At 43.7% G+C, this 430933-nt stretch overlaps 3 protein-coding genes and 2 long non-coding RNA genes across 38 annotated transcripts; 2 read left to right on the top strand and 3 right to left on the bottom strand.

Moving 5' to 3' along the window:
* Positions 1-13985: 13985 nt before the first annotated feature.
* Positions 13986-17445, bottom strand: LOC120096326 (uncharacterized). 2 transcript variants are annotated; one of them, XR_005492675.2, is made up of 3 exons: positions 16906-17375; positions 16321-16656; positions 13986-14644 (listed from the first exon to the last, which is right to left on the bottom strand). It is a non-coding gene; the product is annotated as an uncharacterized LOC120096326 (long non-coding RNA). The 2 variants fall into 2 exon arrangements; XR_010057110.1 differs by having other exon boundaries at positions 16321-17445.
* A 35236-nt stretch (positions 17446-52681) lies between these two features.
* LOC102553289 (uncharacterized) lies at positions 52682-55643 on the bottom strand. Its single transcript, XR_359162.3, has 3 exons — positions 55022-55643; positions 54458-54522; positions 52682-53677 (listed from the first exon to the last, which is right to left on the bottom strand). It is a non-coding gene; the product is annotated as an uncharacterized LOC102553289 (long non-coding RNA).
* A 16737-nt stretch (positions 55644-72380) lies between these two features.
* On the top strand, positions 72381-101349 carry Psen2 (presenilin 2). Of its 12 annotated transcripts, XM_063272631.1 has the most exons (14): positions 75688-75705; positions 79010-79113; positions 83796-83885; positions 84218-84318; positions 85907-86050; positions 87844-88058; positions 89796-89937; positions 92553-92620; positions 93191-93411; positions 94698-94796; positions 98278-98361; positions 98692-98793; positions 99331-99449; positions 100610-101349. In XM_063272631.1, the coding sequence occupies exons 5-14, from the start codon at positions 85910-85912 to the stop codon at positions 100763-100765; spliced, it is 1347 nt and encodes a 448-aa protein (XP_063128701.1). In that variant the 5' UTR covers positions 75688-75705; positions 79010-79113; positions 83796-83885; positions 84218-84318; positions 85907-85909; the 3' UTR covers positions 100766-101349. The 12 variants fall into 12 exon arrangements, with proteins under 12 accessions (XP_063128702.1, XP_063128704.1, XP_006250470.1 ...); XM_006250410.5 differs by lacking the exon at positions 79010-79113 and having other exon boundaries at positions 75678-75705; positions 98695-98793; XM_006250405.5 differs by lacking the exon at positions 79010-79113 and having other exon boundaries at positions 75681-75705.
* A 33915-nt stretch (positions 101350-135264) lies between these two features.
* Positions 135265-164120, top strand: Coq8a (coenzyme Q8A). Of its 2 annotated transcripts, none has more exons than XM_006250387.2 (15): positions 135265-135420; positions 148204-148389; positions 151283-151696; positions 151946-152012; positions 156061-156135; positions 158777-158899; positions 160447-160532; positions 160669-160809; positions 161160-161241; positions 161351-161444; positions 161613-161754; positions 161958-162065; positions 162203-162268; positions 162462-162548; positions 163321-164120. In XM_006250387.2, the coding sequence occupies exons 2-15, from the start codon at positions 148213-148215 to the stop codon at positions 163606-163608; spliced, it is 1950 nt and encodes a 649-aa protein (XP_006250449.1). In that variant the 5' UTR covers positions 135265-135420; positions 148204-148212; the 3' UTR covers positions 163609-164120. The 2 variants fall into 2 exon arrangements, with proteins under 2 accessions (XP_006250449.1, NP_001013203.1); NM_001013185.1 differs by lacking the exon at positions 135265-135420 and adding an exon at positions 137422-137448 and having other exon boundaries at positions 163321-164112.
* A 998-nt stretch (positions 164121-165118) lies between these two features.
* On the bottom strand, positions 165119-385441 carry Cdc42bpa (CDC42 binding protein kinase alpha). Of its 21 annotated transcripts, XM_063271958.1 has the most exons (41): positions 384136-384161; positions 340061-340152; positions 309950-310105; positions 303842-303925; positions 299822-299917; positions 292319-292467; positions 274761-274854; positions 271213-271413; positions 269035-269283; positions 266834-266913; positions 264070-264236; positions 261840-261962; positions 250569-250702; positions 241032-241274; positions 240710-240820; positions 229159-229406; positions 224029-224134; positions 221095-221219; positions 218719-218824; positions 218215-218363; positions 215804-215895; positions 212524-212600; positions 211488-211535; positions 207292-207330; positions 200013-200117; positions 196516-196599; positions 194496-194601; positions 193223-193359; positions 192526-192665; positions 191520-191601; positions 189592-189808; positions 188976-189038; positions 186701-187294; positions 184615-184712; positions 180431-180515; positions 179397-179520; positions 178381-178498; positions 174641-174826; positions 170874-170991; positions 169048-169205; positions 165126-168701 (listed from the first exon to the last, which is right to left on the bottom strand). In XM_063271958.1, the coding sequence occupies exons 4-41, from the start codon at positions 303881-303883 to the stop codon at positions 168570-168572; spliced, it is 5226 nt and encodes a 1741-aa protein (XP_063128028.1). In that variant the 5' UTR covers positions 303884-303925; positions 309950-310105; positions 340061-340152; positions 384136-384161; the 3' UTR covers positions 165126-168569. The 21 variants fall into 21 exon arrangements, with proteins under 21 accessions (NP_446109.2, XP_063128028.1, XP_038946163.1 ...); XM_039090235.2 differs by lacking the exon at positions 309950-310105 and having other exon boundaries at positions 384136-385441; XM_063271956.1 differs by lacking the exons at positions 174641-174826; positions 309950-310105 and having other exon boundaries at positions 384136-384659.
* Between the last annotated feature and the right edge of the window lie 45492 nt (positions 385442-430933).

Below are 430933 nucleotides of genomic sequence, written 5' to 3'. Positions count from 1 at the left end.
TGAGTATTTGTGCTAAACAAAGCTGCTAGTAAGGGGTTTTTTTAGCATTGAAAGAGAGGGGTGATATTCCGCATAAACAGCGTGTGTACTTGTACACTACAATAGGCAACGTTTACAAAGTATATTGCATATCCTGCAGGGCATTTCCTTGCACAGTTGCAGATTTTAATGCATCGGGGTAGAATTTTGGAAGACTGGTTGAGCTGTGAGCTGCTGAGGGGTGTGTGGAGTGACTGCTAGACGTGTGGAGGAGCTTCGCGTTAAGAATTTATTTATAAATGCACACAGAAACTGTGCCGTTCGAATATTTTTGCACTCGATTCTCAAAGTTATTTTAAGAAAAAGCATAGTCTTGGGGCTGAGGCCCAATCGATGTCTTAAACCACTTGCTCTGTCTCCTGTGAATTTACTCTCCTGCATTTTCAAGCGTTCTACTCCACCCTCAAATAAACGGGGGTGTGTGTGGGGGGGAACCAGGCAACACCAGAGGGCGGGGAACACTTCCTGCCCCCAAACATACACACTCAAGCTTCATCCGGCACTGCAACTGTGTTTTGCATAATTCCCTAAATCTTAAACTCTAGCGTTTAGTGGAAACAGGGAAACACAGCTGTGAGGCTTAGGAGATTTAAGAATCCAAAGCTCGAATCCGCCCATATATCCTGATTAGCCAAAATTCAGCCTGTAGCAAGCAGAAGGCTTACTTGTTTATGTAACAATACCGTTGAAGTGAGTAAAGAAACCTGCTGCTTGGTCAGGAAAAGACTCAAGCAAATCTGAAACCTAGAGCTCTTCCAGCCAAGAATTCCTGGAATCAGACAAGTCCTTTCTGTTTTTGTTTTTGTTTTTTGTTTTTGTTTTTTGTTTTGTTTTGTTTTTAAAACATGCCCTGAAAGGCTTGAACCTGACTTCCCTCTCACCCTTGATGGGGCTTCAGAAAGATACCAGGTGTTTGTTCTAGTGTAATCCTGAGACAAAGAAGCTACCTCTATCTAGATTCTCTCCTTTGGTCCCTAGTGGCAAGAAGAGAAGTTATCCAACCCAGAAGACTCCAAAGTCTAATCTGAGATGTGCTTGCCCTAGGAGATGATGCCAAGGGCGGTGACCAATGCCTCAGTAGAAGCAACTGAAGAGCACAGCAAAGCACACCCAGAACCCAGAACTCTACCTTGCCAGCCCCTGAGAAGCCATTCCTGTTTGAATTCATCTCTCATAGGTGATTCAATCGGCCTCCCCTAGCTGAGGAAATGAAGGCTTCTGGAAAGTGCCCTTAGCCTCCGAGTAATTCTTGACCAACCAGCAGCTGTCAGGTAGAAGGTGTAGATGGGACTCCTGGCTTGGATGCAAGGGAGACTAGATGATAATCCCAGCCCTGACACTGAGAGGGTTTGCTGGGAAAAGGTCCCCAAAGCAGAAGTCAGCCCGGTAGGCTTTAGGTCCTACCACAGAGGGAGAGAGAGAGAGAGAGAGAGAGAGAGAGAGAGAGAGAGAGAGAGAGAGAGAGAGAGAGAGGGAGAGGGAGAGAGAGAGAGAGAGAGAGAGAGAGAGAGGGAGAGAGAGAGAGAGAGAGAGAGAGAGAGAGAGAGAGAGAGAGAGAGAGACTGCATATTGTCAACCTTATAACAGCACGGTCAGGTAGGCATTGTTTGGTTTGTTTTTTTTTTTTCCCGGAGCTGGGGACCAAACCCAGGGCCTTGAGCTTGCTAGGCAAGCGCTCTACCACTGAGCTAAATCCCCAACCCCTACTCTGGTTCTTCATAACTAGTTACTCCCTAACTTTTCTGGGACCCCCATTTGCTTGTTTTTGGGATGGGATTTTACCGATCAATGCTATAAAATTAATATGTAAAAAGAGCGAGGGTGTAAAATCTTTAGCTAACATCCTTTAACAATGAAGGACTGGGCAGATGTGCCCTACAGTAAGGAGGTTAGGTGTCTCTGCTTACCAATCTTTTGGTTTTTCTTTTTTCTTTTTTCTTTTTTCTTTTTTTCGGAGCTGGGGACCGAACCCAGGGCCTTCCGCTTGCAAGCGCTCCTACACTGAGCTAAATCCCCAACCCCTCTTTTTTGTCTTTTAAAGATTTATTTATTAATATATAGATACACTGTAGCTGTCTTCAGACACACCAGAAGAGGGCATCAGATCTCATTACAGATGGTTGTGAGCCACCATGTGGTGGCTGGGAATTGAACTTGGGACCTCAAGAAGAGCAGTCAGTGCTCTTAACCACTGGGCCATCTCTCCAGCCCGTTTACCACTCTTGTGGTACTCCATATTGTACTTGAAAAGCTGAATGAGGCAGCACATGCCTATAATCCCAACACTCCCATTTCAAACGCATTGCAAATGCAAAGCCAGTTGGACACTCTTGATGTCCTGGTTAGTGTTGTCACACCAGAAAAAGAAATAAAAGACATTTAGGGTGAAAGAAATAAAACTAATTTTTCTTTAAATACACTAAGCATGTCAGCAGGAAAAAAAAAATCCAGTGGGATTTATAAAAAGCTACCGGAAATACAAGTAAATTTAGACAATGTATATCTCTATTGTTGCTAAGCAAGAGCCAGGGCCTGGTTAGTTGAAACAACAGAGATTTATTTTCTCATAGTTCTTGAGGGCGGAAGTGTGAGATTAAGGTAACAGCAGGGTTAGCTTAGAGGTGAAGCCTCTCTGCCTGGCTTACAGATGACTTTCTCCTTCCTGAATCTTCACAAGATCTTCCTCTGTGCATGCCAATTCAACGCCTTCCTCTTCTTCTAAGGATCCCCGTCTTAACGGATTAGAACACACCATACCTAGTGTCTTAGTTAGGTTTTACTGCTGTGGACAGACACCATGGCCAAGGCAACTCTTATAAGAACAACATTTAATTGGGGCTGGCTTACAGGTTCCGAGGTTCAGTCCATTATCATCAGGCGGGAGCATGGCAGTGTACAGGCAGGCATGGTGCAGGAGGAGCTGAGAGTTCTACATCTTCATCTGAAGGCTGCTAGGAGAAGACTTATCTTCCAGGTGGCTAGGAGGAGGGTCTCAAAGCCCACACTCAGTGACACACCTACTCCAACAAGGCCACACCTATTAGTGCCTCTGCCCAGGCCAAACATATTCAAACCACCACACCCATTTTAACCTTAACTGCCGTTTGAAAGATCCACCTTTCTGTTGTAATCTCATTCTGAGGCACTGAAATGAGGACTTGACCATGTGATCACGCCACAGCGGGAAGGCTCAGAGACATAAGAGCAATAAATGATGCTGCATACGCCTCTCAGACCTTTAAAACATGTAAAATAATAGTACCTTTGTGTGGGCCGGAGAGGTGGCTCAGAGATTTAAGAGCACTGACTGCTCTTCCAGAGGTCCTGAGTTCAATTCCCAGCAACCACATGGTGGCTCACAACCATCTGTAATGAGGTCTGGTACCCTCTTCTGGCCTGCAGGCGTCCATGCAGGCAGAAAGCTGTATGACATATACATAATAAATATTAAATAGTACCTTTGTAATAATGGCGAAGACTGTCAAATACATAGAGGAAAACACGAAGAAACATGTATATGATCTGGAGGGAAAAAACGCAGAACAGTGCTGAGAAAAAAAATAAAACCTGAAAAATTGGAGAGAACATGTCTATAGATTAGAGGACTCAATCTTCTTTTTGTTAAAAGATTTATTTATTTTAAGTATGTGTATACACCATCGCTGTCTTCAGACACACCAGAAGGGGGCATCAGATCCCATTACAAATTGTTGCAAGCCACTGCTAGGTTGCTGGGATTTGAACTCAGGACCTTTGGAAGAGCAGTCAGTGCTCAGCATTTAGCTAAGCTATCTCCCCAGCCCAACTCAATATCCCTGATGTCAGTTCATCTCAAATTTACTAACAGATACAGTGTAAGCACAGTATCCCAGTAGTTTGTTCTGTTTTACTTTGTTTCATAAGCGTCACAGGGAAACACCAGAATTTAGAAGAGACAGACCGCTTTGACAAAGAAGAAACTAGAAAAACTGACATCACCTGCTGTCAAGAGTTACTTTAAAACTCGGGGATGGAGCGGTAGCTCAGCGGTTAGGAGCACTGGCTGCTCTTCCGGAGGATCTGGGTTCGACTACCGGCACCCACAGGGTGGTTCACAACCACCTTTGACTCTAGTTCCACGGAATCCAAAACCCCTCTGGCCTCCACAGGCACTGTGCATGTGTGAATACACACACATTTAGGCAAAACGCCCATACATGTATAATAAAGTAGAAAAAAAATCTTTAAATATAAAAACATGAAACTTCCGTGAGAGCACGTAGAAGGCTAGCTCAGCTGGTGAAGTGTCTAGCAGGCACAAACTGGGTTTGAACTCTAGAGTCACATAAACTAGGGATGGTGGCTTGTGGCTGTAATGCACTGCACTGTAGCAGGATCAGAGATTCAAGCTCACATTCTACTACATAGCAAGTTCAAGGCTAGCCTCTTATACTTGAGAGCTTGTCTCGAAAAGCAGAAAAATCTCTGAGATTTTGGGTAAACAAATCTCTCTCTCTCTCTCTGGTGTGTGTGTGTGTGTGTGTGTGTGTGTGTGTGTGTGTGTGTGTGTGTGCCTATGTGTGGTATGTAGATGTCCTATGGATGGATGGATAGATGTACACATGTGCATTTGGAGGTCAAGGGTCAATACAGATCTTTCTTTCTTCCTTATTTTTTTCAGACAAGGTCTCTCATGACCCTGGTTTGGCTAGACTGGTTGGTCAGTGAGTTTCATGATTCACCTCCTTCCATGTCCCGCCCCGCCTCCAGTACTAGAATTAAAAGTTCAAGTCAGCACTCCTGGCTCAGTACACGAGTGCCGGGGATCTGAACCCAGGCTGTGTGCTTGAGCGGCAAGCACTTTGCCGCTGAAAACACACAGAAGTGGGCATGTGGTACATAGTTATAGTCTCGGCTAGCAGAAGGCAGAGGCTGAAGGATCTCAAGTTCAAGTCCGGCCCGGGCTATATGTCAAGTCACTGTCATAAACAAAAGAAAGAAAGAACATGCACATAAAAGAACAATAACTTCTAAGAGTTACTGAAAACAAGAAAAGGGTCTGGGGAATGCGAGTCAGTGCAGGAGGACTTGCTTGGCAGGCGAAAGGCTCTGGGCTCACTCTCCAGGACTGGTAAAAAATAAAAAATAGATAGATTAAAAAAAACCAAATACATATGCAAAAATATGCATAGCAGCTTTATTTGAATTGAGAAAAAATGTACTATCTAGATGGCAGTGAATGGGTATGTGCTGGGTGATGCCGCTTGGCCACTGCTCTTGGGGGAGAAGAGAGGACTCTTGGCCATCGCAGAATTCAGAAAGCTTTAAATATCTAAGCTGGCCGGAAGAAATCAGGCGAGGAGGAGAATGCCGCGGCAGAAGAGGCCGGGACTGAAGGAGAAGTAACTAGCCAGCAAGGAGATGAATTCAGGTTAGAGTAGAGGAGGATCACCCGGAAGGTCTAGGAAAGAGACAACCACTCAGGTAGCTGAACTCAGTCTGGAATGAAGATACCGAGAAGAGGTCGCTAACTACATAGAAGACACAGAATGGGTTAAATACGTTATGAGCTGGTTGGGGGATGAGCCAAAGCTTGCGGCCTCAGCATTATGAATAATTAGTCTCAGAGTCATCATTCCAGAAGCTTGGGCTAGGAAGGGAAAACAGAATTTTTTTTTTTTTTAACACCCACCTGTCTAGGGTGGTACCGCCCACAGTGGGCTGGGCCCTCCTACCTCCATTAGCAATCAAGAAAATACCTCCCATACATGCCCACAGGCCAATCTGATAGAGGAAAGTTATTTTTCCTTCTCAGTGTGCCAAGTTGACAACCGAGATTAGCCATCGTGAATATTACGTCATTTATTGATATTTTCACTGTTTTTTCGTGGGCTAACACCATGTCAGTATTTCACTTCAAACGCAAGTCTGTTACTTGTGACACCGTTGAGATCCCTATCTTTGTCCTCTACCAGGGCTTTTCCAAGGCTAGGACCCTAGTTTAATTACCTCTCCACACTTAGACTTTTGCTCCACACTGAATAGGTCTATACATGCTTGTTAAATTGAGAAACAAAACCTAATCGGGCCATCAGCGGCTATGCAGAACAACCAAGGAACCAGCACACCGGGGAAGGAGCTGGCTCGCCAGCGGCAGAGAGCAGGAAGAATGTTTCACCACCACGGCACAGCCAGGGCAAAGGTCTCATCTGCCTTTCCCCTGCTCCACAACCCTTGCTTTCTGAAACCTCATGGGCCCAAGCCATGACTGAGGCCAAGTTTTGTCCCTAAGGGAGATTACCCCAGGAACTCCCAGGCCTGGGCCAGAAGCAGCAGAGCAGTTTTGCTTTGTCCTTTCTCTCAGTCCTGTCCCCAGGATTCTTATTTGGTTCACTTTCCCCCTTGATCTGGGGATGACGGCAAGAAAGCATTTGTTTGGGTGGGGCCACTGTTGAGTGCGAACCGTGTGTCGGAACCTGGGTCAGTACAGAGAATACAGTCTCTGCCCTCCGGTCTAATGGGGGCACAAGCACATCCAGAACATACCAGGCCCACTTTTCAGCCAGTGCTGAGCAGGTAGAAGTGGGCAGAGCTTCCACAGAGGCTACCACAGGCGCTTCTTGCTGGTCTAGCTTGTGTATCCCTGGCAAGAAACCAGAAGTCAGCTTTAGGTCTGTCCAAATGGCAGACCTAAATCGTGTTATAATCCTGCTTCCGAGCATTCTCATGAGGAGCTATGAAACAGTGTGTGTTAAACACTCCAAACATTACGCTTCCTTGAAGAGTAGGACCTTCAACCTTCTAGCCCCAAGTTCTAAAAAAAAAAAGATCTGAGAGTTAATGCTAGTATAAAGCCTGTCTCGTGCACAGCAAGCACCCGGTGGGAGGCTGCTTCTAGAATGAGTTTCTTAGGCTCTCGAGGACTCCTATTCTTAGGCTGGAACCGTTTTACCTCCAGATGGACAGTATTGGTTGAAGGAGATGAACTGTGAGCCTGTCTAGCATTGCTCTCTGTTCTCACGTCTGGGACTCCAAAATATAGCAATCCCTGGACAGTTATACACACATAACTACAGCAGAGATGCCAGTAGGCAACCTACAAGCTCTGCCAAGAGAACATGTGGGCCAGGTTCCCTGCCTGGAGATGCCCGTACTACTGCACCATTCTGCCCATGGTTGACTAGACCATGGTGAACAAAGTTGCCATCCCCAGACTGGCTGGGACCCCGGCACGAAAACACAAGTACAGCTGGGTTTTTCTAATGGAACCTCAGAATCCTTGCCATAGAGACCCAGTGAGGAACACTTGAGGCCCATGGATCCCGAGTAAGAGCTCTAGGGGAGAGGCCAAGAATGAACAAAGGCTATATGGAGAGACAGGAGAATGTGGAACCAATGTGCTGAGTGGAAAGAAACTGCCTGGTTTAAACCATGGCAAGAGAAAGAAAGTCACTCCCATGAGCTGGTAGCATCCCAGATACTGGACCTGTGAGACCTCACATAGTCCTGTGTCTATCCTTGGGTGCTGGCTGTAAACAGCTCTGTTCCACCCAACCCAAGGGTCCACTTTGGCCTCATGAGAGCACACAAACACACACACACACACACACACACACACACACACACACACACACACACGCACACATGCACTAACAGAAAAACATTCATTTAAACACATGCTCATGCACACATAGACATGCTGCCCTTTGCCACTGTGACAGGTGACAGAGTATGAGAGAGAGGAGAGGAGAGGAGAGGAGAGGAGAGGAGAGGAGAGGAGAGAGAGAGAGAGAGAGAGAGAGAGAGAGAGAGAGAGAGAGAACAGCAAACCTTATGCTTCCAGGTTGCTATGAGGAAGAGAGAATTCACTTCCCCTGCCCTGCCCCCATTCCTAGTGCGAAGCCTTTCTGAGCACACCCTACAGCATAATAGTTCATTCTTTATTCATCCGTGTACTCAACATTTATTACATGCACTCCCTGGCATTCTGCACCTCTCTTTGTCTCCTCCATGTTGATACCTAGTGTCATATGCATCTGCAATACCTAGGGTAGAGAAGGCACTTAAGTACTCACCGAAGGGCCAATGTCTGCCCTTCCTACTAATGGGTTTCCTAGGAGCTCCTCTTTCGGTGGGTATTTTAGGGTTATATTAGTCAGCTTTCCTTCATTGTGACTAAATACCTAAATTAGTCAACTTATAAAAACAGTGGTTTGTTATGGTTCGGAGTTTCTGTCCATGGTCTCTTGGTCCTGTGGCTCTGAACCTGACATGGTGCAGTTCATCGTGACATTGTTCATCCAGGGTAGTCAGGGAGCAAAGGATTAAGGAAGTAGGGTCCTACCAACTTCCGACTAGGCCCCTCCTCCTAAAGGTTCCACTGTGTCCAAGTAACAGCCAGCTAGTAACCAAGTGTGATGGTTATTTTGACTGTGGACTTGACACCAGGTATAATCACCTAGAAGGGACCCTGTCTTAGTTAGGGTTTTAATGCTGTGAACAGACACCATGACCAAGGCTTACAGGTTCAGAGATTCAGTCCATTATCATCAAGGCAGGAGCATGGCAACATCCAGGCAGGCATGGTGCAGGAGGAGCTGAGAGTTCTACATCTTCATCTGAAGTCCGCTAGCAGAGTACTGGCTTCCAGGAAGCTAGGATGAGGGTCTTAAAGCCCACGCCCACCAAGACACACCTACTCCAACAGAGCTACACCTCCTAATGGTGCCACTCCCTAGGCCAAGCATATACAAACCACCACAGATCCTCAAGGGGGATCTGTGGTGCCAGAAAGAGAAGCTCAAGGTTACTGGAAATATCTGTGCAGTGAAACCCAAGGTAATTATAGGAATCCTCCATTTCCATGTGCGGATATTGATACAGTTATCTCATTTCCCACTGACTTTCTCAAACATCTGAGCACCAGATCACATAGGTGGGTTGATTTGTTCCAAGTCAAGCACAGAGATCCAAAACCTGGGGCAACCATTCTTTGAGGGAAGGATAATAAACATTATCACCTCTTCCCTGTCTGGAAACAGCTGGACTAGAAGAGATGGACGGAAACAACTGAAGCCCCACTTTGTAGATCTCAGTGTGAATTTACACATTCAAATACCCCTGCTGAAAGATGCCATCAGGACTACACTTTAGTGTAGGGTGTGCCGCTGATGCTAAGGTCCTGTTCTCCAGTTGGTTCTTGATCCATCAATAAAGATGCTAATAGCCAATGAGCTGGGCAGGATAGATGGGACTTCTGGGTTCCCTCAGGCAAGTCAGCAGATTCAGGAGAGAGAGGAGGATTTGGATTTGGGCCTTGCTTTGGAGGAGGAAAAGGTGACCAGGTGTATGAGATCTGTGGAGTAGCCACATCCAGGAGATTAGGAACACATCTAAAGTTGAGGGCAGGTTTAGGGTGCTGAGCTGAGATTAGACATGCCCAGCAATTGAGCCATAAGGCAGGTTGAAAATTAAGTTAATATGCGTGTCTGATCTGCAGATCTGAGGGAACCTGGGCGGGATTGGTAGCAAGGTCCACCTGGAGCTTAACAAGGTGTAACAAAAACTACTCCCAACACTTTAGGCCTAGGCAGATAGCTCAGTTCATTAAGTGCTCACTTCACAGGCATTTGGGGGTGTGCATTTGATCCCCAGAACTCATGTTAAAAAAATAAAAATAAAAAACAAAAAGCAGAAACCATGGTTTTCATTTGTAATCCCAGCACTGGCAAGGCAGCAACAGGTGAGTCTCCGGGTCTGGTTGTCCAGCCAGGGCAACAGGAGCAAGCCATGAGAAGCAAGCCAGTGAGCAGTACTCCTCCATGACCTCTGCACCCACTCCTGCCTCCAGGTTCCTGCCCTATTTGAGTTCCTGTCCTGCCTTCCTTCAGTGATGACCAATGCTGTGGAAGTGTAAGCCAAAGAACCCCTTTCCTTAATGGTGTTTCATCACAGCAATAGTTCCCCTGACTAAGACACCCTGTCATTGACAGAAATCTTAAATGATGGTGGTGTGAGGTGCAGACTTAGCACCCTTCTCTGCATAGCTGTACTTGTGTGACATCTGGGGACCCTGGAGGACAAAAATAAATGTGTGGTACCCATGAAGTTTCTGTGGAGCATTTCCCTCGGGGTTTTGATACGGCAGGCCTGGTTTTGGAAGGGGCTTCAGCAGGAAGTCCAGGAAGAGGAAAGGAAAGCAGGACCTATCATTTCTGGGGTTGGTTCTTTTTGTTTCTGGAGGCGGGCTTTCATGTAGTCCAGGGTGGCAGAGAATCTTCAACTCCCCAGTCTCCTGCTTCTACCTCCCAAGTGTTGGGGTTAGGGGTGGATGCTGCCTGTCCAGGTCCTTTGAGGTTTTTTGGAATGGGAAAGGAAGGTTGTTTCCACCCCAAGTCTTTAAGGACAGAGGTTTGAAATATGTCACCTTGCAACATTCTAACACAATACAGAAGCTACCCCTGGCAGGAAGAGGAAGTTCCTTCTGCCTCCATTTCTCCTTCCCCTCACAGTGAGGTGAAAGCAGAGATTATATCTCTATTGCTTGCAAACTGTTCTCGGGCAATGCTTCAGGTGCTCGTAGCCACTTCCACCAACACAGCCTATGCCCAGTTTATGAGCATCTTGTTTTTAACTCTGGGCGTTATCAATACTGCTCACTTATCCATCAGACCATTCCTGAGTTTTCCAGGCAGAAGAAAAAAGGAAAGAAAAGAAAAGAAAAGGCAATGAAAAGGGGTGGCATTCATCTTCAGAGAACTCACGCACTCAGAAGGGAGCTGAGCTTAAAAGGGATTGCCATTTAGCCTGGTGCATGATCTCAGAGCTAAGTACCAGGGAGTCGCCAGTGTGGGCACATCAGGCCAGGGTTCTCCTGGGCCTTAAAAGATGAAAAGAATTTGGCAGGTGAGAGAAGAAGTCCGATAGCAAGGGCACATTGTGTGCAAGGCTATTTACACAGAGAGGCAGGGACTTGGGTGAGGCTGGAGTACAGGATGAGAGGGGCTCAGAACGTGGGTAGAAAGCATAGAGTGACATTCTTGGACCTGTGGGGAAGTTTATTGGTAGTTATGTGTTCTAGGTTGCTTTTGTTGCTATGGTAAACACCTCAACCAAAGTCAACTGGTTCTGCCCTCTATATAGATTTTCTCCTCCTCTTCTTCCTCTTCTTCCTCTCCCTCCTCTTTCTCTTCCTCCTCCTCCTCCTCCTCTTCTCCCCTCTTTCTGCTTCTCCTCCTTCCACAGGATCTCACTCACTATGTACCCCTGACTGGCCCAGAACTCACAGAAATCCATCTGCCTTTGCCTTTCTCGTGCTGAGATTAGTTGCTTTACTTATTACCTACGCAAATCTCCCTTTATCATGATCTCCAGGCCCCCCAGCAGAAGAGAAGATCTTGGGTTGTCGTTTAAGGTATCTATTTTGCGCCTGGCTTAATGGTACAGGCCTAGACACCCCGCCCCCCAGAACTTGGGGGGAGGATGCAGGACTGTGAGCAGAAGTCTAGTTTGTAGTATCAGACCTGTCTCAAAATGGACAAAAAGGGCAAAATAAATGAACCTTAACTGTGTCTGTTTTGTGCACTAGGGTGTGGTAAGCTAAAACAGGTAGGAGAAGGGCAGGGAGGAGGGGCCGGGGAGGAGCTTCTCCCAGGATGGTCTTCACCCTGCTGAAAGGCCTCATGCTCCTGGAAGAACTCAGAAGATGGAGCCTGACGCTCCTGTTCTTCCTCACCTGGTTCAGAGACCAGCCTCGTCAGCTATTACAGGGCCCCAGGGAAAGCATCCTGAGATGCAGCTTCAGAACAGCACTCCCTCCAGCAGCCCTGGGGCCAGAGACTCTGCTTGAAGCTTCCCATCCAAACCCTCTCACCCCAGGGTGACATGACAACCAGCCCACATCATGTGGAGAATGGAAACCCATCTGGAGGCTGTCTGAATGCCTACATGCCGATGTCAGAAATAAACATCTCTTCCACAGGAAGCAGCCCTGTAAGCAGCAGACCATGAGTGGACCACTCGAGGCATGACAGGTGGTAAGAGGGGAGGAAGGCTGGGCCACCATTTCTCCAGAGACCCCACTGCGTGGCCCCATCCTGTGGATGTACAGAAGAGACCAGGGCAGAGCCCTCGTTTAGACAAAAATCAGAAAGCCATGGTTCTCACTAAGGGGGAGAGGCAGGAAGGTAAAGACCAGCCTTGGCTGCATTGCAAACTCAAGGACATCCTGGGCTACAGGAGACCTTGTCTCAGCAAGAAGGGAAGAGGTGAGAGAGTAAGGAAAAGAGAGCTACCAAGCAGAGTGCTATTTAAACTAACACTCCATACTAAAGCCAAGATAAGAAAAAAAATAAATAATTCCAGTATTTTTTAATTGAATATTTTTTATTTACATTTCAAATGTTATCCCCTTTCCCGGTTTCCCGTCCATAACCTCCCTATTCCATTTCACCTCCCCCTTCTTCTATGAGGTGCTCCCCCACCCATCCACCCACTCCCTCCTGCCTTCCCGCTCTGACATTCCCTACACTGGGAGGGGCAGGGAGTCTAGCTGTGGCAGGACCAAGGGCTTCTCCTCCCTTTGGTGCCCAACAAGGCCATCCTCTACTGCATATGCAGCGGGAGCCATGGGTCTGTCCATGTGTACTCTTTAGATGGTAACTTAGTCCCTGGGAGCTCTGGTTGGTTGGTATTGTCCATTCTTAAGGATTTGATTTGCAACTCAATTCTTAATCCCAAGTCTTTGCCATTAAGTAGTAATAATCTCAAGGTTAGTTATTTAAATGTGTAGAAAGTGCCAGATGCTATTCTCAACACTCTATATCCTGGACATGTATTGAGCATTTCATTATAATGTTAATCCAAGAATTAGACAATATTTTCATCGCCATTTTATAGACCATGAGACTGCAGGATGGGAAGGTTAAATAAGGTAGACTATGGTGATTTACAGGCCCCAGGGTGCATGCCAGGGGCAAGCAAAGAGTTTGCCTAGAGCGCCCGAGGATGTGGGTTCTGCCCTCAGCACAGCAAAACATATATACATAAATAAATTAATAAGTGAGAAGTGAAATGAAGTTCGGCCTGTTCTTAAAAATGGAATAATCATTAAATAATCATCTGAACCCTCACCATAAAAGGACATTGGAAGAGATGATTGCTGAAGCCATTGAGCCATAAATGTCTGTGCACTGTGAATCCTTCATTGCTAGCAAAGAGAAGTTTGATTCTTTTGTTTAAAAAAGGAGTGCCCTCTTTCATATATACAGGGCCAAATTCCTCTAACAGGGATAAAAATGTCAGCAGAATGCTATAATTCAATGAACAGATGCTAACAGTACCCAAATGATCCCACTACCCACTCATTCACCTACCTACCCTCCTATCTGTCCATCTACCCAACACCCACCCACCCATCTACACACCAACCTCCTATCTGTCCACCTACCCAACACCTACCCATTTAAACACCACCCTCCTATTTGTCCACATAACCATTCACCCATCCTCTTATCTGTTCATTCATGCAAGGAATTAAGTTCCTACTGTGGCTGAATTACTCTCAAGGTAAGTTAAAAATGTTACAAGAGACCAATGCCCTTGATCTTGGCCTGAGTAGTTGGGTATCCCAGGTTTCAGATCCTGTCAGCCACGACGTGGCTGCTGTATAATTTGTATTTTAAAGTAGCAAAGCCTTTTCCACTTCTCTGAGATTTAATTCCGAACCTCCGAGTGGTTTCATAACTAGAACACAAGGTTCGCCAACTCCTTATCCCACCTTTAAAGGAAAAGTATTCTCAAGGGCACCCTAGTGTTAACAAACCCGTTTTTATCATAAGGTTACTTAAATGAATACAAACAGAATTGTAAATAAACTGTAGTATGAGAAAGAAATCTTCTGCAAGCACAAAACCAAAATAAATTATAAAATAAGACACCCCCCAACGCCTCTCATTCCCACAGACAAATAGCCTTTAAACTCCTTTTATTGGCAAGTAGTCAAAAAGACATTTTTGTGCCATTACTCAGCATGCCCATGGTTCTCCTATCAAACCTCTGTGGAGATAGACATGAAGCAGGTTCGCTGTACAGAAATGGAAGTTTGGGGCTGAGAGTGTAGCTCAGTGGTAGAGCTCCAATCTAGTATACATGGGCTCCATCTCTAGCACTGTAGGAAGTGAGGGAGGGGGAAGGGATGGAGGGAGGGAGGGAGGGAGGGAGGGAAGGAGGGAGGGAAGGAGGGAGGGAAGAAATCTGAAATGATTGCTGGTGGTACTATTCAGGGAGGTTCTGGAAGCTTTTGGAGGTAGGGTCTAGCTGGTGGAAGTGGGTCACCGAAGGTTATACTTGGTCCGGATTTCTCTCGCTTTCTGATCCTGGTTTGTCTTAACACGAATAGGTTCTCTGCCACAACTGAAACCATGAGCCAAAATAAGCCTTTCCTCTTTGAAGTTCTTTCTGCCAGATGTCATCTCCAGCAAGGCTAGAGCACCTGCGTGGTGAGCGTGATGCCCTCTGATGGTGCCTTTCTTTCCTTTCCAGTCTGTTTCATTTCTTTCCCAAAGGCTGCTCCAATTCTCCAGTTCTCAGCCTGTAGGTCATGACCCCTTTGAGGGTCAAATGGTCACTTAAGACCATCAGAAAACAAGGATGTTTGCATTAGGATTCATATTGGTAGCAAAATTACAGTAACAAAAAATAATCTTATAGTTGGGGGGGGGGAGGGCACCACATGAGGAACTGTGTTAAAGGGTCGCGGCATTTGGAAGGTTGAAAACCACTGAGGTTGATTTCACCACCTTCTAGCCTCAGCCTGAGAAACACCACGCACCGGAAACAGACACTTGGCCCTTGTAGTCTACAGTCCTAACAGAGGTAAATACTCAGGTTTATTGAGAAGAAAGGAAGAGATTATTGGGTAACGTTATTCCATTGTTTTAAAACTGATGGGAACAGTTAGACTCAGAGAGACGGACTGACACACCGCTAAGAGGACTTGTTTGAACTCAGTGGGCCTGGAATTAAAGCCTGTGTTCACTCCTCAGCTGTTGTGGGTAGACCTCACAGGAAGTAGGACCCAAGTACATCACTTAAAAACAAGGACTTCTGAGAAAACAAAGCGAGAAGAGGCAGAGAAAACAACAGAAGGGCGTGAAGACAGAGTGTCAGCCGGAGACAAGTCAGAGGCAAGGGCTATCTGATCTGTGAATTCCACTACCTGTCTGACCTATTGCTTGTGTCTCTTGTTGCAGATGCCAAGCTGGCTAGCCAATGAGCTTCCAGGGATTCTCCTGTCTCCGCCTCTCACCCTCCTGTGGGAGCACTGGGATTACAGACCCATGCAGTGACACACCCAACTTCTCAGGGGCTCTTAGGTACAGCAAGCACTTTCCCTGCTAACCCCTCCCAGCCTCATGCACTCTCTGAGTATTAATAACCCTAGGCTTCTGGTAGCAGGGAGGAGAGAGAATTACCTCCAGGGGGAAGTTGTTCTCATTTAAGCCAGGACCACTTTCCTGAAGAGGGTTGGGTACAAAGCATTAGCAACCACTATCATAGCCACTGGGAGATGAGGTCACCAGCCTTACAAAGGGATCTCGGGTAGGACATAAGGAGACTACACAAATTCACGTGCCAGTGTGGATATACATATTTACTCAGTGATAAAATGAAAACAATAATACGGACCTCAGGGATCATTGGGAAGGGTGAACGAGATGGTGGCAGTGAGTGAGACTGTACCCTGGGCACATTGTAAGCAAATAATTTAAAAAGATGATTAGCTATAGTGAAATTAGTGTTTAGCAATAGGCGGCCATTCGCGCCATTAATGATTATAATTGCATGTTTGTAACAACTGGCAATGGGCCTTACTTTGAAATCTCTGCTAATTAAGTGAATGGACCTGCACGTCCACTTAGCTGCTAAAAGTCCTTGAGGCCTACTCTACCACATCAGCTTGATTTCCCCATTATTCAACCCAGAGACTGTGGCCACCACAGCAGCCCCTGAGACTGAACTCAGAGATTCAGAATGAAATCATCACTCCAGCCCTCAAACAAGCCCAAGAGTGTTGGGGGAAGGGCAGGATGGGAGCTTCTGGGCTGCTTCCCCTGGCTGGGGATCTCTCTTCCAGCCCAGACAGCTGACTAGATTGATTTCCAGGTCACCGTCAGTGCTGAAGTCATTGTTTCCAGGCTCTGAGTCATCGCCCAAGGTAGAGCTTCCCCCAGACCTTCTGTCAGACTGGAGCGTGTCTGCGCCCTACCCCGCTTTGCCCCACAAGTTTGGGCATGAACGTACCTTGGTCCTGCTGGGCTTTTGAACCTCACATGACTCATGGTGTGTGCACTTGAGTGGATACAAAGTGAAGCCAACCGTGCCTGTGGCTAAAGGCAGCCGCTGTGGCATTCTAAAGGACAGTTGTACGCAGACGCACTTGGTGGAAGAATAGAGAGGCTGGGATGCAGAAGTCGGGCCGGTGACATATGTGATGTGTGCCTTCTGCACTGCCTTTCTTGTTCCTAGGAACATTTTCTGTAGCTTGGAGTCCCACAGAGTCTGATCTCTCCCCAGCTTTAAATGCAGGGGTTTTGTTCATTCCGGTGGTTTTTGTTTCTTTAGCATTCCCCGCTTCGTCTAAAAAGAAATCAGAAATAGCCATTGTGGGGGAAAAGGGTAAAAATGGGGGAAGTGAATAACTTGGCTGATTTTGGCCAAAGTGGAGGCTCCAGGGCAACAAGCTAAATTTGGTCAACAATGCGAAGGTTCTGCCTCCCTACAGGAACTGTGCGTGCTATCCAAACTGGAGGACTGACTCCTGACACAGCTCCAGAGTCACTGCAGACAGAGCCCCAGTGCTCTGCCCTCCCGCCTTCCCTGTCTTACCTTCTCGGGAAACCAAGGGACAAAAAGGAGACTAAGAGGAAGAGAGTTTTGAACAAGTACGCGTGGGAGAAGTTGCCCAAACACATGACCAAACTGAAAAGATAAAGCAGAGCAAATGTGAAGACCCAGTGTGAGGAGAAAGGGGGCAGAGGGGGGGGGGTTTGGGTGAAAGCAGCGTGCCCCTGTGAGGGAATCAGAACTCAGGCAGTGTTGGGATGGAAATCACGCTCAGTCCGGACAAACCGCACCAGGCCAACACGGTTCCACGTGGAGGAGCTTTCTTGGGATGGCGAGGAGCTTTCTTGGGATGGCGGAGACAAGGTGAGGGGGCGGGGCGGGGGGAGGGAGGGAGAAAAGAAAGAAAAAGAGGAAGGGGGCAGGAAAGGTCTGCCTTTCATTTGAAATGTGACAATAACTGCTCCCAAGTGAAGGTGGGAGCTGCACCAAAGGTATGCTGGGAAGGTATGACCATTGCCATGGCAACAGATGAGCAGGTAACCAGGTGACAGTCACTGCTGGAGGTGGAAAGTAGTTCCTGATACCAACAAGCAGAACACCTCTCCCACTCTCCTCAGCGCACAGCTCAGTGAGAACATGGGCCCATCAAGTAGACAGAAAACCCAACTGTGGACACTGTAACAGTTTGAAAGCACGACATCTCCTACCTGCTCCCGTGTTTAGATACTTGGTGCCCGGCTGGCACTCGTGTTTTGGGAGGCCATGGGACCTAGATGGAGGACCGAGTCCCGAAGAGATGGGCTCTGGGGTTGTAGTGGGCATCTTTTCCTTCCTGGGCTCTGTTTTCTAGTCTATAGAGCCACAAGCCACATTCCAAGTTCCCTCTGCCACAGACCCAGTTGGGACAGCTGCCATACTGTTTTCTGGTCACGATAAATTGTATCCCCTAAACCATGAACCAAAGGAGCCCTTCCTCTCTTACCTTGCATCCTCTGGTGCTTTGTGACAGTCATTTTTAAAAGTAACCCATGCTGGCAGCAAAATAACAGAAACAAAAGGGAAAATGATTTTGGATTTAAGATACTTAAATAGGACTTAAGATAGATTAAATATATAGAGTTAAAAAATTAAAGTACAAATTAGAAGCGAGAAGAAATAATATCATTGAAATCTGAGCTACAAACTTTGGGGAAAGTCTACAGTGATAATCAGTACTATAGACAAAAAAGGCATGGAAAGGAGGATAGGAAAGGGTGGTTAACACAAGGGTGACAATGGCCCTGCAGTAGGGGAGCCCAGCACAAGGAATAAAAGCTGCACTCGGAAGTGTGTGTAATCAGGGATATGGTGGCTCAGCCAACAACCTGAGTTTGGTCTGGTGGGAAGTTGTCCTTTGACCTCCTCATGATCACAAGAATCTTTAAGGTCTGGAGAGATAGCTCAGTGGTTAAGAGGACTGCGGTTCCCTGCATGCATTTCAGGTGGCTTACAGCCATCTCAATTCCCACAAACAAGACAAAAGGAAAATACTTGGCATCCCCTTGTCAAGCTGGTTACCCATACACCCTACAACTCTACCAATTACACACACACACACACACACACACACACCACACACACACCACATACACAACACACACCACACACACACCACACAACACACAACATACACACCACACACACACCATACACTACACATACCATACACACAACACACACACAACACACACCACACACACACCACATACACACCACACAACACACAACACACAACATACACACCACACACACAACACACACACACACACACACACACACACACACACACAAACGGGGGTGGTGGTGCTGGTTCATGAAATTCATCCAATGGAGTCCTTGATCACACTGCTCAGAGAATTTTACATTGATTTTTATAGAGAATTGTTATTTTAAAGGGAAAGAGTAGAATTATCACAGCATAAATGATATGAATTTGCTCCAATGCGACAATAGTTGTCTGGTGAAAACCAGGTGACAGAATTTTACACCAGTCCAAATCTGAACAATGGATAACTAAATGCAACTTCAAAATGAATGAAATAGGTTACAACTAATTTTCTAAGAACTGATTTCGTCCCAAGGATGTGACCCTTAAGATCAGGGAAAGACGGGCCTGTCTAGGGAAGGGAGGGAGATATGCCGGGTAGATAAGAACAGTTGGTGTTCATTTCAAATGCTTGTGATGGTTACTCTCTCAATTTGACCGTGGGGTTAGAGTCACCATGGAAACACACTTATGGGTATGTCTTTGAGGGTATTTCTAGAGTGGAAGGAAAAAAAAAACAAAAAAAACCCGACTTACCCTGGATATAGGCCAAACTACCTCAACTCCTGGGGACCAAGACAGAATGTAAAAGAGAAAGCAAGTGGAGAGCCAGCATCCTTCTTTCGGCTTGCTGGTTGTGGATACAATGTAACAAGCCACCTGCAGCTCCTGCTGCCAGGATTTCCCCACCATGATTAGCATATCCCCAAACTGTGAGCTAAAATAGATCATGACTTCAGTTCTTTTGTCATATATATACATTTATATTTCATATATATAATATATTATATATTATATATTATATATTATATATTATATATACATATATAATATATTATATATTATTATATATATTATTATATATATGAAAGAGATAATGAAAAAGCAACCAATACTTGAGAGCCAGTATTTATCAGAAATTATTTTGTACTAGATACCTCCCAATTATCTATATAAACTAGTTTCCTTCTTTTTTTTTTTTTTTTAAGTAGCTTAGGCTAGCCTCAAACTCACTGTGCAGCCTAGGTTAGTCTTGAACTCTTAATCTTCCTGCCTCTACCTCCTCCCTGGCCCTGGTGTTATAAACACACATCACTGGGCCAGCTAAACTACTTTATTCTTTGGTCACTAGTGTCCTCGCTACAGTTTGGATCTGGAATGCCCTACAAAGACCTGTGTCCTCAAGGCTTGGCCCAGTCTGTGGCACAAGTTGAGCCTATGAAGAGGCGGGGCTTAGTGGGAGGCCTTTGGGAACCTGCCCCAGGAGACTGTGGGAACCTTTTCCCTTTCTCTCACTCCCTGACCATGAAGTGCTCATTTTTGCTTCACAACGACCCTCTGCCATTGGTATCTGACTCTCCCACAGAAGTCTAGGAGGCATGGTGTGCTGGATCTCTGAAGGCCAAGCTGTAAGCCAAAGAAAGCCTTCTCCCCTTATAAATTGAGGACTTGAAGTGTTTGGTACAGTTACAGACAGCTAACACAGCCTTCCATTTAAACCTCTATGGGCTGAGTTCATGAAAATAAGCCTCGGTTTAAAGCAGCCAGCAGCAGAACTCTATCGTAGGGCCTTTTCCTTGTCAAAGGGAGCTATTGTCTTGCATGTACCTCCCTAGAGGTGGCAAGTCTGACCATATGACAAGGATGGGATGACCTCCACCAAAGAGGCTGAATCTGTGCCAATGACGCAGCCGGAGGCAGGGAGCACCCCTGCTAGGCACTCCCTGTCACCCCCTCCCATAACATCATAAAAATGTCTGGGTTTCCCAAGGCCAGCAAACAAAGGGACGGCTGCCTTTCAGAATAAGCCGTCCTCGACTGGATGTCTTCCAAGACACACAGAAGGAATCCCTCTGGCAGATGAATCAATTCACAGAGCTGCAGAGCAAGAGGGACCTGAAATAATCACCTGAAATGGCCTTTGTTTCCAAGATGAGGAAACGGGGAGGCCTTAGAGGTGAGAGGAACGGAGCAAGGTCACGGCTGATGCAGACCTGGATCCCGGCTCCGGTCAGGATAACTTCCGGCTCCAGCTTCTAAAGGTGGGAGTACCGAAGTCCAGCCTCAAAGTTTGTCTTTAGCTTCTTCATTAGAAGTCTTCGTTGGACTCAGTCAGAGGTAAGAGCTTTGAAATGGACATGTGCTCCTCTGTTTTCCAGAACATTTCATGCTCAGAATTGTCATGACACCCGGATCTGGATGGGTTCCCCTTACAGAAGTTCCTTGTCCTTCCCCCAGAGTGGGTAGTAAGGCATTCTGAGAGTGAGTTTTCTCAGGAACAAATGACTTGACATTATCAGCCTTGTGACCCCGCTCAACTATTGGCCAGCAATTAGCCCTATTGTTGGGGTGTTTCTAACTGAGCAAATGCTGTTATGTTTTTCTGTGATACAGGGCTAGACCTGGGCAGACTATCAGAATATCTGCTGAGCTGGGATACACAGTCTTAGCATCCTGTCTTCTACCCTTATCGAAGCAGACCTGTAGTGATGTGTGCAGCCCCTATGGTGGGCACGAATGAAGCTATGCGTTAAGCAGTGATAAGGCATGTCCCATTTGATGAGTCGCATCTGAGATACCTGCACACGGGAGGCCTAGGCTGAGGATCACAAACTTGAGGCCAGCTGGAACTGTACCCGAGGAGTTCTGTCTCAACCCTACCCCCACCCAGAAGGAATCAGTCAGGCTATTGTTAAATAGCCCATGTTTTATTCTCTGTCCTGAGAAATCTCTCTGTGACTACAGAAAACTTCAATCCGTGTAAGAGGGTGACTTTGAGCCAACAAATTATCAAAATCATGAATTTTACTCTTAGGGGTACAACTGGTCTTCTTTTGACGGACAGCAATGTCTAAATCAGTAACAGTAGAGGTGTGTAGAAGAGATCTTTATTTTAAATTTCATTTCACTTCTTTCTTTCTTTCTTTCTTTCTTCCTTTCTTTCCTTCTTTCTTTCTTTCTTTTCTTCTTTCTTTCTTTCTTCCTTCCTTTCTTCCTTTCTTCCTTTCTTCCTTCCTTTCTTTCTCTTTTTCTTTCTTTCTCTTCTTCCTTCTTTCTTTTCTTCTTTCTTTCTTTCTTCCTTCCTTTCTTCCTTTCTTTCTTCCTTTCTTTCTCTTTTTCTTTCTTTCTCTTCTTCTTTCTTTCTTTCTTTCTTTCTTTCTTTCTTTCTTTCTTTCTTTCTTTCTTTCTTTCTTTCCCTACTTACTTCTTTACCAGTGCCGGTGATGGTCAGAGAGCAGCTTACAGCAGTCCAGCCTCCTATTCCAACCTGTGGATACTGGGAATTGAATTCAGATCATCAGCCTGGCGCCTTAACCTGCTGGCTCATGAAAAGATTTTAGAATTGTGAGGAAGTGAGTACGTTTGAACTGCTTCAAACATGGTACAACCCACATGGGTTGGGTTTGTTTTGTTTTTTTGTTGCATTTGAGGCCAAATCTTGCTGTGTCACCCTGAGTGGCCCTGAACTCACTATGTAGGCCAGGCTGACCTTGAACTCACAGAGATCCTCTTGCCTCTGCCTCCACAGTGTTTACAGGAGGATGCAGAGGTGATGTGTAAATATTATGCAGTTATGTATAAGGGCTTAAGCACCTGTGGATTTTGGTGCCCCTGCTGAGGACAGGGATCCTAGAGTCACTTCCCTACGGATACTGAGGAACAGAAACTCTGCCTGGGCTGTCATTTGTGGCAGCCTGTAGCTCACCAAGCCTAGGTTCTATTTAGAACTAACCAGGCCTGTTGTGGTTCGAATGAGAAATGTCCTTGTTGGGTGATGCTATGGAACCTTTTACAGCCTTGCTGGAGAAAGTCCGTCTCTGGGGTGGGCTTTGAGGGTTTACAGTGTCACCCTGCTTCCTATTCGCTCCCTCTGCTCCCTTTGTCCATTTGAAATGTGAACTCTGAGCTTCCTATTTCTGCCATTTTGGACTCTAATCCGCCAGACCTTTCAGCCCCCCAAAACTTTCTTTTCTGATGTTGTTTTTGACCATGATATTTTATCATAGAAACAGAAAAAAGTAACTAACATAAGGCCCAGTCCTCACCACTCACATCATAACCTGACTCCACTGCCTCAGAAACTCCCGTAGGACAGACATTTGATTCCTGTCTTTCCCAAAGTTCTGCATTTGTGTGGGACTTTTATTGTGGTCGACTTTTCCTGAGAAGTTTGTTTATCGTTTCCAAGAAAGGATGGCAGAGAAAGAAGTTAAGCTCAGTGGGTAATGTGCTTGCTGTGAAAGTCTTGAGTTTGAATTCCCAAAGCTCTTGTAAAGAAGGATGATATAGCCCAGGCCTGCTTAACTACAGGGCTTGTTAATAACATAGATTTGAGGAGAAAGACCACTGACCCAGCTCATGGCCAAATGAATTGAAGCAGTTTTTTAAATGTGTATTGTAGGCTGTCTCTCTCTAAAGGCAGGAAGCTGTGGATGTGAGGTTTCTTTCTCTAACAAATAGTTTCTGTTTCCTACAACTTAGTACTTAGTACACATGCACATAGATTTCAGCTCCTACAAAAGTGTTGGGGGTGGAGGGGACTAATTAGGTCATTAGAGATCAGATAGAGACAGTAAAAATGGAAACAATGTATCTCGGTGTGTTTTGGCTTGAACCTTCAATGTATTTAAATTTCATTCAGGGTTCAGGCATTTAAAACACTAAACAGTTGCTGGGCATGGGGGCACCCGCCTTTAATCCTGCACAGTCAGGAAGTAGAAGCAAGCAGATCTCTGCGAGTTGAAGGCCAACCTGGTCTACAAATTGAGCTTCGGGACAGCCTGAACTACATAGAAAGACCCCTGTCTCAAAACAAAGCAGAAATAAACCTGGACAGAGCCTGGGACATCAGCTGCAGAAAGAGGGTGTGGGACCTGCCACCCTTGCCATGCATGCTGAGAAATCACACATGCTGAGGGGTTCCTTCCCTGCTCCCCCCCGGGTCTGGAGAGGATGTGGACGCTACACAGGGATCTATTCCTCCTGCTCGACACACTGATTCCAGTCCACGGTTATCACACTGGAGGCCCTCTACAGAGGGATTTTAAGTCACAGCACAGAGTGAAATGGAGTCACATGACCTCACAATATCTATAACAGGTGGGAGGCGGTTCTGGTCGGACAGGCTGCTCCTGGTCATCGAGACTCCCTGAGAGGTGAGAGTGATATCTTCAGGGAAGATGCAGCCCCGAGGGTAGAAAACACACACCCAGAAGGCAGATCGATGCTTAAAAGCTGTGGATTCTTTCTCTAACAAGTTGGTTCCTAAAACTCAGAGTATAATATAACCCACGTGGATAGAGATTTTTACTCCCTAAAAAGGCAATGGGATAGGGAGATAATTAGGTCACTAGAGGTCAGATAGTAAAATTAAAAAAAAAATGTATCTTGATGTGTTGTGGTTTGGATCTTCCCACAGGTGGCCAGCCTGTATGTTTGGGGAGTTGGTGAAACCCAGTGGGTTGGGGGGGTGTGCCCTTGAAGGAGCATGTGGGACTCCTGCCTTCCTCTTTCTTTCACTTCTTGGCTGCCATAAGGTTAGTAGTCTAGTCTCCTAACAGAAACTCCTGTCAAGACCGAAGTTAACAGGGCCAAGTGTTTGCAGATCTCTGAAACCAGGGGCCATAAGGAACCTTTCCTACCTTAAGTGTTTTGTGACAGCCGACCGGCACACTAGACACTACTAAAACATGGCTGCCATAGAAGACATCTAGGGGGTGGGACAGAGATACTCATATAAGAATTTCTTTAAACATGGCGGTGACAAGCACAGGCTAACACATGGTATTGGTGGTGGCTCAGTGGGGTACTGACGTAGCCTAGACCACTTTCAGAAGTGGGAAGGACTTCTGGCAGAGGCCAGTCTTCCCTGGAAAGTATGGCTTTGTTAGGGGGAAAATGCTGTGGGTGTGTATGTGTGATGGAGTTAGGGCCCAGCCTCAGTTAATGAAGGCACGTGTTCCAGCTGCCTCACATTCCTTCAGGCATACCTTTGCCTGTTAGTTCCCTATGCCCCCCAACAAATTCCACACACTGATCAGCTTAAACAAGGCAAATGTCTCTGAAAGTTCCGTCTCTGTGCTTAGAGCCAGTTTACTGAGGCTTCCTTACAGGGCCTGGGAGGAGACAACACACTTTCTGACCTCAGTCAACTTCCAGGAGCCATGGGGGACCCTTGACCTGTGGCCTCTTCTGTTCTCTTCAGAGCATGGGGCTCCTCCCTTTTCCATGCACCACATCACCTTCTTCTCTGATCCAGAAGCTGGTCCTTTTTATAAAACCTGGATTGTATCTGGCCCAAGTAAATAATCTGGGACCATCTGGTGTGTCTCAAGCCCTTAGGCATGTCTGCAAAGCCATTCCTGATGTTACTGCAGTTGGATTTTGTCTGTCTCTTCAAAGATCTCTTGTTGAGGGCTTTGTGTTTAGCCTGTGGCATTCCGGGGAAGTAGTGGAAATTTTAACCCAGTGAGAAGTTAGGCCACTTCAGGGCATGCCCCTGAAGGTACCTGAACCTTATAGCCAAAGACAGTTGTCCTTAGTTGCCTGGTGTTTTTGTTGTTGTTGTTTTGATTTTTTTCTTCTTTCCTTTTTCAAAGCTTAAAGAGTGTTTTTAGTATAAAATGGCACTCTTTACTTCTTTCTCTTTGGCTATCATGAGGTGAACAGAATACCCATCATGACCAAAAGTCCCAGGATTTTGCTGTGATAGTCTGACTCACCATAGGCACAAAGCGAGACCAGAAAGTGGACTAAAACCCTTGAAACCATGACCCTAAATAAATCCTTCTTCCTCTAAATTGATCTCAGGTATTTTTTTTACAGTAATTAAAAGCTGACAAATGGTCCCTAATATCTCTCAACATCAATAGACTCAATTCCCCAATAAAAAGACATAGACTAACAGACTGGATATGTAAACAGGACCTAGCATTTTGTTGCATACAAGAAACACACCTCAGTGACAAAGACAGACACCACCTCAGAGTAAAAGGCCAGAAAACAACTTTCCAAGCAAATAGTCCCAAGAAACAAGCTGGAGGAGCCATTCTAATATCAAATAAAATTGACTTTCAACCACAAGTTATCAAAAAAGATAGGGCAGGACACTTCATACTGGTCAAAGGAAAAATCCATCAAGATGAACTCTCAATTCTGAACATCTATGCTCCAAATGCAAGGGCATCAACATTCATAAAAGAAACTTTACTAAAGCTCAAAGCAAACAAAGCAACTCACACAATAATAGTGAGAGACTTCAACACCCCACTGTCATCAATGGACAGATCATCAAAACAGAAACTAAGCAGAGACACAGTGAAACTAACAGAAGTTATGAACCAAATGGATTTGACAGATATCTATAGAACATTTCATCCTAAAACAAAAGAACATACCTTCTTCTCAGCACCTTATGGTACCTTCTCCAAAATTGACCATATATACAATCAGTCACAAAACAGGTCTCAGCAGATACAAGGTGACAGAAATAATCCCATGCATCCTATCAGATCACCATGGATCTTCACTAACAACAAAGATGGCAGAAAGCCCACATACACACGGAAGCTGAACAACTCTGTACACAATGATAACCTGGTCAAGGAAGAAATAAAGAAAGAAATTAAAGACTTTTTAGAATTTAATGAAAATGAAGTCACAACATACCCAAACTTATGGGACACAATGAAAGCTGTACTAAGGGGAAAAGTCATAGCTCTGAGTGCCTGCAGAAAGAAACTGGAGAGAGCACACACTAGCAGCTTGACAGAACATCTAAAAGACGCAAATACACCCAAGAGGAGTAGATGGCAGGAAATAACCAAACTCAGGGCTGAAATCAACCAAATAGAAACAGAAAGAATTGTACAAATAATCAACAAAACCAGAAGCCGGTTCTTTGAGAAAATCAACAAGATAGATAAACCTTTAGCCAGACTAACCAGAGGGCACAGAGAGTATATCCAAATTAACAAAATCAGAAATGAAAAGGGAGACATAACAACAGAATCTGAGGAAATAAAAAAAAAATCATCAGATCCTACTACAGCAGCCTATATTCAACAAAACTGGAAAATCTGGATGAAATGGACAATTTTCTAGACAGATATCAGGTGCCAAAGTTAAGTCAGGATCAGATAAAACATCTAAATAGTCCCATATCTCATAAAGAAATAGAAGCAGTCTTTCAAAGTCTCCCAACCAAAAAAAAAAGCCCAGAACCCGATGGGTTTAGTGCTCAATTCTATCAGACCTTCATAGAAGACCTAATATCAATACTCTTCAAACTATTCCACAAAATAGAAACAGAAGGAACACTACCCAATTTGTTCTAGGAAGCCAAAATTACACTTATACCTAAACCACACAAAGACCCAACAAAGAGACTTAAGACCAATTTCCCTTATGAAAACTCATGTCAAAATATTCAATAAAATTCTCACAAATGAATCCAAGAGCACATCAAAAGGATTATTCATAATGATCAAGTAGGCTTCATCCCAGAGATGCAGGGATGGTTCAATGTACAGAAATCCAACAACGTAATCCACTATATAAACAAACTCAAAGAAAAAACCCACATGTTTATTTCATTAGATGCTGAGAAGCATTTGACAAAATATAACACCGCTTCATGTTAAAAGTCTTAGAAAGATCAGGAATTCAAGGCCCATACCTAAACATAGTAAGAGACATATACAGCAAACCAGTAGCCCACATCAAACTAAATAGAGAGAAACTTGAAGCAATCCCACTAAAATCAGGGACTAGACAAGGCTGCCCACTCTCTCCCTACTTATTCAATATAGTTCTTGAAGTCTTAGCCACAGCAATCAGACAACAAAAAGAGGTCAAAGGGATACAAATTGGAAAAGAAGAAGTCAAAATATCACTATTTGCAAATGATATGATAGTATACTTAAGTGACCCCAAAAATTCTACCAGAGAACTACTAAGCCTGATAAACAACTTCAGCAAAGTGGCTGGGTATAAATTAACTCAAACAAATCAGTAGCCTTCCTCTACTCAAAGGATAAACAGGCTGAGAAAGAAATTAGGGAAATGACACCCTTCACAATATTCACAAATAATATAAAATACCTTGGGATGACTCTTACCAAGCAAGTGAAAGATCTGTGTGAGAAGAACTTCAAGTTTCTGAAGAAAGAAATCAAAGAAGATCTCAGAAAACGGAAAGATCTCCCATGCTCATGGATTGGCAGGATTAATATAGTAAAAATGTCCCTCTTACTGAAAGCATTCTACAGGTGCAATGCAATCCCCATCAAAATTCCAACTCAATTCTTCCCAAACTTTGAAAGAGCAATTTGCAAATTCATTTGGAATAATAAAAAACTCAGGATACCAAAAACTATTCTCAACAATAAAAGAACTTCTGGGGGAGTCACCCTCCTTGACCTCGAGCTGTATTACAGAGCAATAGCAATTAAAAAAAACTATGTGGTATTGGTACAGAGACAGGCAGGTAGATCAATGGAATAGAATTGAAGACCCAGAAATGAACCCACACACCTATGGTCACTTGATCTTTGACAAAGGAGCTAAAAGCAACCAGTGGAAAAAAGATAGCATTTTCAACAAATGGTGCTGGTTCAACTGGTGGTCAGCATGTAGAAGAATGCAAATTGATCCATTCTTATCACCTTGTACAAAGCTCAAGTCCAAGTGGATCAAGGACTGCCACATCGAACCAGATACACTGAAACTAATAGAAGAAAAAGTGGGTAAGAGCTCGAACACATGGACACAGGGAAAATTTTCCTGAACAGAACATCAGTGGCTTATGCCCTAAGATCAAGAATAGACAAATGGGACCTCATAAAATTGCAAAGCTTCTGTAAGGCAAAGGACACTGTCATTAGGACAAAATGGCAGCCAACAGATTGGGGAAAGATCTTTCCCAATCCTACATCTGATAGAGGGCTAATATCTAATATATACAAAGAACTCAAGAAGTTAGAATCAAATAACCCTATTAAAAAATGGGCTACAGGGGTTGGGGATTTAGCTCAGTGGTAGAGCGCTTGCCTAGAAAGCGCAAGGCCCTGGGTTCGGTCCTCAGCTCCGGAAAAAAAAAAAAAAAGGGCTACAAAGGTAAACAAAGAATTCTCAACTGAGGAATTTCGAATGGCCTAGAAGCACCTAAAGAAATGTTCAACATCCTTAGTCATCAGGGAAATGCAAATCAAAACAACTCTGAGATTCCACCTCACACCAGTGAGAATGGCTAAGATCAAAAACTCAGGGGACAACAGATGCTGGCAAGGATGTGGAGAAAGAGGAACACTCCTCCATTGTTGGTGGGATAACAAGCTGATACAACCACTTGGGAAATCAGTCTGGAGGTTCCTCAGAAAATTGGACATTGCACTTCCTGAGGACCCAGCTCTACCACTCCTGGGCATATACCCAAAAAATGCTCCAACATATAACAAGGACACATGCCCACTATGTTCTTAGCAGCCTTATTTATAATAGCTGGAAGCTGGAAAGAACCCAGATGTCCTTCAACAGAGGAATGGTACAGAAAATGTGGTACATCTACACAATGGAGTACTGTTCAGCTATTAAAAACAGTGACTTCGTGAAATTCTTAGTCAAATGGATAGAACTAGGAAATGTCATTCTGAGTGAGGTAAGCCAATCACAAAATGACACACATGATATGCACTCACTGATTAGCCCAAAAGCTCGGATTACCCAAGATACAATTCACAAACCACATGAAGCTCAAGAAGGAGGAAGAACAAAGTGTGGATGCTTCAGACCTCTTAGAAGGGTGAACAAAAATACTCACAGGAGGAAATATGGAGACAAAGTATAGAGCAGAGAATGAAGGAAAGGCCATTCAGAAACTGCACCACCCTATGAGCATCCTCTTATAGAAGCAATGGGGCAGATAGTGTGTTTCTGGAGGGGAAAATGGGAAAGAGAATAACACTTAAAATGTAAATTAAAAATCCATTTAAAAAGAAAATGTTAAAAAAAGAAAGAAAGAAAGCTGACAAACACAGCCAGGCTCTGAGGCTAAGGACATGGATACCTTTGAGGCCATAGTCTTCTGCCAACCAGACTGTGAGTCCAGCTCTTTTTGAGAGTGATCCCAACTCCACTCTGCCTTCCTAAGCACAGCCCAGACACCTTGGCTATTGGTCCTGGACTTCTAGTCTGGAAGCCCGTTGAGCTCACTGACCAACACATACACAGCCCTCAGGAGCCTTGGAGGGATGCAGCTGTCTCCCATCTCTAGTAGACAGAGCGCCAGCAATTAGCAAGTTTCTCCTTCCCTGGTTCATCCTGTGTAGGTCAGAGATCTCCAGGGGATTGCTGTACGCATGGGCTCAGTAGAGAAGCAGGCAGACCTTCAGGGAAATAGCACAGACATATTAGCAAGAGTTGGTCCCCATAACTACACAGGCTAGGAAGCCCTAGGACCTGCAGTGAAGCAGGCGGAGGCCTGGAAGACCAGAGGGGTAAACTCCATCAAATTATAAAACCAGGTTATGAGGCCTGCACCTAGTCTAAGTCCACGGGCTTGAAGACAGGTGAATGGCAGATTCTCTCCCTCCCTTCCCTTTGGGAAGCATTTGTCTAGAAGAAATGGGCTTCATGAACGGCTTGATCAGAACTCCAGGCCTATTGCCCATGGTTTTCTGAGTCCTGCCTTCCTCAGTTACATCCTGAGAGAGGCAAGTTGGCCACTAACTATATTTCAGGTTCAAATCTACAAACTACAGAGGCCCGACCAAAGTGGGGTGTGCTGCCTGTATTCCTCCAGCGAGATTCCCGAGATCAAACTGGGAATGGTCAGAGGAAGTCACCCATCTGCCTTCACTCATGGTTTGTCTGAGGTACCAGATAATTATTCTTTTTAAAAAGTTATAGTTAGAGTAGAGCTCGCAAGTGGTACCAGTCTCGTGGACGCCCGTGGGTCAGTGACTGTGCCCAAGATTCTAGAATAAAAATTTGAGCATTGTTAGGAAATATGCAGAGGAGGGAAGAGTGAATGAACCCTCAGCACATGTAAGCAACAGAAAAGCAAAGCTGTTAGGTATGTGTGGTGTGGGGAAGAAAACTATGGAGTAAGCAGTTAATAGATCGCCTCATTTAACTAGCACCATCTAGTCATATTGATTCTCACCCAAATTTCCTCCGTGCTCCCCCATCGACTAACAGTGCTCAGAGCACAGGGCTCTCCAGAGGCTGAAATTTCTCATTTGCATCAGTGACAGGGTACTCTCTCATCTGTGAGTCAGACTAACAGTCATTGACCTATCGAATACTGGGTGTTCTCAAAGAGTGGGAAATCAGATTACAAAGCGGTACGACAGACTCCAACCTGTGGTGATGCTGCCCTGTAAGTGTGACCCTGAGGGATCACTTGCTGGCTAACCAGCCAGCCAGCTTCCCCCAAAGGTCCCTTCTCTGCACTGCTGTTCCACTGGCCACCCTCTTCCTCTGTGTATTTCATCTGGCTTTGCAAGTGAGAAAGTAAGGACAGTGATGCCCTGCGGTACACAAAGAGCCGGTGTTCAGCCCATCTTACTGTGACTACAAAGACCGCCATGGGCCTCTCTCTACACTAACGACGCATACCTGGATAAACTCACAGTCCCCAGGAGCCCCTTCTTATCAACAGAAGTGCCATTAATGAGTGTCTGTGCTTAGGCACACGGGGACAGGCGCAGGGTAGCATCAATGCCCTTCACTTTGTCCTCTGATTCTTGTGTCCCCTGGTTCCCAGCCTCTGGGTGTCCATATCTCCTTCATGTGTCCAGTACAATAGGGGAGCTATGAATCAGCAGAGACATGTCCTTTTACAACACCAAATAAGGGACTGAGCCCTAAAACCATCCATAAACCCAACAAGGTTTTATTAATTCAAACAAAGTGTAATCTGTAGTCGGAGGGTGTCTAGGGCCACATCAGCCTGCATGACTCTCAAAGGAAAAGGAAGGGAAAGCAAGACTGCCCACCTCTGTTTATAGGGAACAATTGTTCTCCGGGTCCAAACCACATGTCCATAATAGGAAAGAAGAAGGCAGCCCTATCAGGGAGTTTTTATTCTTAGGGCCGGAAAAGAGCAAAGGCTGCTTCTCTGGCCTGCAGTGTGTCAGCCTTGAACTTCCCATTCCCCCTCCTCTCCTTAGCCCCGCCCCCGCCCCCAGCTCCTGTGCTTTGGTCTTGGCTTGCACAAAAATGTATTTCCCATCTTGACACCGTTGTGATAAGCCGCCACCTTCCAGTGGATGAGATGAACAGGAAACCACAGGGTGTGCAGTCAAAATCCTCGCTGGGCCGCCTTCGTGGCACTTGAAGGGACGCCGTGAAGGGGCTCTGATCTCTAGGGCTGGTCTTTAGAGTCACTAGAACCGTAGGCATGACAGAGAGATGTGGCTGTGTCACTTCTGAGGGTGAAGAAAGTAAGAAGGAAGTCCTCTTGTTCTCCCGGAGCAGGGACAGCGGAGACACTCAGGTCTTGGTGGCCATTGTTTGGGAGATGATTTGCTGCTGTTTTCACTGCAAATCGAGTGCACAGCAGGGAGCCTTTGCCCAGGATTTGGGTGTGAGCGTTCTTGTTACATTCTCCTTACTAAAGCTTCTCCGTGGAGTACAAGGCTGTGCGCTGCCTGCTTCCCCAGTCAAATACTCCCTGACTACCCCATGGCCACCATGGCCAGGAAAGCCACCATGGCCAGGAAAGCAGGCCACGGGATCCAAGGTGAAGAAATGTGAATGTGTAGAGTAGGCAGTGGACTGAGAGCAAAAACAGTGAAAGCACCCTAGTCCCGGCGGACCAGGCTTGTTCCTGTGGACACAGACTTGCAGCCGTTTGCCACCCGTCTGTCTTTCGTCCATGACTGTGTAAAAGAGGCAGGGCTGGATTGGTAGACTGTGTGGGGTGTGCTTTCAGACTCTTCCCTTCTCCTGCACAGAACATGCGACTCCTTACCACCGACATTCGGGACTATTCTGAGACATGGGTTTGTCTCCTGTCCTAATTGTCTACCTAGTTTGTTTTCCCTCCTGAGGATTGGACCCAAGATATGATACATGCAAGGAAGGGCTCTACCATGAGCTACAGACCAGCTGATTGTCTTATACGTGGCTGGAAAGCAAAGGTAATCATTCTGTTTTGGGAAGAGGGCTTTACCATGTAGTCCTGACTGATCCGGAACTCACTATGTAGACCAGGCTGACCTTGAACTTGTGGGTGATCTTCCTGCCTCCTATAGGTGACAGCCTTGTGCCTGACTCTGAGGAGTGTAATTATGACCGGCCTTTCCTAGTTATAACATTTATAATGTAGGGGCACTTGAAGGCATTACCTATTCTCTAGTGTAGCCTAATAGTGTGAGTTCAGATGAACCATTGCCTTTAGCCATGAGATGTTGTCAATAAATGTCCAGAGCATTACATATTGCCTTTACAGAGAGATCTCACTAAAAGTGTAGGGCTCAACCCAAACACTCACCAGGCTTAGCTGGAGAAACAAATTGCATTACACATATTTGGTATATACACTCCACAGAGTCAGGCAAAGGCTGTCGCCTATAGGAGGCAGGAAGATCACCCACAAGTTCAAAGTCAGCCTGGTCTACATAGTGAGTTCCAGATATATTTGGTAAATATTGACATATTTAGTCATCTTTGTCCATCAAATATCCGAGAAAACAATGTAAAGAGAAGGAAGGTTTATCTGGGCTCTGTTTTAGCCACACTGTTCTATTGCTGTGAAGAGACACCATGACCAAGGCAGCTCTTATGGAAAAAAGCATTTAATTAGGGGCCTGCTTACAATTTTTAGAATATCAGTCCATGATCATCACAGTTGGAAGCAGACAGGCATGGGACTGAAACAGTAGCTGAGAGCTTTATACCCTGATCCACAGGCGGGGGAGGGGAGCTCTGGGTGGTGCCGACAAGGGCCTTTAAAACCTCAAAGTTAACTCCCAGTGACATACCTCCCCCAACAAGGCCACACCTCCACCAACAAGGCCACACCTCTCCCAACAAGGCCACACCTCTCCCAACAAGGCCACAGCTCCCCCCAATAGGGCCACTCCTCCCCCCAGTAAGGCCACACCTCCACCAATAAGGCCACACCTCCACCAACAAGGCCACAGCTCCCCCCAATAAGACCACAACTCCCCCTAATAAGGCCATACCTCCCCCCCCATAAGGCCATACCTCCCCCCCCCAATAAGGCCACACCTCCTCTGACAAGACCACACCTCCCTCAACAAGGTTACACCTTCCCCAACAAGGCCACACCTCCCCCGACAAGGCCACACCTCTCAATTCTTTGCAAACAGTTTCACTAACTAGAGAACAAATGCTAAAGCACATGAGCCTGTGGATGCCATTCTCGGTCAAACCACCACAGGCTCTGAACTGTAGAAGTCAGTCTATGGCAGCCGCCACCATCATGCCTAGGTCTGTGTAAGACAGAGCATCATGGTAGACAAGTACTCTAACCTAGAACTTCTCACCTCAAGATGAACAAAGAGGACAGGGCCATGCAAGTTAATAATTCGTCAAAGACCTGGTGACCCACACTCCTACTGTCCATAGTTGCAGCGCCTACCAACCGTCTATCCAAATTCTGAATCTGTCAGTGGAGGAGACCATTGATTAGCTCTGTAGATCCCGTGTCATAGAGATCTCCTCAGATCTTCACACAGTGGAATATATGTTAGTGTTAAAATGGAAGACCCGACGTGTGCTATACCATGAAATGGTCTTGAGAGCACACCATATAAAAGAATCCTGCAAGGCTACCTCTTGTTCGAGTCCATTCATGTGGTAATATTTAGAGTAGATAAACCCAGACAGGCATAACTCAGATGGGTGGGTGTCAGAGGCTGCAGGCACAGGGAATTAAGACGCACAAGGTTTAATGAGGACTGGCTGTTGCTGTGCTGTGGTGGATAAATTCAGGAACTAGGTATAGCCAATCATCTTACAACATCATGAGCTACCAAACATCACTGAGTCACTTACTCCAAAACGGTCAGTTTGGGCAGTGTACGTGGATCAGGGGGGAAGGCTTGCTTGCCAACATACAAGGCCCTGGGTTTGATCCTCAACTCCACAAAATGAAATAAAATGATTAATTGTATGTTATGTGAATTTCATCCTTTTTTTTTTCTTTAAAATAGAGTTGGGATGGAAAATATGGCTCACTGCATAAAGGTGTTTGGTTTGCTCACACACACACACACACACACACACACACACACACAGAGAGAGAGAGAGAGAGAGAGAGAGAGAGAGAGAGAGAGAGCCTCCTACTGATAAGAAAAGCTACTCAGGAGACATTAAATATATTTTTTTTTCTTTTCCGGTTTTTTGAGACAAGGTTTCATGGTATAGCCCTTGCTGTCCTGGAACTTGTTTTGTAGACTAGGCTAGCCTCAAACTCACAGAGATCTGCCTGCCTCTACCTCTCTAGTACTGGGATTAAAGGCATGTGCCACCATGCTTGGCTTTAAACACAGGTTTTCAAGATTCAAACATAGCGGTTGTTTGTGTCACTCTGGGACACACACTGATATGTCCAGGACTTTGGATGTTGGCGTTAGTAATGAAAGATCAGCTTCCTTTGTAAATGTTTGCCTGGTATTTTAAAACCACTCCACAATAAATGTGATTTTCATCTGATTTTATTTTTGGTGGTGGAACCCAAGGCCTCATGCATGCACAGCACATATTCTATCCCCAGGCCCTTTAGGTAAAGCTATTTATTTATTTTGTGGTTTTGAGACAAAATCTCATTATGTATGTCTGGTAGCCAGGAACTCACTATGTAAACCAGGCAGGCCCTGAAGTTTTGACAAATCTTTGATACTCCTAAATGCTGGCTTTTAAAAAATGTAAGACCCAAGCTGGGCAGTGGTAGTTGGTGCATGCCTTTAATCCCAGCACTCAGGAGGCAGAGGAAGGCAGATCTCTGAGTTCAAAGCCAGCCTAGTCTACAATGCGAGTTCCAGGACTTCCAGGGTTATATCGAGAGACTGTTTTGAGAAACAAAACAAACAAAAACTTAAAAAAAAAAAAGTGAGACTCTATACTTGGCTTCATATGTAATTCTATCTGTCTGTCTGTCTGTCTGTCTGTCTGTCTGTCTGTCTGTCCTGACTATATAACAAGAACACTGGAGACTAACTGTGATGGAGTCAAGCAGTTTAAAGTCTTATTAAGTTGGGCATCAGCCTAGAGAGAAAATAAAAACCACCAAACGGGCAATTTGGTGCAAAATTGTTATTGTTATATTTCTAATTGCATTTCTCTGCCCCGAATTCCTCATCTGCTGAGTTGTTCAGGGTGACACAGTCTTCCTGCTATTGTCCCTCTCCAGACTCCCTAGGTTATTGGTTCATGACGTAAAGTCTTGTCTAATGTCTGTCCTAGGGCCTGAGATTCCCTTCTTTCCTGACACTGGGACCAGTCTCAGAGTTGACTACCTGTGACTGCTTAGTTCTATGAAGAACCCGGAAACTGATCCAGCTGCCTCCTGGGAAGTCCGGGGCCTAGCACCTCCTGCTACCTGTGACTCTCTGATGAACTCTAAGTGCACCTCAGACTGAAAATGGACCACAATGATTTATGCATCATAGGGCCTACCCGAAGAAAACCACAAACTGACTCTGTAGCCAAGGATGACCCTAACTTTGTAATCCTCCTGTCTCTGCTTTCCGAATGCTGGGACTACAGATACATACCCCCATACTCAGTTTTATGTGGTGCTGGGACTCAAACCTAGGGATCCCTTAATTCTAGGAAAGCACTCGACCAACCGAGCTATGATTCAGTCTCCTTTATGTAACCTTGAAGAAATGTGAGGTGAGGGTAGCTTGCTTGGGTAAGGACACTGAAGAGAAATACTATCCACCCAGGGGAACTCGAATAGCCATTAGCCATCCTTTCTGGGACTCTAGTAAATGTCTGGTAAAGAGAGGGTGGCCCTGTCCTCATGATATACCTATCCTGGGACACATGTAGCATTATCGGCTGTCACAAAGCCGTCTGGACCATGAGGGCAGGGTGGCTCTATGCCACCTGGAAGAATCGGAGAATTTTACTGAGGACATCATCCAAGCTCCCATGGGTTCCAGCCAGTGTCTCCCTGATGCTCCATCACTTTTATTGGATCTCAGACCTCCTGCTGATGACATTGTTTGGATGCCACTTACCTTTTTACGCGTATGTCACCTCAGTGAAGAGCTGAATCTTGCCCAAGGACAACAGTTGCTGTAGCCAGCCATGGCCGTGGCATCTTTTATTTTTATTATTTCTTTTTCACTTTTTTTAAAAGTTCACTTTATATCCCAACTTCCCCTCCCCCTTCCACAGTCCCTTTCCCGATTCCCCCTTCTCAGAGTGGAGGCCCTCCTGGGTATCTCCCCATCCTGGCATATCAAGTCTTTGCAGGGATAGGTGCTTCTGCTCCCACAGAGACTGGACAAGACAGCAGAGTTAGGGGAATGGATTCCACAGACAGGCAACAGCTTTAGGGACAGCCACTGCTCCCATTGGTTGGGGCCCCACATGAAGACTAAGCTGAACATCTGCTACAAATGTGAAAAGGGGAGGGGGCCTAGGTCCAGCCCATGTATGCTCTTTGGTTGGTGGTTCAGTCTCTGAGACCTCCCAAGGATTCAGGTTAGTTGATTCTGTTCGTCTTCTTATGCAGTTCCTCTCCCCTTCGGGGCCTTCAATCCTTCCCCCAAATCTTTCACAAGTGTCCCTAAGCTCCATTCACTGTTTGGTTGTGGCTATTTGCATCTGTCTGAGTCAGCTGCTGGGTGGAGCCTCTCAGAGGACAGCCATGCTAGGCTCCTGTCTGCAAACTTAATAGAGTATCCTTAACAGTGTCTGGGATTGGTGCTTGCCCATAGGATGGGTCTCTGGTTGGGCCAATTATTGGTTGGCCATCCCCTCAGTTTCTACTCTAATACCTGTTCCTGCATTTTTTGTAGAAAGGATAAATTTTGGGTTGAAAGTTTTGTGGATGGGTTGGTGTCTCAATCACTCCACTGGAGTTCCTGCCTGGCTACAGGAGGTGGCCTCTTCAAATTCCATATCTCCACTGCTGTGAGATTCAGTTAAGGTTAACCCCATTGATTCTTGGGAGACTCTCCTATCCCAGGTCTCTGGCATGTATTTCAGATGACCCCACCCCAGCCAGCTACAGATTCTATTCATTCTCATGGTGATCTGACCATCTCCCCTCTGTCTCCCCGTACCTGATCCGGACCCACCCCCCATTCCAGAACCTCCTCATACCCTCTCCCATCCAGTTCCCTCCCTCTGCCAGCTTCCTACAACTGTTTTATTTCCCTGTTGAAGTGAGATCCAAACATCCTTCCTTGGGTCTTCCTTCTTGTATAGTGTCTTTGAGTCTGTGGAGTGTAGAGACAGGGTCTCACTGTGTAGCTCTGGCTGTCCTGGAACTATGTAGACCAGGCTGGCCTCAGACTTAAGAGTTCTGCCTGCTGCTGCTTCCCAAGTGCTGGGATCGAAGTGTACACCCCTGAAACCAGCTAGCATGATACCTTAAAAGGTAATATTATTTTAGGTTACAAACCTATGGTGGTTTGAATGAGAATGGTCTCCATAGGCTCATATCTTTAAATAGTTGCCACTAGTTGGTAGAACTGTTTGAGAAGGATTAGGAGGTGTGGCCTTAATCCAGGCATATCACAGTACCTTGAGGTTTCAAAAGATTCCTGTGATTCCTAGTGCTCTCTCTCCCTGGGAACCATGGATCAAGATGTGAGCTCTCAGCTGCTTCTTCTAGCCACCATCACAGACTCTAACCCTTTGAAACCATAAGCCACAGTGAAGGTTTCTTCTCTTTGTGGTCTTGGTCATGGTGTTTTATCACAGCAACAGAAAAGCAGCTAAGACAAAACCACCTCCCCCAAAACAGTAAAAAAAAAAAATACAACAAAAACCAAAACAAAACAATCAAAAACAAAAACAAAAATAACCTCGGTTTAAGTGAATCAACATGACAGAAGTATTCAGTTACCTGAATGGCCAATAGAATTAAAGAGTCCAATCTTCATAATCCCCCCCACCCTCTTTTTTCAGTTTAAAATGACATAAAATCATCTACTGTTTGAAATGTATAAATGGTATTGGTGCACATGAAGTATGCCTTTAAAATTCAAGATAAGTAAATAAAACGGGGGAAGGTGCTGTTAGCCAGGAGTGTTGGCACACACCTATAATCCCAGCACTGGATTGCTGAAGCAGAAAAATTGTGAGTTTGAAGCCAACCTGGGCTTTATAACAATACTGTTCGGAAATGTGTAACAGAAACACTGTCAGAGACTGTGATTACTGAGTCCATCAATACAATGATGGGTGTCGGGTAGTCTTCACTACTTCATTTAGAAATGTTTTAAAGTGCATCCTTGACACTCGTGGGAATTAGGAGCTGTGGTCACACAACAGTATAGCCACACACGTTCTGTGTGTTTGAGGAAGGACAAAGGGACACACACACACACACTCTCTCTCTCTCTCTGAAACTTGCAAAGAACTTAAGTTCATGTGTAGTATCTAAATATATACCATATAACTTATTTCCATCTAGATAGTAGGTTCAAGACCCCGCACTGAAAAACCCATTTTCTGGATTGGGATGAGGTTTTCCTAGAGAACAAAGGGTGAGTTCAGAAGACACTTTCAATGACACCATATTCTTCCTTCCTTCCTTCCTTCCTTCCTTCCTTCCTTCCTTCCTTCCTTCCTTCCTTCCTTCCTTCCATCCATTTGTTTTGGTTTTTTTGAGACAGAGTATGATGGTTTGTATATGCTTGGCTCAGGGAGTGGCACTGTTGGGAGGTGTGGCCTTGTTGGAGTAGGTGTGGCCTTGTTGGAGTAGGCGTGGCCTTCTGGGTGTTGGCTTTAATATTTTTGTCCTAGCTGCCTGGGAGCCAGTATTCTCCTAGCAGCCTTCAGATGAAGATTTAGAACTCTCAGCTCCTCCTGCACCATGCCTGCCTGGACACTGCCATGCTCCTGCTTGATGATAATGGACTGAATATCTGAACCTGTAAGCCAGACCCAATTTAAATGTTGTCCTTATAGGAGTTGCCTTGGTTATGTTGTCTGTTCATAGCAGTAAAACCCATACAGGGTTTCTATATGGGACCCTGGCTGTCCTGGAACTCACCCTGTAGACCAGGCTGGCCTTGATTTCAGACATCTGCCTGCCTCTGCCTCCAGTGCTGGATTTAAGACATGCTCCACCATGCCTAGCTAATTAACACTGTTTTCAACTGGTCTTCAGAAAGGCTTGCTATGTTAAGCCTAACAGCAAGGAATGGAGAAACCCAGAGAAGCAGAAGCCACAGCAAGCAGCAAGGGCATTCCCTCCTCTGCATAGGAAGCCTGGAAGTGATCAGCTCAGGGCTTGTGCAGCACCCAGCAGGCCAGAAACCACAGCACTATCTTGTTATGCTGTCTTTTGTGCTTTCCATTTCTAAGGCCCCAGACCTGCCAAAGCTCCAGCCACCGTGTTTGAAGTCCAGACAAACACAGAGAGAACCCACTTCTCTGTAAGGCCTCTCTGAGGAAACAGTCATTTCTATATACCGACATGTGTCAAAGGGGCCTTGGGAACTCTGATCTCCATTTTGGCACCAAGGTCCCCAGTTTCCTTTTCTCAGAGTAAAGTTATGAAATGAATAACGTGTATGAGATTGTGAAGCAACCAGATTGCACCAAAGTATGGCTCTGCTTGTGTTGGCAAAGGCTTTAAGGACTATATACACAAAGCTGAGAATTCCCTGGAGTGTCTAGAAGCAGGAGACTTATCAGCCTTGACATAGGAAAACCTCTCAGGGGCTGGGGAGATGCCTCAGTCAGTAAAGTACGTGCCACACTAGCTCAAAGTCCTGAGTCTGGCTTGCTAGCACACACATAAAAAGCTGGGCGGGGGAAACTAAGGAGCAGTTTGGTCATCTCTAGCTAAATCAGTGAACTCTACAAAAGACTCTGCCTTTGAGGAAGACACCCAGTGTTTGGCCTCTATATGCCCATCCATACACACACACACACAGACACACACACACAGAGAGAGAGAGAGAGAGAGACTTTAGAATGGTTCTATTCACTCAATAAGCAGTTACTGATTGCCTTGTTTAACCTCCATGCTGTAGGTTATGACAGATACAGGAAGAGATGTGACCCCACTCCTCGGACAGTTCTTGGTTTGTCTGATAAAGCAGAGCCTTAATGCACTTGTCGCTTAAAATAGAGGCTGTCCGGCTTATGAAGGTGAGAAGCTGTCATGGCACATGATCACGCGATGGCCCCCACATGTGCTAAGGCTGGATCATCATCATGGCACTGCCCAGAGGTGGCAGAGTCTTTAAGAGGTGATCCAGTGGGAGGAAATTGGACCACTGGGAAAAGGACCCACCGTGGAGTTATTAGGGTATCTGCCCACTAACATTAGACAGTTCTTTTTGGATACAAATATGTATTTGTAAAAACCTACAATATACTTTTTAATATGAAAGGTTCTAACACTAACAGGCCACCAGAAGATAATCGGTTCCCTCTGCGTATGCTTCAGTGCACATGTGATTGGCTACCATAGGCACCAAACCAACAGGACCGACTGACCGTGAGCTGAGAGGCCCTAAACTATGATGTCAAAAAAAAACCTTTCTTCTTTCTAATTTGAGGATCTCTGGCATTCTGTTACAGCATCGCAACGCTAACTGACCGCAATCACAGAGGCAAGGTTTAATATGCCAAAGTTGGAAGGAATTCAGAATAAGAGTGAGAAAAGAAAGAGGGAAGATAAAGGTGGGGAGAAGAGGAGGGAGATAAGATTTACTCTGAAAGAAATTGGTGAGGAAGGTGGGAGAGTCCTGGGTATGCAGAGAGCAGGAGCTTCCCAAGGGGCTGGAAAGAAAGCGGCTGCTGAGGAGAGGTTATGGGTTTAAGCTCTGGAAAGAAAAGGAATGAACAAAAAAGCCAAAAAATGTCTCTGTGTACCGAGGCTCGTGGATGACGGCATTTAATATGAACTTGAAGGATAAACTTTAAACATCGGGTGGTTCTTGTCCCTGAAGAAAGAGTCAGAGCGGCCACTGAAGGGGCTCCATGCTATCAGTCCCATTTTGTTTCTTCTAAAACAAGGCGAGCAGGCGAGACTTTGGAGCCCTGGCTCCCTGGGAGGACGCCTGCCTGGTCTGTGATCCAGACACTCGGGGATGCAGATAGGATAGAAACCCAAGGTCATCCTCGGCTACAGAGGGAGCTTCAGGCTAGCCTGGGGTACATGACACTCTGAAAAAAAGGAAAAGAAAGAAAAAAGAGGAAAATGCTGTGTGCAAATACGACCAAAATGTGTACCACCAAGAAAAGGCCTTGTTCTCGCCCCTTTTCTCTATTTTTTTAACTTAAAAATTGCGTCATCTCCTTAACACTTCTGACATGCATTTCCCTACTTTCTAGATCCTACTTTTAACTCTAAGATCAGTTCTAGCCGCATATAGGCTAAACTTTTCCATTACATTTATTTATTTCTGTGCATGTGCACTTGTGGGGGTCAGAGGATAATTGGGGGTTGGAGAGCTGCTTCTTGTCTTCTATCACATGGGTTCCAGGGATTGAACTCAGGTCCTCAGGTCATCAGATTTGGTGGCAATCAACTTTGAGCCATCGTACTGGGCCATAAACTCTATCATTTAGTCTGAAGAAGGCTGACCCTATCTGAGCTCCCTGAAGCATGACCCGATTCTGCTTCCTAATTCCCTGGGTCCGTGCTGTATTCTCTCTGTTCTACACCCAGATGAGGTCTAGAATCCTGTCAGGACCCACTTGTACCCACCTCTTCCTAAAGTTATCCACTCATTTTGTCCCCTCCCCCATGGGGGGGACTCCTATAATAGTATATGCTTTTTTCATTCATTGACTTTTAACTAAAAGGTTTTTTGAGATGAAGCTTTGCTATGTTGTTCGGGAACTTGCAGCAATCCCCCTGCCTCTGCCTCCTGAGTACTTAGTGTGTGCCACCACATCTGGCTCTAATGCCTCACTTTAGCACATACTGTTTGACTTTGACATCTACTCGCCTTTGCCACAGAAGTCCATTGTGCAAAGGGAGAGTGAAAGGGGATTGGGGGAGGAGACAAAGGAGGAGGGACAGAGAGGGAGTGACTACACAGGGGGGCCCACCCTTTTCTCCATGGTCTGTCCTCAGCAACCCACTACCCCATTATCCTTGAGGGTACCACCTTCTGTACTCAGGAGCTCATCACACACCCACTGTCTGTGGTTGTCCAAACATTAGAACCCGTGTCTGTGTCTATGTATGTGCACGTGTGTGGGCACTGGTGAAAGCCACACGATCACATCGGATTCCCTACAGCCAGAGTTACAAGCATCTGCGAATCATTTGATGTGGTACTGGGAACCCAGTTCTGGTCCTCTGCAAGAGTGGTAAGAACTCTTAACTGTCATCTCTGTGGACCCAGGTAACAGCTGAAAACAAACGAAAACAAAGATTAAAAAAAAAACAAACCGTGGGAGCTAAAGAGACACCTCAGTCAGTAAGTGTTTGCAAGGATGTAAGGTAGACCCCCAGAATGCAGTTTTTACAGAGCCAAGTGTGAAGACACACATTTATGACCCCAACTTTCGGGAGGTAAGAGATGAGAGGATTCCTGGGGATCACCATCCAGCCAGCTTGGCCAGTTAAAGGCCACAGAGAGATCCTGTTTTTGCTTTGCTTTTTAAAAGTGGACAGTGCCTGAGAAATGACACCAGAAATTATCCTGTGACAACTCTACAAGCACATACACACAGACACACACACACACACACACACACACACACACACAGATACACACACATGAACACAGACTCACACAGATACACACACAGGTACACACATGAACACAGACACACACACAGAAACACACAGAAACACACAGACACACACAGAAACACACACACAGACACACACACAAATACACACACACGAACAAGACACACACACACAGACACACACATACACAGACACACACACACAGACACACAGACACACACACACAGACACACACACATACAGACACACACATACACAGACACACACACACATACTTGTGGACATGTACCTGTACACACTTGTGTACACACTCTGTTGTAGACTACTGTCCTTCCTCTGAGCACAGCAGCCATCATTATCATTTTCATCAGAGTAATTGTGCCTACTTGCAAGCAACCATCAAGACCAAACCTGTCAATGTTCCCTCATAGAAGGAAGGGGAGGGCGTTGTCTATAGAGCCTTACCTGAGGTTCCAACCACTGCTTCCTGTGCCTCCTTCCCAAATGCATGTAATTCTCCTAACTCCATATGCTCTCATGGTCTCAGAAGTCACTAGAGTATATAGAATGAGGAAGGTTAACTGACAGTGGGGTGAGGGGGGAGGGGGTACTCTATCCTTGCAGCTATGCAGAAGCAGTCATTCACTCTGGGGTAGAACTTTCTTGTAATGTGACTGCTTTGAGTCACCAACACTCCTGTCTATAAGCCCCTTCCCCATGCTCTGGACATAAGCCCAGTAAACTCACTGTCCCCAGCTAGAGTCTGGTGAATCCCACTTTGTTCTGTCACTGGAACCCTATCTGGGGTGACCAGGCACCTTTCCTCATCTCCTCAGGAAAGCTTACACAGTACACAGAAGAATCCTGACTTGGTCTATGTGATTGAGGGCAGGTTTGAGGGCTTTTGTTTAAATTGCGATACACAGTATAAGCTGTCAGCTCTCAGGGCAAAGGGCTTTGTGCACTTAGTAGGTATGCAACAAGGGTTCAGTAAGCACCGCTGCAGCCTGACTACCCACCCAGCTGATAGTTCTAAGGCACATTGAAGCCACAGTCAAACCCAGTGGCTGCTGGTCCAACCTTCTTGAAGGGTATCAGCCCTGGAAAAGATTTGGCTCAGAATGGTTTTCAAAGTTTGTCTTGAGGTAAAGTCAAGGCTTTAGCAGCCTGACTGTTCTTCCACCTCTGCTGCTGGTGCCATCCTTACAGGAATTGAATGGGAACAGTCATCACGGGCACACGAATTTGAATACTAAGTTCCCAGTTGGTGAAACTGTTTGGGAAGGATTAGAAGGTGTGGCCTTGTTGGAGGAGATATGTCACCAGGGGTAAACTTTGTGATTTCAAAAGTCTAGCCCAGTCCCAATTAGTTTTCTCTGCCTCGTGCTTTTGAAACAAGATATGAACTCTTATATCTGCCATGGCTCCTCACCATGGTGGTCTCGGACTAAAACCCTCTGAGCGTGTAAGTGCTCAATACATTCTTCCTTCTCTAAGTTGCCTTAGTCATGATGTCTTACTATAGCAAGGGAAAGGTAACTAAGTCATGAATCTTATAAAATTGAGTTTTCTTGCTGTCAATTAAAAAGAGAGAGGGAGGGTGCTCCGCTATCTTCATGTCCGCGTGTGTATGTATGCACACACACACACACACACACGCACACACACACACACACACACACACACACACACACACACACTCACACACGAATGTAGGCGCCTTCTGAGATTCAGAAGATCCCTCAGGCATCAGATGTTGAAGTTGGAGTCACAGGTGGCTGGGAACCCAGCTCCCTCGTCTAGCACAAACAGCTCTTAACCACCAAACCATCTCTTCAGCCCCTACCTTGAATTCTTAACACATTGTTGAATAAGGGGTCTCGGGGAATTTTCACTGAGCACTGGTCCCTGCAAAGGTTGCCAGCCGAAATATGCACAATGGAGTTCCTGGAATTAAATTCCCAGGAAGGGCCCAACACAAGCGCCAAGATCTAGAGTCTGTGGAGTGAGGACGTAGAGGAACACATCTGTATGTCTCTAATCGGAGGTGGCCCGTGAGGATGTCACCAGGCTTGGAAAGTACCTTGAAAACTCCAAAGTTCATGGCTATCAGAGGTTCTTTCTTTGTTTCTTTTTCTCTTTCTGTGGTAACTGGGTCACGTTTTAGAAAGTTTTTTTGCAACATTCATTGAGTAAATGTGAATCTCCTACTAACAAAGCAAATCAAGGAGACAGCTACAGAGCAGGCTCGCTCTAGGAGGAGGGGAGTGACTCTTGCCTGAGCCGATGTGTGAACCCCCGTTTACCAAATGTGTAGCACATTTTAGATACTACGTTGACCACCTTTTGTATCTTACCTCATTTAGCTTTTCAGTGTCTTATCCAGGTCAACACTGGTTGACTCCATCTAGAACTGTGGAAGGTCAAGCTGGTGCGGGGTCTGGGAGCAAAGTCAGACACCTGCTGGCAACATAGGGCGCTCCTTCCCACCTGTAGTCGGCCAGACCCAGTTCTTTCCTGGAACCACAGGGCTGAGCTCGGCAGTATTCTCAGAGAGCCCTTGCCCTCATGGCCAGTCCTGCCTAAGAGTAATCACATGATGGGCATTGGCCTCCATTCCAGTTTGAATTTCCTGCTGAGAGAAGCTCCTATTGCTCACGCTCCCCACTCCATCGAGGGATCTGTGCCCCAGCCCAGAACATCCTTGAAGGGTTCCCAGGGAACTCTGGGGTAAGGGATGGGGAGGGGTGTCTCTTCCTCATTGTCAACTGTAGCTACTTAATTTCTATCTAGCTCAGCGGCCCAGGCCTTGACCACTCCACAGGACAGCTGCTGCGATTGCCTGAGAAAATACGTTTTCTGGCGAAATCTTGCTTCCTTCTGTTTTATGTATAATATTTCCCCAAAAGGAAAGGAAAAAAAAAAAGCGAAAGAAAGAGTTGGGATAGCTCGTCCCATTATTCTCCTGTTGCTTTAACTTTCCACCTGAGAACCATCAGTCATTAGGGAACAGTTTGCTTTACAGCCCCTCAGGTGGGTTCCATATCCAGAGAAGGAGGCTGGACAGGGAACCTTGGGCACCCCTGTGAAGGGGCTGGAAGAGGCGGGGCGGGGAGATTATCTGCCAGCTACCAGGGTTGCTCAGGAGAGAGTTGAGCACACAGAAGACTGGTGAACGAGGCCTGCTGCTGCTTCGCGTTCTTCTCTTCCCACCTCAGCATGTGGAGTGGGCAGCAGTAACCTTTCCACAGTCTTTAAGACAGTCTTCATATGGAGCGAGGAGAAGATGGAAATCTGACAGCAAATGGTAGGAACTCGCAGGGATCCCCAATTCTTTAAGATATAGAGAAAACTCAATGTAAACCATTTCTGTGCTAGCTGCTCCCCACGGGGCCATGCACCCCCTCTCCACTTACACAAACCAGGAGCCCAGTCAGGAGGTGGCCCCACCCACGAGATAACCACGCCCCCCACGCATGCCCAGAGGCCCCTCTTCCAGATGATGCCAGATACCGTTGAGTTGACAATTAATGTTCTCACACACCCTTCCAATACTGAAGCAACTTGAGGGGCCTCACTGCCCACTTAGAGTGCCTCCCCATGTCCCTTGCTCTAACTCCTAGGGGCCAAGCATACCAGGCTCTTAGACCGACTCGTGGGAGTAGGCGTCTTCCTGGGCAGTTGGTTGACCAGAGTTGGCCTGGCCTGGTTTGACTGCTCCACACTGTAATACCAGATTTATTCGTCCCAAGTGACTATTGATGTCTGCTACCTTAATCATTTCTCACTCTACCTTTTAGTGTGTGTGTGTGTGTGTGTGTGTGTGTACACGCGCGTGCATGTGTATGTACATACGATGCATGAAATGAATGTGGAGATCAGAACAATTTGAAGAGGTTAGTTCTCTCTTTCTACCATATGGGGCCTCGGAGATCGAGCCCAGATCATCAGGCGTGGCAGCAAGCTCCTTTACCCACGAGCTATCTTATCACCCCCTTTTTGTGTCCTAACTGGCTCAGAAGATTTCAATCTGAACATCACCTAGCACTTTGTCCCCTAAACATAACCTCTATTAAAACTAAGTTGGACTGTATGTGTCCTATATTTTGGTCTACCCTTGAGAACCTTACTGCTGCTATGTCCATTTCCAAATTAACGATCATAAATTTGAAGATGTCTTGTGCTCGCACGCACATACACACACACACACACACACACACACACACACACACACAGAGAGAGAGAGAGAGAGAGAGAGAGAGAGAGAGAGAGAGAGAGAGAGAAAGAAATGTAGTTTTTAAAGTGTAAAGTGCTAAGGTGTGGCTCAGGGCTTGCCTGGCATGATTGAAGCCCTGGGTTCCGTCTCCAGTATCACAATAAACAAATGACAATTAAATAAAAATGCATATATTTTTATATTATATATTATCCATATATTATATGGAAATAAATGGGATGAGCCCTAGGCTCAGCTCCTGGCAATGGCTAAATAAATGCCGGTATGTTCCTTTCCTTACTTCACCCACGACTGTGACAAAGTCCTGAAGAATCAGGATCCCATGCTGCCTTAGGGCATCTTATTTGAGGGCTCCCTTTGGCTTTTCAGCAGGGACCTCAGCACGGTGGTGGTTGTCCCCTTGGAGAAGACCCAGCAGGCAACCGGGGGACCTGACATAGCAGGAGTGGATAACAGGAAGCCCTGCTTCCTCCTGTGTCTGAAAATAAGTCAGGCCCATGCGTGGGCATGTTCCTGAGAGAAACACTCCAGGAGCCTGGGGGACAAATGGGATCCACCTGTCTAGGTGAAAGGTTCCCCCGCTGGGATGTCCTTTTGTTCAGTGCCTTGGGAAAGGGCGCATTGTGAACTGTGAGGGATGTGGTCACTTCAAAACACTTCCAAAAGGGCTTCTCCCAGCTGGCTGACCACTGATTTGCCTGGACATCAGCTGCTTCCTCCTGCCTCCCAGGGAAGCACTGTTGCCCTTTCTGCAAACTTCCTGGTGCTCAGGTGACTCACAGCTCCCACAGAGCTTAGCTTTTCAGGATGGTCCTCCCCAGGAGGACTAGCCTCTGCCCTTAACTGTAGTCCCACCTCAGGCCTTCACGCTGCTCCTAGGTGTAGGGAATGAGAGTTTCCTGTGAGCAGAGCTGACGGCTGATTGGTGCTCTTCCTGAACAAATCAGGGAAACCCACGCTGGCTCTTCAGATAAAGCAGGTGAGGAAGCTCCCGGCAGCAGGCAGGAGAGAGGCCCAGACAGCATCTGGAGCCCAGACAGCATGCTGGGAAGAGTCCCAGTCTGATTGGTTCCAGAAACAGGAGCCATTATGGGATTTTATGGGAACCCAAACACAGGAAGAGCTCCAGAGCACAGCCTCAAAGAACACCAAAGAACACAAATATAGCCTCTCTCTCTCTCTCTCTCTCTCTCTCTCTCTCTCTCTCACTCACTCTCTCTCCCCCTCCCTCCCTCCCTCCTCCTTGCTTCTTTACTGATAGAGAACCTTCGCCATCTCCTTTAGTCTCTCCCACCAGATTGTTCTTCCTATACTCCTCCCCCCTTCCCTCCTCCTCCTCCCCTCCCCTCCCCCTTCCCTTCTTCCCCTCCCCTCCCTTCCTTTCTTCTCTTGCTTCTTTTATTCCTGGCACTGAGATACCCCCTGGGGACTGTTCTTTTTAACTTAAAAAAAAAAAACGAGTTTACAATTATGTTGCGTGTGGGGGAGGAGGTGGGTTCTGCTTATATGTGTGTCTGTGCACCGTGTGTATACCTGTTGCCCTCGGGGGGCCAGGCAAGGGAACATAGATGCCTACTTATGAGCCGCCATGTGGGTATTGGGAATCAAACCTTCAATCTTTGGTCAAACATGTGTCCCCTGGAAGAGCAGCCAGTGCTGTTGACCACTGAGCCATCTCTCCAGCCCTCTTTTTTCTTTTTTTTTTAAAGACAGAATCTCATTGCACAGAGCTGCTGCTCAGGCTGGCCTTGAATTCATGATCCTCCCGCCTCAGCCTCTCAAGTAACTGGGATCTAAGCCCCGTGCCACACAAGTTTTGCTTTTTCTCTTTCTTTTCCTGCCATATAACTCTGTCCTGGAACTCCTTCTGTAGACCAGGCTGGTCCCGAATTCACAGAGATCTACCTGCCTCTCCCTCCCATATGCGCGGAGGCATGCACCACCACTGCCTTACCCTTTCTCTCTCGTAAGCCCATGTAAGTCTCTTGACAACACTCATGTAGCTAGATCCCCATCAATGGGGTCATGACCCTGACAGTGATGGACTTCTAAGAGGACTCCACGAGTTGCCCTGGGGGGGGGGTGTTTGAGTAAGGTGAGGACAGGACCTAGGAAGATAACACACCAAGTAGTTTAGAATTCTTAAATTCTCAGTGATCAGCGATGGCTCAGTGGTCAATAGCACTGGCTGCTCTTCCAGAGGACACATGTTTGACCAAAGGATGAAGGTTTGATTCCCAGTACCCACATGGTGGCTCATAAGGGGCTGGCATACGGACTGACCTGAGACTCGCTTAGAATTTTGGGTCAAGTGTCCAGTCTTGACATCATGCCCGGCAGATGGCTGCAGATGTGTGGCCATGTGGAGTGTGAGGGCTGTTAGCAACTGACAGAGGCAGGGAGGAATCACAAGATGGAGTCCTGCTAGCACCGCCCTAGCCCTGGAACAGTCAAGGACTGCTCACCATGGCTTTGTGTGCACAGAGACAAGGGTGGCGGCGCTGCTGGCGCCCAGGAATGCAACTTTATCCTGGACCAGGTCCAGGGAGGCACCCTAGTGTTGTTTTGCTTGGACACAGCAGCCTCTCTGGGGGAGTCGCAGAAGAAGCGTGAAATGATTCTGGGATTTCTGATTTTCTGTGGTTATAGTGAAGTGTTGCCCTCTGGAGTTGCCTCTCTACCCCCGGCCTCATTGTCAGATCTTTTCCGAAGGGCCTTGGCGAGAGCAGTCCCAAGGGGTCCTGAGGCTGTGCTAACAAAGGCAGTTGGGGAGGTGGCTGGGTCTGCTCCTGCTTACACAAATGGAAAATCTAGAAGGTCATTTGACTCCACAAAATACCCCTCTGTGAAGACTGCTGATCTCCAGTTAACCGCCCCAGAAGACTGCCTGCATTCCAAGCCGGCTTTAGCATACTCACAGAAATTGCTTGGTAACAAGACAGCTGCCACTGTGCCCTTGCTGAACACCCCTCATTTGAATAACTCCTGGAGCAGCTGAACTGGGCCGGGATATGACCTTGAGGCACTTGGCTTGTGATTTCAGGTGCTTTTTTTTTTTTTTTGGTTCTTTTTTTTCCGGAGCTGGGGACCGAACCCAGGGCCTTGCGCTTCCTAGGCAAGCGCTCTACCGCTGAGCTAAATCCCCAACCCCTCAGGTGCTTTTAAGAGAAAAAAACATACTGAGCAGAGGTTAGGGGAAATGCCGAACTGGACAAGGTCAGGGGAATCCTCTTCCTCTCCGCTGCCTTGCGTTCTACTGGGGCATCGCAGGCTCACTGTGGGCTGTCAAAAAGAGGCCAGCATGGCCACAAAGATCGTCCCTTTGTGGATCCCACATCTTAAGGTAAAACGAGGACTTCTCCCTCCTCACCTTGCCAGGGCTTCTCAGAGATTTGAATCAGTGCCAAGGGCCACCATCCTTCCTTCCTCAGAGGACTAAGCTTGACCTGTCCCCTCAGCCAGGCCAGAATCCTGTAAAAGACTGGAGACAGGATCCTCTTTCAGCCTTCAGCTCCCATTAGGATGGATCTGGCCACTCTACTGGGGCTAGGGATAGAACAGTCTAGAACCTAGAAAGTTACTTGAGGCAAAAGTCACAGTAGGTGATGGACCACATGGCATGTGACTGGAGCAGACAATTCTATGTTTCTACTTCCCTACCCTGTCCCTTGTCTTGTTTTTAAACTTTTATTTCATTGTTTGTTTGCGATGAGACAAGTTCTCACTCTGTTACTCAACTGTGTTGCAACTCACTTATGTAGACCAGGTTGGCCCCAAGGTCATAGAGTTCCACCTGCCTCTGCCTCCCAAGTACTGGAATTAAAGGTGTGTACCACCATACCTGTCCACTATTACTATTTCCTCCCCCCCTCCTCCTCCTCTTCCTCCTCTTCCTCCTCCTCCTCCTCCTCCTCTTCCTCCTCTTCCTCCTCCCCTGCCTCCTCCCCCCTCCTCCTCCTCCTCCTCTTCCTCCTCTTTCTCCTCCTCTTTTCCTCTTCCTCCTCCTCTTCCTCCTCTTCCTCCTCCTCTTCCTCCTCTTCCTCCTCCTCTTCCTCCTCTTCCTCCTCCTCTTCCTCCTCTTCCTCCTCCTCTTCCTCCTCTTCCTCCTCTTCCTCCTCTTCCTCCTCTTCCTCCTCCTCCTCCTCTTCTTCCTCCTCCTCCTCCTCCTCCTCCTCCTCTTCTTCTTCTTCTTCTTCTTCTTCTTCTTCTTCTTCTTCTTCTTCTTCTTCTTCTTCAAATTTCACTATTAGTGTGCCCTCAGTAAATACTCAGTCACACAGTATGTTTTCCCAATGCTTGAAATTTCAAAGTTAAAAAAAAAATAGGTCAAAGATGGTAAGAGCTTATGACACATGCCAAATTACCCCCAAAGTATTTATATCATTTTATAATGCCATCTTCAGTGTAGAAGAGTACCAGTTTCACCTGGCTCTCAATATTTACTGTTATTATTATCGCATGATCACCATTTCCTTAGTTTTATTATTATTACAGTGTTAAGGATCAAGCCCAGTGTCATCTGCATGGAGAAGTGTGTGGATCCCTCCTTTTTTGTTAAACATGTTGGGGTGTTGTGGGTTTGGTCTATTGCTTATGTTCTGCTAATTGGGTCCCCAAATTACACGAGAATCTGCACATCTACACGTGAGAAGCTGAAGGTCCCTACTCCCAGCTGGTTCTAACTGGTAAATAAAGTTGCTGGCTAATGGCTGGGCAGGGAGACAGGGTCAGGACTTTAGATTTCCCAGGCAGGGAACCACGGAGAGAAGAGGTTCTATCTATGCTAAGGAAGGAATAGGATGCAAAGCTTCAGAAGACAGAGGACCAGCCATGTAAGAATCAGGGAAATGGGGCAACCTCAGGGACCACTCCCCCAACTAGGTTTGGGGTAGCAAAGATGAAATATAACTGTTAGTTGTAATTCTGGAATATCAGAGGGGAGAGTGTGTTAGCTATGGGGAGGTTTGGAAGTGCCCAACCATTAAGCTATTTAGGGCATATTAAAAATAAGTCTGTGAGTGTGTGCATGCATGTGTGTGTGTGTGTGTGTGTGTGTGTGTGTGTGTGTGTGTGTGTATGTATATGTGTGTGTATATGTGTGTGTTTTTCATTCGTGAATCCAAAACTTTTGGGCAGGTGTAGAGGAGACAAGCACATACTCGCCGGGTTGTTTAGAGCAAATTAACAATTACCATTACATTGGGGTTTTTATTTTGCTTTGTTCCTTTGGTTTTTCAAGACGGGGGTTTTCTCTGTGTAACCTTGGCATCCTGGACCAGGCTGGCCTTGAACTCAGTGATTCTCCTGCCCCTGCCTCCCCAGTGCTGAGCATAAATGTATGCACCATCGCCACTAAGCATACTACCTCTCTCTTAACCTAAGTTTGTAAACAGGAGAGAGGAGAGGCACGGAGGGTAAGAGCTGGGTTTGGGGAACCCATGGTTTGAGGGAGCATGAGGGCTCTACCATTTCCTGTATAATCTGGCAAGTTTCCTAAAATCACCATGCTTTTAAAGAAGAGGACTGAGGGGTAGCCCAGTAGGAGACTGCTTGCCTAGCATCTTCAAGGCTGTAGATTAAATCAAACCCTCTGTGTGTGGTGGTAGGGGGGAAAGGGGGGAGAGAAAGAGACAGAGAGACAGAAAAAGAGAGAGAAAACAGTACCATCTTCACATTGAAAGATGCTTTAGATAGTATGAATACAGTGTTTAAAGACACTTCCAGGGCCTAGAGAGATGGCTCAGTGGATAAGACCCCTTGCAGATTTTCCAGAAGACCAGAGTTCAGTTCTCAGCACTTACACTGGGCTGCTTACAGCCATCTCTAACTCCAGCTCCAAGTGATGCAGCGCCCTCTCCTGGCTTATTCAGGTTCCTGCACACATGTGCATCTGCACACACAGAAACAGATACATACATTTTATTTTATTTTATTTTATTTTATCTTATTTTATTTTATTTCCTTTTTAAGGAGCAAGCTCAATAACGTCAGACACATTCAATGCTTCCTTGATATTTTCCCCTGTGGTTTCTGGGCTTAGAAGCTACTCACCTCTGTTTGCCAATCCCTTAACTAGTATTATAGTCTGGTTTAGTTTTAGAGTACACTTGTCTTTTAGTCAGATTGTCACTTACATTGGCCTACTGAATGGGTGTTGGCAGCATCAATCAATCAATCTGCCATTTATTAAGTTTTCTAGGTCACACATTCAATTCTTATACATAAAAGGATGGGTTTCTGGTTTCCAAGTGCCTTACAGCCTGTTTGATTGAGCAAGGCAGACCCTTGCCCACTCCTGCTGGGTCGCAGGAGTCCTTGTCCACAGATCGAGAAATGTGATGTGCCTTCGACATGTGTGTGTTTGTCCTGAGCCCAAACGCCTTGCCTACGTTAGTGCCTTGAGCCCTTGAGTTCCCCGAGACACCAGAGCGTCCTGCTATAATGTCAACTAAGAGGTGTCTATATCTTGTGACTGTAAGAGGTCAAAGGAAAACTTCACCTTCAGAATGACCTAAAAAAAATCCCTAGTCAACAAAAGCTGCGTTGCTACATGCCCTGGAGATGACCATGCTTTCCCTAGGGAGTCATCAGAAGCTATCCCCACCAACTAAGTCAGCAAGACATCTGCGGGCCAGGCCCCGTCGGTGACGATTCACATGCCCACACTGACCTTAAGATTCATACAAGTCCCCAAAGGCAGATGCCTTTCGCCTAAAGGCCCTCCAGCTCAGTGACCTGCAGGAAGAGAGAAGACAAGACGTCTGTGAGAGCAAAATAAACATGAGCGTGTTTTGTTATTAGTGCCTCCTTTATCCCCACCCAACGTGAGGTGGCGCGAATGATATGTGAGTAACAATTTGAGAGTAATTTTTGAATCTGTCTGAAGATCTGTTTGAAGGCATATCATTTCTCGGCCAGCAAAAGGACTACGCGTGGAGAAGCTCTGTAGCTACGACGCTGGACTACACCCCACCCCCTTGTGTTTTGGTTTTAAAATCCTTGATTAGTGGCTTGGTTTAGTACATAATAGTTGCTAGTGTTGTCGAAGAGCACCGTCTGTTTGCCATTTGACCCTTATTTTTAGATCTGGAATCTGTAAGAATAAAAGCAAGGGGTGGTAGGGTTCCCGGTACAGTTAGTCAGCTATCCTAGCGGCAGCAGAAGAGCAGCCGAGACCTCAGGAGTGGGGGAGAACCCGCAGCTCCCTCACCCCGCCTAGGGAGGGGTGACTCACCTGGAGGCTCCGCCCAGGCAGGAAAACCCTCCACGCTTGCGCATTTCAGCAAGTCGGCATTTCGTCAGCCCTGCACCTGCTGGAATCTCCTGCCTGGCATGGACTCTGTACAGTCACCTGGTGTCCCCAGCACAGGACACCCTGAGGCCTTTTTCCTACTCAGTCTGATGCCAGAGGGTGTGGCCAGCTTTAGTTACAGAGGGAAGAACAAAAGTCACTTCACCTCTCCTGCGCTCTGAGCCTCAAACTGCTGGCACAGCTCTGAGCCTCTCAAAATGCTGGCACACTGCGGAGGGACGTTGCATAAGCTCAGGGCCAACCCTTTTGGGTTTACCATTTTAGAAATGAGCACTCGGGCTCTTCGATTCCGATCTGGGTTGTTCTGTACTTACTGCTGGCCCACCCTTACCCTTCTTTGTCTTTGCTGCATATCTGTAGCCTTTCTAACAGAAAGACCGCAGGGGTCACCACGTCCCTGCCTGCCTCTTTGGGAGGTGACGCTGGGGAAATCCACACCAGTGTCATAGGGGAAAATGACAACCCGAGCTACTGAAAACATTCAACGTTTAAGCTCTCTGACCAGGCGCGGCATCCTGGACCAGAACTTGGAGATTCTCCCCCCCCCCCCCGCGGCCCCCCCACCTCCTCTCTCTTAGGGGTTAGACGACCAGTAGATACAAAGTTGTACCCAAGTGCCCTTGCCACCCCAAATTAGAGTGTCCAAATTAGAAACCGTCTCTGGCCGCAGCAGACCGCCTGTGTTTATCAGGAAATGCTGGAGTCCTGGTTTCTACCATCTGGCTATTCAAACATTTCTAACCAGGATTTACATGTGCCCATGAGGAGGCTTCCTCCATTCAAATGAGAGGATCTTTATTTTTCCACAACCCAGAGATTTAGTTGAAAATGACCAGGTAAGAAAATTCAAAGAAATTGAAAACTTCTAGGAGGGAAGGGCACAGCAGCACACTTCTTTGGGTGCTCCAAGCTTGCTTTTCCCTATGGAAACATGTTAGCTGCAGACCAATGAACTCATCTCCAAATTCTGTCTGCTGCGGCCCTTTTCTGTCTGCAGAATGGGTGTGAAAAGAGCCAGAATCCTCAACGTGGCTGCGCCTGGTACATATCTTGGCACCCATTGCAGGGTTCTTAAATCTAACAGACCTGCGGGGTATCCAAAGGGCTCAGGCAGATGTCCCTTGTGAGTCAAGGGAACAGGACGGTTCTGAACTGCCGACTCTGACAAAAACAAAATAATTGATCCCACTAGTGAGAATCTGCAAAGAGATAAGCACCGTGTGTCTTAAATTGAGTAACGGACAGCTTGCTGTCTTGGTTCCTATTCAAATCATCCTGTAGTCAGGCATGGTTGTACAGTTCTATAATTCCAGCCCTCAGAGGTGGAGGCAGGGAGATCAGAAATCCCAGGTAACCTCTACTACATAGCATGTTCGAGGCCAGCAACGTTCAGGCTACAGGAGAGCCTTTCTCGATCAAACAAAATGTGTTGCTTGTGGACTTTGCAGTGTTTCAAGTGGAAGCATGTAGAACCCCATCTTTATTGTTGCAGTAAATTCTCATTAAAATTGAAGTCACGGGGGCTGGAGAGGTGGCTCAGTGGTTAAGAGCACTGACTGCTCTTCCAGAGGTCCTGAGTTCAATTCCCAACAACCGCATGGTGGCTCACAGCCATCTGTAATGGGATCTGATGCCCTCTTCTGGTGTGTCTGGAGACAGTAATAGTGTATTCATTCATATTCATAAAAACAAATCTAAAAAGAAATTAAATGACTAGAGAGTCATTAAAGAAGGGCAGAATGAAGACTGTACTTGCCTGGAACTGAGGGTCGATGGAGGAGTTGATAGCCAAGAGGGAAAAGAGGGTTGGGGGAAGGGGGGGTCAAGGGGAGGGAAGAGAAGGGGAGGGGAGGGGACTCATGAGAAGTATGAGAAACACACTATCTTGAGCTCAATGGTGTTTACACAGGCATATATATACTTGATGGAAATCATTGAACTGTATACTTAAAAGTGCACTTTATCGTGTGTGAACTCTACTGCGATAGGAATGTTTAGAAAAGTCTAAGCTTGAAATATGGTTAGATAAAGCCCATATCAGGGGCATACTATATTTACAAACAATAGCAAATTCCTTCGGGGAGGGAAAGGAAGCCCAGAACTGAAAGGGATGTTTTGTTAGTTCCAAAGCAGGACATGAGCAAACGTGACCGTGTCTGCCTGCTGCGGTTGTATTCAGCAGCTCGCTATGGTTTTCAGAAGGCCGAGTAGGTAATTTTGGTACTTTATAGATTATTGGAGAGCAACTACATCCTGTTTCCTGGAATGCAGGAAGGGCTGAGGTCACCTCATAGCACACACAAACAACACAAGGTCACTCAGGAGAGGGCATCTTGGACGAAACCAGTCTTGGAGGAAACCAAATGGTGATTGGTTCAAACTGTCCGTTGCTAGCTTTGGGAGTTCAAATCCCATGAAACAAGTCATCCGTGCCTCCTAGCTACTTTCCTAACAAAACACCTAACCAAATCAGCTTAGGGAAAGGCTTATCTGGGCTCCCGATTTGAAGGGAGCCAGGGCAGCCAGGGGAGGCGGGTAAGGCATCCAACTTGCAGCCACACTCAGGAGCCAGAGTTGACTGTTGGCTCAGCTCCCCTTTCTGTTTTGTCCAGGACCCCAGTTCATGGAATGGTGTCCCCCACATTTAGGGTAAGTCTTCCCATTTCAGTCAACCTAACTGGGAAAAATCCCTCCTAGCTGTACCCAGAGGTTTATCTCCAATATCCTTTCAGGCTTCCAACTGATACTCACCATCATGTTGAATAAAGTTCACATGATATTACATTGTCAAGACATATTGTCCCGATATCCCCATAGTGTGTCATTTCTAGGCATGAAGGTAAACAAAGGAAGAGAGACAGGTGAGCCGATGGTGAAGTACCCAGTACACAGGCCTGAGGACTTGAGTCTGGATTCCCAGCATCCAGTAACAGCTAAGCATGCAGCATGCAGCGTGCAGCTATGGCCCTAGCACTGAGGGCTGGGCAGAGACCACAGATCCCAGCAGGTTCCCAGGTATTCAATGACCAGTCTGTGTTGTTAAAATGATGGGCTCCAGGTTCCGTGAAAGAATGTTCCAGAAAATAACACAGAGACCAGTTGAGGCAGGCACCAGTATTGACCTCTGACCTCCGTTCATGCCTCACAAGGGAAACAAGTAAGTTGGTACACATATATACAACACACAACAACAACAACACTAATCATAATATACAACTTCAGAAAGTAGCTATCTTCTTATTCCTAACCCTTACATCCATCCATTCAACAACAATAACAATCTGATTGTTAGGGTGGACCGCCTGAGGTAAGGTAGTAGTGGATACGTTATCTCTATCTGTCTGATGAGAGTCTAGCTTTGGGGAAGAGAAGAAACAATGTTTCAATTATTCTTGCATTCTACAGAGGCTGACAACGAAGTCTCTGTGTTATGAAAGCAATGTTGTCACTCCCCAAACAAGAAGGGACAGAGCTAGACCTCCACCAATGATCTTAAGGCAGGAGGGACAAGGGAAGTCACTCAGGAAACCCTTAGCCCTCTGTGCTACTTTGTGTCCCAGGCCCTCGATCCAGAGCTGTGTTAAGGGCTCTCTTTTAAACGAGCACATACTCTGGAACATAGCATTAAGCAAAAACGAGGCTTTGGCTAGAACTTGCTGCGTCCCATCAGCTATGATTTCAGTTTATTACCACAGTATCAGCATCAGAACTGTACTTGAACTTTTTTTAAAGATCTATTTATTTATTTTATGGATGTGAGTACACTGTTGCTGTCTTCATGAATACCAGAAGAGGACATTGAATCCCATTACAGATGATTGTGAGCCACCATGTAGGAATTGAACTCAGGACCTTTGGAAGAGCAACCAGTGCTCTCAACTGCTGAGCTACCTCTCCAGCCCTGTACTTGAACTTTTAACTGGTAAGATCAGGCCCACGGTGAATGCTCTGGGACTAAACTTCCTCATGAGGTACATAAAGGCCACACATTGAGGAAGGGAGAATGGGCTGCCAGAAGCCTATCTTCTAGCTTTTGCCTTAGCAGCTCACTGTGACCACTGAGCCTCCCATATCATTCCCTCATTGGTGACGATCCTTCTCCTCCGACTGAGAGAACACAACCACTGGCAGAACCTTGGGAATGTATTTATTAATTCAGTGTGTGCGCGCACGCGTGTGTGTGTGTGTGTGTGTGTGTGTGTAATCAGACCATGACACATGTGTGGAAATCAAAAGACAACTTACAGGAGTCGGTTCTCTCCTTCACCTCTGTATGACTCAGGGATTGAATTAAGGTCATCAGACTTGGCATCAAGAAACTTTTCCCACTGAGCCATCTCCCTAGCCCTCTGGAGACTTTTAGACTGTGCTGTTTTAACCTTAAGACTTAAGTAATGGGACAGTTTCCATGGCAGAGTGCTGGCCTACAATGCATACGACCATGGGTTCTGTCCTAGAAAGTACCCCAAGCCATCTGTCTCAGTCACCGTTCCATTACTGTTAAGAGACACCATGACCAAAGCAACTCTTAGCAAAGAAAACATTTCATTGCTTTCTTATGGTTTGCTTACAGGTTACAAACTTACAAACTGCTTGCTGACAATTTCAAAGGCGTAGTCCTATCCATGGCCAGGAGTGTGATAGGAGGCCAGCTTGTTGCTGGAGAAGCAGGGGACAGCTAGGTTTAGGTTTTGATCTGTTGCTGTATAGTGTAACTCAAAATTCTTTATCCCAAGGTCCAGTTGCCTCAAGGTGAGTGAATTCTCACAACTATGTCAGCTTTTGTTGTGCAAACCTTGCTCCTTAGTTTAAAATTCTTGATTATAAAGATGCCTACAGGGGTTGGGGATTTAGCTCAGTGGTAGAGCACTTGCCTAGCAAGTGCAAGGCCCTGGGTTCGGTCCCCAGTTCAAAAAAAAAAAAAAAAAAAAAGATGCCTACAGACTCTAGTTGGGCAGAAGAGAGGTAGGCAGAGCTTTGGTTCCTGGTCTGAGGCAGGGACCAGGGTGGGGGGCAAAGAAAGAAGGCACCATGGGGTAGGTGAGTCATGAGCACAGAGCCATGAGGGCCAGCCTGTTGGAGTAGGAAAGGCCCAGGCAGAACATGACAAGTGATATCTCTGGGTTATTGACAGGGAAGTAGACAAAATAGCGTGGAGGGTTGATAGTTGCCCAGCTCTAGTGCTTTAAGGCTTACTGTAAATATGAAGGTTTTGTCTTTTATTTGGGAGCTAAATGATCTAAGATGGGGGAAAATAAACAAAATAATATTTACCACAACAGAGCTACACACACCCTGATTCATAGGCGTTTTGCAGAGAGAGAAAGAGCCTGGGTTAGGTGTAGGCTTTGAAACCTCCAAGCTTGCTCTCAGCAACATACTCCCTCTAACAAGGCCACGCCTCCTAATCCTTCTGAAATAGTGCCACTCCCTGCAAATATCGGAGCCTACACGGGCATTTAGACCACCGTGGCATCTAAAGGTAAAATATAAGCAATGAAGGGGAAAGTCTGCCGCCCAGTGGAAGGCAGAGAAAGCTTCCTGCCAATAGCAGCCACCAAATGAAGCCATGTACAAGACTGTGACACTTTGTTGCAAGCTGTAAGGACACTCACCCGTGGCACTTTGTTGCAAGCTGTAAGGACACTCACCCGTGGCATCCCCTGGAGAGTGTGGAAGCGCTTGTTAAAGAGGAAGACTGGATTTTGCAGTAGTGACAGGTCTTAGCAACTGCACCCCTCCCCCACCCCCACCTTTTAATTCCCTCTGTGCTGTTGAATTTTCTGGCTGGTCCTCTTGGCTCAGTCTCAAGAGCCTCTTTCAACGAGAAGGCACTGGCTAAGCACCTCCTTTACACAGTCATCCCCACAATACTTCTGGTTCCTGAAGTGATGTTATAAACTGTCCAATGACTCAGAAATCCCAGGAACAGGTCCTGACGGAGTGCAGAGGGGATGGATGACTTCACCTGAAGCTGACCCAGGGACGGAGGAGGCACATCTGTCATCACCTTGGCAGTATTCTGAGCCTCGAAGGAGATCCAGGAAGTGATGTGTGTGGAGGCCTGGCTCACATCAGGCCCATCATTCCCTCAGCTTGGCCCAGGCTCCCGAGGGAGGGGGAAAGAGAGAAAAATCAAGAGACCAAGCCGCTCATCCCCAACCGGAAACAGGAACCTGTTATCCCTGGGGAAAGCGGGTTCTGAATGATAACTCCCATCACCTTTCTCACCTGTATCCAAGGAGACAACCACCTTTGATCCCCTCAGACAGTCCTTCCTGAAGCCAACCTGCAAACTCCATGGTCACCTATAACTCAGCTACCATCTGAACCTGTCTCCTCCTCTGTGGCTCTTAAGGCAGACTGAAGTCGGCTGCTCTGCAACGGCTGTGATACTCTGCAGCTGTAGCTGGAAACTCATCTGTGCTTGGATCTCACTGAACAACCCTGTCTGGCTGCAAAGGAAGCAGGCTTCACCTTCCAGTGCTAGACAGACCAGACCCATGCCATGAGGCGATGGATACATACGAGCAGGAGAATTACAGTCTGAGGCTTGGTTGCAAACAGATTAAGCGAGAAAGAATCTTGACCAGTGGTTCTCAATCTGTGGGTCGCAACCCCATCGGGGTCACCCAAGACTACCCTGCATATCAGATATTTACATTACTACTCAAAACAGTAGCAAAATGGCAGTTATGAAGTAGCAACAAATATTACCCTTGGGGGTCAGCACAACATGAGGAGCTGTATTAAAGGGTTGTGGCATTGGGAAAGTTGAGAACCACCACTCTTGACAGAATCATGAGGAAGGCCAGAAAATCAGGCTTGGAGTCGGGACAGTACAAGATGGTACCCAAGCCTTGCCTGTGTTCTACAAAGGACAGGTGCTGCTGATACCTGGATGCTGAGGTCCGTTACCACTTTCAATATGGCTGCCCTGGAGAATCCAAGGGTTGTTCCGCTGAGCCACGAGAAGCTACTCTGTGCATGAGTTTGCTCACACGGGGACCTCTCATGGGTAGAATAATTCGCCTGTGATCTACCTGTGAAACATCTGGCCTGGCAGTCTCAAAAAACAGGAAAAAGTAGTTATACAGTCGTGAATTTGCTTATTTTATGCTGTCTCCTCATTTAGCCACCATGGCCTAAAAACAGGCAGGTCCCTTATGCAGAAAGGCGGGATTGTTGCACATACCCTATGCACACGCCCCTAAATACTTCAGGTTACTTCTAGACAACTTCTAACGTGATGTAAATCCTATGTCCACAATCACTACACTGCATTGCTTAAGGGGAATGACAAGGAAAAAGTCTACCCACTTGAGTATAGATGACATTTTTGTTTCATGTGTTTTGGTTTATGATTGAATCTGCAGCCAGGGAATCCACAGGTAGAGTGAGTGTTCTCTCTCTCTTTGTCTCTGTATATGTATGTGTGTGTATGTGCTTATGCGTATATGTATGTATATATGTATGTGTTTGTATGTATATGTGTATGTATTTATGTATGCGTGTGAATGTGTATGTGTGTTTGTGTATGTGTATATGTGTGTGTATAAGTATGCATGTACATATGTGTCTCTGTATGTGTATGTATATGTATGTGTCTGTGTGTATGTATATGTATGTGTATGTAAATGTGTATGAATGTGTGTATGCATGTTTGTATATGTGTGTCTGTGTGTGTCTATGTATATGTGCATATATGTGTATATGTATGTTCATATATGTCTCTATGTATATATGTATGTGTATGAATGTCTGTGTATGTTTGTATATGTGTATATGTGTGTCTGTCTGTGTGAGTCTGTGTATATATGTGTATGTGTGTATGTATGTTTGCATATATGTATATGTATGTGTGTAAATGTATGTGAATGTATATATATATATGTGTATGTGCATAAATGTGCTGTCTTGTGAAGAGGTGAGACTGCTAGATGGTGCTGCTATTTTCTTGTCACTTCTGTAGTAACTGACCCCAGTTTCAGTGATCTGAGACAACGTACACCCATTCTCTTGTAGTTCTAAGGTCTAATTTTTGGAATCAGTCTCGCTGGGTTTCAGTGAAGTTGCTCACAGGCTGGCATCCATTCTAGAGGAGAACCTGTCCCCTTACCTTCTCAGCCACTAGACACTACCTGTCTCACAAGGACACCCTTCCCAGGACCATCTTATTATCCAGAGAACATTAACGTAACCACACCTGTGCAGTCTCTTTTACACACCAGGTGACAAAGTCCTGTGTCCCAGGGATCTATATGTGGGTATATTTGGGACCGCTGTTCAACTGCAGCACGGTTCAGAGGGCTGGCTGCACCAAGGCCTCTGTCCTGGTGAACCGACCACAGTCAGACTCCCACCTCTGTGGGTTGCCTCGGTGCTCTTTATATGTCTTAGCTGGGGAACAGAGGTATGCAGTGGTAGATCTGCCCAATCTGGGCACACAGTTTGCATTCATATTAATTGATTTGTGTTATCATAGCACCAGCTTATCTGGGTTACTGCAATATGCCTCCATCCTTTTGCCAATATCCCAAACGAAGAGAAGTTGGTTCAACACCACCAGATGCCATTGAACAAACTAGAAAGCTGTACTAGTCAGAGTTTTGTCAACCGGACACAAGTTACAATAATCCAGGAAGAGGTAACCTCAATTGAGAAAATGCCTCCAGCAGATTGGCTGGTGGGTAAGCCTTTAGGAATAGTTTCTTGATTCACGATTGATGTGGGCGCCCCAGACCTTTCTGGGTAGTGCTGCCCCTGGGTAGATGATCTTGGGTTGTATAAACCAGAGCTGACCAAGTCATGAGGAGCAAGCCAGTAAGCAGCACTCCTCCATAGCCTCTGCCTCCTGCCTCCGGTTTCCTGTCACGGCTTCCCTTCACACATGGTGGCATGTGACCTGAGATTTGTAGGATGAAATAAACCTTTTCCTCCCCAAAATCTAATGGTGATGTTCCATCACCCTAACTAGGGCAAGCCCTAGTAGAAGCCCTAACTAGGGCAAGGACCTAGCAATCTGTTTATTTCTTTTCCCAACGGCCCTGCTTCTTTAAGAGGGAGTTTTTGGTGTCTGAACCCCTGTGTGACTATGGGCACCAGTGCTGGGAGGCGGTGAGTCCTTACTGGAAAGCAAGGAGTAAGTGAGAAGGGATATCGGAAGGTGCCCCATCTCTGGGACTCAGAACTACACAAGAGAATGAAGACTCTGTCAGCTCACTACCATATTAAAACCGAAATGGCTCCAGAGGACAAGGTCTGATGGAAACTTTCTCGGCTTGTGGTTTGTCTGTTACCTGAAGAGCAGATAGAATGTTCAGGGGCAGGCAGATTGTGGGGCCACACCCTGGACCTCATAAGAAGGGGGAGCTATTTCTTTGGGGGTGGTGTTCTTTAACTCTTAGGAGGGTCACAGGATCCAAATATGTGAGGCAGGTTACACTGGAGAGACAGGAAAAGGGGTGCACAGGGCCTCCCACACAGAGCTTGGCTTTCCAGAAAGTACCACAGAGAGTGCAACTAGACAACAGCACACTCTTCACTTAGTCTGAAATGGTGTTTTGATTTTGAAGACTCAAAAATGTAAGGAAAGGCTGTATATTTCCTTCCCCTGTCCCAGCTCTTGATGGTGGTGACCTGCAAGGTGACCTCTCAGTCCCTTAGCGGGGCCTCCTACACCCACAAGGACCCTGATTTCCTGGGGATGTCATCCCAGATCCTTGGGGGAGAAATGTTCCCTTCGTTGTTTCAAACTGGATCGCCCATTTGAATGGTCAAGGCCTAAAGAGAGCCGCAACAGCAGCAAGCTCAACTAAACAGGAAAGGGGCGCCTCCCAGTGTTTCTGTAGAGATTGAACCAAAGGGTGCTGGCGCCCTCTAGCGGCAAAGAAGCTGCTTCCTGTCTGCCCAAGGACAAACAGGTTGTGCCTCTCCCAAGGCGGTCCTGGACCGCCACCCGCTTCCAGGATTAGGAGAAAAATGTATGCTGCTCGGGCCTCATGAACTTTGGTGGTTTTAGGATTCGTCGCTACTGTGTGAGGTAATGTGTGTGTTTTCACAAGAATCGCCTTCCAGCATCGCAGACTCGGGCCCCTGCATTATTTGTCAGAGAGGTAAAGACCTCTAGAGCTCCATTCATAATCGTGTAACATATGACCTGTAGACCTACTGTGAGGACCATATGACCGAAGTTCTCAAGGCTATTCTCTGGGGGCTCACACAGTTTTAGGACAGCTCTTCGGGGAAACTAAAGAACAGATCCCTCACAAGCCAAGGAATTTGTGTGAATCACCCACACACTCCCGGTGCAGAGCTCATACACCCGCTGGCTAAACTGTCCTCTGGGCTGAGGATGCCTACCCCGTTAGCTTAAGTCAGAGAGAAACCGTGCATACACAGTGGGGAGGGAATTGCAGAAAAGAATGGCCAAGGACCTGTTTAACATTTGAAAGGGACACCCGGGTCTTAGTTAAAGCTTAAGGAGCAAAGACAACACCTCATATTCACTAAGATGGCTTTTGGGGTAAAAATTGAAAGCTGCTGCCTGTTGAGGAAGCCAATATGGCTACTCCTGAAGCTGTAAGGCGCAGCTATTCCATTTCCCAGGATGTAACTGCCAAAGTTGAGAGCTCGCTCTCAAATATCAGCTCATGCACCCTCACAGCAGTGTTGATTACAATGTATAAGACATGGCGACTCAACTGTCCACCAGTGGGTGAGCAGGATAGTGTAGCCGCACAATTGGAAGACTATTCAGCTTAAAAAGAAAAAAGAAAAAAGAAAGTTCCAATCCATGCTGCATGTAGCAACCCTGAACACAGTATGCTAATGAAATGAACCAGACACAAGCAGGCTCATCACTAAAAATCATGTAGAGAGTGGTATGGTGGTTGCCAAGGTCTGGAGGAAAAGGGGGGAAGCGGGGCTTCAAATAGTTCCTTGCCCAGTTTTTGTTTTTCAGAATTTTGATTACCCCAAAGTCAATTATAGCTCCCCCCTCACACATCGAAACATATACAGAGAGAGAGAGAGAGAGAGAGAGAGAGAGAGAGAGAATGCCAGTAATAAGTTTATATGTTTAGATGATTCTCCATTCTGAGAAACATGACAAAATCTTCCACTGTCCTACCCTGTGCAGCTGAGACATTTCCTTTTTCACCAGTATATACTAATACACGGTGCTGAGACGGTTTGCATATGTTTGGCCCAGGGAGTGGCACTATTAGAGGGTGTGGCCCTGTTGGAGTAGGTGTGTCACTGTGGGTGTGGGCTTCCAGAACCTCATCCTAGCTTCCTGGAAACCAGTATTTGGCTAGCAGCCTTTAGATGAAGATGTAGAACTCTCAGCTCCTCCTGCACCATGCCTGCCTGGATGCCGCCATGCTCCCACCTTGATGATAATGGACTGACCTGTAAGCCAGCCCCATTTAAATGAGAGTTTAATTCATCACATCCTTATAAGAGTTGCCTTGGACATGGTGTCTGTTCACAGCGGCAAAACCCTAAGACAGCAGCCTTCTCAGCTCTATCGGCCCAGTGCTGCAGTGCTTGTGTTCCGGGATGTTTATTTTTCTTGCCAATGACCTCAAATGTTAATGATAGAAAGAAGGCACCAGCGTGCAAACAGGCAAAGACGAATTAGCTCTGATCCCATGAGCCAATGCTGTACAGCACATGGGAAGAGAAAGAGGTGTGCACATGGTTCAATACTGTTTATGGTTCATGGAAAGCCACATGATACTGTATCACCCGTGGTGCAATTGAACCTGTGTTCTCTGAAAGAGCAGTGAGTGCTTGTAACTATTCAGCCATTTCTCCACCTCAGGGGCAGGGAACTCAAGGAATTCTCTGTACTCTATGCTCAATTATTCTGTGACCCTGAAAGTGTCCTAAAATCTTTAACCTTTCAAAAAAGTTCTAGAAGAGGATAGAGGCAATTGTGTCACTCCATGAATGCTCTTACAGTCATGGTGACTGCCTAAGAATGGGTAAACGGTGATAAATCTTATTTCCTGTGCATTTTACTACAGTTAAACAGATAGAATAGTCAGGTGTGGTGGTGCATCCCTGAAATCTAAGCAAGTGGGAAGTGGGAGAAGGAGGAGGAGGAGGAAAAAGAGGAGAAAGAGGAGGAGAAGAGGGAGGGAGGGAGGGAGGCAATAAAGCCAATGAAGTACAGAAAGAATGAATGCTGGTTAGAGTGGAGTCATAAATAAACAGGAGAAAAATGAGTCAGAATTGAATAGTAATTTAGGGACCAGATACAAATGCACATTCAGAAATGCCATAAATGAAGTTACAGGAATAGTTCTTTTAATATATATTAAAGTGGTTTATGTTAACAAAATAAAACATTTGAATTTTTAAAAAAAGCGCAACTGAGAGAATGATTTTCAAGCAAAGTCAGAAACCATGAGCAGGCACGGGTGAGGAAAATCAGAGGCTGGCAAACACTCTTTAGCTCTGGCAGGAACATCCTGGTACCCTGGAGGGGCAAGTCAGGGATGGAGGGATGTGTGTAAAATGTAAGGAACTCAGCCCGAGACCCAGGAGGATCTGTTACTGTTTGTTCTGCCTGCCTACCTGTCCGTCTGTCTGTCTGCCTGCCTGTCTCTCTGCCTGTGTATCGTCTATTTATCAATCTATCATTCATCCATCTAATCTACATTAAAATATTTTTATTTATTCTTTGATAATTGTATACATGTATACAATGTATTTTGACCAGGCCTGCTCCCCCTGCCCCACACCACCCTTACTCCTGCCACCCCCTCACCTAACAGCATCCCCCTCCCAACTTCATTTTCTCTTCTTTTTCTTTTCTAATTCTTGTCTCTCAGCTCTTGTTCTTAGCCCTCGGAGGTGGGGAGATGGGACCTTTTTACGTTTTGGGAGGTTCTTGTTTAAGTGACTTGGTCCAATCTTTGTTAAAAGCGGGTCTTAAAAAGAAGTAGTGTAGGAACGGCTCTAGACGACTCAGGAGGAGCCTGATGAAAGTTAGGCTAAGCAAAGAACCCTTGCCAATACCAACCAACCCATACACACTCACACCTCTGCTGGCAAAATGTCCCAAGAATCTGCAGCTCGTTCTCTTTAATGTTCTCACAGGTGACACATCTTTGTCTTTTCTGAGGCAGACTGGGGTTTTGGCCAGAAGTTACTCAGAACCAACTATTAGGAAGTAGGAAAATGAAACTGATTTCCCCTCGTTGGGGTTACCCGTTGAATCAGACAGCAATTTTAACAGAAGGAATCCAAAAGGGCACTGGGCACCGCCCACCCCGGGCACCGCCCCCTGCCCGTCCCCCAGTGATTAAACAGAGAATATAATAGGTTGATTGTTTTGTGAGTTTTATCTCACATTCTCAGCATTCACACATCCCCGGTAATTCTGAAACCGGTTTGTGTGAGACGTTACCTTGTGCCAGAAACAGCTTTTTAGCCTGAGGATAAGCGTGGGTACCAAAAGCCTATATATCACTTAGATAACCCTTCTAAGAGGGCAACTTCTGCTGCATAGACTTCCAACTAGACCCAGGCCTTTATTTTTGGTGCCCACTAAAGCCACTCTCTCATCATTTCCCCCACTGCTCCTATAATCCAGGGACAGTATTTCACAGGCATCACAAGAGGGCCTGCTTTCCCGTAAAAGCACTCTCCTATTCTTCCGTCTGCCGTCTGCCTTGCCTTCTTTCAAGCGTCTCGAGGTCTACACTTTGTTTTAATAATGAATTGTAAGATGAACCACTTTCAAGCTGTATCCATCACAATGAGGTCACATAGAGAAAGAAGTGACAGTGCAGGAAGAGACAAGTGATTTTCGTGGACTGATGGACACCCTCCCAAGGGTTATACTGTCAGCCTAGGCTGAGCAAGCAGGCACCCGGGAGGAACTCAAAGAAAAAAATAAGACTTTTTTTGTATGTCATTGAGAGCAAGCATTTTCCTCTCCAAGAGCATTCTGGATGGATTAAAGAAAAACGTAGGGGGTTGGGGATTTAGCTCAGTGGTAGAGAGCTTGCCTAGCAAGCACAAGGCCCTGGGTTTGGTTCCCAGCTCCGAGAAAAATAAAAAATAAAAAGAAAAAAAGAAAAGAAAGAAAAACATAGAAACACACACACACACACACACACACACACACGCACATGCACACACAATGTTAATGAAATAACATTTCCTAGATTCCTAGCTTGACAAAAACTCTTTCACCTTAGACGGCATGGGTGAGAGAAACAGGAGATAAATAAAAAGAAAAAATGAAGACTTAAAATTTTTATTGGTCAAGTTTAAGATACCACATATTTACAGTGGGAAATAAAAAAAGAAGGAAGACCCCCCTAACCCAGTAATGTCATACCACAATCCTGTCTGTGTTCTGGGTATCCCTTGCAGTCAGTCTCTATAGGGATCGCTGTGGTAATGTCTTTCACGTAGATTATGTTCAATGTGAAATGTCACATAAATGGGATTGTCCTATTCTGCTTAGTTATTGGTGCCAAGGCCTTGTTTCTACATCTCTTTTATATTAGAGTCTTAGGTCACAGAGTACCCTGCCAATGACTAGAAGAGACACACATGGAAATGAAGCTTCTATACCTGTAGGTACATGTGCTTGGAGGCTATACATGGTCAAGCGGGAGAGGGTGGAGAAGGGAGGGGAGGAGTGGAGAAAAGAAAAAACAGGAGAGGGGAGGTGAAGTGAGGGGAGAAGTTGACTCCCATAGGACAAAGACTTTGAAGAAGGTGTTCAAAATATCAATAAACAGGTACCTCATAAGGACGATCAAGGGAAAAGGTTTGAGCTTCATTTTTTGTTTATATGTGTGTGCACACAAGGCCATGGGATTATTCGTATTTTTTTCTAAGTACTTTATATCGTCAACATTTACATTTAGATTTATGGGATGAGGAACAAGATTCCTTTTGCTTATATATTTATCCAATCATTTCAGCACCATTTGTCAAGACTTCCTTGGGGCCGAAGAGATGGCTTAACAGTTAAGAGCAATGGCTACTTTTTCCGGGAACCTGGGTTCAATTCTCAGCACCAAAACTGCAGCTCACAATTGTCGGTAACTCCACTTCCGGGGGGGGGGGGAGTGTCTGACGCCCTCTGCTGGCCTCCACAGGCACTTCATGCACGTGGTAAAATGCAGGCAAAATACTAATGCACAAAAAGTGAAATCAAATTAATTTTTTTAAAAAAGACTTCCTGGGGTTGGGGATTTAGCTCAGTGGTAGAGCGCTTGCCTAGGAAGCACAAGGCCCTGGGTTCGGTCCCCAGCTCCGGAAAAAAAAAAAAAAGACTTCCTTTTATCTATCAAATATTCTCAGCCTCTTAGGCAAAAAGCAACTGGCTATCTCTCTACAATTTCTCTATTCTCTTACTTGCCTTTTGTAGGATGATGTCATTATACAGGTGAAGGCAGGCACCCGGGAGGAACTCAAAGAAAAACTGAACAAAGGATAGAACAAAGCCTGTCATTGACGAGAAGGAAGGATGGGCGGGAGAAAAGTTTTAGAGAGGAGAAGGAGACTGGAGCGGAGAGAGAGGAGCAACTGAGAGAATATGGAGGCGGATGTTAGATTCCTCTCTGCACATTTACAGGTTGTTATGAATATTCTTAAGGGATGGATGTGTACAGGGCTTTGTATGTCTAGGTAGGCAATTGTATCTTATCAATAGGATCAGAGGTTATTGTGTGTTCTTTCATGTGGAGATTTAAGTTTAAGAGAGCATGTGGCGGCTAGAGATACTAGGCTGTCATGGAATTAGGATGTGTATGTCTGGCATGGTGGCAACCTGGCTTGGGAACTAGATGGGTAGAGAGATTGTTGCCAGGCTCAGAGAGCAGCCATCGGCAGTGTGATATGGGATGGAGCAAAGCGGGTGAGAGGCTTTGCTGACTGAGATGAGGATATCTAACAGATATCATGGGGCACCAAGGTGCCGGACTTAGTGAGGGATAAAAGACAGCATTTTTTTTTTTATAATTTTACAGCAACAGCCTTTAGCCCAATTATCTACTGCCCCTGATTACCACAGCTTTGCAGATGTCTAGCAACCAGGCTGTGAGTCTCCCAACTATTGCAAAACAATTTTGGCCATTGAGATGCTATATGTTTCTGTTAAAATTTTCTTTTTCTTTCCTTTTCTTTCTTTTTTTTTTTTTTTTTTTTTTTTTTGAGATAGGGTCTCGCTATACAACCCTAGCTGGCCTGAAACAAGCTTGCTAAACCAGGCTGGTCTCCATCCCACAGATTTCCTGGCTCCTTAAGACTTAAGGTATGTACCACACCTAGAGCCTGTTCAACATTTATAACTGACTTGTCATTTTCCACCAAAAAATTTAATTGGGATGATAATGGATTTATAGATAAAGGATTGACATTTTTCAATATGTTTATGCATGGTGTTTTTTAAATTAAGATCTATGTCCGTGTGTGTGTGTGTGTGTGTGTGTGTGTGTATGTAGAGAGAGACAGAGAAACAGAGAGACAGAGAGACAGACAGAGACAGAGACAGAGACAGAGACAGAGAGAGACACACAGAGAGACTGTTTTTCATCAAATCCTAAGAGGACTGCTATGCTTCTTAACCTGTGTCTTTTTCGATTTCCTTCCTTAATGCGAGGTTTTGCTTCACACGTGCAGAAGCTTTCTGGTTTGGTCCATGTACCAATAAATAGTACAGCTGCATCTTCCTGAAGAATTCTCTCTCTCACCATTCTCCTCTTTGTAACGTAGTGATTCGCGTTGGGGCAGCCACGGATTTGAGAGAGAATTATTAGCCTATTTGAGGGGTCTTCCCTCTGCAGCTGGCTTCGTTTTAACCCTGGCTCTTGTAGTGTTCCAGACGCTCTGGCAGCCTCCAGCTACTTCTGTGGACCCCGGAGCCAACAGAGCTGTGACCAGTGTTACCTTCTCACCCATGAGCTGCCGCAGACAGTCTGTATTCCCTGAGGAGAGCTGTAAAGGAGACCTCAATTCCCTTCCTTTGGAGTCAGACACTCTCCTGTTCCTTCCTGGTTCGGGTCGTTATAGGTTGCTTGAAAGTGATAGGTTTTTGCGATATTTTGTCCAGGGTCGATTGATGTTGTCTGTGGGAGAATAAATGTAAACTCCTCTGCCACTGCTGAGACTGTAAACTCCCTTAGTTATAGGAAGGGCTTTATCTAGACTCAAAACTACGTTAAAAATGAAACTATCTGTTTGGAGAATGGGGAAGAGAGAGTGAAAGGCAGAGTGGTTTATAACACAGTTGCACCAACCCTATAGATCTGAGAGTTGCAGGATATGGCAGTGGTGGGGGAGGAGCACTTATCGATGGAATTCGTCCAGCGTCGAGTTTCTGGCTTGGAATTGCTGGTGGTAAGCACTCCTGGGGGTCTATGGGTTTGTGCCCAAAGATTGGTCATACAGCTCTCAGTGTGTGCTCCTTGCTGTGTGAGGGAACCTGCACTCATTAGCTACCTCCTGTCTTCCTTCGAGCTGGAGAATAGAGGTCTAACTCGGGAAGGCAGAACTGGGTGCCATGCTGACGTGATGTCACAGCTCTGTTACCTGCACACTGGCAAGGTCCCGGTTGTGTATAAGCGAGGAGTTTCAGTTTCCTTTCTGTTGTTTCGAGCAAACACTCTGAAGATGAGTGGAGAGGAGAGGGTCTGTTTGCCTTACAGGCATCTAGGGAAGTCAGGGCAGGAAACAAAGGGGTAACTCTCGCAGCAGAAGCTATGGAAGGAGGCTACTTATGAGTTGGGGCATTGAGCCCCACCATCTAGGTGCTGAAGATAGGGTTAGTCAATTAGGCCTATGGCATGAAGCCTCCAGGAAAACCTAATCTGCCTTCAGAAGCCCTAAGCTAGAGTCTGGGTAGGACACATCACTGTGTATGAGAAGCCTTTTAGTCCCTAACACTAGGAGTAAGTAAAAAATCCATGAATTGCATAATCCAGAGAGCTTCCAGGCTGGCAAATGTTTGCTTGTGTCAGGGGCATGGTGCAGGGACAAAGAGGTTCATGGGCTCAGGACCACGGCAGGCCTACTGCTCATCCTTACCTGGCTGCTCAGCTCTATCCTATGGAATCTATAGGTCATATCTTCTCTGCATTAAGCCAGGAGGTAATGTAGTGGTCACCCTGTATTCAATCCCTAGGAGGCCAGAGGAACCCCCCAATTGAACCCAAAAGGTGAAATTATCAAAGACTAGAAATTGTCTCTGAAGGAGGGATAAGTTTCAGGGGACCAAGTTCTTAGTTTGTGAGATCTGCCCTCACTTCAGGTAGCTAATGTCAGAACTGAATTCAAGTGTACACTATCACAATTGCTGGTGTCTAGAAGGCCAGATAATTGGTTGTTAGTGTGAAACCCACACCCAACAAACATTTGGTGTCAAAGTGTTCTGAGTAGAAGTGAGGCCTAGTGAGAGAAAGTCTAGTCACTGAAGACCTTGAGGGAGACATTGGAATATCAGCCACTTCCTCTCTCTTTGCAGCTAGGCCACCGTGAGTGGAGCAGGTTTCTTCTATCCCACATCTTGGCCATTGATAGTCTGTATCACTATAGGCTCAAGGGCAAGTGACCATGGACTCAAACTTCTGATATCATGAATCTAAAACAACTGTCCTCCTTCAAAGTTCATCATCCCAGGCCTTTTCTCTCAGCCCCAGGAAGCTGGTTAGCACACGTGGAAAGTTTGTAAATCCAAACAGTTTGAGAATGGCCAGTTTAGATGATTGAAATGGTAAGAATGGACTCCTCAACAGAACTCAAGTCCTCTCCAGACAGTAAGCCTGCTACAGTCTTGATCTTGGGCTGCCCAGCCTCCAGAACAAATTTTATTGTTATGCTACCTGCCTATGGTGGTTTGTTATAACAGCCTGAACAAACTGAGACAGTGGCTTGTGTGTGTTAGTTGTGAGTCCTGTTCAATAAAGAAGCCCCCATTGCAGTACAACTGGGCTTTCTCAAGTGTGGTGAGCATCCCCGAGGTCCAGAACTTCTGGCTACAACTTGTATGTGGCCGCTGGTGCTCTCATTGATATGAGTCACCTGTGTTGGACAGAATAGAAAGAGATGGTGCCCCTACAGGGGGAGGGCCAGTAGACTTTGAGGAGAGCTGTGATCTGTCATTTCAATGTCGAACAGGATAAATGGAACCACACCACCTCAAACGGAGAAGAAAGGTAGAGGCGGGAAACAATTACCATTTGTTGAGCACCCGTGCTGCCTCTGCCCTGTCATTTCTCTCTAATTCGCTATGCTCCTCTGAAGGTTCTCACACTGTCCTTTCACAGATGAGGAAACCAAGGCCCAGAAAGAGTAAGGAACTGAAATAGACAGGCAGAAGAGGAAGATTTCAGACCTCCGTCCCATGGGTTAAGAAAAAATGTCAAGCTATTGAACTAAGTCTACAGAGACAGAGTAGGTTGGTGGCTAACAGGGTCAGGGAGAGGGGTAGGAAATGAACTTTTCAATTGTACAGTTGCCTTTTATTTCTTGAGCAATGGACTGTTTTACAACCATACAAGCCAGATCTGCACACACTGAATTCACTAACTGTCTTATATTAAAATGTCTACTTTTTTTTTTTTACAGGGGTGGTGGTACTGAAGACAGGGTCTCTCTATAGCTACTCTGTAAACCAGTCTGATCTTGAACTCAGAGATCTGCCTGTTTCTGCCTCCCCAGTGCTAGGATTAAAGGTAAGCACTACCACTGACTGCCCAGCCACATTTTTTTTTTAAAGGCAAGTTTTAATGTGCCCCAGGCTGGCCTCAAACTTGCTATGTAGCTAAGGATGATCTTGGATTTCTAGTGACAGGATTATGTACCCATGCATACACCAGAATTGAGTATTGAACTCAGGGCTTCCTGCATGCGAGGCAAGCCCTCTGTTGAACTACATTCCCAGCCCTACAGTGACAATTTTATGTTATATGAATTTCACCGTAATTAAAGGAGAAATAAAGCTACTGAGATAATGACAACTATGGCAAATTGTTGACAATTTCAACTCACTCCACAGACTCCAGATCCTGCAATCACAACACCTTCCCGCCCCCGCCCCAGGCAAATTCCTAGGTCTCAATGCAATTTTATCCCGGTTCATATTTACCCAGAGCTCCCCATGTCGCCGAAGCACTCTAAAAAAAATCAATCAGGAGAATGCTCACTGTGTTAGCTTACTTTAGACTCCATTTTAAAGTGCATGAAACCCGAGGGAGGGGCAGCAGAGGCTCCTGAAAACACAAAGCAAATACCCACCCCTTGTCCCCATGGCGCTACCGGGTCCCTAAGAAAAGACACTACCCGACTTCAAATTTCAATGTCAATATGACGTTGCGATCTTCAGGGCAAGACACGGAGAAGGCCTGGACCTAATGCACTCAGTGTTTTTCTGTAAACCGGCGAAGGCGCAAGTGCACTGGGGAACCTGGCACCGCCCAAGGGACGGAACAGGGGCGGAGCCATAGAAGTGGGTGGGTCCCTACCGGGGCGTGTCCGAGGCGCGGACGAACCGGGGCAGTGGGCGGGGCCGGCGCTAGCCTGGGAGAGGCGCTCCGTCCGCGGCGTAAACTCTATCCCGCGCCGCGGCGGAGCAGGTGAGCCGAGGGCGGGGGCTGGGTGTGTGCGGCCCGGGACCTGTCGCTGATCGCGGGTTGCGGGCCGCATGGAGAGCTCGGATGCAGCGAGGCCCTTCGTGCGCAAGCCCCTGACCGCTGCTTCCGTTGCCCTCTTGGGGCACCAGGGTCTGGGCTTCAGGTTGCGGCCCCTGCGTCGATCTCGGCCTCTGGCCGGCGGAGGGGCGAGGAGAACGTGCCGGGGAGGCGGCAGTGCGTCCGGCCCAGAACTGGGGCTTCGAAGGAGCTTAGGGAGCAGCTCTGGGCCTCTGACCGCGTCTGAGTGCCCTCGCGTCCCTTCCTGCCTCCAGAGCCCCAGGCGCGGAGTGAGGCATTAAAGGGCCAGTGCACGTGGGACTCACAGCTGTATTCACCAGGCATTTTGGTCCCTGCTACCCAGGACCTGATCTGGTCTACCTGGGCTCTGCTATAGATGACGAGGGAGTGAGGATTTCCTGTGTGAGGAGCGGGGCGCCCGACAGGGCCTGAGGCTGGTGTTCTGTTACCAGCGGTGTTTGGTGTTTTGTAAATCTCTTGAGGCAGTAGGGAGACGCCCAGAATCAGGCCTTTAAAGCTGAAAGCAAGAGTTAGTTGCCACTAAATTACACTGATGAAGAAACTGCGCCCAGGACTGAGGATGTAGCTGTATGGTAGAGTGTTTGCCAAGCATGCATTCGGCCTGCCAGGGGAGGGAAAGGAGGGTGAGGAGAACAACTCTCAGAACTAAAAAGTGCGGTTGCCCAAGGTCTCCTGTGTAAGATACTGTGGAGCCAGGCTTAGAACTTGCTGCCTGGGCCTCTGTTTCTGCTATCCAGACCTAAGTCCTTTGCCAGTTTGATAAAATGTCCTAGCACCCCTGCTTAGGTATCTGCCTTTAAAGATATAAACGGTTTTGAAATGACAGCATCCATTTACAGCGCCTCTAAATCAGAACAGATGCGGACCAATTTAACTCAGAACGGATAGCCGTCCCCAGAAGAGTCTCTTGGAGACAGAGAGACTCCATCATCCAGGATAGGTGCACCTGATGTTTAAATAGTCGCTCTGCGGACACCTGAACCTCACAGGCCTTCAGCCAAGACTTTTGCAGTAATTAAGGCTCTGTGTAAGTTGCTTCAGGTGTGTAAGCTTCAAGTTTCCCTTGAGGTGTGTGTGGATGGCTCTGTGGGAGCCTGAGAAACAGTACAGATCCTGTGTTTTCCGTTGGTGAAGGGGCCAACGTCCTGACTTCAGCCTAGCAGTGATCCTCCAAGTGCATTCCTTAGCCCCTGGGACAGCGGCTAGAATGGGGTTGGCAGGGATAGAGCGAAGGGTGGCAGAGGTACAGGATGGGAAGAAAGCTGGTAGAGAATGGGTGTGGGGAAGGAGTTGGAGATTTAGTTCAGTGGTAGAGTACTTGCCTAGCAAGCACAAGGCTCTGGGTTCGGTCCTCAGCTCCGGGGGTTGGGGGATAACAAAAAAAAAAAGGGTGTGGGTGAGTGGAGGTGCAGACTGAGCTTGCCAGGTTTGGAGAAACTACTGTCTCCTACTATGTTGACATGCCCCGTGCCTACACCCAAAATATAGGTTGTGCATCCATTCATATGTGGAAATTAATATTTCTGGTATCTGAGGAGGTGAAACAGACTCAGATGAGGAATGCTACTGCCACTGTGTCAGCCTGAGGCAGCGTCTAGGCGTACCCTGTCCAGTGGCCCTTCTGTGGCTGCTCCTGCTTCTACTGCACAGTTTGCCACGTAAGAGTCTCTCGCCAGACTTGGCCTCTCTGTGTTGTTGGTGATAATAGCCATGTGACATGCCCATGTGTTAGGAGTTGGACGTTCGTGATAAAAAGCCATTTTGTCCAATGGTTATCACAGTTACCTTAAAACCATAGTAATGTGGCCAGAGAGACGGCTCAGCAGTTAAGAGCACTGGCTTCACTTCCAGAGGACCCACGTTCAACATGGAGGCCCACAGCCATCTGTAACTCCAATTCTAGGAGAACCTCTTTCTTTTTTTAACCTCTGTGAATACCAGGCACAAATGTACTGTACAGACATATCTGTGCTAAGCAGACAGACATACAGACAAAATACCTGTACACATAAGATACGATTTAATTTTTAAAGAGAACTTAAGTAATGTGATAGCTCGTGTCTATGATCCCAGTGCATAATCACGGAAGCAAGAGAACTGCTGTGAATTCGAGACAAGCATGGGCTGTGTAGTGAGTTTCAGGCCAATTTGAGCCCCATAGTGAGACACTATCTCAAAAAACCAGTCAGCCAACCATACAACAACAACTGTTAAGTCACTGAACAGAGCTAAAGGAACACTGAGACAGTTACTATGACTCCTTTAAAGTTAGGAACCTGGGTTCTGGGGTGCGGGGTCAGGGATGGGGGCCCAGCTGTGTGGCCCTACAGTCTGTCAGCACACGGTTTGGACACTGCTACATGTATTGTCTGTACCTTTGGAGTTGTACACTGGCTTGTTCTGTCATCTCTTACCTGTGTCCAAACTGCTATCCAGAACATCTCTGTGAGGTCTTCGGTAAGGACTTCCTGAGAGCCTGGGAGAGAAATTGTTTCGCAGTTTGAGACAGGGTTTTGCTGTGTAGCCCTGGGTGGTTTGGTACTCTGTATGTAGCCAAGGGAGGCCTTAAATTAATGGCCATTTTCCTGCCTCAGCTTCCCTCCCCCACTGCTTTTGATTCTAGAAAAGTGCCATTTTTCCAGCTTAACAGCACCCCACCCCTTCCCCCCAAGAAAAAAATCATACTGCAAGACAGGTAGATCTCTGAGTTAAGGCCAACCCCAAGTCCCTGTGATGCGAGTGCTTGAAGGCAGAGAGGCTGGAAGATCTGGAGTTTAATGTCATCCTGGCTCTAATAGAGCCTTTCTCTCATTAGAAAACCAAACCAAACCAAACCAAACCGAAGCAAAACAAACAAACAAACAAAAGGACCAAAACTAAGTCATCCTGGCTACAGTAAGAAAAAAAAAAGAAAACTAAAGTGAGAGAGAGAGAAGTAACCATTAACACTCTGTGTGTGTGGTGTGTTTGTGTGTATGTGTGGTGTATGTGGGGGGGGTGTATGTGTGTATATGTATGTGTGTGTGGGTGTATGTGCATGTGGTGTGTGGGTGTGTGTGCATGTGGTGTGTGTGTGGTGTGTGGGTGTGTGTGGGTGTGTGTGTTGTGTGTGTTTGTGAGTGTGTGTGTAGTGTGTGTGGTGTGTACAGTGTGTGGTCTGTGTAGGTCACATGGATCTTTCTAACAAAAACCTCTGGCTGTATTTTAGCTGTTTCTTTAAGGTTGAGCCTCTGATCAGCTGGGACCCAGCAGAAGGCAAAGGTTTCTGTTGATGTCTTCTCACCTGCCCTGGGCTGTGACCGCCCGGGAGAGGTGCGTAGTCCACATGCAGTCTCTCCTCCCTGGGATTAGGGATGGTAACACTACTACCTGAAGAGTTTGGAGAAAGAAAAAAATGCCATGTCAATCCTCAGGAAAGATAAGGCCTCCTCAGGGAGACAGCTCTCACCGTGGCCTCTCCCTTGATGGAGAGAACAGGCGGTTTGTTTTGTTCATCTTTGCAGATGAAGGGAATGTGGATGCTGACCGCCTTCCTAGTGCACCTCAGCCAGAAAGTCCCACATGGTTTTTAAAATCAAGTAATACATACTTATTCTAAAAACATGTCTTTAGAAGACATCCTTTCCCCATCAGCCGGGGAATAACTGCTTTGGGCATTTCAGGGGCTGGGGCTGGGGGTTGGTAGCGGGTCTGGTCACTAGAGATGTGAAGCTGTTACCACCCTCACCTTCTGGGCCTGAGTCGAGAAGTTTTGTTGTGCCACAGACCCAAAGCTGGTGGGCCCTGGACCAGGTTATGAGGATGAAGCAAACTGTAAATGGAAAGTGTATTTCAGATGTTTTAGGAACAGAAAGCTACCTGAAACGTCTTGAAAAACCAGATTTGGTAGGTGTGACAAGTCATTGAAAATGTCTTTATTTTTTTTTTTACCAGCCCCATAACAGAACCCTTTTCCACTTGTCTTTTGAACTGAACCAGAAAATCAGTACCTTCTTCCCTCATTGCTAAGAGCTGGCGGGTCCACCCCTGAGCCTCACAGACCTTCAGGGAGTGAGTGGGTCTGGAGATGGGAGGGTGTAAGACAGGCTTTATTGAGGGGTTTGAGCCGGCACGATCTGGGAGTGGGCCGGGGCCATTTCTAGATGCATCCTGCTCCACAGTAAAGGTGCATAACATCTAAATGCATGAGAACATTCTCTTTTTTTTTTTTTTTTTCGGAGCTGGGGACCGAACCCAGGGCCTTGCGCTTCCTAGGTAAGCGCTCTACCACTGAGCTAAATCCCCAGCCCAACATGAGAACATTCTCGAGGAGCCAGGGGTGTGGGTATGGGGGTGAATGGTTACCTGGCCTCTGCAGGAACCTGGCAGGCCTGACTGGATGGGAGATGACATTGTTCTGTGGGCAGTTTAGAGACCTGTAAACTGGTCCTTATCTGACTCTCGCTCCATCCTGCAACCCTGGACTGAGGTTTCCTGAACTATGAAATGGGGAACCAACTAATGGCTCTTAAGGTATTCAATCTAGCTTTGACATCATCCATGGACGTGACTGTTCCTTTGACAAAATGTCCCCATTGTCAGGCTGAGGCTGGATGGAAACAGGATCTCCCTGGGGCCCGGCCTTTGTACCAGTTCCTGAGTCTGGTGGCTTAGCAGTTCCCTAGCTTCCAAAGAAGGGCACCTGTTGGCTTTGTTAATCCCCTCTCAGTGTCCCCTCCTGTCTCCATTGAGGGGAATAGATGGGGATTTATTGAATAGCCACTGTGACTAGAGGCCTCACACCTGTTTTCCCAACCTTACAAGGTAGCCCATTCTTCTGACCTTTGAGGAGGAAATAGCTCCTGGCACCGTGCATGGCTAGAAGCTACCCAGGAAGTGTAGTTCATGTCGCACTAATCTATGCGACCACTGGCTGCTGTGTCTCATTTAAAGAAAAAAATATTCTGCACCCATCGGTGGTGGTGCACTCCTTTAATCCCAGCACTTGAAAGACAGAGGCAGGCAGATCTCTTGAGTTCGAGGCCAACCTGCCTGGTCTACAGAGCAAATTCCAGGACAGCCAGAGAGACCTGTCTAAAAACAAAGGAAAAAATTCTAGTTTTTACTTGAGGGTGGGGTGGTTTGCTAGGGGCACTCTCCCTATCTCTCCCCCTTAACTACCCATCTCCCAGGCTACTTCATGACATGAGAAAAGTTGCCCCAACCCAGGTACTTCAAGAGAGAAATAGGTAATGGAGTTTAATCCAGACCATAAGCCACCTGATGGTCTGGGGTCTGGGGTCTGGCTCTCTAACTCCAGCCCTGCCTGGGGTCTCCCCAAATCCAGTAGAACCATTCAGCAAGTGCCAGGTAGACCAGCCCAATACTTGGTCAGGCGCTAAGGGTTAGAATCTGTAAGGGTCTGGAATCTGTGAGATGTCGCAGGGCGTTGCCTGATTGAGGGAAGCCCTTCCCCAGTGTAGAGGAACACCGGGACTTTCCAGGGGTAGTGGAAATTCTGGGAAGTAGCCATGTGACCACAGAAGGTGACCTTTTGAAAGATAAGGACATTGTTCTGTTGGCCCTTTGGAAAAGTATCAGGGAGTCCTAACCTCTCTATAGACAGACATGTTTGTGGCCCAGAGTTGCCAGTTCACTTTTAGAATATTGTTTTCCAAGGGGTGCTAGAATATTCTGTGGCGTTCCAAAGTCTCTTTCCTGCCAGGGTCACTGATTTTAAACGTTAGGGCAATCCTTTGCCTCTCTCCACTGTAGAAAAGCAGGTTTGAGAAAATTGGGTCACCTGGTTTCTTTGATAATTGCGGGAGCCGGTCAGGGAACTTCTTAGTTCAGCCAATCAAAGTAGGCAGAGGGTAGGTACTTAATCCCAGAGCCACAGTGCCGGCGCGGCAGGGCTTCCTGAACTGGCTGTCGTCCTCTGCACTCCGTCCACACTTCCCTGTCAGCCCCTCTGTGCTTCCTGTGGACCCCGGGGATGTGCAGCTCGGCTAATGTCAGCAATGGCCAGGCTCCGTGCCCATCACCGCCTGTGCTGAGTCAGGCTCCCCCGGACCTGTGGGCATCGCTCTGATGAGGATCCACGCTGTTGTTTTTCTGTGCTCATTCGCATGTGATTTTCCCCTCTAAGGATTTTACTGCTCTCAGGCTAAAGAGCAGACACCAAGGCATTGCAGACCGGCCCGTAGGGAGTCTAAAGGGAGTGGAAGAAGCACCCGTTCCCCCACTCCCCACCCCCAGGGATCTGGAGATCAAGTCACTGGCTTCCTGTATTCTCATTTGTCACCCCACCACTCCCCCACCTTCACCCCCTGCCCCCGCCCCGGTCAGGCAGGCGATTCTTCAGGTAGAGGAAACCCTGTGTGTTGATGCCTAGTGTGTCCTTTTACAAACCAGTGGCTTGTTAGGTACTGTGGCATGGGCCTTTAATCCCAGCACTCTGGAGGCAGAAGCCAGAATCCCAGGTGAGCTTGGTTTACCCATCCAGTTCCAGACTAACCAGGCTTACTTAGTGAAACCTTATGTCAAAAGAAAAAACAAAAACAAAAACAAAAAAAAACAAAAGTAGGTTGAAGATACAATTCGTATTGATTATTAAAAGCGAGGGTGGTGGTGAGGAAGCTGGAGATGTAACTCCATAAAGCACTTGTCTAGCATGCATATTGGTTATTAAAGACGGGGAGTGTGGGGTGTGGACCTGGAGATGTAACTTGCCTAGCATGCGGGCCCTGGGTTGTACCCCTAGCGCAACGTGAACTGGATGTAGTGGTTCATGCCTGTGATCCAAGCACTTGAGAGGTGGAGGCAGAAGGGTCAGAAGTTCAGAGCCATCCTTAGCCAGATAGTGAGGTAGAAGTCAGTCAGGGATACACGAAGCCCTGTGTGAAAATAAATAAAATCGAGAAATGCAGAAAAATACGAGGCCAAGAATCACCCATAATCTACCCAGAAAGCAATGACCTTTAATATTTTGTAATAGTTTTACCAGCCGTGTGTGTGTGTGTGTGTGTGTGTGTGTGTGTATACACACGCATGCGCACGCGCAGTTCAGACGTTTCTAAGAATATTGCCGTTCTGTTCAATTTAACATCACTTAATTGTTACTCAGTATTCTTTTTTTTTTTCTTTCCGGAGCTGGGGACCGAACCCAGGGCCTTGCGCTTCCTAGGCAAACACTCTACCACTGAGCTAAATCCCCAACCCCTGTTACTCAGTATTCTTAATCCCCCTCCCTCCCCGCAGGCTCAGCCCTCTCGCTCGCTAGCTCGCTCGCTCCACCCACCCGCTCCACCCACCCTGGAGCTGAGGACTGAACCCAGGGCCTTGTGCTTGCCAGGCAAGCGCGCTGCCACTGAGCTAAATCCCCAGCCCTACTAAGTATTCTTCCAAGTAAGACTTTGGTGCTCCTGCAGTAGTCCTCATCGGATAGTTGGATAGCCCGAAGTGGTGCTGAATACCAGATCCTGTGTGAACTGTGTTCTGTTTTGGTTTAGTTCCTGAACATACATATTTATGATAGTTGAATTCATAAATTTGGCACAGCAAAAGATTAATAGCAACAACCCAGCAATAACAGCAGTACACTGTAGGGAAGCTATCTAAAACGTACGGATTGATTACTCTGGAATTTTCCACTTCACATTCTTGACCACTGATAACTATAACCACAGGAAGCAGAATTGCAGATAAGCGGGGCGAGGGGGATTGAGTTCCTGTACTGGAGAAGAGAGGCAGAAATTTCAGTCGTTTTTACTTTCTATGATAACAGATGACTACAGCACATATTTTTGTATGGATGTTTTTTCTTAGATAAAATTCCTAGATGTAGCATTTCCGGATCTAAAAGGTCCAACTCTTTGCATAGCTTTGGGGTTCTGTACAGACATTTTATCTCCATACACCCTTCCGTCCCCTGCATCATATGCCCAGTTCTTCCAGCCCTCTTTCTCCATAGGCGACTTTGCTAGTCTGAGAAGCTCTCACCCCTCTCTTCCCAGTTGCTGTCTGACCAGGTCCTGTGTCCTGGAGTAAGGGCTGCACGGTTTACACCTTCATCCCTACGGTCACAAGAGTGGGAGGCGCACTGGGTAAGGGGCTCCCTTGTCTTCCTGAGTCAGACCCAAGCCAGGGAGGCCAAGGGTGCATGTGTAGGGATGCCGTCTCCAAATGCGTGTCCCGGACACTGGGCTAGAGGAGTGCTTAGGGAGCCACACTTCCGATTTACAGCTGTGATAGTTAACGTGGACTTGGCAGAATCTACAGTGGCCTAGGAGAGGAGCCTCTGGGAATTGTCTGGATTTTGCTAACTGGGGTGTGAAGACAAGCTCATTGTGGGTGGCGCTGTCCCCTCGACTGTGTGTGTGGAGGACAGACCTGAGCAGCAGCATCGGTTCCTCACCCTCTGCCCCCCTAACCGTAGGTGAGATGTGACTGACAGCTGCGTCAAGCTCCTCCCACCGTGAGGCGCCTGTCTGATGAGCTGAGAGCCAGAATAAACTCTGGAACGGTGTTGTCGCTGAGGTAATAGCCTACCCAGTGCGGTGTTAAAGAAACCAGCAGCAGAATACCCAGGCTTAAGGACAGCCTTGATGTGGGGCCGTGGGTGACAGCCAAGGCCTCAGGCATGCCAGGCTGTGCCACCGAGGCACAACCCTGATCTAGATATCTGTGAGAGGAGAATTCACTGTTGCTGGAAGGGGTAGTGAAGAGACCTCAGGTCCGGTGGGTATATGTTTAAGATATGACAGAACAGAACAGGGGGCCTTACAGTCTTGAAGACTCCTGCCTGGCTAAGATTTCCCCATCTCTCATGGCAAGTTGTCCTTTGAAGCTGCGTCCCCTGAAACTGTGTTCTCAGGTGTGGACTCTTCTTCCAAAGCCTAGGCTCCAGGGCACAGAGCTACTTCTGAGAACTAGCAGCTAAGGCCAAGTATTAGGGCAGTAGACCCACCATCTAGGACCTGCCATGCTGTGTGTAACCTCCATAAAAGGGCGTTTCTCTTCTCTCCTCCTAGGAGATACCTGGGCTAATTAAGCTCCTTTCCCCTTGGTCAGACACTCAGGCCCTTCCCTGATCCCACCATCATACTGAGGCAAGATGGTGTTAGATATCCATCCTGTTCATAGCACGTGAATAGTTACATCTTTTCAGAACGTTCTGTCTCCGTCCATCTCAGCTCATACACCTTTCTGGCCCACTCCCTGCCCTTCTCAGTCCTCAAGACCCAAGATACTGAGCTCTAAGGAGCCCCTCCACATTACTTCCTCTGAACTTGGAGGGTGCATGGTCCTCACCACCTTGTGCCTGTCGTCTTCTGCAGCTGTTTTCCCACTCCTAATGTCTGGTAGACCCCAAGAAGCAGCATCTGGGGGCTCTGGGCTCTGTGAGGACAGGGTGCCTTTATAGTAGGTCCAGTCAGGGAGGTAAACAAAGGCAGGCACTGTACCATCTCTGTAACGGCAGACTGAGGGAAGTCCTTATAAGAGTTATCCAGGCCGGAGCCAGGAAGGCTGTCTTCAGAGTGGCAGCCACAGGCCCTGCCTTGGTGAAGGGACCCTAATCACTTGAAGATCACATGAATTCTAAGAGTGACTAATCGGGGGACAAGCTTTCCACAAAGAACAGGCCTCAGGGTGTCTCCCCCATCAGGACACTTCCTCTTGACCACTGTCCTTCCCCTCACAGTCACCAGCTTCAAGTTCCTTCATCCTCTGGTGACATGTCATTTGTTAGATTGGATGATGCTTTTTGTTCTTACTGGACAAGAGGGCTTCTTATTCAAGGCTATGACTCCAGAGCCAAGCACGGAAGATTTCGCACAGATGTGTATTGATTGAACAAACATGCTGACAGTGCAGAGTGACCCTGACTTTCCTAACTGGACGTCTTGCTCCATATGATAGGAGTTCCGTTCAAGCCAGCCTCAACCAAGGCTGCCTCGACCTCTTGCTGGCTTCTAGGACTCCTGTTCTGAGCGGCTGTTTGACGTGTACGTAGGAAGCTTGTTATAGGCAAGACCTATGCCTGGTGTTCAAGCCACCGTGCCATCAACCAGCACCCACACTGCCTTTGCCTTTCAGGAACAGGGTCCCTGTGCTTCTTTTCCAGACCATGCTCACATTCATGGCCTCTGATAGCGAGGAAGAGGTGTGCGATGAGCGGACGTCCTTGATGTCAGCCGAGAGCCCTACATCACGTTCCTGCCAGGACAGCAGGCCAGGCCCAGAGGATGGAGAGAACACTGCCCAGTGGGTAGGTCCCTCACAGTGGGTAGGTCCCCCAGCAATTGTGGGTCTTAAAACAGGGCCATGGGGTTCCTGTCTTTTTTATTTTTAATTATGTTTATTAATGTATATAACCTCTGTGGAGGTATATGCATATAAGCTGAGGTACCCATGGAGGTCAGAAAGGGGTGTCCTAGCCCCTGGAGCTGGAGTAATGAGCACTTGTGAGCTTACTGACAGGGATGTTAGCAGCTGAACTCAAGTCTTTTCACTAAGCCCCCTCCTGTGTCTTACGGGTTGCTGAAGTTGGATCTGAGATGTCTCCCCAAGACCTTTGTGCTGAAAGTTTGGTCCCTAGTGTGTCATGATTGAGAAGTCGTAGACTCTTTAAGGAATGGAACCTTGTGGAGAGCAGCAAGTCACTGGACTCCTTCCTCCTAGCCTAGTCTGTATCCTGACTGTGAGGTGAGCAGCTTGCACCTCTCCATGTTTTCTTCCGCAGTATGGTTACCACAAGCTCAGAGCAACAGGGCTAATCCATCCCAGACTGAGCCCTCTAGGCCATTTTGTCCATAAGTTGAATTATCTTGTTAAACATACATACATACATACATACATACATACATACATACATACATACACACACACACACACACACACATGTATATGGACAGAGAGAGAGAGAGAGAGAGAGAGAGAGAGAGAGAGAGAGAGAGAGAGAGAGAGAGAAAGCTGACTCCCGTGGTCTGGCCAGAGCGCTATCATCTGGCTACAATGTATCTGCGTCTTCTATGTGTAAGGGCTTTGTCTAGACCACACGATCACAGTGTGCAGCGCAGGCCGGCTGGGCATATCTCCCTTGCCTCCTACCCCTCACCTGCCTTTCAGATGCAGGCTGCTGTTCCCAGGTACTGTGATTCTGGGACGCACCAATGACACAGAAACATTGAGATAACAGGAGGAAGGGCTACCCTCAGGGAAGGGTTCAGGTAGGTAGCCAGATGGGTAACCACCTGCTGGGTTGGCCTGAGTCTGGCCTGACTTCAGTACTGGGAGACATAGCTGCACCGTGACCCATAGATATAGCTGCACTGTGACTTGTGCTGCCGCAGCCTCAGGTCAGAAGATGGGTAGAGTCACTTAGTCAGCTTGGCCATCTCCCTCTTGGTCAGGCATATCACATCTGAGCTTTTGTGGACCTGATTCTATTCATCGAAAAGCCTTTCTATGCCCGGAAGGCATTTCTCCTCAACCTTGCTGCCTGAGCCCTTTCTCCTCCTCTTCAGCATAGCCTCCCAGCCTCGGTGGGTTCACAGTTCAAGGTCATTAACAGCCTGTTTCCAGGAGTTTCTTGTCTTATCTATTAGATTTCTTTTCTCCTTGGTGTCAAGTGAGCAGCTAGGTCGGAGCTCCCCTTGTGGAAAGCTGGTACTGAAGCAGCCATGAGTTTCGATGCTCAAAGAAGTGCTGGGTCTCCTAGTTAGTCAAGCAAAATGTTTGATCTGTTTCCCCATCTCTTCCCTAGCCTGTCTCCTCCTGGACCACTAAGGCCATGTCAGTTAGTAGCCTTCCTGTCCTTGGGAAGAGCAAGGGTCTTTGATGTGCCCTTCTGTGGCTATGCAGGCTAGCGCTAACCTTCTCCACCGCTGTCCTCCTAAGCTTGTTTTTATATCCCGAGACCTTAATCAGAGCTCACACTCTAGACTGCTCTCACATCTAGAAAGCCACATTTGCCTTCCTGGGTCTACCTCCAAAAGCCCCTGCAGGATGTCAGCAGCTCACCATAGGAGCCTCTGCGGCCCTCACTGTGTTTTCCCACAGAGGAGCCAGGAGAACGAGGACGACTGTGAGGAGGACCCGGACCACTATGCCTGCAGTGGGGTTCCTGGGCGACCATCGGGCCTGGAGGAGGAGCTGACCCTCAAGTATGGGGCGAAGCACGTGATCATGCTGTTCGTGCCTGTCACGCTGTGCATGATTGTGGTGGTGGCCACCATCAAGTCCGTGCGTTTCTACACGGAGAAGAACGGGCAGCTGTGAGTTGGGGGCCCAGCTGGCATCGGGAGGTTGGGGTCTGTTCTACTGTGCTATAGCTCTGCAGAGCAATGGCAGGGACTCTGGCCTATACCCGGCCACACTCGCTGCCTTCAGTCTGGATGTATGTCTGACCTGTTTTCATTTCTGCCTCTATTTCTATGTTTCATGGGTTCAATTGTGGGGGGTACCTGGAGAATGAGCCGGCTAACACACATGAAGTGTCACACAGTACTCACCAAAGGCTAAGTGGGATCTGACCAGAGGCCAGCTCTGGTACCGTAGCCCTGAACTCCGTGTACCTGGTCCTGGCCCACTGTGTCTATGACTTCAGGCGAGTCCCGTCCTGTCTGGGTCTCTGCTCCCTTAGGTATGAGATGACAGGGTTGAACCCAGTGACGTCTTAGCACATTTCTAGCAGATGATGAGGACTCATTAGGCCCTTTTATTACTTTAATAAATATAATACAGAGAACTGTGAGATTCCCTAACCCCAGCACTCTCCCCTCTCTCCCCTCATGGACTCCTCATTGCCAAGCACATTTTTTTTTTTTTTTGGTTCTTTTTTTCGGAGCTGGGGACCGAACCCAGGGCCTTGCGCTTCCTAGGTAAGCGCTCTACCACTGAGCTAAATCCCCAGCCCCTGCCAAGCACATTTGAATCCCTTTTTACTTTTTAGGAAAGTGGAGGCAGGAAAGTTCCCACCCCTAAGAAGCTTGTAGCCTGTGGGAGACTCAAGAAACAAGAGATGGATGTGCAGGTATAGCTCCTGGCATTCAAGCTAGGAAGAACAAGGTGCCTATGAATTACTTCCAGAGTTGGGCCAGTACCTGTACCTGCAGTTGTAGGAGAAGAGGGTGCGGGAGTCTTAGGCTGCAAAACGTCAATGGAGGGTATTGTTGGGGTTCCCTGGAGGAACGGGACCAATGAATGTGTATTATGAGAAAGGATATATTAGATTGGCTTATACAATAAAGGCTAGGTAGTCTGACAATGGCTATCTGTATGCTGAAGAGGTTCTCAATCATAGAGTAGATGTGCTCACTGGCAAGGAGTGACAAAGGCAGGCAGGCAAAGAGCACTGCTTCCCTCTAACTTCTTTCTACCTAGGCTGACAATGGAAGGAGTTGTGCACCCAGGGTGGGTTACTCCTTCCTAGAAATGCCCTCACAGATCCACCCTAAGGCCTGCTTAGTTGATTCCAGATCCACTCACATTGACAATCAGAAGTAATCATCACATGGAGAAGCAGGCAGCCAGTCTCATCGGTAGGAGCCAGAGCTGAGGGCCTGGAGGTAGGAGTCAAGTGGAGGAGCGAGGTCTCAATGAGGTGCTGCAGTCTGTCATTTCTGCCATGATGGTTCAGAGCACTGCGAGTCACTGACCAAGAGGCAGAAGCCACTCACACAGATAGTGATGGCCCCATCAGGGCCCAGCCAGTGCAAGGGCTCTAATGGAGCAGTGTGGCGTTTCTAGGAGCTCCATGGTCAGCCTGGAGGGGCTCACTGCCTCGGTAGGGTGTGGTGTGTGTGTGTGTGTGTGTGTGTGTGTGTGTGTGTGTGTGTGTGTGTGAGAGAGAGTGTGTGTGTGTGTGTGTGTGTGTGTGTGAGAGAGAGAGAGAGAGTGTGTGTGTGTGTGTGTATGTGTGTGTGTGTGTGTGTGTGTGTGCATGTGTGTGTTGCTGAGCTGTGAGTGTCCCAGGGCAGCAGGTACTGAGTCTCTTCTGGTGACTTCTTCAGCATCTACACGCCCTTCACCGAGGACACACCCTCTGTGGGCCAGCGGCTCCTCAACTCCGTGCTGAACACTCTGATCATGATCAGCGTCATTGTGGTCATGACTATCTTCCTAGTGGTACTCTACAAATATCGCTGTTACAAGGTGAGGCCTGTGACCCTCCACCCCTCCACCTTCGCCCTGACCGTCCGCTCCCTGGCTCTGCGGGGTCGATGACCTAATGCTGACTTCTAACCCATATGCCCCGCCCCCACTGCCTTCTGTGTCCCTCGTCGCGGTGTCTCTGACACACTTTCCTGCTCTGAAGTTCATCCTGCTTCTTCTGAAGTTCTAGACTCCCTCACCCCCCAAGACTTTCTCCCAAGCCTTAACCTTCCCTCTCCCGTTAGATGCGAGCTCGCGTGCCGTGTCACGGTCTTCTGGCCCTGAGAAGCCTGTGGGTTGGATTCTCCTCTAGATCTTGAGTCGTCCCATGGAGCACTGAAAGAGTCACATCCATGTGACCCTAGTTATAGACAACATCGTCCCCCAAGGTGTTGTGCCTCCCGCACCTCAAGCTCCCCAAATAGGGATAGAAGGTCTGACCTTGTTAGAGCTCGTCAAATGCTGCACCGCTGAGCCGTACCCTGGATTGGAAGGGGGGGGGGGGCGTGTGGCTGCCCTGGTCAAGAGTCAGCTCTCTTTTATCATGTGGGTTCCAGGGATCAAACTCAGGTCAGGCTTGGCAGTGAGCACCCTTAACACTCTGTGCCATCTCTCCAGCCCACTCTCTATAACTTTCTGTAATTAGAGGCCTTGCTAAGTTAGGCAGGCAACCCTCCTGCCTCAGCTTCACTAGCTAAACAGACCTGTATTACTAGACCTAACCCTGCCATCAACTTTTAGACACTGGTTTTAGGTGGCAGGCTTTGAAACATTGAAGACCGCTAGGACGTGGAGCTAGGCGTGACCTGTTCAGAGCTGCTGCCACAGGCCAAGCGTGGTCATAGAGCAAGAGAAGAAGAGGAGGCTATGGTTTGGGGAGGAAGTTAGCCATTGGCTCAGCTGGCTCCAATGGGGTTGAACCCTGAAAAGGAGTAACAGGAAATGCTCCTGAACTGAAGCTTAACTCATCAGTAGAGTCTGTTTGTGCAAACGAGTCAAGGCTCCCATGTGTACTTCAGAGAGAGGAAGGGAAGGGTGCCGGGGGAGACACTTGCTTGTACTTACAGAGAACAACATGGGGAGTGACTCTTCTGTGGCCAGTCCCACAGAAGTAGCTTGACCATCCATTCAGTTAGGCTCCCTGGGGAGTTCCGAGATGACCTTGTTGGGACAAAGAAGTCATAGTTGGGATAAAGAGGGCGAGGAGGTTCTAGAGGCCACTCCTTCCCTTCCTTCTAAGGTGTCCAGCCCAGCTGTGGCCCTTCCTCCTGGTAGATTCTGCTGGAGACCCAGTGGGCTGAGCTGGTGACCTAGGAAAGTCCTTAGAAGTGAAGTGGGGGCTGGGAGGAAGTGGTGCCGTCTTACTCTTTTTTTTTTTTTTTTTTTTTTTTTTTTTTGGTTCTTTTTTTTCCGGAGCTGGGGACTGAACCCAGGGCCTTGCGCTTCCTAGGTAAGCGCTCTACCACTAAGCTAAATCCCCAGCCCCCGTCTTACTCTTGATGCTTGAGTCTTGTCCTTGACCTCCATGCTCAGCTGGGGAAGGAGAGACAGCTCTCCTGAGGACCTGCTTGGAGTGCCTTAGTGGAACGGGATTTCCTTTCTGTCGAGCCCCTCAGGAGGCTCGCCGTGGACACTCGTCTAACGGCAGCCAGTGAGCTCCCTGACTTCTGTCCTACCTAACTTCTGTCTGTCTCTGGGGTGTCTTCCTATGGCAGCTGTGCCAGCTCCCTTCAGAGGTAGGGCAGAGTCTGTACGTCCAGACTGCCAGCCTGTTCACACAGTAAAAGTGTAGAAGTGGGCTTCCACAGGCTGTGGGTCAGGCAGGACTCTCGCCTCCTCCAGACACTTGGAGGTGAGGAGGGAGAACTCTCTGAGGGGCTGCCTTCCCTGTCTAACTGAGAAGGATGTCTAGGCTCCAGTCTATGCAGATACTGTGTGCTTGCCATACAGACTTAGCAGTAGGACCCGTGCTTCTGGCAGCCCTAACAAGCCAGGTTTGGCCTCTTGTCATCCATAAGCCAATTAAAAAAAAACTCAAATTAATAGTAAAATCGCGAAAAAAGAGAGATTTATTCAATGTGGTCACATTGGAAAGTGGGACAAAGAGATCCAATGACTTCCCCCCAAATCTATGACACCCCTGCTCCCAGCTCCTAACACGAGGGTAGGGATTAAATAGAAGGTAAGAGTTGTAACTCAGCGGTCCTGGCCAAGGCATGGTGCTGCCCTCCCTTGCCTGGGCTTCCCTTTTACCCCAACACGCTGTCAGACGGTTATGAAATTCCTTCTCTGGAGACCAGTTCCTCTGCCTGGTACCAGGCTTTGTGTTTTCCTTTTGGAAGTGTGAAATTCCTAGGGAAATTCTAATTCCTCAGGATCCATCATTTGGTTTTCCGAGATGGAATTTCTCTGGGTGGCCCTGCTTGTCCTGGAGCTCACTCTGCCAGCCAGGCTGGCCTCGAACTCAGAGATCCAAGTGCTGGGATCAAAGGTGTGCAGCACCGCATCATTTCAGTCCTTTGGTGGTCAAAGGGAGGGACAGATGGACGGATGTATGTGGTTGAGTGTCTTCATCCTGCTGGGGTTACAGTGGCCCTCCTGTTTCTGTTGTCCAGTTCATCCATGGCTGGCTGATCATGTCCTCCCTGATGCTCCTCTTCTTGTTCACCTACATCTACCTCGGGTGAGTGCTGGCCACCGAGCTCCTGTGACTGAGAAGGACAGGGGAAGTTTCCTCAAGAGTCCACTGGAGGCTCTGGCCTCCAGGCTTCGAGAGTGGAGTAGGCTCTGCACTCGGTCACAGGCTTTTTCCCGACCCCTGGTTTAAAATAAGCCAAGGGAGTTGAGATGGTGGAGCCTTCTCAGAACACTGAGCAGGTGGAAACCCCTCCAGGTTGCGTTCTCCTTGGGGAGGGTGTGTGTGGATAAGCCGGGATACTTCCTAATTTAGCTGCCCCTTTGCCCTTTGATTTTGGACATCAGCCTAAAGGCTCAAAGAGAAACACTTTTTAAAGGACCCCATCTTTGCACAGAGCTTTCCAAGTGGGTCCAACACACGGTCATGTGACCCACTCCCTGCCATGGTCCAGACAATACTGGGTCGTGGGGTTTATGGACTTGGAAGACGGGAATGTTGTAAATTAAACCTAGATTGGGGATTAATGGGTGAGGATTAGGGGGTGTCAAACAACTTAGGGTGTGGCACCCCCCGACCCCCAAGTGTCCTATACCCTGTTCCACTTTGGGCCCACAGGGAAGTGTTCAAGACCTACAATGTGGCCATGGACTACCCCACACTGTTCCTGGCTGTCTGGAACTTCGGGGCAGTGGGCATGGTGTGCATCCACTGGAAGGGTCCCCTGGTGCTCCAGCAGGCTTACCTCATTGTGATCAGCGCACTCATGGCCCTGGTGTTCATCAAGTACCTGCCGGAGTGGTCCGCTTGGGTCATCTTGGGCGCCATCTCTGTGTACGGTAGGTGGCTTGGGCCTGGTGGGAACTGGGGTGGATCTGGCTCATTGATGGAATGGTGTCGCAAGTATTCTTGAGTGGCCGTGACCAAAGCAATGGACAGAAGCAATGTAAGAGAAGAAAGATTTATTTGGGCTCCCAGTGTTTGAGGGTGTCAGTCCATCATAGGAGAGAAGGCAGGGGGATGGCTCAGTAAGAGCAAGTGACAGGCATCTTGCAATGGACCAGGAAGCAGGAAGTTTACCAGAGCTAGGGACAGGGCTAACTTTCAAAAGGCCGCCCCTAGTGATCTGCATCCCTTAGCTAGCCCCTACCTCCTAATGATCCCAAAGCCCCCTAAAATAGTGTCACCAGCTAGGGATTAAGCATTCAAAACATGAGTGTCTTAGTTAGGGTTTTATTGCTGTGAACAGGTACCATGACCAAAGCAACTCTTATAAGGACAACATTTAATTGGGGCTGACTTACAGGTACAGAGGTTCAGTCCATTATCACAAGGTGGGAACATGGCAGTGTCCAGGCAGGCGTGGTGCAGGAGGAGCTGAGAGTTCTACATCTTCATCTGAAGGCTGCTAGGAGAAGGCTTCCAGGCAGCAAGGATGAGGGTCTTAAAGCCCACATCCACAGTGACACACCTTCTTCAACAAGGCCACACCTCCTAATGGTGCCACTCCCTGGGCCAAACATATCCAAGCCATCACATTCAAATTATAACAAGTAGGACGGCAGGCAGGACGGCTTTCCCCTCCTGTCCTAAGGAAGAAGGCCTTCCCACAGGGTCTCCCTCTGTGACACTCGAAGCACAGACCCCAAGTGACCACTCCCACTGCCCCACAACTGCACACACGCTAATCAAGCGCGGTCTGCACACTGAGCCACTGAGTCCTCAGGCCTGGCCTGAGTGCGTTGTGGAGCAGTCTGTTGCCTCCTTCACTGCTGGCTGCTGTTGAAGTAGCATCAGTGCCTTGGCCAGGGCTGCAACTCCCATTTTAAGGATGAGAAATCTGAGACTTCAGGAAGTAAGACTCCCAAGCCTGTCTTCTGGGTCTCAGCACCTCGCTCTCCCAACTCCGCAGCTACCGGCTTCGGCTCCAGCCAGTGCAAACTGGACTGGTGGGCTTGAGACCCTAGTCCAGCAGCAAGGTGACCCGGAGCTCACTTAGGTTCCGGGTGATGGTGGAGCGGGAGTGGGGGAGGTGGTGGGGGGCGGGGGGGAGGGGTGGGAAGGGTGGGGGGGTGGTGCCTCTCTGCACTGCTTGGAAATAACAAGAATGTCTCTGTTTTCCCAGATCTCGTGGCTGTGCTGTGCCCCAAAGGGCCACTGAGGATGCTGGTGGAAACTGCCCAGGAAAGAAACGAGCCCATATTTCCTGCCCTCATATACTCATGTGAGTGGCCCCATGCCTCTGCCAGACAGTGGGGGTCAGCAGGGGGCCTTTCGTGGAGGCATGGTAGCTGGCCATGGTTTTGAGATTTGACAGGTTCTAGATTCTGTCTCAACCGAAGACGAAGACGAGGGCCAAATCATAATGATGAGGGTCGCCACCTGCAGGAGGGCTCCCTGCTCCTGGAGACCACAGTGGGCTGGATCTCACTCAGGAAGAAGGTTGGGAAATCAGAAGGCGGGAAACTAGAAGGGGATAGACAGCCCTTTGGCCATATTCTGACTGCCATCTGGCACCCTGCACTGGGTAAAGGCCACATCCCCTGGACTTTGGAGGCTTGTAGCTGCCATTCAGCCCTGCAGGCTTTGGAGGACAGGGGCCCCACTTCTCTCTAGGGTTCATGGACAGTGGCTTGGTAGTGGAAGTTAGTCTTCTCTAAAGAGAAGGCACAGGGATTGCCTCTGGCCTCGGGGTCGTGTCAGAGGGATGTGGGTTGGCACATGGTTTTTTTTTTTTTTTTTTTTTTTTTGGTTCTTTTTTTCGGAGCTGGGGATCGAACCCAGGGACTTGCACTTCCTAGGCAAGCACTCTACCACTGAGCTAAATCCCCAACCCCTGGCACATGTATTTTAACAGATGTCCCTACTTTCTGGTAGGCCCTGTGTGTGACATAGAGGTCTCTCAGGAGGCAAAGTTATGTGAGTTCACCAATGGAGTTCACTCCCTGTAGTAGCAGTGGCCGCTGTGATTCTGGGGTTCTGGTGCCTCAGGTATCCAGGAAGCCATCTTCAGAGCTGGGCAATCCCAGGAAATGAGGAAGTGAGCTTAGAATGGAGAATTGCCAGCAGTGTGCCTCTTGGCTTGAAAGCACATCCCAGAGATGTTCTAAGGATGAGAGACAGATGATTCTGGTCAGTCTGAGTGCCTGAGGCCAGGCGTTTCCTTATGTGCAAAGGAAGTTTGCATCCATGGAGAATTTATTCTTGGGTGAAGGTAAACTAAGGAAGGCAGGTTCATTATAGAAGGTAGAGGTACTCTATTGAAGACTCTGGGAGGGAGAGAGGCCAAGGACTTCAGGGCCACAGGGGAGGCTGTTTTGTAAAAGATGGCCAGGCAGCTCTCATTCAGAGTTCACACTGGACCAGAAACCTGACTTTATGTAGTAGTTAGCACTAGGTAGAAATCTGGAGGCCAGCACTTGAGGTAAGGGGGCAGGATGCAGCAGGTACAAAGACCCTGAGGTAGGCTTGGGTGGGGCTGTGTGTGCTCAGGGGGCACCCAGAGTCCGTGTGGCTAGAGCAGACAGGAGGAAAGATGGAGAGGAGAAGATCTGGACAGTGTGAGCCCTGCAGAGCCCACTATGACACATTGGCCCATCTTCCTGAAGGAAAGGTAAGCCCCTGAAAGATTTGGGACAGTAGCACAATCCAGAGCCAGTTCAGAGGCTGAGAAACCACCCGTGAAGGAGGGAACCAGTGGAGACTGTGAGGTGAAGTGAATTCTGGGGCATTTTGCAAGCAAGACTTGTGGGGTTGTAAGAGCCAAGGTTAATAGCAGTACTTTATATCTGAGCAACAGGGGAGACCCATTGCCACACTGGGTGGCTGCACTGGGGGGCCAGGGTGGCGGTGGCGAGGAGGTATTAAGCTTGGGCTTCAGATTGTGTGGTGTGGAAATCTCCCTGGGGAACTGGAAACACGGAGTAATAAACACTGAAGAGAGTCTAATTGGAGAGAGAAACAGTTCAGTGAGTTCCATGTGACCCAGCAGGTTCCATTGTGCTCATGTACCCTAGAGGATCAAAGCAGGCAGGACACAAAACAAGCATTTGCACATCGTGTCTGTGTTAGTTTCATTCATAGGAGTTCAAAGCTACAAGTGTCAGCAGATGACCAAAATGTGGTAATTCTGTACAATGGAATATTTTTCCCTTACAAAAGAGGAAAATTCTGACCCACGTGATATGGATGAACCTTGAGGACCCTGGGACAAGTGAATCGAGCTGTCTACAAAAGGACAGACATGGTGCGATTAAGGAGGCATCAAGAGGAGGGAAAGTCACAGGCATAAAATAGAGTGGGTGCTTGATACCGTGGCTGAGGTAGGGAGGGACTGTTTAGTGAGCGTGAGTTTCAGTCTTGTAAGCTGGGATTTGTTCATAGATCTGAATACACAGGGTGCTGCTGAACAGCAGGCATGGCATTTAAAAATGTTTATGTTGGGTGTGCATACGTGTCTGTATGAACACACATACACCTCGTGTACACAGAGGCCAGAAGGAAGATATCAGAGCTAGAATCAGTGCCACTAGCTTTATAAAGGGAGCTGGAGTGTGATCCGCTTCTCGTGTTTGAGCAGCAAGTGCTCTCAACCACTGAACCAGCTCTTCAGTCGAGGGACTGAATTTTTTTTAAAAAATTGCTTTTAAAAAGATTTGCCTTGGGGCTGGGGATTTAGCTCAGTGGTAGAGCGCTTACATAGGAAGCGCAAGGCCCTGGGTTCGGTCCCCAGCTCCGAAAAAAAGAACCAAAAAAAAAAAAAAAAAAAAAAAAAAAAAAAGATTTGCCTTTATGTGTCTGAGTGTTTGGTTTAGTCAGCTGTGTGTCACACACATGCAGTACCCATGGAGGCCACAAGGGGGCATTAGATTCCGTGGAATTGAAGTTACAGACACTTGTGAGCTGCCATGTGGGTGCTGGGAAGTGAATCCAGACTCTCTCCGACTGTTTTTAACCACTGAGCCCTCTCTCCAGCCCCTCACGGTTACAGGTCTAGCTACAGTGGCGTGAATCACGACAGATAGGCTTTTAGTTTTCTTCTGCATTTTGACAGTCTCGACTGAAGGAGGACAGCTGGAACTGTAACCAAGGCAGCCATACCAAGTTCAGAAAAATCTCCTGAGAGAGTTTTGCAAGCAACAGTAGTAGCTGTGGGATCGGGCCCTAAAGGAAGGGGAGGAGGAGTTCAACCAGTCAGTGTGAAATTCGGAGACCAGTTTGTCTCCCGGAACATGGAGGCACCAAAGTAGTTCTAGACAACAAAGATTATTTCTTACTTAGAGACGGTGACATTCCTGGACAGTATGCGGACTGAAATCACTGTTGAAATGGCGCCCCAAGAAGCTGCCTATTCCACTGACATCCTGACCTATTTCATCTTGTTAACAATTTCCACGCCTCCCTTTTCATGATAAACTGAAACCTAAAAAAAAGGACAATTTTTTTTTTTAAAGACAGAGTTCACCAAGTTGTTCACTAATCATTATTATTGCCAGTGTTGCTTAAAAGCATTGTAAAAAAGGCAAAGGTGAAATGTCAGTCCCCACCCAGCCAGTTCCGACCTCCCAGCCAACGTGAACACAGCCCTGCAGGATAGAGGGGCTGTGCAGGCTTTCTGGGGACACAGCCTGGCTCCACTTCCGCCAGGTCAGGGGCAGCTACTCAGAGTTCCGCCTGAGGCACGTGTCCCTTTGCTCTTTCTGTAGCTGCCATGGTGTGGACGGTAGGCATGGCGAAGCTGGACCCCTCCTCTCAGGGAGCACTGCAGCTCCCTTACGATCCAGAGATGGGTGAGTATAGGGGTCACAGCCACACTTTGGGAGCGCCTTGTCTGCACCCTGCTTGACTGGTCCCTCTGTGTATTAAGGTTCAGAATGGCGGAGTCACACTGCCCCATGGCCAGACTCTGACACCTGTCTCAGGGAGTGAGTGAGGGTTGGATTGTACATCCTGTGCCTCAGTTTCTCCCTCAGTTTTGCCAGATGTTGTTGGCGGGTGGTGTGCTGGGGAGCCTTGATGTGGGAAGGGACTGGTGAATCTTCTGGGTCTTTGTACCTTCTGACCAGCCTTTGTCTCTCCCTGCCACTCTTCGTGGTGGTCCTTTGTTCCTGGACGCTCAGAAGAAGACTCCTATGACAGTTTTGGGGAACCCTCATACCCTGAAGCCTTCGAAGCTCCCCAGCCTGGCTACCCAGGGGAAGAGCCGGAGGAGGAGGAGGAAAGTAAGGTGCCCAAGTCCACGAGGCGGCAGGGCGGGGCCTCCACACGTCTTCTGTTGCTGGGTTACATGTGCTCTGGAGGGTGGCAGCATGAAGCTTATTTAAGAATACCTCTAGTCGGGGCTGGGGATTTAGCTCAGTGGTAGAGCGCTTACCTAGGAAGCGCAAGGCCCTGGGTTTGGTCCCCAGCTCCGAAAAAAAAGAACCAAAAAAAAAAAAAAAAAAAAAAAGAATACCTCTAGTCAGCTCTCATGCTAACCCGCACAGTAGCCTGCAGCCCCAGTGGTCAGCAACTGTCCCTTTCTCTCCCAACCAAGTGGCTCACTGAAGTACCAGGCTTGGCTGCCAGTCACTCAGTCCTTGGTCCCTCTTGTCCCCAGTCTGCAGTACTGAATACTGCTACCGAGGGATGCTTTCATCCCGACCCTCAGGCTTGGTCACTTGGCTGATGTCCTGACCCTTCAATTCCTTTTGCCTGCTTCCTGCTGAGGTTTCCTATCAGTTGGATTAGACAGAGGCCACGTTCTTTTCTCCCCACAGGGGGTGTAAAGCTTGGTCTGGGAGACTTCATCTTCTACAGCGTTCTGGTGGGCAAGGCAGCAGCCACAGGCAACGGAGACTGGAGCACGACGCTGGCCTGCTTTATCGCCATCCTCATTGTGAGTGGGTTGAGTGGCAGAGGGTAGCACCTCTTCTGGGGCACTCATGGGGCATTTATAGTTGCTGCCTTCCCTCTCAGGACAAAGGCAGTGAAGGGAGGGGTGTCCAGCCCAGAGTATGGTCACCAAGGTATGCTCCCTCCTGAGAGAGAGCACCCAGGATGGGACGCGGGAGGCTTGGATCTCACTGACCACATATATCTTAGGCTAGGACCTGGGCAAAGCCTTAGGGCCTTGCCCCGTGGTTCCTCAGACTGTGGATTGTCTGAGACTTATGGGCAATGGAATAGCCTAAGGCCTTGACCCACAGGAGCAGGGAGGGGTGGAAGGGTCTCTCCTCTTCCATCGATGCATATTCTCTGTGCCACCAGGACCCCAGGGAATGCTGACTCCTGGGTGCTCCAAATCCCAGCAGTACTGTAGTCCTGAAGCCCTGATGGCTGGCACTCAAACTGGGGACAGGGGCACACTCTGCAATGTTATCTTAGAGGATGCTTCCTTTTCAGATGTTAGAGGAGTCCCTGAGAAGGCTATAGCACCTTGTGCTGCCCTTGAGTGGGAGCCTAGTGCTTTCTCCAGTGTTCAGAGAGCATGTTTCTGCCCACGTGTGTGTCAGGGATGGGATAACAGACATGGGGTTCCTCCCCTTCCATGTCTGGCTTGGGACCTGTTGTCTCAAGGGCAGGACAGGCACTTTGGTGATTTATCCTCACCTTGGACACCAAGGGTGGAGGTAGGAATGGCCACCACCATCCTTACTTCCTAAGGGATGGATGGATTATCCAACATCTGTGGTTTCCTTGGTGACCACTGCCGAGACCCTCAGAGGATCTCATTTTAGCTCATCCGTGTCTCTTGTAAATGCAAAAACAAAACAAAACAAAAAACCTCCTGTCCCTGGAGAGAGGCTCCTACCATCTATTTGACCACTGTCCCTAGATGGGGAAGCTCCATGACCTATCCAGGGCTCTGTCCGCCCGTAGCCAGCATACAGGTGTCCTGACTAAGGGGTGTGTGGGAGAGAATCCTGCCCCGTGCATCCTGAGGGCTGTTGCATATCTGTAAGAGACGATGTCTGTCTGTGGCAGTGCTGGCTAGTCTTAGGATCATACCACCCACAAGATCGGGTCACTGAGTTTCCTCACCATGATGTTCTGCAGGGCTTGTGTCTCACCCTCCTGCTGCTCGCCGTGTTCAAGAAGGCCCTGCCCGCCCTCCCCATCTCCATCACCTTCGGGCTCATCTTTTACTTCTCCACAGACAACCTGGTGCGTCCTTTCATGGACACGTTGGCCTCCCACCAGCTCTACATCTGACAGAAGAGCTGCGGCTCTGAGAGCTGTAGGACGCTTCGCCGAATGCAGGTGTATAGTTTTACACTCTAGTGCCATATATTTTTTTTTAAAAAAACCTTTCTTTCCTTACAAAAGAAAAAAAAAGAATAAAAAAGTGTTGTGTTTACTTCGTGACGAGGAAGCAGAAGCCGCCCTTCTGTGCTAGCTGTCTTGTCACCAGACTGAGGCTTGCCCGTCAGAGCATCTGTGGCACCCGCAGGTGGGATGCTGGGCCAACAAGCCTATCTTCAGGGATGAGGTCACGTGTGTGGATCAGGTTGGAGAGGACGCAGGCCCCATCCAGGTCTGTAATCAATCCTTCAGGGCTGAGCAGGAGGAACATGTGCGTCAGTGGGGACCAGGAGGCACGGTCAGGAAGGACGCTAAGCACCAACACCCTGACCAGAGGACAAAAGCCAGTTTGTCGTCATGAATGCCCCCAGTGCTTTGTTTGTGATGTCTGTTACCTTTAGTATCTTAGAAGCTGAGTCCTGTTCTTATTTCTGCAGTGGACTGCTGGGAAGTGGCTTAATGACAATACCAATACATAGATGTCCCTGCTGGAATGCTGGTGTTTGGTCCTTTTGTTCTCGCCACTGTGTACTGGGGGGGCGGGGAGAAGGGCGGGGGCGGGGCTCAACCCATCATGAAAGAGGGCCGCTTCACTGCCCTGCCTCTCTTCTCTGCATGCAGTTCTTTTAACTAGAAAGTTCCGTAGCAGCGCGTTGGAACCCCACAGTTCCTTGGCCTTCGAAGGTTGTATGTGGTGTCAGAAACACTGCAAGGAAGTTGCTAAAAAGCTGAGTGATTGCTTTGACAGATGTCTGTCCTTAGTAGAAGCCAGCAAGCCAAGGGGCCAGAGGACCACCTGGGTTCAAAGTTGCTTCCAGTTCCTACAGTGGTGAAAGGCAAAGCCGCCTCCTTCCCTCTGCCTCAGCCTGCACCGGTTGCTGAGTCCCAGAAGTGCCTCTGGGTGAGGACTGAGGTCACAGAAGCTGTTGCCTTCCTGGGGCTGCATAGAAAACCCAGGTGTGTGTGCTAGCCCCACCCCTGTGTTCCAGAAGTAACACCGTGGGCTGCTGGGTACCAAGCAAGGGTTGAGCATTGAGCTCTTTGTGTGTGTGTGTGTGTGTGTGTGTGTGTGTGTGTGTGTGTGTTCCAGAAGTAACACCGTGGGCTGCTGGGTACCAAGCAAGGGTTGAGCATTGAGCTCTGTGTGTGTGTGTGTGTGTGTGTGTGTGTGTGTGTGTGTGTGTGTGTGTGTGTGTTCCAGAAGTAACACCGTGGGCTGCTGGGTACCAAGCAAGGGTTGAGCATTGAGCTCTTTGTGTGTGTGTGTGTGTGTGTGTGTGTGTGTGTGTGTGTGTGTGTGTGTTCTCCAGCAGGGATGGCACGCTGGGGACACCATGTTGGAAGATGGTGACTGATACAGAGCAGTGCCTGGGAGACCAGGGAGCAGCTAAGGATGCCGGGATAATCCCCTGTGGTGAAAGCTCTGAGGCTGGAGGAGGAAACAGAAAAGCCCATTACAATTGTCAACTACGGAAATGTTTCTCTTCCACAGAGCAGCTCTAGGGTGAGAAGTTTAAGGAGAAGGTTGGTCAATGTTTTGATCTTAGCAGCTTGAGATGTTTATGAAAGGGCTAGTGAGGGGGATGCCCGGGATAGAGGCCACATTCAGAGCCGAAAGTGGAAATAGACGGGTGCCCCGCCCCACCATGTAAACAAGCTGACGCGGGAGAGGGGGCGGGGTTGGGGGAGAAGGTGATCCGTGGTTGGTCCCTGAGGGACCCGTGATTCCTGGCATAAGACTGAGTGTTAAGATTGGGAAAACAGACATCTGTGAGGGAAGTAACGTGGATGAGTCATGGGAGAAAAAGGAAAGATCCTAGAGTAGATAAAAAAAACCTGAAGTCCTTACTTCAGGCACGTGAGCAGAAGGACCCAGCACACAAGTGGAAAAGACAAGACCAAAAAAAAAAAAAAAAAGCCTAAACAAAAAAGAAAACAACGAGAAACCTCAAACAACAACAAAACAACAAAACCCAATAAACCAAAAACCCCAGGTGTTAGCGTTCTGTCTAAGCTCCACCCCCCCACAGTTACCTGGCAACAGCCAGGTACACCTGACACTATAAAAGGGGCTGCTTGTCCCCTCCTCTCTCTCTTGCTCTTCCCCTCTTCCCCTCCTCTCCCCGTGTTCATGGCTGGCCTCTACCCCCCCTCCTCCTCCTCCTTCCTCTCTCTCTCTCTCTCTCTCTCTCTCTCTCTCTCTCTCTCTCTCTCTCTCTCCCTCTCTCTCTCTCTCTCCCCCCCTCTCTCTCTCCCTCTCTCCCTCTCTCCCTCTCTCCCTCTCTCCCTCTCTCTGCCCTGCTACCCTCTTAACTCCCCTCCCCATGCCCTGAATAAACTCTATTCTATACTATACTGTCATGTGGCTGGTTCCTCACTGGGAAGGGACACCTCAGCATGGACCCACTGAGGCACCCCCTTCCCCAGACCTCCATAGAACATATCACCCCTCTCTTTATCTTTTAAAAACACAACACCAGGAGCTCAAGATCGATCTGAGCATCCCGGAAAGGAATCAGTGAGCAGATCTGCAAAACCCTCCCCACTCCAATGGAGCCAGTCAGCTAATAGCTTCTGTATTTGTCTCAGAAACAAGTGATTTTTTTATGATATCAATACTATTGCCTTTGTATTCATTCTCGGGTCAATCTGTTCCTTTTTTAAAAAATTCTTTGACAATTTCATGTGTAATATACTTTGGTTATATTCTCCCTCATTATCCCCCTCCCCCAAGGACCCTTCTTCTCACCAAGAAGTCTTTTGCTCTCCTGACTTTTCTTGCTCTTTGTGGCCCATTACATTCAGGGCTGCCTGCACAAGTGTGAGCGAGGGGTTATTTATCCGAGCAAGGACAGGTTATGACCCCCAGCAATCATGAGCTCCTCAGGGAAGGGTGGGCCATTGCGGAGCCCTCCCCATCCATGGTGGACTGTTCACAGGCGTAAGGCCAGTTGGTACAAAGCCGGTTTTATTTCAGATGTTGGCATGGTTTTTTGTTTTTTGTTTTCTTTATAGAAATGATATCATTCTGTAGGGTGTGTGTGTGCACGCATGTGCCACAGCACAAACCTGGAGTGACAGTTCTGGAGTTTTGGTTTCTTTTAAAAATAGAGAAGTACTGTAAGAGCATGCTTCCCTTTTAATCCCAGGTGTGGGGTGTGGGGTGTGGGGTGTGGGGTGTGGGGTGTGGGGTGTGGGGTGTGGGGCTGCCTCCGAGTGTCCACAGCAGCTGACTCCGAGTTGCCTCAGGCTCCGGCAGAGGCAGCTGCCGATAGTTTCTGCAATTGTGTGATGTTTAGAATTCTGGGAACTTTTCAGAGGGTGTATGAATGCTAGGGCCCAGAGAGGCAGGGTTGGTCATGCAGGGGGCTTGGATACGGTTTGTTAGTAGCTGTACTCCAAGAAGAAACAAGAGGAAAGAAAGTACATTCAGGGACCTCTATCTCTTTCTCCCCTCTATCCTTCCTTCTCTCCTATCTAGTGATAAGGGGTAAAACGGGGGCAGGGGTTGAGGGGTTAGGTAAAGGGTGGGAAAAAGAAGAACCCACAAAGTAGTGGAGACCAGCTACACACATCTGGAAGTTGGAGACAGTCTGCAGGATTTCTTCTTTCAGCCCCAGGGACTGAACATTAGGCTTTGTGGCAACAGTCTTCACTGAGTCACTGCTCCTGTCGCTGCCTGTATTTTCTTGTCCATCTTGAAGCCTGTCTTTAAATGTGGTACAAACATCTTGCAAACATCCTACCCTCCCTGAGGTGGCTTGGCTGTGCCAAATTAGTTTGAGAATGTGTTGCTTAATGTAGCTTTTGCCTTGGAATCTTATGAAATCTTTCTACATCTTCAAGGTTTTTCTAAAAGCTAATGTTTTTATTTTGACAATAAGATTTTTAGCTCTTCTGGGATTTTTGGGATCGTATTTAGGTGGGAGGTAACTGGGGTTTTTTTGGATCTCTTTCCAGTTGTCCAGTGTATTGTAGAAGTCTCCTAACATATACCAAGTTTCCATAAGCAGGTATTGGGCTCCTGGATTCTCTGCTCTCTGTCCCATGACTTCAGCTCTCCCAGAGGTGAAGAGTCAGCTCCTGAGAGTGGCTGCCCCCAGGAACTGGAGTCAGATGAAGGGCAGTCTAGAATGGTACCCAGTCTCCTCAGAAGACACAAAGCTTCTCAGTTGCGTGGTGCGGAAGCCCACGTGTCCACCGTGTGAGAGGGTGACCTGGAGACCCACACAGTGATAACATGACTCAAGGCTCAGCCCTCTCTCCTCTGTGTTCCCACTCCCCACCATGGATGGGAGGATGTCGGGGTACTGCAAGTTCACCCCCTCAGCTGTCACCCCGTCCAGCGCAGCCACCCTTCTTCTCTGCCTTCTAATCATTGTTCCCTCACAAAAGAAAGGGCCTTTTCCAGACGCCCTTACTGTCATAGGCACCCATGTAACAACCTTTCCTGCCTTGAAGCCATCCTTACGGATAAGACCCAAAGCCCTAAAAATTCATTTCCGTTTTCATTTAGGAGTCAGCCCTCCCTACTCTGCTTGAGCATTTTCTACTTTTACTCTAAATGTGTTTTTGGAGGGTTCTGGTTCATTTTGGTCAATGAAAACTGTCGTTAGAAACTCCCAGGCAAATTCCCTTTCTTTGATCCTCATTGGTCAAAATTGCATCATATCCCATTCCTGAAGCAACCACTGTTGATGGGCATGAACTGTCATGGCTGGCCTAAGAGCAACTCACAGGGGAGGGTGGGTGTCAGCGTACAAATCAGAGCTCAGTTATTGAGGAAGAAATGGTAGAAAGGAGATGGCTAACTGTTTGCTCCAGTAACTTTCTTAATTTTTCTGTAACTTAAGTTCCATGTTGTCTATTGAGGAAAAATAGACTCTCCACTAATTCCTGGTAAACTCAGTTTTGTGGATTGTTCTTTTCTCTGTCCTCATCGTCCACGTAACAGCATGGGGGGTGGGATCTAATGGGTACATGTGGGATTCATGTATTTCTACTGTGTATGTGTGGTATGTGTATGTGTATGGTGTGGTATGCATGTATGTGTGTAATGTAGTGTGTACATGTGTGTGGTAGGTATCTGTGTGTGTGGTGTGGTAGCATGTGCTGTGGTATGTATGTATGTGTATGGTGGTGTTATGGTATGTACATGGTGTGTAGTGTGTTGTGTTTGTGTGGTGGGAGTATATATGGTGTGCATATATGGTGTATGTATGTGTTTCTGTGTGGTGTGGTGTGTGTGTATGTGTATGTGGTATGGTATTTATGTGTGTGGTTTGGTATGTGGCATGGTGTTGTGTATGTGTGTGTGTTTGGTATGTGTACATGTATGTGGTGTATGAGTGGTATGTATGGTGTATGTGTGGTTTATGTGTGTGTACGTGTAATGGTAGTGTATGTGTATGTATGTGTGATGTGTGTGGTTTGTGTATGTATGTATGTGTATGTGTGTGGTGAGTGTGTATGTGTATGGTGTGTGTGGTATGTGTGTGTGTGTGGTGTATGTGTATGTAAGTGTGATGGTGGTATGTGTGTGGTTTATGTGTGTGTAGGTATGATGATGGTGTGTATGTGTACATGTGTGCATATATGTGGTGTGTGTATGTGTGTGTGGTCTGTGTGTGTATGTGTGATGGTGGTGTGTGTGCATGTATGTGTTTGCGTATGGTGTGTATATGTGTATGGTGTGTGTGATGTGTATATGTCTGTATGTGTGTGTGATATATGTGTGTGTGTATGGTATGTGTGGTGTGTATATGTGTGTATGTGTGGTATGTGTGTGTGTGTGAGATGATGGTATGTGTGTGTGTATGTATGTATGTATGTATGTGTGTGTGGTATGTGTGTGTATAGTGTATGTAGGTGTTTGTGTAGTGTGTGTAGTTTATGTGTGTGTGTATGTGTGATGGTGGCTTGTGTATGGTGTATGTGCATGTGTGGTGTGTGTATGTGTGGTATGTGTGATGTGTGTGGTGTGTGTGGTATGTGTGTGGTGTATGTGATGTGTGTGTGTATGTGTGTGTTGTGGTGTGTGTGGTGTGGGGGGGTATGTGTGTGAGTATGTGTGTGTATGTGTGTGTGGTGTGTGGTGTGTGTGTGGGGGGGTATGTGTGGTGTGTGTGTGTGTATGTGGTATGTGTGTGGTGTGGTGTGTGTGTGTTTGTGTGTATGTGTGTGGTGTGGTGTGTGTGTGTGTGTGTGTGTGTGTGTGTGTGTGTGTGTTTAAAACACACACACTGAGTCCTCTTCCCCAGTGTTTGGTATACAGCTCAGCTGATCTGGTCACATTTGTGGTGTTGTGAAACAAAACTCTGAAACTTTCCCATCTTGCAAAACTGAACCTCTGTACTCATTAAACACCACCCCCCACACACACACACATTCATGCTGCCCCGACTCCTGGGCTCCCAGGGAACCTATAGCCTCTGTTTGACCACTCTTCTCCTTCCTACGAGCTGATTCGTGCAATGTTGGCTGCTTTGTGTCTGCTTGTTTCAGTTAGTATGGTGTCTCAGGGGTCAGTCTGTGTTGCAGAAAGTAAAGAGCTTCCTTTGTAAAAGGCTGAGTAATGTTCCACTGTGCGTGGGCATACGTGTCGGCATACACGTGTTCTTTATTTAGCTCCCTGTGGGGGACATTTGGGCTGCATCTCCCTCTTAGGTGTTGTGACTTGTGTTTTGTTTTATATTTTCTCTGTTCTTTACTGTAGGGGGGGGGGGCTGCACACACCACAGAGCGTGTATGGCAATCACAGGACAACCACGGAAGTCAGTTTTTCTCTTCCACCATGTGTGTCCCAACTGGCTCCTTAGCCCACTGAGCCACACGGCCAGGGTGAACCATTGTGTAGTGAACACAGGTACACATAGATCTGTTTGAGGTGCCCCCATCCTCAGCTATGGAATTGGTGCTCATACAATATTCCAACTTCTGACTCCGTGAGGGGTCATTTCTCATTCTGACTAACTCACTTCACGGCCTCTTCTGCATTCCTGTGGTTTCTGATGTCTCTGCCTCCTGGCCAACGCTTGTAGCTGGTTTGGTTGACAGTGGCCATCCTGATGCATATGAGATACCTCATGGTCACTTTGATTGTTTTAGACTTGAGCATCTTTTGACGTGCTTTTAGGTCACTTGTGTCTTCTTTAGAGAAACATCTACTCAAGTCCCCTTCCCCATTTCTCCCCCAGCAGAGGATAAGACTTCTTATTTAGGGCCTGTGACTCTGACTAGTCATATTCTAATCACCTTGATGTTTTGCTGGGATGCACAGACAGTTCAGTGTCACATAGTTCAGGGGACAGAGGCACACGTGCAATGACCTCGGAAACAGTGCTACTCCCTGGGTCTTGAGGTGGTAGAGCCATGTAAGAGGGGAGAGGACTAGAGAACCCAGCCTCCATCATGGAGGAAGGAGGTACAGACTGTGATATGGCAGGTGCCCCATGGACCAGTGCCTTCAGATGACACTAAAGTGGGGCTTTACAGGGTGGCATAATGATGGTGAGCTGGCATCTAAGATGGTGTCAGTGGCCTTTGGGTCAGCCAGAGGTCTCAGAGTAAAGTTCTGTAGCACAGTGATCGGGATAAAGGCCGCTCAGCCTGGGCCAGTTCTATCTTTCCCTTACTGATGAGAAGGCCATGACATGGCCGCCCTGATGCAGAGAGTGCCAGGTCAAACTTGTCTGGGCTGTGAGGCTGTACGATCGGTGCAGTCCGAAGTGTTGTTAACCTCCAGAGGTTCCTGATGTCGATTTACTTCCTCTGGAACAATTTTGCTGTGAATCCTTGGGAGAGGTCAGCAAGAGGAGGCAAAGCGTTGCAGACCTAGTTCTGGGCAGCTCAGAATCCTGACATTTTCAGCACAGCTTTCCTTCTAGTCAGGAAAGTTCTGGTGCGTGTCCCTGAGAACTTTTGGGGGAAAAAATGGAGCAGATCATGTTGCCTCAAGCAGAGCTTGTGGTAAAAAAAAAGCTCACGAAGAGAGAGCTCTGCTTCTTAATTTCTCTGCCAGCCGCAGCCTTTTGGAAAGTGCCTCTCCATGCTCCCATTCCCCACATCTCAGGGCCACGGGGAGCCCTGGATCTCTGTGTTGTTTGGGGGATGACAAGAACCACAAGTGATGTCTCAGCGGTCAAGGATGCTTGCTGATGTCCAGAGCTCGGTTCCCAGCGCCCATGGTCAGCCTGCTGCCTGCAACTCCATTCCCAGGGACCTGAGACCTACTCCTGACCTCTGTGGGCACCTGCACACACACACACACACACACACACACACACACACACACACACACACACACACACACACCACACCCCAGAGGATACATCTACAAGGCCAAGCAGGGTGTCTTTTGCTGATCACATCCCTACAAACACAGTGGCTTCAGAGCAAAATGCAAAGTGAGTGCAGAGGCAGGGGCTTTTGATAGCTGGTTTTCTTTTTTTTTTTTTTTTTTTTTTTTGTTCTTTTTTTCGGAGCTGGGGACCGAACCCAGGGCCTTGCACTTCCTAGGTAAGCGCTCTACCACTGAGCTAAATCCCCAGCCCCGATAGCTTGTTTTCTTAGCACTGGAAAGCTCTGTGTTTGTGTGTGTGTGTGTGTGTGTGTGTGTGTGTGTGTGTGTGTGTGTGTTTCTTTTTTTTCTTTTTTTTTTTTTCTTTTTTTCGGAGCTGGGGACCGAACCCAGGGCCTTGCTAAGGCCTTGCTTTTGCTAGGCAAGCGCTCTACCACTGAGCTAAATCCCCAACCCCGTGTGTGTGTTTCTTTAAATTGATATTTCAATGTGGAGGCAGGTCACTGGAGAGCCCTATTATACCATTTTGCTGTGGCCCCTCTTTCCTGGGCTCCTTTTTAAAAAAAATATTTTTAAAATTAATTGTATATAAGTACACTGTCGCTGTCTTCAGACACACCAGAAGAGGGCATCAGATCCCATTACAGATGGTTGCGAGCCACCATGTGGTTGCTGGGAATTGATTCATGCAATCAGTGATCTTAACTGTTGAGCCCTTTTTTGACGAAAGAGTTTGTTGACGAGCTATTGAAGTTCTTTATGTGTGTGAGATATCGGTCCCTTTAGACACACACATGTTACAAATATTTTCTCCCATTCTGTAGACTGACATTTTGCCTGTGACCTGTCTCCTCCGACAGAAGTACCTGATGAAATTTGATGAGCTCATGTCTGTCTACTTTTCTTTTGTTTCCTGGGATTTTAGTTTTTACCTCCAGGAAATGACGGCCTAATCTAATGTCATGAAGCTCTTCTGTTCTGTTTTTGTCTGTGGGTTTTAAGGTTTGGGATCTTATAGTTGGACCTTTAATCTATTTAGAGTTAATTTTTTTATGTGGAGTAACGTTTAGGTCCCACTGCATTCTTTAGCGAATGAGAAATCTGGCTTTCTTACCACACCATGTGTTGAAGAAGCCGCCTTTCTTCATTGGGTGGATGTGGCTCTCTTAACGGAGGTTAATCATTGTGCTGGTTTGTCCTGTCAACTTGACACAAGCTAGAGTCAGTCATCTGAAAGGAGAAACCCTTAATCGAGAAAATGCCTTCATAAGATCCTGCTGTAAGGCATTTCCGTAATTAGCAATTAGTGGGGGAGGGCCCAGCCCATTGTGGGTGGGGCCGCCCCTAGGCTGGTAGTCCTGGCTTCTATAAGAAAGCAGGTTAAGCAAGCCAGTAAGCAGCACCCCTCCATGGTCTCTGCTCCTGCCTCCAGGTTCCTGTCCTGCTTGAGTTCCTGTCCTAGCTTCCTTTGGATGATGAACAGTGCTATGGAAGTGTGAGCCAAATAAACCTTTCCCTCGCAAGTTGCTTTGGTCCTGGTGCTTCATCACAGCAATAGTGACCCCAGCAGGACAAGGAGTGAACTGAATTTCTGTGTAGGCCAATTTGGCTGGTGGTATTTTTTTTTTTTTTAACACTATTAAGTCATACCATCCATGACCACAGGAAGCCTTTTCGTTTATTTATGCCTTCTTTAATGTCTCCTGGCAATCTTCTGGGGTTTTCAGCACGCAAGTGATTCCCCTCGTTGGGTAGGTTTATTCCTAAGTATTTTGTCTTCCCAACTGTGCTGGTTTCTTGAGATCCTTCCCAGATTGTTCATTGTCTGTCTACGTTAGTGGTGACTAAGATCACCTCTGGTCTCAGGATCCACACCATGTCCCTTTTATCTGACTGCAGGATCTTCCTGTGCATGCAGGGAGGGTTCTTCTTGCTGGGCCCATGGGAGTCTCACGGGACTTCTCCTGTGGCCATTTCTGTTCTTGAGTCTCTGCTGGATGGCTGACAAGGACCTCTGTAGCTTGTAATCCCCAGGGTCCCAGGCAGGACAGGCAGGTCCCATCTATTGCCTGAGACTCTATTGGCCTATTAGATAGAAGCCCAGGAAGGGAGGAGAGAGCTATGGATCCAAAGTCCTTGAGACCTGGAACCTGTACCTCACTCTGCCAGGTCCTGCTCCCCCAGCACCAGCCTGCAGAGTTAAACCCATGTCCCTGATGGGGAAATACTGTGTCAACATGTATCTTACCTAGTTCTTCTCTTTTTGATAGAGGGATGGTGAGGGGGAGTTGGATAGGCAGAGAGCTGGGACAGGGGGTCATACCACTCTGGCTGACCTCAAATTTATAGCCCAGGATGACTTTAATCTCCAGACCGACCTGCCCCCACCTCCTAAATGCTGGGATTCTATGTGTGTGCCACCATGCTGGCTCTTACCCAGTTCCCCAGTTCTTTCTGCCCCACATCTAAAGTCCATTAGAGAAAAACAACCAGGAGGCTTCCCCTTGGAGTCAGGCCACCTGGAGTATGGCCCACCCGCTGTGTGGGTGAGCTGAGAGAAAGGGAGGTTAGGACATGATAGTTCTTCTTTCCCCAGATCTAAGTGAGCTCTGCTCCTCAGAGGTCTAGGCTGCCTCCCTTGCCTGCGTCCCTCCCCTCAGGCTTATTACTCTGCCCTGTCAGAGAAAACCAGAGTCCAATCAATGCCAAGTTTAAACTCGGCAGCCGTGGCTTTCAAAGTGTGGTTCTAGGGGTCTGGGAGGCAAGACGATGTCCTAATAATATTATATAACATTGGATTCTCCTTTTCCCTCTCCCACCAGTATGCACAGGTTTCCCAGAAGTCATGTGATGCAGGATATCATGAAGGGCTGAATGCTGATGAGAATAGAACTGCCTTCTATAAGTCCATTCTGTTCTGTAAAACAATTATATTGGACCAGCAAGATGGCACAGTGTATGAAGGTGCTTGGTGCCAAGCCTGGTGACCCAAGTTCAATCCCTGAATCCCTGATAATGGGAACAGAAAACTGATTCATATAAACCACCCTCTGACCTTTACACATGTGCCATGGCATGTATATGCACCTGCACATGTGCATATGCACACAATAAATAAATGTTAAAAAGAATGGTAGAAAAACCCCAGAAGAGGTTGGAGAGATGGCTCACTGGTTAGGGGCACTGCTCTTCCAGAGGGCTCAGGTTTGATTCTGAGCATGTACGCAATGACTCGCAGTCATCAATCACTCCAGTTCTAAGGGGTCTAACTCTCTTCTTCAGTCTCTTTAGGTACAAGGCATGTGCATGGTGCACAGACATATGTGCAGGGGACATGCATAAAAGTAGGGAGAAAGGAAAAATGCATGCTGCTCTCTCAGAGGAACTGGGTTTGGTTCCAGTACACAGGGCAGCTCACAAGCACCAGTAACCCCGGCTTCTGGAGAGCTGATGCTACCTTCCGGACTTCTCTGGCACTTAGATACCTGTGGTGCATACATAACAAAGTAATAAAAAGTGAATCTTTAAAAAATTGCAAAATTGTAACTAAATGCCATTCTTTTCATTCAAGTTTTTTTTCAAAACTATTTTGATAAAATCATTGTTTATGTTAATGTGGTGCTTACTAGTTTAAAGGATTCGGTATATAACTTTTCAAAATTCTGACTTGCAGTTTCTACTAGGATAGAATTAACCCACAAAATGGGTTTTAGAGTCCTTAAGAGCATCTACCTGTGTGAGAGATCCTGAGACCATTATGTTTCTGGAGGACACACACACCCTAAGAGGCTGCTGTGCTCTGGTGACTTGGAAGCCATGCTATTCTTCACTCCTCTGTGTCCTCTGTTCTGACTTTACAACAGCACGCCACAGGAGGGCAGCAGATCCCACTGTGAGCCCCAAAGTTCTTCACCCCAGGAGATTCACTAAGTCAGTCTGCAGCCTCCAACCTCTTCCAGGAGCTGGCCCAGTCCTGGACAAAGTCATGATCTAGGTCCTAGTTCCTTAGGGGATTTAGCTCTGTTTTCCCACCCATATCCTTGGAGAGAGCATCAGGATGTTGTCTAGACCCAGGCAGATGCCTAATTACTTTGCTGGGGATATTTGGTGAATCCACATTAGCTCCATGGGACACAGCGGCTCATAGAGGCCCTTTGCAATCTCAGTTTAACCTGTATTGGTTCTTGTGGGAATGGTCTGAAGAGCACCCTGAACCACCCAGTGTTTAACAGCACACAGTTATGCTGGCTTAGTATGTTCTCCATCTCCGTGAGTAATCCCGTGTAGCTTAGATCAACAACTTTAGAGGAGGGAAGGTGTATTTGGGATCGTGGTTTCATAGGCTCTGAAGGTCCATGGCTGCTGGCTTTGTTGCTCTGAGGCCTGAGACAACACAGTGCATCATGGGAGGAATTGGTACTGAAAGGAGAAGCCATTCAACTCATGGCTGTCAGGAAGCAGAGAGGAGGGGTAAGGCATCTATCCTTCCAAGACATGCTTCCAGGGACCTAATGCCCTTCCTCCAGGAACCTCCTAAGGGTCTGATATCTCCACAGGCTGGAAGCCATGTCTCTAACACACAGGTGCTGGGAAGTGGGGAGGGGAGAGGGAGTATGGCCATCTACCCACCTTTCATACCCCAGCTTGGGCGAGCATAGAGGACACAGGTGAAATTTTACCCATAACCAGGGCCTCATGTTGGCATCATAGCAAGTCACAGGGACTCTAGGAATGGAAAGCAAGGCTTTGAGGCTACTTAGTGCAGTCCCTTAGCTTTCCCTTAGAGACTTCTCCAAACTGCCTTAAAGTAACCTAACGTGATCAAACGTAGGCCAGTAGAAGTAAAGTCACAAGGTAAAGGCCCAGGTCCCACACTGCCCGTTCTCTGGTCCCTGCTTTTTCCATTACTGTAACTCCAGCCCTGATATATTTCTCCCTCCCCTGTAGGTATTCACTGCCAGGTTTAGTCACCCCAATGATACATAAATGCCAGGAGTCCTTCTTACCATAGGTCCAGTGACTAAAAAAAAAATCTAGGTTTCAAAGGTCGGGGCCAGGGTTTGGTCCTGCTTTTGCTGTGTGTGAACGTCACAGTCAAGGTGCTGAACTTAGACTCTCAGTCTCCATTTCCTCCACTGCCAGAGGCAATAATAATAATAACAACAACAATAATAATATCATAAATTTGTGAGAATCGCATGGCATAAAGCAGCCACACAGTTTAAGTCTGTGCTTGGATGGGTACCAAGTATTTGACAGGCTGCGTGTGGGCATTGCTGCATTTGAAATGTGCTTCTGTTTTGTTTTTGTCTTTTGTTTTTTTGGGTTTTTTTTTGGTTCTTTTTTTCGGAGCTGGGGACCGAACCCAGGGCCTTGCGCTTCCTAGGCAAGCGCTCTACCACTGAGCTAAATCCCCAGCCCCGTGCTTCTGTTTTAAGACAGGATTTCATGTACCCTAGGCTGGCCTTGAACTTACCACATAGCTGAAGATGACTGAATTTTTTTATCCTTTTGCCTTCCCTGGCCAAGTGCTGGGGCTACAGGTGCCTGCCCTCACACCGATTTTTATATAGTGCTGAGGGACTGAACCAGGGTGTTGTGCACGCCAGGCAAGCATTTTGCTAACTGAGCTACATCTCCAATTGTACTCTTAGCCATTTTAAAGCGTGTACTGTTTTTAAGTACCACCCCTACATTGTATACTAGCTCTCTCTTGGACTGATTCCTCCGGTGGGGTTTTGGATCCCCCACCCCATCTCATCCCAGGCCCTGCTAACAACCCTCTGCTTTTCTAGATTCAACCTTCTTAGATTCCACACATAGGCAAGATCATCTGGTATTTGTCTTTCTGTGCCTGCCTCACTTAACTCCATGCCTTCCAGGTTCAGCTATGTTACAGCAGATTACACGATCCCTTGTTGTTAAGGCCACTCTTCAGGGCATTGTTAGATGTATGCTTTCTCCATCTGTCCATCCATGGTGGCACACAGGTTGTGGTCATTTCTCAGCTATTGGGAACAGGCCGTAATATGTCCGAGAGAGTGGCTTCAGTACACTGATCCGTTTTCTTTAACTATATGCTTAGCATGGGATTTTTAATGTTTCCCTTTTTTTATTGATGGTATTTCATAAACACTTCATATTTTTGCATATGTGTGTGTGTGACACTTATGTGTGAGCACGGGCACATGCCATGGTGTGTACATGGAGATCAGAGGACAATCTTGATAGTAGGCCCTCGCCTTCCACATGATGTGAGACACGTTCATAGTTGTTTGTGTGCGTATGCTAGGCTAGCCAGCCCATGAGCTAGCCCAGGTATTATCCTGTCTCTACCTCCCATCACACCACAGGAGCATAGGGTGACAGAAATGTGCTGTGCTCAGCTTTATGTGGGTTCTGGGATTTGAACTCAGGTCCTCATACTTGCATGGCAAATACTTTCACCCACTGAGTCCTTTCTCAGCCCATCATAAATATTCCCTTAGGTCGTTAAACATTCTCTGGGATAACTTTGAAGGCTGCATTATAGTTTACTATCTTGACAATTAATAATTTTTGCAACCATTCATTTAGTACTATACTTTTAACATTTTTGCCATTATAAATAAATACACAATCAACTTCTTTTTATGCAGAATAACCGTATATTGGCAGGGGGGAATCCCTGCAGATACTACAGCTGGCAGAGGAGCTGCTTGTGAGAGGAAGACGCAAAGCCAGTTCAGCAGGACTTAGCTAGGCAGATTGTTTCAAACATCTAGAGTCTGACACAAGGCGGTTTATTTTAGCCATATTTAAGAACAGCACGATTTGGGAAAAATTTTTCCTTGGGACAATTAACTCGGTCCCATGTCCACAACAAAGCTTAGGCATATTTACACTGAAATTCCTTACAAAGGACATGTGGCTTCTTCCATAAAAAGACAATGCTGTAGATAAAAATCTAGAGCTCTTTTAAGGGGCTCACCTATGACCATTGGGAACACAGATGTTCATATTATAATTCACGACACCAAATTTACAGTTATGAAATAGCATCAAAACCAACATGAGGAAGTATGTTGACAGCATTAGGAGAGTCACAGCATTAGGAGATTCACAGCATTAGGAGAGTCACAGCATTAGGAGAGTCGAGAACCTCTGGTCTAGAGAGAATGACTGAGGCAAATGTCAGATCCTGGGAGAGTCAGGCTCTGCCCTAAGATAATACAGAAGTCACGTAGGCTGCTGTAAGGTACAAGTGACAGCTCATAAGGATGATTTTTACTGACTAAGAAGCAATGCTCAAGATCTAGCCGGAGAGCATCTGCAATCAACAAGCCGAGTAGTCAGGGAAGTGAGGGTCAAGCCTGGCCCTAAGGTAGCAACAGATCATCAGGTTGTTCCTAGCGTTCTGGGTGGAAACAGGCAAACATCTCTTCCCTTTGAAGGGATGAGCCTGTGTGTTTAACTTCCCCGATTTCCCCAATGCTCGCCTGTGTGCACAACGATCTGTATCCTCTACAGTGTTTTAACTGATCTGCTTACGATACACTTCCCAAGAATACGGACGTCGTTGAAAAGGAGGAAATGGACCTGTTCTAGGTGGCTCTTAGCAGTCAGCTTCCACCCTTCTGTGTATTCTAGTCAATGAATTTGATCATCTCTTTAGCTGACCACATGCTAATGTCTAGTTCACCTGTGCATACACTTTAGATTCAGATCTTGTAGTCTTTTTGACAAGCAAGACGACAGTGTGGGCCTCTTCGGCCTTCCCACACCAAGGCTTCTGCTCACCAAGGTTTCCTAAAGATAAAATTTAACTTCCTATGGCTCCACTCAGCACCCTTGGATACCTAGTACAAAAGACGGAGGTCTTCTGGAACAACAAAGTGCTTTCTTACAGTCTCTTCAGAACCCAGACTGCCCCCTAACTCTCATCCCTGGTTATTGTTTCCTTCTCCTCATTAAGGAAAACTGAAGGGGTCTGCAGGAGCCTGTCAGCTACTGCACAAATCAGTGTGTTTTCCCATTGTCTGGATACACAGAGTTGGCCCTTCCCGACCTGGTGTGGCTATGTAATTGTGTTTCAGCTGATGAAGCAATGGCCCGTGAGGTAGACACTGCTACTAGGTTTGGCCATGAACCCTGTGTGGAGTAGAGATGTCCGTGTTACCCTTGGAAGTTGCAAGGTGAAGATGCCAGGGCCTTTGTCAGTTCGAACACCCTACTGAACCCTCAACTCATAGCTGCCGATTTGGTGGGATTCTTCCCCTCATCCCTAGAATGGTGATGTGTAGAGGCAAAGAGCTGGTTAAGAGACAGATCCTAGTGGCAAGTAACCAGGTCATTGATGGCCCTGTCATCAGAAACGATTAGTACTCATCTTAAGGAATGCATCAGTCCTCCCAAGAGTGAGTGGCTATAAAAGGACCCCTGCCTGCTCCTGCATCCATTGACTTCCTCTTTTGCACTGTCATTGTGATGCCATTCACCATGAGGTCATCACTGGAGACTCAATTAATAGGCCCTTCAGTCTTGGACTCTTAGACTCAGAGACTGTGAGTTGATAAATGTCCCTCCTTTATGAAATGTGTCTTTGGACCTTTCCTTATAGGAACAAAAAGGACCAGGATGCCACTTGCTTTTGTGTTTGATTATAGAACTATTTTTCTCCAATTCCAAAGAGGGATAATTCGTCATTCACAACCTCACTTGGTTCTGGGTGAGCCATATTTCCTTTTGTCTTGACTCACAGGACTAGCTGTGCATCCTGCTTCTCCAGTTATCCTGAACTTCTCCTTCCCTCCCAATTCTTGGTGCAGAGCTGGAACCTTCCAGGATCCCAAGCGTCGTGACCTTCCCTCGCTTCTGTCTTCCCAACGCATGGCCTAGCCATGAGAACTGAACCCATGGAACTGCTTCTCTCTGCTGTTTCTGGTTTTCTGAGATGTGGGATTATCATTTGGGAATAATTTAGTAGAAAACACAGGTAGAGAATATGGTTGAATATGAATAGTTGAGTTTGGGAGAATAACTGGGTCTGCAGAATGTAGTGAGAAGACTGTGTGTGGAGATATTTAAGAGGGAATGGGTACTGAGGAGTGCCAGGAAGATGAGAGCGAGCAAAGCTACTTCTTGATGGGGATCAGCTTGCAAAACATCTTTACAGGAAGGCATAAGGAACTTGGAGGCATCTGATATGCAACCGAGAATTGTTGTCTAGATCCCTGTGCTCCTTTGAAGGGGCCAGCACAGCCCTGGATAGGGGCAGGATTTGCTTCACTAGGGGCTCATATGCCAGTTCAGCAGATGTGGGGCCCAGAGCCAGGGCCAGTGATGATGGAAGGCTGTTCCCGACTTTTGCCTTGGGCTGCCTCCAGGAACTGGCCGGCCTTTGGAGGACTTTAGACTTCTGCTGGGGGTAGGCCAGAGGTTTGAACCCATTTTATTTAGAAGGCTCCAGTTGGCATACGATGATTAACACACATCCACTGGTAAAAGAATACTGCAGAACTCATCAAATAAAGCTAGGAGTGGAGTCAACAGGCCTTGAAAAGAAACTTCTGAGGTCAAAAGAGTCACACAGTGTACCTCAGAGTGCAGTATGAACACTGGGCTGAGTTCTGTTCCCAGCTTCTCTGCCTCTGGGGCTTTTGCCTGGGATGAGGGAACAGCTGCTCTGGTGGAGGCTGGGTGGTTCCTCACCCATTGTCCTCTGGCACCAGGCGCTCAGGAGCAGCCCCACCCTGTAGCTTCTTCAGGGCCCTATGGCTACATCAATGACTGGTTCTGTCAGGGCTCTGAGCTCAGAGAACAGTATGTAGGAGACAGATTTTGCTCAGTAAGGGGAAACATGTGAGGCATGAGTTCATTAAGAATGTCTTCAGTTGTCATAAAGATGTCATAAAAGACACATCAGATGCTGTGTTAATACAAAAGGCCTGTTGTTTATCTAGTAGCAGAAGGGTTTCTTCATTCCCAACAAAGATTTAAACTCCAAACCAGAATAGAATAACCAATCAAAAATAGGGTAACGATGGAGCAGTCATGATGGGGTCATGTTGGCATGCCTAGGCTAATTCCCTTCCAGATACGGATTTGTGTTGCTATGCTGGCGAGGGCAGGAGGTTTCCTGAGTACAAAGCACCAACATGCCAACTCTGAGATAAAAAGTCGTAAATAGACCTTGAGCCTGTCCCAGAGCCAGGCTCAGTGTCCTTGGGCTGGTCATACTTATAAGCCAGGTCCCAGGTGGGGGTAGGATGAACAACTGCTGTGGAAATTTCCATGAGCTGTCTGTCCATCAACTCCGGGGAAGCTCTGGTGTTCCACAGGCATGGGGAGGACACGACTTATGAAAGAGGCACAAGACATGGTCCCATCCCAGTTCATAAGGAGCAAGGCCCCTGGAGAGAGGACTTGGGGATGCTTGCCAAGAAAGCAAGGGACAAGCAGGTTGCAAAACCTTAGACCACGGCTGTCAATAAGGTCAAGGCATGGAGCCATCGCAGAAGTCACCGTCACCTTCTGTGGATCAGAACCCTGTTTCTCCTCCCACGGGATGGAAACACAAACTGAGTACTAGGCTAAAAGCTGATCTTCTTTAAATATCAATAAAGGTGTCACAATACACATGTTTTTCAGAGGAAAAAAAATTCCCGTGTATTGGAACCTTACATACTTTTTAAGAACTCAGTTTAAGGGATAGAGAGATGGCTCAGTGGTTAAGGGTGCTTGCTGCTCTCCCAGAGGATCCATATTAGAGAGTCTACAACTATTTTAACTATGGATCTGTGGGACATTACCTACCATAGGTCACCTCACATATCCATATTCTTCGTTTCTTTCAGTCACACCACACACACACGCACACGCACACGCACACGCACACACACACACACAGACACATACACACACACACACACACTCGCACACACACAAAAGTAGAATAAAAATTTTAAAAACAGAATTCAGATTAAAATTACAGAAACATTCAGATACCTAAATCAACAACATTTTTGAAGGATGGGGGTTTACAATATGCTCAGTGCTCGAGTGCTTATCTAGCATGTATAAGACCCTGGGTTTGATCCCCAGAACTGAAGAATTACCTGGATCCCTCCATTCCATATCTTGTCAAATGCTTTAAAACAATAGTTTTCAACCTGCAGGTCATACGACTCCTCTAAGGGGCCAAAGACCCTTTCACGGGGGTTGAATATCAGATTTCCTGCATATGAGATATTTATATTATGCTTCATAACAGTAGCAAAATTATAGTAATGAAGTAGCAATGAAATGATTTTATGGCTGGGGGCCGCTATAACATGAGGGTTAGCTGTGTTGTATTGAAGGAGCACAACATTAGGAAAGTCGAGAACCTCTGCTTTAAAGTGTGCGATCTTGTAAAATCAGAGGCAGTAACCCTTTTAGGGACCAGGGATGCTTTCTCTCTATAAAATTGAGGCTCTGTGAGTTTTAAGTATGGCCCCTAAGGGTTCAGACATTGAGAGTTCAACCCCATTGTGGCAGCACTGGGAGATGGTGGGACTTTGAGGAGGGGGAGCCTGGTGGGAAACCCTTAGTTCACTGGGGAAGCTGCCTCTAGGAAGGACTAATGTAGCTTCCATGGGCCACTGAGATTTCTTGACAGTGGGTTGTCATGAACCAGGACACTGTCTCTCTAGCTTCTTGTTTGGACATTGCACCAGACCTTGGGCTTAAATTATATAGTTTCCAACATATTAGTTAGTACACCTCTGCTTAGTCCAACCACGAGTAGGATTTGTGAATTCACATGGCTGAAAAGTTAAGTAGTTTGGTTAGGCTTCATATGCATTCTAACTAGAGCTCCATCTCCATCTCGTTCCGCATTTTCCCTCCTCTTTGCTGGGCCTGACGCCTCTTCAGTCTTACTAACTGATAGCTGCAAGTTAACTCCAACAGCAACCAGAGCTACAGTTAGCTACTCCGAGGAGAGACAAGCTCCAGCCTCCATTGAATAGAAATCTTGAGTGTTGCTCTAATGGGATCAATTGTGGTAGGGCCTGCTACGTGCTGATGGGTTGAGGTTAAACACCTGTCATCTCAGCAAGAGTTTGGAATTTTCTTCCACTCCAGGAGGTGACCACTCAAGCTGATCACGGCTACAAACAGAGTAAAGAGGTTAGATATTCCCAACATAGGCTGCACCTTGGTAACAATTAAAGTGGTAGTTTCTAGCCACAAGGCACCGTGGGGAACATTAAGATGTGCAGTTCATAATCTTCTAGATCCAAAAAGATGTGAAAAGGAGGCCATGAAATGCTGCAGCAAAATACCACGAAACCAGACCACCTTTGTCTCTGGTTAAGGAATTCTAAGCCAATAACACTGGTGTTAGGTCCTAGAGAATGAGTGGATCTCATTGTCAGTGAGCAGGGAGGATGTGTTGGGGTTGAGAAGCAAGTTGGCACCCCCTGTTACTGGGAGCACTTGCTAAGGCAACGGATGCGGCCCGAAGGGTTACCCTAGCAACCAAGAGGACCCAAGTCAAGGTGCCAGGTGATAGAGATGTCTTTTTCTTTGCCTGACCAATAGGAAGCACAGAACTTCCGCTCATGCCTCGTGTAGTCTAGGGTAGGAGTTGAGCTGTTGATTGGAGGGGGAGGCACTGGTCTCTCCAGTCTGGTGACTGATGTGAGTGTTTGGAGGGCGGTATGGCTCTTGAGGGAGGACTCGTGAGGGAGGACTCTTGAGGGAGGACTATTCTACTCCTGTCACTTAAAACTTGGTCAATAGTGTTGCTTACTGCTGGTCTAGGGTTATGAGCTCAGCTCAGCACTCTAGGTAGGTTCTCGACAACTCAGTCAGCAGTCCTCCTGGAAGCAGTACCCCTGCCCTCTCTTTTTGGGGCTCCTCAACCCAACAATGAGGCAGCTTGTTCTCCCCTCTGTAGATGCGCTTCATGCACTCTTGCTTGCCCAACATTCACAGGTGGGGGACTGAGGCGGGGGAAGGAGCTGAGATGCTTTATTATGACCAGTGCTCCCGTCTGACACGCCTGACTCATTGCTGTAAGGAAAGAGAAGATCTAGAGCAGAGGAACAGTTCTCTGCCCGGGCTTGTAAGGTTATGCCTCTTAGTCGGGGTCACTGACCTCACCTGAGGGAGCTGGGTAAGCCTGTGCTTCTCTATCCTACGGTCATGTTGAATGTTAGCCTCTCCGTCATTAGCAAAACACAGTGCCCCTGGTCAGTTCTCAGATATAAGCTGAAATCTCCTGGGTATCTGATGAGACCGTGCCTTGAAGTTATTTCTTGCCCACAGAGGGCTCTAATCATGTGGCCCAAACCTGGAAATGTCTATAAAACTTGTATTATTTTCATTAATTTAGAAAAAACAAAATACCTTGTACACAGTACCCAGTGACTTTGTGAAGGAGAACAAAGCGGATATGTATTCGGTGATTAGGGCACCTCCCCCAATGAGAGGAATCAAAGGCATGAGGCTGAATCATAGGTTCCCTTCAAGACAGTCACTACTTCCTAATTCATGTCAGAATCATCTATTTTCCCCTAAATGAAATCAATACAGAATAATTCCCTGAGGCAAAGTAGGGGAAAGGGCTGGAAAGAGGCATGGAAAGGGCTGTTTACAAAGACAAACTTCTCCTTTCTCTCCTCTTCCTTCTTCTCTTCCTCTTCCTCCTCATCTTCTACACACACACACACACACACACACACACACACACACACACAGACACACACACAGACACAGACACACACACACATAAATGATCTCAGCGGTGGAGTGTTGTCTTGCATGCACAAGTGCACAAGGCCATGGGTTCCATGACCAATAGCGTACACACACACACACACACACACACACACACACACACACACACCCTCAGATGAGAAGATGTGCTCAGACCTCTCCACCAGGTAGAACCTGCTTTCTTTTTCCTCCTCAGGTCTCTTAAGACTCTGTCTGCTGTCCCAGGAGCCTGCCCACCTCACCATGCCACCCCTCATGGTAGAACCTTCTCCTTTCTTCTCCCTGGGCCTTCCAAGACCCCACCCACCTTCACCAGAATGTCTGCAGACTGTGCTGTCCAGAGACCACCCCTAACAAATGCTCCTCTCATCTTTATTCAGAGAAATATTTCTTTCCATTGAACATCAATGAATGCTGAGACTTATGGCTATACAAGGTGCTGAGAGTGAATGGTGGTGAGCGCTTAGCCCAAATCAAGACATGTATGCCTTCTGTTCGAATGCTCAGGGAACACTGTGGAAAGAGGGTCAGGAAGAATCCAAGAGCTGGCAGATAAAGACCAGGGCTGGAAAAAGCTCTGGGAAAGACATAGCCACTGAACTCACAAACTCATAGCATGCATGCTCAAACTGAACCTGCATGAGTGTCTGGTCAGGAGTCAGGCATGCGGGAAAGAGGGACTCAGGGGACCCAACTCCTCCCTGCTGAACTAGATGCCCCAGATAGACACAGAGAAAAAGGGAGTCATCACCTTTTGCTGTGTACCTACTGGCCATTAGATAGTTCCATTTGTCACACAGAAGACCTCAGTTATATTAAATGGGCCACAAGTCATGGCCAAACCCAAAAGTCGTGAATTTGAGAGGGACAGGCAGGGAAAAGGTGGAGTTGATACAAATGGGAGGGAGGTAGCATAGGGTGGAGAAACGATCAGAAAACATTTGATGCATGTATGAAACTGTCAAAGAATAAAAAGCATTTCAATTTCATGTTCAACAAACAAGGATGAAGAATTTATATGAATATTATAAAAAAATAACTTACTTGCTACATGTAATTATCATCTTGGGGTCATACTGGTGAATAAGCTCACCCTTTCTAGTTCTTTCTGAACTCTGGTTCAACTGGCTGGTTCAACTCAGCTGTTCTGGCTTAAATTCCTCTCCGAGCTGATTGATTCTACCAGTGAGATGCTGGCTTCTCTCAGCTTCTCACTAAATCGCTCTGCTTGGCTTCAAACTAACTCTGACAATCTGTTCTAATCTCCTGGCTCCTTCTTATTCTTATTCTTATTCTCTGGCGTCTGCTGCTTCTGCTGGCCTGCATCGAACTGTACGAACTCACAAACAAACTCAACTCCATTGTATGGCACTCACTGCACTGACTTCCAACGGTGTATTCTCTTAACCACACCTTCTTTCCTCTGCTGTTCTGTTGAGAGCTGGGCATAGCCTACCTCTGATGCACCCTGTCAAATCTTTCTCTGATTCTTCACTTCGTCTGCTCCTCACTTAGACATCACTTTCAAACACAACTGCTTTCTTCTACAGACTAACTTTAATCTTAAAGGTGTGTCTGTTTTCCAGCCAGAGGGGTTAAAGGCATGTACTAAGAGCATGTTTGGATGGCGGCCAGATCACACAGACCTCGAAGGTCTTCGGAATGTGATCTCGTGCCAGAACAGCCATGTTGGTGGCTTAAAATTCCTCTACAGACTATCGTTTTAAAAGTAATTGAAGCTTGTGATCCTGAGTCTACTGGGAAATTACTATATTAATTCTAGAAAAGCTAAACATGCCAGTCTCTCACCTTGTGTCCTTTCACTAATGAGTCAGTAAAACTCAAAGTTACTAAGAAAGCAAGAGAAAATAATGGAAGACCAACTTACTTTGACTAAGAGGTTGGTTACATACTTCATTTGTAAGAATTTGGTTGATGTGGTGACTCCACAATTAATCCCAGGACTTGGGAGGCAGAGGCAGGTTGATATTTGTAAGTCTGAGCCAGCTAGGGGCCACATAGTTGACTTTGTCATATATCTATATCTACATCTATATCTAGATCTATATCTATATCTATCTATCTATTTATCTATCTGAATGATCTGTCCATTTTGCTACATATACATTATATCTTAATTTAAATGTGGAATGACTAAGCCAACAATGATGGCATCCTTGGCTAACGTTCATGAGAAGCAGTGTGCTGGAAAGAAATGAACCCGGTAGAAGAGAGCAGTGGCCTCTAGGAGACGCAAGCTCCAAGCACAGGCGGAGCAGATGCAGAGAGAAGCAGCCTTTTGTAGGTGCTGGGCTGAGCCCGGCTGTTTCCAGCTGGGGGAAGCAGAGTGGGAGCCTCCTGTATGACATGTTTAGCCAGTCGTAATTGTGCAGTCAGCTAATTACAGTGATTAGGCTTGCTGCAGCTCAACGGGGTTGGGAATTCCTCAGTTGTTCTTTTAGACCTGGGTTGGATGTGGGAAAATCTTGTGACTTCAGATCTTGGCCTGCAATAGTTTGCCTGCAGCACACGATGGCTCTGAGTCCCACCCCCAGCAGCACAGAATACACGTGTGAAATTTTATTATTTTATTTTAAATAGCTCATGGGCCCCAGATAAGCTCTGTTTGCCTTACATTTTCATCTCTAAGAGTTAGGGGTTTGGAGAATAAACCTGAGTCAGTGAACCATGAATCTGCAGACCCCTGAGGACAGCAGGAACACAGTGAGCCCTGCCCTGTGCACTACCAATCCATCCGGCTTAGATCCAAGAGAGTGACAGTTTGAAAATAGGGATACATACTTGAGAGTGCAGCACTGTTTATGAAATCAAAGAACAGAAACCATCTGCAGGACAAGGAGACTGGGGCTGAGAGATGGCTCAGTGGTTAAGAGCACAGGCTGTTCTTCCACAGGACCCGGGTTCAATTCTTAGTACCCACGTGGTGGCTCATTAACTGTCTGTAATTCCACTTTCAGGGTATCAGACACCCTCACAAAACACCAATGGACATAAAAACTCATAAGCCATTTTAAAAAGACAAGGAAAAGAAGTAAAAATCCAGCATTAAGAAAAAAAGAGTAGGGGCTGGGGATTTAGCTCAGTGGTAGAGCGCTTGCCTAGGAAGCGCAAGGTCCTGGGTTCGGTCCCCAGCTCTGAAAAAAAGAACCAAAAAAAAAAAAAAAAAGAAAGAAAAAAAGAAAAAAAGAGTAGTTCATCCCTATAATATAACCCTGAGGGAAAGTGAAGATGCTCTATACACTGACTTGGAGAGCATTGAAAACAACTTCTTCTTCTTCTCTTCCTCTTCCTCCTCCTCCTCTTCCTCCTTTTCCTCCTTCTCCTCCTCCTCCTCCTCTTCCTCCTCCTCCTTGGTGGTTTTGCCATGGAAGCCAGAAGATGGCACTGACATTGGATCCCCAGACAAGGGCACTGCCTTTTCAGAAGTTGGCACTGGATTCCCAAAGGTGGCAGTGAATTCCCAAAGGTGACAGTGGATTCCCAAAGGCGACAGTGGATCCCCAGATGACACTGCATTCCCAGAAGACAACACTAGATCCTCAGGGGGTGGCATTGGATCCCCAGAAGATGGCACTGGATCTCCTGGAGCTAGAGTTATAGGCAGTTGTGAGCCGCCTGACATGGGTGCTGAGAACCAAACTTGGGTGCTCATAACTATGGAACCATCTCTCCAGACCCTTAGTTTTTAAAAGAGCGTGTGTGTGTGTGTGTGTGTGTGTGTGTGTGTGTGTGTGTGTGTGCGCGCGCGCGCGTACCTGTACCTGTGGAAGCATGGATTCCTTCCAGAGCTCACCACTGAGTCAACTCTCCAGGTCCTAAAGCTACTATTTAAAACAATTATTTTATGCCCGTATGACTTTTTTGAGACAGGGTTTCACTGTGAAGCCCCGGCTGTCCTGGAGCTCTCTCTGTGGAAAAGCTGGCCTCACATTTCAGGGAGCCACATGCCTCCACCTCCCAAGTGCTGGAATAAATGCACGTGCCACCACCGCCTGTCTATGAAGTTTTTTGCCTGCGTGTATCTGTACCATATAAATGCCTAGTACCTGTGAAGGTCAAAAGAACACACCAGATCCCCCGAAACTGGGGTTCTGAGCAATGGGCACCAAACGTGGGTGCTCTGAGAGCAGTGAGTGCTCTCTCCAGCCTCTAAAGCTGCTACTGGATGAAAAGGCCGGGCAGTGGTGGTGCAAGAGTTTAGCCCCAGCGCCTGGGAGGCAGAGGGGAGTGGATCTCTGAATACGAGTTCAACCAGGTCTACAGAATGAGTTCTAGGACAGCCAGGGCTACAGAGAGAAACACTGTCTCTAAAAAATTAAAACCTAAAACAACAACAAAATAAGCCAACTAGAGCATGGTGTCTGTCTGTTGGTTTGTATTCACCCATGTCTTTGAAGTCCCCTAGTGGAGGAACAAGAGGGACTAAGTAGTGAGAAAGCTTGCGTGGGAGGGGGTGGCAAGAGGGAGAATGTGGGGAGCAGGCGTGGAGCTGGGGACACCTTTCACAACAAGTGGCCTTTGTCTTGCTTTTGTCTTATTTGATCCATCTGCCTGTGATTCTTACATGTTGGGAATTATAGGTATGCATCACCAAACTTGGCCACGGCAAATATTTTAAAAATAAATTGTTTATAAAGTAGTGACTGCATTACCCAATAAAGGAGTAAGATAAATTTATCAGAAAGTTTTATTCAGAACAGTTTTGAATGTTTATTCAAATATTAAAATCCCAATAATTGGGCTGGAGAGATGGCTCAGCGGTTAAGAGCATTGACTGCTCTTCCTGAGGTCCTGAGTTCAAATCCCAGCAACCACATGGTGGCTCACAACCATCTGTAATGGAATCTGATGCCCTCTTCCGGTGTGTCTGAGGACAGCTACAGTGTACTCATATATAATAAATAAATAAATCTTTAAAAAATAAAATCCCAATAATAAATTTTGTAAATTTACTAATCAAAAAAATTTTTTTAAACAGGAAGGCAAGTTTTAGGGCGGAAGGGAGTCCTGGGACTATTTAATCCAGCATTTCTCAGGCAGTGTTCATTGGTCAAGGTATACTGGAGGTTTTGTTTATTTTCCCAGTAATAAAATCTTGTTTGCTCTGCATTGCTGAAGCTAGAATTCAGGGCCTTGTATATGACTGGCAAGTGCTGGGCCACAGACACAGATGCCCAGCCCCGGAATGGGTTTTAATGCCTGTTGTATTAAGTGAATTGAAGAGTTTTAAGTGACCATGTTCTTGTAATACAGATCCTCTGAGAGCCCCGGGCTGTGGAGAGCAGGTGTCCAGGCCGTGACTCAGGCTGTGACTGAGCCGCTTCCCCTCTTGGAACAGCTCCTCCTGTGCTGGTTTTAAGCACGAGGGAGGCAGTCCTGACTTGTTTATATCTTAGCTGTGTGTTGGCATGGCGAGGGGCCCAGGAGTCAAAGGGAATTCTGATTCTGGACACAACTAGGCCATGGGGACCCCGGCATTTGTATGTCAGCAAAGGTGCCTCCAGGCCGGGGACTTGTGGCCGAAAATTATGCTCTTTCAGTTTCTGCCGTGCCCAGTAAGTAGAGACTGACTTGCCGAGTAGTATGAGCTCAGACTGTCCTTTGGCCTGTTAATTAAAAATAAAAGATGATATTACTAAGTAAAAGAGTTGAAAACAAATATACAACCCCCTCCCCCAATCAAATACAAATGAGTTGATTCTTGGTTGTGCCCAATGTCAAAATCCCTTATCATCCGTATCAAGGGACCAGTAAGCATTGAAAGATTGTGAAAGTTCTTGAGGTATGAATAGCTAAGGAATTAGCTGAGATTGCAGAAAATATTAGACATATAGTAACACCTTTGCAAACTCTGGATAATCATGCAGTACCTTCTTGAATACATGGTATGCCTTAGAATGCTGGGTTATCACTTGAGTAAAATGATATTAATATATGCTAATTATATTAATATATCTAATTATGTTAGATATGTAACATAAGTATCTACAGTGCTTTGCATATTTTTATTCATTTAATTCTCAACACCCTATTAGGTATGGGTAGTAGCGTTATAGAGAAGGAAGCTGGGACACCCAAAGTTTAGTTCAGGCTCATGCAGTAAGAGGCAGAGTTGGGATTCTACCTTAGACTATGCTGATGCTGTCGAACATCTTCAGTTTGCCAGCAACTGTGCCAGCTGCCAGAGATCCAGGGGTGAGCCAGAGAAAGTTTCTGATCTTAGGGAATTAACTTACATTCCAGATAACCAAACGATTGCATCCAGTAGTAAGAAGCACTAGAGACAGAAATAAGATAAAGGCATGGCGAGTCCCCCTCCGCCCACCGCACCCAAATAAGGGTCAGACTGGGGTTGCATCTCAGTAGAGCAGTACGGTGACATATTGTGAGGGAGCGGGGGACAGGGAGAGCCAGGGCAGTCTCTGAGCTGGGACAGTTCTTCACACCTTGGAGCATTTGAGGAGGCCTTTGGAGCAAAGTGAGAGCAGGAAGGGGGTCAGCTGAAGACAAGACCTGGAAGATCCGGGGTATGGTCATACCGAGTCTTGAGGGGCACTGTGAGGTCTTGGGACTTTTCCTCTGAGTGATACAGGAAGTCAGCAGCAGGAGGAGAATTTGCATGGCACGGGCTGCCATCTGGTTTAGAATAAAACAAAGGATCCCTGTAGGAGGGTGCAAATAGACAGAGGGGCAGAGAGCTGTCTAATGATGCAGGTGCTAAATGATGCTGGCTTAGCTCAGGGCATTGGTGAGGCTGAAGTAAAGAGGGGTTGACTCAGCAGTCAGTTCGAAGACAGGCTGGCTTTGATGCAAGGTGGGGTGGAAGCAGGTGTCGAGGAGGGTGCCAAGGTTTCGGGTCTCGGCAGTGGAAGGTATGACTGGATCTTACAAGTGTTGAGTTGTTACGGTCAGAACCTGGGCTAGGCAGCCTTAATAAACTAGACTTAGTCAATGTGCTAATTAAATGTGCCAAAGTGCAAAGTAGCAAAGATGTATTCAGTGTGGTCTCAATGGAAAGGGAAACAAAATCGTTCAGTCCCACCCCCAGTCAATCTTCAGGGTCCTGACGTGAGTTTAGGTTTGAATAGAACGCCTAGCTGGGTTGAACTAAGTCATCCTGTCAGGGTGTGGTCCCGTTCTTCACTGTCTCAGCTGGATAGTGATCTGACACAGTGTCAGAACTGTGTGAAGCCTTCCAGGAGACAAACTCCCCCTCTGGCTGGCACCAGGCTTCATCCTTTTCCTTCACCCGGCATAGTCTCCCGGGGAAATTTCAGTGTCTTGGGGTTTATTGTTTCAGTAGTCTGACAGCCAAAGGGTGGGAGATGAGTGTCAAGGGGGATGATGTCCAAGGGCTGCATCAAATAACTGTACTAAGGAGAATGTGGAAGATGGTGAAGGCACGAAGTGTCTGTCCTCCACAGAGATAACGGGGGAGCTGGCGAAGACTTTAGAACTCTGACAACTCACAGAAGGTTTGCAGCAACCTAGAGAATATTTATTAAAGAAAAAAATATTTATTGGAGTTTTAGAGTTTCCAGCTTGTTCCAGTCTTAGCCCCTCACACCAGCTACATGGAGGTCTTGGAATCAGCAGGCTACCACCTCAGGGAGCAAAATGGAGCCGGGAATATGATGCCTTCTCCTTACAAAACTGCCATTCTTTGACCACCAGGTGGTAAAAGGAGGGCCTTTTCTAAGGTTCTCTCTTTGACCTGACTTAAATTCCCTGTTGTGGGAAGCATTAGCCTCCTTTAACTGTGTAGCTCAGCTGTCTTAGTTTGGGTAAACAACAGACTAACAGAAATCCTGAAGAGAGTTGCAAGTCAATGAGATGTCCATTTCTGCTCATGCTTGGGTCATGTTATGGTCAGGACTGACTAGAGGAGGACTTTAGACTTCAACCCTGAGTGACCCAGAGATTGTGCAAGCAGGAAGTTTAGGTTCAGGCAGAGTTGTCAACCTTTCGTTTGAGTGTTGAAAGAAGGCCTCAACAAGCAACCAGTGGTTTGGGGCAGGTGACTTACTGGTTCCAGGCATTTAGGAAAATCTGTGTCTGATCTCTTACCTGATCAGTAAGCCAAGTTGATGTATCCGTAGTCACACGCACGAAGAAAACACAGACTTTCCACGTTGGTTTTGAAAAGTTACCGAACAGCAATTATAGAAAGCAACAACAGTGGATCCTGGGGAGACTCTGATTTCTAAAGACGCCACGTTGTGCTAAGATATCCCGATTTTAACAACAGCACAAAACACTCAGAGCTACAGGAACAAACCCAGAGGAAATAAAAAAGATCCTGGGCTAAACTGGGCAAAATCCTTAGATCTTCTTCTTCAAATACCTTCAAAGAACTGATCAGAAACACCATGTCTAAATAATAAACCAAGACAAAAATATGAGAACGATATGCCCCAAAGTAAAGACACGAGGAAACGATAAGAAAAATAAGATGTGTTGGAGTTGAAAATGGCGTTGAGTCCGAGCGACACATCTAAGTGGGCTGGGGAAAGAAGAGTGCCCCTGGGAATAAGGCCTCGGACATTATTCCAGCTTGGAAAAGAAGGAAAATGAATGGAGCATCAATCCCCTGGGATAGCATCAGGGTTATGGGTGTACACACAGTGGGAGTCTTGGAGAAATAAGATTGGGCAGAAAGACGCAAGAAATAATGGCAGAAGACGTCTCGGTTTCTATTAATGTGGCAAAATACTCAAGATCACCAACTTAAAAATAGGAAAGATTTATTTAGGCTCACGGTTTAGGCCTTGCTCAGTTGGGCGGTGGCTCTGAGGTCTCTCATGAAACAGAAAGTCATGGTAGGATGATGTAGTGGGCAGGACTGCTCACCTCAAGGTCAGACTTCCTATACATTTGATAACCTCCCTATGCCTACCTCCCGTTGATACCAAGCCTTTTTAACAAGTGGTCTTTGAAAAAAAAAATTCAAGATCCAAACTGTCGAAGCCTTCTCAGACTGGTTTTGTGGAGAAGGAAAGAAATAGAAGAGGAGACAGAAAGCATAGAGAATTCTTTCAGGGGATGTTTGTGTGTGTGTGTGTGTGTGTGTGTGTGTGTGTGTGTGTGTGTGTGTGTGTGTGTGTGTGTGTTTGAAGACTGAACAGAGAAATGCAGATGACGGTGAAGAACAGGAGATATTTCTAGAGGCTCCAATGCTCATGGGCACGATTCACAGAGGAATGCAAAACCTAAGTGCATCTTGTCTCTGCCCAATGCCTTGGCACCTTTGGTTATAGGTAGAATGTGTGTGTGTGTGTGTGTGTGTGTGTGTGTGTGTGTGTGTGTGTGTGTGACTATTTGTTTCAATGTGTATACATGACTACACAACACTACACTAATATACAACACCCATTAGGGAAGATAAACAAAAGGGAAAGTTTTCTGACATCTGAAGGTAAGTTTGGGGAAAAGTCACTAGTTAAGATGGGGATCCTACCATCATTCAGACCCAGAAGGAACTCCAAGTGAGTGCCTACGAATGAAATCCATGCATCAGATGTTCTTACCAGCAACAACTGTGTCAGTACCTAGTCTGGCGGAGGAAGTACAGTAACGACTGTCATTTTTTTGTTGTTTGTCCTGTTGGCATTATTAGGGTTATCTTCAATATCACCTTTCTTAGAAGGTATCTTTTTAAAAGTGAGTCCGTTTTTCTAAATTTAATGTTATATTAATTCTTCGTGGATTTCACATCACGCACCCCAACCCCACTCATTTCCCTGTCCCTTTGTACCTTCCCTCTGCTCTTGCAAACACTCTCCCCTCGCCCCCAAAGACAAAAACATCTCATTGTGGGAAACCGTGGTGTGTCAGAGTGTATCACACAGTATAAACCCCTTTGTTCTCACTTCTTTACTTGCAAATGTTCATTGCAGTGAGACCCATCGGTTGGCTTTGAGGCCTCTGGCTTCTCCTACACTATCAGTACTGGATTCTCATCGGGACTCCTCTTGCATATCCTGTTGTTGCCCTGTCATGGAGATCCTGCAGCTTTGGATCTGCAGGACTGGCCCCTTCATACACTTCAACACTTCATTGATGGGGTAGATGTTGGGGTGGACCAACTCAGAGCCCTGAATCCGGGCCTGGGTGGTTGCTGAGCTGGTCAGCCCAGCAGCTTTCCACACCCACACCACTAGGGTGAGCTCTCCAGCATTGTTCCTGCCAATGGTGCAGCTGGCAAGGGGCAGGGCCACCGCTTCTACTCTCATGACAGTACTGCTCAGGTGTCTTTTTTTTTTTTTTCTTTTTTTTCGGAGCTGGGGACCGAACCCAGGGCCTTGCGCTCGCTAGGCAAGTGCTCTACCGCTGAGCTAAATCCCCAACCCCCTACTCAGGTGTCTTAGTTAGGGTTTTACTGCTGTGACCAGACACCATGACCAAGGCCACTCTTATAAAGGACAACATTTAATTGGGGCTGGCTTACAGGCTTACAGGTTCAGAGGTTCAGTCTATTACCATTATGGCAGGAAGCATGGCTGCATCCAGGAAGAAATGATTCTGGAGAAGGAGCTTAGAGTTCTACATCTTGATCTGAAGGTCACTAGGAGAAGACTACCATCTTCCAGGCAGCTAGGAGGAGGGTCTCAAAGCCCACCTCTACAGTGACCACCCAACAAGGCCACGCCTACTCCAACAAGGCCACACCTCCTAATAGTGCCATTCTCTGGGTCAAGCATATTCAAACCACATAGGACAAGGTTCATGGCTTGCTCTCATCTGGTGAGGGACAGGGCAAGCTCTCCCTCTCTCATGAACCTATCCCTCCTACTACGGGTGGCAAGGGGCATTTTGGGGGGTGGGGTATGTCTCCTTCCCTCATGCTACCACAGGGCAGACAAGTGGTAGGGCCAGCTCTCCCATTCTCATGCCCTTGGGGCTGGCTCCATGTGAAGCCCAGGTAAGGTACTGGATTCATTCTCCCTATTGCTGCAGCCAATGAAGTTCAGGGCCTAAATACGTTAAATTTTCATTTGCTCACTTCTTGCTTTTGAAGTACTCCTTGATGACATCCCTGGCCTAAGATTCTCTCCTACTATGGTTCTGGGCTATGGCTGAAATCGAATCTTGACCACATCTGGGCTTCTGCCTCCATGAGCTCCTCTCTGTGGTGGTTAGAAAAAGAGATACACATATCTTTCCTAATGTCTTTTTATTTTTGGAGACTTACAGAGACACATAACGTGAACCCCATACTTATCATTCTCCTTTTGTAAATACTGAGTCATAGCCCATCCCATTCAGTATGCCAGCCCTTTAGTATTTTGAAGCTAGTTCCATGCATCATATTACTTTTGTCTGCCAGTAATTTGGAATGCATCCACAAAACATAAAGACTCTTAAAAACGTAACCACAAAACTGTTTTCATATCTGAAAAGGAGCTCCCAGGAATTCTTAACTTGCAGTGATGAGGATTTCTCTCTCTCTTTTCCCTCCCTCTCTCGATGTGTGTATGTGTGTTTGATCAAAAGAGAAATGTTTTTAACTATAATAAAATAGGCCATATTCTTCCAAGGAATAAGACCCAAATCATATCAATCTGACGAAAACGGAAAATAAACCATGGGAGAGGATAGCAGTTGTCTTAGGTATGTTAGAGGGAAGCTGGCCCGGCATTGCTGGGTAAAAAGGGCTGAGCTGGCATGGAAGCATCTTGGAAAGGCTCGAAGGCTAGGTATTTCCTCCCATTCGGTACAAAGGTGGCATGGTCCTGTCGCAATCCTATCTTCTCTGGGTAAGCAATCCCAGCGGGCTGTTATGTGTCAACAGAGGGACTTGAGAGCACTCCTGGGGCTGTTTTTCACCTTGTAAATGGATCCTTGTTTTGTATTGGCGCTCATAATAAGCAAGCACGATTAGTCTAAATACAAAGCTGGAGGGTTTAGAACTTTGTGGTGTCAGCGCCATAACACTTCCTCAGTCCAAATACATTTTGAGGAACCCAGGCAGAAGCCCTCACTACAGGGCAAAACCCCAGCCTCGTCTAGGCCCTGGGGTGGGGGTGGGGGTCCTTTGTGATCGCAGCAAAACATCTGAGGTCCTCCCGTCCAGGCTCCTAGGAGGCTAAGCTAGAGTCGGTACAGAGCTGACCGGCACATGGCGGCCTCGTAAACTCTTGCCAATCCTCAAGATGCACACGCAGAACAACAACAAGACTTCACTTCAACCCTGGAGAAAAGACAGCGAACAGGCAGATTAGGGACTTCTCTGCGTCTCATTGGTTGCCGTCATTCCACCCTCAGTCCCTATTGGCTGTGAGCCGCGCACGCGGCGAGCACGCTCCCACTACGTCCTGTGGCACTGGGGCAGCTAACAGCGGCTCAGCCAATGGGAGAGCTCGGAGGCGGAGCAAGCGGAGCGCGGCTTGCGCACGCGGGCCAGAAGGTAAACAGAACTGGAGCGTGTGGGGTTCGCTCGCAGCAGGGCGAGCAAGCGGAGGCGTTGTGTTGCTGACGGAGGAGCCTACCTTCCTGCAGCCCGGTAAGGCTGCCGCCTGCCGGCCCGCTGCTAGTCTCAGAACCCCGGGGTTCATTCTAACACGTTCAAGTGACAGAGTGCGGCCTGGGTTGCAAGTTTCCCTTTCAGCCAAGGAGCCTCAGGGCCAGGTTACGGTGCAGCCCTTTCCCGTCCCGGATCTGGCTCAGGGAGCGGAGGGTTGCGCGTGACGCCGTGGGTTCCTGGGGGCGCCCGGAGCCCTCTTAGCGGGCCTGTGCGTCGTCCACGCACGTGCTTGCCTTTCTCCCAGTGTTTCTGAGTTCCCAGACCCTCGAACTGTGCATCGGGCTCTGGCTGCAGTTCGTGTCAGAACTAGACTATATGTTCAGGCCAGCTGTTGGGTTTCATGAAGGTTGGGGTGAAGTCAGGGAAGAAGTTCCTTCCCTTTTTCCTTTTCTTCGTTTCTTTTTGGTCCTTCCTCTTGTTTTTTTTTTTTCAGACACTAGCAGTTTGGACAACTCCTGCATTCTCTGGCACAGAAGCTGTCACATAACACAGCCAAGCCACCTTCTGAGTGTGCGGGGACAGAGAATGCTGTAGGGGCGGGATTGGGTGCTGGGACCCTCCATTGGCTGGGCTTCCTGAAGGGGCAGAGGCTGTGTGCAGACATCCAATCTGGGTTGGGCTTGCAGCTCTGTAGAAAATTGATTTAGGCTAACTTGAACTTGATGTCTGGAACAGGATTCTGGAGCTGGGGTGTGTCAGGCCAACCTTCTTGCCGGAGGATTTGGACTAATGATCATGCCAGACATCTAGTTGTGCTATGGCGGGTGGCCATGCCGTCAGGGAGGCGGTTGGGAAATATTCGGAGTGAGGAAGGCACTTCTGAGAAGAGGGTAGAGGGGCTTGTTGTCTTACAAGAGCAGCACCTGTACGACTCCGAGGGTAGCTTTGGATGCTATATTTAGCTTTGTGAATAATGAAAACAGCTGGATTGTGATTATTTTGGGGCCAGGTGGCACGTAGGAAAAGTGAGGCAGTCTGCATTCTCTTTGGGCTAATGAACCACCTAAGACAGATCTTCCCAACTCCAAACTCTTTTTTTTTTTTTTTTTTTTTTTGGTTCTTTTTTTTTCGGAGCTGGGGACCGAACCCAGGGCCTTGCGCTTCCTAGGTAAGTGCTCTACCACTGAGCTAAATCCCCAGCCCCCTGAGGGCACACTTTTCTTAGCCACATATTTTGCTTAGACGTGTGTGTTGTAATGTGGAAGGAGAGCATGCCTGTGTCTGTGGGGAGTGTCTGGCTGCACACCACACATGTACATGCACACACATGCAGGTGTTTTGATGTAGTGTGTGCACATATACAGGTTGTAGAATTTATTTACATTTTTATAGTTAGTACCAGAAACCATGTCTTCTTTTGTGCAGAGCAAGAGGCTTTGCCTTTGGGTCTACGTTTTGCTTTCCATGAAACCCAGAATTTATTATTCAGTCCTAAAAATGATGGCTATCCAGAGGACATGAAAGATAAGACATCGGAAAAGAAAAATATCCCCAGCCTCTACAGTGAATTTGTATTTCTGTGGGAATGTGTCAGGATTCCGTAGCTGGGGGAGGGGGAACATTCCAAGTAGGGGTTTTCGGAGTGCCCTCTGTTAGCCACAGAAAAAGATATGGAAGGGAAATCACTTCCTTCTTAAGGAAGGTTTAATATTGGGAAGCTCACAAGTTGGCAGGATAATTTTCCAGTAAGAGTCACGGACACGAGTCATTATCTTTGTCAGTTGAAACTAGAGCTGTGTGCAAAATTAGACAGGAATATCAAAAGAGTTGCCTTGGTTTGGCAACTGGAAATGGTTTTAACATTCTTGTTAACAGTCAAGAACTGAGGAGAGCCAGTGGGGAAGGGGGGGGGTGAGCTCAAAGGTCCTGTTTCTTCTCTAGTTGCTTGTGTGATGGGATGGGCATGAAGGGGAGGGAGGGGCAGCCTATAAGTATAGGGTGACCCGTGTCACAGGTAGTGGAATCAGAGAGACCATAGGACTCAGCGTGTGGACTGAATATATACAGGTAGGATATATGGGTCAGTGTTCTAGATGGTGAAGAAGTTGTATAATGATGTCAGTACTGAAAATAGAGGTCATAAGAGAAGGAACTAGTTTGGGGGAAGGTGACAACAATGGGGCTGAGTGCCATTGGAACTATTTTATTCTAGCCTTTTTTTACTATGATATAATTTACATGTACTAAATTCACCCATTTCCCAAACAGTTGAAAAAACTGTATCTTAACCACTAGCACAGTTCCGTGTGTGCCTTGTACTGGGATGGGTGTGTGGTACAGATGTGGGTACCTCGAATCAGAGAGTCTACCTGGCCTGAGGATGGGGAGGCCTTGAATAGCTCATGGACAGAAGGAAGCAGCTCAGAAGACAGTACACAGTGGGGAGGCAGGAGGGCTAGGACCTGCTTGAGCTGGCTCAGCTGCAGAGTATGGAACAGGTGAGGAGAGGTTGCTGAAGGAGGTTGAGGGGAGAGTTGTGGGAATGAGTGAGGCTGACAGGAAGTGGAGGTAGGTCAAGGAGTCCCGCTGGCTTGCACTTCCAATGTCACAGGGGCAGTGGTGTGTGTGTGCGCGTGCGTGTGTGTGTGTGTGTGTGCACGCGCGCGCGCGCTCTTCCTAGGAGATCAGAGTGTGCAGGAACTTCCCTGTGTTTGGTGTAGGGAGGCTGGGCATGAGAGGAAGGGCTTATGTAAAAGGGGACATGCACAAGAAAGACTGGAAGAGAGTAGGGTCTGAGACGAGGGAACAAGAATTTGAAGGTGTGCATATCTGGTCACCTATTTCTAGAGTAGAGGGAGCAAAGGGGCTGTTACAGAGGGGGTAGGTCCTGAGGTATAGGAGCTAAATATAGGGGGAACAGGGAATCCTGTGGGGGTCTCTCTGTGTGTGTGTGTGTGTGTGTGTGTGTGTGTGTGTGTGTGTGCGCGCGCGTGCATGCGTGCATGCGTGTGCGTGTGTGTGTGTTTACAGCAGAGAGATGTCTCCCCATTTTCTACCTGTACACTGCACTGCACTGACTGGGCTTTTCCTGAGTTATGTAGACTCTCTGCTTGTACCTTTGTGAAGTCAGCCCAGAGCCTACCTCCCCTGCTGTTTTCGTAGAATGTCTACATGGGTTCTTCCTAATTCGTTTAAGAATTATTCCCTCCAGACCTGGTTAAATCTGAAAAGATCATTTCAGAAAGAGCTCTGTGTGGCCTCGTATCATCCTTTTTTTTTTTTTTTTTTTTTTTTGGTTCTTCTTTTTTCGGAGCTGGGGACCGAACCCAGGGCCTTGTGCTTCCTAGGCAAGCGCTCTGCCACTGAGCCAAATACCCAACCCTGCCTCCTATCATCCTTTACTCCAAGTATAGATACACTGTCTTGATTTACATGTGAGGAAGAGGGATACACTGGCCTCAGGAACAGAACCTGTGTCCTGGAGGTCATACATAGTTGGTATCTAAGCTGAAGCCAGAAACCCATCTTTGCTGTCTGTCTGTCTGTCTGTCAGCCTGTAGTTTAAGTGTCCAGGAACTAGAAGACCTGCTGTTCTCTGGGCTGGGCAATATGTCCTGGAGACTGTTCACATACAGTGCCAGGTGTGTGTTTGTTTCCAGTCTTGGCATGGAAAAGGGAGGCAGAACACATTGCTGATAGTTTGCCAGTGGTTGCCATTTGACATGCTCACAGACAACTCAGTTCTCTGAGAAAGTGGAAAGTGACTGAGTGGTCTCACTCCCTGAGGTGTTGGTAGCCACTGCCACCGTCGGGCATCAAAGGGCAGGCTGGGCATTGCTGTGGCCAGGTCTGTTGAGAATGTCCTTCTCTCATCTAGAATGTCCTGTGAATAGCCAGAGCAGACTAGCTTCCTGGGCAACAGCTGCCTGCTTTCCCCGCTCTCCCCCTTCCCTCTGGTAGGCAGGAATGGGGTGAATCTAGAAACACATGCTTGTGTCTGCAGACTCATGAAATCATGCAGCCTGACTCTCAAAAACTGCTTTTGAGCTGGGGGCTGGTGCCGTGCCCATGTCTGCATGTGTGTACTAGTGGGTAAGAGAGCATTTCCTTCTGCTCATCAGTGACGTGAGGAGTTCTGTGGGTGTTTATGTCCAGCATGTTTCCAAGGTGTTCTAAGCTGGCAGGCAGCATACCCAACACCTCTCTGGGGTGGTGCCCCATGCTACATTGCTAAATAAAGCACCCCGGTGAGGACCAACCTAGCACTGCCAGTCTCCCTGACTCAGAAGGGATCCTGGAATTTACAGGGAGAGCTTTTTTTTTTTTTTAAAGGTATTTTTAGTTATTTATGGTCTATACCAGTGTATCCGAATGGTCACAGCGTTCATAATCACGACAATAAATGGTTCTAGATACCCAGTGCATGCCATAAATACCTTAAATACTTTCATGCGAGGGATCTAGTCTATTCTCAAGTGCAGGTGAGAAAACTGAGGGACAGAGCTAAACTTATATAATTTAACTTGCAGGTTGGCAGGAGAGCCAGAGTTCAAACCAAGCGACTAATAGAGGTCTTAACCTTATTGCTGGGCCACTACCTGAGCCAAATACTTTTTAACACATATATTTTTAATATGTAGGTTTTTTTGAGATAGGAATTTGCTGTGTAGTTCAAACTGGTCTCAAACTCATGATCCATCTGCTTCAGTCTCCAGAGTGGTATGGAATTATAATATGTGCTACCAGGGCTACATCTGGCTGGGGTTCATGGTAACTGGTGTAGGGCAGACTGACCAGCCAGTGTGGCTCTCCAGTATTTGACCATTGTCCCGTAGTCAAGAAGTGCCTTGCATGAGGCTTGGGGCATCGGTCTGCTGCCTGCCTACCAGCAGACAACCCTGGCTCCGCTCTGTAGTAGTTCTCAGTGTTTGTCCAGCAGGGACTGATTAGAGAGACTGAATGTGAAGGAACGAAGTGTTAATGAGGTGGTGGATGTGTAAGAGCTCAAGCCGTGGACTGACAATGGCTTTTCTGTGTGGCGTGAGAAGGAGAATACAGGTGGTTTCTGTACAGGGAGTTGACATCTGTCCGACACGTCCTCCTGTTGTCACTCATGAGCAGCTCTAGGGAGGACTTCCCTTCCTAGGTAATCCAGTAAAAGGTGGTCTCCGGGCTCTGAATGGTGGGTCAAGTTCATTTGTTGATATCTGGAGATGAGGTTGATAGGGTGGGAGTCCTTGTCCCAGGACCATCCTCATTGGCCTGCTAGGAGACAATTTTGGTGATGTTCTGGAATAATTATGGTTATAGTTTGTTGTCTTAGAATTGGAGTCTACAAACTTCATCTTTGAAGGAAAGAACATAAGTATTTCGGGTTTTGTGGGCTAATTGGTCCCTCTTGCAAACAAACCATCAAGAAATGTGAATGAGCAGCTGTGGGAAGCACATAAGTGAATACACATGGTTGTGTTTCAGTGCAACTTCATTTATAAAAATGGGCAGTAGTGTTATCAGAGTGAGGGTCAGAGTTTATGCTTGGCTGCTTTAACGAGCCAGACTCAGCCACCCATCTTTGATAAGCCAAATTAAAAGAACAAAAATAACAGTGAAAATCAGAAAAAGGAGATTTCTTCAGTGGAAGAGACCCAGTGATCACCCCACCCCCATGTCCTGACCCCTTACATGAGGGGAGAGTATAAATAGGAATCGAGGCATATACTCAAACCATTCTGGTCAAGATGCGGTTCTGCCTGTCACTGTCTACTGCCTAGGCCCACACTCCTGCAACAGGGCTGACAAGTTGCAAATAAACATTTGAGAGAAAAGTTTCCCCCATGGGAGGCCCAGGTTTTAAGCCATTTTCTTTTCTTGGTGTATAATTCCCAGGAGGATTCTAAATCCTTGGGGTTCATTGTTTCCCAAGACGGCACAACCGCCTCTTGTAGAATACCCTCACTTCTTCCAGGCTTGCTGGTTGCTGTGAGAGTAGATATGGCCTGGAGTCTCATTGTGCTTACCCCAGGCCTTGAAGGACACTAGTCACCTTTGTCTCCCTGTTGAGAAAATACGGTCGCCGTACTTGTTATTTGATCTAAGTTAGAAATTCCAGAGTTTGTGTGTAGAGTTGGCACTCATTAACGGTTTCTACCTTCTGGTGCAGGGCCACTTGGGAGGAAGGAAGGGTCTGTGCCAAGTGATTTTCTCACCACCATTCTGAGAAGGGCAGCTGGACCTTATTCCCCAAAGTCAGATGCCTACATGCTATGCGCCTGGCAGCCAGTTAGGGGAGGTGTCTTCTGAAGACCAGGGCTGACCAAGGGCCCAGAGCTTTTTGGTCTGTCCCTTAACCTACTGTCCATTCTACCCTACATAGGTACTAGAAGGATATGGAATCTTTTTTTTTTTTTTGAAACTACATATTTGTGTGCTTACTTAAAACATTTTCTTCAACAACATATTTAAGGGGTTTCAAAAAACCACAGTTTTAATATTATTCAAATAATACATGTTCTCTGTACAGAAATTTAGAAAACAAATCTTTGAAGACTCTAACATCCCAGCAAAAGGCACATGCCTTTAAATGCTCTGTGATGACGTGTTTTCCCTCCAGGGAACACGCAGTATACTGTCTTTGTCAGTACTTTCTCTAGTGGTGTGTAAGTTGCCACATTGCTCCATCCTATCCAGATACCTGTTCACCCTGTTGATTGGTTTTTGTCAACTTGGCCGAGACCTGGGAAGAGCGAATCTTAAAAAATCCCCCTGAGATTGGCCTGTAGGCAGGTGTGGTATTGTCTTGATTTCTTCTTGATGTAGGAGGATCTGTCCACTGTGGTCAGTGCTACTCCTGGCCAGGTGGTCCTTCTGCCTTGTATAAGAAAGCAGGCTGAGCAAATCGTGAGGAGCAAGCCAGTAAGCAGAATCCATCCATGTCTCTGCTCCAGCTTTCTTCCTACTTTATTAGTTCGTGCCTTGGCTTCCTCAATGTTGGGCTGTGATTGGATATGTAAGACAGATAAACCTTTCCTCCCGTAGGTACTTTTAGCCATGGTGTCTTTAACACAACAATAGAAGATAATTTGGACACTCACTCACACACCCATCCTTAGAGCAGAATTACCGTATGCATCCACTTTAAAAGAATGTAGTTTGGGGGATTGGGACCAGATTTTGGGGGTGTAATCAGACAGATGGTCTAGGGAGAAGGGGCAGAGATTCTTGGTGTGGGTTCCTATGGGGACCCATGTAAGCAGAGGCCTGGCTCGGTGGTGACACCTACTGTTGCTTGCTGAAGGAAGAATAGGGGACTGTTCTCTTCCATTTCCTTTTTTTCTTCTATATCTAGTATTAAGTGTTAGCACTGTAGGACATTGCTTGACCTGCAGACAGAGGCCTGGGGTTCGGTGACTGAGGTCTATTACCAATGGTTGTTGACGTGTGACCTTTAGGCGAAGGGCAAATCTAATAAATGGGGATTTGAGGATTTTGGTTCTCAAGTTTGTTTACTCTAATGCATTCCTTCTGAGTCCTCGGAGGAAATAGTCCTTACATTCTTTCCTTTTTGTCAGAAAAGGAAATGTTAAGGATGTAATAGGACTTTTTATTTCCCTTAGAGGGTTGAAATCCACAGGCTTATGTCCAAAGGAAGAAGAAGGTTCCTCACTGGGACGGGGGCAAAGGCACTCACTAGCCTCCTGGGATCTCCCAGAGAGGAAGAACCTTTGAAGTGACAGCCCAGAGAGTTCTTGGCATTGGCTCTGGGGGTCACTGTCTTTGTATGATCCCTTCTGGTTTCCTTTTTTCAAGGTCTTGAAGGAATCATGGAGAATGGAGTATCAGAAGGGTTTGTGTAGTTGTAAAGCTAGGCTTCAGGAGACAGAAGCAGCAGGTGGAAGCTTTAGAAATGTCTTTCTGTGGAGGCTTTCAGCTTGGTCTGGGGTGCCAGCCCCCCCCCCCCATTTCCTTTCCCCTTTTCTGGAAGGACAAGGGCTCTCAAGGTTGGCACATGGCACCTTGTGGGAAACACAGAAGCCTGGGAGCATGGCAGTTGGTCTGTCTGTCAAGCCTTCCAGTTCCTTCTGCTGCAGACTGAAGCTGGAGCGGGGTTGCTTCTATTTGTGGGTCAAAGCTGCAGGAAGCTTTAACCATTTTCCTTGGCTTTCATCTCTCTCTGTATTTGGGCAGGCCTACGTTCCCTGGGCATGTTTGTCAGTCCTCAATTCCCCAGATAACTTCCAGCCAGGGTGTGGCTCCAGGAGGTGGCTCCGGAAGGTTTATTCAGGAAGGTTGGCAAATGATGGTCAGCAGGAAAACCTTCTAGAGCTTGGGGACATTGGCCTCTGGTCGGCCTGTGCCTCTTTCTGAGACTGCTCTGTGGCCAGGGGAAAGCTTCGTTCAGTGCAGTTCTGTCTTGTTTGAGACTGTCTTTATTTACTTTGCCAATACAAATTTAACATTAGGAACAGAAGAGGTGTGTAAGAGCCTGAGTCACCTGGCTGGTGGTGGCAGCACTGGGCCCATGCCTAGGCTCTGAAGATGGTATTTCACAAGGCAGGACCTCCTTTGTTTCTTCCTCCAGTGCCTCCCTGGTGAGGTGTTCATTATAGATGTGCTTACATGTGCTATGGGCACACGGCTAGACCCAGGGCCTGCAGGGACGAGCCAGGTACAGTGATATGCATGAAGGTTGCTGGCATAGTTCCTCACTCGCGTCCTCTCTGGGTACGAGCATCTACTCTCTTACACAGCTTTAGTTGAGGTTGTTGGATCTTTTGTTCCCCTCAGAGGAGAACATTTACTCAGAAACAGTGTCCCCAAACCAGCAGGGTACTGTTGTCAGGGCTGGTGGAGGGTAGGGAGGGTAGTGGGGCTGACATGCCCATGAGGGCTCGAATACTTGTCCATGAAATCATGGTGCTGGCATGGTTTGTGAGTCTGAAAGGGTTCCTGAGCTTTGATGTAAACTGTGATATAAATGCCTCCTAGCTCAGTGCCTGACGTGGTTGGTTGATTGTCAGTCACTGTGGGATTGTGGTGAATTGGGAATAGGGTCTTTAAGATTGAAAATCAGAAAGAGAAGAGGTGTGGAGAGCAGCTTCCTTCTGGTAGTCATTTGCTCCTCGCCTCCTCTTTGCCGAGGGAGGATAGACTCCTTGCAGAAAGCTGCCTGTGTTGATAAGGCTGTGAACGGTTGGTTCACTTTGTACTGTGAGGGAGGCCCAGTGTAACCTCTGTACAGTGGGTAAAAAATGTTTACTTAAGGGGGGTGGCCATGGACCAGCCACAGTAATTTTGAAGTCTACATGCTTGTAAAGAGTAGGCTGTGCTTGTTAGCAGGAACTGCCGACTTGAGGAAAGCAGAAATCTACAAGGGAATCTGGGGGTGCGCTATCTAGGGCAGGGCTGACTTGGCACCATTTTGAAATGCACTAGCATTTCATATATAACTGTTCAGGCAAGAAAGAAAGTATGACTCATTCTTCTTAATTAATTAAAACAATATTTTTAACTATGTGTGCCTGGCATGTGTACATATGCACTATGTACCTGCCTGGTGCTTATGGAGACCAGAAGAAGGGACCAGAGTCTCTAGAACTGGAGTTACTGATGGATCGAGCCACCATGAGGGCGCTGGGAACCACACCCGGGCCCTCTGCAAGAGCAGCCCTACTCTTAACCACTGAACTGTCTCCAGCCCCAACTTACTCATTCCAGTAAGATGACTTATTTGCCGTTTTGAAAGTAGGATGTGTGAAATAAAAAGGTTTGGAAAAGCGGTTGGGGATTTAGCTCAGTGGTAGAGTGCTTGCCTAGCAAGCCCAAGGCCCTGGGTTCGGTCCCCAGCCCTGGGGAAAAAATAAAGGTTTGGAAAATAACTGAAAAAGATAATTATTACTCACAGTTCCCAATGCAGAGACTTCATTTTCCCTTTTAAGAGTGTTTGCTTGTGTGTGTGTGTGTGTGTGTGTGTGTGTGTGTTTGTTTGTTTTAGTAGTGGACTTGTATGCGGGAAGGGAGTCAGTGTTGGTTTCTGGTGGGCCCCACAGTTGCCTTGTGGTTGTGTAAAGGACCTAAAATGGCTTTAAAGGTTAAACTCTTACTAGTACTAGTGCAGTGGGCCATGTAGGCCCACTCACCGGCTTTGTTCTTATAGAAGTTTAGTGTGTGGGTAGAGTAACTTAGATGGAAAGTTCAGGCAGAATTAGCGTCAGGCCTCAGGTCAAAGTCTGAACATCATGGGTCTAGGTGGGTGTTCTGGGGAGAGTCAGTGTCAGGCAGTAGACAGAGTGAGGTTTTGTCACTGCAGTGGTCACAGTCTGTGGGAGACTTGTGTCTTGACTTTTTAGGTGTGATTTAAAGATGGTCCAGGGTAAGGCTTGATTTTGGGGACTCCTGGGACATAATGATGGCTTTGGGGCCACTAGTAGGAGTGCTTTTCCGGTACAGATCTCCTTCAAAATCCAGCCACCCTTCCAGGCTCTCCAGGTCCCCGGTGGGAGGCCTGGGTATTGTCTAGACTTCAGGGTAGTGGACAGGATGTGTTAGTGTGTGTCGAGGGTGGTGGCTGCCGAGAGTCAGGAGCTCCTAACAGGCCTGCTTGACTCTGATTGCGCGCTGCCTTACCAGTACTGGCTGTTTGGTTTATGGGTTCATTCACTGTTTATGCCATTAAATCAGAGGGGTGCAGAGCAGAAACCTAGAGTGTGATGCGGTTGTTTTCTTTCTTTTTTTTTTTTTTCTTTTTTTTCGGAGCTGGGGACTGAACCCAGGGCCTTGCGCTTGCTAGGCAAGCACTCTACCACTGAGCTAAATCCCCAACCCCGATGCGGTTGTTTTCTAAACCTACTGGCTTAGACTGGAGGTTCAGCAAGCCGTGACTAAACAGTGCCTTCTCCTTGCAAGTCTGTCAGTCCAGTGTTTGAGGAGGCACAAAGCAGGCCAGGGCTGTCGTACCCTACCCTCAACCCCCAGGGCCACTGAGAAGTTGTTTGGTGACTTTGGCTACTTAGTGCCTTCTCCGATTCTGCTTTTCTCAGTGACAGATAGCCATGGATTGTTTATGAATATTAAGAGGTGCATAGAAAGTTTTAGCCCTGTGTGCTAACTGCTAGTATTTGAAGGGAAAGTTACTACCCAAGGGTACATTATAAACACAGCCTCATAGCTCCTGTTTGGTAGTGAGTTTGTGCTATAACAATTCTCCTTTTAAGGTCTTTAAAGACAGTGTGTCTGTGTGTAGGTGTGTACATACGATGCAGGTGCTGGCACAGGCCAGAGGCATCACTCCCTGCAGCTAGGCTGTTGTATGCCACTTGGTATGGATGCTGAGAACTGAGCTCAGGTTCTCTGTGAGGGCTGTCAGTACTCTTAACTGCTGAGTCCTCTCTCCACCCTCTTTTTTTTTTTTTTTTTTTTGGTTCTTTTTTTCGGAGCTGGGGACCGAACCAGGCCTTGCGCTTCCTAGGTAAGCGCTCTACCACTGAGCTAAATCCCCACCCCCCTCTCTCCACCCTCTTACACGTGTGCTCGCGCGCGCGCACACACACACACACACACACACTCTCACAGACACACGTGCACCCCAGTTCTACTTTTAAGTAAAGGTCTCTTTCTGTCATGCCTTGGGACTGAGCAGATTGCTGGAATCCTTGGAGTGACTAGGGCTGACATGCTCAGATGTCCCCTTGTTCTGGTCAGGACGCTTGCTAGTGCTCTTGTGTGCCCTTCCCCATCTGTGCCTCTCTCAGTTAATGGAGTGAAAGGTGGAATCCAGGTGCCCCTTTGACTGTCCTCTCTTCTGCTGTCTGTGAGTCAGGGTCCCTGCTCAGTTCATACCTTATGCAAGTCCCAGACTGAAGTGCCCTTCACATCCCTCTTTTGCATTTCTGGCTTTCTTGTCCCTGGGACTTAAAGTAGACTCCGTGTTCTTGACTGACCTGGCCTGCCCAGTTCGGCTCCCTGCCTTGGTCATGGTGCTGCTTGCAGTGGGATCTCTGGCTCTCCCTGATTTTCTTTTGCTTCCAGCATGTTAACAGGACTGATCTTAACCTATAAACATGCCTCAGGGGTAGTTAATGACCAACTAGGCCAGGCCCCAACCACACTGTGCACCCTGGGTCTCAGCATCTCTGACCCTGACCTACATTCAGAAACACTTTCCACTATGACCAGTGGAGAGGAAAAGGAGGCACACAGTAGAGGCAGGCAGCAGGCCTCCATAGTGGTGTATGTTCTTTTTCTTGCCCTGTGTGCCTTGTCTGCTGTTCTCAGGGGTGAATTGTAGCATGGAATCCCTGGTTGACCTGTGGCTCAGGGGAGTCCTCTCAGTACCTCAGTCTGAGAGTGGCTGCCTCCTGCTTCACGGGGCGATGCATCAATGATTTGAAAGAGGCAGGTACGCTCATGTATTAAGGCCTGGGGAGAGGTGCCACCATCATAAGGTCCTGCAGGGAACTGCTCAGGGAGGGGCTGTGTTTGCATCAGCCTCCCCTTGTGGTTCAGAAGGACAAGCCCTAGACTAGGAGTCAGTGCACATGCTAAGTCCTGGCTTGGCCACAGCACTGACTTCTGTGCCGAGGTGTTTCAGAGGTGTTCTGGAGCAGGTGAGGAAATGCTCAGACCTCGGTAAGTGCATGCAGTCCTGGTCATTGCCCTGCGCCCTGCTCCTCTCCTGTTGCCGCACTTCTCAATCGAAAGGGGAGATCATCAGAAAAACCTAACCATCAGTTTTGCTTTCTGCTCAGTCAGGACCTGGTCAGGGCGAGTACATCATTCTATGTCAGATGTGGTATCCCTTTCCTAATTTGGCCTCTTTTCTTCCAGCCCTGAAGGATGGCTGCTATGTTGGGGGATGCCATCATGGTGGCCAAAGGCCTTGCCAAGCTGACCCAGGCAGCTGTGGAAACTCACCTGCAGAACCTGGGCCTTGGTGGGGAGCTCATCCTGGCAGCCAGGGCCCTGCAGTCTACAGCTGTGGAGCAGATCAGCATGGTCTTTGGAAAGGTGCAGGTGAGAGGGCCCTTCCAGCAATGGCTGTGGGGAGCTGGTAGGCAGAGCCAGACTTGGAGCTCTCAGTGAGGTCAGGGAATGAACCAGGACACAGAAACCTGACATCCTGTGTTCTTGTAGATGAGACTGGAGCGCCCAGTGGCTACTGTGTCCTACTGTCATTTTAGCATAGGGTAGGACAGTGTGTGAGAAGACCAGGTTAAGAAGCTTAAATAACACTGTTTACTTCTCAGTTCTGGAGGCTGGGAAGACCAAGATTGAGGCTCTAGTAGGTTTGGCATCAAATAAGGGCCGATATTCTGGCTCTGTGCTCGTGATGTAATCATCTTCTATGTACTAGCATGCAGTGGGTTAGATTTCAAACATGCAGTCCACAGCAGGGCTCATGTGTAGGTCCGCCTCAGCCTTTGAAGGCTCCTCCTGTAGGCAGTGCTTCCTGGGCCTCAGCCAAGACCTGTTGTTTGCTGAAGGTGCTCCTTTCCAGAGTGGTGAGGGCAGTATCTCCCTCTCTCCCTCATGCTGCTGGGGCAAAGGTCCGGGAAACCTCAGCATCTTATATCAAGGGGGGGTTTTTAGGCCAAAGCAGCATCATAACAGACTCTGTGTATGTGTGTGTGTGTGTGTGTGTGTGTGTGTGTGTGTGTGTGTGTGTGTGTGAAACCTCAGCATCTTATATCAAGGCGGGGTTTTAGGCCAAAGCAGCATCATAACAGACTGTGTGTGTGTGTGTGTGCGCGCGCGCACGCGTGCGTGCATACCCTCGTGTGCCTGCATGCATTGCAGATTACCATGCCCTTTCTGTCCAGTGGCATGTTCTGCTGTCATACTCGGGCAGATCAGGTTTCTCTGTGAGGAAGCTGTTACTATAACAGAAGACAACAGACTGGGAGGCTTAACCAACAAGCTTTTGTTTTTTACTGTTCTGGATAAAGGTCTCATGCTTTTCTGGTTGCAAGGCTATCCCAGTCCCCAGCCTTGTCTCAGTTTTAGGGCCAGGAGTTGCAGGCCCCTCCTTCCTCCATAAGAGTGACACAGAATTCCTCACCCTATAGGTACCTCTGATTTTAAATCTTTATATCCTGTATTCTTGAGGTCCCTACTGCTCATGTGCTATGCGCTTATTTCTACCCATGATTTACATCAGGTGATAGGGTGAGAATTGTTGTCGTCCTGAAATTGAGGTTGGGTGGTGAGTAGGGGGGTGGTGATCCTGTAGAAAGCCTGGAAAGTGAGCTTGCTCCAATGCTCTTGGTCACTCCAAATTAAGACTGTATTCTAGACTGGCCTTCTCCACCAGTGTGTCAGCTCCCACCCAGGACTTCCTCCTGCCCTCACATTATATAGTCACTTGAGACAGAGACAGATAACTCACTGCCATGGGGGAGAACCCTGGCACAGTGGTCACCTGGGTTCTCCTCAGTCCCTAATACTTAGGTTCATGCTGCTTTTCTCTACCTTGGAGGTCTGGGGATTGCTCTGGGAATCCTGTATGCCTCTTACTTACACATTTCATCAGGTGCTTACAGTCGCTGGGGCCCTTTCAGGCACTAGGGGTCCTTTGGAACACCCAGCTACTGTATGTAAGAGCAGTCACACAAGACTAGGAGGTTCCCCGACTTTCAGCCTTCCCACCCCACACCCTTTTGAGTCATCACCAATAAACTTTTTAAAAAAACAAAACAAAACAACAACAACAACAAAAAAGACTAGGAGGTTATGGGAGTTGTGGGGCAGGAAGGGATTCTGACCTAGGCTCATTGTACCAGGCCTTCCCTGGCTGTAGAGAGGTCCCCAGGGCCCCAGTGTGCTGTGTTTCTTCTACTCTGGGACTTTGGGTAGCAGAGCTAGCCTTGGCTCTGGACCCCTGCTCTCCTGCCTATTGCTTTCTGCCCCTTATGGGTCACATCAGCTCTCAGTCTGTTTTGTGTTGCAAGGTGAGAGCAGCGCCCAGTCTACCCACTTCCTAGGAGAGCAGAGCTTTAGTCCCTAGGGCATCTCAAGGAGCTGACATGGGCTGCAGATCTCCCTGTGTGGCTGTATGACATGTGGGCAGCACGTAGGCCATGACATTTGCTCATATTTCATCTGGACCAGGGAACATGGCCATAGGTCTGCCTCCCCCTCTCTCTAGGACACAGTGCTATTTAATTATAGCCCTTACCAGCAGTTTCTGTGACCTTGAGTGTAACTCTGTCGCTGTCTGACAGTGGGAGCCCTATTTTCAGATGCAGAAGTCACTGAGAGTGGTTAGGAACTTGTTCAAGTTCATCCCAGGTTAAAAATTAGAATGAGTCTGGGCTTGAAGTTTGAACCTATAATGTACAAAGGAAACATGGGGTATCCTCTGCCTCTTTTCTCTGTATCTGACTGGCAAGGACAGCCAGGCTCTGACCGTGTCTGTTAACCATAGCTGCATGCTAGCTGATGGTGGGCTCTGTCTGCTGTGAGCTGATGGTGGGCTCTGTCTGCTGTGAGGAGCTGCTGCCCTGTGCTCCCACCCATGCTCTGCCTTTGTCACTTGCTGCTCTGTGACTTATGCTTCTGCAGGCTTTCCTCATCTGTCCTGGCTTCTCTCCTAACAGCCCCATGGGCTCAGTGCTGGCTCTGCTTTATAGAGGAGGAGTCTGTTGCTACAGCCATGGGCATCTTCCCTGGCCTTGGTTGGTCCTATAGCAGGGACCAGTGGTATATAGATTCCTGCCTGAGATCACACAGCAGGGTTCTAGAAGAAGCATGTGAGAGCTGTTTGCGGTCTCCTAGACTTTGAAGTGGACCTCAGGTCTTAGGCTGCATCAATCACCTTTGGAGGGTTAGAGAGGGCTGATTGGCAGTCACATGCAAGTATCCTCGCCAGACCAGTCCTGCCCCTCACACTGGCCTTTGTTCTCCTCAGGGTCAGGATAAGCATGAAGATTCATATGCCACTGAGAACTTCGAAGATCTGGAAGCCGAAGTTCAGTTCTCAACACCACAGGCAGCTGGAAGCTCCCCAGATTTCTCCACAGCCTCCTCCCTGGACCAGCCACTGTCTTCATCCCTGGGTCATGCCCACAGGGAGGGCCCAGCTCCTGCCTATGTTTCCAGTGGACCTTTCAGGGAAGCAGGGCTCTCTGGCCAGGCTACCTCTCCTCTGGGCAGAGTCAATGGAAGGCTCTTTGTAGATTGTAGAGACTTGTTCTTGGCCAACAGCATCCAGCGAAGATTCTTCCACCAGGACCAGGCCCCTGTGGGAGGCCTCACCGCTGAAGACATTGAAAAGGCCCGTCAGGCCAAGGCTCGCCCAGAGAGCAAGCCACACAAGCAGATGGTAGGCCTGAGAGGCATCACTGTTGGACTTGGGTGGTTTCTACTCCCAGTGAGGCTGGCGTTGACCCTCATTTTACCCCCTGCCAACACCCCTCCCCCACTGTGACTTTAGAAATACGTGGAAGTCTTTTTGTCCAGTGCTGCCAGCAGGGGTGGAGAGGGGAGGTGCACACAGCATGCACCTCAGGCTGTCTTGGCTCATTCGTTAGTTTTGTCAGTCCTATAGGCCTCTTTTGTTTTTTCCCTCCAGCTCAGTGAGCGGGCTCGGGAGCGGAAGGTGCCAGTTACCCGGATTGGGCGGTTGGCCAACTTTGGAGGTGAGGTGGTCATGTACCCTGTGCTGCCCCTCCTCTACTGCCCTGCCCTGTTTATCCTGTGAAGGTGGAGGTGGCCACTGTACATTAAGGTGGAAGTGATTGGGAATCCAGCTGTGCTGGCATTGGGTGGTATGTGGCAGTGTTGCCCATGAAGTAGCTGTTGAGGGTCTGTTTTCTCATGGGTTATGACCTGGTTCCTGGATTCCAGCCTCAGCTTGGCTTATCCCTGTGGCTGGTGTGTGGCTGTGCCTTGCCACGAGCTACAGCTTGGACTAGTTGGCCGGTCGTTCTTGAGCAGTCTTTGCTGGAAGGAGACATATCACGAGTACTGGCGCCTCACTGGGCCCTTTAGCTCCCTAGAGGACCTTTTGCTCTGGGACCAGCCATTTGGGGAACCTGTTTACCAGATCCCACAGTCTGTAACTGTTAGTGTGATTCTGACAGACTGTGGCCCTTTGCTGCCGACAGTTAAAGTCATTCAGTTTGCTTCAGGCTTGGAACTTCATCTGTCCTTGTTTTTAGGCAAGCAGCCTTTGACCCTACCATCCCTGTGCTCTTCTGGAATGGCACTGAGTGTGTGGACACACTGCTCACTCACCTGCAAAGGTCTTGTTGAGAGCGCTGGCCATTTGCAGCAGGGTCCTGTGATGTGGGTTCTGGGTGCAGTTTATGAAGCTTTAGCACTCCTCTGGGGTTCTCCAGGTCCAGGCACTGTAAACAGCAAAAGACCAGCTTTGCTGGCTTGTTTCGCTTACTGGCCGTGGAGCAATGGCTGCGTAACAGTTCTGGAAGGTCATGACAGAGCTGGTGCTGAGTTGGCCAGGGAGGCCCAGGACCTTCTGTCTTCCCTTTCCTGGCAAGTACTTCCTCTTGTATATCTGTCTGTATCAGTTATTTTCTTTTCTCTCCATTGTTGCCAAACCTGTGGCCGAAACAACAGGCAGGTTCAGAAGGTTCAAGCTGTGGGCACTGTTTCTGGATCTTCAGTGAAGCAGTCTGTCATGGTGCTTGTGGTGTGGGGTAGAGCAGATTCTTCACTGAATCTGACAGGAACATGCTGGGAATGGCTGCTGCTCTGTACAGATTCAGAGATGGAGCTGAGCACAGACCTCTGTCCTGTGCAGGGACATCTGAGCTGCCTGCCCGATAAGTAGGCACCCATCTTCCCGCCTAGCAGCAGAGGACCTGGGAGAAGACACCTCAGGGAGCTTTGCCTCTTCCTTTTTGTTCCTCTTCCTCTTCTTCCTGGGCTGCAGCTCCTGTGGGGGAGGCTGCTGTTGGATGGCAGGTATTCATCAGAAGTAGGCTGTTAGTACCCACGCAAAGGACACTAGCCATGTGTATTAATTAAAGTGGGGTTTAGGGCTGAGGATGTGGTGTAAGGAGCGGAGATCTTACCTAGCACACACACGACCCTGGGTTCTTCCTGAGTGCAGGTAGGGCCTGGCCTACAGGGCCTGGTGTCTCAGTGCTCTTGTCTGGTTGCTTCTGCAGAGGCCCTTTCCAGCCTGTGTTGTAAACAGGCCCTGAGATTTCAGCAGGCAGAGCAGCACCAGCGGGAGTGTGGCCTGCTCTCCATCACCCAGCCTGCTCATGAAGGCCCCTGTTGATAAAAGCCTTGCTCTTCCCACATGTGCTAATGGTAGGGAGTGGAGTGACTGCTTCTCTGGTGACCTCCAGAGGGGACCTGAGAGTGGAGAGGCTAGGAGAGGCTCCCGAGTTACCCAGAATAGGCTCCCAACCTGCACACTGTACCTTTGCTTTGCCTGCGGGAGAGTTCTGTGCCCTGTCACTTCCCTTCCTTGATGGCAAACCATCTTTACTGAGAAGTACTAGGGCTTTCTGTGTATGGGCAGTGTGCTGCTACAGGCCAGGAGGAAGGTCAAACTGCCAGCAGTGACTCTCTCTCAGGGACACGTGGAGAACAAGCCTTCTAGACACATCACAGTAGGAGAGGCTGTGTGAGGTCCTTGGGTGCAGGAGCAGGGTACCTGAAGTTCCCCTCATCGCAGAGTTAGTTACCCCAGGTTTACCTGGCTCTGGATGAAGGCTGAGCTGGGCAGGGGATTCCAAGAATCACATACCAGGCCTGGGTTCAGAGAACCTGGGAGGCCAAGAGCATGATGGCTATCTGGGTGAGCGTGTTCTTACCTCCTGATCTGCCTGCCGTGGGAGCCTGTCCCTCTGTTGGCAGCTCCTGGGTCTGGTGCAGCAACTGAAGGAGCCAGAGGCCTCTTTTCTAGAATGTTCCTTCATACATTTGTTTAATATCCCCCAACCCCATTGTAGAATTTGTGTTTTGCCTGGGAGCCCAGAAACACCCAAAAACTGTTTGACAGAACGCTGAGCCCAGCCAGGGTACGCTTAGGATCTGAGTGCTGTATGTGCAGCTGAACAAGCCCATGACTGGGGATGCTGCCTGCCTTTTCTGTGGGCTTGTCTCAGGGCTTGCTCTAAGCTGAAAGGGCTCCAGAGGGACATTGCTGAAGGTTAGTGCTGCCTGGCCTCCTTTCTTTTGCTAAGTTAGATATTGTGGGAGGTACGGCGAGGAAGGCAGATGGTGGGAAGTTAATGTTTAATCAGTGCCCATGGCCCTCTAGAGTGGCCTGGGTAGGAGGAGTGTTAAAGGGTTGGTGCCTGCCCCACCAGGCATCCACAGTGGTACCCCTGTCCCAGGGCACCGGCCTGTTATGTTTGTCTCTGTGGCTGCTTCCAGTTTGGCTTGTGTGTCCCATTTGTACTATGCACGTACCTTCCCACAGGATTTGAAAACAGTGCACACACCCAAGATGGAAAATGCTTTCCGTTTTTATGTTGGCTTCTATTTTGAATATGGTAGGCTAAATGCATTAGAGTTTATTCGCCATGTTTCTTCTCATCTTTTTTTAATGGCCTCCAGAAATCTTAAAAGTCATGCATGTAGTTGACACAGACTTCCTTTGTCACCCCTGGCCTGACTGTTTTGAATAAACAAGTGGTTTTGTTGCCGTGCCTTAGACCTGAGAGAGGGCACTTGACGCCTTTGGTTCTCTTAGTGACCTCTGAGGTAGGAGCTGCTGTAAGGGTGGGCAAAGTAGAGCATGCAGTGACACCTAGTGGCGGGTAAATATAGTATTAAATGTATAAAAGAATTACCTTTTAATTATAAGCATTTAAAAAATTACTTGAGTGGGGTTTTTTTGTTCGTTTTTTTGTTTTTGTTAAGACAAGGTCACCATATGTACTCCTGGATATCCTGGAATTTTCTTTGTATCCTTGGGTGACCTTGAGCCTCAGCCTCCAAAATGCTAGGATAACAGCATGTGTGGTCACACACAACTTTTTGCCAAATCTAGCGTTTTTCTTTAATGCATTACTGTTGTAGAAAGGCTGGAGAATGGCTTCATACCCCTCACCCTGTCTCTGAGTGGCATGCCTGTCCTGTACAGCCTTTGGGAAGGGAGCTCCCAGGAAGGTGTGGTCCCTGAGCCAGACTCCCAGGCTTTCTGTCTGGCCTCCGTCATACCTGCTGGGAGGAAAGACTCCAGGGCTGCTGTTCTCAGTCACTGCCAGTGCTGCCAGCATGGGAGGGGAGGTGGGGCAGGGTCTGTCCTGGCCCCATGGACTTCAGCCGGGACGCCCCATTGTTGTGGACCATCCCAGCTTTTACTGCTATCTGTTTTATATCAATAGAGTGATAACTTAGAACATTTAAGACTACTGGTGCTCTTGCACCTTGAGTGAGCGGTCGTCTTCCCTAGTTGTATGGCCAGGAAGTGGTCCACAGACCAGGCCTGCTCCACCTTCCCATTTATGTTGGTCCTTCCCAATATGGAGTCTGTGTGTTTTCATGAGTGTAGGTTGTCACAGGTGATGGCTGAGAGCTGTAAAGTCACAGGAGGCACTTACCCAGAGCTGACTGTTGTAAAACCACCAATGTGTGTTCTTACTTACTCCCTGTTCGGAATGTCTGGGTACCCAGTGAACACCAGAATACTGCAGGGTCCTCTGCCTGGGCTCAGCAGGCCTGGTCCCAGCCACTCAGGCACCTGCTTTCTTACCCTTCCAGGGCTGGCTGTAGGTCTGGGCTTTGGGGCTTTGGCTGAGGTTGCCAAGAAGAGTCTGCGTTCTGAGAACTCCACAGGTGAGCAGGGCCCTGGGAAGAAAGGGTGGATGACTGGAAGGTCAGTGTCCAGCCCACTTCCGTTCCGGGAATGTCAGCCACTAGTGACCACCCGATGCCCTGCCTGCAGGAGCCTCTGAAATGTAGTTCATGCACATAGTGTTCCTGGGGTTGAGTGACTGTTTGGTGGAGGGTTGGAGGGTTGGAGATGGCTCCCTCCTTCAGCCCCAGCTGATCTCTTAGCGCCCCCGGCTCACACTCATGCTACCACCAGCGGTGTGCACCTCCATACTCACTCCCTGCACGCCCACCTTCTGTTCCTACTCTCCTTTCCTGCCTGCTCCTGAGGACCTTCTGAACTATATTTTGTCTCCTCTGTCCGGTGGGTAGGGATGTGGGCATCGGGACAGGTGTATTGTGTCATTCCTTTGTTGAACATGGCTCAGAGAGGCTGGGACCGTTCCAGAGACTATTGTCTCTGAGACAAAGATCATACCACCTCTGTTCCCTGCCTCCCAGGGTCTGACCTGCCGGGTTTGCCTGGAACACAGGTTCAGGGACCACTGTGGCTGTACAGTCTAGAGATGTTCTGCATTCAGGCCCCACCAGAGCTGAGGGGTTTCCTGATGCTTAGATTCTGACTGGGGAAGGAGCCGTGGGATGTCATGTGAGCCCCTCTTTGAGGGTAGGTGGCTGGGAGTTTACCCAGTGGAGCCATTAGGGGTTCCTGTTAGTGCATTTCCCAAAGTACATTTGAGGTTGAGATTCTGGTCCTACTCAAGAACTGCAGTGTCATGAAGGTCCTCCCGGCTCTCACACCTATTCATGGTGTGAGACCTTGATACTCATGGTCCATGCTCTTGGGGCCTGTGGGGTGCACCACCTTCCCAGACAGCACTTCACTTGCGGAGTTCTCAGGCTCCAGTCCCAGGATGGACATCCTGTGTGTTCTTGGAAGGGACCCGAGAACAGGGGATTAGCATGGGTATTTTTAGTGCTGGTGCTTCAGTACTTTGGGATGTGAAGCTAGCTAGCTTTCCCAAGACCCAGCTCCCCTGCCAGCCACTTTCCTCCCTACCTTGTCTAAGAGGAGAAGAGGCCAGCCTGCCTTCAAGGGCAGAGCTGGTGTCCTTTCTCAGGGACTCTAGTGACGAGGCTTAGGTTCCCTTTGCCCTGCCAGTAGGTACTGAGGCTTTGGCCAGGGTAGATGGCCTTGGGAGATCCACCTGCTCTGGTTTCCTAACATGCCTCCTGCAATCCTGACCTTGATGGTGCTGTCCAGGCTAGCAAGCTTGCCTGGGAGACCCTGTCCTGCACTGACCACCGAGTCTCTGGCCTGGCCTGCCTGGTTCAGGCCATTCTGGGTAGGGGACATGCCTCAAGCCTGTGAGGATCAGCCCACTCAGGGTGGAGATGCCCAGGAAAGCCAACTGGGCCAGACACCAAGTTCCAGGGGATGGGACTCAGCTGAGGTGAGCAACAGCTTCCCTCCTTTGTCCTGGAATTCGTGTCCTTGCCTGTGTTCACTCCCTCTCCTATCTTCCTAGCCCTCAGTCCTGGGACCTGGGGATGACAGGGGAGACTGCCCCACTCCCGGCTTCTGCTCTTGTCAGGGTGCTTTCTGGGCCCACTTGTCCTGGATTGGTCCCACAGCAGTGTTTAAGTAGCTCTTGGAATAGCCCAGACTTCTGTGGAATGACCCTCCTACCCTGCATGTCTTGTCCTCCTGTTTGGACCAAGGAGTGAGCCTAAGCCCTCAGTGTGTCTGTCACTGGGGACTGGTAATTGAGGGCTCTAACTCTTCTCCTCATGGTAGCCTGCTTCTCTGGCTTGCCCAGCAGGCTGGGTTTTGCCTGATGCAAGAGCAGGTGTTAAGTCCTCTTCCTTGGCCTTCCAGGCCCATAGCTACAACTGAAGGAGCTGCCAGGTGCTGAGGGGCCAGGAAGACAGCCTCTCTGGGCCATGTTCAACAAAGGAATGACACAATACACCTGTCTAAACACACCCTCTAAACACTCTGTGCCCAGCTGCATGGCCCCCTGGCAGCACCCTGCATCCAACACCACCCTGAGAGTTGAACCTAGTCAAGGCTTAGACCCCTGTTTGTGTTCCTCCCTTGCCACAGGGTGGATTTGGCATGTGGGCAGAAGCAATGGTGCCCTTTGGCCACGCTGATGGTTGGCAGCAGGATGCATTTGGCACTGTTAGCTCCCTGGAGTCATTACCCAGCTGCTGCCACCTCTCTGTCCTAGAAGGGGTTGTCTTTGGGCCAGTTGGCTGTGCCAAGCTGTGGGACAGAGGGGAGAAACAATGCCCAAAGCCTGCCGTCCTTGACCCTTGCTGATGGAACCCTTCCTGCAGCCAAGACCCACGTGGTGCAGTGCACAGGCCCAGAAGACTGGTCAGCCAGCACAAGTAGGCAGAGGCTTGCGTATCTCCTAGCCCTCCTGCCTGCCAGACCTGACCCACCAGCAGGGGAGGCTGTCCTGGCTTTGGAGGACTATAGAGGATGTGCATATAGAGTTGAACTTTCCTTCCTGTTTCTGTGGATACTTAACAATTGTGTGTATATTGCCCGAGTCCCTATGCCCAGGCATCATGAAGGTTTCTTCCAGTCACCCTTCCTCATCCCTGAATGCATGTTGACCCCTCCTGTCCACAGGGAAGAAAGCTGTGCTGGATTCTAGCCCCTTCCTGTCAGAGGCGAATGCAGAGCGCATTGTGAGTACATTGTGCAAGGTGCGTGGGGCCGCACTGAAGCTGGGCCAGATGCTGAGCATCCAGGGTGAGTGGAGCTCAGTCCTGCACCGGCTGTGGCTATCACAATGGGGGGCAGAGTGGCTAGGTATGGGAACAGAGCTGCTGTGGCAGTCTGGGACACAGGGATGTTTAGGTCATCTTCAACAAGGGGCATGTTTCTTGACTCTGGGTAGGTGTTTTGAGAAACTGAGAGGTGGTCTCTAAGCCTGGCAACCTGGTCCACCATGCCTGCTCTGTTGGTCCCTGGAAACTAGTAGAGGAGCTTGCATTTCCGCTTTTTGGTCAGTGTGTGACCTCAGAGAAGGGGTGGGAGAAACTAGGCTGGCAGAGTGACGGGGAGGAGCTGCACTGGGCTCTGCAGTAGCTCTAAATGGGAAGGTGTAAGAGTGAGGTAAGCTTACTCCCTTGACCAGGTTCAACTCTCAGGGTGGTGTTGGATGCAGGGTGCTGCCAGGGGGCCATGCAGCTGGGCACAGAGTGTTTAGAGGGTGTGTGGACAGCACATAACTGAAGCCCAGTGTACTCACCTAGTGTGGTGTGGTGTCTGAGATTTAAGTGAAGGGAAATGCAGTGGGTGGGTAGGGTTAGGAGCTGTGCTGCAGGGCTAAGAGTGAGCAGGATTCCGGCTGGTAAAGCATGCGAGGGCCTGTGTTGTCTCACAGCTGTTAGCATTCCCAGGGCTTTTGAAAAAGCAAGCACATGAGGAGGACACTGTCATAGTTGTGTGTCTATTGCTGTGACAAGACACCATGACTAAGACAACTTAGAGGAGGAGGAGTTTGAGTCTGTGACCATCATGCAGAGAACCTGACAGTAGGCAGTCATGGCACCAGTGCAGTAGCCAAGAGCTTACATCTCAATGCATAATTATGAGGCAGAGGGAGGGGGAGAGGGAAACAAGGGGAGGAGGAGGAGGAGGAGGAGGAAGAGGAGGAGGAGGAGGAGGAGGAGGAGGAGAGAGACCTAACTGGGAATGGCTTGAGTTTTTGAAACCTCAAAGCCCACCTCCAGTGACACACCTCCTAATCCTTCCCAAACAGTTCCACTAGCTGGGGACTACGTATTTCAGTATATGAGCGAGGGTCACTGTCACTTAAACCACCCACTAGTCTGTTCGTGATAGTCCATGCAGCCACATTAGGCAGGAGGGAAGTACACAGGAAAGGGTCAGTCAGGTTATGGGCAATTTAAATTCGTCTCTTAGTTTTAAAAACATTGCCTCCTGGCTGCTCTCCTGGGGAGAAGAGGGGAGGGGAGGTGAGAAGAGGCGAAGCTGCTGGGAACTATATCTAAAGGCTTGTGCCTTGTTGTGTGGGTTGGTGTCTTACTAGCGTGCCCAGCAGAGAAGACCCCTGTCCCCATTACAGTCCCATTCTGGAGTCTGTGTGCCAGGAGGAAGTTGAGGCTGAATCTGTCATTGTGTCTTGAGTTTCAGGTTTCAGGGTGACAGAGGGTAAAGCTTGATAGCCCTGTTCTACCCAGGAGGCCACACCGACAAATAGTACCTGGGCAGCCCTATTGGCCTGTGTACATCCCTAATGGAAGCCCCATTCTGACTCTCTCGTCTTCCAGATGATGCCTTCATCAACCCTCACCTGGCCAAGATCTTTGAGCGGGTGAGGCAGAGCGCTGACTTCATGCCACTGAAACAGATGACGGTGAGGCTGGCAGGAGGTGGGCCAAGGGAACCACTGCTCCACCCTGGGCATCTAGGAGCAAGCTGTGGGGCAAGCTGGGTGCATATCAGGTACCCCAGGTGACCAGGCTGTGCTGTCTGCCCTGGCCTTTTTCCAGAAAACTCTCAACAATGACCTGGGCCCCCATTGGAGGGACAAGCTGGAGTACTTTGAAGAGCGGCCCTTTGCGGCTGCCTCCATAGGGCAGGTGCACCTGGCCCGTTTGAAGGGTGGCCGTGAGGTGGCCATGAAGATTCAGGTAGATGGCTCTGTGTGTCCTCCTAGGACTTGAGGGACACCTGAATTTCTGTTTTCAGCACCTGGCTGCACTGGGTGCTAGGAGAGTGTTGGCTAGACGAGGAATTAGAGGGACAAAGCTGCCTCCGGCAGTCTTGGTGCAGGGTGGCCTTCTGGGGGCCAGGCTGGAGCCAGGGCCTTTTCTGGGGAATGAGGAGAAATGGAGAGCAGCAGGGTGGTATGGGTCAGATTATGGCAACCTTTCAGTCTTGGCTCTATTGCTTCCATGCTGGCCAGATATGGCTGGGAAGCTAATGGGCAGGGTAGCCTGCCCTGTTGCCTTCCTAGGTAACTTCCCTTCTTTCCCTGCAGTACCCTGGTGTGGCCCAGAGCATTAACAGTGACGTCAACAACCTCATGGCTGTGCTGAACATGAGTAACATGCTTCCAGAAGGTCAGGCTGGGCTGTAGGCATGAGGAAGAGGGTGGTGGGCCCTTGCGTTTGGTGCCAGGGGAAAGCCCCCCAGGGTCCCTTCTTCCACCTGATGACCATTCTGCCGCAGGCCTGTTCCCAGAGCACCTGATTGATGTGCTGAGGCGGGAGCTTACCCTTGAGTGTGACTACCAGCGGGAGGCTGCCTATGCCAAGAAGTTCAGGTGTGGCTCTTATGGGGACCCAGGAGGCTGAGGGGCACCCAAGTGGGCAGGCATATCTGTTTTTAAGGGTGGATGGCCCTAGGCCAGGGTGTGGCCACATCCTCCCCACTACAGAGTGGGTTTCCCTGTGGTGGGGTCAAGAGCAGATGGAGCTCCCTCTCCACACAGGGAGCTGCTGAAGGACCACCCCTTCTTCTATGTGCCTGAGATTGTGGACGAGCTGTGCAGCCCCCATGTGCTGACCACAGAGCTGATAACAGGCTTCCCCCTGGACCAGGCAGAAGGGCTGAGCCAGGAAGTGCGGAATGAGGTGTGCCCAGTCATGCTGCCCTGCTGTGCTGGGAACCTAGTGGTGTGAACAGAGACCTGAAGCTCTCTCTGGGAGGGGTGGACAAGGGGTAGTCACTGCATCTTTCTCGTGGGGCAGCACACTGGGAGCAGTTAGGGTGGGATTTAGGAGGCCAAGACTTTTAGTTTGTGTTGCCTGACCTAGGTCCCCCATCCCATCCCCAGATCTGCTACAACATTTTGGTGCTGTGCCTGAGGGAGCTGTTTGAGTTCCATGTCATGCAGACTGACCCCAACTGGTCCAATTTCTTTTATGACCCTCAGCAGCACAAGGTAAGCCCCAGCCCGAGCCTCGTGTGAAGGTTATCAGCAGAGAGCTGGGCTCCTACCCTGAAGAGAGCCTCTTCCTCTCTGCCCTCTGCTTACCAGCACCACAGGGCAAAGTGTCAGTGTTGTGTCTCCATCTGTAGGTGGCTCTCCTGGACTTTGGGGCAACTCGAGAATATGACCGATCCTTTACTGACCTCTACATTCAGGTAAGAACAGGAATGGGGCCCTGACCCATGTATTTCAAAGACCAAGAGCCAGAGCTCTTGAAAGTGTGGCAGAGCTACCTGGAGCTGGCCACAGCCTGTCAGGTCCACCTAGCTGGCTCTGATCCCAGGCCAGGGGTTGGGAAGCACTTGGGAGAACTGGGTAGGGTAGGCTGAGCCAATCTGCTCTTCCTAGGTCATCCGGGCTGCTGCTGACCAGGACAGGGAGGCAGTGCTGAAGAAGTCCATAGAGATGAAGTTCCTCACTGGTTATGAGGTCAAGGTGAGCCAACTACCCAGGCCCATTGGGAAGTTCAGGCTCAGCTTCCTGTAGGGAGCATTGTGTCTCCTCCCCTTGGTACTGAAGAACCAGCTACTCTTGGGGGCCTCCTTAGGGAGTATGTAGGGTAGAGCAGGACTGTTCTGCTTAGAGTTTACCTGGTGCTGCCTGCCCACCCTGGTCACCAAGAGGCAGGGGATGGCTTGCTTGGATGGATAGAGACAGAAGCCTTTAGAGCCTTTCTACTCAGCAACTGTCAGGGAGTTCACACCTAGAAGAAGTACATCAGGATGGGTGGCCCTCCTTCAAATCCTTCCCACTGTTTAAGATGGCCACTTGCTTCCTCTGTCACAGACCTGGGTGCCCCTTGTACCTCCAGTGCTCTGTTGGTGACAGTCACTTCTCACGTATCCTGTGTCTGACAGGTGACTACTACCATGTGCTAGAACTAGGCAGGCTCCCACAACAATCTCCACAGTGGCTAAACTTGGCACTGCCTATTCTGTGATCTGTGCTTTTGGCTAGAACAACTTTGTAAAGACAGAAGTGGATGCTGTGGGAGGAACCCTGCACTCTACTGTGTGTCACATGTGGTCTTGTGTCTGCCCTGCTCATGAGGGTTGATATTACTTATTGCTGCTGTTTACAAACCAAAGTCATCTGTCACCGCCGATGTCCTCCAGACCCAAGAACTTGGTGCTGAGATCAGAGCTGTGGTAGGACCTGGGTCTGGAGGCTTCTGACCCAGGCATTTCTGCCCTTCGTCTTGATACAGGCCATGGAGGATGCCCACCTGGATGCCATTCTCATCCTGGGGGAGGCCTTTGCTTCGGAAGAGCCCTTTGACTTCGGCACGCAGAGCACCACTGAGAAGATCCATAACCTGATCCCCATCATGCTGAAGCACCGCCTCATCCCGCCTCCTGAGGAGACCTACTCTCTGCACCGCAAGATGGGGGGCTCTTTCCTCATCTGTTCCAAGCTGAAGGCCTGCTTCCCCTGCAAGGCCATGTTTGAGGAAGCGTACAGTAACTACTGCAGGATGAAGTCTGGGCTGCAGTAGGTGAGGCTTGGGCCGGGCTAACTGGGGTCGTGCCCTCCTTCAGGCTCAGCCAAGCAGAGGCAGGATGTGGGCAGGGACAGGGACCCACAGCCTCCATGACTGGGAAGAGAGCACTGCAGACTCTGCTGCTGCTGCTGCTGTCCAGTGCAGACAAAAAGGCAGCTGCTTTGCCATCTCCTCCTGCTGTGGATGTACAACAGGAGCATGGGACAAAGCAGTGCTCAGCTCAGCTCAGCCACCTTTGGGGTCTAGTTGGCCATGCAGAGTGAATTGTGTGTTTCTGGGTGAGCTTATGTCCCTGCCCTTTGCCACCCGAGCTCAGTCTCAGCATGGACAACAGACCCTGTTAAAAGCAGGGCCGACAACTGGATGAGCAGCAGGCCTCTAGCATGTCCCAGGAAAGGTAGTTACTACCCCACCCCAGGGGATCAGCATAGGCTCTTTGTTTGTATGTCTTGTAATTACACGTTCATACCTTTGCATTCAATAAAGAAGTGTGCTGGGGACTGCCATTTCCTATGTGTTCCATGGATCCTGGAGATGAGTGGCCCCACTTATGACCTGGGTGGTGTGGTCTTTATCGATAAAGGTCTCTGATCCGGAATATATGTTGCTCTTGTGGAAACAGACCATGGCAACATAGGCAGATATTAAGAATTTCCATGTATTCGTGTCTCATTAATGGCACTGGGTATTCTTACAGGGTGAGGTGAGTGTTCTACCACCGTTGTACCTGAGCCCTCTTACTTTTGAGACAGGATCTCATCAGATTGCTCAGGCGGGCCTTGAACTTGTAATCCTCCTCCAACCCCCCACCCCCACCCCATAACCTCCCCCTTCCCTGGCCAAGTATTAGGATCACAGGTTTGAGCCACCAAGCTTCCTAGGCATTTTAGAGCAAAGAAGCTTGTGGGCTCAGTGGCTGTGGAACAGGCACTGCGAGGTGGGACCAGGACCTGGATAGGAGCAGTGTGTCCTAGAAGCCCATGCTAAGTCTGCCCTGGCTCACTGCCACCCCACCCCGCACTGGGCTCACCTTGCTTAAGTTTTACCTGAACATGGTATTCCTGTCCATTTCTTTGTGGGATGTTTGCCAAGTCCTGGACTCCACAGATGTTGCCTTTGAAGCCCAGTGTAGGACTTCAGTTGCAGTTTTGGGGGTCTCTGATAAGGTCACCCAGCCTTGCCTGTGTGCCAGCTGTACCATTCAAACTCAAAAACAGATCCAACTCCTAGGCCCATGCTGCAGCCAGACAACCCTGAGTCTTAAGTGCCTGTGGAGTGTGGCCCAGGAGCCAGAAGCAGTGTCTGGGGAGTTCTCTTCAGAGAGAGGAGTTGAGCACTTCTGTGGATTTGAATGTTATTCTTACCTGAGCTCCAAGACCCAGATCAAACCCCAGGGGCAAACTGACCTGTGTCCTCTGGCATATATAGAAGAGGTCCAGGGGAGGGACCAGAGAGCCAGGATCACCTCATACTCTTCACATAGGGAAAGAAAAAGACAAAACACTCAATGCTAACAGTTCCTTATTTATTGCAGTACATCAAAGTCTGGTTAATTAGGTGATACCAACATAAAATATTGGTGAGAAATCCTTTGTTACATTTTTGACCACCCCACCTTAAATAGTTCTGTGCAAAAGGATCCACGTCATAGTTTGGTAGCAGATGCTGTCAGGAAATTCCCTAGGACATCAGGGACGAAACCAAACCACGTGAGTGCTAAGAGGCCAAAGCAGTATCTTCCCTTCCACACACACACTGGTCAGCAAAACATTCTGAACAAAAATGATCGCGCTGAGACCATGCAAAACTGTACAATAATATTACAATGAGAAAAAATCCTAGACATTTATAAAATAAATGTTACACTATCAAATAAGAAGGTCATTTTGTTTTCAGTGGCATCGAGGCTGACTTATGGCAGTCAGTCTAAAACTGAAGTAGGGCTCTGTGTAACGCTGTCCCTGGGACGGGAGCGAGTGCTGGAGCTGGCAGGAGACTCACTGCAGCAGGGCTCTGCGAGGAACTCTGGCCTTGTGAAACTGAAGGTTCCAACAAGGTCTGAGCCACGCCAAGGGGACAAGGAGATGCTACGCAGCAAGGCCAAGTGGGACTGGAAGGGGCCAGTGGTCTTGGGCTATGGCAGAGTATGACCTGCGGCAGGGTGTCCGCTGTGTTAAGTGCACCTGTACTCAGGGTGCACTGAGCTGTGAGAACTCAATCTGTGGTCACTGCCAAGGCTGCATGTGGGCTGCTGCACTGGGAATGGAGGCTGCGCCTCTGCCCTGGCTTCTCTGTAGTGATACCTGAGGACACACACAAGGCAGCCAAACTTGCCTAGAAATAAATGTGGCCACTAAGTTAACAAAATGTCAGGATTCCAACATGAAAGAGGAGTAGCTGAGGAAGGGCTGGTGGGAAAGACAGGAATTCCAGATGCTTTCCCTAAGCTTGGCTATAGGAATTCATTGGAAAGCCAAACGGGTCATTTGCAGTTACCCCCTCCAGCCCACCCCCACAGTCTTAAAGCTGTGCTCACTGGGATAGAACACAAATGGCTAAGCACAGGGAATGTGCGTACGAACTAAAATCACACACACATGATCTGCTTTAGCAATCATTGATAGGAAGGCTCTTGTTTTTGGCAAAAACTAAAACCAAATCCTATGTTTTATATACTCACCCAAAAATCACCTAACAGATTAGCAAGGATTCAAAGGGTCAGTAGCATACAGGTTGGACAACATAGCACCAAATAGTAACCCACAGACACTGTACCAGAAATCAATGTTTTCCCCCCATTTCCAGATCAATTCCTGCTGCTACACACTTTCAAATACCTTGCATGGGGTAGGGAGAGTGACCTGAAGAAGGGCCTAAGGCCTTGACTGGAATCTTTGTTATTGGCTGCTCTGAGGAATCTTTATTTCTGTCTTCTAGAAACCTATTAGTAACCTTTGCCCGTCCTTTCCCCCAGCTTCGGACAGGAACACTCTTCACATAAGGCTGGATGAGTCCGGTAAGACCATTCTCATTACTAGAACTCCACCTCACACTGTGGGCCAGCAGGGCTGCAGTTAGGAGGCCTGGTTCTTTGACTGCAGTGGGAAATCCACCAGTCCACAGGGGTCCTTGGGGAGGAGCTGGACTTTGGGGATGCAGAGGCTCTGACTAATTCTAAAGGGTTCTTTCACAAACAAGCACCTGTAAGCAACAAAAGTTCACAACTGGTTGTCAGCTACAAACCAAGGCTCAGGGTGCGGTTCAGTCTGTCTCAGCCTGGTCAGGTTTCTGCTGAGGGAAGGAGAAAGAAGGAGCGGACAGAGGGGAGAGGAGCCAGCTTTCAGGCAAAGTGCCAAGTTCAACCAGATAGAATAGGGCTCTGACCAAACTAAAGATCTGGCCCTTGTTTTGGGTGTTCACATTTTTATATGATGTTTTCTCAAAAGAATAAACATTCAGATTAGAATGACACAGTGCCCGCCCAAAAGAAAACCTGCTCGAGTTGGAGCTGGAGGCTCTAGGGTATCTGTCAAAGCTGCTGCTTATAAAGCCCCCAGTGGGAGTGCTTCTGTGACCATCTCTCCTCCCTGAACTCTCTAACACCTTCCATAAAGCTGTGTGACTGGGGAGTCTGACCCACAAGGCCTGGCAGCATGATGTGCCAAAGGTCAGCATGCTGGGTAGGTTAGCAACTTTGGAAATCTATTTTAGATGTGGCTTAAAGTGGGGGAGAAACAGTGGCTTTTCCAGCCCCAGAGGTGTGAGAATTAAGAGTGGCAGGGCCTCTTCCCTCACAGGGGCACTTTCTGCCTTTTCCTTCCCATGTTCTTAGCTGGTGAGACGTGTGAGTAGAGGAGTCCTGGTCTTCTCTTGTTTCTTGGGACAAGTGCAGCAGCGGCAGCAGATACCCAGAGGGAAAGTTGGCTCACAATTCATGGTGGCCAGCACAGCCCAGGCCCCACCTCATGTCGCCTCATGTGGGAAGGCATATTTGGTTAAGGCTGTTTAAGTCTATGCTTCTGAGGTTTCACATGATTTAGTAAGGAGAGACTTTGCCAGCAGTGTGTTCTCATCCACTCTTAACCAAACAGGGAAGGTGTGCTTAGTCCAGAGACTCCTCACTGCAACCTAGAGAGGGGCAGAGTTTAGCCAGCACAAAAAAAGCAGCTGCATGAACCATTCCATGATCCTTAGAAGCCACGGATTTCCTGTTACTATGGGACGGGCTGGAAGGTGACAACCGTTTGACTGTTCACCTGTGGGTGGGGGACACGTTCTAACATCACTGGAGAAAGAACGCCTTGGGGAGCAAGTGTGCCTCTGGAGTGGCTTCAACACCACCGGTGGTGTCCAGGTCACATCCACCAAGGGTACTAATCTCCAGACATTAGACTTCCCTGTGACCTCAGCCTGCCTAGGCTTGAGGACAGACACCACCGGGACCTGACTTCTGTTGTCTTTATAAATGTCACTTGAGGCCTTTCTACCCTGTATTATGACTTAGCTGGGAAACAGATAAGAAACAACACTTTTTTTTTTTAAATTAAATGATCTTTCTTATATACGCATCCATCTTTCATCGAACACAAGAGATGCTTCTTTGACTATTTACATTCAGTATTTAACGTCTACATCTATGTATTTATTTAAACTCTGTATTGTAGTAAAATATGCATTGTTTTAATTCATGAGGGTTTATTTCCTGGCAACAGTCAGCTGACGCTCATGGAGGCTGCTGGGCGCTACGTGAGGGCTACGGTGAGAACACAACCGGTCTACTCTTAGCGCTGCGTCTGCGCAGTCTGTCTACAGAAGCTACCTGGGGGTTGGGGGAAGGGTGAAGCGGGCCTGGCTGTGAAGGAATCCTCGGTGCAGCAGTGTGGAAGGTGATGCTGCTGCCAGGCGCGTTGTCAGAGTGGGAGGGCAGGGTCCCTGCCTGGAGTCACTGGTCCTGCTCATGGATCCCAGCTCCCACGGTCTGTGCTCTCCAAGGAGAGGCTCTTGGTCTTTCGGGGTGAAACGGGGCTTGGGGGGCTGCTCAGGTTAGAGCTGTTGGAAGCTGTGGAATGCCTTGGAGAATCAGAGTCCTGCAAAACAAAGCGCTGGTGAGAAGCGGGGGGACAACAGAGGACACCGTCCCAGGCCTCCAGTGCCCACACCCACCCCAGCACCCGTTGGGTTGGCTTTTTCTCTTCTGTCAGCAGCCAGCCCTCTAGGAGATGACTAGAGGATGCACATGCATGATAATTGTGGAACCCTTCCATTAAAGAGTGATTAGAAGGCTGGAGCTTCTGGAAAGCCATAGTTTACACACCGGTGACAGGCCTTGCCACCCCTTCAGAGGCATATGCAAGGGGGGGTAGGTCAGCCTGGACGAAAACACCGGCCTTAAGCATGCATGGCAGGTGCAGCCACCATCCATGGCCCATTCACCTCTCCATCATAGTCCCTCACGGGGGCGTCACTTCCTTGGTCCACGCCTCCTGATGACAAAGAGCCTTCTGAGGGAGAGGGCATGGGCTGTCGCTTCGTGTTGTAGCTTCCTCCAGAGAATTCCCTCTTTAGCGCACTGCCATTCTGGGCTGATGACCCTATAGGACAACGGTTGGGAAGAACTAGTTATTTGGAACAGGAAACAGCTCTATAAAGTGTACAAGAAGACATATGTCCTGTGCTGAAGGTTGTTTCTGTTGTCCTCTGGTTATGGGGCTGCTGGTGTTCAGATAGCAGTCCCCAGGCCATGTGGTGCCCTCAGCATCTGTCATACTATAGACATGACGGCCTTTCTTCTAACAGATGGGGCATCTCCGCCTACCCAGGCCTCACAGAGGCTCCTAAGACATGGGCTGCATTCTCAGCAGCAGACAGCCATCCCCAGGCAAATTCGGCCTTTCAGAAACTCTCACAGAAAACAAAGGACACAAGGAAGCACGTTGAAAGCAACGCTTTGGGGAGTTACTTTGAGGGCACACTCAAACACTCTGACCTAGGAGCTGGGACATATAGCAAAGGGACCAGTGGCACTGACAAGAAAAGAGCCCCTGGAAACGACAAATACTGTTAGTGCTCCTTTGAAAGCATTCCATGTCTCTCACTATGTTTCAGTCTTTGGTTAAGCAGTTTTAATTTTATCGAGCTTCACAATTGGTCAAGGACACTGCGTTGCAGACTGTTCCACTGTTTACTGATTTTTGTTAAATGCTTTTTACATTGAGAATCTAACAAAAATGTCACCAGACAACTGCATGTCGGGCTTCTAACCAACAACTGTCAGTGTTCAGAAAGGCACTGCAGAAACACACCTGGCTGACTGTTCTCAATACCCTTAAGGTCCCTAAACCCCTCACAGCTGTCACATCCCTGACCCCTTCCAGGGACTACCAGTACTGCTTGTGAACTGGTGTCCTACAATTACAGTGCTAGATCCTTGCCATGTAGTTGCCTTCAGTCAGCCTGATGCTGCTTGAATTCTAATGCTAACACTGGGTCCCCAAGACTGGTTGCCCGGGAGACAAGAGAGTCCGCACTTAGACGCTAAGTGATCCTCCCCCCAAGTTATTCTGATTGGTAAATAAAGATGCCCACAGCGTTATGAAGAGGAGTCCAAACCATTCTGACTCTCAGAAACCACTGAGATAATAAAATGCAAAACCCTTCTCTTCTCCACCTCCTCCAACACTTGTCATTCTCTTGCTTCGCCCTGTGCTGCCCTCCCAGCCAGTTTGCTTGCTATTTTGTTTCTAGGTGGTGGGGCAGGTTGTTCTGCTGTCAGTTACTGAGCCTAATGATACCTGGAAACAAAGCAGGCATAGAAGTCAACGTTTAGTGAGTAAAGGGCAACACAAGTACCAGAGAAACCCAAGAATATAAGGTAATGAGTTGTTTTCTGAATGCAGGGCTTTGAGAGGGAGTGGAGGCAGTGTACTTAGCTTCTCAGCCATCAGCGTCATGTGGAAGACCTTGCTGAGGTCTCAGATGTCAGGTGTACAGACAGTGTCTGCTGGACACTCAAAGTTGATGCCAGTCGGTCCCCACATCTTACATCCAGAAACTACCACAGCCATGCTGAACTCTGTGAGACTGCACATGTTCCTGCCCACTCAGCCACTGTGGGCATGCGCAGTCCATTCAGGTAAAGGTCCCTATCATCTCTACCGGAAGTTGCTCCTGGGCAAGTAGCTGAATTGTCCCAAGGGATACCTCTTCTCTGTGGTCTCACCCCCTCAGCTCTACCTTTCCCTCCCCACCTGGACACTTACGTGCAGACAGGCCACTGCTGGCACTCATGGAGCGGCCTGGCTCAGGGCGGGACTTGGTGATGGAGGGAATACTGACGGAGCCACTGAATACTGTCCGGCTTTCCTGAGGCCGTGGGTTCTAAAACACAAAGGAGAGGCATAGTCTTCAGCCAGAAACACACAGGCTTTGTCCTGACACTTGCCTTTCACTCTGATTCTCAGACATCTTGAACAGAGTGATACAGAGTAGGAAGCAATAGAGTTCCACTTTTTCTCAGCAGCAGAAATTTGAAGCCCCGAGATGAAATGAATCATCCCTGCCAAGAAGTACTTACCACGAAGCAGTTTTGGTTGTGAAAAGGTTATGTGGTTAGCTGTAAGGGGAGTGCAGAATTACATGGACATTTGCAGATAACACAAACTGCTTTGACCACAGATGAGATGGTTTACTTAAGAAACCCAAGTCAATCTATTTGGAGAGAGTCAATAAAAATTATTTTCTTAACAAAAATTTCCCTTTGACACCATGTGTCACGTTCACGAATCTTACTAGCTCTGGAACATGAAACCCCATGTTGCACATCCTAGCTCAGTAACAGTTGTACCAGGAAGTGTGAGTCTGGGAGGGGTGCTGGGGCTGACCAGAACCCAGGGAATGCAGACATTTGAACCTATTTTCTAAATATTAGGTGGGCAGACATACAGGCCATGTTACTACCTTCTTTCATCACTTACAGCACTTTATTCTTGTGTGGACATGGTCCCACTTTTCTGCAAATATTTCCTTAGTTGGAAGTGGGTGGGAGTGGGGCAGGGTGTGAAACAGAGCACACAGGTGTCCGCACCACGGAGTCCATGGGCAGCAGGCTTTGGCTTGTTCAGCACACAGGCTGACATGTGCCTCATGGGGCTCTGAGAGTCACAGTGGTTTGTCTGTGGGAGCAGAGCTTGCCCAGTCCCACGGTGTGGCTCTCCTGCCCTGATCTAAGGACTCACACGGCCCATCTGTGAGTAGCAGAACTGACAGCCTCCTTTAAATTACACCAGAACTCTTCTGGAAGGGATGGACATGCATTACACAAGACGTTGAGAAAATACAAAGAAATCGTTATTAAAAAGTAGTCCAGGGTTGGGGGTTTAGCTCAGTGGTAGAGCGCTTGCCTAGCAAGTGCAAGGCTCTGGGTTCGGTCCCCAGCTCTGAAAAAAAGAAAAGAAAAAAAAAAAAGCAGTCCAAACTCCAGCCCTGTGACTTTCCTGAAGAAGACATTTGCTAAGAAAAGCAAGTCTGGTGGAGCTAGCATGTGCTACTTTCCTGAGAGGAGCTGACCTTGTGTGTGCTCCTGTGTGCGCAGGCACATGAATCCCACTACGTATGTGGAGGTCGGGGGACAACACTGTGGAGCTGTTGCTCTCCCTCCACCATGAGAGGCCTGGGTTTTGAACTCAGATCGCCAGGCCTGGCAGCAGGCTCCTTCACTCACCACAGCCTCTCACTTCACTTCGTTTCTACCCTCAGCAGATCCCATGAGTGTCAAGGCCAATAAGATTAATCAGAAATGGTCTTGAAAATACATTAGCCAGCCAGAAGTTTCCTCAGCACTAATTAGTTCATTAAAAATGCTATTTCCTCATTGTCAAGGGACTACCCCCAGACTGTGGGGGATATGGGTAATAATGAATCATAAAGAGGCCAGTTCTCCTGTCAACTCACCAGACACTACTGATAATGTGCTCTTTCCTACCTACATTTTCTTTTAAATGTTTATTTGCATGCGTGTGTGTGTGTGTGTGTGTGTGTGTGTGTGTGTAAGAGAGAGAGAGAGAGAGAGAGAGAGAGAGAGAGAGAGAGAGAGAGAGAGAGAGAGAGAGAACGAGAGAACATATGTGTGCCATACAGGTGGTCAATGGTTCTCTCCTTCACTGTAGGTTCTGGGGTTCGAACCCATGTTGTCAGGTTTGATGGTAAGCATTTTTTACCAACGGAGCCCCAATGCAGTCCCAGTTCTTATAATTCTTAGTAAGCTAACCCATATGCTAATACTTATCAAAGGACAGTTGCCTCTGCTACAGTTCGGCAAAGGTCAAATGATTTCAACAGGATCTATGAAAAGAGGCAGAAACAACACAGGCAAAAAGGAAATCCGGTAGGGTGGTTAATTATTTTTGGTTGTTAAGAAGGTCTAGAACTAGACACTCCATTTCTATGTGACTATAAAACCCCACGAAGGGATGATGGCTCTGGGTATGTCTTATGCATGCACTGAGCTTTCCCAAATACCTACAACCCTGAGAGAAGCAATTCAACATTGTTATTTTCTTTCCTAGACTAGATCTGCAAAGTCCATGTAATTCTGTGCAGTATTTGTTTAAAGAAAACATTTTGCTTTATTTTATCTAAGAAAATTAAAAAATAAAGCCAAGACAGTCAACAGCAGCATTTTAGCATTTGCACACACAGGAGCAAGCTTCTGATCGACAGCAGTGTGTGTGTGTGTGTGGGACATGAGCTGCCAGTCAATCTGCACTTGAAAGCTAGGATGGGCTCTTCTATAGACAAGCCTACTCTATGACAGAGGACAAGCTTCCAGAATATGCTAGCAACCACAACTGAAAACTAGACGGCTAAAGGAACAATAACAGAAATGTTTTACATAAAAAGCTTATTGTTTAGTCAAATGATATAAACTCCATTTGAATATAACAAGAAACCTAGTTTTTTAGTTAAAACTGTGCTTAAGGCATGACAAGTTCCCCCTGACTGGACCACTCAACTCAAGCTGTGGTAAGTTGTTTCTCTCACAGGAAGGTCCTGACTTGGAGTCCTTGGAATCCAGGTACCAAGCAAACTGAGGTAATTCTGTCAAGTAAGACATTCACATGGTATTGTTGTTTACTTTATCAAAGTAATTTGATAATAACAAAAATAATCTTTTAACCCCTCTAATTCCTTACTGGAATATTATTATATTAGAAAATTTGAAAGTCAGTGTTACTAATTTACTAACCCGGGGCATTATAGAAAGTAAGTTTGCATGGTATAACCCAAATACTTTAATATTCATAAAACTAACTTCCCTTTATGGAGTGTTCCATAAAGTAGACAGGGAGCAGCCACTCCGGCATGTGGCCATGGTAACCAAGGCATGGTCAGAATGAAAGGACCAATAGCACCCTGCTTCTTCAGGGCAGAGCAGCCTCTACGCTGCCCTTGCTAACTTTTCTTATCTTGTGTCTCAGCTGCAATTCAGTCCACATCAGCAACCACAGATGTGTACACTGACTTTACCTTGGATCGTTTCCTGTCACTTCTCATTACGTACAGCACTGCTTTGGGGACCTTGGTAGGACAGTGATGAGCCACATCAGATATAAAGCAACTCTCTGACCTGATGTGGCTATAGGGTAGAGAGCAGCTAACAACGAGAACCCCAGAAATTTAGGGAGCCCCTTTTCTGTTTGTTTTAATAAAGATACAGTTTGGGCTGTTTTTGTCTGTTTGTTTTTGTGTTAACATGGTATCCAGAATGAAAATACCATATTGGGAAAACTGTATTCAGTGAAGGTCACCCTCTACAAAATCACTACAGAAGCCCTTTATTCTTCCATAGTTCCCTCAAAAGAAGGAACAAGATAGACTGAGAAGAGAGAAAGGGGAGGATAAACAGAAGCCAAAATGTAGTTGAAGCTGGCAGCTGAGGAGAGGAAAGGGTAGCCATCCCCAAAGCACCACCTCAGTGGTTAGAAATGCACACACTGCAGTTAGTCAGGGTTAGCTTGGCTGTTCATACCCTGAGAGTCACAGAGTGTGGTGAACCAGGGGCAGAGCGCAGGGACGGGGGGTACCCAGGGTTTATGGAATCAGGAGAGAGAAACTGTTCAGCAGAATTGACAGTCATGTGATAGATGTGCTCAAAGTTGCTCGGAGAGGAGATCAGGCCGGAGTGGTGAGGAGGGGGTGAATAAGGGAAACCTGGCTATCAAACACAGAAAGAAAAAATGGCGTAAGGTGATGCTGATGAATCAAGGTGAGACACCAGACAACATGCACAAGGAGAACAAGGCAGATCTCAGAACTAGTCCCAGTGAGATTCTTTCCGGCCTTAGGAGATTAAATTCTATAATCAGTTATTCAAAATAGCAGATTTTCAAAAGATCGTTTTGTGATAACATAATTCGCATTTTACCAGGAGTAAGTGAGTAGCAGCATGGCCTCTAGAGGTCTAGAAGCTTTCAGAATCTTCAGGATTTTTCTTATGTGATTCCACAAAAGCATTGCAAAAATCTGTCCGAAACACCAAGCACAGAAGCAGCAAGGAAGCTAAAGAAAGGACGAGGGGACCCCAGACCCCTCTCAAGCACAGAGTTCAGACCTGCACCCTCACACTTCATGGCCATCTCTCAGTTCTGAATTTATAATGTGTCCTGGCCTTTACTGATCTTACTTCCTTATGACAGAGACGGCGAGGACTACTCCTGGCTCGTCTGTCAGCAGCTCAAAAAACAAGCATGTTTTCAACAAGGGAAATTTTTGCTTTGAATGTTCAAATATGTTCTTTAAAGGGCAAATAATAATGAAGTTACACAGAAAGTCGCCCAGTAAATGCTTCTCAGTGAACACTTGGGTGGTGTCACTAAGTGGGCAGCTCTTTCCTATGATGGAGATTTTTCAAAGTTCTTGAAGAACAGCTGTTTCCAGAGCACATCCATCAAGACTTATTCAAGCCTAAAAGAAAGGCTTTTATATATGATAATTTATTTTAGAAATGTGAATAAAATCACTATTTTCTAAGGTTGTCTGTCTGTCTGTCCATGTATGACTTTAAGAAAGAAAATTATCTTTTTGGCAAGGAAGGTGCTAAGGGGGTCATGAACTGAGCCCAAGCCTTCCATGCGTATATTAAGAAGGAAACACTGTATCACTGAGCTACAAGCCCAGTTCTTAAAGAGGTTACTGAGTTCAGTATGTTGTGGTCATTGATGACTTTAGAGACAGGTAAAATGTCCTACGTTAGGAACATGGTGATAAACACAGTGACAAGTCACTACAGGCACAGCGCTGTGCTGTTTCACAGCGTCTACTCCTAGATAAGCATCAGTCTTCTTGGGCACAAAGGTCTGTGCTGAAGAAGTGGGTGTCAGGGGATTAAATGGGTGCCTTTAGAGAACTAGTCTGGTCAGAGATCATCTGGATGTGAAATAGGAAAAGTCATGTGGGAATAAAAGGAAACAAAAAGAAATCTGGGCACACGGAAACTGTTGCCTATAACATGAGCAGATGGAGAAAGTTTCATAAATGCATAAATTTTATCCTGGAAATATAACAGTGTTTATCTTATACAATAATTAAACATTAAAAGAATAAAAGGCACATTAAAAACCGACTGAACTGGTATAAAAAAGAACTAATCTGGGGTTTGGGGAGGTGGTTGTGGCCTTAACAAAGTCAGGCGACGACAAATCCCCAGAGTAAGCAGCCAGGATGGAGTCGTGTGGATGCAATCAGTTGGCAGATGAACCGCAGATACCATTTGAAATTGTTTTGCTTAATAAAAATCTTTTTAGCAACAATAACAAACCCACAATTTCTGGTGGGTATGAGGACAGATACCTGGGGCACCGAGAAGGCTGAGGCAGGAGGAAGTCAGGCTCAAATTTGAGGCTAGCCTAAGCAACATAGTGAATTCAAGGCCGGCCAGGACCAGCTAATGAAATAATGTCTCAAAACAAAGAGAAGACGTAAGTGGTAAGAGACTGGAGGGAGAGAGTTCAGTTAGGCTGGGAGCGGCGGCACAGGCCTCTGTTTTCTGGCACTCACGAGGCACAGCCAGTTGGATTTCTATGAGTTTGAAGCCAGCTTAGTCTTCATGAGAGCTACAGGTCAGACATGGCTACATAGTAAGACCCTAACTCAAAAAAAAAAAAAAAAAAAAACCAAAAAAAAAAAAAATAAAAAAAACTTAATCAAAAACGTAAGGCTGAGGGGGACTTTAAAGAGTCCATGCTCCACTGCACGTGAAGGTGGGGAAGACCCTCAGAACACAAACAGTTCACCGATGGAAGCCAAGCAGAACAACTCTAAATCCTGAGGTTACCCCACTTAAGGGAAATACCGCAGTGTAAGGGCACAACAGGATTTGTACAAACATTTTCTACAATTCCTTTTACACAGTTAAAAAGTGACTTTAATATAAAAGGCTAACATCTATCAAAGCCTTGCTGTGTTGAATTTAGTTTGATTTAACTGGCATGCTATTCAACCACATACTTTTACACAGTTGGTTATCTCTCCATGCCTCAATACTATACAGTTAGGAAAAAACTACCAAAAACTTAGTTAAAACAGTGCACTGCATCTGGTCTCTCACATACACTCTAGGAAGACAGTCATTTAACTGTTCTACTTCCAAAGTTCTCTCTACTAAAGCATTTTGTGCCTGGCATGTAACCTCCACTTGGAAAAAGGAAGTAGCAAGAACAGCAACAGCAGAGGCTTGACCTCAGGACAGCTGTGTGCACTGCCCGGATGACACCATGGGCAGTGGAGGACTCTGCAGCAATGCTGGCGATGGGAAATGGAGACACTCATGCTCTCTCGTGCACAGCAGCAGCTCTGAGGTTCGCACTTGGCGTCACTGTGATCTAGCTGGTGTACACTTTATATTTTCCAGCACAGCTAATATATCCCATAACTAGCAGATCCCAAAGGAATAATGTGAGTGTGAACAATGTGAACTCCGTAAAGGAATACTGTGTGTCCACTACCATACCCAAAGATGAGAAAATCCTTTGGAGAGATAAGGGTGAGTATTCACAGTTGTCTCCAAAACTGCCGTGAGACGTTCTTTTGCCCAACTGAGCAGCTAGCTCGTGATCAAAGGGTCACTTTGGATGTTATCAGTCTGCCAGGAGTGTATGACATTCACACGTTAGGAACAGACATTCTGGAGAATTAGCTAATTCCACTAGTAATTTTAACCTCAGCATAATGGGTCTGTGGATGCAATCTTCATGTTGTTAAAATACAACAGTCTTCCAGTGTGGTACTTCTTTTTACATATAATTTACCAGGAAACATGCTTGGATTTGTGCAAAGGAACAGATTTAATTTCACAGTTAGCGGAGAGGTGTGACTATGAATGATGAAGCCCCATGGACTTCTGAGGAGAGAAACACCCAATTATCTGCATTCAACTGAGCAAAACCTTAAAGTTTTGGGAACTGCATCTGGGATTTGCCACAGAACCTTTAAATACAGCGGTTTCTTTCCTCAACAGTAGCAAACTTGTATTAGCAAAATGGAAAACTTTTCTGCGTTAAGAACTTTGGTCAGACTCTGAACTGTAAGTTTCTTCCATAAGACGCCACTGTGCATCTTAGACATCCGGTGTCATGTTGAAAGAACATGTCCTTGCTAGGTAATGTTCTGGGAGGCAGTGCATGTATGTGAGCCTATGTGCACATACTTCCCCAGCAGCTAACACTGTCTCCTCACCCTGGTCATATTCACACCACTCTTCACGCCTCTTACCATGGGCAGGTCTTTTAGGATCTGTATTCCATCTCCAGGACCCATGTGTGCTATGTGGTTAAAATTAGTTGGGTTAGAAATTAATTTATTTCTCATTTCTGGATCTCGTAGCATCTCCCTGTAAGGTAGAATACCTGTTTAGACAGTATTTCCACATTTAATCAATATAACTTTAAAAAAATTAAGCATACTTTGTTTATAAAAATAAAGATATAATTAGAATAACAATATATTAATAGTTCAACTCCTTAGACTACTTTGCTTTTTAAATTTTAAGTAAGAAGATCTTGAGATTTAGGATTTGTTTGTTCGGTGCTAGGGATCAAAGCCATGGACAAGCACGTGGCGAGTGCCCTGCCTCTCAGCTACACCCCTTGCATCAAAGACCTCCTGCTCTACTCTGCAGCTAATTTAACAAATTATATGTGTATCTTTTATACTAGGCAATCTTTCAGAAATGGTTTTTAATACAGCTACCTCTGCTAGCTCATGGAGGATAAAGCTAATCTGAATTTCTTTTTGTTTTTCTCTTTCACTTTTCTTTTTAAAGGATCTTATCCTTTAGTTCAGGGCATGCTGGCCTCAAACTCAAGGTAATCCTCCTGCCTTAGCCTCCTGAGTGTTAAGATTACAGGCATGAGCCACCATGCCTGGCTTCTGTACTTTGTAAGCATATACAAATTTGCTATCTATACAGATGATTTATATCACAGACTTCTATGTGCCATAAGTCATAGCTGCCCTATATACATGCAGAAATGAGTGAAAATGTGGTGATTTATTCCCATCACTTTGAGAGGTGCCACTCATTACTGTGGGGTCCCTCTGCAGTCGGAGATAAGACTCCTGGGCCTTAATCATGCTTGGCAGACACTCTGCCAATAAGCCACCCAACCCTACACATTTTGACCAGAGCTGAGTGACACATTTTCAGAGCGTCTTTCTTCTAAACTGTTTCTAGCCGGTCCTCGGGGTGGCGCAGCATGGATGGGCGCTGGCACAAGCCATCTGCACACCTTCTCTGCTGCATCCTCTCTTCTTCTGGGACCCGGAAGGAGTAACGCCGTTTGTTGTTGATGTTTCTAACCATCTGTTTTCGGCTATTATCTGATGTTTCAGGAACTACAAGTTCATCCCCTTCTGTGAGAAAGAAAATAATAATATTGTTTAGATTGTTAAAGATCTTCCTACCCACCAGTCTCTGTGATGTGGGAATCAATTGTACAGTATATACAACTGTGCTAGTTAAAAAATTATGCACTAAAAATCAGAAAGCAAGCAATAATTTTCAGTAGAATATGTAAAAAGATACATGTTGAAATTAGTATAGCTTACAAAATACAGTCTCACTTTTGATTATAAGTACAAGATGCTACACTTTTGCTGGAGGAAACTCTAACTGTCTTGGTGTCGTGGCTTTAACCAGCCACTTCACCCACACTGTCTTCTTTGCCCTGCAAGGAGTATTTTGGTGGTTCCGGTCCTTTCAAAGAGCAGTGTGTTCTTTAAACTGTTGAGCCACTTCTCGGCCCGAGAAACAGCCCGCTTTTCACAGATTATTTTCTCCTGCACTCACTCTCCTCAATCTCTGTCCTACGTCCTCACTCAGGGACTCCTTACTCCTGTGACCTTCTTAGCCTCCTTCCAGATTGTTCTCAGTCCTTTAGAGACAGATGCTCTGAATGGCTGGAGATGGGTCCTGAAGTCCCCACTGGGTCTCTGGACAAACAGTCCTAATTTAGGCCTCATGACTACATCTGCAGCAGCACAGGCACGGGAGACACATCCAGCCATCGCTTCTCTCCTTACCCAGGTGCTGCTCAGGGAAACACCGTGTGAGCCAGACACTTCTCTGTGCAGTTACACAGGTGTAAGCACATTGTTTGCTTACAGACCGCCTTTACTGTCTTGCCAGAGTTTGACAGTGCACACCACACACTCCGGAGTGAGATGTGCCGGATACAAATATGGGCCGAGGCACTTCATATCCAAATGCCCTGGACTGCTATAATACTTCCATTGAAATGATCCTATTAATATATTTCCTTACCTGCCATCTTATTTTTGAAATATATTAATCTAATGGTCTCCAACCCTAAAAGATTTAATGATCCTTCAGTGTTTAAAGGTCGAACCTAAAATAATAAAAAGAAAATTAATATTTCAATAAAACTTGTAAAAGTTAAATCATAAAGGTTTTAGTCTATTAAGAATACACTACTAAGACCTTTCACCTACCTATGTCAAAATATAGTTCTTGTAAAAAATCTCAAGTTAGTAATTTTTACTAATATATACATTATTATATAATTTAAACAAACTAGCTTATAATAGTAATGTTTTAAAGAAGTCTACCATGGACAAAAAAGATCAAGTAAAAATATATAAACCTTAAAACTGACCCTTTACAAGCCACCAAAAAATGTCACCAAAAATTTAAATCAGGAAAGAACACATCTGGTTTGTAAATTCTTATCACTAAACACTGAATACCCACGTATATGGAGATGAAAGTGCTGACAGGAAAGGACTAGTGATAAAACAGCGATGAAGAAGCCAGTCCTAGAAACAACACAGCCAGATCCCTACCGCGCACCCACATTACACGTCAGTTCTAAGTGGGTCACAGGCATGTGGAGAGCAAAATACTGCACACAGCCAGAAACAGTAAACTTGGAGGAAATAAAGGTTGTGTCTTTATGGTCTTGTAGTAGGAAAGTTTCTTAAGAACAGGAAAAAGGAAAACCTGAACAACAGGAATAACATCTTATGTCAGTAAAGTTAATAATTCTGTGGAAGAAAACATTCCATGAACATGACCAGACATTACAGGGATGGAAAGGATTCATTCTGTGTGTTAGTAACCCAGGATTCACAAAAGAAGTTCAATAAGCCAGGAAGAAAAAAATCAGCAAATTCAACAACAAAATGAGCAAAGAAGAGCAGGCATTTCCTGTGTGGTAATTTGACTGTAATTGCCCCCTCCCCCAAGGCCCATAGGAAGTGGCTCTACTAGGAAGTATAGCCTTGTTGGGAGGAGGTGTGGCCTTACAGGATGGAGTCTGTCGCTTTGGAGGTAGGCTTTCAGAGATCTCCTAGTGCTCAAGCTCCACCCAGTGTGGGAGAGCCTTCTGCTAGCTGTGGGAGGAAGACAGTCTCCTGGATCCTCCAGCACCATGTCTGCCTGCCTCCTGCCATGATGACAATGGACTAATATGCCTCTGAAACTTATCTAAGGCAGCTCCAGTTAAATGTTGTCCTTTCTAAGAGTTGCCTTGCTCATGTTGTCGCTTCACAGCAATGAAACCCTAACTAAGACAGCCCGCAAGGGAAAGAATGAAGGGTGATAAACACAGTCATCTGGGCCATGTGAACATACATCAGTGATAAACCAATTTACCACAATTTATAAAATGATATGCTAGGGAAGATGTAGGTCAGAAAGAGTCTGTAGGTGATGCAGATGTGACTGTCATTTGTAGTAATGTTTTGGAAAAGAACATGGCACAACTGCATAAGGTTCCACAGCTGCAGCCCCTGTGTCTGAGCAATGCCACAGTGAGGCTGATGGGGTAAAGAGATTTCCCCACACCCTCATCAGGACATGTACAGAAATGCTGACAACAACAAGAATTAGAAGGAATGCTGTTAAATTTTTAAGCAGCTTGCTTCTCACCTGTTTAAATGCAGAGAGCCTAAGCCCAGTTTTGGAGTTTGTTTTAATCTGGGGGCTTTCCCTTGGTTGTGCTGCAGGGCTAAGAGTACATGCCTGCTGCTTGTCTAAGGTACGTCCTTAAGAGTGGAGAATTGTGTGCTTGGAGGTAACAAACTGGCCGAGGTACATCCTTTACTGTGATGTGATGGGCTAAGGATTTCTATGTAGCACCTGAACTTACCTTTCTTTACAGACTCTTCCCCCCATTATTAGAACAAAAATATGCTTGAAAAATTATTAGATCAAGTTGCCTTCTGTTTTTTCCTAATATGTAAAACATTTTCCTAAATAAATGATAGAAGAGTAAAAAAAAAAAAAAAAAAAAAAAGAAGGAGGAGGAGGAGGAATGCTGTCAACTGGATAATGGATCCAGTTCACTTAAAAGGTGGTTCTATAGTAGTGAAAAAAATAATCAGTGAACTGATGCATACAGAACAACATGTATGCATCTTTAAATGTCTTTTTTTTTTTTTTTTTTTTGGTTCTTTTTTTCGGAGCTGGGGACCGAACCGAGGGCCTTGCGCTTCCTAGGCAAGCGCTCTACCACTGAGCTAAATCCCCAGCCCCTCTTTAAATGTCTTAAATGAGCAAAGACAGCAAGGAAAAGGGTGGTAATTTCAACAGTTTAACAAATTGCAAAATGAAGGAAAACCGAATACTACTTTTCTTACTAATAGTTAAAATTTCCAAGTGCTCTATTCTAAGGCAAGCAGCAGGATACCAAGTGTACTGTCTTAGTTAGGGTCGTACTGCTGTGAGCAGACACCATGACCGATGTAAATTTTATAAAGGACATTTAATTGGGGATGGCTTGCAGGTTCAGAGGTTCAGTCCATTATCATCAAGGCGGGAGCATGGCAGCACCCAGGCAGGCATGGTGCAGGAGGAGCTGAGTTCTAAATCTTCACCCAAAGGAAGTCAGGAACAGACTGACAGACTGAGTATAGCATCCTCAGGCAGTTAGGAGGAGGGTCTACAAGTCCACTCCCACAGTGACACACTTCCTCCAACAGGCCACACCTTCTAATAGTGCCACTCCCTGGGCCTAGCATATGCAAACCATCGCAGACACCATCTGGGACAGCACTGGTCTTGAGGAGCCTGGGATACAGACAGTTCCTGTAGATGCCAGGATACTGGGGAGCTGCATTCTCAGGGAGGAGCAGAGCTCATAGGCTACTCTCTTTACAGGACACACACTTGCATACTGCAAAGGTTATATGACAAAAACGAAATAGAGAACTATGGCCAGCCCAAATTTACAAATTTGAGGACCATATTTTTGTTGCTTTATATAGAGTGGCAGTTTTATGAGTTTATACTATTAGTATGGCTTAAACTTGGGATATGGTTTTAATTCTCTTGGCTATCTTGTTTCACTTGTTTCTCTAATCTGACACTCAACTAATGACACACACACCACATACACCAAACACATCTACATAAAATGGCGATTAGCTTTCATTTCTACAAACAGTAATTCTGTACTTGTAAAATATTTGTTATGGAAATAGAAGTGTTAATGGAAAATATGTTGGATTAGGAGCATGAAAAATCACTATTAAATTATTAAGACACCTAAGCAGTTTTCTTTTCACATTTCTAGCCCATAAAAATCAAGGGATTCATCACCGGCTATTGGTGTACGCACAGGATACTCCCTCTAGGCTCCTTACCCAAAAGTGGAAGATGCTACACTGGCATTCTTGGTTGTAATGTGTTCTACTTGCTCCTCATCACTAGCAATCAGATTTTATATGGAGGAATTTAAATGCAATGAACATATTATGGTACTGGGATACCTATCATAAACTAACCAGCTTAGAATTAAGCCATTCTCAGAAAGACAAATACTGTTGGTTTTCTCTCCTACACACTTCTTAGGATTTATACAGATAGGTAAAACCACTTATGTATGTATGATATAAAAGTAGAAGCACTACTATTTAGGAAAACAAAGAGGAAGGAGAGTGTAGGAGACACAGGGTCCTGATGCTCACAGATAAACACAAGGGAAGAAGAGGTGGTTAACAGTCTGGCCACACTTACAGTGTCTGTATGACTGAGACAATGGACAGATCTCCTGCCCCCAAGACCCTTAATATGTCACACATACTTTACAAAAAACTTATTGATATATCATGCCTTAAACTTTATTGTGCACATGAGACTGAGTTACTTATCACCAGGAAGTTTTTTCTAAATTGTGCTGTGTTTGAATATGCCTAACTCAACTGTCCAGGGCCAGACTCCTGAAGTTTGAAGCAAAGTGGTTACGGAGTCACACTGAAGCAGACTTCCCTCTTGCCTCATGCAGACTGACACTCTGCTGGCCTTGGTGATCGCAGAGACCCTCACAGGAGGGAGGAGGTAGAAAAGGGAAGTAGTGGGGTTCTGGGTAGTAATGTACAATATATACTCATGAAATGTCCTTATGTAACACACTACCATGTACAATGAATTTCTGCAAGGCAAAACTTAAAACATGACGCTTGGTCCACATTTTAGTGTTTCATTACCTTCTTGAGAGGAAGCGTCTGTATCCATTCCATGGAGTTTACATCAAAGATATCAACTGCATTTTCACTGTAAATGGAGAGATATGGTGCATTGTAACCTGGGGGAAGGAAAGAAGGAAGGAAGGCACAGACTGCTGATTATTGTGAACCAGTAAACCCCAAACACTTTGAAAGATCCGCCCTAAGCAACTGGAGAGTGGCTTCTTTTCAAAACCCTACAGTTATTATATAAGAATAATGTTATATAAAAAAATATAATAAGAATATACAAGAAATACTTTTGAAGTGAACATCACATATCAAGAACTCATATGCCATATCTCAAATGATAAAGCCCAATCCTGAAGGAGTCAATGAACAAGAAATTTCATTGCACTTTAAAGAGTTGGGCTTTTAAAACCGTTAAACTGTTGCCAGGGAGACAAACATGCAATGTGTAGAAATGTTTACCTAAGTGTTCTATTCCAGAACAGAAAAGCAGAGATGCATGGCATGTGTATCTAGAGACATGTATGCTATAGACATGTGTTACCTGCAGCTGCATGACAAGAACAGATGCTCACTACATACGTGTGGAAGAAATAGCGACACAAGACAAGAGTAGGTGATTCACTCGAATGATGGCTACCAACTGGTTACTCACAGAAATGAGTTAGACGGTACAGCTCTACTTCACATTAGAATGTTCAGGGCTATCTAACCCAGCTTCAAAACAGAACTCATTTGCCCGTTATGTCACTGATAAAAATGTTCATTTCAGAAGAAGTAAAACACTGTAAATCATTAAATCTGGGTGGCCGGGTTAGAGGGTTTTGGCTATTCTTTTATTCCAGGTTTCCATGCTTTCTGTTATAAGCCTCACCGTCCTGGTCCACGTTCTCTCACTTGACTTTACTCAGATGCCCCATCCCTCACTGTTCCTGCTGCAGGGGGAGAGGTCCCCACCCCCTGCTCTGGCAGAAGTTTACTAAACTCTGAATTACACCCTCTTTGGGCCCTTCTGGAGCATTTTATTCTACTTTCTCTATTTTCCAAATAGTCCACATTTTCCTACTGATCCTCTAATGGCTCTTTCCTCCCAGCATTCAAACAGGCTCAAGAGGCTTCCATTACAAACAAAGCAATGTAAGACGACATTCTACGGTTCTGCCTGGAGTCTTCCCTATGCTGTGCGGGCAGACTGCATTGCATCTAATTCACTCTCGACTTCATCTCATACATACATACATAATATGTGTTCAATAGTGATTATTATTCCGTGATAAAGTATTAAATGCTATAGTAATACTTTAATATTTACAGAAAAAGTGGAATAAGTAAATTTAAATCTATGTATAAACCTTGTGGTGGGTTGAATATGGAACAGCGAGTGGCCCTATTTGGAGGTGTGGTCCTGTTGGAGTAGGTGTGTCACTGTGGGTGTGGGCTTAAGACCCTCATCCTAGCTATCTGGAAGCCAGCCTTCTCCTAGCAGCCTTCAGATGAAGAGGTAGAACTCTCAGCTCCTCCTACACCATGCCTGCCTGGACTCTGCCATGCTCCTGCCTTGATGATAATGGACTGAACCTCTGAACCTGAAGGCCAGCCTCAATTAAATACTGTCCATTATAAGAGTTACCTTGGCCACGGTGTCTGTTCACCCCAGTAAAACCCTAACTAAGACAACCTATAAAATATAAAACGGAGTAACAATTCTAACAAAGGCTATGATCTGCCTTCTGAGAACTGGCTAAAATGTTTACGTAGTAACTTCCCAGCAGGAGCCTATGTGCTACTGCTACTTAAAGACACCATACTTGGGGAACAGTGAAGAGGACAATTTGGGATTATCTCAAAACACAACACCGTGGAGACTAGAAATGTATCCCAGTAGATTTTCCACGGAAGGATTAGTTTTACTTACAAGCATTTAATGCTGACCCTGTTTGCCTAGGTTTACAATATATGGTTATTTATATAAGCAGCAGATTAGTACTTGGGGAAGACCTTAAGAATGATTTAAAAACAAGCTGTTAGTAAAAGTGATTATATTTAAAGTAAGTGGAAAAGCAAAAGAGAAGAAGACAGACAAGAGAGAGAATCTTACAACAGGAGGAAGGATTTGCTGGCCACATCAGTTCCTGCTGTCTAGATCTTCGGCCCTGGCAGTCCGTGTATATCCCAATGCTGCTAAAACACAGCAAATACTCTTTGTTGGAGATCTCAACGGCACAGATAGCATCCATTGGTTGGTGTGTAATGAATGCCAGTGTGTGGTCATTTGAATGGAGCATATTGCATGGACTTCCTTCCCCATTCAGGGGGTATCTGAGAAATCCTGACTGGAATCCCACACAGAGATGTTCACTGAAGATGGCCATCCACTGGACATTACATGGGACTTGAATCTCCTTAAACTTCCTGTGCCTGGTCTTGCTTTGGAACAGTTCATAGCAGAGGACCTGTCTTTTCATGGCCACACACAGGCAGGACAGAGCTCCATGGCGCACCTTCCCAGCAGCTATGGTTTGACACCCTTTAGTCTCTGCCAGTTTATAAAAATCCGTCTCTCGCCCATCCAAAGCTGACATAGGGAAAAGTCGGACGTGGCGATTTCGGCCTGAGATCACAGCAACAAGCTGGTCACTTGGAATGAGTTCAATCTGATGAATTTTCTTATTATCACCAACTCTAATAATCTCTACAGGAAGAAACAACAACATTAAATACAACGCAGTTGTATTAATTGTATCTAAATTAAACCTCAAAGCATAACAACCCAACCCATACTAAAGACACAAAAGCACAAAAGTAACAGACGTCAGAAACCACAGTGAGAAAGAGAAGATAATCAAACCATTATCGGATCATGTAACCCACGGATAGCTGGTATTAAGTTCAGCTTGACTGTCTGTCAAGGCAGGAAATCCCTGTGTAGAAGCATGTGTGTGCTTCAGTTTGTCTTTTGGTATGAAGATCTAGGAACTTCACTCTGAAGTTTTTAAATTTTAAATTTTGAAATTTTAAAATCTAAGTAACTGTGCAACCTTGTTTCTCTTAGGTATTTCTTTCTAAGTTTTATTTTATGTGTGTGGGTGTTCTGTGTAAATGTGTTTGTGAGTCACTTGCATGCCTGTGTCTATAGAAGCCAGAAGGAGGCATCAGATTCCCTGGAACATAATGACCGATGGTGTGAGTTACCACGTGGGAGCTGGGAACTGAACCCCTGGTCCTCTGCAAGAAAGCCAGCTCTTCACAGTCGAGTCGCCTCTCTAGCACCACTTCTTCAGGTAGTTCTTGTGTGTACATGTGGCCATGTGTGCATGGACAAGTATGTAGTCACCAGAAATCAACCTAGGGTGCTCGTTCTTGGGAGCTGTCTGCCTTGAGGGTTGTTTTGTTTATTTTGTTTTTTCGTTTTTTTTTTTTTAAATTAAAATTTAAATTGTGTATGTGTGTGGGTACATGTTACAGCATGGGTATACTGGTCAGAGGACAATGTTGTTGAGTCACTTTTCTTCTTCCACCTTTATGTGGGTCCCAGGGATCAAGCTCAGGTCACCAGGCTTGCTTGGCACCTTCCTGTGCTGAGTTACTAAGTCATGCTCTCTCACTGGGACCTGAGGTTTGATAATCCGCTTAGGGAGGCTGGCCAGTGCTAACAGGAGTCCATCCATCTGTCTCTGCCTTCCCCATGCTCTGATCACAAGCACACACACATCCATCTTTTTATGTGGGTTCTGGGAATCAAAAGGGTAAGTGCTTCACTAACTGATGGATCTTCCTACCTTTCTCAAACTCATCAAGTTTAAATGAACTGCTTTCTCAAGATCTAACCTGATATAATGACAGAACTTACGATATTATGTTTATGAATTGCAAACTTAATTGGTTTTGCTTTATTTCGCTCAGTACTTAATTTCCCCCTCGGGAGCTAAAAACCCATTATACCCAACCACAGGGATTTCAGACATGGCTTCTTAAAGCTTTTCTGTGCTGTCTTCAGGCACAGTGGAAATGCTCAATGACAGGGGAGGGGTAACACACGTCTGAAGCTTTAGGGATAATAGAATTGAGCGAATCTTTTGACTTCAAGCCGGCTGTAGTGGCACACACCTTTAATACCACTGCTAGGGAGGAAGAAATAGGCAGATCTGTGAGTTTAGCCAGCCTGGTCTACAGGGTGAGTTCTAGGACAACTAGAGTGAAACCCTGTCTCAAAAGAGCAAAAAAGAGAAAGAAAGCCAGAATTTTTTTGATTTAAAAAATATAAAATTATATCTAGAAATTTTTGTAACAGAATCCTGCTCCGAAAGCCTAGGTTCAGGAGTTTTCTAATATATAATTTCTGGTTATTCTGGAGTAACTGGGCTTTCTCTTACCATCTTTAGTGACATGCACAACAAATAATCCTTCTTCATTTCCCAAAGCTACCCGCTCATGATCTGTTTAAGACACAAACATTTTCATCAGATTAGAACTATCAATTAAAAATCTGCTTTAGTACCTATCAAAAGAAGTAAATACTTATTCAATAATGATAAAGTAAATGACCTAGTTTGCTAGTGTCCCAGACACCATCCCTTCTAGGAACACATGAAAGGTGTCAGACTCCCACTCACTAAGCTTCCCGTTGCTCTCTAGAAAGCCGGAGAAGGGGGCCATGCACTTCAGAGCAGAGTGAAAGGGAAACACCCACCCATGGGAGCTGCTGTCTGTGGGTGGCTGGCTGAGCAGACATGATTTCAAACTCCTTAGTTACACATTATAAAGAAGCCTGCCCTCTAGGCACTAAGTTGTTCCAATCCCAGTGAAGAGCATCCATGGGACAGCTTTGACTTTCAGCACTGGTGCACTTCAGGAAGCGAATACACTTCCACAGTGCTAACCCCGCCAGCCTGACACAGGCCTTCTTCATCCCACAGACACCTGCACATCATCCCAGAAGGTAGGTCAGTAAACAGCTGTGACAATATGAGCAGTGCTGTGGAGTCCTACCTATGATTGCCGCGGCCTGCGTTGTTTTAATGAGGGGTAGAGTGCTGTCGTAAGCCTCTTTGGGGACATACACTGAGCGGTCTCTGAACTTGTTTTTCTTCAGAACCTTGTGGAGTTCACTCAGCACTCCCACCCACTTACTCCTCTCAGTCTCGCTGTCGGCTAGCATCAGGATGGAACATTTGTCACTAGGTGCTGAGAGCTGGGAGGCTGTGACCTACAACAATTTAACAGTCACAATATGAGAAGACAGACATCTTTATGCTAGTCTCAGGAGTATGGTCATTGGCTTAGCACTCAGCAGTAAAATGAGCATTTATAAAATCATCTCTGTAGCACACTTCAGTTACACTGAGTGAAAGTGTCTCACTGTAACCCTACAATTCAAACAGCAGGAGGTGATGCAAGTCAAATGTTACTATCATCTCATGCTCTGTGTTACATAATGCCATCAAAATACACAGGAATGCACAGATACTAATTTAATAACTGACACAAAATTATCAAGTACCAGTGAGAAAAGTCATTTACAAGTATTAACTCATTTAATCCTCTTAACAGCTTCATGAGGCAACAACTATGATACAATGTAAGTGTATAGATGAGAATCCATGATAAAGGGGAAGTTAGTAATCTCTCCGGGGCATAGAGCTAGAGCATGTCTCAATGCTCTGAAACATTACATCGGACTGCTCTGAAGGTCTTCGTGCCCCCTCACGACCTTCCACAGAAGACTAGATACTAGAAACAGTATGCAAATAAAGTTTACAAGTCCATCGGAGCACTTTTAAGCTATTATTTATGTAATATACACATATATTACATATACATGTCTACAGAGACCCTTTATATACTTACATATGCTCTAAACACCAGTGACAACACAATTCTACTGCAAATTAGTTGCAGGTAAGTGAACCTTTACAGGTTCCCTTGATAGCTAGGGGGGGAATAAACAGCTGTGGCCTAGGTTTAATCTTTGACCTTCCTTAGATGTAAGATTCATAGACAAATAGAAGTAGGAGAGTTGTAACAACAGAATAGTTTTATAAATTTATACTGTTTAAACTCACCAAAATGACCACTAACAATTATTTGTATGCGATTATGGGGGGGGTGGGGAGAGGAAAGAAAAGGAAAAGGGAGGAAGGGAGGGAGGAGGGGAGAGAAGAGGGAGAGAGAGGAGAATTGACACAGCCAGGCAGCACCAAAGTTGCAGATCAAGAGAAAGATTCTTCTGCACATTCCTGCCCCAGGCGAGCTGGATGCAGCACAGGGGCAACAGTGAGCAGCACAGAATAGTGACAACGAACACTGTTCACGCTTTGGAATATTGTTCTAAAGAAGTAGACAACTGAAACACAATTTTACAATGAAAGTTTTACAGAGACCAAATTTTGTTTTTAATTTGAGAAACTGCCATTTGGTAATATTTATTTGAAAGTTAGCTGGGACTCAAAAATATTATAGAACATGAAGAATACTTTAGAAACATTGATATATTCTATAAGTCTCAGCACAATTTTGTATTCATGTGAATACTGGATTATGATTTATATAGAGTAGCAAAATATACTCATTAAAAACAAGTAATTAGGTGCTGGAGAGTTGGCTCAGTGGATAAAGCACACGCTGCACAAACCTGAGGGTCAGAGCTTGGAGCCCCAGAACCCAGGTAAAAGCTAGGTGGGGTTGTCTGTTGTCCTTGAGCTCCTGAGGTAGAGTCCGGGACAGCTGGGGCAAGCTGGCTGGCTAAACTACTACAGCTATGAGCAGCAGGCTCAGTGAGACTCCATCTCAGCAAACAATGTGGAGAGCAATCAAGGAAGATATCTGATGCCACCATCTGGCCTTCACGGGCATGTGCACACAAACGCATGTGCACAAAACCCAAAGTATGTAGGTGTTCAAGTCATTCACAGACTTACTCTAAATATACAGGGAATATCTTTTCGACTTGCATGAATAACATCAGAAGCCAAGACTGAACTCACGGAAAATTCTTCATCTCTGAAATAAAAGTTAAACATTTAAGGTTATTACATGTTTCTGTGTGTGTATGGTTTTGCTTATATACCCAACTAACATATATGAAACAATCCTCAAAGTTTGACTGTACAAACACCCAAGCTCAACTTAAAACAAGACGAAAAACCAAAACACAAGAATATATACACACACGTGTGTGTGTGTGTGTGTGTGTGTGTGTGTGTGTGTGAGAGAGTTGTAACGGACAGTTTGGCTGTTGTCCACATCACCCTTAAGCGTGTGGGCTAAGGAGCTGCCCTTCGCTAGCTCCCCACGTGTCATTCAGTCCGTCAGCAGGTTTGCCAACCATCTTTGCTGATTCCCCCTTGGTGTTCCCTGTGCTTCAGTCACCACTAGGCACCCCGGAGACTTGCATTCTGAGCGATGGCTACATCTGAATAGGAGTCATGTGGGACCCATCAGTCAGGAGCAATGGCTGAAGCTGCAGGAGAAAACAAACCCTCCAGGAGAGTGCCCGAAGTTCCAGGAAAAGGAGGGAGGTGTTGAGGGGCACTTGGACAATGGTGCTAGGCAATCACAGACTCTTAGGTGTTTGCCGCTTTAGTATGTTGTCCAGGGGCTGCTGGGAGAGTTACCCCTTCACTTACACCAGTCACCTGGCGGTTACAGACAATGACTTGAAAAGCACCTAGTTAGTTCTCTTTTACTACATAACTAGTCTTTTAGACCCCAACTTTGACTTATAGTTTTACGTACTCGATACATAAACCAACTTGACCTAGAACCACCCCTAACTTCTGACTGTCTAATATGTAGCTATAGGGCACAATCTAAAAACTGACACAAAATTAGATTATTTTACCAAAACGTAGTAATCTAAAAGAAAGACCATGAATCTTGGCTGCACGCTGCCTTGACACATTTGCCTTTGTTCCTTGGGCTTACCTCATGTCGATCACTTGACTAATGACGGAGCTGGGCTGCGATGCTTTTCCCTCCGCGATATCATAAAGAAACAGTTTGAAGTCACAGACCACAGCCAGTGCTCTCTGCCACCCTTTCTTCACTCCCGCCGGCTTAGGGATCTTAGTTCCGTCCCAGTCAGACAGACAGACAGACAAAACTCAAATGAAAATGATGGTGAGCTTCAGGTGACATCTGACGGCTGTGCACACCTATCCTGGGTCTGCTCGCTAGTTGATAAGGCAGCATGTGTGACATGAGCCAACAGTAAGGGAAGTGGGGACACCGCTTTCCTGGCAGCTTCTGCAGGCTCTGAACTGACAACTCACTAAAATGCAGGTAATTCATGGCTTCTTAGAGAAGAAGGCAAATGTGGCTATAAAATGAAATCGACACTCAGGTCACACTGTACATGTTACTCAGGCTGGCGAGCCGATAGCTCCATGGTTCCTAACTTACACCTCAACCACATTCTACCTCTAAGGCAAGACCAGAGCCCGAACACTCCTTTATGATGATGTCAACATTTGCAAGAGACAGAAAGCACAGAACATCTGTGATATTTTAGAATGCATTTCCATGCAATCATGACTCTAGTTAACACATTAGTTAAACGAGTTTGATTCATTACAATTCCCCTCAAGCACTGTCTTACTGAGTGAGGAACAGAGGTGCTTACCCGGACATGGCCCTCATACGCTGTCCCTACTCCCTTCTGGGGGTCTATACCGAGTGGGCCTTTAGTTTGCTCAGGAGGAACTGGGCAAGTGGTCGGGGCTTTGTTCACACAAGTTATATGACATGAGAACCCACAGACTGTTGGAGGGGAAAAAAGACACGATTTAGATAAATTCATTTTAACAATAGCAAAGTTCACTGGCACTAGTTGCATGCACGGTGCTATGCTAGACAAATGCTTTTTTTTTTCTACTTTATTTTAAATAAACAGTTTTTTACTAGAGAAAACAAATCCAGTTGCTTGCCATTCAGAAGTTCATTGAGAAGTAGTAAATATTTGTATTGTCTATATTAGCATTCTCTTTAATGTTAATGATCGGAGTGAGAACCAAATAGATAAAAACCAAGACCACAACTGCAACCTTGTAAGCATCATGGCTGACTTAATGCATGATTCCTACAGAAGAGCTCCCTGGAGAGTTTTTCCAGCTCTTTATTCTACTACACCTTGTTACCAGCCCTGAAATTTCTTTGCAAGAGTTACTAACATACATTCAGCTACTTAACGCTCTATCAGCAGAGTTTAATCAGTCTATGTGTGGTGCTCATGCATGCATGTATGTTTGTTTGCATGTTCAGTGTGTGACAACGTGGGATCCAAGGTAGATGTCAGGTGTCTTCCTCCATCTGCCATTCCCCACTTGACTTTGAGTCCAGCCTCTCATAGAACCTGGAGCTCAACAGTTCAGCTGGTCCAGCATGCTGGTACCCTCAAGCCTCTCCTATTTCTACCTCCTGAGGGTTGGGATCACAGCCAGCCACTGGCTTTGATATGTGTGCTGGAGACCCAGCCAGACTCTGGCCCTTCTGCTCTGTGGTAAGCACTCATTTACTAAGCCGTGTATCCAGCAGCCTTTACCAATCATCTGAAAACGCGTGTTTCGGTGGCTATAAAGGTCTACACAGAGGGAAAATTTGGCGTTGCAGTCTACATGCTCTCATTATAGGAGGGTAAGAGTTAACTCCACTGAGCATTTTCTTTCTTTTTTTTTTTTTGGTTCTTTTTTTCGGAGCTGGGGACCGAACCCAGGGCCTTGCGCTTCCTAGGCAAGCGCTCTAACCACTGAGCTAAATCCCCAACCCCGAGCATTTTCTATCATCTCTGTCACACACTTCTTGCTCAGTCACATCTTGGCAGCCGTGATGGAAGTCAACCCCATGGTCTGCTTAGAGCCCGAGGGCACTAGCCATCTTTTCCTGGCTGCTGTTCTTACCTTCGCAGGAACAGCCCTGTCTTATCAAACCGACCATCAAGGAGGTACACTGATGGCACTTGGTAGGGGCAGTGAAAGACTTCACGAAAAACTGATGAGTCTTGCGCTGCAAAAATACATGACATGAGTCAGTCCTTACACTTCTCACTGCACATCCACATGAACTGCGGCTCCTCATGCACCAGAGGCAACCTCACGCGTACTGCACAGACTCATACTTTCAGCTTCAAGTTTATTTTATTTTATGAATTTTTCTTGAATATAACTGTGTTTCTAATTGCATTTGATATTTCAGGACTCTTTTTTTTTTTCTTAAAAACAAAAGTTGGCTCTTTTCTGCCAGTCTCTGCTAGCCGTCTATTTAAGGCTTTCTACTTCTTCCTCAGTTACTGACAGAAATGAGAAACTCTCATCTTTTGTATCTTGGACTGTCTGATCTAGAATTTAGTTTAGCTTATGTTTCAGAAATATTTTAGCTTCAGTTTTCTCCTGAATTCTTTATAATTTCAAATCTTCCTTTCCCCCACATCTTTAAAAATACTATATTATTGTGGAGGAGGGGAGTACAGGTGCCACAGGACTCGTGTGGACAGGGGATCAGATCTTCTGGCACCTTACTGAGGCAGCGTCTTGGTCTCTCTGCTGCTGTGCTGTGTACTCCAGGCCACATGGTGCTTGAGCCTCCAGTCTCCAGGCTCTGCCTACCACTGGCCCTAGAGTGCTAAGACTACAGACACATGCACCACGGCATCTGGCCTTTTTCCCTGGGGAAGAGTACAGGCAATCAGGCTGCACAGCAAACCCCTCCATGGAGGAGCCACAGCTCAAACCCATGTTTCATTTCTGAGCTTTCCTATCTCCAGCTGGTTGTTACTCCAGTTCCTATCATCTAAACAAGCACAAGTTTTTGTTGACAATGAAAGTTTTGAGCATGTTTTAAGTGTTTTCTTGCATTTTTTACTGAAGCTTTTCATCTCTAATTTGAAGAAAATTTAGGCCATTATTTCTTTTTAAAGATTTGTTTTTATTGAGTTTGTATGTCACTGCATATGTCAAGTGTCCTGGAAATGAGAAGAGGGGTCAGAACTCTGGAGATAGAGTTATGGTAGCTGTGAGCTGCCCGACACAGATGCTGAGAAGAGCAAGATGAGAAGCCTCAGAGCCGGGACTCCAGACCTTTCCCATCCCCTTAATCCCACCTCTCTCCTACTAAAGGCCTACTGTATTATACGATGCTGGCAGCATTCCTGTCCTATAGCTTCCGTTCAGATTCTTCACCTCACTGCTAGCTGACACATCATTCTACTCTATCATTAAAGCCTTTTATGGACCACTTCAGTAGTTACAGCCTATGGTGAGTACTGCTAGATTACTTTTCTTATCACCGCTTTAATCTTGTCTGACACCGCCTGTGTCGGTAAGGATATTTATTATGTTAATTTTAACTTCATACTCTGTCTGGCCTCATGGAATGGCATGTAGTGATTCTTTTGTTTAGCACATGTTCTTTCATGCTTTTTAAAATTAGTTCTCAGAGCTGCTAACCTCTCCCATTTGTGATTTACTCACAGTTTATGTTCTGAGGAAGAAGCATTGGTCTTCCAGTTTCTAGAATTTCTTCTCATGGTTTACACAATGGGCTCATCTTCATGACTTGTCATATACAATGCCCTAGTCGAGGGGCATCCGCCTGCATTTTTTACTGAGCATTTCTCATTCTTAGTGTTTGATTAAACTTGGATTCATCTTCTCTAACAAGGGACCTCAACTTAATGCTTTTATCAGGTAACAAAATGAGGGGTTCCTGGAGGGTTCCTCTAATTGGCTTTAAAACAGAATTTAAGAACTGAATACTGAATATGCCCCCCCCCCCCAACATTCAGAATGCCATTTATAGTCATTATGGAATTGGTTTTCTTCCCAAGTTTTTATTTTATAACTTTGAGGAAATCAGCAACAAAACTCACAGTGAATATCCAAAGTAGAAGAAATTCAACTCTCATGTTTTGGAACCAAGTACCTTAGGTGGAAAACCAGCTGAAGCTGGGCATCCCTTTTTCCTTAAAGTTGGTGTGTGAACTGGAAGCGGAGCAGAGTCTGCAATCTGAATCCCGGGAAAGAGGAGACGAATGTCATGAGACAGTCATGTTACTGAGAAAACAGCTAGAGCGGGATCAGAGTAAACAAAACCAGTAACACAACAGAAGGCTTTCAGACCTGTGATCTCCCTGACCGTCAGGCTTCCACAGAACTGCAGTTTCAATCTCAGTTCACGATATTTACAAGCGAACTATTTTCTCAATTATAATCATTTTAATTTTGAAATTTAAAAATAAATTAAAAAATGAAATTCACACAAGAAAACAAGAATCACAGCATATAACGTAAAGTGGAGGTATTCTCACATTCATTTGAATTTATCACACTGATCCTTAAAGTACCTGAATATTTAGCAAGATTGGTGATAACATTTAGAAGACTAGTATCTTAAACAACTTTGTATTGAGTATGAGTTTGTGTGTGCATGCATGGTGTGCATGTATGAGTTAGATGAACACATGTGGGAGTCAGAGGGCGACTTGGTGAAGTTACTTCTCTCCTATACGTACCTGGAACCATAAGTTCCACATTCCTGGAGACAAAGTTCGGGTTTGCCCAGCAAGTAAAATACATGTTAAGCCATCTAAGATTTCCATATTTATAACATATATTATGCATATGGAGTGTAATTATATAGATTTGAATACATGGAGATTAGTGGGATTTTTGTACATAAATTAACTTTAAATAAAGGGGTTAATTTCATATTATTGGAATCATGAATTTAATTTGTTTAGTTATAAGCCATATTTTTACTGTAAGTGGAATGAAGTCTACTTTATGAAGTATTATATAAGATGTCTCTTTGAATAAAAAGAACCAGTGATTTATTGGAAGTTAATGTAGGGGAAGAGGCTTAATTTGCAAAGTAAAAAATAAAAAAGACACTAACTTTGTTTTAGGATGCTAAGAAAGCACACAAGGAAAACAACTTAAGCCTTGTATAAAGTTACAGAATACTAAACTATTAAGAGAAATTTAGGTAGTACTCTGCTTCTAACCATAACCCCCAAAACTACCATATATAAACTATAATCCTGATATGGAATTTGACTGAATGTCTGTTTTCTGTGAATTGTGAGTTTATATTCAACTTAAAATTTGCTTTTGAACAGCTTGAAAATGTATTAAGCCCAACCTATAATTTAACATTTGAAAGATAAATATAAAAGATAAGGGCGGAATAATGAAAAAGTTTATGCAAAAGACAATAAAACACAATAGCAAGCAAAGCTGTCGGTATAGGGCCACAGCAAGTCCTTGAGAGTCACTGACATTAAAGACTCAAAGATAAAAGATCAACAAGGCCTATAACAACTGCACTCAACTGGATCTCACTCACACACAACACGAAATTTAGGGCACCAGAACAAATCAACAAGCAACACAGAGCACATCGAAGGCAATGGAACTCTACTGAAGAGGAAAGAAATAATGCCTGTGTGTTGCATGTTCACAGGTGGGAATGCCCAGTGTCAGGAAGACGCCAATTTCCCACATGCAGATATTTAATTCAATTCTAATAAAGAGTCACATAGACTTTGACATGCTAACAGTAGAAGTAGTAATCAAACTAAAGGGTCAAGAAGGAAAAGCAGACAGTGGCTACGCGTGGCACCCTAAATCAAGTACCAGAACTGTTTCAGGGCTGCAGTGACGAAGACAACGTAGGCTCGGTGCAAGAGTAAGCACAGGACCGGGAGGCCATGACAGACCCGAGCATGCAGAGAAGAAACAGTGCTGCTGGGGTGAAACAGACAGACTCAGTTGTTTACATGGGGAAAGTGTTAGGATCCCGCTTCCCACTCCACGTAGCAATACATTTCAGTTTGTAAAGTCTTAAATATGTAAAAGCAGTAATTTAAAACTTTAGAAGAGAACATGGAAGAAAAATATTTTCATAAAGAAAAACTACTTTAAAAACCACAAAAAGCAGAAGCCATACAGAAAAAAATTGATAAAGCTGACCAAAAATTTTGAAAAACAAAAAGATAACACAAAACTTAAAAATTATCCTCAGAATGGAAGAAAATGCTTGCAACCAACAGTCCATATTCAGACTTAAAAAGAACATTAAACAAAACAGTAAATTAACAGAACAAATGGACAAAGAATACCAATAGACAAATCATTAATAGCCAATGAACACATAAAACAATGCTAAATACCATCAGAAAAGGGAGAAACCCAAGTTGATACAAAAATACAGAAATGCTCCTTCACAACCATTCAATTAGGATGAAGTCAGTATTTGATTGAAGCAAGGGTTGGCAGGGAGGTGGGGACATCCCCATATACTGCTGGGGTGTGGGTGATAAAAATGGACCCAAGCACTGTAGAAAACAATATGGGAAGATCTAGCCAGTTAAGATTTAAGGCATGCACAAAATACAACTCCTTTGACTCACACTGCCCACTCGCAAAACACAAACACTAGGATCATCACCCCTCAGCGCTAACTAGCAAAGGGCTGGAAGCAGTGCATGTCTCCCACACCAGAATGTTTATACACTGTGAGAGCTGTGCGGTTTGTTACGGCAGTTCTTCTTACTACTGTTTTATAAAGTTCTAAATCACAGTTGATTTCCCAAAAGAAAACAAACAAAACAAAACAAAACAAAAAATGGGAAGAAATGTGTCCCAGACCCAGTGCAATCCACAGAGATGATGTCAATATGTCACTCTCCCTAGTGGCAACTAATGACCATTACCCAACACCTTTGGCTTAAAGCTTATATAGAAGATAGAATCAACACACTAAACGCACAGCCTTCAATGTGCAAGTAGTTCAGAATGGCAGGGAGTCTGTGGGTGAGAAAACTAACCAATGGTCTGCTTAAAGTAACTGCTTGACATAAATTATTAACATTGTATGTTTGACTCCGAAAAGGCATGGTTTAGTCTGAGTGAGCGCCCACGGCTAAGTAGTTAGAATGCACTATCTCGCAGCCACAGTTGTTCAGTTGTTACAGCAGTAACATTTCAGTTCTAAGCTATGTTTATGATGCAATGATTAGTTATATCATGGCTTATTAAACTGATTAGAAGAATTAAAGGGCATAAATCAAGAATGGCACTTTCACTGCCATATGCCTACAGTTTGTATCTAATAATGCTAATGTTTCCATAAATTTTGAATGTAATTTTTACATAAGCAGCTCTAAAAACTACCTTTACCTATCTATCTATCTATCTATCTATCTATCTATCTATCTATCTATCTATCTATCTATTTTTGCCTATTTTATGTGAGTGGTAATTTTCTATCTCTCTCTGTATTATCAAAATGTAACGACATCTAATGAACCATAACTTATCATACAATGTACTTAATTAGGCAGAGTTCACTTATAATTTCAGTTCCCTTTCCTGAACCCGAGTGTACAGTCGTGGAGCAAAGCCGCTCCAGGGAGGCACCTTAACTGGCTCAGCTTCACTAGGTGTGGAAGGAGATGTGGGCCTTTGCTGGATGTAAAGCTTGACGCTCGGATTCCGTATGTAAGTGTTGTCAACGGGCTCAGTCTAGGAAAATAAGTCAGCAAGAAAAAAAACCCAAGAAATCACTTTTTAACAACATGTAACTCTTAAGACATAATCATGACAACAGTTCTTGAGGAAGGTTAACGAACTCGGGGAGGCATTATGCAAAGCACTAATTTTACTACATTTTGTTAAAGACGGGGAGCTGCTCTAATCTGGCAGCTGCATGAACATTACGGGTGAGTAGTGACAAACTTTAGGAATGGCCTCCATGGGCAATGGGCACAGGCAGGCATTCCAACAGTTAACCAAAGCCCCAGCCCCAAGCTTGCTGTTCATCTCTTACCGTGCGTTACTGGCTGACCGCGTACATCTGCACTCCATGTAAAACACTTATATTTCACACACGAGAGTCATACATGTGAGAAAAGAGTACTTTTCAGAGATTAATGCTATAGATTATACCTGATTTTTGTCCTAGACAGTGAAATTCAGTTCTTTTCAAGGTATTAATTGAAAGGAAAAGGAATGTAGTATGAGCTTTGCGCTTGTCATTAATGTCTATCTTCTTGTTTTACGACAGAAGAAATACTGCAGTCAGATGCGCCCTGTGAAAGGTAGGTACTCCTCGAAACTGGGTTAAAAGTTAGCATGAAACATATTCATAGGCAATCTGTTCCTTCTGGCAACTTTCAAAGTTCCTAGGATTGAGTTTGAAGAAGATAATTTGGTGATCTGTTTTGAATGTAGTATGTGACAAACCACACTGTTCTAAAGAAGGACTAAACTACTTTCTCATTATGACTATGGTTGCTCCTGGGGAGGAGACATCATGATAGCCAATGTACCCGCTTCTAAATCACAACTGATGAAAGATTTAAGTGCAGACATGAGCATATGAATTACAAAGTGGATCAGAACACATAGTAACGTGACAAAGGCCCTTGCATATAGGGCTAAGTGAACAAAGAAAACCTCTGAAAACGCTAGGTTGAATGGGAAGTGATCAAGACTAGAGAGATCAGGAGTAGGTTCCCGGACATTAACTTTCCAGCTCCCTTTCCATGCCGATCAGGGTTCTGAGTACTTGGACTCCATGACTAAGTATACAAATAACTTCCTCAATTTGGGACTATTAGCGCATGTACAGTTAGATTAGAGTACTGTGGTGGATAGTTTTAAAATTCAACTTGCTATAACGAGTGATCGTGGGCGAGAGCCTCAGTGAAGATTTATCTAGATCAGTGGCCTATGGGCTTATCAATGAGAAATCCCTTTGATTGTTGTGATATAGGAAGACTCAGCCCACTTCGTGCAGCGCCATTTTCTAGGCAGGGTGTCTTGGACTGTGTAGGACAATAGCAACCTACATGAGAGCAAGCAGGCATCATGAGTGCACTATCCTCTCTGCTTTGACTATGGATGTGGAATGATGGAAGCTCTGTGACTTCCCTGAAACAATGGAGGAGATTCGTGAGCCAACTAAATCCTTTCCTCTATTGCTTTTGATCAGGTGCTGGTTTTAGCCTTTGGTTTTTGTTTATTTTTTAAATCACAAAACCAAGAATGAAGCCAGAATAAGAACTTCTGGAATTGTGATATGCTCATATACAACAGTCGACTTCTGGTCAGTATGGAGAATTGTTACAATCTGGTAACTTTGCAGGAGTTACAGACTAGGAAGGCAAACACCAGGGGCAGCCCTCTATGGGTGTAGTCACCAAGGCCTCTGAGGGTAGCGGGCACAGGCCACCAAATAGTCCATGAGGTAAGGACGTGGTGAAAACAACCAACACAGTTACCAATCAACTTAAGTCTTTCGATTTTAGGTTTTAAAAACTGGAACTGCTGAGGGATACCAATCACCAGCTCTGTATGCACAGCACAGACGATTCCACAAATGGGTGCGCTTTCAGAAGTTGGAAGTCAGGCCTGAATCTAACTCATCATTGCAAGGCCAGCCCTCTATGTTCTAGCAAGGTGCTGACACGACAGAAACATTCAATGCAGGAAGAAATCACAGAGGCCAAGTTATAATCTTTTTTGACTGTGAACAGGAAGAGGAGAGTAAAAGAGTCTCAAGACAAATTTTCCCCATTCATAACTTTATTTGGGGGCAGCTAAGGAGAAGGTAATTAAATTATATTATTAATGAAATAAAACGGGAATGTTTCTCACTTCCTACATTTTCCTCATGCTATTATCTATTTAATTATAAAAACTGCGAGGTAAAGAGGCAGCTCAGGATACTTTACGATAAGAACCTAAAATGGACTCAATCACACAAGTTGTTATGGAGTGTCCAGGTGGAAGATTTGTTACACATTGAAAACTGCACTATTTTAAGAATAAGTTCATTTGTTTTATTTATTTATTTATTTATTTATTTATTTATTTATTTATTTATTTATTTATTTATTGAGCTGTTATGAAAGCCTGGAGCCCTAATACTCAACATTAAGACAAAAAATCCTGGTTACAAGGTAATTTTGTGAACAGGAATAAATAGTTCAAATGACTTTTACCTCAAGGTCTTGTGACTTTACAAGCGATCTCTACAGTCAAGGGCAGATAGCTTGTGTTTTTCACTAATACTGACCAAATTTTAGGGCAGGCCCACTCTCTGAGTTGAGGGAACGTGGGCTGACGGAAGTGAGCACAGTGCTATACTGTCCAGCCCCACAACCAGAGCAGCCGCACCGCCTTCTGCACGTGTGGGTGACCAGGAGTTGCTATCACAACACTGGCAGATTACTAAGCGGGTTCTCTGTTCTATCGCCCAAACCTGAGTCAGGCGGTAGAGCATCCGTCAGCGTGTTTATGATCCATACCATGTGACACGGCCATGAGTGAGCCACCAGGGAAGAGACAGGCCGCTATCAGCTCCATCTGCCACCGCTAATTCAGAACTTGTGAACCCTTTAACAGAAATCTTTTCCTTTTGAAGAATTTCTGCCACATATTAATTTGTTCTTTCTTAACACCTTTCACTAATTAGTGTCAATGAAAAGAGAACAAAAATGAGAAAATAAAAATGACTTTCTTAGCTGTATCACGTAGACCCAGGCTATATTGAAAAATACAGTAATACTTTAGAATGACAAACCAGTGTTAGCTATAATAAAACAGAACAACAAAAATCACTGTGTGTGCTTTTTAGAGCTGTATGCTCTTAAACTAAAACTCAATTTCACTAAAAAATCAAATTAGTTTTCTTTCACAAAGAAACTAAGTAGCTACATTACAGTGGAATTCTGAACTGGCATCAAGCAGGAATATTAAAAATTCCAACTATATTCTTTTCAATAACATTCTGATTTAAAAAAAAAAACTACAGAGTTTAAAATTACCACTCTACTTTTCTATGTGTAGTTCTAATAAATGCAAGAAACAAAAAACATAATTAAACATGAAAACACTCATGGCAAAAAATTTTTGAATATCAAACTCAAAACAAAGTTCTAGGTCCTTTAAGAGATTCTATTAAGAGCAGAAGCTAAGGAAATACGGACACTGCACTGTCACACCATCTCGGGACTGTGCCAGTATGAATATTCTCTAAACACAGCTTAACAAGGCACAAGGAAAACACGCCACAAACGCTCCTCACTGGGGCACTAATCACCACCAACAAGACTGTGGTTGTCCTTTTAAATTACAATTAATACAGTTATATCCAATCCTTACCATGTATTTGTAATTAATGGTTTACTCTTGCTATTAAAGCACTTACTAAAATTTCAGGATATTGATTAACTAGACCTGAATTAAAGATGCCTATGACTGATTCTATGATTAATTGATAATAATTCATATATATAAACATGAATGACATTTTACACAGAGCACTCTAAAAACTTTTAGAAATGTAATCATCATTTCTGTATTTAACCCATGGACACTACTGAAGATACTATAGCAGTAAGTCTAAGTGGTAATCCAGTTACTAATGTAGTAAAACCCAATAAATACGATATACAATCGAGCAGAGCTATAGCAATTTAATAGTTATCTTGATAATTATAAAAACCACAACAAAAAGGTAAATAGTTAAAAAGCAACACATAATATTAGTGAGTGGAGTATTCTGATATTGTTCAAAGACAGACCTTGGAAGCAAATCTTAATCTAACATCGTAAAAAATTTACTCAATATTTAAAAATTATAATCCACTGAGGAAGAGTACTTTTATAAAAATAATTTTTTTATTTTTGTTAACTCATTTTCTCTAAGGAAACATATTTTAATGACTTATTCTAATGAGTAGGAACTAAGACATTTACTATATTGCCAGTTTTGTTTATGTTCTCCTAGTTCAAATATATATATATGTGTGTGTGTGTGTGTGTATAATAAAAAGTCAAATATTGTGATTTTTGTTCATAATGAATGACGGGGTCATGCAAGGAGTTCACAATGGTCCCTGAATGTATTAAGATTTTTCTAGCAAATTATCCTCACAATATACTTTTAAAGTACTGTAATAAACAAAAGCATTTTCTTCCAGGACCAGGCGACTGTCTGACGTTCAGATGACTTCACCAAGAACTCCTCCCACTACACAGCATAACTCTGCAATAAGCAAGAACTAGGACAGTCACTGTGACTGCAGCATCTTGACATCATCACCAGATGGCCAGTCACTGGGGCAACAGTCCTTGCAGTACATGCAACTTGTTTTCAAGTTAAAAAAAAAGGCTGATATTTAATATAGATAATCAATTATAATTTAGTAAAAACAGCTTGCATCTAATATACTGCTTGCATCAGGAACTATGATTTGAAATAAAATTTTTTTAAAAATCAAATTTGTTTTTAGCTAAAAGTGTTCTTGAAATAAAGAAGCTAGTGTTCAAAACACAAAACTTTTAGTGAAATAGTTATTTCCATTAACTGAGATTATGACCAACCTCTAGTATTATAGAAGTTATTATCTTATTTGGAAAATAGTAAATTTAATATTGTATTATCATTTAACAAGTAAAAATTACTTATTAGTTAGTTACATTATTTTTGGAAATCCTTTATGGAAATCTCTCCTACAGTTATTTTCAGTATACTGACGTGAATGTGGACTCTAGAGAATTATACACTAGGAAAAGTAACAGGAAACTAAGCTCTACATGGGCTCTTTATGGTCTGCTCCAAGTTCTAAAGGAACAATCTCAAAGGAGACAGTCTGTTCCTTTCAGCATTAGAAGAATCAGATGGCACTCTCTCCAGTCATTTGCATCCATTCACTAGCAATACTATCTATAACATTTTCTTATAGTACACCTAATGTACTATTTGATAGAACTTTAAGTCTTCAACCTGCAAATGAGGCTTAACAGCATAGAAATAGCCAACTCTAGGATGTTTACCTATTTCTGTGATATTTCACGGGAAAGAATTTTAAGTTTACAAAAGCATTTAACAATCTAAAAACATGGTGTATATATATGAAATCATATGTCAAATAGACTCAAAGCCACAATTAGGAACAGTAAGCATTTGTGTCCTACAGAAATAACAATGTTACAACCGTGTCCCAGAGACTACCTTACAAAGCCACCAAAAAGCTCCCAGGAAACTACTGGGTGATTTACACTTCTCCAGTTATGTCCTTATGAACATATTGCTTCACAAATTAAGGGAAAAGAAGTCAGCTACTAAGCCAAGGAGGAACTGAAGGATCTGGGAAAGGAGATAATCAAGACTACCATAGTGGCAGGAAAATAACTGTAGGTGGTTCAGGTTCACAGGTGCTGGATAATGGCAGCTTATTTAGATGCTGTCATATAAAGATACAGGATTAGGAGTAGAAACCAGAGAGCAGTCACTTCCCTCAATATTTTTTCTTATTTCTTGAGTCAAGGAAATGTTCTAGGTGACCAAATCTCTCACAATGTACACGGCTAACTAATCAGATATAACTAATAATAAAATCAACAATCTTTCTGAATTATAACCTTATTAAAAACAAGCTGTCATAAATTCATTCATTCCACAGGCTGATAATTCAAATCTAGTGCAGGTGAGCAGAGAAATGCCAGCCTTCCCATTACAAAACGGTTACCATATATCAAGACTAAGCTGATAGATATGAGTATCTAATGGTTTAACGCTATAAATTTCAAAATAATCAGGACATCTGTAGAAGCAGAAATCTTTTATAAACCTCTGCTAATAGAGGGCATATGAACTCCTAGACCCACTGAGAACAACACTGACAGCTGAAGGGTCTTGCTCATTATTGACAGTGGTCTAAAATCATCTGTAACGCTAGCACTACTCATGCTTGTGTGACAACAACCCTTCATTACTTCAGAAAGAACACAAGAACCAACAGCCATCCTACTACCTCTCGTGTCCAACAAGAAGTACTTCATCTCCAACCTTCCATCTCTAGGAACTTTGGAAAAAAGGTGTTTGCTAATCATCAAGTTGACAGGTGAAAGTTACAATTTTTATCTCCCAACAAATGTCCTTTAGTGCTATTTAACACTGCACATAAAACCAGTTAAGCATCTTGGTAGTGCGTGTGGCAGGTGCTGGGACAGAGGCTGCTTCATTCTGATTCCCCACCTGGGGCATATCAGAGCCACACAGGGCCTGAGAGGTGGCCAAACACTTTGAGGTCCAGAAGCACGGAACTAGCATTGGTAATGGAAGATGTTTTCTGTGTTAATAATGTATAGAAAGACATCTTTTTAAACCTTGAAATTAGGTTACAAAAAATTGTTATTAAAATTATTTTCCTAAATCTATACTGTGTAAGATATTTAGGGAGATTCCTTTGACATCCATTAAAAACCTACCTCACAATTTCTCCAGAACTGATCTATGTAAAGTCCAGTCCACAAGGTCTACAAATGGCCTGGACACTCCACAAATTTGTGTGTATCAGATTTTCTCTGAGAAATTAATTTATCTTGTATTTGAATAACGTAGAAAGCACACTTTAAAAAGGTATTTTACTATTTTCGTGGCTCATTTGTATAAATTTATATGAAGAACATTCCTAAAGCTCTGCTGCCAAAGCCAGAATGGAGGGAAAGAGAGACACGGAGGAGAGAGGAGAGAGGCGAGGGGAGGAGTGGCGGCAAGAGCAGCAGCACATGCATGCAGTGGTGCAATGACACATGGAGCATGCTCAGGGCTCTGCAGCCGAAGGACAAGGACAAGAGACAGGCAGAAGGCATTGGGACAGCACACAGTGCGAGAGTCTCTTACACGTCTGCCTTTGCCAGCTGGAGTACAGGACGGAGAGCGCTTCAACAGAGAGAGAACACCACGTTACATACTCATAGGACAGGCTCCAGGCCTCTGAACCAACATACAGCATACAGACAGATGTACAACACCACTGTTTAGATACATTCAAGTACACTTACATCCAGGAAAAGCTGCAGGATAAAAACAGTAAGGAAACAACTGCTCAGATGTGGTCTAAGGCTGAAGTTTACATTATACACACAGTGACCCACATGGCGGCATCCCATCAAGTCGTGAACAACAGTTAAGTCTATTTAATTTTGAGTTACTGTTTGCAATCACTTAATAAAGCTTCTTTGAACCATAGTAAAACACACAGACACACACGCACTCTCACACGCACTCTCACACACACACTCACACACACACACATTCACACACTCACACACATTCACACACACAAATTCACACACTCACACACACATTCACACACTCACACACACACACAAACACTCTCACACACACACACCCACTCACCCACACACACACACACCCATAATTATATAATTAAGCAGCTTTGGTTTAAACATTTATAAACACACCAACTCCTACTCTTCAAAGGTGACTTTTAAATGCTCAGAGCTGGATTAGGAATCATCAGCACCGAGCAGAGTAAAACAAAAGCACTGTTCTATACTGTCCACCTAGACAACATTTTCAAACCTTGAGGTTGGCTATGTGAAAGTGTAGGACTTGGATCACATAGATCGCTATGAGAACGATGGTGAATTCAAGACACTAGCGAAGGGAAGAAGCACGACTCAGTTTAATATGCTGAAGCATTTCAGTAAGATTTCGATTGAGGCTAAAATTTATGCTTAAACTCTGCTGAAATAACTCATTTCTTGTTTGAGAGAATATGAGAAAGAAAAGCAGTATGAGGTAAACAGACAGCCGCATTATGGATCCAGAACCTTTCTCCATGTCTGAAATTCAGATACTAGAACTTTAATTTCTATTTGTCCTCATCTGGTTGGCTACATAGAAAGTGAGGCTGGGCCTCGTGTGAACTCACCAGGATCAGGGATATGTATAGAGCTAAGTGAAACGGGAAGATAGAAGAAATATGGATTTACACAGAAGAGATTGTTATTTTTTTCTACTCCAATTTAATATGGGAAATGCCTTTCCTACAGCTCTTGTCATGGTGTCCTCTATTTCATTAAAAATGAACCCAACCTCTCTTTATGTGTCTTGAAGAATGCCACACAAATCCTTTCTCTATACTTGCCATTTTTCCCCCAAAGATGAAAACCCTAAAAGCCGCTCTTGCTAAGGCCATCCTTACAAACAGGAAGGTGAGATAAACAGAGGCTTAGACCACTGCACTCGATGTTTTCTAGGGTTCTTTGAAGTCCATACTGTGTGCAAGCAGCTTAGACAGCCATCCTCATCCATCACAGCTACAGAACTCTGAGCACACCCTGCCTGAGTCTTCTCCTTCCTGGGGAGTAAAATGATGGGAATTACATAAACTCCTTCCCTGTGCCAAAGCTACTCCTACAGAGTAACCACACAGCTTGACTTAAGGCACCCTGCTCTTCCCATCTCACCATCCTGACAAAAAAAAATCCAGCATTCATATGAATTGTGAATAAACAGAAAAAACAATCTCAGGAAAAATGGTGAATAGGAGACTAGTTCCATGTTCTAAACAATGAAATGATAATTTTAATAGCCCAAATCAAAGAATAAAAGTAGGAGAAGCACAGAAGGTAAACGTGGAGGGAGGACTTCCAGTAGCAAAACCGAGATCTCTGAAGGGAACTCTGGACATGTATGTAGGGAGGAACTGAGAAGACTGATGGCATGTAGACACAACACCAAATTATACCTGTAATTCCTCTGTCCTAAATGTGAAGGGTCCGGCTGCAACTAAGCGTCAGTCCTTTGACATTCTTTTTTGTAGCAATAACAGAAGAGAGAAGAGGGTGATAGAAGGATGGTGTGTGAGGTTAGTTAAGGACCAGAGCCTACGCACTGCAGGGAGATGTGGACTATAACCAGACGGAGGATAAAGAATAATCAAGACTCAATTACTCCTGAAGAATCTAAATACCAAAGAACAACAGGAGCTACTGAACTTGTGTTCATAGTATCGTATCATAGATATGAAACATGAATCTATCAAACATTTAATGCTACTATTGAAACATAATTTTACTATGGCTTTAATAATCAAAGGAGTGAATGGTTAACATTGGGAAACATAGTCACAGTTATAAACAATGAACAAAAGAAACAAGAGGGTAATATAGAAAACTATAAATTAAGAACAGAAAACTGTTTTTAAATGGGAGCTTACTGTTAGCTCTCCCTCTAATAGAAAAAACCTATCATTTCCCAACAACAATGGGATTCGACGATTCCAAAGAAGGTGTTGTGGTTCATACCACTAGTGAGCGGAAGGCTAAGACGTAAGGAGCAGGGACAGCAGCATCTCAGTGAAATGACACGGGCAGACAAGAGACGGAGCTAAAGGTGAAGAGAAGATAACCAACCCAGTAAGGAAATTGACTAAAATTCTTAAAGGCATAATACAATTCCTTTAAATATGAAGACCAGTTTATGAGACTGTAAACCCCATAGTTTATACTAGGACCATAACCCCAACTATGTCAGCTGAGCAAACCTAGGTAAAGGCAGGCAGGTGATCTCTTTTACTCTGTGCTAGAAAGCGGGATAGGCAGCTTATAAGGTTTACCAGAACAATGGAACAACAGCAACACATGCCTTGGAAAAGTGTGAAGCCAAACCAAACCAAACCAAGCCAAAAACACCAAAACAACTCCCCCAGAGACCCAGCAGTGTGTGTGCATCTGCTCACTTCCACTGTGTCCTAGGACTCCCTCTGAAGACTCAGCTCTATGCTGGGATGAGCTTGTGCTGTGTAACAGCTGCTGAGGGGTCTGAGAGGGAGAGTGCGGCTGGGAATGGGTCTGCCTTGGGAGCACTTTCATTACATCTAGAGGAACAATCCCAGAGCGCTCCTGCAGCAGGAGTCTGCACAGGGGGCCACTCAGATCTCTATGGAGTTGTTCAGTTTTACAACCCAAGTGCTTATGGCAAAGCAGAGGATGGAGGGGAGAATTTGTTTAGGAAAAGTGAAAATAGTTTATTGGTACAAAGAACTCAGTAACTGACTCAAGCTTTCTTACGTGATAATGAAATACACTTCTGTTTTAGCATAACAAAAGCAGACTTCGACACGGAGTGTGATGTTTTCAGGACAGTTATCTTTCAACAAGAAAGTCTATTTTAAACAGATTTGGGTATATTTTCATGCACACCAAAAAGTCTCTTTATTGTTTAGCAATTTGAAAAAATATATAAAAAATTTTCCAGTGAAAATTTATGCTGAAATCATCTTCTGAATATAATATTGTACTGGAATAAAATATTTAATGAATTTCTCCTTATTTAAAAATACTTTAATATACATTGTTTACATGTATATCAACTTTTTCATCTTTTAATTTCTGCAGAGTCTGCATGCTCAACAGGATATCAAAGATTCTGAGTCATCCAAAGTGGAACAGAAAATGAATGTAACAGGCAGTGCAGGTGGGGAACAGATGCATCGCACTTCCTGGAAACCTATATACAGTGCTAAACCTACAGTTAACTCAGGGGCAATATGTTAATGCAGCAAATGGGGCACATAGTGCACATACTTACTTAAAATCACTTTGCACATTAGAAATCTGTCTGCATTAAAATGTTATTTATATTCTTAATGATAAAACTGAGAAGTTAACTCTTAAAATGTCACTTTTAAAATTACTCCATCGGAGGCTTCTTTTAAACTAACAACACAGAAACAGAAAGGAGCTAAAAAGAACAGGAGAGAGTGAAGCCAAACCATGAAGACAAAAGGAGCCGTTATCGTGGACAGACGGTATGTAAGCAAGCATTCCAGTCTTTCTTGTAAAGAATGGAAACACAGAGATTTGCTAAAGGCCAAAGCATTTTTTAAAAGTGTTTTTCTATATTACATTTATCGATAGACCATTATATTTATAAGAAGGAAGCATTGGCTCACATATATTTCCAAGTGATATTTCTAAAACTGACTGCATTACTAGACAAAATCTTCAAATCAATTCACTGATTTTTTTACTGAAGGATGCATTGGTTGAAAATCAAAGACTTACGTCATCCAAAAAATCAATCAGTGAAGATGAGGAAGAAGAAAAGGAATCCTATTTAACGAATTCAGCAATAAAAAAAATAGAAAATATGGATGAAGCAATTTAATACAAACAAATAATAAATCAAAATTTGTAAAACACAATTGAAAGGCAAATGGCATTTGTTCAAATAAATAAATGAGAAAAGCAGTCACTGTCACCACTGTCAAGAACTTAGGGATTACTTCTCCAAGAGTGACTCTTCCTACCTTCCCCACGAAATGAAATTCAGTTACTGCCCCCAATGTAATAAAATGACAGTGCATGGCAAATCACCGCTAATTAAGTGAATGGTACAGTTTTGAAAATAACAACTGAACCAGGGTACCAGGATCTCTGCTCCTGACTCTTCCTGACGGAGTATAAGCGATGAGAGGGAACTCCGTCATCTGTGGTCACTGCACTTCCCAGTACTTAGAGCCAAGCCTTGTACACAGATTCCAGGATTTCTAACTGCTGCACAAGGCCACAACCAGTAACTTATATTTCCTGACATAAAACATACTTTGACATTATATTGATGTTTTAGCAAAGTATTTAAATAAGAAGGAAAGAATGACGAAGTGCTATCCAGTCACCATTTCAGAACACAGCCAACAGTGTAGATCAGCACGTTGACCAAAAGCGGTCTTAGTGCACACTCCTTAGGAGCTGACGTGAACAGGAGCCACGGTGCGCTAAGTCAGTGCTCTTGCTTTCACTTATTTTTGTTGTGTCTCCAAGCTTTGGAGAAAAGGAAAATTATCTCAGAAACTTGGATTCGCCCCACTTTCACACTTTGGGAAGGCTGAAGTTGGAATTGCTTTTAAGTGTAATAACAGCTTTTGGTTTCAGACTCTTGGGTGTTTTTATTACACACAAATGTGGTCGTGCTTCCATAAGAATGCAGACACCCCTCCCATGCATGTTTCTATTCACTATTTATATCATGCCAGGTTCTCTAAGGTATTGCTGCAGAGTGAACTGTAGCAGACCCAGAGGGTCCTCAGCAGTTACTTACTTCAAATTGATCCAGAGCATCGGTAGGCGTATTCAAAAATGCCAAGAAAGAGTGCTGTGAGTCTCGGTGCTCTACACCTAGAAAACAGTGGCAACTCCTTTTTTAAAGTAGAACTAAAAAGAATTTTCCTGGATAACCAACTTCTCCTGTCTCAATATAGTAAAGGTTTCAAAGCTGATTGCATTAACTCTACATAGTTGAAAAACCAAAATATATTAGTGTTTCCCAGACTCCACAGTTAGCCTAGGCTAGTTTATATGCTAATTCCGTGAGTCCCAGTTAGCTTCCCCATCTCGTACTCCAGTCCTCACCCTGTGGCTCACAGCCCTTCTGAGGGTCCAACAATTCTCTCACAGACACCTACAGCCTGCATATCAGATGGTCACACTACGGTTCCATTAGGGAGGTTGAGAACCATTGATCTAATACATCATAATAAAACAAAACACAGTCTTTTGGGCAATTTGAAAAAAAAATAAAACTAGAAGCTTGTCTATTTGTGATTTTTTTCTAAATTCTTTTACCAGCCAAACAAGAGATATCCTTTGAAATTCTTTTTTTAAAAGTAATCTTTTTAGCATTTATGAAATATACTTATTTCATTAATAAAGTAAATGTAGTTAATTACATTTTTCCTATTGAAGACTAAATAACCAAAAATTAATTTTTTTCTCAGATGAATTTTTAAAAAATGTATATAAACTTTTTGGCTATGATATATATATATACATATATATAGTATATGTATATGTATATATACACATATATATATAATTTTAAAAAAATTTCAAAATGCAAAGATTATAATAAATATTAGGGGAGATAAAGCAGAAATAGACTATCATAATTAATTTTTAAGAAGTTTGTATCTATGAACGTCTGTACACCATGTGCATGCATTGCTTGTGGAGGCCAGAAGGGGGCATCAGCACCCTGGGACTGGAGTTACAGAACGCTGTGAGCTGCTCGGTGGTGCTGGAGATTAAACCTGGTAATTTAGAAGATGGGCCAGTACGGAGCTGCGAGACATCTCTCCAGCCCCCACTGTGTAGCTGTGACTTTTCTATCATGAAACCTCGTCAACTGGTTTGTGTCTCTCTCTAGCACAGGGCAGGGGCTCTCTGTACCTATGTTTGGGAGCGTGACCACGTATGTACATGTAGAGGGCTGAGATCAGTTGTTAGGTATCTTCCTTTTTTGCTCTCCATTTTGTTTTGTTTTTGAAAAATGGTCTCTCACTAAAACTAAAACTCACATCTGGTTAGAATGGCTGGTCAGTGAACTCCAGGGTTTTGTTTGTTTGTTTGTTTTTCTTGTCTCTCAGTGATGGGATTTTAGGTGTATCCCTGGGTGATGGGAATGTGGGTGCTCAGAATCTGAAATCAGGTCTCGTGCTTGTAAAGTAAGCATTTCACACAGTTAGTCGTCTCCCAATCACTGATTTATGTGCTTCTCAGCATTAATATCATCCTAATATATCAATCATAATTATGAAATAGGCAGTTTGAGTATTTAGTCAACACATATTTATTATGAGCCTATTATGAGCAGCTGAGATAGCTCAGCAGCTAAAGGCTCTTGCTCCCGGAAGACCTGAGTCAGTCTCTAAGACCCACATGGTGAGAGAACTAAATCCTGAAGATTGTCTCTAAGCTCTGTATGTATGCAAGGCATGCACCCCCCCCATGTTTGTGTCTACACACACACACACACACACACACACACACACACACACACACACACGTTATAGTAGGTACTTTTCTAGATATTGTGAATAAAATAGTAAACCAAGTATAGAAAAGGATTTTGCCCTCATTTTGAAACTCAATTATATAGCACATTACATCATGTTGTAACATAATGAAATTTTGCAATATTCTGAATAAGAAAGCCTTTATTTAACATGATTTCATAAAGCAATGTGCTAGAAACTTAGAAGTCTTTTAGGTTTGGATATAATCTAAAAATAATGCAGTCAATTTGATCTGTCGGTTTTATTTGGCACAGGTGTTATTCTGGTTAAATTGCTTTTAGGACTACATTCATATTACATACTGTTTTTCTTCCTTAATATACTTCTCCACTGTTTATGAATTAAAATCAGACATGATCACTTGGCAGGATTTCTCATCCTTGTATTGTGAGTTCTTATTCACTTTTGTCATTAAGAAATTCAATCACCAAAAAAGGTGCCATAAAGCACTCTAGTGCTCTCTGTGGTTAGTCTGTTCTCCTAGTACAAGCAGACATAAAGATCCAACCAGACCCAACCCTCTCTGTGTTACAGATATGGAAAATAATAAACTCTTAGCCAAAGACAAACCCTATATATTAACCCAGTAATTGATGATGGCCATTGCCAGAAAAATGGATTTTTGATAATTCTATATAAAATGTCTCTTTACAAAATGTAAGTCACATTTTGAATTTATTTTTACTAAATTATTACTCTTGTAATGTCCACATTATGGAAAAATTGTATAAGAGGTTTATATCACAGAGTTATGACATGCTCTGAACTAGGCCCATGTAAAAAGAACAAAAGTTCTCAAGAAAATACTAATAAATTCTAGGAAATCTCATAGGACAGACAATGTAAACATCAATCTGGAAAAAGACAGCAAACACCTAAATAATTCTTCATTACTAAAATAATTAGTATTGAGTTAGTCATCATTATTTTCTATGTTTCCCTGGCTGTTTTTCTGGTATCATAAGGTTCTGTGCACTGTAGGCACATGGAAAGTGCTATTAAGTATAATCCTAGCACTCAGGGAAGTGGACAAGAGGACTCCGAATTCAAGGACACCTTGGGCTACTTAGCAACACTCTGTCCCCCAAACAACCTCCCCTTTTCAAGTTTCTTCACTAAGAAACTTATGTTCACTAATGTAACATACAGCACCACAGTTGAAGCAGCTACCTCATGTGACATGTGAGAACATTATAAATATGTCACAAAAATACTTTTATCCCAACTCAAAAGTTACTCATGAAGTATATTTTAACACTGAGATAACAGTCAAATTCATGGCAAAGAGGTTATTTCTGTAACTAAAAGTTCCTAGTATAATGTATGTTAATTAATACATAATAGCTCAGCCAGTCTACATGCACATGTATGTGCGCATGAGTGTGTATGCATGTTCGTATGAACTCTCAAGGGTGTGTGCATGTGCAGTTGCTAATGTAAAGAATTCTCTGTCTGTGGAGCAAGCTGGCTCTCCTGCAACAACGGCCATTAGGTACAGCAAGTGCTGGTGCAAACACAGTCTCATACCCTTTTCAGATCTAAGCTCTTCAGTGTCCTTTATCAGCTGCTCGATTTCGGACAACAGTTCCAAGTTCTTCTTCTCTGAATCTTTCAGTTTACTTAAATAGGCAGGGAAAGAAAAATAGTCATTAGTTTTGTGTAGCTGGGTTTATTTGGTTTAAATGTCTGTGAGGCTAAACTAGGAGACTGTTAACTACTGCATGAAGACAAATACAGCCTGCCACCTACTATTATGCAAATTAATAAAGCAGGCCGGGCTCATCCATTTCCATACCGATGGCTGCCAGGTCTGGAATGCAGCTCAGTAGCAGAGGGCTTGCCTGGCCTGTGTGAAGGAAGCCCCAGCTCAAACCCTAGCACTGACAAGCATCAGAACAGGGCTCCTGCTGCTGCACCAGGATTGAGGACGAGGGCGGAGCAGAGAGGAGGCCACGCGCGCCTTCGCGCCTTCACAGAGACATGTGCTGACCCTGAGCTGAGTTTACATTTACCCGTGTTATGAAACCAAAGGTTGCTTCTACAATCCTGTTAGACTTTCTCCACATCACTGTGTAGCTGGAACATATGCACCTGTTTATCGCTTTCATCTGACTCAGCTCTCTCTGCTTTATGAGCAAATGTGTAAACTTCAACGTCAAGCAAGAGGATGGCACTCGATGGCATTCAGTAATTCTTTACATGAGGTCTACTTCATATTCTCCACAAAAGAATTCTCTTTCAATGCTTCACAAACATATTTAATTAAAACAAACTTAATTTATGCCTGTGTCATTTACATCAAAAAATTTATAATTCAACAGGAGTGTGTTTGCCCTTCAATAAGAAAAAAATGACTACAGCTTAAGAATAAAGGCAGTAAACTTCTCAAAACTAAATTTGTAGTCCCTGTGTTTCTTCTCATGCTTTTGGAAGTTGATATTTTTGAGCCAGAAGGATTTTTAAATTTATAGTTTCATTTTTACTGTGAACTTACTATAGTTCCAATGTTACCTACTGATTTAAATATTTATTTCTCTTTCTTCCTGTGTGTGTGTGTGTGTGTGTGTGTGTGTGTGTGTGTGTATCTGTGTGTCTGTATGAGTTTATGTGGTACCACATTCAAACAGATTCCCTAAGGAGGTGCCAATGTTTTGGATCCTATGGAACTAGACTTACAGGCAGTTGTGAGGTGCCTGATTTAACTGCTGAAAATCAAACTTTGGTCCCCTGCAAAACCATTGAGGAGTCTCAATTGCTGAACCATCTGTCTAGAACTGTGACTTAGTTTTGAACCATCTTTATATCTAATCTAATTAAAAACTTTTGTTTCATCATTTATATATCTAACATAGAATTTGTTTTACTGTTATGACAAGAATCAAGGGGCTATGTTTAGTAGCTAACTGCCCTGGATACTAGAAGTTTGATTATTTTTAAATAAACAAAGGAACCTTGAAAATAATCATAATTATTTTGCCTTTACAAAACTTAATATCTCAAACCCCCAAACAACATCCACAAAATCTGACATCAATAAAATGACCATCTGTAAAAGACCTTTGGTAGAGGTCCCAGTTTTTAGAGATTTGTATTGTGTTCTGGTGGTAAAGTTTCATTCTATACAGAATGTGAGAGAAGTTTAGATTCAATAGAAAAAAATTGAGTAAACTAAACTTTATATATAAGGAGAAAAGAATGAAATACTATTTAAAACTAATAATCCATCTATGGATAACCCTGAAGAAAACAAGGCTGTATGAGATGTTACCTAGTGTCGGCGCCATCTTTGTTTTACCGCGCCGCTCCCTACAACCTAGAATCACATCTTTGCTTCTCAAATCTTCACAACTCTCTGTGGTCATGGTTGTGTGTGTGTGTGTGTGTGTGTGTGTGTGTGTCTGGGTGAGTGTGCACAAATGTGCAGGACAGAGGGCAACAGCAGTGTCTTCCTCAACAGCTCTTCCCCTTCATTTGGAGACAAAGTTGTTCACTGAATTTGGAGCTCCTTCATGGACTGGTGCCTGGCTGGTGAGCTGGAACTCTCATTCTCTCTCTCATTCCTTTTCTCCCTCCCTCCCTCCCTCTCCTCCCCTCTCCCTTCCCAGCCCTGGGATTATAGGCAGATGTTATAGCTCCCAGCATGTTTTTTTAGATGTTGGGCTGGCTCAAATTTAGGTCTTCATGCTTATAAGGCAAGCACTTTAATGACTGAGCCTTTTCCTCACTTTTGTCAGGGAGGTGGGGGCAGACCTTTGACCTTGGGCATGCCAGGCAAGCATTATACTGCTGAACTGTATTCCCAATCTTCTGGTCAGCATTTTTTAGCCTTACAAACAAACAAACAACAATAAACCCCCGCAGATAGGCAAATACACATGTAACTTCTCCCCACAGCTTTCAACAAGTCACTACTGTGGTGACTAGATACCGGGCCTTACCATTCTGTTATGATGTTGGATGCTTTGACTTTATTCAGCTCTTCCTGGATGGCCTGCTTAGCTCTGATTTCTGCATCCAGGGCAGATTGCAACTCTAGTCTAGCTGACATGTCCAGTTTTGCAAAACGACGCATTTTCCAGGGCATATCCTATAGAACAATACAGCTATCTCTTAGTATCCTCCTATTAAATTCTTAAGATTAAATTTCATAATAAGCAATATCACTAGTAACTGAGTAGACCAGACATACAACTTGTGAAAATACATTTTCATTAAATCCAGAAATAACAGTAAATATGCATAAATGAACATAAATAATTGCTTTTTTTCTTTTCAGTTCCTTCAATAAGAAGAAGCTATACAATAAGAGCTAACAGTAATGTGTTACATTTTCTTGTAAAGATCTAAAATATTTCTCATGAGAACTTTTACAGCAGTCAGATTTATCATGTGCTTTCTGCTTGTTACAGAGAAGAGCCTCTGTATGAGACGGCAGAACTTACTGTCGCTCGTGTCCCCAGGCTGGAATTCCTTAACGCTTCTAATTCTTCAGTCATTTTAGAAGCTAAGGCCTGAAGATAGCCCCGTGCGTCCTTCTCATCACTCACCCTAGAGTACACACACAAAGGTGGACATAGTACAAAGTAAAACAGGAGAACTTCAGTGACGTATGTGATTTAAAGCTTCATTAAGAACCAAGTGCCAAAAATTTAAAGAACTCCTTAAAGACCTCCTTTAAAAGGCTGGCCACACTACTACTGTTGCCGTCAGGAGGTGGGGTCAGATTTATTAACTGCTCAGTTATGTACAAATGGAGTCTGGTGGTGTTTAGGGAAGCCCAGGTCACTCATATATTACAAGTAGTAAATCATCCATGAACCACAAACGATGACCCTTTAGATCTCACGCTGGACAAGCATAAGGCTTTCTGAAGACTACTAAGATTTCTCATTATCTAGATTCTCATATTTTATCTCACAAAACATACAAACTTCCTTTAAAGCTGAAGTATACTGAATTTAGAAAATTTTAAATATGCTATTCTGAAGAAATCAGGGTTATAATGAAGCACCCCTGTTTTCTAAAAATATTAATTAAATAATAATGAAAGAATAAAGGTTAAAGCTTAAAGAAATCCAATTCCAGTTTCTATTCATTATCTTAAGGTCATGGAGCTAATAACAATCAGCATGATTTATACAGAAAAAAATTTTTAAGAGAGGGCACAGTGTGTGAAGCAGCACCCCAAAGTTGGTGTCTAGCCTCCTCCACACATACACACTTCAGAGAACAGACTTCCTATGCCGACATTTCTAGCTATTACACTGAGGCATGGGCCAATAGCTAACTGGAGCCTAAGGCTTCACTGCAGCGGTGAGGCTGATTCGTTCACGCTCTGCCACAGTCCTTAGCACTCCACATCTTCAGACGGCAGTCACTCCACTACAGGGTTCAGAGGCTGGCTCCATCTTTCTTCCGAAGACCAAGAATGTGAGCTCAGCCATGAGCACATGATGAAAACTGTCTTTGAAAACCAACAACTGAGTTACTGAATGAATAAGTGAGTACGAGATCCTTCCTTCACAGGATCGTTTCCCACTGTCCTGGTCATTGAGAAACGGTGGGGCTGGGCCACAGACTTTGGAAGCAGCAGCTCATGAAGCGAGTTTCCAGCTCCATCTTCACTGCTGCCTGGCTCCAGTACCAACTGGGCTCAGTGTTAAACTGACCCCTTGGAGATATAAACCCAGTGTGTGGATCGGAACCAAACACGGACCCCTTAGAGATATGAACCCAGTGTGTAGACCCCTTAGAGATATGAACCCAGTGTGTGGATCGGAACCAAACACGGACCCCTTGGAGATATAAACCCAGTGTGTGGATCGGAACCAAACACGGACCCCTTGGAGATATAAACCCAGTGTGTGGATCGGAACCAAACACTGACCCCTTGGAGATATAAACCCAGTGTGTGGATCGGAACCAAACACTGACCCCTTGGAGATATAAACCCAGTGTGTGGATCAGAACCAAACACGGACCCCTTGGAGATATAAACCCAGTGTGTAGACCCCTTAGAGATATGAACCCAGTGTGTGGATCGGAACCAAACACTGACAACAGCTGTTTTCTGCAATACAAGTAAGTTTCTACAATCTGGGCACATGTATAAGCAGAGATTAGTTATCAGAAGAACTCTACAGTTAGGTCAGTATAGATATATTTGTGTTATGATTTAAGAAGGGTATTAGAAATCTGATAAAGGAAAGCAGAAAACTAATTGAGCCAATATAATCACAGGAAACTAAAATCCTGAATAATTAACTGGTTTGTAGATATATAAAGGAACTAGTTATTTTGATATAAAGGTTAAAATGGGCAAAGATTTAAATAAATATAAAAGTTATTAAGAGATAAAGTCATCACTGGGCTCCTGTTTTCCATGTAATATCAGAGATGCAAACCTTTATAAGATGGTAACAATCATTTAGTAAATGAAGATAGCAAAATTCATAGGCCAAAGAACCAAAATTAGTTCTCAGAGGGTGGGAAATGGTTTGTGAAGCTAAGCCCAAATCTTTTAACTTTAAAAATGCCGTATGTGAACTGCTCTGCTATACTTACAGAGTACTGTTCATCTTTTACATTTCTCTCAAGCTATCAGTTTTATTAAATATGGCGGTTTTGATCTTAGGGAACATCAAAGCATATGGAAGTGTTTCTTACGTTCTGTAAAGGCTTACTTTCCCATTTGTACAAGCTTAAAGTAACTCTATTTCTAAGGCGAAGGAAGACAGTGAGGGTGTTAGGAACTCAGAGTCACACCCACCCAGGCCACAGCCCTGCCCCACCACAACAGCACTCTGGAGGGCACTCACCATTGGATTATCTCTGTGATTTGGGCTTCCCAGTGGGCAACTGATTCCTTCTTATCTGCTAGATCTTTGACCTCTTCTTCTAAGTGCTGGTTGCGCAAACTTAAGCTCTCATACAACGAAGTTAGCTGGAAGGTAGTTTGAAGGTATGAGTGGCTGAACAAGACATCGCAGTACTTAGACACTTGTTACCCCATCTCATAATGCATAACCTTCAACTAAAATTGTCTTTTTACTATTCCACACCACACTGGAGACACACTGAAGAATGTGATACAACAAACAGTGCACACTTTGAAATTTCCTGCTTTCTTGCCTTTTGCTAAGCCCTACATGAAATTGGTTTTAATTGTGAATATGCATCAACTTGAGAAAAATTACCAATTCCTCTTCCCTCACTCCGGTCTCTTCTGCAAATGTCCTGTCAACTTATAAAATTCTTATAAAGAATTATAAGCACATAAAAAAATGGCTGTGAGCCACCATGTAGGTGTTAGCAATGGAACCCAGATGCCCTGGAAGAACAACTAGCACTCTGACCAAGGGGGTACGACACCCTCTTCTGGCCTCCATAGGCAGTATATGCACACAATGTACAGACATACTGGCAGGTAAAACGTCTATACACATAAAATAAAATAAAGATTAAAGTATAGAAGAAACTGTAAAATGAGAACTAGTTCAAAGGAATGAAGAACATGAAATAAAATAAATAATGTACTCAACAGTAAAAGAAACGGAACTGTAAGCGAATTCCCAAGAGCCCCACACGCAACTTCAACAACTACCCTCCTCCCCAACAGCAATCTTCTCTCACTCATACTCCAGGAAAGGCTCATTTAATTATATAAATTATAATGTATATTATTTTAAAATGAGGCTTTCACTTTAATACAAACATTTTGTACCTAAATTCAAACTTGGTGCTTAGGAAACGGCTGAGTGAGTGTTGCACAGTGTAAGCACCTGAGTTCTGGGCCTCAGGGCACAGACACAAGGCAGTGTGGCAGGATGCATCTGGCATCTGCAACCCCAGCATAGGGTGCAGTGAGGAGACATCCAGTCCACCTGAAGCAGTGAGCTCCATCCAATTTCAGCTAGACCTTAGCTTAAAAAAGGGGTGCGGGGTGGGAGAAAGACCTACTGAGGAACATACCACACTGTCAACTTCCAGCCTCCACGCCATCTACCGTGCACACACATACACACAGACACCACACAAACACCGAAAAACAACTTCTCATCCTTGAAATTTCTATTTAGAAAAAAAACTAACCTAGGTTTGTTACGTTAAATAATGATCCACCGAGAAAGTGACACAATTGCTTGACATATCTTACTTATTTTATTTGCAGGTTTCTTCATAAACCTCAGCATTTAACAGTTTACAAGGACAGTTACTTTGTTTCAGTGTTTGGAAAGCGCCTCTTCTTTTCTCCTGATTTGCTTCTTTTCTGCTCTCCTACTGAGGTTCAGCTTCCTGTCTTACCCTCCTGAGTACCACGTGCCCTCTCTGGCTGCTTTTAGAATACTATGGTTCCTGCTTTGGGCAATTTTGTTATGGTAGCTTTATCGATTCTGGCATTTAAAAATGTGTGCCTGTTTACTTACATGCGCGCGTACACACACACACACACACACACACACCCCGTTTTGGATAATCTAGGTCATTAAATCTTTAAATATTGTTTCTGCATCAGTCTCACCCACCTCTCCTTTTGAGAAATATTTGCACGTTAGCTCTTTTTGTCATGTCTCCCACACTTTTATGTCCCCCTTTTTCTTTTGTTTTTTATTTTTGAAGCCCTGTCCAACCCTAATCTTTTTGTTTATTTAGTTGTATATTTACTGTTTCCAATATATTGATAAAACTTTAAGTATTTTGGTAATTTAAGTTTTCAAAATTCTGTTTGACTATTTTGTATAAGATCTGGTTATTTGTTCGAGCTCATCACTACGTCTCCTTTCCTGAACAGGTAATACAGTTACTTACACATCGACGTAGTCACATGGTGTGCGGAGACTCCCACACTTCTGTTTACACTGACGCCTCATGCTCCCTCTCATTTCTTACTGTGTAATTTTGTGTGTGTTGTGTTGTTTTATCCTCCTGCTGGCTTTTCAGTGATTTGTGTGGGTTTGTTGGTATGCCTGGCAACCTTTTCATGTATGTGATATAGTATGTACAGAAATTTTCTTACATTAAAAAGGACCCCACGCTGCTCCACCCGTCTGCTGACGAACGGTTCCCAGCTGCCATTACTGCATTTCGTTCTGCCCTGTACTTCTTCAGAGAGCCTAGGCCAACCTTTTTAATATGAGACGTTGATGAGGACAACTTTCTAAGAAAAGCTATTCACAAACTATTTACATGATGAGAAATCATATCGTTTTAAATTTTATATGTCATCTTGACTGGAAAAGAGGAACCCAAATATTTGGTCAATTCTTACTATAAATGTCTGTGTGGATATTGCTGGGTGAAACTGCAGCTGCTAGGGCTTGTCAGTTTATACCTTTAGTTAATTTATTGTTAGTAATAAGTCCCTACACATATACAGCCATATATCACACAGACACATACATATGCAACACACACACTAATGGGCTGTCATGGTGGTACATAACTGTAATTTCAGTAGAGGTAGGAGAACTAGTAATTCAGGGCTAATCTTAGCTATAAAGTAAGTTCAAGGCCAGCCTGGGCTACATGAAACACTCACTGTCTCAAATAAAAAGTGGAGATGGGGAGAGGTTCAGGAGGACAAAAAGATGGGAGGAGCAAAACTAAGTCTGATACAAGTGGTATAGTAAAAACTTGTCATTCAAACACTGCCACCATTAGATATCACAGCAAATATAAAGTGACAATCATTGTATAAACCACAGTGCTTCACACAAACCATGCACTCCAGCAAAGGAGATCCAACCACTCACCTTATCGAGTTCACTCGTTAACTTTTTATTCTCTTCAGTTAATAATACTTTTTCCCGTTCATATTGTTGCTTGAACTCATTTTCAAATTCTTCCCTTTCACTTTGACTAACACAATTCAAAATAGAAAATCAGAAAAAGGAATTGGATCAAAAGTCAACTGAAAAAAATATTTGTGTAACAGTTACATAACAAATCTGTAGAAAACAGAGTAAATTCAGAGTATGGTAATGCGTAAGGACACATCTCATGGAAAAAAACCTCTCCAAGACTCTACAGTGAGTTGGGCACAGTGGTGCCTTTAGTCCCAGCACTCAGGAAGCAGAGGGATCTTGGAGTTTGAGGCTAGCGTGGTCTTTATAGTGGGTTCCAGGCCAGCCAGAGTTACACAGTGAGGCTCTCTCTTTAAAAAATAAAATATTAATTTTTTATAATGCAAGAGTGGTATACTGGCTTATTCAGTCATTTAACAAATATTTTTCGATTATCTGTTATTTATAGCCAACAAATAAATTCTAATGAGTTTTACAAACAGGCACTGCTTATAGAATATACATCCAATTGCAGAAGAAAAAAATAGTAAGTGGACTAATTTCAGATACATCTATAAGAAAACTAAAAGATGGTAATATCACAATTACTCTTTGAGATAAAGCAACTAACAGAGACCACACAACCATGATGAGTGTGCTACCAAAACAACAGTAGTAGCAACTGCTACCTGACCATGTTTTATTACAGTTAAAGACAAATTAACAGAAGACTCAGTTGTGTGTTTTCGCTGTATACCAGAATCTGTTTTTATAAAATGTAAAGACATAGGTTCCTCACTTAAGACCAAGCTGGTTATTTTGTAGCTTATTAACATCAATAAAATGGTTAATACTTAGAAATTATTGTCTGAATTTTGATATTTAATAATATTTTGCTTGAAATAATTTCAATGTAATAGAAACATTATAAACATAGTACAAAGAACCTCTGTGTCTCTCTGCCTAGATGTCACAACGGTTAGCATTGTCCATCAGTTGCTGGATTCCTCTGTGTGTACAGGATTTTCCTGACCAACTAAGAGGCAGGTGCAGATGTCATTCTTCCGACTGATAAAATCCAGACTGGAGTTCCTAAAGTCAAGGTTATGCTTCACTTCCACAAGCACCCGTCCCAGTTAGCACTACTACCGAATCTCCTTCTCAATTTAAGCTTCCCATCAGCTCAATGCTGTCTGTTTCTTATCTAGTCCCAAGCCAGCTGAAAAACACAGGCTGTGCCTGGCAGTTTCTTTCTCATTTCCCCTCTGTCCAACGTAGTTTTTTTGTCTTCTCTAGGTCTCACAACGGTTTTAAGACGTGCAGGCTTCTTAACTGTGCATGGGCCTCGCTCACCTGGAGCCTGTCTGAAGGGCTGAGTGCAGCACTATGGTCTTGTCAATGCATCCCCTTAGAAGGCACAGCCGCTGGGGTAAGAACCTGTGTGCAGCCACAGCTGGGCTAAGAGCTTTCTGTGTCTTTCATTAGTGTCACCTCCCAAGGGCAGTTACTTCCAGAGGAGGATCTGACCATCTGTAAGTCCTACTCTATCATCGTCGTCTTCAAGCCCCAGCATTAAGAGCTAGGACCACAGTGAAGATCCAGTGCAGATGGGAAAGAGGGGACTTGTACAATGAAGGACTGACACTTTTGTAAATTTATAGAGAGAAAAGTAGGGAGTAGCATTTGCACATGAATTCCAAGAGTGGGAGGCCAAAGATGGTCAGAGCAAATATAGCCAAGTTTACTCAATGCGAAATCTGGGGTTTGTGGTTCAATGCATTGATTCAATAATTAGACGTGAGTTTGCACTGCTAGTCGGAGTCAATGAACTTCCCATGAGATTTACTTGATACACAGCAGTGTCTGTCCTGGTCAGACAAGGAGAATGCGAGACTGGCTCTACTTCCTAGCTGCTCAGCCACTCTCTACAGTGTCTCCCAAGAACACTCAGAGGACATTTCTCCTGCCACAGTGAGAGGGAGACTAACATTCTTAACAGGCACCATGGCAGGTGTCCTTACGGGTAATAGTGGAAAATGCCACAATGGAAGTGACTTCACTGAAGATGGCTGACTGCTGCACCCACTGCTTTACTTACAGCTGGACTGCCCATGCCTCACCCCTTTGCCCTGGAAACACACTCACACACTTTTAGTCCACAGATGATCCCGGCCCTTCCCTCTTCCTACATCTAGACACAAACATGCAGAGTTTGTATTATAAAGCAGTTGTGGGGCAAGACCGATTTGTAACTGTCTAGAAGTAAACCAGTCTAAATGCCTCTAAGAGACGCAGGCACCCCGTTTCTGAAGACTGTGCTGTCATCTTGAGAATATACTTATATCCATGACAACTTGATAGAGGAGGTTAGCAACAAAATAAAATTCAGAGCAAATCAGTTCTGGGTAATAAAAGATATAAGGAATGGGTGGCCTTAACATCTATAACACTTGGCTATTGAAGACAAATTATATTTTAAATTATAAATTCAAGGAAAAAAATCCAGTCTGCAAGCAAATGTGTCACGGTATTATTTAAAGCCCAAAAATGTTATATTTAGTTATATTAAAGAATCTTTCCTGACACAGGAATACATTTGAAAATGAAATTGCAAAGAAGCTTTTCAGAAAAACATGTTACCTAATAATAAACTGAGTCAAGTAACAAGTAAAACCACTTCTAAAAAAAATAGTATTAAAGGAACTAAGCATTATGTTTTAAAATGACAACAGGCACACCATGTTAGATCTGAGTTTGCCTCCACTACCTCAGCAAACCAGACCTTTCCCTGCGCACTCTCCCTGTGCTGCCTTAGCATCCAATCTACCTTAGCAGGGATGTGGCTTCTTCCCTGTGCCTCAGGGAACGCCCTCCTTCTGCTTTCCTGTAAAAGCCAGTGCTCCTCAGAATGCCTCCTCACACGCCCGTTTCCTCTCCAAACATTCTCCCTGAGTCCTTCATTCAACCTCACCACCTGGCTCCAATTACTATCTACTACACCAGTGGACCTTGAGATCTATGCTGGAAACTTGCTGGAGCTATAAACTGATGACATACCCCACACATGGATGTCTCCTGGGCAGTTCCCATTCAACACTCCCAACTCAACACTGACACCAGTGCCGCCTTCCTAGCTGACTCACCTGAGCCCATGTACACTACAGTCTCTTTTCTACAAGTAATCAGAACATGCCTGGATAAGGCTGAGCGTCTCATTGCTATGCCTGGATAAGGCTGAGCTTCTCATTGCTCTAGTACCTTCCTCCCAACTCTGCTGAACATCTATTGCCTAATTTCTTCAGATTACAAATGTCATCATTTCTACTTCACACACACACACCACCACCACTCAAATGTTATCATTTCTACTAAACACACATACACACACACACACGCACACCACCACCACCACCAAGCAAAGTGACTTGAGATAAACTGCTTGCTTGTGCAACAACTTTAAGCACCGGTGTAATTTGCACACTGCTCCACTGGCTCTCCTTCAGGACTCCTGTGATCACTTTTCCACTGACACTGTTATTACCAAAGTCACATGATGCCAAGAGCAAATGTCACTGTGTAGTTCTTTGCTTGGTCCGGACCTCATGTTGTCCTATGTGTTGACAGACATGACATGCTGTCTTGACCAGGGTCCCAGAAAATCACATTGCCAGGTTTTCTTCCTATCAGTCTCTGAATCACTCTGATAGTTCTTCTCATCTCCCAGTTTCTAGAGACTGGGATGCTCTAGGGACCATCTTCTACCTATGCTTATTTTTCAGATGCTCACACTCAGGTGACAACATTAATACCAGAGGAGAGAGTGACACCCACAGTTATATTTCACCCCTGAAACCAGCCTACTCCACATAAAAAACTTGACGCCCACTAAGCATCTGAAACCCATTCACAATAAACTCTTAATACTCCATGGTGGGGTTGGGGATTTAGCTCAGCGGTAGAGCGCTTGCCTAGCGAGCGGAAGGCCCTGGGTTCGGTCCCGAGCTCCAGAAAAAAAAAAATACTCCATGGTGTGCTCAGGACTTCTGAACAGACGAGTGGGCTCTCCTCTGTGCTCAGTGCTTTTACACAGTAGCATAACTTTAAACTTTATTTACTCTTTACTAGGAAGTCACCTTCTCCATAAAACATCCCCCTCCCTCTCCCCCTCCTTTGTTTTGTTCTTGGGACAGATCATTCTGTAATGTGCTCTACCCTTTCTCTTTCTTGTCTTTTAGCACTGAGAGCAGGCTCCATGAGGACAGAGACTGCTCCGTCTGCTCACTCGTAGACTACCACAGCAGTACTTTACATTCATTAAGAGTGCACCCAACTGCAAGAATGTGGGCTTCAATATAATTCACAAGGACGGATGCCAACATCTGTTCAGTTGTCTGGAACCTAGAACCACAGTGCTACTGAGTCCTCCTGTGTGTTCATTCGTTCTCTCTCTCTCTCTCTCTCTCTCTCTCTCTCTCTCTCTCTCTCTCTCTCTCTGCCCCTCCCTTCTGTCTTCTCTGCAGAATGTCTGAATCTACACTATTCTCCAACTTCAACACTATCTATGGACTACTGCCTCATTTTATAGCTGGATTCCTTTAGAAACTTCTAAATTGTTCTGGACAAGGTAGCAAGTGACCATTCCAAAATATAAGCACTATCATGTAACTTCTCTCCGCAGTCTCATCTCTTACCACTCCTGTTTTCTATGTGTGTATCCACCACAGTAAGTAGTGTTTGTTTTCTGACTGTGTGACAGTCCCTTTCTTTCAGGTCCTAGCACATTCTGCCACCTCCTCCTGAGCAATTCCCTGCTTACTTTTTCCTAGTTCTTTAGGTACAGCGAAGGTGCATTCTCACTGGACAATTTGCACGCCTCAAAGGTGATTCTGGCACCTCCTGGGCTGCTTACACGCACGCACGCACGCACGCACGCACGCACACCACTGCTCTCTCACCATTCTGCACTAGAATTGCCTGCTTAGCAATCTTGACTTTTCCCTGCTGGAACTTGGATAACCTATTGTCTGAATCTCCTAGGATTTGGCACACAACATACACATAGTAGATATTTGCTAGATGAGAAAATAATTTGATTCTTACCTTTCCCTTCTGGTTTTTTCCAATTTGTCTTTTAAAACCATAATTTCTTTGTTGAGAGCAAGTTGCTGGCCTTCTGAGTCATGCAGCTCCTTCTTCAGATTTTTAATCTCACTTGCATGAATTCCTTCTCTTTTAGAGATTTCTTCTTCATAAAAGATACTTTTCTTTTCCAAGTCAGTTTTCAGTTTAGTTATCTCTTGCTGGTGTTCTATGCTGCATATTCCTGGTGAGTAACTAATTTGTTTTTGCTAGATATACAACAAAAGATTAAAGAAATAAAGTAAGAAATAACTCCCTTCTATCAGGGACTACATTGGTACATCATTTGTATATATGTTTTCACTCAAGAATGTATATGGCAATTATTTCTCTGTCATGTATTTCAGATATGTTCCTCAGTTTATATGCTTTTATGGTCTGTGTTTCTGATATTTTAGAAAGCCGGCATATTAAATCAGAAATGAATCTAAATTTTTGTTGGCATTTATATGATTTCTTGTTTTAAGTTTGTTCTATTCTGCTCCGTGATGCTATGATAAGGGCCATGACCAAAAGCTACTCAGGAAAGAAAGGGCTTATTACACCCTACAGGTTATAGTCCATTATGGAAGGAAGCAATGGCAGGAGCTTAAGGCAGAAACCTGGTGACAGGAACTAAAGTAGAATCACAGAAGAGTGCTTCCTACTAGCTTTCTCAGCCTGATTTCTTATGCCTGTTGGGAGATGGTTTTGTGTATTGTATTTCAGATATTAATTTCTATGCCCCAAAATTGGGTTGTACACTGGATGTTGGCATCTTCAGTCTCAGTGTTATGTAAAAATTGCTTTCCATTATCTCTAATTGGTTAATGAAGAGCTGATTAACCAATAAGATGGGCAGAAGAGAGTAGGGCAGGACTTCCGATCACAGTCAGGGGGTCTCAAAGAGACCACAGAGAAAGGAGAGAAGAGAGGCAGAGAGACCATGGAAATGGATCAGGAGGATTCACTGTAAGATCTCGATGAGAGAACAGCTATGAGGACAGATGTGGACCAAAGAGAACCAGGGCAAGACTCAAATGCAGGCAAAGTAAAGACCATGTGGCTGGAATGTAGACAGCACAGCTGGGTTAGCATAGCTCGAATGTGCCCAGCATAATGCCTGAAGCCTTTCCACGAAAATACCAGGTCACTGTGTCATTTATTTGGCAGCTGAGATGGGCTAGAACGGGTGTAGAGAAGTATCTTGCCATCACTTGGGAGCAAAAGGGGCATAGAAATACCCCTCTCCCCAGGTTTACATTTACATCTGCCGCCCAGGATCACCTGACTAGGCACCACCTCACGTGATCTGGAGCCTCCCATATAAATCATTAATCAGGAAAATGCCCTATATAGACTTGCCTACAGGCAATCTGATGGGGACCTTCTCTCCATCCAGGTTCCTTCTTGTGACCTAGGTCACTCCCAGGTGACCCTAGCTTCGGTCAAGTTGATGAAAGCTAAAGAGCACAACATTTAAATCTCTATCTAGGGTTATTGTTGATATATATATTTTAAAAATCGTATCAACTTATATGTAATAAGAACAGTCAGAAAGGCTGAATTGCATTCAGTCTTTAAGAGATTAGAACGGGGAAGGCATGGTTGAGTTAGAATGTGCATGAAGAAAAGAAAGGAGGCTTTTGTAACTATACAGAAAGAAATGACAAAGGCCAAAATGTCTTTATATCTGCTTTAGGAAAAAGCAAGTCTCTTAACTTTCAGGGAAAACATTAAAATCGAGTACCACACTTAGATTATGGTGGCGCTCACTATGTAGTCCAGGCTAGCCTCACATTCATTCTGCTCCCAAAGCCTGAGTACTTGGGTGACAGGCATGCACTGCTGTCTTAGTTAGGGTTTCTATTGCTGTGATAAATGCCATGACTAAAAGCAACTTGGGGAGAAAACAGTTTATATCAGCTTAGGATTCTCAGGCCATAGCCTATTGCTGAGGAGTCAAGGCGAGAACCTGGAAGCAGGAACTGAAGCAGGGCCCATGGAAGAGGACTGATTTCCAATATAACCAAGGACCACCTGCTGAGGGTGGTACTGCCCACAGTGGGCTAGGCCCTCAGACATCAATCATTCACTGAGAAAATGCCCCACAGAATTGCCTACAGGCCAGTGTTATGGAGGCATTTTCTCAGTTAAGATTCCTGCTCCCCAGATACATCTAAGTTTGTGTTAAATTGATAAAAATCAACCAAGACAGCCATCATGCCCAGTTGAGGAGGAAAACTGGTTAAAGTGTACTAGTTTAGAACTTAGGATGAGATCCCCTGCATGAATATTACAGGAGCAACTGCCTACTTTTGGGCTGAATTTAAGGCCTGATTCATGAACTAGAACTCTTAACTAGTATTGTAAACATGGCCCTAGTAAAGACCTACCACTGTTCTGTAAATGGGCGTCAAGCTGTATTCTCCATACTCGCCTTTATACCCACACAGCTATCAGACCCCACTGCACCAGTGTCTCTTTTTCAGTGGGCAGTGGTTAAAACAGAGACTCACGACTGGTCAATGTACAGAGACTATGTAAAGTCCTTGGCTCTAAATGTGACATCTATATCATACTGCTCCCCACAGGGCTTAGAGAACATTAAGGAAGAGAAGGAGGAAGTCTGTAAGAAACGGGGGGGGGGGGGGAGGAGGAGGACTCCACCAGTGTCCTGGACAGACCAGGGCTTTGTGCTCATGAACCCACAGCAGCTGTGGCTGCCGGTGCAAGACCTTCCCAGGACCAAGCCAGTCAAAATTTCAGTGCAGATCTAGGAGGGACTCCCAAGGCTTCACATAGTTAAGAAGCTACTGGCTACTGGGGTTAGAAGAGTCAGTGTACCTCAGGAGTCTTGCTTCTGGTAAGCTGTCCTGGCTGGAGAGTGGCCTTACACACGTACATGCAGGCAGCACTAATTGGATTCAGTGGAGTAATGAAGAAAAAGATATGAAGTTGACATGGGATTCAGTGAGAGATTCTGGGAGGAGTTGAGGGAGACAGTCTCGATAGTTATGATTAAAATATACTGTGTACATGTAGGAAACTCTCAAATAAAACATACTTTAAAAGGAAGAGAAGATATGCAGATCGGAAGACTCCATTAGTTACCTACATAAGCAGAAACACACAGGCTAGAAATTCAGTTCTCGGTTTTTTTAGTTTCTTGGGGTCATTCTTATTCTCTAAAGTGTTGCCCAAGTGTACAGCAATAGAATTTTTAAAACTGAAAGAACATATGTGTATAGGCTTATTATAGCAAGAGATCAGGAGCCGAAGGACACCATGTTCTTTAGGGGAAGCCAGTTATTAGGGCAGGAATGCTGGTGTGATGGATAGTTTTATGTCAACTAAACAGAAGCTAGAATCATCTGAGAGGAGGGAATCTCAATTGAGGAAATATCTCCATAAGATTATGCTGTCAAGCCTAAGGGGCATTTTCTTAATTAGTGATTGATTGGGGGAAAAGCAGTGCATTGTGGGTGGTGCCGTCCCTGGGTTGGTGGTCCTGGGTTCTATAAGAAGGCAGGCTGAGCAAGCCAGTAAGCAGCACCTCTCCATAGCCTCAGCATCAGCTCCTGCCTCGAGGTTCCTGCCCTGTCTGAGTTCTCATCCTGACTTCTTGAATGATGAACAGTGGAAGCTTAAGCCAAACACTTACCTGCCCAAGTAGCTTTGGTTCTGCTGGTGATCATCATAGCAACAGTGACCCTAAGTCAACTGAGGACAGGTACTGACTCATGTAGAGAGATAAACACTCTCTCTCTCTCTCTCTCTCTCTCTCTCTCTCTCTCTCTCTCTCTCTCTCTCTCTCTCGTGCAATATGTAATTTAAAGAGTACAGGGGCTGGGGATTTAGCTCAGTGGTAGAGCGCTTACCTAGGAAGCGCAAGGCCCTGGGTTTGGTCCCCAGCTCCAAAAAAAAAGAACAACAACAAAAAAAAGAGTACAAAAGGAACTGGTGTGGACCAGAGACAATAGCAGAAGTGCCCACTCACTGAGGAATATTTACCATGAGCCAGAGACAAACTATCCACGAGTTTCTGGATGTGAAGCTGCTTGAACTGAGAAGACTCAGAGGAAGTCAGACTCTTGCCCTTCCAGAGCTTTTATTTATGTGTCTATGTGTGTGCCTGTGTGTCTGTATGCACACATGTATGTGCTGTGGAGGCCGGGGGAGGGTGCTCACTCTCCTGGAGCTACAGTTACAGGCAGTTCCCAGCTGCCCGACTTGGGTACTGGAAACCAAATTAGTGTTCTCTGGAAGAGCAGTGAGCGCCCCTAAGCATTGGCCCTCTCCCGCCGGATGCAGACTCGTTCCCTTGCCTGCTCCTATGCCTGTGAAGTGGAGCCTGAACACAGCTCTGAAGTGCCCACTGTGACCCACAGCACACTGCCACAACTCTAATCACATCAAGAACGTCTTTGCTGTTCTGCTACTTGGTTGTTGGGATGGCAACAAATATGTATACAAACTTACAAAGAAAATTTCACCTGAAATTAAAACTCGATGAGATCACTAATTTAATTACAGATGAATCATGTATTATGTAGAAGTTCAAAAAGCCAAATAAAACACTGAAAATGAAATTAAATAACGAACAAGAACAAACAACCTGCCACAAAGCAGACGTTTCCGTGCCAGTAACAATACAAACTGAACACATTAAAAAATGCAATGCTTGAACAGCCTAGTAAGTCACCAGTGGAAGGGGAAGCCCTTGGTCCTGCCAAGACTGAACCCTCAGTGAACAGGATTGTTGGGGGGAGGGTGGTAATGGGTGGAGGATGGGGAAGGGAACACCCATGTACAAGAAGAGGTGGAAGGGTTAGGGGGATGTTGGCCTGGAAATCGGGAAAGGGAATAACAATTGTAATGTAAATAAGAAATACCCAATTTAATAAAGATGGAGGAAAAAAACAAACAAAAAAACCCCCCAAACAAATAAAAAAAAATGCATTGTTTCAGCAGGCTGACAGTCCTGGGACCTTCTCAGCAGCTAGCCTTGCTTATATTAAGTACTTAATAAAACCCAGTAATTCAAAGTATTACTTTAAGTCCCACAATAAAACTATGAGAGAACTCAGTAAGTCTTTCAGGTTTAAGTATTTCAAGCCATCAGACAAAATAACAATAGTGAAACACCAGAAATTTACCTATTAAATTTAGAAATATCAACAGAATGGATGTGACTCATGTATCACAGTAATTTTAATTATTCTGATTAGCATATGAAACTTAACAGAAATGCATAATGTGAGGAAAACTAAACAATATTACATCTATGCAATTATTGCCCCCCACCAAAACAAACAAACAAACAAACCCCAAATAGCTGTGGACTGCCCTGGTGCTGTTCCAGTTCCCCAAGAGGGGCTGCCCTGACAAGGAGTGAATGACATCTCAGGTGACTTCACCTGAACCTTCTCCCCATTTTAACTTGTAAAATAAAGGCTAGAGCCAGTGATTGGGCAGTGGAAAGGAAAGGAGAGCTGAAAGTTTTAGAGAGAAGGAGAAAGAGGAGGAGGAGAGAAGAGGAGAGGAAGGAGAGAGGGGAAGACAGAAGAGGAGGAGGAGGAGGTGGAAGGAAGGTGGAGCAGAAGCCCGTGGCCTGGAGAGACCATGAGTTATAAGGGAGGGATCCCTAGCTGGGAAGAGAGTAGTGCAGTGGTGGATCTGCCCAGTCTAGGTGTGCAGCCTGTGTTCACACTGATTGAGTTGTGTTTTCCTTGCACGGGATTATCTGGGGTGGAGATTTGCCACAACACCAAACAATAAACTAATACTGGAAATGACAGTGTAAGACAAACAAAAAGTCTAGATATTAAAACAAGCAAAAGGAAAATATAATAAAAATATTATTAGTAGCAAAAAAACACACAAAAACATGATGGTAACACTCAAGAGAAATAAGAAACAGTGAGATAGTCCTCATTTTAATGAAAAAAACCTCACGTCTTTATAAATATATAGAAAAGAGAAAAATGCCTATGCTTTCAATATTTTCCATGTTATTTTCCATGTAATTTTAACTTTAAAATGCCCTTTTCAAAGGCCACAGAAGGACTGGGCATAGAACAGGATGAAAAAAAATGCTTCTCATCTGTGAAGAATAAATTCAAAATAGCCAAGAAAACACTGAAAAGGAAGTGATAGGAATAGTCTTTAACAGTTATTACTGTGTGTACACCTTCGCCAACTGAGTTAACTGAATACAACATAGAGAGCAGCCGCAATTAATGGCAATAGTTAATTAAATGGAACTGGAATCACCAGGTTGCAATGCAAGAAGGAAACAACATTTTACACCACACACCCAGGACAAGCTGAACTTTGAAGTAACAGAAGAAACACTGAATAAAGAGAAATAATTAAGTTTTACAACTGAAAAGTACAATTATAAGACAATTGAAGGACTGAAGGTAGATATTGAAAACTAAGAAAAAGAAAATTTTTTGTTGTGTAAAGAATTTATATCAATTGATAAGGAAAATATTAGGACTGTAAAATTAAATGGGCAAATAGAAATTCTACAGAGAAAGTAGTTTATAAGTAAATCAAACCAAGAAATGTAAAGAACTATGGTAACTTTTTGGCCTTTCATATTTTCAAAGATCTGCATTTATGTGTTTATTTCATGTATTTTTCAAAAGAATGTAATAAAGGAAAAGCACGTGAGTGTCACGTAAAACCATCCCATCACAGAAGTCGGGGCTGGGTAGCTGGCTCAGCAGCTGCGAGCACTCCTGCTCCTCAGGACCTTAATTCCTGAGCACCCATGGTGGCTCAGGAGCGCCTGGAACTCTAGGTCTGCGGGATCTGATACCACTGCTGGCCTCTGTGGCCCTGCATGCAGTGCTATACTTAAAACACATGTAGGCAAAGCACTCAGCACATTGAATAAAAACTTTTAAAAAAAGTTTTAAAAGTTCATCATTTAACTGTAAAGTATTGACTATATTCTTCTTGAATGATTTATAATCACTGAAATTATGAACATATCATTTTTAGTAGTGAAAATACTTTCTACAAAAAGTAAAAGTGTCCAGCATTAGATTTTCCCCCTAAAATTCAATGTTGAAGACCTAAGCACCCAGTAGTTGAAGATGAGGCCTGATTTAAAAACGGTGTCTTTCAGAAGGAACTGAGTTAGTTAAACAAGGTCTTTAGGGTCCCTCGCCCAGTATGAATGTGCCCTACAAGAAAGGGGGGATGACACGGAGACAGCGGCAGGGGAACTCCACAGAGTGTGAGATATACCCTGTTCCGTCTAGTTAAAGGCTTTCCAATTGTGTTAATCTTCTCAAATAAATTTGAGGTCATTGACTTGATCTCATGATTTTATGGTTTTTTTTTATTTGTTTGTTTTGAGACAGGAACTCATGTAGCCCAGGCTGACTTTCGACTAACTCTGTACCCAGAATGACCTGGCTCTCCTCTTCCTCCTCCTCTGCCTCCTCCTAAGGGCAGAGATTGGTGTGGCTGCCACCCTCAGCTCCTCATCAGGGTTCCTTTCCTTCTGTTAGCTCTGAGTTTAGCGTGCTTTTTCACCCCCTCCTCCATTCTGCAAAGCATCATTAGGCTACTGATTGAGGCTTTATTTTTTAAATGGGCATTTAGAGCTGCAAGTCTCCCTGGGAACACGGCCTTCTGAGGTGATACAACTCCAATGTCATCCTAATTCCCCTGTGTGTGTGTCACTGTTTCAGGGTGTACTGTTGAACAGCCACATATTTTTGAGTACCAAAGTTTTTCTTCTGTTGATTTCAAGTTCCATTCCTCCGTAGCTAGAGACTCTTTATGGAATTCAATTTTTTTATATTCACTGAAGATTATTTTGTGGCCTAACCTATGACCAGTTCTGGAGTTTACTAAACATACTTAAAAAGGATTTGCATCCTGTTGAATAAAAGCTCTATATATCTCTTTTAGGACGAGCTGATCATAATGTTTAATACCTTAAATTTTATGATTATCTGCACACTGCAAGAAGTAGGCTTCCTACTACACCAGCTTTTCTCTCCTCGGAACTGTTAAAAGTCATTCATGTCCATTTGCAGCAGTTCTAGAAATAAACCACAGAGCTCTGTACACCAGGCAAGCATCCTGTCACTGAGCTTTCCCCTCTCTGTGTACTTCTTTTGTGGAAAGGTCTCATAAGCTGTTCAGGCCTTAAGCATCAACCCTTTCCACCTTTACCTCCCAAGTACCTGAGACTACAGCACAGTGCCACTATGCACCACTTAATATTATTCTTACTGGAATGAAGTCTTACAATCCCTCAAGGAACTACAAGACGGTTTAAAATTCTATTTATGTGCTTTTTACAGAAAGTCCTATTTGACTAGGTACTGTGGGGAGAAGCTGGAGTCCTGAGTAGATGTATGTTACTGACTTGAGCATGTCATGTCAAGGACCCTAATTCCTCAGACGATGGAAATGGAGACAAAGCCTTTTCCTGGTCAGGGTGAGAGGAATGGCCAGGCCTTCCTCTGGTCAGAGTAAGTATTTCTAAATGGCTGATTGTACATAAAGCCAATGTATGCAGAAACTATCAAAGACAACTTCCAGAATGACTGAAGCCTGAGACTGTTTCCCTACTAAAGCCAGCTAGAACCTTCCTTCTGCCTTCCTTCTTGAGTGTGTTGTAAAGTGCCAAGTTTTCCAGCTGCTGCTGCTGAAGTGTTACAGGGACTCTGGAGCAGGGCCAATGGTTCTGTCAGGACTTGCCCCTCCCCATTCCCTCTGCCTTGCTAAAAACCATTAGATGACATCCCTAAAGCTAGTCCCCAAAGTCCATTAGATGACGTACCTAAATCTAGTCCCCAAAGTCCATTAGATGGCATCCCCAAAGCTAGTCCCCAAAGTCCATTCCCTTTTTTGACTACTTCCTCTTTCAGAAGCTGACTACCAAGTTCTAGCTATCAAAGTATTGGAAGTCCAGCAATGAAAAGCCCCCTTTGGCTGCCCTGATCAATATTCCCAATCAAAATTAAACACCTTATCTTAACTCAGTGTTTCCTCCTTTACCTTTGTAAACCACCACTTGCCTATGGACCGCATCTGTCTCCTCTCTGTCCAGAGGTAGTGCTTTGTCCTTCCTCTCCCCTTGGTCTCTTCCCTTTTTCCTTTGTCCTCCATCTCCTGTCTTTGTCTCTTATTCCCTGCTCTCTGTCTCTCTGGAGCAAATAAACCTCTTTGTGTTGAGAACTAGGTATTGGGTGTTTTGTGGTGATGCTGGTTCCTTTAGGTGTGCCCCCATCAGAGCTGACCCCTGCCTCCAGCTTTTCTGTTCTTGGTTCTCTATCACCCTAGTGCAGGTTACAGCAATGTGGTAAAATAGAGAAGGTTAGTGAGAACAAATGATTTCAAGTCTACTGGAAGGACATCTACACTCATGTATTGATACTGTGACATCCTCATATAAGTGTCACACAGAACAACATTCATATGACGCTAGTAGAGTATCACACCAGTAACCCATTTCCAGCTCCTTCAGCCAGAAATACCCCAGACTTTGCTGGCCTAACTCCTACTTTTACTTTAAGACAGAGGTCCTCCAAACCATGATTTCATGGGTCAATGGCATCTTAAAAAGAACTACAGAACTGATAATATAATTACCCTATTTATACTTTATCAAGTTAAGATATTGAACCCAACGACTATTTCCATTACAGTTCTTATCACCTGATATCATTGTCACTGTATATTATCCATCAAATGATGTGGAATCTCAGAATAAAGACAATATTGGCCCCAGAGGGTAAAAAAAAAAAAAAATATATATATATATATATATATATATATATATATATATATATATATATATATATATATGATAAGTAAAACAATGCTAGAAAGACAAGAATGCTGTGAGGGGCTAATGTTGATCCTGAACTTGCCTGGATGATGACCTTCTAGGTACTTCTAGGTGTTTGTAAGAGCAGCTTTGATTCAGGCAGATCATGAAGGCTCTGCTCTCACACATGTATTGATCCCTGGATGGATTTGCCAGGAAGGGAGTGGAGAGAACGAAGTGGGGCCTAGTTGGAAGGAGGAGGGCACTAGGGAGGAGCCGTATTCTTGAGGGCGGTTTTGGCCTGCTCATCCTATACTGCTCACCCTATACTGCCCCTTCCAGTGCCTGAAGGAAAGTGCAGTCTCTTTCTTATGCTCCCACCACAGTGCTCTGCCTCAACAAAGGTCCAGAATCAATAAACCAAGTCTTATAAGTGAAATTTCTCAAATAATGAGGTAAAATAAGTAAATCCTTCTTTTACGTTGTTTTCTTATGTATTTTGGTCACAGTAGTGAGAAAGCTAAGCAAAATAAATGCCTAAGACTTCTAGGGTGCACTCTAGTCCTTCTGAATTAAATAAAAGAAAGATCAGAGTTCATGCCTCTTCCAGCAGAGGAGAATGTTATTTGCAAACTCTGACACTACGTCACTATGGTTATGGCTAAGTCTACCACATGACTAATTCACTGAATAGCAAATGTATTAAAAATATTAAACATGATAATGTACACACACAGATTAATAATGCATTTGTCTCTGTTGGGAATAAACTAGACTACAGTTCTGGTGAGGAAACGGATCTGAGTCAGCCATTAACCCAGACTCAGCTACTACAAGGATTCGGAAGCAGCAAAGGGACAAGACTTTCTAAGACGCCACTCAGTTGCCTCTGATATTCTCTTTAAAGGCTGTGAGACCATCACTGTGCTAAAGATTACTGAGCACCATGAGGCGAAAGCTTGCACATGTATTTATATACCCCAGGCACAGGAGCAACAGATGACAAAAACAAAACAGGAGAAAGTGTTCCATTCAGTGTTACACAGCTAGTAACTGTCTAGTCTAGAATTTAAAACTAGGTCACCTACTGAGAACTGGCTTCTCTTGGGTCACTTATAGAACAGGGAGGTGGCATGAAGGTTAATCTTGACTGTCAACTTCATGGGCTTTAGAATTACCACAGGAACAAACCTTGGTGCTTGTTCATGAGCGAGTTTCAAGACTGGATAAACCTAGGTAAGAAGACCCACCCTAAATGGAGTTCCAGACTAAATAAACAGAGAGGATGTGTACCTCTGTAAGGGAGATGAGGACCAGCGTTCATCTCTCTCTACTTCCTGACTGCAAATGCAGTTACACCATCCTTGCCGTGATGAGCAACACCTCAAATTGCCAGCCAAAATAAAGGCTTCTTTCCCTAGGTTGCTTAGCTAGCTATACTGTCACAACCAGAAGACAGGGACAGACAGAGAGAGCCTCTGAATCTTATCACCCACCTATGCAGACCACCAGGCCAACTTGTTCAGGTTGGCAGTCCTTCGTGGATGCCTACTCTTCACTGAACAGCTGAATGTGATTAGCGAATGTGTATCAGCTTCCTACCAGTAAGAATGAGCACTAAGAATACTGGACTGCAAGCATAGGTAGTGTCCATTCTTCACCAAAGAGCAATAAGCAACACTCCTTACTAAGCTTATGCAGAAGCAGCTTGATAAATACCAACAATACCTTCAGTCCCTCCAATTCATTTTCCAGCTGTTTAGAATAATGTTCGCTCTGCTCTCGGAGCTTCCGGTCCTTTGAGGCTTCAGCAATTAGAGCTTCAGTGTGAACCTCCAGCTTTAACACAGAAGGAAATACACAGACTCCATGTTAGCTTCGGAAAAGCACCTTTCCAAGGGAGTGTAGAGCTTGAACTGCAAGATTCACAGTAGTTAATAGTACCGAGCTACAAAGTGACTTTTTCAAACCTTAGACTGGAGCGCACATTACTTCACTAGGCTAAGTGTAGTTTAAGCACAGACATTATGGAATTTGCCTGGCTACTGACCTCTTTCTTGGCTCTTTCTGCTCTGCGAAGCTCCTGCCTTAAGCTCTCAGCTTTTTGCATCACCAGGTCCACCTCTTCTTCCTTATCTCGGACATGGCGAGCAAGTTTCTGCTTTTGGGTGTGCAATTCTGTTAGTCGCTCATTGATCTCCATGAACTCCTGCATGGCCAGTTTCCTCTGACAGTGTGCGTCTTTCAGCTCTTTGGATTGGTTTTTTAATCGCTCACTAGCCTGGACTAGTTCCTACAGTTTTATAAAAAAAAATATATGTTACCAAATCTGCAACCTAGAGACCAAATTTGGCCATCAAAATAGCTATTATTAACTTATGAAGAGCCAAAATTATTTACCTCAGGACAACACTGAAGGACATGGACTACTTCTAAAGACAGTAAGGGAATGCAATGATAGCTTGTTCACCTTCTCAAACTCTAATTCAAAGTTTATTTGTATTTATGTGTATGTGTGTTTAGTCTGTATTATGTATGTGTACCATGTGCACACAGAACCTATGGAGTGTAGAAGAGGGCTTCAGAACCCATGGAACTAACATTATAGGTAACTGCTAGCTCCCACATGGGTGCTGGGAACTGAACCTGAATCCTCTCCAAGAGCAGCTGGTGCTCTTAATCAGTGAGCCAATTCCAGCCCCAAGTCTAAATGTTTACACTGACCTGGCAAGTGCAAAGAGGCAGCTGAAGGAGTAGAATGTACAAATATAAACTATGTTGCTCAAAATCATTTATAAAACTTAACAAATATTTAGGAGATTATTTTAAATTCAATTGAGTAATTACAAACATAAACAAATGCCTTTCTTACTGAGAAAAATAAGCCCTAGACAAATAACATGGAGAAAAATCTCTTAATCTTAGCTTCCTGATTTAGAGGTGCTCTGCAGACTCAGGTCAGTGTAACTCCCTGCCTCCCAGGGAAGAAAATGTGCATCACCTCTGGAGGAAGGAAATGCGGCTCGGCCACACATTAACAGCAATTAAACGTGAGCCAGCACCCACAGGTTTCCAAAGAACCAAAGATCAAAACCAGTATAAGGAACCAATGGCAACAACAGGAAACAGAACAAACGCCAGAAGTATTTAGGTATCATTAGAGTGATATGCATGAGATGTATGAAGAAATAAAAGGAGTCCTCATAAAAATTTGGAAATAAGAAAAGGCTAATAAAAAACTATCACACGGGTGTATAAATGAATCCAAAAGACATTTAGGCATGAAAAAATATGTACACATCTTGTCTTAGTCAGGGTTTCTATTCCTGCACCAACATCATGACCAAGAAGCAAGCTGGGGAGGAAAGGGTTTATTCAGCTTACACTTCCACACTCCTGTTCATCACCAAAGGAAGTCAGGACTGGAACTCAAGCAGGTCAGGAAGCAGGAGCTGATGCAGAGGCCATGGAGGGATGTTACCCTTGCTCCCCCTGGCTTGCTCAGCTTGCTTTCTTATAGAACTCAGGACCACCAGCCCAGGAATGGCACCACTCACAATGGGCTGGGTCCTCCCCCCTTGATCACTAATTGAGAAAATGCCTTACAGCTGGGTCTCATGGAGGCATTTCCTCAAGGGAGGATCCTTTCTCTGTGATAACTCCAGCTTGTGTCAAGTTGACACACAAAACTACCCAGTACACATACACATATAATATAGGAATCTTTATAAGAAATATAAATATAGAAAAGGAAAACCAAAACTAAACCCAGAAATGTGTAAAAATGAAACTAGGTAACATTATAAAAACTAAAATCTCTAAAGAAATTTGGGGTTGGAGAGGTGGCTCAGCAGTTAAAGGGCACTGGTTATCCAGAGGACCTGGATAACCCACATAGGACAGCTCCAACCATTTGTACTTCCAGTTCCAAGAGAAATTATGCCCTCTTCTAGCTTTCTTGGGCACCAAGCATGCAAATAATGCTGGCAAAACACCCATACATGAAAAGTGAAAAATAACAAAAGAAAGAAAGAAAGAAAGAAGGAAGGAAAGAAAGAAAGAGAGAAAGGAAAGGAAGGAAAGAAGGAAAGAAAGAGAAGAAAGGAAGAAAGAAAGGAAGATAATTAATTGGTGTGGGGCAGTGTGATAGCTCGGTGGGTGAAGGACTGAGTGGGGAGAAGTAACCTGCACATTGATAATCTGACCGCTACACCCACACCTAACATATGCAAACACATGCACATGAATATTCATGTGTGCATACATGCATACACACAAAAATATAATAAATCTTTTTTTAATTGGGGTGGGTGGGAGAAATCAAGTTATATTCTGCTCTCAGAAAAATGAAAAATCGATAATCAAATTCAGAAGATACAAGTGGTATGAGAAAGAGTTGAAAAACTTTCTAAGAGATAAGAAATTAATACTGTACACTCAGAAAAATTACTCCAAAATCTATTGAAAACTGACAAGAGGTTGCCATTTCTGCACTAAAGGGAACTCTACACCTTTATCTCAGGATGAAGGTTTTAGACTGACAATGGAACACACAGCAAACCAAGGACTAAGAACCTCGTACACATGTATGTGAAGAAAAGTCACATATCATAGTAAACGCCTGATTTATAGTTACTAATAAATATACAAATCAAATATCTGTGTATACTGCACATAAATTGCAAAGAAGTAACACAACTATAGGCCCTTAAGAGTTTCAGTGGCTAGTTAATATATTTAGATTTTGTTAATATGAATAGCAAAATTCAAATGCAAATACCAAAGATCAGAAGTAGCAGAGTGTAAAACAAAAAATAAAAAACCCAAGCAAAACAAAAAGAATTATGGTATCATAGTAATACACATACACTTAATCCTGATGAATTATACCTCAAAATGGTTAAGATAGGAAATGCTATGCTATGTGCATTTTGTTTTTTAAAAAGGACACAAAATGATAACTAAAAAACAAAACAAAAAAAAGTGACATTAGTAATGAGTATAGATATGAAGGGCCAAACTCACCAGGTAAAGGTAATTTGTTATACCAGATAAACAAAATCTAGACCTTAGCAGAAAAACCAGTGTTAGGAATAGAGAATATTACCAAATGATTACATCACTCAACAGGAGGCCAAACCGTAACATTTAACAAATTCTAAATTTAGGGTAGGGAAGTCTTAAAGTACACTTAAAAATAAACTTCTCAAACTAGAAAACATTAAAAAATTGATCAACACAAGAATTTCACTTCCTAATCACTAATTATCAAGAAAGCAGAGCAATGCCTATAAAGACATGAAATAGAGCTCATTCTGGTAAAGCCAGCGCCTGGGAGGGTTAGAGGCAGGTTGAGGTCAGCCTGGTTTAGGCACTGAGTGGAAGGTCATCTGGGCTACACAATGGGATCTTGTCTTACATCCCTCTCTGCAAAGGATTTGAAAAGTTCTAATAAGTTTTATATAGAGAGAAATTTGCACCCTGTTTTGGAAATGCATCCTCTTTTCAATAATATACACTAACTATTTAAAAAATGACACTAAAGCCTAAGCCACGAAGCCATGCTCAGTAGATTGCAAACAGATACACAGGCGACATGCTTCAAGGAACAGTTATGAAATAAAAAATCAACGTGTGCTTCATATGTTAAAAAACTCTGCTAATTCAATTTGGCATATATTTTTAAAGTAGAAACAATCATATGAGTGATGTATAGGATTGTACACTGCATAAAGTCATTAACTCATTCTTCATAGTAAAAATTGAGTAGCAAAATGAAAATAAAAAGTAATTCCCTTAATCTACTGGAAATTATTTTACTAAATATACATAACAAGCATTAGTGGTACAATGTTAGAGGCATTTTCTTTAAAATCGTCTACACAGGGGCTGGAGAGATGGCTCAGAGATTGAGAATACTGACTGCTCTTCCAGAGGTCCTGAGTTCAATACCCAGCACCTACATGGTGGCTCACAACCATCTGTGATGAGATCTGGTGCCTTCTGCTGGCCTGCAGGCGTACATACAGGCAGAATGCTATTTACATAATAAATGAATCTTTAAAAACATTAGTTAACAAGAATGACTATTCTTACTATTTCTCTTCATCATCATACTGACTTCCCAGCTAACACAGTAAGCTTGCAGAAGATGAAAACCATAAAAACCCAAGTTAGAAACAAAATTGTTATTATTTGCAGAAAATTTTGAAAAAAACTAAAACATATCCTGTTAGTTAGAATTCAGCAGTGTTGAACCAGAACTGCTAACAAAAGCCAACAAAACAGCCATAACATTTAAAGACATTTAAAATAAGAAATAATTGAGTAACAAATTTTAAAAAGGGAAAAACTTTCATGAAACAGTACATTTCATTACATTTCTTCTCTTCCTTGGCCGGCCTGCCTGCCTGCCTGCCTGCCTGCCTGCCTGCCTGCCTGCCTGCCTTCCTTCAACTCTTGTTTCGGGGACAGGGATTCCTGGGTGACAGGCTTAGACTTCTTATCTTCTTGCTACAGGCTTCTTGTGCACGCTTATTTCTGCAGTGCTGGGGGACTGAACGCCATGTTCTATACATGCCAGGCAAGCGCTCTACCAATGAGTGCTTTATAGAATTTAAGTAATTTTAAATATATGAAAAGATATCACCTTTATGTTTTAAATGACCGTGGCACTGGACAGATGCGGCTTTCATGTTTTACACAATTAGATCACCCGAACAAATGTCACCAAAACTGGGGCCTTTCCTAAATGTGAGCCATAGAACGTAATTCCTAACAAATTTCAATAGTGAGGAAATTCCATTTACCCTCTGAAGGCACTTGAAGGTTGCACATGCCCTGGGCTACGGGAACGTCTTTCGTGACACTGGTCATCTGAGGATTAACTAAGGCCTAGACTAGTTAATTTTTATTCCAAAGGCACAAGGAAGAGGTCCAAGCATTTCTTTTCAGACTGCCAGGAAATTCAGACAAAAAGGAGGAGGGCAGCAGTGTAGCCTCTTTCTTCTGTGTTAATTCCTGAATAAATACTTTAGCAGTTACCCTTCTTTTCTATAGACTCCTCTCAGAAAGGGCTGTGTCAGTTACTTCTCAGGGCACTGCATAGGAGATAAAAACTGATGTAGAGGAACTGGAGTGGCTTTAATAGGTTTGGTCCCCACAGACTCATGTGTTTGAATGCTCTGCCGACAGGGAGTAGCACTATGAGAAGTTGCTCAGAATAGGTGTGGTCTTGTTGGAGAAAGTGTGTCGCTGTGGGAGTGGGTTTTGAGGTTCTATGCTCAACTTCCACCAGTGTGGCAGACAATTCCCCTCCTGGCTGCCTTTGGATCAAGAATTCTCGGCTCCTCCAACACCATGTTGTCTGGATGCCGCCATGCTTCCCACCATTATGATGATAGACTAAACCTCTGAAACTGTAACCCAGTCCCAATTCCATGTTGTTCTTTATACAATTGCCTTAGTCACTGTGTCTCTTCACAGCATTGGGAACCCTAACTATGACAGGAACTATGGTTGTTTATCTATTAAATACAAATAAAAATAACAGTCTGCCATGCTCTTGTTTATGTGTATATTCAAAGTAATAACATATGTGTACTTTGATATAATGCAATACAATTAATTATTTTGTAATTGATCAGTGATGAAATATAATTTCAATCAAAATTCTATCATAGTTTCAAGGAATACAGACTAATATAAAGAGAAAATTTGCTATATGACAGAGGTGCCATTGCACAACTGGGAAAAGAACAACTATTCTGTATACAAGTGACTGGTTAGCCATATTAGAAAAAGAAACATTGAATTCTTTTTTTTTTTTTCTACTGAATTCTTATCACACACTGTTAGGCAGCTAGTTGGGTATTAGCAGGTTTGAAGTTTAAAAGGGACAAACTCCTCCCTCATAACCAGCAGCAGGATTCTTGATCACTGGTCAAAAAACATATCTTTAGCCCTGGTTGGATGGATACACATTTGGAATTTATGAGACTACTGTCTGGCTAAAGGCCTTCAACAACAACGACGACGACGACAAGGACAACAATAACAACACCACCACCACAAAGCTATCTTGCCATCCTTTTCCATAAGAGCTGATCCAACTGGCCTGTCAATCACCTAGACAATGAAACACCCTTCAGGAAAAGCTATTTGAAAGACTTTGAAATGGTATAAAGCCTACCTAAGTGTAGGTAGACACGACGGCCTCTTTGATCACTGTGAACTCTCATTGCTTGAGAATGTGCAGTGCTTATAAAGGTGTCTGTGGCCACTGCCCGCCTTACCCCTTGAAGGTATTCTACCATCTTCTACCCTATGCTGTGTCTCTGTCTCACTGGAATTCTTCCCACAGAGATCACAAGGACCAGGGACCAAAAGGAGTGCTGAGTAAGATCCCTGTAGCAACATGGAAGCCAAAGTGAGTTTCCAGGGTTTAGAGAGAGAAACTATCAAGAGCAGACTATAAAAAGTAAGGATAAAAAAAAGTAAGGATAAAATTTAGGAGTTTTTTTTATAACCTCTGATTTCCTAATAGAGTATGAGCCAGCCAATGTCCTAACTTAAATATATGGACAAATGTACATTACGCTCACAAACTCTGAGAAGAGTAAGGAGAAAAGCCACTGGCAGGTATCTTAACCTGTGCACTTAAGGAAAGACATTGGGAAATTTCAAGAATTCTTATAAATATCAAAAGACAGTCAAACAGAAAAACATGTAAAAAATAAGTTATTTTGTAAAAGAAATAACATAAAATAATGGACATGTGGTAGAGAAAGTTGCTAAACTAATGGAAAGAAGACCTAATGGACAGTACTCCACAGAAGACCTAATGGACAGTACTCCACAGAAGACCTAATGGACAGCACTCCACAGAAGACCTAATGGACAGTACTCCACAGAAGACCTAATGGACAGTACTCCACAGAAGACCTAATGGACAGTACTCCACAGAAGACCTAATGGACAGTACTCCACAGAAGACCTAATGGACAGTACTCCACAGAAGACCTAATGGACAGTACTCCACAGAAGACCTAATGGACAGTACTCCACAGAAGACCTAATGGACAGCACTCCACAGAAGACCTAATGGACAGCACTCCACAGAAGACCTAATGGACAGCACTCCACAGAAGACCTAATGGACAGCACTCCACAGAAGACCTAATGGACAGTACTCCACAGAAGACCTAATGGACAGTACTCCACAGAAGACCTAATGGACAGTACTCCACAGAAGACCTAATGGACAGTACTCCACAGAAGACCTAATGGACAGTACTCCACAGAAGACCTAATGGATAGTATTCCACAGAAGACCTAATGGACAGTATTCCACAGAAGACCTAATGGACAGCACTCCACAGAAGACCTAATGGACAGTATTCCACAGAAGACCTAATGGACAGTATTCCACAGAAGACCTAATGGACAGTATTCCACAGAAGACCTAATGGACAGTATTCCACAGAAGACCTAATGGACAGTACTCCACAGAAGACCTAATGGACAGTACTCCACAGAAGACCTAATGGACAGTACTCCACAGAAGACCTAATGGACAGCACTCCACAGAAGACCTAATGGACAGTATTCCACAGAAGACCTAATGGACAGTATTCCACAGAAGACCTAATGGACAGTATTCCACAGAAGACCTAATGGACAGTATTCCACAGAAGACCTAATGGACAGTATTCCACAGAAGACCTAATGGACAGTACTCCACAGAAGACCTAATGGACAGTACTCCACAGAAGACCTAATGGACAGTATTCCACAGAAGACCTAATGGACAGTATTCCACAGAAGACCGAGAAAAAAAGGCCGGCAGCCACATAACATTGTTCAAGATAAACCAATCACCATAGAAATGAAAATTCAAACCAGAATCAGGTAACATTTTACCTCTGTCAGAATGGTTATTATAAAAAAGACAAAGCAAGCAAGCATTGGTTAGGACACAAAGAAAATGTTTTTCTTCACTTGAAGCCATTATGGAAATCACATCATGATTTCCTTGTTATTAAAGCTACCTCTTCTCAACAATAGGGCCTTTTCAGGATACACTTAAAGAACTTTTAGCCCTAAAATGGACTAAAAATTACAAAAATTGTTCCTATAAGTCAAGATACCAGATATTTATGCTTATTATGTTAACTAAATTTGACTGTATAACAATACCAGTAAATGCAAGCTCATAAATCCCGGATTATCACTACTTATTGCTACAGGAAAGAGAAGTGCTGCCACAGTGCCAAACGCTGTTGCGCGACCCTGTGCCTGACGGACTGCAGTAAGTGGGAACTAAGAGTACACTCGTCTATCAACCTACACTTACCAGCTCCTTATCAGCATGAGCTTATTGTGTTTCTACTCCATTTCCTTACCGAAAAGACACATGCCCAGAGAAACAGATTCTACAATAATCAGTATTTTTCATATCAAATCATTAAATACAATGTATTCTGTGATCTGAACTACTGATCTCTCAACTGCGTAGGCCGCCATTAGTACCAACTTCTTGTTGTTGCTAATGAAATCCAAAGATCCTCCCAATATGTGATCAAATTTTCCTCCATGGCTTGAATATTATCTTCTCAATTGTGTTGTTATATAATCTTAGTTATGAACAAATTTTGTTGCTATGTCTAGTACCATTTAAATATTACATAAAGCTCTTAGGAAAATTTAGCTTTTTTCCCATGCCACTTTGAAAAAAATGATATTTAAAGAATAAGTAAAGCATGGAAAGGATTTTAAATCATAACCTGTGCTTATACCAGCAAATTATAATGAAAATATATAAGGAAGAGATATGTGTCAAAGATACATGACATTAGAAATTAGAAAATATAATTTAATACTACAATAAAATATCACTTAACCCTAAAATCTGTATTTAAATTTTTTATAGACATTAGAGTCTACTATCTTTTTGTATCTTTTTTAGTAACATTCCTTTTTTTTTTTTTTTTGGAGCTGGGGACCGAACCCAGGGCCTTGCGCTTCCTAGGTAAGCGCTCTACCACTGAGCTAAATCCCCAGCCCCGTAACATTCCTTTCTAAGTCAAGACTTTTAACTTTCTAAATGAACAAAAGATTTTTGCACTTTAAAGCCTCAAGAATTTGAGTTCTCTTACTAATGAAGAATGTCATACATCAAGATGATTATTTTAAAATGTAGGGGGTTGAGAGATGATGGCTCAGTGGTTACGAGCACACACTACTCTTGTAGAGGACCCATGCTCAGGTCCCAGCAACCATGGTAGGAAACTCTATATTGGGAACCCATGGAGTTACAACTTAACTGCTTACAACTGCAGTGCCAGCATACCCAATGCCTGTGGCCTCATCAGGCACATATATGTAGGTGCATATACTCCTACACATATACACATACACACATAGTTAAACATAAAATCAATCTTTAAAAAATTTTAAACTATCATTTTAGGTTAGCATGAAAATTTCATTTCAAATTTTTATAGAAAAATATATATTGTCATATATTCTAATTATAAAGGATGAAGCATGTACCAAATAGCTTTAAGGATCTGTTCATATGTGTTACCTTATTTAGCTCTTCTCTTTCCTGCTGCAAAGTTTTGATTTGTTTTTCAAAAGCTTTGATTTGCCTAAAAGCATCATCTAGTTCTCGTCTCACAGAATTAGCTTCTTCAAGTTGTTGTTCCAAATGATTCACTTCTTTAAAAAAACAGAAAACAAACAAAATCCCACTTTAATTCAGACACATAGTGTAAGCAAATGAAAAGCAGAATACTGATATTCATAACATGCAATAGCTGTATTTAAACCAGAAAAAGCAGTTAAACTTTATTTTTCTCATCTTTTAGATTAAAATATTACAAGTTCACTTCATTTGGGACAGTTATATAAGACAGATTTAGCATACTCTGAGTAAGTTGCCAAGGACTAAGCAATTGGAAAATTACTGCCAAATAAAAGGATTTTTTCTATAATAAAAGTTATTATAAAACAATTATTTCAAACAAACATATAAAATGAACCCATAATTTATTAAATTCAAGACATTCAACTTGGACATATTATATACAGTATTAAAATGGTCTACTCCAGTGGTTCTATACCTTCATAATGCTATGATTCTTTAATACAGTTCCTCATGCTGTGTGATCACAACCATAAAATTATTTTTGTTGCTACTTCATGACTATAATTTTGCTAGTTATAAATCAGAAAACAAATACTTTTAGAGACAGGGGTTTGCCAAAGGACTCACGACCCATAGGTTGAAAACCACCACAACAATAAAAGAACTTCTTGGGGAATCACCATCCCTGACCTCAAGTAGTATTCAGAGCAATGGTGATAAAAACTGCATGGTGTTGGTACAGAAACAGTCAGGCAGATCAATGGGATAGAATTGAAGACCCAGAAATGAACCCACACACCTATGGTTACTTTATCTTTGACAAAGGAGCTAAACCCATCTAGTGGAAAAAAGACAGCATTTTCAACAAATGATACTGGTTCAACTGGTGGTCAGCATGTAGAAGAATGCAAATCAATCCACGCTTATTTCCTTGTACAAAGCTCAAGTCCAAGTGGATCAAGGACCTCCCCATCAAACCAGATACACTGAAACTAATAGAAGAGAAAGTGGGTAAGAGCTTTGAACACATGGGCACAGGGGAAATTTTCCTGAACAAAACACCAATGGCTTATGCTCTAAGATCAAGAATTGACAAATGGGACCTCATAAAACTGCAAAGCTTCTGTAAGGCAAAGGACACTGTCAATAGGACAAAATGGCAAACAACAGATTGGGAAAGGATCTTTACCAATCCTCCATCCCATAGAGGGCTAATATCCAAAATATACAAAGAACTCAAGAAAACAAGACTCCAAAGAGCCAAATAACCCTATTAAAAATGGGGTACAGAGCTAAACAAAGAATTCTCAACTCAGGAATATCGAAAGGCTGAGAAGCGCCTAAAGAAATGTTCAACATCTTTAGTCATCATCAGGGAAATACAAATCAACCATGAGATTCTACCTCACTCCAGTCAGAGTGATTAAGATCAAAAACTTAGGTGACAGCAGAAACTGTGGAGAAAGAGGAACCCTCCTCCATTGTGGGTGGGACTGCAAACTGGTACAACCACTCTGGAAATCAGCCTGGAGATTCCTCAGAAAATTGGACATAGTAATACCTGAGGACCCAGTTATACCTCTCTTGGGCATATACCCAAAAGATGCCCCAACATATAACAAAGTCACGTGATCCACTATGTTCATAGCAGCCTTATTTATAATAGCCAGAAGCTGGAAAGAACCCAGATGCCCTTCAACAGAGGAATGGATACAGAAAATGTGATACATCTACACAATGGAGTACTACTCAGCTATCAAAAACAAGGACTTCATGAAATTCTTAGGCAAATGAATGGGACTAGAAAATATCCTGAGTGAGGTAACTCAGTCACAAAAGAACACACATGGTATGTACTCACTGATATGTGGATATTAGCCCAAAAGCTCAGATTACCCAAGATGCAATTTACAGACCTTCAAGAAAAAGAAAGACCAAAGTGTGAATGCTTCAGTCCTTCTTAGAAGGGGGAACAAAATACTCACAGGAGGAAATTCGGAGACAAAGTGTGGAGCAGAGACTGAAGAAAAGGCCATCCAGAGACTGCCACACATGGGGATCCATCCCACATGCATTCACCAAACCCAGTCACTATTGGGGATGCCAAGAGGTGCATGCTGTTAAGAGCCTAATATAGCCTCCTGAGAGGCTCTGCCAGAGCCTGACAAATACAGAGGCTTGCAGCCAACCAATGAACTGAGAATAGGGTCCCCAACAGCAGAGAATGGACTTAAGGAGCTGAGAGAATCTGCAACCCCATAGGAAGAATAACAGTATCAACCAACCAGACACCCTAGAGTGTTGGGCCCTACCTTGGTGTTTCCATCCCCACTCGCTGAGCCTTTTAGCCTGCTGTAGCAAGAAAGTGTTTACACCCTTGGGAGCTGCTCTTAGCCCCTGATTTGGGGCTGGGATTTTCCATGGTACCCTTCCTCCCCACTGAGCCTTCCTGCTTGTTGTTGTTAAGTTGTTTATGCCCCTGATTGGGCCGGAACTTTCACCACATAGACTTCCTGTTTTCCTGGTTGGGGATTTTCACCTGCCTTGTTGTTTTCCAAGGCTTTTGCCTTGGGTATATAAGGAGATCTGTAAAGCCTTGGTGGCACTCGCTGAAAACAGATGACCTGTGTATTTGATTTATTTCAATCCCGCAGATCTATGCCCGATAGATATTCACACACTGTCGGTGCAGGTGCCGACACTAGAGCTCCCAGGGACTAAATCACCAACCAAAGAGCATACATGACCCATGGCTCCAGCCGAATATGTAGCCCCTTGTTGTGGCATCAATGGAAAGAGAGGCCCTTGGTCCTGTGAATGCTTAATGCCCCATTGTAGGGGAATGCCAGGGTGGGGAGGTGGGAGGGAGTGAATAGGTGAGGAATGTGGTGGGGGGATAGGATAGGGGGTTTCCAGAGGGGAAATCAGGAAGGGGGATAATATTTATAATGTACATAAATTAAAATCCAATAAAAAAATGAAAGAAAAAAAGAAACCACCACACTAAGGCCTTCATCTCACTAAAACTGTTCCACACAACTACCTAACTGCTGACCAAATAAATAATCCAAATTATTAAATTACAGTTTAAGTCGGTGAGACACTGTAAAGAAAACATATTAATCATTAATTGAAGTAAGAGAATAATTTAAAACTTAATATCCATTAGGCTTTCCTGAGATAGAAAATTTTAAGTATAAACTGAAACTTGGTTCTTAAACTACAGTGAGGGGTAAAACTGGGTTTACAGTTGGAAAGGAGTGACAGGCATCTGTACAGAGTGGGTGGATGGTCTGAGCATTATTAACTCTCACAAGATGAAAAAAAAAAAGGAAAACTTATAAGCAGACATAGGGGTAGGGGTAAAGGAAGGACACTAAAGAGGCAAGGCTGGGTGTGGCACTGAACTGTCATCCCTGAACTTGGGGATCTGAGGCAGGAGGAGATTTAGTTCGAATTGAGTCTGGGCTGCATGGTAAGTTTCGGCCCTACCTGATACTCTGTGTGAAATACATTCATAGCTACACGAATAGACTCGCCCCTGACACACACCAAAAACCTAAGGAAAAGATGTAATAGAAAAGCAATGAGATTCTCTGTAAGTACTTGGAGATAAAACATGTATCTATAAATGTATTAAAGAATACAGTTGAATGGAGAACATAGAACTAATGTAACCGTTTAAGGAACAAAACATCACTACTGCATTAAAAGAAACTAGAAATAAGTGTTCATGGCTAAAGAGTGACCCCTGTGGTAGAAGGGAGGGAAACGGCCAAATGAAACTGATAACTTTACAACCACATCACAAAGCTCCAAAAAGGACAAGAACACTCAATACAAAGAGGATTGGTCTCTCCAAAGTGCAGAACTCAACAAAGGGAAAAGAAGTCATGTTCAAGCACATAATAAAAATTTACTTTGTGTACTGATAAATCTATTGATACATAACAAGTACAAGGCAAACCATGATTGATAAAATAAATGGATAAGGAGATACGTGCATATATGAAAAATGTAGAAGATCTAAATAAGTAAAAAATTATACTATGTTCATGGATTGGTAGAGTCAATATTATTAGGTTATCGATTATCAAGGCAGGTGTGATAGTGCAGAATTCAGAAGCCCGAGATAATAATGGTTAATCTTTCTTATAAAAATAAAGATATCAATTATCCTCATGTTGATTAGCGTAATTACACTTATAATTGGATACTCTGAGTGTACTGCCTAATAATCTCACTCCTGGGTATTAACTGACGAGAAATGAATACGTATATTCATTTCTAAATATATTGCCTAAATATAACTTTGTAGAGCAGTAGTTCTCAACTGTCCTACTGCTCTGACCCTTATGGGAACCAATAGTTTCTCAGGTTGTAGTGACCCCCAACCATAAAAATATTTTTGTTGTTACTTCATAACTGTAATTTTGCTACTGTTATGATCATGATGAACACATCTGTGTTTTCTGATGGAACTAGGCAAATCCTGTTGAAAGACCCCAGCTTAACAGCAGTAACGCCATTTTGCAAGGCTGTACTTAAGATGACTGGTTCAGGGAAAGGTTAGAACACTGAGTACACAGCGGCTGCCAAGCAGGATGTGTTTGGTTGAAGGCCTGGCAACAGGATGACTTCAGTTGAGCACCTGACAATGAAAAAAAAGCCCCGGAGAGGTCCCACACCCTGGTGGGGGGCCGAGTCAGCCGTTATGTTTCAGGAAGGTAGCTAGGAAACTTGCCCCCGGGCTAAACCCTTGCCATATTAGAATCCACCAATTATATCCCTGTAACCATGCATCTGCTTCGTATGCTTGCTTCTGCTCCCCAAAATCCTATAAAAAGCCCATCCTTGGTTCCGTGGGGCGCGCCAGTCCCCCGAGTGACTGAAGCGCCCGCAGGTGCCTGTGCCTGTGTATCCCGACAATAAACCAAATTCTCTTGCTGATTGCATCCTGTGGTGTCTCGGTCTGGTCTTTGGAGTTGGAGGGTCTCCATCCCGAGGGAAAGTTCTCCCTGAGAGCTTTTCACTGTGAAAGGGTCATCTGATGCCTGTGGTGGTTTGAATATGCTTGGCGCAGGGAATGGCACTATTAGGAGGTGTGGCCTTGCTGGAGTAGGTGAGGCCTTGTTGGAAGAAGTGTGTCACTGTTGAGGTTAACAATGAGACCCTCCTCCTAACCACATGAGAGCCAGTCGTTTCCTAGCTGCCTTATGAACAAATAGAAGAACTCTTAGCTCCTTCAGCACCATGGCTGCCTAGATGCTGCTATGCTCCCACTTGATGATAATAAACTGAACCACTGAACCAATTAAATGTTGTCCTTTTTAAGAGTTGCTATGGTCATGGTGTCTCTTCACAGCAATGAAACCCTAACTAAACAGAGGCTGGTACCGGGGACTGGGGTATGCTGTGATAGGCCTAACAATATTTTGGTTTGGAAGAATGCGGATTTGGGTACTTTGGATTTGGAAAGCCTTGGAATGCTTTAAGTGGGCTTAATGGGCCATCCTAGTAGGAATACGGAAGACATTGGTGCTGAGAGGGTAATTTGAACTGTGTAGGCCTGCTGGCCCAAGAGGTTTCATTTAATTGGAGAAGAATGATAGTTTGTGGCCTACAGACTGCTTTTGTGATATTTTGGTGAAGAAGATGATAGCTTTTTGCCATTGTTCAAAGAGTTTGCCTGAGGCTAAGGTAAAGAGATTTAGATTAGATTATCAAAGCAATTGCTTTGACAAAGGGAGTCTCAAAACAGTCTGATAAATTCTGTTGTGTGTGGTTATTAAAGTTACTCTTATGAAGAGCATTTTAATGAAAAGGAACAAGCTGAGAAAGGGAAAATATAAAATGTATGATTCAAGTAATAAAGGGGCATCGGGAAGTGAAACGGAGCTGAATGCTATGTTCATGGAGAAAAACAGATTAGGGGAGTGGTGACTTTACATAAGATTCTACCCAGCTAAATTTAAGCTCAGGCATGGCAGCACACACCTTTAGTCCCAGGAGACAAAGTCAAGCAGATCTCTGAATTCAAGGCCATCCTGGGACAGAGCAGGTTCTAGGTGCTTTTTTAAGAAAAGCTTAAGCACAGGCATGGTGGTACAGGCCTTTCGTCCCAGCACTCAGGAGACATGGTGGTACAGGCCTTTCATCCCAGCACTCAGGAGACATGGTGGTACAGGCCTTTCATCCCAGCATTTAGGAGACATGGTGGTACAGGCCTTTCATCCCAGCACTCAGGAGACATGGTGGTACAGGCCTTTCATCCCAGCACTCAGGAGACATGGTGGTACAGGCCTTTCATCCAAGCATTCAGGACACAGAGCCATGCAGATTTCCTTCAAGGTCAGTCTACAGAGCAAGTTCTAGGACTGCCAAGTGAGGCAGTGAGGAAGTTAGAAAACAGAAATCTGGTAACAGACTAACATGGGCCATGTTCCAGCCCTGGCAAACAGCAGAACTTGGCAGCTTTGGCCATGTGGCGGTGGCTTTACAGTCAAGAGGGGAAGGGATGACTGGAACAATTGGTACTGGTTGGCTGGAGCTAAGAAATTAGTTGTGATTAAGAAGAGACCAGCATCGGGGCTGGGGATTTAGCTCAGTGGTAGAGCGCTTACCTAGGAAGCGCAAGGCCCTGGGTTCGGTCCCCAGCTCCGAAAAAAAGAACCCCCCCCCCCCAAAAAAAAAAGAAGAAGAGACCAGCATCACTGAGGTGAAATCTGGGAAGTGTTTTCTGAGAGCACAAAGAGGCTGTGTTCAGAGATAGCCAAGGCTGTACCTCGTGCTGCAGCTGGACTTGGTAATGTGTAAGTCACTCAGGTGGTACTGGTTTTGAAGGCATTAAAGGGTCATGGAGAGCAGCTGAGGCTGGATTCTGGGAGAGGCCATGGAAGGACATTGGTGAAGGTGCAGCCTCAGTTACAGTTGATGGCCCGGAATTGAAGGGGTCATGCAAAGGAGTTGAAATTTGGCACCATAAAGGGAGCCTATGAGAGGCTATTGGTGAAGCCTAGTTGCAGCAAATAGAAACAAGAACCTAACCAGAAACTGCATGTTTGTACTCATAACTGCATTATTGCCCATAGCAAAGGATGACAGCAAATCACATGTCCAATGACAGATGAAGACAAGAGCAAAATCTGTTATGTGACTATAATGGAACATTACTCAGCTTTTAGAAAGAAGCCATTTCTGACATACCCTTCAACACGGATGACCCTTGAGAACATTGTACTAAGTTAAAGAAGCCAAACACAGAACACTGAAGACTGTGTACTTCTACAGTATGAAGCTTCTGGAAACATCGTGTTATGGAAGGAGAAGGCTGAGGCTTCAAGAAACAGAAAAGGGGTTATTGTTTCATCCTGGTTCTGTTCTGAGATGATGTTAAGACGGTGATGACAGTGGACAGAGACAGTGACTAATGCTACTCAGTGAACCACTAAACATTGTTCAAACGGTAAATTCAATAGATGTATTTTATCATACCTTTAAAAAACATGACAAGAAAGAGGGAGGGAGGGAGGGAGGGAAGGCAGACAGGTATTGGAGAAGCGGAATGAGAGTACAGAAGTGAGAAAATGAGCACCATATATCCAACATAACAAACTCTGCAGGGTAAGAACACGACCAAAGCAAGAGACTGACCCTTTCTCTAACTGCATTTTTACTGATTTTACTAATTTCATTCTACCATTGGGAAATGGTTTTTAAAATTCAAGTCAAGAGTAGCCTGACAAGTGTTAAGTTCATGAAGGCAGTGGGAGAAAAGGACATGGAGGAACCTGGCAAGAGCTGGCAGTAACAACTATCCCAAGACAGGGCAGCCCTCTCTGCACTACACAGAGAGTGGAGGTTTGCTAGGCTTGCCTGTGCCAACACAATAAAGACAGAATCTTAGGAAATGGACAGAGGTGGTTTCGAAGATCATTAATTCATCAACAAATATTGATTTGGGTTTTTAAATGAGCCAAGTGTAATCCTATAGGTACTTGGAACATACAAGCGAATAAAATTAAAAACATGAATGGATTTAAAGCTCCTGTTTTTAAAGAGCTTGTGCTCTTGTGGTGAAGTAAGGAAAGACAGTGTCAGCCACAAACATGTTAATAATGAAACATGCTATGGATGAGCGGGGGTTACAAAATATGTTTCAAGCAAATGAGCAACCATTCACAGACAGGCAGGAGGGTGAAGATGACGGACAGGTAGACAAGGAAAAGCAGAGAAGTGAAATGCAAGGTGGACTCGGGTGGATGAAGGGTAACATTGATGGGATCTGAGACTCAGTTGATATGGGCGAGATCGACATAATGGGACCAGTTTACTAGAAATGAAGCTGAAGAGACCAACACATGCACGGCAAGGAAGGACTTCCAATCAGCATTGAGAAAGTCTTACTTTATCCTGGAGACAAGAGCAGTTCTCCAAAAGTGCGGCAGCATGCGTATCAAAGCTATTATGTATGTGATAGCCCCAACATAAAAAAGCTGACTCTGGGACTTCTACTTTTGAAGAAAGATAATTGATATATTTCCCACTAAGAACAAATAAAAATCCTAGACCTTATATTTAAAAGTGAGTACATGGTCGATGAATAAATAAGGCAGAGACGATGGGATGTGGTAAGATGAGCTGGGGCCCAGGGACCTGTGCAATGAAGGCAGTGAGTGAGCTCCCAGGCTGTCTTTTCATGTATCCTGGAACTGACAGCCCAGAGAAGCTAACAAGTATAAGGAAACACAACCCCCAGCCCCAAACCATGCTCTTCCTAGCCAAAGGAACAAGAAAGGGCTGTTTGCTACTCTACTAGCGAGTGGAGAGAAGACAGCACTCTTAGGCAGCATAAGAGAGAGGGGCCTATGGACGAAATGCAAGGCTACTTTCAAATGTTTCAGTGAGAACAGAAGCTGGATTTAAAATGAAGAATAACGTTTAAAACCACAAGCGTCTGGAGCACTAAGGAAAATTAGTTAGAAGATGTGCAGCCTGGTATGAGATAAAAGACAAACGGGCTTGAAGAAGCAAGCCAACAATGGCAGGGCAGCTACCTAATCTCCAGGAGACCTTTTTCCTTTGAGAAAAACATGCAAAACACTATTAATTATTATATATTCTTGCTTTTAATATATTATATCTAACACAACTTATAATAGACTAAATAATAAGAAAGAGTGGTATTTAAAGTGTCCGGCCCATTTCAGGAGAGACCCCAGACCACCCATCCCATAGACAAAAAACTAACCAAGAACATTCCAGCTACTATTCAGTGGCTTCGTGAACAAAGAAAGTTTGCTATAATGAACAGTTAGCAAGACACCTGCAAGGTCTTAATAACTTAATAGCTAGCAATGAGTCAACGTGGATAACCAAGCCAGAAGAAGAGACGGATAGAGGCAGGTTTCAGCTATGTATGGGGGCGGGCATGAACAGAAGATGATCATCTCCCTGGTTGGTTCAGGGAAGACATAAACAGAGAATGCAGGCCTTCCATTGGTTTAACCTTTGATGGTCCCAGGCAATTAACCAATCCCAAAAGAGGTTATATCAGTCTCTGTCCAGTTTTTGACACTGCCTTATAAAAAACCCTGAGCAAAGGAAATTCAACAGCTTTTTCCATCCTTTGATACTTTTCTCAACTCTTGGAAACTGATCTCACTTCCCCTCATTTTCTCACTTTTCTGGATAATGCTTACTAAAGATTGTCTCCACAGTGTCTACGCTCAAGAAGGGCATAATCTCCCTTTAAGTTCCACTGGTGTAAAACGACAAACTTTGGGGCCACTGCCCCAGGTTGGTCTTTGATGACCCTAAGTGTCTGATATCATGGGTCTTTGTATCATGTTAAGTGAGCCAGGAAAAGGCCTGCCATTCTCCAAAATCCTGTATCACTAACAAAAAAACAAAACAAAACAAAACAAAAAAACAAAAAACAAAAACTCTTAGAAAACTATTTGACTTAAACATCACAAAAATCCACATGACATGGTGGTGCACATGTTTAATCCCAGCACTCAACAGGCAAGTAGAGCTTGGAAACCTCTGTAGTGCCTTGCTGACCCCTGTCAACCATGGGAGCTGAACCTGAATTTTCAACCTGAGGCTATAATGAGAAGCCAAATCCTCTCATTAAAGAGAAGAGTGATATTTTAAAAGCAGACAGACAAATGACAACAACCCACCAGAAACTGGAAAGGATAAAGAGAGTCCCAGAGTGTCAGTGAAGAACCAGTTAGAAATTGACTGCTGCTCCACAAAGCAGTGACGAAATATGGGTGGGCCTATGGACACCACAATGACCAGCATTCACGTCATCCTCAGGGTGCAGTAATGCCACTCAGATCTTGGCAGCAATCAATAGTTGTCTGGTTACATTTAAAGTCTGCTCAACAGGAGGAGATCATGCCTGTCTTAACTATGAGTGACACAAATAGACAAAAAACCAACAAAACAATAGAAAAACCTCAAAAACATTCTCCACCAACAGGATCTAATCAATATTTACAAATCAAATAATCTAGAGAAGCAGGAATACACATTCATCGAAGTGACCAGGGAATATAGGTTAATATAGGCATAAAACAAACCTCACCTCTAATAGAATGAAAATCATAAGGGGGTATTACAAAACTGATTAGAGAAATATAGGCATTAATTCTTCAAATACTCAAAAAACACTTCTTAATTCATGTCAAAGTAAAAATATAAATCATTTGAGCAAAAATGAAAATACAACATACTGAAATTTTACAGGGCACAATAAAATCAGTGCTGAAAGAGAAATTTATAGCCCTCAAGTCCTGATTTGATACTTGTTGTTTGCATGTGTCTGTATGTCTTCTTTTGCTGAAGCAGCCCTCCTCTTTAACCCTCCTGTCTAGCTCCCACTCAAATACAGTTTTCTAGGTAAATCCTATCACTACAGCAGGTCCATCAGCCATCTCTGTTCTCTTGGCAGGCGTGCCTTCTATGCCTTCTCTATGTGTCGCCTTCAGCTACTTTCCCCAAAGCCCCTCTTCTGTAAGGCAATGGTGACTTACATGCTCATTTTCAAGGTCAATTCTGAAATGAACTCATTTTTATTTGCTGTTTCTCAGTGTCACATAACTCATAACCCGTAACATCAACAAGACTCAGCAGACAGTGATGTGAAGTGCAACCACTTGAAAATCTACTAAATTAACGATGGCCCTGGACAGTTACCTGCTACTTGTTTTCTTAGTTTTTCAATCTCTTCTTTCAGACTTTTAATTTCTAAATCTTTGCTTGCCGTTAGTGGACCATCAACAGTTGAATACTGCAGGGCTTGAACAGTCTGTGTTGACTCTGAAAAAAAAACCAAAAAAACAAAAAACAAGAATTAAAGAATGAAAATCAGAGACTTGATTTAACTGGTAAGTGGTATCTGTCTAAAAAACTATCCATTTTGTTTAGACTTTCCAATTTTGTGGAGTACAGGCTTTTGAAGTAAGGTCTAATGATTCTTTAAATTTCCTCACTGTCTGTTGTTATGCCTCCCTTTTACTTCTGATTTTGTTTATTTGGACACTGTCTCTGACTTTTAGTTAATTTGGCTAAGGGTTTGTCTATCTTGTGGATTTCCTCAAAGAACTAGCTCTTGAATTTGTTGATTCTTTGTGTTATTTTCTTTGTTTCTAATTGACTGATTTCAGTCCTGATTTTGATTATTTCCTGCCGTCTACTCATCTTGGGTATATTTTCTTCTTCTTTTTTTTTCTTCTTCTAGAGCTTTCAGATATATTTTTAAATTGCTGATATGTGAATTCTAATTTCTTTATAGAGGCACACTTAGTACTATGAACTTTCCTCTTAGCGCTGCCTTCATTGTGTCCCCAAAGTTTTCAATTGTAATGAAATGGGACAGGAATGGTTCTTGTTCCTTTTTTAAAAATAAAAATATACTAAATACTTTTGAAATATAAAACTAAGAACTTAAAAATATCTTCTTTGTACAACCACTATGGCACTGTGAAAGCAAAGACTAAGTATAATGAACCACAGAGGCATTCTGAGAGGAAGGGCTATCTCAGTGGTCTAACCTAGAGCTTTGTCCAGGTTGAAGCCTGACCTAAATTAAGGAACATTTTTAACATGTGTTTGTTTCTTTGGAGGATGTTATACACATGGGCACACATGCCATGACACATATGTAGAGGACAGAGGACAGTCTACAACAGTAAGTTCTCCCTCCTACTGTATGAACTCTGAGGATTACACTTGAGTCCTCAGGCCTGGCAACAGGTGCCCTTTCCCACTAGGCCATCTTGCTAGCCCCTAAAACTGAGGACAACTATGCTGGAAAAAAAACAAAAAACAAATACAAAATCCAAAGCTTCTGGACAATGTGGGATAGGGATTAGTACACTATTGAGAGAAGACACTCTTGTCCTACTAGTATATCTACTGTAATTGCATCAAATTAGGAAAAGACTCCTCGCCAAGATACTTATGCGAGTAGGAAGTGGTAAGGAAACAGGCTGAAGAGTTGAACAAGTCTCCCACAGTTACAAGTAAAGGAGAGACAGACCCGACCAGGCTCTACCTAGTCCTCCCTTCATTCCCACATTAGAGGTGGACTAACTTTAACAAAAATTGCAGTCCAGCCTCATTCAGGCTCAATTGCTGATTGGATAATGAACAGAAAAACATTTTCTGGGACAAAAATAATATTAACTCAACTGTCTCTTTTTTTCACTCATATTGGTCATGTAGTATAAGTCATGAGGAAGAAAGAGAAAACAGAGGCAGCTGCAAGCTCCTCACATTTGAGGCAGACACAGAGATCAATGCACACTCTAAATGAGGAACACAATACACACAAGAGAGGAACAGAGAAACAAGGACACCCTTACACACAGACAGCTTCGGCCTCAGAGGGAAGGGAAGTAGAGACGGAAGGAGCCATAGAAGAATCACTGAGGAGAGTGAGAAAGGAGGGGAGAACAGCCCAGTGTGACTGATGGGGCCCTTCAAGGGGGTGAGAACTGAGGGAAAGACCAAAATCACTGTAAACAAGAAAGTGAAAAGGAATCATAGAGTGTCCTTTAAAATCATCCCAGAGTTGAAGGAAACAATGCGCAAGGCCTGATCACATATGATAATAAAAGTCACCAAAGTGTTATGTCGGGATGAGAAAGGCCCTTTCTTCTCTGACAGTTCTGTTCTCCTGTCCCCAAAGGTATTCCTTCCATACGTTTACATGAACATATCCATACCTGTAGAAATCATGTCACTGTGTTTACCACTTTGTGATTTTTACATAAGTGGCATTATACTCTGTTCTGCATCATTTCTACAACTTTACTTTTTACAATTTACAAGAAGACCCATTCTGAAAATAAAACGATCCTTTGTAATGCAGCTGAGTACACTGTAAGTTCAATTTAAATAAAGAGAACATTAGAATATTTACCTTGAAGTTTTCTAGTAAGTTCAAGCTTTTCCTGTTCTAGCCGTTTAATTCTTCTTTCATAAGCTTCAGTTGCTAAGTTATTATCTAGAGTCCTCTGGACATTGACGTCAAGATCCAGTGAGGTGGGACCTGCTGTGACTCTTAAACAGCTCCGATCAGAAAGAACACTGAATTAAAAAAAAAAAAGGAGGTTCGTATTGCAACAAGGTTTGAAGAATTTTAAACTTCTTTATACAAGACATAGATTTGAATATTTACAGTAAAACATCTTGAATCGCACAGAACAACTATAAAATTTTTCTGCAAAATTACAATAAATTATTTGTACAAATATTTTTAAATAAAAACTTGTATCACCAAATTATCTTTAAGTTTAAAGCTCCATATGTTATAAAATGAAGTTTACTAAAAAGTTATTAATTTAAAACAATCTGACAAGTTTACTGAAACAGTAGTCAAAACCATTAGCATGTGTTCATCAATAGAATTTGAAATTCCAAACTTTAAGATGAAGAGATCAAGGGGATACAAATTGGCAAAGAAGAATTAAAGGTATCACTATTTGCAGATGATATGACAGTATACATAAGTGACCCCAAAAATTCTACCAGAGAACTTCTCCAGCTGATAAACAACTTCAGCAAAGTGGCTGGATATAAAATTAACTCAAATAAATCAGTATCCTTCCTTATACAAATGATAAACAGTCTGAGAAAGAAATTAGGGAAACAATTCCCTTCACAATAGCCACAGATAATATAAAATATCCTGGGGTAACTCTAACCGAACAAGTGAAAGACCTTTATGATAAGAACTTCAAGTCTCTCAAGAAAGAAATTGAAGATCTCAGAAAATGGAGAGGTCTCCCATGCTCATGGATTGGCAGGATTAGCATAGTAAAAATGGCTATCCTATGAAAGGCAATCTACAGATCCGATCCAATGCATTCCCCATCGAAATCCCAACACACTTCTTCAAAGACATGGAAAGAGCAATTCTCAAATTCATCTGGAAAGGCAAAAAAAACCAGAATAGTGAAAACAATTCTTTTTTTTTTTTTTTTTTTTTTTTTCTGGAGCTGGGGACCGAACCCAGTGAAAACAATTCTTAACAATAAAAGAATGGCTGGGGGAAATCACTATCCCTTACCTCAGAGCCAACAGTGATAAAAGTTGCATGGTATTGGTACAGAGACAGACAGGTTGGTTGATTAATGGAATAGAATTGAAGACCCAGAAATAAAACCATACATGTACGCACACTTGATCTTTGATAAAGAAACCAAAAATATACAATGGAAAAAAGAAAGTATCTTCAATAAAGGATGCTGGTCTAACTGGTGTCTGTATGTAGAAAAATGAAAATAGATCCATATTTGTCACCATGCACAAAGCTCAAGTCCAAGTGGATCAAGGACTTCAACATAAAACCAGACACACCGAATCTAATAAAAGAGAAAGTGGGAAAGAAACTTGAATTCATTGGCACAGGCAGAAATTTCCTAAACAGAACTCTAATGAATCACGCTCAAAGATCAAGAATTGATAAATAGGACCTCATGAAACTGGAAAGCTTCTATAAGGCAAAGGACATAGTCAATAAGATGAATCTACAACCTACAGGTTGGGGAAAAAAATCTTCACTAACCCCACATCCAATAGAGGGCTAATATCCCAAATATATAAAGAACTCAAGAAGCTTATTGCCAAAAAAACTAAACAACCCAATCAAAAAATGGGGTTTAGAACTAAACGGAGAATTCACAGGAGAGGAATCTCAAATAGCTGAGAAGCACCTAAAGAAATGTTCAAAGTCCTTAGTGATCAGAGAAATACAAATCAAAACAACCCTGAGACTCCACCTCACACCAGTCAGAAGGGCTAAGAACAAAACCTCAGGTGACTACACATGTTGGCAAGGATGTGGAGAAAGAGGAACACTCCTCCATTGCTGGTGGGATTGCACACTGATACAACCACTCTGGAAATCAATTTGGAGGTTCCTCAGAAAATTGGAAATAGACCTACCTAAAGACCCAGAAAGACCACTCTTGGGAATATACCTAAAAGATGCCCCACCATGCCACAGGGGCACATGTTCCAATATGTTCATAGTAGCCTTATTTTTTTTTTGATAGCCAGAAGCTGGAAACACTCAGATGTCCCAGGACAGAAGAATGGATACAGAAAATGTGGTTCATTTACACAATGGAGTACTACTCAGCTATAAGAACGAGGCCTTCCTGAGTTTTGTAGGCAAATGGATGGAACTAGAAAATGTCATCTGAGTGAGATAACTCAGACCTAAAAGGAATGCATGGTATCTACTCACTAGAAAGAAAGGAAGGAAGGAAGGAGGGAAGGAAGGGAGGGAGGGAGGGAGGGAGGGAGGGAGGAAGGGAGGACGAATGAACAGAACATAACACCCAAGGTACAGAACCCACAGAACTCAAAAAGGTCAACAAGCTGAAGGACCCAAGTGAGGACACCTCAGTTCCACTTGGGAGGGAGAAGAAAGCAACCACAAGAGGGGAGGGAGGGAGGGTCAGGGGAGGGAAAGGGGATGGGGTGGGGGGAAGAGGAGAACATGATGTAGCATTAGGTGAGGGAAAAGGACTGAAGCTGTGAGGGTCAGCAGAGAGAATGGAAACAGGAAGCCTCAGGAGGAAGGAGACTGGGAGGACCCTTTAGAAGGTACCAGAGACCATTTTCAAGCTTCAATTAACTTTTAAATTACCCAAATTATATTGGCTTTTGAAACTTACCAGCTACTAGTATATGTAAACCCAACAAATGGTAGATGATGGCCAGAAAATGCAGTATGTGTTGGTGGGGGCATTGTTTCCTATGAGAAAATAAAAAGAATACCGATCTAGTAAGAAACCTATAGTTATGACCTATAAGGATGAACTATTAATTTTAACTGCCATGAGGATAAAACAACTATTGAATTTAGACACAGTGATAAGTTTGGTAAATATGTACAGTGATACAAAATGCAGACTCTGAGCACTGGCACTACAAAACTCTAAAAAACAATCTAAGAGCTAAAAGCCTAATTAAGAATAAAATTATAGACATTATCTGTGTATTTTATATCTAAAAATTTGTCTAGATTTTTTTTTTTTTTTGGGAGGACTCACTACATAGCCCAGATCTTCTTATGTCTGCCTCTCCGGTGCTAAAATTATAAGCATGCTTCATGATACACAGTTTAGAAGCTAACTTTGGAAACCGGTATTGTAGAACTTCTGTGGCCCCTGAAGATGTGTCTAGAGGATGAGCACTGTCCTGTGCTCCTCAAGCAGAGACTAAGCGTGGGGTGCTCCTCTTTTCTCACCCTGAAAGCAAATATCCTTAGCACACTCTATAAACACTGTGTGCTTTCATGAGAGGATCTCTGTGTAAAACAGCTCCCAGAAGTGCTGCCGATAACTGCATTTGTTTTAAAATTTCAAGACAGGATCTTGCTATATACAGCCCAAGGTAGCCTTGAATTCATGATCCTTTCCCTCCATACATATTGATAGTACTATTGGTGTGTGAAACCACTAGGTGCCACCCAGTGAAGCAAAGTAAAAAGGTAATCATGTGCCTTCACAGAGAAAACACGTGTTAGAAAAACTCTGTTTAGGAGTTATTATAATACTGGTAGTCATGAGTTTAGTGGTAAGGAATCAAAGGTATATATTACTATATAAAGTGTCTTTAAATAGAAGTACATATAAAAAGGTTTTGTATTCAGTTGTTGAGAATGTAATCAGAAGCTAACTTTCTGTTTCTTTTGAAATTTTTGAGATAATGATTACATTTCTTCCTTTCCTTGGCTCCTGAAATCCCTCCCATTTCCTCTCCACACGCCCCTTCAAATTATTAACCTTGTATTTCCACACAGCAAAGGTCAATGCCAACTAACTTGGTGTTCACCTTAATTTTATCAAATACTACTGTGAATAATTAAAATCAACTGTATACTCACTTAACTTGGAATGACAGACTTTCTGTCAAAAATGACTAAGATTTTTAAAAATGGCGAGGAATGCCCATCTAATTACTCCTTGTGATGTTGAACAGTTTAACAGCTTTCTAGTAATCGTGAACACAGTACTTAACAGGAAAAGGTGATATAAAGTAGTAGAAAGTTAAATATTAAACTCAAATCAGGATATAAATTTTAACAGCTTAAAATAAGGCTGGAAAAATTCCAAAATGTTAGTTCTTATACCCTTAAATGTTATTGTGTGACCCAGTGACTGTGTGACGCACCCCACAGGTATGTGACTGTTTGCCTCAGGCCACCTGCTCAGCCATTTGCCTTAGGCAGAGACATATGTTCAGGAACGGAAGGCTAGGAACTGACCTTCCATATCCATTCCTCCCTACCAAGCTGCTGCTTTAGTGGCAACAGTGTGGGAGTTGGGTTAGAGCTTTCCCAATCACTCCCCCATCTAGCAGCAAGGTGTCAGGTTTTTGCTCCATGTCCTGAGTATGAACAAGCACGTGATGGGGTGAGAGGTAGGGAGTAAGGTGTGTATGGTTTCAAAAAGGCCAGTAGTTTTTCATGAATAAATGCCTCTTTATTTCCTTGTATTTATTTCAAGTTCTAAAATGTTTTTGCTCATTTGCTTCCAGTTATCATGGCTGGCTTTAGGGGAATGTTTGTCATCTCCTTCACTTTGAAACCATGAAACATACTTTAAAATATCCAATCTTGCCTTCTTAGGAAACCTGCTGCTGATACAATTATCTAAAGAACAGATCTTGAATTTTGCTTTTGGTCATGGGCGACTGTGGTGAATTCATTTAAGTCTCTTAATTTTTTGATATATGACAGAATAAAGCACCAGAAGTCATAAATACTATGTGGCTGATAAAATAGTCCTGGCATCAGACTAATAAATAAAAATGTTATAGTCATACTTAAAAGAACCAGGAGGACAGGACATCTTCAGAATGTCATACTCACAGAGTTTTTTAAACAGTCGTCATCCACATCGAAATTTGACGTGTCTGTTGGACTACTAACTTCTGGAATGTAAGGTGCTTCACAGTTTCGGATGTTATCCCAATCAATTCCACTGAAAAACGGATGTTTCTTAAAGTCTTCTATTCCATTCTGGCCAAGTCGATGTTCTCTGCTACAAATGAGTCTTCGAATAAGATCTTTAGCATTTTCAGACACATCAGTCACTTGGGTTGGAAACTGAAACCTCTCCTACACAGACAATGATATACAGAGTGTAAATACAAATCAGCAGTTACCTTACAAAATGGTGGTAGATTTATTTAAATGCGTTTCCCTTTGAAAAGTGTCTAGTAGATGTTTGATGACATAGCAGTGATACTGTAAGGAGGAGACACAGGGATGATGGAGTAAATCCTTTTTCTAAGGGAATTTTCATTCTCAAAGTTACTTCATGACAGATGAACTACAGAGAGAGGGTCAGATGCTGGATAGCAGTGGGTCTCACTCTGTGGGTTGCAACCCCTTTAGGGCCCACATATCAGATACCCTAGATACAGATATTTATATTACAATTCATAACAGTAGTAAGTGCCAACAAAATAAATTTTTTGGCTAGGAGTCATCACAACATGAGGAACTGTATTAAAGGGTTGCAGTGTTCAAAAAGGTTGAGAGCCACTGTTCTAGAATGTTAAGTTGCTGTTAAAATCAGGTGGATCTGATTACAAGTAGAAGATTTTAACTCAGTATTTCCCAAGAAGTAGATTACTGATATGCTCAGATACGATGTAAAATATCAGTTAATCATTAAACAATTGAAAATTTAACATGTATCTGGCACTATTAAAAGAGACTTACTAATTTAACCCATTTAATCCTCTTAATAATCACACTGGGTAGGAACAGCTAGTATGACAGTCTTGTAGAAGAGGAAACTAAGAGTTATTTTCTCAATGGCATACAACTAATAATGACAGGAAAAGGGACTTGAACTCTCTACACCTGTGTTGTTCAACAGCATACTGCGCTGAAGTGATGTCCTTCTGAATGGTGCACAGGCCTTCACACACTGCAAACTTCTCCCTAGCTTTCAGCTCTTCCTACAGAACGACTTACTGCACTGTAGATGCAGCTCAGAAGAAGACACAGAGTCTCTAAAATTGATTTGCATGCAGAGTACACTAATCAAATTTGCATCCCCAGAACCAATTAAACATCACACGTTAACCCTATTCTTTTGGGACACTCAGCTTCATATTGAGAACTTTTGAAACTGTTCACAAGTCTCATTTAGTGCTGTAGTGCTGGCGTTTTGTGATCTTCTTGTGGCTGCCAGTACTTTGTGGTCACTGATAGCGGGACAGATAGCCTATGCACGCCACTGTTCTAGATTCCCAACCAGGCTGACTTCTCAGCCTGACCTTGGTCCATCAAAAGCTCTAACCATCCTTTTCAGGTACAAGATGTACAGCTGTTAACTTTGTGACAGAAAGTTACAACTTGCCATCCTGTCAATAAAGTCTGAGGAGTACCCATGAGGCTGCATTTATTAGGGTACAGATGTTTCATTTTGTACTTGCTAAATTGACAGAAGACTCTCAGTAAAACAAAACTATGGTTGTGGTGTATGACTACAGGTATGTGCGTGTGCACACACAGGAGTGCATGCTGCCTGTGTGAAGGTCAGAGGGCGGCTCTATGGAGTCGGTTCCCTCCTTCCATCTTTCTGTGCATTTCAGGGATTGAACTAAGGCCAGAAGTCGTGCATGCACAGCAAGCATCGTAGCTACGGAGTCATCTTCTGACGCCAAGAAAATCTCATTTTTATCTCTACTGACACTTCCTTCACTATTAATGATGCTGAGAATTTGTGCATGCATGCTTGTCATGACTGTACATATTAAATAGTTAAAACTGATTGAAAAAACTAACCATTTTTAAACTCTATTACTCAACTACACAGACCATAGACCAGCTGTCTATTTAAGAACACTTCTAAACAAGGTGTAGTAAAAGGTTAAAATTAATTATTTCATAGATTATGATTAAGAATGATTATCTTCTACTAACCAAAAAATATGAGTTTTCATTATTTTGAAAAAAGTATTTTCTCTTTACTATCATATTACTTTAATTACTATATGTATTTGCTGTAAAAATTATAAAAAATATACTAACTTTATGATTCATAATTTTTCCATATGTCTCCACCAGAGATTCCGCATAGAATGGTGTTTCTCCGTAAAGCATCTCATACATGCAGACTCCCAAGGACCACCAGTCACACTCTGGTCCATATCTGCCTTTCCCGTCCTCCATAGCCTGAAGGATTTCCGGGGAAATGTAGTCTGGAGTTCCAACTGCCACTGAGGACTGGACCTAAGACATCAAATGTTTATTAATATATTAAACATAATTTTAAATTAGAAACAGGCACTTGAGTTATACAGTATGTAGTATTACAAGAAGACATTCTTATCTATATTTAGTGTACTGGTTTACGGAATAATTTTATATGGCTTCTACATTAATAGTCTTCATTATTCATATTCTTATAGAACCTTTATTACAGCTGAATGCATATAGGGAAACAGTATTATCTGAGCCATTAACAATAAAATGAATGTTTCACTTACAGCATTATTACTGTTTAATTTTGTTCTGGTTTGGTAGTCAGAGACAAGGTCTTGCTTATAGCTGAGGCTACTCTCAAACTCACAATCCTCCTGTCTTGGCTTCCCAAGTGCTAGGATTATAGGACTACTATATCAGCTTTCTTACTGTTTTTTAAAATATTTGTCTATATAACTCATCAATCAAAACAAATATGTATATATGTACTATAGTAGAACTAAAAATGTACAATTAAATACGGATAACTTATTCAGATTAATTATGCCCCAACTGTAAGTCAAATTAAACTAGAAGTTGACTAGTTACTGTACTGTACTGTACATAGTTCTAAATTGTACCAGGCATGATGGTATACACCGTATACTAGCCCTGAGATGGATCTCTATGGTTTTGTGGACAGCCTGGTCTACAAAGCAAGTTCCAGGCCAGCCAAGGATATTAAATAGTGAAACCCTTTCTCAGAAAATAAACAAAACCAAACGGAAAAATATAGACTTTAAACCAAAATTCTTAATTTTAAAAAAGTTGAGAATATAATTAAGTAAGTTACACAGATAAAAATGAAAATTACAAATCAATAAATTATCAACTTATTTTTAGCATCTGGAAGAACCAGCTATACAATCTTCCACAGTTGCTACCCTATTTTATACTCCACTAACAGTGTCCTGAGACCGAATCACTGCTGGGCAACACTTGCTGTTTCTGGCTGGTAGCAGCTCTCCTCCTGGGCAGAAATGCCCTCAGAGTGGGGTCACAGGCTCTGGATTTGCATTTCTCTAATGAGAGGTTTACTGATTATCTTTCATGTGTTATTCCCATTTGTAAACCTGCAGAAATTCCTCATATTCTTCACTGGGGCTGGTTTCTGTTGCTGAGCTTGGAACAGACCTGTACCTTACCCTGGGCCTCCAAGGTGACTGTGGGCAGGTCAGAATGTTGCAGGTCAGGACCCAACTACAGTCTGTAGCTATTCATCACATACTCTAGCCATGTAACAGAGAAGTGGTTGGTTCATCATATACTCTAGGCATGTAACAGAGAAGTGATTGGTTCATCACATACTCTTGGCATGTTACAGAGAAGTGATTGGTTCATCACATACTCTTGGCATGTAATCAGAGAAGTGGTTGGTACATACTATGGCAGTTCTCTAGGCGGTCTTCTCATTCTGACCACCGAGTCATCTGATACATACACATAAGTTTTTGAGGAGAGTATAATTTACCATTACGAGGTAGAGGGGTTGTAATTCTGTGTTATCCTCAAGACATTTGTTTTTCGGTTTTTTGTTTGTTTGTTTGTTTGTTTGTTTTGTTTTTTGTTTTTTGACATAGTTCTTTGGCCTATTTTAAATTAATTTTTATATTTGGTATAAAGTAAAATAAATTGATTATGTTAATTGAGAATGTAGTGAGAAAAAATGATTAACTTACAGTTCAGTAAACTATAAATATTTTTTAAAATAACGAAAGAGAAGCATTAAAATATTTAAAATAAAATGTTACCTTCTAAGGATAAAGAGTGAGAAAGCTAAACTTGAAGTGCACAGCAGGAGGCAGGAGAGAAAAGGGAATCAAAAGTGCTCTGGCAGAAAGTAAGGGAAACCTACATTAACAACACACAGCAGGGTCTGACTCAGACCCAAGCATGAATTCAATCACCTGTTAAAGGACAGAGACTTAACACTGGGAAGGGAGTAAAATAGAATGAATAAATGAGAGAAAAAGGAGTTAAATAATTTATTTAAGCAAGATAAAGACAAAATGGAAGCACACAATTGAAAGTGATGGAATGAAAAGATGAATTACACATAAATTAAACAAAAGAAATTTAAAGCAGTAATAGAAATATTAGCCAAATTATTAAGATAATTTTAATTCATCATTGTAATGCAAAAGAAACTATACTGTGAAAGGTCGTATTTCATCAAATAGTAAGTTACAAAGGAGATGTGTAAAGTATTAATAATATGAAGGAAAAATTAAAAAATCTACCATATTCAGAATTTTTAAATAATGGATAACAAAGAAAACCCATAATAATATAAAATACAAAAACAAAATCAGTTTTATATTACGGATTTGTATAGAACTCTGGTACTAAAAATTAGAGAAAATGTATTCTCCTCAAACAAAATGGAATGCACAAAAAGTTGACTGTTATAAAAATATAAAGTAAATTTCAACAAATCCAAAAGATGTAACAAAGCTCTAAAACAAGTCAGGACTACGTTCTGATAATGTAAACCAGAAGCTCCCACCAAATTAATAAGATAATAGGAACAGTAAAAGGCACACCTCAGCCAGGCTGGTGACTGCGGCTCAGGAGGCTGAGAATGCAGGATCGGAAGTTCAAAGACAGCCTAGGTAGCTTAGTACAGTCTTCTGCTGTAATACGGGAAGCAGAGACAGACGGATTCCCGGAAGGTATGGACTAGCCAGCCCGATGTACAGAGTGGTGGACAAGAAAGTCTATAAGGTGGGAAGCGAGGACCTAGTTGTCCTTTGACCACCACATGCACGTACATATAATACACACATGCACACGCACGCACATACACACACACATCATACCTATAAAAAAGCAGTAAAATTTGAGAGTATACACTTTAAAATGGAATATAAATTTAAGAATTTAATCAGCAAAATCTAAGCAAATAGGAACACAAAACTCGTGTTGCCTAGAGTCTTCTTGAAAAGAGAAAGTTCTTTTGCAGAATGCTGTCCCTCAGAACAAGTATATAATTAGATAAAAAGGACAAATGAGGATGGAGTTATGTTTTATTTTTCTATATGAAACTTATTTATCACTCTAAAAACTTAGGAACATTTCAAGTAAATAACAGGCATCAGCCACAAAAGAAGACACGCGATTCTTAAAGAGCCATTCTTAGGCTGGCTATTGCAAGCAGGTAGGTAACTGTGGGAGCAAGCCCTACTGCAGCCAAGCTCTGTGGAAGGAGGTGGGACACATACACATGATGCCTGGCAGACAGTCAGTGCAAGCAGGGGCCTCTAGAACGCACAAGACACAGAAAGGGAAGTGTCTGTGAGGAGACCAATTCACAGTTACGGTAAGTGCTTATTTACCGTTCCATCTTCCATCAGCTTCAGACAAGAACCAAAATCTGCTAAACGAATATGTCCATTCATATCCATCAATATATTGTCAGGTTTGATGTCTCTGAAAAAAATACATTTAAGTTTTAGTTGGAACACAGTCAGATAATTGTACATGAAAAACTTCAACAACCTTTTAAAAAATATTCTAAGAGAGGCAATTGAATCTTTGATTTCAAGGCTAAATTGGTCTACAGAGTGCGTTCCAGGACAGCTAGGTTCTACACAGAGAAACCTGTTTCACCCTGCAAAAAAAAAAAAAAAAGACTAAAAGACTTAAAAGGCTGGCAAGATGGCTCAGCGGTTAAGAGCACTGTCTGTTCTTCCAGAGGTCCTGAGTTCAAATCCCAGCAACCACATGGTGGCTCACAACCATCTGTAATGGGATCATGAAAACAAAGCAAACACACATATATTTACACATGTGTTTATGTATATACATACATACATATATGTGTATATAGTAAATAAATAAATCTTTTTAAAAATATTCTAAGAAAAATATGTTTTGCCAGTTCCACACTAGCTGTGATTCATATTAAAATTTTCTAAAGCACTTATTGCTTCAGTAATTCTGGTAGTTTTCATTCTGGAAATACTTTTGGGAATGAAAGCACTCTCTATTGAGAGGACAGTCACACAGGCATGTCACTGCAGTCTAGTGCCTGCACTTTTAGCTTATGTGCCTCATTAACCTTGCAGAGGAAGGTAAGAGCCCAACAGACAGCAGCAGCCTCCTGGAGAGGACTGCATTGTGAAGTTCACTTCTTTAAACATTCTTCACTTACCACATAACCTCTGTCTCTACTAGAACGGAATACAGTGGTTTTGATCTTTTCTAATAAAACGTATATTGTATCCACTTCTCTAAGGTGTGTTTGTATCATTGTTATTTTTGCCATTGTTGTTTGGTTGGTTTACACTTGGAGGCAGAGCCTCACTCTGAAACACGACAACTTCAAACCCTGTAACCTACACTGGTTGGAACTCCTGGCAGTTCTCTTGCTGCAGACTCCAGTTGTGCTGAAACTATAGATGTCAGCCACCATACCCAGCTTTTCCTGCACTTTTTATAAGATCCCCATACAGTACCTAAGTGCTTGATATCCATCCTACCCACATCATTACCTGTCCACAGAGAGGGAAGCTAAACCACACAGTTTATACTAAAGGCCACCATCAGGATTTCCTGCCAGACAGTCTACCTCTAGGTCCCATATTCTATACTATCTATCAACATTCAAACGAGGCATCTGTCTTTAGTGACAATGTACTAGTGGTTACACTAATGGCTTTTAATGGTATTTGTGTTTTTATTGACTTTTAATATACTACCATTTGGCTATTAAGCCTCCCTTATTTCTGTATTTTTCATCCATATTACTTAACTTCATTTTTACCTTTTTCTTCTCTGTAATTAAAGCTAATTTTGCTTTCTTTCCCAAGTTCTTGAACTAGAGACTTAATTTATCTTCCCCTCATTCCTTTTCAAATATTTTCGTTTAAGATTGGAGATTTTCTAATATAGGACACTTTTATTTTCTCTTATTATATCTTATATCTTTTTTAATTTCCATTGTGATCTCTGTAAGGCACAGCTAACAAATACAGTTTCAAGCTAACTGCCTGTTATCTCAGCACTATGGAAAATCAGAAGTTTAAGGTCGCTCTGGGCTACAGGAGAGAAGGGATAATCACTAACCAAGGCTTCCCCCGTCTCAGAAAAGAAACTGTCATAAATCACTCTTCACCTTTCGTGTCTCCCCCAAAAGTGTAGTTTCAAACCAAGTGTTACTGGTTGGTTGACTAACATCTATTTCTCTTCTACCCAGAAAGAGCTATGAAGGCCCACAGTGTGTCTACCCTCCTCCCTGCCAAGTCTGCAGCACCCAGTACAGACTGCTGGGCACAACTGTTGCTATGCTAAATAAATTCATAAAATCAACAGTGTCCTTTATCTGGGCATTTCAGGACTTGAGAGGCTTCTGACAATGATAATGAACAGGACTTCGCTCCAGCAGCTAAACCAAAGGCTGGAACTGCATGGAACGGAATAATTTCTTCTGAAGGTGTTCTAGAACTGTATCATTGTGTCTGCCTGTGCCTGCCAGAAGCTCTTTATTTCCCTGTGCTGTCTATTACTTTCACTTTTCCTACTAAGGACAACACTGCAACAGACACAACAATACAACATACAACAATCTTCATAAAAATATTATAATCAATGTTTTCACATAAAGTAAATGAGTCACATTCCAGATTATTTCCTTTTGATAAATTCATAAGTGATTTGGATAAAAATAGATGTTTAGACATACATCAAGCTTTTGAGGAAAACAAACAAATGAACATATCATTGCCAGGGGGAAAAATAGTTACAAAGTTTCAACTTAGTCAACAGTGAAAAAGTATCTGTAACAATGATAGGGAGTATCGATCACTTTAACCTTTGTCAATCTCCTAACACAGTATTTATTTCTTTGATTACTGTGACATTAAATACTTTATTCATATTTTTACATTACTGCTGTTGCACCTTTTATTTATTTATATCTATTAATTAACCTATCACATATGTTAAAAATTTTAACTGTCCTATGGTTTGAAAACATGGACACATTCTGTTGGATTATAACTTCAAACAAATCATTTCATTAACTGCCAGGGGCTAGCCCAGCACCCAGCTCCTGAAGAAAGGGGGTATGGAGTCAGTGACTGCTGACTTTTGGCCATTTAACCTTCTCTTTAACTCTGCTATTCTATGGCCAGGAGCTGCTGGCTTCAAGCAATTTAACTCCTGCTGAAGTAGCAAGGGATTAAGAAAAAAGGCTTAGTTATCTGGGTTCTTTTCTCTCTGGCTCAAAGGCCAGAGACTCAAAACACACACACACGCACACACATGCACTTTTTCTCTCTTTCTCTCTGGCTGAGCCCAACCACATGTTACATCAATTTCATAAAGTGCACATGCATACTTACATACATACACATATATCTACATACCTATATATGTATCTACATATAGACAGACAGAATATACATTTGGTGGATGGAGCAGGAGTTCCAAAAGCTACACTATATTTCTTCTCCCTGGCAATTTATACCTTTTTGGACAAAAGTTCTTTATAAAATTACCTCATAGATAAAATGTTACATAAAAGGGGAATTACAGAAGAAAGCTTATAGTTAGTTCAAAACAGTGTTTCATTCTATAAGCTCATTACAAGTTCAAAGTAACAGTGTCACATGACCTTGCTTTATCAGAGTGCATACCTGTGGCTTCATCCTTGGACCTGACCAAGAATTAATGTTTTTCTTTGATCACAAATGTGTCCCAAGCCTATTTCTTCTTAGTGTAATTAATGAAAGCTTGTTGTATTCCTTATAATGCAGCCTTTATTTACTATTCTATAAGGAGTATGCATATTATTCTTGATTCTAACTTTATTACATCTTTCTGGCAAAACGTCTCCTTAAACATTCTTCCTAAAATTATTCTATAAAGTCATTAATTCATCTAAACAGCATTAATTCATGAAAGTTCGCCTTCCTGATGATCTGTAGGAAATTTGCCCAAAAGGGTGGGTGGGCTGACACCCAGGAATCATTATACTATGTGGCGGTGGCAGGAAAGGCGCACCATTGCGAGAAGCGATCGTGGATGAAGTGTGGGCCGTGCCTCTCCAGAGTGCAGCATGGACACCACAGGCCATCCCCAGGAACTTGCTTGCTTGCCATAGCCTTATGGCTTCTGCCACCGTTTCTCAGTAAATACACCAATGCTGTTTTCCTCCATTCTTGGTTTGTGTTAGTTATTCCTTTTTTATTTTTCCCAAGAAACAATTTCTAGAGTAAAGAGCAGATAAGCCTGACCATTTTGATATAAATCTCTGAACTACGCAGCTTTACATAAAACCCTGGCTTCCTCCAGCAGAAGAGGATGTCATGTCAATGATGACTGGATGTGGCTCTGTAGCCTGGGACAGCAGGTCTACTTCATTAATTCTGTGTGTTAGTTTTTCTTTCCAAAAAAAAGCCACAAATTCCAGTTTTTCCTACTTAGTCTAACTTCTAACCTCAGATTATTAGGCCATTTAACAAGATGACAGAAACCAAAAAGAAAGGGAAAAGAGTTGTTGTTGGTGACTAGAATTCCACAAATCTCCTCAGCTTTTCGACAACATCATAGAAGCAAAACTTCTGCACATGTAGGGAGCGAGTCACAAACCTGATTATTCCTGTTACTAATTCACACCCCAAAGGTCCATAAAGATGTCTAACTGAATTTTTAAGAGTCATATTTGGAGTCTAAATTTATGGTTCAATAGTATAGCACTTGTCTTCCATGAATGATATATCATCTGATTTATGAGAATACTTAAAATATGATTATCTAGTATTTGGAATATACTGAAATAGAATCAAGGTATTAGCAAAGAAAAGTAAAAATTAGAGGCAGGTACATAAGCAAGTATTTTTTGGCTCAGCAATAAGTAGCATTTACAAGGTCTCAAGCATATGTGGCTGTAGTGAAGCATGAAGTGGCAGCATCAGTGAGAGCGGGTGTGAGGGAGAGCAGAGCTCTAACGAGCCTACCCAGCTTAAGAGAGCCCATAACAGCCCTTATAAACTGTGTGAGCTTCCTAAGTCCTAAAAGACATGGAATTAAATGTCATGACACCAGACACAGGGGAATAAATAGCAGAAAGACAAAGCCTTAAAGAAATTATATAGAGCTGCCCCTACAGAGCAAGCTTCAGAGAGAGGAGCTCCTTGCCAACATAATCATTTTTCACTCACACTGTGTATGCACACATTATGAGGTATTGTGTGATATTTTGATTCCTACATGCATCACCTTCAGAATTCTAGGCAGCCTCTTCCCAACCTCCCATCCCTTTCTTGGAACAAATCATATATTCTGAATAACTGATGTATAAAGACAAAGGTCAAACAATTTTGACCAAGTTAACAATGACATAGAAGGCCACAAAGCCTCCAGAACTCCAAGTAGGGCCACCTGAAGCTTTGGCTTTCAATAGCTTTTTCCACACAATAATCCTGGTCCTCCAATTCCCTTCCATGGGTGTTCATTCCTAATGAACATCCTTCTGACCCAAACGGGTTCAGTTTCTGCTCCTAGAGAACCCAGTGACTGGTAAGTAGAAACAGGATGATAATCTACTTCCTGATATAACAAGCAAAATGGCATCTGGGTTCAGAACGAGTCTGAATCAGCTTCATCTTATAATAAGATAGCAGCTGGACAAGCAGATTCCAAGCACTGTCAATAAAGGAGTAAAGGAAAACCAAGGCAAGACGTCAGTCACAGTCTTTACAATCTGTGAAAAGTAAGAGAAGTGCTCAGAAATTATAAAATTTCTATATTATCCTCAGAATTACATTATCTCAGTCTCTCCAATTTGAATGAGTGTAACCAATTATTTATAGTTTTTTAAAATCAGTAACTCCTTATTAAGCAAAAACATTAACATTGGGTTTAAAAAGAAGAGCATATTAAGGCTACTCCAGTCCAATAGGCGAGACTTGCCTATCTCAGAACAGCATTGCCTAAAACAGAGCAAAAGTGGTATTCACAAGGACACATTTTTATAACAGGGAAATACGTTTAAAACATTCAATGGTACATAGACAGGAGGCCAGAAGCATGATTATAAAAACATTATCCTGGTAACAATGAAGTGTAAATTTAGTGGTATTATTTAACCTACACAGTGGTAGTTTTTAACTCTGACTAACCTTCGAAGTAAGTAGAGAGGTTATTTAACTCCACTACACAGGCCACACCATGTCCTGAGTCAGAACGCCCCCCAGGCACTGGCACTGGGGTCTGGGCTAAGACATGTATTTCCCTTTCTCGTGAGCACCATGGCATCCTTCCTACATCTGTATTGGTCATATAATTTGGAAGAACACTCACCCAAAGGAACATATTTTTACTTTTTGATTACACTATACTTCTCCTTTATATACTATGTATTTTAAAAATCACACTGCACTGAAATCAAACTGGACTGAATGTTAAAGGTAACTTTGCCAGAACTACTGTACCTGTAGAGAAAGGGGGTAGATAAAATTAAGTCTTCTTTGAGCTTTAGGCTACAAAACATTTCAAGAATACATACTGGTGATGATTTTTCCACTATCAAGTGGATAACTGGCCAATTATCTCCAAAACCCATGCTAAGGGAGACAACATCAGCCCAAAACCCAGAAAAGGCTGTAACACACTTAACTCTTCATGCAATTCTAAGAGGCAGTGGATGAAAACCGCTCTGTGTTTATTATAGGGGATTTTCCCCAACAAGTCCTATTTAAGCAGGACTGACCTACTTCCTGTGACCTATAGATATGCTTTACTATAACATATTATTAAATTATATTATAAAATCAAGGAGAGAAGGTTAATAGAAATTGAAATTTCTGAGTCTTGAATATGGAACAAATTATATAAAGGAGAAATGGGAGTATGCAGAAATCGAGTAAGTTAACTGGGTTTTGGTCTGGGAATTAGTAATGCACTTCTAAAAATACATTGTAATTTAAGATTTATATGAGCTACTATCTAAACGCCGTAGTGATGATGATGATGAAGAAGAAGAAGGAGGAGGAAGAGGAGGTGGAGGAGGAGGAGGAGGACAGGAAATCAGTACATTATCCCAAATCTACTCAATTCACCTTCAAAAACAAAGTTTTGTTGATGAAAAGATAGTGTTGTAGCCCTAAAGATATTAACCTGCTCTGAAACTCCAGATTTTTTTTTCCACAAGGAAAAATGGTTAACATAAAAAATATAGAAATGTGTCAATTGAAATGGGAAGTTTTTCCCCTGGTTAAGTTTATTTTATATATATATATTTATATATATATATATATATATATATATATATATATATATATATATATTTTATTATTGCTATTGGGGCAGCATAGCATACAGTCTGTGGAAGTCAGGGGACAGCTTTCTTCGGTCAATTCTCTCCTTCCACCCTGGTCCCAGGCTTAGCTTAGGGTACAGACAAGCACTTTACGCACAGAGCCATCCAACTAGTCCTTCGTTACTTGTAGACAGACTTCCTCTAGAAGTCTTTATTTCAGTTATGTGTGTGCACATGTGTCTTGTATGAGTAGGTAATGGAGGCCAGAAGAGGACATGGGATTCCCCTGGAGCTGAACTTACATGTGGTTAACAGTCACCGAGGGTGGGTGCTGGGAAGTGAACTGAGGTCCTCTGCAAGAGAGTACACACACACTCTTAACCAGCTCCTCAAACACAGTGTCTTAATCATTATGAGTCTCTGTTCCTTTTCAGATCTTGGTATCAATTAATCTTATGCACTCTTACCTTAAGATACCTAAATCCATTATAGAAAAGGAAACTGGGGAAGACCAGGTATGGGAAATAAGGAGACAGAAGGAACAGAATAAAGGAAAAGAGGATTGAATTTAATCAATTATCAGTAAATATAGTTTGATGAATATTCAAAGCAATAATGACTGATAAACTCCTTTGTGGTATTTATACACATTTCATGTCTAAATTACAAATGTCATATTAAGTGTTTCTAAATAATGACTAAGAAAGGGGGTGTCATGTGACAGTAACCTCCTGATCCATACCCAGTAAAAAGTCCCTTGAAAAGTCAGTGGAAAAGAAGAAACCCTCGGAGATGTAGATTAGTCTATGCCTTTACCAACGGCCAACTGATTCAACAGGACATTGTTTGCACCACTTCCCCCATTCACCTGTACCTTCCCTCGGGATTTTATGTGCAATGAGGTTTGCCTTAGATCTCAGAGCTGAGCCCCAGCCACTGTCCTCTGGATCATATTTATCCTCCCTCCAAACATCACTTATCCTCCACCAGTCTCGGGCTTCATCATGAGTCTTTCCTCAGCATGTGAGTCTATCTCGGCTGACATCACTCTGCCAATCAGCCCCAGTCCTCAGAAGTACCAAGCAGCCTCAGGAACCTCACTGAAAGATTTATGGTGGGTTTCCCTCTATGGACTCACAACAAATAGAGCTCAGCTACGCAATGTAAAGTGAACCAATACATATGTGTTGTTAGTGAAGAACCCTTCATCATGTGTCCTTTCATGTGCTTGCTTTAGCAAAACATCCTTTCATCTGTGTCCCCTTCGGGAAAACACTCCTTCACCTGTTTGCCCCAGGAAAGCACCATCCAACAGAACTGACTTCCACAGAACCCTAAGTTTCCACTTCAAAAGACTTCACTGGAATAACATCTCCTGAATTTCTCTACATTTCTACATGTCCTATTTATACCTGCAAGTCTGTCTGCTCACTTTTTAATTTTTGGATACCATAAATGTTTAAAGCATTTTTGATCATAAGGCTTTGTCATTGCAAAGTTTAATAATAAACTTATTTTTTATTTTGCTTTCCCATATAAGCCACTTGTTCTCCCACTCCCTAGTTTGACTTTATTTGAAAGTCCGTTGGAGTCGGTAACTACAATGGAACTAACGGTGCACACAGTCCATTATGCTACAGTCGCTGCACAAGGCAGATTCATCCTTGAGTGCCTCAGCTAACTTCTGCTGTAAATGAACACATGTGTTCAGGAATATAATAGAGAAAATGGAGTGTATAGACTGATAATTTTACTATTTATTGTTCTCTTTTTCCTTCCAGAAAGTCCAGATTTCCTTCTGTTACAATTTTCTCAAATTCTGAAGTGTGTTGTTGAAGATTTCTTGTGAGGAAAGTTCAGGAAAATTTCTACATGGTAAAATATCTAAAATTACAGGAAGAAATGGCTACTGAATATGAATTCTGTCAAACAGATGTTGTCAATCATCTAAGAATATTCCAATGTCTCTTAGCCTCTGTGGTCTGAAAAGTGTCTGAAACCATTTATCTGTTTTCTGCAAACATAAAGCCAGCTGTGAGGACTACATATTTTTGCACTCCACACTTTGATTATGATATGCTAGCTTTGATTTTCTGGGACTGAAACTTTCTGTTCCAATTTGAATTTTAATTTTGCCTTATTTTTTTCCCGACAAGAAAAATTTTACCCACCCCGCCCCCTCTCTCCTACATGAGGTTAATTTCCTTAACTTATATTCAAATTCCTGCTCCTGAAGGTCTTTAGTATATATATTTTTCTTCAAAATGCTGGATTTTTCGCTCTTAACGACTCCATGAGTGATAGAGGCAGGATGAAAAGTTGACTGAGGTTAAGAGCACTTTCTGCTCTTGGAGGAGCTGGAGCTGAGCTAGCAGCACCCACATGATGACTTACGACATCCTAAACTCCTGTTCCAGAGATCCTAACGCCCTCTTCTGGCCTCAGAGGGGATCAGGCATGACTGTGGTGCACAAACATTCATGAAGAAACACTTAAACACATAAATCTTCTTAAAAATAATTCCCATTTGCATTAAGTTTAGGTTTGTTTGCTTGGTTTTGTTTTTTCATAACTTCTCTTTCACTGAGGGGATATTTATCTTAATTCATTTCAAAGGTATTTTCTTTACAAATTCCATCAAAATAAGAGCTTTGCTAAGTTATTGTTCTTTAGTCATTTAGGATTTCTATCAGTCGATTATTATTGTTGTTGTTGTTTTGGTGTTTATTGTTTTCCTCTCAAAACTGAGTTATAATTTCTTTTTTTATTGAATAGTTTACGTATTTACATAGCAAATATGTAAATACTTTCCAGGTTCCACCTTCCCACTTCTTCTATGAGGGTGCTCCCCCTCCCAACCACTCACCATCACCTCAATACCCCAGCATTCCCCTACAATAGGGAAATGAGACTTCACAGGACCAAGGGCTTCTCCTCCTACTGATGCCAGACAATGCCATCCTCTGCTACCTATGTGGCTGGAGCCATGTGTAATCTTTGGTTGGTGGTTAAGTCCCTGAGAGTTCAAGTGAGTTGAACTTGTTGATTGATATTGTTAATCCTATGGGGTTGCAAACCCCTTCAGCTCCTTCAGTCCTTCCTCTAACTCCTTCATTGAGGTCCACATGCTCACCATGATGGTTAGCTACAAGCATATTAATCTGTATTAATAAGGCTCTGGCAAAGTCTCTCAGGAGACATCCGTATCAGGCTCCTGTCAGCAAGCACTTCTTGGCGTCAGCAATAGTGACTGGGTTTGGTGGCTGCATATGGAATGGATCCCCAGGTGCAGCAGTATCTAGGTGGCCTTTCCTTCAGTCTCTGCTCCACACTTTGTCTCCGTATTTCCTCCTGTGAGTATTTTGTTCCCCCTTCTAAGAAGAACTGAAGCATCAAAATTTTGGACTTCCTTCTTCTTGAGCTTCATATGGTCTCTGAATTGTATTGTGGGTAGTCCAAGCATTTGGCCACTTATAAGTGAATGCATACTATGTGTGTTCTTTTGTGACTGAGTTACCACACTAAGGTTGATATTTTCTAGTTCCATCCATTTGCCTAAAATTTCATGAAGTCATTGTTTTAATAGCTGAGTAGTGCCCTGTTGTGTAGATGTATCATATTTCCTGTATCTATTCCCAGCTGAAAGACATCTGGGTTCTTTCTAGCTTCTGGCTATTATAAATAAGGCTGTTATGAACATAGTGGGGCATGCATCCTTGTTATATGTTGGAGCATCTTTTGGATATGTGCCTAGGAGTGGTATAGCTGGGTCCTCAGATAGCACTATGTCCAATTTTCTGAGGAACTGCCAGACTGATTTCCAGAGTGGTTGTGCCAGCTTGCAGTCCCACCAACAATGGAGGAGTGTTCCTCTTTCTCCGCATCCTCACCAGCATCTGCTGTCACCTGAGTTTTTTATCTTAGCCATTCTGACTGGTGTGAGGTGGAATCTCAGGGTTGTTTTGATTTGCATTTCCCTAATAACTAAGGATGCTGAACATTTCTTTAGGTACTTCTCGGCGATTTGATATTCTTCAGTTGAGAATTCTTAGTTTAGTTATGTACACCATTTTTTAAATAGGGTTATTTGATTCTCTACAGTATAACATCTTCAGTTCTTTGTATATATTGGGTATTAGCCCTCTATCAGATGTAGGATTGGTAAAGATCTTTTCCCAATCTTTTGTTTGTCCTTTTGTACTAATGACAGAGTCCTTTGCCTTACAGAAGCTTTGCAATTTCATGAGGTCCCATTTGGCAATTCTGTTCAGGAAATTTCCCCTATGCCCACGTGTTCAAGGCTCTTCCCCACTTTCTCTTCTACTAGTTTCAGTGCATCTGGTTTTATGTGGAGGTTCTTGATGCACTTGGACTTGAGCTTTGTACAAGGTGATAAGAACGGATTGATTTGCATTATTCCGCATGCTGACCTCCAGTTGAATAAGCACCATTTGTTGAAAATGCTTTTTCCACTGGATGGTTTTGGCTCCTTTGTCAATAATCATGAGACCATAGGTGTGTGGGATCATCTCTGGGTCTTCAATTCTGTTCCATTGATTTACCTGTCTGTCTCTGTACCAATACCACACAGTTTTTATCACTATTGTTCTGTAATACAGCTGGAGGTCAGGAATGGTAATTCCCCCCAGAAGTTCTTTTATTGCTGAGTATAGTTTTTGCTCTCCTGGGTTTTTTGTTATTCCAAATGAATTTGCACATTGCTTTCCAACTCTATGAAGAATTGAGTTGGAATTTTGATGGTGATTGCATTGAATCTGTAGATTGTTTTTGGCAAGATGGCCATTTTTACTATGTTAATCCTGCTGATCCATGAGCATGGGAGATCTTTCCATCTTCTGAGATTTTCAATTTCTTTCTTCAGAGACATGAAATTCTTGTCATAGAGAGCTTTCACTTGCTTGGTTAGAGTCACATCAGGGTATTTTATGTTATTTGTGGCTATTGTGAAGGGTGTCATTTCTCTAATTTCTTTCTCAACCTGATTATCCTTTGAGTAGAAGAAAGCTACTGATTTGTTTGAGTTCATTTTATATCCAGCCATTTTGCAGAAGTTGTTCATCAGCTTCTATCAGATGTAGGACTGGTAAAGATCTTTTCCCAATCTTTTGTTTGCCCTTTTTTCCTGAAGACAGAGTCCTTTGCCTTACAGAAACTTTGCAATTTTATGAGGTCCCATTTGGCAATTCTGTTCAGGAAAATTTCCCTTATGCCCACGTGTTCAAGGCTCTTCCCCACTTTCTCTTCTACTAGTTTCAGTGCATCTGGTTTTATGTGGAGGTCCTTGATCCACTTGGACTTTTCTGGTGGAATTACTGGGGCCAGTGAAGTATATTATCATATTATCTGCACATAGTGATACTTTGACTTCATCCTTTCCAATTTGTATCTCTTTGACCTCTTTCTGTTGTCTAATTGCTGGGGCTAAACTTCAAGTACTATATTGAGTAGGTAGGGAGAGAATGGGCAGCCTTGTCTGTCTAGTCCCTGATTTAAGTGAGATTGCTTCAAGTTTCTCTCCATTTAGTTTGATGTTGGCTACTGGTTTGCTATATATTGCACTTACTGTGTTTAGGGATGGGCTTTGAATTCCTGATCTTTCCAAGACTTTTAACATGAAGTGCTGTTGAGTTTTATCAAATGCTTTTTCAGCATCTAATGAGATGATCATGTCTTTCTTTCCTTTGAAAAGGTTTGTTTATATAGCGGATTATGCTGATGGATTTCTGTATAGTAAACCATCCCTATATCCCTGGGATGAAGCCTACTTGATCATGATTGATGATCAATTTTGATGTGTTCTTGGATTTGGTTTGCTAGAATTTTATTGAGTACTTTGGCTATAAGGGAAATTGGTCTGAAGTTCTTGTTGTTTGTTGGGTCTTTGTGTGGTTTAGGTATCAGTGTAATTGTGGCTTCATAAAATGAACTGGGTCGTGTTCCTTCTGTTCCTATTTTGTGGATAGTTTGGAGAGTATTGGAATTAGGTCTTCTATGAAGGTCTGATAGAAATTCACCACTAAACACATCTGGTCCTGGGCTTTTATTGATTGGACTTTTAATGATGGCTCCTATTCCTTTACAAGTTTTGGGACTATTTAGATGGTTTATCTGATCTTGATTTAACTTTGGTACCTGATTATCTGTCTTAAAAAATTGTTGATTTCATCCAGATTTTCTAGTTTTGCTGCATATAGGCTTTTGTAGTAGGATCTGATGATTTTTTGGATTTCTCAGTTTCTGTTATGTCTCCCTTTTCATTTCTTATTTTGCTAATTTGGATAGTGTCTCTGTGCCCTCTGGTCAGTTTGGCTAAGGGTTTATCTATCTTGTTGATTTTCTCAAAGAACCAGCTCCTGTTTTTGTTGATTCTTTGTATAGTCCTTTTTGTTTCTACTTGGTTGATTTCAGCTCTGAGCTTGATTATTTCCTGCCTTCTACTCCTCTTCGGTATATTTCCTTCCTTCTGTTCTAGAGCTTTCAGGTGTGCTGTCAACCTGCTAGTATATGCTCTCTCCAGTTTCTGTTTGGAGGCACTCAGAGCTATGAGTTTTCCTCTTAGCACTGCTTTCATTGTGTCCCATAAGTTTAGTTATATTATGCCTTCATTTTTATTAAATTCTAAAAAGTTTCTAATTTCTTTATTTCTTGACCCAAATTATCCTTGAGTAGAGCATTGTTCAGCTTCCATGTATATATGGGCTTTCTCTTGCTTTTATTGTTAATGAAGACCAGCCTTAGTCCGTGGTGATCTGATAGAATGCATGGGATTATTTCTATCTTCTTGTATTTGTTGAGGCCTACTTTGTGACTGATTATATGGTCAATTTTGGAGAAGGTACCATGAGGTACTGAGAAGAGGGTATATTCTTTTGTTTTAGGATGGAATGTTCTATAAATATCTGTTAAATCCATTTGGTTCATAACTTGTTAGTTTCTCTCTTTCTCTGTTTATTTTCTGTTTCCATGATCTTTCCATTGATGAGAGTGGGGTGTTGAAATCTCCCACTATTATTGTGTGAAGTGCAATGTATACTTTGAGCTTTAGTAAAGTTTCTTTTATAAATGTGGGTGTCCTTGCATTTGGAGCATAAATATTCAGAATTGAGAGTTCATCTTGGTGGACTTTTCCTTTGACTACTATAAAGTGTCCTTCCTTATCTTTTTTGATAACTTTTGTTGAAAGTCTATGTTATTTGATTTTAGAATAGCTACTCCAGCTTGTTTATTGGGACCATTTGCTTAGGAAGTTTATTCCCAGCTTTTTACTCTGAGGTAGTGTCTGTCTCTGTCACTGAGGTTTGTTTCCTGTATGCACCAAAATGCTGGGTCCTGTTTACATATCCAGTCTGTTAGTCTATGTCTTTTATTGGGGGATTGAGTCCATTGATACTGTGAGATATTAGGGATCAATGATTATTGCTTCCTATTATTTTTGTTGTTAGAGGTGGAGTTACGTTTGTGTGGCTATCTTTTGGGTTTGTTGAAAGAAGATTACTTTCTTGCTTTTTATATGGTGTAGTTTCCCTCCTTGTATTGGAGTTTTCCATCTATTATTCTTTGTAGGGCTGGATTTGTGGAAAAGTATTGTGTAAATTTGGTTTTGTCATGGAATATCTTGGTTTCTCTATATATGTTAATTGAGAGTTTTGCTGGATATAGTAGCCTGGGCTGGCATTTGTGTTCTCTTAGGGTTTGTAATGACATCTGGCCAGGATCTTCTGGCTTTCAGCCTCTGTTGAAAAGTCCGGCATAATTCTGATAGGTCTGCCTTTATATGTCACTTGACCTTTTTCCCTTACTGCTTTTAATATTCTTTCTTTGTTTTGTGCATTTGGTGTTTTGACTATTATGTGACGGGAGGAATTTCTTTTCTGGTCCAATCTATTTGGAGTTCTATAGGCTTCTTGTATGTTTATGGGCATCTCTTTCTTTAGGTTAGGGAAGTTTTCTTCTATAATTTTGTTGAAGATATTCACTGGCCCTTTAAGTTGGGAATCTTCACTCTCTTCTATACCTATTATTTTTAGGTTTGGCCTTCTCATTGTGTCCTGGATTTCCTGGATATTTTGGGTTAGGAGCTTTTTGCATTTTACATTATCTTTGATGGTTGTATCAATGTTTTCTATGGTACCTTCTGCCCCTGAGATTCTCTCTTCTGTCTCTCGTATTTTGTTGGTGATACTTGCATCTATGACTCCTGATATGTTTCCTAGGTTTTCTATCTCCAGGGTTGTCTCCCTTTGTGATTTCTTTATTGTTTCTATTTCCATTTTTAGATCCTGGATGGTTTTGTTCAATTCCTTCACCTGTTTGGTTGTGTTTTCCTATAATTCTTTAAGGGATTTTTGTGTTTCCTCTTTAAGGGCTTTAACCTGTTTCCCTGTGTTGTTCTGTATTTCTTTAAGGGAGTTATTTATGTCCTTCTTAATGTCCTCTATCATCATGATGAAATGTGATTTTCAATCAGAACCTTGCATTTTTCCAGTGTGTTGGGATATCCATTATTTGCTGTGGTAAGAGAACTGGGTTCTGATGATGCCAAATGGCCTTGGTTTCTGTTGCTTAGGTTCTTGTCGTTGCCTCTATATCTGGTTATCTCTGTGGTTAGCTGGTCCTGCTGTCTCTGAGAGTGGCTTGACCCTACTGTAAGCCTGGTGTGTCAGCACTCCTTGGAGAGCAGCTCTCTCATAGCAGGATCTGGGTACAGAGAGCTGTGACACAGGATCTGCTCTGGGCTTAGATGGAAACCGGAAGGCAAGGTATAATATCTTGATGGATTAATTTGGAGTTGAGATGTCTATATTCTGAATGTTGTATAATATATACTTTGGGTCTGAAAAACTTCTGGAAAAAAGTTTACCAAGCAATCAACCTCACTACAAAGGCATCTTCAAATATATCCTACAATATTAATAAACCTAATAAACAATATGTTAAATAAAAGAGACCTGTCATAAAAGGCTACATGTTGTAGGAACTGATTTATATGAGATGACCAAATTTAGTGTATTTATGGAGCAGAAAGTAATTAACTTTATCTTAGGGCTGGGAAGGGTTAGAACTGAGGTGAGAGGTTATGGTATGAGGTTTCTTTCTGAAGTAATGAAAATATTTTAAATGGTTTATGACAAGGGTTACATGTATTTGTGAATATGCTAATACCATTATATACTTTAAATGAATGAAGTATGTGATATATTAATTATATCTCAATAAATCCATTTCAGAAGATTTTACAATTTAATCTCTTAATTTTAAATAAACATTAATGGAATACCTATGGCAGTTTATAAAAAAATGAACATCTTTCCTTTCCTTAGGTGACAAAAATTTGAAAACATTAGTATTATGAATTAAAACCCTAAAAGTGATTATCAAGAGTAATAACTGATGCTATCAAATAAAGTTATAATGAGAAATGTGTAATTTTAGACTTTTTAAAAACTATCTTTGAAGATTTAAAATGAAGTATTAAAAGAAGTATTTAATTATTAGTATTCTATCATTATTTGTCTATATGAGCAAATATTTCAGCTAAGAACCTTTTTAATAAAAGTTAAAATATTTGTATTATTTGCAAGTTCCATAGAATATATTTTGATCACATACCCTGTGCCTCTTCCAGATCCACGCTCACCATTCTACCTCATCCTAAGTTCATGAATACATTTTTAAAAAAGATTTAAAGAAAAGAAATTGGTGTCTCTGAAAATCTCCTTTATCAACTTCACACTAATTCACAGTTTTAAGAGATTGTCTACCTTCTAGTATTATCTTTCTGTGTAAAATCTGCTGCCTGGTGCTGTTCCTCAGAGGCTGAACATTTGTTTACCCAACATGCCCAGAGCCCTAGGTCCTATCACCAATAACAGTATGTAACAGAAAAAAAGAGAGAAAAGAAAAAGCTAAATCTGACAATATTTTCTAAAAAATGGAGTATTTTCTATGAAACTCTTCTTGAGAAGGGCAAGTGTCCAGCGCTATTATCTCTGAGAACCTAGGAAACAACCCAAGAACAGAGGCCAGGGCAAGGTCTCTCCCTCCCCACACAGTATCAGCTATTAAGATTCTGCCATTAGGACCAACATTATGATTGTCCATATAAATTATGTATGTGCTGTCAGATTTCACAAAGTTTCCTTCTTGTCATCTAAAACTGCCGAGTATAACCAAACACAGCATTCTAATGGGATCGATCGAGCTTGCTTTCCTTTGTTGTTCAGGCAGACTGTGTCTGACCAACGCCATCCTCACTGGCAAGTGCTCTCGATGCACCTGGAGCCTACAGACTTGGCCAGACAGTCCACCTCTAGGACTCTGCACTCTCTCTCCCAGGAGGTACATGCTACTGTGCCCAGCTTTTACGTGGTGTTGGGACTCAAATTCAGGTCCTTCCCTTTGCTGTCTTCCCAGCCAACGTCTTTTCTTGAGAACAATAAAATATATAACAAGTCTATAATTTATGGCCTAGAATACTAAGTAACGTCAGTACTGTAAGAACAGACCATAAGGACCCTGAACGCTGCATACTCCTCTTGGGAAGGATATTACACCTATCTTAGTCACGAGTGTGTCCTAAGACCATCACTGACAAACTGGCTAACTCACCTGTGAACATAGTGGAGCTGGTGAACTGAGTCAATGGCTATCACCATCTCAGCCAAGTAAAACCGAGCCATCTCTTCTGGCAATCGATCTTCAAATTTGCTGAGCAGAGTAAGTAAATCCCCACCAACATAATAATCCATAACCAGGTACTGTGGACAAAAATAAAACGTACTCAGTAAATAATTGCAGTAAAGTTAATGTATGTAATGCATCCCGGGGTCAAACAGGACTAGGCTGGATACTTATGAAGACTAATTACTTGTGTGGTTAACTAACATTTAAGTATGTAAGATAATTATCAGTAATACTAGTAAGACTTCTCAATTTCATAAACAATGAAACAAAATTTTAAAACTTGGCCTATAAAACAGGATTAAAATTGTTGCTGCTTTTGTCCTTCGCCAATGACAGTATCACTCAGAATGGATTTTTTTCTCAAATATACATACATAGAAGTATACCCATTTTAGATATATGAATGTATGAATGAATGAATGTCTGTCTGTATGTACGTATGTATGTGTGTGTATATATATATATTTGTTATACTTAAGAAGAGGTAGAGGTATATATCAGAATGTTTACCAGGCTGAGTTAGGTGACAGATGATGTTATTGATTTTGTTACATTTTAGATTGTTTTCTAAATATATATTACTTATACATGCCCATATGCACAGGGACCACTTAGTATGCCTTGATGTTATAATGATTTTTTCTAAAGATGTACTTCCAGTACAAATGAGAGCCTGCATATATATCTTTACTCCACGTGTGCTTAGTGCATATGAAGTTCAGAAAAGGGTGCTACATCCATAGGGATTGGAGTTACAGGCAGTTGTAAGCCACCATATGGGTGCTGGGAACAAAAACCAGGTCCTCTGCAAGGGCCTTAACCACTAAGGCATCTCTCCAGCCCAATAACAATTTTATTTGTAGGATACCACTGAGCTAACAATATATTTAAATGTGACTTAAAAGTTCTTTCATTATGATATATGAAAATTATAAGCATAAGCATAAGAAACATCAACAAAATTAATTTTATATATACAAAGCCTTGACAATTAGTGAAATTATATTTTAAGTCCTGGTTTACAGCTTAGTTGCTGTATTTACTAAGTCTAATAGTTAACCAACTCTACCCTGAAGCTTGCTAACAAGTTAATTCAATGTAATAATATTCTACAGCATTATCAGGCTGCAAGCGATGGAGACAGATGTGGAGAACCAACTTTACCTCTTAATTTAAAAGAAGCTCGATGAGAACTGTGACAAGTAACAAATTTTAGGGCACCAAAAGTTGCAATTAAAATAGACTAATACTCATATACAGAGCTTAACTCCTTTCTTAGTGCATACTTACTGAGTACCACTTGGGATTATTATGTACCCAACATTGAGGATATGCTCATAGGCTAAAGATAGGGAGGGCCCTTCGCGAAGGGCTTCTCTCTTGAAAGGGTACTTAATTCTTGTTACATCAGACTCCAAAAATATCTGAAGATACCACACAACACTGAATTGCTTTTACAAAAATTATTTGATGGTCAACAGTCAAAATGAGGTTACCCAAGCTATCATCTATCTTCTAAGAATCTTTCTCCATGTACTACTAACTCTGTGCTTCCTCTTACTCAAAACCTAAGCCCATTCCCTCACAAACTATCATGTGATTTACTGAATGTCTTCTATGATAAAAACAGATAAAATCTGATAAATATGTAAGTACGCCTACATTTTCTTGCTCCTAAATTGGGTTCATAGTCTTCTTTTACTTTGTTCTCAGAGGTAAATTAGCTGCTAATAAGGTAGAATCCATCAAGTTGGGGGAAAGGGAAAAAATCCACAAAACTTTCAAGAGAAAAACCAATTAAAACAAACCATTCTTTGTATCTAATTCACCAGGTTGAATTCAATAACCAAGGTCTTTTTGAGCCTATAACCTAGTAACTCTGTATGGAATCTATTCCTATCTCTATCCACTAATAGCATCTTAATTCAGACCATTGCCTCTCCATGGAATTTACCGTCACAGGGTCATGGGTAGTTGCCACAATAATGGAAAAGAATCCAGAACCAGAAGAACAAATAAATTAATTCACCAATTCTATAAACAATTTTTAAGAATACCTACTGTGTAGTAGCATAACTCTCATCTGAAGAAGGTACAACAATTGAATAAGAATATACCTTTGGGGCTAGAGAGATGGCTCAGTGGTTAAGAGCACTGACTGCTCTTCCAGAGGTCCTGAGTTCAAATCCCAGCAACCAAATGGTGGCTCACAAGCATCTGTAATGGGATCTGATGCCCTCTTCTGGTGTGTCTGAAGATGCCAACAGTGTACTTATATATGATTGTTAGATAGATAGATAGATAGATAGATAGATAGATAGATAGAGCTTTTTAAAAAAAATACCTTCAAAGACTTTATAATCTATGAAGAAACACCAATGAACACTCAGCCTCAGTGCATGAGGAATAAGTGCAGGGAATTGCTTTAGCATCTTAAAGAAACCAGCTAGGCTGACCCCGGTGGTTTAATTAGGGAAAAGCTGGAAAAAGCTGAGGAGGAGGGCGACCCAGCAGGAGGCAGGAGGACCAGCAGTCACAATAAACCTGGGCCTGATATCTCTCAGACACTAGACCACCAACCAGGCAGCATACACCAGCTGACATGGTGGGGGTTATGGAATGTGGAACCCTGGGGGCGGGTGGACTGGGAAGGGGATAAAACTGGAGTATTGAAAAAAAAAAAAAGGAAGGAAGGAAGGAAGGAAGGGGAAAGGAAAGGAAAGGAAAAGAAAGAAAAGAAAAAAATAAAGAATCCAGCTAGATATGGGGCCCCGCCCGCCCGGGTCGTAATCCTGCTAGTGAGGTAGCTGAGGCAAGATCACAAGTGAAAGGCAGCTGAGTAACTCAGCAAGGTCACTGCAAAGTTCAAAGAATGCACAAAGAGCCAGGGATGCAGCTTTGTGTGAGAGCACTTACTTAGCATGCATAAGACCCTAGGTTCAGTCTCCAGTGCCAGGAATATGGGAACAAAAGAGAATCTAACCTTTGATTTTAGCTCACTGATTTGATAGTCTATTTTCTAGTAGATGGAATGCCTATTATCTACACTGAGTGGCTAACTAATCTACTATTTCCTCTCATGCACTTGAGATGTGCCTTCATCATATTTAAGATCCCAGAGCACTCACCTCTGCCCCTGGACATTATCTTCTTCTGTGGCTGCCTATGTTTGTGTCAATATTGTTTGATCATTCTGAATAATTTCTTAGTAAAACTACGGGTCTGGTAGGACAGGATTTTACTCATGAACTAACTTAAAGTATCACCTAATATGGTTAAACTTTTTAAAAACTCATTTAAATAAACAAAATAAACAAGAAGTAATGCTTCTAAAATAGATGAAGAAAACAGTCCTAAAACTGTACAGTGCTTCCCAAATGTTTAGAAGACAAACAATCCAACAAGATTAGGCTGAAAATATTAATAGAGATTTACAATCACCACCAGCCAAGTGATACAAGCCCAACTTCCACAGTGGATCAAGAAATGAAACATAGCAGCAACAAGACACCAAGTGTGACCATGCTCTGAGTAGATTAAGAAGCAACACTATGGGGTTGGGGATTTAGCTCGGCGGTAGAGCACTTGCCTAGCAAGCGCAAGGCCCTGGGTTCAGTCCCCAGCTCCGAAAAAAAGAAAAAAAAAAAAAAAAGAAAAGAAAAAAAGAAAAAAGAAGCAACACTATTCTTTGGAAAGGCCATTTCACAGGATCAGATTTTTATTATAGAGCTGAGGACATAACACAGTCAATAAGTACTTGCCTGGCATGCACTAAGGCCGGGCTTCAATCCCTAGCACTGCACAAACTGGACATGATGAAACCTAATTGATCATAACCCCAGCATTCAAGAGGTAGAAGCGAAAGGATCAGAAGGCCAAGGTGCTGCTCAGGCTACACAGCACATTAGAGGCAGCTGAAATAAACAAATTATTTTATCTAGCACTGCTGATCTGAGCAACCCAATTACAATCAACATTTCAGCCAGGGGTGTTAGAACATATCTGCAATCACAACCCATAGGAGAGACACTGAGGCAGGAGGATCATAAACTTAAGCCTAGACTAACATAGTAATACCCTGCTCAAAAAACAAGCAAAGAAACAAAGAAAAAGTCCAATATGAAAGGAAGTACCAAGTTCTAGGCCCAGTGAGAACTCTATTTCAGGCTGATACTATAACTCAGTGGCTATACCTTCCACAAATCAGATTCTAACATGCACAAGGTCCTAGGTTCGAGCTGTGCTACCCACCCCAAGCCCCACATAACATTAAAAGGAGCAATACGCATGCAACAAGAAAACAAAATAAAGCAATCATACCACAGCCACGAGGCTGCAACAAAAGTACTGAGGATTCAACACAAGCCTGAATTGCATAATGATTTGAAGTCTGGCCTAGGATATATAATAAGATCCTATTTCTAAATAACTTATAAATAAGGGCTAATTCAAGAAATTAAAACTTTAAAAAATTTTCCCTAGGGGTTGGGGATTTAGCTCAGTGGTAGAGCGCTTCCCTAGGAAGCGCAAGGCCCTGGGTTCGGTCCCCAGCTCCGAAAAAAGAACCAAAAAAAAAAAAAAATTCCCTGAAGCATAAACAGTAAATTGTGAATAAGAACATGTGAGAAAAAGATAAATTTCACTGATTCATAATATTCAAAGACAAAAGGATTTCATGCATCAACGTTTGACACGGTAGCTTTGAATATAATGAATTTTCTTAAGAAAAAAATATTCTATTCACACCTTAGTATCATACATGAAACTGTATATTCTGCTTAAGCACATAAAAGGCACTCTTGGTATAACTACACTTTTCATAGTATGCGTATAGAAATATCTAGGAAAGTTGGAAATGAAAATCCAAATTATCTAACACAAATTTCTTGAATTATATAGCACAATAAATGCTGGTTACTTTAGAAGAATGATTAAACGTTACTTTGCAGAACCTGAACCATACAGACAGGAGTCTAGCATGGATGTCCTCTGAGAGGCTCCACTCAGCAGCTGACTCAGATACAGACACCCACAGCCAAACAGAGGATGGAGCTTGGGGACTCTCAGGAAGAACGAGAGGAAGGATTGTGTCCCCTCGGGAGATAGGAACTCCACAGGAAGATCAATAGAGTCAACTTGGACCCTGGGGGTATCAGAGACTGAACCACCAACCAAAGAACATGGGCTGGACCCAGGCCTCCCTGCGTATATGTAGCAGAAGTGCAGCTTGGTCTTCATATGTGAGTCCCAAATAGTGGAGCAGAGGCTACCCCAAAAGCTGTTGTCTGTATGTGGGACATGTTCTTCTAGCTGGGCTGCCTCGTCTGGCCTCAGTGGGAGAGGATGCACCTAGCCTTGCAGAGACTTGATGTGCCAGGGTGGGGGATATCCAGGGCAGGTGGTCCCCACCCACTCAAAGGGGAAGAATTGTGGGAGAGAGTGGTTCGGAGGCATGCAGTGATTGGGATGTAAAGTGAATAAATAAAATAATGATAATAAATTATTTGAATCAAAAAAGTTACTTTGCAAAATGACTATCTTTAATACCGTTTCTGCTAGGGCACCTAACACTAGATTTGTCTACATCTTATACCTTTAAAGATTTGTTTCTTTGTTTATGTGAATGAGGTTACATGTGTCCTGAGTGTATGCCTGTGCACCACAGGTGTCCAGATGCCCATAGAGTCAAAAAGAGGGCATTTTCTCTGGAGCTGGAGGTCCAGGCAGCTGTAAGCTGCTCCCTGTGGTTGCTGGGAACACTCAAGTCTTTTGTAAGGACAGAAAGTGCTCTTAACTGCTAAGTCATTCATTGCATCAGCTCCAAAATAGGTCTTACGGGTGGTTTTCAGGTTTGCTTTAGGTAGTGCAGGGGGATGCAATCCAGGGCCTTGTGCACGCTAGGCACAGTAGTTATGGCTCAGATCCACTTCTTCACTTTCTAAACTTTTAAATGCTTAAAAGACGCCTCTGATAACAACTAAAACTTCTGAATTCCAGCTTTGTAAATAACAAGAATTTTATTTTAATCCTCTTTGAAATGCTGTTACTTCTATTCCAATATAATTAATATAACTGAAAATAGACAGTTTACTGCTCTCAGAGAAAATCACTGAAGAAATGTAAATCCTAAAATCTTATGCAAAGAACGCAAATCAGACTCCATAACTCAGCAGACCAGGGCAATAGCAGCTCAGACTTTTTCTCCTCATCTTGACACTTTTTGGCAAATTTTTGCTCTTTGAGATTTGGCATTTGGGAAGCTGGAGAGATGGCCCAACAATGAGAGCAGCTGATGCTCTAGGAGAGGTTTTATTCCCAGCACTCACTTTGGGGACTCATGATTTAAAACCACTTTTTTGTATTTACTTCTATATTTATAATAAAATGTAGATTTTTAAGGAATGCATAAATTCACAGTGATAAATATCTCCAAAAGAATATACTGACAGGATTTTAGTCTTTACTACTTTCCGAGTAGAACATCACTTCATTCACTCTGACACTGAACAATGAACACATGCAAAGCTTTACCCTGACATTTAGAAAACAACTGACTACAACCACGTGCTACATATGCTGCATGATGGTGACACAGCTGCCTTTGAACCACTTCTGCTCCTGCAATTAACCCGAATAAAACTCACTGGCTCACCAAGTGGGACTGTGGTGGTATTAGTACTTCAGGGTGTTACTTGTCTCCAACTAAAGTGAGCAGAAGTATGTGCACATCTCCCAGGACTCCGAAAACTGCCCCCTATTCTGTCTAATCTAGTTGTCAAGTCTGGTACAGAGCAGCATCTTAAGACATGAATACATTCCTGAAGGATATAAACCTGGAAATAAGAATGGGTCAAAAACTGAAGAACTATGGATAGCAGACCAAGGGGTTACATGCTCAACTGAAACAAACTCAATTTATCCTTTGACTTTTACTTCCTCATGTCTAGTGTCTCTAGAATCAGTCACTAGTGGTACAGAGTCTAATATTTTGAATATCCTGTAAGTTCCTCCCAAGCTTTTATGAAGTGGTCCATGATGTTACTATAAATGTGGCTCAACTTAATATAGCACATGGTCACTTTGCAAAGTGTGTAAACTTTAAAAAAGCAGAATACTACTAGTAAGATACATTGGGAAAGTCATAAAAAGAAAAACCCCCAAACTCACACCTATAGGATTTAGTGGAAGGAAATTAAAACAGGCTGGATTTAGTTTGGGATTTCTTATTTAAAGGCATAAGCAAATCCAATAAAAGAGCATAAAACTTTTCAGACAAAGAAATGTTCACACCAAGTGTACTACTGATGCTCTGTGAAATACAGTAATTTTTCTGTCTTATAAAACATCTATGTTTAAGTAACACTTTAAAATATAATGCTAAAGTTGGCCAACAAAAGACTATGGATATAAAAACACACTAGTACTTACTAAGTTATTGTCATCCTGAAAAGCATAGTGCAGAGTGGTTATCCACTTACTGTCTCCATTTACCAACACATCCCTCTCTTCACGAAAGCACGCTGTCTGGAAGGGAAAGAAAATGTTTTTAAAGAATACTTTATACAAACTTAGAAAACACTATTGTAAGCAATTGCTCAAAATGTGTAGCACAGTCTTAAAAGTTTAATATTTTAGAATGCTATAGCCCAAAACAGAAAAATTCCCAAAATTATTTAACGTAACCACAGACCAACCTATTAACCAGATGGCACAAATGTCCAGCTCTGCCATGTCTGCTTTACCATTGTTAAAGACATAAAAAGGTGGACATGGTGAGTGCTTCTGGTTTTTGAATTGTGTGCTACAGTGCTTAGGACTGAACTTGAGGTCTGGGCATGGTACAATCTTTGTACCCATGAGCCATGTTCTCAGCTCTGAGTTGGTTATGTTCCCATAAAGAAGATTAAGTACCCGTGATACATGAAACAGAGTAACACACAACTAACCCTAGCATGCTCATACGCATACACACAAGGCTTATTTGGATAAGCAGGATTGCCAAAGCCAGGAATTAAATAGCAATATCAGAGAAAAGAAGTCAATCTAAACCATCTGAAATGGTGATTTAAACTGTCAATCAAGTTACTAAAATCTGTGACATTATTCTTAGTTCCCTTTGGAAGAAAATAGAATCATATCACCTACTTTCTATTAAGTCCTGCTTATTTATTTATTTATTTACTTATTTCACTTAGCTGAAATCAAAGTATGGTTCTTTTTTTTTTTTTTTTTTTTTTTTTGGTTCTTTTTTTCGGAGCTGGGGACCGAACCCAGGGCCTTGCGCTTCCTAGGCAAGCGCTCTACCACTGAGCTAAATCCCCAACCCCAAGTATGGCTCTTAATATTTTAGAAGGCTGACAAAACCCAAGAAAGCCCTTTCCTGGCTCTATCTTAAAAGACAGTGACCTGAGATTTTAAAGACAGTCCAGCTGGAATCTAGTAAGCAATCACAGCTTCAATTGATTGACAATTCCAAACTAAACAAAACTCTGAAGACATTAGTCAGGAGAACAAATTAAACTGTAAATTCTACTTAATCCTAAATTACTCAGTAAAAAAGGTTTTAAAAGATAATATATAATAAACTACAATATAAAATTTCAAACATACAGAAGAAGAGAGACTGACATAATTCCTTCTCCAATGTTCCATCACTTAATTTCAACAATTGTTTTCCTACCCAATCTTATTTCATTACACCTCACACACTTGCCACCATCCTCAGTTACACTGGTGCACAAACACACACAAATACTTTATAGGACAGTCTCAGGCATTATGTAAATATTTAACTATTAAGCTATTCTTTGTGAAGCATAGGTATTGGATAGATATAAGGTACACTCCAGATATTTACTTAATGTACTATGTGAACTATCCTCAGCTGGTTATGGCAGGTGGGAAAGATACTACTGGTATCTAGGAAGAAGAAGGCGGAGTAATACAACACACAGAACAGCTTCCACAAGAAGTACCAAGTATCAACAGTGGCTCTGCTAAGAAAATCTGTTCTTAATCAGTATAAACCATGGTAAATGGACATTCCGGTGGTGTGAAGGTGCTACAGAAATTCAATCATATATTCTGAAGGAAAAAAGTTCTTATCCAAAGAAAATGGGTTTTTTTGAGGGGGGGTTGGAGGAGGGGTTGTTATTGTTATTGCTGTTGTCTTTAAGTTCCCTCCATGATTTGGGTCTCTAAAAACATAATGAACAAAAGGTGGTAGCACATCCTATACTCACGGCGCTTAAAAAGTGAAAGCAAGAAGTTCATGAGTTTAAGGCTCTCCTTAGCCAGAAAACATGGTATGGCTCAGCAAAGCAATACCTCACAACACAACCAAAGGGGAACTAGGACCGCAAAGCTAACTTAAACTTAGTTCCTCACTTTCCCAACAACCTGGGCTCATAGATGCTCATAAGACTGAACCACATGGGAGTCTGCATGGGCCTGACCTGGGCCTTCTGCATTATGTGCAGCTGTGGTGGCCTGGTCTTCTTATGGGACGCCAAACAGTGGCAGCAGGGGCTGTCTCTGACTCTTGTCTGCTTTCTGGACCCTTGGCCAGCCTTAATAGGAAGGGAGATGTCTAGTCTTACTGCAATTTGATATGGCAAACTTGGTTGATAACCATGGGAGACATGCTTTTTTTCTGAAGAAAGATCAGAAGGAGTGGAATTTGGGGGATGGAGGCAGCTGGGAGGAGAGAAAGAAATGGAAACTATGGTGAGGATGTAATATATGAAAGGAGAATTAAAAATTAAAACAAAGAATTCCTATATTGAAACATACATAGATGATAATTCTGCAAAGTTGTCATAGGACTCTTTATAACTCTCATAAAATACATCATCAAATTTGCAATCATATGCAGCATATCAAAACTGCACACACAGTGCCCTCAAGGGAGCTCAGGCAGTAAAAAGTACTTGCCATTCAAGTCTGACGACCTGGGTCTAGCCCCTAGGTCTCATTAAGGAAAGATAAAATAACCCCTGAAAGTTGTCCTCTGACGTGCACACACAAGAGCCATGTCAGGTATGGGCCTGTACTGATACACACATATCATGCACATGCACACTGCACATGATAATAACGATAGACATAATCATTAGTCAAGAATACAAAGGGTACTGATGATTATACCTAGTCTGGCCTCTCATTTCTTGAAAATAAAAATAAAGGCTTTTCTCATTCACAAAATACTGTTACTGAGAAATCTTTTCAAATAATAAGAGATTATTTAAAGTCTAACTTTTTCATTTTGAAAACTAAATGTAATTTTAAATTTAAAAAAATCTTAGGGGCTGGGGATTTAGCTCAGTGGTAGAGCGCTTGCCTAGGAAGCGCAAGGCCCTGGGTTCGGTCCCCAGCTCCGAAAAAAAGAACCAAAAAAAAAAAAAAAAATCTTAAAGTTCCCTTTTTTTTTATAGCAAAGCAATCACATTCATTGTTTGTTTGATTGTTTGTGACAAATTCTCCTTGTGGCCCAGGCTAGCCTTGAATTTGCTATAAAACTAAGGACCAACTGGAATTCTTAATCTGTCTGCCTCTACCTCCTACATGCTAGATGGACTCAGTAACTTTTGAATTTACTTTCAAGTATATAAGCTTAACATATGATGGCCACACACATCACAAAAAAAAAAAAAAAACAAACAAAAAACCAAAACACTAATTTTTAAGAAATCAGTAACAAAGTTTTAATATAACAAAAGAGTCATTTGATAATATCTGTTAATTGGCAAGTTGCTGAAAAGTGCACATAGTTGCATACTCTAAGTTAATAATTAAAACACTTATGTAAACAATGACTTGTAACGTTTAAATATATTCCCCACCCTAAGACCAGGATTTCTCTAAAGTAAGTTTAACTTGGAAGATATTAAAGTTATAACATTCACACAACCTATAAAATCCTTTCGTGAAAAAATTATCCTAAGATCAATTCAACTTCCCTTTACAGACTGGAGATCTCAGGGCAGCCACAGCAAAATCTGTGACTAAGAGCACTTCATCCTTCCTCTACCTTTTCTCTCTTTACATGTTGATTGCCTGTGTGGAAGTGTACACACACGTGTGCATGCGGCATACGCATGCTCAGTGCCACGGTGCACAGTTGCAGAGGTCAGAGGACAACTTTCCATGATCAGCTCTCTTTCTACTGTAAGTTCTACAGATCAAACGTATCTCACGGTGCATTGGGTGGTGACAGGTCTGGGGCTGATACTCTCTCTTCTCTCTTTTTCACAAATACACAAAATTAATTTTGGTGAAAAACTTAGCTGCACTAACAATTTGAGTCCACCTTGCTACATATTCAGCCTATACACAAGCTCACAAAAGTACTCAAAAACTCAAAAAAACCAAAGATTTTTATTACCAACAGGTTTTACAATAATCTAAATGAAAACCAAACTAAGTGACACCAAAATAGAAAAGACTTACCTCAGCTCTTTTCAGCATTTCCCACTTGTTCAGAATTTTCATGGCAAATACTTTATCTGCATTTTTCAGTTTAACTACAGCAACCTAGAAAAGATAATGGAAATACAACTTTTAAAATATGGCGAAAAAGCTTACTTTATCCATTTTCCATTTTCCTCTCTGTAAGAAAAAATAAATACCAATTATCAATTATTTCAATGCTGCTCAATTCTAAGATCCTAAGTTAAATAATGTCAAATTTAAAAGTTGCATTAGTGAGCACAGCCAAGCAAGTGGTCTTATTTGTGAGCAGTGTCTCCTGCTTATCATACATTATACCTTCCTTTCCACGTTTTCTCACAGGAATTTAAACTCAGCATCTATGACTGAGAAACTAACCAAGATGTACAATCTGAAAGCGGTTGGTCTTATGAGACAGTGATGCCAGATTCCAGCAGGTATCACAGAGAATGCAGCCACCAAAGGAGAAATGTTTGGGGCGGGTGTGTGTGTGTGGGTGTGTGTGTGTATGTGTGTGTGTGTGTGTGTGTGTGTGTGTGTGTGTGTTAAGCAATACAAAATGACATGAAGATGATAAAGCTCTTTAGTCCAGTCTTGCCAGTACGCATATATTCCAATTCATTCTTCTTCCCTCCCCCAATTCCCACCAAAGAACACTTATAACTAATATTTTTATAAACCGTGGACTGTACATGTCCTTTCCAGCAATAAAAAAGTAGCACATCCTTATTTTATATATCCAGTTACAGATCAAAAACTGCCAAGTGAGAATAAGACTATTCTGGCTGTTAACAAACTAATTAAGCTTCTGTTTGCAACACTGTTTCCATTTAACTAGATGACCTCTTTAGGGCCCTTCCAGCTTGTTAAGTTTGTTCCAGGGCTGAAACTAAACTACAGAAAAGGAGGGCAAATATTCATGGACACCATTTCCAGTATCGGAGAGTCACCGCTGGGAAAGACAGATACTGTCTGCCAGAGTTTGGAAACTAGGTGCCCCTCACATGTCCACATGGTGGTAAAGGTTTGGTCCCCAATATAGAACTTTATTATATATATCTTAATAATAGTTGGGTACCTTTAAGTTGTTGGGGTTGTGGACTAGAAACTGACTTAAGTATTTCCTACCTCTCTTCCTTCCTATCAGGCTCTACTCAAGAGGTGGACAATTAGTTTCATTTTGTCACACACTCCCAGAACTGTATGCTGCCTCACCACAGGCCCAAAAGCAAATTGATTACACACTGAACTCTCCAAAACCTAAGTATAAATGTATATTTCATCCACCAAGAGTTAACTGTCCTCTCCAAGACTTTCTGCTGAACAAGCTCACCCTTTCTAGTTCTTTCTGGCTGGTTGTTTATGTTCTGGTTCAAACTCCTCTCCAAGATGACTGACTCAATCTGGCTTCTCTCAACTTCTCACTGAGTTGCTTTGCCTCTGACTGCATTAACCAACTCCTTCTCTGGCTTTTGCCCTTCAATTAGACTTCACGTTCAACTGTGGCTGCTTCCTTCTACAAATTAACTTTTATTTTTATTGTTTGGGGTTAAAAGGTGTGTCTGTATTCCAGCCAGATCATACTGTAATCTAGGGTGTGTCTGCATTCTGGACAACGGATCATATCTTTGGATGTGGTACCTTGCTAGAGCATTCATGTTGCTGGACATGTTCTCTATACATAGGTCAAAATAAAAAATTTATAAGTGGATTATTTGAGGTATTTTATTATAGTAATGGGAGGCTAACATCACAATATCCTATTATGCAGACAATAAAAACAAACATTCAGATCTTTTGAACAGTTCAAAGGAGTATTTCCAAAGATAAAAAACAGATTTAAATCCAAGTTTTAATTTCTTAATATGTTTTAATAGCAAATGTGCATAGTATGGGCCCTTCATTTGTATCTAGATCATATGTCACTCAAGTGATATGATAACATAACTAAACTCAGTGCACAACACCTTCCAGTAGCCGTCATAAACAGCTACATTATCAATTAAGGTGGGAGAAGATATGTAGGCAGACGGCTCAGCAAAGTATCTAGCCGCACAAGCAAGCCTAACGAACTGAATTCAGTCAGTCCTTGAATCCCTGTTAGAAGCCTGATGTGGTGCACAGCAAGCCCCTCAACACTCATACAGGAACAAGGGAGGCATGGACAGGAGAGTCACTCAGAAGCTTCCAGGCCAGGTAGTCTTAAGTACACAGTATAGCAGCAAAGCCCAGAGGCCCTGTGCCAACAACGCAGAAGGTAAGAACTGACTCTCAAGTTGTCCTCTGACCTCAGCATGCCCAACAACACAGTGAGTGTTCCAGTGCCAAGCACTATGCTAAGAGTTTGACACAGGTCTACAGTCCCTCAATTGCAATCCCAAAAGTCAAAAAACTTCATAACTCACTTAGCAGTATGTGCTAAAACCAGGAGATTGTTAGTCTTTTTTGTCTTAATCTCTCTTACTGTAAAACAAAACCAACCATGCTTTACTTCAGAATCATGAACAGACTTGCTCAGGAGTGCTGCTCCAAGCCTTGATAGGGTGATTTGAAAGCGTATGCACTAAATTACCTTCCAAGAGTCCCAGAACACTAGACTCAGAACAAGCTTAGCTATGTGTCAGACAGCTCACAGAAGAGGTGAGAGTCGCCAGCGCCCACTGAACACTCCAGCATGCAGCTAGCACTTATTTAGGGTGTCCAGAAGATGGTAGCAAGTCAGAACCTAACCAGGTTACTGTTTTCAATCTTAGTTTACTCATTTAACTGTATAATTCTAGGTTTTTCTTTAAAACAGTTATCTTTCAATGTTTCAGTTTTCTAATCAATAGGTTTAATAAATGTACTAACCTTATATAGATGTAGCAAAGATCAAAATAATTAATATGCATATGAAATGCTTACTACAGGGTCTGGCGTCCAGACAAGGATTCAGTCGGTGTGCGCCGTCACCATGAGTCTGTATTCCACACCCACCCTCCCATCTCCTCATTGCTCCCTGTCCATCTACGACGACTGTGCAGGAGCTGGTATCTCAGTCCTTCAGCACCGAGGAGAAACAGCTCCTCAATTTCTAGCTTTACGTTTATAACTATGACAGAAATTTCTTCAACTGAAAATAGCTATATACAAATTAAAAGCTAAATCATAAAGTTCAACACAGCATGGTTTTCAGTAATAAAATACTAGAACTAACTTAAATATTCTTAAAGGGGAAATGGACAAAATACAAAAAACCAACAGAGAATTATTCATGTGACTGGAGAAATGTTAAGAATACTATTTGATAGATAAAATCTCACACTCACAATATGTGAAACAAGTTTATAAAACATTTTAGATCATAATTTATATATGTATACATATAAATGCCCATGCCATATATTAAAAGGATAAACACCAAACTACTAGAATATGAAATGCTTCTAAAGTTCTTCAGAGGTAAGACTTTTATTTGCCTCTCTACCTCTTCTGTGGGACACCACATGGCCCTCATCTTGGTCACATGAGCACTGGCTATATGTGTGGTGGTTTGTGGTAAGGACAAAAAGGACAAAAATGTCCTCCACACATGAGCAAGGCAGTAAGGAAGACCAGGCTACTACGGAGGAGAAAACACTCTCAACGATACCTGAAGCAGTTTCCTAAAACCTTTTCTGGAATAGTGTGTGGTTTAGGGAAACAACAGTCAGCTCATGAAACATTCCAGAATTGTCAAAGTGATGCCATGATGAAAAGATTCTGAATCTTCCTAAGTGATCATTGATCTATCCCCCTCTCCCAGAACTTCTGTGTTCATGGCAGTAGAAATAACAAAGTAAAGTTGTCTCAGAACCCCCACTTTAGACCCTGCATTTCAAAGTAGCAAAGTCAATTGTCACATAAGAAGATGGCAAGTTACACTGTACTTCCTTAGAGTGAGGTGTGTAGCTCCGTACTGGAGCACTTACAGAGCAGGCACAGGCTCTGGGTTCCACACACACACACACACACACACACACACACACACACAGAAAGACAGACACACACACAGACACTGACACACACACATATCAAAAAAATACATTTAATATGGTTTAATATGGACTAAAAATTATAAAGAAGATACATTTCTAAAACATTAGAGATGATTTTAATTCTAGTGAACAGAAACCCTGCATATAGTACAGAAATTATCAGCACATGACAAATATATACTAATTGGCTATGTCACTGTGTGTGGCTATAGTTTTTACAGTAAGAATGGCCACAGTCTATTACATAGATTTCAACATCTAAGCAGTTCTGCATTTTTGTATGAAATTCAGAAATCTAGCCTATCTCTGATATAGCCAGAACTCACCATATCATTTCTTCTGGCCCATCGTGCCTTACTTGACCATTCACCACAATCTATTCTCAACAGTACAAACACGATACTAAGATGTAGTTCAGGTGAGTTCCTAAAGTTAAAAAGAAGTCGAAATCCTTATTATAAACTGCTCGGCCTGCCAACCTCCTGGCTCACTACTCCTCGCCTTCAGCTCACTTCAGCTCAAGCCATAATTCTCACCTTGCAAAATCCCACCTTAGGACGTGTGCAGTTATTTTCCCCAGCCCTAGAAGACTTCATCCCCACAGGGCCATGTTGTCTCACTCCCTCGCTGAAATGTCACTACATCCTGTGAGACTTTCTAATATTCCTCTGCTTCCTTTCCCCCTTAATTCTTATAATTATTTAGCATAATATATATGTATATACACACACATATGTATAGACACACACACACACAGCACAGTCTAACCATGTACAATGCTTACTGTTTTCCTCACAAGCTCTTGGAGAGTTGAGATTTCTAACTTTGTGTTCACTAATATCTGATCAGTGCCTAAGAGTTAACAAGTACTCAATAAATACATTCTGAAGGGATGAGTGCTTTATAACTCATGTGGGTAAATATACATGAAAGATTATATATAAGCGATCAATATTCTCATCTGCAAATATACTATTGCATGGATGTAGAAACCTAGAACAAGACTGTGACAGTCCAAATTCTGTATGCTCTCTGGAGCCTGTAGTCTAGCTCACATTCCTCCCCTACCAGGGCTTTCAAAGTTTCACCGTTGAAAACAGAATCTTACTATGTAGCTATTGACCATTTGTTTTATATCTTTTTTTCCTTTTTAGTCTCTCTCATCCAGCACTCGCCATTGTTTTTACTAAGAATCCTAAAAGCACTTACTTCTGACAGGGCTTGTGCTGCACAAGCTCTCCATATGCTAAGCACTGCGCTGCTACCATCTATCCCTACACAGTCTGAAGGGTGCTACCGCCCCCACTTAAACCAAACAAAAGCTGGGAAGTTGTGGTGGAGCTGCCTAAAACTCCAGCGGAGGGGGGTGGGGGAGACGATAGCTTCCAGCTCAAGACCAGCCTGGTCTGGTCCAATACAGCAGAGCTGTAAGAGGAAACAAAGGAATGTAACAGACAGTCACACCAGCATCATGTCTCAAAAACAAATTAGGGGCAGCCTGGGCTATGTGATGCGTTCCAGGCCAGCATTCCAGCATGCACTACAGAGAAAGCATTGTCTCAGACAACAAACTGAAAAACTAGTCTGTGAATGATCAACCACATTATTACTAAAGAAATGTTAGGGTACGGCTCTACGGAAGGACTGGCCTAACACACACGAGACCCTAGGCTCAGTTGCCAGCACTGAAAAGGGGAAAAAAGGAAACTAAAATCTAAAATCTCTATAAACCATTGACTAAACAGCCAGAAATGTGCTCTTGATAAAAACATAATTTATACACAGAGCAGCAATAGCCAAAATATTTAAAATTAGTACATCCTGGGCATCAACAAATTAAACAGACACAGATTATGGAGTGACATGCCCACACCTGTGGGTCCTTTGGACCACACAGCAGCAGCATCAAAGACAAAGCATGCACTAAACTGAGCTTCCTCTCCCAGGAGTCTCAGGAGAGCCAAGCCAGAGACACTTTGGAGAAAGTCAATGCCTGCAGGTGTTCTCCCCTTCCAGGCCCTAGTACTAAGCTAGTGGACACATAAGGAACCAGGTAATGAGAGGAAGCGAGCTAATTAAAAGCTTTTGACACCTGAAGCAGGGGTAGCAGGCCAAAGCAGCAAGCTTTCACAACAAGCTCTGAAGCCCAGAAGCCTGGAAGCTGCCGGAGCAAGGCTGGAGCAGGCAGAAGCGGTGAGCCACCAGGAAGCTGTGGACAGGTAACACCCAGGGCAAGTTAAAGGTTTTCCTGAAAGCAAAAAGGAAAACCCAGCGTTAAGTTAAGCAGTAACTGACACGACCGTGTTGCAGAGAGAAGCTTCTTAACTCACAGAGCTGCCGAATTTCACCTGCATCTTACTCTTTATTGTTTCCCATGGTGTGCATATTTGTTATAATAGTTTTCAAAACTAATCTATTTTCATGGTTTGTTACAAAAAAAGCATAATTGGTAGGAGGAAAAAGTATCAGACTGACAGAAATGTTACTATCAGATATCCATGCCAGAGATGGACCTGACCACTAAGCCTGGAGAAAACAAAATATTTCAAAGGAAATAATTACCTGTTTAGGGTCTGAGAATTGTTAAACTTAGCTGGTAAAGGCCACAGAATATGGATGTCCAGAGGAGAGTTTACATTAGAAATGAGTAAGAAGTAATCCAGCCAGTACTATCTCTAAGTATAAAGGTGACTTTGTCTTAAAATAGTACAAAAACTCATCAGTGATCCATCTATGTGTGGATTTTATTGCACATAGTTTAATCAATACACATATAGAGCAAGTGTGTATCAAAAAGAAGAATCTTCTCGTGCTAAATGTCAAACACTTTCTAAGCACTCTGATTTGCCTAGGGAGGTCTCTGTGTCAGTGTCTGTGACTAACTCAACTGACCCTGGACTGTCTGCTGCTCCAAACTCCCCAGCACTGTACTGCACTCTCAATCCTCCAGGCACTAGGGCTATGGCCCAGCTCTCTGCCCCTGCCTATCTGACTCACTCACCCTAGTGAGGAGTCATAATCTTACAGTACGGCAATCTTTTTGTCAGCCCCTTCTGTGAAATAGTTATTATTGCTTCCCCTTCCCAATAGCTCAGCCTCAGATGAGCCTGTAAGTCTGTCAGTCCAGCCAGCCATTGTCCCCAGTGTTCTGAGCTGCCATGTGTTACCACTGCCCTACTTACTGTGACACACAATTACCAACCACGACGTCTAAACAAGATGTTCACACTCCTTTACATCATATTTAAGTGTCCCTGTGTTTCCAAGATCCCTTCTCCTCCTCTTGAACCCCAGAAAAGTGTTCCTACCATTCCTCAAGGATGACAGCCCCTTGAAACCCGAATCCCAGCCCCTCCCCATCTTCCCTTTTGTTGTTCCTGTCCCATTAAAATTCCTTTCTGGCTTTTACTCTCCCAGTTTCCTGGTTCTGTATGTCTACCAAAAAACTTTCACAAGACCCTCCTTCCAAATCCAAAAACAGAAAATGAAACAAAACTGTTATTGCCATTCCAGCTCCCCTAGGGACTGACATGGCACCCTTCTATGTCATTTCTCTATAAAGCACACACATTTTACTATAGCATTTCCCTGCTTCTTCAAACCGTTCACTATTTTCTTCTCATGTTTGAAAGTAAGTTTTAAAATTCCATATAATAGACTTTATACACAAAGACACAAAAAGTCAGGTTTACAGAGAGAAAAGAAAAAATTTTTGTTAAGAAAGCTCTACAAACTCCCAGACTCCAGGGAAGTGAGAGGTTTCCAACAAAGGGGAGATACAGCGGGTAGAGACCATCTCCAGTAGATAGGTATAGCCCCCAGTTGAGATGGGACCACCCACGCATCTCAAAATTTTTAACCCAGGAATGTTCTTGTCCAAAGGAAAGACAGACAAAAAGTGGAACAGAGACTGAAGAAAAGGCCATCCAGAGACCACCCCACCTAGGGATCCATCCTGTCTGCAGACACCAAACCCCCACATTACTGTTGATGCCAAGAAGTACTTACTGACAGGAGCCTGGTATGGCTGTTCCCTGAGAGTTTCTACCAGCACCTGACCAATACGGATGCAGATAGATACTCAGAGCCAACCATCGAACTGAGCCTAGGGAGCCCAATGGAAGAACTAGGAGAAGGACTGAAGGAGCTGAAGGGGATTGCAACTCCATAGGAAGAACAATATCAAGTAACTGGACCACCCAGAGCTCCCAGGAACTAAACCAGCAACCAAAGAGTATACATGGAGGGAGCCATGGCTCCAGATACACATGTAGCAGAGACTGGCCTTATTCGACATCAATGGGAGGGGACGGAGGCTTGATGCTCCAGTATAGCCAGATGCTAGAAGGGTGAGGCGGGAGTGGGTGAATGGGTGGAGGAGCTCCCCCATAGAGGCAAAAGGAAGAGGGGAGAAGGAGGATAGGATGTAGGGGTTTGTAAGGGGTAGCCGGGAAGTGGGATAGCATTTGAAATGTAAACAAATAAAAGGATTAATTTTTAAAAAGCTCTAATAAATAAATCTTGGGTAACTAGAAAAGTGTTCCAAATTATAGAAGTGGAGACCAGTGCCATAAAGTACCAGTTTCTCTTGCTAATTAGACTGTGACCTGCACCAAAAACCAGTAAGTATTGCTTTCATTAGCCAAGTGGTAGCATGAAAAAGAAAACAAGTCTTTACATTGCTACTTTCATAACCCAACAAGAAAGGGCACTAGGCTGAGCACCAGAGACAGAGAGTGCTCTGTTCTCCCCCTCCCTCCCTCACACGGCTTACAGCTCCTAGCCAAGACTGGCACAAACAGAGGAAACATAACAGTGCTGGGCATAACCGATAGAAAACAGTTGTCCAGTCTTCTCGTCACCCCAGTGTAGAGGCCCACATACTTTTGCTCTGTTTATAAACTCATTACCGCTTGCTTCCGTTCTTGACTCAGTTCTCCCACTGGTTCCTTCCTGTCATCAATTCTTTCCTGATTTCCAAACATGATGATTTCAAAGGACCAACAGGTGATGGCTCACACAGAGGTCAAGCCACTGGGCCTAGGACTCCCCAGATACCTTAATATAACGTTAATCATTCCAAACTACCAGAAGAATCTTCTTCAAAGGGGTAAGTCTACTCCTCTCTCTCTTTTGCTTAAAAATAGGCGTCTGGCTTCTTCTACCCAGCACTCAAGTTACTGAGGGTGAGAAAGCTGCCTCTAAAGAGAGGACCCACGCTCTTAGACTCAAAAGACAAGTGTTGAAAAATAGAGATGAGAATTCTCTTTTCTTTTTGTCAATGATGGCCTCACATGGATTAGGCCTGACATGTGTCCTCTAACAGTTGTCCTAAAAGCTCCTACATAAACGCCACTCTGTTGTACTAGCAAGTGGCTGTGTAAGGTTGGCTGAACCGTCAGTCCCACTGCTGGATACATACACTTTGAGATCAAAAGTTGGAAACAAAGTTTAGATTTTAGAGAAAGTATCTCGAAGTCTTCAGTCTGATCCCACATTAAGTTTGATGGCTTTTAACGGGAGATCCTGAGGAAATTGAACCTGATGGGACTCTGGTATGCTACTTAACACTCAGAGAGGCAAAGAAAAGTAATAGAGTTATTTGAACTTGACTTCATACGGGTTAAATAGGTGCAACTACAGCCTAGAAACCCAAACTATCAAAACCATTCAGGATCTAGGGCAAAGAACTGAAAAAAACGTATGCACAGGAAGGGATCAGACTCAGAACTAGGAAGGCCCGGGTTCTCGGAGGATGATCAATGTTAGAAACAAGCCAAGAGGATGAGCCTGAGAACTGACCTTGGTGTTTGCCTTTTGAGTTATTATTAGAAACTGTCTGGAGAAGGCAACGCCTTAGCTCTCATCCCCAATCTCAGGAAAGGACAGAATATACACTGGACGGGATAAGCCATCATAAAGAACAAAAAGACTAATAGCAGTTGATGAAACAATATTTTAAATAATTCTACAAATCCAGGATGAGCAGAATAGGATTGGACCTGAATGCCCATCCAATAAAGGCATGACCAGACAGATACAAAGAAACACCACAAACATCCTAATTCCAGATACATAGGTTCCATCACAAACATGAACTAAGACAATATCCTCCTGCAGAAACTGGCACCCAGACCATCCTATTCCCTGAAAAAAAAAAAAAAAAAAAGCAATTTAACTGAAGCATAAGACAAGGATTCCAAAACGGCAATTACGGACCTGTTCCAGGACCTCAGAGACTGTGTGACTGAGTGAAGGCCGGGCATGAAACAACCTGTACCTGACCCTGTCAGTGAGGTCAGGAACCTGAGACTAGAGAGATCATGGACCCCACAGAGAAACCATTACGATTTCTGTGATAAATGAGCACCGCGGTAGAGGGACCCCTAATGACACGCTGCTGCCCCCCACCACTGCATCCCGCAGCCTCATCAGAGCAGCCTTCTCTAAGTAGATGGTAATGAATGCAGAGTCCCAGTGAGAACTGGGGAGTGCTCTGTACTAGACGGAATATCTATAGCACATCTCCTCTCAGAGCTTAGAATCTATGACCGGGAGAAGGGGAGACTGTTAGGGCAAAGGTAGTGGATGACTTCAAGAACACAGCGTTTTCCAGACACAACAGAGCAGAGGCACAAATGAGTTGACAAAAGTTGTAATCACATACATAAGAGCTGCACAAGTTCAAGCAAGGAGGGAAAATGGGCACAAAGGTCCACCCTTCACCAAGAAACTGCACAAGTGAGAGGGGCTGACAGATGGAAAATCCATTTTCTTCAATCAAGTGACACTGGTCCCATGCTCATGAGTAGTTTGTCAATGCAAATCAGACTCCATTTTTTGTTTGTGTTTTGGTTTTTAGTGCTTTTGTTTTGTCTTTTGGGAGGTGTTTTGGTTTTTTGGTTTTTTATGTTTATTTATTCTTTTTAAGAAGGAGAAAGAACATTAAGATAGGTGCATAGGAGGGTGTGGGATGTTCTGGAAGAAGTTGGAAGTGGGGAAAATATAGTCAAAATATATAAAATAAATGAAAACATTTTTAAAACCAGAATATTTAGAAATCAGTAAACCTAGCTTTTTAGCATGGTCTGTAATCCCAAGTGTACAAGAAGCTGATACAAGTGAATTGTCTGGACCAGTTTGCCTGGGCAGCTTACTGAACCAAACTAAAAAGTAAAAACAGTATAAGACGAATGAGGCACTAGATACAAGGGTCCTGCTAGGAGGAGGACAGGGAAGACACAGAGAGTACATGGGAACTTCCCACCCTTCTCTGAAGGTATAAACCATATTGTAATCAACCCAAACAGGAAGATATGAGCATCTGTTGCATCTCCAAATCTGATGTTATCCCAAGGAAAGAAAGCCCTTTTTCAATCAAACAGGTTGGTTTTAGTATTAAAGCAAGTGGACTCTGGGAGAGCTGCAGAGCTAATCAGTGACAAAGCAACTCGAGAATTAGCAAAGCCTCAGCTCAGTTCTTCACAGAGTCAGAAAGAGCAACTTACAAATTCATCTGGAACAAAAAAAAAATCCAGGATAAGGAAAATTATCCTCAACAATAAAAGAACTTCTGGGGGAAATCACCATTCCTGACCTCAAGCAGTATTACAGAGCAATAGTGATAAAAACTGTATGGTATTGGTACAGAGACAGGCAGGTAGATCAGTGGAACAGAATTGAAGACCCAGAAATGAACCCACATACCTATGGTCACATGATCTTTGACAAAGGAGATTAAACCATCCAGTGGAAAAAAGATAGCATTTTCAACAAATGGTGCTGGTTCAACTGGAGGTCAGCATGTAGAAGAATGCAAATTGACCCATTCTTATCACCATGTACAAAGCTTAAGTCCAAGTGGATCAAGGACCTCCACATCAAACCAGATACACTCAAACTAATAGAGAAAAAGTGGGGAAGAATCTCAAACACATGGACACTGGAGAAAATTTCCCGAACAAAACACCAATGGCTTATGCTCTAAGATCAAGAATTGACAAATGGGACCTCATAAAATTGCAAAGCCTCTGTAGGGCAAAGGACGATGTCATTAGGACAAAACAGCAACCAACAGATTGGGAAAAGATCTTTACCAATTCTACATCTGATACAGGGTTAATATCCAATATATACAAAGAACTCAGGAAGTTAGACTCCAAAGAGCCAAATAACACTATTAAAAAATGGAGTACAGAGCTAAACAAAGAATTCTCAGCTGAGGAATATCGAATGGCTGAGAAGCACCCAAAGAAATGTTCAACATCCTTAGTCATCAGGGAAATGCAAATCAAAACAACCGTGAGATTCCACTTTACACCGGTCAGAAGGGCTAAGATTAAAAACTCAGGTGACAACAGATGCTGGCAAGGATGTGGAGAAAGAGGAACACTCCTCCATTGTTGGTGGGATTGCAAGCTGGTACAACCACTCTGGAAATCAGCCTGGAGGTTCCTCAGAAAATTGGACATAGTACTACCACTATGCCACTCCCGTGCATATGCCCAAATGATGCTCCAACATATAACAAGGACACATGCTCCACTATGTTCATCACAGCCTTATTTATAATAGCCAGAAGCTGGAAAGAACCCAGATGCCCTTCAACAGAGGAATGGATACAGAAAATGTGGCACATCTACAGAATGGAGTACTACTCTGCTATCAAAAACAATGACTTCATGAAATTCATAGGCAAATGGATGGAACTGGAAAATATCATCCTGAGTGAGGTAACCCAATCACAGAAAAACACACATGGTATGTACTCACTGATAAGTGGATTTTAGCCCAAAAGCTCAAATTACCCAAGATACAATCCACAGACCACATGAAGTTCAAGAAGGATGACTAAAGTGAGGATGATTCAGTCCTTTTTAAAAGGGGGAACAAAAATATTCATAGGAGGGGATATGGAGACAAAGTTTGGAGCAGAGACTGAAGGAATGGCCATTCAGAGCCTGCCCCACATGGGTACACAGCCCATATATATATACAGCCACCAAAACTAGAAAATATTGATGAAGTCAAGAAGTGCATGTTGACAGGAACTTGATATAGCCATCTTCTGAGAGGCTCAGCCAGAGCATGACAAATACAGAGACGAATGCTAGCAACAAACCATTGAACTGAGAACTGGGTCCCCATTGGAGGAGTTAGAGAAAGGACTGAAGGAGATGAAGGGGTCTGCAACCCCATAAGAACAACAATACCAACAATCAGAGCTCCCAGGAACTAAACCACCATCCAAAGAGTACACATGGACAGATCCATGGTTCCAGCTGCATATGTAGCAGAGGATGGCCTTATTGGGCACCAATGGAAGGAGAAGCCCTTTGTCCTGCCAAGGCTGGACCCCCCCCCCCCCAGTGTAGGGGGATGTCAGGGCGGGGAGGTGAGAAGTGTGAGTGTTTGGGAGGGGGAAACACCCTTATAGAAAAAGGGAAGGGGGATGGGATAGGGGGGTTATGGACAGGATACTCAGGAAGGGAATATTTGAAATGTAAATTTTAAAAAATCTATTAAATAAAAAAAGGATTAGCTACCTGTAAGTCAACTTTAACCAGGATGGTTTCTGTCAAGACAGAATTCTCACTTTGGTGATCATAATGCAGATTAAGAACAGAAAATAAAAAATAAATAATTAACATTTGAAGTTAAACATATACATACACACATACACATACATATACACATACAGACAGACAGACACACACACACACATACATATACACATACATACACACACACTTCTAGGTCTAATAAGCAGATTTACAGTGGTCACAGATTATAAAACCCACAAGCAACAACAACAAGCAAACAAAAAGAGGCATACGTAAGCACCAATAAATGACAGCACTGGCACAACTGGTGTTTCTAAGACCTGTGACACTCAACACATCTGTGTCAGTGCTTTTGAAATAGATGGTAAATGCGGTGGACTCCAGTAAACCTAATTCAATACAGACTTGCCCCTACCCAACCATCTTTGGGTCTTCATTATCTAAGCTAACTTTTCTCTCCCCTCCTACCACTCTCCCACTTTAGTGACCATTCTATCTTCCATTTTCCTCTCCTCTTTCCCATTCTATGAACTCGAACCATTTTAGCGTCCACATTGTTTTCAGTAATGGCTACACTAATAAAATTTATACCAAATGTATCAAAGACATCCCCTTTTCCTATATCCATTGAGTGTAATTGTTATTTGTGTAATAGCCCTTCTAAATAAAATGATATCTCATTATGACTTCTGAGACAATGGGCTCCACCTATGGAAGGATGAATGATGGTCTTATAGAGAGTTATTTCTCTCCTCGGGTGGGTTACTATACAGCTACGCCACTACACACACACACACACACACACACACACACACACACACAAACACACACACACACACACTGGTGCTTTCTGCATATGGTTATTTTTCCATTACACTTTTCTGCTATGCTATGACACATCCAAAAAAAAAAAAAGTCACTATCACAAACTGAACAGATCTTAGATTTTTATCCTCCAAACTATGACCTAAAAATAAACATTTTTTATTTATACAGTACATAGTCTCAGTAATTTACATCACATCTGAGCACCATTTCAATGGTTTACAACATCCCTTAGGATGAAAGTAGGAAGATACTTGTGAGTACAGCAAGGGTGAGCTATACCGCTTCCTAGCTGATAAACTTTCTGGTGACAGCACCCCTTCCAATGCAGAAATCAAAGTGCTTATTTATAAGAATGGACTGACAGATAACTCCTCTTTTGTATATGTTGACTTCTTGTAGCCCAAAGCTGAAGTATCTAACAGGACATTAACAAACTGCCAAGAGGCCATACATACTGTTGGCAACCAACTGATGACAGGTTAGTCGCTCCTAGGAAACAGGCTGGGTGATAAAGGTATTTCTGAGAAAGTAGCTACTCTACAGTAAAACTGTACATCCTAGTTATAATGCACCGGTCCTGGGAAAAGTCTGGGCCTAACACAGCCCCCAAACCAGATTTCCAAGCATTTTTACTGAAATATGACATGCTAAATTAACATGGTGAAGGAAATGGGAACCCCTGATCCCCATCTACCATCCCCACTAACAGATAGTCTCAGAATGTAGAGTCAGCTGTCCTCAAACTCTCCTGCCTCGGCTTCCTATGGGCTGAAATTAAAGATGAATACCAGAACTCCTGGCTTTATTCTCAGCTCAGTTTCTTCCAGTTCATAATATTCAAGTGCTTACACAATGACTAATGGGGTTTCTGGATTGAACACCTTATACACACAAGTTGATCTTGAAAGGAACAGAGTTCTTTTTTACAGAAAATAACTCTAAACCCCAGCTATCCTTCAGCCTCCTCCTAGGACAGATCCAGCCTGCTGACAAAGCAAAGCGGACTTTTAAATTTCCTAATAAGGACTTTCATACACAGTAGTGTTCTAAGCAGTGCCTGCTGCTCCAAATACTCCCCTACCAGCACATTGCTACAGAGCAAGACTGAGTGAGAAAGATGTGACCTCATGTTTCCTAAGAATAAAATGGAATTCCCAACAAGGAAGATATGTCCACAGTCCCTCTTAATAAGTAGTTGCTTTCTAGATTTGGAATGAGTTAAAAGAAGAGATAGTAGGCACCCTATCAAATGAAGTACTTTCTGAAATAAATCTCCAGGGCTTGCAAAGCCATACCCATCTCTCTCTCTCTGTTGTTTTCTGTAGCATAGGTACAAATTTTTAAAATAGAAGCTGTACTGGTGATGTACCAGGCCTGATCATGTAACAGAATAATTCTAACACTGGCTGGATATGTCTTAACTGTAGACCATCTCTTCCAATAGGGTAACTTAAAGTGAAGGTAGATGGTCTACTAGAAACAAAGCTGACTGATAGACTAATTTCTAATCTTCTGGTAAAAGCCAGCCTTTACTCTTTTTTAAAGAACACTACCTTAATCTACCAATCATTTTAATATGGAGTACTAAGCAATTGTTTCAATTAAAAGGTTTTCCATTCAAAAACAAACATTTCTAGGTCTTGGCTTACTTACTGATATGCCTTACTTACTGATTTCTGAGACTGGTGCAATGAAAAGGCAGCCTATAGCCCCAGCTATTCAGTAGTACAGACAGGAGGACTACAAGTCCAAAGCTAGCATAGCCCATACACTGCACTTAAAAAGTCAGCCCCAGGGGCTGGGGATTTAGCTCAGTGGTAGAGCGCTTACCTAGGAAGCGCAAGGCCCTGGGTTCGGTCCCCAGCTCCGAAAAAAAGAACCAAAAAAAAAAAAAAAAAAAAAAAGTCAGCCCCAGTAACTTAAGAAAACCATGTCGAAAACGTAAAAGATATAAACAGGTCCGATGATGCAGAGCAATGGGAGAGCAATGACCTAGCATACGCAAGACCCAGGACGCAATCCCTAATACCAAAAGGAGAGGAGCTGCGGAGATGACTACTGGGCACAGGCTTGCCACGAAAGCCTGAGAAGAAATCCAACACATCACAAACATCTGTAATCCCACAGGCGAGGCGGTGAAAACTGGGCAGAGATTAATTAAATCAACAGACACACACACACGCACACACACACGGTGAGGGCAGCAGAGAAGAGAGAGCGTTCCACTTCTCCACGAGTCTTCATAGATGGTGCTTAATAAAGTTTAAAGGTAACTTGTTAGATGAACACATTTCAGATTTATTGTGACTTTTTAAAAACTTGTGATACTCTTTCTTTGTTCTATATGTTTAATGTTTTGATTATTAAATGTCATGGGAAACTTTTCTGGTCCAGTCTATCTGGTGTTCTGCATGCTTCTTGTACCCTGACAAATACCACCTTACTTAAGAAATAAGAAATTCTTCTATGATTTCACTGAAAGTATTTTCTGTGCCTTAGACCTGGGTTTCTTCTCTTTCCTCTATTCCTATTATTCATAAATTTTGTCTTTTCATAATGTTCCAGATTTCCTGGATGTTTTGTGCCTGGACTTTTTCAGATCTAACATTTTTTTTGACCAAGGTATCCATTCTTCTATCTTGTCTTCAATGCCTGAGATTCTCTCTTCTATCTCTTGCATTCTGTTGGTTAGACTGACCGCTGAGGTCTCTGTCTCAGTTCCTGGATTTTCATTTCCAGATTTCCCTCAGTTTGGTCTTGTTTATTGATTCCATTTTCACTTCAACAGTTTTCATTCACTACACCATTTGTGTTCTAATAGATTTCATATACAGATTTGTCCTGTCTTCTTTAAGGGCCTCGAGCATGTTCATAAACAGCTATTTTGATGTCCTTGCCTTCAGCTCTACTGCATTCCTCAGACCTACTGTAGCACGGTTGTTTGTCTGAGTGGAGATATATGTCCTAACTGTTATTGTGGTTTTACACAATGAGATACAAATAGAAAAGGAAGGAGTCAAAGGATCTGTATTTGTAGGTGATACGATTTTATACATCAGTGCCCTGAAAATTCTATCTGCTCATAAACACTTTCAGCAAAGTATCAAGATACAAAACTAATACACAAAAATTGTAGCCTTCATATATACAAATGACAAATGGACTGAGAAAGCAATCAGAAAAACAATACCTTTCACGACAGCCTCAAAAAAAAAAATCTTGAGGAAATTATAACCAAGCAAGTAAAAAAAAACCCTCTAGGATACTGAGGAGAAGATCTCAGAAGAAATCATGTTTATGGATCAGTAGGAATAATGAAGTAAAAATGGCCATCCTACCAAAAGTAATCTAAAGATTCAATACTATCCCTATCAAAATTCTAACATGATTCTTTACAGAATTTGAAAGTACAAATTTCATTTTCAGCTTCATATGGAAACACACATATACAATCCTGGATAACAAAAGGACCGCTGGAGGTGTTATCATCCCTGATCTCAAATTGTTCTACAGAGCAATAGTAATATATTGGCACAAAAGCAGACACATTGATCAATGGAATTAAATTGAAGACCTAGAAATAGATCCACACACCTATGGACATCTAATTTTTGATAAAGAAGCCAGAAACACAATGGTTAAAGAAAGGAAGACAGCATCTTTAACAAACAGTGCTAGACAAACTGGATGGGTGCAAGCAGACAAATGTGAGTAGATCCAATTTGCCACCTGCAAAGACAGCAACTCCAAATGGATCAAGGACATCAACAAAGCACGGTCACTGAATGTGACAGACAATGAGCTGGGGAAGAGTCTTGCACTCTCAGGCACAGGGAAGGCTTTCTGCACAGAAGACCAAGAGCACAGGCACTAAGACATCAGTTAGTACATGGAACTGGAAACTTCTGGATGGCAAAAGATGCCATCATGCAGACAAAGTGGCAGCCTACAGAACTTTACCAACTACACATTTGATAAAGGACTAACATTGAAAATATATAAAGGGGACACAATGAAAGCTGTGCTAAGAGGAAAACTCATAGCGCTGAGTGCCTGCAGAAAGAAACAGGAAAGAGCATATGTCAGCAGCTTGACAGCACACCTAAAAGCTCTAGAACAAAAAGAAGCAAATACACCCAGGAGGAGTAGAAGGCAGGAAATAATCAAACTCAGAGCTGAAATCAACCAAGTAGAAACAAAAAGGACCATAGAAAGAATCAACAGAACCAAAAGTTGGTTCTTTGAGAAAATCAACAAGATAGATAAACCCTTAGCCAGACTAACGAGAGGACACAGAGAGTGTGTCCAAATTAACAAAATCAGAAATGAAAAGGGAGACATAACTACAGATTCGGAGGAAATTCAAAAAATCATCAGATCTTACTATAAAAACCTATATTCAACAAAATTTGAAAATCTTCAGGAAATGGACAATTTCCTAGACAGATACCAGGTATCGAAGTTAAATCAGGAACAGATAAACCAGTTAAACAACCCCATAACTCCTAAGGAAATAGAAGCAGTCATTAAAGGTCTCCCAACCAAAAAGAGCCCAGGTCCAGACGGGTTTAGTGCAGAATTCTATCAAACCTTCATAGAAGACCTCATACCAATATTATCCAAACTATTCCACAAAATTGAAACAGATGGAGCCCTACCGAATTCCTTCTATGAAGCCACAATTACTCTTATACCTAAACCACACAAAGACACAACAAAGAAAGAGAACTTCAGACCAATTTCCCTTATGAATATCGACGCAAAAATACTCAATAAAATTCTGGCAAACCGAATTCAAGAGCACATCAAAACAATCATCCACCATGATCAAGTAGGCTTCATCCCAGGCATGCAGGGATGGTTTAATATACGGAAAACCATCAACGTGATCCATTATATAAACAAACTGAAAGAACAGAACCACATGATCATTTCATTAGATGCTGAGAAAGCATTTGACAAAATTCAACACCCCTTCATGATAAAAGTCCTGGAAAGAATAGGAATTCAAGGCCCATACCTAAACATAGTAAAAGCCATATACAGCAAACCAGTTGCTAACATTAAACTAAATGGAGAGAAACTTGAAGCAATCCCACTAAAATCAGGGACTAGACAAGGCTGCCCACTCTCTCCCTACTTATTCAATATAGTTCTTGAAGTTCTAGCCAGAGCAATCAGACAACAAAAGGAGATCAAAGGGATACAGATCGGAAAAGAAGAGGTCAAAATATCACTATTTGCAGATGACATGATAGTATATTTAAGTGATCCCAAAAGTTCCACCAGAGAACTACTAAAGCTGATAAACAACTTCAGCAAAGTGGCTGGGTATAAAATTAACTCAAATAAATCAGTTGCCTTCCTCTATACAAAAGAGAAACAAGCCGAGAAAGAAATTAGGGAAACGACACCCTTCATAATAGACCCAAATAATATAAAGTACCTCGGTGTGACTTTAACCAAGCAAGTAAAAGATCTGTACAATAAGAACTTCAAGACACTGAGGAAAGAAATTGAAGAAGACCTCAGAAGATGGAAAGATCTCCCATGCTCATGGATTGGCAGGATTAATATGGTAAAAATGGCCATTTTACCAAAAGCAATCTACAGATTCAATGCAATCCCCATCAAAATACCAATCCAATTCTTCAAAGAGTTAGACAGAACAATTTGCAAATTCATCTGGAATAACAAAAAACCCAGGATAGCTAAAGCTATCCTCAACAATAAAAGGACTTCAGGGGGAATCACTATCCCTGAACTCAAGCAGTATTACAGAGCAATAGTGATAAAAACTGCATGGTATTGGTACAGAGACAGACAGATAGACCAATGGAATAGAATTGAAGACCCAGAAATGAACCCACACACCTATGGTCACTTGATTTTTGACAAAGGAGCCAAAACCATCCAATGGAAAAAAGATAGTATTTTCAGCAAATGGTGCTGGTTCAACTGGAGGGCAACATGTAGAAGAATGCAGATCGATCCATCCTTATCACCCTGTACAAAGCTTAAGTCCAAGTGGATCAAGGACCTCCACATCAAACCAGACACACTCAAACTAATAGAAGAAAAACTAGGGAAGCATCTGGAACACATGGGCACTGGAAAAAATTTCCTGAACAAAACACCAATGGCTTATGCTCTAAGATCAAGAATCGACAAATGGGATCTCATAAAACTGCAAAGCTTCTGTAAGGCAAAGGACACTGTGGTTAGGACAAAACGGCAACCAACAGATTGGGAAAAGATCTTTACCAATCCTACAACAGATAGAGGCCTTATTTCCAAAATATACAAAGAACTCAAGAAGTTAGACCGCAGGGAAACAAATAACCCTATTAAAAAATGGGGTTCAGAGCTAAACAAAGAATTCACAGCTGAGGAATGCCGAATGGCTGAGAAACACCTAAAGAAATGTTCAACATCTTTAGTCATAAGGGAAATGCAAATCAAAACAACCCTGAGATTTCACCTCACACCAGTGCGATTGGCTAAGATCAAAAACTCAGGTGACAGCAGATGCTGGCGAGGATGTGGAGAAAGAGGAACACTCCTCCATTGTTGGTGGGATTGCAGACTGGTAAAACCATTCTGGAAATCAGTCTGGAGGTTCCTCAGAAAATTGGACATTGAACTGCCTGATGATCCAGCTATACCTCTCTTGGGCATATACCCAAAAGATGCCTCAACATATAAAAGAGACACGTGCTCCACTATGTTCATCGCAGCCTTATTTATAATAGCCAGAAGCTGGAAAGAACCCAGATGCCCTTCAACAGAGGAATGGATACAGAAAATGTGGTACATCTACACAATGGAATATTACTCAGCTATCAAAAACAACCACTTTATGAAATTCGTAGGCAAATGGTTGGAACTGGAAAATATCATCCTGAGTGAGCTAACCCAATCACAGAAAGACATACATGGTATGCACTCATTGATAAGTGGCTATTAGCCCAAATGCTTGAATTACCCTAGATCCCTAGAACAAACGAAACTCAAGACGGATGATCAAAATGTGAATGCTTCACTCCTTCTTTAAATGAGGAGAAAGAATACCCTTGGCAGGGAAGAGAGAGGCAAAGATTAAAACAGAGACTGAAGGAACACCCATTCAGAGCCTGCCCCACATGTGGCCCATACATATACAGCCACCCAATTAGACAAGATGGATGAAGCAAAGAAGTGCAGACCGACAGGAGCCGGATGTAGATCGCTCCTGAGAGACACAGCCAGAATACAGCAAATATAGAGGCGAATGCCAGCAGCAAACCACTGAACTGAGAATAGGTCCCCTATTGAAGGAATCAGAGAAAGAACTGGAAGAGCTTGAAGGGGCTCGAGACCCCAAAAGTACAACAATGCCAAGCAACCAGAGCTTCCAGGGACTAAGCCACTACCTAAAGACTATACATGGACTGACCCTGGACTCTGACCCCATAGGTAGCAATGAATATCCTAGTAAGAGCACCAGTGGAAGGGGAAGCCCTGGGTCCTGCTAAGACTGAACCCACAGTGAACTAGTCTATGGGGGGAGGGCGGCAATGGGGGGAGGGTTGGGAGGGGAACACCCATAAGGAAGGGGAGGGGGGAGGGGGATGTTTGCCCGGAAACCGGGAAAGGGAATAACACTCGAAATGTATATAAGAAATACTCAAGTTAATAAAAAATAAATAAATAAATAAATAAAAAAAAAGAAAATATATAAAGAATTTTAAAATCTGGACATCTAGAAAACAAACAACCCAATTTTTAAAAATGAAGCACATATATAAACAGAATTCTCAAAAGAGAAATTATAAATGGCTGAGAAGCACTTAAAGAACACCCTTAGTCATCAAGGAAATGCAAATCAAAACTACTCTGAAATGTCATCTTACAGAGTCAGAATAGCTACAACCAATAAAACAAAGGACATCTCATGCTGGGGAGGATGTGCAGTGAAAACACTCCTCCACTGCTGGTGGGAGTACAAACTTCATAGCCACTGTAGAAATCAGTGTGACAGTCCCTCAGAAAGATGGGAATTATCTACCCCAAGATCCAGCTAAATCATTCTTGGGCATACATACCCAAAGTATGCTTCACTTATCACAGAGACACTTGCTCACCCGTGTCCACTGCTAATCTATTCGTAACAGTCAGAAACTGGAAACTGCCTAGATAATCTGCCAGTGGATGGAGAGAGACAGAAAATGTGGTACATTTACACAATGGAGTATTACTCAGCTGTTAAGAAAATGAACTCAAGAAATCAGCAGGCAAATGAATGGAACTAGGGGGAAATTCAGCCTGAATGAGATAATCCAAACCCAGAAAGACAAATATGGTATAAATTTGCTTCTTTGTGATGTCAGCTATTAAGTTTTTGATAAGCAAGCTACAATCTGTACAGCCACAGAGATGAGGGATAAAGTAAGAGAATGGGGAGTGGGGGGGATCTCCCTAGAAAGGGGAAATAATTCTGTTACAGATGGATGGGGCAAGGACAGGAATAGAGGATCAAATGGGAAGGAGGAGGAAAGTAGGGGTAAGGGGTGGAACTTGGGGATAGCTAAAACTAAGGTCATTTGAGAGGTAGTCTGAGAAACTAATGCAGTAGAAACTTCCTAAATATGAGTGCATGAAGATGATGTAAATGAAATTGCCAATGAGCTATAAAGCCCCAAGTGGACATCCCTAGTCACCAAATGAAGCTTCTAGTGCCAGGAATGGGTCACATATAATTAATTGAGTTGGTAGCAAAAGGGGGCACATGGGAACCCCCAATCCATTCTTTGCTTTTTAACAAAATCTCAATCATTCCATATTATCATTTTGAAGACTTGGGAGCCAGATGCTTGGTGAAAGCCCGATAGCTCAGAGAGGTAGAGGAGGCACCCAGCTGACCTTCCTCCTCAGATGATGTCCCAGAAGCAATCCCCTCTCCCATGCCATCTCAAAAAACACCTCCTCAAACCAAATGTTCCACCCTTCTATTTCCTGTAGACTCCATCCTCTCGACTCCCTCTTACTCTCTCTTTTTTTCCTTAATAATCCTATGTTTACTTCCTGTCTACTGATTGCCTGTTTCACCTCTTGATCTATGGTTGACTTTAGTTAATCCTGTTTACAATATTCAAGCAGTAAGCTCTTGGATTAAGGGTGTGTGCTAAGGCTAAGCTAAGCAACTAAAAACAGGTTTTTCTAGTAAATAACACAATCCTGGTTCACAGTTTGACCAAATATCTTGCAATAGGCTATTGCCAAGGCTTCTAGATGCTCTCCCCAAACTGACAGTAAGGCTCTGTTGCTGAAGGCAGCGCCTACACAATTCCCTGACCATAGAGAAGCTGAGCTGGTGCTCACCTAGAACCTTCACCCTATAAGACTAGTGTTCATGGTACTGAAAGGTATCCTGCACGCCACCAAAGAAGAAAGGTAAACACGAACTCAGCCACAACTTTTTAATCTACAACGATTATCTTGCCTGAAAGAGGCACTAGTACAACAGTGGCACAAAACTTGTGGGGGTTGCCAACCAACATCTAATTGGATTTAAGGCCTACTCCATGGGATGGAACCCATCCCCAACACTGCCTGGGTGGCCAAGAACCTGAGACCAGTTAGGCCAGTAACCTAGGAGAAAACCAAATACTATTGTTCTGCTAAAGGAAAATAGCAATAATACAATTCCTAATGACATTCTGATACTCATAGCTCAGTGCCTTGCTCAGCTGTCATCAGAGAAGCTTCTTCTGGCAGTAGATGAAACAAATACAGAGACCCACAGCTGAACAATATGCAGAGTGAGACCTTGAACTCACAAAGACTATGGCAGTATACACAGGGCCTGCACAGGCTGCACCAGAAGTGAGCCACTAAGAAGAGTGCTAAGAGGAGAAGTAGACACAGCTCCAATCCAGGCTAGGGAATCTAGAGGTCATCTCCATTTGATAGACACTAGCAACTGAAATACTAGTTCTCCCCACCACAGTCTCACTGGGGATGCAAACCGACCTTAAATGCAAGCCCCAAGCCCAACAGTAGACGCCCAACACTAACACCTTTGGAGGCTCCGTAACTCATAATGTTTGTCAGGGCTTTTTTTTAACTTTACAATTCCTTTGCATCTATGTTTATGGTTTCTAGTTTTGATTTTTTTTTTTGGGGGGGGGGGGGTTCCTGTGTGTATGAACCTGTGTGTCCTGTGTCTGGTTCTCATGCTTGTTCTCTGGCTGTTTTCCTTCTGTCTGATTTGTTCTCTTCTAGTTGGTTTGGTTTTGTTTGACTTACTTTACTTTATCATGTTCTTTAGATGTCTGTTTGCTTTCTGACTGGAATCAGAAAGGTGTGAATTTGGATAGAAGGGGAGAGGGAAAGGATCTTGGAAAAGTTGGGGGAAGGGAATTGTAATCAGAATATATTATATGAAAAAATCTATTTTCAATAAAATTAAAAAATTAAAAATTAATTTAGAACTTTTGAATATAAAATCTTAAGTATATACACATATATATAACAGAGGTCTGCCTGGTCTGGCCACAATGGAAGAAGATGCACTTAATCAATCCTCCAGAGCCTTGAGGCCCCAGGGAAGGGAGCCTGGTGGAGACAAGGAGGAGGAGGAATGGGATGAGGAACTGTGGGAGGGGAACCAATGGGACAACCACTAAAGTGTAAAGTAATAAAACAACTTAATAAAAAAGGAAAATCAAGACAGAAGTTAAATCCCATGTATAAGTGTCACTATCAGTCCTGCTCACACACACACCCCTCCTAACCCTCCCATGTTACTTGATGAAAATACAAGTAGCAATAACAATGACATTTCCTACGAGTTATAGTATCCACTTCATGATGCATCCCAGAGCGTTCTCTACTTACTGCAAGGTTTTTTGGTTCTGTTTTTTTTAATTTTTCTCTCATATATTACATGCCTACCACCATTTCCCATCCTTCCTCTCTTCCCAGTCCCTCACCCCGTCACCCCTCTCCCCCAGATCTACTCCTCCATTTCTCTTCAAAAAAGTGCAGGCCTCCCAGGATACCAACCAAACATAGGATATCATGGTACTGTAAGACTAGATACATCCCTTCATAGTAGAGCTCAATGAAGCAACCTAGGAGGAGGAAAACAATCCCAAAAGTAGGCAAAAGAGTCAGAGACCGCTCCTGTTCCCACAAGAAGAACAAGCTACACAGCTCTAACATGCAGGCCTAGGTCAGAGCCATATAGGCTCCCTGATTGTCAGTTCAGACTCTGTAAACCCATATGAGCCCTGGTTAGTTGATTCTGTGGGTCAATTTCTTGTGGTATCCTTGACCCTCTGTTTCCTACAATTCTTCCTCCTCTTCTTCCACAGAATTTCTTGAGCTCCACCTAATGTTTGGCTATGAGTGTCACAGCAAGGTCTGTGCTTAACCACAATTTATTCAAGCAGTTGCATATTGATATGGGTTAACCCATATCTGGGTTATCTTTCATCTATTTTTATTCTGCCCTAGCATATGGTATGAATTTTAATTTGCTGCACAAAAGGACTTTTCCAAATAGCTCTCCTGTATTCTAAATCATCTATTGAATTTTTCCATCCACACTGGCTAAAGCTGTCTTTAGTAAAGAATAAAATATGTGCATGCAAGTCTGTCCTGAACTTCTTCTTCATAGGCTAATCCTTGAGGCTTCAGATATAGTAGCCGTATCACTGCTCTTACTATGAGTTTCTAATGATTCTTCTCAGAGTGGGCCTATGTGTTTGTTCACTTCTGAAGGTGAGCAGGCTGCTGCTATACTGTCCAGACTCAGGGAAAATTCCTAGGCAGAAGCAATTTGCCAGACTCAGCCTCCTGAATAGTTGAGACGGCAAATATGTGCTACCATACCCAGCTCTAGAAATGCTTGCCTTTCTAGTCAACCTTTGCAACTACCCTTTCAAATAATTAGCATATATACATACATATATACACACACACATATATACAACTGTCTAATAATAGTCTTAACTTTTATTATACTTGTTTCTCTTCTACTATCTTCTGTAGTTGCCTATATATGTTGATTGTGTCTACATATACACTTACTAGTGAACTATCTCTTTATTTGTAGTAAGTTCCATTACTACCTTAGGTCATATAAAAATATCACACTTGGGATGATACTGCTGCTCAGTTGGAGGTGCCTAACATGTACAAGACCTCATTTCAATGACCAGCATAATAGGAGGAAGTGTATGAAAAATACCACATCTGTAAGCTGTGCAATTAATTAATTCTAATTCTACCTTTCTAACTTTCACACTCAAAATCTAAACAGTCCAATAAAAGTACAGATATTATTAGAATGGATTAAACATACAAGACCTAACTAGATACACCCACAAAAGATTCACTTTAAATACAACTGTAGGAGAAAGCAGTCAAGTCATAGGGAAGCCGGCTAACAGGAGGAGTCAGAGTACAAGCTAGGAAACATCACCTGACACAGGCCATAATGCCGAGCATCAGAGAGACACAGCTACCGAGTGCTGAATGAGTGTGTTCCTACAAGAACAGCTTTCGAAATTGAGAAATATATACAACTCTGGGGTAGAAATAGACAACCCCTTAGTCACTGACAGAACCAAACAACAGTCAGCAAATTATGGAAGATCTTAATAATAGTACTGACCATCTCAATCTCACTGACATTAGTAACAGACAGGAAGAAGTAAATGCTATCATACATTTTTTTTTAAGGGCATTTGCAGTGTTCATTAGAAACAGTTCACATTCTGACCATAAATAAATTTTGAAATTGGAGAAAAGTCAAAAGTATTTATCTCACTGTATCAAAACACTTCTGAAACAGACATTTAAATAAAATTTTGAAATCAATGATAACAAAAAACAAACTTTGGAATGAACCTAATCACCATTAAAAGCAAAATCTATGCTTCTGAGTTTAAGTTGGGATGACAAAGAAGCAAAGATATAGGTTTCTACCTTGAAAAGGTAGAAAAAAAGTGAGTAAACTGAATCCAAAGAAAAGAATCACAGAGGTGAAAACGGATGCTCAGTTAAAAAGACCAAGCTTTAGACAGGAGCTCAAGAGATGGCTCCATGGGTCAGCAAACTTGCTATGCAGGCATGAGGAGCAGAGTTTGAATCCCCAGCACTCAGGTTAGAAAAAGTCAAAGCCCAGCTATACCTGCATGAACGCTCATCGAGGTAGGGCAAACGCAGGTGCATCTATCCATGTGCCAGTTGGCCAGCAAACTTAGCACAAAGGCGAGCTTCCGGCTCTGTGAGAGACCATAGAGCATCTCAAGGCAATAAATAAAGAACAACAGAAGGAACCCAGCTCCTGCTCTGGCCTCTGCATATATGCACACTGGCATGCAATGCACACACAACATACACATGCATGAGTGTGTGTATACACACAGAGAGACAACTCACACGGATAAAGGTAGCTTTGATATTTAATTACATTTAAAAACCTCTAATAATGGGGTTGGGGATTTAGCTCAGTGGTAGAGCGCTTGCCTAGCAAGCGTAAGGCCCTGGGTTCGGTCCCCAGCTCTGAAAAAAAAGAAAAAAAAAAAAAAACCTCTAATAATACTCAAGAAAAATTAAGCATGCACTATGAACCTTGCCTCAGACAGTACAAAAAGCAAAATTAATAAAGAATATTATAAACAACCTCATGACAACCTGGTAATTTAAATGTTGGCAGACATAATCCATGAAAAATAAGCCATACTGAGGCTAACAACTGAAACGGAAAACGCTGACTAGCTGTTGTTGTAAAAATATAAAAATAAAAAAAGTATGGATGTCATTTATTCCGCTAGGTCTGCACCGCCGTGCCCAGATATCTGCTAGGTATCTTGGTGGAAACACAGCCCAGTCGCACACTTTCCTACACTCAAACCCTCACATAAAAGAACACACAACACAACAATCTTTGACCCAATTGGTAAGATATAATTGCCCACTTAAACATACAATGCCCGGTACCATCCATCTCTGAGAACATTAAGAACAACAGAGCAGAATCTTAACATCACCTGCCATCTTGTCCTGCTACGGTTTCTCAGCCCCTCTCCTCCGCCCTGTCTCTTCCTCTCTCTCCTAGTCTCCTCCTCTTCCTTCAAACTTCTCTCCCGCCCATCCTTCCTTCTCCTCCAATGACAGGCCTCCTTCTATCCTATACCTGCCTCACCTGTGACATCATCCTACAACTAGCTAACTCTAAAACCATTAAGGGTTCATTTAAAAACCCAAGTTCAGATAGCTGCATTATTAAACTCCATCAAACATTAAAAAAGAGAAAGCACTGGAAAACAAAAACGCTTCTTCAACTCTTTACTTAAACTTACCACAACCCTAATAGGAATGCCTGAAAATGATAAAAACAAAAATGAATATAGAGGTAAAACTAGCTAACAAAATACTGATTAACTGAAGAGAAAAACATCTTGAAAGATGATCCTAATCTAACAGACTCTATACAAGGAATTGCTTTAATAGTTGAAAAAATCAATTATACACCAACACCAAAAACACAATCCATGAAAGTAAACAGTAATTAGAATTTCATTAAAGTTGAAAAGTTCTGTTTTGTAATGAAATGATAGTGTGAGCACCCCCACGTCAGACGTGGACAGACGCTCTCCAACAAACGCAGTGCTGCAGCACCACAGTGCCTTGCTTTAGGTCAAGCTACAGCTGCTTGAGTTAGGATTTCTGTGGCTGTGACAGAACACCATGGCCAGAAAGCAAGCTGGGGACAAAGAACGTAGCTGGCTTACACTTCCACTTATCACTCAAAGAAGCCAAGGCAAGAACTCACAGGGCAGAAACCTGGGAGGCAGGAGCAGATGCAGAGGCCATGGAGGGGGCTGCTTACTGGCTTGCTCCTGGTGGCTTGTTCAGGCTGTACTGGAAAAAGTTTGAGCCCACTTCTGGGTTTGAAAATCTACCAAACCCACCAATCCATGAGCCTAAAAATCTACCACTCCCCAGGTTTGGCTTGAAATCCCACCAATCCCCACCCTAGAAATCAAGAAACTCTATATAAAGCCTGCCTTCTGCTCAGTTCCCTGCTGCTTCTCACCTAAGCAGAGGCTGCCACTCTCCTGTGCCTTCCCTGAAGTGGAAACTTAAGGGTTCTTTGGAAAGTTGGTTGGATGGTGTACTGCTGGGGCAAACACATGAAGGAACGGTGTGTTAAAGTGGACACAGGTGTGAAAGGCTAAGCAGACTCATATAAGTGTTTCATTAAGCAAACACAGGAGGGAGATGTTCTGCTAAAGAAACACATGAAAGGACAGTGATGAAGGAATCTTTGCTAACAACATGCACATATCGGTCTACCTTACATTTCGTAGTTGAGTTGCATTTGTCAGGACTATATAGTGAAGGGTTAAAATTTCTAAAAGTTAGTCATGAACAAAGTCCAGACATGCCTGAGAGAATTTGAGATAGGGCTCACTGGCCCGACTATCAACTCCCAAGGACACTGGCCATCTGGAGCCACCCCCTCCCCTTCCTTCACTCCCTGAGGATGGGTCATCCCCCTGCTGCAGTGAGATGAGTTGCCCTGCCCACATTGCTGAGATGCTAGATTACACGTATGCTTTGTTGATGTAACTCCGTGCCAAAAGTAACTGTGCACCCTTTGTATTAGCCAATTATGTGTGTTCACACGAAACCCCTGGTTTTCCCTATATAAGCTCCTGCCTAGAGAGGCTCGGGGCTTGACTCAATCTCCTGTGTGAGATACGTGTCAGCCTGAGATCTCGTAAATAAAACTGCCTCTTGTTGATTACATCAAGACCGGCTTCTCGTGTTTCCTGGGGGTACCTCAACCCGTGACTGGAGCGAGAGTCTCCCCAAGTCTGGGGGTCTTTCAATAGAAAAAAAATGCATCAAATTACTTCTGGTGATGTATTGCAGTTTCTTGCCACTTACAAGGACTCCAGCTGATTGGATGCACATGCTAAGGCAAGACCTGTGCTGAGGCAAGGCACGTGGAGGGCACGTGATATTTGGAGGGTATAAATAGGACTCCATGGGGTGACGGAGAGCTTGGCTTGCTGGTACAGGTAGCTGTGCAATGGTTGTGGTCTCCAGTCTTCACTGATCTTTGCTTTCCTTAGAGAGACATAACCTAGAACTTCTCCTAGTGTTCCTCCTCCTGACTAGATCCCAGGCTGAGGCCTGGCTGTCTCTGCTAGGTCATGTCACCTGCTGATTTGTGTTTGCTATCCCGACTCTACTGACCTGGCTGCTGGTGTATCCATGAAGTGTTTTTGAGTGGATTGATATGCCGTTGCTAACCTGTGAACTGAACTGCCGAATTCCAAACAACATAGATAGGACTTGCTCCAAAGAACTTTCTAAAAAGCTCTACTTCCCTGTGTCCTTTCTTTTCCACTACCTCTGGTGGGTGGTGGGCGACAAGAGAGATTAAACTGTTTAAGAATCTTCATTAAAAATAGGGTTTGAAAAATTAAGAGTCACATTTGCCTATGAATCTCTTATATGGGTTTTGTTGTACAGTGTTCCTTGGCTCCCGACTGCCAGGATCCCTTTCCCTTCAGAGCAGTAAAACTTACACAGCCTGCTTTCTCATAGAACCCAGGATCAACAGCCAGGGATAGCATCACTCACAGAGGGCTGGGCCCTCTCCAATCAATCACTAATTAAGAAAACGTCCTAATGAAGGCATTTTCTCAGTCGAGGTCCCTCCTTTCAGATGGCTCTAGTTTGTGTCAAGTGACATAAAACTAGCCAAGGTAAGTGCCTGATAGATTGAAATTGAGGAACCAGTGACAAACCGTGTAGCGATAGGCATTTCATGTTCTGCAGAGAGAGCAAAGCTTAGTCTCTTCAACAAACAGTGCTGGGAATTTTGGATATTCATGTTAAAAACAAAACAAAAACACCAACAATGGATTCTACTCTCACTGATTAATGATTAAATTTTTAAAACCTCAGAAACTAGTATTAGAACACATTCTTTAATCAAACAGGCCACATCTACCAAAGCACCTACAATTAACATCTTATTTAACAGTGAATACTGAACCCTTAAATCCTAAAAATTCCTTAATCCCAAATCCAAGAAAAAAAAGAGCCTTTTTCCTAAATTCCAACGGAGGGTAAGCATGTGTGCCTCATGACACATGTTCAACTCTGCATTAGTGACCTAAGCAGGGGACATAAGTCAAGAAAAAGAAATGGAATGCACAGTCTGTAAGTAAAAAAAGAAACTGGCCTTTGCAAACAACCAAAATGTGACATCAAGAAATACAAGTCAGATATAAAAATCAATTGTATCTATGTATCAGAAACATAATATAAAATTTTTATAGTCATTTCCCACTAAATCAAAAAGCATCAATACTTGGGAATAAATTTAACAAACTATATATAATACCTATAACCTAAAATGTTAAAAAAAAAATAAGACCTTAAGAAACAAAGAGTGGGCTGGAGAGATGGCTCAGAGGTTAAGAGCACTGACTGCTCTTCCAGAGGTCCTGAGTTCAATTCCCAGCAACCACATGGTGGCTCACAACCATCTGTAATGGAATCTGGTGCCCTCTTCTGGTGTGTCTGAAGTCAGCTACAATGTACTCATACACATTAAATAAATAAACCTTTAAAAAAAAAAAGAAAGAGTGAGCTGAGGACAGGGCTAAATGGGTGAAGTTCTAACCATGCAAGTATGAGGATCAGAGTTCAAATCCCTAGGACCCATGTAAAGTTGAGCTAGGCAGCAATCTGTAGTCCTGGTGCTCCTACAGCCAGATGTAAGGTGACAAGAATCCCCTGAAGCTCACAGTCCAGGAGGCCTGAGTGCCCAGAGGTGAACAAAGAGATCTGGTCTTTGGAAGGAGGAAGGTGAGGCGCAACACGTGACCTCACAAGCTCTACTAACACTAATTACTGAACTTTATTTCAATATAAGATGTACCAGGGCAGGAAAAGCCAAAGCACTTCTTATGTACAAATGCTGTATGTCCACAAAATCATTTACAGTCAGAATATACCAATAACATTCAACTCCTACCACCAAAATCCCAAAATGTTTACTTATTCAAAGAATATCCACATGATATGAAGTGAGATGAAAAGTTACTGAACTTTAAAACTTAACAGGAAATGTAGAATGGAGTCTCAATGACCACTACACACCAACCAAAAGTGGCTTAAGTGGCAGACTCCTGTTCCGGGGAGTCTGAGTATGACTCAGCACTTAGGAAATTATCTGACACTGTCTACTAAAGCTAACTATGCCTACCTCAGAATGCAGGATCTGCTCCTAAGTTTATATTAAGCACAAATAAATGCTTATACCTCATCAAAGATGTAAATAAGAATGTTTCTCACAGCAATATTCTGAACAGCCAGAAAAACCGTAAGAAACTTAGCACTCAACAAAGATATTATAAGTAAAAACATATGCTTTACTCATAAAGGAATAAGTACTATCAGCTAGTGGAAACTAGGACATGGAGCCAGGGCGACAGCTCAGTGGGAAAGGATGCTTGCTGCCAAGCCTGGCCCAGTTCAATTCCAGAAGCCCCATGGTGGAAAGAGAGGTGACTCCCATGAGTTGCCCTCTGGCCTCCACGTGCATGCCATGGTACATCCACACACACATATATAAATGCACAAGCACAGAGAGAGAGCAGAGACACATACAAATAAATAGATAATAAAGGTGAAAGAACAGGAGAAAAGAAAAACAAGGTTATATCGTGTAAGTATAATGACGAGAAGAGAAGCTTGAAACAATAAGATATAGTAAGCTGCAGGGAGAAGCCATATGGAAGCATCACCTGTCAACAGAAGCGCTCATGGCCTAGGGGTGGGAGTTGCAGCAGGGAGAGAGGAATTCTGGGATGGAGTCAGGCTTGGGAAGAGACTGACTGATGGAGACACATGTGAATCTGGGGAGAGGTAGCCAGCCATGTGGCTCTCATAGACTAGAAAAATAGCTAGTTGGGGAACAAACCCTAGTTTATGGCTTAGGCGTTTATTCATAAAATGATTCAGTCTCAGAGTTGTTATTTTGGGAACTTGGGTGCAGGTGAAAAAGCCTGCAGTTACAGTAGGTAATTCTATTAATACAGAACTAAAAATCAGGTCACATAAATCTAGGATAGCAGAGGGCTAACAAGGAACTGATATTTCACTTAGTTGCAAATATTCTATAAGGTTACCAAAAAAAAAAAAAAACTAAAAAGAACCCAGCAAGGTATTTAATGCAAGTGCTAGCAGTTAAAAAAATTCCACTAATTCAGACTAATCTTTGTCAAAAGAATGTCACAGAGATAACAAAAACATTCTTTAATGATACAAGAGTTCATGGTTAAGAAGACAAAATAACTCTGTATTTGTTATCAGCAAAAACTGAAAAAATAAAAATTTCTAGGAAGTAATAGATCAGGAAGAAAAAGAAGAATGTGCCCCCCCCCAAAAAAAAGAAAGAAAGAAATAAACAAATAAGCCAACCCCTTTCTCAGAAATGGCAGCTCAACAGAAAACAAAAAGTTAAAATGGAAATTTTAAATAAGTAAATTAATGAATTTGAGTAACTAATAAATTCTGATCATACAAATAAGCTTTCTGGGCTCTGAGCACATTACAATTCAATGGCAGAAAGGTAACCAGAGAATCCTCAAGGCATTTAGAAACTGTGATGAAGTTTGAAATTCACAGATACAAAACAAACAAACTGAAAGTGTAACTCACACAGGAACGTGGAGCAAACAACAGTGGATGCAGGACAGCTCAAAATCCACTGCTCCAGACACGGCTTGCAGGAAAGCAGCCCAAATGCACATTTTAAAAGAAAAACTAAAAATCAAAAAATTTAAATGATCTACTTCAGTAGATGAGGAGAATAAATAACAAGTTAATACCACAAAAAAATAAAATATTAAACAGCAGGAATTAATCTACAACAGCAAAATTGAAGAGACTAGAAGTTAACTAATTAAAAAGCAAAGAAAACTGACAACTCCCTAGCAAGACAAATTTAAAAATGAGATTAACCAATGGTCATATGAATCAGTAAGTGATCGATACAATGCTAAGTTCTAAAAGTCATATGAGGTGTAGAAACACAACAAAACAGACACATCATTTTTAAAAATCCATTGTAAAAATTAAATATACTATCTCAGTAACAGAGAGTCTATGCTCAAAAGGCTTCAGAAAAGCATATAAGGAAAGATAGTAAGCACTTCAGAAGCTTGCAGAAAGTAGGGAAACATTTAGGGAACACTCCTCTTATGGGACCAGCAAAGCCAAGCTCCCCAAAATTTGACGAAGGTATTAGAAGAAAATTACAGGCCAAGTTCTCTGTCAAAAATAGGTGAAAAAAACAGCTGGGCAGTGGTGGCACTTGCCCTTAATCTTAGTACTCGGGAGGCAGAGAGGCAGGTGGGTACTGAGTTTGAGGCCAGCCAGGGCTACACAGAGAAACCCTGTCTCTAAAAATCCAAAAATAAAAAAATAAATAAAAATGAAAAAAAGTAAATACACACATATTTTTTAAAGCACATCAAATCTACTGATGCATAAAAAGGATAATACACAACCAAGAGGGAATCATTTTATAAGTCTGCAGATCTCAAGGTTAACACAAGCCAAAGGGCCCAAGTGAGTATGCCTCAATCCTACTTGGGAGGGAGAAGAAAGCAATCACGTGGGGGAGAAGGGACAGGGAGGGTAAAAAGGAAAGTGATCAGGTATGGGAGGAAGGGAGGGAAACAGGATTGAAGCCCTGAGGGGCAGCAGAATGAATGGAAACAGGCAACCTCCAGACAGAGACCTGGGAGGTGAGAGACACTCAGGACTCAAAGGGAGGGACCTTAGATGAAATGCCCTACAGTGGGGAGAGGGAACTTGTAGAGCCCGCCTCCAGTAGAAAGACAGGGCATCAGGTGGAGGGATGGGTTGCCAGCCCACAGTCAAAAACTTTGATCCATAATTGTTCCTGTCTGAAAGAACTGCAGGGACAAAAATGGAGTAGAGCCTGAGGAAAGGAAGTTCAGTGACAGCCCAAATCAGGATCCAGCTCAAGGGGAGGCTCCACTATTACTGATTTGTATTTTCAACATTTAGAAAGTGAAAAATACGCCATTTTAATTAAAATAACCTCAAGAATACCGTGCATGTAGTGTAAACCTGCTCAAAGATGTGAAATCCTCTATAACTAAAAAAAGCTACAAACTTATGAAACCTTAACTAAAAGGAGAAATATAGTGTCCATGGATTAGCTGACTCCTGTCTTAAAATTTCAATTACTTAAATCTTATCTCCAGTTTCAATGGAATCCTAGACCAAATTTCTGATCTGTTTCTCTCTTTCTCTCTAGCATGCACACACTCTCTCTCTCTCTCTCTCTCTCTCTCTCTCTCTCTCTCTCTCTCCCTCTCCCTCTCCCTCTCCCTCTCTCTTTCTCTCTCTGTGTGTGTGTGTGTGTGTGTGTGTGTGTGTGTGTGTGTGTGTGTGTGTGTAAATGAGAGGCAAGACCAGAAGCAGGAGAATAGACACTACTAGACGCACCAAGAATCTTAGGAGATGAAGTAGCATGAGATAGTATGACCTTGGCACAAGAAGAAAAACAGAAACAAAATTTAGTACATATTAAAAAGTGAAGCATCATAGAAAATTCCATGCAAAATGTTTCATTCACAACATTATTCTCTTTTCTTGTCAGTCATATCAATTGTAACAGCAAGCAAATTATCTCTCACCATTATATAAAACGCCTTCGAAAACGATTAACAAACATTATATAAAATGTCTCTTACCTCACCAAAAGCTCCTCGACCAATCACCTTTAATATTTCGAAGTCTTCTCTATGTAAGCGCATTTGCTTCACTTTAGAAGTGAATGGTTTAGCTGAAACAGAAGAGCAATATCAGTTACTTCCTTAACTAAATGTAATACAAACTAGATATGCAATAGAGGAGTATTGGGGGGGTATTTTTTTGTTTCTTGGTTTTTGTGTGATTGGTTGGTTTGGTTTTTCGAGACAGGGTTTCTCTATAACAGCCCTGGCTATCCTAGAACTCAGTCTACAGACTAGGCTGCTGCTGGCTTCAAACTCAGATCCACCTGCCTTTGCCTTCTGAGTGAGAGGATTAAAGGCACACCATCATTACCCAGCAGATAAGTACTTCTTAAATAATAAAAACTCAAAGTATAATATAGAACTAAATCAAAGTACCTTTAAAATCCAATGAAACTATAGAGTATGAATTAATATCTATAAAAAAGCAATGTTTCCTTATTTATATAAATTAATTTTTGACATTTTTGTTTGTTTGTTTGTTTGTTTGTTTGTTTGTTTGAGACAGGGTCTTGGGCACATAGCCCATATTGGCCTGCAACTCACTGTGTAACCCTGACAAATCTGTAATCATCCTGCCTCTACTTTTACAAGTTTTAGGAGTGCTACTAGGATTACAGACACACACCACCATATTCATTCACTCTCTCTCTCTCTCTCTCTCTCTCTCTCTCTCTCTCTGTGTGTGTGTGTGTGTGTGTGTGTGTGTGTGTGTGTGTGTAAGTGAAAGGACAACTTTGGGTGTCATGAATGAACTGAATAAATGAGTAATAAATTGAACTTCCTGAGAAAACGGTGATGTACATAATCCATTTATATTAATATTATTATATGCTTGCACAAAATCTATTTACTTGTCAGATTCCTATTTCTCATATGTATTAATGGCATTCGCTTATCTTACACTTTTAGGGAATACACTCCTGTGTAAAAAGATACTATCTTTTTTTTTTCTTCTTCTTCTTCTTTTTTTCAGAGCTGGGGACCGAACCCAGGGCCTTGCGCTACCACTCTACCACTGAGCTAAATCCCCAACCCCAAGATACTATCTTTTATTTCCCCCCAAGACTGCCATCCCTTTAACCTTCCCTAAAACATCATTTTAACAACTATGTGCTCACCAGAATCAAATTTTAGTTATTCTGGTTTAAAAAAATAATTTATTTCAATGCTGCCAGTTCACAAAAGGGAGGGGTGGCAAAATGGAAAATTAACAAGACTCTATTATTTACTAAGTAAATGTGCCAAATTCTTGTTTAAAAGTTAGAACCACTAAGTGTTGGCAAGAATATGACTAACAGGCACAGAGATGTGTAACGGAAGGATTGTTAGCTGACTCCGAGGTTCTTGTTCTCTTTCTCATGGTCTTAACAGGACATACTACTATGAAGGCAGCCTTCAGAACCTGAGACATTGTTTGTTTTTGTTTTTGCTTTTGTTTTTAGATAATCCTGTATTTGGCTTTAAGGGTTCTTTCAATACATAGCTGAAATTTCTCTGATTTGATTTCATTCAAAACGTTTCCCTCTGTGTTGGTAAACAACCTTGTCCTCTCTCCTCTGCACTGTCTGCATCTGGCCTAGCACTAATGCACAGCCAGCTCACCAACCTGTGAGGTTTCATCCTTCCCTGTTCACTACAGCACAGCACTCAGTGTGTTTATAAAGTCAGGCATGAAGGGTGTGCCAATGAAACCTTCAACACACAGCACGCTTGGCCATGGCTTCAGGGTCGAGTAAGACATGCAGCACATGCGTCTTTTCAGGGCACTCTTGATAACTGATCCATTTCATGTGGTCATATTACTGTCTCATATTTTCTAATTCTACAAATGACAACTCTAATTAGTATGTAATTTCTTTGAATTATGCATCGTATCAAAATTCAGTGTTTTAGGAATCAGGTTACTAATGGCATTCTTTTGTTTTCCAAACCCTACCATGTGAGCAGGATGGCTACTCCTTACTGAATGGCTAATACTGGTCTCTAAAGGTCTGTTTTCACTATTGTTCCTAACCATTGTTAAAAGTCTGTATACTCACTAACACTCTTCCAATTACAGAATGTTTACTTGATCCTTTCTAAATTTCAGCCAATCTATTTTGTGAATTCTAAATTGAATTTACACCAAATATTAGTAAATAAAGAGGCTAATTGGCATTAACCTCCCTACCTCCAAAAATTTAAGTCATTTTCATATTTATATAGAGACATTAGAGCAAAAACAAAAGAGCAACTAACTATAACAAGATTCTAAACACATATGTACCAGGTAACAGAACCTCAAAATGTGTAAAATTAGAATAATCACACCTTCTTGAAAAGACATTTTACTTAAAATCTATTGATATTTCAAACATACTTCAAAATTTGCCAAAACAACAATATATTTGAGTAAAATATAGACACTGCAAAATATTGTAACTGGACAATATTACCTTGAAACATTTGATTCTACAGATTTTAATATCAAGCCATAAAGCCACTGCAAATAAAATTCAAAATATCAAAAACATAAAAACTAAATTATATGTATATCATACAATTAACTGCAAATCATAAAAGAGAAGCAAAACTGCTAGGCTAGTAAGCTTTGAAATTAAAGGGAAGAAATAAGTAATTAGAAACTACACAGAAAAATACTATGTTAAAATTTTGGGAATGTGGACTAGGCCAGTGCTAATACATACATACATACATACATACATACATACATACATACATACATACATACATACCAAGTCTCAAATCTGTTTTAAAAAGAGCACTAAAGCCTATATATCACAGTAGACCCTGTCTGTGCCCCATCCCATACCAACAGAATTCAAAACAAAGAGAAAGAAAAATGAATGACATCCCTTAATTTGAAAATAAGTACACAATAAAGAGACTAGCACTGGATAGGTGCTCCTTGGCTAAAAGCCCACATTGCTCTTCCATAGGACTCAAATTTGGTTCTCAGTACTGAGCTCACACCTACCTATAACTCCAGCTCCAGGGGTACCTAATGCCTTTCTGGCTTCTGAGGGTACCAGCACTCTCATGCACATACCCACACAACAGACATGCACACAGGCATTCACAAAGTAATTTTAAAAGTTGAAAAGGATTAAAAAACTATTTATAAAAAGTAAATTTTACAAAATACCACAGTAAGAAATTTAACAAAATTACAATGCCACTAATATTAAATTTAGCAATAAGTACCATACATAGCCTATGTTGCTAAGTATACTGTGACAAAGTATTCTTACAGAGTAGGTAACTGTTTTTCAAAACTAAAAGTCTAAACTCGTCAATAAATAAACTGAATCAGTATGCTGGTCTTCCACAAAGAAACCAGAAACAGTCAACAGCTTCACCAAGTTCTAGTTTTAAAACTGATATTCTGAAGGCACTGAAGAAATCATTGGCACACAGGTATCTCCAGAAGCAAAGAGAAAACACAGCCTCCAAATGAAGCTTTCTATTTATCACTCTTCCAGAACAGCCAAGGTCATGGAGAAATGGCCATTCCTTCAGTCTCTGCTCCAAACTTTGTCTCCATATCCCCTCCTATGAATATTTTTGTTCCCCCTTTTAAAAAGGACTGAATCATCCTCACTTTAGTCATCCTTCTTGAACTTCATGTGGTCTGTGGATTGTATCTTGAGTAATTTGAGCTTTTGGGCTAAAATCCACTTATCAGTGAGTACATACCATGTGTGTTTTTCTGTGATTGGGTTACCTCACTCAGGATGATATTTTCTAGTTCCACCCATTTGCCTATGAATTTCATAAAGTCATTGTTTTTGATAGCTGAGTAGTACTCCATTCTGTAGATGTGCCACATTTTCTGTATCCATTCCTCTGTTGAAGGGCGTCTGGGTTCTTTCCAGCTTCTGGCTACTATAAATAAGGCTGTGATGAACATAGTGGAGCATGTGTCCTTGTTATATGTTGGAGCATCATTTGGGCATATGCACGGGAGTGGCATAGTGGTAGTACTATGTCCAATTTTCTGAGGAACCTCCAGGCTGATTTCCAGAGTGGTTGTACCAGCTTGCAATCCCACCAACAATGGAGGAGTGTTCCTCTTTCTCCACATCCTTGCCAGCATCTGTTGTCACCTGAGTTTTTAATCTTAGCCCTTCTGACCGGTGTAAAGTGGAATCTCACAGTTGTTTTGATTTGCATTTCCCTGATGACTAAGGATGTTGAACATTTCTTTGGGTGCTTCTCAGCCATTCGATATTCCTCAGCTGAGAATTCTTTGTTTAGCTCTGTACTCCATTTTTTAATAGTGTTATTTGGCTCTTTGGAGTCTAACTTCTTGAGTTCTTTGTATATACTGGATATTAACCCTGTATCAGATGTAGGATTGGTAAAGATCTTTTCCCAATCTGTTGGTTGCCGTTTTGTCCTAATGACAGTGTCCTTTGCCTTACAGAAGCTTTGCAATTTTATGAGGTCCCATTTGTCAATTCTTGATCATAGAGCATAAGCCATTGGTGTTTTGTTCAGGAAATTTTCCCCAGTGCCCATGTGATCAAGGCTCTTCCCCACTTTTTTTTTTTAATTCTTTATTAACTTGAGTATTCTTATTTACATTTTGATTGTTATTCCCCTTTCCCGGTTTCCGGGCCAACATCCCCCTAACCCCTCCCCCTCCCATTCTATATGGGTGTTCCCCTCCTCATCCTCCCCCCATTACCGACCTCCCCCCAACAATCACGTTCACTAGGGGTTCAGTCTTGGCAGGACCAAGGGCTTCCCCTTCCACTGGTGCTCTTACTAGGCTATTCATTGCTACCTATGAGGTCAGAGTCCAGGGTCAGTCCATGTATAGTCTTTGGGTAGTGGCTTAGTCCCTGGAAGCTCTGGTTGCTTGGCATTGTTGTTCACATGGGGTCTCGAGCCCCTTCAAGCTCTTCCAGTCCTTTCTTGATTCCTTCAACTGGGGTCCTATTCTCAGTTCAGTGGTTTGCTGCTGGCATTCGCCTCAGTATTTGCTGTATTCTGGCTGTGTCTCTCAGAGAGATCTACTTCCGGTTCCTGTCGGCCTGCACTTCTTTGCTTCATCCATCTTGTCTAATTGGGTGGCTGTATATGTATGGGCCGCATGTGGGGCAGGCTCTGAATGGGTGTTCCTTCTGCCTCTGTTCTAAACTTTGCCTCCCTATTCCCTGCCAAGGGTATTCTTGCTCCCCCCCCTTTTTTTTTCTTTTTCTTTTTTTCGGAGCTGGGGACCGAACCCAGGGCCTTGCGTTTGCCAGGCAAGCGCTCTACCACTGAGCTAAATCCCCAACCCCTCTTGTTCCCCTTTTAAAGAAGGAGTGAAGCATTCGCATTTTGGTCATCCCTCTTGAGTTTCATGTGTTTTGTGCATCTAGGGCAATTCAAGCATTTGGGCTAATAGCCACTTATCAATGAGTGCATACCATGTGTGTTTTTCTGTGATTGGGTTACCTCACTCAGGATATTTTCCAGTTCCATCCATTTGCCTATGAATTTCATAGTCATTGTTTTTGATAGCTGAGTAATATTCCATTGTGTAGATGTACCACATTTTCTGTATCCATTCCTCTGTTGAAGGGCATCTGGGTTCTTTCCAGCTTCTGGCTATTATAAATAAGGCTGCGATGAACATAGTGGAGCATGTGTCTTTGTTATATGTTGGAGCATCTTTTGGGTATATGCTCAAGAGAGGTATAGCTGGGTCCTCAAGTAGTGCAATGTCCAATTTTCTGAGGAACCTCCAGACTGATTTCCAGAATGGTTGTACCAGTGTGTAATCCCACCAATAATGGAGGAGTATTCCTCTTTCTCCACATCCTCGCCAGCATTTGCTGTCACCTGAGTTTTTGATCTTAGCCATTCTCATTGGTGTGAGGTGAAATAACAGGGTTGTTTTGATTTGCATTTCCCTTATGACTAAAGATGTTGAACATTTCTTTAGGTGTTTCTCAACCATTCGGCATTCCTCAGCTGTGAATTGTTTGTTTAGCTCTGAACCCCATTTTTTAATAGGGTTATTTGTCTCCCTGGGGTCTAATTTCTTGAATGCTTTGTATATTTTGGATATCTGATGTAGGATTGGTAAAGATCTTTTCCCAATCTGTTGGTTGTTGTTTTGTCCTAACCACAGTGTCCTTTGCCTTACAGAAGCTTTGTAGTTTTATGAGATTCCATTTGTCGATTCTTGATCTTAGAGTATAAGTCATTGGTGTTTTGTTCACGAAATTTTCTCCAGTGCCCATGTGTTCGAGATGCTTCCCCACTTTTTCTTCTATTAGTTTGAGTGTATCTGGTTTGATGTGGAGGTCCTTGATCCACTTGGACTTAAGCTTTGTACAGGGTGATAAGCATGGATCGATCTGCATTCTTCTACATGCTGACCTCCAGTTGAACCAGCACCATTTGCTGAAAAGGCTATCTTTTTTCCATTGGATGGTTTTGGCTCCTTTGTCAAAAATCAAGTGACCATAGGTGTGTGGGTTCATTTCTGGGTCTTCAATTCTATTCCACTGGTCTATCTGTCTGTCTCTGTAACAATACCATGCGGTTTTTATCACTATTGCTCTGTAATACTGCTTGAGTTCAGGGATAGTGATTCCCCCAGAAGTCCTTTTATTGTTGAGGATAGTTTTAGCTATCCTGGGTTTTTTGTTATTCCAGATGAATTTGCAAATTGTTCTGTCTAACTCTTTGAAGAATTGGATTGGTATTTTGATGGAAATTGCATTGAATCTGTAGATCGCTTTTGGTAAAATGGCCATTTTTACTATATCAATCCTGCCAAACCATGAGCATGGGAGATCTTTCCATCTTCTGAGGTCTTCTTCAATTTCTTTCTTCAGAGGTTTGAAGTTCTTATCATACAGATCTTTTACTTGCTTGGTTAAAGTCACACCGAGGTATTTTATATTATTTGGGACTTCCCCACTTTTTCTTTTATTAGTTTGAGTGCATCTGGTTTTCTGTGGAGGTCCTTGATCCACTTGGACTTAAAGTGACTGTGACTCCTGATCTCTTTCCTAGGTTTTCTATCTCCAGGGTTGTCTTCCTTTGTGCTTTCTTTATTGTTTCTATTTCCATTTTTAAATCTTGGATGGTTTTGTTCAATTCCTTCACCTGTTTGGTTGTGCTTTCCTGTAATTCTTTAAAAAATTTTTGTGTTCCTCTTTAAGAGATTCTACTTGTTTACTTGTGTTGTCCTGTATTTCTTTAAGGGAGTTATTTATGTCCTTCTTAAAGTCTTCTATCATCATCATAAGATGGGATTTTAAATCCAAGTCTTGCTTTTCTGGTGTGTTTGGATATGCAGTATTTGCTCTGGTGGGAGAACTGGGCTCCGATGATGCCACGTGGTCTTGGTTTCTGTTGCTTAGGTTCCTGCGCTTATGGCAATGATTTCTTATACATGAAACAAAATATGCCAGCAAAAATAAAAAAACAGATAAACTGGATCTCATCAAAGTGTAAAACTTTTATTTAAGACACTATTAAGACTCTGTCAGGAGAGAGGAGGAAAAGCCCAAAGATTAATAAAAAATTCACAAAATATACATCAAATAAAGGATTAATACTAGAAGATATGAAGAACAACAAAAAATATCCAATTCAAAACCAGGCAAAGTTTGAATAATGTTTCTCCAACAAGATATATAATAGCCAAGAAGCCTGTGCAAAGATCGTCACCACCATTAATCATTAGAGGGATGCAAACCTAAACACAAGGAGCGATTACTGCATGCTCTACAGACTTTAAATAATTAAATAAAATTAAAACAAAATAACAAATGTTGACAAGGGGTGGGAAATTCAGAATGTTTGCACATTGCTTGTGGGGCTACCTAGGGTTCTGCTGCCTTGAAAAACACAGATGGCTCCTCAAAGAAAGGTACAAATAGATTCACCCTAGGACCCAACAATTCTACCTCTAGATACCCAAAACAAATGAAAGAAGAATTCAAACTACCTGCTCACCAGTGCTCCTTACAGTATTATTCAACAGCCCAAAGGTCAATCAACAAACGAATGCATTAAGAAATGTAGAATAATGCATACATTAAATTATCATCCAACCTTAAAATGGTGGGAAAAATCTGATGTATACTACAATATAGCTGAGTCTTAAAAACATTTTAAGTAAAATAAGTCAGATATTATGCCATTTAATTTTTGTGAAATACTTAGAATGGGAAACTTCATAGAGACTGAAAACAGAGTTCACCATCAGGAGTGAAGAGCAGGAGAAATATAGTCATTGAGTGATTACCGGATTTCTCTTTGGTATAATGATGCAGTTTTGGAAATAAGATATCAATAATGTTTTCCACTGTCATAAATATAATGCTTCTGAAATGTACATTTAAAAGTAGCTACAGTAGAGCCCAGGCACTCGAGGCACCCCTGTAACCCCAACATTTATGACGTGGGAGGAGGAGGATCAGGAACCCAACACCAGCCTCAGCTGCACAGCAGGCCAGGCTCGCGGCTGCTTGTGCTGCATGAGGATCTGTCTCCAGACACCACAGCCATTAAAAGGGGGCGGGGAACGACAAATTTCACATTATATACATTTTTGTAACTTGTAAATTCTTAAATTATCAAAGCCACTGAATTATAACAAATAGGTTAACTAATTCATCTATAAACCAAACATTTATAAAACTGTTCAAAGAAAAAAAGGATCAAATGTTTAAAATAAAACTATAAACAAGTCTGATAAAGCAAACTGACATACACAGACTTCTTGGAACTGAAAACAAAAACTAACTCAAAATAATGAGTGTCCAGCCCCTGCACCTGAAAGGAGCGTAAGCTCAGCTATGCTACAGGACCACAAAACCAAAGTATCAGCAACCCATAGTTTACTGTGTCCCAAGTCTGAATTAGAAATCTAAAAGAATGTTGAAGGATACTTCAAATTAAATATGCCTACTGACTATTCTAATTTAATGATAAAGAACAAAGCCTAAGAGGTGTCTATAGATGGGTATGCAGTTACCTTGCCATAATGTGCTACTCTTAACAATACGAAGAAAATGAACAAGGATGCAGTGGAGAGCTATAACCACTGGGCAATCCGATCACAATGTCTAGAGGAATTAAAGAGACTCACTGTGATGTTATAATTGAGAGTTAGAAACTCAGTAGTAGAGCTTTAAGGCATTGTACATGTCTATTACCTGAGTGGTTCCTATCTCTCCACTGCACTTGAAAATACTGGTGAGATTCAATTCACTTCTAAAAGTTCGTCAGCAGTATTTAACAAAAATGTTTTATACATGTTTATTTTTAAAGTAAAGGTCAGCGCACATACAACAATCCCACAGAAAAATGTTGAGTGCATAAAGCACAAGCTACGCCATTATAAGAATGTAAGTTCGGGAAACCCTCAGAGAGGCAGACACGCCTGGGAAACCAGAAGAGACTGCACTCTGCATACACATCTCGGACGCCAGAGGAAAACACCAAACGCCATCTGGAACCCTGGTGCACTGAAGCTCCCGGAAACACAGATCTTCCTGGTTGCTGCTGCCACGGAGAGCTCTCGGGCAGCACCCCGCGAGCAAACTTGAGCCTCGGGACCACAGGTAAGACCAACTTTTCTGCTGCAAGAGACCTGTCTGGTGATCTCGGGACACACAGAGGCAGAATTCCTCTAGGACCGGGCACCTCCTGTGTTTACCAGGAGTCCCACACCCACGGATCCCGGCCTGAAGCAGCTCTCTGCTCCCAGACACCGTGGGAGAGAGACCCGACCGCCTGGTCAGGTGGGCACTCCTGAGGCTGCAGAGCGGAAGAGACCACCAACACTGCCCACCCCTGCCCACATCCCTGGCCCAAGAGGAAACTGTATACGGCCTCTGGGTTCCCGTGGGGGAGGGCCCAGGAGCGGCAGGACCGCTGCGTCTGAGACACCACCGGAACCTGAAGGAAACAGACCGGATAAACAGTTCTCTGCACCCAAATCCCGTGGGAGGGAGAGCTAAACCCTGAGAGAGGCAGACACGCCTGGGAAACCAGAAGAGACTGCACTCTGCATACACATCTCGGACGCCAGAGGAAAACACCAAACGCCATCTGGAACCCTGGTGCACTGAAGCTCCCGGAAACACAGATCTTCCTGGTTGCTGCTGCCACGGAGAGCTCTCGGGCAGCACCCCGCAAGCAAACTTGAGCCTCGGGACCACAGGTAAGACCAACTTTTCTGCTGCAAGTGACCTGTCTGATGAACTCAAGACACAGGCCCACAGGAACAGCTGAAGACCTGTAGAGAGGGAAAACTACACGCCCGAAAGCAGAACACTCTGTCGCCATAACAGGCTGAAAGAAAACAGGAAAACAGGTCTACAGCACTCCTGACACACAGGCTTATAGGGCAGTCTAGCCACTGTCAGAAATAGCAGAACAAAGTAACACTAGAGATAATCTGATGGCGAGAGGCAAGCGCAGGAACCCAAGCAACAGAAACCAAGACTACATGGCACCATCGGAGCCCAATTCTCCCACCAAAACAAACATGGAATATCCAAACACACCAGAAAAGCAAGATCTAGTTTCAAAATCATATTTGATCATGATGCTGGAGGACTTCAAGAAAGACGTGAAGAACTCCCTTAGAGAACAAGTAGAAGCCTACAGAGAGGAATCACAAAAATGCCTGAAAGAATTCCAGGAAAACATAATTAAACAAGTAGAAGCCCATAGACAGGAGTCACAAAAATCCCTGAAAGAATTCCAGGAAATCATAAATAAACAAGTAGAAGCCCATAGAGAGGAGTCTCAAAAATCCCTGAAAGAATTCCAGGAAAACACAATCAAACAGTTGAAGGAATTAAAAATGGAAATAGAAGCAATCAAGAAAGAACACATGGAAACAACCCTGGATATAGAAAACCAAAAGAAGAGACAAGGAGCTGTAGATACAAGCTTCACCAACAGAATACAGGAGATGGAAGAGAGAATCTCGGGAGCAGAAGATTCCATAGAAATCATTGACTCAACTGTCAAAGATAATGTAAAGCAGAAAAAGCTACTGGTCCAAAACATACAGGAAATCCAGGACTCAATGAGAAGATCAAACCTAAGGATAATAGGTATAGAAGAGAGTGAAGACTCCCAGCTCAAAGGACCAGTAAATATCTTCAACAAAATCATAGAAGAAAACTTCCCTAACCTAAAAAAAGAGATACCCATAGACATACAAGAAGCCTACAGAACTCCAAATAGATTGGACCAGAAAAGAAACACCTCCCGTCACATAATAGTCAAAACACCAAACGCACAAAATAAAGAAAGAATATTAAAAGCAGTAAGGGAAAAAGGTCAAGTAACATATAAAGGTAGACCTATCAGAATCACACCAGACTTTTCGCCAGAAACTATGAAGGCCAGAAGATCCTGGACTGATGTCATACAGACCCTAAGAGAACACAAATGCCAGCCCAGGTTACTGTATCCTGCAAAACTCTCAATTAACATAGATGGAGAAACCAAGATATTCCATGACAAAACCAAATTTACACAATATCTTTCTACAAATCCAGCACTACAAAAGATAATAAATGGTAAAGCCCAACATAAGGAGGCAAGCTATACCCTAGAAGAAGCAAGAAACTAATCGTCTTGGCAACAAAACAAAGAGAAGAAAAGCACACAAACATAACCTCACATCCAAATATGAATACGACAGGAAGCAATAATCACTATTCCTTAATATCTCTCAACATCAATGGCCTCAACTCCCCAATAAAGAGACATAGATTAACAAACTGGATACGCAACGAGGACCCTGCATTCTGCTGCCTACAGGAAACACACCTCAGAGACAAAGACAGACACTACCTCAGAGTGAAAGGCTGGAAAACAACTTTCCAAGCAAATGGTCGGAAGAAGCAAGCTGGAGTTGCCATTCTAATATCAGATAAAATCAATTTTCAACTAAAAGTCATCAAAAAAGATAAGGAAGGACACTTCATATTCATCAAAGGAAAAATACACCAAGATGAACTCTCAATCCTAAATATCTATGCCCCAAATATGAGGGCACCTACATACGTAAAAGAAACCTTACTAAAGCTCAAAACACACATTGCACCTCATACAATAATAGGAGGAGATTTCAACAGCCCACTCTCATCAATGGACAGATCATGGAAACAGAAATTAAACAGAGATGTAGACAGACTAAGAGAAGTCATGAGCCAAATGGACTTAACGGATATTTATAGAACATTCTATCCTAAAGCAAAAGGATATACCTTCTTCTCAGCTCCTCATGGTACTTTCTCCAAAATTGACCATATAATTGGTCAAAAAACGGGCCTCAACAGGTACAGAAAGATAGAAATAATCCCATGCGTGCTATCGGACCCTAAAACTGGTCTTCAATAACAATAAGGGAAGAATGCCCACATATACGTGGAAATTGAACAATGCTCTACTCAATGATAACCTGGTCAAGGAAGAAATAAAGAAAGAAATTAAAGACTTTTTAGAATTTAATGATAATGAAGGTACAACATACCCAAACTTATGGGACACAATGAAAGCTGTGCTAAGAGGAAAATTCATAGCGCTGAGTGCCTGCAGAAAGAAACAGGAAAGAGCATATGTCAGCAGCTTGACAGCACACCTAAAAGCTCTAGAACAAAAAGAAGCAAATACACCCAGGAGGAGTAGAAGGAAGGAAATAATCAAACTCAGAGCTGAAATTAACCAAGTAGAAACAAAAAGGACCATAGAAAGAATCAACAGAACCAAAAGTTGGTTCTTTGAGAAAATCAACAAGATAGATAAACCCTTAGCCAGACTAACGAGAGGACACAGAGAGTGTGTCCAAATTAACAAAATCAGAAATGAAAAGGGAGACATAACTACAGATTCAGAGGAAATTCAAAAAATCATCAGATCTTACTATAAAAGCCTATATTCAACAAAACTTGAAAATCTGCAGGAAATGGACAATTTCCTAGACAGATACCAGGTACCGAAGTTAAATCAGGAACAGATAAACCAGTTAAACAACCCCATAACTCCTAACGAAATAGAAACAATCATTAAATCTCCCAACCAAAAATAGCCCAGATCCAGACGGGTTTAGTGCAGAATTCTATCAGACCTTCATAGAAGACCTCATACCAATACTATCCAAACTATTCCACAAAATTGAAACAGATGGAGCACTGCCGAATTCCTTCTATGAAGCCACAATTACTCTTATACCTAAACCACACAAAGACACAACAAAGAAAGAGAACTTCAGACCAATTTCCCTTATGAATATCGACGCAAAAATACTCAATAAAATTCTGGCAAACCGAATCCAAGAGCACATCAAAACAATCATCCACCATGATCAAGTAGGCTTCATCCCAGGCATGCAGGGATGGTTTAATATACGGAAAACCATTAACGTGATCCATTATATAAACAAACTGAAAGAACAAAACCACATGATCATTTCATTAGATGCTGAGAAAGCATTTGACAAAATTCAACACCCCTTCATGATAAAAGTCCTGGAAAGAATAGGAATTCAAGGCCCATACCCAAACATAGTAAAAGCCATATACAGCAAACCAGTTGCTAACATTAAACTAAATAGAGAGAAACTTGAAGCAATCCCACTAAAATCAGGGACTAGACAAGGCTGCCCACTCTCTCCCTACTCATTCAATATAGTTCTTGAAGTTCTAGCCAGAGCAATCAGACAACAAAAGGAGGTCAAGGGGATACAGATCGGAAAAGAAGACGTCAAAATATCACTATTTGCAGATGATATGATAGTATATTTAAGTGATCCCAAAAGTTCCACCAGAGAACTACTAAAGCTGATAAACAACTTCAGCAAAGTGGCTGGGTATAAAATTAACTCAAATAAATCAGTAGCCTTCCTCTACACAAAAGAGAAACAAGCCGAGAAAGATTAGGGAAACGACACCCTTCATAATAGACCCAAATAATATAAAGTACCTCGGTGTGACTTTAACCAAGCAAGTAAAAGATCTGTACAATAAGAACTTCAAGACACTGAAGAAAGAAATTGAAGAAGACCTTAGAAGATGGAAAGATCTCCCATGCTCATGGATTGGCAGGATCAATATAGTAAAAATGGCCATTTTACCAAAAGCGATCTACAGATTCAATGCAATCCCCATCAAAATACCAATCCAATTCTTCAAAGAGTTAGACAGAACAATTTGCAAATTCATCTGGAATAACAAAAAACCCAGGATAGCTAAAACTATCCTCAACAATAAAAGGACTTCAGGGGGAATCACTATCCCTGAACTCAAGCAGTATTACAGAGCAATAGTGATAAAAACTGCATGGTATTGGTACAGAGACAGACAGATAGACCAATGGAATAGAATTGAAGACCCAGAAATGAACCCACACACCTATGGTACTTGATTTTTGACAAAGGAGCCAAAACCATCCAATGGAAAAAAGATAGCCTTTTCAGCAAATGGTGCTGGTTCAACTGGAGGTCAATATGTAGAAGAATGCAGATCGATCCATGCTTATCACCCTGTACAAAGCTTAAGTCCAAGTGGATCAAGGACCTCCACATCAAACCAGACACACTCAAACTAATAGAAGAAAAACTAGGGAAGCATCTGGAACACATGGGCACTGGAAAAAATTTCCTGAACAAAACACCAATGGCTTATGCTCTAAGATCAAGAATCAACAAATGGGATCTCATAAAACTGCAAAGCTTCTGTAAGGCAAAGGACACTGTGGTTAGGACAAAACGGCAACCAACAGATTGGGAAAAGATCTTTACCAATCCTACAACAGATGGAGGCCTTATATCCAAAATATACAAAGAACTCAAGAAGTTAGACCGCAGAGAAACAAATAACCCTATTAAAAAATGGGGTTCAGAGCTAAACAAAGAATTCATAGCTGAGGAATGCCGAATAGCTGAGAAACACCTAAAGAAATGTTCAACATCTTTAGTCATAAGGGAAATGCAAATCAAAACAACCCTGAGATTTCACCTCACACCAGTGAGAATGGCTAAGGTCAAAAACTCAGGTGACAGCAGATGCTGGCGAGGATGCAGAGAAAGAGGAACACTCCTCCATTGTTGGTGGGATTGCAGACTGATACAACCATTCTGGAAATCAGTCTGGAGGTTCCTCAGAAAATTGGACATTGAACTGCCTGAGGATCCAGCTATACCTCTCTTGGGCATATACCCAAAAGATGCCCCAACATATGAAAAAGACACGTGCTCCACTATGTTCATCGCAGCCTTATTTTTAATAGCCAGAAGCTGGAAAGAACCCAGATGCCCTTCAACAGAGGAATGGATACAGAAAATGTGGTACATCTACACAATGGAATATTACTCAGCTATCAAAAACAACGGCTTTATGAAATTCATAGGCAAATGGTTGGAACTGGAAAATATTATCCTGAGCTAACCCAATCACAGAAAGACATACATGGTATGCACTCATTGATAAGTGGCTATTAGCCCAAATGCTTGAATTACCCTAGATGCCTAGAACAAATGAAACTCAAGATGGATGATCAAAATGTGAATGTTTCACGCCTTCTTTAAAAGGGGAACAAGAATACCCTTGGCAGGGAAGAGAGAGGCAAAGATTAAAACAGAGACTGAAGGAACACCCATTCAGAGCCTGCCCCACATGTGGCCCATACATATACAGCCACCCAATTAGACAAGATGGATGAAGCAAAGAAGTGCAGACCGACAGGAGCCGGATGTAGATCGCTCCTGAGAGACACAGCCAGAATACAGCAAATACAGAGGCGAATGCCAGCAGCAAACCACTGAACTGAGAACAGGACCCCTGTTGAAGGAGTCAGAGAAAGGACTGAAAGAACTGAAGGGGCTCGAGACCCCATATGTACAACAATGCCAAGCAACCAGAGCTTCCAGGGACTAAGCCACTACCTAAAGACTATACATGGACTGACCCTGGACTCTGACCTCATAGGTAGCAATGAATATCCTAGTAAGAGCACCAGTGGAAGGGGAAGCCCTGGGTCCTGCTAAGACTGAACCCCCAGTGAACTAGACTGTTGGGGGGAGGGCGGCAATGGGGGGAGGGTTGGGAGGGGAATACCCATAAGGAAGGGGAGGGGGGAGGGGGAAGGGGATTTTTGCCCGGAAACCGGGAAAGGGAATAACACTCGAAATGTATATATGAAATACTCAAGTTAATAAAAAAAAAAAATGGAAAAAAAAAAAAAAGAATGTAAGTTCGGATCCCCAAACCCACAGGAAGACTAGCATGTGAGTCAGCACACTGAGTCGGGATGACTAGCCCTGAATGTGGGAAGGCACCATGCAGTTGGCTGGGCACGCAGATGAAAACAAAAAGTGGGAGAGGGGCAATAACTGTCTGTGCTCTCCTGCACACTCTCTCTGGCGCTCTCTCTCTCTGGCGCTCGCGCTCGTTCTCTCTCTCTCTCTCTCTCTCTCTCTCTCTCTCTCTCTTTCTCTCTCATTCTTTCAGAATAAACTTTTTTTTGGTTGCTGTCACCACCATCAGTCTAAGAAACCATATTTCAGGTCCCTTGACCTTGTGTCTGAGATTTAAACACACCTCACCTCCCACCAAAGGACTCAGGCCTTCAGCCTTGACTCAGGATTGTAGCATCATCATCCTTTATTTTGAAGCTTTGAAGTTCAGAGACGTGTGAAGTTCAGCATGACGGTGTTCCCTAAACCATCCAGCCTACATGCAGCCATTACAGAATTCTTCAGTCCCCTCTACAGTATGTGATTACTTGAGCCAACAGAACAAATACAGGCACACACATGGATAAGACAGAAACAGAGACAGACAGACAGACAGACAGACAGACAGACAGACACACACACACACACACACACACACACACACCTACCTTATGAGCCAATCTAATAGTACATGCCATTTCTGTTTCTCCAGCCACTTGGAGCAATGCAACTAAGAAGCAGAAATAAATGTCTAATCAAAACTGTAAAGAATGGAATAGATCTCAAATATCAGTAGAAGTTACAGAGGCATAAAGGACAGACAGATGGCTCAGCAGTTAGGAGCACTGACTGCTCTTCCAGAGGGCCCAAGTTTCATCCCTAGCCCAATATGGCAGCTCACAACCATCTGTAACTCCAGCTCCAGGGCAATGCCTTTTTCTGCCCTCCATTGGCACCAGGCATATGGGATACAGACAAAAATGCAAGCAAAACATGTATACACTTAAAATAAATAATTTTTTAAAAAATTAGAGAAGCTGGAGAAGTAGCTCAGTGGTTAAGAGAGCTGGTTATTCTCCAGGGGACCAGGGTTCGACCTACATGATAGCTCATAACTGTCTATAATTCCAGCTCCAGGGGATTCAACACCTTCTGGCCTGTGAAGGCACCAGGCACACATGTGAGACACAGACATACATGCAAGGAAAACATTATACACATTAAGATAAACTTTTAAATTTGTTTTTAATTTAAAGCATATTGGTCCTAGCACAACCCCTAAAATCTAGATCCACAAAGAAATGAGTTAATGCTGGTGACCTAACCAGAGAAATGGAATCAGTATCCCCAAAAAAGATAGGCCTAAGACACCTTCTTCAGATAATGGAATAACATGAATCCTGATCCTTAACACCTAGGACAGAGCCAAGTGGTGCTGGAAGAGAAGAACAAATGTGGTTCTGTAGGCATGGTGATACGCCTTGGTAATTCTGTCCTTCAGAAGACTGAGGTAGGAAAATCATGAGTTCAAGGTTAGCCTGGGATCTATAACAACACCCTTTATCAAAAATAAAGCAAATCTGGTAATCCAATAAAAGATCCTTAGAATTCTAAGACTTCTAAGCATTCTAGAGATAAGAACATGGCTAAACCAAGGCTAGATCTCAATGACAAAGTACTCATGTAGGATGTGTAGGGCCCTGGGTTCCACTCTCAGCACCACCAAAAATTAGTGGAAAGGAAGAAAAACTGAAGCGAAAACTTAAGGGTTCTTGGGAAAGTCGGTTGGATGGTGTGCTGCTGGGGCAAACACATGAAGGAACGCTTCATTAAAGTGGACACAGGTGTGAAAGGCTAAGGCAGGCTCCTAAAGGAGACGCAGGTGAAAGGATGTTCCGCTAAAGCAAATGCATGAAAAGACATGTGATGAAGGATTCTTTGCTAGCGACACACATGCACTGGTCCACCTTACACTGCAGAGTTAACTGACCTCCATTTGTCGGGACTCCATAAAGAGAAACACACTAAAAAAAAAATTATGGTCTGTAGTGGTTTCTTGCCACGTCTATGGACCTGGGCTGATTGGTAAAGGGATGTCAGCTGAGGCAGATGCACGTGTCGTGACAAGACTCGTGGTAAGGCAAGATCGTGGAGGATACGTTATGTTAAAAGAGGACTCAATGGACAGTGAGGGGAGCTTGCTTGGCTTGGCTGTAGAGTTGGCTGTGCAACAATTGTTGCACAGATTTGATGATCTTTTCACTGAGAGAGGCACAGACAAGAACTTTCTCCTGGTGTTCCTGTTGGCCCTGGTCCCTCCTGCTGATTCCTGTTTGCTATCCCAACTGAAAGAGTGGGACCTCCTCTATGTAAATGCTGGAGGAGGAGGGGAGCACAGAGCTGCAAAAGCATCTCCTATGGAGGACCTAGTTGAGGACTGCCTGAGATACCAAGGATTGCTGGTGCAGACAATGCCAGCCAATCGGGAACTGCTGTTTAGAAGAGACGCTTTCTTGGGACCAATGGGGCGGAGGTGAAGAGTATTAAAGGAGCTTGCAGCAGTGATTCTCACCTACTCCTGGTGTCTGTGTCTTTGAATCTGCACCACCTCACCTCCAACCCCCAATGGCAGGTAGGGTCGGGCAGCAAGTAGTCCAGGACACAGACAACCAGGTAGCGTTGACTATTATCGAACTGGACTTCTGGTATATCCATGAAATGTTGACAAGTAGATCAAGCTGTCACTGCTGACCTGTGAAATGAACGGATTTCCTGACTACTCAGAATTTGCTCCAAAGAACCTTAAACAAGTCCACTTGCCCCCTCTTGTCCTTTCTTTCACACTATCACTGGTGGGTGGTGGGCTAGAAGGAAAGTCTAAGCATTTAAGAACCATCAAGTCCAAGTGGATCAAGGACCTCCACATCAAACCAGATACACTCAAACTAATAGAAGAGAAAGTGGGTAAGAGCTTTGAACACATAGGCACAGGGGAAATTTTCCTGAACAGAATACCAATGGCTTATGCTCTAAGATCAAGAATTGACAAATGGGACCTCATAAAATTGCAAAGCTTCTGTAAGGCAAAGGACACTATCAATAGGACAAAATGGCAACCAACAGATCAGGAAGAGAGCTTTACCAATCCTACATCTGATAGAGGGCTAATATCCAATATATACAAAGAACTCAAGAAGTTAGACTCCAGAGAATTAAATAAACATATTTTAAAAAATGGGGTACAGAGCTAGACAAAGAATTCTCAGCTGAGGAACATCAAATGGCTGAGAAACACCTAAAGAAATGTTCAACATCTTTAGTCATAAGGGAAATGCAAATCAAAACAACCCTGAGATTTCACCTTATACCAGTCAGAAGGGCTAAGATCAAAACCTCAGGTGACAACGGATGCTGGCGAGAATGTGGAGAAATAGAAACACTCCTCCATTTGCAAGCTGGTACAACCAATCTGGAAATCAGTCTGGAGGCTCCTCAGAAAATCGTACATAGTAATACCTGAGGATCCAGCTATACCACTCCTGGGCATATACTCAAAAGATGCTCCAACATACAACAAGGACACGTGCTCCACTATGTTCATAGCAGCCTTATTTATAATAGCCAGAAGCTGGAGAGAACCCAGATGCCCTTCAATAGAGGAATGGATACAGAAAATGTGGTACATCTACACAATGGAGTACTACTCAGTTATTAAAAACAATGACTTCATGAAATTTTTAGGCAAATGGATGGAACTAGAAAATATCACCCTGAGTGAGGTAATCCAATCACAAAAGAACACACATGGTATGCACTCACTGATAAGTGGATATTAGCTCAAAAGCTCGTAATACCCAAGATACAATTCACAGACCACATGAAGCTCAAGAAGAAGGAAGACCAAAGTGCTGATACTTCAGTCCTTCTTAGAAGGGGGAACAAAAATACTCACAGGAGGATATGTGGAGACAAAGTGTGAAGCAGAGACTGAAGGAAAGGTCATCCAGAGACTTTCCCCACCTGGGGATCCATCCCATATACATACAGGCACCAAACCCAGACAATATTGCAGATGCCAAGAAGTGCATGCTGACAGGAGCCTGATATAGCTGTCTCCTGAGAGGTTTTGCCAGAGCCTGACAAATACAGAGGCAGATACTCATAGCCAACCATTGAACTAAGAACTGGGTCCCCAACGGAGGAGTTAGAGAAAGGACTGAAGGAGCTGAAGGGGGTTTGCAACTCCATAAGAACAACAATATCAACCAACCAGGACCACCCCCTCCCTGACCCAAGAGCTCCCAGGGACTAAACCACCAAGAGTACACAGGAATGGACCCATGGCTCCAGTCGCATATATAGCAGAAGATGGCCTTGTTGAGCATCAATGGGTGAGGCTCTTGGTCCTGTCAAGGCTCGATGCCCTAGTGTAGGGGAATAACAGGGCAGGGAGGCAGGAAGGGGTGGGTGTGTCGGTGGGAGACCACCCACATAGAAGCAGGGGGAGGGAAGATAAGATATCGGGTTTCTGGAGGGGAAATGGGGAAATGGGATAACATTTGAAATGTAATACATAAACTATCCAAGAAAAAAGAAAAAGAAATAAGTCATGAATTTAGGATAGAATGGGCAAGGCAGGAGTGATGTAGAAGCCATGCTCATATATGGAGTTCTAGAAAACAAACTGAAAAAATACATACCAAAGCAGGTATGGGAATCCAGCCATTGAATAGATTCACAAAGTATAAGACCATTATATTCTTCTTGCTATATTATTTCTTTTTGAAAAAAGTTATGTTTTAGATATAAGTTTTATTTTTAAAAATTAAAATGTTTATGCAAATATAAAAAAGAACCATCATTAAAATACTTTGAAAAAATTAAAGTTACAAAAAACTAATTCTTATAAATTCATGGGCCCTTGTTAACCACATTTATTTGCTGCTTTAAAACCTGATACTCTGCAAGTCATAGGCCAGCCCTGGCAATCACTCTCCTCTTGGCTAATGCTCAGTCAGGGTAAGTATAAAACTCACGTTCTGTCATTTGAGCCAATGGCATAAAAGTACTTGAGAGTGCCAGGGAAGGGGCTTCTTCCCTGAAGAGTGAGAAATAAGACTAATCCCTTCCCCAAAGTCCCTTACTTTTACGTAAGATGCTACTGTAATGATGTCCTCTTTCATGAGCTAGCTGTCTTGGGTCAGGACACACGAGACTTCAGAGACCTTCTAAATCCAACACTAGTGTTGCTGAGCCAGGACCTGACCTGGGACCGCCCTAAGGCCTTCTTGCTCAGTAGGGAAGGTCCAATATCCGAAGCCTCTGACGGTTGGACTCTTTGGATGTACAGCCAAGCACATCCAGCTACAAATACTAAAAACAAACTCAAAATGTAATTCTGTCTCTCCTATGACCGATAAGCTATGGAAGCTCTGGGAACTGTATCGTTAGTCAAAAATTTGTGTTCATGTTTCTAAACAGAGACTATGCATGGTCTGACATTTTTTTAATTTCTTTTTACTTAGAACTCATAATTTTCAAATTCAGTCCTTACTTAACAAACTCAGTATTTTATATTCGTTTCTCTCTTCCATAGTTTTTAAATTCAAAAACATAAGCAAAACCCCAACTCCAACTCTCCTTCTAAAAGACTATGACTCAACCTAAGTAATCCTTAATAAACAAGACCATTTAATAATGAGAGTAACAGTGCCCAGGGTCAGAGGTCATTTCTGTGAGGGAAAAGGTTCATAGAGACTCTGTGAGAAGAGAATCTACTTCTATTACTGAAAACACATAAATCCCAAGTGTTTAGAAGAGCTTAGCCGCTAAGACACACTTAAGGGGTAGGGCTACTGCTGTGTGGTAGGAAGAGGAGGAAGTAGAACAAACAGGAGAAAGAGAGGGAGACAAGGAAAGAGGAGCTGGGTGGGATCCACTTAATAAAACTCTCACAGACCAGTGGAAATATATTTGGCTTTACAGCAATCCTGTTGTATGTACCTCCTCAAACAGCTGATCAAAGTCAACACCATGAGTTGGGAAGGTGAATGCCAGGTGGAGTGAGGAGCAAGGGAGAAGTGTCCAGTGGCCGTGTTGCTATGGAATTCTTTCATTCTATTCTTTATAAGAGCTGGGATCCAGGAGTAGACACTACCAATGTTATCCCAATCAGATTCTGTTTCTCCCAATTGAAAGAAACAGTAGAAGTTACACGCAGGAGCCTCTGGAGTTGCACAGGGAATAGCAACTGACTTACACGCACAGCATGATGTGCAGCTCCAGTACTGACACCAGTAAGGAAAAAATGCCCCAGAAGGGGGTGGAAAACTGAATTCAGAAAATATGTCGAATTACTTCAAAAGATAGTGACAATATGTACAAAAATAAATACAGAAAATGTATTTAAATGATAAAATGTATATCCACATAGATTTGTATTTCCAGTAAATATGAACAGCTTGCATGCACCAGTTAAGATATGTAAAGCTAACTTTTGAGATGAGAGCTACACCCAAGCTGTGTGGGTTAAGCCCAGGGCATTTCTTACTATCCCTAGGTGTAGGCCTGGAAGCTTCTAGCCTCTGTACAATCTAATCTTCTGCAAGCCCAGACCTTAAAGGCTTCAGCTTCCAGCCTCCCTCTGCCAACCTAGGCCGAGTATGCTTCCAGCCTGAGACTTATTGCGAATACCCTCACCCTTTCCAGTTCTTTCTGAACTCCAGCTGGCTGGTTGAACTCCGCTGTTCTAGCACAAACTCCTCTCCAGGCTGACTGGTTCAATCAGCTTACTCTAGGCTTCTCACTGAACTGCTCTACTTGGCCTCAAACTAACTCTGAAAGTCTGTTCTAATCGTCTGGCTCCTTCTTGTTCTCTGGCTTCAAAGGCCTCTGCTGACCTGCACTGAACTCATGAAAAACTCCACTGCACTGCACTGCACTAAACTTATGACCTCCCAACTAACAGACACGCTTTGCTGCACTGCCCCTTAACTCCCCGTGCTGCTCTGAACTACCTCTGCCTTCCTGTGCTGAGAGATGAACAAATCCTATCTCTGATTCATTCTGTCAAATCTGTCTCTGACTCAACTTTGTCTCAACTTTGTCTGACCCTCAATTAGATGTCCCTTTCAAACATGGCTGCCTCCCTCTACAAACTAACCTTACCTTCAGTGTTATGAATTATGAAGGTATGTTCTAAGGGCATGTCTGTGTTTCAGTCAGAACAGTCATGTTGCTGGATTAAGATCCTCTACAAAAATATAAATACTTCATACTGAGGAACAAAAATATAGTTATATGGGGTTGGGGATTTAGCTCAGTGGTAGAGCGCTTGCCTAGGAAGCGCAAGGCCCTGGGTTCGGTCCCCAGCTCCGAAAAAAAAGAACCAAAAAAAAAAAAAAAAAGTTATATGCTGTTTCTAAGAGCCATTTATATTCTCTAATACAGAAAAAAATATAAATGAAAGGGTTTTTTAAAAAGATAAACCAAGTGAATAATAACCAAATAAAGATATATTACCTACATTTTAATAAAGATAAAGGAGGAAGTTTAAGGCCAAAAGGCCTACTGTACATGATGATCACTAAATAAAAAGTATGATGACCAGGAAAAATAATAATTCCACTCTTCATGAACCTAATTAATCTTATCTCAAAATATATGATGAACAAAAATTTACAAAGAAAACTGGCAAATCTTCTATTAAGGTATAATTTTAATATAGGTTATTCAGTAATTGACAGGTAAAGCAATCAAAAATTTGAGAAACTGGAGCAACAAGCTGGATCTAGAAGACATGGTATTTTGAAAACCATAAAGAATGTATAAATATTACATAAATGGTAGTATGATACAAGGCAGAAAATTTTAAACTAATGACATTTGAGCAGTATAAATAAAAAAACACTGATATGCCAAAAGAGAAAACAGAAATAGAAAACACTTAAAATGGAACAAAACTTAACCAAAAAATAAATAAATAAATATAAGAAGCCAACATGTGAGATCAACCGAGATGGTGTCTAGAAAGCCATAGTCAGGGCTGGAGAGATGGATGGCTCGGTGTTGACGGCCCTGCTGATGCTGGAGGCCATGCAGATGTTTGTGGTCTGTGCTGACACTAGAAACCTACAACCCATGCTCCCACTGACTGTGAGAAGCAAGGAAGCTACACTTGTAGTGGGTGGCTGCTGACGCAGTTAAGAGGCTGGAGGGCTAGTTAGAAGGCTTCTGTGGAAATGTCTACATCACCCCAACCCATCCCGCCCCCCACAAAGTGACAGCCTTAAAAGGAAGATATCAAAGAGAAGTATTAAAAATTATGATAGGGGTGTTGGGCTGTAGCTCTCCACAACTGGATTCCAGGGGGATGCAGGTGGAGAAGGACTCATTTTTCCTTAGGGCATTGGTCACTGGGAGTTTAACCATGCTCCAGTGAGCATACAGACAACACAAAATAGTCTTGGCTTTGTTCCCTCCTCCCTCTACTTCCTTCTTCGGCTTTTGCTGGGCAAGTCTCAGAGAACAAACATGAAAAGATTAGGAAGTGTCATCAAGGTGCATGATGTGCAATTCTCAAAATAGTCAACAAGAATATTATGTTGGAAAAATACCATTTGCAAACAAGGGAAAATAATGTTTAAATAATGAACAGGCAATTTCTTAGGAAAACCCAACTTGCCCAATAACCAAGAAGTAATAGAAAACTAGAATAACCTTATAGCAAATAAAGAGACTGAATCTAACTTACAGTTATCCCAAAAAGAAAATTTAAGTAGATGAGACAGGACTAACACTGAATTCTTTCAAACTTCCCAGTATTTTTTTTCCAGACAGGGTCTCACTATGTAGCCCTGGCTGTCCTGGAACTCACATGCGGACTAGGCTTGCCTCGACCACACAAATATCAGTTTGCCACTGCCTTCCGAGTTCTGGGACTAAATATGTGTACCACTAAGCCTGGCTTCACAGTACTTTTGAGAAACAATAGCAACATTACTTAGATAAATGTGTCCTATTTTGTTTATTTGGTTTTCCAAAACCAATGGCAAAAGTAAGACAATTCTGTTGAAACATGTATTTAATTCTTTATTCAAATAATGTATTATTACCATATATAGCCAAGATCTCAAGTGGTACTAGTTTCAATGGAGACAGAGGCTAGGGCTTAGCCACTTACAGAGTAGGAAAACAAAACAGAGCTTCACCACGTGATAGCACCTCCCTTTGCCAATGGAGCTAATATTTTCAAGCAGTCCCTTCAGTTTCACAACTGCGTCCCTTCAGAAGAGGTGTGAAGAGATGTAGTTTGCAGCACTAGCTGGTAGCTCCTGGAGCAGCCCAGGGCCTCCAGGCCTGCCCACCTCGCTGCTGAGACCTGTGGCCGGTTCCTGACCTGCATAGAGCCAGAGAGTTTCCTCCAAGGCAAGATACCACTTATAAACCAGATTTAAGGTGGGTGAAAAATAGGCTTTGTTTTACAAACTGGGAGGTGGCAATAGTCAAAGGGAAGTAGAAAACGAGAAGTCAAGTGACTTCAGAGTGTTCTCAAGCACAGGGGGTTTAAAACAAGCTCTTAAGGAATCGAAAATTATAAAGTGATACACTTAAAACTCTGTGTGCCCACATATACCCTGAGTCTTCACCATCATGGGTAGAAATACTTCACTGTGAAGATACTATACTAGATTATTTCCTGACTACTAGTAGACATTTTTAGATGAGATTGTCAGTTCACAGTTTAATTGAATTTTTAACTGACTCAGATTCGGGTGAATGGCACTACTTTAGAAATGGACTCCATTCAAGAGTTTTGCTGGTAAGGACATCTGCAGTATATGAGGCATATTATTTTGCAGCGAAGAGAGCAATTTTCTTAGCCTGTTCCTCTTTTCCTCATTCTAAGGAAAAGCTTCTGGTAAAGGGGACAAGCACAGCTCAGGTTGGCACCACCTGCTAAGGTTGTGCCTGTGACTTGTTAGCGGTGCACACCGGTTACACAGCCGAGGCATTCAGCCACCCTTGCTGCTTCTCTCCTCATCACCTCTCATTTTCCAGTCCTCCACCTCTGCCGATACCATGGCCTGGATAAGGCTGGAGCACACTGAGTGTATAAGAAAATGGGGGTCATACCAAACTATGGAAGTAAAGTCAGCCTCATGTTCTCTCAAACCTTTTAAATGCTACAATTTTCTAAAAAAAAAAAAAAAAAAAAAAAAGATAATTTTAATCATTAGAATTCTTTTCCCGATGGTTGATCTGTCCTACCCAGAATCAGGTGGAAGTGAGTAGATTCTATACCCAAACTTTCAGCCTTCCTTTTGGTCCACAGCCCAAAGAGAAATCACCAAAGTCCCTCAGACCACAGCCCAAGTACATCATGAGGCCGAATTCCAATGGCCTGTAGGACTCAGGCTATCAGTCAGTCAAAGAACCGTAACCTTGACCCAACTTCTGTGATTCCAAGAAAAGGCCCTTCCCTTGGACTGGACAATCCACAAGAAACCGGACTCTTAGAAGTATCGTGAAGGCTCCTGAGGGCAGCCCAGAGTCTCCAGGCTTGTCCACCTCCCTACTGAGACCGGGCAGGTTCCTGGCCTGCAAGGAGGGCGAGAGCAAGAGTAGGTGAGTCCCAGAAGGTCTGAGCACCTGGCAACGATTAAGATTGCACGTGACCGGGGGGGGGGGGGGGGCCTGGGGATTTAGCTCAGTGGTAGAGCGCTTGCCTAGGAAGCGCAAGGCCCTGGGTTCGGTCCCCAGCTCCGGAAAAAAGAACCAAAAAAAAAAAAAAAAAAAAAAAAAAGATTGCACATGATGGATATACACACACCATATAGGCCTAAAATGTTTGCAGTACTTCTGTTGAGACAACTGAGTGAAGACAAAGCCTGAGGCAAAGCTTCAGGAGTGGGAACAGTGTGAGCAGTGCCCAGACTCCATTCCCTAACTTATCTTCCAGCCCTAAGAACTCTTAAAACAAAAACAAAAACCTGGGCAGTGCAGGCTTCTTTTTAAAAGGGTGTGAGGGGCTGGAGCAGTTGCATTCCCAGCACCCACCTCTGCAACTCCAGTTCTGAAGGATCCAACACCCTCCTCCAGCCTCCACAGAAAATTCACACGGTGCTCATAGATGCAGGCAAGACAAGCACATGTGTAAAATTAAAATAGGGGGAAAGATGGGAGACACCTGGCAACTAGAATACTCAGGAACACGACTTCTGAGTAAGGGCGGGAACTCAAAGCAGGATTCCTTTGTTTTTCTATACAACCCGGGACCACCTGCCTAGGGGTGGCACCACTCACAGCGGAGTAGGACCTTCCCACATCAATCGTTAATCAAGAAATACTCCATAGGGGTTGGGGGTTTAGCTCAGTGGTAAAGCGCTTGCCTAGCAAGTGCAAGGCCCTGGGTTCGGTCCCCAGCTCCGGGAAAAAGAAGAAAAAAAAAAAAAAGAAAAAGAAATACTCCATAGACTTGCCTACAGGCAAATTTGATGAAAGCATTTCCCTCCTCCTAGATGGCTCTAACTGTATCGAATTCATACATACATACATACACATACACGCACACATACATGCACATAACCTTTATTTTGCACAAGAAATATTTACTAAATTTACTTTTACAAGCCTCCCTAACCACACCATCTAATTACACTAACAAGTGATATGATGGAATTTGTGCTGCAGATATGAGATGATCCTAGCATGACATACAGGAAAAAGACAAGTAGTAATGTGCGGTCATGCTGCTGGCCAAAGGCAGGAGAGCAGTTTTATAAGCATGCAGAGGAAGGAGAAGTCAACAACAACAAAACTGGTGAGGCCGTGAAAAGTGGCATTTCAATGACCATATGCAATTTTCAAATTATAATTTAATCAGACGGTTTTTAATACATTCCACTCTCTCTTCCACATAGTAACCCTAGCCCAGAATCTCCAAATTAAAAGTATATTAACATAGCAAGCAACTCTTATAAGTGATCAGGAAAAGACAAAAAGTAATTCCGAACTTTGCTGGAGCACACGTGGTTTCTAATGAGATGCTTCAGGAAGTGGTAAAGCTCGAGGTCAACTCAGTGCAAACTGCCTGAGATCTAACCAGAACCCAGGTTCTCTCTCCAATGAAGATTCCAATTTGTGTACGTGCTGCACATGTGTGTGCATGTATGTACATATGTGTTTATCCAAGTCTGTGTGCATGCACGGAAAGGCCAGAGATCTACATTAGATGTTTTCCTCAGCCCTAGGGGTTTTTTTTCATTTTTTCTTTTATTTTTGAGATTATGTTATAATGACATCATTTCTCCTTTCCCTTTCCTCCCTCCAAACTCTCCCACAGTTTTCTCATACAGAGCTGCTCACTGACACTAAAACTCATCAGTCAGGCTAGTGCAACTCGCCAGCAAACACTAGAGGTCCTCCCATGTTCTAGCTGTTTCCTGTTGCTATGATAGAACAGTGACAAAGAACGGTGTATTTCACCTTACAGCTTACAGTCCTGATCACAGCGCATCATGGAAGGAGGCCGACACAGGAACTGAAGCAGATGCCATGGAGGGATGCTGCTTCCTGCTAACTTTCCAGTCTCACAATGGTTGGTCTTAGATCTCCCAGGACCACCTGGGAGGCAGCACACACAGCCACAGTGGGCTGGGCCTTCTTCCCACACGAATCATTAATCACGAAAATGCTCCACAGACTTGCCTGCGGCACAGTCTGCTGGAGGCAGTTTTTCAATTGAGGTTTCCTCTTCCCAAAAACCCCCGACTGTGGCAAGCTGACAAAAAACAAGACAAACAAACAAAACAAACAAACAACAACAAAAAACCCTAAGGAGCATAACCTGTCCCCACCTCACCCTCTTGCTCCTGAGTACTAGAGTGCGCACACACATGCCTGGCTTTTACATGGCTGCTGGGTATCCAACCTCAAGTCCTCCGATTTGCACAGCAAGCATTTTAATGAATAAACCATCTCACCATCTCCCCATATTCTAAATTTGTTTTTTAAAAAAATCTTAATTTTTCTTCACACAGCTCAGGCCCCTCAACAATCCCGTCACCACCAGCATAGTGATTGCCCCCTCACAAACAGAGATCTAACTGGCTATCTGACCCCACAGCTGGCTTCTCTCTCCTCCCGCACTAACCTGGGAGCACGCTGCTCCGGTGCCATCCTATCCTCTGGGGTGTGATAAAGAAGTCCACATTGCCCCACATTCACAGAACCTGGATATCTGCTGAGTCACTAAACCAAAAGGCTCAAGACATCAAGGTTCTTGATGGGTCAGTAAAAAGTAAAACCTTTCTTACTTTTGAAACCAATTTGCATTGGATTTTCCATTCCTTATAACCCAAAACAGCACTTACATCCTTTGTCTGCACAGTTCTGTTTGAGTTCAGACGCTGATGTTCAATTCCATAAACAGATGAGCACTGCATATGTGTAACTTTAGAAGTAGCTATGTAAATGTTTAAAAACATATATAAAGGATTTAACCTACATAACTTTTCCCAGAATAAACTACTTTCCTAAATTAAACAAAAAATACTTACATTGCCATCTATAAGATTTAAGGCAAGTATTAGGCCCTAACAAACTCCCCTCTCTATATTACCCTGCCAATGTAATTATAGTATAATTTTAGTCAGGTCATTACTCAATGCCACCATTACTATAACCATGTAGATTAGTTACTTTTTCTTTCCTACACAATCTTTTCTTAATAGCCCTTTTTCAAGATGCTTCATTTTCCAAACCACTTTACACTCTGTCCCAGAAGTCCAGCATCTGAGGCCTGCAGACACCAACTTCTACAACTACTCGACTTGTGCTGACTTCTGCCACTTAACCTCGGCAGCTTTCACCTGTGCTAACTCAGAACCCCACGTCCTCAGGCTCTGAGTGGACATCACTCACATTTTCACTTCACAAATAAAACTGCTTCACATCTCCTTTCCTGCTCTTCTCATTTCTGGATATTTATGACTGTTAAAAAATCTTTACTATAGTTTTAATAGGACTACAGAGAAGATGAAATTCTATTTATATGTTTAATTGATCAATACCAACCCCCGAAGTTTGTTCTGTCTACAGTGCAAGTAAGATTAAATACAGACTTACTGAAAGAGAACAGATTGACAAATTAGACTCCTTGCATTTTCCCTATTCCTTACTCTTTTTCTTTACCTCAGTCTACTAAGTACCTATTTATAGACTGCCTAATGCTATTAAAGGGAATCATAAACCATCAATTAAGAAATCATCTTTATTTGCCCATTAAAATTAATTAGGTTTTTTAAAAGAAAAAAACCACTGTTGAAATAAAGCAGGGTAAATAAAAGAGGAGACAAGCTCCTGACATAACTGTGGAGCAGTGGTCCAAGACAGACAGACAGACCGACAGACAGACAGATGCTGGCCTTGAGGACAACAAGCATGATGGCCCAGGAGGGGAAGTTAGAAAACACTGGCCAGAATGTAAAACCCAGGCTAACCAGACGGCCCTTGATCGCCTACAGTTTTCCTTTGAGCTAACAACAGCTGAGTATGGTACCAGGGGCAGCACAACAGGATCTGGGAGCTGACACACACTGTCCTGTACTTTAGCATATCAGCTGTCCCATGACTATGTGGCTAAAGTTCACAGGATATATATTTTATCAGAGACTGTTATTCCTTATACATTTTTGAAAGGATTCCTTTTAGACTTCTGAGTGACTAGGGAAGCTTGGCATAGCAGGACATGAATGTAACTCCAAAAGCTGGGAGAGAAAGAAAAGTATGTGAGCCCAAAACCAGATTAGTGGTTTTAATAAGACTCTATCTCAAAAAAAAAAAGTGTATGAATAAAATTACATGCATATAAAGATATGTATATAGTTAAGCCTTGCTTTTTTTCTCTCTCTCTCTCTCTCTCTCTCTCTTTTTCGGAGCTGGGGACCAAACCCAGGGCCTTGCGGTTGCTAGGCAAGTGCTCTACCTCTGAGCCAAATCCCCAACCCCGTAGTTAAGCCTTGCTTAGTGGCAGACATCTACAATAGTGGTCTGATGTGACTATATCATCTGGTGATATCCTATGCATCTTAAGTTTGTGTAAATACATTCCTTGATGTTTGTACCACAAAATCACTCAATAAAACCTTACTCGCAAGTGTTCCTATTTTAAAGAGAGGCATGTGTTAGGTAAATAGCCATCCCCTCTTCCTGAACAATTCACACCTAAGGTCAGTAGGCACAGGAGAACAAAGTAAAGCAAAAAGAAGTCACATGGGGGCCAACAGCTAAGCCTGACAGCCACAAAAGGGTCCTGGCACTGGTAGTGTCAGAGTCTGGGGAACACCACAGCACCCTTGGCTGAGAAGAAAGCCTGCAATGGAGGAAGCTGGTGTGGTGTTCAGACAGAACCAGGTGAAGAGCATAGCTTTAGAGATGAGAACAGCAGCAAGCTAGCATGGTGAACAGATTGGATGAGGGAAGAAATGGAGGAGTAATGAGAGATGTCCTAAGTAAATAAATGGAGCTGAAGAGATGGTGCAGCACTCAGAAGCACCTACTGTGCTAGCAGAGGGCCTGAGAGCAATTTTCAGCACCCACATCAAGTGTCTCACAACAGCCTTTGACTCCAGCTGGTGGGGGGTCCATGGCCTCTGCTTCCTCAAGAGTACACATACCTGAATTCCCCTGCATACATTCTCTCTCCCTCTCCCTCTCAAAACAATCAAAAAAGGAAAAAAGAAAAGAAAAAAGAAAAAGAAACCTAAAATAAACCCTGTAGCATTAGACTGGAATTAGGAATACTGGTGATTAGGGATACTCATGATCTTTCCATAAAATACAGACAGAAACAGTATCTACCTAAGTACATGCAGATTTGAAATACAGATGTCAATTCATACATGACGGGAGATGGCTAGACACTGCAACAGGTCTGGGTAGACTAATGAAGGGAGGCACTGCCCACAGAAAAAGCAGCAGTGAGCTCTCTGGGAGTGAGACCTTACCCTGTCTCCTACAGAGTAACTCCTACTAAAAGGTGCCCAGAGTCCTTAAAAACTTGCTGATCCCAAGGCAGGGTCAAGAAAAGTACAGGACAAGCCTCATCCATCTTGTTATACCAAAAAGCAAGAAAGTGCTCAAAAAATCATGGGGACATGTCAAAGGGACAATCTGAAGAAACGCCTATTGACTAAATCTAGGTCAGGACAAGCTACCGACAGATTCCATGATGACATTCCTACCACTGAAGATGGCATATGCAATTCATACATGGCCCTTGTCTACTTTCCTAATCATGTTTTCACTGAAACATTTTCAAAAAGAAAAACACAGATAAAGTACCATCTGTCCCTTCCTGAAGCATTTGGGTAACTCCTCTTCTACTTTGCAGGGAGAGCCTAACCTGCTAGATTTAACACACACGAAAGTAAGCTACTGTAAATATAAATGTAATGTAATAAAGCAAAGAGAGACACATACATAAAATACCTTTTCAAGAATTACAAAGGGAAGGAAGTCATTGTTCTGTCATGATTTTACTTCGTGTGTCTGCTGCTGCTGGGTCTCACTCTGTTGCTCTGGCCAGGCTCAAAGTTACTTCTATAGCACAGCAGAGTTTCATTCATGACCCTGCCTCCCTCTTTGGTGTTAGGAGTACAGGCATATACCCAAAGAATAACGACAGTGGCGGTATGAAATCTGTGCCTCATCTGACAGGACAAAAGCAGAACAATGCTGGCGGCATCATTTCTGAGATACAAACAAGATTTTGCCTAAATTGAACTGTGAGGAAAATCCAAATGGGACAGTTACTGCAAATGGCCTGCAATACTCAAAAGAGACCAAGTCATGAAAGTCAAGGAAAACCTAGACCTGGCTTGACCAACACTACAAGACACCATTCCCACGTGACCAGGCTTCCAGACGAACCCTTTCCTAACAAGACCACCACATCAACTGATAAACTCAAAGTTTCCAAAAATAAATTGACAGGATCTCTCCAGTGTTAATTCCTTGACTTTAGCAGCTGACTATAAAAGCACATAGATATACATACAAACACACTGCAAAGGAACAGACATCATAGACAAATTACTCTCGTGGTTCAGTAAGAAGTGTACTATACTTGTAGTTTTGTACAATTATGGTTATCTCAAAACACTTTTAAAGTTAAATATATAAGACAGCAGAAGAGTACTGTATAAGAGTTGTGACTGGACAGGTTTACATACTATTCCAGTACTTGGGAGGCAGAAGAAGCACAAACCAAGGCCAATCTGAGCTACACAGGCACACCATGTCTTTAAGAAAGAAAAGAAAAAGTATGTATCATGCCCAGTAGTTTAAATGAAACTATCCTGAAAAGCTGTCCAGAGTCAATGAAAGATATTAAGCATGATCTTAACATGATTACAAAATCATGTATAAGCCATTCAGTGTGGAACATGCCTTTAATCCCAGCCACTCAGGAGAGGCAGGCAAGTGGAGCTCTGAATTCAAGGCTTTTCTGGTCTACAGACTGAGTTCCAGGACAGCCAAAGCTATACAGAGAGAGAGAGAAAGACAGACAGACATACAGACATAGAGAGAGACAGAGACAGACTGACTGACTGACAGAGATATGTTTTGTTAAATTCCGGGATGTATAAGAACATATTTTCAAGTTAGAGACATGTAATGTGTTAAAGGCTTCTTGCCATTTGAAAGGAAAACAAAGTGAAATAGTAAGACCCAGGAATGTATAAAACCATATTTCCCAATTTAATACAAGTAAATCAGGCCAGATACACAAAAACAGCAGAAAACCAGAAAACTCATGAGGTACTTAACTGATACTACCTCACAGTTATGAAGGCAAAAGAAACATGAGGATAGCATCAATCACAACCTCAAGCAACTAACACAGCCATGGACTTTCTGGAAGAACTGTCAGTGCTTCGTGCATCCGTCACAGAGGCTGACACATGACAAAGGCATGCAGTTTAAAAGTCAGAAATAGAAGTTATGCTAATCTTGCAAACAGTGTGGGTCTAACCATAAACACTAAGAAAGTGTGGGTACACAGTAGAAATGCTTTCTGGTCCTATATTAATATGTCAGATTCACTGAACACCTGAGCTCTTAGTATACTTTTAAATATTTCTTTATTGTAATTTTTTGGTCAAGACAAAACCACAGGGAGTAAGTGATGCAATTCAAAACGGGGCTTTAGTCATGTCAAGCAAGAACTTTTTAAATCTCAGCACAGAACACTTCTAAGTAGTGCTCACTGCTTTTCACCATATATGGGTTACTTAGGGTATTAGCCACCCCTAGTAAGCGCTGACACTTAAGCACAAGATTCTTGCTAGAACTGGACAATTATATCATTTTTATAAAGTACTCATAAAATCTAATTAACTTTGGTCTACTTTACAGTTTCTCTGTACCAATGAACAGAAAATGACCGTGCTTCACTGAAAAAGGAGGAAAAAAATAAAACCAACCACTAGGCTAGGAGAAATACCTCTGCAAACCAGAAGCTGCATGTAAGAACTCTCCAACACACTGGATAGGTGAGAACTTCCTATCCAATGCTGAATTCTCCCCCAATTAAAATTCAGCTACCCTGGTTTCTAGATTATGTAAATGTGCCAAACCCTTACCTGTGTCTATGCTCTGAGTACACTGTGACAATATTTTTTTTAAAGTGCTTTTTACATAACATGCTTAAAGACTCTGGACATAGCCTACAGTTTCCTAATGTGGCCACAATGTCCCAAGTTCAACCTAGTGTTCCTCTCATAGTTCCACAGTTAAAGTGATCTAAGCCAACCTTGCATAAGGTTTCTGTTCAGAGCTTGTGAAACTTTCTATGATAAGGTACAAAGGCATGTGTCCAAAACACTGGTTTCCAGCCTACACATCCAATTAACCCATAATTTGTGGAACATGTAGTGTGTCTCTTGAAATGCAGTTAAGGAAATACTTGTGGAAAGTGTTCATTTTCTTCATACTTACTGAAAGATCACATGATCTGTGGGTGCTGCCTAATTTTAGTCCATAAAAGGTACTATATGAACACCACACCAATAAAAAATTTAACCTTCTAAGTTGAGGTTTAGAATTCTACCACTAATTTTCAGATTGAAGTCACATAAATACAAAACTAAATTTAACTAGTCACTGAGTAATATCGGTTACTGATGGTGGAAAAGAGTGGCTATTAGTTTAATATCTACTCCTCTCCTCAATAGCTTAGCTAAAAAGAACAAATCATTTAATGCAAACCATCCTAAAATAATACCTAAGATTGTTTGCATAGCTGAGAAATACACCTTCAAATAAATATAATTTTGAAGGATCTGATGCCCTCCTCTGGTGGGCGCCAGACATGTTCATGGTGCACAGATGTGCATAACATTCATACACATACAATTAAATAAAAATTTTAAAGTGATAACAATTTAATAAGGTATTATCAAGAAGATACAAATGCTTGTTGATAGCAAAATAAATTTACTTATATCCTTTAATTAGCGTTAGTATACACTTAACTTAAACTTAATCCCCAATTTGGCATTTTAGCTCTTCCTTTTATTTTCAAGCTAAATAATATAGAAATTTAAAAATCAGAATGGAAGCTAGGATATAACTCAGGGGGTAGACTGCTTTTCTGGCATCTACACAAGGTCCTGGGTTCAATTCCCATCACTATAGAAACCAGACATAACAGCACACACCTCTAGTCCTAGCGCTTAGGAAGTAGAGGCAAAAGAATCAAAAGTTTAAGGTCATATTAAGTTCAATGACTCCATGAGATCCAGTATAAAAAACAAACAAAAAAATCAGAATGAGACTGAAGCCAACAAATTAAACCCTAAGTCATGGGGAAAACTTCTAAACTGGCTTTCATCTTTCGGTAAAATACTATAGTACTGTCTACTTCTTTATAGCCAATATAACACAGATTCAAGAAGTTAAGTAACTTGCCTAGATCACCTATCCAATAATGAAAGGATGCAGTCTAAGTCCAAAGTTCTTTACTTGTTTCTGAACCATCAGGTTAACTGTCCTCCAGGATCATTATCTACCATGCTAAAACATAGAACAAAAGTTTACAATAATCGCAAAGTTCTAGCTGTCCACACTGCCAAAATAACACCAGTTGTGCATGAGTTTCTCCTTAATAAAGAGGAGCGATTGTCTGGCTTCTCTTTAATACATATAAACAAACAGATGCTGACACATGAAACCATACACCATTATACATACTAACAAAAGTCCCTACAAACTGAGAGGACAGAAACCAATTAGTTAGCTAAAACACTGTTACCCTAGGAGAAAAAAAACAAAACACAATGAATTATGAAATTGCAAGACTTTAAGGCATTTTCTTTCTTTTTTTTAATTTTTTATTAGATATATTTCTTTACTTACATTTCAAATGTTATTCCCCTTCCCGGTTTCCTGTCCATAAGTCCCCATTCCCTCCCCTCCCCCTCCCCCAAACGGGTATTCCCCCTTTCTATCCCCCCCATATTCCCTTGCACTGGTGCCCCAACAAGGCTATTCTCTGCTACATATGCAGTTGGAGCCCTGGGTTAGTCCATGTCTAGTCTTTCGGTAGTGGTTTAGTCCCTGGAAGCTCTGGTTGGTTGGCATTGGCATTTTCTTTCTAAACATTATAATGAACAATTTTTTTCAGGCACAAAATACTTTTGTAACATGTTAAAATTATAGTAACTGGGGCTATAAAAATAAAGTGAGAGTTTCTGTATTTAAAATCATGTCATTGCCTTCCCACGGGGAGTTAGTTCACTTAAGAAGAAGTATGTCATAGGGACATCTCAGCCATCCAGGAGTTGACAGCCCAGGTCTTCAGTGACTTCAGCCCAAGACTTCTGTGAGCAGTGTGTGTCTTACACATCATTCTACCAACAGCACCATTACTACTCCACCACGATTAAATTTATCTCTCAGGCCTTTCACACACAAATAGAAGTCTACTGGCACTGAGTAAAATAAAACTTACTCAAAGCTAAATTCAAGTTTCTCAAAGTTTCTTTCTAACCTCAACAGAAAGTTACAAAGGAACAACCCTTTCCTAAGAATACCCATTAGAATACTTGCCATTGACCCTACAGACAGCATTCAAACTGATGATTCTGTAATCCGATAAACTTTGTAAATTCAAGGATAACCTGAAATATTTTACTTGAATTATATCTGAGGTGATTTTCCAAACTTACAGGATTTTGTGCACATTTACAACACAAACACAAACACACACACACACATACACGGACACGGACACGGACACGGACATGGACATGGACACAGACACGGACACACACCTCTTCAAGGAACACCCTTTGAAACTAGAGAAGAAAACTAGATGAAGAAGCCCTAATTCAAAAACAGAGTTCAAAGAAGAATTCAAAGACAAACTGGCTCCAGTTCCAATGAAAGTCAAATGCAGCTCTATACCAGCGGCAGATCCAAGACCACCGGATGAAGGCTACCCATTCTCACCTACTGCCTAAAAAGAGAGATGCAAACTGTCCAGCAAAGGGTGAGAGGCTAGGGAGAAGAGCAGTCCTAACGCTTTGAACAGCATCAGTGGGGAGGAAGAGAAAATTGTCTGCTGCTGGGGCAGTCCTCCATGCAGTGACAACAAAGAACACTCATTCTTGTGTCCAAGATAGTTTATACTTAAAAGCACAGATCAGGGGTTGGGGATTTAGCTCAGTGGTAGAGCGCTTGCCTAGGAAGCGCAAGGCCCTGGGTTCGGTCCCCAGCTCCGAAAAATAGAACCAAAAAAAAAAAAAAAAAGCACAGATCATTCAAAAAGAAGTGATTTTAGAAAGCACTTCTTAACTTATGCAGATTCAGCAGAAACAGCTGAGCACTTGATGGTCTTCAATACTAAAACATGAAGTCACTTTCACTGATGGTCTATGAGTGACAAGAATGAGAAGCTAGCAAATTCCCTTGAGTTGGCATGGAATAGAAAGAAATTGCCAAGACACTACTATTATTTATCCCTAAATTTAAAAAGCGAATACATCTCTGACAATCAATGAAAGTTAATCACTGCCACAAAGGAAAATAAGAGGCAATTACCACTTAAAAAAAATACAAAGGACTGAGGTTAATTCTTATATCCAGTATATTCATCTAGATTAGCATTAGCCAATCTTTCTGCTAGACTCAAACACTACCTTGGGAGCACAATGGAGTCCTCTCTCTCACACTGGCCACTCAACCTCTCCCTAGTCCAAGTGCCCCTCTGCCCCTCCCCTCTCTTGCTCTGGTCCCTGTGTACATCCCCCTTTATTACATTATCTATTTGTTGTCCTGGATCTTTGACATATTCTTTCCAAAAACAGAACCATACTTCTAGTATTGTCATTAGCAGCTGACATATAAACCTGCATTCCATTCGCCTCTAATCCATACAACACTCCAAACTCCTCTCATCTCAATCTGTAAGATACAGAAGGGGGAAATGCAACACATACTTGCATGCCAATATTTACTCTTTCTGTGTATGATGAACTTGATTGCTTTCTATTTTAGCCTAGCTTTTAAGTGTTGGTTAGACTTTATATATTGATTCTTTTTTAACTATTACACCCAAGTGAATGAGAAAGAACACGCTTTACACACAGTTTCCTGGCAGTCAGTAAGATTTGAGTAGCACAATAAAACTGTGCCAAGTTCAGTCCTTTTGCCCTAAAGCAGACTGGACTTAGTATATAATAGTAATCACATCCTAAGACTTATGGGACAGTTCATAAAGTTTCCAACATATTATAGTATTTATTCACACTGCTATAGTAAAGTACGCCTTGCTTCCATATGAAATACTTCTAAAATTCTTAAAGTGTGAACCTTGGCATCCTGTTCTCATCCATAGAGCACTATTATTTTAAACAGTTTACTAACTAAGTAATCAGTACTGCAAGTTGTTACAATAACCAATATTATTTGTCAACTCCCTCAGAAAGAAGTGGGCAGGAAGAAGGGAGAGAAAGGGGAAAGGGAGAGAAATGGTACAACAGCAAACTGTCACTAACAGAGTATCTCTAGACATGTCAGCACTGGTTCAGATAAACCACATCCATTCTTAAAACAGAGTATTTCACGACTAGTGTAAAGGAAACAAGTGTCCTACCTATATTTTAAACACATTTACAATGATCACAAATGAGCTTATTTAAAATTAATTTAATCACCTGTATTCATGAATATCTTTTTTTTTTCTTCTTTTTTCTTTTTTTCGGAGCTGGGGACCGAACCCAGGGCCTTGCGCTCGCTAGGCAAGTGCTCTACCGCTGAGCTAAATCCCCAACCCCTATTCATGAATATCTTAACAATGCTGTATTATGAATATGTCCACTCAGGAATAGTTAACCGTGAGGAACAGCAGACATGCAAAACAAACAAAGTATCCTAGAAACGATTCCATTCCTTCTTTCCAATCAAGCCGTCACCACCCCAACTCACACAAGACAACACTGAGAATCAACGTCAAAGCTGTTCTGTGTCAGGCGGCGGCGGTGCACTCCTGTATGCTAGCACTCAGGAGGCAGAGGCAGGCCGGTCTCCAGGTTTGAGGCACCCTGGCCTTTACAGAGCAAGTTTCAGGACAGCCAGGGCTACACAGAGAAACCCTGTCTAATAATAAAATAATAAATAAATAAACATGCTAACTAACTTCTAATAAAAGGAAATGTTTACCTTACAATAGCTGTTGATATGGCCTGGCAAGTGTAATAATCAGACTACTCTATGGTGTGGCATACAAGCTGAGTAAGCTATGACACAAAGTGTTATAATATCAAGATCAGAAAGTCTGCAAAAGTACTACAGATTCAGGGAATCCTACAAGTCCTCCTGTTCTGAGTAGTGTCATCCTACATCCGCTTTTTAAATAAATTAGTAATTCCTTAACATTCAAACTTCTCATTTCAAAGTAGAAGAAAAACGATGTAAGGAACAGTCAGTTTACATCATCACAGCGACTTCACTTCTATAGCTCCACTCTAACAACCATAACCACCACTTACATCAAACCTCTTGAGTACAAACAAAAACAGAAACCAAAATTCTTTCCAACAACTTAAAAATCAAAGAAAGTCTTTCAAATCCTACTGACTATAAGTAGAAATCTTTTCGAATTTAACAATCAAAGGAAGGAAGCTTTCCGCATCTTGCTGGCTGTAACTAGAAAATAATGTATTAATGTCATTAGGCTCAGAAGTGACCTATGGTCTTAAGGTGTTTTATCCCCTTGGGCTAGCCCTCACTGACGTAATCCCTTCTTCCTCTCTCCTACTCTACTTTTCCTCCTCAGCACCAAAACCAAGAAATGCTATGAAAGAAAAGCAGCATGCTTGACTTGGAATAGTCAAGTTTTCCTGACTACATGTTTAAAAGTAACCAGCCATCCCTGGCATACAGATGTGGAGCATCTGATGGTACTTCCAGTGATACAAATACCAAACACAAATATTTAACATGTACTGTGGAATGCTTAACCACACTGTTCTATTTCAATTATTGGGTCTTTTAAAGACTCAAAGACAACACTTTTTGAATGACTAAAATCTAGCCAAAGATGACATATTGAAACAAATCTAAATTGTCAAATTTGACCTTAATTATATTACTACAAATTTCCATCCCAAGGAGTTAATAATTCATTAAAAATTTAAAGTGAAGACAATTCACAATCTGAAAACCTAATCTAGATATTCTTATACATTTTTGCAATGAAAATGACACAGAATATTTCCCAAAATGTAGTGATAGACTAATAAATGAAGAGGGACTGAAAAGATACTATCTTTCTTAATCTAAGCTCCCCAACAGATCAAAGGCAGTAAATAAAACCACTTATGCTGCATCTCTGCAACACTTCCACTCGTAATCCTTTTTTTAAAAAAAAAGATTTATTTAATGTTTGAGAACACTGACACACCAGAAGAGGGCATCAGATCCCATTACAGATGGTTGTGAGCCACCATGTAATTGTTGGGAATTGAACTCAGGACCTCTGGAAGAGCAGTCAGTGCTCTTAACTGCTGAGCCACCTCTCTAGCCCCTCCACTTATAATTCTTATGAAGGGAAGAGCACACCAGAGGCTTAGGAGCCTAAAGTACACAAAATAATTCCTTAAAAGTTCTATTCTCTTTCCCCAGGAAAAACACACCAACTGATTATCCAAAACCAAATATTCACCCCTGAAAACATAAATACAAGAAACATTATGCACACTAAGCATGTTGTATTTATGTATTTAGGCGCGCGCGCGCGTGTGTGTGTGTGTGTGTGTGTAAAACAATTAATGAAAACAGACGCCAAACACAGAAGGGTTTGGAAGGAAGAAAAGGAAGGGGAAATGATGTAACTATTATAATTAAAAAAAAGAAATATATATTTTTTTAATTTTTAAACTTCTCTCTTGGAGTTGAAGAGATGGTTCAGTAAGTAGCTTAGAGGGCAAATGGTTCTTCCAGAGGACCTGAGTTTGATTCCCCACACCCATGTCAGGCACCTTACAACCACCAGCATCCAGCTCCAAGGGGATCAGATGTCTGGGATTCCTCAGGAGTTTGCACTTACAGCACAAACCTACACCAGACCCACACACATATATATCATTTAAAATAATAAAAATAAATCTTTTAAAAGTATCAGTAATGATTTATGAGACTGTAGAGTCTCATCAGACCATATATCAGCCAGCTAAAAAGGTAAGACATGAAATTATTAATAAGCATAAAGGTGAATTTGGACTGGGATCAATTGGTAGAGTACCTGCCTAGCATGAACAAAGCCCTTGGTTCAATTCTCAGCACTATATAGTCTGCACATAGTAGTGCACAGTAATGCCAGCACTGGAAAGGTAGAGAGATGGAAGGATTGGGAGTTCAAGGCCAGCCTCAGTTACATATAACTTCAAGAGCTACATGAGACCCTCTGGGAGCATTGGCGGGGGGGGGGGGGGGGGGTTGAATAAAAAATATAGTGAATGTAGCCAAACACTTGATCTTTGTTTTACTTTTTAGTATAAGTAAATGTGTGTGTGTGTGTGTGTGTGTGTGTGTGTGTGTGTGTAAAGTGTCTTCATATACATAGGGCAGAAATCCAGGAAAAGATACTTAATGGAAGATACACAGGTTATTTTAGTAAGATGGCAAAATACCCCACAGCATAAAACTACTACCCTTCAGGAAGCCATGGAAATGCATTTTCTTTTACATCATACACTATTTTAAATTATATTTGCCACTGCTATCACAAAGAGTTCTCCTACTGTTTTTGCAAGTGAAAAGGATATTAATGACACTCATAATCACAGACTACAGTGTCACTGTGAAGCCATGACTGAAGAAAAGGATATTAATGACACTCATAATCACAGACTACAGTATCACTGTGAAGCCATGACTGAAGGGCTCAAATCCCAACTCTGAAAGTACTGAGACCTTTTAAGTCTTCAAAAAAAGAAACACCACAGAATTCCTAAGTTTATGAAACACTGGTGTAAAATCCCACATGCTCTATAAAAGATTGTAGCCTACACATAAAAAGGCAGGTAGACGCACAGTCACTGCCAATATGAAAATGACCTACTCTCAAGACAGCGGCTGCCTGACAACTGCCTAAGATTTCTTCCATTCCCAGCATGCTGATGGCAGACTGCTCTGTTCAATCTTCCTGCTCATATTTGCACATCTTTTAAAGCTCGTAGCCTCATGTTGCTAGCAATCACTCTTCTAATACTGGAAAACTGGAGAATTAAAACTGCTTCATGTAGACATTCTTAAAGTGACTTGAGAAACAAATTCTGAATGAACTTGAAAACAGAAAAAACAGGCACTAAATCTTTTACTTCAGAAAATAAAGGTTTAGTTGGGAATACAGATCTTCAATATGAAAATCATTTAGCTAGCTAAAAGTATTTCAACAGCACAGAATTCTAGATGGCCCAAATCCTTCCAGAGCTACAGTACCACTCGCTACCGGCCTGGGCAATGATGGTCACTGCTCTGTCAGACTTCCCTCACCCCAGTGAGTGACATCAGAGGCTCCAGGAGTTCAGATAAGCCTTCTACCTTGAAGGTCACATGCAGCAGCGTTTGCCCGCATCACTGATCTAGTCCACTGCTACAGGTCGCCTGAGTAACATCTAGCCAGTGTAGACAAGTTCAATTTAGAATAAAATCGAAGGCAGGGGAGCTGCCTCCAAACATTCTCCAACTACATCTGCTTTACACACACACACTCACACACACACACAGAGGCACGCTATTTCTATTGTTTCTTGGGAACCTGGTAATTTTTGGAATATCCGAGTTTAGTAGTTTGTCTTGCCTGTGCTATACAGAGATGAAATTAAACCCACTGATCACCACCTCCACGTTCCTGTTGTCCTAAAATGAACGCAGGGACTTCCAATCTCCTCTCATCTCCAGTGATTTCCAAAGGCTGTGAAGGAATGTCAAAACCGACAAATACCCTCCCACTGAATGGCTGTGACAACTGTGCTCAATAATCCGATTTTGCCCACCCCAGCATTAGTTTTAAAGCTCCTATTGCTGCCCCGAAACGCAGTGAGTTCACAAACGGCAAGGCCAAACAACAAGGCAACAATTAGGAGGTACAGCTTTACTCCTGGCAAATAGTTATGAAAAACTAGGAGGGAAAAGTCTTGACTAATTGGCGTTTGTTCTTTTGTTAAGGATGCACACATCATTTTCACGATAGTTAACATTGCTCATGGCCAGCAGCCACACATTGAGTATTAAAAATAAAACTTACCCCATTCTAGATATTCAAGAATGTTCTTCTCTCTTCTCAATGGAGAATTATTGCATTCATCATAAAGACAGATGAGTATGTCCAGTAACGTCTCCACACTGAAGCACTGCCCATTGGTCTGAGCTGGCCCATCTAAAATAAACTGTTCCAACTGCCTCAAACGCACTTCTCCAGACATGTTTGCTTCGATTTCTGCTGGTTTTCTTTTAAATGCCCTTACGATGTCTACTGTTACTATCTGAACCTAAAATTTTAAAGATGTGGTTTTTAAAAATAAACCACTTGTTATTTCAACAACTGTCATGCAATGCCGGTGCTGAATTAAACATCCAATACACCAGTCACCTCACTTAACGGAAGCGTCTTCAATTTCACCCATAAACATATATATTTTGAGGGTAAGTTTCCATAAAATATAGATTTAATATTTTTAAGAGAATAATACAATTAAATTGTATATTTAAATAAAATAATAATTAAAAGTACAACGAACTAAAGAATCAACACTTCTTTCAAAAAGAAAAAAAAAACCTCCTTCATTCAAAATTCAATTCGTGCAACATAATCCTGAAACGAATCCAGTTGCATCATTAATGAATAAAGTCCCCTTGGCATCAGCAATTCACTTCCCGGGAAGAAGAAAAATTGAAAAAGGAGGGGGGGAATGTATGGAGGGGGAGGGAAAGCCAAAAATCTGCTGCAAATGCTCCCAACCTCCACTCCGATAGCTCCTGGGCGAGTCCTCCGCGGCAAAGGGAGGGCAGCTCCCGGAGCGGCTCTCCCGGCTCGGCTCGGAGCACGCCGAGCCTCGGCTCCGAGCTCTTTCTTCCTAGGGCTCTGCAGCGAGTCCTGCTTCCAGCGGACTGCGGCGAGGACGCGTCATCTTCTTCCTGGCTTCTCCCAGGGCCTGGCCGGCGGCGCGGCCGGGATGAGGCGGGCTGCGGGCGGCTCTCGCGCCGGGCTCCGGGGGCGGCGGCTACTTGGCCGAGCGAGCCCGCTCCATGCCTGCCGGAGGCCGCTGGCGGGCCGCGCCGTGCCGCCGGGCGCAGCGCCCGGGCTCCCGCTCGCGCCCCGCGGCCGCCGCCGCCGCCCCTCGGCGAGGGGCTGCGCTGACGAATTCAGAGGACGCGGGAGGCAGCCGCGGTTCGGGCAACGACTCGGGTCCCTTCTTCACAGCCCTGGGCTGAGGGCATCTTTCCTGACGGACGCAGGCGGCTGAGGCGCGGGAGGAGGGGGCGCTGCCGCCGCCGAGGAGACCTGAGGCTGCCGCAGCCCGGCTCCCAACCACTCCCTTCCTCCTCTGCCCGCCTCCCCCTCCCGCCCGCCTGCCGCCCGCCCGCCCGCCCGCGCCGCTCGCGCCCGTGCCGCCCGCGCCCGCGCCCTGGGCTCCGCGAGGCCGCTCCCGGCGCCGGGGCGCGCAGGCGGAGGCTCGCGGACTGTCCGGATCCAAAATGGCGGCGCGCCCCGCCCCCCCGACCCCGCTGGAAGCAGTGCGCTGCGGCCCAGAGGAGCCCGGGCCCAGGAGAGGGAAGGGGATCGCCTCGGCCCGTGGGGTTGCGGCGGCGGCTGCGGCAGCCAGATGGGGAGCGGGGTCCCGGACGACTCGGGTGTGGAACGCGATGGCCCAGTGAGACACGGGCTGGGAACTGCGCCACTGTGCCGCGCAGCCGCCCGGGGTCCCCGCGGTGTCCACCCCACAACCGGCCTTTTCCTCCACGTCTGCGGAGATGCCGTCTGTCCCGCACCGGTACCCTAGGCTTCCAACCGCTTTAAGACAAGACAGCCACTCCCGACGCTGTTTACCTGCCCACCATGCCCCCTACTCGGCTTTCCCACGACCCAGAGTCCTAATTTCCTGTGTTCCTAATCCACAGCATTTGTGTCATTCCCCCAGGATTGAAAAATAATAAAAAAGACTGGTCTGCTCCACCATCCACGTCGTGCATGAGGGACCTCAAAAGATAGATTCCCTTTTCTGTTTCCCAAAGTTTCCCAATGTGCAGCCTGGCGTTTTCTCCTCTAGAAAGATCCTAGATCATGTATGCCTTTTATTCTTCAGTCAAGGTTACAAGCTCCCCTCGGAGATTCAGCTCCCCCAATCAACACAATTTGCCACCGCCACCAAACCTACAGCCCCCTCTGTCAGCACACGTTTCAGGTACAGGAACAGCCACTCTGAGGCCTGATAGCAATGCAGCAAAAGCGAGTCATTGATAAGCCAAGACACCTGCTGCTGGTCGGGCCCTTTCCGGGGTTTTGTGATCTAGGATTTTGAGAGCAAGCGTTCCCTCCAAAATGCTCCTGGAAGATACAGCTAAACCGGGTCACTGAGTTTCTATTATAGCTCCCACCCCCAAGTGTGATCCTCCTCCAAAACGTGATTATTTTATATTCCCTCCCCACACCCGTTTTCCATGGCAATGCCTGTAATGAACCATTCTTATGTCTCAGTAATACAAAAGCAGAGGGAGAACTAGAAATGAAGGCCTAGATATGAAGTCTGAAAATGAAGGCTCAGGTCAAAGTTGCCGTAATTCCCAGAATGTGGTGAACCTTTTCTGAAACTTATACTTTCCAAGTCTATTCTTGCCTGGCATCAATAAGGGCTGCATTATTTTCCAATGCGTTCTTGATATGCGAGTGATATTTAAATAGGTCCAGACAAAAGGCTAATCATTTCCAGCCATGGCATCTTTACTTGGGTCTGTTCCTTAATTGTACAAGTAACGGAATTATAAACGTGAAACGTGACCCCGAACTAGCTATCATTTGATATTAGTTACTGTTGCTATTTCCTTGCTATTGGTGTCTACACTTCTTTTCTACACATTGTAACAGAGACGTTGCATAGGAAGGGATAGTTTTATCTCATCTGTAATTATCTATCTGGGTCAAGAAATGTTCTTCAGCCACTCCAAGTTTTTAAGATAAAGTCAACACATTTTTAACAAGTTAATTTACTCAGGAGAGTGAGTAATAAAAATTAAATAAAAAAAAAAATAAGAGCACACGGAGACCAGATGGTTCATCAGGAATAGCACCTGCTGCCAAGCCAGCCAGCCTGAGTTCTAGCCCTAGAACCAACACGGTAGAAGTAGAGAGACCATTTCTCACACATTGCTCTCTGATCTCCACAAACATGCAGAGACATGCATGTGCACATATAAAATAAGTAAAATGAATTTCTTAAACAATTAGAAAGCATTTGGAGAGGAAGGTAAACTCTGTTGGTGCGCTTTAAATGTCTAGCTGGTAATAGAAATATACGAATTGTTTGCAGATGCTATTTTTTTTCCCAAGGCTTGGAAGGGAATGCAGGGTGGCAAACGGGCTGCGCGCCCACTGAACCACACCCCAGCTTTAAACACAATTTTTAACAAAGGACTCAAGCTGCCTGTCCTCTCTACCTATTCTAATTAGCCCTTGGATACCACCCACAGACCAGGTTATTGAAACTTATTAAATAACCTTTTCCGAATTATTTAGAGAGGAGAGGAGAGAATTTATTTTGCCTTTTATTTTTTTAAGCACAAAGAGAAGGAAGAAGGTTGAACCCAATCAATTTTGCTTGAATAATTCAAGCTTAGAGACTTAATAATTAACTAAACACTAAACACGTTGTGCGGGTGTTATTTTAAATGTTCTAGTTGAAGTGTGAACGTGCTTGTTAATGAAACTGAGCTTAAGCCAAAGAAAGGGCCCGGCCCAGTGGTGGTAGAGAGCCTGACGTGCTACCTCAAAACACGGGCTGTCTGGCAGGGTGCTCTTAAGGAAAAGAGCCTGGGGGAAGGTCTTTGTGGAATTCAGTTTAAGAACCAGGGATTAAATGTATAGCACAGCAAACACCCAGTATGGTTGAAATAACCAGAAACTTTTATAAAGATATTGACAATTAACCCAATCTTTCAGAAAAAAAAGAAAGACCAAAGGTAAAATGGTAGGTTGAGAAAGGACAAATGTGGTTAAACTGCCCCCAGTGCAAGCTTTCCAATTAAGTCTCCAACTCAGGGCTAAGAATAGAAGACGCCGTGTACCAATTAATATTTGGAACAACCAGCCCTGTGCTTAACTTGGTACATCTTACTCAAGAATGAGCATAGTTTCAATAACGGAGAACAGGACCTGGGGAGATCGCTCTGTAGAGAAAGTACTCGCCATGCAAGTGGGAGGACCTGTGTTCAGTTCCTCCAGAAGCCAACAGAAGAAGTTAAGCACAACCATGGGCACTTGGAGGGCACTTTGCCTCTGCGCAAGGGAGGCGAAGTCAGACAGATCCCTGAGGCTCACCGATTTGCCGGATTAGCCTACCCAGCAAGTCCCATATCAGTGCATTTACAACCTCACACAAACGCACACCTGCACACTCGGAAATTTATTAATTAATTAAACAGAGTCAACAGCAAGGATCATGCATAGTAGGGCTTACTGTAAAGTCAGACCTCCATATTTGAAGGTTTTATGTCTGTAGTGTCAGCCAACCACAGATGGAAAGTATACTAACAAAATATGCACTTTTATCAATATTCCATAAGCAACTCAGTATAATAACTAGTTGCATCACATTTTATTATATTAGGCATTTAAAATAATCTAGAGGCATTGAAAAGTATGTAAGAGGGCATGTGTAACTTATTTACAAATACTATATATATGAGGAACTTGACAACCTTGAATTGTGCTGTGGTTGGGAGCTGGAGTGAGGAGAGGTCCTAAAAGCAATCTCCAGCAAATACAAAGAAATAACTGTAGTCCCCAAGCCTCTGCCCCTCTTTAAACCCACAAACCTAGTTCTAGACCTGTACCCAGCAACCTTCTTTGTGTCCCCTAAGAAACAACTCTTTACAGCAAATGGAGACCATTGCAAAAAACACAACTGGACACAATGCAGGAATCGCTGAATTTTGGAGAGCCCAGACAACAGATACAGCATAGTTCCTGTCTATGGCTCAGGGGACATGGTGGGGGATGGGTAGAAAGATTGTAGGAGCCAAAACACCAGTAAGTCTCCTATGAAACAGCCTCTCCTAGAAATGGCTACATAAACAAGACTGGAACACAGGCAGTATCAGTGGTCTCGTTAACAGGGAAGGAAGAAGTCTTTGTGGGGTCCCACCCCTAGACAGAGAACTACAGGCAACCAATGATCACTGGGAGGAGAGTTAGCCTCTTCAGGGACAAGACCCTATAACAGCTTGTACAGTGCAGAGTAGTCAGCCCTTAAATCCTACACACGAAACAAAAAGTAGGCTTAAAAAGTTATATTTGTGAGTGTGTGCGTGTGTGTGTGTTTGTGTGTGTGTGTGTGTGTAAAAGATTGATGTGTATATGTGTGAGTGTGTGTGTGAGAGAGAGATGTGGTATTGTATGAGATGTGTGTGTGTATGTATGTATGTATGTATGTGAGAGATAAAGGTATAGTGTATGTACATGATATATTGTGGAGTGTGTGAAAGATATGGTGTGGTGTATATGTGTATATGTATAATGTGGTATGGTGTGTGTGAGAGGAGTGGGGGTCTGGTATATGCGTAATGTGATATGGTATAGTGTGTGTGAGATATATGGTATAGTGTGTGTATGTATAGTGTGTGTGTGTGTGTGTGCGAGAGAGAGAGAGAGAGAGAGAGAGAGAGAGAGAGAGAGAGATGGGGATATGCTATATGTGTTACATAATATGGTATGGTGTTTGTGTGTATCCAAAGAAGCAGCTCAACTTGGGAGTGGGATGAAGACATGGGAGGGGCAAAAGGGAGGAAAGGGAGGAGAGGAAAGGAATGTAATTCTAGTCCAATCTAAAACAGTTTTCTCATCTTTTAAACAAATTGAAGATAGTTTACTATCTCCCCTCTAGGTCCACCTATCCTGTGAAAGCAGAAGCAGTAGCAATGCTAGTCCTTGCATTTCAAGTTCATTACGTTAGTGTTATCAAAGTCCCGCCGCGTAAAGGGGAAGGAAAGACTCTAGTCCATGCTTGCTTGCTTTTAAGACTTTCTCTCATTTATTGTTAGTGGAAGGGGTGAGCACTTGCCAAGGACACATCTGGGTGTCAGAGGATATCTTTGTTCCAGGGTTTGAATGTTAAGTTGGATCCCCAACACCCATGTATAAAGTCCAGTGAGATCACTCTTGGGAAGAATAGACAGGAGGCTCCTGAGGCTTGCTGGCTAGTTTTGTCAGGCCACAACACTGATTACCTCCAGATTCAGTGAGAGACCCCGACTCAAAAATTTAGTTGAAGAATTGAGGAAGATACAGATGACAGATATCAACCTAAGGCATACACACACATTTCTCTCTCTCTCTCTCTCTCTCTCTCTCTCTCTCTCTCTCTCTCTCTCTCTCTTTCTCTCTCTCTCTCTCTCTCATTTATTATACACCCACACACATGCATACCTTATCACCTTATCAGGAAAAATGATTTTTAAAGGAATTAGGGTGTCATTCAGTGGTAAAGTATATGATTGACAGGATTCAATCCCCCAACACTAACAATGAAAAAATCAAAAATCAAAATTGATTTTAAATGATACTCTATTTCTGACCAGCCATTGTGTGGATTTTTAACTATCATGGTTTCAATGGGAACAGTTCTTCTTTTCTCGTTTTAGTGTTCATTTGCTTTTATTTCTTCTCTCTCTCTCTCTCTCTCTCTCTCTCTCTCTCGTGTGTGTGTGTGTGTGTGTGTGTGTGTGTGTGTGTGTGTGTTTGGTTAATGGGTTCATGGACTAATATTTCCCACCCACTTGACTGCAGACCTTGCACATTTTGCCCTATCTTCCTCATCTCGCATTGAAGCACTACATAAACAAGCTCTCCTTCCAACAGAATTTTCAAAACTCTTTATGGTCACACACACCGCAGATAGTGTTCACTGTCCCAGCTATTTGGTTAGTTTGAAAATTGAAAAGGTAACTAGAGGTCTTTTATAAATTGTATCCACAGGACACATTTGGTAAGACTCTGGGCTACTGTGTCACAGAATCAAGGCAATGTGTCCATCTTGGTTCTGGGTTGGGGGTGGAGGTGATAGAATTAGAGCCTAGGTTCTGAGAGCCAACAGATGAGGGTTGAAGGTTACCTCAGTCTGGAAAGGCTGGGCATCATAACGAGTGACTTACAATACTGCAGCAATCATCCATCCTCTGCCTGCCTCTCTTCTGACCTCTGAGCAGTAGCCCATTGCACCAATCATGCTTCCCAGTCGATTCCTCCTGCCCGCTCTTTCTTGGTCCCCTTTACTGGGTCTCCCTCACCTTCTTATTACCAACACTGGGGCATCGTAGGGCACTTCGTCCTATCAACGGGTGATCTCAATTCATCTCACTAGAGTTTGGATATAGTGCCTCTCAAAGACTTGTCCCCTGAAAGTCTGGTTCCCCACACACCACAGCTCAGAAGCCATTGTGTCACAGTGGTTCCAACCTCACCAATGAGTATGTTCATTCACTGATGGCTTCGTAGCTAACGGACTGTTGGAAGGTGGTAGTAATATAGAAGCTAGAGTCCAGTTGGAAAATTAGGTTATTTGAGTTAACCTATGAAGAGTGTGTTTTGTCCCCAACATATTCCTCTCCCCTCTCTTCCCTTTCCTTTTCCCTCCTTTCCCTCTTCCTTCCTTCTTTCATTCTTGGCTACCACGAAATAAACATCTCTGCCCTACTAAGCCCCTCTGCCATGAAAGCCAAAGGGACTATACCCAGAAATCTCTGGGGCTACAAGCCTCTTAAGCTTTAAGAACAAAAGACTTAAGATTTAAATATTAGCAGTGACGGTTTGAAAACCATGGTGAATTATTTGATATTTCTCCTGAGATGTTAGGTCTATACCCCCTCAAGCAACCCACCTGTAACAAATAGAATGCAGCAGAAGTGAGTACTCAAAAGCCCAGGCTGGACCACACTGGTCATGTAACCTCAAGTTGCTCCTTGGAACCTTGCACCTGACATGTAAGACACTCAGCCGTGAGACGTTCAGCTGTCCCACGGCTTCGTGCTAGTAAGAAGAACACGTCACATTCACTTGGCATCTCTGGATGATGTCAATCAGTAGACGCGTGATGCTGTCTTAGGGTTTCCATTTTTGCAATAAAATGCCAGGGCCAAAAGCAACTTGGGGAGAAAAGGGTTTATTTCAGCTTCTCGTTGTAGTCCCATCATGATGGGAATTCAGGGCAGGAAATGAACAAGAAACCCATAAAGGACTGCGGCTGCTATCTGCTCTCCATGGCTCATGCAACTTGCTTTTCTATTCAACCCAAGCCCATCCGCCCGGGGATAATTCTGTCAACAGTGGGCTTGGCCCTTCCACATCAATCAAGAAAAATGCCCCACAGGCTTGCCTACAGGCCAATCTGATAAGGCATTTTCTTAGTTGAGGTTCTCTAACTTAGGGTTGAGTTGACAAAAAAAAAAAAAAAAAATACCCAACACACTATTGCTCATAAGACCTTCCATGATTCGGTCCCCAACTGCCCCTATCACCAATCTCCCCCAACCCATATTCCTGCCTCCAGCTACAGTTTGACATTCTCACTGCCTGGAAGTTTCTTTCTTTTTTTTTTTTTTCGGAGCTGGGGACCGAACCCAGGGCCTTGCGCTTCCTAGGCAAGTGCTCTACCGCTGAGCTAAATCCCCAACCCCCAATGCCTGGAAGTTTCTTTGCCCATACATAGCATGGGCCGGTTCAAATATTTGCTCAAACATCACTTCAGCCACCTCCACTGCCCGTCCTGCCGCAATTCTATATCCTCATGCAGTTTCGTAGCACTTTCGATGTTTTTATGGCGTCCTATGTTGCTTGCTTGCGTGTCTGTTTACTCGCTGGATTTCTCCCCTAAACCTCTCTGCTCTGTGAAAGTAGAAACAATGTTCATCTTCCCCCAGCACGACAGCCTCTGCCCATGTTCTGCTTTGTCTTGTTCTTCGTGTAGTATGAAAACTCACTCAGAGAACCAGGAGCAGACAAGGTGAGTCCCTTCCTAGGCCAAGAAGATGGGCTGCCTGTTGGGAGCTTCTTTTGTATGAATGGGAACTCAGGGCCTGTGTGAGCTAAGGAAGGACAGTCGTTCAACTGCACTGCCAGTCCTAGGTTTAAGTTTAGGAAACCCAAGGGTGTTGGCGATGTCTTTTCTTATACAATGGCTGCCAAGAGGCACTAACAACAGCTAGCAGGCTTTGAGCAACCTCTCTGCTAAGCACCTGACACTTTGCATTCACTAAGTTCTCTTTAAAAATCTTACAGCGCAGGGTGGCTGACCACCCTATAGGGCTGACCACATCCCTATAATCACAGAACTCTGGGACAATCGTGAGTTTAAAGCTAGCCTAGAGCTACACAGCAAAGTCCTGCCTCAAAAGCCATCCAGGGCCGAAGAGATGATCCCGTGCGTAAAGTTCTTGCTGCACAAAAATGGGGACCTGAACAGATCCCAAACATTCAGGTAAATGCCAGGCACAGGAACACATGCCTATAATTTCAGCACTCGGGAGACAGGAGGGCTTGCTGGCCAGTCAGTCTAGCCAGATTGTTTCAAAAATTAAAGAGGAGGAAAGGAAATTAAGAAATGCCTTCAGCGTTGGCATCTGCACCCACCACTCTCCCGCATCCCCCTCCACAGGCAAGCGCATGCGCACATACAAATTGTGCATGCAATGGTGATTATAGGACAACCGGGGAAAGTAGCAGGCCCAAAGTGATAAGGGAAAATTATATAGAAGCATGGCGTTCTGGGGTACTGCCTCACAACGGAGTGACTATAGACACGTACTCTACGTATATAATCTGTGTACCACATATTGTTTTAAAAACTACAAAAGAATTGTGAATATTTTTACAGTAGATAACTGGTAAAAGTTTAAAGAGATTAAAAATGCTTAAACCGACTTAAACAGTGTACGTACATTGTACACGTGTATCAAAGTGTTACGTGGTACTTTGCTAGCATGTATACTTTCTATGTTTTTATGTATCTCTTGAAAATAATTTATACCAAGCTTGGTGACACAAAGCTATAATCTCAGAACTCGGGAGTCTGAAACAGAAGGATAATGAATTCAAGACCAGCCTGGGCTATAGAACAAGACCATAACTCAAAAAAAAAACAAAACAAAACAAACAAACAAAAAAAACAAAAAAACACTGAATTAAATTAAACTAATAAAAGTAAAGTTTGTGGAGCTAGACAGAGGACACCACGGTTAGAAGTATGTATTGCTCTTACACAAGAGGTCACTTAGAGTCCCAGGACCCATACTGGCAGCTCATAACCACCTGTAAGGTCAGCTCCAAGGGATCTGACATCCTTTTCTGTCTTCCTGGGGCTCTGCACTCAACCTACAAGCCATACTCACTCATACTCACTTATCTAAAAATAAGAATAAAATCTTCATGTAAAGTTTGTGTGCTTTGAGTGAAATACTGTCCATAATAAAGTAAAAGAAAAGCTAGCAATTGATCATTAGAATACGCCTCATTATTGAACTGGGGAAAAAAAGAGACAATACAAATGCGTTTACTGTGACCTTGACACACAGAAAACATTTTCCTGTGCAGGTTTTTGTCAACTGTTTTTCTTCTTAAAAATAAGCAAACTGAAGAGAACCATCTATTCTGAGATGATTTGTTTCACAAATACCAAAGGGGAAACTCTCGATTACCAATATAAGGAATTCCAAAATCAGACAGAGACTGTGGGACCGCTGCCCCAGAGGCTCTTGGAAGCGTACACTTCAGCTCAGTTCTAACAGGCAGCCTTCAGATGGCTCCGAAACCACCTGCCAGAAGGTAAAGGGAGGAGAACAGATGCTCTCTGCAGGTTCCATTCAACTGCAAGCTTCAGTGTCTCCACACCAGGAGGGGGGACTAATTAAGCTCACAGTCATATGCTGGGGCTAGCGATTATGCTTTAGAATAGACCGTGACCTCTCTCTGACCCAGAGGATCGCGGCGTCAGCATTTACAAGTGGAAGAAATACTGTGTCATCAGCAGTGTGCTTTAACAATGAGAAATGTAACAAAGAAAAATAAAATCATAACACGCACCAAGGCAAAACCCAATCATGAGATGGTGTCACCAAGGACTGTCGTTCTTGGGAATGAGAAAGAAATTTAAATTCGATCTGAGAGATGGACCAGGGTCTCCCTAAAATACAACCTCCCCAACCCCAACACTGTAGAATATAAGAAAAACTTCAGGCAGAGAATACTTTCTCTTAACCTAGAGAACCATACAAGGAGTGGCAGCCGGAGAATAAGAGAAAGTATTTTCCTTTACTGTAACAGTGTGATAGCTTTCTGTCGCTATAACAAACACCTGAGATAAGCAACCTGGAAAGGGAAAAGGTTTAGCTCACCAAGTATCAAAGGTTTCAGTCTGTGGTCTATGCCACTGTTACTCCAGGCTGTGCTATCACGTCATGGCAAGAGCGTGTGGCAAAGCAAAGCTACTCACTTTATGGCTGGAAAGAAAAAGAGAGGATGGTGCAGGTGTTAGAGTCCCATAACCCCCTTCAAGGGGTTGCCTTAAGGGGTTAAGGATGCCTTACTGGTTACTTTGCCTATTGCCATAACAAAAGGCCTGGCAGAAGTGGCTGGAGGAGCAAATGGTTTATTTTGGCTCACGGTTTCAGAGATATTTCTGTTCATATGGTAGAGAGATACAGTGTTGGGAGAGCCCCATAGATGCCAGCAGGAACATGTCGTAATGGGCCGTAGCTGTTGGCATAGCCTAGCCCAGGAAGCAGAGGAAGCCAGCCCTGAGCAGAACCTGGGCAGCTACAACCCTCAAAGACCCACTTCCCAGCATTCAAATCTCCAGCTTGTGGGGGACATTGTAGATTTGAACTACAGCAACCTCCTGCTAGGCCCCATCTAGTAAAGGCTCTATCCTTCTCATATCTCCTCCTGGGATGTACAAGCCTCTACCACAGGGACCTTTGAAGGAACTTTTGAAATCCAAACCATAGCAATTAAGCTTTCCAGTTCTTTAAAACTGTTTCTCCTGACGATACTGTGCTGCCCCATATAAACGGTTTGTTTGTTACAGGATTATTTTCTGACCATTGGACCTGAGTAATGTATGAACCATCCACATCCTTTAGTTCATCCTGCCTCATAAGGACATGAGTCATTTAACAGCCTCAAGGTAAAAGATCGTGTGTGACTAGGGAGCCAATGTTTCCTCTACACCAGATTAAAAAGGGCCAACACCCACTGCTAGCCTCTGACTTCCACAAATGTACTATGGTGTGTGTGCTTGCGTGTACACACACACACACACACACACACACACACGCACGCACACACACAAATAGATAAATAAATGAAGTAACAAAAACTTAAAATAGTCTAGACAGTGGTAAAGCAACCAGCTTTCTCTCATTAAGTGGCTCATGCTTAAGATAGTAATTAATCATCCCACAAAAGTATTAGCTAGTCACTGGTAAATACCAAGTCTTTTTAATAAGGTTTATTTTGTTTTTTAATTACATCTGTGTGTGAGAGAGAGAGTCTCTGGGTGTATATGTGTTTGTGTCTATGTGTGTTTGTGTGTGTGTGTGTGTGTGTGTGTGTGAATATCTCTCTGTGTATGTGTTTCCATGGATCTCTGTGAGTATATCTGTTTCTTTGTGCATATGTGTGTGTGTGCGTGTGTGTGTCTGTCTGTGTCTGTGTATCTCTGTGAGTATGTCTCTGTGAGTTTCTTTTTCTCTGTGTGTGTGTATGTGTGTGAGTGGATATGTATGTGTTTGTATGTGTATGTGAGTATATGCATGTACATGTGTGTGTCTCTCTCCATGCATATGTGTATGAATGGGTAGGTGTGTCTGTCTGTCTGTTTCTCTGTATGTGCATATGTGTATATATCACTGTGTGAGTGTGTGTATATGTGTGTGAGTGGATGTGTGTCTGTTTCTTTCTGTGTATGTGTGTGTAAATGTGTGTGTGTGTCTCTGTGTGAGTGTGAGTGTGTGTATCTCTCTATGGATGTATATGTCTCTCTGTGCATATGTGTGTCTATGTGTGCATAACTATGTGTGTGTGTCTATATGTGTGCACATGCTTGCATACACATGAGTACAGGTACCTGGAGAGGCCAGCAGAGGGAACTGCGTTCCCCGGAGCTGGAGTTCCGGGTGTTTGTCAGCTGCTGGACTTGGGTGCTAGGAATTGAACTGGATCCTCTGCAAGAACACAAAGGGCTCAAGCTCTGAGCCATTGCCCCAGCCCCCGGGTTATTATTTTGCTAAGATATTACTAAAGGCTAAGGATATAGCTTAATAGGTAGAGTGCTTGGGGTTGGGGATTTAGCTCAGTAGTAGAGTGCTTGCCTAGCAAGCACAAGGCCCTGGGTTTGGTCCCCAGCTCCGAAAAAAAGAAAAGAAAATAGGTAGAGTGCTCATCCACCATGCATGAGTCCCTTAGCCCCATCCCCAGTATTATAAAAATAAATAAATAAAAAATAAATAAATAAATATTATAAAATAAGTTAACTCATTCACAAGTACTTAACAAACCTCCAATTTATATCAGGTTCAGAGAATAAGGAATATGTAAATGGTATCCAAACTTCATCGAATAAAATCCCAAAGATATATTTTACCTACTAACTGTAAGCCAAAACTCACCAATATTATCAACGCCCTTCAGCTTGGAAGCAGGAAATGGCGGTAGAAAAAGATGGAGCGGAGACTTTTTCTTGATGAGTGACCTTTGGTGACATTAAAAGTACTCAAGGGACAAAGAAGATGGCGGAGTGAATTTTCCCAACAAAGCAAAGAATAAGGCAACAATCCCGCAGTAGACAGAAAGCAGGGGAGGAAGAATCAGGAATATCACAGATGATGCGGGTGACAAACCAAGTGTCTAGCCCAGCTCTCCTGTGGCTAATTTAGCGTTTGAAGGCCCAATTCTGAGGGCAGGGCTGGGTGGAGCCTCTTTTGAGAAGAGACGGTTGTCTGGTGGGTTGTAGGGTGTTGTGCATGATAGTGATTATTCCCAGTGAGAGCAGTATTGATTACCAACAGAGGTAGACGAGATCAAAAGGCAGGAACCTAGGAGAGGCTCCAGGGTTCAGCCTAGCAGGTTCAGTTTCAGCAGGGCATTGGAACAGAAACCAGGATGCAATAGCGTTCACACAAGCTAGCCGGGTGAAAGATCAGGGGTCAGCCAGCAACTCTCGGAGGTGTCTGGGGACACAACAGGACTCTACAAGCTATAATGCCTGTAATCTCAGCACCAGGAAGCACGAAACAAGGGGATCGTCAATTTGAAGCTAACCCGGCCCACTCTGAAAGGACCCATCTCAAAACACTTCCAAAGTTAACCCAGCCTACTCTGAAGGACCCATCTCGAAACACCCAAAGCAAAACAAACCAACAGAACTGGGGTGGATGAGTTAGTGAAGTACTTGCCACCCTAGGATAAGGACCTGGGTTTGGATCCCCAGAATCCACGTAAAAGCCAGGCACAGCAGTCCACATTTGTAATTCCAGCTCTGGGAAAGCAGACAAAATGACAAAGCTTGGTGCTTGCTGGCCAGCCAGTCAAGCTGAACTGTAGAGCTCCAGGTTTGGTGGGAGACCCTGTCCTCTCTCCCAAAATAAGTTGGAGAGTGATTGAAGAAGACACCTGATGTTTGACCTCTACACACACACACACACACACACACACACACACGCACACACACAATACACTCATACAATACACACACACTCTCACACACATACACACACTCACACACACATACACACTCACACACACATACACACACTCACACACACATACACACACTCACACACACATACACACACTCACACACACATACACACACTCACATACACATACACACACTCACACACACATACACACATATGCACACACATACGCACACACATACACACATATACACACTCACACACATACACACACACTCACACACAGACACACTCACACTCACACACACAGGCTTGCACTCATACCTGCATTAATATATGCACACGTATAAACATGTAAACACACACATTTATAAAGACGCGTTGCTACCTACTAGTCAGAGCTCCTACTGTGAAGCATATGATTACTCTAACGCTAGCATAGGTGCTCTATGGACTAATGCCTGAAGGTCATCACTGCTGGTTTCTGGTTGAAACCAGAGCAGCCATTGATAAACACCATCAGTCTAAAACTGGCTCCCTCAGTGCCCTATCATGATGCCCGAAACATGGCACAGTCTGGCCATTACTCTGGGTAAAGCCGAGGCCTGTGGCATATTTCACAGACTGTACTCACAGAAACCTTGAATTGCCCTGCCTGCTAGTGGACTGGACTTTGGCCCCTGGAGCTAAGGTGCTTTCTCCCCTAGTTGGATCCTGCTGAACTATCCACAATGGAACCCTGGAAGGTTAAATAATAAAGAACTACTGTAGAGCCAAGAACCACGGTTTACAAGCTAATTAGCCTTGTAAGGAAGGGAAAGTCAGCAGAAGAGCCGGGGAGGCATAACGCCCTCTTCCAGGGACAGCAAGATGGCAATCGGGTGCCATGATTGTGACAGTTATTCACCATTGTGTCCCTCAGCAAACGTATACTGAGCACTGACGACATGCCGGATAGTGTGCTAGATGTTTCTAGTCTCTGTGAAGTCTGAGCGTCAAACCATCCCTATTTTTTAGGCTCTCCCCTGTTCCTCCCACTCTCCCTGGCTCACTTCAGTCTGCAGACATCTTTCTTTTACTTCCAAACCCTCTATTTTCTCTTCTAATCTCTCTTCCTCCTTCTCCTTCTCCTCCTCCTCTTCTTCTACCTCCTCCTCTTTCTCTCGGTTCTCTCGTTCTCTCTCTCTCTCTCCTCCCTCTCTCTCTCTCTCCTCCCTCCCTCCCTCTCTCCCCCTCTCTCCCTCCCTCCCTCTCTCCCTCTCTCCCCCTCTCCCTCTCTCTCTCCCTCCCTCCCTATCTCCCTCTCTCCCTCTCTCCCTCTCTCCCTCCCTCCCTCTCTCCCTCTCTCCCTCTCTCCCTCCCTCCCTCTCTCCCTCTCTCCCTCTCTCCCTCTCTCCCTCCCTTACCTTACCATTACCCTCTCATATCACCAAATGGGGATGGATTAAAAACAGTTACTGTGTGGTCGGTCTCAATTACAAAGAAGAAATATATACTCTCAAGGTGTTCCTGTTGGATACATTAAGCAGGAGGCCAACAGCACCATGTTAATACTTCCCAGGGTACTCATGCGATTGGATGAGCTAGCTACCTACAGGAGACAGGCACCAGAGGAAGAGAATGCCAGCAATGCATTCGCTGGCAACTGGTGAGGGCAGATGGATAAAGGAAGGGACTTTCCACAAGGGCAGTGAAAAACCGGGTCACCGAAGCCTGTTCAGTAGGGAGTCTGTCCTGAGTATTCTCTCGTACATTTTTTTTTCTTCTGATTCCCACAACACACCTAGGATGGAGGCAGGATTATGACTGGCAGTTGTGGAAACGGGAGAAGAGAGAGACCAAGATGGAGCCCATTGTGTCTGATACCAAAGCCCACTGTGGCCGAGCAACAAGAACTGTCCTAAACTCAACATCTCTGCTGGCCAGAACAGAGTCAAGTTATAAAAGGGGACCACCGTGTGAGGTCCCCAGGCCTCCTGGACACCACGCCACTCCCAATCAACTCTGCGCACGAGGTCCCTGGCACAGACAGTTCAATAAAAGACTATTGAATGCATAAGCAGGATGCAAAGCAGCTAGCGCCAGAGGTTTCTGAACTGGAAAACTCGTTAGCCCACCTCTTAGGGTTGGTTTCAAAGTCGACTTGTCACAAATTAGAATCACCTGAGTAGGGAGCCTCATCTAAAAAAACCAGCCTGATGGCCATAACTGATGTGGGAAGACCGCCTGACAGTGAGTGGTAGCTTCTGGTAGCAGTGCTGGTGAAAACAGGGGCATGGCAGGGGGAAGGTTGCTGGCCTCTGGCTTGCTTGGCTTTCCCACTTGCCTTGAAGTTGATTTGCCTCATTGCTGCTGGGGGATGGTGATGGAGACGATTCCTTCGCTAGTGTAAGAAACAGCGTTTCCAGGCTTTCCTCCTGGACTAGTGACCTCCGGCTCTCTAGGAACCTTCCAGATTTGGGGCACTAGACTGTGACTGCTGAGGCGCCCAGCCCCTAGGACTGGTGTCAGGTTCTCAGTGGCTCCTGTCATTCAGCTGTGCTACTATTTACATATAAGCTGACTCAACAAATTATTTAACATACACATGCATATACGCATATTTACGTATGTATTGTGGCTTTTGGTTTTGGTTTTGGTTTTAGATATAGTTTTACTATGTTGCCCTGGCTGGCCTCAAACTCCTGAGATCAAGTAATCCTCCTACTTAGCTCCTGCGTGCTGGGAGAGCAGGCGGCACTGCCACACCTGGATGCTAATTGGCTTCGTGAGTCCAAGAAACTCAGTGGATTCTTTATCAACTTAGGATTATTTCCATACCAGTGTGCAACATTTTCCTCCTGCGCATGAGAGTACAACATGTTTTTCTACATTTGGACTGACAGAACCACAGCAAATATACTGCAGAATTTGAGAATTGTATAGAGTTGAAAAGTCACTGGCCTGTGCCCAGGACGGGAATCATCAAGCTTCTAAAGGTCTTAACACTTTACTGGACTGTCTTAATCATTCAAGCAGTCTAATTTTCCTGAATAATCACCAACGATGCCAGTTAGGTGTTGCATGACAAGCCACTTGAAAGTCAGGTGGCTTGACCTGGCATTCATTCCTACTCATTGCTCAATGAGTGTCTACATTCACAGATGTGTCACCCGGCTGAGCTCTCACCATTGTGTAAACATTGTAGAGTGCACGTACACAAACCATGGTGCCCACGATTGTCAGTAGGTGATAGAACCCAGTGGGCCCACTGTCGTCTATGCAGCCCAACATCGACTAAACCACCATTGTGTGCACACGATGGCAGCTTATAGCTAAGAGTCAGCAAGTCGGCAACTTAGACTTTTTCCTGATAGCAGTTCTTCTGCTGGGTTCTTTCATGCATCAGTGGTCAGCCGCTAACTGGTTTAGCCAATCTGGAGCCTCGTTGGGACAAATAAGATGACCGAGACCTCATTCACCTGGTCTCCTTTCCTAGTAGGGCTGCTTGAACTCGCTCGAGTGGCAAATTTGAGGATCCCAGAAGAGCAGGTAAGGACGCGCAAGACCTCTAAAGTGCACAATTGGATTTGATATGCCCTCACTTTAACTGTGTTACACTGACCAAAGCAAAACCACATCTCCAGCTTAGAGTCGGGGAGCCATGAAATGGACTTTATCTCTGAATGGAAGAGAAGGTAGTATAAAGGGCTCGGATATAAAAAGGCCTGAAAATTGCAGATAATGTACATCCACCATGTACAGCACAAACTGCATTCAGCTTATGTTAAGCATAGTACTGAGCCTGTATGACATGCTGCCCCAGAGGACAATCGGTAGGATGTGAATCCAACCCAATCACAATGTGTACACTGTGTAACTAATAGTTACATAACTGTAACTCACAGATGTAGCTAAATGAGTAACTACTGACTAACCTGTTAAAGATGGGACTGCCCAGGAAGCCAGCACTACCCAAAGGCTGTCCTTATCCACGAGGTGACCAAGAGATGCAGCAAGGCACTCTATCATGATCTGGAGCTCTGGCACCAATTCCGAGCAAAGAACTCAAGTTCAGCCTGAGAGTCCCAACCGAAGTAGGCAAAAAAGAAAGCCTGGTCTGGAGTCTCCCATCTTCTCACTCTCTACTCGAGTGGTTCTTTCTTCCAGACATGACTGAGACAAGAGATACAAAAGGAAAGACACAAAAGAAACTATGTTCCAAAAGTTAACCCTGTGTAATCCTGTACACCTCACTCGGGCTTCTGAGATCATGATGCAAGCATTTCTCAGATTAATTGCAAAATGAAGAAGGGGCAGTGCAGATGGGTGGTGAGTCTGCTGGGAGAACAAGGTGCTAGCTGCATGACCCTTTGAGTGAAGGTGGCTTCGGTGGGTCTGTACCATGATTTAAAAAAAAGCAGAAGCGGGGTTGGGGATTTAGCTCAGCGGTAGAGCGCTTGCCTAGCAAGCACAAGGCCCTGGGTTCAGTCCCCAGCTCCGAAAAAAAGAAAAAAGAAAAGAAGAAGAAAAAAAAGCAGAAGCCTCCCTTGTTTCTCTGGGTTTCTAAGGTGTTTCTCTCTCTCTCGCTCTCTCTCTCTCGCTCTCTCTCTCTCGCTCTCTCTCTCTCTCTCCCCCCCAGCCCCGTGTATGTGTCTGTCTCTGTCTCTCATTGAATCTATCTATCTATCTATCTATCTATCTATCTATCTATCCATCCATCCATCATCCATCCATCCATCCATCCATCCATCCATCCATCCATCCATCCAGAGCCTCATTCGTCCAGAGCAGGGCCATTCTTACACACCAAGTACTTCAGCTTAATACAGTGATTGCCTGTGTCTCTTTGCGTATCAGCCCACAGTTTGTTTTTCGGCATGTGTGTCTACACTGTTCATTAAAGAAGAGTGGGCGGGGTTAAAGAGATACACAGAGAAGACTGGAGAGTTTTGAGTATGCACCACTTATTTTAGAACTTCATTTAAAATATTTTTATTCCCAAGCACTTCTAACACCACCTGCAGGAAACCCTGTGGAACTCACTTTGATGGTCAAGTATGCATGAAGGGTCCTCTCTCCATTTGTAAGTATCTATTGAGGTTCTGGGCTTGCAAGCAACAGAGACTAACTTTACCTTAGCACTTTACTACTCTGTGAGACAACAGAAAGTTGTCATAGTAATGGTAGAAAAGTCTTTTCTCCAGGTACCATTGGCAGAATAAGCTAACCCGGTCATTTCCAGCCCTTCCCTCATATAATACAAGAACCAAATTTAATGAAACTGGTCAGCCCAGCTGTATTCCATGCACACTGGGGGCGGGGAGGGGGCAGACAAGGGCATGGCACAAAAGAAAGGAAGTTGAGGGCAGAGGAAACCTCTTATTTGTCAAAAGAGAAGAAAAATTCGCTGAGCCATTTGAAAGCAACCACTATGATGGCTTAACCACAGCATCTTGAAAGTGCTTAGTGAAGACATGATAGCAAGGATAAGGCCCAGAGACCACCGTGGGGTAAGAGGCTGATGGGCAACCTTGGGGAGCATGTTCAGTCAGAACAGTGTATATGGATAACTGAGACATGCTGGACCCTTAGAATACTGATATTCTGAAACTGTGCCCAGACCTTGTATTAAGCAGGTCGAGTGAAAGAGACCCACGAGAATAACTGTCACAAAGGAGGGAGTTAGGGTACTCAGAGTTTCCAGAAGAAAGAGGCATGGTATAACACACAAGGTCACCATGGGAAACCATAAGCACTGGAAGCAGACAGGAAGAGAAAGGCTATGAATAGAAGGTTCTATCATGGTTTAGGCAACAATGAATGGATGAAGGCAGGTTAGTCAGTTCTATATGTTTATGCTTAGACAGTTTGAACAATCTCAGTGGAATATGGACTATAGGGGTGGCTCGAATCTGCTTGGTAGCCAGCAGGAAATAGTGTCCCCAAGTGTAGGTGTCTGGTGAAAATGGAATAAGAAATATTGGCTGGATTGGTTGGTTGGCTCATCAAAGGTAGGCTGACAGATGCGTTTGATCTCTGTAGGATTTAGTTAACCTGGGAAGGGTGATGCCTAGGTCCCCAAGACCCGCCCCCTACAGAACACATCCCATAGGTCTGAGTGTGGTGCATGCCAATGGAGGGGGAGGTAACATGGAAAGTCTGAAACTAACCTGGGCGACATCGAATGACCCTGCTTCAAAACAAACAAACAAAAAACAAAACAGAGAAAGCATATTGAGGCCATGGAACTATAAGTGCACATACAGTCATATGACGACACTAGATGAGTTATGCAAGTGTAAAATTAAGGCCTATGGAGCCTCCACTGTCGTCATGTGACTATACTGGCCATCCAATGTGCTGCAGGCACGTCCCTCAGTCACATCTCCTAACTCCGGATCCTCATCCTTTCCTCTATCCTTCTTCACCGTGCCCAAATGTCAGGGCTTGGGTTGGGGATTTAGCTCTGCAGTAGAGTGCTTGCTTAGCAAGTGCAAGGCCCTGGGTTCAGTCCTCAGCTATGAAAAACAAAACAAAAACAAATGTCAGGGCTTATTGAAATAGTTTCTATGGCCATGATCAGTATGTGAACCAATTTTTAAACATGACAGAATGGGGTGTCTATTTGGATCAAAATGATAATTTTTTAAAAAGGTTTATTTATTTTTATGTATATGAGTACACTGTAGTTGTCTTCAGACACACCAGAAGAGAGCATCAGATCTCATCACAGATGGTTGTGAGCCACCATGTGGTTGCTGGGATTTGAACTCAGGTCCTCATGAAGAGCAGTCAGTGCTCTTAACCACTGAGTCACTTCTCCAGCCCGATAACTTTTTAAAGACAGAATCACATGTTGGCCAGACAGGCCTTGAACTTCTGATCCTCCTACCTCCAACCCACAAATCTTGGAACTACAGGTATGGGCCACGCCGCCCAGTTTCGTGACATAGTTTAAGGTTAAAATATAACTCTTGGTTATCGTACAGGGTAATGGATGCACGAGCTTCCAAATTGATGTCAACATATAGTAAATTTCCAGGCATTGAAAATGTTTAGTTTATGAAACTCATCAAATTCTTTGTTTTTGCTTTTGTGGTGTCTAGGGGCTGAACTTGGGGCCGCACACATGCTGGATGCGCATGCGCAGCCTAGGAACGCACTACACCACAGCCCCGGCTCGGCTCTTTCTCCGCTGTATCTCTCTAGCTCTGTATTAGCCTACGTTTCTCTGCTACAGTCATATCTGTATTTATTTTCTCTGGGTGCATTCTTGGAATGTTTCTGCTCAGCAGAGATGTAATATCAAGCTTTTCTCTTTTATTAAATATATCAGACAGCAGATTCTCTGGATGGTAAGCCCAAAGTTGCCAGAGGGTGTGTGTCTTTTGTCTGTTGTGAATTATGCCAACAAGTTCACCCGAGCGGCAAAGACTGTTTTATATTATCAGCTGAGTCTGCGAGAACTGGCCCTCCCAAGGATCAAATTGTCTGCTAGCTCCCCGCCACCATCTAGAGAAATTTAAGTCTTTTCGACTTTTTCCATAGACGAAGTGCGTATTTCCTTTGGCTCTCCTTCTGTTGCGTTTGGTTAATCTCTTCTAAACCAGAGAGCTCAGGCTTCAAACACACAAGCTCCCTTTTCCACAAACTCTTCCTCTGACTTCCCCCCAAGTCCATCTGTCCCTTTCGAGCACGCTCACACAAACTGTTCGGATTTCTATTTAACCATTCTGCATCGCATTTGTGTCTGTGTTGGTTGCTTAGTTTTCAACAACAGTTGAGTGTGAGTTGGCGTCGGCCTCCCCATGGCCTCTTTTATAAATAGTAATGATGGAATGAATGCTCACTCCCACACACTCACCACCTTTGAAGTTACTTTTCATGCTGATAGGAAAGGAGGCTGCTGACATTGGCTGCCCACACTTCCGATCGATTCTCCAGGATCCTCATATGACTCTAGGTCTCCTAAATATTTCTACTACACAAGCCATTGTAGTGATTGGTAATGAAATAGAACTGAACCATGGGAGCTGACAAATTGATTACCTTCTCACGTAACAACTTTCACTACACTATAAGGTGAAGTCTGGCGATGATCATCTGTGACCAATCAGAGTTGTTATATTGAGATTGGAGAATGAAGGCAAGATGGTTTCTATTAGCAGTATGCAATAAAGGGTGCCAATGTCTATAGGATTTTTTTTCTATTGGGTTTTTCTTAAAGATTTATTTATTTATGTTATGTATGTGAGTATACTCTCACTGTCTGCAGACACACCAGAACAGAGCATCAGATCCCATTACAGGTGGTTGTGAACCGCCATATGGTTGCTGGGAAATGAACTCAGGACCTCAGGAAGAGCAAGCAGTCAGTGCTCCTAAATGCTGAGCCATCTCTCTAGCCCCTGTCTACAAAAACTTGTGGATAGGTCAATATGTAAAAGTACAATGTCTCTCTCTCACTTCTCTCTCTCTTCCTGTTTAGTTTTTTTTTGTTGTTGTTGTTGTTGTTTGTTTTGGTTTGGTTTGGTTTTGGTTTTGGTTTTGGTTTTGGTTTTGGTTTGTTTGGTTGCTTTGGTTTTGGTTTTTTGAGACAGGATTTCTCTGTGTAACCCTGGCTGTTTTGTAACTCACTCTGTAGTTTACGCTGGGTTCAAACTCAAGAGATTCACCTGCCACTGTCTCCTGAGTGCCACCACTGCCTGGTATGAAGGGACTTTCTTAACTGACAAGTCTGACTTTGTAGCAGTACTCGTGTCTTAGTTGGAGTTCGTATTGCTGTGATGAGACACCATGACCACAGCAACTCTTATAAAGAAAAACATTTAATCGGGGCTGGCTTACAGCTCAGAGGTGCAGTCCATTATCATCGTGGCAGGAAGCATGGCAGTGTGCAGGCAGACATGGTGCTGGAGGACGATCTGAGAGTTCCACATCTTGATCCTCAGGCAGCAGAAGGAGACTGTGTACCACACTAACCCTAGCTTGAGCATAGGAGACCTCAAAGCCCACACCCACAATGACACACTTTCTCTAACAAGGCCACACCTACTCCAAGGCCACACCTCCTAATAGTGCCACTCCCTATGGGCCAAGCATTCAAATACACGAGTCTTTGGGAACCATTCCTATTCAAACCACCATAAGATGTCTCAGTGTTTCTCTGTCATTTGAAAGAACGAATAAAGAGGCATATCCCTGACAAGTCACTTAGCTGCTTCTTGTAGTTCTTCACTGTTGGGGAGGGTGCTGCTTAATGAGACAGTCTAGTCCCTTACTCATGAGCAACATGTGCTACAAGAGTCTGTGTTAACTCTTCATGTGAGGGTCTCAGAAAGTGCGACCCCTGACCCAGTAGCAACAGCATGACCTAGAACTTTATTAGATAGGAACATTATTGACTCCACCTCTCAAACCATATTCACCAAATCAGAGTCTAAGTTGATGTTCCACAGTGTCTCTAGGTGACTCTCACACATGCTAAAACTAGAACCAATTTCACAAGGACACTATTGACAATTACTTGGGCTACAGATATGAGAGATAACTATATTTCAATAAATAATTTGCATTTGAATTCTTCAGCCTACAAACTTTTGAAATATAACAAATTGTGCTGGATAAACATAATAATGCAAATATAATAGCTTTCCAGGTTAGTCTGTTTTCATGTGGTGCAACCACTCCTAGGGGTATTTATTTCTAGCATAAGGCACTGTTTTTCTTATTTTATGCAGGGCCACCCTGGCTCAGGCACAGCTGGTCAAATCAGGACAGACCCAGCAAGTGTTCTCTTGAAGTACAGTATTTTGGTGTATGAGGTAAGATCAAGGATCAGGATGCACCAGACCTGAGCTGGTGGGTCCTTGTGTTCACTTATAAATGCACACACCAGCTCCATCTGCCTTCAGCCCTGAGCCTTCCTGCTGACCATTTCCCTGCCAGTTTACCAGTTTATATCCTCTTCCACTTCAGACAGACCTCTTCTAGTGGTCGAGAGATGGTCATGACTTCAAACCCTCTACCTGCACATGGACCCACAAGCCCGGTGTGTTCTGAATATGCTTGACCCGGGGGTGGCAATACTAGGAGGTGCAGCTTTGTTGGAGTAGATATGGCCTCGTTGGAGGGAGTGTGTCATTCTGTGGTCAGGCTTTGATATCCTGTGCTCAAGCTCTGGCCAGTGCAGAAGAGAGTCTCCTTCTGTCTGCCTGAAGAAAGAGAGTCTCTTCGCAGCTGCCTTTGGATCAACTCCTTCTCCAGCATTCGTGCACACCACCATGCTTCCCATCATGATGATAATGGACTGAACCTCTGGATCTGTAAGCCAGCCCCCATTAAATGTTGTCCTTTAAAAGATTTGCCTTGGTTGTGTGTCTCTTCCCAGCCATGAAACCCTAACTAAGACACCCCTAGAATCTGAATTGTTCTTCTGGAAAGAAAAAAAAAAAAAGCTTTCCCCATCCATCTCTAAACCAAGATGGACTCCTGGGACAGGAGGTGGCAACCAAAGAAAGGCCTCTCAGGAGGCTTGATGGGAAAGCAAACAGTAACAGCTACAGTAGCCTATTACATAAACTGTTGTCGCTGTTACTATTCGAAAAGGAAACTTAGGAAGACCAGTTGCCTTGCCCAATTTTTTTATGTCAGTGAAAATTGAATCCCGAAAATTAAAGGTAATAATGTTTAAAACAATATCATCTTCCACATTTGATAAAGGCCTTTCTAGAAAATTTTAGTTTGGGTCTTAAGTCAACATATTGTGTTAAACTTTCTCCTTTGCAAAAAAAATATTTTATAAAAATAGTTGGATATGTCTTCCATAAAACAAGAGTTAAAGAAATCTAATTTTTCCTGTCGAGACAGACGGTTGAGATGTTTTTGGCATTCGTGTCATTCAGAAATGATGGTAACAAACTTGAAAGTTGGCAGGAATGTACTCCCAGCAGAGGAAGGGGGAAATCAAGCCAACCTAAAGTTGTGAGGATTTAAGTGACAAGAACAAAAACAGAGTAGAACATTTTGTGGGTTTTTGTAAAAACTATGACTTAAGGCTTCCTGATTGAAATGTTTTCAAGTAAGGATTCTACTTAACGAATGGTTATTTTTGCTAGTGTGACTTCTGCCTAACCCCAGGGGGAGAGCATATATCAATGATTCACACAGGTTAGGGGTTCACATGATCAAAACATAAGGAATTCCAGAGATTTTCAAAATAACTCATTCGTTCCCTCCAGCCATGGTCTGGTCCTGCTCTCTTCCCTCTGAACAGTATCATAACATTATGACTCATATTCCTAGGGCACAGAATATACTATACTAAATGCCCTATTGTTAGATCGACATAAGAATTGGGAAATCCCATAACCTTGGGACTTCCTGGTGTCTGTATGTCAAAACTGATGATGCCGGTGCTGTGCAGTATGGGGGACAGTTTCATTCAAACGAGCATCAGTCTGACTGTGGTTTGGTCTTTTCGACTTCACATTGCTTCCTACCTGCTGGGTCCTTGTAATTGTCCACAACACCCTACCACAAAAGGCTCTCACTTCAGCAAAGCATAGGCTCCAGAATTCAAGCTCTTGTCCGTGTTCAAAGAAGAGACTGGATGAAGGGTTCTTTTTTTTGTTGTTGTTTTGTTTTATTCTTAAAATTATTGTTGCCTCTTCTTCAAATTTCTGTCAGAGAACCAAACAGGGCAGAAGGCTATTGCAAAAGCAAAGAAACATTACTGGGTCTTATGTAAAGGTCACATCGTGGTAAAACATGAGCACTTTATTTTTCCATGACCTTTTGCAATAAATGTTAAGTTTGAAAATGTAGAAGAGAGGGATTAGACTTGGCTGTCCTTTACTTACAATTCCATTTTAGCAGGTAATTGACAAAAATAAGACCAGGAAAGCTTCACTCTCTTCCTGTGTTAGATGCAAAGTGTGTACACCCATACCCATGTATGTGCATGTGCGTGTGTGCATTCAGAGGCCAGAGGACAACCTTGGCTGTATTTAGGTTCTACCCATTTTGTTTTTTGAGACAGGGTCTCTAACTGGCCTGGAATTCTCCCAGAAGGCTAGGCTGGCTGACCAGTGAGTCCCAGGGATTCACCTGTCTCTGCCTCTATAGTGCTGGGATTATACACACGCCACCACGTCTGCTTTTGCTTTCGGAATGAGCATCCCTCTGTGGTCTCTGTCATAGTTCCTGCTTCCAGGTTCCCAACTTGAGCTCCTACCCTGGCTTCTCTTGATGGTCTGTGAGCTGCAAGCCAAATAGACCATTTCCTCCGCATGATGCTTTCGGTCGTGGTATTTCTCACAGCAACAGAGTGCTAACTAGGGCAAAAGGTCCATAAAGGTAAAAGTGATATATGGGTCAGCTATAGCTGGTAAAGTCACATGGGTGAGGCTGTGATGTCCTATGGAGGAAAAGGAAATCCAAGCTAAACTTGACCTGATCCGTTTTACAGCAGAATGATGCAACACTTCTCAGGAACAATCAAGTAAAAAAGAATACTGGAAAATGAACCCACACACCTATGGGCACTTGATCTTTGACAAAGGAGCCAAAACCATCAAATGGAAAAAAGATAGCATTTTCAGCAAATGGTGCTGGTTCAACTGGAGGTCAACATGCAGAAGAATGCAGATCGATCCATGCTTATCACCCTGTACAAAGCTTAAGTCCAAGTGGATCAAGGACCTCCACATCAAACCAGATACACTCAAACTAATAGAAGAAAAACTAGGGAAGCATCTGGAACACATGGGCACTGGAAAAAATTTCCTGAACAAAACACCAATGGCTTATGCTCTAAGATCAAGAATCAACAAATGGGATCTCATAAAACTGCAAAGATTCTGTAAGGCAAAGGACACTGTGGTTAGGACAAAACGGCAACCAACAGATTGGGAAAAGATCTTTACCAATCCTACAACAGATAGAGGGCTTATATCTAAAATATACAAAGAACTCATGAAGTTAGACGCAGGGACACAAATAATTTAAAAATGGGGTTCAGACCTAAACAAAGAATTCACAGCTGAGGAATATCGAATGGCTGAGAAGCACCTAAAGAAATGTTCAACATCTTTAGTCATAAGGGAAATGCAAATCAAAACAACCCTGAGATTCCACCTCACACCAGTGAGAATGGCTAAGATCAAAAACTCAGGTGACAGCAAATGCTAGCGAGGATGTGGAGAAAGAGGAACACTCCTCCATTGTTGGTGGGATTGCAGACTGGTACAACCATTCTGGAAATCAGTTCCTCAGAAAATTGGACATTGCACTACCTGAGGATCCAGCTATACCTCTCTTGGGCATATACCCCAAAGATTCTCCAACATATAACAAAGACAAATGCTCCACTATGTTCATAGCAGCCTTATTTATAATACCCAGAAGCTGGAAAGAACCCAGATGCCCTTCAACAGAGGAATGGATACAGAAAATGTGGTACATCTACACAATGGAATACTACTCAGCTATCAAAAACAATGACTTTATGAAATTCATAGGCAAATGGATGGAACTGGAGAATATCATCCTAAGTGAGGTAACCCAATCACAGAAAAACACACATAGTATGCACTCATTGATAAGTGGTTATTAGCCCAAATGCTTGAATTACCCTAGATGCACAAAACACACGAAACTCAAGAAGGATGATGAAAATGTGGATACTTCACTCCTTCTTTAAAAGGGGAACAAGAATACCCTTGGGAGGGGATAGGGAGGCAAAGTTTAGAACAGAGGCAGAAGGAACACTCATTCAGAGCCTGCCCCACATGTGGCCTGTACATATACAGACACCAAACTAGATAAGATGGATGAAGCAAAGAAGTGCATGCTGACAGGATCCGGATATAGATCTCTCCTGAGAGACACAGCCAGAATATGGCAAATACATAGGCGAATGCCAGCAGCAAACCACTGAACTGAGAACAGGACCCCCGTTGTAGGAATCAGAGAAAGGACTGAAAGCGCTTGAAGGGGCTTGAGACCCCATATGAACAACAATGCCAACCAACTAGAGCTTCCAGGGACTAAGCCACTACCCAAAGACTATACATGTACTCCAACTGCATAGGTAGCAATAAATAGTCTAGTAAGGGCACCAGTGGAAGGGGAATCCCTTGATCCTGCCAAGGCTGGACCCCCAGTGAACGGAATTCTTGGGGGGAGGGCGGTAATGGGGGGAGGATTGGGAGGGGAACACCTGTACAGAATGGGAGAAGGAGGGGTTAGGGGAATGTTGGCATGGAAACTGGGAAAGTGAATAACATTTGAAATGTAAATAAGAAAAACCCAATTTAATAAAGATGGGAAAAAAGAGGTATACACCTAAAGAGGTATACACATAAAGAGGTATACACCTAAAGAGGTATGTACATAAAGAAAGAGGTATACACATAAAGAGGTATACACATAAAGAGGTATACACACAAAGCCTTTGGCCAGCAAATACAAAAATAGTAATGGTATCTAGTTACATCTAGATGGTAGAATTGTGGGCATTCTTCTCCTTTTAGCTAATTTTGTAATTCATAACAAGCCTAGAATGAACAACCCTGATATTTCTAGCAAGAATTTACAAAAATTCTTCCCTTTGTTTTGAGTTGCTGTGTAATCCTGGTTGTCTCAGAACTGCCTATGTAGATCAGGCTACCCTGGAACTCACAGAGATCTGCCTGTCCTGTCTCCAGAGCGCTGGGATTAAAGCTTCCTATTGCCATGTCTCTCCTTGAAAATTACTTTAAAAAGCAGTATTTGGGCTGATTCGTCTTTTTCTTTGCTGATATTCATTTTGCATCTGGGGATGGTGCTCGAAAGCTTTTAAAGATAAATCAGCCTTTTAAAGATTGGTGTTGCTATGAGCCCTGTGAAATGTTGCAGGCTCAATACTGAGCTTCACCCACTCTTTCAACCTTGCCTGACACTGCATCTCCCTCTATGCCGTGCACCTCTGCTGTCCCTTTTATTTTTCTTTTGCAGTGACAGGGCCCTGAACCTGCTAGGCAAGTGTCCTATCTTTGAGCCACATCCGACTCCTCCCTCACCGTTACCTTACCCAGAATCCCCTGGCTTGCCAGTGTTTCACTGGGCCCAGCAGTTTCTCCCTGAGGCCCACCATCCTGCAAGCCTTCTTCCCATTCTCTCCCAGCCTATAGCGCCAGAGTCCATAGCCAAGTGTCCCCTCCTGTGGCTTGTCATCCCTCTCTTTCCGTGTTTAAAGTTGCTATAGGCTGGCCTGAAACTTGTGATCCTCCTGCCTCAGCCTCTTCAGCATATCCTCCCTGTACGCACCACCACAGTTGGCTGTGAAGTTTGCTATAAACACTCGGGGCTTGTCTGTACCTACCCCCATTCACACACCCTCACAGCATTTACTTCCTAATCTTTGGCACACATATTTTTATGAGGACTTCCAATGCTCTCACCAGTTCCTGCTCACTGAATCAAAATGGATCCCAATGCTACTAACTTAGACAGTGCGATGTTCCAATTCCACAGAAGACGGAGATGACCAAGGTCTCTGTGGGTGTGGTAGCAGAAAAGATCTAGCTCTGTGAAATGACAGTGACCATGTGACCGTATTTCTGTAGGCCTGGAAAAGGAAAGTGTGTGTGTGTGTGTGTGTGTGTGTGTGTGTGTATGTATGTGTGTGTCTGTCTGTCTGTCTGTCTGTGTGTCTGTGTGTCTCTGTGTCTGTATCTGTGTGTCTCTGTGTCTGTGTGTGTCTCTGTGTTTGTCTATGTCTCTGTGTCTCTGTGCCTGTGTGTCTCTGTGTCTGTCTGTGTCTCTGTGCCTGTATATGTCTCTGTGTCTGTGTGTATCTCTGTCTGTGTGTGTCCCTGTGTCTGTCTGTGTCTGTGTCTATGTGTCTCTCCCTATGTCTATGTCTGTGTATGTCTGTCTGTGTCTGTCTGTCTGTGTGTCTGTGTGTCTGTCTGTGTCTGTCTGTGCATGTGCACACCAGTGCTTGTAGAACTCAGAGATCAGGAGCTGTTTATCTTCCTGAATGCCTCTCCACTTTGTTTTTTGGGTCACTGTCCCTCACTGAACCTGAAGCTTACTGGTTTGGTGAAATGTCTGGCCAGCAAACTTCGGGAAAGATCTTGCCTCTGCCCCCATTTCTTAGCCCTTGTCAGCACCGGCACACTCTTCTATGCTCAGTTTTTACATCTGTAACGACCTGGTTTGATCCATCTGCCTTTGATGGGTACAGGTGAATTAAATGGTGATGTCATAGGAGTTGCTATCCTTTGCAGCCCTTTCTCCATTGCTGCAGCCCTGTAGAGATACAGTATGTTTTTTGTTGAGCTCGAAGATTGAGAGAACAAAACATCATGGTGGGGAAGGCCTAGCAGCAGGAGCATCTGGCACTGCTCATATTACATCAACAGTCAGGAAACAGAGAGCAGTGATGTTGGCACCCAGCTCGTTTTATCTTTTTTATTCAGTCCAAGATCACAGCCTATGGGTACTGCTCCCAACACTCCAAGTGAGTCTTCCCTGTTCAGTGTACCATTCCAGAAACACCCTCAGGTATACCCAGAGGTGTGTTTCCATGGCGACTCTAAATCTTACCAAGTAAACAATAAAAATCAGCCGTCACTGTGGGCAATGGGATGGTATCGTGCCAAGATTCTCCTGTTCATTTGTACCGTTTATGGTCATTTGGCATTGGTCAAGAGTTACTGCAGGAAATGCACCCCCTGATGAGTTTGCATAGCCATTGTGTTAGGATGCCTGACCAGCTTCTTCAGAGTGCTTCAGGGCAGACAGTGAGAGAAATTGAGCAGACTATGAGCTGCAGAGTTAAGGCGCTGATGGGCTATTCTGACGGACTTGCTACTGCTTAGGACATTCACATGGCAAGGTGGGTCGAATCCAGAATTCTCCCAAAGTTTCCCAAAGGTGCCATGTGTCTTTGTTAGGATCTATCAGTTCTGTTGTTAACACGTTTTGTTGTTGTATATGGTGAAGAAAGGGTGGAATTGCACTCCAGTATCAAAGGCCAGATCATCACTCAAATGGGAAAGTCACTGTTACCATTCCATGGAACCCCACAAACACCAACCACATAATGGCAGGATTAATCCATGAGTCAACATACCAGAGGTCTTGGATATAGCGCAGTGTTTGACCCTGGGTTTCATTTTCAAACCTGCAAGAGGGGATCAGAGGGGAAGAGAGAGACAGAGACAGAGACAGAGACAGAGACAGACAGACATAGAGATAATATACAACAAGTCTTTATCATCTCTTACAGAGTATTGCCTCACATTACTCCCTTTGTCCAAACCTTCTACTTCATTACCCATCGCCCCGATTCTCTCTGGATACCATCTCAACACAAGGTTCTATCCACTGGTAAAAGCTGGCCCACCCTTGCTCTTACTAACTGCACAATTTACCCAGCTTCTCTTTAGATTCCTTTGTGAATGCCCAGATGTATGTCTTCCAGCTGTTTTTCATGTGATTCAACTCTCTCCATTGATACTCAATAAATTGGAGTTGAAGGTGTCTAAGATCAGATGCCCCAACTCCCAACTCTGCCAGAAGCACTGAAGATACAGAAGTGCTGGGATACATTTAAAAATGAAGCCAGGTTGGGGTTGGGGATTTAGCTCAGTGGTAGAACGCTTGCCTAGCAAGCACAAGGCCCTGGGTTCGGTCCCCAGCTCCGAAAAAAAAAGAAAAGAAAAGAAAAAAAAAATGAAGCCAGGCACAGTGACACATTTCAGAATCCTAAGCACTCGGGAGTGAAGAAGGTAGGAGAGGCTAGTGGGTTCAAAAGTTACACCAAGTTCAGTTCTTGTTGTTATAGATGGGTTTCTCGTTTGCTTTCTGTTGCTGTGATAAACACCATGACCAACATCATCTTAGAGGAGGGAAGGGTTTATTCCAGTTTATACTGCCGAGTCACAGTTTAACAGAGAAGGAAATCAGGGCAGGAACTCCAGCAGATCCATAGAGGAATGATGCTCATTGGCTGACGCAGCTCACTGACCAACACTGCTCATTGGCTGACACAGCTCACTGACTGATGTTGCTCATTGGCTGATATAGCTCACGACTGCCCATGCTCACTGGCCCACAGATGTGAACACAGGTTAGCTTGATCAAGGAAATTCTTCTGTTCCTACTCTCTCTTCTAAGCTGATGCTAGGTTGTATCAGATGGGCAATAAAAAAAAAAAACTAACCCTGGCAGATAGTGGTGGCACAAGTTCACGAGAAGTTCAGCAGACTGGGTTTTCTTCCTTCATCATGTCCTTTTTAGAAGAAAGCATACACAAAACATAAAAAGAACACCCTTCGGGTCAGAGAGGATACACTTTCCCCTCTTTCGATCTATGAAGTCATTCACAATGACCATACTAATAATACTTCCGATATTTTTAGGCCTAATTCATCTCGGCTAAGTCTCCTTCCTTACAGTGGAAGAACTTGTGTGTTTATTAGTTCTTTTCATCCAAGGAAGAATTTGCTTTATGTGGTGTATGTGTGGTACCCGCAGGCCGGTTATAGACTGAGACCCTGATTCACTCAGCCATTGGGAGTGGTGGTGACCGACTGGCTACACTCTGCTGAATTACTTCCTGTGATTTGCCATTAGCTAAAGAAAGCCACTTTGCTCCGGTCACACAGTCTGTCTGAAGAGGCCCACAGAACCGTCTGTGGGATCAGCCGAAGTCTTCATGTGGTTTGAATGCAATTCGTCTCCTCCCCTGGCTCAGCCCTTTTTCTACTCAAGTAGCTCTGGTGTCTTCCCTCACCCTTGCCGCCTCAAGGCCTGCTCTCCTCGTGGCATCCAAGGCAGTTGGCTCTGGAAATGGTCTGAGGGGGCCAACTCTCAAGTGGGCGGTATAGCTAGATTACCCATAGGTCACAGGCAAGGAGGACGCCGCCCCCAGGGGCTGGTGAGGCAGGGATTGCGCTTATGTTGTGGCTGTGCAGTAGGTAAATTTTCCCTGGTGGTCAACTGAGACAGGCTGTCAAAGGTAAAGGGATGCAGGGATGTGTCCCCAGACTCATTGTTGAGGGTTTGGTTACCAGATGATAGGATCCTGACCTAGTCAAAGGATTAAACCCTTGGTAGATTCATAGCAGGGAGGCATCGTTGGTGGGAGGAGCCTCCTTGGAAGAAATAGATCCCCGGGGGGTGGCAATTGGAGAGGTGTATCTCATCCCTTGCCCTTTCTTCTTGTTCTCTGCTTCCTGACTGCTATCAGCTGAACAGTCATGGCCACATGTTTCTGCGCCCAGAACGCTCTGTCTGGCTCATCTGTTCTAAGCTGACCTTGAACTGACTCTTCTGGACACACCATCTAAAACAGATCTTCCCCTCAGATTATTTCAGGGTTTTTTTTAAGTGAAAAAGTGTGGCTAACACACACCCAAGAACCAGTGGTTGGGACAACGTAACTGGTAGTTATTACACAGCCCTGGTCATCTGTCAGTTCCCCCATGCTGACACAATGGGCATGGGAACAGAGTGGCTACAGTGACAGAGGATTTAGGTTTTACACAGGCTAATGGCATGGACTCCCTCCCACTCCCAGTTGTGCTGATCCAGCTGTTGCTCTTGTCAAGTGTCTGACGTGGCTCCTGCCCAGATCACCCTGTGCATCCAATGTGAAACATCCTTCACTAGACACCATTTTGGTGGCAAGTTTGGATTCTTTTTGTACTGGAAATGCTGTGGGTTGGCCTGGTACTATTCGTATTCTGACATTAATTCTGCTTCCTCAAGAGGGGCTGCCCCAGTGAGGAGTGGATCGTGTACTCAGGTGATTTCATGTGAACCTTCTCCCCATTCTAACTGGTCAAATAAAGGTTGGAGCCTATGATTGGGGAAAATGGGGCTGGAGGTTTTAGAGAGGGAAAAAGGGTAGGGGACAATGAAGAAGAAGAGTGGAGGAAGAAAAGGGAAGGAAAATGGAGCAGAAGTACATGGCCTATAGAAGCCACAAGTAGCAGGGGAGAGAGTGGTGTAGTGGTGGATCTGCCCAATCTAGACTGAGTTGTGTGTTTTTGCACAGGCTTATTGGGGTCGAAAGTTTATTGCAACATGGAAAGCTCAGCAATTAGTTCTGATAAGAATTTATACATATGGTTATAGATTTGCTTTTCAAGCCTTATGGTGTCAACCAGCATTTTCTGAATGGTTTCCAAGTGCTTACTCCACAGATATGGAATACTGTGGTACTGCGTCCATTCAAGGGACCCCACTTACAGCAAGATTCTAATAAATGTGGATACAACTGGTTCCACGGACAGTAAACCACTCAGACCCTGGCGGACTGTTAATGGGATTGGATGGCCTTTGAAAAAGACCACAGATGCTCAGACTGTGAGATGCTAACTTGATAAGGCACCATCATCCAGGTTTCAGAACGAGATGTCACCACATAACATTGTATCCCCCATAGAAAGAGTACTTAGGTCTAGGAAGCAGGACAAAGTAGAGGTGGCTGTGCTTGTTGTCACCATCTATCAGCTACTCTGAATTCTGCGGCGTGGGGTTCTTATGTGCTGAAGGAAAACTACTCCCATTAGGAACACAACACTGAACTTTAACAGAACAGGCGCTGCTCACCTCGAGTTTGAAGAAAAGGAGTCACCATTCTGGGGAAGTGTCATCTTGGGGTCGCAGCATGGGTGATTGACTGCAGTCATCAGGAGGAGGTGGGGCTGCCGTTCCAGGCCGGCACCAGGAAACAGGTGAGATACTCAGCATGTCTCAAGGGAGCCTCTTTTCACTTTCCTTACCATTTTGATGGTAAGTACAAGATTTACAGCTTTAGACCGACAAGACAGGACCTGCAAGGTGTCAAACCATCAGTGATGAAGGTCTAGGCCACCCCATCAGGTAAGTCACTTGGAGGAGCAGAGAAGGCAAGGGAAACCTGGAACGGGCAGTTAACAAAGAAAAAGACTTGGTGTGTTGGGGGGTTTCTTAGGATTCACTTCTGCAGTGAAAGAATCCTTTAAGTTTCCAAGGATAACAACAATAACAACAACCAAAATCAGAGTCCCAGAAGAACTGTGTATAGGACATAATTTATGGTAATGGAGGCTCCACAGCAGAAAGGGTGGGGCTGTTCTGGAAAGCGCTGTTCAGAGCCCCTCTTAGGGGTTGAAATACTCTTTTCCCAGCAGCAGGGAGCAGTGAGCAGTTCTCTGAAGAGTCACCCTCCAATGCAATGCGCTCACCCCTATCTGGGCCAGTTTTCCATTAATGGCCAATGGATGCAGGACAAGACAGGCTGTCCTGAGTCCTCTTCGTCTGTGGCCTGGGTTTGTTGCATCTTACCCCTTACAGCTCCTCCTCCTACCCCGCCCTGATCCCTTCCCATTGGTGCTAATCCCTGATAGACTTCCTGCACACGGATGTCTAGCTCTGGCTAGCTTTTTTTCTGGATGGGGTAATTCAGCTTTCACACTGTGTGCCTTTGCCGATTCAGTCCGAATGTCCTCTCTCACCCCTGGTCTTCCTCCGGAATTCTACTCATTCTTCAAGACTCTGAGAGGCTATTCATTCGCAGCACTGCTAGATTCCGTAAATAAAAATACAGGACACCCGGTGACATTTGAGTTTCAGATAAACAACAAATAATTTGTAGCACAAATATACCCAAGTGTCCCACGGGAATATCTATTCCCGTATATCTTATTTAGCAACCCAGTTCATTCTTCAAATATTTGTTAAGCATCTACCCTATGATAGTAACTACTGAGTACTGGGAATAAAATAACTCTAAATTCCTGCTCTTCTTGAGTTTACATTCTAGTGGAGGGAGTTGGACCATAAATAATCAGGCCATTAAAACATAAATAGACTGACAGTGACTAAAATGGCGACTAAAGTGAGGGCGGACAGAGGAACAGGAAGTGTTGATGGGAGGGGGCATTGCTGTTTAACCAGGATCTCTTTAACCGGGATCTCGCTGAGACAGGTGGGATTTGGAAGAGCCCTAGAAGGGAAAGCAAGGAAGATTAGGGGAGTATTGTTCCAGGGTGGACTTCAAAGCAAACTCCCTGAGATGAAGGCATAGTTGGCATGTTAGGGTACATCGAGGAAGCCAGCATAACTGGAGAATAGTGACAGGGACAGGTGTCTAGGAAACAAAGTCAAAGGCGGCCACTATAGAGGCTTCTGTATTGATTCTGGAGAGACAGGGCAGACATGAGATTGCATTTCATAGTTTAGTACACTTGATACTCCGTTTACAAATACATTGGTAACTTCTAGGATGAAAACTAACTCACCCTGTGGGGACAGGCAGACTGGGCAGAAACAAGAGGACCAATTAAGAGATCAACAGAGTAGGCCAAAAAGGGGACGATAACAGCTGGGGGCTGGTCGCTGGCACCACAGTTGTAGAGACAGGGCTGGCAAGTGTCTGGACCCTAAACTGTAGAAGTACAGCTGGTAGGACCGGTTGATGGTTATATGTGGGGGTGTGCTATGATTTAGATCTGAAATATTGTCCAAAGAGTCAGTCCCTAGCCTGCTATTAGAAGGCGGTAGAATGTTTAAGAAGTGGTAACCAGTGGGAGATCTTGGATGACTAGGGTGTGCCATTGAGAGATACATTACTATCCCAGCCTGCACCCCTCCAGTGTCTCCCCGTGTCACTTAGGCTGGTCTCTAATTCTTAGACCATGTCCTCCCTCACCAGCTGGGTAATAGTACTATAGACATGGGCCACAATCCAGTGTCCAACCTGATTCACTCTCTACGGAGCAAGGGAGAAAGACAGAGACAGAGAGACTGACACAGACCCAGAGAATGGAAAAACAATGCTTTCAAGGAGTTTGATTATAGATTTAGAATGATCCCATAAAATTCAGAAGAATACAATGGCATTTAAAGCAAGAGTAAGAGGCCCAGGGGCAAGCCTAGGAGCAAGGGGACACAAAAGGAACTGATACAAAAGTGGAGACCGCAGCCCAGGTCAGGAGCATAGCAAACACCCCCATTCAGAGCCAAGATGAACTTGCAGACAGTGAGCTGTCTTAAGCTGAACTTGAACAGGAGCTGTGGGAGGAGCCATCACAAATCATGGTCTTGTTTTCCTTGGATGGCAAGTTGGAAGTAAAGAAGAGGAAAAGGAGAACCTGTTCGAATGCTGGAGAGGGGCCGATATAAAGTCCTCAGGGAGGGGAGTGCAGAGTGTCCTGTGGAAGTGTGGGAGAGCCAGACAGCCCTCCAGCTGCTTGGGCTCTAAATCCCAACCAACACAGCCTGCTTGTATTGTTTTGCTTCAGCCGCTTTCAGCTGTCCAAATGCAGGCAAGGAGTAGGCTTGAAACTGGATAGAAGCAAGGGCTGGAATTCTGGCGAGGAAGCACGTCAAAGTGAGAGAGAAGCCAGGACATCTAATGTGTGGGCCAGGGAATGTTTACAGTGACTGCCCAAGAACTCTAAATGGGGTGGGGATAACTGAGGACATCAGGGGGCGAGGAACAACGGACAGGTGCTGGGATTCGTGGGCTGCAGGGTCCAGTGGGGGTTGTGAAACTACTGGACTTGGTGGGAGAACAGAAGAAAGAGACTTGGGTAAGAAAGCTAAAGTGAATAGCGGTAGTCAGGAGGACCCTGGAGAGAGTGTGTGGAAGACTCGGGATTGCCCACAACTAACTGAAACTGTAGTGATCACTACAAGAAAGGAAAACAGGGTAGGCAGAAGCCCAAGAGCTGAGGGCTTCTGTGCACACGCAGACATCAGCAACAGTTGCATGCCGGAGAGGATGACAAAGAGTCATCGTGTCTCTTTCCTATTGTGGCTCTACCACACTACCACAACGTTAGCAGCTCGACACAATACAAATGGATTCTCTTCTCATACAGTCTCAAGGATCGGGAGCCAAAGTTAGTCTCACTAGTGTTCAAAGTGTCAGCAGACTAGTTTTCAGTGGCAGGGTCTTCTGCCAATGTCCAAGGCCAGACACTGCCCTTTTTCCTTAGTTCCAGGCTCCTTCTCCACAATGGTGTCATCCCGCCTTTTGCTTCTGTGGTGGTTTGAATAGGTATGGCCACATAGCTTCACGTGTTTGAATACTGGTCCATAGAGAGAGGCACTATTAGGAGGTGTGGCTCATTGGAGTAGGTGTGGCCTTGGAGAAACTGTGTCACCGTTGGGGCAAGCTTTGAAGTCTCCTATGCTCAAGCTACACCCTATGTGACACACAGTCTCCTTTTGCTGCCTTCAGATTAAGATGCAGAACTCTGAGCTTCTCAGGTACCACGTCTGTCTGCACACTGCCATGCTTCTCACCATGATAATGAACTAAACCTCTTAAACTGTAAGTCAGCCTCAGTGAAATGTTTTCCATTATAGCAGTTGCCTTGGTCATGGTTTCTCTTGACAGCAATGAAACCCAAACTAAGGCAGCTTCCTTTCAGCCTTTCAACCCTGGCTTTAACACTTCTATGCATTACATTGGTCCCACATAGATAATACTTCCCACTCAATACTCTGCAAAGTCTCCCTTGCCCCCTCATGTTCTCCGCTCCTGGAAATTAAAGTATGGGTGTCTTTGTCATTCTTTTGCCTGCCTCAATCTGCTTGAGGACTCTCTGCATCTGGCTGTGTCATCTCACTCCAGCCCAGACCGAGTTAGTAAAATCCCCATATATTAGAAGCTACGCCTTCTCTGAGTGTTTATTGTGGTGACAGATTTGATGTCTTAAACATTTCATTCTAACTTCAGGTATTTCATTCTAACTTATATGTTTGTCCCCTCAGGGAGACTGAAAATCCCACCACTCATATGCATCTCCATGTTCCAAGTGTCCACCATGGCATCGGACATACAGCACCTTTCTGAGTGAATGAATGGATGAGTGAACAAACTCTGGTTGCTTTTAGAATACATTAAGTAATCTACATATGACAAGAGTTTTTTTTTAAATAATCCTACTCAATTTTGTTGCTATTATTTTTGTTTTTGTTGTTGAGAGAGGCTGTACTGGCTGGTTTTGTGTGTCAACTTGACACAAGCTGGAGTTATCACAGAGAAAGGAGCCTCCCTTGAGGAAATGCCTCCCTGAGACCCATCTGTAAGGCATTTTCTCAATTAGTGATCAAGAGGGGAGGACCCAGCCCATTGTGGGTGGTGCCATCCCTGGGCTGGTGGTCTTGGGTTCTATAAGAGAGCAAGCTGAGCAAGCCAGGGGGAGCAAGCCAGTAAGAAACATCCCTCCATGGCTCTGCATCAGTTCCTGCTTCCTGCCCTGTGTGAGTTCCAGTCCTGACTTCCTTTGGTGATGAACAGCAAAGTGGAAGCGTGAGCTAAATAAACCCTTTCCTCCCCAACTTGCTTCTTGGTCCTGATGTTTGTGCGGGAACAAAACCTTGACTAAGACAAAGGCTCATATCCAGGATAGCCTCATAATCACTGTGTACTTGGGCTGGCCTTGAACTCACAGAAATCCTCTTGCCTCAGTTGCTTGAGTGCTTGGATTGTAGGCATGAATATCAGGCCCCATCTGGCTTCTTGAAAATACTAGGTTGGTGTGCTATAATGTACATAGGTATCATGTCTAATCTTCATACTCATCCCCCAGATGTCTGAAACCAATGGCTGGGCTTTTGCTTGTTACATAGTTTCTTAATATCCAACAGCTGCACATATTCACTCAAGAGCACTTAGATATGAAAGTTGTCAGTGTCTCTACCAACGGTCATATCTCCAGGGAATTTGCCTCAGTTTTAAAGGAACATATCAACCATGTCTGGGTCAAACAACAATCAGAGAGTGAAATAATACACAAGTAATTGTATAAAGTTCCAAATCCCTCAAAGCAGTCTGGCAAAGCAATAAATAATATTGCATATAAAAATAAACTGTGTGGGTGGAACTGGGAATTAGCTTAGTTGGTGAAATGTTTGCCTGGCATACTCGAAGCCCTGGGTTCAGTTCTCACTACTAAGGTGAAACGTACCCAAATACCCATAATCCTGGCCTTAGAGAGGGGGAGCCAGGAGGAACAGAGTTTGAAAGTTGTGCTCAGCTACACAGTGAGCTCAAGGCCAGCCTAGGCTACATGAGACACTGCTTCAAAAACAAAATGAAAATCAACTGTAGACATCCATAATATCCTCTTGTAACAATCACTATAAAGAACTAGGTAACGACACAGAGACTCTTATATCTACTGTTATAGATGATAGTAAAATTATATTCTGGACCACTGAGTCCATTATATAAACTGAATCATCAAAGTATAGTTTTTGTTTAATCAGGCAACTTGTCTCCTTCAGCCATGCGATCCTACTTCTGTGGGACACTTTGTAGAGTCCACAGACCAGCATCGGAGAGCCATCCCAGTGTGGGTGTGCCCCGGTAGTGGAGCGCTTGCCTAACTAACATGCATGAGGCCTTGGGTCTATTTCCAGCACCACAAATATCCCATCCTAATAACTCACTGATCAGCTACTGGATTGGATAAGTGCCAGAAGACTTTTGTTATCAAAATGATTGAGACTCCACCCTAACTTTCCAAGCCCTGTCCTTGCCAAACCATGATTCCTAAGTACAACACAGGGATGCTATGTCACACAGACATGGGCATTGTCTCTCATGGTTTAGGAAAATAATCGTGGTACTGCTTGCCTTGCTCATTGCTGTCATAAAACCCCCGATGAAAGCATCTTAAGGAAGGGTTTATTTAGGCTCACAGCTTGAGGGCAGGGTTCAGCACACACCGGGAACTCACAGCAGCAGGAGCCTGAGATAGCCAGTTCCAGGGGACACTGGATCCACAGTGAAGAAGCAGGCAGAGTTGAACTCTGCTTCTCAGCCTGCTTTCTCCTTTTTTGTTCAGTCCAAGTCGCTAGTCCATGCAATAGTGACACCCACCCTCAGGGTGATTCTTCCCACCTCAACCCAGCCTAGAAAACATCTCATAGTCCAGAGATTTGTCTTGTAGAAGATTCTAGACCCCTCCTTTCCTTTCCCAGAGGTCACATATCAGATACCCTGCATATCATATGTTTACATTATGACTCATGGCAGTAGCAAAGTTACAGTTATAAAGTAGCAACAGAATAATTTTCTGTTGCCGTGGGTCACCACAACATGGGGAACTGTATTAAGAGGTTGCAGCATTGGGAAGGTTGAGAACCGCTGTGTGAGTGAAGGCCCTTGACACCACGTGGGCCTAATAAACTTAGTTGGAGCTGCAGACCCGCATGCTAGAAGGAGAGAGACAACTCCTGCAAATGGTCCTCTGACCTCTACACTCGTGCTGCCCTGACCAGGCATGCATGTATGTGCACACATTCATACACATGTACATAGATATAATTTTTAATGGATGGCAGACCCACCTTATCTTCTAAACTTAGCACTAAACACATTTTAGGCATCAGAGGAACATTAATCATGGGTATTTTGTTTATCTCTTCAAGAAAACATAAGTGGCTTCCTCATATCAATCATTCATCAGTCTTTGATCCCAAAGACAAAGCCCTCTGAAGGCCAAGTCATGCTGTATTTGATATAGATGCAGGCACTAATGCTTGGGGAGCACCATCTTGCCATTACAATCAGGATTGGGTACATGCCCTGGAGAAATGCACGCACGGGGCTCAGCCATCACCTGGAAGTGTTGCTGGAGTTTCGCTGCCAATGACAGAAGGGAATGAGGTCATTTTCCATTTACCTTGGTGGGAAATGAGAGACTCCAGGGTTCCTGAGGTGCCGGTTGTATTCCAGCTTTGATCCAGGGGCTGGCTCTACCGTGTCTTAGCTGCTTAGATATGCATTCAGCTGTGATGATTTGTATGCATTTGCATACATGTGCTACAATTCTATAATAAGGCTAGAAAAAAAAATGAAAGAGCTAGAGATTTTTGTCTGACTCTCATGGACTGTTTTTCCTTTCATTTGCAGCACTGGGGAATAGAGCCTAGGGCCTTGCACATGCTAGACAACTGCTCTACAATTGAGCTACATCCCCAGTCTTTTGCCATGGGGTTAACCATGCTACTCTATCAGATGGACTGCTCTAGTCTCACAGCACTAAGCTCTCATAAGGGCACCCCAGTAATACAGACTCTCAGGCCCCACCCCAAACTGACTGAATCGGAATCTACATTTTTTTAAACAAGATCCCCAACTTAGTTTATTTTGATTTTTCAAATTCAAACTTAACTGGTATATAGACATGTTAAAAACCGAGTAGTTGTGGGGGAGACCTATAATGCTTTAACATAAGTTGACCTGTTTATTGTAAGCCAGGGAAGTCACAAATGGTAGCATTTGCACTGCTCTTTCAACTCCTTTAGGTTTGGTTTGGTTCGGTTCGTGTTTGGTGTTGGCAGCTGAACGGGTGGAGACAGCAGAAATGATGACTCAGGTCCTGGCTTACCAGCACTTTTTCCACACAGGAATCACTGTGCCAGAAGCCCTCCACCCTCTTCTTCATCTTGATTTTGCCCCTGAAGGGACCAGTGCATTGAAATCAATGCTGGTCGATTTCCATTTTGTCATGGTTTTCCAGAGGAAGGCACTACAGCAGGTCCCCTATTTACCAACACTTCTGACTTCCTCGGTGCATTCTACCATACCACTGTGACCCGGACCAGAGCACGTGAACGGAGAACTCATGCAACGTTCTGATGCACCATGCGATGTTTGAACCTGATTAAACATCCACCCTAGGTAAACTCTGAGAAGCCCTAAGCTACAACATAAACTTGTAAACAGAGAAGCTCAATACGAGAACAGTGTGGCGAGTATCAGGATGGAGGAAAGTCACACTGGCCAAAATGGGCTCCAGTCCTCAGACCAGACCAGCAGCCGGGCAGCCCAGCCCGCCAGGTTTGCTCTAAAGCTTGGCCACTCAGAGCTACATGTGAGACGCTCAGCAACCTTCCTTGTTTATGGTTTAGCATCTTAGCCAAGAGCATGACCGATTGGAATCCATTCAGAAGAAGTCCGAATTTCAGGCTAGAAGGTACTAATGTGAGTCTGCATTTATTCAAAAAGATAAATGATCTCTATAGCTAGGGACAAAGAAAACTGGGCCAAACTGGAGGAGATCCTGCCTGCCGGTGGAGGGCTCCGCAAATAATTAGCGGCTAATTTTAGCCCAGCAGTTTACCTATTTTTTCGTTATTCGGTTGTAAAATATGATCCTGCCAGAAGAGCGCCCCCCTTATAATCCTTGCAATCCTGTGATGCTATCTCAGATGATAGGCACCCGAAGCAGGGTAGCGCTCCAAGCGAATGGACAGGCAGCTGCCTCTTCTTTTCTTTGTCCCTCCTGTCCTCACAGGGTTGTATTTGCTCTTCTTTTTTTTTTTTTTAATAGGTTAATAAGAAAGCCAACTCCAAGTGTGTACACATCTAACCACCATGGAGAGATGATTTCTTGTCTCTGAAGACATACTCTTTCCTTTATCCTTGAGTTGTGGTAAATCGTTTTCATGATAGGGCTGTACGACTAACTCATTTTGCCTGTGCCTCACGCTGACCCGGAAACACTTTCTCCCCAGCTTAATGCCACCTGAAGTCTGTATTTCTGATACCTACAGCTTCCCTGTGCACTGGTCTCTGCTGAAGCTAAAAGCAGGTTTTGTTATTAAAGGACTCTTACTGGTATATTAAAGTCACATTGGGTTCCATTCCCAACATCCAAATTGATAGAATTCTGTCCCTGCATATGGGTGGCCCTTCCAAATACTGTCATTTTGTGATCTCTGTCAAAGTTAGTTAGTGATAAAATACATTTGCCCAGGATGTCCTTAGGTTAACAAAAAAGAAGTGAACAGCACTGCTTAGAGGTCTCCAACAGATCATTACCAGTCAGTCATCTCATGGCGTTAAGTCTCCCATGGTCTAGAATCTCCCACCCCCACTCACCTTCATCTAAGTTACTTCATCCCTTTCTCTGCTGCCACCTCCCACCACCACAGATCCTGCCACTTTAGCACAAAAGGAAATAGCATTGGTCTGGCATAATCCTCTTTTTACCAAGCCATGCCCTGGCATTCAAAATGTAAGGAAATGGGGCCGGTTCCTCTGCCCGCTGGCCAAGGCCCTCTGAAGAGAGCACAGTGTGGTTTCTGAGCGGCCTTCAGTAAGTGGAACAGAGGACAGGCTGGGTCAGCTGGTGCCTAGAAACACGCACAGGCGAAGATATCTGTTAGTAAAGCTGGCAAGAGTGATTCGAGATTCGAGGTCACAAGGGACCAAAATGGACAGGCGGCCACCATGGATAAAATCTGACCTTTTCCCACAATCCCACTCAGCAGTTTTCTCCAGCATTGGGGTGGGGGAGATCACCTTCCACCCCTTTAAATCTAACCAGCAAGTTGGACAATTGTCACACAGCAGCTACCTTACTCTGCAGTGGGAAAGCTCTCTGTAGCTCTGCATGTAGCTCCAATGGGCACAGGCAGCCGTCAGCGCTAAATCCACTTGACTTTAACTTGTCTTGATAATTTATTTGGGGGGTTAAACCCCTGCCACTTTCATGGGTCCCCCAGGGGGAGTATTTCATTCTTTGGAACCCTGTCTATCCAAGAAGTAAGCTTCTTTTCTTCTGTCTCTGTTCTGACTTGACCATGACATAGCCATTGTTTGTTCAAGGTCAAGTGTTTCCTGTTCGCATGTTGAGTTCCTTTGTCTCTCTGGAAGCAGCCAGACATGGGAAGAGGAGCGCAACTTTGTATTTTTTTCCCTCTAATTCAAGTATTCCTCATGCTGTGGCTAAAGGACATTTTTCTGGCAAATGTCAACACTAGAAAATAAGTAAGAAGACAAGGTTGGGTGTGGTTAGGCTGTAATTAGGGAGGCTGAGGCAGGGGGAGAGACTGTTGCCTGGAGGCTCAATTTCAGGACTTAGAAATACATTTTTTTTAACTAAATTTTGTCAGACTGAAAATTGCTGTGTAAAATATGGCAGGTGGCAGAAGGCTTTGTCCTCTTTCTTATGACTGGGCAACAGTCCTCCCTCCCTACCTGGTCCCAGCTATGGCAGACAGCCTAGCTGCTGGGTCCCTGGCTCCTGGCACTGTCACAAGTGCTTCTAAACTATTCCCAGAAGTCCTTACCCTTGCCCCTTGACAATTGCCTGGGAATCAAGGTCTATAGTGCAGAAAGCTCTTTCTTCCTTCCTTCCTTCCTTTCTTTCTTTCTTTCTTTCTTTCCTTCTTTTTTTTTATCTTTATTAACTTGAGTATTTCTTATTTACATTTCGATTGTTATTCCCCTTCCCAGTTTCTGGGCCAAAATCCCCCTAACCCCTCCTCCTCCCCTTCTATATGGACTTCCCCTCCCCATCCTCCCCCCATTACCACCCTCCCCCCAACAATCAGGTTCATTGGGGGGTTCAGTCTTGGCAGGACCAAGGGCTTCCCCTTCCACTGGTGCTCTTACTAGGCTATTCATTGCTACCTATGAGGTTGGAGCCCAGGGTCAGTCCATGTGTAGTCTTGGGGTAGTGGCTTAGTCCCTAGAAGCTCTGGTTGGTTGGCATTGTTATTCATATGGGATCTCGAGCCCCTTCAAGCTCTTCCAGTCCTTTCTCTGATTTCTTCAACGGGGAATCCCGTTCAGAAAGCTCTTTCAAGATCAAATGTTCCCTAGCATAAATTCTCCAAACTTCATCTCCCCCGAATCAGAGGTGTCCCCAAGCTCCCCTGTCGCCCCTCCACTTGCCCTGTATCCTGAAGCTCCTTCTCTCCGACTTCTCTAGAACAAATTGCCCCCCACAGCTCTGACGACACAGGCTTACTTTACAGGAAAATTAGTGGGCAAACATTTCCTTTTCACATTGACACTCACATTCAACGCTGGATAGGAATTAGTTCCATTGTCTTCAGCTGATTGTTGATTAGGACAGATTTGGTAGCATGAAGGATGGCCGGATCCAACTGTGTCTGGTAGTGTGTTTATCCTTGGTGAAGCTCACACTCATCCATTCCTACATATTGCTCTATCTATGCACTGGCTAACTTGTTACAAATGCATTTGGTTAAACATCTACTGTGGAGTTCAGTTTTGGTTTGATACAGTTTCCAGTTACCTAGAAAGAATGTTTCAATTGAAGAACCTCCTCCATCAGATCAAACTGTGGGCATGGTTTTGGAGGCATTTTCATAATTGTTAACCAGTGTGGGAGGGCCCGGCC

This window comes from Rattus norvegicus, chromosome 13, assembly GCF_036323735.1.
Source record: "Rattus norvegicus strain BN/NHsdMcwi chromosome 13, GRCr8, whole genome shotgun sequence".
In the NCBI taxonomy this organism is placed as follows: Eukaryota; Metazoa; Chordata; class Mammalia; order Rodentia; family Muridae; genus Rattus; species Rattus norvegicus.
The sequence above is the reverse complement of the archived record's forward strand: the minus strand, read 5'-3'. Positions and strand labels throughout refer to the sequence as shown.

What these genes read in the sequence shown, in the direction of transcription:
- Psen2 (XM_063272632.1), top strand. Translation starts at nt 85,910, where the DNA reads ATGCTCACATTCATGGCCTCTGATAGCGAGGAAGAGGTGTGCGATGAG. An exon ending in TTCACCTACATCTACCTCGG is followed by an intron (nt 92,621 to 93,190) that starts GTGAGTGCTGGC and finishes TTGGGCCCACAG; the next exon opens with GGAAGTGTTCAAGACCTACA. An exon ending in GCTTTATCGCCATCCTCATT is followed by an intron (nt 99,450 to 100,609) that starts GTGAGTGGGTTG and finishes GATGTTCTGCAG; the next exon opens with GGCTTGTGTCTCACCCTCCT.
- Coq8a (XM_006250387.2), top strand. Translation starts at nt 148,213, where the DNA reads ATGGCTGCTATGTTGGGGGATGCCATCATGGTGGCCAAAGGCCTTGCC. An exon ending in TGGTCTTTGGAAAGGTGCAG is followed by an intron (nt 148,390 to 151,282) that starts GTGAGAGGGCCC and finishes TGTTCTCCTCAG; the next exon opens with GGTCAGGATAAGCATGAAGA. An exon ending in GCAAGCCACACAAGCAGATG is followed by an intron (nt 151,697 to 151,945) that starts GTAGGCCTGAGA and finishes TTTTCCCTCCAG; the next exon opens with CTCAGTGAGCGGGCTCGGGA.
- Cdc42bpa (XM_039090235.2), bottom strand. Translation starts at nt 384,313, where the DNA reads ATGTCTGGAGAAGTGCGTTTGAGGCAGTTGGAACAGTTTATTTTAGAT. An exon ending in CAGCTGGCAAAGGCAGACGT is followed by an intron (nt 200,118 to 207,291) that starts GTAAGAGACTCT and finishes TTATTTTCCTAG; the next exon opens with ACTGAGCCCGTTGACAACAC. An exon ending in ACAGGGCTGTTCCTGCGAAG is followed by an intron (nt 193,360 to 194,495) that starts GTAAGAACAGCA and finishes CCCCTCCAACAG; the next exon opens with TCTGTGGGTTCTCATGTCAT.